This window comes from Agelaius phoeniceus, chromosome 4 (assembly GCF_051311805.1).
Source record: "Agelaius phoeniceus isolate bAgePho1 chromosome 4, bAgePho1.hap1, whole genome shotgun sequence".
Classification (NCBI taxonomy): Eukaryota; Metazoa; Chordata; class Aves; order Passeriformes; family Icteridae; genus Agelaius; species Agelaius phoeniceus.
Window position 1 is genome coordinate 3,500,722 of NC_135268.1, and position 470,292 is coordinate 3,971,013.

The window sequence follows — 470,292 nt, forward strand, 5'->3', positions numbered from 1 at the left end:
CTCTGCATTGCCCTGGGGACTGAATGTAGCTTATAACCTCCATAAACTTTACTTTCTTAAGATTCCCTTATCATTTATATATAAAGGCTGGAATTTTTCCCTAGATTGGTTTCCCTGTCCCTGTGTCAGCCAATACTCCTTGAAAATGTCAACATGAACCTTAGCCTACAGCTGAGTGCTGGGAACCACATGATAAGTAGATTTATTGTCACAAGCCAACATCTTTAACAAATGATTATTCTTTTTGACAGTGATGCAAGTATGGGTGGGTGAGTGCAATGTGCCCTCCTGTCACTTTGCTGGTTGGTAACAGAAGTTATTGCAGGGATATTTCCAGTGTTTCAACTAATGAGGTTGAGGGTTGCAATGGATGCATGGAGTGCAGAGTAGCTCTTATTTTAGCAAGTTATCAATGATTTCCATCCTGTGCAAGTAATTAAGTCTGAGTATTTTTGGACGCAGTTTGATCTTTCTCTGATTGGGGGATTTGAGTCACTGTGGGGATCAGAACAGGGGAAGCAGGACATAATAAAAATAATAGCAAGAGGCAAAAAGGTCAAGTGATGAATTCAAACAGTTTGCAGTGATTTTTAAACCCAGAAACAAGTGGCTTTTTCACACTGCTTAGTGTTGTAATGTATTTTAATCTGTAGGCACATTCTGACTTGTGACTCCTTAGCAGAAAGAACCTCAAGCAGCAGCTCACTGGTATGAAAGACAAATCTGAGTGAGAAGCGTGGTTCCCTGAGGAGGAGAAAGCCCTTGATCCACATTTGCACTGTTCTAAGCCCCCTTGTCCAGGGTGTGTGGCAGTTCTGACTGCAAGATTGCCTGGTTCTGTCATAGTTCAGAGCCTGCTTTCCTTAAATCTCATCATTGGATAAATACCATCTGGTCCTAACTGCTTGTCGTGCCTCAGAGCATTAAACTCCTCTGGCTGGAAGAGGCATCAATACCACAGTGCACAGTGTTGATTGGAAATGTAATCTCTCCTTCTGTGGGCTGCTGTGGAATAGGGGATAACATTCCAGCAGAGGTGCTTTCTGTTTGAGTGACAGCAGCTCAGGGGGTCATCCCCAAACCCTGCTTTCCATCCTGTGTCAGAGGGATGGACAGCTACAAGGGGGAGGAGATCAAAGGAAGACCCTGCTAAGCACTGTAGCAGTGCTGTGAGTGGGAGCTCATCCTCCTGTGCAGCTCCAGAGTCATTTGGGGCCAAGAGAAAAAAAGCCTCATTATCTGGTACAGCAAAAAAATCATGTTTCCAGATCTACCAAATAATCCTTACCTTTGAAATGCTGTTCAGTGCTGAGTGAAGGGCTGAGCACTCTGAGTGTCATCATTCCCAGGGGAGCAGGAGATGATATTGGCAACTGGGGGGTTAGTCCTAAGTCTCCAGGTAATAAACTTCTTATAAAGAGGCCCCAGCTCACCTCTGAACTAAGAAGCAGACACATTGATTAGGAATTAATCAGAATTGATATCAGAGGAATGGTGAAGCCTGAAGGCTGATTAAAGCAGCCACAGGTGCCAACGCCCTGCTTTTCCATAGCATAGTACATGTTTAACTCATGGCAAGCTGAGGTGTTCTATAAGGTTGGGGATCCCATATACTGTGTTATGAAATGAAAAGAAAATCCTATATATATTTCTGTCACAGTTGTCCTGCCTTGTAGGTAAGAAAAGCCACTGTTCATAAAAAGGAGTGAGGAAATGCCAGCATTTCTAGCAACTGAGAGGTGCTCAATAACAAAAAGAAGAAAACCCCAAGCAAACAGGATATTTGGAAAAAGACTATTCCTGTTACACTGCTGGTAACAATCTTTGAAGCAACTGACAGAGCAGATGAGAAAGTGTGGGAAAAGGGAGATATGACTTTATTATTCATTATTCCCTGCAGGCCATTTAGAGTATATTGAAGGTACAAGATCTTTTGCCATGGAAAGTAGAATAACTCTTCTGTTGTCAATAACAGGTAATGCCCCACTGAATTAATGTGTTTTGGGAAGGAAGAAGTTTGTAGAGGTAAAAATAAGGAAAAGGAACCTCAGCACTTGTGTCTTTCACTGGTCCCTGTGGTACCCCAGCATGTGTGACCAGGTGCTGACACAGAGGTATGGACATCACATTTCTCACTTCAGTTTCCAAATTAAGGAAAGCAAAAAAACAATTAGCAATCTTGTCTGGGTTTTTTTGCTTGTCTTTTTTATTTTTGCTTTGGTTAGTTTGTTTTGGATGGGTTTTTTTCATTTTTTTGTGGGTTTTTTGGTTTTTCTGGTTTTTTTTTTTTTTTGTGAGTTCGGGTCGATTCCATCAATCCCATTGCAACATTCAGTGAAGTGTGAGATTCATATTTGGCTTTCAGTAGGAACAGTAACCCATGAAAAGCTGGGAGAAATTTTCCTGGGGTTTCAGAGCAGAGCCAAGTCCAACTGGACTGGTACCTCAGACAAATTAAGGAGAAAAGGTAAAACTGAGGAGACCCTCACATCTTGCATTAATTTTTCAAACATCCCTGTCCTGGTTTTTAGGAGTAAACTGCAACTACAGCTCGCATTAAAACTCAGAGGATGAGAGCTGAGCTGCTTATTCAGCAGAAGAGCTTCAGTAGAAGGCCAAGTATTTTGTGATAACATGACAGACAGACACAAGGAAGTGTCTTTGATGCAGAAAGCATTTATATGCCTATAATAGAGGTATTTCCATCTCCCTCAGTATTTTTCGTTACATTACCGGAGCTGCTGTGTGGAAACTGCCTGCAACAATGAGGGCTTTGTCTAGGAATCCCACCCCTTAAGCTTCCAGGTTCAGCTAACAGGGATTTTTTACCAATAGAGAGCTCAAAGGAAATTCATCTGAATAACCAGAGGTAGAGTAAGCCCTGAAAAATTGAAATTCTAAGCATCAACATTAGTCCATAAGGGAAAAGTGATGCAAACTGTTTCCTTATCAGATGGAAAAGCTGTTGACAGAAATATGTGCCTGGCAAGTCAGAAATTTTGGAAAACTGTGAATCTGCAATTGTGGACTTTGTTGTGGGCATAGGATTCATTTGAAGAGATCCAAAGGTTATTCAAGGGCTTGTTAAAATCAGGTGAGTCAATATACATTAAGTGTTCATCCTGTATGTTGAAGGATTAACAGAAGCATTTTAAAAATTTGCACTGGGGCCAAAATTGGGTTCTCAAATTAATGAAATCCCTTTTACGCATGTAATCAACAAAAAATAACTAAACTGCAGTATTACATTAAGAAAAGAAAACTTCAAGAGCCTCACACACTTAAACTTTCTAGCATCTACATTTGCATTGTAAAAAGGGGAGTGTGAGAATTATTGTGAACATGAGCAAAGATCTGGATAAGGCCAAGAATGATACACTGACTTGTCCCCAAACCAGTGGGATACATAGGAAATTACTGAAATATTTTGAGGAGGAGGTAAGAGCTCGTTTCAGCTGTCTTCAGAGGTGACATCACCACAGAAAGGAGGTAGATGTTGAGAGGGAAGGAAGCATAAGTATATTTGTATTTTTGCCCTTTTCTCCATGTGACATTCCTGCAATTAACACAACACAGCTCATTAGATCCTGAAAAGACTGCTAGACACTGTCCTGAGCAGTGTCTCCCTGCAGCCCTATTAGATTAGATATGCTGAGCAAATTAAATAATCAGCATCCAGTTTTGTGGAAACCACAAATAAAATCCAGATACAAGGCACAAGGATGCCCTTGACTTGCAGGAACTGAAAGATCCCTGTCACATACTGAGATGTTAAACCGGACTGTACATCCCATGAAGAAAAATAAGTAGGAAATTCTGTGTTCCAAGGCACATGCTTGTTCCCATGTAAGTTCTCTACTTATATTCCTTTACTTTGCCCATCTTTCCTCTTTTCCCTCTGCTGCCATCCCCATGCAATGCAGCAATAATTATCAGTAGTTCTTACTGAGGCATCTGGACCCAGTTCAGCAGCAACAGAATATGATTGAAATGATGGTAATTCTATGGAGCATTCCTGCAAGGCTCTGATCAGTGCATCCTGTTTGTAGCTGTTTAATAGAAATATCCTCTAATGTCTATTTAAAATCAGAAATGATTTTTTAATATTGGCCGAAAATTGTGGAGATTTGTGAATACTATTGATTTATTCAGCTGCTGAATTGAAATAGAAATGGGAGAGGTAATGAGAATGAATGTGAGCAGCATTGTGCACAAAAACAATTGACAGTTCAAGAGAAACAGACCCAACCAGAGCATAAACACAGCCTTAAATGTTATTAAAATATTAAACCGGTACATTGGGTCATTCATGCCATTTGATTACTTTAACATTTGCAACCACATGGGACAAGGACTCGACATGAGGGATGGAGTGGCTTTTGCACAATGGACTATTCAAATTGAAAAATTGGCCAAGTGCACGACGGACAATTTGCCTTCCTTTGAAGCATCTTGCGTTTGCCAGGCAGAGGGGACAGTATTGGACTTGATGGATCATGGGCATAATGGAGCATGGCAGATCCTATGTTTCTATTAAAACTGACTGGCAGAGGACATTGTTCCAGACACAAATTTGGGATTGAAAGTAAATGTATAGATTCTTCTGAGCCTCGCCTATATAAAAAAATTACAAGCTGCAGGATTTTTGTTAGAACTCATTATTTTATGTAGCTTGATTTTTTTTTTTTGGTGCATTGCTCTGATTTACAGATTTATTTATGAGACACATTATTTAATATTATTATATTACATTATATTACTATATTGTAATAATGTAAGCTGTTAAAATTTGTGTGGCTGAGAAGTATGGTGGTCTTGTGACAGAAGTACTTCTAGGTAAAATGAAGGGAATAGTCTTGGGAAACCAGAGATATAATGCTCAGTGATGGCTGTCTTTATAACCTTTCAGCCAGTGTAATGCAACAAACCTACCTAGCCCACAGCCATAAAACCTCTTATCAGAATTAAGCCAGAATTAAAAAATAAAAAAATCCCATTTAAACCTTTTTACAGGCAGAGGCAGGGCTGGAATGGATAAGTATATCAGGATGACATAATCTTCCACTCTGTCCTATTTGTGGCAGGTCCACACCCTTAGAAAAAGGGCAAGGTAGGGCATCTGCTGCCTGGGCACCCGTTAGTGCTACAAAATGCTCTCCCTAAATCTAAAGGGACTTTTCTTGAAAGTAATTGGGTGTTTTACCTGCTTCTGTCTTGTCCTTTGTTAGAAAGCTACTCTAGAATCTTTCATCTTTGTCCAAGTAAATAATTTTCCATGGCTGAACACCATTGTTGTTGTCTAGGGACTGCATGCAGCAACACAGTGGATTTGTGCATGTCATTTTTTCAAGCTAGATAACTATTGCAGTATTAAAGGCAAAGAGCCTTTAAAATCCATCTCCCTCCAATTTACATCCTAATTATTCAATTGCCTCAGAGCTCAGGTGAACATCCTGCAGTGAGCCATAGCAGGAGTAGAGAAGACTATCACACTGTATAACTTCTAAATTAAGGAATGGATTAAGAGCCTTCCTACCTCCCTTATGTATCAGTGGAGAAAAGGAGCAGCTCTTCCAAACAATCACTCTAAATGCCTGCATTAGGGAATGTAACAAGGGAATCTAACTGGCTTTCCAGTTTAGCCACCTAATTTGGTCCCTGAGGTCAGAAAGGGAAAGCTCTGAAAGGGATTGCTTTACCAGCTTTCTCTAAGTTTTTCTCTATTATCACAGGCATATTAGAGGCATGGTAAGAACTTTGAGACAACAGCTCTACCAGAATCCACTGCTGGAAGTGGGGGTTTAAATGCCAAAAGGGTAACTAACTGCAAGATTTTGATTCCTATCAGACTTGCACACTTCCTCAGGGAAAACACAGGTAGAGGACATCAGGGAGAAGGTGAAAAGGTCCCAAGTACGAAAGCCACCTTGGATTTCTATTCAAAGCTTGCAGTGTTCAGCTTTCTCCTTCCAGATAATCCCAACTCATCCAGGGAGTTTCACTTGTCAGAGTGATGTGACCACGACAAGTGGGCTCTGCTGAGCAGGGCCCGTGGGCAAAGTGCAGACAGGAGACCTGAGTCCACCTGAGTTCCGTGCTTCTAAAAAGTGTTTTCATTTTAGACCTTTGATGTTGTGCAAGCACTCACCTGGGAACGCTCCTGTTGCCATATGAACAGATGTTTAATGCTTACAGAGTGCTTCTTTTTTTTTTTTCCAAAGAGCTTAAAGAACATAAATAATTGCTGTGGTGTAGCCACTACTCAAAATGTTAAGTTCATCACAAGTTTAGGGCCAGATGATCTGCCTGTACCTTAGAAAAGGTTTGAAAGTGCTTTCAAAAGCAGTCATAGCTGGCAGCTGTAAAGAGATGATGATAATTTCTTCCCTTTACAGAAGCCAGAGAAGACACTGAAAAGGCACAAGCTGTCACAAATAACCACTTCCCTGTCACAGGACAGGCAGGATTTTGTGAGTGCTGGAAAATGATGAGCCAAGTAGTCGTTTTTCATACTGATGACAGCTTGGGCACAAACTGAAGTCATCTCTGAGAACCCTGAAAGTGGAGGTAGCAAAGAAAATAGTGGTTAATAAACAAAGACAGTTACATGACGAGGTTTCTTCTCAAGTTTCCATGGTTGATGATTCCTGCTGCTTTCTGAACATGTTTCTTTGGAGCATGGAGGTAAACATGTACGTCCCTCGATGCTGCAGATGCCTGCAAATGCCTCCTGGCTTCCAAAACACAGTAAAACCTAAGTTTTACTACATCTTTCAGCTTGAAGGGATTTATGAGAAGCTTGCCCTCATCTGTGCATCTCTGTGCAGCCAGGGAATATGAGGTCTCAAGGGCTTTCCTTTTTATTAGAACAAACCCATTAGTTTTATGAGCTTTTAAGTAAAGCATTGGCAAAAAGCGAAAAATAGTAGCTGATATAAAAGATGCATACCTCTTTATCAGTGCATGAGAAATTAAATAATTTTCATTAATTTTCAGGGATAAAAAGGACTTTGACATACATCTAAAATCAGGCCAGGCTGGGGATAAGGCAAATAAAACATTCTGTGCGAGAGCTGCTCTTAACCAACCAAAATGTTCATTTCTCATTCACTAAGTCACAGCTCAGGCAAATGTATTTGGGTCATTGCCCAGCTCCTTTGCTCTGAATTTGGATTGGCCATCTTGCTGCTGTATTAGCAGTCACTGTGCTCTACTCCAGAGAATACTTCTGGGAATACATTTTTGTGTTGTGATTGCAGTAACAGTAAATACAACTGGTCTTTCAGATTATGAAATACTGAACATGTACAGGTCACTCCATTTAGCCTGGCTGCTTTTTGAGTGCATTTCCTCTCCTGCCTTTTGAGACAGCAAGGTCAATAGGTTGGCCAAATGTGGTGGGAGTCTCTTACTCAGGTTGTGGAAAATGTGTTTTCATTTACATTGGTTACTAGTGTACAGAACAACTTATAAATTATGCATCAAGCTTTCTTACCTACAAAACCATTAAGGTAAATAATATAATATGGCTGGGGTTGATTAGGGGATACCACATTTAAATAAAAATCTGCTTTGCTCCAATAGAGGTCTATGAAATCACAGATATGTAGGACCGTGTAAAATCCTAGCCATAAATTCTGTTCTCTGGGATCAAGTGTAGTAACTCACAGATGTTTGTATAGCCTGTTCTTACACATGCCCAGAAATGCATATTCCACAAATTCTGTAAATTACCTCCATATTGCTAAAAGGTAGCAGTGTTGGAAAGTTAGAATTTTTAAAATTATTTTTCCATTGCCATGAAAAAGTAGATTTAATTTACAAAACGGCAACTCTGTAATTTGTTCCCTTGGTGCACTCAGGGCCCTGAAAATGCTAAGTAAGCTCTTGCTAACTTATTTCCCTACTCTTCCTCTTATTATTTTAATTTTTAATTTCATTGTGGAATGTGTAGATCAAAAATGGATTTTTTGACTGAAACCATTCTAACCTAATTTGACCTATTCTGAGTGCAACCATGGCACTTGTGATTATTATCACAATCTTTTGAAATCATTAGCTTTAAGGACAGTTTCCCTACAGAGACCTCACACTGGGAGTACTTTATCCACTCATTTCCATAGACTGGTATACAAATAATTATTTTCACGCTGGATGGACTATTATGTATCTATTTTCCAGGTAGAGTGGTACAGTTTTGACATGTAGAAAAAAGATATTTTGCAGAGAATCGTGGAATAGTTTGGTTCGGAAGGGACCTTAAAATCACTTGGTTCCAATCCCCTGCCATAGGCAGGAACAGCTTCCAGCAGACCAGGTTGCTCCAGGCCCTGTCCACCCTGGCCTTGAACCCTTCCAGGCATAGGACATCCATTTATAAGCCTCTTTTTTTTCTCCTCAGTTAGCCCTTGGCTGCTGCTCATAAATAAGGGAAGTATCAGGCTGCTTTGGTATCTTTAGACAGATAAAACAGAGAGGTTGTGTTCTTAAGAATAATAAAATAATTTCTGTTGCCATTAATAACAAGTAAATAAAGTTGAATTGATAAAAATAGAAGAACTAGCCTACTCAAGCATTATTTTTAAGGGATCATAGTTCTAGCAGCATGGTATTGGACTGCTTTGCTTTTGTATATGGATTTATCAACATTTCTGGAGGTAATATCACTGTTTTAGCAAGAAAAATATTGTATGTTTTCACTGGCAGGCATGCAACATTTTTTCACTAAAGCAAGGGCCACATCACCAGGCATGGGGTTGAATGTACAAACTAAATTAATAGGATAACTTCACCATCTGATAAAGCCTGCAAGTCCTCATCTCCTGACCACCCAGCTGAGGGAGATGCAAAATACTTGGCCAGACAGAACGTGTGCACAGCCTTTATAGGAAGACATGAAAGAAATTTTTATGAAAACAGCATTTCTGGTGTGGAAGAGGAGCCTGCCTGCTTGTCCTGCTCCACCTGCCCATGAAGGGGTGGACTGGGCCTGCTTCCATAACTATCAGTGAGCATTTTCAGAATTAGGGTGTCCTCTTCTCCCCTCTTCTGAGAAAGGTGCTTGCTAGGACATTTCAGTTTTGCCTCATTCTTTCTCCCTGTTCTGCCACAAGTCTTGGTGACAGGCTGGAATAATGTCAGTTGTCCTGATAATAAGAAACACTGATTTCCTCACCACTGTGAAGTAAAACAATAAGTTGCTTTATGATAATATTTGCCTCAAACCACACTTAGACAAAGCTCTGAATTCCCTCTGAGAGGCTAAACTGAGCTCCATGGGTTATTTATAGATCCTCTGCTGGCTGGTGATAATGATCCTCCTCAGGCTTAAGTCATAGGCAGAATAATCCCCTGAATTGGAGACCTTTTATTAATTGTTCCTGTAATTTTGCTTTGTGGGAGGAGAGCTACGTCCTACCTGCGTGCTTGGATGCTATTAACAAAACACCTCAGAGCATATTGTACTGTTCCAAAGGAGCCTTACCTCAGAGAACAGGGACCTGCAGTACCTTGGCTCAGCTTCCCAAGAAACTGCACAGACTTTATCCTGAGGAGGGTAAAATTCTCAGGCTTTATCCTGTGAATTTGCTTAATCCAAACCAACATGGCTGAGGCATCTTTCACATGCCCACAGCAGCAAAAGCCAAGAGCAGTCATCCCACACCACACTGCCATGCAGCTATGTTGTCCAAGGTATTCGACCCTTTACATGCTAAAATTTTCCTTCTTTTTTTTTCCCTTGAATTTTTAATTAATTTGGAATGTAGCAAGCCCTAATCAGATAACACAAATGATCGCTCATTATTCAGAAAGAAACAGACAGAGAACAAATGCTCCCTCTACTTTAATGTGCCTTTGGGAATGAAGAAGCAGGAAAAGTGGAAAATTGAAATTGGAGCAGAGAGCCTTAGAGCTCCTGTAAGGGAGGAATACTGTAGCTTTTGCTACACAGTTCTTCTGACCTCCTTCACTCAAGCCTCTTCCATGATGTCCTCACTAATGGTGCAGGTCCTGCAGAGGTACTTGGGGGCAGCAGGTGTTGATAAAACAATTCTCTGCTTTGATTCATTCCCCTAAGGCATGTGTAAGTCTGGGGGTAAAATAATATTCTTTATACTGGTGTATGGAAAGAGAATGCACTCTTTGGAGTTGGTCATCATGTTTAGCAAGGTGTTGTTTTCATGTGATTCTCACTCTGGCAAACAGGTATTTTCCGAAGTGACAAAATTCTTTTAATCACAATTTTGTTTCCTTCACGAGTTTTTACCCAGTTTTCTGCATACGTATGTGTTGAAAAAGAGACCACACTCCATGGAAATCTTGAAAAAGATGGGAGCACTTGAAAAATTGGCATTACAGATTTCCTACCAGCAATTCCACTGAAGAGTGCAATGAGAAAGCAAATGGCAGATTATTTCCCCTTACTTTCCATGCTTCCAAAAGAGTTACAGGTGAGAAGTAATATCATAATGAAGTCAGTAAAGACAAGCTTTACACTGCCCCACAAATTAAGAAGGGTCAAAACTTTGTTAGAGGGTCAGGTCCTACACTAAAGGAAAAATAATTGTATAATCAGACAGTTCATTGGTGACACAATGGAGCATTACTTGCACCACCAATAGCTGCTAGAATGCAGCTCCATTCTGGAAAATGTTTTAAATTAATTTCTAATAGACCATGCCTGCTATACAAGAGCAGGCAACAAGTTCTCATGAGATTCCTTCAGAGAAACATTTTACTGAGGGACCTGAGGAGAAATCTCTTTGGGAAAACACTTTCAAGTTGCTTTTAAAATTAGAATGTCGTACTACCAGATAAAAAGACAAAGATAAAAGTGCTGCAGATTTGCTGATAGGAAGAATACCTACAGAAATTTCTTTGTAGTCTCCATAAAAGTTGACAATATACATATATCTAATGTTGAGGAACTGGTCTCTGTTAATCTGCTTCAGTATTTCAAGCTATGGGAACCCAGAAAGAATAAATTGCCCAAGTCAGGGTTATGTTTAATATGTGGATTAACTCTCTGAAAAAGAAATGTAGACACTGCAGTGTTAGGAGCTGCCCAGTGAATGAGAGGAATATTCAGAGTAATTGAACAAAGAATACTGATAATGTCTGAGTAGGTGATCCTTCACAGGTGTTTTGTATAAACCACACAGTTTTACAGTACTGCACAGACATGTGCAGCAGCTTAACCAGATGCTTATGCTTAGAAATTAATATTATGAAAGAGAATTTAAAAAATCATCTTTGTAACCAAATTTGCTGTATCTGTGTTAGCTTCCTGAGGCTCCACTGGTAATTATAGAAAGGAGCCCCATAACAGCCACCCCATTTGATTTCAAAGAACTAAGCTAGTAGCAATAAAGGAACACAAAAAATATTATTTAGTCACAGTTTTGCAAAGTATCTGCAAAATAAGTAAATAAACAAAACCCCAGGGATTTTTTCAAAAAATCTTCAAATGAGCCTACAAAACAGCACTTACCACAGAACTTCATTAAAGAGACCTAATGACATAATCTCTCTGTGTGTTTACTTCTTCAGAACAATTACTTGAGACAGGAAATCTTTAGATAAAAACCTTTAATGATGCTAAGTCTCCTATCTAACCTCCTTCCCGAAAACATTACAGTTAATGATGACAAATTCTTTCCTTTTGTATCATAATAAAATTCAGTCTTTGTATGTGGTTCAATAAGAACAAAAGACAATTTGCCTTTCTTCTTTCTGATTATAGATTGACAGTGGTAATTAACTTATGAGAAGTTTAAAAAGGTGGAAAAAACTGGTTTTCTTCTTTTGTCAGTGTAGTTTTTATTTCTTCTGCACTTGCAAGCAGATCAATTTAATGAAAGACCAGCAAATTGAGGAGTTCTGGGGTACAGTGAATGAGGGAGTCTGCATTTGCTTTACTCTTTCATAGGCTACAAAGAGAATGAGATGAACCTACAAGATGCAGTCAGACCATGAGAAAGACAAAAGTATAGCTACAGATGGGAGAACAACCTACCTGGTGGTGTGTATCATCCTGTGAGAGTCAGGAGCTGTGAGAAGAATTTACAAACCAGGAAACTGGAAGGGAAAGCAAATACTGCCAGCCTGGAGTGTGGTATGTAGGTCCTGTGGTGGGAAAGCTCATTTCCAGATAGTCCTATCTAAGGGCCACATGCTGCTTGGGAGCACAAAAGTGCCAGCAGACCTGCTTACCTACTGATACTGCCAAATATATTGGGGGCTTATCACAAGTTTTCAGTTACTATGCAGAAAATGAACTTGGGCCAGTTCTGTTTGCATCTGATGAGAAAAGAGTCCATTTTGCAGAAGAAATTACTGAGCTAGGGATTACACACAGAGGACTGCAGGGCTGTTCTTCAGTTTAATTATGATTTTTTGCATCTTAGTCTAAGGTAAGTCCTGTCAGTGGTGCTAGTGGCAATGAGTCCTCTCCTACTCAGAGGATTTGCAGGAACCTTTTGTCCTTTAAAGGACCCACTGTCAGGGACATGCATGTAGAAAAGGCTCTGGAGCACTTTGGTGAGAGATGGGATTATCACCTCAGAAGGTGATCCCTGGGTTTAAATCCCAACAGCAATTTTAGCACTTCCTATACTAAAGCTGTGTTCTGACAAGCATTGCTGGGAAGGTGGTGGCAGCTTGAGACACACAGAGCTGCCTGTTAGTGCTGTGCCAGAGCTCAGCCCAGCAGTTCAGCCAGGGGAATGAATCTCTGGAGTGCTCCTCACCAACTCCACTGCTGCAGTCTGCCCATTCTGATCTGTGCTGCTGCTGCTGTGGCTGCCTGAAGTAACTGGGCTGATTTAACACTGCAGTGGCTGAGGAGAGCCCATGTAATCTGCTCCCTGGCTGAGCTGTGGGGATGGAACTGCCCTCAAGCAGCTGCTGTTGACAAATAGGAGACACTTTGTGCATAGATCATCTGAAGGACACCTAATGCTGCTGCCAGTGCTACCTTTGTCAGGCTGGAATCAATACCAGTTGCTTTAGAGGCTCCTTATCAGTCTGGGTAAAGCCAGAGACTCTACAGAAGCAGCATCTTAAAAGCTTGAAAAGCATAAAAGCATAAAGCTGATGTTTGAGGCGATGTAGGTCCACCAATACCAGAATTTTTTTATGAAAGCTCTTACTGAAACAGTAAATGAAATTGTCTGAGTAATTGTCCCTTAACGTTGCACATGCCAGAGAAACATGTTTAATTCAATATGGCATGTCTTTGTGTTTTACAGGACCTGGGTAACAGTAAGGCATTGATAAAGTTCAACTGGGAACTTTAGGAAGTTCTTAGCTGAACAGAAGGTTCTGGTAGGCACTTTGTCACTGGAGCTGGGCCAGGGCAGCTGAGGAAGGACTCCCACAGCTCACAGAGTTGCTGATACTTTCTTGTAGGTCCAGCACAGAATGTAAAACAATACATGATAATCTTTTGAAGTGTGTGCTGGAGTTTCCACTTTTTGAATTTAAAATACACAGCACTACAGTTCAGGCAAGAAAAACAAAACAGCACACACAAGAGTGGACTCCCTTGCCTGAGTCTAAAATGTAAACAGAGCACACACCCTCAAACAAATACCCACCATAACCCTCAACCCCAAAGAGCAGCCCTTCTGAGTATATTGAATTCTGCTGGTACCTACAGGTGTTATCAGCTTTTATTATTCTGTCACTAAAATTAAAATCATTATTAATTTCAACTCGTAGGTCACAGTCTTTTCCTGGCTGAAAGAAAGCCCCTTTCCCAGAGAGAAACACCCAAAGAGCTCAATATTGCTGTAAAACACAAGAGCTCTGTTTTAAAGTGATTTTTCATCTTTGTTGCTGCTGTGGCTGGGCTGAGGCAGAGGTGACCCTCAGAGGTGACTGAGGAAGTAGGAAAGAAGCTCAATGCTCATTTTCTCAAGGTCATTAGGTCTCAGCTATGAGATCAAGGGCAGTGCTGTGTGTGCTCACATCTCATTTCAGTTGTGCACCAGACACAGCTTTGCTGAGAGAGAAACTGGGCTATTTTCAGCCCAGCACTCCTGCTGATACCTTCATCTGGGACTGATAGATCAGAGCTGCAAGTTTTCGGCACGTGCCCCTGCTAGGCATCACCTCTAAGTCCCTGTCAGACCCACACTGAGGCCTGTGTGCCCTGGGAGCAGGAAAATTGCTAATACCACCAAAAGGCTGCGCCAAGGTCCCAATCTGGGGTTGTTTGTTCAGAAGGCAGATCATCAACACAGCTGGAAAGCATCCAGGTACAGTTTCCAAGCCCTTTCTGAGCTCCCTGCCCTCATCATAACTCTTCTCCTCTACTCTCTTGCTTCTGCAGAACTTGTATCCACCTTGGAGAGGGGAGCAGGAGCTGCCAAGTCACTCTGTCAGAAGCTCACTGCTCTGCTGGTGTGCAATTTATTCTTATTCCTGCTCTCCCTGCCTCTTTCCAATCTGTCAGCACCAACCTCCTCCATCCCTCTGCATAAGATACACCCAGGGAGCTGGGGAAGGGCAGGTGGGAGATGCAGCAGCAAGCGTCAAAGAGACACAGTACACGTAGAAAATTGAGAGCAAATAGTAAAAAAGCAAATGAGTATTCAGGAGGATTCAGGTGTTTGCAGATAGTTACACTACATCCATCACTTCTGTCATCATCATCAGAGCCCTGTGGCACAGCCTGTCCTCACTGGTTTTAGTGGGCTTCGGATTAGATCTGTAATCAATACAAAGTATTAAAAGAGCTGATTAAGAAACAACTCCAGGAGCTTGGCTGGTCAAAAAGCCATTTTGGTGCTTGAATGATGCCCCCTGCTCAGCAGTCAGCTGCATCACTCTTGGGCCCTTTGCTTTCAGAGGATGTGTCTGTGGTGACAGTGACAAAGAGAAATACACCTAGGGGACACCATTTGATCCAGGGCTGCTCCCTGCCAGAAAGGGCTGACTCTGGACTGATGAAGATGCTTGTTCTTAGATTGAAATACTAAGCTGGCATCTACATTGCACTAGGCCAAAAGAGAGTAGGCTTGCTTTTTTGTGGGAGTGCTGGTGCTAAAGCCAGCAGTTTTCCTTTTTGCTAAGTCTGCAAAAGCAATGACTAATATGGTCAAAGTCAAAGGAATACTGCCAGTTTAGCAGAAGCCCTGTTTCTAAAGATTTTGAAGTCTCTCTTGTAAAATCTGGTAGGAGCAGAGTTTCTTATATTGCATAGTTAATACTGAAAACACTTTCCATAGTAAGTATGATTTTTGCTTTCCTTCCCTGCCTCTTTCAAGTGTAAAATGAATAAAAATAAAAGTGTAAACTCCATAAACACATTTAAAAGTCTATCAACAAACCCTTTCCTGTGCACATGTTGAGCCAGGGAAGTGGGATGACTGCAGGCTGAAAGGGAAACTGTGCAGCTCCTTCTGCCAGAAGATAGTGCTTCCCTATCTCCCCATTCTGGCCACTGCCATAGGAAGCATCCAGGATTTCAGATAACAGCTTTTGAGGCAGTACAGAAGTGGTGAGCAGTGCTCTCTTTTCAACAACAACAGTTTCAGTAACTTTGACCTGTGGTCCAAGGGCACCTGCTGGTGTTGACTGTTTTCAAGGATGGCTCAGGTAGATGGAGAGGACACACTGTGCAAACAGCAAATGTCGAGCTGTCATTTGCCAGCTACCCATGAGATGGAAAAAATGAAGAGCTGAATTTATTTGAAGGCAAAAACCACCTCACTCTTGCAGGGTGGCAAACAGCAGAATAGTCAGAATATAATCAGGGAAGCTGCTTAGTTTAATGAATGCAAATGTGATAAATTGCTTGTTTATAAATTACTTACTCCTTGTAAATATAATTAGTGAAGTATTTATTAGTTAAAATCGCCAAAATTGTATGTCTCTAAGCTTGTGAGCTGTGTATTAGCAATGCTAAGTGTTACCATCAGCCAGTTTCCATCATCATATTTTATTACCAGTAACATTATATTTATTTGCACTGCTTTGTGCACGAGCCAGGTGGGATCTGCAGTGATTACACTGTGAAAGTGTCAGCAACACTTCCTCTGGGTCTCTGGGGAAAATTAATGGCATGTACCCTGCCTCCATGGATGCCATGGTCACAACTTGCAGTGATTTCACTGAGAGCAGGAGCAGGCCTCACATGTGCTGCTCTGCTCTCTCCTGGCATGATCCCACTCTCCAAGCTGAGGGCTTGGGAGCTCCCCACGGGCCAGAGCTCCACGGTCAGCTGACACCTCATTAATTTATTCCCTGGGTGCAGTAGGTCTTGAAGCCTTTCCTCTTCCATTTCTACTGCTGCTCGTTATTTTAGTGGCATTTTTAAAGTCACCTTGCTCACACTGAAGTGTTGGGAGGTGGAAGGTAAGATGCAGGAACTTTGCAATTTGACACTGCAACATTTGGAAGTGAAGGTATCCACAGTGAATTAAGACACAGTCCTTACAGGTTTTATTTTTCCCATTAACCCTGGAAAGCACAGGAGACCTGGAAAATACATGTAAAGAAGTCACTTAACCCATTCACAGGAGCAGGCACTGCTCTAGCTAAGTGTTGTGGTCACCTCTGTGCCACACTCAGCTAGAGTAATCCTGTAATCCTGCCAAGCACCTATCCAGAAAGATTGGGAAAAGATGACATTAGAGGTGTATAATGAGCCAGAGGATCTCCTAGGCAACTTCCAAAGCCCTTGGTCACTTAGGGTACAAGGATTTCAAGCACTGAACACAGCTAAGTTGCATTGCACAGTAATTTACAATAATCAACCATCACTGTTTCCTGTGTTTAATGGCTCTCCACAAGCACAATTTTGACAGCCTTGGGTCTGTTTTTTGTGCCACAATTATTACCTTCACGTCTCTTCTTTCACCCCTAAATCATTTTCCTAAAATCTGCACTTAAGCATCATTATTCCCTCAGTGGCACAATTATATCACCCCTTAAAATCCATGTTATATTTGCACATGAAGAATTCACTGCTGGATTCCTCCATCCTTTTCACTTTTAAGCCAAAAAATGAACAAGTAATGAAAGGAATAAACTCCCACAAAGTCTCAGTATGGTCCTGCCACACAGCAGTCATTGAGACACCAAGTGAAAAGTAGCTTCTCCAACAAAAACCCTGGAGGAGGTTTAAAAGAAATGTAGGTGGATATTTGCCATTAAAAAAGGCTTATTGTACAGAGCTGGTATTAAACATGGGGTGATACCCCTGTGTCTGTCTTTGTACACCCAAACTTCAAGTCTGTGGGAATTTCCAAAGTGCAAAGAACATGGAGTATAAGCCAGAATTATTTGTAAACATGGGATAGCTGAGATTTATATAACAGGCTACTGCAGATTTATGAATCCAGGAAAGGAAATAATTACAAAGGAAATTAAAGTTAAAAATAGTCACGAACCACCAAAAAGAATGTGCTTGCACCTCTTTCTCTGGCAACAGAGTGTAACACCCACTTGCTGTGTGGCAGTTCATTCTTCTAGATAATTAGTAGTGCCAGGAATGGGGTCTCCAGTTTAAAAAAGAAACTTTACTTGGTAAATACTTCTCATTATATGTTCAAAATGGGTTTTAGATTGCCTAGACAAAAGGCTTATACTATATGCCTATACATCTAGTACAAAAAGTCTAATAATAGTGTGTTTCAGTATAATGCACTTCTTTTGAGAGCCGGAATAACTAAAAATAAGAGAAATTTTAAAGCCTAAAGCTAACCTACCATCTGACGCCATTTATTAGCAGCAGAAGAGCACAAAACGCAGTGTGTGAAATGTAAGATATGAACACTGGAGGAATGGACACAGCTGCTTCTAGTTACCCTGCAGATAACTATTTATAGGGCTGGAGACACACAATAAAATCCAGCATAAATCAAGAATGCAACTGGCCAGAAACAAGATGGGGAGAAAGAGCTCTGCACCGCTGGATATTGCTGTTACCTGTGGTGCACATGGTGGCACTGGGGCCATGTCAGGGAGCTGGGAGGATGTCCAGGGTCCTTAGGGCCATCCAAACACTGCCCTGAAGCCAGGCACAGGTTATTAGTGGGTGAACTGATTCAGTGAACTGATCATAGCAAAACACATTTTCTTAAGAGTAAGGAAGTTATAATCCACGCCAAAAAAATCCATACTGAAAAAAGGAAGCAGTAGCACAATTAAGCTTCACGTGTGCATATCCAGCAAGTGATGTGGGGTAGAAAGGTGGGATTTTCAAATAATAAATGAAGGATTTTGTGAAAAAACATGTGCAACGTTGCAGGTCCAACACAAGGGCACTGAAGTGTGTTTTACAGATTGCCAAGATACAGCAATGGGATCTCATGGAATCCCTTCCTCTTTGCTTGTTTTCACCTGCCATTTTCTGAAATTAAAAGTACCAGTTTTTCAAAGAAATAGGATGTTTTGTCCTGTCTGAAAACACTTTTGATAGATGAATTTCAGCAAGTTTTTGGTTTCTACAAGCTCTACCTTGGGCTTGCTGAAATCACTGTTAATTTTGTGTGTTTGATGCCTGTTTCCTCACAGGATAATCTGAGTCCAATAGATCTGAATGAGAGGCACAAGAACAGTCCTGAGAATCTGGCTAAATAACACTCATATCTAAAGTGCAGATTTTATTGTCACTGCTGGTTTACAGTCACACTCATTAATTACACCAGGAGGAAGAGTTTAAGAGAGTGATAGTTTGAAGAAACTAATTAAAATAAACATGTTTTGTTGGTATTCTCATAGTCTACTCTGAGTGCTGATCAAAGTGAAAATTATATTGCTTAGTTTAGAGGAATATGACAGCATATCCTTTAGGTAAGGTAAGTTATATTTTCCTTTGCATTTTGTTTAGGGATTCAATTTAGAATTTTGATCTTTCTACATTTTTCTTATATTCACATAAGATCTGGGTGCACAGATCCAGAGAACAGTAAATTATTAATGGAGCAAGGATGATTTCCTCAATTAAGGAAGCTGTTTGAGAATCAGGTTTTGGGTGCACTGCAGAATGGGGAACTCCTTTGGAAGACAGGCAATGTTCAGTGAAACTCCTTGAATAAATATGCTTTGGAAGTTAAAAAGACACTGAGTACTGAAAGGTCAAGTATGGAATAAATTAATTCTGTAATTGATAACAAGCAACTTCCAGCTCTGGCAAATTATGTACTTAAAACAAATTATTAATATTTGTTTGTTTTCTGAACTAAGTGTCTGTGATTTTATCCTCAGATGAAAAGAACCAAGGAATTTAAGATTTTTGCCCTGAAGTTAAAGGATGTGGGTGTTTTGACCCAGCAGCTTCTGGTTTGTTGAAGTGAGTTTTCACAGTGTTCTGAGTATTTTGCATAAGGAATATTTATATTTCTTTATCTCTAAGCTCAGTGTTTGTTTGTTGTTAATGTAATCTAGAATGAACTCTTATAGTAAATGCTGATGTTATTTAGAGGAAGCATAAATCAACCATTGATATCCTCACAGCTCCAGCAACTTCAAACCCCTCACTAGTGCAGAGCTGAAGACAGAATAAAGTTTCACAATACACAGAGTGGTAGTAATGTGCTTTTCTCTTTCCTATTTATTTGCAATTGTTGTCTCAGCTGGGAGCAAAAGGGCAATATTTGGAACTCTGAGTTGATTAGCATGCTGCTCTTGGTCCACTAAAGGTGTGAGATGCCCATGTCTGCACACTGCAGCCTCCTTGGATACCAAACACAGCACCAGGAAAACACTTCCCTGGTATTCTTAGAGAACTCCCTGCAAGAGGATTGCCTGACAAGGGCTTTTCAATCTGATAAGGCTATGGAAGGGCTCTTTAGAGCCTCCTGATTAAATGAATTGTCTCCTCAAGTAACTGATGCCACTGAATCAGCTTCCAGCCCCGATGGTGAATGCCTGATTCTGCCTACTGGGTGTTGCAGGGTTTTTAGAGGGGTCATACCTGTGAGTGTCATTTAATGTCAGTTGGGCAGTGACTGCTCCATTCCCCTGGAAAATGCCAGGGCTGCCCTAACAAGGTAAATGGCTTAAGTCCCAGAAAAAACTATGAATATTCATAGTCATATTTTTGCTTTTGTTAAATAGTATCAAGTACCCAGCAGCTTTCTGTTTCTGTCTAAATAAATTCTGGCAGCTTCAACATCAGCTTCTCTTTGACCCTTGGATGGCATCACCCAAAGATAAAGCAATGGGCTAAATGACTTGGGACCTTTTAGAACAGTGTTCAGAGAAACATCTTCGACTGAAAAGCAGAAGAGGCATAAATAATTTAAAGACAGTGCTTTTACTCAACTATTCCTCTTTGCTTACAAAGAAAGTCTTGGAATTTCAGGCATGAAAATAAAAATACTGAGGTGAATGGTCATGACACTCAATGTAAAACAAGTTAAAGCATAGAGGATGTAACTTTCCTTAACTTGAAAGTTGTATAATGAGACAACATTTACAAAATCTCTTTTCACTTGCCATGCTGATAACTAGAGATGCAACATCAAATGCTGGGAAGAATTAAGGATGAAATATTCTCTGTTTTCTAGACCATGAGAAAAATTTTGAGCAAGATTGAAAAGTTACACCCTAGAGACAACATTCAAGCCTGGGCCATTCTTGCTGTGTGCATATACATAACAGCATCAGAAGCTGCCAGCTTTGCCCCAAAAAGGAAATGAACCTCTGGTATGTTACAGAGCAGACAGGGGTGAAACAACCCTTTGATTTAGCCCCAGCCTGCAAAATGTGAATCTAGATATTCCAGTCATTTTGTTACTCTGCTTTAAAGCTATTGAATTGTGTTGCAGTGCATTTTATTTCATCTGTTAATCTCAAACTGCCCCGAGAATGGCTCAATGTGTCAGGAGAGGCTTTCCTGGTGCTTCAGATCTGAGTCATCAGCTGGGTTACAGAAGACAAAGGTAATTAATCAATTCATTTCTCCTATGACATGAGCTTTTAGGTTTGTGTGGCTAAGGTATCTTGAAGCTTTCTCTATTTGTTTACCCTTTTAAAAGTAATTTCTACAAATAAATTTCAAATGTCAAATATATTTTATTGTCTGGAATCAGAGTACAGAAGGAAAGGCTGAGAAAAGCGATTCGGCATCATTCCTCATTGGAAAGAAAATGAAGGAAAAAACTCCTTTAAGAAGAGAGAGAATGAAAAGAAAGCAGGGGAAAAATATCAGGAGCTAATTTATAGACACTCCTCCAAAAGGTCATGGGAGGCAATGGAAGGAATGAAACTGGTGATGGAAATCAGCATCAGAGGCAAACATCCCAAAAATGCAATCTTCAAAAAAGCAGCAGGCAATCAGGCAGGGGTGCTGTGAGAATCCACAAAGCTCACGTCAGCACTAACCTACAGCAGCCACCAGCAGTCCCTGTCACACCCAGGCAACAGCCCTGCTTCCAGGGAGCTGCACTCAGGGGTCAGAAACTTGCACATAACACCAAGAGGCCACCTAAAACCAGAAAATCTATAGCCCCGGGATGGGATGCAGTGACTCACTGCATTGTCCATGTGCAAGGCATGCTGAGAGCCTGAGAACTCATTTCCTTGAACCAAGTAAAATGATGCTGAAAAAATAATGCTCAGGCATAAAAATAGAGGGATCAGAAAACAGAACAAATCTAAATCTTAAATTTGTATGAATTTTTGGCACTAATTGCTAAAATTACTCTTTGTTACCAGTTTTGGAAATAGTTCTTATTCTTGCTGCATTACCAAAGGAAGGAACAAAGAGAAAACTACAGTGCTGCTGGCTGAACTAAGGCAAAGTGAAGCTGTTAAATCACAAGTTACAAATACACACAGGGGCTCATATTTTAGTTCAACATTTTGGACTTAAGCTGACCTTTGCTTAAAAATACTGTGTGGAATAACTTCTGCACTTGATTTTATCTGTTGCACAAGTAGACTCAAAGCCTCTCCATTTCCAGCCCACCAATGGAATTGGAACAAGACCCAGAGTTTTGGCTATCATGGCTTTTCTATTTCAAACCTGGTAACTTGAAGTTGAGGTATTACACTAAGAATAGAAACAATTTCTCCCTCTGCCTTATTTTGGTTGTTCTGGGATACATTCTGCCCTGTATTGATAAGAGTTTAAAAATAAGTCTAGTCAAACATAAAAATATTTTTGTGAGAAGAAAGTGCACATTTCTTTTACAAAGAATGTGAATAATAGTGTCCTTTAGAAAACAAATAAGTTCAGAGGTGTAGAGGGGTAAATATTTTTCCTCGTGTTAATTCCCTATTTCAGTTTTCCAGCCAGGCCTGTATCCACATTAAAACTTGAACCTCCACCTTCTACAGCAGAATATAAGAATATAAAGGTAGTGTAGAGAGTAATCTTACCCCCTAAAGAGTTGCAGCTGGGTTAATTATTAAGGATTAGGAGCAGGCCTGACTTTACCAGGCCACAGCTGTAGCCAATAATAAGAAGAGTGTTATAAAAGAGTGGGTTGGTTGGCTGAGGGTATTTGGAGTCCATTGGCTGCTGTGAGAAGAAGGAAGAGTCAGTGCTTAGAGGAGCTGCCTATGAGAAACATCAAGAAAGTACAAAACTCTAGCAATATGGAACCTTTGCATTTTAATGATGATAGAATTCTTGCAATATATGATAATATCTAATGATAGCTTTGGGCTAAAATTTCTTTGTGTACTTATCTGCATGGACCTCATTAAAGCCTTCAGGCACCATGGGGATAAAATGATTTGGAAGAGCTTCCCAAGACTCTGTCCCTTTAGCACAGCAGACCAGGCAAGAGTGCTGGAGTGCACCAGCAGGGAAGGAGGTGGAAGGGGAGCCTTGAATATGAAAACCAGGAATACTTAAACAATATTTTCCTTGCTATGCTTAGTATGATGGGAATGTAGCAGACAACAGTGAGGATAAACCTTGTTAGGTAATGCTGGCCTTGATTCTGGCTCATGTGCTGGGTGGAGGATGCCTGGAGCTGCTCTGAGCATGGCTCTGTCCAGCAGGGTGCTGGAGGCAGCTGGGGCCAGGGTTCACCTGTGCTTCGTGGCACTGCTCAAGGGATAATCCTGCCAGTGCCTTTCTGTGCCAGGTAAAGAGCTCCTGCCATGCCCCCAGGGGCATCCATGCCCTTGTGTTTGCTGATCCAGCTGAAAGTTGGCTCTGCAGGTAAAACCATGGGGAATGCTGGAGTAGGCATGAGCCAGGAACACGTGGCTCACAGAGAGGAGCCACAAGCCCTCTGCTCAGCTGGGCTCAGTTTCACTTTGGCCCAAGCAAATCCAGGCAGCCCATGGACAGGTCTCACTGTCAGGCCAGTGAGAGCAGCACCATGGCTTAGGGATTCTCCGTTTCTCACCCACAGGATTTATTTTACAGGTACCAGGGGGTACAACAGCCTTTTGATCCAGGTGCCCAGGGCTGGGTATCCCTCAGGAGACCCGGTGTAGTGCAGCTTCTGGAAACCTTGGGGGCATTGAGGGACCGTGGAGCTCAGCACCAGTGTTGACAGTGTGCAAGGAACTCATGGAAGAAGGTACATGAACACACACACAGAGTCACTGTTTTGGTTTCCCCTAGTGTGCTACTGACGGCTGGAGGATGCACGCCTGGGTGATTTTAAAGAAATCTGTATGTTTTATCATGTCTGGGCGATTCTCAAGAAATGTGTGTACTTATCCTACTTGGCTACACCTGGCAGTCAAGTCACGGCCACATCTGCTCAAAAACCTCTGAAAATTCACTTTTTATCTGGTGTCGGGGGGCCAGCTTTCTTCACCTGCTTGGGAGGGCACAACCGACGGGCGGGAAAAGGAGCAGCCCGTTACCGGGCGGCTCGGCCAACAAACCCCTCCGGTGCCTCGCAGTTAAGCGCTGCGCGGACAAGGGCGAGCGGCGGCTGCCGCGGGCGCGCAGGCGCTCGCTCCGCCAGCCGCTGCCGGGCGGGCACTACCCCTTCTCCCGACATAACGGGCAGCCAACCGCGTCGGGGGCAGGATCCATCGGCGACACTCCAATTTGGGGGCCGTATGCCCGCCAGCCCCACAAGGTACCGGCCCCGGCCACGCCCGCGGCCCCCGCGCACATCTGGCGGCTCCAGCTGTGCCCGCGCCTGCGCGCGCCGCGGAGGGGCGGGCGCGGCTCCCCGCACACACACACGGGGCGGGAACCGCCCCTCGCCATTGGCGGAGCGGCGCCTCGGTCCCGCCCCCGCGGGGGGCGGACAGCCTCGCCATTGGCCGCGCGGACCGGCGGCGCCTCTCGGTTGGCTGCGGCGGCGCCGTGGGCGGGGCCGCGCTTTCACCGTGAGGTGCGGGAGGGCCCCGGCTGCCGCCGCCGCCGCCGGTTCCGGGTCCGCCGGGGAGAAGCCGCGGAGGGCGATGGCGTAAGTGCGGGGGGGAGCCGGGACCGGGCTGCGCTCCGCTCCCCACCGGGATAGGCCCGGCGCGCAGGGCTCGGCCCCGCCGCTCGCCCTGGGCCTGCCGGGAACACGCAGCCGCCCCCGCGCCGGGAGGAGCCGCGGTTCGGCGCGGGGCTCCGCCGGGCCGGGACGGGGAGGAGGCCCGGTGCCCGTACTTCCGCCCCGCAGGGCCTGGTGGTGCCCCCCGGGGGCCGGTCCCGCCGTGCTTGCCGTGGTCCCGGCCGCTCCGCGGGTGAGCGGTGCCCGGAGAAGCCCCTCCGGTGTCGGGAATTCCGTGTTTTCCCTTTGGCGTGCGGTAACGCCGTGCAGAACGGCTGCGAGGCCGGGGGCGGGAGCTCACAGCCTCCCGTTGTGTCTGGCCTGCGAGGGAAGTTTCCCTGGGCTGTGAAAGGCGATGTCTGCCAGTGCCGCTGGTCCTGAGAGGGTTTAGCACACACACGGGGGGTTAACACGACGTGCACCTGCTTTTTGGTGTGGCTGAAGCTGTAGTGGTAATGATACGTAATGATGTTACGATAAGGTGCTTGCACTTTGCGTTATCAATAAAAAACCCGATGTAGTTACCAATGTAACGTGTACATAACAGATATAATACACAATATAACACTGATACGGTGGAGGTGTGTTTTGGAGGTAGCCACGTAGCAAATATCCCAATTACAATCTCTGTCTGGACTGGTTTCCCATCTCCACAGCAGCCTTGGCTCAACTCTGTGAAAACTTCCCAAGTTGTCAGTTTCCTGCAATGTGTAACTTTTTCAGGTTTACTATAGAAAAGGCCACAGTTGTTGCCATGTGAGTTCTTCTGTTGTGTCACTTAATCCAGTAATTCTGCTTTTCTGGCTTGTTCTTTTTATTGCGGCCGTGCAGGGTTTCCCTCCCTTGCTTTTAATGTGCAGCGAGCAGCTAAACAGTGAGGTCAGAAATTTTGGCAACTGAGAAGAAAAACTGGAGGGGAGCAGGGAATATTCCTGTTGTTTGTTAAAGTATGTTAATAGGTTACTCCAACAGCCATTGATAAAAACAGTATTGATTGTCCACTTAGGCAGTTGGCTCTGAATGGACGATCAGGGATGTTTGTTTAGGGTCATGGCCTGAATTTGCACATTCTGATAGTGATCATGAGTAGGTTTTGCTCGTGGTGGATCGTTTGGGCTCATTGTGTGAAGGTATGGCTACATTTAAGTAGATTTTATCCTTGGTTGTGGAGTGCTGAAGTCACTCACCCTTTTGGGAATGCTGTTAGAGAACTTTGGCATGTGAAATGTGCATCAGCTGCTGTTTGGCGTTTGCTCTTTTGCACCATTTTATCCTGTGGGAAATAGGCAAGAGGTTAGTTAATGCTTTTGGTTAGCAGCATGCAGAGTTCTCACACGTTGCTGTGACATGTAATAGCTTCTCCTATCACTGCTTATCTCCTCACATAACTTACTCTAGCACTTGTTGCTGCACCGAAATCTTTGTGGTGACTCCAGGCTGGGGTGAACCAACAGGTAGTTCCCTTAAGGATGATGGTGTGTGTAGCTACAGGATTGACTCTTCGTGAGATTTATGGCCAAAGACTTCCTCTTTCTCCAAATTATGGTGATGTGTCAAAAGAGAAATTTAGAGGAGATATACTTCTGGAAAAATTCATAGGTGTGGAGTAGCTGGCTTAGTTTCATAGAGTATTTCAAAGGTACAGTGCTGTACTCAAATTAAAAAAAGGGAGGGAAAAAAAAAAGTTATTGCCTTGTTTAAACCAACAACAAAGGCCCCAAAGGCAATATTTTTATATTTCTCTCTAAGTTGAGGAGTGTGCACGAGGGAAATTCTTAGTTATCTCTACTGTTGTAAGCCTTTAGGTTCCACTGTTGGTGCGTTTTGGGGTTTCTTTTTTTTGGTTTTGTCCTTTTTTTCCTCTGCAGCATCAAAGCTTGGAAATGTAAGCAGGAAAAGAACCAGCTCCCCTGAAGGAGTCTGGGAATCAAGGTTAAGAAGTATATTTTTACTGTTAAGCAGTTAAATGAAAAATCATCCCAATTCAACCAGGTAGTCCTAGGCTAGCAGTGGAAGTGCTGTGTGATGGTTGCCATAGCAGGGGTTTGTCTTTGATCTCTTTCCTAGGAAAACTCATGTCATTTACTATTAAAAATAGATAAATAAAAGCTACCACTTGTGCTGTGAAACTCTACTTCATTGGGCAGGCTATTGTGACAATGATTTTTATCTTGTATCTTACCGTTCCTTTGAGTATGCTTTATTTTGATTTAATTCATTTTGAAGTAGACCTGTTATTTGCTGAGCTACTGTAGTGCAAATTTTGTTTGGCTAAGGCTGTCCACGCACCGGCTCAACCAGGTGTGGCTCTGCTTTCAGCGCAGCTGCTTCTGCTGAGGGTTGCAGCAGGATTTCATTAGCATAATCAAAGCTCTGGTTTATTTTGTTTACAGTTTACCGCTAGCGGGACTTCAAGCACGGGCAGAGAGGGAGGGAAATAGACCTGATTGTTTGCTGCTTTTTTAAAAAAGCTCAGAGCTCATTTCAGTTGGGTACCAGGTATGAAGGCAATGCAATTGGCCCTGTGGCAGAATTGCTCTGTGGGTGCTGTCACTTCCCTTGGTTTTTTTGTCTGTTTTGGTTTTTTTTTTTGAAAACAACTTTCCTTCCCTTCCTTCCTTCCTTCCTCTTTCCTTTGCTTGCTGACTGAAGAGTAGCTGAGTTTGCTAAGCTGTGCTGGGATGGGTTTGAAGTGTTTGACCTAGCTGCAGAGTTTTGGGATAGGTGCCAAGGTTGGCAGCTTGTTGTTTTGTGAGAAGTGTTTAATGTGCCTCTGGGTGCTGACAGTGTGAGAATATCCTGAGAGGAAAACTCTGTCTGTGTTTGTGAGCCTCCTTTATTATATCATTTACTTATCTAAACCTCTGATTTCATAGCAGAAGCGCTGGAGACCCTTTGAAAGGCAGTGATGGAGTGGGTAATGCAAAAAATACCTTTTCTGTGCTTTAAAGAGCTGCCTTAGGTATGGCTTCTTTTTTTGAGATGAGGCATCCAGACGTGTCATCTACATGCATTTATTGACACCAGGGGGATTTAATGTGTCACTGTGGGTGTAATTGTAACTCCACTGATTAGTAATTGCTGAGGAAGTTGGGAGTATCCTTGGAATGGCAGTTAACCTATAATAGCACCAATTAACATATATTCAATAAGCACTTGATTTTGTGTAGGTCTGAGGGATATGTCTGGCAAATTGGAACTCCTGGTTTATTCCCCCTGAGAATTCCAGTAGTAATAAGAGAATTGGCCATGTCCATTATTTCCCTGCCCACTTCATGACCATAGAAAAGTATTTCTTCTCAATCTAAAATGCCAGTTTTTTCTGCACCTTTGGACACCCCTTTTATTCCGCCGTTTCTACAAGGACGTGCCAAGAAAACGACTTTACAAAGGATGTGGTAAACAGACATTTATTTTTGTTTCTCCTCTCCTTGCCCAGCTCAAGACCCACATCACCCTAATGCTGCCAGGCACTGAGTGAAACATTTGTTGCCTTTGTGCTCAGCTGTAGGTGCAGGACAGACCTTTTCCAGGTGGGTGCAGCTGTCCCTGCCAAGTGGCTGCGCTCTGGTCACCGAGTTTCAGGTTTCTTTCCTGCCACTCTTGCATATATGCATGCCTCCTGTAAATATTTAATGACTTAGCTCCAGCACAGGTTTGTTCTTGGTGTTGAGTTAATTTGCCAGGCTGAGGTTAAAACAGAGTTTACCTATCTGATGTGATTGGAATGAGTTTATAAAGATTAGGAGCAGCTGCTTTTGAGTATTTGGCATTTTAGGGATGGAATATTTGCGGTGAAAATTGGTTTGGGCTTGTAACACTGGAAGCAGGCTGAAAATGGAGTGCATCCCCTCAGGATTATAACTTCCCTTGCCTCTTGTTAGTACTGTGAAGAATGGATTATGTGTGACAGAAGTAATTAAAATTCACTTTTAAAAGTCTGTTAAGTACATATTTTTGCTATAAAGAGAGCCTGGCTGACCATGAGGTGCACCTTCACATTAAAATCAAGCCCTCATATCTTTAAGGCAGTCCAGTGCCTGCCTTGAGCATGCTAAGTGCTCCAAACGTGCATAACCTGAAAAGCAGGCCCCTGGTATTTCAGTTTGGGCATCATAAATGAGGGATTTGGCCTTTATCTCTCCTTGCTTCAGATATTCATTTGGAGAAAGACAACTACATGATGCCCTAAAGGACTGCTGTGAAGATAAATTATGAGTATCAGTGTTCTGTCACCTCAGTGCCACAGAGTATTTCTTTTCTCCTGTCTTCTTCCCAGGAGAAAGCTAATATATTTTGTATTTATTAATGTGGTGTGTGGTAAATGAGAGCCACAAGTGACATAATGAGTAGTAAAAATGTGTTTAAAAAATAAGGCAAGGGGGGAAGGCAAATAAATCCAAACACTTTCATGGTCTTAGACTATATTCATCACAGAACAGCACAGACCTTGAGAAAAGATGCTAAATCAATGCAGAGATACAAATGTGAACTTGTGGGTTTCTGTTCCTCTTTGTTACATTTTCTTTTGTGTGTTTGCATGGTTGGCAAGAGTCAGCTTCACACCCTCGGGTCTTGTCATTCCAAGAGTAGTTCCCTGTAGGGTTTACTTAAGAGAATTCAGTAGGCAGCATGAGGGAACATTCCAGCCTCAGCAGCCTATGGATCACTGTTCCTGCAGAGTGCAGCAGTTGGCTCTGATGGCAGAGCTGAGTTTGCACACAGGAGTAAATGTAAATGCAGCAGGGTGTGGGCAGTGAGAGGCTGCAGGACTCACAGCTGTGGTTACAGTGTATAGGGCATGGAGGAGGAAGGGCAGGATTTAAACCAGTGGTTACAGTGTATGGGGCTGGAAGGTGCAAAGGAATGCTGGTTACTCCAAGCAGCAGATACCTGTTCTGAAAAGATTGGATTTCTTCCTCTGAGTTATCCTGAGAGGAAAATTGTGTCTGTTAGAAGTTACCATAAGTGATCCTGATGGTGCAGATCCTGCCCCGTCATCCTCTGGGCCTTACAGATGTGTGGGGACATTATGAACACTCTGTACTCCTGAAGTCTCTGCTTGCATCCCCTTTTTATTACAGTAATTGATAATCTAAGTGGATTAAGCACCTGATTGCACTGAGAGCTGTGTTGAGAGCTCACATCCAGTGTAGGTGTTGCTACTGCCTGGTCTTGGCAGGTTACACTTTTATTGCCAGCATCCTCCCTCAAGGAACTTGATCAAGGGCAAAGACTACCCTAAATAAAAGAAAAAAAAAAAAAATCAGTGGGCCAGGGTGTTAAAGGATCATCTTTGAAGCTCACATGTGTTGTACTGACACGTGCTGAGTGATGGGAGATTCTTGAATTTATTTGCATGCAGGTAGGAAATGTATCTCAGAAAAAAATTGAAAGTATGACCAGTTTATGGTTATGGGTAGTGATGACAAAAAAAAAAAAAAAAAACCACCCAAAAAACCACTGTCTTTATTTAAGTAGCTAAGTATCAAGATTCAATACTTTCAGTCTCCAGGTTGTCTTGCCACTCTCCTATTTAATGATTTTTTTTGACGTGTTTCAGTATAATGTAATTTTGGGTGATAATTTCTTAGGAAAAAGCCATGGTTTGCTTCCTTGATGAGGTTAAATATTGGTGGTTGAGGCAATAGATAGACAGTCCTCACCTACTGACAACATTTCCATGGTGATCTTGGTCACAACAGAGTGACCCTGTTGTCCTTAGGTGAGAAAGAGAGAGGTCAAGTCCTTCCATACTTTTATGCTGGAAGTGTTGGTTTGGCTTTTTCTCTTTGCCCTGTGATTCAGGGGTTAAAGGCTCTGGAGGCTGCCTGCAGAGACATCATCTGCTCCATCATACACACTGACTGTGTGGCTTTTTTATCAAGGTACTGTGCATGTCTTAAAGCAAATCACAGTGCCATTATGTGATTTAATTTGCTGTTCTGAAGGCCCTTCTGAAACAATGGCTCCTTTCTTAGTCTGTGTGCATTTGTGTGATGTTTATTCCTCTTATTCCTCCCCCTTGTAGGGGAGTAAGTTGGTAGCTTTTTTATCATCCCTGCTGGAAACTGGTGTTGGTTCCTTGTGTCTCTTTGGTTCTTTTTTTTTTTTTCCTGTTCGCTGCTTTCATGTTATTTCCTCCCCGTTCTGTGTCTTGCAGAAGGGGTAATGAACAAATTATTAACCCTTTTTCTTGGGGCTGTACTCCTATTCTTGTTCTAAACACAGGCTGTTGCTTCAGGTACAACAGGAGAAACAAGTGCATTAAAGGCACTTTTCCCCCAACTTCTTCCAGTTAAAATATTAAGAGTAGTTTGAATATTAAAGGGTAAAAACAGATGAGTTGCTACATTTACAGTTAACATTTGCAAATACTTAAAGCTGTTATGCTGAAAAATTAAGGACTCATCAATATTAGTTTTATGTTCCAGAGTCCTTGATGGAGAAACCAGCAGAGACTTGATGACAAAGGGGAACAAAGTCTACTCATATTTTTTGAGGGGTGAATACTGTCAGGAAGTCAGGCTGCAAGGAGCTGGGAGGTGTTAGAATAAAAAAAAAAAAAAAAGAAGCAGAATTAATGCTTCTTTTTTTTATAAGAAGATTTGACATATAACATCCAAAGGAGAAGACTTCAAATGAAACCAATGCTGCAAAAATACTGCTGTGTAATTACAGATGTTGCTCAGTTGAGCAATTCCCTGCTAATCACATTTAATTAATATAAACCCAGTTGCAAGGTGATTTATGGGTGATTTGAAGAAGTGTGTAGGATCAGAAGGACTGGTTTTTCAGAAGGACTGGTTTTCTGTTCCCTATGACAGATCAACCAGGTAGTCAGTTTTAACAGAATGATACAAACCCATCCTTAAGCAGAATTATGGACACAGCTAATCAGGAGGTTTTGGGAATTTTCTGTAACTCCTAGAAGTCTCCTTTGGCCTTTCCTTCTGCAAGGGCAGGGGTTTAGCCTCATGTTACATTTTTGCATGTTGGTGAGCTTAATACAGCCTCATTTTTACTTGCATGTTCAGTTGCCTTTTGACTTAGTGCTGTGGCACAACAGTTTTGGACATTTATTTGCTTTTGAATGCTGTACAGGGCATCCAGGGTACTAAATTTGGAGGGCGTATTTTGGTATTCTGTTGATATGTAACTTTGTTTGGGGCAGTCTTGTGCCAGGAAACTGTTCCAGCAGAGATGATTGGAAGGGTTTCTGGAACTGTGGAGTAGAAGAGGAGGTAGCTGAGAATCATGAGGTTGTTATTGAAGGAATAAAACGAGTACTTGTGTATTTGTGTGAAACAGACTGCTGGAGATGATTTAAGATGGTACATAGTCCGTTTTTTCCAAACTGTACTGTGCTTGTTATTCATTTTGGTTTTGGAATGGTTTTCTTTTTCTTTCAGTTCTATAGGTGCTGGTGCAAAAACAGTGTAGCAATGGATCAAAGAAAAAATGACAGTTTTGTCCCAAGTATCACACAGCTGGAAGATTTCCTGACAGAACATGACTCCAACGTGGTTTGGCTGTTAGTAGGTAAGGTTAACTCTTGTGTCTTGGTTAAATTTATTCTATGCTAATCCATAACAAAGGATTAGCATGACAGTCAGCTACAATCATTTCCAATATGTGCCTCCCTGCCATTTAATCTGATGTAGTTTGGAAAATGATCTAAGGACTATTGTGTTTAATGACACAGCTTCCTGACTAAATTGTGTGCCACAAAGAGCCTTTAAGCCAAGCTGTCATTCAGGCAGTTATGAGCTGGATTTGTAAACATGCCTGATTTAGGTATGCTGGTTGTTTTTGGGGTTTTTTTTTTAGCACTAGTGCTATTACTTATATTGATGTAGGCATTTTTATTCATCTATAAACAAGTGGCTCAAGGATAGCAAAATAAATATGAAGTTGTACTCAGGTCCATGTAAGAATACTGAAAGTGTGCAATGAATTCAGACTTTTCCAAAGGTAGGTAATTAGATAAGGCCTGCTTTCCAGCCTTGACTCTTGGACTTGGAGAGATGGGCAACACAGGATCAACTACTTTATTTTTTCACTTTCACTTCTGACAAGTTAAAGTCCATTGGCTATTGACATACTGGAATTATTTTTCAGTATGCCAAATTAAATAGAAAGGACATGGGTAAATTATTTGCGAGTGCTTACCGTTTATGTTTCACTTTTAGCATGTTGAAATGGAAAGTTTGTGTTCAACATAGAGTTCTCAGTGTAGTCAAGATGAAAATAGGGGAAGTCACTGGTAGTAGCTCATGGTAAAATGTGGAACAGATGCAAATTGATCTGAAAATTTTGTCTTCAAAAGCTTTGGCTTGCTTCCTGTTATGAGGTCTGGATAGAAACACATTCGAATGATGTTTATTAAGTGACCCAATTTCAACCAGCCTTTCCTCCTTTGCTTTTATCTGCTGACCTATGGCATCCTGCTATAAGGGAGCATAAAGAGATATCAGTGTTTTCCTCTCCTGAATGCTGAAACAGCTAACTACTGCTCTCAGTAAAAGGTGATGAATTTTAGAAATGAGCGTGCTCCTCAGAGAACCATTGCTCGCTTCTGGAATCATTTCTAAAATCACATGCAGTAAAACTTCTGAAATGCAATTTCCAAAACTTGGTCTCAGTGAAGAGGCTTTAAAAATCAAGAATATAATAATGAAATTAATGAAGTTTATGGGATTTGGTGAAGGAAAAGGCTGCAGTTTGTGGCAGAGGTGAGTAGTGCTGAAGGCAATGGATCAGCCTGGGAAGTGCACTGGTTTCCCAGTTTTTCTCAGTATTGTTTCACCTTGAGAGGGCACCTTCTTGACTGCAGCCATCTAGCAGTGCTGAGTTGAACTTTAATCTCAAATTAAACCCTGTGGACCCTCACAGTGTGACTCATCCCACCTTTCTCCCTCCCCAGAGAGGACCAGCAGGGAGGAGCTTACTCACCTGCTAGTGGGGGAGGTGAGCACTGTCCTTGGAGTGTGCCTACCCTCAATGCCAGCTGCAATTTCTCTCCTGGGGTGTAGATTCCACCCTCCCTGCTCTTTGCTGTGTGATCACCCACACAGACTTGGTTTGCTTGAGGTTTTGGTCACACTACATCCATTTGGAAAAAAATAAAGGAACAGTGGAAGAACAGATAGACAGATAGGTTTTGTAAATATTTTTTCCCAGTAATTATCTGAGCTCCTCAAAGTTAAGGTTCCTATGTGTTTCTGCACTTTAGATTTTTCACAAAAAAATTCCATTTTTAGCATAAATAAAAAAATTCTGTTACAAAGTTCATGTTTTTTTCCCTACTCTGCTTTGGGTGAAACAGAATGGTAATTATCAGTAAGGTGAATTAGAACTAGTCCATTCCTTGGCAGTGCCATTCCTTTTGGGTTTGTCCTTCTGGAAGCTTAGAGAACCTTTGTAATTAGAAATAGGTTACTAGCTCTTAATCAACTCAAGTGAAAATGACTTTGGGGACTAGCAGACCTAATTTTTTTTAAAAAAACTTGTTTCTCATTGGATTGCTATTTCCTTTTTTCCCTATCAAATTCCATGCTTGAACTGTTGAGGTATTTCTGCTAACCCAAGGGCTGGTGCATTTCTCTCAGGAGGCCATGTTGTAGGAAATGGTTTTGTATATGATAATGTTTCCTGTGATAATATATCAAAGACTAGAAATTTAAGTTACAGCTCACAATTTGGAGAAGAGTAGGGAAGGTGTGTAGCATGACTTTGGTGTTGAGGTTTTTTGGGGTGCTCTGAAATAAATGTCTGTGTGGGACAATGCATGTTACAATTCAATCTATAAAATCTAACTTCTTAGATGATAAGTGATGTATGAAATAATTGATGCCATCTGCACATCCTCTGGGAGGACAGTTTTTTATATATGGGGGAATGGAAGAGCAGTGAAGAATCTACATTTTTCTGGACTTCCCATTTCCCCCCCATCTCTTCACACCCTTCTCACACCATCTCTCTGAAAACACCCACTCAATTGTCCCCTCAGTTTCAATTTTTTTAGAGGGCAGGAAGAACACTGCTAAGCCTCATAGTCCTAATAGGTAAGGTTTTTATCTGGGTCAGTGTACTTTAAAAAATGCTTTAATTCATTGTAATCTTTCAACAGCAACAATATTGTCCTGTGGATGGATTATCTACCTAACTTACTATAATTCCCGGAACATTGGCCTCATTTTAACGTTGGTTCTTAACAGATTATACAAACATGGCTACATCCATATTGGTAAGTTATGATTCATGTCATGCCACTCTTTGCTGCTTTTATCATACCTCAGTTTGCTAACAACTTGAAGTCAGCTCAGTGTTCCTTCATTGGATTGATTTGAAAACATTCAGTGGATTCAAAGCAGAGATTCAAGCATTAAGTCCCTGCTCCAGCACTGCCCTTGCTTTCCAAATAAGCTGTCAGAACAACTAATCACAGGTTGATTCATACTGGGACTATGATATGTAGAATTGATACTGGCTAGAACATTTTGCATCAAAATCTATTAACTTTTTATTAAAATATTTTAAACTTTTTTCAAGAAAACAGGTCAGTACAAATCACTTGGGCACTTACCCACTTACAAAAATATCTGGTGCTGAGTCACAGAGGGCTGTAGCCCACAACCTCACTGATCACACTTCTAATTTTCTTTCACTTGCTCCTCTGCCTTCCTCTGTCTGCTTCACAGAATAGCAATGACTTCAGTTCTGGACTTGTTCTGCAACTATACCTCATAAATGTGGTGAAAACTTAAAACAAAAAAATCCAACTCACACTTGGCCCGCCACAGACACCCTTGCAATTCAATTGCTTGTATCCTCAAGAACCTAAGAACTGTATTCCAAACCACGTTCAAATCCAGCTTTTTGGAAGAGCAAAATAGATGAAATACTTGCTGGCTGCTACACTTGTTCTGTAGGCTTTTATTAAAATTTCTCTGTGAAATTGCCATTAAGTAAGGACAGCTGATATGGCTGGCCAAATATGTGGTGTTCTTTATGAACCTCATCAGTAAGTAGAACATAACATTAATGAAATCCAGTGATTTACAGCTTGGTTTCAGCAGTTGTTTAATGTTAATTTTGGTGGTGGTTTTGGGGTTTTTTGGTTTTTTTTGTTTGGGTTTTTTTTTAATTATGGTGTACTTTCTGTGAGTGAGGTGAAAAGCCTTATGAAAAATCTGGGCTGTTGCATTACCTGCTGGTCTTTTCATACTTATTAATCCTTCTTGCTGCAAACATAATTTGTTGTAATAATTGGACCAAAATCCTTACAGCCATTTAAAATTTTTAAAAACAGTCCATCAGGAATCTTTGTTCCTCTGATTATGGTCTTGCACACAATGTCCTGAAACTCCAAATGTTCAAAACAGCTTTTCTAATTCTTTTGAGATTTGCATGGCACCTGGATGTTTCTGAGTGACTCATGTACCTCAGGGGCTTGGTTGTGTTGTTGGGTGGTGCCAAACCCAGCATCCCTTAGTTGTGCACTTGGTCTCCTGTGTTCTGAATCTGACTTGCCTTCAGCAAAGGAACTCAAGATACCCAGTTAACCTATTTCAGATACTTGAATGCTGTATTCTCTCTGTTCACAAAATCAACAGCTTTAGGGTAATAAGCTTTTTTTTTTTTTTATATAATTAGGTTCCTTTTCATTTTCTGTCCTGTCTGGAAAAGTCATGGTGCGTGAAATCTATTTCATCACAGAGGACATGTCCATCAGGTACAGATTTCCAAGGGAGCCCTCCTTCTAAATAAGTATTTTAAATACAGGTCCAAATAGCACAAGTGACAGTGTAGCTTTCCAAATGAGCAGTGTATTTGTAAGTGTTGGACTGTCTCTTTTGGTGCTAGTATTTAACACTTCTACCTACTTGGGAGCTCATTTGCTGTTTTAGCCTTATCATTTGGAAGTGAGTGCTGGATAAGATGGTTGTCATTCTTCCATCTTATATTTGTCAAATAAACCACTTTGGAGTGTGAAGGAGAACTGTGTTTTTATTTATGTCTTTGATTCCTTTGTGCTCTTGCTCTTAAATCTGCAGGATTCACGTTGGCCAAATAGCTGGCATTTACTTACTGGGATTCAGAAGAATTTGTTTTGTGAACAGCATACCAGCAAATAGTTTGTAATTTTGATTGTTGCTGTTAAAATTGGAAAGGCATGAGGAGGCAACGGATATGGGGTTTTTTATGAGCTTCAGCTAAAGCAGGAGTTGTGTAATACACTGTGTGCTGTAATGCTTTGTGCTTTCATGTCGCTTGTAGGCTGCCTCAGCTGCAGACCTCTGCACAAATTGCTAGTAGGATGTTGGATTGTTGCTCTCTCAACTTCTGTTTTATTCCAATTTGTTTGGTTTAGAATTCAAGATGGATTTATCATTTTTCGCTGGTGGAAGATGTACAACCCTAAGCAGAAGCAGCATGGTAGGTTTCCCAAAAAGCTTTCTAAGCCTAAATTTACAGGTAGCCTACAGAAACACACTTCCTTTGCACAATCACAGGCGTGCAATTGCTTTGTTAATGTGTACCTGAAGTACTGTGATGCTCAGAAGGTATGGATTTGTTCACTGGTTGCAGAGTAGACGCAGTAAATACAGGATTCATTATCGGGGACATGAACCCTTCCTGACACCAACCATTAATCTTAATAGTAGCCTTCATTAGCTGCAGTCCAAGCATAATTGTCTCTGTATTGAAGTTGATAAGTATGATGAATAGAGATGTCTCATGTTCTGCAAGTGATTTTAGTTTGAGTTTCAGTGAGTGTTGTGCTTCCAGTATTTTAGCTAAAGTGTTACAGTAGGGGATGTCCTTTAGTATTTGACAAGCCCATGTCTTGATGACATCTGTGGCTACAGAAGTGAGGGAGTACAAAAAAAATTCATTTTTCTTCCTTATCTCTGGCTGAAGATGGATGATTAACACAGATGCAAGAGATTAACTCTATCTGCAGAAAACACAGAGAGAAAGCATAAGTAGCCTGGGGCTGTGTGCTTAATCATTTATAGGATTAGAATCTAGCTGGATGAGACTCAGGTCCTGCTTGTCTTTACTTTTGGCGCCATCACAGCTCCATTGCTTATTCAGGGAGGTCTGGAAATGTCAGCTATCTACAGCTGAGTACACTAATTGAGAGGGTCATTGAACTTTGGAGGGGTTTTTTTCCCACCTTGCCTTTGGAAGTGGCTTCTGCTGGTGTGAAGCCTCTCAGAGTTGTCAGCAAGCTCATGGAGCTGTTGCTGTGTCAGTACAACTCAGCAGTGCTGCATGCAGGATCAGTCAGGTGAATGTGAGACTGCACTCGGGGCAGTGATAGGAGTTTGGAAGAGCTGCCCATTTCTATTTATTGAGGCACTGCTCACCCTCTGAGGTGGTAGGGCACAATTCAAGTTCACTCTACAGTAAAGAAGTAATTCAAGAGGTGGAACCTAGTCTTAGAGTTAATTAGATTTTGCCAAACCTGTTACTGTCCAAGGGGTTTTCATAGGATTGTCTTCATCTGCTAGTTAAAACATATTTCTCTGATGGCTCAGAGAATCAAAAATGAATTGAATTTAATGCAGTGAAGATGGTTGCCTGTCCTCTATGGTGACGTTTTTGCTTGGCTTTAACATTTCCTGCTGGCATTTAAGGCCAGGCGATTAGTGGACAAATAATCCAAGTAACCACAGAAGTTAGAGGTGTCCAGGTCTGACAAAAAAAGTAATGTGACTAAAATGCTCTTGAAGGGTTAAGTCATGCTGGGACTTGAGGCTTTGTGTATACTTGGGAAATGGAAGTGGTTTAGGAACAAAAGCTGGAGTATCATGTTGTGGGTAGGGCACACCCCAATGACTTGGCTTAGGTGCCACAGCCCATTATCAGTTTTCACATTGTGAAACAATCTGGTAGCTACTTGTACATAACCTACATAAATGCTGCTTTGAATAATTTAGGATCATAACATTCAGATTTGCTTGTCTCTTTTTCCTTACCCCTTTTTGTTTCTTTTCCAAAAGTCTTTTAGCAAACCAAATTGATCTGTGGAGGTCAGACCTTATTTTGTTGTTAGGAAAAAGAGATGCATGTCTCTTTAAATCCCATTTAAATAAATGAGTTTGTACATATGATTTCATTTAGTAAATCAAGTCTAATGCTTGCATCCAGGAATTGAAAAATTACATTTATTTGTCTTCTTGATGCTGCTGAGATCTCCTGGGTAAACAGTTGTGTGTCCCAATCTTTGTCCATGTCATTCTTTGCCTGACTCTTATTGATGCAAGTTAAGGTTGGCAACAAATGGATTTGCTGGTGCTTTTATGAAAACAGGAAGGAACTGAAGCTGGCTCATTAATTTTTCTCTGTCTCCTCTTCAAGAAACCTGTGATGCCAATGGGTTCTGGAAACTTATTTCTATGTATATATATTTTTATAATTATATGGAAATTTCTGGTATTTTAAGTGTGATGGGGGGAAAGTTGGGACAGTGTTGCAGAGATGTGTGATTTTGAGGGACAAATGAGTTTTTTATCAAATTGGGTGCATTTAATCAACTAGATGTCTCTCAGCCTTGGATCTTGGGCATCCGCATTCCTTTTTTTGACCCTGACCACAAATGTTTGCTCTGAGCTTTAATTTCTCATGTCTTTGGGAAATGCTGCCTTCAGTTTGTACCCCCTGAGTTACAGCTTGGGGACTGCTGTAATAACCATTGATTCTTCAGCTGCCTGAAGTATGTTTGACTTAGCAAGACCAGATGAGGTTTTTAGAGCAGCTCAGGTCTCTTGAGTCCATGTGTAATGGGCACTCTTTCAACTGGGTAATTAGGGGGAAGTGGTGTGAGCTTTTCCCTCACATTAACTGCATAATTGGGTCACACTTTCTGAGGCAAAAGTATGTCAAAGTATGTCACAATCAGCTCTCCATATGATCAGCAGATGTTAAAACAGGTTTTAAGGATCAGAGAGCCAACTGATAGAACAGTTGAAATCTGAAATTTGTGAGAATGTTGACTGATTGTGCAAAATGAGTATGATCTGGTTAGTTCTGCATATTAATTATTTCTCTGTAAAAGAAAGCTTTTTCCCACTTCAGGCATGCTGTACCAGGGAGCTTGGCTAGAAAACCATTTGTGTTTTGAGATTGAGTTGCTCTCAGTGATATCTGTGCTAAAAAGCAGTAATTTTTGCCAAGGCTTCTGTTCTATGCATCAAGAGAGATGTTTGTTTGTTTTTATACATGAGACTGAAAAACTTCATTTACCATTTTGTGCAGTTTTTTGTCTGGATTTATTTTTGGACTGTGACCTAGGGGTGAAATGCCTTTCAGATTTAATATTTTGTATGCAGCTGTCTTATTTGCCAAGTTTTACTGATTTGCTTAGAAAGCTGTAATTATTTTGTGGAATTTTTTACTGCTTTTTAATATGTACTTGAGCAGCTGTTCAGTACTGTGTGGATTGGTTTTGCAAAATGTGCATTTTTGAGCAACTGTGAATATTCCAAGAGAATGTTGAGATAGAATTAGAACCTCTCTTCCTACTCTTTGGTTAGACCCAAAGGCAGAAACTCGACTGTATATTATGGTGAATGACTTTGAATTTCACGTGTACAACCGCTCTGAGCTTTATGGACAGCTTCAAGAACTGTTTGGTTTGGATCCCACAATAATTCCAGCAAAGAAAGATGATGAGAGAGCACAAGTGAATGGGAGGCAGAGAACACACACCAATCTTGAAAGGTAAATAATTATTAATTTTGCTGTTTTGTTGATGCTTTGTTCTGCAAAGTGCTGAACTAATTGGGGAATGTTTTGTTAACGTGTGCTCTGGAGGCCAAATGAGGGAAGCACAACTGAGAGAAATTGCACTGACAAGCCTGACAGTCTGAATCTTTTCCCTTTCCTCAGATTTCCTACCTGTAATAATTAAAAAACACAGCCAAACAAGCCAAGCCCTCTTGTTTAATGATCAGAGACAGGCTGAAAAATCTATTTGAAATACAGTGTGGAGAGGAAGCATGTGTTGAAGAGGATTATGCTGGCAGAATAATAATGGTTTTGCTCACTAGAACTAACAGCTGCCCAAGACATTGAATAGGCAAAATGTGAGGATCTCTATGGTCTTGTGTACAGCTACACAACCTGTCTTCTGTTAATTCCTCTTTTTGGGGTACTCCAGAAAACATGGAATGAAAATCTAAGGAGTTTTATCTGGCTCATGTGCGGTGCAGTCGGATGTTCAATAATCAGCCTCTCTTTGGGCAGACCTCACCAGGCTCATTTACTGTCAGGAGCAGAGAGGATCTAATGAGACTTGAGTGCTGCCACTGCTGCTGGCCAGTTGCTAAATTTCAGAGTGGGCAGCTGCAGGAGGCTGTGGCAGTCCTGAGTTTCACTAAGGGCTATGTCTCCCAGCCAGTCTCGTTGTGTCTTTATCTCAAGCCCTTATTGACAGGCACAAGAAGGATTTCTGCCTTTGAGGAGCATGTGTCTTGGGAAAAGAAAAATCCCATGCCTCAACAGTAGTATTTAGAACAGGCCTTGGCCTGAGGAATCCTCTGAGGAAGATTTATGGAACTATTGCTCTGAGTTAAACAAGGCATGCTTGTTTCCTACCTGTGTCAGCACCAAGGTGTAGCTGCATGTGCTTCCTGCTGTTCTCTCAGGCTTGGGAAGCCTGGCAAGTTGTCTTGCACCCTCCTGGGGAAGGAGTGTTCCCCAAGATCTGTGTCTTGAAGACCTCTAGAAGAAAAATTTGCTTGGTCCTTCTGCAGAAAAAACAAAATAATAACCCCCCCCTTTTTTTTTTTTTAATTTAGTGTTAAAGTAAAAACAGAATCTCAAGACCCCTCTTCTTCATGGAGATCACTTATTCCAGTCATTAAAGTCAATGTGAGCACGGTGAGTGAAAGGACCCTTGCAGGGAAGCTATTTATCAGTATTTGCTTAAAAAATGACACTTGCCATTCTTTTTTCTTACAGATTCTATTTCAAGTTTTTCTTTACCTTCATGCTTTAAACAAGTTAGTTATATCATCAGCACTCCCCTGACAGTCACAAATCCTGCTGGTGCTGGTGGAAACACAGCTATGTTCTAACTTTTGGGAAATACTCATGCCTTAGACTTAGTAATGATTTCCAGAATACCACCAAGTAATTAAATTGTGGGTGTTGTACAGTGTGGGGTGTGTTGGTTTTTTGGCAGGTGTTTGGGGTTGTTTTCTTTTTTTTTCCCCCCTGCACGTTTTAATAGAGGTGTTTCGACACATTGTTTAGAAGTCCATGTTACATCCCAATACCACACCCCCCCCTCAAAAAACCCAAATGAACAACAGCAAAAAAGAATCAGGAAAACTATTAGTGAGTTAATAGAAGAAAAAATGCAGAGTTTAACATACCAAGGTAATATTTGTAGATTTGCACAGGACTTTATGGCCAGGACTTTTCTCCATGTTCTTCATTTGCATGTGGCTGGTTCAACTGCATAAATCAATACTGAAATGTAAGAGGTTAGTGTAAACAGATATGTAAATATAAGAGAAGAGTGATTACCAATGATTTACTGGGTTTGCTTTTTCATTTAGGGTCGCTTGGCATTTGGCAATCATTATCAACCACAAACACTTTGCATTAACTTTGATGATGCCTTTTTGACATACACCACAAAACCACCTTCCAGCCACCTTGATCAGTTCATGCACATTGTGAAGGGAAAATTGGAAAATGTTCGAGTCATGCTGGTTCCAAGTCCAAGATATGTTGGTCTTCAAAATGATGAGTAAGTTTAGGGTACTTTTGTATCCATATTATTTTCTTATTTATTTTAAGAACACAGAGAAAAGAATGTTCGCTGTATTTCAATGTGTTTATTTTATTCAGTGTGTTTAGACAGTTGCTATTTGTTACCACTCTGAAGGTTTTTGTTTTTGGATCTTTGAACAAATTTCATTTACGGAGAAAAGCGCTGATTTTCTGGGTTATTCTAGGTTTGTATTTTTTGTGTGTGATCTGCTCTATTAAACATAGAATCATAGAATAGTTTGGGTTTCTTTGAAAGCCACCTAGTTCAAACCCTCCACAGCAGGGACATCTTCAACCAGCTCAGATTGCTCAGAGCCCCATCCAGCCTGGCCTTGCATGTTTCCAGGGATGTGGCATCCTGTGTCCAAGGTCTCTTTTCCTTCTCTCAGGTACAAGAGCTGTACCCAGGCTTTGCCCCCACTGAATTTCTAGCTGGAATGCACGGTTTAAGATGTTGACTTCTGTAAAGCAGATTGATGGTTTAGGAAATGCTAATAAAAAACCCAAACTGGGCAAAAGCTGTGTAATACTTGGTGGAGGGGAAACCGTGTTATCTTTTGAAGACAGATTGCTGATCCTTTTACCTCTGTGTTTTGCATAAGCAGGGTTAGGCAGCTTGAACAAACTGAAGCAAGTCAAACACAAACCTGAGTGTGCTTGCATGAAGTAATAAACTGTACATCATTTGTACCTTAATTGGCTTTTTATCAGCCAAATACTGCTGTTTGTGACATGGCTTTATGTTTTTCCAAGAACGTTCTGTGGCTGTGCACAGAATCTTATTCTTCCAACATGGTGACAAAGGAAATTTCTGCGGCTAATATTGAAAACAAATAAGATTAAACCAAAATAGGATTAAGATACTCAAAACAATTAGCTTTTCCTCCTGCTTCCTCTAAGTATTTGCTGTTTATGCTTTTGTCATCCCTGTAGCTCCTGATGGCTGAAGGATGGCATCTGTGCGCAAAATGTGCTCTAATTTACCGGGCAAATTAAAAAAATTGCCCAGTTCACTGGAAATGGAGAATATTTGACTCTTTAGAGCCTGCCCTCTTACACTGCTTTGGCTAAAATTTAAGCTGGGTGTTTGAACTTAAAAAAAATCCTGTAGCCAGTGTATGTATAAAAACAGCCAAGTGGCTTGATAAATGTGTAGCAGACTGAGGAATCAATACAAACATCAACATTTCACTTTGGAAACTGACTTTTTGTGTTACGAATCTCCATCTCAACACTTCTATCACGCTTTGCAAATAAGTTCTCTGAAATTGAAGAAAAGAAAAAAAAATGGTGCTGGGGAAAGGAGGTCAAAGTAGAAGAAGTTTGGAGGCAGCAGGCTTAAGGTTCAGGATAGGTAATAGGGAATACTTTATAATGATAATCTTATTTTAATTTATTGCCAATATCGAGTTGGTGGTAAAATATTTGATCATTTGCTGCTGTTACTCTCAAAGTAAACTTAGTTTCAAGGTTCCTGCTCTGTTGCTTTTGAGGAGTTTCTGGCACTACATGATTTCTCTCTCTGCTGTCTTCCATGTTTTCCAAGGTTTCCTGCCTTAGAAAATGAGCTGTGGTAAAATGGGGTATGTGCCCTAACAGGTCACACTCTTACACAGTCATAGGAATTGTCTTTTTTTGGCAAGAAATGACAGTTTGTGCAAGTGGCTGAGAAGCTTCAATAGTGTCTTTTGCAGTAAAACCAAAATTATTAATATGTAAATTAATGTGGGAAAGGGATTGTAATATACCAATATAATAGTGTTAGAGATGTGTTTCATCTCTTAGTTTTATCACTTAGATCCTTTAATATTGAGGCAAGTGTTATTGAGGCAAAACAGATTTTTTTCTTCTTTTTTTTATTAACTAATGGTCTAATTACTGAAAGTCTTGTCCCTTTGGTGTAGAAGGCTATTTTAGTAAGAAAACAATTAGCAGGTGAAAGAACAATATAGGACAAGGAGAAAGGAACTCTTGACTGAAAGAAACACTGAAAGTACAACTTCAGTAGTTACTTGTGGTTGAGAATATCTGAGAAATACCTTCGTGGAGAAGAACCTGGTACTTTCATGCTTGAGTTAAGTAGACACTTATTTAATGTAATAGTTACTATAATAATAATAATAATAGCAACATTATGATCAAGGGTTTGGTTTTTTCTCAAATCATTATGCAAATCCATTATGGTTAATATGTTACATTTAAATTTACTTGAATTCATAAAGATCAATCTTGGCATGTGGATTTCTGCTCTTCATCTTTTCACTCTTTCCTTGCAGACCCCCAAGGCTGATGGGTGAAGGTTTTGTTGTAATGCAGTCCAATGATGTTGATATCTATTACTATATGGATGAACCAGGTACAAGCTGTTAAATACAAAGATAGTTTGTTTTTTTTTTTTTTTTAAGGTGGAAAATCTATATGCTAAGAGAGCTAATGCCATGTTTTGGAGCAATAGAAGTACCATAAATATGCTTTTGTTCTGACTGCCCTTGAAGTATTGCCTGAGTCTTGAACAAAGGCAACACATTGGGTAATGGAGTGTACAGGTGTAGGATAGGTGGCAATTTTGGATCTTTTTTGATCATATTTCTTGGCCTTCCACTGGAAGTCTGCCTTGAATTGTGTCTTGATATTTACATACTGTAGTGCTCTCAAATAAAACTGACATGAGGACACTTGAATTGTCTTGTGCTTAAGCAAACATTTCTCTTGCTAATTTGAAGCAGCTTCCTTTAATAAAGTGTTTAATATTTTATGTAATTCAGGCCTTGTACCAGAGGAGACAGAGGAGAGTAATGATGGAGAAGCCAGCAATGAAGACAGCAAATTACAGGACCTGCCACCATGCTGGGGTTTGGACATTGTGTGTGGAAAAGGGACAGACTTCAACTATGGGCCTTGGGCTGATAGACAGAGGTATGACCATGATTTACAACTTTCATCTGAATATCCAGTGTTACTGAGAAAGCTTTCTCAAGTTTCCATTGTGTGATTGCTCAGAATTTGTGTGTTTTAGGGTAGACCAAGTCTGAAAGAAGAGTCCTGCCACAATGGTTTAAGATCAGTGAATTCATTGGTGTTTATCTTGTTGGCCTTCCAAAGTTAGGATTACTCTCATTATTAAATTAATAGATTATATTCCCTTTTTGTAAGCCAAGTACTTTTACTGTTTATTGAGTAAAAGGTTTAACTTGTTAATTGGTCATCTTTAGATTTATCAAGCTCCTGTTAGCTAATATGGGAATAAACTGCATATTGATGAGGAAATTTTAGGGAAGCAGAAATCTGGCTATGAAAATAATGAGGGAGGAATAATTTATCCTTGCTTAGCATAATCAGCTGCTTGATGTTATCTCCAAAGTATTTATTATCTAGCTATTTTAATACAAAATATTAGCCTAGAGTTCTATTGTTCTTCACTTGGCCCTGGATGCTTTGCACATGAGCATTTCTGGTGAGGACAATAGGATTGTTTAGAGAGTGAAGGACTATTAAGCAAAAGTGACATAATCAGTGCTTTCCCTCTTTTCCCCTGTTAATTACAGGCTGGTACTTGGCCTTCACTAATTCTCCTGTGAAACTGTTATGATTTCCTGTCTCTCAGGAGTGTGAGGATGGCAGCCCAAAGAGTAGTCATTAGATATGATAGTGCATTTAAGAGAAAATGTCGCTTTCTAGAGCCTTTTGCTAGAAATATGAGGTCAGTGAATCATTAATGATACTTTTAATACTCCAAAGAAAGCTTGCCCTATAATGGAATGCTTTTTATAATCTTAACTGGCTCAGTAGAAAGCAGTTTAGTGCAGAGTGCATAGAGTTCCTAGATACATACTAGGAACACTTCTGCATCTTGCTGTGGATGGGTCCTGGAAGTTTGGGAGCTTTTAAGCTGCTACAACAGCCAGGTGCTGGGTGCAGGAAGAAATTCCACCCCCTTGAGACCTATGTAAGCTCTGCTGTCTGTGCTTCATCACTCTGCCTTTGCTGTCAAGTATTTCATGGCACATTCAGCTAAAAATCTGTAGAAATGTGGCTTCCATTCTGAGGTCTTAAGTTTTGTGTTTTCTTCATTTCTGGGCTTACATCAATTATTTATGCACAAACTGAAGAGTAAATAGATGACTTGCTACTATGCTTTTGCAACAGATTTTATAAACCAATTATTAGAAATAAAAAGAAAAACATGGTTTATTTGCCTTCTGAATAATTAACTTGCAGACAAAATCTATGAATTTAAACTTCTTGCCATTGACACTTTTGGAGATTTCAGTAATGAGTTGGAAGGCTCCTATGATGAAGATATTCAACAAACATTCTTCCTTATCACATCCACTGGTTGTTAAAGGACTCAGCGAAGAGGAAGATAGTTAAATGAACCAAGTAGATGCACAAATACACATGTGTATTTCCTCTGGGAACAAAAAACAACTTTTTTTTTTTCTTTTTCTCCACTAGGGATTGCTTGTGGAAGTTTTTCTTCCCACCAGACTACCAAGTTATGAAAGTCTCAGAAATTGCTCAGCCTGGGAAACCAAGGCAGATCCTTGCTTTTGAGCTGAGAATGAATATCATTGCAGATGCCACCATTGATTTGCTTTTCACCAAGAACAGGGTAAATAGTGAAACCTTATCAAGAAATTAACTTTTTCTGCTGTGGTTGCACTGTGCTTTTTGGTTGTGCACAGTTTTACTTGTCTCAGGTGTATATTACAGAGCTGTGGGTGATTTTTATCTTAGTTTTTTATAATTATGAGCAAACTTTTCAAAGAGAAATGTATTATTAGAGGTGTTATTTTAAGTCTCTTTTAAGCTTTAAAGGTACATCTTAAGCCATGCCAGCTCCTGCAGTCTTGGGGCTTCATGATCTGGGCATGTCCTGGGCAATCTTAAATTCTAATGAAGCTCACCATGATAGATAGAAAAACCAATTTTTTCTGATACTTCTGTATGACCAGATGACAATGAGGGAACAAAACTTGTATGTTTAGGAGATGGGAATTTTCTTCTCCTTGTTGCTGCTCTTCTACGTGGGGTACAGCATCACTTTGTTGTACCCCTGTTTTGTTCTTTTGTGGGGGGACTGAATGGGTTAGAGTTGTAGTGTCAGACATGTGCATTAGTCTGTTCTCCCAGACCTTGGGTCAGAGGATTTTATGCTGTTTCTGTGACTGGGCTTCAGTTAGCATTTATTGAACCTAAAAAAGGTATTTTATTATCATTAAACCTAAAAAAGATAGGTTATTTTGTACCAATATGTATTGATAATTCATTAGTGGTTTTTCTGAAGGCAACCAAGACTTTAATCACCAGGTGTGGATAATGGCAGCCAGAGGCATAGATAAACCTAGAAATCACATTTGGACTGTTTTGCTTCCTTGCACTGCAGGAAACCAACGCTGTACATGTAAATGTTGGTGCAGGATCCTATTTGGAAATAAATATTCCCATGACAGTGGGTGAAAATGGTGAGTTAAGGCTAAGCCAGATCTGTTTCCCTACTGTTTTTCCTGAACAGTTATCTTAATTCCTGTGTCTGTCAATGTCTTTTAGTGTTTTTCCTTTTTCATCTTGAGATGTGTATTCTTAAGGAAAGGAACAAAAAAACTTCCTTGTACAGTTCACTGCAAGATATTAAGGCAAATATCCCTCAGGGTACTTCTTGGTAGTGGACTGCTGAAATCACTGCTAAAACTTGTTTAAATATTGATCTAACTCTTGTGTCTGAAGGATAATTTGATGACTTTTGTTTGCCAGGCTATTCACCTACAATTAAAGGGCAGCTCCTCCACGTGGATGCCACCAGCAGCATGCAGTACAGGACTCTCTTGGAAGCAGAAATGCTGGCTGTAAGTGTACATTAATAAGTGCAAAGCTTCAGTCTCTAGGGGATTTTTAATAAAGAACATACTGACTTTTCTGTGGAGCAGTCTTTAGTTTCTTAATGCAGGCAAGTGCCTTTTTACTGTATTTTGCAGGACCTAAATATGTAAGGAATTTATATGTACTGGCACAGTTGTGCCTGTGTGTAATCTTTAGTGACTTAAAAAGCACTACCTTGGTGTATAAATTACCTATTTACAAATGTTGCCTCATTTATTATGTAGCCATGTGTCCATGCAGGCTTTGCCTTAATTAATGATTATGCTCACTAGTTCTGCTAAAGGATGTGTATGCACAAGTACTTAAAAGCACTCAAGTGTGCTTGAACTTCTTGAGACATGTTTAATACTCCATTACTCTTTTGTTTGCCTAATATTTGATTTCTGCAGTGTTGTAGTTGTGTAGATTACCCTCCTTATTGGTTTTTAAATTATGTTATTCAAGTGATATTTTTATGAATATGAACAATATATCAGTGGTTGAAAAAGTCTCTTCTGGGGCATTTTCTTTTGGTGTATTGTGAAAAGTGATGATTTTGATGAAAACCTTGCATTTCAAATTGCTTTGTACATCTACAGCAGCAGATGTATGTGAAACTCATCTATACCTTCCCAAATAAATGAATACACTAACACTTGACCTTCAAACACAGAAGGAGGGACAGAGATTAAATTATTAAGGAACTGGAAGTACCTTCTGTTCATCCCAGCAGGAAAACAGTTTTAATTATTCAGCAGGGTACATATGTGAAAACTGCTGAGAGACAGGGTCAGGCTTTGTCATCTTTGCAGGTAATCCTGATGCTTTCATTTCTTGCCCACAGTTCCATATCAATGCCAGCTATCCCCGGATATGGAACATGCCTCAGACATGGCAGTGTGAGCTGGAGGTCTATAAAGCAACCTATCATTTCATCTTTGCTCAGAAGAGCTTCTTTACAGGTAACCTCTTTGCTAAATAGGTTACATGTCAAATATTCTCTCTTTGGGATTTGTTTTCAAATTTTGCTGAGTTGTGCAAGGTCAGGTTCTCTAATTTCATGTTTTTAAGGTAACAAATTGTTTCTGAGGACACAGTTCCTGATGCCTATAGAATGTCCAACTGCATGGTATTCTTACATTTGAGTAGAAGCACAAATAATTGAATTTTCTAATGTCTAAATAAATTTGATTTGCAGTTAAGTGATGGGAAATTTAGTTCTTACTAGAACTCTTATCACAGCTACTGATTTGCTTAATTTGTCACCCATGATGTTGATTTCTCCTGATATCTCTCTTTGCTTGGCTCATTTTCAACTACTTGGGCTTTGGATTGTGTCCCTATGGCTGACAGATGATGAGGAGAAGTAATTTGCTCCTCAGGCTTCTGGCTGTGAGGAGGCAGGCAATGCAAGGTGGAACAGCACCACCCAACTGTTGCTGGGAGCTCCAGCTGCAGCAATGGCAAGAATACAGCCCCATCACTGTGGTGTGAATTAGCCCTGCTGGGAGGAAGGTTTAATTAGTGCAGGCTTGGTGCCATGCTAATAAAGTTATCCCCTGAGTGAGGCCAGAGCCATTGTCTGGGTAGTACCACAGTGCCCAGGGCAACCTGCTGCTGTGATCAGGGCAAAAATCAGCTTTTCCAACACAAAAATGCTAAGGAATCACTCACCTGATGGCCACTAACTCACCTTTTATTGCTTGGTGTGGGTCTAGATCTGATCCAAGACTGGTCCAGTGACAGCGCACCTGACATTTTTTCATTTGTTCCATATATGTGGAACTTCAAAGTCATGTTCCATCAGTTTGAAATGATCTGGGCAGCAAATCAGCACAACTGGATTGACTGCTCCACCAAACAACAGGAGAATGGTGAGATCACTTTTTTTGGATTTGGAAGAAGTAGCATATATAACAAAAAATCATCAACAAAATACAGTGTATACAAATGTATAAAGAGATAAAGTACTAGAATTACACCCAAAACCTGGTGGGTAAAAAAAGCACCAAGCTATTATAGTTATTTTTATTGTTTTCCTGCAATTTCCTTGTGCTAAGTACAATGTCTTTCTAGGAGGAACAAGATGTAGGTAATAAATACTTTCAAAATAATTCATTACAATAATTTATGACTCCAAGTACAGTGTAGTTAAATGGTAATATTCTGAGTTCTTTAATATATTTTAATTATTACTACCTTATGTTTGATATTTTGTCTAAGAACCAAATATGGATTAATTCTGACAAATTGCTTGGTTTTCCTTTTCCCTCCCAGTTTATCTAGCAGCTTGTGGAGAAACCCTGAACATTGTTTTTTCTCTGCCTTTCACTGACTTTGTTCCAACCACATGCAATACTAGATTCTCCTTGAGGGTAAGGACATCTCGTAAATGTGAGACTCTTTCCTGAAAGAAAAATAGTCTTTTTCACTTTCAGTTCATAGAATTTTTCTTGAAGCAACCCAGAGGTAAATGGTTTCAGTTTGCTAGTGTGAAAGATTTAATCATAGGCTGTTTTAATTTATATAGACGTATATGCACAAAAAGGAAATTATTTCTGAAAAATACAAATGTGTGTGCTTCATACATAGATAAATATACATAGTTAGTATGTATATTTATTATATCTAGTTAGAGTGTGTGTCTGTGTATGTGTTTTATCACCTGGAATTCTGTTCCCCTTTATTTATGAAATATGAAAATCTAATGTGTGTTCAAATGTACTGGCTACCCCCAAACCATTTTGAAAAGCCATCTTCCAGATTTTTAAGAGGTTCTGTAGCATAAATAATGATCACAAAGTGTTTTTCACAGATGCAGATAATTCTTTGAATTACTGTATTTTTTGTCTTCCTTAAAATAGAAGCTGTCTACTGCTGCTAAAAATAAAGAACTAGTTGATGGTGATGTTGCTAATTTGGTATAATTTTATAGCAAAGAAATCAATGTTTTATGGATTTCATTCTGTTTCAAGTGTGATTTAGTTGAGATGTGGAGTAAGCTTGTTTTAGTAATTTAATTTCTGCAGTATTCAATTTCTGCAGTAGAAGAACAGGGATCACTAAAAGTTGTCCAGTGTTTTATAGATTGCTCTAGTGATGTGAAAGTTATTGGAATTGTAAGCATTCAGAACTGTGGAGCTCTTGAGATTGCACTAAATCTTGCTGGAAAACAGATTTCCTGTCTAATGATGCCTTTATGTAAAATCAAGATGATGGCACACAGGAACATGAAGATGGCTTGAGCATTGTGCATAAGGTCAATGTCAATTAACTCTCCTGTTGCTGATGTTTGACTTTTAGGGAGAAGATGTTGATCTTCATTTGTATCTGCCTGATTGCCATCCTAGTAAATATTCCCTTTTTATGCTGGTAAAGGATTGTCAGCCCAATAAAATAAGCCCTGAGTCTTGTATGTCAGCGGAATGTCAAAGTGGTCAGAAAACGGGCAAACCCAAATGGAGGAACATTACTCAAGAAGAGTGAGTTTATTGAGATATTTATGTATATTGGTATCTTTATGTTGATTCTTCTTACTTATTTTTTTTTTTTTTTGTGATTCATCAACTTTTGAGGTTGCTTTAAAGATACTGAAAAGAAGTATTGTGCTTGAAATAAAAGGATGCTGTTTCCTTTTGAAAGGGCTGGATGGGTCGAATGCTGGACAGTCCCAAGTGTTGTGTTTACAATTGACTACTCCTGGCACCCAATTTATCCTCAGAAGGCAGATGAGCAGTTAAAGCAATCCTGTAAGTGTCACTACCTTTTCCTTGTTAGCATTGCTTCATTTGGGAAGCTGCTGGGACTTTGGATCACACTGCTTCCATCTGCAGAGATGAACTTGGAACTGAATTGCTGTTTTATGTCTCAGGGGAATTTTTTGATCATTAGAATGCACTGGGATTGATTTAAAACCTGACAGGATTCCATGCTGCTACATTTCAGGATGTGTCCCAGTTCCTTGTGTAAAAAAAGAGGATACTGTCTGCAGTTCACTTCTCCTTGTCCTTAACAAAGTGGATCTCTTAAATGGGTTGTTGCACAAGATAAAATATCACTTGGTATATTAAACATCAGCATATTAAATAGGAAGTACAATATTTTTGGCCATGTCCCTTAGGATTTCTAAGTGTTTTTGACTTTTGGATGTTGCAATCTCATTTTATTATTCCAACTGTTTAAATTCATTGTATATGAGATGTAATAATAGTGTCTTCCCTTTATGGATATCAAACTGTGATTTCATTGTTCACTGTTCAAGTGAACCATCAGAAACGAGTATTAGACTGGTCAGTCAGATTCTAATGTCTAAGAATTTATTTTAACTGTCTAAATATTTCTAGATAACAAATACCCTATGAGAATGTGCTTGCAAAAAATGTTATAAACACAGAGATTCAAGTAGGTTCATTTAAATGCAGAGGGAGGTATGCAGGAAGTGATGGGGTTACAAAAACTCAGGCTGAGATTGTAGAAGCAGAACTGATGGAGGAGTGATGGTCAAAGAATAATGAGGGCTAATTTGAAAGGGCCACGTTTGAAAGCTGTTAGAAGGCATGCTGGATGGCATTTTTAGGGTTTGAGTTCCAACAGTTGACATCTAAAAGAACTCTAATTTGTGAGGATGAAGCAGAAAAGGTGAGATGGATTTTGCAGATGCTCATTAAGTGCTCAGCTTGGGTCAAATGTGCATTCCTCACATTCTGAGAACATTTCCTCGTGTTTGTAGCAATTGAAACCTGCATTTGCAAGTTTGTACATAGGCAGGTAATTCATCTGCAGAGTCCTCCAGTGGTTAGTTCAGCAGTCCACCTCACTCCTACTCTGCAGATTCTCTGGAAGCAGATTCTCTGGAATCTGCTTGCAGTAGCAACATCTCTATTCTATTTTGAGTCAGTCCATCAAACTCTGAGAAATATGTTGCATTACAAAAGACGTAGTTTCCATAAAAAGTGGTCATCTCACTGCAGCATTTGGCTGATGCATAACTCATAAGATGGTGCAAGCACTGAGCAGGCACTGTAGACAATAATGGGGAGTTCAGGCCTTGGAGGTTTCTGCCTGCAGAAACATACATAGTTCTGTATGTGCCAGTTCTTCCCGTTAAACTGGCACCTGAAATCTTCCTCCAGCTGGAGCATCAATTTTTGATGGTTTTCCCATGGAGTTCTCTACTCCTCAGCAATCAATTCACATCCCCAAAATACTTGCAGTTACTCATGACATTCTCATTGCCTTTCCTCTCTTAAGACAGTTTTTGGGCTCTTGTTCCTAATTCCAACTAGAAAGAAGGGGTAGGAAATAGGATTTGAATTTCCAAACTGTTTTGTGAGTAGAGTAAGTGAGTTGTTGGAGCCAAAATTTTGGCCTGCAGAGCTACTAGTTGAGAACAGATTTTTAGTACAACTTTGCACTTTGCATGTTTATTCTCTCTTGTTTATCCTGCAGTAGCTGTGTGGTTGTGGGAAATCTGCTCTGCTGAAATGAAAGCATGTCTCTGTTTAACTTCAAAAGCAAGCTAAATACACTGAATACTTTTTTTTCAAAACTTCAGGGATTGTTTTTCTCTTGCATAATTAACATTGACTAAAATATTCTCTATTTTCTTGTCTTCCCATAGTTACTAGAGATGAAAAACTAGATCTGTAGCATAGACATGCTAATGTAATTATACAATTCAGGTGCTAAGAGTTGTGTATTTAATCCAATTCCTGTTGGCTGAACTTTGTCCAACAGAAGCCTAAGTTGTAATCAAAATCTGTTTTCTATTCTTCTTGTGCTTCCAAGTGTCAGAAATGGAAGAAACCATGTTGTCTGTGCTGAGGCCATCCCAGAAAACCAGCGACAGCGTGATTTCATCTCCCACAGCTTCCAGCCGCCTTCCCCTCGACCCCTCGGAGCTGCCCCCGGATAAGCTCCACGTGGAGCTGGAACTCTCCCCAGATTCCCAGATAACCCTGTATGGACCCTTGCTCAAAGCCTTTCTCTCCATAAAGGTAGGCAGAGGAGCACAACTTGCAAAATGTATGGGGGGCCACTTGTAGGAAGGGGAAATAATGACTTTTAAAATGGCAAATTCAAATTGGGAAGCATATGTGAATTTGGATGCAAACTTTTGGTAGGCTCTAGTTTAGAATTGCTCTGGTGATCTGGTATAGCTGGGATGAATTTTACTGTCACAGGCTTGTGAGAAGACTTCTTACAAACATATATATGTACACACACACAGACACCCATATCAGCATAATTTTGTCCTTCAAGAAATACTGCATGTTCTGAACATGTGCAAAAAATTTCTTCTTTCAATTTTCCACTAGTAAAATAAAACACTATTCCATGATTATGACTAGAGTTTATCTAAACTCCAATTTTTATGCAGAGTTATACCAGAAGCCATGTTTTTGGTGCATTTTAAGTTCTGCAGTGTGTTGTTTTTCTTAGCTAGACTCCATGACATTTCTGGAGTTAGGATCGTGGAAGGGACTGGGGAATAAGCTTAATTTAAAAAGCTTCTTCAGTAAATATTTGAGAAGGATTATGCATCCTTTTCTTGACATTAATCTATTATGCTTTAGAATGTGTGTTTGTTTTTTTTTGCTGTCTTCTCTTCCATGACTGATTTTTTTAGGGTGTCTAAGTTTAATTCCTTCCCATCTCCCTCACCCTCCCTTGTGGTGACAAAAGCCAAGGCAGTTGAATGTGTCAATTCTGTTTAACTAACAGCAAAATGGTTGATTTTTGTGGTTGGTTTTTTTGTGTGTGTGTGGTTTTGGGGTTTCTTTTTTTGGTGGGTTTTTGCTGCTTTGTTTTTCTCTGAACATGGGTTTCAACCTGTCCAGATGTAGGCTAAGGTAATGCTTCTGGAGGCTGGAGCAGAGGTTGAGGAATTTTGAGACAGGTCATCAATATAAGGACTCACTGGAACAGTAATTGTCATTAATTTCAATAAAATACAGCATATAAGCAAGGAATAGCAGAAAATACTCTTTTGTAGAGTATAGGACTTGCAAATATGCTCATTATTTTTTCATGTTGTCGATAAAATAAATAGGATTAAAATTAGGCCAGTACTGCATCTTGAAGACTTGATTTCTCCTGGTACAGAGCAAAGGAAGCCATGTTTGAATTGTTTATTGAACCCTCTTTTTGAAGCCTATAAATTCATGGGGGATTCTGGCTTTTCAAGCAAAGCAGCACCATTTCAGTGCTTTTTGCCTCTGGAGATAAATGCAAACAGGGCTACATTAGATCCCTGATTCTGTAATGATTTCATTTTTAGGTGCAGATTTCTCACGTGAAATTTAGCTTTTCTAGTCTAATTCTCAAGAGAAATTTTTGATTAATAGCTTGTTTATGAAACTGTGCATTTATTGCTGTTTTTAGCATTTTTGTGACTCTGTTTAGAACTTTTAGTCCAGCTGTGCTGGGACCATATTTTGAAAGATTTCTAGGAGGGTTTTTTTTAATGTTTGTTTTCCTGACTTGTGGTTGTTTTTGGTTTGTTTTCATTGATCTTTTTTTTATACATGGCGTAGAGATTCCTGCACACACATTGTCCATGCAGCTTTGTTAAGCCTTCTAATTTTGGGAGCTAGTTTTTTGGTGTAGCACACCCTGCTAAGGCTTTTCTGTCTGGAAATGAATGATTCACAGCAGGAGTTGTCAGGAGTGAGTTACTGGAGCACCTACCACCCTCTGCTGGATCTGCCTTATTAAAAATCACTGCAAGAAAATTCTTGAGAGTTTAGCTTTTCTTTTAAGGGAGAAGATGTGATAGATTGCCAGAAACCTGATGGATTCTCTGTTTCCCAGTAGAATTTGGCAGTGTTCCTTTGGCCTTAGATAATTGAAGAGGATTTGCTTAGACACAAGGTGGCTTTTAGACCCAAGCAAGAAATGTTTATAACCTAATATTTTAGAAGCATGGTTAAGACTTTTAAGCCTGCTGAAAAAAAGGTTCAGAAAGTTGGAGGAGAGTGACTTCCTGCAGGATGTGTCTTGTGTTCTTACTCTGTTATCTATCTTTAAAAGCACAAAATCTATTTAAAAGTGTCACTTATAATATTTCAGTTCCTTGTGTTGCATGTTATCTCAAATACCACTACTGTGAGAACCACGGAGCTGCCATCATTTTCTGCAGAGCACAATGCCTAAATTTGCACATTTAAGCTATCCAGTTTTCATAAAATAAAATTATGTGTTCCTTTGGCTGTAGGTTATACCTATGCCACTTATTTTAGGGAGGATTAAAACCATAAGATTTGTTTTGTATTTCAATTCATTGCCTGCATATTTTTCATTTGTTTTCCATGTGATCATAACAATTCTTTTTCCTAGGAAAATTATTTTGGGGAAGATGACATGTACACTGACTTTGAAGAGGTCATTTCAAGCCCTGTTTTGTCCCTGTCAACATCCTCAAGCTCTGGCTGGACAGCTGTAGGAGTGGAAAATGACAGAAAAGAAAATGAAATTTCAGTCAAGCCCGTTCACCCTCTTACTTTACGCCCATGGGATATCACTGTGCTTGTTAATTTGTACAAAGTGCATGGGAGATTGCCAGTGGTAAGTACTTTATAATGATAAAAGAATTTGCTTCATGTGATTTATTTTTTTTAGTTTCATAGTCTGGAACCACATTTAACTGCCTGGAACATGTAGTTGCTGTGGTGCTTACCAAAATGTATGCATACATACCAAAATGTGTAGATACTCTCTGCTGCAACTGTGGCTATCTAAACAACTTTGAGACAGGATTTATTTTGCTTATCTGGGAGGCAGAACTGGATAATTTTCTAATATGTTTGTTATTCCCAGAACTTGATTTGTGTGCTATTTTTGATTGACCATTACAACTTCTCTACTGATTAGCAAATTTGTCTTATAATGGTGCAGTCTGCTCTATGCTCCCGACTTCTGAGGGAGCCCCAGAATAAAAAATCCAGATATAACATTGGGTTCACCCAAATCTTTTTGAATTACTGTTTATGCAATTTTCAAAAGGTTTTTGAAGTTGCACAGGCTTCTTCTTGAGTAACCACTGAGAAGAAAATCAGCATGCTCATACTTGCTACTCCCAGGTTTGCAGCTGATAGTCAAGTTTCAACCATGTTATGTACTTTCAGGTTCTGAAACAGATGTGTTTATCTTTTATTTCAGCATTGCAGTCCAGATGGTCCAGACTGCCCTACAGCTTTCTTGGAGAGGCTGTGTTTCGAGATGAAGAAAGGGTTTAGAGAAACAATGCTTCAGCTTGTATTGTCTCCAGTGAATCTGTTTCTGAATGACAATTATCAGGTAGTCAGTCAGTGTTTGTGTGGCTGTATTGTGGAAGTTGTGTTGATGTTAAATTTGAATTATTTTTTGGTAGGAATTTTCTTGTTGTGCAAAGGTTTTATTAAGGCTTGTGAGCCGTAAGAAAAGTCTGATGCGTATTTTGTAAAAACCTTTATTTTTGTCCAGATTTTTTGGTCAGTAAAACAAACAGGATTAAATTAAAGTAGTGTTGCATCTTTTCCAAGAATTGTCTCTCACCTCCTTGTCCTTGGCAGCGCCCTGCAGTGGACGAGGTGCTCCGGGAGGGTCACATCAGCCTGTCGGGCCTGCAGCTCCGTGCCCATGCCATGTTTTCTGCAGAAGGGCTGCCCCTGGGAAGTGACACTTTGGAATATGCCTGGCTGATAGATGTGCAGGCTGGAAGCCTCACAGCCAAAGTGACAGCACCACAGGTACCATCCAGAAACCAATCTGAAGTACTGAAGTATTACCCCTCTTCCTTCTAGAACAGGCACAGTGTGGATTTCTGGAAAGCGTGTGATCTGTGCCTTACTTTATAACTTTAAAATCTAATCATTTCTGTAAAGGGACAGCAGATGCCGAATGAGCCATTGTCAGAGGGATGTTTTAAAGCAGGAGGCAAATGATTTGTGGGAGTGTAGTATGGACATGCCTCAGGAGTAGCTGCTCACTGCATTAATTGTGCTCCTTGGTCCCACTGGAACATAATTTGCTTTCCTGGTATTGCACTTTGTTAGGTCAGTCTTAGCACTAACCCCTTTTAATTTGGCCATTTATGTTACATTTGTCTTTCCACCTAGGTGAATGACTCCAAGTTTACAACAAGCAGATCATTCTGATTTATTTCTGCTGTGGTCTGCCAGATCTTTAAAGGAGAGTTGCTTTGCCAGTGTATTCTGAGGCACAAGAAAAGTCCATAGGTTCTATTTAGTAGTTACTATTTGCCTTAATGATTTTTAATTTTTTAAGACACTTCTACATCTTCTTAATCCCCTAAGAATTGGTATTTTCTAGGATTAAGCACATATTTAATTGGGAGACTTCTGCAGCAAATAAAATAAGGCATACAAGCAAGTTTAGTAACTCTAAAGAATGGATGTTTTCTTGCTACATAGACAGACATTTGTGGTGGTACTTTGCAGAATGCTGCCACTGATTTTGATGATCTGTAGGATTTGCTCCACTGCTCTATGGTTCAAAATTAAACTTTGTTGATTCGAAGTACTCCAAGGTTAAAGAACATTTCTTAAGGCCTAATGCAAATGAAGGATTTTCTTGCTTCATAAAGCCATTCTCAATTGTATGCAATTTGTTTCTTTTTTTTAGTTGTCAGCTCTTGAATTTGCTGTTTCAGGTTCATTGGCTTTTTTCCTTCCATAGTGTGATGTATTGCAGGAATTTGTGAAGGGACTACAGTGAATGGAGGAGGAGAGATTTTGTGCAGGAGAGTCATAGCTAGATGAAATTCCATTCAAATTACTGCTGATTTTAAGTGCCCTTTCCTTTGGCAAGCCAAAGAAAACCCATTTCCCTCTCATAACAGAGACAGACAGTCATGAATCACTTCCTTTATGAGAGAGCTAACTATATAAAAGACTTAAATCAACAATAGGCTAATTACTAGGTCTAGCAAGAATCAGCAGTGTTTTGTTGAGCCAGTTTCCTCCTGTGCTATCTAAATGTAACTTTGCTGCTTTTATAGAAGCAAATCTGACATTTCAATTATGAATGGTAATGAAGTACCTTGAGCTATTCTTCATGATAAAGTTGGGGGAGCTCTGTCTTTACAATTAAGTTCTCAGCTGACTGCAAGAGCAAAAGCTGCAGCCTTCTATTAAGAAATAATTTTGGAAATTGTTTAGTGTCACTGTGCTTTTCCATGAGAAAGCTCAGACTTGCATGTTGTGGTGCACACAAGAATAAAAATCAACCTTGAGTAGCAGGAAGGTGCTGAAGCCAGGAGGGTGTGCTGAAGCCTCCTGCTCACACCCCAGCCCTTGGGGTTGTTCTCTGTTCCCCATAGAACAGCACAAATCCATTTTGTGTGGGTGCTGATGGATGCTGTTGTTTCCTTCCAGCTTGCCTGCCTTCTGGAATGGGGGCAGACCTTTGTGTTCCACGTGGTGTGCCGGGAGTTTGAGCTGGAGAGGCCCAAATCCGTCATCCTGTGTCAGCACGGCATCGACCGCCGCTTCTGTGACCCAAAGGTACCTTGTCATCCACCCCTGCTGCTCACTGGACATGCACAGCTTCTCTGGAACACTACACAAATCCACCCAGAGCATAAATAAAAGGCTCAGCCCAAAAATAAGCTCCTGATAGATGTTTATATGGTTTTTTCCCCTTCATTCTTTCTTTTCCCTTTTCCTTCAGACCAACTCTGTGCCTGGGCCGTGCCCAACATCAGATGACTTAAAGTACACCATGACACGCTTAGCCATGGATGGAGCAGATCTCTATGTGGTAGAACATGGCTGTGCCACCAATATCAAGGTAAAAGTAGTGTTCTTGACAGCAATTAAATACTTTGTTAATAGAGAGATATTCTATCAAAAGGCACAAATATGCCTGCATTGGTGGCTTGCTTGCATGCAATGGATTAAGCAGAATTTCTAAAACTTTACGTGATAAAAAGTCATCATGGGCTTGGCCAGGAGTAGATCAATTTGACTTCTATTTAATAATTCCATTAATTATGTTGGCAAATGTAAGGAGGAGTATATTTCTCCTTACATATTACAAAAATAAAATGGAAGTTGTGGGTTTGGTCTAAATCAATTTCAAACACTCTGGGCAATATAAATCTCAGTGTTTGTACCTGAGAGTTGATAAGAACTTCTGCTGTGAATTAATAAACCAGCAAATGGAAATGATTGATATGGATCATGTACAAGTCAGTGCTGGGTAACTCATGGTCCTCTTGTGTGAATTGAGATGTATCTTTGGTAGAGAAGGGAGAAGTGTTTGTGCCACTGCCTGACTGAATCCTTTGTTCAAGAAGGGCTGTGCAGAGAAGAGCTGATATTTTCTCCGTTATCCTACTGCACAGGGAAAAAAGGGAATCATTTACCCGGTGTAGCAAAATATGTGTTTAGATACAGTTGAGTTATGGTAACAACAGCAAAGAAGAAAGCTGCCATGCTGACATAACTGAGTAGTTAATTGTGCTGTTAGTTAATAAGTGCAGTTTTAAATGGTAGACTTAAAAGTCAAATTTTGGGCACGGCTTCACATTATGAGCAAGAATCTAACTAAAGGGCACTGGTAATTATTTTAAACATTTTTTAATGACGTGGTATCTCATCACTTGAATGGCTTGCTGCCCTGTGGCAGTAAAAAAAATGCTTTAGCCTCCAAATTCTTTTGAATCCAATATTAAAAAGCGCCATCATAAATATTAACAGTGTCTGTAGGCATAAATATGAATGGCAGTATTTTCAAAGGCAGCTTAATAACCTGAACCACTCTAGAAAATTATATCCTGAATGTGTTTCATTCAAATAAAAAAAAACAACTAAAGAAGATTTCCTTTTTAGTCTGTGACAGAGATGAGAAACAATAATTTAATATTAACCCTGTGGGTAGCTCTTCTATGGCTGGGTTATTGTTCAGCTTTTCTTGGTTTAGATTTGGCAACTCCAAACTTCAGATGGCAAACTCCATCTGAAATTTCAGGTGCTTTGTGGTGACACGTTGGAGAGGACTCAAGCTATGCAGGAAATCTGATCCAATGTCTTCAGATTATATCAAGTTGAGGACTAAAAAAGTTTGAAAGATTCAAGTTTTTTGGATTTTAGATGACAGTAAAAAAGTTGATTATTTAAGTTTTTTGAAGTTTCATGACAAGTGATTTCTGTTTTGTTTACAAAAGGATGCTTCTAAGTAATTCCTTTTTCTTGTTAGGTAAAAAGTGTCTGAGATGAATTTCTAAGCTTGCCTTCTTTTGTGTGTGTGCTGACTTGCAAATAGTACTGCTTCCCCAGAGAGGATTTTACTGAGATCTTTTTGGGCTGTAGTTTGGGATGTGTTGACTGGTTGAAGGCCACTCTTCCTTTGTTTCCCTGACAAATAGTCAGACTGCTGTTTAAATCCTTTTTCAGATGGGTGCCATACGCGTTGCAAACTGCAACCTGCACAACCAGTCTGTGGGGGAAGGCGTCAGCGCCGCCATCCAGGACCTGCAGCTCAGGCAGTACGTGGAGCAGGTGAACAGCTGCAGGACTGGCCTCCAGCCAATACTGAGGAGGGCATACTGGCTGGAAGCTGGCTCTGTCAACCTGGGCCTCATCACTGCTGACATTGCTTTAGCTGCAGATCACCCTTCTAAACACGAGGTGCAGAGGCATTTCTTGGAAACGCACGATAACCGAACCAAGAGGTGAGCCGTGTCCTCCAGGGAGGTGCATTTGAGAGGGGTACTTGTTCATCTTGCTTTCACTGAGCTTCAGCATATGGTCATGGTTTTGTTTTGCTTTCTGCTCTTCTTCCTTTTGTAGGTTGTGGTTTTTGTGGCCTGATGATAATTTGAGAAATAAGAGAAGCAAGAACAAGTGTGGCTGTCTCGGTGGTTGTCGGTTCTTTGGTGGAACCTTAACGGGACTGGATTTCTTCAAACTTGAGGAACTGACACCTTCAAGCAGCTCTGCTTTCTCAAGCACAAGTGCAGAATCTGATATGTTTTATGGGCAGTCTTTACTGCAGCCAGGAGAATGGATCATCACTAAGGAGATTCCTAAAATTTTAGATGGTAAGAATGCACTGTACTGTGTTTTTACTCTATTTTGCCAAAAGTATGATTTCTTAACGTTTTGCTATTTGTACTGTTTATGAATCTGATTAATGAAGTACAAATGCTTGTGCTCTTGTGGCCTGACCCCTTCTAAGAGCAGGCAGAGCTTGAGCAAGCTTTCATATGCTGGATTTTTATATTACCATGCACCTCCATGCTGTGTAAAAAGGAGATCTTTGACTTGTTCTACTTATGTAGAAAGCAGCCAACTGTGACAATCTGATGTTTTGCTGACATGATTTTATTAATTTTTGTCAGGAGAGCATGCTAGTATGTTCATGCATTTCAAAACTAAGGCTTTTATTTAATGGTTTTTATGTTAGTAGGCAGGGAAGAGTCCTCTGCAGTTATGTTATGAGATATAAACTTTTTCTTTTCCTTCCTTGATCCTAGGTAAAGCAAATGGTGTCAAAAGAAAAGATTGGGACTGCAGATCTGTGGGGATAGAAGTGGAAAGGAAAGCACAACACCTGAGCCTCCAAGTGCCACTGCGCTCCCACAGCTCTTCCTCCTCTTCAGAGGAAACCAGCAGCTCCAGTGCTGCCCTGCCCTTGCTTGCAGGGGAGAAGGACAGCCCCTCATCCACTGCTGAGGATCACCTGGGACAGAAGGAGTTCCTGCCCAGTGCAAAAAGGGAAGATGCACATGGAAGGTTAGTAGTCTTCTCTGGGTAGGCATGTAATTTGACTCTTGAATGCTCTAAGAAATTTAAGATGTAAGATGTGGGAACCCAGGACATCCCTCCGGCTGTCCAGAGCGGCCAAGATCCCTGCCAGGGGGCTCAGAAGCCCTGGCACAGAGCCCAAAACACCTGTGGGTTTGATTATGACCCGTGGAGCAAATGACCAACCTTAGATGAAGACCATCAAGCCACAACAGTTTAGGTAGAATGATAGTGAAGTTATCACAGGGTGGAAAAGTAGATTTTGGGGTTCCTGGTATGGGGGTTCAGGAGGCAAGATGGAGGCATCTGGGCATGTCCAGCCTTTCTCCTTCTTGGCCTCCATCTTCTGCTGTGATGTTGGCACTTCCAGATTGGTTTAGAGTAGCAGCTCATTGTCTAACATAGGTGATGGGTATTGGAAAGTAATTGTGAACATTGTTCACAATTGTTAGTATAGAGTTGTTAGTATAAAGACATAACAGGGCCCTGGGGGCAGGCAGAGCGCCTGGAACTGTCCTGCTGGACGGACCTCGGCAGGGCAGGAGAAAAATTTTATAGGTAAGGAACAATAAACAACCTTGAGACCGAGAAATGAAGAGGCCTGCCTCCTTCTTCAAGTGCCGGGCTGGGAAAAGAGACTTCCAAAATTTTCTTGGGGTCACTCTGATAAGCTAGAGATCAACACATACAGAGAAGGTAAAACCAAACATTTAACAAGTGCTGGTAACATGCCGGATTTTCTACCTTGCTTAGGTAACCATCCCCTGTTAGGGGCCCCAAATCATCATTCAAACTAGGAAACATTTCAGCAGCACCATGAACACTTGAAAAATAGCTAAATCAAATTTCTTACTCTCGGGGTCTTTTGGTGGTTGCTGTGACCCCAAGAGATGTTGAAAGTCTCTCTTCCCAGCCCAGAGCTCGAAGAAGGAGTCAGAGCTCTTCAGCTCTCGGTCTCAAGGTTGTTTGTTGTTCCTTACCTATAAAATTTTTCTCCTGCCCTGCTGAGGTCCATCCAGCAGGACAGTTCCAGGCACTCTGCCTGCCCCCGGGGCGGTGTTATGTCTTTATACTAAAAACTACGTGTACAATGTTTACAATTGCTTCCCAATACCCATCACCTATGTTAGACAGTGAGCTGCTACTCTAAACCAATCTGGCAGTGCCAACATCACAGCAGAAGATGGAGGCCAAGAAGGAGAAAGGCTGGACATGCCCAGATCCCTCCATCTTGCCTCCTGAACCCCCATACCAGAAACCCCAAAATCTACTTTTCCACCCCATGATAACTTCACTATTATTCTACCTAAACTGTTGTGGCTTGCTGATCTTCATCTAAGGTTGGTAATTTGCTCCACGGGTGATAATGAAACCCACAGGTGTTTTGGGCTCTGTGCCAGGGCTTCTGAGCCCCCTGGCAGGGGTCTTGGCTGCTCTGGACAGCCAGAGGGGATGTTCTGGGTCCTGACATGTACGTGGACAAGTGACAGAGTTCAGCATGTAACCAGCATTATGAAAATAATGGCTGTGCTAATAGAGAGCCACAGAATCACCAATTCATTTGACAGGTGCTACAGTGCAGGAAGAGAAGCGTTAGTACAGAAATAACCAGGTGTTGTGTTTCTTTGTGCTCCCAGTGTCACGGTGGAGGCTGCAGAGGGCCGGCCTGCATCCCCTGGCCCCCAGGAGAGGCCTGTGGGCCAGTCCCCCATGAGGTCCCCCCTGAAGCGCCAGGCGTCCGTGTGCTCGGCGCGGCTGGGCAGCACCAAGAGCCTGACGGCCGCCTTCTACGGGGACAAGCAGCCCGTGCCCGTGGGAGTGCAGTTCAGCAGCGACGTGTCCCGCAGCGATGAGAACGTCCTGGACTCCCCAAAGCAGAGGAGGAGCTTTGGCTCCTTCCCCTACACGCCCTCAGCCGATTCCAACTCCTTCCACCAGTACCGCTCCATGGATTCCAGCATGTCCATGGCGGACAGCGAGGCTTATTTTTCAGCTGCTGAAGAGTTTGAGCCAATAAGCAGTGATGAAGGTCCAGGGACCTATCCAGGGAGGAAGAAGAGAAAAAAGCAAGCTCAGAAAGCTGAATACAGTAGGGGGTCTATTTATCACAGCGTGGAAGGACCCTTAACAAGCACAATCCACAGAGAAATCAGTCAAGATATGAAAACGTTGCCAATTAAGACTCATCCTTCCCAGGCTTCATTTGTTTCAGCTCTGGGAGGAGATGATGAACACGCTGACAACATGTACGTCCTGGACTCTGAGAAGACTGTGGAACGGGAGCAAATCACTTCCCAGCAGCCTGTAATGGCATGTTACCAAAATTACCTGACACAGTTCCAGGTGATCAACTGGTCAGTAAAGCATCCAACCAACAAAAGAACTTCCAAGTCCTCATTGCATCGCCCTTTGGACCTTGACACGCCAACAAGTGAAGAAAGTTCCTCATCCTTTGAGCAGCTCTCTGTCCCAACTTTTAAGGTATGGAGGAGTAGAGAAAGGAATAAGAATTCAAAATAACTTAAAATGGCTTAGTACCAGTTGTGTGACTAAGATAGAAAAAACTTGAAATTCCTTTGCTTTTAGTTAAAGAATACCTTGAATTTCTAGCTTCACATCATGGGGCTGTGTGGCTGGAAGGTTGTGGGCAAAAAAAAGGAGTTAGAATTCTGTGGATGTATATTCTGAATTATCATTGTTGCACTTAAAAATGCTGTCTGTTGAATGATATGCAGCTGGAGGACATTTATGTTTTATTTGAAATACATTATACAGAACTGTGATAGCAGTACCTTTAATACTGGTCAAGTATACTTCAGGCTCTCAGTCCTTTATTTCAAAATTAAATTGCAACTCAAATTTAGGAAATGATTTTTTTTTTTAAGTGACCTGAGCATACATGCTTAAGGAAGGAGATGAACTGAAATGTATGAAAAATAATGGAAATGACTTGATAGAAAACAGGTGATTGAGTTCTGGAACTGAATTTGTTATCATTTTGCAGAAAAGGTTTGTGTTGATGCAAACCTTATGTAGATTAGTACTTGAAGGGGTTTTTTAGGAGCAATAAATCAATGTTTATGTAAAAGCAGTGTAATCTGATTTTTCAAGGAATTTAAAAAGCAAACCTAGGAGTTCCTGTATCCTATATTGGAGAATCTGTTTCTAAGTGTTCGTTTAACGAAAACAGTTTTAAGGGGAATTTTTCAAGATCCCTTGGTTGGGTTTTTTATCATATATGGAAGGAATGTAATAATCTTGTTTGCACTTGTATCTTAGATTGTTAAACAGGGTCTCACAGCAAATTCACTACTGGACAGAGGCATGCAGCTCACAGGATCAACATCTAAGTAAGTTGAACACATCATGTATGCTACGTTGTTAGAATATCTTTCAAGAGTAAGATTTTCATGATACTCTTGTGAAATATTTTGCCTCCTGCTAGCCCTTTCAAAATTTGATTTACAGCAGTAGTTTTCAGTACCAGATCTATTTCAGAACAGGTCGTTTCTGTTGGTCAAACAGAAAGTAACCAGTGCTAGCATTAAATTATGTCACATGTACGTTTTCAAGATTATGAATGGTGATTTCATTTAGATGAATTTGGAGGTGCTAATGCGAGTGTCCATTTCATTGCCAGAAGCTTAACTTGAATTTAGGGGTGATTGTATTTTTGTATTTTCTAAGATATACAGTAGAAGAGACTTGCTGTTATGTGGGTTTCATTAAGAGTTAAAATGATACAACAACACTTTTGTGTTTGTTTTTGCAAAGCCTGGTCACTGATGTGTGTTTGACTTGTCTAGCACACCTTATACTCCCTTGGATAAGAAGTCTGCAGAGAACACAGATGATGAAACAATAACAGAGGAATGGACCTTGGATCACCCGGTCTTTCAGACACGCACAACTGCCATCGTGGAAGTAAAAGGAACTGTAGATGTAGTTCTGACTCCTCTTGTAGCAGAGGCACTGGATAGGTAATTTTATTTTGATGGCACTAAAAATTGTCTAAAATCACAGCTGTTCTGTTCAGCAAGGGCTTAGGTGAAAGGATTGAACAGAGTGGCTGATGGAACAGCAGGGCCTGGTGCCCACCAGATGTAATTCTGCATTTCCTATGAGGTGGCTGGAACGATGGGAAGTGCCCTTTGTGTCTGTCAGTGCTTGTTTTTCCTCTGTAGTGTTAATTGCACGTGGCTGATGGTGAAACTGGGAGTTTGAGTGGTCTCTTGTGTGTCTGTTCCCCTCCCAGGTACATCGAGGCTATGGTGCACTGCGCCAGCTCCCGGCACCCGGCAGCAATCGTGGATGACCTGCACTGCAAAGTCCTGAGGGATGCTGTGCAGAACAGCAAGACCAGCTTCTCAGAAAATGTGAGGGAAAAACCAAGGGAATCCACATAGATTTGAGAGAATGCTCATTTCTGTATCTTACATACAAAATATTTTAACTGAATTTAGTGTTTTCAGATATAAAGCTAAAATGATAGCTACATTAATTTCGAATGCATACTTACATGCATTTTCATAATCAACTCTTACATACTGTCTTTCATTGTCCTGAAATCTTTTACAGGATTGAAGTTTTTCTGGTTTGGATGGTCTAGAGTAATTGACATCAGATGAAATCACACATTCTGTTCTTTGAAATTACTGTAGCTGGTATTCTTAAGTATTACATTCATCTCAGTGAGATGTTGCTTATTATTTTATAGTAGTTAGGGAGAGCTTTGAAAGTGCCTGTGGGGTTTTTTTGCAGTTCATCTGAGACCTTAAAAAATGAATTTAACTTAAATAGAATTGTGTGGTAGCTCTACAGAATTAGGTGTTCTTTCTGTCCATGGTAATGACCATATTTATATTTTATGGTTTCTTAGACTTCACAGTGTAGTGGACACTAATAACTTGTTTGATATTAAGTTGTCAGATATACCTTACGTGTGTAGAATTCAAACTTGAGCTGAAGTCTGGTTGTTAAAGTTTACTGCAGAACGGCACTGCTGCCCTTATGGTGTTAGACCTACTGTACCTCTAAGTGCTGCAGCCTTTATTCTGGAAGTCATGGTAAATTGCCTAAAATCAAGTCGGAATCTATTTCTGCTTCAATGCTAATAAAATATCCTGTTACTCCTCTGCTCAGCAGCTCTTGAGTTTGTGCTAATAAATTATTTTTCTCCCCTCTTCAAGTTGTCTTCGAAGCAAGACATCAGAGGAACAAAAATAGACACCACCACAACAGGAACAACAAACCAGGGACCAGCACAGACCAATCTCTCACTTAAGCAAGATAATGTGACAATTAAAGGTCTTCAGGCCAATGTTACAGTTCCAAAGGTAATAACTTTTTTTTAAGCTTATCAGTGGAAAAGTGCCTCACAAAGTTATTTTCATTTTGGATCCCTGTTTGTTCCCCAAAAGCTGAAGTGAAGCTGTGCATTTGTGCTAGAGAACTAAAGTTTTCAATTTTGGAACTGCTTAATTTTATGATGGTAGACATCCAGTAGTTAAATGTCAACCATCATAGGGGTAACTGGCTGCCATGTCTTTAAATTATCTTCTGGGTGTCAGGGTTTTGGTTTTTTTTTACTGAAAGTATAAGACAAGGTTCTGTCAGAAATGAGTGATGAATGTAACATGCTTTTCTAAATGTCTTTACTCTTTGATGGAATTCTGTGTGCAGGTGAACCTGTGTTTGCTGCAAGCATCTGTGGATGAATCCCCAGGAGTTTCTTCCAGCAAAACCGTGACTCACGTTTCTCTGGTAGCTTTGTGTTTTGATAGAATTGCCACTCAAGTTCGTATGAACAGGTAAGAACAGTACATGTCACTATTTGTCAGAAACTTCAGACATGTTTATGTCATTGTTTTTGTTTATCTTGAGGTTTGCTTAATTGCTTTTTCCTCCCTGATATTGTAAAGGGGTATAGTTGAGGAGACTTCGAACAATGCAGAAGCTGGGAGGAATTCTGTCACGTTTGATCGCTACATCCAAACCAGCAAAATGCAGCCCCAGTCTTCTGGCTCACTGAGATCCAATTCTGGAGCAGAAAAAGGAAAAGAAATTGCTGCTAAATTGAACATCCATCGTGTTCATGGACAGCTTAGAGGTCTTGATACAACAGGTATTGAGCAATATTCAAATGTGGAAATGTCAGTTTTAATAGAAGCAAGTAGTTACAGTTGGTCTTGGTCTTGTAGTTTGGTTGTGGGTTTTTTATCAACATGGATGAAAAGCTACTTGCACCCAGAGCTTTTGCACATACTTGAAAAAGAAGTTTGGGATGAATTATTATTCCACTAAGTGCTAGATTTAAATTTAGGCAAACTAAAAGCTGTCAAGACAAACTTGTAAGTAGTTTGTGTGGCTGATGTGTTGCCCTGTAAATGTTGACCTGCACTGATGGAATTTGAGGCCTGAGCTCCCTTCCTCCCAGCTAATCTCTTTTCAGCTACCATTTCTTGTCACCTTTTGTAGGAAATGAATTACACTTTTCTGCTTTCTTACTGCATTCTAACACTTTCAATAATTGCCTGTTGTGCCAGAAATTTCAGCATGACAACCTGTAGTTTTATAACTGTAACTCTAAAGCTGAAAATGAGATCTACCAATTGACTTCCTTGTAGTTTGTGTTAAGGAAATGCCTTCAGGAAGCTATGAGTTAAATTTTGCTATAACTCCTGATCCTGGAAAAACTAACCAGGAAAAAATGACCAAAAGTAGAGGCTGGTTTTGTTAAACTGCTTCAATTTTGATGGAATCTGCACCAGTTTTGACTCTGTTCCATAAGGAGCAGGAGTCTTCAGACATGAGGAAGTACTCTGTAAAGCCAAGAGGATTGAAAAATGCACACTAAATGAATAAACAACAGCAAATGCCACTGCTGTGCAAAGATGAGTGAGCAAATGAAATTGGAGGAAAACAAAAACAAAGAACACTGCAATGGTTACTTCCCTTTTTTCTTAGTTATAGATAGAATCTTAGCAGTAGTATCCTGTGTCAGGTATGCCACAGACATTCAAGAGGGCCAATTTTGGAGTTCTAACCAAGAAGAGTCATCATGCTCTGTTTAAAAGGTTTGAGAAGAGCCTTTCTAAGGATCTTAGTGTCTCATGTTTACTTCAAAATGGGTGCAGTTACAAATGGCAAATTGGAGGCAGGGAGTAAGGATTAGAAGGGATATAATGTGACTCAGTGTAGTTCTTTTCCTGAGGTATTGGATATTTAGGTATAAAGTGATTTAAAATACTGCTCAGTCCTTGGTTTTTTTTTGAAGTTTAAAAATTATCCTGCCCACGTTAACAGACCAGGAGCAAGGCTTTTTTGCCCTCTTTTTGTGCTTCTTTTTCTTGCTTGTGTTTCAGGTTTAAGCTTTTTCTTTCTTTTTTTCCCTCCCCTCCTGTTTGAGGAATACTAAAGGGATAACTCCCACAAAACACTCTAAACTTCAGAAAGCTTTTGGAAGTTGTAAAGTTGTTCCATTTTGGAGCAAAATAGTAAATATTTATCTATCTATTTATTTTCGCAGATATTGGAACTTGTGCAATAACAGCCATTCCTTTTGGGAAATCAAAAGTTCTTTTTACTTTGGAAGAGTTGGATGAGTTCACTTTTGTGGATGAGACAGATCAACAAGCTGTTCCAGATGTAGCTCGAATTGGTCCTAGTCAAGAGAAGTGGGGTTGGATAATGTTTGAGTGTGGAATTGAAAATTTAACTATAAAAGGTAAAGCTTTTCAAGGCTGTGTATGGTTTTTCTTTTTATGAGATTAGTGACAGTTCTGTAGATAGGTCTTCTGCCTTAGCAATTAGAAATTGTTAAATCTGGGTGATGCTGAATAGTACATCTCTGTGGTAAACAAATTTCCTAGGTTATACAATAAAGACATTTTTAGTTGTAAGTACCACTAATAATAGTATATGAAATAATTTCATGTAGACTGGTTTCATGAGTTTCTGAACTTAGGGTTGAAGTTGATGCTTTCACTCAGCACTCAAATCCTCACCTTACCCACAGGAAGTGCATTATAGAGCCAGAGTTTTGCTCTGGGAGGGGAAGGCTAGTTAGAAAAAGTAAAAAAAAAAAACCACCTAGTATATGTGTGTTTTCTATCATCGGAGTTACTTTTTTTTCAGAGAATAATATTTTCAAAGTCTTTATGTGAGTACTCTTCATCTACTTGTGGTAGAAGCTCAAAAGGATCAGAAGCTCGAAATTGTAGTGCTGAGTTGTTGAATAAAATGGTAATGCATCTTGTTGAGCTAAAATCCTGTGCATTTCTCTGCTTAAGCACAGATCTTCTCTGTGGGCCATAACTTAGAGCTGTTTGTGTGCTGCCAACCTTTACAGTCTGGGTATTTTTACAGGGGGAAGACAGTCTGGGGCAGTGTTGTATAACACATTTGGAGTCATGGGCAAATCAAGAGACACAGAGAGAGGTGGATTGCTTGCATCAAACAACTCTTCAGACTCCCCCACTGGCAGTGGCTACAACACTGATGTGTCTGAAGATAACCTCCCTTGTGACAGAATAAGTCCCTCTTCAGACATTAATGGAAATTCCGTTTCAGATGAGCAGGTATGTTCAAGCTGGGTAGAAATCATTAGTCACTCATCCTGTTTGCTTAGACACTAAACTTCCAGCTTTCTGCAGAGTCCCTTGGGAGGATTAGCATTAATTTATTTTGCTTTGCCTAAATGCCTGTGAAAAAAAAAAATTGAGCATGTATGGTATGTTAGCGGCTTTCAGTGTAATAATTTTGGAAGTCAATTTCCCTTCTAACTTCATGATTTCCTTGTTTTTGAAGGATGAAGGTGTTGAATCAGATGATCTGAAAAAAGATATCCCCTTGATGCCTCCTCCCCCTGACTCCTGCAGCATGAAGTTGACAATCAAAGAAATTTGGTTTAGTTTTGCAGCTCCCACCAATGTACGCTCCCCAGCCCATATATATTCAAGGTATGATTTTACCTGATGTAAAAGAGGGAAAGTGGCAGTTCTGCTTTGTTAAATTGCAGTTGTATTTCGTAGATTCTGAATGGAATTTGAAGCTTTGGAGATGGTAATTTTTTTATGTATATCACAGTAAGACTTGCTTCAGTTTTTTATTGTAGTAATTTCTGTGGAAGTGCTGCTAGAAAATTCTTACAACAAAATCAAAAGAACAAAAAATGAGGAGTAAAAAAGCCAAATGAAACAAAAAGCCCTCACTAGCAGCTTCTGGCGAGGTGGAAATATATGAGGGATAAAGGCAGGGGAAGGTGTTAGTTTTGAGTAGATGAAATGCCAGTGAAGAGAGCAGCTCTTCTTTGTGCTTTCAGTGCCCAACTGGATATCATGCATGATCTGACTGCCATTGCAGTATAAAGTTCAAGATGGGTATTTCCAAGACAGTTTTTCACATCATGTGTGTAGAATAAGCCAAATATTTCAGTCTGTCAGTATAAAGCCATGAGTTAGAAAATACTCTGCTGGTACTTTTGCCTCAGCCCTTTAGCAAAAGTCCTTCATGACATGTTAACACTTCAGTGGGATTCAGTCAGTGATGAACATTTCAAACTGTATGATTTCAGTAGGGAATACAAATGGGAAAAGGAAAGGAATAGCAGTAGCAAAAGTGGGAAGAATCATGAGTGTGTGAGTGAGTAAAACAGAAATTGCCTCAGGTACTTTTTGCCAGTTCTTGCTTTCTGGGCAGTGAGTCTGTGTTTATTACTTTGCATCAATGTCCTACCTATATGACTGTCATTCATAAGAGTGCCAGAAAATGCTGCTCATTGCTGCTGCTGCCTGTGAACACCCCTTTCTCTTTATTTGTCTCCACAGGCAGCTGAACCTCCTGAGCACTGCAACACCTGCAGTTGGTGCTTGGCTTGTTCCCATTGATCAAGTGAAGTCGTCATTAAATAAGCTGGAAACTGAAGGAACCCTGCGCATCTGTGCTGTTATGGGGTGCATTATGACAGAAGCTCTAGAGGTAAATGAGCTTTATAAAATCAATGAGCATATCAGAACAGGACAGTGTGATAGGTAAAATGTAGTTTTGGGAATTCTGGATGTTTTCACTGGCAGACTTAGAGCATCTCTTGTGAGCCTTTGGAATCGGTCACAAGAGTTCACAAAACCTGTGGTTTTTGTACCCAGTCTGAATTTCAGAGCCAAGTCTCATGCTTCTTACAGGAGTGCATCTCTGGGCAAAATAAGAGTAAGAAGTATGGCTGTGGTGCCTGGTATATTTTATGAAGGATTTTTGTTTGCTGTTGGGTTGGATTGGCGCCATCTAGTGGGAAGATTTGGACGTGATGGCCACACTGAGATCCTGTCTTGCGTAGTGACATGGATGACCTAAGAGTGTTGCTGATTTTCTGCTCTTCTCAAAAATTATCCTTTGCAGCAGTCTCTTATTCCTACAGCCCTTCCTGTTTCTTCTTCCTACCCTCTTTCTAGCATTAAACCAAATTTTAACAAGTGCCTGTTTTGTCTTTAGCTAGGAATAAACTGTTTCTTCAAAAATTGCATACATGTCTATTAGTCTGGGTGCAATTTTATAAGGCCTGCAATTTGAATCCAGGCTTTTCTTTTATTGCTTCATATATAAAAATATGCATCCAGAATTATTTTTCACATGCAGTATTTAAATTAAGGTGGGTACCCATGAGGCAGATCCTTGTTGCTGAAGCTCAAAATGAGGTTAGATGTTTTTGTCTCATATATGAAATCTTGTCATTGTTGCTCTGTTTGCAAGTATGTTCATATGCTGAGAATGTTTTTATTTTAATCCAGAATAAAAGTGTGCACTTCCCTCTGAGAAGCAAGTACAACAGGCTTACCAAAGTGGCTCGTTTCTTGCAAGAAAATCCCTCTTGTTTACTCTGTAATATATTGCACCATTACCTTCATCAAGCAAATTACTCCATTATTGAGGATGCCACTATGGTGAGTTACCCAGGAAAACTGGAAATATCTCAGTCCTTTAGTTTCAAATGTGCCAAATTCCAATATCTTAAATTTGGCAACAGTTTGAGGAAAGTTAACAAACAAGAAAATGTAAGCAAGACTTTAAAAGTGATAAGGAGATATTGTTTCATTTTATTTTCTTTGATATCTGCTCTTTTTCTTATGACCTGTATATGTGCTTAATGTTTATCAATTTATTTTATTGCTAAGTATGTGAGATGATAAACCAAAAAGGCATGCCTTTAAAACTGTATAGGCCTTTTGTATCAGATTTTATTCCCTCTCTATCATATTTCAATGGCCTTTTGATAAGATTTCATTTTTCATGGTTCTAAAATTGAATGAGTCTCAATTATTGAGGCAAGTGCATGAACTGGTTAGTTTATTCCAAATTCTCTCCTAGGAACTAGTTGTCATGTTTTCTAGAAACACTGGGGTAATGCAGACAGTTTAAGAAAGGAACTAGAATTGTACCAACTTTAGGCTTTAAGAATCTAATATTTTTCTTGATGGCTTTAGAGTGTTAATATCTAGATTGTAGTGGGAAATAGTTATTTGAACAAACATCAGGCAGAAGGGAGGAGTGTTTATTCCTGATTTTGTGTCATTTTCATAATCCAATTCCACAGCTGTCAGATTTAAACACTTTGGTTTTCAGCATATTCCGCTGAGAGCCAGTGATCAGGAGTAGCACAGTTTGTGGCACAAAATAGCACAGTTTGACTTGTGGTCAAAATGCCAAGCTTTTGTTTTCTTCAGGACAATTCAGTGATGTAATCAAAACAATCCCTTTATTTGGCCTCAAATTTATGTTCCTAATTCACTGCTTATGAACAATTGAAAAAACAATCTTTTTAATTTCACTTCTGTTTGTACAGAGTTGCTATGAATCTTAGCCCATAGTTCAGAGCCTGATAATTACTCAAGTGCTTTTAGCTTCATATTTAACAAACCTGCTTCCTGTTGTTTATTTTTGGCCCCTTGGGCTAGATCCTCAGGTCATGTAGATAAATGTATTTACTGTGCTCAATGAAGCTGTAATTTATCTCTCAGCTCCTTGGCTTCTTGCTTGATGTGTTACGGTGCCAGCATGTTTGTCATAAGCCTCTTAAGTATAGAGATTTAAGAGAGCTTTGACTTTTTCTCCCCTCCAGTTTACTTCAAAATGCTGTGATATGAATTTTTAATATATAATTTTTTTTTATTTGAAGAGTGATGGTCTTCCTGCCTTAGTGACCTTAAAGAAAGGTCTGGTTGCCTTAGCCAGGCAGTGGATGAAGTTCATTGTGGTCACCCCAGCCTTTAAAGGAGTCAGCTTGCACAGACCAACCCAGCCAATGAAGCTGCAGCCAAATGCCAGCCACGAGCATGAGGATGGCCTTGGATTGGACAATGGAGGGGGCCTGCAGAGTGACACAAGTGCTGATGGAGCAGAGTTTGAATTTGATGCAGGTATTTTCATGTTTTTGTCCCCATAAGAATTCACAGGGACGAGCAGCTCCTCTCAGACATTTCTATCATCTTTACTTTTAATGCTTGTTACATTATAGTCTCCTTAGAATTATCAAGCTTCTCTTTTTATATCACCTTCCTTCTGAAGCTGCTGCTAACAATGATAATTATAGTATTACAATAATTAGTGATCAGGGAAAAACAAAACAGGAGACTTCTCTTTCTTCACGTCTTTTGTCTTTTTTCCCCGCCCAAAATAAATCAACTTAATTATTTACTACCTTTCACTCAAAAGCCAGGCAGCAGTTAGCAGCTTTAAGGGAGCAAAGATATTTGTGTGAGAAACTTGTGTGTAATCATGCAGTATAAAGGAAATTTTTGCCCCCTTCTGTCAAGTACTTGCTTTGATGAAGCAGAAACACTTGGATTATTGAACAAAACCCAGCACACCCCTGTCTGAGGTGTTCTTATTTGTCTGTGAATCAGACAGCACTGTGTAGGTGTGTGCCAGCACTTGGGAGTTCATGACTGCTTGTAGATAAATGTGCCTGATGCTAGATAGATTTGGAGAGCCAAGATGATCTAAATGAGGACAAGTGTTTGCTTGGTGCAGCTACTGTGAGCGAGCACACGATGCTGCTGGAAGGAACGGCCAACCGCCCTCCCCCTGCCAGCGCCTCCTCCGGGCCTGTCACCGGTGCTGAGATCATGAGGAAGCTGTCCAAGACTCACACCCACAGTGACTCTGTGCTGAAAATCAAGGTGGGTGCACAGGGCTGCTCACCAGGGCAAAGGGGGGTCTAGCTGGCCTGTTCAGGAGCAGTTCTGTAGCTGCAGATGGGTAAATGCATGCAAAAAGTTACTATAGCACATGCAAGGGGTGCTCCTGACCTTACAAAAGGGATGCTCCAGCAGTTGGTCTGTATTCTTCATCTGTTCTTTGTTTTCTTGCCAACTAACTTCCTGTGCATCATTTAAGGATGTGCCCTAACCTTTGCAGCTTTTGATCTTTTATTTATGGCAGCACAAACAAGGATTTAACTGTCATGGTACAAAATCAAAGACTGGCAAAGCTCTCCAGTAACTTGTACTGAAATTGTGCTCCAACCTTATATTCAGACCAAATATTACTTTGTTTTTGCTGTTTCCACAGTACTTCATTCATTTCTTTGTTTTCTGCTCACAGGGCATCCATCCATATCATTCCCTGAGTTACACCAGTGGAGATACAGCTACAGATTCACCAGTGCACGTTGGCCGCTCCGGAATGGGAGTCAGGGAAAGCCCAAGGAAGGAAAGTCTGCTCAGCTATCTCACTGGGAGCTTTCCTAGCCTGCACAATCTGTTGGAAGGGACTCCTCAAAGAAGTTCAACTGCAGTTAAAAGCAGTTCTTTAACAAGAACAGGTAGGATGTAGCATAAAAAAGTATGATGTAGCATAAACAGGTATGATGTAGCATAATTTCTTAGTCTTTTTGAATGAGTAAGGAAACAACCATTTTGCATTTGTTTTTTCTTAACCTTTTGAGTAGCTCAAAAAGAGCTGAAACTAATATTTCAGTACGGTAGTTTGCATATGATAAATTCAAGACTTAGTCATGGTTTATGAAAATGTTGATTTTCCATTAATATTTTTGAAGCTTGAAGCATTGAAGTGTTTATGCTCTGTGTTATTTTTCAGAGTGTATTGTTACCAGTTTTTCTTTATATGTAAATGGCATACTGTATTTGATACTGTATTTTCTCTAAACCTCTCTCCTTTGCTGTCAGGGACTGAAATATTGTTCAGAAAAAAAGGTATTTTGGTTTCTTCATGACTCCTTTCCTCTAATTAATGGTAGAAATGAGCCAGTGCAAAGCCATGTGTAGTGCAACATCCATTATTGCCACTTGTAACTTCTGTGGTAGTGCTGTTTGACACATGATTTAGTGGAATAAACCTGGAGAATTAGGTTTATTTTTATAGTCTATAGATGTTGGCAGTGAGATCATGCCATGTTCCTTGTTTTTGCTGACTTGGATGCAAGAAGTGCTGAAGTTTCTGCTTTACCTGCACAGGAAACACCGTGGCCACAGACATGTTGTCTGAGCACCCTTTGCTGTCTGAGCCCTCCTCTGTGAGTTTCTATAACTGGATGTCCAACGCCGTGGGCAACAGGGGAAGCGTCGTGCAGGAAAGCCCAGCCACCAAGTCTGGGCACAACAGCCTTCCAACAGGTATTGCTAGTTTGCAGCTGAGTTCCACGTGGTTCTGGGCTGGCTGTGCCTGTGTTTGCCACTTTCTGACTGAAAGTAATTGAGGGAGTGATTTATGATCAACAGGGCTTAATTGGTTCAAAGTATTACTTGTGGGACTTCGCAGCAACCTGGAAAATGAAAAGATGGGATTTAAGCAAAACTGATGTTTTCTATTGCCTCACCCTGCCTCCAAAAATTTAGCTTTTTCTTGCATTTGGAGCTGTCAGTGTAGCTGCCAAAGCAATGTGTAGCTGCCAAAACTTAAACCATAAAATCATCTTCTGTTGCCAAGTTCCTTAATTTTGTTGGCTATTTTTGATCTAATTTGCATATGCTTATTTTTGTGATTTGTGCATTGGAATCCTTGCTCTTTCTCAGTTCAGTTTTGAGACTAAACATGTTTTGGAAGTAACTTAGGGATGGGTTAACTTGTGTAAGGGAGTAAAGAAAAAATATATTTCTCAAAGTCATAGGTGTATTAAAGAAGCAGGTGTAAGAATTTATTGCAGCTCATTTCTTTTTCTCCTTGGCCTGTCATCATTTCATCATGCACATTTTTCAATGTGTGTCTTAATTTTTGTTTTCGCTAACACTACACTGGAATCTTTTATCTGTTAACACTCCTTCAACTGTTCTATATTAATCTTAGGCAGTAACAAGTTGTTTCAGTTTGTTTTTAATATTGAGCCAACAGTCTGATCCTACAAACATCATCATGCTGTACATGTTGCTGTACGTGTTGAACTATTGTGGTTCCTTTGTAGACTGCAATGTGTTTCTCTGCAGAAAGACTCTCTCCAAATTTCAATTAGACAATCTCTACCTGTTCCAGCAATATCAGGCTGTTTCTTTATCCTGGATCCCACCTTTGTGAGGTTGCAGACCTCGCTGTGGCGTGTTTATCTGTGTAAATAATCTTGCTGAATTTATCAAGTCAGTGGTGTAAGATTTGCTGTGGTGTTAGTGTTCCATGGGTATTTATTTTCCAGGTGTGGCACCCAATCTTCCTACCATCCCCTCTGCTTCAGACTTCAACACAGTCCTGTCCAGCGACCAGAACACCCTGGATGGCACCCACTCACAGCACAGTACCAGCCAGGATGACATTGCAGGAGTAGAAGAGGGCAACCAGGGCTTTCCTGCTGTCCAGCTGGCAGATGCACAGGTAACTGGGGTTGCACGTGACCAGGTGGTGAGCAGGAGTGTGGAAATGATCAAGGCTTTGATAACTAATTGAGTGGGTTTTGTTTTGTAGGTTGTTTTCAAACCTCTGCTGAGTTACACGGGGATTCAGTCGCAGGATGCGATGCCCCTGTGCTACAGGATGTACTTTGGAGAGTACCTCTCTTTCTCAGGAACTCTGGACTGCCTCAGAGCAGATATTGTTGATTCAGACACAGCAAAGGAGAGGAAAAGCAAGCGAGCCCGAAGGTATGATGAGAGATTTAAAAACATGTGGATTGGCTAAAGAACAGAAATTAGGCTTTTCACGTGGTGACAGATTTCCAAAGCACTTTCATAGGATAAGGAGCAGCCCTTTATTCTTCTAATCTTTCATTCTGTCTTAAAATATTTTTTTGAAATCCTCCTACAGAATGATTAGGGAATTGTAACTATTTGAATCTTAGCTGCTTTTGAAAATTGGAGATTGGGGAAGGGGGAGAGCTGGTGGAAATAATACTGGGGGGGAATTTGAGTGGCTCTGAAATGGTGTTTGATAATTAATCTTGTAAATAATAATGATGCGAATTCTTGTGAAAATGCTCAATCTTCCCCCAGACCAATTTTGATCAAAGCTTTAGGATGTAATGGAATGACTGCATGCCAAACTAGGTTTCATAGAACTAGATGATTTCTATGTTAGTAGCACACAGTATGAAACTGTAAAAGTTCATTTTATCGTATTTAGAGCTGTGGTAAAAAGGTGATATCCTAAGGGAAATAAAAGGCTGGGTTCAGTAAATTAGATGTAAGCTGTGTAAAAAGCATATTTGACTCTCACTCTCATAAAAAGCAGCACAGTAGTAACTTGTCCCTTTCCTTTCCTTAGGCAAGGAGCTGTCAATCTCCCTCCTCTGGAATTCAAGCCAGCTTTGATGTTGGAGACTTTCAGCATTAGCGCCGTGGTGATGGAGAAATCCATGTGCACCCCTCAGAACTCCACCAACGCCCTTTCCTTCCACGACCTGAACAAGCGCTACTACAACACCTTCCACTGCAACTTCACCATCTCCTGCCAGTCCATCAGCCAGCACGTGGACATGGCCCTGGTGCGGCTCATCCACCAGTTCAGCACCATGATCGACGACATCAAGGCCACGCAGACGGACATCAAGCTCAGCAGGTACACGGCTGGCTCGGCCTCCCCAACGCCCACCTTCAAAACCCGCAAGCACCGCGACTTCCGCTCCTCGGATTTCAGCCGCAGCTCCCGGGGCAGCCTCAACGGGGGCACCCGGGTCAACAACACCAAGAACAAGAGGACGAACAACGACAACAACAAGAAGGAGGCTCGCAACAAGAATTCCCTGGGGAGGTCGGAGCGAAGGACGTCCAAAGTGTCCAGGAAAGGCTCCAAAGATGTGGTTGACCACGTGACCATCCACATGGATGACTCCGACTCCATTACCGTGTCGGAGCAGAGCGAGCCCTCCGCGGAGTGCTGGCAAAATATGTATAAGCTGCTGAACTTCTATTCACTCATTTCTGATCCCACTGGCATCTTAGAAAAGTCTTCTGAAACCTTTGGGCCAACAGGTAAAGTGGTTCATGAACCCAGATAACCAAGTGTGTGTGTTTTTGCTTTAATGGTGCTTTCTCCTCACCTTGCTCGTGAGAAGTTTTTTGTCAGTCGGCCACCCCATCTAACTTGGATTAGAGGGGCAAGTGGTGAGGACAGAGGTGAGCTTTTGATGAGTTCACCAAGATGATGTACAAAAGGAAAGCTTATTTTTCTCACTAATTGCATAGTGCAGATTGAGTTTGTTCTTCCTGAAGTGCTGTTTTGTGTTCAAGGGGGTATGGAAATGCTGTATATTACCATTCTATGAAAATATGCAAGCATGTACATAAGCTATCCTGAGGGAGTTAATTTCTGCCTTGAGAAGGACTGACAGTAAAAAAAAACATCTGTGAACCTTGCTGTGAGAGAAGGAAAGGTGAAATAGTGATTTTGGTCAAGTCCCACAAAGATTACAAGTGTTTGGGCCTTATTTTCACCTAAAACTTTGAGATCTGATGTGATTATTACTATTTCCAATGTATTTCAACACAGCAGAGTAAGTCTGAGAGATGACTTAGCATCATTCTCTTTGTTGCTGAACTCAGGTTGCTGTAAATATGCAGGGAATGGTATAGTTGCTCTATTGCCATATTTTCCTTGGACTTCTTTTAACTAAAGAACAAAAACCTTCTGAGAAAGTGTCAGATGGAAACTCGTATTAAACAGATACCAGTGTTTCATGCACAGAATACCACATCCAGAATTACAACATCTGCACAAAGTGTAAGCTTTCTTACATTGTTTTTAGCCTCCTGAATGTTGAAAAGGAAAACTTGTTCATCCAAAAAGATGAATTGTAAGAATCTTTGCCTGTGCAATGATCAAAAATAAACAGGGAAATTGAAAACTGTCAGGGCATTTTTCTGGTGTAACAGTAAAACCAGATCATTACAAATATTTATATAAGGTTCCTAAGAGCATATCTGTGAATAATAATGAAACCACATTGCTCATTATTGTCTCCATGGTGTCTTGGGTTCACTTCAGTTGCAGTGATATTGGGGTGGAGTGACCGAGGCACAGATAATTTTCCTGAAGAGTTTTCTTGACACGCAAGATCTGTGATGCTCAGTTTGAAATGTAAATATGAGTGGAAATGTAAATATGCCAAGGATTTATTGCAAACGGAGCCTTAAGGAGCTGCTGGTGTCTGTGCAGGTGTGCGCAGCCCCACGGAGCCGGCCTGCAGGGTGGTGTTTGAGAACGAGCAGGACAACGGGCGCAAGCGCAGCCTGGTGACCTCGGAGCCGCAGCACGTCACCCTCATCGTCTTCGGGATAGGGATGGTGAACAGAACCCACCTGGAGGCCGACATTGGCGGCCTCACCATGGAATCGGAGCTGAAGAGGATCCACGGCAGCTTCACCTTGAAAGAGAAAATGAAAGGTGGGATCAGCTAAAAGCGTTCTCTAAATAATGCCCTGGCAGCTTTACACATGCGTGTGCAGTGTGTGTGTGTGTAATATAATAATATTCAACAAGTGCTTTTAAAAAATTATTATTAGGCTGCAGAAGGATTATAAAAGGATGCTGCAAACTGTTCAGAAAGTGCCATGGAGGAAATTATCTTAGAAGACAGTCACTCATTTTCAAAAGCTTTCCTCTTGTCACATTTTATATTTCACATCACTTACTGTGACTGCTAAAGCTGTAATTTTTCAGTTATTTTCCTGCTGCAGTATTTTTAAAAGCAGTAAGAACACCTGAAGTATTGTACTGACTGAAAGGCTGTTAAATACATTTTTTTCCTGAAGATGTGCTACACCAAAAGATGACTGAGACATGTGCCACTGCTCACATAGGAGGTGTCAATATCGTCCTGCTGGAGGGAATTACCCCAAATATCCAGTAAGTACAAAGTCTAGATTTTAAAATTGTTTCAATTCGTAGAAGTGTTATGAGTTGTATTATTTCTCTTGTGCTTCTAATTGCTTTTTGAAACTTGTAGGTTCAAACCATATGAGATTTGTAGGGAGTAGTTAATCTTCTGATGGTAATTATTCCTGTTTAAGAGCTATAGTCTATCTTTAATAGACATGTTTTTCAGCTCTCATGTTGCATCATTCTTTGTTCTCTCATGTTAGTTTAATTGTTCTAATATCCCTTCTCCAGCCTTTATATAATTGACACAACGTGGCAGGGGAGGGGAGGCGAACCACTTCCTGTGCATGAACATCATGAATCACTTGCTCAGCATCCACATTGTTCTGGCTTTTTTATTTCTGCCAGGTTCACAGACTCAGAAAGGCCATGCATTATTTTAATTTGTTCCCAGCTGCATCTCTTTCTGTTTGAGTTGCAGAATGAGCTGAAGCACAATTCTTTGTAGCACAGATCACCCTCACACAATCTGGGTGTTAGCTGGGTAACCCTCAGTATGTGTACTGGTCTTAGAACTCTTGGAGAAAGGGGCTAAACAATGTCACTTGAGTTTCTCTCTCTCCTTTTAATTCCTGGGTAGTTTGCAGGATGCTACATAGAAATTAAAACTTACAGAGTTTTATAATTTCCTCAGCTAAATTGCTTCCCAGAAGTTTGTTTCAGAGGGCTAAATAAAAGTTCCAATCTGACAGTCATGAATATATTGGGAGGGTACAAAAGGAAAGGGGGGAAATAACAATAAACCTTAAAAACAACGAGATCAAAGAACAAACATGAACAAAAGCAAAACCTTCACCTTGGTAATTTTGAAAATAAGTGTCATATTGTGGGTTACAAATAATTAACTGACTACTTTTGCATGACTGTTTATTCTTTATTTGCTTTTTGTTTTTCTTGCTTTCTCTTCAATCTTCATCTGTAGACTGGAGGATTTTCCTACATCTCCTACAAGCACAGCCAAACAAGAGTTTCTGTATGTCATATTATTATGTTTAATAGTCTTGCAATTAACTCTGTGTTGTGTAGATAATGGCTGCTTTCCTACTCTGTGTGATTGTGGAGGCAGATGATCCTTGAATGCATCTGGGTTCATAATTTAGTATTACCTAGATGAGCTTTTTTAATGAAGCCTGCCAAAAATCTGCCTAAAACAAGTCCTTGTCAATGTTAGCAATACAGTTTGATGGACTGCACACACTACTGTAATGCTGGAATGGTTTTAGTGGCCCTTAAGTTCTTTAGATCTGCTCCTGTACTTATTTAAATGAGCTGAAGTAGTGTTGATAAATGTTAGGGAACACAGAGGTGAGATTTGCTTTGGAACTGCTGTGCTTGGAGTGGTAGTTGTGGTGTCATCATGAACAGGGCTGTTCCTTTTTGTCTTCATTTCCCTGTGTGCTGGTTTAACTCCCAGGCACGATGAAGATCTGTGTTTATTCAGTGTTGTGGATTAACTTTAAGATGTCCTTATAGCTCTGGAAGGAGAGGTGATGGACTGAAAACTACAAGTGATGTAGGGAAAACACTGGGATTTGTGTTCATTTTTGTCTGGTAGCAGCATTAAACCAGTTCATCACTGAGTTGTTGAACTGGCTGCTATATGATGTGGTTAACAAAGGTATAAATGATGAAAAGGATTGGATAATCCATGTTGGATAGGTCTGGTGGTGAGTCATGAACATGATACAGCCTCTTAGAAAGGAAATTCCTTATGGCTGGAATTAAGGGAAGGATCCCTTCCCTTAGGCACAGCTGACTGAGTGCAGTAGTTCCTGTGTGTTAGGGGCCTCCTGCTGACTTTTGTCCCCCCACATTCTTGTTACAACATTGCAAAAATCTGTTGAGTACTGCTTTGTAGTCAGTTCTGCAGTGGGACAAAGGCTTTTTGTCACTAATTCGTCTGGAGAGTGATCATTTATAGTATTGATATGAGAATATAGAATTCTTTCTGGAAGCATTACTGGTATATAAGTTAAATCATGATTAATGATTTTAATGAGATAGAACCAGGGGTGTTACAGGCATGTCACTGTAGGTAAGCAAACTGCAGATCTTCAATAATAATAAATGGATAGCCAGACAGTTGTTCCACGTTCTTGTCATGGAAGTAGGTTTTTTGTAGGCAAGCAGCAATGAAAGTTATTTGTTGCATGAAATATGGAGAAAAAGCACAGTTAATTTTGCTGAAGTTTTTTTCCCTGCAACAGCCATACTGGTGTAATATATTTTTAATTAAGGAAATGTTTAAAATGGTTTGAATGCAGTAGTGTTTTGTGTTTATAGATGGAGATGGAAGTGTGTTCTTGATTGGCTTCACAACAGTTGAGTCAGAGTGGTAGCAGGAAGAGAGGGAAAGGAGCAAATATCAAGAAAAATAATGTTTTTCTTCTAAAGTGGTGGATTAAAGCAATTCTGGCTTTTTCTTAAGTAATGTTTATTTGTATAATGTTTTTCTGAAAATTGTTGTGAATTGTTCCTTCCTTCATCACATATTTTGAAATCGTTTTTACTTGACAGTCTGCTCTAAAATATTAATTCTGAACTGCTTTAGGCTCTCTTGCATTTCTTGCATAGCTGTGAAAATCTGAGTGTTCCTTGAACTTGAGGCAATTAATTTGCTGTTGATAGGCCAGTGGTTGCCTTACAGTGCTGTGTATTTCTTGATTATAAGCAGAAGGGTGATGTCTTTTTTTGTTTTGGTTTGTATTTCCACATCTGGGTTGCTTTGGGCTTGCTGATATTTTAGCATAAGAATAAGAAGGAACATTACTTAGAGAGTGGAGTTCATAGAATAATGAATCTTCCACCAGGAGACCAAACTGTCTTTAAACAATTTAAATATGATACAAAAAGTGTTTTAGCTATACCCCTGGAGATAGAGTATTTGAGAAACTTGCATTGAATGTTTTTATGTATTTTATATTGTCTGTTTTGCATAGTGTATAGTTTATTTTATTCAATTTTATAGTCTATTTTTCAGCCATTTTAGCTGATGTATTGCATCTTGACAACTATATGTCCTTCTCTTTGAGGCTGTAATTCTGTGTTGGCTGCATAATATACTTCCATTGGGTAACCCTCCAGGAATTGACCATAGAAACATTCATGTGTTACCCCAATATATTTTTAATAGGACTTTAGTGAATTCTGCTCTGCCAAAATTCTGTTGTGACATCAAAAACTGTCAGCTTAGTGCAGTTATCTTTTTATCTTGGGTAACCATTGTGAACTATATCCTCCTCAATATTAAAATCAAGTTTAGATAACATTTTTTTGGAATAATATATTTGAATTAAACATCAATATAATGCACAAATTTATGAATCACATGCTGTGTATTTACTGTTAAGTATTTCCTCCAATGACCTATTTGGATGCAAAACTCAAATCTGAGTTTTTACTAAAAGGATTATTCAAGATTATTCCTGAACAGGAGTTGAAATGGAAGGCTCTTTTTTTTTTTATTTCTGTGTGTGCAGATTTGTTTGTCTATGTGCAGCCTGGTGTGTATGCACTGAAATGACCTTAGTTTAAGCAAGGATAGGAGTTTTGAATAGATATTTTTTGGCATGCGTGACATGTAGTTCCCTTAAGTGCAGTGTAGTTGTTTGTGGCATGTAGTGCATCTGTGTGTCAAGTGAAAGCAAAAGGGATGTGGGTGTAGTTGACAAAAAGTGTTAGCTGAATTTTGCAGTAATACTGAAAAACTCGCTTTAACCCACAACTGGAAGGGCGTGCAAATGACTGCTGTTCCCTTCTGCTGCCAGAACTGTGGTGAAGTGCAGCATTGCCAAGTCCCAGGCCCTGTACAGCGCCCAGAGGGGGCTGAAAACCAACAACGCGGCCGTGGTGAAGGTGGGCGCCATCAGCATCAACATCCCGCAGCACCCGGCCACGCTGCACAGCATGATGGTGCGCAGCTCCCACCAGCTCTCCAAGCAGATCTCTGACCTCATCCGCCAGCCCTCCACCGCGTGAGTGCTCCCAGACCCCTCCCCTTGCCAGGCTTTGTCACCTCAGGTGCCCGGGCAGGCTAACAGCGAGGCTTTCCTGCTCTTTGTCTGGGTCCGCAGGCCCCAGCCAGCCAAAGAGGATGTGGCTACTCCTCTGCCCTCTGAGAAGACTCCAACGAGCATCAACCAAACGCCAGTTGAAACAAATGAGTTCCCACAGCTGCCAGAAGGCTTGGAGAAGAAGCCCATAGTGCTCAAGTTCAGTGCCATGATAGATGGGATTGCTATCGGAGCAGCGCTCCTGCCCTCCCTCAAGGCGGAATACAAGATGGGAAGAATGAGGAGTCATGGAATGACAGGTGACAGTTTGGCCTTCCTATAAGCATCCACGAGCACTTGCTGTTTGTTGAGTTGTAGCTAGAGCTTTGAATCTGTTGTCATCAGCTTTTTTTTTTTTAACATGGGCTTCAGCCAGGTGGGCCCATATAGAGAATTTTGACTGTGGTTGTTACACAGTTCCCAGAGGCAGAATGCAAGAGCACATGTAAACATGTACACATTCATCTATAGTATAGGAATAGGAAGCTTCCCTCCCAGGAAGCTTCCCTCTAACTGCCAAAATCAGGTTATGATCCTTGCTTACTTTAATTTTAATTTGTAATGCTAGTTTAGAATAGTCTTGTAAGGCTTCAGTATTCACAAGGTGGTTTGTATGACTTCCCCCTTAGTCTTATTACTGTGGAATCTTTGTTTCCTTTAAAAATGAGGACAACCCAGAATCACGTGGATAGGTACTTATAGTTCTTTGGCTGTGTGAACTCCAGTAACGTTTTAACCATTTAAATTTTTTTCTATTGTTGCAAAACTGTTCTTAAATTTAAGGATAAGTAAGAGATTCTTTTGCCAGTTCATACCTTTTCTTTCCCCCTCCTTCATTTTACAGGCGCCCAAACCAGATTTAATTTTGAGCTTCCAAACCACAGACTGCGCTTCACTTCAAAAGTTTCTGCCACTGACATGTCCACCATTCCTCCTTCGGCCAGTCTCAACCTGCCTCCTGTCACCATGTCAGGGAAATATGTCATGGAAGAGCATGACACTTACTCTGACCAGATCTGGAGCATCGATGAGCTCCCTGCCAAGCAGGGCTACTACCTGCAGGGCAACTACCTGCGCTGTGTGGCTGAGGTAGGGCTTGAAGGCATCTTTGATAACTTATTTCCCTTCTGTTACTGTTCTCTCTGTGCATCTTCACATGTTGTAAACCATCTGGCTCCTCCAGAACTCTCAGGTGTACAGATTGAATCCAAATAGTGAAAAACTAGAAGAATTTTTGTTGTTTTATAGCTCTTTTTTTTTTTTTTTGTGATTAGACAGCTCCATAAGTGGAATAATGACATGACATAGAACCTTAATGATATAAAATGTTCTGCTCGACACAGTATGTTCTATTCATAAGTTCTACTTGAGCGCCAATTTCTGTAGTTAATTTTTTCAGAGAAAAAAGGGATGCTGCTTAAAAGAAACACCTGCTGGGGAAAAGCAGGGCATTCCCACTAACTAATTTTTTTAGTCAGAAAAATAGCCTGGCATGTTTGTAATTCAGAATTCTGATGTTGGCAGCTAAAAAAAAAAAACTAAAAATCCACTCTTTTTAAAACTAATGTTTGTTCTCAAATGTTCTAATTCTACAGGTTGGCTCCTTTGAACATAATCTCACGACTGACCTTTTAAACCATTTAGTATTTGTGCAAAAAGTGTTCATGAAGGAAGTAAATGAGGTCATACAGAAGGTTTCAGGTAAGTGGAACCTTAAAAGCCGCTTTAAATAAGATCCTCAAACTTTGCTTGATGTAGCTCTCAGTCAGGATCAGCTCATTAATTTCACAGACACCCTCATTTCACCTCTAGCACTGCAAGCAGCAGCAGGAAGCAGAACTGGACTTGGGAATGATAACAGAGGCTCTGAAAATTATTCTAGGTCTATCATAAGCAGGACTTTTATTGGGAAGCAGGTTTGTTTGGCATTCTGGACATCAGCCTCTGTGTGTCTCCATGGTGTGACCTTGGCTGGGTTACTTTCTGTAGTCACTTTGTTTGATTTGAACTTTTTTTTGAGTTATCCTAAAAGGCTAATTTTTAGTTTAGTAAGATTCATCAATTGATGGAAACATCATGAGGAAAGAATAAAAAGTGGTAACTAAGTGAAAAGAGTGTCTGTGTGTACATCTGCCTCCTTTCGTGTCCCTCTGTGTGTGTGTGTGTATATATTCAGGTATACACATGCAATAAAAGAATGGTGCAGGTCCACATGACATGCCCTTGAGGCAGTTAGAAAATGCAGTGGAGAAAATGGAAAATGCCAAATTCCCTGAAGGCTAACAAGAAACACCCTGATACTTGTTCCAGCCAAAATATATTAGTATTGGGTAGTAAGAAAATGCTTGGGGAAAGAATCAATCTTCTGACAGCTGTCATTATTCTATCAGAACTTTTTTTTTGTGGAGGAGCATACAGTGCTGAACCAGGAAACCTGTATTAGCTTTTACAGCATTTCATAGAGCCAGCCTTTCAATCTGCCCTGTATTTTTATGTGAGGAATTTAATACCAGTGCTGGTTCTCTGCTTTTCCAGACTGTAGATTTGTATTGCAAGTAGCAGCCTGATGGTTTTTGAAATGTGACTGTTGCCTTCCATACTGGGGTAATTCAGCAGGGACGTGGTCAGGTCAGCAATCTGTGGCTCTGGATGCTCAGTCAAGAACAATGGGGACAGAAATTGGCTTGGTCCCTCTGGCTTGGAGCCAAGTAATTTTTTAAATGGCTTGAAAATACCAATTAGTGTCATGTGCTGCAGTATTTTTTCTAATCACTGTTTGTGTTGTACTAAAGTATTGTTTGCTTATTATCCTTATATAAAAACTGTGTATGTACCAATTACTGAAGGTGAAGTTGCACAGATTGAGAGCTAGTTAATGAACAGAGCAGTCCATAATAATTGCATCTGGAAATTGAAGGCAGTGTTGATCAAAAGAAAATTATCCAGATACAAAATGGAGTGATAAAAATTTATTGTTGTTTGGGGGCTTTTTTGAATCCATGATTCAACTGCTTGTCCTTACCACCAAATAACTGTAATTAGATCAATTGGCATATTTGGAGGGAATTAATGGCTTAGCCTTTTCAGCAGCAAGCCCTTCCTATTAACTAAGTTGGAATGTAGATAAATATCAAGGAGAATTAAAACCAGGATTGCTTCTTCAAGGGTACATAACTTGGAATGAACTGTGCCAGGATGAGGAAGTAAACCCAAAAAGAAAATAATTGCAGAATACTCTTTCCTCCTCTCGTGGGAAAATACAGATATAATTTCAAGTCCTCATTTTCATGGGATTTGCATAGCATTTGGTCAAGTGTTCAACTTGTATTGTCAGATAACTAGGAGATACACTGGTGCAGGAGACAAAAAGCATCTTTTTTGAATAGCAGGTGTTACTCCTTTCAGACTTTAAAACTTCTTATGGAAAATTTCCCAGGAGGGAGGGACTTGCCTCTGTTCCGTCATTCTTAGTGGAGAGATATTAATTCTATGTCAGAAGATGAATCTGCACTGATGTCTCCAGTCCTCACTTGTTTTTACAAATCTTGAACTGGTGATTATTTAAAATGAGACTTGATTCATGGTCACCTTTTTATATGTATTGGTTTTAAAATGTTTTCTTTGATAAAACTGTGACTGCATTTTTAATGTGTACAGGAGGGGAGCAGCCAATACCTCTTTGGAATGAACACGATGGCACAACAGATGGAGATAAACCAAAAATTCTTCTTTACTCTTTGAGCCTGCAGTTTAAGGTAGTCTTATGATGACAAACCAGTGGTTGGGTTCTGTTTTCCTTTCTCATCATGTCTCTGAACCAGATGCTCCTAACTTTGTACTTTCCTTATCCATTAGGGAATTCAGGTGACAGCAACAACTCCCTCGATGCGTGCTGTGAGGTTTGAAACGGGCTTGATAGAACTCGAGCTCTCCAACAGACTGCAAACCAAAGCAATGCCTGGAAGCAGCAGCTACCTCAAACTGTTTGGAAAATGCCAGGTGGATTTGAATCTGGCACTGGGACAGATTGTTAAACATCAGGTTAGTGCTCAGAATCTTTGCATGTAATGTTCTTAATAATGTGTGATTAAAAAATTACATCATCAGGCCAAGAAGTTGTTGCACAGTGCTGGTTTTTATCTGTTTTTTTTCCCCATATTATTAATATCTTAGAACTTCTTAGCCCTTTAGAACAGTAATAGCCTTTCTGCTGAGTTAAACTCAAAACTTTTGTTGGTATAAATATAATTTTTACAACATTTGAACGAAATAATAAGATCAGAGAATATCCAAACTTTGCTAGACCTACATTTTGACCTAATTTGTCTGTTTTGGTTTGACAGTGGTACCTCTTGTACTCTTAAACCTGCTGTTACCTGGAATCACTTGTTCTACGATATGAAAGTGTTTTGTGATGCCTAGAAACAGACAAAGAGAAATCTTAGGACCTATAAATCAACTGTCACAATAGAGAATCTGGATCTATAAATAGCTACATTAGTTAACAATTTATGATAAATAAAGAAAATAATGCTGTGATCAGACCTTAATTCAAGAATACTGAAGATCCTCAAAGAGGCTTTGGCTAGAGGAGAAGAGCAGGAAAGGACAAGAGTTGTTTTAATTTTATATTCTGTCAAATGCAGTAATTTGGGGTTTTCTTCTTCCCCCTCCCCATCCCTGAACTCCTCCCTGCTGCAAACCCCTCCCTCTTCCCATTTTTTTGAAATGTTTTAAGGTTTATGAAGAAGCTGGCTCAGACTTCCATCAAGTTGCTTATTTCAAGACAAGAATTGGGTTAAGAAATGCTCTCAGAGAAGAAATCAGTGGCTCATCAGACAGGGAAGCTGTGCTCATTACTCTGAACAGACCCATTGTTTTTGCCCAGCCCGTGGCCTTTGACAGAGGTACTGTAGAGACAATTGCTACAAGTTTGTGTTCATACTGAGGAAGAGGTTTTTTTCTCAAAAGGTTGATTATTCAAGATTCAGTATGTTTCACACTAAGTAGCTGGGAAATTTGGGAGGTACCCTCCATGCCAACAGATTGATAAATCTGTCATCAAACATCAAAAATTCCACATGTTGAGGTGATTAGTTTTCAGATGGTTTGGAGGAAGTTGCTGTTGTAAATCCTCCCAGATGAAGAATGCTGAGAAGAGCAGGACTTTGTGTATTTTAATGTATTAACTTTGATGGTAAATGATCAAGTTTGTCCGTCTTGTCCTTTGAAGCATGAGCCTGATTGCTGCACCCTGAACCTGTGTGTGTCCATTGTTCTACATCCTCTGACTTCAAGTAATGGAGGAGCTGTAAAAAGGCATTACAAAAAGAATTTATTTAGTGAATGTACCTGATTTTTTTAAGGTGTTGATTTCAATTAAGCATTTTTGGTTTCCTTATTAAGCTGTGCTCTTCTGGCTGAACTACAAGGCAGCGTACGACAACTGGAATGAACAGAGAATGGCTTTGCATAAAGATATTCACATGGCCACAAAAGAAGTGGTGGATATGCTGCCTGGAATCCAGCAAACCTCTGCACAGGCTTTTGGCACCCTGTTCCTTCAGCTGACTGTCAATGATTTAGGAATTTGCCTGCCCATCACAAACACACCCCAGGTAAGCAAAAGCGTGACTATTGGAAGGCTGTTAAAACAGCAATTTGTGTGTGGTGTACATCTACAAGAGCCAGGTGATAAAAGCTTCAAAAAAGGTCTAGTTTATAAAAGGAAATATAAATTAAAATGAAACATAATTATAGATGTGCATATTCAGAGCTAGAAATTGATCAGTCTGTGCACTTCGGATTGTACATAATGGTACACATCAAAATAAACACAAAAAAAAAATCACATAAAAGTTAAAGGTAATTTTTGTCATTGTTCAGTCAAGTCAGGTGTCATCTTTCTTGGAGAAAAGAATTGATCCTTGGCTTGTCTTCTCTGGTCATGGGGCCATATGGATTATAGCCCTTGATCAAACATAGATGTCTGTTCCTTTTCCAGATGAGCTTGACTCCCACTGCTCAAATAAATTTATAATGTAGGTGTTGCATTTAGGAGACAGCAATGCAAGGCATTGTATGGGCAGAGGTGATGCTTTTGCAGCTCTCTGCAGAGAAGGAAAAATACAAGGAGATGTGAGCAGGGGTCAGTTAATAGGGAAGGATAAATGGCATTTAGTAAATGTAATCACTTTGGCATTGCACTGACCAGTAAGTTGTCCCTGTGATTTTATTTTCCAGTCTAACCACTCTGCAGATCTCGACACTGGCTCTGCTTTAGTCCTGACTATTGAAAGCACACTCATCACTGCCTGCTCCTCAGAGTCTTTAGTTAGCAAAGGTCATTTTAAAAACTTCTGCATCCGCTTTGCTGATGGCTTTGAGACAAGTTGGGATGACTGGAAACCAGAAATAAGAGGAGATCTAGTCATGAATGCATGTAAGTGATTTCATACTGCACAAGAGTATTTTTCCATTTCCACTTTTGCCCTTCCCATTGACTTGAAAAACAGCTGAGCCTTCCCAATAAACCTAAAGAAAATACTTTGGCCTTTTGAAAGCAAAATAATATGGGTCCAAAAGGTTATATTCCTTTGTTGTTGTTTTCCTTTATTAATATAAACTTTGCTGCTTTATATATCATGGTAATAATTTAATCTTTGCCTAAGAGATATTGTAAGAGTTGGATGCATTGCTTTTATACAATTACATAAGATCCCAGTTAAATTTTAATAGTCTAATATAGAATATTTTTATAGAATGTGAAAATTCGAAAATTTTTATAGGTTTTTAAGTTGATTCAATACTATGCATATTATACATTATATGTATTTAGAATTTTGTAGATTACCAAGTTCCCTTTACTAAATAAGAAAAGTCTTTCAATGGGAAATAAAACTAGAACCTTTGTCATTCTTTAATTATGGCAGACAAGAGACTGAGGGTGGGATTGGAAAGGCTGCTCTGAAGCAGCTTTTACTGGCTGCCTAATCAGTGACTTGCTTTGTCTGCTTCATCTAGGTGTTGTGCCAGATGGTACCTATGAAGTGTGTTCCAGGACAACAGGCCAAGCTGCAGCAGGTAATGTGCTTGTTTTAATAAATAAAGTCCTTCATAAGAAAATCATTCATAGAATGAGAGTTAAGTCCTTTAACTGTGTTTTAATTTAATTGGTTGGAGAAGAGTCAGCAATAGTTGCTGTAACAGTCAGCATTGCTTCCTGCTGGGAAGGGATTGCTCAGTCTTTGTCACCCTGAGCTGCCATCCCTGTCTTTGCTCTCCCAGAAAAGGCTTCTCTTTTTCCCAAATTCCCCCTCAGCCCAGTCTAAGTAGTCTGGACCTTCTCCAGAGCATTCAGAAATAGCTGTCAGTCTCTGTATTAGTCATACTTCCATCTAGAAAGAAAACCAGTGTCTCGTGTTGTCGTGCTTAGAGCAAGGTCTGTATTTTGATGCTGAAAAGTGGCGCTCAGAAAAATCCTGGGCAGACAGGATATTCACTAGGCACAGAACACATATAACATCTTCCAGCATCATTGTTCCAGACTTGAATAAAAATAGGTCAGCATTTGTACATGCAGAAAGACATGCTTTGTGTTTCTTGCTGTTAGAAATTCTGTTTTGGAATAGTGTACTTGCCTGCATTTGTATGAGCCGAAGCTCGAGATGCTCTTTACTTTCTCTGAAGGGAATCTATTTTCATCAGGTCTGCCTGTGTCATATCACTTGTTTAAGAAACACTGAAGTATTTTCATTAAGCATTTCAGTTGTGGGAATGTGTTTTCCTCAGAATGGACAGAAGAGATAGTTCTTTGTAACTGAAAAACACTGTCTTGGCTAATGGGTAGGTGACTTGCTATGGGGGATTTTTTAAAAGAGGAAAAACTGTTCAAACTGATTTATTTCTTTTAACACAGAAAGTAGTAGTGCTGGAACCTGGACGCTGAATGTGTTGTGGAAGATGTGTGGTATTGATGTCCACATGGATCCAAACATTGGGAAAAGACTGAATGCTTTGGGCAACACCCTCACAACATTGACAGGAGAGGAAGATATTGATGACATTGCTGACCTCAACTCTGTGAACATAGCTGACCTTTCAGATGAGGATGAAGTTGACACCATGTCTCCCACTATCCATGCAGTAAGTGAATCCACCAAAATAACTTCTACTAATTGGAAAAAGTCTTCTGTCAAATGGAAAGGTCTTAACCTTGAGTCCAGCATGCGAGTCTTGATGGCTCATGCAAGTCTTGTTGCAAATTGGAAACGTCTGTGTGTGGGTTTTCTAACTCCATCTTTCAAAGACAACAAGTTGCAGATCATATTTCTACTGGTGTTATGTGGAAATAACGATCTGGATTTGAAAACATGGAGGGGACACAGTGCCTAACCTGAGATACCTGAACTGTAAAAGCTGTGGCTTTCTTCTAGGTTTTCTTCACAGGAGAGTAAGTTACTAACACGAAAAAAAATTTATAAAAACCTACTTCTAGTCTGCTGTTGACCTTGCTTTTTGGTTTTCTACAAACCCATTTTAACAGCTGTTCCTTAATGTCTCTAGCCTGCTGACTGAAGAAACATTATCCCAGCACACTAATGCTCCTGTTTGTTGTTCAGAAATCAGGTGGAGGTTCCTTGGGTGGAGAGGCGCGCAAGCTCACATTTGGGCAGCGGATTGTAAATCACCTGCTGGGTTTGAGCCCCCCAAGGCACCGATACTCTGTTCCTGTAGAATATCTCTGGGGCTCCGCCAAGCAGGATCTGCTCCAGCCTAGCAGAGCACATTTGAAAGCAGGCAGATCCTGCTCATGGGGACATGTATGTAGTAGTTACAGTGTGTCTAACTGAATGATGGGCTTTGGATCACTGGAAAAAATCCAATCAGCTGCCTGTTCACGTGAATTGATTATTTTGCATGCACTAATCCAAATTTGAAGGTGTGAAATTCACTTTGCCTGTTGTTCACCATGTTCTGATGGCCGGTTTTTCATGAGGACATTAATGAAATGTTTGTTTGGAACAGGAGATCGTTGATCACCGGCGGCAGGGAGCTTCCAGTATCCAAACTGGAGAACAGAGAGGAAGGAAATTTACCAAGCGTTTGGTTGATATTAGAGAGCTCAATGAGCAAGCAAAAGTCATTGATGACCTAAAGTAAGTGTGGTTTGCTTCATGTTTGTAGCATACATCTCATGTTAGGGCTAAGTGCATATTGTTGCCTTTATTTGAAAATAAAAGGATTCCAAAAGCAAAGGCCTATATATGCAAGTGCTCTCTCAAATCTCTTGGGTTGTTCCATAAGTGTCAGATTAGTTTGTATTTTTCTGACTCTGCATTTTAATGACTGATTTATAATCCTTTCCCTATTGATTCAAAATCGGACTTCCATCTTGATTTATTATCATCCTGATTACTTTAGCAAAATATATTACTTTGAAACTGTAATAAGCTTAGGAAGCAGAAGAAAATTATTTAAATTGACTTTTTTTGGCGTCTTGTACATAATGTTTTCAAAATTAAACTTGAAAACTTCCTTATACTGTGCTTGTGTGCTTGAGAAAACCCTTAAGAAAAAATTATTTCAGATTTCACGAATTTCATCTGACCTTCTGTGTGTTTTATGAATAGTATTTTCAAACTTTGTTGGGCTTGTTTGGGCTTTTTTCCCCCCTTTTCCCCAAGACAGACTTACTATATATGGATCTGTCTGTGATGGGAGTACAGAAGTTAGTAGTTACGTGTTCAATAATGAAAAGGAACACGTGTTTTACTGTTTGTACTTAAAATGGGATTGCTGTCACCATTCAGTGGGAAATTTTTTTCTGAAATTAGGAATTTAGGTTAAATGTTTGTTTTTGTACTTCTGTGGCTGCATTTGACACTGGTCATAAGTATTGAGACAAAAGAGAAAATGGGATAATTCCCAGGGAAAGCCTTCTTACAACACAGATTTTTGAAGCTGTGGAAATAATATCTGTAAGGTAACTCCACCATGCTTTACCTCCAGGAAATTAGGTGCAAGTGAAGGGACCATAAACCAGGAAATTCAGCGCTATCAGCAGCTGGAGTCGGTGGCTGTGAACGACATTCGCAGGGACGTCCGCAAAAAGCTCCGGAGATCCAGCATGAGGGTGAGCAGGATGAGGCTCCCTTGGGAATATTGTAGCACTTGTGTCCCAAAAACCCTTTGGCTGTGTTGGCACTCCCATGTGCAGGAGCATTTTAGCTTGCCAGAGTTTTCCTCTGTGTTCTCAGTTGTTGCATTTCCATACTGTTTCTGGTTTAGGCTGCCTCCTTGAAAGACAAGTGGGGTCTGAGCTACAAACCCAGCTACAGCCGATCAAAGAGCATTTCAGCATCAGGGAGGCCTCCTCTGAAGAGAATGGACAGAACAAGGTGAGCTTCTGGGAATTTGGGATTTGTGATAGCCACAGCAGCACACGGGACAGGGCAGAAGTTGGACTTTGGCCTCAAGAGTCATTTTACCACAGGCAGCAGCTGTTTGTGGTGGAACTGGCTAGAAAGAGGTCATTTTGCAAGGCAGCAATATTTTGCATGTTCTAAAAAGCATTTTTTCTCGTTTTTCTGAAACCTCTGAGAAGAGATTTCACTTCTACAAAAACTTGGGTTTTTCTACAGAATCCTGTTTTCAAAACGTGTATATAAGGAAAAATGGCATACTGTAATAATCTGGTTTTCTACACCTGATTTGCCATCATCTGCCTTTTAAAAGGGCTGTTGTAATGAGAAGAAGAAAGGGAAATGTTTTTTTCTGTGTGAATAATTGTCCTATGTGGCAGATTACAAATAGCTTATTTTTCTGTAATTTCTGCATGTTGGCTTCAGGATTGAAAACTTGCACAGAGACATTAGCAGAGACAGAGTGCTAGCCAAGTCATGCGCAGCTTCCTTCTCTTTAATTCTCCCCCTCCTTCCTTTTCACGTACCTAAGTGCTTCAATTACAATTTTATATATTCTTCCCTAAAAGAAAGCTAAGTGTGACCTTGTATTTGTGTAATGAAATGTTTGCATGACCCTGAAATCATGTAGTACAACTCAAGGAGCTGTTTTGGTTTTGTTTTGCTTGCAGCTCTCGACTGGGGGACAGTGAAGACCTCCCAGATATCCGTGTGGATGCTGCATCTCCTGGGCCAAGAGTAACCTTCAACATACAAGATTCTGTAAGAATTACTTTATATGCCATATAATTGTATTTCCTCTGCCATTTGATCACCAGTTCATGAGATAATTATATCCAGGCAAACCTGAATTGTCTGCTTTGCCTCAAATTACAGATGTATTTTTGAAAGATAGACTTAGTTTGGTAGAAGACACATGTGTTTTCATTTCTTGGCACAGAAATTGACTCATGAGAGAAAAATATTTTAAAATGGCTTGATTTGTTTGTTAGGCTCGCACAGTAGTAATTTTGTTGGAATTTTTGTCAGAGGTGTGCAAAAAATCACCTAGGATTTTTGGTGTTTGAATATATTTAGAGTTTTGGAAATGGGTATTAGTTTGCTGTAGCTGTACAGGTATATCCTTCTCAGTGTTTGAAATGGATTGTTGGATTGGTTTGGGGTTGTTTTATTTTTTTTAGTATGTTTTCTCACATTTAAAGTGTTTATTTTGCATGGTTGAGATGATTGTAATTATTTTAATTTGTATATTTTTTTCATTTCTATTAAGTTGAATCAAACAGCTTTGGGGATTGCACAACAATCCAGCTGTCCAGGGGAAGGGTATTTTCAGGTATTTCTGAGCAGAAACGAGTATTCTTTGCCCGAGAACTAATTTATCTCATAGGGAGCTGCTTTTCAATATTTCATCTCTTTTGCACTCAGCTAAACAGAATGTATATTGAGCTTGAAAATATTTAAATACATAAAATAAGTAGAGGAACATGATTTATTGTTGATGCACCCTTATGTGGACTTAAAACTTCTTCTGAAATGAATTGCTGACTTTTTGCTTCAAGACTGAACAAGGCTGATGTAAAGTGACCCAAGTCTAGCCTTGAAATGTGCTTTAGAGGCTGATTTTAGTGTGTGCCTTCACATGTCACATTGTGTTCCAATGCGATGGCAATCAACACTAGTACAAAATAATTACCAGGTGGGAGGACTACTTCTCACACTCTTATTTCTGTTTGAATTCTTATATTTAGTGTGGAATAAGACATTTTCAAATAATAGCGAGTAGGAAATGTTCCAAAACTTAATATCCTGAGAACATGTGGAGTTTTTTAACTGCTTCCAAAACCATGTTTAGGGAAAATAGTCTTTTTCTTTAAAAAAGAATTAATCAAGCAAACCCAAAACTTATAACAAATCAGGAAAGGCAAAACTAAACAAGCAAGCAAAAAAACCAAACTGAAGAGACAGTAATGTACTTTTTTTCCCTTCTAATGCTCCTTAATGCTCCCAGGAAATAAATGCCTATTTCTGAGAGAATGGTGGAAATGACACCTGGGAATGTGCTTTGCACATTTCAATATGTTCACATTTAAAATCTACCCTGCCTATTGTTGTTATGTAAAAGCCCAGTTAGCTTAGGTTTTGCTGGCATACCAAAAAACTATTAATCACTTAGAGGTACCAAATGTTGAATATTTTTTTTTTAAATGTGTTTTGCTGACATCCTGCCAGTTGTTCATCAGTAATTTGAATATGCAGACAACAACTGTGTAGCTCTACAGTGGTACTGCATAGGAAGTGCTGGTGTTTAACACTTGTAGATGCTTTTCACAGGCATTTTAAGAATTTAATGCTGGAAAATGGCTTGTGGCATGATTTCTGTGAGAAGCAGGAGGCTCCTTTAGGCCATTCAGTTCCATGCTCAGGCTGGGATGCCCAGGGTGGTGCTGTACATTCTGTCTAGTGCCCTGCGTGCCCTCACTAATGCTTGCTGCAAGTCATGGGCACTTGGGCTGCCTTCTGTCCTTTGCTTTCAAAATAGTTCTTAAATTTCAATGCAATGTTTCCTTTCCTTCTAAATTGGTAAGAGCATGATGAATCTTTGTCTACCAGGCTGAGCTCAATCACTAGGCAATGGCAAAGGTCTTCCCACCAAGCTTTCATTCCCTTCTTTTTCATAATCCTCCTGCAATTCCTTTACCTGCTCTCTCTGTGTTATGAGGAACTCAGAAGTGAGTGTTTCTCATAGCAGGCCTGCTTCTTTATTTCCAGATCTATCTACTGCATTCTCTGTGGAAATCCAGTCTGTGGAAATTTACTATCTTTTTGTCTTTTCACAATCAGTTTCCAGAGGAGACAGAAATGGACCTTTTGTCCGTAACTATTGATGGTCCCTCCCATTACTCATCTGCTAGTGAAGGCTCATGCTCGGTATTTGCTTCACCCAAAACTCCAGCTGTCTTCTCACCCGGCATTCCCTTCCAGCCTGAAGAAGGACGCCGGGATGACAGCTTGTCCTCCAGCAGCGAGGACTCGGAGAAGGACGATGACCATGAAAGGGAGAGGACCTATTTCTATAGGAAACCACCGTAAGTAACGGTCCTGAGGAACAGCACAGAAATGAAGAGGATAACTGAATGTGCTTTCAGTGCTCTCAAACTGGAAATATTGAGTTTAAAGCTACGAATTCTGTTGCTGATGAAGTAGTGAATACACTCAAGTGTGTGTGTGGAAGGCAGGTGAGGTTGTGCTCAGTAGAGGTGACTGTGTGGGAAGGAGTGATCCTGACTGGAAAAAGGAGGTAACTGTCACAAATTTCAACTCTTGGAACAGAATAAAAAACTTGGCAAGTGAGGCTTTTGACCACAGAACAGGGTGTAGTTCCACAAACTGAATGTGAAAATGTGGCTGCTTGCAAACATGAAATGGGTTGTGTATGTATATTTTTGTTCCTTTTTTGATTGAGCGTTTAAGAAAAGCTTAGTTTTTTGTGCTACTATTGCTGCATATCAGATAAGGCCTTTCCCCAAAATGTTTTCATAAGATCCTACAGTGTGGACATAGTTTGGGAATGCCTTGTAGCCCGTGCTGAGGTGAATGTCCTGCTGATACCTGCCCCCCACCTGTGCCTGTGCAGGAGCGCCTCTCGCAAGAAAGCCACGGGCTTTGCTGCTGTGCACCAGCTGTTCACCGAGCGCTGGCCGACAACACCCACCAACAGGAGTGTCACTGGCACCACCACGGAGAGAAACATTGACTTTGAGCTCGATATCAGGGTTGAAATTGATTGTGGCAAGTGTGTGCTGCATCCCACGATGCTCCAGCAAGAGCACGATGACATCAGTTTGCGAAGGTAAGAAATGTGTGCATGAGTTTATTACCAGCAATCAATTATCACTGCTTAATAACAGCACCATAAGTTGTTCTGGCCCAGTGTGGCATGGGAAATGACTTTAATAATGTGAGGATATTTATTTCAGGAGCTATGATCGGAGTTCCAGGAGTTTGGATCAAGAGTCTCCTTCAAAAAAGAAGAAATTTCAGACTAATTATGCATCTACTACTCACTTACTTGCTGGCAAGAAAGTGCCATCATCTCTACAGACAAAATCCAGTGATGTGGAAACAACAGTGTTTTATATTCCTGGGGTGGATGTAAAGGTAAAATGAAGGGATAACTCAGCAGGGAGGAAGGGACAATGTTTTCTTTCCAACACAGTCAAACTGTACATTTCCTTGGTTTTTTAACCATTGTTTCTATATCCTAGCATGAATAGGTCTCAACAAAAATGTCCTTGTGTTTTGTGATTTGAAATCCTAATGGAGTAAGAACAGGGAAAAATCTGTCACTGCTGAACAAAAACTTGATGTAATTCTGTTGAGGCAATGCCATGAATGAAATGCTCCTCACTTGATAAAGGTTGGCTTTTCTAGTCTTGCAATGTGGAAGGACCATGTCCAGTATTCCATGCTGTACTCAGGGATAACAGTTGTACCTCAGGTCCTGCCTGTTGCCTCTAGGCAAATTCAGGAGTGACTAAACATTCTCTACAACTTTATGTTCTGTGTTCTCAGTAGTAGTCTACTGTGCACATGGAGGAGGTGTGAACTCCTGGGTTCAGAGGTATTTGGTTTTTTTTTTTAATGCCAGTTTCTGTATGCCTGTGTTCAGTAGTGGAACAGTTCCAGCACACATTAAGACATAGGTGTGCATAGGTGGCACAGGATGCATGTGATGTAACTGAGAGAGAAACAAGCTTTAGTGGTCCTAAATAATGAATTTCCTCTGTTTCCGTGTTTTGTTGAATTTTTTAATAGTTGATTAATTTATCTATTTTTTTACTAAGTTTTCAGTTCTTTTTGTGCATAGGATGTGAATTGGAATGTAATGTATGTTACAATGATATTTCTGTAAAGAATGAGAAGAAATAAGTTTTGGAGGGAAGGAGTGGCACCAAATGGCTGTACAGCAATTGAATTATTCATGTGAAGTAACTTGATCTTGCTTTGCTTTCCAGCTGCACTACAACTCCAAGACTCTAAAGACTGAATCTCCAAACACTTCTCGAGGATCCTCTTTGCCACGCACCCTTTCCAAAGAGTCCAAGCTGTATGGTATGAAAGATACTGCCACATCTCCTCCTCTCTCTAGCACTATCCACAGCAAGACTAACACCTTACTTCCTCCCCAACCCCCACCCATCCCATCAGGTACTTATAGACAAACTTTCTGAACCTTTCATGGATATATTTTCCCTTGGTGTAATCTACTGCCTTTAGATCTGGCTGCACCTTACCTGGAGCACTGTGTTTATCCAGGCTTGACTTGAGCTGCAGAAACGGGACCCCAAAAGCAAAAATGCAGTTCATAAAGCTGCATTTTCAGACATTGTTTGCCAAAGCAATCTCAGTAATATTTTTGTCATAGTCACCATATCCCAGTGTTGGGCTGTCACTGCCTTCTCCAGTTTTCATTTAACGAAAGAATGTTGGAAAGCAGTGTAAATATCTGTAAATGTCTCACCCATTGAAGGCCTCTAAATAGCCATGATTTGGAGTAAGATGTGTTCCAATATAGGCTTTGTTGTGTCTCCAATGATTCCTGTTTTCAAGCAGGAGGCTGTTGTTACCTCATGTTGGATCCAGAGGCATGTAGATTGCATCTCCAATTTCTGAGACATTCACTCTTCTCTCCTTTGGCATTTAAATACTGCTTTAAACACAAAGCCAAAATTTTGTCAGAACTTGATCAAAATGAGTAACTGAGAGTTGTGCTTGTGGATTTTACCTTATAAAATCACCAGAGATGCTGGGAGAGAACAGTGCAATTTGAACCATTAGCTCTTACTCCTTTAGGTGGCCATCCTCTTTATCATTACCAGATGTTGTATAGTGGTTTATGCTACTTCTCTTCACTTTTGTTCTCTAGTCTATCTTCTTTTTAATCTTTGCCTTTGAATTCTTACCACATGATGTCCAGGTCCTGAGTCTTCCTGGTTACATGTCTGTAACTCTGCATTTGGTGTGGAAATTGCACTTGTATGATCATGTATATGCCCCCCTCAGACTAGAGATTGGCTTGTAATTGCTTTATTTCTTTTTGCATTTTATTTCTATAAGTATTTATTAGTCCTGAATGGTTTTGAAACACATCTATTGTTGTTTATACTACTTTTTTATAATAGTACTCTTCCTCTGGAATGGAGACCAACTTGTAGTATTGTCTTTGGTTTCCAGTAAAAGTAAGATAGGACCATGTAGTCAGACATGAGACAGAATAATTTGCACAGTATGGGAAGTCAGTGTTTTCTCTTTTTTTAACAAATGAGAGGATTTTAATCTCTGGTTTAGTAGTTTATTTTTATATTTGTCTTGGAGAATTTTATATCTATGTCTCCATTGATGTGTATTCATTCTAATAGCTGGATTGCATAGAGACAGTGAGCTGGTACTTATATCTTCTCTGCCTATTAATATTTTGATGAGCATGGATTCAAGATTCCTCTTCCACAAATTTACGAGAGAGTAACATTTTATTTGTTTATACTCTGGCTAGTTCCAAGCTTTGAAAAATTATGGTTTAGAATCTTTAGTCATTCTTTGCATAAATATAGTAGGACTTGCCATTTGCAGTTTTAATTTTTTGATGTATTTTTCTCTATTTAAACTGACTTTCTTTCCAGAGTTGTTGATTTAATTTTCCTAATACCACTTTCATTTCCAGTCAGCTGTGGTTACTTTGCACTGGGTATTTGGAGAAGAACTGTCTGTGTTTGCTTTCAGTGCTATTTTCTAAAAAGTGAGGTGGTGACAATGAGAACAGAGTGCTTGGTTGAGAACATGAGCAATGGAATTACTACAATTAAGCCTTACAGACTAATGGTTATTTCTGCAAAGCAAAAACTTAATGATTTCATTTCTTCTAGCAGACCTGGTCGAGATCTCTTCAGTTGATAGAGAAATTAAGAGGGCACAGCTTGATAAGTTAGGAAGTGCCTTCCAATGTTTATCAGTTACTGCTCAGTGGTATTACCTTAGGCAAATGTATCTTCTCAATGTTGCAGCCAAAGGGAAAGGAAGTGGTGGAGTGAAAACTGCTAAACTCTACGCATGGGTTGCACTCCAGTCACTGCCAGAGGAGATGGTGATCAGCCCCTGCCTCCTGGACTTCCTGGAGAAAGCCCTTGAAACCATTCCCATCACACCCATTGAAAGGAATTACACAGGTCAGTTGCGTAGCTGTGTTCTGGCACTCTGTGCTTTTTTGGTATTGAGCTGCTTTCCCCTTCAAATTCCACTTTCTAATGAGTTCTTGTACTTGTTAAAAGCTGTTAGTTCCCAGGATGAAGACATGGGACAGTTTGATATACAAGATCCCTTGGAAGAGTCCACAACATCCTTGGTGTCATCCTCAACATCAGCATATTCCTCCTTCCCTGTAGATGTGGTGGTTTATGTACGAGTCCAGGTGAGGGTTTAACTCAACAATCAGGGTGGTTGCTTTAGTCACTGTCTTGTAAACAAGCCGTCGTTCTAAATTTCTTTTTTAAGGAATAAAAACTCTTAAAAAAAACTTGATAAAGAATCGAGTAAAGTGTCCCTTCTGAATGCTTTATTTTCTTTCTGCCTGCCAGCCCTCTCAAATCAAGTTCAGCTGCTTGCCAGTATCCAGAGTTGAATGTATGCTGAAGTTGCCTTCCCTGGATCTTGTTTTCTCTTCCAACCGAGGAGAACTGGAAACTTTAGGCACAACATACCCATCAGAAAGTGTGTCCATTGGTGGCAGTACTCCACAGAGTGGCTCCAAGAGTTCAGCTGGTAAATCTGGAGGACCAGGTAATATGTGTGTGAATGTTGACTCTGATTCAGAATATTTAAGCTATGTTGCTGATAAAGGGCATAATTTGAAGTGTATTTGGTCTGTTTAATACTGCTGTTAGCATTAAGCACTATTTCATGTTTGAAAATGCTTTAAAAATCTGATTTTTTGCCCCCAGGTTCATCGCCTGGCCTTGGCAGCCCTCTGGGCAGGACAAGGCACAGCAGCAGTCAGTCAGATCTTACGACTTCCAGCAGCAGCTCTTCAGGCCTGAGCTTTACTGCCTGCATGTCTGACTTCTCCCTTTATGTGTTCCACCCCTATGGAGCTGGAAAACAAAAATCAGCTGTTACTGTGCTGACCCCTGGATCGGGAGCCTTGGGTACGGAACAAGGTTTTGTTTGCTTTGGTGAACATGATTCGAGTGTGGCACGGGTTTCTGAACTGCAGATTTAAAAGGATCACAGAAGATAAAAATGTTTCCTTCCTGCTTCTAGGGAATGTGGATGAGGAGCCCACTTCGGTCACTGGCCGGAAGGACTCCCTAAGCATCAACCTGGAGTTTGTCAAAGTCAGCCTGTCACGGATCAGGCGTTCAGGAGGCTCCTCCTTTTTTGAGAGTCAGTCTGTGAGCAAAGCTACCAGCAAGATAGACACCACATTGATCAACATATCTGGTAAATGCTTCTTTCATTTTAATCCCAGCTAATTACAGAACTGCTGTTCCAGTGATGGACTTCACTCTTGGCGGTGGTTTTTTTCTAAGATCTCTGTACAGATTTTCTGCCCCTGCACATGGGATCCTGACTTACTGGGAAAACAGCAGGATGGTTGTGATTAATTTGCCATTAAAATCCTCCCACGAGTAGTCTGAGGCACATCCAACACAAGCAGGACTCAACATAATCTGTATTCTTGGGTTCTACTGTGTCTTTATGAAATGCATTTATATCTAATGGTTGGACTTGAAGAAATGGCAACATCTCAGGAAAACTGTTTTTCGTGGCAGCAGAGGCAACACTATTGGGTGAAGGAGAATATGACTTGGTTACCAAAACCTGTTATTACTGAGAATTTACAGCTGTGTGCATGTGCTTTTTCAGCTGTCTGTGACATAGGATCTGCTTCTTTCAAGTACGACATGCGCCGCCTCAGTGAGATCCTGGCCTTTCCCAGGGCTTGGTACAGGAGAAGCATTGCTAGAAGGCTCTTCCTGGGTGATCAGACAATAAATCTGCCAGGTAGGAGCCTGCTGCTTATCACCAAAAAAAACAACTTGTTACACAAAGAGAGTAGGAATTTTATAAGCATTTATTACCTGTGTCATATTAAATCATTGAATAGATGTAAATGTATTATGATTTACTCCATATGCAGTCACTCAGGTATCTTGTAGGAAATCCTAGACAGAACAAGTGATAAAATAATAATTTAAAGAGCATATTCCAAGGCCAGGTAGGATGGGGCCCTGAGCAACCCAATCTAATAAACACTATCCCTGCTCATGGCAGGGTTGGAACCAGATATTTAAGGCCCCTTCTCAAACCATTCTGTAGTTCTATGATATATTAAAAAAAACAGTAGAAAGCTTTGAGTTATGTTAAATGAAATACATTTATTTCTTAGTACTTCTTAGTACACGTGAGGATATGGTTATACACAAATGAAATGATTTTTCTGTATTTCCTGTGCTGCGTTTTCTCCAGTAGCATCAGGCCCTGGCACACCAGATTCAATTGAAGGAGTGAGCCAGCACCTTTCTCCTGAATCCTCAAGGAAAGCATACTGTAGGACATGGGAGCAGCCCTGCCAGTCTGCTTCCTTCACTCACATGGCACAGTCCCCCAATGTTTTCAGTGAGCACAGTGCCAGCAGCAGTATGTCACCTGGGACAGCATCTCACAGCCTCAAGTCTCCAGCTGTCACAAGATCCAGGAGCGTGTCTGACTCCTCAGTGCCTCAGAGAGGTGAGTAGATATTGATGTGTGTATTTTTTTTTTCAAGTATTTCCAGCAGTTGTATGAAAGAAGTATGTCATTACTGCTTTGAAAATATTCTTTTCCACAGTGTCTGGCACTGGAGAGTCAATAGCTTAGAGAAGGGAAAATGTCTAAAATGGATGAGTAGAAGTTGTTAGCATATTTTCCATAAAATTTCCTGATCTATGAGTCAATTTCTGTGACAGCTAAAGCAATGCATATTGCAAATCCTCTACTTCTCACTTATCTTTTCTCATGGTTTTGTGCTCTTTCTAAGTATTGTGCTTCTCAATCCATTTGTAATATTCAAAATGGATATGTTCTGCAAGTTTTTCCTAGCATGGGGAATAATTTACATTTTTGTCTATTTTTTTTTCTGTTTAGATACTCTCTCAAAAACATCAACTCCATTTAATAAGTCAAATAAAGCTGGCAGCCAGCAAGGAACACCATGGGAAACACTGGTTGTGTTTGCTATGAACCTAAAACAATTAAATGTTCAAATGAATATGAGCAATGTAATGGGCAATACTACGTAAGTATAAAATATCAACAGGCATGTTTTAACACTTGGTGGTGTTTTGAGGGCAAAAAACCAATCTTTTCCCCACAGACTGTTAACAGTCTGTTGCCTTTTAGCTTTAAAATCCTACCCTTTGCAGTTTTGAACTGAGAATCCCCTCTTGAATACTGCAGTTGCTTAATCCTGAAGTCACATATGCCTAAACCACCTTATTTACTGCCTTCCAGTAGATGACCTTTAGTTTCTCTTTTGGCAACCTGGAAAGTTTTTGTCTATTTTGACCTCTGTTCTAGGTGGACCACTAGTGGTTTGAAAAGTCAGGGCCGTCTGTCTGTGGGCAGTAGCAGAGACCGGGAAATCAGCATGTCTGTGGGCTTGGGAAGGTCCCAGCTGGACTCCAGAGGGGGAGTTGTTGGAGGTACCATAGATGTTAACACCTTGGAGATGGTGGGTAAGTTGCAAAGTCTCCTGCTGTAAGCATGTGCTCCAGTCAATAAAGGTGATATCACTGGAAAAACTCGTTTTCATCTCTCTAATTCTGTATTTCTCTATTGCTTTGGTTCTATTTCAGCTCATATTTCTGAGCACCCAAACCAACAGCCCAATCATAAAATTGAAATTACTATGGGTTCTACTGAAGCACGTGTTGACTACATGGGATCCAGTATCCTAATGGGAATCTTCAGTAATGCTGATCTTAAACTGCAGGATGAATGGAAGATTAATCTGTATAATAATTTGGATTCGAGCATGACTGATAAAAGGTAATAATATTTCCTGTGCTTAAAATGTATGATGTTTGATAATGTCCAATGTCTTTTGTCCAATACTGCTAACCAGAAATGTGTCTGCTAGAATGCAAAGGGTTCATTAGTTTGGTTTTGGTTGTGTGTTTTTTTTTTGTTGTCAGTAGGGAACTGACAATAACAAAAACTGTTAATTTTCTTGCTATTTTTAATATCTAGTGAGATATTTGTCCATGGGGACTTGAAATGGGATATCTTCCAAGTGATGATTTCAAGGTCAACTACACCAGACCTGATAAAAATAGGAATGAAACTCCAGGAGTTCTTCACGCAGCAGTTTGATACAAGCAAGCGAGCTCTGTCCACGTGGGGCCCTGTTCCTTATCTCCCCCCCAAGACAGTGGCAAACAACTTGGAGAGAACCTCACACGAGCAATGTAAGTGCTGCCAAAAAATTACAGGATTCCTAATTAAAATGTTTTAATTGCAAAAATTACCTAGGAGACTGTGTCAGTGAAACAATTACCTAGGAGACACTTCCTTTCTATTTCACTGAGACCATCACTCATAATATCAATTTTTACTAAGAATAGAAATATTCCAGCAGTTTTTTCTGCATCTTGCCTGAGGTTTGTTGTTCATGTTTGCTCTGCAGTGTTGGATGCAGCCCATCATCGCCACTGGCCAGGGGTTCTGAAGGTGGTGTCTGGGTGCCACATATCCCTGTTCCAGATGCCACTGCCAGAAGATGGGATGCAGTTTGGAGGATCCATGAGCCTGCACGGCAACCACATGACCCTGGCTTGTTTTCATGGACCTAATTTCCGCTCAAAATCATGGGCCTTGTTTCACCTGGAAGAACCCAATATTGCTTTTTGGACAGAAGCCCAGAAAGTTTTGGAAGATGGTAACTTAAACTGTTTACTCATTCCTCTAAATTTCTTTAAATGAGTTTTTAATAATGTATTATTACATAAGAATAAATCAAAAATCTATTTTCTTTGTCTGAATCAAGAATATTTCCCAAAATTATACCCTTTATCTAAAAATGATCTGTTGCCTCTACACCTTAACCACAATTTGCTTTATCTGTGGAATAAAGTACATTTTCAAATGTACTGGATATGTCCCTGATAATGAGCCTGCTGAGTGGATTGGCTGGCTTTTTAATTGTGTTTGTGTAGTCCTTCCTAGCTGTATGATGAATTTTGCTGATCTTATTGCTTATATCAGTCTTAATATTGTGAAGTTTTATTGTTTGTAGCTATTGAGGATTTGATTTCTCTGTTGTTTTCAAGCTTTATACCAAATTTTATTCCACTGGCACACTTAATTATTCATATTAAATACCTGTAGGAGAATGAGAGAAAATTCCACTATCCCCACTAAGCTGCTTTTACTTTTTTTTTTTCCTCTCCCACACCACACTGCCCACACCTCCAATGCAGGTACCAGTGAGCACTCCACGTACATCGTTCAGACCCTGGACTTCCACCTGGGCCATAACACCATGGTCACCAAGCCCTGTGGGGCCCTGGAAAGCCCCATGGCCACCATCACCAAGATCACGCGGCGCCGCCATGAAAATCCCCCCCACGGAGTTGCCAGCGTGAAGGAGTGGTTCAATTATGTGACAGCCACGAGGAATGAAGGTTAGAGCCAGCTTCACTCAGTCTGGGGATGGACCTGCTTGCACATGGAGCTGTTGAGAAGCTGCTACATCTCAAGTGTATAAACAACAAAATCGATTGATTTTTTCCTAGTCATGCTTTTGGGAGCAGAATAAAAGAAAATCTTCTCAATAATCCTACAGCAGCAGTTTTACCAGTCACTTTTCTTAACTTTTTTGCCTTGTGATGATTTAACATCTCCCATTGTTCCCGTAGAGTTGAACCTGCTACGGAATGTTGATGCCAACAATCCAGAGAGCAGCACCACAGTGAAAAGCTCAAGCTTGTTAAGTGGCTTCAGGGGTGGCTCCAGTTACAACCATGAAACTGAAACCATCTTTGCATTGCCAAGGATGCAGCTGGATTTTAAATCTATTCATGTTCAAGAGCCCCAAGAGCCTTCATTACAAGGTGCAGTAAAACATCATTTGCTTTTTCATGGTGAAAAACTCTTTCTTGCAAATTAGGAGTTAAAGACAAAGGTAGTGTGCTGATAAGAGGATTTAATAGGAGAATTGCTGCAGATCTGCAAGAAAAGACAACATTTTGTTGTAAAATGTAGAGGGAATTATTTTGAGAGAGTGAAGATCTAGTGTAGAGACTGGTTGCTGTAGAAAATAACTAAGGAATTAATATGAACATTTCAGCTACGCTGGCTGTTTTATAGGCTTGGTTTCCTTATATTTATTACAATGTTAACTGTGGCCCTTCCTCTCAACAGTTGCTGGTTCAATGAAAAATATTATTTTCAAATGTTTTGTGTTCAAATTCTATGTACTTTTAGATTTACTGTATGCACTTGTAAATGTATTGATGCTATTTTTATCTGGCTGTAGATACAAGTGTTAAACCAAAGGTGGAATGCAGTGTGGTAACTGAATTTACAGACCACATCTGTGTGACCATGGATGCTGAACTGATCATGTTTCTGCATGACTTGGTGTCTGCTTATCTAAAAGAAAAAGAAAAAGGTGAGTTGTTCATGAAGTGACACTTGTCTGACCATCTGCAGTTGTCAGATTATTTGACAGCAAATACTCTAAGTCATAATCATGCTCCTATTTTTATTTTTAGTTAAAGACCTGGTGTTGAACTTTCTCTTCATAAGATATGGTATAGGCAGATGAAAACTTTCAGGAAGCTTTATTCTTGTTATTGCAATCCTTTCATCTGTGGAGTCCTTTCAAGACATGCATTTTTCTGATTTCAGGATGGTTTAATTTTCTACCTTTTTAACATTCAGTTGCAGCATTCAAATTTGGCATGTTCATTGTTAAGCAACATGTGGCCTTCTGCAGAAAATCTGGAAACATGACGTGCTTCTCTTCTTGTTGAGACTTGTGCTTTTGTTTTTTTGAAACTGTGTACTAAGAATCCAAGTGAGCTACTTGTGGCTGACTGGTGTTTTCCTTCTCTCCCCTTTGCAGCAATTTTTCCTCCTCGCATTTTGGCTGCTCGTCCAGGGCAGAAGAATTCTGTTGGTGTCCTTGAGGACAGCTCCACTGATAAAGAGGCAGAGGAAAGCATTACCTACACTACAGTTGACTGGAGGGAGTTTATGTGCAATACTTGGCATTTGGAACCCACGCTCAGGTAACAAGCAGCTTTAGTAGCTGCAGGCTCTTTGGCTGTGCATTAACTTCTGGGTTAAGTTTTATGCAGATTAAAGGCATTGTTGGAGGCTCTTCTGAATTAGGATACAGTAAACTTTAAACTCATCAATTTTAATCAGGTTTTTCACCTCTTCCTTTGAGAGGATGTTCCATTGATCATTTTGAGCTTATGTGTCTAAATCAAGTTGGAAACAATGCCTGTTAGATTTAAGTTGGTCATGAGTAACACTGGGGAAAATTGGGGAGTTTTTTGTATATACAAATGCCTGTTTGCTATATTTATATATTTGAGACTGAGTCTATTTATTGCTTTTTTAGATTAATATCCTGGACTGGGAGAAAAATTGATCCTGTTGGTGTTGACTACATCCTCCAAAAGCTGGGCTTTCACCATGCAAGGACTACTATCCCTAAGTGGCTGCAGCGTGGTGTTATGGATCCTTTGGACAAAGTTTTGTCAGTCCTTATAAAGAAACTTGGTACTGCACTACAAGATGAAAAGGAGAAGAAAGGAAAAGACAAAGAAGAATATTAAAAGTACAATGTGACAACCCTAACTCCATTTGATTTTATCAAAGTGTTTTATTATATTTTAAGAACTTAAATATGGTTTAAAGAGAAACCTAACAGCTTTTTGCTACTCTATTTAAAACTTACATTGTGAGTAACTGTTTACTGTGGTACTTGATACCATTCTGTATTTGAAGTTATTGCATGATAATGATGATGACCAATGTATATTCTGTGAAGGAATAGCTGGAACACTGTAAATCTGCTCCTCAGCGTCCATTTTATGATGTGCAATATGATCCTGCATCTTTACAATACTTGCAGATTAACTGTGAATTTTCTTAAAATTTTACTTGCCATAACACAAACCCCTCGTTGATGTGACCAGTAATTGATTTGTCAATGTAGACTGGTGTAAATTATATATATATATATAACTTATGAAACTGTGATTGCCTTAGTGCTAAAAATCATGAAGTTTATTACACTTGTAATAAAATTTAACTACTGTACAGGACCTTTATTTTTGCATCGCTCAAGGAAGCTGAGCAACGAGAAGTGTGTTTTAAGTGTAACTTTGCGGACTGTGATTGAAGTGAGGTCAAGCCCAGAAGCCGGGAGCTCGGGAAGCAGCCGGAAGGCGGAAAGCGCCGCCCCGACCGAGCAGCGCGGACGCGGCGCTTTCGCTGGGATCGGGGAAGCGGCTGCTCCCGCTCTCTGACGGCTGTAGCGGCTTCGGGTGCCGCCCTTGCCCGGCGGGAGCGGCCCGGGAAGGTGAAGGAGGCGGCTGGGAAGCGCATTTGAAGCCGAATCGGCAGCACAGGGGCGCAAAGCTTAGCAGCGCCCTCCCTCCCTCAGCCGCTCCCTCCCTCCCTCAGCCGCTCCCTCCCTCAGCCGCTCCCTCAGCTCCTCCCTCAGCCGCAGCTGCGGCCTCGCGCCTCGGCCGCGCCCTCACAAAGAGCGGGAAGGGCCGTGAGGGGCCGCCCCCGGCTCTGAGGGCCCGGCGGGCTGAGGTGGGAGAGCTGGCCCGCTTTCCGAGGCCATCGCCTCAGGGCGGCCGGCACCTCCCCGGCTCCTCCAGCTTCGTGTGCCCTGAGGGGCGCTCCGCCTGCTCGCGGGGGGTGAGCGCTGAGGAACCCTCCACAGCAGGACCAGGGCAGCAGGTGCAGGTACCAAACCCTTCAACTACAGCGCTAGCTTGGTCTGGAAGCTTGAGAGGGCTCAGCTCTGCTGCTTTAGTTCGCCTCACTCCGTCAGGAGAGTTGTTTTGAGGTGTGCTGTTCGAGGGGCAGGGCCGCGTTAGGCGTGAGGGAAGGTGGTGTAACAAAAGGAGAAGCGGCCGCCGTGTGGGGAAGGACTCCGGGTCTGGGCTCTACCCCAGCCCTGGGCGAGTTGTTGTTGGTGTGCCTGTGAAATAGCTTGACCAGGAGAACTGCTGGGGTTTTTGCAGGGTGTTTTTGCTACTGGCAGCATTAGTGAGTAAAGTTTCCTTAGGTCGGTCGGAAATGGCGAGCAGCAATGGCTGCTTTGAGGGTGCGGCAATGTTCGCCTTCGGCCTTGCACCTGAGAAGATTTTGCCCCCCGAGGTTCTCAGACAGCCAATTTCGAAGGATCTCTCCGAGTCTGTGACTGCAAGGCTGAATCCTCCACCTTGTATGATGTGCAGTGAACCAAGGGTGATGAAAAATCCAGGTATAGTTTGCAGTTTATACACCGGGATTGGCGGTTAATGCTATTGAAAGTAACTTTGCTTTTTCTTTATTGCTGTATTTTCATACATAACTTCTTTGGCATCTCCTTAAACTTGTCCCTCCTTTTCTAAAGCCTTTTTGTGCTGGAAGTTTTTTAGCCATTTGTTGTGGGGTGGCATGTCTAGTCTTCAGCATTACCTACTTAAAAAGTTCAAGTTACGAAGTTCTGTGGAGTGACAAAATGTAGAATATGTTCTGCTGCATGAATTTTTGTAAATAATATTGTGAAAGGGTTTAACTGCAGTTTGAGATGTCCCAGGATGTATTTTGTATTATTTTGAGTAGTTGTGTTGGGGTAAAGGCACTGTTGAGACTCTTAGAAGTGAGGAAGTGAGGATTTCTTGTTGGGTGGGAAGTGGTTGTGCTTGGGTTTATCACACACCTGAAGCTGATGATTGCATCCATCCCGTGGTTGCTGAAACTTGTATGGCATCTTAGAACAAGGAGTCCTGCTGCTGCCCAGCTTTGTGTGGAAAAAATACAGGCTCCACTGTTTGGTATCTGCCATCAGCAATTTTGATTTGATTGTTGATTTGCAAGAGAGGGGAGGGGAATATATGTTGTGTTTTGTTGTAGTACATATCTGCCTGTATTCGGAGATTATGGGATTTACTGCAGTAAAAGGTTTGATGCTTGTAAAAGAGAATGCACACACTGCTTTGGAATTGCTCTTGTTAATGTAGGGCTCAGTACAAAGCAGTAATGCTCTACAGTAAATTTTGGTTTGCTTTTATAAGAAGCATCTGAAAAGCATTTATTGTAAGCAGGTTTTCAGACAGTGTGTTCAGTTCTCTCCTTAATTTTGTTTAAGGACATTTTCTTTCTGAAGGAGTCGGCACCACCACATTTTCAGCCTTTCCCTCACAGAGAGACCTGGATTTGATTGAAAGATACAAACAGGGAGTAATAAACTCGGTGTCTGCCTTGCATCTGTTTGCCAAAACACACCACCTGCAGCTTGAATTGAAAGAAACGAGCGTGGCAGGTAAACACTTCTGCTGCCAAATGAAGCGGTGTTTGCTTATCCTTGAGAGTATCTGAGTTGATTGGGTGGTGCTGATACAGCTGAACCTTGTTACTGTTGACTGCACTCCCCCACACGTGTTGGGTTTTGGCTGCCCTGTCCTTGTCTCCACAGCTGTGTCTCATTATGAGGTGCTACAGAAATCGATCAGGTTAATTGGCTTTAATTATGAGCGTGAACTGAACTTTGTGAAGAGTGCATGAAGCGAAAGCTGCCTAAATTTTAGGGGAGGTTAGGGATGAGGGTTTTATTTTCCAAAATTGTCTTTTTGTCTTGTATTTGTTCTAGGAATTAATATAACGATGTAAAGCTGTGGATGAAGTGCCTTAAAATAATTTCACTGGTTGCCTTTACTTTTTTCTTCTCCTTTTAAGGTGATGTCATAAGGCCTTACTTTGCCTTCTGTGCTGTAATAAATGGTGTTTGCTACAAGACTGGGCTGGGAAAGAACAAGAAGGAATCTAAATTAAATGCAGCTAAACTGGCTCTTGCTGAGCTCCTTAACTTGGAGAATACAGGGGCAAAGTTTTTTGAAGATGCAGGTAAATATTGTAGCAAGGCCTAATTAGACTTTGAAATGCTTGGCTTAACAGTGTCCTATGCAAAACATGTGTGGTTTTATTAAATGCTGCAGTATTGGCCTCTGTCAGGTGTTCTGAATCCTTGGGGCAAATCTGTAGTTTGGTTCTGAAACTGGTTTTCATTTTTGTCATTTGTGTATTAAGAGTTGCATCAGCTGATGCCAGGAATGCTGAAGGAATTAATTCATTGCGGTTGCACTTGATTTGGTACTCACTAGGTGCAGCAACAAGAAGTACATTCTCAAGTGGGTTTGAATTTTTATGATTAGAAGGCTTCCCCACTGAGATACTGCTTTCAACAGAGTTCACTTGCCATGCTATTTTATTTTCTTTTGAGTTTTGCTGTCTGAATCATTCTAAGCTTACAGGGACTTCAAAATCAGAAGAGAAAGTTCATAGAGACTTAGCAAGTTTGACTTGCTGCAGATAATGTGAGATGCATGTTTAGAAATCAGGCATGGCCATCCCACTTCAAAATGTTCTTGCATTCTTAGCTTTTCCCTGTGTTCCTGCTGAGCCCCGACCTCCAGGAAACTCGGCTTGTGTTTCAAGGACTGGTAAGGAATGCTCTTGCTTTTCCTCTGTTGCTCAGCAAATAGTTTCTTTTTGAAGTTTTTTCATCTTTTAATACATTTAGTGCCCTCTATGTTGTTAGTATTGTATTAAACATTTCTGAAGGCTGTAAGAAGTAGTATTACTAGGTCAGTTCTACAAAAGGACGCACCTTCATTAAGTTGCTTGAATTTATATCACCAGTCCAGGTGATAGAAATAGAAACAATATTCTCTGTCCTTACTTGAGCTAGTGTGCAGTAGGTGATCAAACTTGGGCTGTAACTGTTGTTACTGTAATGGATGATAGAAGCATCAAGTATTTGGGTGTTCTTGAGCTTTTTTTAACCCTCAGGATCTTCAGAATCCCGAAAGTACACGTGGTTGTGCTTGTACTGTGTGTTTGGGGTTATAATTTGGCAAGTTGCTCATGTATGCTTGTTCTGGTACCTGTAAGTTTGTCTTGATGGATTCTGTTGTTCCATTTAGGAGGAGAACATATCTATCAAAAGCTGTCACAAATGCTTGAGGAAGTGTTTAACCGCCTGACTACCCAACACCCCGAGTACCAAAGCTGTGGCAGTTCCCTGGCTGCCTTCATCATTGAGAAGGGCAAGTCTGGGTTTGATTGTGAGCTTTGGGGAGTGGGCAGCCTGCTCCCACCGAGCTCTGAGAGCTTGGTGGGCAGCCAGCCCAGGTGAGCCCCCCACCATCTCTGGTTTTAGGTGGGCAGCATGAGGTGGTGGCCCTGGGGACAGGAGAATGCAACTACAGCCGGCGCTCGGAGTCCTGTGGGAGGCTCTTGCACGACAGCCATGCCATTATCACTGCCAGGCGTTCCCTGCTCAGGTGGGAATGTCTCTGCAAATCCTTCCCTTGCTGCCACTTTGGGTCAGGTTCACTGCTCCACTTGAATGCTGTACTTACGTAAACAAATAATAAATAATAATGTAAACGTGTATCTAGATCATATAAAAATATATAATAAAATAATTTATTAAAGATACAATTTATTAAATGTCAAGTATTTAATATGCTCAGAGATACTTAGGTGGGAATGTCTCTGCAAATCCTTCCCTTGCTGCCACTTTGGGTCAGGTTCACCGCTGCACTTGAATGCTATACTTACATAAATAATAAATAATAATGTAAACGTGTATCTAGATGATATAAAATATGTAATAATTTATTAAAGATACAATTTATTAAATATCAAGTATTTAATGTAAAATACATAATTTACTTTTCTTTTAGATACTTGTACAGACATCTTTTGCTGTTCTATAACAAAAATCCAGCCAAGGCAGAGAGATCCATATTTTGCACAGCACCAGGCTCGAAGCTGCTTACCTTAAAGCAAAACATAACTCTGTCTCTCTACATGAACCAGCTTCCAAAAGGAACTGCTCAGTTAAAATCAGAGGTGTAAGTACCGTGGCATTTCCTGATATATATAGTGGAAGATGAATTGTTATTTTGTTTGGGGAACGTTAGTGCACAGGGTAGTTGTGATATATATGCAGTACAGCTCAATATGATGATACAGAAAATTCCTTTGTGGGTTATGTAAGTTTCTTGGTTTTGTTTATTACAGACAATGAGCTGTTAACCCCTTTCCCAAGATAGTATTAAATTACTACTAAATCATTAATTTAACCATTGAGCAAGTGGATGTAATGACCTAATGCCATTGTATGCACTACAAGATTGGAGTAGAAAAAGCCTTGAATTGACCAAAGGCTCTGCTTTGATGTCTTACCTCTTTGTAACTAAAGGAAAAAACTGTTTTGCTTCAGAACAGCCACTGCTTTGTCTCCCTTAGGTGTTGTATCTACTTAGTTAAATCTTTTGAATCACAGTGTGAGTTACATTTTAAAGGAGATTGTAAGAACCTTACAGCTGTTTTTTCGCAAGTAACTTCTGTTGCAGTGTGGGTAGATGAAAAGTGACAGCTTGTTTGCAGCTGTTTTGTTTTTTTAATTTGTGCATTCAAATTAGACTGGTGGCTAAGATTAGACTGAGTGGCTATTTCCTATTTAAATACTGATTTCAGTATTCTAGGCACTTGAGCAGCTCAGTCTGGTGTTTCTAAGAATTACAGACATTGAAGATAACACAAGGCCTAGATCTACTGATTATTTTTTTCTCAGAAACAGCCTTAGATACCACTTAGTGCAATCTCTGATCAGAGTGCTTTCTCACTGAGATCCATTCTCCTGTCCTGCCCTAGGCATCTCGGGCCCCAGTCAATCTCTGCTTACGAAGCCAGCGAAGAGCTGAGCCTGCATGTTGCCCTGGAAGGCAGGATTTACCTGGCTGTTTGCTGTCCCCCCAAGACTGTCAGAGTGAGCAGCATGTCAGCTGGGGACAAACTGACCAAGTGGGAGGTGGTTGGTCTTCAGGGAGCCTTGCTGAGCCACTTCATCGAACCCGTGTACATCAGCAACATTCTCGTGGGTATGTTCAGTGCCAATTCCAGCTGGGGGCTTTGTGTGTTTCTGTATTCCAATTTGATTGTGCTTTATAAAGCGTGAACTAAACCAAAAATATTTGGAAGAATTACAGAAGTGTTCCTTGAGATGCAGTGAACCAAAGTGTATTTATTCAGTAGGCAGTCAGAAATGCTGTTGGATGTGAGGTAATGTGGGCAAACTCTTCAACATATTTTGTAGTGTGAAAGGTTGAAATTCAGTTTTAGCAGGGAATGTAAAGAGTTGGTGAAAAACAGTGGTTCAAAAAAGAAAACATCCAGGGAAAATAATGGTGCCTCTGGACAAGAAAGTGGGAAATCATTTTTGTTCTGTGAATTGAATATTGGAACTGATCTTTACAAACATAAATTTTATGTGGAAAAAATGACTATAATGGGTTAAGAATGTAGAAATTCCTGCATTTTTAACTATTTAATGAACTTGCATGTGGCTGATCTTACCCTGTTTACTAGGAAATGGAAGTTGTAAGGATACAAAAGGACTGGACATAACCATAAAGCAGCGTCTTGATGATGAACTTATTTCAAAGCTTCCCGTGCATTACCTGGTCAACAGATCTCATATTTACCTGGTGAAAGCTGCACTGCCAATCCAAACAGATTTGAACCACTGGTCGCTTAGTTTGAATTGGACACTGGCAGATGCATCCCTGGAGGTTGTGGATGGATTAAGTGGGAAAACCACTGAAAGGTCAGCATTTATCTTCATTTTGTTGGGTATAATGGGTTTCTGCTGGCTTATTGGAGTATTCTGTTTTTAAGCTATGAGAGAAATTCTCTCCCATGTTAGCTGAAAGCATCCTGTGATTAGGTGAAGTTTTAGAGATCTTGTAAGCTCACAGTGAGATTCCAAGACACCAAACAAAACAGTTCTCTCAGTGGAGATTGCCCGTAGTAGTGAAAATGTTTTATCTGTCACAATGCATTAAACTAATTGGGATTCCAGTCGAGCTGGATTCCAGCATGATGGCGTTCACCAAGTGTTAGGAGGGAAGGGAAGAGCCCTGTAAGGCTCAGAGCGTCTCGGTGCAGTGAGTTTGTTCCCGAGTTCCATGCCCGTTTCCCCGCTCTGCCCGCAGCTCCCCGTTCCGCAGCGGCACCTGCCTGGCCAGCCGCCTGTGCAAGGCCGCCATGTTCAGCCGCTTCAGGATGCTCGCCAGGGAAGCAGGACGGGCTGACCTGCTCCAGTTCCCAACGTACCATGAGGCAAAGGTGAGCTGACACGGGGAGAGAGGGATCATTCTTGCAGTGTTTGTGCTTGTGCTTATTATTACATGTTGGTGGTAGAGGAGTAATTCTAAAATCCCTCTGAGTAATTCTTGACATTTTTCTACAGATCTCTCTGTAACTGTAATTCTTGCGATTTTACAAGGTGTTTCTTTTTTCTTTTTTTAGATTAAGTCTCAGCTGTACCAAGAAGCTAAAAGCTTGCTGCAGAGCTATCTAGAGCAGCACAGTTACGGATCGTGGATTGTGAAGTCTCCGCATATTGAACAGTTCAGTGATTGATGGAGGTGGATTAAATGTCAAGTCGGTTTGAATGATCTGTTTCAGTAAATAGAGTTCTGAGTAGTAAAATGTTCAACTTTTAAGTTGGTAGTTACAGGAAGAAAACAATTCCAGAACTGCTTCTTGTCAGTTTAAATGCAGTTATTCAACTACCTGTAGTAGTTCAGTCTTTTCCAAAATTGATGTTTTCTCATAGGTGGGAGTATCCAACAGCTTTGTAAATCTTTGTTCTGCTTTGCCCCCCAGTGCCACCTCATTTCCTCTCACTGACCCTCACTCCTACAAATCCCCACCCTGTGGAATTAACATGGCTTTTTCCTGATAGTTTCAGGATTTCTGTATATTCAGTTCTTCTTTTTCCTCCCTTTCTCATAACTTTAGAAAAGAAACAAAAAAAACAGTAAAAGCTGGATTTCTTTAGAAACAAGGTATACTAACATGAGAGTCTTCCAGGAAAAAAAAAGAAATGGACAATCTGTGCTTATCTATAGGCATTCATCCTTTGCTGTGAGTTTTGTTTAGTGTCAGTCTGCCAACTGGCTTACAGTTTATGTTGTTTGTGCTAGAAGAGTTAAATAATAATTTTTGTACTTCCTAATGTGAAACCTGGAATGACTGGCTGTTACTCAACTGTTCTGCAACAATTACTGATCCTGGTAGTGGGCTTAAAGCATTATGCAGGTGTCAAAGCTGTAATGCAATGTAGTACAGAAGTCTCCAGAAACAAGGTTTTTTCAGCATTTGTGGTTTGCCTCAGACCCCATCAGTGTTAATGCTTATGGATGAATTGGACTCCTGCACTGAAGATGACTTCATCACTGCACTGACAAGTCCTAGTGAAATCATCTTGCATACAACCTGGAAAATAGTGCCTGTCAAAAGGGAATTTACTTCCTTTCAAGTCCTGGTGAGAACATGGTAGCATTGGGAAGGTGTTGTTAAGTGCCATGTTTGGAGTTGGCGTGGTGTTGTGAACGGTGCTGTGTTCAAGCTAGGCAGTACACCTGGATTATGTTTGTGATTGCTGTAAATCATGTGAGGGGAGGGTTACACAGTGTTCTCATACATCAGGAATAACGAACCTAGGGCTGTAGTCACATTTCACCTTCTTAGTGTTAGAGGATTCTCAAAGAAGTTCCTCCTCCTGGTGTTGGTTTTTTCCTTAGTCTGTTCTTCCAGCTAATATGTGGAGTCTTCTGTTGGGATGATCTTTTGCTCATTCACAAATTGTTGAAACTTGCTGACCTGTTACTACTTGGTCCTTGACCTTTTTTTGGCTAATGTGCTCTCTTGTTTTCTGTTACTGTGCCTTAACTTTGGGGGTTGTGTGGTGGTTTTTGGTTCATTGTGGCACATGTTCCACAGACTGCTTGTTCCATGTAGTATTTTCTAAGAATGCTTGGGAATGGCTGTCATATTCCAAGCTAGAGCGCAGTGTTGCCTTTTTGTAGGGGTGTTGAAAGTTCAATAAATGTCCTTGACAATGCATTAGCTATACCTTCATACATACAGATGCTGGGAAGTGATATACATGTCAAATCTGACACACACACAGCATACCACACGTGTGTTTGCATTCTATACACTCCTGGATTGCTTTTTGTATGGCCTTGGTCTTCAAGGTATTGGCCCCAAGGTGTTTCATGTAGTTGATTCAGAAGCCTTAAATATGTACAAGTATTGAGCTTTTTTTTCTGTGCTTCAGCCATTTTATTAATTGAGCAGCAAACTGAAATTTCCATGGAACTTAGGTGCTGCCTTAGGAAGAGAGATGTTTGTTAGTGAAAAGGATGTGTTTGGCTGGACATGATCACTGTGTCCTTGAGCAATAACTTGATGGCAGCAGTGTAGGTCCAGTTCTTTTACCTGGATTGTTCTTCAAGTAGCAGCATGTGCAGCATGCACTAAGCTAGTACATGGAAGCATGGAGACGTTGTGTCCACATTTTTCCTTGGCTACTTCAGTAATTCCAACATGTATGGTTCTGCAAGCCTGAGAGAGGCAAGGGTGCTGCAGTTCCAGTGCTGAGGCTGAAGCTGAATTCCCAACACGTCCATGCACACAGAGCAGGTGTGCATCGCACAGATGGGGCACAGAGCAGACAGAGGCAGGTGAGTACCATCAGTAGCAGCAGCCTGTGGCAGAGCTCAGCCTCTCCCCTCCCTGCTTGAGAAGAACTGAGCTCCAGGGGAAAGAATGGATGTACACATGGATATGGAGCGGGTCGTGTGTGGGGGTGTGCTTTCCAATTCATGGAGCTCTGCCTGCATAGCTGGAGTGACACACAGTGACCTTTAGGAATGGTACTTCCTGATTCTCTGCCCCCACTGAGACTCCAAACCACATCCTGCTCTCTCTACTTCCATGCTTCTCCCTTCACCTCCCTGCTGCAGTAGGGTGGAGTAGAGAATTGGGGGCAGAAAGGCAAAGGCCATGGAGTTGACATAGAACAATTTACTGGAAACAGCAGTGGTTCACATGGGGCAGAAAAAACCCAGTAACCATCAATCGTGGACAGCTCCCTCCACCATTTTCTGAACCAGAAGGAAAGCTGCTCTGGAAGAAGGATCCCTCTCCTCCATCCCTGGTAATGATGTGAGGTGGTACACAGTGACCTCTGTGTTTTGGCTGTGCCCGCTCCTGGATGCTGCAGAGACTTAATCCTATTCTGGATAGAACCGGAACATTATTCATCCTTACATAGGAACACAGGTCTCATTTCCATAGCCAATGGCTCTCCCTCTTCTCAGGTGTCGGCTGAGTTAGGCTGGTCCATCACTGTGGGGTCTGTCTATCCTAGATGTACACACAATGCATACAGTATTACACAGTTCAACATTACAGACTGTTCTCACCTAGAAATCAAATCCCCTTCAGGTACAAATTGTGTTTCCCCTTCTCTCTGCATTACGTGCCACGTGCCCCTGGGTTTTGGGGCAAATCCAATCCCACAGCTGGTTCTGCCTCTGCTTGAGGCAGGGATAATCCACTGTACAATGTCATGCATCATACCATGTCACACCATGTCTCAGACTTCATACATTCGCATGCATGCCACACCCCTATCGTGTCACATACATTTCGTGGCACTTGTCAAACATCTTAATTTGCTACTACAGCTGTGCAATCAAGCAGAAGGCAGCTCAGGAAATCAATTTTGAAAACTTTAGGTTTTCTTACAGCACAATGGGAAGGTATGTCTAGTAAAGTTCACCATGCGTTTTCAGATGCTTTTAACGACATCTTTGCTCTCTAAAGACATCTTTTAAAGCTTGGGCAAATACAGAAGCTGGTCCTGCAGATGCTGTTTAAGAGTGTGGACCTTTCTATAATTAGATGTAGATTTGACAACATAACCATGTGTAGTGCAAGCACCTTCCTCGCACCTCAGCTAGTTCTTTGTGTCAGCAGTCTTGATATGAATATTTCTTTGGAAAACCATCTTGCACTTCTTGCTGTAAGTGCTGTGTGGGGAGCAAGGCAGCCTGAACATGGTTTGAAAATCCACAGCAAAGCATGGCTACTGTGCAAGTGTGATGTCATCCCCAAAACTGGAGCCAGGACAGCCTGCTCTTTCCATGTGTGTAAACCTGCAGCTATCTTAGGATAGCCCAACTCCAAAGCAGTTTGTGCACACCAAATGCCACAAAAAGTGCACATAGTTTCACACTGCTTGTGTTTGTGAAATTGTGAGCTCCAGCTTCTGCCTTTCCTTACGAATGCACGGGTGAGTATCTCTTTACCATCCTTTCCTGCTTTCTGAACTATTTGACTGTTCTTGCCTTACCTAATGCTTACTGTTCAGGGATTTAGGAAATAGCTTGGTTATTCCATGTGGGATGTCCAGCTGCACAGACTGACTCCAGGGTAGATTTTACCCAGCTGCCAAGGCTGAGGGCTCTTGGGCTTAAGGAAATAATAAAGTCTTATTTATTAAGTGAATTGTTTTTAATGAAAACTGCTTCTTCACCCTCTCTGGTTGCTGAGAGCTAGAGCAGCAGTACCACAACACTGCCCACAGAGAAATGTCTGAGCTGATACTGGAAGAGGTTTGTTTGCAAAGCCATGTATTGTGAGTGATGCTGTTTCTTTTTACATGCTGCATTTAAGAGTTTTTGGAGTAAGAAGGAATCTGTGTAAAGAGAAGGATTTTTCTACAAAGATTACCAAGGTAGAAGGAATTCTTATGCAGAAGTTTCTTGCCTGTTTTCTCATCTGTGTCCTGTATTCAAGTATTTTTGTTGTTACTGTCACCTGATTTGAGGAGAAGGGTGGGGCTTATCTGTTTGTGGCTGAGGTGACTGACAGTATTTACTTTCCTGAGTCCTTGTGGGTGGGGACAGAGCACTCCTTCACCGTGGGAAGAGAAGATGAGTAGAGAAACAGACGGCAGTGCTGTGAGTATTTTCCCAGTTTGGGCAGAAAGCTGTCATTAACGCCTATTTTCTCTTTGCAGCATGCAAGGAAACTGCTGTTTTTTCCATTGTTAGTCTGGTTTTAAGTCTAAGATGAAGTACTCCATACCACACCCACCAGGAAAGCACATCAAAGTCTAAACGCTGATAGATGATAGCTGCTGTAGTAGGCTCACTTTCATCAATTAGAGCCTGCCTTGTTAGTATTGACTTGGGGCTTTTGTGTAGTAAAAAATGCTCTTACATTGTTTCATTGTCACAGAACTGCGTCCATCTGTGTTGGAAGTAAGGACATTCCTGAGGTTCCACAGAAAGATTTCTGACAATGCAGTGTGTTCACATGGATTTATTCATTACTCTTCAATTTTATGTCAGTTTTGTTGTTCTGGGACCTCAGTTACCTGCACAGTTGTTACTTCAAGTGTGTTACTGTTTCCATAATGCTTCCCTGTCTCTGAAGAATTTTGAGAAGTACCTATTTGCTTACACCAATGAGAAAAATGTGTCCTGCAGGAAGCTTGTGTAGCTAAGTAGTACAGCTCAGGAAAAAATGAAGATTTCTTTTTTGAGGGGAAGCAATTTAATATTCTGTATCCTGTGACAAATACCCTGGTACCTGCACACTTGCATGCTGCTGAATGCTTCATTGGGGTTTTTTGCGTGTTTTTTTAAAAAATAAGAGTATTAAGCCACCCTTTAAAAAGACAGTATCATAACAAAGAAGACTCTAGATATGATTTTTATATGTCCATGATATTTATTAAATATAATCCACAATAACTTTTAATAGCTTTTTCAATAAATAGTGGTCTCAAGTTGTTGACGAACTGACAATGAGTTTTCCAAAGAACATTGAGCCCCTAGGGCTTACGTAAAGGATCAAGTGTGATCTTAGAACAGACTGTCTTACCACCCACATTAAGAACATTTAGTGGTCCCAAAAGGGACAAAAAGCTAGTAGTATGCCACATGGCAAAATATATAAATTATTCAGAATTAAATATTTCAATAAATAATGTAGCAGTAAAAATAAAAATGGTTATGCGATTTCTTTCTGCATAGATTGCAGGAATCTGGTCATTTCTTGGTGAAATTCAGGAAACTTTTTCTTCTCGTTGGCTTCACACTTCTTGCATGTCGGGTTTGAGAAATTAGGGTCCTGCAATACAGAGAATTTTATTGATTGGTGATAACCTCCTTGCTAGCTGGTTTTAACAATGATACATCAACTTTTATAAGGTTTTTCCTTTAACAAAAAACAACCCTTAATATTTCTAGCCTGAGGAGTACTTATAAAATGCTACAAGGATGTCTAGGCCATGGATTTTAGTCTAGTAGTATGTCAGGGTGTACTACATTCATCCCTGGGCCCTCCAGTCATAAACTTTTTTGAAAACTGGCACAGTTTTCAAAGCCATTGCTATGTAAATATTTGCTATGCTCCTAAAAACAAGCTTTTGTCAGCATAAGGTGCTTGCCATGATTGAGCAAAGAAAATGCCATCTTTAGTTAAATGTTGTCTTGTGTGACACGTAGGGCTCAAATGTATTTTACTGTATTATATTACCATGCAAATAGATCTTTTCACATAGTTAATCTTAGCATATTTTTGTAAAAAAAACCCTGTATTTCATGGGTTGATAACACAGATCTTGATGCATGAACATGCTGATTCTGGCCTACCATAAAATCCTCAAGATTCTTCTTGATGTTTATTACAGGGCGCTGTTTGTCCTCTTCCAAATCTTGTTTCAAGACCTCCAGTTCTTTCAGGAAGCATGCTAGAGTTGTGTAGTTGCACTCCTAGAACAGTCAGTGAAATTGTTATATTTATGACTTGTTTTCCTTGTTCCAGTTTTCAGAATCTCAGTTCCCTGCGTTCTTTACCCTCATCTCAGGAACTGAGCTCTTTGTTTTCTGCACTGTATTACACTTCATTTGTTGCCCTTAAAGTTATATTGGGAGATGGTAAATGGGGCCTTAATTCTGTAGCTTTCGACAAGTGAGTAACTTTTACAAGACACTTCAAGTGTTGCAATATCTCTTGGGGACACAAAGCTGCAATATTTCCTCCTGAAGTGAGCCTTACTCCTGGTTGCTATCTGAAAATCACGGGTTAGCAAACAGGTGGCCTCTCCTAGAGACATCTTGAGTTGCTGCATTTTGGTTGCTCTATCTAATGTCTGCATCACAGCTGGCTTTTGAACAGCGTAAATAACTTTATGCACCACTTTTGCAAGCTATTTCAGGCACTTACTGACAATACCTTACTGATCAGCCCCAAACATTTGCATTTAAGACTTGGAGCTCTGAGATAGCCAGGTCTTAATGCTGCCAGCAGATGAGAAAAGGGACACAGATAAGGAAGTGGTTGCAGAATCTGACTTTAAATCTATACTGAAACAAAAGTGTTTTCAAGTGAGAAGTCTTCTGAATTAGAAACTTACCAGAGGTTCAAAGCAGCTAACAGGTAACTTGTATAAAGCTTTTAACTACTTGCCAGTACTAAATAATTAATGCTCTTGTTTATGGAGCTGCTTGCATGCTGAATGAAAGGTAGTACAAATCAGCAGCCTGTCTGCAGTACAGCTGTGTTTGGAATACTCTCTGCACGCTGATGAGCTGAGTTTCAGAGAGAGGTGACCCCAATGATGGCATTCTTGAGTGAATAAGCCTCAGGTATTAACTCAGTGCTCTACAACATGATGTACAGCTTATGTATCCAGAAGGGCTTGCTTAAGTTGTATTCATGAAGAGAATTAAGTAGAGCATACCTGAGTTTCATCATTGATGGGATGCCGAAAACTTACAACATCTTTAAACAGAACCAACCAGTGGCTCTGCCTCTAGTTTAGATAAAATGTGGGTGATCTCATGTGGATATTGCTTTAATCTATTTCTAAGTCTGGTTGCATTGTCAGAATTGTTCCTGTGTTAGAGCTAACAGTATTGCCTCCTGCAAATCTTAAACCATCTTTCAATTTTTATGAACCTTTTTTTTTGCTATGAATTCAAGCATGTTTTGAGCAGGATGAATGAAGTATTGTTTTCCTTATTGCACAGAGGCAGTGAGATAACATTGCATGTCAGCCTTTTAATGCTTGAGAATAAAAAGCAAAATCAGAAGTTCCTTTAAGAAATTGCACTCCCTAAATTGAAATAAAACCAAACAGAAAATTCAAACTCACCTGTCGGTCATTGGGTGTGTAAAAGTCAAGAAAATTCTGTAGAGAAGGAGGGGGGAAAGTTAATTTTTCTGAAAAAATTACATAGAAAAAACAAATACAAATGAACCTTCATATAACAGAAAGTCACCACTTACATTGTCGATGTCTTTCAGGAGTCCTAAATCACTTATTGCAGCTTCAAGACGTGCTGCTTTTTGAATCTTATTAAGAGGTGCTCCATAAGCTGCACTCATGAGAATGACTGCTGCCACACAGCCAAAGATGAGGACTTTGCACATGGTGTCAGTGTTATCTGGCTGCCAATATTAGAGTTGGGATGGATGGTGAGAGCTGATAGTTGTCATTAAGCTGTTCAGTGTATTTATACTCTTCTTTCTGGGGGGGAAAAAGATGGGGGCGTCGTGAAGAAGAGGTTTTATTACACATTTTTTCATATGTTCTACCTGTATGGCAAGAATCATTACTTTTGTTTTTCCTCCCTTGATGACACTTTGGAATTTTTATCAAGCAGAAGGGATTTTACCTACATTCACTGCTGTAAGAGAAGCCCACACTCGCTTTTGGCAGCCTCTCTTTGTGCTTCCTGCATGAAACACTTTTTCCCTGCACTGTCCTACTCCCCCATAGAATAGGCCACAGAGTATACTCCTGCCATACAAAATGTTGTCCTAAAGGTGTATATTTTAATCATTACTTTAGTGAAGAAGAAAGAAGCCTTCTAATTTTAGTAATTGTTGATTAAACAACAGGAAGAAAGTTGGCTTCCTGTCTGAAGGTGTTTTTTTTACCTGTCATCTTTTGCAGTGTAAGCTTAGGTGCCTAACTCACCTCTCTATAGCATCAAATTTGAAACATTTATGAAAAAAATCCATCAGAATCCCTTGTTTGGGGATGAGAAGCTATCCTTTGTATTGCTGTTTATCTTAACGCTACTCTTTTTTCATTGTGTGCAACTTTCACTTTTCTGCAGATTAGAATGAAAATGCACCACTGTAAAATGTTTACAGATTTTATTGCTGATACCTAACCCGCTGCATCTTGTGGTGTGTGTCACAGCACTGAAGTTCATAGTAGGCAGGCCTTTGACACTGAATTCTGGCAAAGATAGTATTCCTAAATTATTTTCCTCTTCTGCTTCATGTGCCTGTTGGCTGATTTCTTTGGGATGTGAAGTGTTTAAAATTCAGTTTCCTTCATTTTGAGTGTAGTTCTAGGCCAAATACTCCCCCTGCTGCCCAGCAGGTTCTGAGATTATGTGAAACACAGTTCTGCTCAGTGAATTCAGCTGCTGAAGCTGTGTGGAATAAATTCTGGTTTGCACACTGGTGTCGTTTGAAGTTTTGTAGCATTTAGCATGTGCAGGACTGAGTGGGTAACGATTTCACCTGCCATTGCATTATGGAAACCCACATTGCATGTTCTGATCCTGCAATCAGAGGAGATGTGGATCTGCTGCAAGTTGGTTAGAATACACTTTGACTTGGCTCAAACACAGCCATTAGTATCATTCTTTTTATTAGTGTGTGTCCCTTAGTCCTTAACTCGGTGCTCATTAGCAGTGCAATCCCAGCTCTAGAGAAAATCTTAATTTCCTGGTTTTGAAATAAACACAAACATTTCATGTCTGTGGTCATAAACAAGTCCTAGTAGCTATTGGAGCTTGCAATATTGTAATATTTGTGCAGTTTCAAACTTTTTCTGGCACCTTATGTTTGAATCTTGTATTTATTCTTGATAGTAAGCAATTTGTACTGAGGTGAGCTGCTGAGCACTGGGTTGTCAGCTTTTCTTCAGCTTCCTGCTGTTTTCTTTTTCAGGTCTTGGAGATCTTAGAAAAAAAGAAAGCTTGAGCGTTCTATCAGAACTTTTCAGCAAGTTTGCAGCCAGGTCAGTACAAAATAGACTACTCCAGTTGTAGTCTAGATGTAATTGGAAATGGCTCTTTATCTTTTCATTCTTTTTCAAGACAAAGAGACTTGCACATCCAGGCAGAAGGATGGAATCTTTATATGCAGCATTTAATAAATTGTGCATGGGAGTTTGAGTGATTCATTTCTGCATAGTATTGTGCTGCAGGATTTGTGCTCCAACAGGAGAAAGCAACAGATCTTGTTTTGACCATTTTTATTGGATGTACCAGGTGAGGAAGAGATGGCTTGGAATGTGTTGATGAGCTGTGAAACAGCAAACCCTCAGTTAGTGTTAACACACAACTCTGCTATGCTGGTCAGATTTCAGTAATCATGCTCAGTCTGCGCTCATATTTATTACTGGACAAGGAATTATTTGGGGTTTTATTCATTGATTTAATCCTCCCAGCTTCACTTCACTAGAGTTGCTAGCATTTTAACAGGAAATCAAGTTATTCTTTTAAATTGTCCTGGAATCACAGAGGATAAAGTAGTGCTACAAATGCAGACCTGGACAAGTCCTGCCTTTAAAAAGTTTTGGGGCCAGGTATCAGTAACCACATCATACAGTGGTTTTTTGTTTTTTCTTTGTTTTAATGCACTGTTGTGAAAGGTAAGTTGATTGATATCTCATTTTATCTCCAAATTTAATTACACTAAAACAATGATATAAGAAAATGCACCCTGCTTGAAAAGCTTTAAGAAACACTGTAAAAGCCTTGCCTAAATTTTTATGCAAGATTAATTAGCAGTAAGCCACGTATTTTAAAGGGGAATGGTATTTGTGAGTCAGGGATTGGGAAAGGGAGAAAATTCTTGTTTTAGTGCATTATTTATACTTGTAGTATTTGTGCCTAATTTAAAGAAAAAGGGCTGATTTTCTATTTTAGAAAGTGACTAAAAGTAAGTGGCACACACTCACTAAACCCCTAATCTGTACAACTTCAAAGTCTGGAAAAGTTTTTAGATAGGATCTGACTCCTCTCAGTTTAGACTTACTTGTCTTTCTAATCTGAAAAATTCCTTTTTTTCTTTTTTTTGTTTTGTTTTTTCATTTTTCATTTTCTGCCCTTGCAAACCTGCTGACTGGTGAATTTTGGGGACAGGTTGTGGTTTCAGTGAGGCATTTGGCATCTTGTTGATCAAGGTGCTTGCCTCCTTTCTCCATCCCCAGAACAAAGCAGTATTCAGCTGAAGTTAATGTCTTGGTTGGTACTTCAGTTCATGTACAGGTTTTCTTCAAACTCCTTTTATAGTACAGGAGTACTGGCAGTAGAGTCACAGGAATCACAGCAGAGTTCATACATCTGATGAAAGCAATAACCAATTTTTGATCATGGTCTGTTGATTTAACACTTTCTAGCTGTGTTTCAGAGAATTTTGGGGGAACAGAGGTTGACTTCTGCTTGGAGATCTCATAATTTTAAGCAATAACCTGTAGAAAATAAACCTTTAGTATTCCTATTCTGCTTAGTAGGGAGGCTCATGGAAGCATGTTGAAGATTTGAATAAAGGGTTGAGTGACATTTCTTTTTCATTTGATTTTAATTTTACACCATCAAAAGGAGACATTTACCACTTTTCTTCTTCAGCCTTTTCTCTTTCTCATCTTTGTGCTAGATGCTACAAGTAGAATAGTTTCCAGATAAATGCAGTGGATTCCCTAATGTATTAGTATTTAAATGTAGGAGTGAAAAACAGATTTAGCTAGTTGAATATTGTACTTGATCAGGGAAACTCTTTCAGGAGAAAGTGCCAAAAAAACCCAACCCCAAAGTGAGTAATTGTTAGAGTGAATTTTTCCTGCAAGGATGACAGTGGGGATTTTTTTTAAGACAGACTTCTGGTTTTGGAGGCGTGACTAAAATGGCCTGGAAATAGTTGACAATTGGGAATCTCTTCACAAAACCAATGGTTGATGTAATCTTCCATTGAAAGGACCCACATTAAGAAGGAACACTTCAAAAATAAAAAATGTTCTAGTTATAAAAGAGTGTCCTTGGGGAAAGTAAAGTTAATCTCTCCTAAGGAGCTGTGTGACACACAAGTTTCATCTTTCTAAAAATCTTGTCTGTGATTGTTGAATAGGTGTGGACAGTGTTTCCTGTCACTGTAGTCTACTTTTCAGGAAGTAATTTTACAAAGGTTATGAACTTTGAGTCGGTGGTTTTTGTTTTCTGGTGAAATTTGGTGTGATTGCAAGTCTGAATGAGATGAAGAATTGCTGTGAGAGTTATGGCTGAATGCCAAGTTGGGAAGATTTGCTGTGTATAATAAAGCCTCTATTCTGGCCTTATTATCAAGCAGTGCAAGATAGCCCGAGAGCCCAGTCCTCAGGGAGACAGGGTGCCCAATAGCTAGGCTAGCTCGAGGCCCCTTAGCAAGCTTGGTGATTATCAGCTCTTTAGTGATTGCAAGCTTGCTTAGGATCTCAGCTCTTGCTTGCTCAGGTAGGGTGCCCTTGGCTTGAGGCTGCAGCAGACACGAGAGAGGAGAAGGAGAGGTCCTGGCGTTCCACAGCCATGTTTATTGGGGCAGTCTGTGAAGGGTCCTAGCAACAGCTCCTCTTCTGGTGAATGGGCTAAAGTAGGCCCTTTTATAGAGTTAAGGGGAATCCAAACTTGACCAATAGTAAGGGTTAATTAACACAGCCTGTAGGGTTACAGAGATAAGCTATGGGGCAGGGGTCAGGGAGACAGGAACTTATGTTGCTGTTCCTATTGTTCGATCCTCCATGGGGCCTTATCGAGGTCCATGGGCTTTACTACAAAGGTTGATCAATAAAGGGTAAGGATTAAGGTTGGATGTAATACACATTAAGATGGTGTGCTGTGTTTACAGAGGAAATAGTTCAATTTTTGCAAGATTTCTGGGTGAACTTCAACGACTTCTTTTTGTCAAGGAATAATCTGTCTTCAGGAGGTCCAGCATATATTTACAAGGATGATTAGTCCTGTTTACTCATGTTTTCCTTTTACATCCAAATGGACTTTTTAAAGCTGTCTCCATAGTGAAGTGTTGCCAAAACTTCAGTTACCAACTTCCTCTTAGTACAATGTGCACCAAACCTGCTAAAAGTGTTTTTGGTATACCCACAAAATAATATAAGTGTTAACCTCTGCTAGTTTTGGTTCACACTTCTCTTTAGGTGCAGAGCTGTAGAGACCAATACAAACGCACTGCTGATGAGGCACAAATCTGTTAGGGAAAGCCAAATGGAGGTGTCCTGCAAAGAGGAAATCAAATCAGAGCATCCTGGTCACCTTAATAGGAAAAACTGCTTTGTTGTGGCTGGAAAGAAACGGAGGTCTGTCAATTACTCTGGGTAGCTCAAATTAGAACGATGTTTGTTTTTATTTTGGAATGAGAAGTGAAATGAAGTGAAAGCCCAAAGGCAAAAGATTTCTGATTTTCAGTATTATTATTTTGCAGTGGAAAAGAGGCTGGTACATACACTGGCAACAAGCCAGGTTGTTGCCAAACTGTTCTCAGGGTCTGGATTTAAGAAATGTATGATAAAATGCAAGTTGAGATTGCCCTACTGGGTCAAAAGGCCAGTGTCAGGTTATAACCATACAGGATGCTAACAGCCCACAAAGAAAGAACCCGTGTGTTGCCTTTGTGAGAGCTGTGATAGTGCACATGCTAAGCAGATGGCCTAGATTTGTCACTAGATAGGGACAAAAGGTGTTAAGGTACCTTCCTCGGTGCTGGCTGGCTCCCAGCTGTGTGCAGGCATTGCTATGACGTTGTTCCTGTTCTCTCAAAGTTCTATTTCTTGATTCCATTTTGCCTTTGCTCACTTTTCCTGCTTGCTTCAGACTGGTTGTGTGGAATTTACTGAGGAACAACGGGGGCTTGCCCACACTGGTTTGTTTTTCCCACTGTCCTGTCCAAGGCCAGTATGGTATTCCTGTACTTCCTTGAACCATTCTTAGGACCCACAGCACAAATGTTTGGCAGGTTCCACACATCAGCCTACTGTGACTGCATATTTTGATCCTGGGTCCTGCTAGGTTTATTTGATGGTTTTATCTTTTGATCCTGGTGCTGGAAGAGGTGGTGAGTCTTCCTGTCTACCTGTGCTATGACACTCAAAATTAGGTGGATCGTTGTCCACAAGAATTACCTCTTTTCTAACCTTTCTTTACTTCTGTCCTACTGAATTGCTGAACAAAAGAACAGAAATTTGTGTTTGTTGCCCTTGTTTGAGCCCTGTGAAGCTCTGCTGTCCTTTGGAAATGAGGGGACACCATCCCTTTCCCTTCTTTACAAAAAACAATTCCAAGTTGCCATTTGCTTTATTTTTGAGTGAGAGTTTTAAGGGATACCCCTCTGAAATAATGAATACAAATGCAAATTTATCTGTGATTACAAGGGTAAGTTTCCATACTAGTGACCTGGCAAGATGCTAATTTGAACGTAAAGCTGGAGAGAAAATATATTTTGCTAGTAAAATCCTCTGTGTCAGTGGGATTCAGAGCTAAGGAGTGTTCCTGGTTCTTTAACTTTTACTCATGATGAAAATAGTTTTATTAACATAGATGGGGGAGAGCCATCGTTGGTCCTAATGCAAATGCTGTAGTAGACAAGCTGAATTTCTTACGTGTCTGTAATGCCTTGTTACTACTAAAAAGGAGAGTTGTAGGGAGTTTACATCTGTTCCTATTAGGCACAGCAGTTCAGTATCTCCAGTTCATTCAAAAACACTCAACACAAGCGTTTCATGTATAGAAAAATTATGTTCAGTTGCTTTGGTGCAAGAACATCAGTACATGGATCAGAGCTAAATTTTACACCCTACCCAAGGTCTCAGTGTAATATGTGTGAGACATAATGAAATTTATGCAGTATGGTGTGAGCATATTTCATAATTCAAATCCTCTGGTGATTTTAGAAGTCCCTGCCCCTAGAGCTGCTCGTCTGCCCCAGCCACATCATGACCCCGTAGCTGAGCGAGCCCCAGGCGTGCGTCACCCTCCCTCCTGCAGCTTGGTTTTCTCAGAAAGGAAATGCATTGCGTGGGCTGCAGAGGAGATTGGGTGCTCCGCCTCGCCTCTGATCTGGACGATTGGGGTAGCTCCCAGCCTCAGTGGAGAAATGAGACAGGACAGCGTGTGTAGTTCTCCCCTCTGGCGCTTACAGAGCGTCACGAAAGGCTGCGGAAAATCCATGGATCTTGGTAGAAGCAAGTTTTTCCAAAGTTGTGTTGGAATGGGGAGGGAAAGTTTCTGCAGTACTCAGCAGAGTATTAAATTCCAAACTGGTGGAGACTTCTTGGGTGGCAGAATTGCAAGAGGTGTGAAATACTTCAGACCTAGAACATGTTTTCTGTCAAAATGCATGCGCTGTTATTTTTATTCACATTATAATAATGCCCAGCTATGATGAGTGAAATCCAAATCCCATCTGTTTACTGTATGAATACAGAAGGACAGAAGCTGCTGTCACGTTACATTGAACACACTGCTGAGCAGTTGTGGGTAATAATAATTCCTAGAAGACTTGAGTTCAGCAGGATTAAGGTGTAAAGTCTTGCACATCAAGGTTTCCTGGAGTTTGGGAAAGGTGCTTCTACACTTTTGCAGCTCTGGAGGCTGTTTACAGCAAGGCAAGACTGAACAGCACAGCAGCAGAAAGAATATGACTGATGTTCACACTTGCTCTTCTGAAGCAATGGAATGTACTCTGAGAAAAGTGGCCTGAAGTTTCCAAATACCATAAAACCATTTGGTGTGTGACCTCATCATGCCTATTACTATTTACTTATGCTCACTAGTATTAAAAAGTGCAGGAAATAGAAACTTTAATCATGTAGTTAGAGGTTTCATAAGGGACCACAGTGATCTGATTATACTCTTCCTTGGTTTCTGCAATCTTAATAGAATAGGAGATGTCTATTAAACCACAGAGTACAAGATTTAAATTACACAATTGCGATGTGTATTAGATGATTTTCTGCTTCAATAGCCAGATACAAAGGTCAGTAGAACCTATTGTGGAAAGCGAGGTTGAAATTATGGTGCTGGGTTCTCACTTGGTCTCTGGACTTTCTTCATGACAAATTTGGCAATGGAAGCAAAACCGATGGAGAAATTTGCTGGGGTATTGGTCTTCCCACCATTATTCAAATTTCTGTACTTTTCATTTTCCATATCTCGCTGAAGGAAAGATTGACAGTGATTTATTGGTGGCAAGTGCATCAGAGCAGCCTCAGTCATATATTCCATAATGAAATGCATGAGAGAGTAAGCGCTTGGTCCCCTCGTGCTGTCCAGATCCCATTTTAAAACTTTTAGTAATACAAAGGGTTTGATATCAGTGAGCGGGAGCCAAGAAGTCCCTGAATGTGTCATTTTGTGCCTGTTGGATTTCAGAGTTTTTAAGAAAAGCATCTTTTGGATTTGGCATATCGGAAGTACAGCATGTGAGAAAGGCTGGCTTCCAGGAGGTAGGGTGGGGACCAGCAAATGTGTGATAGGTGAGAAATTCCATTCTAACCACAGAAAACACCAGTTGTGGAACCAAGTATGAAAATTACTGTGGTTTATTCTACTGTAATCACCTAGGTATGCTGCTGGCCATGGAATGACATTCACATCCAAATGCCATGGTCTTGCTTTCTGAAAGGGGAGAGACAAAGGTGGGAGAGGAGGATTTGATGGACCAAAAAAACACATATGAAAACAGATAACTAAATGCACCTTCCACCTGTGGACAAAGGAAAAGTGAAGGATTTCAATCTGCTGGAGGATGTAGCCCGTGAATATCACAGAATCATGGAATTCCCTCAGTTACAAGGGACCCATCGGGATCAATTCTAACTCCTGGCCCTGCATAGGACATTCCCAGGAGTCACACTGTGTACCTGAGAGCATTGTCCAAACACTGCTTGAGCTCTGTGAGGCTTGGTGCTGTGACCACGTCCCTAGGGAGCCTCGCCCAGTGACCAACAACCCTCTGGGGGAAGGAACTTTTCCTGATGCCCAACCTAACCCTCCCTGGTTCACTTTGTGCCATTTCTTCAAGTTCTGTCCCTGGTCATGAGAGGGAAGGAATCCAGCACTTTCCCCTTGTGAGGACGCTCAAGACCCCCATGAGGTGTTCCCTCAGTCACCTCAAATACAAAAAATATCTTGGACACTTGAGGATTTCCTGTAGGGAAATAGAGAATTTCCTTCACTTCAGCTGCTCAATGCATGAAACTGCTACTGTGCATTATCACAATAATGATAAAAGGACTTTTCAGTGTATTTTTTTTTTTCAGATTTAGGCTACAGAAAGAGAAGTGAACATGCAATTTTGTTATTATTTTGATTCTAGAAAACTGCTTTTATATTTGTGCTAAATTTATATAATTACTTCTTATTGGAAAACACTCTTATTTTTTTGGCCTTTAATGACCAATCTGACACAAGCCATTTGTTTCTAAATTGAGGTGTAAAGATTTGAGCCAGATATTGAAATAAAGTACCAGGCTTTTGTCACTGGTCCTAATCCTTGCTTTCCAGAAGCCTTTTCTGGTAATTAGCTTTCCATGCAAAATAGGAGGCTTTGATCAGTGCCCCAGACAAAGCTCTTGATATTTCCAGAAGGAAATGAAACATTATTACTGAGAAGCATCTCCTATTCAAAGGATTTTCAGATTGTTTTGATGTAATACGATTTTTATCTCACATTTTGATATGAAGTTACCATTAAATTTTGAATCTTGCTGTTTTAAAGACATTTAATGCTGATGGTTCTTCCTGATCCTGTCAGGATGGAGTAACTGGTTATGAAGTATAAGAATTAGCCATTGTTAGCATGAGCATCTGAAAACTGAAGCTTATTAATAGAATTATATGTGGTTTTGGTCATCTTTTTTCCTTTTCTGGTGATATGTTTTTTGTTTTGGATTTTTAAGCTGGTAAGACACTTCATGGCTGAAAATTACTTCCCCTGATGGCAGATGCAAATTATAATACCTTCTGTAAAGGGGAGATGTTATCAACTGCTAATATTAGACATCAAAATCTCTTAAAAATACTAAGGATTTAAGAAAATAAGAACATGTACTGCTGAATTAACTGACCAACTGTTTCCTAAAACAAAGAAGTAAGGCAAGAAGAATATCTAATGGATAGAAGGAAGAATTTTTTGGGAAGATGTCACTTCTTAGGATGCCAATGCCTAAGCATGGCAAGAAGATTTTCTGATTTTTTAAGTCCAAGAATCCATTTCCCATTTATTTAGGAGGTGTGAAAATGAACCACTGAGTTTCATTAAGTCCTACTACACCTCTTCTCTTCCATTTTTGAAGGTGTAATAGCAAAATTGTTACTTCTGCCAAAAACCTCAGAAGTGTCTAGAAGTGATCAAAAGTCACATTGCAACAATTGTGATCTGGATTTACATGGAAAAGGACTCAGCTGCTGTGGAAAACAGAGTAGTAAAAGATGTACAGATTTTCCTGAGATATGTAGGGACATCAGTACAAAAGGTTGTGGTAGATTGTTTGTTGGTTTATTCCCAAACGAAAAATGTCACTCCTTAGAAAACACTTAGAAAACCTTCTTGATCAAGGCTTAAAAATTTAGGAGGAGTTCCCTGCCTTTCCCCTCTTTAAGCTTACCCTTGGGCTATGTTGCTAGATTCATGGAAGAGCCCAGTTATGTTGAGAAATTCTAGCTGATAAAGCACAGGGTAGAGGAAATGTAGAAATTTGGATCAGATTTCAGCTGGAGTTTTCCCAGCTTGAATCTTTCAGCACTTAAGACTGAGTGCATTTGTCTGTGAAATAGGAGATCATGACTTATCTCATGCTATTCAATGGCTACTGTTTCAGGAGGCTTTTTAGAGACTGGATATGCATATGGGTGGTGTGTAATGAAGGTAGCTCTAGTACAAGGGAAGTTTTTTGGGGGTTTTGGTTTGGTTTTTTCCACATTCATTATCCTTTGAGCAACCTGGTCAGATGGAAGGTGTCCCTACCCATGGCAAGGAGGTTGAAACTAGATGATCTTTAAGTGCCTTCCAACCCAAAACATTCTGTGACTCTGTTCCTTGACTTAAAAATCTATCTAAAATTCTGCTTCATTTCATATACTTATTATTGCAAATGTTTTCTTCCAAAACTGATCTCCCAGTGTCTCACAATCTTAATGTGCAAAGGCTGTGTGATTGAGACACATTTCTCTTACAGCATGAGAAACAATAGAAATTCTGACCCTATTACCTAACTTTTTAAACAAACAAACAAACAAAAAGTTAGGATACAGAATACCTCTTGTGGTTTGGGTTATAATTTCATGATTAATGAATGTGATTCATAGGTAGAACATAGGGGTTTCCCCCTGTGCTATGTAGTAGATCCTTGCTTGTGGTAATTTAGGGTTTTCCCTCTCCTGGTTTTTTAGCTGGGTGATAGGATCTTAATTCTTCTTGTTCTCCTAGATGACTGTATATTAGTTTCTTCTTTTCTGCCCAGTCTTGATTGGTTTTTGTAGGATTACCTACAAGGTAAGTGGTAAAGTGTGACCTTCAGCAGGGCTGTGGTTCAGAGGCTCCCATGTTGTCATTCTCTGACACTGCCTCCCCCGTGCCTGGGGAAGGTGCTGACTCTGCTTTAATCTTCATGAGTAAATGAGAGTGAAATTTCACTGCTGCATTTTGCAGGAACTTGGTGCCTCCTTCTGAATAATCCACTGTTAATCCTGATCTCACAGAAACCAAGAACTGATTTGCATTGATGAATTTCTTCATTTTGATGTACAGCTTTGGAACACTTACCTTATACGTCTGTCTCCTGATTTTGGCTCATTTTTTTCCCTCTCAATGGAATTGGTGATAAAATAATGCACTTTGGCTTAATAATAGTAGGAATGATGACATGTAGTTCTGAAAAAACACACTCATCTCCAGAGTATCTCTCCATTCCAAAAGTAATTTTATTACTTTATTCCAATTTACTCCTGCATTGCCATGTGGCCTAAATGATTTTTCCCTAATGCTGGTTTCTATATCCATGTAAAATTTTACAAGTTTTGTAAAAGTATCCATGTAAAATTTACAAGCTCTTTGTCTGCTATCTATGAAAATCTATACATTCAGGTTCTACATTCAGAAAAATTGGGGGAATATTTTCTGAGACATTTTGTATTTTATGATCTATCCCAGAGAGCAGTATTATTACTGCCTCCAGAATTCATTGCTATGTGTGGCTAAACAAAAATGTCAAAAGGTTCCACTTAAGTGCCCCAGGAAAAAACAGAGTGTGTGGGAGAGAAATTTCTGATGTTAAACAGGAAGCACAAATATTCAGCAGAAATATTAGCAGAAGCACCGTTAATAACTCTACAGATGTAGACATGTTCATTTTCTCACTCATTTTATCCCCAAGGATTATTAGTATATTTATGGGAAATCAAATTAAAATAATTAAATAATAATAATAAGGGAAATAATTAAATAATAATTAAAATTATTTTAGCCGCCTAATTTAATAAGTAAGCTGGAAATTACATAAGTGAAAAGAAATGGTAACTTTTTTTTCTGTTGGCCAAACAGCTGATAGGAGGAATATCAACCAGTCCTATAGCCATGTAGCTTAGCCAGTGTTAAAAAAGGAGTTGTGTTCACTCTTGGCCAACTCCAATACTAATATTTTCTGACGTTTGTGCTGTAAATGGAATTTATTCTTCTTTATATTCTGTAATAATTGCCATCTCCTGCATATCAGTGTTAATTGGACAATTAGTAGTAGTTTTCCACGTGTAAAATTTGGACACAAAGATCCAAGTATTCATTTTAAATCTGTGTGTCTGGACATTCTCTGCAAATCAGTAGAAGCAGAGACAGGAAAAAACCAGACCAATGTACAGCAAGTTCAAGATCATTGTATTTGGGAAAACTCCAGACCTACTATGCAGTGCCCTGAAAGTGAAAAGTATTTCCTTTGCTACTATAGATAAAAGGATTGTGTGGGGCCTCTTGCACTGCAGCACTTGTGAGAATCCTGAATTCTAAGTAGAAGTGAAAGGACTTTTACTTGTGTTCAGAAACTAAGTTGATGTTTTTTTCCATACAGAAAATGGTTGAAAGGTTGTAAGGACAAAACAACAAAAGAAAAAAAACCAAAAGACTAAGAGTATGAGTTGGCCTTGACTCAATGTTTTATTATATTTAAAAAGTACAGGTGCATTAGTCATATTCTCTGAAGGATTTCTTGTAAACGTGCTTTGCTGTTTGTAAGTTTTCCCTGTGATTAATTTTTTTTTTTTAAATAAAAGTATTTTTTAAATTAGGTGAATTGGTACTTTGGAAATTGATAATGATGGAAACTGAAATGATCTGCTCCAGACTTTGAGGGACACTGAGTGCTGTGAGCAGCGTGCAGAGAGCTGTGCAGAGGAAGAAGCCATTTCTGCTGGGGCTGGGCCGGTGCGTGGTTCTCGGGAAACCCCAGGAGGTGACACAGGACCTGTCGTGAGGCCCCATCTGCTGGTGCCTCCTCCTCCAGCCGCGGCCTCTGGCCGTGCCTCAGGTACAAGCTGTAGTCTGTGTTCTCCTGAGGTCACATGCCTCTGCTTTCACTGAAGAGAACCTGTTCTCACCATTTCAGTCTTGCAGGATAAGCTGGGAATTGAAACCTCTGCTGTGCAAAATAATGGAGAGGTATAGAGTAACGGGAAAGCTGGTTCCGTGTTTGTGATGTTGCAAAGCAGCTAAACCAAATGAAATCTGTGCAAATAGTAATAAAAAGGTGGGCCACTTCTAGTATGATTTTGGGTATCAAAAGTCTGAGATGTAATCACCGTGAGGCTCCTGTTAAGGTTATGTGCTAGAACCCATCAACATGGCCAGTTTTTAGTTGGTCTGACAGCTGCATGCTGTCAGAATAGTTTTTTATATGTAAGCAACATTCAAACAGAGCAACAAAAAGAACTGAAATTTTAATCATATTTATGATGACAATTAGAAAATAGTATTTTACAAATGTATGGGACTATGTATCTGTCTTACATTTAGAGAATTGAAAATATGTTTGTCATAACTTTTAAGACATGAATCATTGTTCCCTACCTGAAAAACTGAGCATGGATTATCCAAAGCCATGTGACTGCTGATATCTGACTGTTGGTACAGAGCAGTTTCACTGGACTGAACTTGTAGTGTTGCTGCCTTGTCTTGATGGAAAATAAGGAGATCTGTGGGGCCTGGGAAAGCACCCTGGGTGCTCTTGATTGCAAAATGGGTTATTGATGGATCAGTACTCATACAGAAACTTTCACTGAGGGAGAAGTTTTAAATGAGATTACTATCCATCTTTGTTCTCCCAGTGACTTTTCAACCTACAGTTTCTTTCATTCCACAGAGGGATTTACTGTTTTCTGTGTACCTCTGCTGCTCTTCATCTGACCTTTATTGCTCTGCTGCCCACTGAGATGTTCTTAAAGCCTAAAAAAGGCATATGTGTCACACTGGGAAATTTGCCGGGGAATTGTCTCAAACACTGAGACAAATCATATGAGAACCACATAGAACTAGCTAGAAAATATTTCCCCATCTCACAGAAGTGTCACTTTCCCAATTTTGACCTTTATTCCCCTCTGTCACTCTGAAATGATGTTGAGAACTCTCAGCTGTTTTAATAAAAAAGCACTCAAGAAAGTGTGAGACTGCTCCACAGCTATCAGTAGCCTGTGGAGTAGGCACCTCCTCTGATACCTTGGTGGAGTGTATCCCCATGGACAAGCCAAAAAAAGCAGAGCAAGGTTTGGAGCCTAACTCCAGCAATCACTTCCTATCCCAAAAACCTGCACTCTGCTCTGCTCTTGTTTATGTGCTTGTGTTTATAACAGAAATTCCATCCTGGACCTGAGAAAAGGTTTTTGCTCAAAGTTTTGTCAGACTGTTGTAGTAAAAGTTGTAAAGTTTCAGTTTCAAAAAATTGTCATCCTCCAGTGGAAGAACTTGCACTGAAAAATTCCCAACCCAGTCTACTTCTGAGTTTGCCTTGTAGAACATCTTTTGAAGTGAAGTCTTCTGATGCAGAACAGTTACACTTCATGAGGGCATGTTTTAAAAGGCAGAGTGTCTGGGTCAGACAACTGACCCAGAGCAAATACAATTTGTCACCTCACCCTCTCCCCCCAAAAATGCAACTGTTGGGGACTGGTAGGGGGAAGAAGTGGGAATGGTTTAAGCCAACCCTGCCCAGTGCAACAGGTGGAAAAGGAGCTTGAGGCAGTAGGTTCCCAATATTCTGTTCTTCAGTGCCATAAAAAATTCTTAGTGCCAGCTTAGGTGTGTGGGAATTTGTACTACACCTTTCCCACCACTTGCAGCTGCACCTGCTGCATTCCACATGTTACCTGGTGTTTGTTCAGCTCTTTGCAAGGTGTAAAACAGGAAATGAATTAATAGAAGTAAAACAGGGGGCAGCAGAGTGTAGCAGCTGTCTTACAGGATGTGGGACACCTGAAGGGAGAGGCAGTAAGTCCATAAGGAATGCTTGGAACTGTTCATCTGCAGGTACTGGGTTAGCAATTTAGAAATGGGCCAAATGCTCCATGCTGAAGGGAAGTGTAAATATCCCAGGAATAGTACAGATCCTGTAAATTATTTTTTTTCCTAATCTTTGTTTTTAGGTGATGCTTCTTCTAGTGGTACCTCTGAGGTAAAGTGGCAAGATTTTCAAGTGTTTTGTCCTGTCTGGTGTTAATGCAAGAGTTGTAAATGTCAGGCATAACTAATAAAGGAGAGATGGAGGGTAGAAGGGAGAAGTGAAATGAATGAGTCAAGTGTTCAGGAAAGAACAGAATATAGGAAGAAGCAGGAATTACTAAGTAGGTGGCATTTGAAATGTGCCTGTAAAAAAGAACAAAGAAATGGGAGTATTTTTCGTTAAGTCCCCTTTTTGGACTGTATTTGCCCACATTTGAGGGTTTGTGGATTAATTTGTTACGAGCTGGGCGGGGTCAGGAGGAGAAGGAGGAGTGAAGATCTCCTTTCCTTTCTCAGCTCCCTGCTGCCCTCTTGTGCAAGATCTGTTCTCTACACCGGTGCATTTCCTAGCTGTTCATAAAAAGGCAGTGATAAACTTGGAGTTGCTTCTCGGTTTGATGAAATGCTGGATTTGGGGTGCCGACCTCAAACACTTTTCTGTGTTTCACCCCCTGCAGATCCTGTCCTCATGTCAGCTGGCACTGGCCTTGACCCCTTTGTCATTCATTGTCTCCACATTTTTAAAGGATTTAAGGGAGAATGGAGAGAGCTGCTCTATCACAGTGTTTGTGTGATCTGTTGTGATAAGCTTGATATGAAACCTACTGTATCTCCTGCTATAGTTGGTTTATGAGTGCTTCCCTCATTTCTTTGGCTTAAAGGGAAAATCTTTCTGACTTCTTTGTTGTCAGGATTTTCTCCTGTGGATGCTAAGGAATTAAACTTTAGGTGGACCACTAGCATTATGTACAGCTCTTTTTCCTTTTTAATAGAATTGTGCAGCTGATGATCTTGCACCATCTGAGTGTCTGAAAATTCCCTGATAATAGAAAGGAAGCTGGAGGAAGTGTAACAGGAGGAAGAAAGTGAACTGGGGTTGGTAGAACAAGTGTTGGGAATTAGGATGGGAGGAAGATGGAAAACCAGGGGTGGGCAGTGAAGTTTAATAATAAGGTCATCTTAAAAAAAATGGAAACAGGTAAGAAGATTGTTTAGAAAGAGTCTAAAAAGAGCAGGAGATCTCCTGGTTAGTTGTTGGACACTTAATGAAGGGACATATGGACACAGCATCCATTTGTACATTCTCTTGCAAAGGGAAAGGAGCAGCTGAAGAACCTGACTGGTGTGGTAAGGGAAGTTTTTAGACATGGTCTTCATGATGTTAGAACAGTAACACCATTGGACCTTCAGCTGTGTGAAGAGGAAAAGGGAAAACTAAATGGGAAGTGGAGAACTTAGTTGTTATGTCTGTGGTGTATCTCAAAGCTCACTGTCATGACAGTGATACTCAGCTTGCCTGTTTTGTGTCTGGAACTGCTCTGAATTTCCAAACTGCCATCAAAAGGTGGCAGTACAGCAATGGAGATCAGCAGCTTGGGCAAAGATGTTTGAGTAGGAAATGTTCTCTTTCACCTTTGCTCCTGTTTCAACACGGGTCATCAGCTCAAGTGCAAAGCAGAGAACACTGTAGGGAAGTTTTGTAGTTAGCTGTTTGTAGTGAGAACTATTCCCTGTGGGTTTTCCCCACTAGATGGAGGGATCCCTCCTGACTTTGCACACAAGAAAACAGCAGCAATCTCATATGCTGGGATTCATCCAGAATTAACTGTTAGTCAAGTCTGACTCATCTCCTTCGGTGAGATGCCGAAGTACTCAGGAACAATTTACCCCACTCCAAACCATGTCTGTGAAACAGGTGGCTGGAAAACCCACAGGGAATAGTTCTCACACAGATAACTACAAAAATACATTTTTGAATAAAAGAACGAGAGAAAATGGTAGTAGCTAAAATTGTTTAATATCATAGGCATATAAATTAATCAGACCACATAGTCCTTAGTATGAACATTCCCTTTGCAGAAATGAAATAAATAATTAAATTAGATTAATCAATTGGTATAAAAATAAAGAATCCTCTCAGGAAAAGTAAATATTATACAAAATTGTATATCCCATGCTAAAACACATCTCGAAGTGCCTACAAAGGGCACTTATGATCAAAATCATAAATATATTATAAAGCCTCCCTGGGAGGTAATGAGCTTTTATGGCTTACACTATGTACTCTGTTAATGAAACGTACATTGTTTCTGCAGAGTGCACTTAGTACAAAGAGAGTTCATCTCATGAAAAGAAATAAGTCCAGAGGGTGTACACATTTATATTTGTGGTGTCTGGTCCTTCCTAAGGTCAAAAGTTCCTCCTGGGGCATCTTCATTTTTCCTTCTGAGAATGCTGTTGCAGACCAAGATGATGTCTTCTCAGACACTGGTTTGTCCTGCACAGATTTCCTGTTCTTCATTCATCCTGTTCTTCAAATAGCACACCCTGAATAATACACTCAGTCTTTGATCACTCTTGACTAATCCAAGTCTCACATCTTGTAAATCAATGCGTATTTGAAGTGCCCAGAGTTGCTCACAGTGATTGTGCTGACACTGCCCAGGGGCGTGGTGTTGGCCAAAATCACCTGTGCTAATTTTGTGATTAATATTCTCCATATGTAGCTGGAGTTACTGGACTGGCTTGTCCAATAATTTCATTTTTAAGCAAGATCTCTGAGCAATTAACCCTCTAAAGTTACATTTGTTGCAGTTTCTCACTAGTTTTTTGAATACTACAAGTGAGCATCTTAAATTAAGTTGTTCTGCAGGTACAAGAAATAACCTCAATTAATAAACAAGTATATTGTGTTTAAAACAGGAAAAAATAAGCTTTAGCACTATGTTTGGTGTAATAAAATCCAGAGTTAAAAACAGTGAAGCAAGTCACTAAACAGAAGTAGGTGCATTACATACTGCCTTTTGGACAAAACCCAGGCATTGCTGCAGTGTAGGCAGGAATACTTAGTTAGCTTATGACATTCCTGTAGGGAATTGCTTTCATTCATAAAATGTCCATCTTAAGTACAAAAGTTGCTTCTCAGTGCTTTGTAATGACTGCTAATAAATATGTAATACACAACGTTGTGCTTGTCAGGGCATGCTAATCCCATTCTGTCTGCTAAACAAGGATTTTAACAGGCTCTTTTAGAACAATGATTTCAATGCACTTAGCAAGTTACTGGAAAAGACATTTACAGATAAAGAAATGCATACTGTATTCTTTGAACAAAAACAAAGCTCTTTCTCCAAAACCCTGCACGTGCAAATATTCCATGGAGCTGCATCAGAAGTGCTGGTTTATTGGTTGTCCTTCTAGGACTCACATAAAAATGCACTTAATGATAAAGGCATTCAATTAAAAACCCTTCATAAAAACACAAATGTAGAAATATCAGCAGGTATGCAACTGCAGGACATGCTTCAGTGTTTCCCCAGTTGCTTTTATCCAAATCTGGAATGCAATTTTACCCAGACTTTAAATCTGTTGCAGTTGCAGCAGCAGCTTTGCATTGCATAGTGCTCACTGATTGGTGATGAAGGGACTTGGTGGGTAGGTGAGTCAGAGAAACGGGGATAGAAGGCACAGAAAGAACATCATTTAAACTCAGTACTTTGATTACTTACTTATGAGTGGTAGTTCTTTTTTAGAATGTTAATTCTGATGCAGTGATGTGGAAACATTAAGGTATGAGATAGAACATTACACACAGAAAAAGCAGGTTTTGAAAAGGAAAGGAGAAAAAGGAAAGGAGAAGAAAACTATGTTCTAAATGAAAATGACCCATCACCAGAAACAAGGAGAGTTCACTTGGTTTGCTGTGCCCTGAGGATCTTCCTTCCTCTTTCTGATGTACATTTTTGAGGAGGTTCACATTTCAGGACAGTAAAAATGTGGAGGCAGCAAACTTTTTGTATTAATTTTCCTTGAGGCCGATGGCATTGGTAGGAATGGAAATATTTTTAATACTACCTCATTATTTTTGGAGGTAACTAAGCTTGTCATTTTCCATTCTAACACTATATGCAGTTTTCCAGTTTCCTCTCTCTACCACATTTCTACTAAGTAGAGAGAAAATTACATGAAAGGTTAACTTTTACTGGAAGGTTTTATGCTCTTTTCCAAGATCAGTTTCCTCATGTGGGGTTAATATCTGTTTGGGGCAAATGAACAGTTACTGCTCAGATGGAAGAACCCAGAGGTTCAGAATCCTTGCAAGCAGAATATGGTGGTATATAATTAAGCTGCCAAAACTAGTTTTAAGTGCTGTGATACTCACCTTCATTTAAAAAATTTTGAATGGTATCTCTAGCCATAGTTCCACAGAAATGTTCAGGATTCAAGAGCTGGACAGGAAAGTTTCCACAGAACAAACAACTTGACAGATTTTTAAAGAAATGGCAAATAAGGGTAAAACTTAATCAGGAGGAGAGAGAATGAATAGTGTTAATGGTACATTAGTATGAGGGTAAATGTCCTCTGAGAAGGAGCAGTATGCATTAGAGCTGTTTCACTCTGACTGATCATCAATGATTGTATTTATTGGACATTTTGTAGTGGCTGGTTGTACCAGCCTGTCATGCCTCTGCTGTATCTGTCATGTTAAGCTGGGGCAGTGTAGCCAAAATTCCATTTTCTGGAACAGCATTTCCCCTCAGAATCCTGTATCTCCACTTAGAGCATGTGGGTTACATCTCTTCCTATTGAATCCCATGGCAAATGTGCCATTAGCTTCAAGATGTTGACCACAGCCATACAGTATGATTTGTAAATGTTTTTTCCAGTATTGAGAAGGCAGTTAAATGCAGGACATTTTTCCATAGTTAGCTAAAATGCAGTCTAAGAACTTATAAATAAAACTCTGTGTGTGGTATTATTGTAAATAAGGAAATCAGCCCAAGCAGATTCCCTTGAGGCTTCAAAGTTTTTCTGTTAATTTTCTTTTAAAATTTGCAGAAATCTCTGCATGGGATACAGTTAAGATCAAAGCAAAAATACAAAAGTAACCATGTCATTTATTTCTAGTTTAGCAGAAGGGGGACAGTTAAGTCCCTTACAAGAGCCAGTTTTTGTGAAATTAGAATTTCTTTTTCCCTCTAGAATCACTTGCAAAATAGCATCCATCTTACAAATACCCATCCAAATAAGACTCCTTAAAATGTTGGGAGAAGCTTTCACTTACCACACACAGAGAATACATCATAATAGCACTGGGAAGTATTTACATTTTTCACATCTTAAATATAACATAGTGTCTGCTTTAAAAAATAGATTTTCAGTAGCCTTCAGCTGTGGTGTGTCCTAGATTAGTTCTTGTATAGCTGTAAAAACAAGACATTGTTAGTAAGGATGTAAACTAAGGATATCTGTAATTGTTTGCAAAATGTCAAAAAGCATCCAGGAGGAATGAACTCTGCTTACCATTTGCATAAGATTTTCAAAGCTCTTCAAAAATTCTTCGGGGGTTTTCTTCCCATAAGATTCACATGTTTTCATCTCATAAGACTCACAGTGCTGGAAGATAAAGAGAATCATGGCACTTCTAAACAGCACATCACAATCCTTAATCAATCCTCAAGCTTTCTCACTGAAAAACCCAGAGGGTTGTAATCAATGCCTTTTCTAGCTGGAAAAGCTTTGACTCAAGCTCTTTCAAAAGGGAAGGAGTTCAGTAATGACACCTTTCATTCACTTTTTTTCCAGTGATCCTTGTCCTTCTGCCAGCATATTGTGTGGTTGCCAAGTACGTGTATGTGAATTTTTATGGTCACAGGGAACGCTTCTCCCAAAAATTCAAGAATTGGACTTTTTAATTTCCAAAGTAATGAAAGGCAGATTACTGTTTCTAACAGACTTGCTTTCTACAATTCCCCCATTGCAGGGGGCACCTGCTATAGAAAATAAGGAGCAATGATGACAATTATGAGCACTGTGAGGAAATCCTACCTCTCCAGAGTCTCTGTAGGTGAGTTTGTTCACGATTCTAATGGCTTTTTGGAATGCCCAGTTATCTTGGCTGCTCGCTGGTTGTAATTTCTGGACGCCCTTCTTGAAGCAGGTCACAGCTGAGGACAGGCATCCCTCCTAGGGCAGGAGAAGAAGGAACTGGTTTAAGGCCAGTGTTGCTGCAGCACTTTTTCCTGCTCATGTTAGATTGTGGTCCATGTGCAGAAGAAGGTATCCAGGATATTAATTGAGAATATTCAGCTGTACCTTTTTTTAATTTATTTTTTAATTAGTTTTTGATACGCAGGTGATATTGAGGCTTTACTTTGGCTGTTCTTGCATAATTACTTCAGTATTTCTTAATGAAATAAATGTCCACTTGGCTATTAATCATGACAGCATTTGAAAGAAAACAGTCCTGAAGAGTAGATCAGTTACATGCAGTAGGTTTTCACCTGCTAAAGCACGAGCGTTTTATTTTTAAAAAATTACAATGTGGGAATATACTTTTTTTTTCCTTCCTCATTTTGGTCCCCTTTCTAATAATGCCTAGTTAATAATTAGAATTGACAAAGAACTGCATGTTTTCAAATACTATTAAAATGTTATATGATAGCATCAGAAACGATACAGAAACTATGCCCAAAACTAACCTAACAGTCAACAGAGAAAGGAAAGCAATGTTTACTGCAGCCAAAATTTAAGTTGCTTTCTGTTTTCCAAAGAAGGAAGCTGCTGATTGCACGTATTAGAAAGGCTCCAAAGCCATCCTTTTTTGCATACCTACTGCTGCCCAAGCTGAGTCTCGTCTGCCTTATGAGATGTCACTGCAGTTTGCTGCTTGGGCAAGGACAAGGCAGCTTTCATGGATGTTGCTTATAGCAAATTTTGCTAGCAACATTTTGTGTTGGTCAGATAAAACATTTTCTTTTCCTTAAAAGCCACACTTTTATGTTTGTTTCAAGCATCATTACCGTAACTGGCCTTGCTTACTGGAAAAAAACACTACTCGTCTTTTAAAGAGATCGATTTTCCAGCTGAAACTGAAAACGTTTTGGTCTCATCCGTGCTGAGCTGAGAAACCAGCATTTCTCATCTGTGCTGCCTTTTCTGTTTTGCTGAGCTGTCACTTAGAGCTCAGGCAGGCAACAATCAGGCAGGGCACTGCAAGGATTGTGGGGCCCGGTGTGCTGAGCACTTCGGGGATGAGGCATGAAGGAGCACACACCACTGGAAATGTCTGAAGGGGGCTAGAAATGTGTAAAATATTTGTATCAGTGGCACCTGGCAGCAGCACTCTGCATCTGACTCAAACTAGCTTTACAGATGAGCCCGTAGAGCCCTTGCTTCCGGAATAGCGATCAGCGGGGTGAGATACAGATCCAGGGCACTTCAGCATCTTGTGTCACTTCAGCTGCAGTGCCAGTCACCAGCAGGAGAGCTCATTTGCCCCCCAGGCTGGAATTACCTCAGCCTTAACACTGCTTTTTCACTTTTTAACACTGCCGGCTTCCCTTGAATTGACATCCTCTAATCTCTCTTTATTCAAAGGAAAGAATATTTCATTGTTGAGGGTACAAGGAAATTATGTGGGAATGAACTGGGGCTAACAGTTCACACAAAGGAACCTCAAGGCAGCCAAAACAGATTGGGATAACCCACCTAATTTTAAATGTTATAATAGGTGATTTTCTCATTGAATATTCAAGATGAAATGCAAATCTGCCATGAGCAGGCTATAATAAAAAAAAATCAAATATTTTGATATTTGAAATACAGTTCTGTGAGCAACTTTTTATTAAATTGAGTTTGACTAGGCTGTGATGGCAGCTAATCACTGAATGCCACTTTAGCACGCTGTGTTACATATTTCAATCACCCTGTAGGATGAAGAGTTTGTTGATTTGGTTGCTGGTGATAATTACTATTAGCACACTAATGTTTTTTTACATGTTTTACATCAGAAGCTGAACCCATATCAATGCCTTCTAAATATGAGAATTCTCTGTCTTCTCTAGTATTCAGAGGAGGCACTTAAGACCTCCCAGAATCAGACAGTAAAGCCCTAAGCTGCAAGTGAGCTGTTGTTTTCCTTCCTGAGGTGAGAATGACTTTTCTTAAGAAAAAAACCCCAACAACCTCATTAAGCAATTAGTCACTAGTTGTTGTATTTGCTTAGTTTCAGAGGCAGCTGGCAAACGCTGGATTAAAATGACGACTAATAATCTCCTCCTTTTCACTTTGACACCACAAGTTAGAAAGAGTTTTAGTAGAAAAAGCCCAAAGTTAGAAAGAGTTTTAGTGGAAAAAGCCCAGCAATGAGTTTGTGCACTGAAGTTTTTTCTAGCAATTCCAAGGAATGCATCTGGTTTGGTCGTGCTTTTGTATATTTTTTGGCAAATTAAACATGCAGCGAGCTGTAAAGCCTAGGAAGAGACTAACCAAAACCTGTGTGAAATGAGGTGAGTTTTTTTTCCTTTCTTCTTGTAACTGCTTGCAAGGGACTTTAGAATCCTGAGTAGATAAATTTTTAAGAATGCCTACAGCTTTTACAGCATAGTAGTGCATAGTGATGGCTTTTACATGTCAATCAAAATTGTTTGTGCTACAAAATAGGGCTCAAAAATTTAAGACAGCTGATAACACAAGTATAATATTAGGTAGTCACAGGTTGCTCTACACCTCAGTTGCATGTTGAGGGATTATCAAAGCAGCATGCATTTACCCTCTAAATTTTTAAGATGTGATTTTACTATTATTAGCATTTAAATTTACAGTACATCCTGCATCCTACCACTTTTGAGAGTGCAAAATATCAGCACTAAATAATGTGTAAATATGTATCTGTATTAAAAAGGGGTTCACAGAGAGCTGCTCTTGTATTTTTAACTGGTTATAATCTGAAAAGATTATATATATAAGAATATTGGCAGGTGCAGTTTTGTCTTCCTGTTGGTAGCACAGTCCCTGCACGAACAGACTCAGAGCAGTGTGAGTGCACATGAGAGGAGGCACTCATTGACATGGCCTTGCAGTGCCACTCTTGTCATTTGGCTGTAGTGGGAGGCAAGGGGGGCAGCTCAGGCATGCTGGAGCTCATGGCAGCTGGAGGCACTTCCACTCCAAATACCTGCATCCCCAAAAGCACTGCTGCTCATCTGGGTCTTGTATGAATCCTCACTCTTAGCACTATTTGTTAATTAAATGGAATTTGTGCAACTCTGGATCTGTTGGTGGGTTATGATACACATAAAAAGCAAAATAGTAATTCCAATGTCAAAATAGAAACACTTCTGCTATTAATTATCCAGAAAAGGAACTTTCTTAGAAAGTATTTTCTTACTCAGTCTAGCTTGCATTAAGAGTACTAGGTCAGAGATGTGAAGAACAAGACATTCTCCATTTGTCAATGGAATAAACCAGCACAAAATCAAAATTATATAATTATGAAAAAAATTTTAAAGCAGCCTCACCACAAGGTTTTCTGGTGTATGCAGCAATTCAGCATCCTAAAATAAAACAAATAAATCTAAGTTAGAAAATTTTTACCATTTGAAAGTGATGTCCCTCATAAGATACATACTAAGCAATGTCCAATGCTTGAAAGTAATTTCAATATTATGACAAATACCATCACTTACCTTATCTTTCACCATTTTTTGTAAGTCTTCAATTTTCTTTTGAATCTGTTTGTATTTTAATGTTCTGGGTGAAGCTGCAGTCAGCATCATTGTGGAGCAGAAGAAAAGCATGCAGTAAATAATCATCCTCTTCATCCTGATGAGTTCTGTTTTAAAGTGTGCCAGGAGCAAAGTTGTGCTGTTCAAGTGTAACACTCCAGTTTGAGCTGTGCTCAGGTAAACTCTGCACCTACCTATATATTGCTCCCTGCTGGAGATGGAGAACCCACCCATTTCAGTTTGGAAAGCTTTGTAGAATGGATTAATGAGTAACCCTTTTTTCTTTTCCACTGGCTAAGTGCATGTATGCAGGCTTGTGCGTGGGGGGGCAGGGATTGATGGAGTGAAAGAAAATGTGCCCCATCTGCACATTGGGCAGGAAAAAAGAGAAAAGGGTGAATTCCCATTTTCACTTTGAGTCAAGAAATGAACGTACTAAAAAGTTAGTACTTAGAAACCACAGGCCTAGGTAAACAAAGATTCTGCATTTTTTTTCCTGTGTCATACAGCAATGAATCTCTTAAGTCCATCTACAGCTCTTCTGTACTGTTCTGGAGAAATATGACAGGACTTCTTTCAAAATTTAAATTTATTTATCTCACTTTATGGCTTCAAGGAATGTTTGTCAGCTATTTTCTCCTGACATATATGAACTGTGGCTTTTTTATTCTCAGCTTGGATTGTGTTAGAGATGTGAGTAAAAGCTCATCTTAGCATTTAAACCAGCTGAAATTTGCTTTATATTTGCTTGGAACCAGTAGCAGATATATGACCAGCATTGTGGAGGGCATGTCCACTGGGAGTGAAGGCTGCAGGGAGATACCTTGTCCTGGGAGAGACAAATCCCTGGAGCACAGCCATTTCCAAGAGGGGAGCAGTACTGGAAGGGCAGGGATTAAATCCCGGTGTGTCACTCCCAAGGGACACTATTGCTTGTGGCAGTGATTCCATGCTTGTGGCACCTAAACACATTCAGTTACATCCTTCAGCAGCTGAGAATTTCCTTGGGAATGCAGAAGAATGTATGAAGTCCAAACAAAAGTCTGTGCAGGCACTAGGGACTTACTGGACTTCCAGCTCTAGGAATCAGTTGATTTTAAAGTCCCTGATCTTGATATTTCATCACAAAGAGAAGAAAGCCAGCTTTAAATTACTTTTATGCATTATCATTATTTAGTTACTAACAATGGCATTGAAGGGTTCCTATGTGGAATTAGTAGAGAGCAGTTAAAGTCACTTGGGCACCTTCACTTGTGATGAATAAAAATGGTCATGTATCTGTCAAATTAAATCTTTTCCTCTGAAAATCTGAAGATTCCAGACGGCTTTGGGGATGCTTTACAAAATCTACACAGAGTTTGGACTGCAGTTGGATGTCTAGTAAGCTGTATAATATTCTGACATGGTATAAAATTCCCTGTATAAATCTGGTGGGTGAATTTGGGATGTCAGGCTGGGTCGCTTGTTCATTGTTCATTTAAAAATGAGTGTTTAAGCTGGTGACAGCTCTATCTAACATGCTCTGGCATGTTTCTTTTCTATGTGCAAATGATTATTTACTCTATGCTGTTTATGTGCTTAAGTCGTTTTTCACCATTTAGAAGACGAATAGCCTAAAGGAATAAATTTTAAAGGTGTATGTGTAAATACACATAACTGCACTCAGTCTCATGCATGCACTCACAGACTCTCTCCTGGTGAAAGAGATAGCTACTAACACCCAATAAAAGAGAAATTCTGAAAAATGAGAACTGAAACAAGTAAGAAAAAATACTTTCTTCTACCACATAGTCTGAGATTTTATTTCAGGAAGGAAAGGTAGTGTGATGATTTTTCTTCCCCCCCTACGGATGCATCTTAAAATAATTTTGGATAAGCAGCACAGCTGCACTGTGAAGTACAGAGGATCTAATTAGGTTTTATTTGAAATGTCTGTAAATTTATGGCTAGGGTTCATTAAAGGAAGTCAACAGCATCTTTGGTTTGAGAAACCACATGGTGACCAATACTTTTTATCTTCTCTCCCTCCATCCCATTCCTGTCAAGCATTGCGGAATTTTTTTTTTTTTGTCTGTTGTTTAACACCTCCCTGAGGCTGCGAAGAACATAGAGAGGTTATTTCCAACAGTGGTATTCTTTACACAAAGAGAGGTCTTGCCTCTGCTCCTCTTTATCATAACTTTTACATAAGTTGTTGCCTGGTAATGTGGATGAACATTCATTTATCCTCTAATCCACTTTTTGATTGACTATTGGAAGTGTTCATGGTAAAGCAACAGGCTGGTACTAACGTTTACTTTTACTTTTTATTGCCAGTATTTCAACTGTGGATTCTTCTGGGAAGTTTCTTTGAGCTCAGCTACAGGAGGTGGTCATGGTAGCACTGTCAGCCATTTATACATCTTTATTTGGTTGATAGGTTGGGAACTTCCCACTTGGATGTGTAACAGGACTCTGTTAGCTGTGACATCTTGTGATGCTTGGCAGTGTTTCATGCAAAGAGATCAGTGAAGGTTTTTGCTGGTGCAGACAACTTCAGAAACACTTAAAAACTGAAGTTAATGCACAGGGTAACTCTCCATGTGTTTCCAGAAGCTCAGGCCTTAAAGGGGCAGAGGCAGATCTCCACCAAAATCATGGGAGGTGAGATGGCTCTGTCTGAGCTACTCCAAATTAAATCAGTTACATCTGAGATCAGTTTTAAAGGTGGTGGAGTAAATGGGAAATTAAACAATGGGCATTTGACAATGTGGTAACTTTTTTTTTGCATATCAGGTCTCTAAAGCTACTGTATAGACTTCTGTTTTGTATTAGAGGCTGTAAGGCCACAAGAACTGCATCAAGGAAGCCATGCTGACAGAGAAAGTGAAATGCAAGGACAAAGGAGGACTTCCTCTATTGTCTAGGCAGTGGAGAAAACTCCTTGATATCCCCCTTATCAGATAAGAGCCAGCAGCAAGTTTTTTATATACGTCACTGCTCTCTTGTGGCTTAGGAACACGCTGAGTCAAACAATGACAGCCTCTCTCACATTGTCGCCGGCCCGGCCCCGCAGGGATGGCTGGAAAGAGGAAATGTGAGAAACCTCCCGGGCCAGCCCCGCCGGGCCGAGCCCTCCTCTTTCCTCTTCGCGATGGTGCCACCCGAGAGCTGCGTGACTTCGACCCCGAAAGCCCGGTTCCCCCACCCACATTTGCCTTCACAGGAGAGCTGAATGGAGGCCTTTCCCATGGCTTAGTCATTGCTATGGCTCAGCCAAAAGAGTCTGTAATATACAGGGCTGCTTTCAAAGAATTTTTATAACTTAGGTTTGTCAAATTTCATGTATGTACTGTCCGTGACGTGGGGGATTGTAGGAGACAAGGGGAGAGAGTTATGCTGGAAGATGGGAGACTAGGAAGATTGCTGCAAAAAAAAGATTTAGAAAAACTGGTCTTCAAAATATTTCTGATAGCTTTGCAAGACAGTTCTACCCTCTTGTAATCTTATTTTCCTATTATAAGCTTCGGTATAATTCTTTGGTCTTTTAACTCTTTTGTATTTGTAAAGAGAAAACCTAACTTGGGAAAAAAATGTACTCTTAACTTGTATTTCTATTAAAAAATGAGAGTAAATATAACTCTGAATGTGCAGACACAGACACTAAAATATTAATAGGCAGCAATATAAAACCATTTACATTCTCCATAACATTCCATTCTCCAAACCATTACATTCTCCATTCTCCGTGTTCCTCCAGGGCTAACTTGTAGCCTATTTCTTTCCAGTAAGGCTTCTTTGGCACATAGTTTGATATATTTGTGTCCTTACCAACTACTAATCACAAACTGTACTGTGGAAACATCCTGTCAACACCTTGAGCCTCAGACAAGCTTAGACCCACCCTGCCCAGAGCCAGATATTCAGAACTGTCCTCTTGTGGGCACATGCTTCTAAGTCTCCTTTAGTGCTGGGAGCAGCCTCCCACCTCCTGGGTCACGACTTTCTCTGCATGTAGGATGGAAGAAGCCTCACTGTATGACCAAGTGAGCTCTTCTGCCGCTGCACTGAGCCATATCATGCAGTTCCTTTCCCATCTCAGCTAAAAACTCCTGCATAAGGCCTGAACAGTTTGATCTCTGTAACTAAGAGCTTAGAGCTGTGCCTGAGCTGTGTTCCAGCTTTCATAGAGAGCTTCATTCTTCTTTACAGTCATGCTCATAATCTTTCCTCACTACCAGAGGACAGCCACGTTCAGAAGACAAGGCAGCAGCTGACAGGATGTTTGGCTACCACAGTTCTCTTAAAATGTTGAGGGCAGAAAGGAGTTGTTCATCTGAAAGCCACAGATGAGAAGAGGTTGGGGCAAGTCATTGCTCCTGCTCTGTGTGGTAGCCAGGACTTCTGCTGCTCAGGGGTTTGATGCGTGGCAGGTCTGCAGCTCTCCTTGTGAAGGATGGCTCACAGAGCACCACCTTTCTACCACAGGAGTGTTGTCTGTTTCCCAACATTCCCAGCACATTTCTCAATGATTCTAGTAAGAGACAAGCCTATGGTGTGAAAAGCAGGGATGTGCTAATGCTGAAACCCAACAGTGTGTGTCATGTTCATCCCAAATGTTGGACAAGAAAAATGGGAAAAGATACATGCAGGTGTTGGACAGTGAATGGAGGATGCAGAATGGAACAATGCTTCCTTTGCTCATTTACTATTCTTAATGAATAGAAGGAGCAGAAGTCAGGAGAGACTGACACACTTCTGTGTTCCAATACCAGTAGCATAAAACAACCTCCGAACTGTTACAGGCGTAAGATGTGTGTGGTGCACGGTCTGGTACACAGCTAACTATTCCACTGGCAGCTGGGGCTCCCTGGATCCTGTTATGCCTTGCATGGTGGTCAGCATGACACTACAGTCTTGATAACTGGATTCAATGTTTGATGTTAGAGATTCCTTTGGCAGTCACCCCCAGGGTTTGGTGAGGCTTCTGAGCTGGTGTGGGATCTCCACAGCAGTGCAGTTGTTCCTCTGTACCCAGCCTAAAGCTAAAGGGCACAGCCACTGAGGGGTTATGGCCCCTTTTCCCTCTCCAGCAGATCTGCTCTGATTTGGCTTTTGTAATACTTTTTACATAAAGTTATCTTCAACATAAAATGCAATTTTCTCCTTTTTATTGTGGTTATTATTGGTAGAAGCAGATGACTGGATACCACTTATTTCTGACTAGTTCTGCTTTCTGGTTTTCAGGTACTGCCAAAATACTGCAGATTGTCCCTTCCTTCTTCTATGTATATGTGTTTACTGTTTCTACTCAGTTTCTAATATAATTATTTTTAACGATGACGTTGATTCCAAATCCTATGAACTCAGTCACATTTTTCTCCTGCCCTTTCTTTTGTGTCTTCCCAGGGACAGTGTCACATCTCATGGTGCTGGGGCACCTCTGGCACAGCAAGAAGCAGTGAGGACAGAGGAGCAGTGTGACATTGCACGGGAGGATGCGGTCTGCCTCCCTCTAGAGTGCCTCCAAGTCCTTGCTTGCACACCAACTCCTCAGCCTGCCCTGAGCACCACCACTGTTTGTGCTGCAGACCACTGGATCAGCCTCCAGACGTGCTGTACTTCAGTCCCTGCAGCAGAGGGGAGGCTTTGGTGTCACACTGCATAGCTGAAGTGAAGGCTGAGGCAGAAGCTCCGTCTGCAGTTCTCAGGGAGTACAAATCCAGCTGCTTTCTTCAGCAGCAAAGCCATTTAAAGAAATTTCTACTTCAGGTCACTGCTACTCTCTGTCACAGTTTTTCACAATCTGAGGAGCCTCTGTTACCAGGGCCTTGGGTCAATACAGTAAAATCCCTCTTGCAAAGGCCTTGAGACTTTGTTTGTTTAGCTTTGTTTTAGTTGCAATCACTTCACTATAAACCCTATTTTCCCCTTAGCACACTTGACAAATTTGCAAATAGAAATGAGTTGCCAGAAGCCTGAAACTCCCCTCCTACTGGCTTTACTATTGAACACAACTGTGATCTGCTATGCAACAAGTGCCTCCTTAGCACATGAGGCTGAGGGGGCCAGTGGCTCCCACTCAGCAGCATCATTCCAGGAACACCAATTTGGTGCCAGGGCAGACAGTATTTAATTATTCTGGCAGAATTATTTTATGGAAGAGTGTTTAGGAGAATCTTAACTCTGCGCATTTAGGACTCTTGAAGGTATGTTGGATTTGTTGTTGCTTTTCAGGTAGTTATATCAATAAAAGCCCTAATGCAGAAGTAGCTACACTAGAATTCTATTGAATGGCAATACTCTTCTGTTTCTCATATATTAATTGCTCTGGTGATGAAATGCACTTAGTTATAACTTTTAACTTCATAAATAGATCTGCTGTTTAATTGTTTACAGGAGGTTGAAGGATGCTGAGGTGACTAGCTCATGCTATCCTTAACAGATAAGTTAGTAACATTGTAAAAACAGTCTTTCGTGCTTTTTCTTTTTTTCCAGATGTCTCTTTGTCTGTACATGGCTGTATCTAATGCAGGGATGTGTGTTGCTGTGCCTGCAGATGGATCTGTTATGTGCACACACATACAGCTTTGAGAAGCTATATAGCAGAGTTGTTTGCATAATGAGTTTCATTTCTCTTCACAGGTCAGCACCTTTAGCGAACCTTGGAAAAACTATTGTGTGAGCAGTCAGCACACCAGGGCAGCAGCACCCGGTGGGTAGAGCTTGTCTTGGATAAAAAGCTGAATGCTGTGGTTTCACTGACTTGTCGTTGAAACCTTGTGGTTTCTGTGTAGGAGGCTGTATAGGCTGGACACATTCGACATCCTTGTTTCTGAGCTGTGAAATCTGTACATCTAATTTATGAAAATTATCTCTGGTTCAATTTTATTCTTTTTGTTTTAATGAAGTCAACATATTTTCCTTGCATTCAGTAGAAACGGTAATGGAAATGTTGTAAGATGCATTGTGAGCAATTTTGACCTCAAAAAGCGAGACAAGTCAAGATATTATTGGTTATGATTAAGGTCTAGGAAGGAAATTTTAAATAAAATATAGAGAGCCAGATGTGAGAGGAAAGCATTTTCTCAAATGTGGAGACAAATAGAGTAAGTAACTGTAGGAAATGACAGAGGAATTAAAAAATAAAAATCTTCTATCTGAGAATTTGATTTTAAAAACCCCAAACACCTTAGTAAGATAATTTAGAATAAACTATTGTGCTGGTACCATTTAAGGTAACCAGCAGTATCTCTAGTCTGAAAAGGTGGTCCAAACAAATAAATTTTTAAAATCCAAGACTAAAGAATCTAAAAGTAAGACAGAGAGAGGGAGCTGCAGCAGAAGCAGTAGCAATTCCAACAAAACCTAATGGGACAGTTGATCACTTGGGTGTTTTTCCTTCTGTAGTTGAGTTCCACACTGCATTCAGTGAACTGATTCTCAGGATGACAGAATCATCACTTAACTGGAGCCAGGAGAGCCATGGATTCACCTGTATGAGCCTTTACTCCTTCCCTCACTCTCCTCCCTTCTGCTCTGGTGAGTGCCTCCCCTCCTGTAACTCCCCAGAAAGCTGAGCTGCATCAATACAGGACTCCTGAACCTCTAATATTGGCAAATCCCATTCCCTTCACCATTGGCAGCAGTGACTGCCCAAACTTTGAGTTTTTACCAACAACAGTTTCGCGTCTTCAGGCAAATTCCCAGAAGCATGTACACCATTCCCTCTGAGGGAACCTGTGGGAATGAATTAAAAATGAGCAAAGACCTCTGGATTGAAAACAAAGGAGAAGAGAAATAACATTCAAGTTAATAAAACAAAGTTTCTTGCTGAAATGTAAGTGAAATTACTATTTGTGTGAAAAAAAACTACTCAGTGTGTTTGTGGGAGTACCAAAATCTGTCTGAAAACATTAGTCAAAGCATTCTTTGTGAATAAAGATTGAAAGTGTGATCACCCACTTAGCTATTTCAGAGGGATGACTGCAAGATTCATCTTAATAATTTTCAGTAATTTCCATATCAAAACATCAATAGAAGACCATAGATTTTAATTCCTCATTACTATCTTATTGGTCCATCCTGGAGACTTGTTCCTTTTCAAGGAAAAAAAAAATTAATAGTGTTACTCTAACACTCTTAATTAAAAAATTGTATTTTTGACTGGAAAATTAAGGTGTCTTGTCCTGCTTGTGTTTTCTTTTCATAAATCTGAGACAGTAAATATGATATCTGCATCTGTCAATGAATATACAAGAAAATAGTAAAACTGATCTCTAAAAGTACTCTTCTGGTCAAGGACATTTTTCTTGCCTGTTACCTATGAGCTTCTTGCAGACTTTACAATTGATACCCGTTCCTTGAGCAGGACAGAGCTGTTTCTCTGAGCTATCTCGTGGGAAACCAAAAGGCAAACAAGGAGGCACTGAAGATCCTAGCCCAGAGCAATGGTAGCTTTTCAAAATCACATTTGTCCCATTATCACTGCAATATATGCAGATAGGCAGATAACCAAGGATTAGCTTTCTTCTGAAGCACCCAGACTTTACCCAGAAGCAATAGGATTCATCATTCATTCCCGTATAGCTCAGTTTCCACTCCTGGATCCTCCTCTTCTGACTATAAGGAAGATTACAGAACTACTTTGTTATTCAACCCATGGAAAAACCCTGTCAATGCCTCTTCTACTTGGTAGCTAAGCCTCCCAGGATAGTTGCATCTCTTAAATCTCCCCTGCTGCAGGCTTGAACCCCTGTGTTGAGGGCACAGCTGACAAATGAGAAGAGATGCTGATGGCACTCCAAAGGCTGCAAAAAGCTTGTACTTCATACTGCTGCACAAAGGGCAAAAATGTGAAGGGAAGTGGAAACATTTAACCCGAGGACAGGAAAACTCATGAGAATCTCAGAAACGGCCTGAAGAAAAAAGGAGACAAAGATGTAATTTCCAAAACAATACCCGGAGATCAAAGGAGGCTGATGCGCTTTCAAACACTGTTTGTGCTGGATCTGCAAGGAAAGGTTCAAGAACTTGCTGTGAAAAATGCAGAGTATGGCAGAGAAGCAACAGACCCTGAAGATTTTTTCTTGTCTCTTTTCCCTGTCATTGCCCTCTCCACGACTGATTTGGCCACACTGAGAGAAATGTCACCATTCACTTTAAATTGCCTTTGAATTGAGCAGAGATGAAACAGTTCTACCCTCTGATATAATCATGTGCCATGGACGTTCTCCTTACTTATTATCTAAACTGCATTGTTTTCTCCTTTATTGCTAGACCTAGCTGAGTGCACACTTTCCCTCTCAGCTCTGTTCATCATATCCTGATTGATTTTATTAAGTTTGGCCAATTTATGTCAAAGCTAATAAATAAGTAGAAATATAAAAATGTTCTGTGCTGACGCTTTCATATGGTCATTTCAATTTTCCATTAATTATATTTAATTATGGAGTTTTATTTGAAATAGTTTTAAAAGCTAGGAAATCAACCCTTCTCGTTGTTTAAAGAAGAATATCCAACCTGCAGTGAGCTTTTTTTTTCTTACTCATCTCAATAGTTGCAGTGTGTTTTATGCCACTTCATATGGTTTCTGTCAAATTAAAAAGATGCTCTCCCTTGTTTAGGTGATCAGTCTAACATTTGTAGTCATTCTCTGTGCTTTCTTACAACTTTATGATTCAGTATACATGCTCTGAAAAAATTTTGTTTTTTCACAGGTGACAAACAGTGCCAGGGTTATATACAGTGAGTAACCAGGATTCCAGAAAATGGTGGGCAAAGGAAAAGGACACAAGTAAAACCAGACCAGTATAAAAAGCCTGAACTTGGTTCTTGCCCTTCCTGCTTGATGCAGGAGGGTGAAGTGATCTGATATAAAAAAAGGTTAGTAAGCCAGTGTGCCAAAGTAGAAATACCCAGGCACTTCAAGGCAGTTCATAAGGGGCAGGGATAATGCAGGTTAAAGGTAAAAGAACTTCTGCCTTAATAATTTTTGTCTGCTTCTAACAGGGCCAGGACAATTTTCATTAACTTACCGGGCTAGGGAATCTGGATTGCCAGCTGTTTGGACAGGTAGTTTCCTTTTTCTCTTACAAAAAGATTAGTAGTGAAACTTTTGGAATTCAAAGTATCATTATATTTATGCTGCTCCTTGATGTTTAAAGAAAGAAAACTTCAGTGTTTTTATTAAGGCTGATGGTCAGGAGAACCAGTATTTTCTACATTAGATTGTCTTCTCTGTATAAAGTTCTATTTCATACAATACATTGTCTTCTCATTAGTGGAAATCAATCTTCAGTGTTACTTAAAATCTTCCATAAGTTAGTGGAAAATGGCCTAATATGGGTTGCTGTGGACTGCTGTGCCTTATTAGTTCTTTAGACCTACACAACACTTTATTGCACCTAGTGAAAATGGGGTAAAAGAGTCTTATTTAGCTATTTTTTCTGTTCCCATTTTATCTGTTGCCTGGAATGACAGTCCCTTTGGCTGCCTCTTGCCCTGGACTTCTTCCAAGAAATCTGCACACTCCTTACTGAAGGGATTCAAGGGAACTTGCACCTCCAGGGTGTTGATTTACCTTGCTTCTCCAAGATTTCATCAAGAATGACACTGCGCAATGGACAAGAGCAGCTCAGTGCCAGGGTGGGGATTCACATATCCCTGCATAAATCAGAGCAGTTGAATGCACACCTCTGTTGCCTCTCACTCTAGTACTGAGAAAGCTTCCCAGGGCTGATTAGTCATTTGAGTGAAGTGCAATAAATGTCAGAGAAACAAATTAAAACACAACCTTGCTGAGTGTGAGGCATAGCTGCTCTCTAGTGGACTTGTGAATAGTGTCAGCAGCTCTGAGTACACTTATCCCCAGAAAATAATAATACAGATATTCTGCTGAGAGATAGAAGGTGAAAACTCCCTACACCTGTGAGTTCAGCTGCCTCTTCTCTCTTTGTGGCTGACTTAGACCAGAGCTACAGTGAAAAAACAATTCAGAAGCACCTTTAAAAGCTATCTCCTGTCCAGTGCTGTGGAGGGACAATATTTCATTGTCTCTGTGTTGTGGGTTTGTTTGCAGAGGACACTGTTTCCACTCAGCATCCTGAGAGTGACAAGTATCTTAGAGCTAAGGGAAACTGTTTTATCAGAAAAGAGGGAAGTGTTCAAAGTACAAGTGCTTATTTCCTGAGGCAGCATGGAAAGCAGAGGGAAAAATATCTGCTGCACAAAGGACCTTCACTTTTGGGAACATTAGATCTTTTTGGGCTTTCTCAGGGGGAAAGTGAATGATTTCTGTGGGGTTGAGTTTAAGTAAGTGCATGCACACAGAGGGCCTTGGGAAGGCAGGTTCTGCCCAGCACGGTCTGGGGCTGGATGTTGTATGGAGCAGTGCTCCCTGACCTTCCCAGCAGCTGCTATTCCTGACCTTCCCAGCAGCTGCACTGACTCACTGTTCAGCCTGCTCTCCACTACATTTCAAGGAATTCTCCTACAAAATGCTCCAAGAAATGGTCTTCTGCCTGTGTTGATTCATTGAAAGATAATATTTAAAAGAATTTGAGAACAAGCGTATCAGTCACAATCTTTTTTTGCAATAATTTCAGCAAAAATCAGTGACATATTTCATAAACAGCCCCTGAAATACCTTAGGGACCAAATAACATGAGTCAAACCCACTAAAGGTTTATTGGAGGGACTGAAAAATTAGTCTTTAATACTATAACCAAAATTAAGTGTGCAGCAAATTGCCTTCTGGAGAGAGCCTTGGTGCTGTGCAAGAATTGTTCCGCCACAGACAAAGCACTGGTATGTTTGTGAGTGTATTTTAGCCACAAATCCAAACAACAGCCCCAATGGCACTGCTGTGAGGAAAGGCAACTCCACCTTTGCTGGAACTGGGACACTCAGAGTGATAAAACTGGTTTGATTGTGGATTCTCTGGTTACACTAAATCATATTCATTCTTTTCTGGCAGGGACAAAGTCCATGATTTCTCATTGTTAATTTGTTGCTCATGAATAATTGTTTGCATCTTCCATTGGGAAGTTCCTGTCTATGTACCTTGAAAGAGGGTATGTGCTTCTGTGCCTGAAGTGAGGAGCTAAACTAAGAGTCTGGAAGGGCTTCCACCTCTGCAGAGCAGAGTATTAAACACCTTCCTTTTACTGGAATTGAGGAAAGACTTTCTTACCTTATTAAGTAAAAAAATCTGGATTTTGTGGTCTGTGTCCCCAAGTAAATGGGTATATTGTCTGTTGTCCCTTCCATTGTGTACATTTGAACATGTGAGGTGCTGATCTTTGGCATTACACAAGCACCTAACCCTTAATATTGCAGTACAGATGATAGCTGTGAATGGGGCATAAATCTGAGTTTTGCTACCCTTATGGACCATCACTTCCATCCTTTAGTGGGAGTGAGGTAATGGTGATTTAAATGAAAAAGGCTCAAACTTTAAAAATAGGAAGCGCCTTTTTGTGTCCATAGGGAACTTAACAGGCACATCTGAAGGACCACCTTGATCTGTGAAAATATGTCAGTCTGATCTCTGCAGAGCTGAAAATATGTACATGAAAACTAATATTGTCTATTTCCTTTTTGTTCAGCTTCCTGTATGCAGAGCCCAGGTTGTTTATTCTTGTGAATGATGCAATGGGTTAACGGATAGTATGTGGGTTATCAGTAAGGAAATCTGAAGGTATAAGGACCATAACAGTACCTAATGTTTCACTTTGATTAAACTGGTGGAATTCTGTCTAAATGGAAAATTGTGAAGGCGTACAGCCTTCATTTCATCAAGAGGATACGGTAGGAAGTAACTCAAAAGACAAATTGTCATATTATTTCTAAATTATTGTCATATTATTTCTAAATTATTAAATGCCTTGAGGGCTTCCAATTCAAAACCCATAGAGTCTTATTGCAAAAGATTTTACAAAATACTTGCAGAGTTCCTCCTTGCTAAGGCTGAGATTTAGGGAGATGTGAGGCTCAGGGGAAAGGTTTGGTGGATTTACTTAGGAGCTAAGAGGAATCACCAGGAGGTCGCATTCTCTAACTTAGCTTGGCACAAGAGAATGAGCGTGTTTCCTTTTGCATCCCGCTTCCATAACAAGCAGCCTTGCAAATGTCAAAGCACTTTATTTGCTTTAGAAATCTAAGTAAATTTAAAATATTTCATATCAATTAAAAAAAAAGAGACCTCATCCTTTTTGTTTCTTGGCTGCTTTATAGAGTGCACAGCAATGCAGGATAAAGCTCAGTTGCCTGTTAGAAATGAAAAAAGCTGGCACACAGGGAAGCTGCCCATAATCCCTGACCCCTGAGAGCTTCAAGGCATAAAGCTGCAGCAATCAAGATTTTCTTTGAGGTGGGTCTTGTTTCTGTGCCCAACTGCTCTTGCTTGAATAAAATTCAAGAATAATGTTTTGTTAAGAAAACAGCAAGGAGGTAATGCCCTTGGGTTGCCCCACCTTAGTGCTGCATGTTGGTGTTTTGAAACTAGGGTGGGGTGATTTATATTTTGATAGACCATTACCTAGGAGGGAAGTAAATAACCTGAAAGCTTGACCTCATTAATGCCTTGTTCCTCACCAGTGTTCTTCTTGTTGTTTATATGCTGCAAAACTGCCTGTGAGGGCAGCCAGGAGCTAAAGACAGTTCTTTGCACTAAAAAGGCTGGCAAACAGTTTTCCTGGGATGACTTGACCAAATACATTATTTTACCCAAGGCTCTGAGAATGAAATGTACAGGCAGTATTTTCCTCCTAAATTTGTAGGTAAGAGGTAGGTGAGTGAGTGCCTTCAGTGCCAGCCGTGTACACCCTGCTGTAAGAAGCGGGACCTGCCGGCTGTTGGCACTGGTAAGAATCTCCGTGGCGTTAGTCACAGCTAGCGGCTACCCACAGTCACTCAGGCTGTCTGGGCAAGAAAACTTGTGCGTTTCTTTCAGCTTCCTTGCTACAAGTCCCAAAGCCAGATATCCGCATTTGGGGCAAGAGATGCTCTCCCAAACCTGACTTACCATGCTCATTTCTTGCTATGGCCTGTCCACATCAGAAGCCCTGTGCTCCCCTGCTGGTGAAGGAACAGCTCCCAGGGCCTCACTGTTTGTGAAGCCCATATCTCCCAATTTCCTCTTTTTCATCTAATACTGACCATTTCTCTCTCTGTCTTCAGAAACCTTGGGTTTTTTAAAAACAGATTAATTTTGGTTGCCTTGAGAGAGATTTTTTTTTTTTGCAAAACTGCCTCATTGCTGCTCCACTCCTTCTTAAATCTCAGATGGAAAATGCCTCCTTTTGTCCCCACACTTGTTTTTCTCTTCTACTGGGACTGACTTAACTCTTATTCTGCTCTCCCAGTATTGCTTAAAAGATGTTGCAGAAAACAAAGTTGTAGTGTATTGAAACATAAAACAATTTCAGAATGGGATGAATCACCCTATCTTCAACTTCTAGCTAAAAATAATTAAAAAAAAGGATGATTCACAGTAGAAAGTCTACATGAGGTTTCTCATATTCAGTTCTATGAGGCAATTCTGTGCTTGTCATTCTGGCAATGTGGTATCATTTTACTTGAAAATGGCTTTTACTGATTAATTCTGGGAGATGACTTTGTTGGTAAATTAGAAGGTTATTTTTGCTTCTTTCATTAAGTATTTGAAGCATATGTCAGACCATAGAAAATTTAAGTAAAAGTAAATATATAATAAAGCATAACAATAAGTACAGTCAAAATGCAACACACTTAAAGCCAGTGTGAGGCACTGCTTTTTTATGTGACCCAAGCTGTGGAACCTCAATATCATCAGGGCAAGACCTTTGTGAGGCTGAGTACAATTAGGCACACTGGTAACATCATCTTTAGTTAAATTACAGCAGAGGGATGAAAAGAAAACATCAAACCTGGAGGACAGCCATGCCTGTCATGCATTCCTTTGGATGCAGGAGTAGTGCCTGGTGCCACAGGCTGCTGGTTTTCTGTCCCCTCAAGCTGGATCTGTCCTTGTAGTTCCCTTCAACTGGGCAAAGGCTGTGACTGTTTCTGCAGCCTCTGTAAGGCTTGGCAAGCAGGGTTGATGCCTGGATCTGGTGGGACATTGGCTTCCTTGGGGCTTTAAAGGACAGTGATTCCCCTACCTAGACCAAAATTCCTGTCCCTTTTGATCAAATCAGACCAGAAGTATGTTTCCAGTTCTATATGGTGAGCAGTTTTCTGTTATCAAGTGATCCCCAAAGAGGGAGTCCACAGATCAGCTTTGGTGGAAGTTGACTCTGCACTGGCGGGAGTGGGTGCATTTGGGGGATTGGTCCAGGAGGGTAAGGGAAGTTCCTGAGCTAACAAATTGCACTGGATTTAAATAAAAAACTTAAGTGCAATAGTGAATAAAGGGTACTGAAATACTCTGTAAAAATTTCCATTTCCCTAACAGGCTTTTTTCAAAAATATTGCAGGGAAGATTGTGAAGTAACCAAGCTTTGCTACCCAGGTGAGAGCAATGGAGCAGAGAAGTGGCAGGAGCCTCTTCCTGAGCCCCTCCTGCTTGGCTGCCAGCCCCAGCTCCTGCAGGTCAGTGCAGTGCCTGGTAACTCCAGAAGGAAGGATGACTAAGAGGGTGACAAAAGTCGGTGGAGGGTGCCATGAAGCCATGTCACAGAAGGTGTGACATTTGTGGCAGTGCTGACATACTTGCTGTGAATTGCAGGAAGGGCACACGAGGTCGGATGGCCGAGCTCCTTGGCTCTCTCACTGAGGGCTCTCTGGACTAGAAATCAGCTGCTGCCTGGTGAAAGCTTTTTATGAATCACTTTTAATTAATACTCGTGAAGGTGGTGGGAGGGGGCAGTATGAAGAGGGATCAGTGCTGAGTGTGGCCAGAAGCAGTGCTGCTGGCAGGGCAACACTTCCCATGCTGGCACAGGCACAGCGGCAGCGGTGCTGCTGTGAGATCTGCAGCTGCACATAAACTCCACGTGCTGACAGTTTCCCCACATAGGCTCTGCTAGCACTGCCAACCAAACTGCCTCTGGAACTAGTCCAGAGGAGAGCCACTGAGTTGATCACAGGGCTGGAACACCTCTCCTGTGAGGACAGGCTGAGTTGGTTGTTCAGCTTGGAGAAGGAAGGCTCCAGGGAAACCTTATAGCACCTTCTAGTATGTAAAGGTACAAGGGAGCTGAAGAGGTTCTTTTCACAAGTGCGTAGGACAAGGGAGAATGGTTTTAAGCTGAAGGAGGGTAGGTTTAGATGAGATTTAGGAAGAATTTCTTTACTGTAAGAATGGTGAGGCATGAAACAGGTTGCCCAGAAAAGTTGTGCACTCCTCATCCTTGGAGGTATTCCAAGACCAGGTTGGATGTAGCTCTGAGCAACCTGGTCTAGTGGAAGGTTTCCTGCCCATGGCAGGGGTGTTGGAGCTAGACGAGCTTTAAGGTCCCTTCCAACCATTGTATTATTCTAAGATTAAACGAATTTTCACAATCTACACACTTTATTAGAGCTACATTTCATATACTTACCAACCACATCTACTGCAAGGATAGTAGACATGATTTGTTTATGACTTATTTAGAAATCATTTTACATTATTAAACTAGTGTCCTTTGTTTGGGGGAATTTACTGTTCTTCTAGTGTGTAATAGATATTCTTCTTAGCATTCTAAGGGTAGTCATATTCATGTGGGGAAAAAATGAAATCCCCTGTCCATAACTTCCTGTGGGGAAATTTTTCATGTAGGGAAAAAATGAAATCCCCTGTCCATGAATTTCAAGCTGAATATATCACAGAGAGAAAAGAATGTATTTATTGTTCATGCCTTTGGTGTGTTTTAAGTCTCTGAGCTGTCACACTGGTAAGCAACCATCTCTTAAGGGCAGAAATGAAAGCTTCTTTTCACAAACCTGGATTCGCTCACACCCATAGGTCACAAAAGCTACAGCAACATGAGCACTACAGTTCCTACCAGGGTAGGTACTAACATTTCCTTTCACATGCACATTGGTGCCCCCATTTCCTCAGTGACCCAAAACCTGAGACCAGCCAGGAGCTCTCTGTTTACACGTGTCAAAACCTGCACCTCCAGAAACCCCTGAGGGCTCTGTGGTCACTGAGCTCACACCTGGGCACACGTGGGTGTCAGTCTGTTTCCTGCCAGCACGTGTCAGTGTGTGAAACCTTGTGCTGCTTTGTGGCTAAAGGGACCCTGGGGACATTCACTAATGTTTTCAATGGTTGCCCAGGCCATGTCTTTAGCTTGGAAATGTACCCTGGGAATGTCCATCTCTCCCCAGATGATGAGGAAGATATGACCAAAGCTGTAACTATCCACAAGAACATAAAGCCTGTGAATGACAGTAAGGCAGTGCTTTAAGAAGAACAAGGCAGCACAATAAGGGATTTAAAGGTACCTTTGTTTTAATGAAGTGAAATATAAACATGTAGGCTGATCTTGTGTCACTTCTGCTATTTTGCCTTACATTTTGCAATTCCATACATGAACAGCAAATAGTAAATTTTTATTCTAACACTAATTTGTTAGATTTGTATTTCTGAGGGTAGTATAGACAGGAGTTTTGTAGATTTGGTCTTAATTACAGACAATTAAAGACAAACTCATCTGCCAAAGCAGTCTTCAGCCACGTGAGAGTTTTCTAGCAGCAGGTAATCCACAGGTACTAAAAAGATTGCCAGATGTCAAAGGTTCTCTTTCAAGGCTGCATTTAAAATTATATGGTCTGTCTACTGGAAATGTTTATTCCTGAAGACTTTGTCAGAGGGTGTTTCCTTAGGTATTATTTCTGCAGCTGGGAATGGCATAAGAGAGGTTTTTACTTGGTTGCCGCTGTAGAAAGTCGAGGTTCACTAAGCAGACTAGGACTCAGATATTCCATGAAGTTCTGAATTGAATAAAGTGACTTAACATCAGTGAATGGGAAGGTAACTTAAATTTACATTTATATGAATCAGAGGCCTAGGCAACCTAAAATAAGAATTTTATGCTTATGAAGTAAAAAAAAAAAAAAATAGAAGCACTCACTGTAAAGTTTGGAAAGCTGTCCTTTAGTATAGCCAAATGAATTTCTTTCCTTTACACCCATGTTGAGGGTTAGTGTAGAAACTTTGATTTCAGACTAATTATTTCAGAAATCGTCCGTTTCATACACACAGTAATAAACAGAAGAGGGATAGCAGAAGGTTTCTGCCAGAGCAATGCCACCTATGTTCTATCCCCTAAGGAATGACCCAAACCATGGACAGGTCCATGAATACAGCAAAAAGGTGTTGAAGAAAAATGTCTTTATCCACATACTCATGGAGTACATTATAACTTGGCCAATCTTACCAAGTTTCACAATGAATCGTAGGTGGGAACTGAAAAAAGCAAACTGTTGCCCAAACATCGTTACCGTAAGTGTAAAGGAAAAGAAACATTGTAGGTGGGGATCGCAGTTCTGAGCCATTCCTTTGCCGTCTTATATGTAACTGTCCCAGAAAAACCCCAATAGGACTTCACCGTCACGAATGTCCCGTTCTGCAGACAGCCTGCCTGTTCTTGCCTGCTTGGCCACAACCCCTGAGCACTTCAGACAACAAGAAAAAAAAAAAAAAAAAAGAATGCCATTTGACGTATTTCACATTTCCATTCCTGTTCAGTGATCTTTTTCCTTCTGTCTGCGGTTGTGCAACCTTGATCCAGTCATTCAGGTGAGACAGAGAAAAGTGGAAACAAGGCTATGTATTTTTCCTCCCGTGTGTCGAGACACAGCACAGTCAGAGATGGACTCAGTGGTCTTCGAGCTGAAGTGTTCTTTGAAAACAAAACAATATTTTGATTATGGCTCAGTGGCATATAATTTCTGCAACCAATAGTAATTATTTTACCATCTGGAATAGTGACTGTTGAATTTTCCTCTGGGGATGGCTGAACCACAGAGGAGATTGTGGGGAAGCACCATCCAGGTGCCAAGCTCCAGAATCCACAGCACAGCCAATTCTACATTTTGCAAAATCATCCTTTGCCTGTGCGTGCTTAGGCTTTGTTATTTGCAAGTTGTTCAACAGCTTGCAACAAAAATTTCCGTGGAGTAGAGAGCAGGGAAGTGTGTTTTGGGATAAAATCCAGGCTGCTGTTTCCAGCCTGTGAGCTGCCTACATTGCACTGGCAGCTATGAATTAGGTGACTCAGTCCTGTGTGGTCACAGTCAGTCAGAAAATAGCAATGTTTGTGGCACGCAGCGTGCTGTGGCTGGTCCCAACCTATTGAGCAAATCAGTGTTTACAACGACCACTGCACTTTTCCTTTCCCTGGTGCAACACCGAGAGCAGCCTGCTTGATTTTTCAATAGCCAAATATAACAGTGATAGCAGGGCCAGTGCTTTCAGAAGTGAGTCTTGGAAATAGTGGGTGAAAATTGCTTCCTCCATTTAGACACCTAAATAAAATGCCTGCCTTCAGAAAGACTTTTGAAAGCCCCGGACCTTATCATTAGTGACATATTGTTGAGATCTGTTATCTATGTGGTTCCACAAGTGACCTAGAATAAGAAGAGAAGAATTCTTGTTTTTAGAAATGGAAGAATTTGCCCTTTACGGAGTCTCCATGACGCAGAAATATTCAGGCTGTCTGCTGGCCTTTGCTTTGTCTGTGATTGCATGGGATGTTCTTTCTAAGCAGTGTGGAATTGCCCAGTGGCAATCAACGATCAGAAGCAGCTGGAGATGATGCAGGATGGTTTTGTTGGCCGTGCTGCTTTGCCAGGGTGAGCAGGGTTGGGGCAGAAAATCCACCGCAGCGCGAGTGAGCAGAGGAAAGCAGAGCAGGGGGAATCCATGGCACACCACAGCAGCTGTAGTGACTGCTGCTGGCCACAGCCGCAGTGTGGATTGAGGTTGCCCTCGGATTTTTCACTGATTTCTTTCAGCATATCTGCAGCCAAAAAAATCAGGTCTGGCTTTCTTTCAGCTTCACTTTAGCAGAGCCAAAGCAGACTTCTGCTGTCAGCTGCAGCAGGGTGCAAAGGCTTGGAACAGGGTCTGTTCTCAATGTCAGCAAGTAGCACACAGGTCCTGGGTGCCAAGCACAGAAGGGAACTTGTGTGGGCAGCTAAGGGCATCAGAGGGGTTTGGGTTGTGTATTTCTACTGTTAGAAATTGCACAGGATCTGGCTGCAGATTGATATCAACTGGGAGTCAGGGAACGTGAATATACCATACCACATTTGATTTTGTCATTGTTATTATGAAGACAACACCCCAAAGACCCTAATTCTAGCTTATAGGAATAACTAAAGCCTGCCTAATCTCCACTAGGATTTCACTTCAAGTTAGCTCCAATTAAGAATGCTTATTTTTCCAGAGATAAGCTCTTGCCAGAAAGAGTAGTTTCCTTTAAATCACTGGATTTAGATGGACATTGTAGAACTCAGTACATATGCTGAAGTGTTGGTCTAAGTGGACTAAGGAAGGGATCCTTAATTTTGATTTCTGTCTCTAGCTACAACCTTGCAGTTTCTCAAACATCATCTTTTTGACTGAATAATGAAGGAGAAAATGGTTTCCTGAAAGGGCTTGTGAGAGGCGGAGCACTGTCTAATCTTTAATCTAGACAAAGTTAAATTAGGGGGGAAAAAAAGACTTGCAGGAGATTATGAACCACTTTTTCTGTCAGAAAGATGCAAAAAGAATTGCTGTGCTAGGCAATTCTGTCTACACATCCTAGAAATTTAGTATTTAGTAGAAGTATTCACCACTGCAAGATCTTTTTCTCTCTTTTGGTAACCTCCACAAGAAAGAATAAAAATGGATAAACTATATGGGGACCCATCAGACTTAATCCAGAATATACCTGTCTGCACATGAAGTTCTTCAGAAAGAGCTGCTCTTTCGCAGATCCAGATTCCACCCTTAGAAATGCAGAGCAGGAACATCCCCTTAAACAAGAGCTAAAGTCTTCCCAAAACTAGAGACACTAGTCTGTAGTCTTACCTTTTTTCTAGTGTGCTTCTCCTTCCAAATTACTGATCTATAAAATGGCAAATGCTAATACTTTCCAAAGGAAAAAAAAAAAAACAATTTGCTTCCATCAACGGCTTCAAGACAAAAGCCTATATCTGCAGTTCTGCATTTCTTTGGTATGAGAAGAAACAGGTCTGCAAAGAGGCTTCTTAAAATAAGAGAAATTCAGCCTAACTGGTTCTGCCTGTGTATTAAATACATCTGTTGGCTTGTGGGGGCTTCTATTACTCAGAATTGAAGTGAGATTCACAGGAACATTTGTTTACTGTGTATCCGATCAACCACGTTGAACCTTTACCACAGCAACTAAATTAGACAGAAAAGAGCAATGCATTAGGATAGTACTGGCATTTGCAATGTAGTTTTTAAGGTCTGTTCATGATGAAAAACATACAGAGGTCATAAGCACCTGTTACTGGAATGAACTTTTGCAGGAAGCAGGAGACACCCACTTTTTCAGGGCAAAGATTTCTAAAAGGTGGGATGAGACACTTTAAATGATTAGATATATAAAATAGAGAATATCAGTACAACAAGATATAATTCAGAAGTCTCCAGCTACAGGTGAGAGACTTTACTGCTTAGATAGACCATGCTTGATTCCTCTGGATTCAAATTTGGATGTTGAACTTCGAAATTCCCCAAATGTGCATTAAATGGAAGATGTGTAGCTGAGGGCATATATCATGTCAAACAAAAAGGAGTTAATAGTCAAAGACCCTGCTGAGAAAACCTGGCATCATCCTCAGAGAATATTTCTTCCTAAAATCCTTAAGCCTATTTTGGAGTGATTGATTCTAAACAAAAAATTGAAGGGGTTTGCTTTTGGGGGATAGAAGAGGTTTTTTCAGGGTGTGGATTGCAGCCAGCACAAGTTGAGATGCAAGCACTTTGCAGATCACACTGGCCAAAGCTTTTATATCAGGCAGCAGAGTGATTATCACTACTGTTAATCTTCACTTCCAATAATTTTCCTGTACTTTATGAGTAACGTGGGGAAACAGCACAATATTGCCTAACAGCTGTCTGAAACCAAATGTGTTTGTATCTGTAAGGAATGAGGGCATTTGGATGAGTACAGCACATAAAGGACTGTGGATTTTTTTACAAGACCTCATGCTGGATTTATCTGTTGTACAGGATAATGCAAACAGTCAGAAAGATGAATAAATTTAATACTTTCTCTGTCAATAGCAAGAATCCAATGGGAAAATCTCCAAAGTAATGCAATTACAGGCTAATACTGGAACTCAGCAACAGGTGAATGAACAAGTGAATAGAGCTGCTGCTCTTTTAATTATGAGAGTTGGGCTTTTCAAGTGTGCTGCCTTTCCATAGCAATTTTCTGTTCCTCCAGAGACCTATGGACACTGTTTGAGGACAGTGAATTGAGATTAATTAATGTCTCTCCTGGATTCACAGAGAGGTTTGTTTGAGATTCCAGTTCTAGTCCAAATTCTCTTACATAAACCTTGTGGTATTAAATCAGGGCATAATGAGATCTAACAAAGTGGCAAGTATAATTTTGAAATACTGTGGGTTTTCACTCTTGCTCTTCTCAAGTTCAGTTCCAAAATCTCAAAAACTTCTCCCAGCTCTCCATAATTTTCAGCTATATTGTTCAAATTTTGCCATTCCTGTGAGAACCTTCATTTTGGTTCTTTGAACTACCCAAAGCAAAACTTGAGAGATTATGCTTGAGACATTGAGACATATCAAAGTCCTCTTAGGTCTGTGAAATGAGATCTTTCCTCTTTGAAGGTAGAAAAAACCTGTGTGTTCTTCCATCCATTGCAAAAACAAGACTTCCAAAACTTCCAGATCCATTGCCCAGTATTGCTGTAAAAATGCCTCTGTAATGAACCAGATTTGGCTGATGTTGAACCAGTTCTATCTCTGGCTTTTCTTTCCCAGCTGTCTAACCTCATTCACAGCAGAGCCACAGGCAGAGGTGTGGTCCTTGCCTGCACAGTCTGCTCTTATAAACTTATTTTCTGCATTAGTCTCTCACTATTGACTCGTGTTTCCGTCCACCTGCCCATGCTTTTCTACCAGAGCAAATCTCAAGCGTTGCAAGGTAGGGACTAAGAGGAGGTGCTTGGAACTGTTTCACAGGGTTGCTAAAAGCATTTCTGAAACACTTTAAATCCTTTGGTTAAAGTAGATAAGTATCTGCCAAAAAGAAGCCCTCAGGTGCATTTCCACAGCCACATGAAACAAGCAGCCACCTGTGACTGAGTTGTGCAGTACCAACAGGATCCTGGTTTTCCTCATCTTTTGCATCCTCAGTTAAGGCATGGAAGTTGTATTTGATAGCAAGTGCTGTGAGGTAATGTAAATAAATCAAACCTTGTCTGGTTTGGTGAAGAATAAATTATTAAGGGTTTCTATCTTTTGATCAATAACGCTGAGAGACTTGAATTAGAAAGGAAGCAAAGAGCATTGATGGAAAATGACCTTGAAAGCCACATGAGCTGCTGAGTTATTAACATCAGACTCTGCACAGACTTTGGACCCAGCTGAGTTCTGGTGTTTAAAAACTCAAATGGAAAGTTTGACAACTGGTAAATTTATCACACAAGCGTGCATTTTTGTGCTTAGTCTTTAACACTGTGTTAAAGCCTGCTCCCTGTCCCTTTCCTTTAAAAACTGAAGGCAAACTCTTTACTGCACGTGGAAGAAGCTGTCAGCTTGTTATAAATGAATAAAGAAGGAAGGGAACGTGTCATTGGAGATGTTCAAGGGGTGAGCTGAACTGTACCACCCCTTTGCTTACTGTCAGATCAAAAGCCAGTCCCTGAAGTTGCATGGCTGCTGTTAGCTTCAGAACAGCACCATGTTTCCCTGGGCTCTGGATTGTGCATACCTGAATGAATCACAGCTCCCTGGGCACAGGTGGGCAGGGAATGTATTGGCAATTACATTGGGGAGGCCCTGCTGGAGGGGATCATCTTTACACAAAGCAGGAGGAGGAAAGATGATACTCAAGCTGGTTACAGTACATTGTATCTGCCAAAAATCTCTCTCCTAGCTATTCCCTCCCATAGCCATGTAAAACAAGCAGCCACCTGTGATCACACTGTGCAACACATCCTTGTGTTTAAAGATGTTCATACTTTTGTGCCCATCCGCCCATTAGGAGGGACTGGGATACAGAACTTGCACTTTCATTGTAAGCCTTGGAGAACTTCCTCCATTTCTCTCTCATCTGTGTCTTGAAATGGTCCTCTTGTGTTATTCTTCAGTAAAAGGTGAAAATGCATCCAAATCTCCTTTAGAATTCAGTTTTTAATCTTTAAAAAGGAAATCTGGAAAAATGGCACTGATGTTTACTATTAGGAGTTAGACTGAGGACAGAGCATCATCAGTCTAGGACTGTTCTGTATCCAGGTGATGCTTAAATCTGGATGTGTGTACTCAGTAACGTGAAGATTTTATTCACAAGGTTAAATGTTCCTCTTGTATCTCTGTAACTGCAGGATTCCCATTGGCTTTCATGTAATCCTTGCCTGCTACTGCAAAGCTAATTTTCCAAGCCTACCTCTCTGCTTAAATCATTTCTGTGATGTCTGTGCCAGATTAGGTGCAAGTAAAATGCCTGTTCCTCCAAGGCGAGCTCTGATGTACTCTCAGCCTCATGATCGTCTCTCACTTGCTGTTGGCACATTCCCTTCCACCTCCCACTGTCCTGTACTCCAAGGCTCTGCCACCCTCCTGCTACATATTTAAGAGTGCACATTTTTGGGTGTTTCCAAAGCATCCCAATTTTAGTCATCTTCAGGCTGCTTTTCTAAGAAATGATTATTGGAAAGACGTTAACATTCCCTGGATTTCTGGCCAATACTGTCTTAGGTGTTATCGGTTTTCTGCTGAAGCTGAAAGCTTTCTAGGGCATGGGGCTATTACAGTTTTGCCTGGATAGTCCCTAAAACAACTCATATGCAAATAAAAAAGAGTGGTAATTGCTAGGAACCCAGTGAGCATTATCAAGTAACATCTACTGAGGTTGATGTAATGTTTTTAAAGAGATGGGGCCTTGAAGAAGCCAGTCTCTCAATGGAAACTGCTGAAATAAGTGTGAAATTATTTCTTTTTGTCTAACGCTTATGCCACCTTTTGAACTGTGAAAGTTTCAGGATGGCAACAATGCCACAAATAATTACTGTTCTAGACTCCATTTTCCATTAAATACCTAGATTCAGTTTGAATCACTGCTTCACTCTTAAAAACAAATCATTTTGTGTCTTAAAAGTAATTAATCTGCCACCTTGACATTTGCAGGTGCTATTCAAAATCCACCTTAAACTTTTGAACTCCAGGACAATGAGCCAGCAGCTCACATGCAATTCTTTGATGTAAATTCATTCTGACTCCAACATGTAGAAGAAAATTCAGTCCAAGAATGCAGCTGGAGATATTTAGGAATGTCCCAGATGGCCATGATAGATCTGTGAGTTATCACTATGAAGTATTTGGGTGAAAAGGGAAATGCTGAACCCAGTAAAGGGAGCACCTGTGGTGTAACCAGGCCCATGGTGGAGCCAGCCTGTGACACCTCCTCAGAAGGAAATGTTGGTGTTGAACACCAGTGTTAAAACATCCAAGTGGTGATCCAGTCATGGTAAAGGAATTGTGGGGTCTTGTTCTTCCCTTGTTGGCATAGATTACAGAGGTAGGCTCTGGCCTGCCCATCAGGCTGGGCCAAAAGCACTTGGTAAATGGATGCATGCCTAGACAGAGTTAGGAAAGGCTGGTTTGTTTTTCCCTTGACACGTAGCTATTTTCTCCTGTCTGTCCTTTTCTGTGTTTTTGTCAGTATGGGTATGGAACAAATTTGACAGGGAATGGATGTCAGAAGAAGTTTCCTCTCCTTTATTTTCTGCATGGCCTTGCTGCTTCGCCTTCCTAGGAGAAGTTTCAGGTGGCTAAACAGAAAGCACAGGGGCAGCAGCTTTGCTAAGGAGGCACAAGGAGGAGGACAAGAAGCCTCCAAGGAAGCATGGCACTGGCCTAAAAGGATTGTGCTAGGGTTGTGGGATTGGCTGGGGCTCTGATGCCAGTTCTGAGCCAAGTGGCCTACAAGCCATTGGAGATTTGGGGTGGGAGGGATTGTACTGCCCAGGGCTGACTGAGGCTGTTTGATTGCTTTCCTAAGGCAACCTTTCCCAATGCCAGCAGAGCTCTCCAGTTGCCACCTCAGCGTGGAAGCGCACACTTAGGGATGTCAGGTCTCTTCTTGTCCCCTTTAGAGGAGCAGCTTCTCAAAAGAGCTTTTGTCTGGAGCAACTGCCCAGACAGCTGGGCAAACCCATGCTGGTCTGCTCCTGTGTTTCCTTTCCCAAGAGCAATACCCAGCCCTAGGTTGGAGAGCCAGGCATTGGCTGCCTGACCCAGGATGTTTGTGGTCTTCTCAGAATAACACCACCCTCAGCATGAGCTTGGCAAGTGCCACAGGGAACACAGGGCAGGAAACAAGATGGATCTGTGAGCAATGTCTTGGGTTGCTCTCCCAGCAGGATGCTTGCAGAGCCATCATCTGAAGCAGCATTGGCAGTATCCAGACAGTACTGGAAAATTCAGAGTTTGAAGCTGCCCTGGCTGAACCCACCCAGCTCTGCAATCATGGAATAAGGCTGGGATGGAGATAGGTGGGAGGTGAGAGCAGCACCTCTGGTGACTCTCACTGGAGCCACGAGGGCTGTGCTGGCCACAACAGCACGGCAAGAGCCAAGACTTCATAAGCCCCTGTGCTTGAAGGCAAACAGCCTTGGCTGGGCAAGACCAGGAAGGGCAGGGTGTGACGTGCTCCTTGCCAAAAAGCAGGGAGACAGGATGAGGTGGGACAGCAGAGGCCGTTTGCTGGTGGCCCTGGCACGTTGCCATGGGTTACACACCTTGCAGTGTTGGGCTTGGCAAAGCAGCGGGGCTGCGGGCAGGCAGTGCTGGCCGGGCTGTGCCTGCAGCTCCCCGGGATGCTGCCGGCGAGGTCCTGGCACGCCGGCCCTGAGCCCGCAGCCACCGCCCGCGCCACAGTCTCCCCTTTGTTTCTGGTGCCGATGCATCCAGAGGCTGTAGCTGCGTTTCCTACACCCACTGGGAGGATGTGGGATTTTCCTGGCTGCAAAACGCAGCAGCAAGAAGCTCTGCAGGCTGGGCCAGTGACTCAGCTGCCAGCGATGGGCAGGGGACAGTTCAGACGGGCTCTCCCCTCTCCATGTGTGCAGCAGCCCAAGCCACGGTGCCCTTGCAAACCTTAATCCTTTTGTTTTCCACCCCACTCCTAATTTTGCCACACAAGAGAAGAAATTGATCTCGCCAGAAGGAGATACCCCAACTGGTCTGGAGAAACAAACAGATGATTTTTATTTTCAAAATATTTCATTCCTTTCATCATACTCATTTCTGCAGAAACACAGTCAGAAGTTGCTGTGTAGGAGTATGGATTTCTGGTAACGAGGCCACCTACACAAATCCACTGCAGGAAATAGGAAGCCCATACCTAAAGCCTCCATTGTCTAAGGCCCAGTTTTGCAGAAGTGCCTAAGCACCGCTTAGTCCTGCTGCAGGCAATGGGAATAGATGGTGCTGAGGCCTTGGCAGGAGGGGGTCAGGATTGCACCATCCTAGACCTTGACTCAGTGAGTCACGGCATTGCAGGCGTTTGAGAGTCGGCAGAATTCTGAATCTCGGTGCAAAAATCCCCACACAATAAATAATATCATGTTAATTCATCTATTGCATCTTGGGTTGATAGTAGGAAGAATAAAAGTACCTGTTTCTTCCCTCCCACCTTCAAAAAGCTCTTTCATTTCCTGGAAAAACTTTTTTAATTGTGATACATAAGCATTTTCAACATTTTCTCTTGGATTTGTAATATTGCTATTTTTAATGCCATTGGCAATAATAAGAGTTGTTTTCTGCAGAATGAGCCGAAGCATTTAGCCCAGTCAGACAGTGACCCAGTTTATCAGGGTTCAACAAAACATATTTATATATATTTCACAGCACAAGCAGAAATAATATTCAACCCCCTTGGCCATTTTGATGAGTACTTTATTGGTTCCTAATGTTAAGGAGGAGGATGAGAAAGAGCCATATAAAGGGAGATGTTTACTGAACACTAGTCTCAACTGTGGCAATAGTCTGCTTAGAGAAAATAATTAGTAGTAGTTTTAGCACCTGTTTTGCCTGATATCTGCTCTAGATGGACTGTACCTTCACTAACATGGATTTTTTTCATCTAGGCAAAAATCTCTTTACTTCTGCAAAAGGTACCTGTAATTCCACAACTAACATCAATAACTTCATTAATAATTTAGTTAATCTGATAGGGGAAAAAACCAAATCAAACCCCAAAAACTTTGTTAAAATTATGTCCTTCCCAAAAGGAGCTATTCTGCAGCAATTCTGTTCAATCTCATGAGTATATTATGGACTGATTTAAACAAAACATTCAAAAGATTTGTGGAAACCACGCTTCTGTTGATTTCTTGGCCAATCATGCCCTAAGCTCTTTAAAGAGGAAACATGGGGAGCACAGACTTAAAACTTACACTGAGATGATCTAATACCATGTTTTTAGAAGCTGCTTAAATGTTGCTTTTTTAAACTGCAATACCTTTAATCTACAATGTTTGTAGTCACTTTTTCCTTGATGTTTATAGCTTTCATAGTACTTCTTATTTGAATGTCTGAAAAAATGTAGAGGAAAGTATGTTTATCTGTTTTCTCTATATTGAGGTGGAGAAGGAACCATACTAGGAAGCAATTTCAGACAATAGCATGGATGTGTGAATTATGTTGGTTTTGTCTCATTGCACCAAGCTACGTTTTTGGGTCCAAAATAATGTTGGAGACGGGCTAGGTTAGCTGTTCCATTTCCTATGGAAACCTGTTTTTATGGCTTTATTTAATGTGGGGGGGAGGTTCATTTCATAGTGAAACTTATCTCACTGCTAGAACCAGTCAGAAGCTTTCAGAGGAAATAAAGTGGCCTTGAGAGCAAGGGAATTTTACACCTTTGCAGCCCAGGCTTTACAGTTTGCTTTGTTAATATTCCTTGTGTTTAATCTAATTCAGACAAGCAAAAAAAAAAAAAAAAAAAAAAAGCCTTGAGCAATTTCAAGTTCAGCAATTAGTGGCAGCCAGGACTGCAAAGAGTTCAAGAGCTGTAGGTTTAGGTTCCCACAAGGCCATTGGAGTTATGCCACATCCCTAAAGGTCAACACACTCACCTTGGGGACAAGGGTCTAGTTGTCAAATCCTCGTTCCTGTTGAAGCAAGGCCACGATTCCAGCTTTCCCACATCCCAAGGGAGGGCCACAAGCATCCTGCAGCAAGCCTGGCTCTGGCTCTCAGCTGGAAGTGCTTCCATTTGATAGCAGTATTCCCAAAGGGACAAAAGAACTCGACAGAGTGGTCAGAGCACACTCGGGGGGACTGTGCAAAAGGCAAGTTGAGTTCTCTGCTTTCCTGAGAGAGTGCCTGCAATTATTGATACAGAGTGGGAGTTTCAGAAAGTGTGGTTTGGGGATTTAGCTTTGAACAACTGACTAATAATTACAGCATTTTGCACATGGGTTGTGAGAGAAGCCTTGCGTTCTTCCTTTCACAGAAAATAATTCTGTATCCAACCACGTATTTCAAGGCCAGTCTGGGTGATATTTGTGTGCCTACTTTCCCTCCTCATTGAAAGCCACAGCGGAGGCAAGGCAGCATCAAAGCCTCACGCACCTCACACGTCAGTAACTGGATGCCCTCTAGCGAGGCTGCCACGCTCTCAGATCCATCGGCCCTCGCTGTATTGAGAGGTGTGACACAAAGGAAGCTGGCTTTGCAGCGTTATCCCCTGAGGCTGCCTTTCCTCGAGTGGCCAAGGCTCATCTTAGCCTCTAGACGGAGCAGTTTGCTGCCCTGTGCCCTGCTCAAAATCCACTTATGCCATCCAGGGGCATTTAAAAGCAGCTGGAGTGTGGCAATGTTTGGTCTATTGAACTCAGCGAGGAGGTTTCCAAGGAGTTAATATTGAACATTTCAAATGCTTGGTGTGACTTCAGGATGTGAGAGTCTTCAAAACTGTAAATGACCAATTTAAATATTTTAATATTAAATGCCTCATCAGTTTATGGAACTATTTGGGCTCTGTTAGTAAGACTCCTGGCATAGGAATGTACACAAATGTTTCCTGTGTTGCTTCCCCCCATCCTCTTTTAAATGCCAAGATTAAGTGTACCTGAAAAGGAACCTTTTTTCTTCTGCAGTGTTAGCAGCTCATCCTGTGCTCATTGCTCTGAAAGCAAACTCACACCTAATGAAGTGAGAGCACAGCACTCCTTGGCAGTTCCTTGGGTCTTTTTTCCCTAACGCCAGCTGAAGATTTGCCTTAGTGTGGGACTCCACTGTGGGCCTGAGAGATGATGCAGAAGTTAGAAGCTGCATGTGGGAGATTAAAATTTTGCCATGCAATTGTCATATTTTGGAATATAACTTGGAAGCAATTTTTTTCCTCTTGAACTATTTTGTATTTTATTAAAAGCCTGGTAATTTTGCAGTTCAAAACATATCTCATTAGAAGACATTTGCAATATTATCTCCCAAACAGCTGTTTGTTGCCCTTACCAGTGCTTTGAAATTTAGATGTTTGCCAGACACAAACTGCAGTTCCACTTTCCTTTCTGTGCAGTGTCTGCCTAGAATGAACACTCAGAGTGAAAACCAAGCTTTGCTGATGGTGCAGAGGGAGGATCTCAGCTGGGTGCACACAATGAATGTCTGAATTGCAGCCACCTGAGGGGAATCTGCATGTGCCAGGTGAGGACCCACTCTGGTGTCAGCATAAGGAGAAAAGGGATGCAAAGAATGGGTTTACAGCCAGCTGCCAGGCTGAAGAGGGCATGATTTCCCTTACTATCCTGCAACATAGAGCACCATGAGATGCTTGTTAACACTTGCAAGTTTTGTGCTCATTCAGACACTGCTTGACATTCCAGACTTCAGAGATTAATGGGCAAGCCAGAAATAACATTTCACCATTGTAGTACACATGGCAGGGATGATTGTGTGGCTTTTTCCTACCTTCAGGGCAGATAATGGGATTAGAACAGGAAGAGAGAAGTGACATGCATCATAGGTAAACCACAGTCATCAATCTCTTCCTGTGGCAGCATAAAAAAAAGTACAGTCACTCTTAATAGGCTCTGGGATTCCCCATAATCAACTAGAACTTCAAATTTCCCTTTCTGAACAATGTGGTTAGTGCTAGAAACTTTTAATCAGCAGAGTGGAAGAGGAATTACGTGACAGACTACTGCACCTAAGAATTCCTCTCTTAGAAACAAGAGATAAATGAAAGTGAAAATGGGCTTGTTGAACCATTTAAGACTTTAAAATAATTAAGGAAAAAAGAGAATAAGCACAAATCTTCTTAACTTGCAAAACAGTTTTATTTCACACTTATACAAAGGTAAGACATTTTAAAACACTTGCAGTACTACAGATTACATCTACAGCCACCGTGTTAACAGGGGACTTCTCAGGCCTCTGGAGCTTTAGAAGATTTGAAAGTTTTGAAGCTGATTGTCTATACAGGATAAACCCTCCTGCAGAGCAACATAATCACATAGCAGGCTGTGTGTCACTGCTCTATAATTCAGAAGGAAATGTGACTCTCCAATTAGTCCTGGGTTGACAGTATATGAAAGAAATACTGAAGAAAATGAAGGTACTACTAAAAAAACCACCCCAAAACCTGTGATGTGCAAAATGGATTTGGACTGCATGGATTTAAATATATTCAGTGCTCCACAGATGTCTATGGTGAGCTACTTTTTCACTTCAGATGCAAATCCTCTCTGCAGTGTAACTCAGCAAGACAAAATTTACTCTCCTGCACCCTGGAACTGAGCTTTTTAGGTGCCTGAAATCCTGGAATAACAGCAGCTCTGGGGATGTCTGGGGAGTAAGAACAATGGCACGAGGAGTTGCCTGGTTATAAACAATAAACTTTGGTCACCCAAGCAGGTTACATTCAAGTTTCATTCTGGTTTCAGGTGATCAGCTAAACACAAGAACATCTATGGATAGCACAAAGCTCCAAAGGAAGAGCCAAATCTACATTTGCTTTCCATTAAATCCAAAAACAACTTGCCATAGGAAAACAGTGTTTCATACAGAAATACAGACAAATATACAATTAATTTTAGAGTCTTTCATGGAAATAAACAACAGGAGACAAATACCAAAAGATAACCTAAAAACCCTTCAAAGGAATAAAAAATACTGCGCTTGTCCCTTCAATCAGTAACCTTAGAAAAGGCAAAGTAGCCTTTCCCAGCAGCAGTGGGCATCTTCACATCTGAAGTGAAGTATCTTTTAGTTAAATAATAAAACACAGCAGTTTTTATCCAAAACGGCAATCAGGGAAGTTGTTATGGTAGAGGGGAAGGGACCCTGCCTTGCAGTATCTTCCTTGACTTCTGCAGTATCTCATTTTGGCAGTCTTGGCTACTGCAGCCCTCCTTCCCCAATTATCTTTGTTGAAAAAGAGAAATAAACCAAAAAATCTGCCCTTTCAGACTTTGTTCACATGGCAGAAAACATGCAGAAGGCACAAGCCCAGTTTTTAAACCTTTTCTGGGTTATCTTTTGGACCAGCTGTATAGCAAGGCAACAAATATTAGTATAAGCTAGTTTTCTTCATGATTCTCAAAAATTCTTGCTCGCTTACTTCCCCATCTCCATCTCGATCAGCTTCATCAATCATTTCCTACAAAACACAGTGTACATTTCATCAGGCACTGGACTCTAAACACAACACAATCCACTCATTAAAACGACAATAAATGTTTTCACATCATGTGAAAACAACAATGTATTTGCTTTTCGTATTTCTGATCTCTCAGCCCTTCTGATATAGGAGTAAATTCCCACCCAATCCCTGGGAGCTACAGGAATGGTCTGTGCCTGTTTAGAAAAGCTCTGGCAAATCAGAATTTACCTGAAGTTCTTCATCTGTTAAATTTTCTCCCAGCTCCTTGGCAACCCTTTTCAAGTTTTTGAATGAAATTTTTCCTGTGCCATCATCATCAAATAATCTGAAAGCTTTCAGGATTTCTTCTTTTGAATCCTTTTCGCTCTAAACCAAGAGTAAAGCATATGTTAATCAGAAAACCCCTGACACTGAGATGTTCCTTTCTCTTATGCTGCCACAAGAACTTCTGCTAAGAGTTCCTACCATTTTTTGTGTCATCATAGCCAAAAAGTCTTCAAAGTTGATGGTGCCACTTCCTTCCTTGTCAATGTCTGCTATCATCTTCTTAATCTCTTCCTTCTTTGGCTCAAAGCCTAAGGCACGCATTGCAACCTGTGCCAAAGCAGCAAAACCAATTCTGTTAGGAGGCCACCAGAATTTTGGTGTAAGAGCTGAGCTAAAGCCTGTTTCATTTCCTTGTCCAGACCTCTAGTCACAGCTCACTGCCTTGGAAACACCTTGGTGTCCTCTACCATCTTCTTTCATCTTGCTGAACAATAAGAGTATTGGTTTGATTTTTTATGGTGCTGTTTTTCCTATATAGTAGTGGAAATCCATAGGTTATATCAGGCAGAGGTAATTTGCAGGTTACAGAAATTGAGATTTCAGAAATTGAGGTTTACAGAAATTGAGGTTTCACATGCAGAAGTTAAACAGAGTGTATGTAAGAAATCAAGGTAAAGGAGGTAAGTAAATTTAAAGTGTTCATGCTTACAAAAAAATCAAACACATAAAATCACAGGGAGACAACTGATATTCATCTTCCCCCTTGTACTACTGTATGTGTGCAAGTGCACACACACTGCCTGACTTGTAACTGAAACACAACTCAGATCTCTTTTTTGTTCTTTTTTAAATTAAAAACCAGGTATTTTTTGGATTATATGTATGCAAATGTGGTTGTAACTTTCCTGAATGCGTGCAAAATCTGTGTTTAGTTCTCAGGTGAAGTAAATATTTGATACTCTGATACTCATCCCAGAACAACAAAAGTCTACTTCCCAGGAACAAGCACCTTAGTCATGAAACCTGAAACTGTTTAGTTTCTCTAAAGCTCAGCTATTCAAAGCTGTCAGATTTAAATAGCCACATAGAGAAGCCTGTCTGCTTCATGCATTACATGCAGAGTGCACCCCAAATTCAGTCATGACAGCAAGCCATTACTCTTCCTTGTGCTCCAAAAACTGCTTTAAAATAGGGTTGGACAAACAGAAAAAGCAGCTGCAATTTTGAGATCAAAGATATTTTCACCTCAGAGGAAAAAGAAAAAAGAGTTTGAAAACCTTCAGTTCTTTTATGTCGATGCTTCCAGATCCATCAGTGTCAAACAAATCAAAAGCTTCTCTGATCTCCTGCTTTTGCTCTTCTGTAAGTTCAGGTTTCAAGCCACTTTTCTTCCTCTGGGCTGTACCTAAGCCAGGTTTTCTATAGTTGGATGCCTTCAGAAAGTGAAGGGAGAGAACAGATAAGAAACAGCACCTTCCTGGGAGAATTTCAAATACACTTAATTATAAATGAGAACAGTAATACAGTAGAGGTGAGAGACATTCCTTGCTGCCAATGATAGACACTGAGTCTCTAGGTCAATTTCCTTGGGTTACTGTAGAAAGAAAAAAAGAGATTTTGTTTCTGGGGAATGCGGATTTGGCCTTCCTGTTTTCTGTTTTAAACTGAACTATTATCAATTCAAGGAATAATGCCAAAAAAACAGGTGGACAGCCTGAAAATGGAGACTCACTGAGGTGACCATGACCCTCTGCACCTCCTGCCAGTTGCCTTTCCTGCAGGTTTCCGCGAAAAATATGAGTACAGCATCCTCACAGATAAAAAGGGTGGTTGCTTAGGGTCTTGGCTGTAAATAAGACTCAAAATCAGCCACTCCTGTGGGAAACAAGTTTAAAGGGAGCTGTGTGGCTGCAGGCTGCCTGTCCATCGAGTGGATGTGGAGGCAGGCAGCAACATCCAGTGGGAGCAGTGAGATAACACATGATCTCTCCCATAAGGAGAACTAATCTGCTTGTGCTGATGTGGTGCATCATTATCCAGGACACTTCTGAGACTTTTTCTGTCTCTGGTGCAAGCCAGGGCAGGACAGTGTCCCTCCCCGTCTATAAAGCAGGGAAAAACCCCTTCCTCAAGTATAGTTTTGGTTTTACATCAGCAGCAGACAGATTTTCGTCCTGCAGTCTTGAATGTGCACAGGACTGTGGAAGGAAAGGCAGTCGCTTCCACCCCCAGCTCCAAGTGGCTAGGCTTTATAGAAGTAAATAAAACAAGCACAAAGCAAAGGATTTGTTACCTAGTTACTGCTGACCAGTGTCTTGCCTCTGCTGAATTGTTAACGTGTTTAGGGCTGGGATCTCTTTTTTAACTAAGAAGAGTCCATTTTCTTCTATTTGTTAATGAAATTTCGTTTTCCAACGTGATTTGTCCCTCCCAGGTTGGACTGCAAAGCCATTTGTCTGGCTCACCCCTGACTTCCCTCTGCTGCTATTAACACACGTATCACACTTTTACTCCTTATATGCTGCACTGGGAAGAAGCAACACGAGACCTTTTCCTGTTCCATTTATTTCACATCTGAGTTGAGCTGTGCAAATCCCTTTCAGGTTCCACCTCCGGGCCTGGCCGGTGCCATTCCGACAACGCTGCCGGGGCCCGAACGCTGAGCTGCGGTCTGTGAGCTGTGCCAAGAAGAACCAGGCACGCCGAGAGCCGGTGACGTATTTTGCGAATCCCGGTGTTTTTCCGGGCTCGTTTTTCCCGTTGGAGTAGGAGGCCTTTCCGGGGTGCGCTGTGCGAGGTAACCGGGCAGCAGCGACGGCCTGGGCAGGGGTGGAACCTGAAGGGGGTTTGCACAACGCACGGTGCCGGCGGGAGGGGGCGGAGGGGCTCGGGGGAGGCGGCGGTGGGAAGGGAGCCCGCGGCGGGGAGGGCGCGCTCACCATCCGGCCGGGAACGCCGCTCCGGGCTGGCACCGGGCGCGACGCAACGGGACGGGACGGGACGGGAGCTCCGCACCGCCGCGCGCAGCCGGCACGCGCCGCCCAGCCGGCCAATGAGCGGGCGGAACGAGCGCGGGAAGCCGCCCCCCCTCACGGCGCCGGCCAATGAGAGCGCGGCGTGCCCGTGAGGGACAGCTGAGGGAGCGAGAGGGCGGGCCCGCCCGCGGGGAGCCTGAGGGAGCGGTGGCCGTGTCCAGGCAACTCCGTGTCCAGGGAAGCGGCGGGAGCGCGGCCCCTCCGGTGAGACACCCGCACCGGCCCGCCGGGCATCCTCCGGGCCGCAGGAAGCGGCCAGGCCGCCGCCAATGCAGTTCCGGTGTGTCCGCTCCGGGCGGCTTCCCCTGGCCGTGTGGAGCGGGCGGGCCGGGACGCGCTTCCTCTCCCTAGCGATAGTACGACATAATATGCAAGTGGACTTTCACTGTGTGGGATGGGAGGAAAAAAAAAAAAAAGAAAAGAAAAGAAAGAGCTTTATGGATTGGGAATAGCTACGCAAAGGGGCCTTTAGGGAGCTGGAATAAATTATGTCAATAAATTCCAGTACCTGAAGGGAACTTACAGGAAAGATGGGGCAGGACTATTTACAAGGGCATATAGTGATGGGACAAGGGAGGATGGGTTCAAACTGACAGACAGTCGATTTAGATTGGATATTAGGAAGAAAATCGTTATTGTGAGGGGGGTGACGGATGGGAACAGGTTGCCCAGAGAAGTTGTGAATGCCCCATCCCTGGAAGTGGCAAATGCCAGGTCAGATGTGGCTCTGAGCAACCTGGTCTGGTGGAAGATGATCCTGCCCATGGCAGGGGGTTAAAACTGGGTGATCTTTAAGGTCGCTTCCCACCCAGACCATTCTGTGATTCTGTGATTTGAATCTGAGCATAAGAGGTACAGGACCCAGGGTTCTCAATTCTTGGTGTGTATACTTTTTTATTCAAAAAGGGAGCTTTATTTTAATCCACATCTGCCATGGGACCATGCTGTGGAAGAGATTTTGAATGAAAGATTTCTTTTTGATGTGCTAAGAATGAATAGTTGGTCAAAACTTTAAAGTCTCAGCAGTTTGTAAGTTACGAAGAAGTGGCATTGCTTTTATTTCGCTTAGTGAAGTATTCATGCATGTTAGTTGGACTAAACAGAATTTGGAATAAAATATGTTTCTGCAGACTTGAAGGTTAAAGTCAGTGGCATGACTGTTGTTACCAAGAAGGATCCACACAGAGCTCTTGAGTTTGGCATGTAATTTGTCCATTCTGCTCTAATGAACTATTGCTCTAAGTAAGGCAAATAACTGAAATTCCGGACATTAGGGCCAGAGGAGGTGGTAGTTCCACACAGCCTGCACTGCCAGGAGTGTAAGAAATCGTGGGATTTAACAACTCTTTACTTTCAGCCAGCCAGAAACAATTCCATGGTATTTTAACAGTGCCCCATTTCAGCAACTCTGCCGGTTGGTTTCTCAAAATAAGCCCACAGGAAGAAAGCTTTATATGGAAGAAAGCCGTGCTCAGGGGTAGACTGTTAAATTACTTTTTTGGTGATTTGTGCTCTGGTGTGCTGTGAGGATGGGGCAGTAATCTGTAATCTGTTCACAGATGCTGCCCACTGCCCATGGCTTTCAGGGATGTGAATGCCAGGAGACACATTGGACTCCAGCAACTCTCAGCCTTAGCATCCACTGGGAGAACATTCCTGGGGCCAATGAAATCACATAAATTCATTGTGGATGAAATCACCAACCAGAGCACATTGATTTGTTCTGCTGTTAGGCTGCTGGAAAGTTTGGATTTGACAAGTGCTGTTGGACAGCTTCTTAACGAGACCATTCAGGCCCAGAACAAGGAGTTTAAGACAGGGATGAGTACCCTGTTGTTCCTGGTTGGAGCATGGAGCAGTGCTGTGGTGGAGTGCCTCCAGCAGAACGTTCCTGTTCCAGCAATAGTGTCTGTGATGTCTGAGGGGTTGAACTCCTGCTCTGAGAGGGTCCAGTGTCTTCAGATACCAATACACCATGTAAAGAAAGAGCTGTGTTCTGGCAGAGCTAGGCCAAAGGCTTTTAAAAGCAAAACTGGCCAAGCTGGACGTGATGCTCTTACAAATCCTTGGGATTTGCTGTGTTTTCAGAAAGATATTTCTGCAACAGAAGAAGTAATTCAAATAAATTCTTATTGCCATCAAGGAGATGATTGTAATTTTAACAAGCTCCTGGTTTCACCCTTGGCTGGCTTTGGTTCAGTGGCTTCTGTTGTCAGGGCAGCAGGTGACAAAAGTTCATCTGTGCTGGCTGGAGGTGTCGGTGCTGCTTCCAGCTGTATCACACGGAAGTTAACCCACAGCAGACACTTCAGCACTCTAGGGAAAGGCCGTTCTGCAAGTCAGCAGGGAAATTCTCAGGGACACCTTTCAGGACCATCAGCAGATGTGTGTGGATGTTGTGGTTTAGGACACCTGGCAGTGGCTCTGAGCCATGGAAACCAGACCAGCGTGAAGCTGCTACAAAGCATTGCTGCTTATCAGCAAGAGAGAGCAGAGTGCAGTGGCAATTCCCAGATTAATATCGCAGAGATTGTGACGTGCTGTGTGCTGGGCCTGCCCGAGAGCTGTTCCTGTGTCTCCCCAGGCTTTGTCACATTAGTGTCACCAGAGCAAGCCTCAGTCATCAAACACTTTGCAGACAAACCCCTCCGGGTTCTGCTGATGGATGGTGACCTCACGGAGGGGTACCGACACTTAGGTTTTAACAGACCACCTAATGTAAGGACCATCTTGGAGCATCCCAGTCCACAGGGATGGGCAGGAGATGTGTGGCTCAGCAGAATGTCGGATATTCTGATGAGCTTTGAAGTAAACCTGGTTTTGGTCAAAGGAAACGTGTGCAAAAACTTCATGGAGAGATGCATGGCCAGCAGGATATTGGTAATTGGCTGCGTGGCTCGGGAAGTGCTGTGTGCCTTCGGGGCAGCCACTGGTGCCCGGGCAGTGACGTACCTGAGCCAGCTGAACGCTTCCTCCGTCGGGAACGGGGCCAGGGCGGAGCTGTGGAAGAGCAGCGATGGGCGTGCAGTGGATCTGGGCGAGCTGCTGCCGGCGCGGATCAGCGCGGGAGGCATCGCCCTGCTCACGGCCGTGCTCACCACTGCCCTGCCTTCCAAGGCGCGGCTCCTCGAGGACCAGTTCTGGACTTTGCTGTACCGCCTCCATCACGCTCTAAAGGACGGCAAGGTTTTCCCTGGGGGCGGTGCGGTGGAGCTCTTGTGCCTCAGTCACATCCAGGCGCTCGCAGAGCAGCCCGGGCGGCCGGGAAACGACAGAGTTGTGAGAGAGCTCCCCAGTCCCTGGCTGGCAGAGTATAAATCCATTGTGCTGCAGGCACTGGCGAGTGGCTGGAGGCGGTACCTCTCCGTGCTCCTGTGGAACACTGCGAGGGCCAGCTCCGAGCTGGAAGCAGCTGCCTCCGTGGATCATCACCTCCAGAAAGCAGCGGCCTGTGGCTCTCCCTCAGCTTACATTTTGGAAGAGTTTAGGAGAGGTGGAGTGCTCAGGAGTGGCTCTGAACCCTTCCCTGAGCAGGTCACAGATTTAAGGGTTTGTGATAACGTTGCAGCCAAGACAGAGGCGTGGAGGAGAGCTCTGGACCTGGTGCTGCTGGTGCTTCAAACTGATGCCGAAATTATCACAGGCCCCAGAAGGAATCAGATCCTGAACTCAACTGTGTCAAGTGAATTTATGTTTTTATAGGATTTTGAGGATTTGTAAGTCTATGAGTCAAATTTGTAAGTCCACGGGAGAAGGCTGGGTGCAACCTACATGTCCTTATCAAGCAAACAGTGAGATGTGATTGTGACTTTAGAATGTAACAGCACAAGTCAGAGTGAGAGACAGTCACAAGGTGATTTCTTTTTTCTAGAAATGAGAACTAAATAACAAACAAAAAACCACTTGTGGGTTTATCTCTAACCCAGGCCATGCATTTCTAGCTAATGGTATTGCCTGTATGGATGTCCTCTAATGTCTTCTGAAGAAAGGTGGAGATCTTTTACATTATATTGATGTAATTGTGTTAAATGAAAGAATATTTGTAATTGTTGTAATTAATACCTTGTTCTTAATTTCTGTACATTGCAAACATAAGAGTTAAACTTGAAATAATGTGTTACATTTTATACTGAGAGATTGTATTAATAGATTCTATTTTTGCATATTTATATGGTCCATACATCTCTGATTTCCCAATGTAGACCCTCTGGAATTTCTCTGGTTTTCGACCAATTCAGGCTGAATCCTTCCTTTTGGTATTGCAGACTGGATGCATCTCTACACAAAGTTTTCCTTTACATTCCCAACTGGATTTTTAGATCATTTCCATGGGGTCTTTCAGCTATCCTTGCAGAGAGGAAAATGTTGCTGTGAGTTTAGGTGCTGCCTAAGAACTAAATCTCTCCTGGTGACTGAGGCACAGCATTTTTGCTGTGTTACAGCACTGACAGTTTGAAAGCTGGGCATGGAGAGCTGGCACTTCATTGCAACAGAGAGGTGTGTAACTATGGAGATTTTTTTTTTTCTGAACTTGGCATTCTGAGTCACACTGAAAGTGAAATGTCTCACCAGTCTGGTGAAAATAGAATGGAAAACGAATGGAAATGGTGATGCTAAAGAGGATCCTTGCATTCAAGAACTTGCTCATGAAAATGCTCATGGCTGGCAGCACAGATAATAAAATTCATCCACAAATAAGGTTTAGATACTTATTGGGGATATCTGTATTAAAGTCATGTTACGTCTCTGACCTGAAACTAAATACCTGGTTTTCTGTCAGATCCCAGAATTTGGCGGATTTTGGCAAAATACTGTAGGGGCTTACAATTTTAATTTGGAACAGTAGTTCCTAGCAGCATAAGGATCTCATTAGAGTACAGTTTTGATCATCCTGCAGTTATTATTTTCATTATTAGAAGGTTGGCCATTTAATGTGTAGCTGCTGGGCCACACTCTTGATGTACCGAGCTGTGAGAAAGAGTCTGGTAGATCAAAAGAGACAAAAGGAGCTGGGGGCTGTTGAGTGAGAATGAAACAGAAACACAACATATAAATAAATATAAACAGACTCTGCTGCTCTGCAAGTGTTTGCAGCTCATGTTGGGCTTCGCACTGTTTTTCTGGAGCCTCCTGTGCTGGGCATTGCATAAGCCCTGTTCCTGGGGAAAGATCCACTTGGACTTTATTTGAATAATAGAGTGAAGTGTGTTATGGAAAATCTGCAGACAGGAATTGTATTGAGGTGGTCCAACATCTATTTATGGGACTCTTAGACACTGGGAGCTGACGCACCAAATGTTGAGAAAGCCCAAACTGATGTAATTTTTCCAATCAGTCTTTTGAAAAGCACATCATGATATATTTAAATGTTGTGATGCCAAACCAGGACAAGAGGTTTTCAAAAAAGCTGTCAGATGTTACATTTGGATTAATTAACGCCTGTTTTTGTACAGGCCAACGAGACGGAACCATTTATAAACTAGGTACATCCTGTATCCTGGGTTACTTAAAGTTCTGTCTGATCTGCACAGAAGATTGCCATGCAAGCTCTCCTCAAGGCATCCTCTGCTGTAATTTGGAATACAACATTCTGCTGTGGCTCCCTCGGCCTCAGGTCTCCTAAAGCTCTCTGCACCGTGGAGTGGAGATCCCGGGCCTGTGTGCCATGGCGCTCGGCACAGAAATGATTTCAACATCTGCCACAGGCAATTTCAGCCCCTGCCAGGCAGAGGCTCCTCCTCTGGACACAAAGGCTGTTTGTGTAGAGCATGGTGTGATGGCAGAGCTAAGCTTTCACATGTGATGTGCTTGGGAAATTGGGAAATGGCTGAGATTTCAGGAGTTGGCACATCTTGCTCCCCTGCTGGGACCAAGTCCCAGTCAGGTGCCTTGTTTCTCCCTTGCATCCCAGTATCATCATTCCCATCTCACTCCACCTTCTGTTTGGGGCTGATGGCATTGTATTTCATATTTCTCTTCATAAAACAGAATTTTAGGCCTCTGTACCTTGAGGATTTCCTGAAATGTAGTAGAGGTCTCCTAATTCATAGCAACCAGACCCTTGTCCCAAGCTGAGGCAGCCTGGAGGGCACAGCCCCCTGCCAATTCTGTCCATGTAAGGGACATGGACCAGTGATCAGTGGCTGTCAGGAGGCACCTGAGAGTTTGCCTGCTGCCAGGTGTGCTGAAAATGTGAGCTGGGAAGTGTAGGAGACTGTGTGTGCCTACAGCGCTCCCCAGGTAGGAAAGGAGTGACTCTGGGAGGGTGAAGAGAAAACTGTTAAGACTGCTTGTTTGCACTGAACTCCCTTAGATACCCTAGGCCAGGGCTGATGGAGAGGCTGGGAGAACATTTTCCTTTTTCTTTAGAGGAAGGAGTTGGAGAGGGCAATTGAATCTAGGAGAAAAGTTATAGAGTGACAAGAGATTTTCAGCTCTGCTCACAAGGATGAGGTGACTGCAGGCCTGAGTCATCCCATCAGTCACACTGCCAGCAAGAAATCATTCTGAAGAATGGGAAGAACTGACCTTCTTCCATGCAAAGCAGCTTGGCTTCCTATAACCAACATCTACAGGAGATGAACCAACATCCCCAGATATCAAGTGAATGAAATGTCTTGTAACTGTTTGGGGTTTTTTGTATCTTTTTGTTTCTGTGTAATCTCTATAAAACTCCAGTGTAAACTCCCTGTTACATGAAAGTGCCAAACTCAAATGGGGCTGAGCTGCTGCTTCAAGAATGGACTTGCTGTTCTGGAACCAGCTGGATTGCCAGGACTGCTGTGAACAACAGGCACTTCTGGGAGTAACAGAGACCCATTACAAGCCTGACAATTTGTTTTACCCAGTTTTATCTCTCTCTCTCTCTCTGTAGATCAGCAATCCTTCCGAGGTAATTCCACACCAGCACAGAGCATAGTTTGTATGACATAATTTGGAAAAATCTAAAAATTACAAATTTAATTCCTCCACCTGCCACCAGCGTCATTGTATTAATTAACTATTTATTGCAAAGCTGCAGGACCAAGACTGTTTTTTTTCTAACCAAGCATGAATGGATCTGCAGTCTTAAAGGGCTTTTTCTTTACAGATAACGTTGCTCCAAGAACTAATGTCCACAGGGATGATTCCAGCCCAGGTGAGAGAAGAGGGAGAGCAGCTCAGGTGCATGTACAAACCAGAGACTGGGGTTGATACTGAATAGTGGGAGGGAAAAAAGAACACACCCCTCTGTTCTGGCTTCCTACCTGTTTATTCTGCTCATAATACCCATTTCTGTAGATTTTTGAAGAGCAGCCACAGTCTTGCTTCTGCTGATTTCGATGCTGGTTTGCTGTGAGTACTGGGAGTCAGCTTCTTGCATTGTGTCCCTGAAAACTCTGTAGGGACAAGGGCACTTTGGGGCAGAGATGCAGAATGGAAGGAGAGAGTAGCTCCCCAATTTCTCCTTCCACATCAGGCCCTGGATGACCCCTGGGGAGTGGCTTCATGTCACATTTAATCAAACCCCGAGTTCCCAGCAGCCATGTGTTCCCATGGTGAGAAGTGTTTGGGAGGAGTCTTTCTCAGAGAGTGGAAAGAAAGGCTGGGCCATGATCATGCACAGATGGTGAAAGAGCTCATGAGAAAGGAGAGAAACCAAGGGCTGTATTTGGTTTCCCTGCCTAGCAGAGATTCAAAACAAAAAACTGTTTAGTTCAAAAGGAATTCTTTCCTTGGGGACCAAGTGCTATTCCAAACAATAGGATTTTTTTTCAAGTAGCAAAGATAGGATGCTTTGATTTAGAAGTAATGGGAAGATTCGCCTCAACTGTCTTTTATTCCAGCTGAAATCAGTAGAACGGGGTTTAGTGCTATTTACAACTGTTGTCCACTGTGTTGTGAGACCAAATATTTAACCAGCATTGCAGATTTGGAGAGATGACTGAAAATAACACAGTTGGTGAACTTACTTATTTCCAAGGTCTAATTTGAGTCACTGCTTTCACTGACTACACTTAAAAACAAAACAAAAACAAACAACAAAAACTTTTTATTTGTTAGGACTGGAGAGCCAGAATCACCCCACAGGAATTGTATAAAATAAATTTTGTTCATATATATTGTATTTGTACATATATTCACACATTCTGGAGCAGAACAGTTTCTGAATCAGCAACATTAATTTACAGTGTAGTCATACAACTCTAAACTGATCCACCCCCTGTTTATTTCAAAGAAAACCATCCAAATACCTCCTTTTATAGAATAGCTACCTATTATCAGTTGGCTTTTGGGGTTTTTTTTCGAAAGAGCCTTGTAGGAAAAGGACCCCTCTAGTAAACTGAAAGGAATTGTTTGGGGTATTAATTCCTGTATCCCATCTGCTGCTCCCTGCATTTACACTTCTACTTGTGAGTCACAGCTCCTAAATAAGCCTGTACCAGTTTTAAGGGAAGTGAGCACAATTCCACATGTGTAATTCCATATCAGTATAATGTCTTTGATTCCCTACACTGATGAAAATTAACTGGTTCACTTGCAGCAATACAGATATGCTGATTAGATTAATTAACTGGCAAAGCCCTGCTAATGTAACATTATCCCAGCTCCCTGAGTATTCCTTGCTCAAGGTAAAGGGCAGTCATTGCTCAGTACCTCTCACTGTCTTCATCCCTTGGTTTATGTGAGCACTGTTTAAATAACCACCTCAACCATCCCACCCAAATTCTGGTGCTTTCTGGAGCTCTTCAGCTGGGACAGTGTTGTTGATGGCTGCCAGATGCCAGGAAACTTGGATGTCATTGGCGGTAAGACAGCTTTAGTGGAGCTGAAGCCCAAATCTCTCTTTGTTTATCTGAAGTACCAGGCAGTTAACTTGAAAAATGGCCATTTATTGTGACCCTTGCTGTGCAACTATTGAGGCTTGTAATTGACATCTCAAACACAAGAGCAGTGCTGTAAAAAAGCACTGAGAATTGCCAAATGTCAGAGCAGTAATTGCTGTACACGGAGTCACTGTGGCTAATTTGGGAACTGCTCTCACATCTCAGCTCCAGTGCTGGATACTTGGGACAGTTTCCCAGCAGAGCTTGAGGAGGGCCTCCAGCTTCCCAGATTCCTCTCCCAGCCATTCATAAGGCCAGTGAAACTGTGGAAGAAGAGAGAAGTTTCAAGGCCAGGAGAAGCTGGAGGAAATCCAGTGTCTCTTGTTTGTTCACATCTCATTATAAAACAGACTTCTTCTTATTATTATTGAAGTGCTAAAGAAAGGCCTTCCAAAAATACAGGAGCTAATTTAAAAGAATTTTGTCTGTGCCAAGAGGTCCTGCTTGAATTAACTGTGTTTGAATTAACTGTGTTTGCTCACCTTGAATGGGAATTCCCAGATGCTTTTGCTGATGTGTGTGTGTGACAAGATGTAATTTCCCAGATATGTTATTCTCAGGAGACTGGAGGGGAAGGGGAAATCACACTTGGGTCCTGAATTAATACAGGGACTGATCCCTTTCTCATTAAAAACATCAGTGAACTTTCCATGGTTTTGGGGATTGGTCCCTGAGAAACTGAATTTTGCAAAACGATGATTGTCCTTCTTCTAAATACTGGCAAAAGGTGGCCTTTGGATATTTCTTAGTGGCAAGAAATGCAAAACCGAAGACTGCAAATGATGAGGAGTGCAACCTTCATTCAAAGCCACTCTGTCTCAGATGAAGCTCTGGTAGCAATAACCATTGCTTAGGGATGACATGGAGAACATTTCCTTCAGAGATGCAATAGGTTGAGCCATGTTATCTATCCACTGTAGAATTTGATGAGGTTTAGAAGCCCAGCCCGTCTCTGGCTTAAGGGATGCCTCCTGCAGAGAATGTCACATGGGAAGGGCAGTCAGCCTTGGAAACAGGCACATCCAGGTCTGTCCATCTGTTTCTTATCTTGAAACGGCAAACTCTGTAGAGAAGAAACTCTTTACTCTGTTCATGTAGTATGTAACAAAAGGAGGCCTTGGATCAGGAGTCAGAACTGTTGCAGGAATGAATGAATGTTTGATGTTATCAAAGATACTGTTTCTTCACCTCAAAGGAAATTTCCTTGATTTGCAAAGCTGATGAAGCTGATGGAATTTCTCTAAAAGCCTTCTCACATGGCCACACACCATTCCCACAAGTCTGAACTCCACAGGGATAATATCAGAGTAGCTCTTGGAGAGTAATAGTAAACTTTGACAATGAACACAGCAGCTCTTTTTTGGAATGTAGGGTGAAGAATGGAATGTAGGTTAAACCACAGCAGTTATAATGTGCCAAGCAGAGCTCTGAGCAGTCCTACAACACAAAGTGCAAACTCAGAGGAGCAGAACAGATCCTCCACATCCAAGCTGGCAGGATGGAAGGAATGTTGTCTTTTCAAATGCCTGGGAAATGAAGTGAGACCACAGTATATGTGTGAGGGGTTGGAGTTTCACTAATTCTTTTTAACATCTCTTTGAAATAATCCCCCATAATCTGCCATCGTTTCCTTTGCAAGCCATCTCTTTATTTATGGCTTTAATACTAATCTCCAGGGCTGAGTCTCTGTCTGTTTGTCTTGGTCTGACAAAACTGTTGGAAGTTGCCCCTTGTCACATTTCCTGTATTGCTGATGCAGTGCTGGGTCAGGCAGATGTGTAGCAATGCTTTTAATATTGCAAGCAAAAAATGAACAGATTTTATTGCTGCAGGTTAGAGGAAAATCCTTCCTTCTCCTCTTTGGTTTAGTTGGGGTTGTTTTGGTTGTGGTTTATTTTTTTAAGTGGAAACTTAAAATGCTTTTTAGAATTGTGCTTTCATCTGTCTGCCTCTTCCCCTGCTCTGTTTGCTCTTGAGTCCCCAAAATTAGGAAGAGTAATGTTCTAGTTTGCAGTGCAGTAGGAAAGAATAACTTGACTTTCTAAAATGTAATAAACAGTGCAAGACCTGGAACAAGTACAAAACCTTCAGACAAGGTGAAAGCCCCCAGAAGAATACCTCCATTCAAAAAGTCTGGGGATGTCTGCAAATACTGCCAGCAGCTTAAGTCTTGTCCTTTTCCTTTCCAAACATGTCTATTAGGTTTTCCTTTAAAAATACATACTGTATCCCTGAACTCTTCCATGCTCCCAGTCAAAGAAGGTAGTATTTCCTTTAGACCAGTTGATTCATACACAAAATAAGAGATGTGAGACATTATTTTGGTCTTGGTTGTTTCCTTCTTGTGATATTGATGGAAAACATTCTCTTTGAAATATTCAACCTTTAAAACCACCAATCATCTGTAGCTCTTGAGGGTTACCTGGCTCCACATCTCAGGAATTCCACGGGGCTCACATTCACTTCTACCTGACCTGATCCAGCTCTGTTTAAAATGTCCCTTATCCTCTGGGGCCTGTCTGTGCTCTACAGGAAATTTACAATGGAGAAATAAAGTGCAGTGTACAGATTTGTGTTTTGGTTTGGAATGGAACTAACTGTGATCTTCCCTCCTCTTGCTATTTTTACAACAAAATATCTGCTTTGCAGACAGGGCAAAAAGGTTTTGTTTTGTGTAGGAAGCTCAGCTACAGACTTACCTTTCTGTAATGCCTCTAGGCTAAATCAGTGAAGATAAAGCCCTTACATCACACCATCTGTTCTGTACCTGGGCCTCTAAATGCACATGGGATGACTTAGAATAATATGCCTTACAGATCAGGGTAATTTGTTCCTTAAATATGAGCTTTGTCATTTTGGGGTCAAATATGATGGAGTGAGAGACTGTCTGTTGTTTAATGTGTCATCTGTTCCACCTGGGTGACACCCATCTGTTTGAGTGTTCCAAGCAGAGGCTAATTTTGTAGCTGTGCTGTTGCCAGCACCCTGAGAAGGATTCCCTGTGGCATTTATTTACTTCTTTTTATTTGCCTTAAAATCACTGCTGATTACGGTCTGACTTTCTCTTTGTGGTCAGATGAGAACAGCAGTGAAAATTCCACTGAAATTTAACTTGCTGGGAAGGAGCCACAAGTGGTCTAGGATTTATTCTTGGATTGTTTTGCTGTGTCACCATCTTTTATTAGCTGGTAATTTCCTGTTCATCAGTGACAAAGCAGTCAAACAGCACATCCTCTGCAGTGGAGGTTGTCCCTGCATGAGTAGCTTTTTTGTATTTTAAGTCTGGGCAAGAGAGAATTCTTCATAGGGGTAAAAAATGTGCATGGAAGGAAGGGATTAATATTAGGATGATGGCCTCATCATCTGATTTGGCCTCTTAAATCTTTCTGGAAGTGCCAGGTCTAGAAATTCCCGCAATTAATTTTCTTACAATCCCTTCTGTATTCTGCTTCTAACAAAGTCCTGTGAGAATGACTGCAACAGATGAGAAAATTAACTGAGATTTGAATCACATTTGAAATTGGCAGGAAAGTGAGGGGCTTAAAGCCAAGCTCCACAACATTCTCAAATACAGAATATTTGGGATCAAGAGCCCAGTGTTTGCTTCTGAGGAGAACTAGGGCTGCTTGTGATTTGCTGCAATCAATCAGGACTTTGCAGTCCCATCAAAGAAATGTCCCTGGGAAGGAAGTGCATGAAGGGAGAGCCACCCTGGGGGCTTGCCTGGGGAGCAGCACCAGCTGGGGCTGGGACCCCCTTCCCGCTGTTATCTGCAGTGTGGAAAAGCCAGGCGGGAGAATGTAATGAATCCATTTTTGTTCTGTTGTTTTGTTTGATTTTTTTTAGTGAGTTGATTAGCAGAGGTTGGCTGCAGTTGATAACAGGGATACCTGTGAGAACTGTGTGACCTGCTCAGACGTAATTTTGAGGGCATTAATTACATATTGCTGAAATTTCAAACCAAAATTGGAGATCAATGTTATGTTGCAGCGTTTGCAGTAATCTGAAGCAGCTCTGTTCCACAAGAAATTTTGGAGACAAGTAACCACTTGAAGCCTAAAACTGTTCCATTGTCATTATTGCTCTTTGTTTTCATTTTTAAATCTTGCAATTAGTGTTCTTAAAAAAATAATAAATAAAGCAAAAGGCAAATGCAGACCATCTGTGAAATAGAAAGAAATTGTTAAAAGCTGCATCCACGAGGATCTCTGGGAAGAGTGCCACAACACAATAAAGCATTCAGCCAGCATGATATAATTTCAAATTAAACATCTCTAAAACAAATTCCACATTCAAAATAAAAATGAGTTCTGCTTCTTTCTTTGTGGTAGAGGATCATATTAATCTCAGTTCTAGAAATTACCACCTATCCTCCTGCAGACTGCAAGGTCTGGGGGGTCTGCATGCCCTCCACAGGTGGGGTTTTTCGAGGGGGCACCTCATGGGGCATTGCTCAAATCTGTGTTTCACTCAAGAGACTGAGTTCAGGAGGATTTAGAGCAAGTGTGGAGCTTGCTGTGTTTTTTAGAGCTCTGGCAAAATGGCAGGTAATGACATTCTGTATTCATGGCATTTAGAAACGTGCCTCTTGTTCCAGGAGATGGCTTATTCAGCTCCTATCTACTGGGTTCATTGAAATAAAGGGCTATTGTCAATTATGTTAAGACATAATCATTTTACACTTAACTCAAATGCAATCTTCAATATGTTCTCATTTCTTGCTTTTTCTAAAAGAACATTTTTCTGGTTTAAGCCAGACTGGATCTGATGGCTCTTGGGGCATGCTTGAGGTAAAAGTTCTTTCAGCTAAATAATCTTAAGTATTTGTAATGACAGCTTATGTTACCATTTGCTGCTGTGTTTGCAAGAGGAACAAATGGAAACTTTAGTCCTTGAAAAAGAAAAAGAAAAGCCAGGAGACAAATTCTGTAAATAAATGAAATTGATGATGACACAATATTTAAAATTATTGCTGAACAATTTTGTCATTTAAACAAGACTTAGACTCTTTTTTCTAGGCATGGCTTGCCTTTCACAGAAAAGCGTTACCCTCAGTTTTAGAAGTTAGTTCTGTCTGTTAAATAGATCTGTCCTCTCCATCGAAACCAGAAGTATTCCTAAGAACTGAAGATGACTGTAATGAAACAAAAATCTCCAGAATAAAATTTCCCCATGAAGATCAGATTAATCCCGAGACTGAATAAACAAATGTGTTTCTCAGGAAAGTTGAAAGTAGCTGCAAGAAAATGGTTTGACCTGCAAAGGCACAAAATAGTACACCAAACACAACACAGTTTTTGGAACCTTCCTAATTTAAACCAAAAGAAAAATCCTCTACCTCATATATATAATTCTAAATAAATAATCAGTTATTAACATGTTTGGAATAGGAAAAACTGAATTTTCTGCTTTGAAGAGGAGCATAAAGCAATGGCTTTTAAGGGAAGGCCCATCAGAGTTTCCTTTGGACATCTGAAACCAATGAAGATGTCCTTGGTCAACAAGAGTACTGCAATAAATGTAAAAATTCATGCTTCTTTGCTGGCTGATCCAATGTTTTGTTTTGCCTTTGTGACACTGTTGTAGAAATAGAAGCCATGTATTTAATTGTGAATTTCTTTACTTAGTTCTGGAACTTCAATCTTAGAATTTTTTTTTAGATTTTTCAATACCTCTGAAGTGAGATGATTTAATTTCAGAATTCTGTTTGATGTGCATTGTAAGCTTTACTTTGGTCACAAAAGCTCCTGTTTCTGATTGCAATTACGACCAGTGTATTTCTTTAACAGAAGTTATCTGGGGAAATAATTGCCATTCTTTTTATCCAGTCTGTTCATCTCCATACTTCCACTTCTCAGCTCTCCTCCCATGTCCTAGGTGTGTTAAATCAGGAAGTCTCAGCCCTGCTGTCACCTGAGCTGTTCTTCCTGGCTTTCCACCCTCTGAGAAACCATTCCCTGGACAGAGTGCCTCCTGCAATTAGCCTTTTGTGCCTTGTGGGATAAAGATGAGCAGCAGCAGCCCAGAGCTCTTGTTGTGCTCAGTCAACTCAAAATGACAGCTGCTGTTAATAACAATTAGAACTCATCAAAACTAAGTCCACTGGTGGTCTGTATGAAGTGAATACCGGCTTGCTCACTGGCTATTTAACTGATGTACAGACTGTCAAGCAGACAACAACAGCACTGACTGGAGAGATGCTATAAATCCAGCTGACTTCCCCCATTTTCAAATCTCCAGGGACTGCTGACAAAATTATTGAGATTCTTTTCCCCTCCAGTGAATAAGAAATGCTGAGTAAAAGGATATTACATAAATTGGCTGACATTTGGAGTGGACTAGCTAATTCTCATTGCCTCGTGTGTGGTGGCTGTGTGTATGTGCACATGTGCCTGGTATTGTCAATGAGCTCCCTGCCCACTCCCCTCTGCTCCCAGCAGGCTGCTGGGAGGCTGAATTTTGGGGGTTACATAAGAGACAGTCTAGGAAAACATCCCAACCATTTGGAATTTACCCTCAGCACTAACCTCTTTCCTCCATTGTGTCATGCACTTAAAAAAAATATTTTTTATTTAGTGGCGTGACAGAGATGTGTCTCATCTGAAAAGATGAGGTCTGTCTGTCGTGGGGAGGGAGTTGGGTGTACCAAAATTGACTTTTGCTCACTTCTGCTTTCCATGGGCTGTGGCTGCAGTCCCTGGAGTCAAGAATCTCTCCTTTCTCTAACAGCTGGGAGTTGAAGATCAACTAGGGCAATCATGCAGCAAAGGGAGATAAAAATGAGCTGTTAGGGATGTACCTTCACCCTACTGGCAGCTGCTTCCTGGGAAAGGGCTAGCAGCAGGTGCTGTGTCTACTGACATTTCTGACAAATAATTTCCCTTGAAAAGTAACAAAAAGTAATGTTACACTTTATGGTCAGAGAAGTTGGGGTCATGCGTAGTTTGAATAAATTGATATGAAAATCATAAAACACATTCCAGTGAAAGTGTATTTCACCAGGAACATCACTTGCTTACCATGTGTAACCCTCCTCTGAGCTGTGCTCATTCTGAATGCAGCTTCATATTCCTGCAAATTTGTGAGGAGTTTTACCCACCAAGTTTTGGTTGGCCTGTCTTTTAACACCAGAAGCACACTCCAGTACATTTTTCTTATACCCCTTTGGAACAGTGCAGTGTTACTTTATTACATGGGATTTTTCTCTTGTGGCCTAGAACCTTAATCCTGATTCCACTCAAGTTTCATAGCAAAGATAAATTTGTGTAAGCAAAGTATTATTTGTGTTTTCTTTTAAAAGTGGTTGGGATCAGACCTCTAGGCCCTGTCTCCTCTTCGTAATGTTCTGCTTTGAATTTCTTAAACATTGTGTTCTTGATCTTTTGCAGGTTGAAATGAATGAGAGTTCAGCTCTATACAACAGAGCAGGAATTACAGCTGAATTCCTCCCAGTACCACTGCTTTTCATATGCTAAAAACAATAGATTGGATTCAGACAGGAGGTAAGCAAATGCAACTCCTTTGTTCACACTCACCTGTACCACATCTGGATTCTGGCCAGTGCCATCCAGTCTCCTGTGATAATTGCATACAGTTTGTTCCTGTCCCTTCATCCCATTGCTTACAATGCTTACAATTTGCCTTTCTTGCATGTAACCATCCTGGAAAAAAGACTTGTGTCTGAGAGGTAATGTAATTGTGTTTTCAATTATCCTCTGTGGGGGTAATCCAAACATCATCATATAAACTAAATTCTTTTTTTGACGATGGTGCACAGAGCTCCTGTAAAGAAACTGAAATAAGAATAAAGGCTATTGGCTGCTGGTCTATTTTGTATGTGAGTAGAAGAACAAAGGTACCCCTCTTCACTCCTCCTAGCAACCAAACCTACTCACCTCTGTTGGCTCCTAACACAGGATATAGCAACACACAAGCTGCAGCTTTTTCCCTAGGAATTTGGTGTTGTGTCTTGGGCATGTGGCAGCCAAAAAGCATTTGTTTACCCCCTCATAATTTTCAGGGGCCTCTTTTCCTTCCTCTTTTCAGAAAAATCACTTCCATCTGCTAAGTACAGTAGTTAAAAAAAAAAAAAGTTGGATAAAGTTAAAAATTATGCTTTTTACTTTTTTTTACACAAATCACTTAATCATTATTTCTGTCACATCTTTACTCTGCTGTCCTCACTGCACGTCCTAGACCCAGGCAGTTTCACACATGTGGTGCATGGAGCCAGGATTTCTAGTGAGAGCTGGCTGGAAACTCAAATCTCTTAGAAACAATGGCTGCCATCATCACTTCAAAGAGTCCAATGGACTTTTAAGGGATTTGGATCGAGGCCTGAACTGACTCCAGAGTGCTGAGATGCTTTATTGGTGCTTAATTTGGAGAGCATGGGAGATTTCTGGGAATCGACTGTTGGAAATGGCAGGCAACATAGGGATAGCCTAAAGCATTCATTTCTCTAGAAGCTTATGCTCGGGGTATTGAAGGTGAGAGAGTAATGAAGAATGACAGAAAAGGTTTGTCATCAAGTTAACAACTCCAGTGACTGGAATTTAATTGTAGTCATCCCCTAAGCTTGAAAAAAGTTTCAAACAGAGCTGTCAAATAGGTCCAGTTGACTCCAGAGACACTAATTGTGTGTGTCTGGCAGTCAAGTGGCACTGGCCAGGCTGCACTAAATGTGGAATCAGGTTGGTTCAGAATAGTTGATTCTGAACTAATTACTTAATAAAATCACAGGTTTATTAGATGATTAACCTAACTTTTTATTTGTTATAGGCTCTGGAGAAAACATGCATTGGCAGTAACTCATTCCTTATATTGTACTTGCCACTTTTTCCTGCTCTCCTGCCCTGAGTTCCTGAGTTTTGCTATGATATTTATAACTGTCTCATCTATTTGCCTTTATAGAGCATGGAATCTTCTAGAAACCAGTGAAGAGCACACAATATAGATGGACAAAAGCAGGAAAGGGATTGGCTCTAGTGTGTACAGAAAAAAAACCCAAACAAACATAAGGAATGGCTTTTTTTTGACTTCCCTAAGTACATTCTTTGGGTTGTAGTCAGGTTGTACTCAGCCTCTTCCCCTTCTGAATTTCTGAAACTTTGGTTTTCTAAAGATCACAGTTCTCTGATGCTCCATTCTGTTCTCCATTCCACAGCCACATCTGGGAAAGGTATTTATTCTCATCCATGTCTCTGTGATCAAACTGCCCACTAGGAAAAAAACCCAGTGTTCCATAAAAATAACTTTGCTCAATAATAAATTTGTGCATGAGGTCATAATCTGAAAATAAATAGCTAAATAGTTAAAAAAAAGGTCCAAAAAAAAAAAAAGGCAGCAAGCAGTTTATAAGGAAGAGAACTTCAGCAACTAATGAACTAATGATGCCTTATGGGCTGCTTGGTACCATTGTAAGAAGGAAGTTGGAACAAATAATTGTCCTTGAAAAGTCACCTCTACGAATACCCTTGATAAAAATGAAATAGTAGGCATGGCACTGGTGTCACATTACATTGTCACTTACCATTGTGGTGGTGGGGTTGTGACAAGAGGCCTGTTAGTGAAAACTACAGGAATTGTTCAGCACGAGTTGAAGTCATTTGATGCAGGGCCATAAAGACTCTTGTACACTTTTCTTGAGAACACACAAGTGCTGTAGATACCTTTCAATACCTTCATATGATATCTGTGTGCACAAAAATACCATCTGGAGGTGGCTGCCAAAGAAGTCAGTGAGAGCTGCTATTTGAAGGGTGTGAGTAAAAAGTAATGTTACTGTAACTTCCAACCAAGTAGGTGAGGTAGCCTGGGGATATATCCTGTGCACATCCTGTTCTTCCTTCCATACTCTGCATGGGGATTGATATCCCTGCTAACTGTGCATCCAGCCTTTCCCTTGGCATGGTGTCCCCACCTCTCCTGCTCTGAGGGACAGCTGCTTCAGGTACAGCAGCTACAGCATCATGGTAACTTAAGGGAGGCCAGGGAAGACATTGGGAAGTAAAAACCTTAAAGGAATGTTAACCTTAAAATCACTCTCTTCTTGCCTGTCTTCAAATCATCCCAGAGCAATTTTTTTTCCATCAGTAAAAACAAGGAAGGATGTTGGCTCTGAACTGTACAAGCACTACTTAATACAAGCACAGCTTGGCCAGCAGCGCCTGCTCCATGGCCTGCGTTGGCAGCACCCTCCTGGCTGTGTGTGGACACCCAGGGAGCTGCTGCAGGAGCTCTGGCAGCCCTGGCAGGCTGCAGCTGCCCCGGGATCCCAGCCCCCGGCACAGCCCCACACGCTGTGCGCTCCCAGATGTGACAGCAGGCACGGTGCTCCCTGCACAGCTGGGCTGAGTGACTAACCCTGGCTGTGCACCCACACACTGATGTCAGGAGAGCAGCCAATAGCTCAGAGTGACTCTCCTTGTCTCTGTGTGCACGTCAGCCACAACAGTGGCAAACCCAACAATGGGCAAGGAAGCACTCAAAGGAAAAGCCAACTTCAGACTAGGAGCAACTGATGTAAAATGGGATGTGTAACTCCTATTTCCAGTGAAAGGAATCATCGATATTAGCTCGCTCATTTTAAAACAAATGAATCATTAGATGACAAAGCCCATAAATTGATTCATAAACAGCTGTCATCTGAATATGAAAACTCTGAGATTAATCTGTCTGAAAAATTGCAGTTCAATTGTAAATGGAAATAACATCTAAAATCCAGCATTCATCTTGGCCAGGATGAATTTTACAAAATAAACTTCAGAGTACACTTCAGAGTTCTGTCCATCCTTGCGTGTATAATATGTGTATGCTGTCTGGCCACCTGGATTTCAGTTAATTCATTAATATCATTAATTGCAAGGACTTTGGCTTTCTGGTGTTTGAGGGGAAGGCTTCTATCACTGTTTGCTTGCTGAGTTTTTTGTTGTTTTTCCAAGGTAGTTGTTGGCTGTGGTGCAGTGACTCAAGGCGTGGGATTACTCAGAATGAGCCCTCAATACTTATGGCAATAAAGTTTGGCACGTATATTTTTGTTATTTTTCCCTGCAGTGAAGCACTCTTAGGCAAGGTATGGGTTTGGGATTGGTTGCACTTGCTGAGGTAATGGATGCCATGGTACCTTCTTTGAAGAAGACTGAAGAGGTTTGTAACTTGAGTTTTGTGGAAGGCAGGTGTTGGGCAGTCTGATGGGACTCAGTCTGATGCCACCCTGCTAGGGAGTGAAATGGGGAGCTGGGAACTACTGTGAGATGAGGAAGTCCTAGGGGAAAGGAAAATGAAGGAGCCTATGGAAAAAATAAGCTATAGTGTTATGAGGATTGGCTGAGGAAGGAGAACATGGGCTTTGAATTTCAAGAAAGGAGATAGGGATTAAGAAGCATTGGGGAAAGGAAACACAGCCCTGGAGCACATGGCTAGGAGCCATAGTGAGATACAAAGGAAAAGTAGTTCAGAGGACAGAGCTTGGCATGAGGAGCTGGGGAAAGATTTAGAAACAGGCCAGGAACCTGTGCCTGACAGCAGGGGAAGGGAAAAGAACAGGGTGGGGACAAAGGAGAGGAGACGAGACAGGCTGGGGGTGGAGGGTGGGGCAGCCAAGAGAAAGGAAGATGAGTCTGTGCCTATTTCAGTGTCCTCCTGGTTCTCACTGTTGGGTCTGGCATTACACAGCCTTTCCCTTCATCTGCTGTCAGGAGACGCTGTCATCCCCTGATAACGTGCACACAAGGACTCCTACACAGCAGACAACCTGCCACAGGGGACAGCCCTTCACTGTTTGGGACACCGAGTCACTGTGGCCTGTGGCAAAGCCAGTGGGCCCAGCTTTATCTCCGGTGTCAGCTGACAGCCCCCACAGGGGATGGGTAGGAATTTGTGAGTGTTTGATCAACAACATGAACAGCCCACAAAGGTTTCAGAGCAAACATTCAGACTTGTAATGACACCTGTGACTCTTGCCTTTCATTTTCAAGTCCCCGTTGCTTGGAGTTTTCACCTTCAGCATTCTTTTTAAGGTACAGCTGGTTTTTCCCTAGAAAAGTCTTCCCAAATGCCATGTGAAGTATGTGATGGCTGGAATTCATGGCAGTATGAGTTCAGCAGTTAAACAAGGCAGAGGTCAGTAGCTGGCCACATTCATGTCAGAGTGAACTTCCTCTTTAGCATTAGCTGGGGGCACTTGGAGCAGGTAATGCAGCTTTTACAGAGAAAATCAATCAAGGCTGCACTTGGTAAAAGTAACGAGTCTGAGGCTATAACAACGTGGCTTACCGCAGGCATTCATTCTCTGATTTTTCCTGAGGAGGAAAAGGGTATAAATTAAATAGTGATTCTTATGTAATGAGTATTGCTTTTGCATAAAAGGAGACAAAACACTGAGCAATTTAACCTCCCAGATGCTTGGAAGTTAATGATTGCAGGTCAGCTTTGAGATAATAGCCTGGGCAGTGTTGGGAAAGTAATTTTCTGGCAGATAACAGATTCCATTTTGGCATGTGGACAGTGGATTACAGTCCTTTAACCACCACGAAGAGCTGTGCTAAGCTCTGGTCTCTCCAAGAAACAAACAAGATTTCACAAGAGCCAGCTGGCTTCAGTTGCACTTACAGTACTTGTAACTTCAGATATCGTGGGAGATGCAGTCATGGTGAACTTAAAGACATAGAGGGATGGTTTCCTAGCTGAGAAAGGGGGGATTGCAGAACGTGTTTGTCCCAAGCTGGTCACTGCATGGATGGATGCATTGGGGTGTGGTGGAGCAATAACTGCATCCACCCCAGCACTGAACACTGCCTCAGGCTCATTTGGGAGAGTTCTCCCTCCCTAGAAATAAAAGCTAACACAGCACAAGGGACCACATCATTTCTTTGCACTTCCAAAGGCATTCCAGGGCTTGTCTCTCCTTTCTCAGATGCTGCTGTGCCGATACCCTGTACAGGGAGCTGTCTTTGCAAGGGCTTAATGTGTTCACTGTGCCACTGGAACTCTCTTTGTGTTCTGCATGTGATGCTTGGTCTGTGACCTGCTGCTGCAGGGTGTTATGCTCTGGGGAACCCTTCACTGGGGCCTAGGTTTGGGGATCCATGGAAACAGTCCTGAAACAAAGAGAAAACAAATGGGAGAGTTGTGACATTCCTTCTGGAATATTATCAGCACAGTTTGTTACCAAGAGAGTGAGGTTTGGGGTTGTTTCTTTATTCTTGCTGTTTTCTACCTGCCAGCTAATACATCCTACAGAAATGACGCACAGCAAGACTTTGGTTGTGCAAGTGGTAGAAATTAAATTCATGATGTAGTAAAATAATTTTTTTTTCTTTGTAATGTCCCGCTGATCTCATCTCTCCTTGCCCTTCAGTGTGACATGATGAAAGCTGCATGATGTGGTAACTGCTGTTCCTGGGGAATAGTCTGTCTTTGCTGTATTCCTCCGTGAGGTTACTTTGGCTTTGTGCTATAACATACCAGGGAATGGAAAGAGTATTTTCCTCACTTCCACCTATATTTCTATTTCCAGCTGCAGTCCTGTGAATAATGTAACATTCTCCAGAATTAGCCCATGTGGAAGTTATTCTATGTAGAAGTAATTCTACAATCCTGTATAAGAATCTAATTTAAAAGAGGATAAAGACAAATCTATAACAAAACTTCCACTATTTCATGATCACTTGCTAGGAGAGACAGTGAAAGAGACATTTTTGACTTGCAAGGGGTTTGAAGTTGATGTGGAAATATTTAGAGCTAAAATTATTGCAGGCAGACTTGTTGCAAGCAGCCGTGCTTGAGCTTTCCAACCTTAACTAGTCTGTGTTTATGTGAAGATCTGCTTCCTAACAATTTGTTTGTGCTCTGATCAAATGGGATAATGGGTTTCTGAAATTACAACAACCACACAGGCTGTATCTGCCCCACAAACACTGATTTCTCCCCAAACACAGGGGAAAAGATCTCCCTCTAATCCAAAAGATCTCTGAGCATGTGTTCAAGCACTTCCAGTACAAAAGCAGTTGCTTTACCCTGTAGCAATACAACAAAATGTGTCTTGAGTCCTGAGCAAGGGCCAAGTTTGGGACAATTTCTGCCACCCTTCCAGTGACATGGGATCAGGAGAGATAAATAATTAAACCATGATCTTATGGTTACAATGCAATGCTATGAGAAAGAGATGTGATTTTATGCTTCTTTCCATTAAGGAATCTCTCAACAAGTCTGGATTTCTTTGAAATCAAATATTAACTGAAATTGTTTGAGTTCATGATGTTTGATTGCAGAGTATTTTTGAATTTTTTTTATTTTTAATGTATATCATCAATCTTTATACTGACATGGTTTCTTTTCTTAGCCTGGAGTAATTTTGCTAATATAGATGAATTGCTCTATGTGATGTGGATACAGAGAGGGAGGGTGTGTATATGTGTTTGTGTGTACCTTAGAGAGAAGGAGAGGGGTGATTTTGTTAATTCTGAACTCTAACCCCCATAAATACTTGTACTTAAGACATTATTTCTCATTTCTCATAAGCTGAGGTCACTACTCCATCTCTTAGACCTGCAACAGCTGCCAGTGCTTCTAGACAGTTCAGATCTTTTTCCAAGTGCAATTATTCTGGACTACAGAAAATTTGATTTACTTCCAATTTAGACCTCACTGGATTGTTTGTTCTCTTATCTTCAGCCATGCTGGGCTGCTGTGTTTCCAACATTCATAAAACAACCCAAAACAAAGTTTTGGCCATCTGTGGCATGATCAGATTAAGTATATATTGAGAAAATTTTATTTAGAAAGACATAAACAAGTGTCCACTGGTGCTTTAGAGGAATAAAGTACTCCTTTGAACTGGAATGGAGACTGTAAGAGGTTTGTAATAGGGAGGAGATTTTTTTTCTATTGTTGATGTAATGTCTTTCTACTATTTGCACCAGAAAAACCAAAAAAAAATTGAGGGAAGAAATAAGTTTTTGTTTACAAGAAATATTGGTGAAAGGTCTTAAAGTCTTCAGAAAGGTAAATGAAAAGCTGAACTTCTGTTACAGGTGTTTCTAAAAGAGTGACCATGCAAGTAGATTTTCCAAGGCACTTAATATCCATATATACTTCAAGCAGAGAAACTTTGCCTCAAAAATGCAGCTACAAAAGCAGGTGGCCAAAAACTGAAGCTACTTTCTATAGGAACTAATTTGTAGAAGGAAAATTCAGTTATAGCCAGATCTGTGGCCGTTTGCTTCAATCATACAAGGCAGGAATCTTCCTCCCAAATTTAAACTCAAGCAGTTAATGTACTTTAAGTTTTTACATTTCCTGTGGCGAGTGTGAGAATTTGTGGGAGACCTTTGGTGTCAATATTCAGTGCTGGAGAAAGGAGATGGATGATTTTTCCACTGTTAGCTGAGTGCTAGACAACACAGGAACAGCTTCAGAAGGGACACAGCCCATCCATCTCTTTTTGGCTAATTGCTTCTTGGATATGCACCAAAGAGAGGGATTGAGAAGCCAAGAGCCCCAGGGAGTGGAGAAGCTCTGTGGTGGAGCAGAGGCCTGGGCTGATGTTCCATTTCCAGCAGCTGGAAGCACTCCCTGCTGCCACAGAGACACAAACCACCCGCTGAGGTGTCCTCGTGGTGGAAGATGGATGAGCCTGAGTATTCCTGGGTGTCTTTGCTTTCCTGTAGTTCTACTTGCTTTTCAAAAGTGAGGGGCTGTTTGTTTGTTTGTTTGATTGATTTTAATTCTATCGTAAGTTTCAAATCTTCAAATACTACTTTAATTATTCCAGTGTGAGCAAACTGGAGATGTTATCCTGATATACAAGGACATATGGCTTGAAACCCTTTGAAAAGCAGTTTTTGTGAGAGGGGATTGACATTTCCTGGGCTCGTCATATGGCAGGATTTGTAGTAGTAACTGCTGGAAAGCCAGGAAAGTTGTTGCCCCTTGGACTAAAAACCAAAATCTCATGGATGGACCTGATGGAGTTTCTTACTCTTAATTTAAAATTATCTCAAAAATTACTCTTGGATTTTTCAGGGTTTTCCTGTAACCACACTAACAATATAATTTAGGTTTGAATTGTGTTTACTCTGGAGTTTTTTTCCCAGATGTTCTTGCTGAGAGTCTCTAGAAATTGAAGAATTATATATTGAATAAAGGAGATGATTGGATGAGCAGATGAGTGCCTTGTGTTTAGCATGACCTCTTAGTGAGAGAGCAGCACTGAATAAAACAGCTTTTTCTCTGTTAAGAGGTAAGGCATTCCTGTGAGGTACAGGAAATTGGACTCAGATGATTCTTAAGGATCTCTTCCAGCTTGAGATGTTCTCTGATTCCATTAAAAATTGTAGCTGGTTACAAAGCAGTGCAGGACAAACAGAGAACGGCAGCAGTTCAGATAAATGGAACAGGTTAGAGAAAAGGTCTCTAGGAGGTACTTTTGAAGTAGCAGGAAGGTGGGCTCTAAGGCACTGTAACATGGAGTGTCTTACATAGACCAAGAGAAGACTTGAAGGGGTTGGATAATTGATGGTCTGGGTGGAGGGGAAGCAGCCATATGGGTGTGATTGTGTGGAAGAACTGAGTTGAGGAAGGGTGGTGGAAGAGGCCACAAGAAAGGAAAATGCTACTGCCAGAATCGCTTTAGTCAATGTTCAAGAGCAATATTAATGACCATATTAAGAGGCTGGACTGCAGAAGAAAGTAGAGTGGAGAAAAGAAAACAGGCGTGTTTTCCATTTGAAGAAGAGAAAGGAAAATATATTAAAAAATATAGAAGGTTGGCAGATCTTGAGGTGAGTGTAGTTTGCTTAGGGAATAGGACTTTCATTTTAGCTCTGTTATCTTTTAGTTGTAGGCCCCACGTACACAATTCCCAGTGACAAGCTTCTAAAGAGTTCTCAAGCCTCACAATTTTATTGGTGCACTGGATTTTAACTGATTTTCAAAAGGATCATTTGATAAAGAATTTAAGCTGGTTGCCATACCTACCCTGCCACCACTGGGTTTGGCCCCCTCATGGAGATCAGGGCTCCAAAGAGTGAGAAATACCAGGACTGTGTCCTGTAAAGCGTGGTGTCTACTCTGCAGCTGTGACAGGGCATCCAGCTGAGAGCTGTGAGGGCTGCTGTGTGTGCAGGAAGTTCCAGGAGTAACTGAGTGGGACCATGGATGCTTAGTCTTAGGAAAGTCTTTTTGGTTTTAAGCATTTTGAGATTGTTTTTCAAAGAACTTATTAGAGTTTTTTAAATGACATTTTCACCCCTTCCCTTCATCTACTTGAATTCAGCTTCATCTTCTCTTCATCTGCCTTCCAAGAAAGACACAAGGACCTCAGAAGGCTCCATAGTGCAAGGACACAAAATGCCCTGAATGGAGCTTCTGTTGCAAGGGAGGAGCAAGAGGAAACAAGAAGGGTCTTCACTCTTGGCTGTGACCATCCAGAGCTCTCAGGTATGGTGATAATGTGGGATTTCCATGAGAAGGAGCAGAGAGTGTTTGAAGTGGATGGGTGGCTGGGGGACCTAGGGAAGGGGGGGATGCTCACGGAGCAGCAGGGCTGCAATGCCCATTTGGCAGCAGATGCCTGCCCTGGGCTGTGCCTGTGGCACTGAGGGGGAGCAGCTGACACGGGGTGAAGCTATGCCTGGGCTGGGCCGTGCTCTGCCTGCTCCCCTCATCAGGAGGGTGTGGGAAGCAGCGTAATTGTCTCTGATTCTGGTAAAGAACTAAAATGTATGGCTTGCCAGAGGTCAGAGCTGGAGAGGGAAGTTAAGCGGCAACAAAATATCCTTGACGTACTTGCTAGCAAAGTGAATGCTGCAAACTGCGTGAGCTGGACGCTGTGTCTGCCTTGGCGTTGGTTTGTTCCTGTGGGTTGCTGCATATTGGCTCTGTGAAAAGCCCCGTGTTTGCAATCCCACCTGGGGCTGTCCAGGGCTGCTTGTGCTGCCTTTGAAGCCAGAGAGCTTCCCAAGCTCCAGGCATGAGCAGCCAGACTGCTGTTACACAGGAGATAAGGGGCACAAAGCATGTTTTGGGAAACAAACCTTTTCATCCTGCTTTGTTATCAGCCTCAGGCACGAAGTGCATTTGATGGGTCACTATACTTTATAAACTCTGCACATTTGTTTTATTAGAGGGGGAAGGCCTGTACCAGAATTTTCACCTGTTGCCTTTTGCTATCACTTTGCTCCTGTTGGATGGGAGAACTGGTCTCTGGTGAATGCAATGGAACAAAACAGTTTCCACGGATTTATTTTAAACGCATGTGTCATCATATTGTGATTTAAACAATTTAGTGTGGTGCAGAGGCCACACAACTTCTTCTGATCTAAAATAACTCTTAGTTACTTTTTTTATAAGGCCAGAGGAAAAGATGTCCGACCGATGTTCGCTGCATCCCGTTTCCAGCGCTGCCGGCAGCGATGCTCAGCCGGACAGAGCCCCGCGCTCCAGGCCGGGGTCCCTCGGCGCAGGGACCCGCTGCCGCCCCTGCCCGGTCCCCCGGGATGTCCGGCCCGGCTGTGCCGGCGCAGGGAGCGGCCCCCGGCGCGGCGCGGGGGCGGTCGGGGGCGGGGCGCGGCGGGGGCAGCCCGGTGCCGGCGGGGAGCCCGTCCCGGCGTGCTGGGCTCTGCCGCCTGTCCTGCTTCTCGCTCTCCCGAGCCGGCGGCACCGTTGCGCAGCTCCCGCGGACCGGTCGGGACGGGACGTGTCAGGCGCTCCGCGGGGTCGGGGCTTGCGAGGCGAGGCGAGGCTGGACGGCCGGGGCAGGGGCCGAGGCCGCCCGGCGCTGGCGGCGGGGGGCGGCGGGGGCCCGGCGCGGCGCGGAGCCGCCGGGGCCCGGCGCATGGCGGCGGCGGCGGCGGGGGGCATCGCCACGCTGCCCGACGACGGCGGAAGCGGCGCCTTTCCCCCGGGGCACTTCAAGGACCCCAAGCGCCTGTACTGCAAGAACGGCGGCTTCTTCCTGCGCATCAACCCCGACGGGAAGGTGGACGGCGTCCGCGAGAAGAGCGACCCGCACAGTGAGTTATCCCGGGAGCACCGGGGCGGGCGGGCGACTCCTCGCCCGGGTAGCGGGGCTGCGAGAGGGGCCGCGCCTCTGCCGTCCCGCCCTGCCGAAGCTTCGGCAGCGAGCCGTGCTTGGAAAGCGCCCGTCAATGTGCCGAATGTTCCTGCGCGAGTACCGCGAGTACGCAGACGGAGTTAATTCATACCGAGTTAATTCGTACCCACAGCCCGTAGCCGGTGGTCCCGCACCGGCACCCGCGGGATGTCCCGGGGCAAAGCCCCGCTGGCGGCTCCGCGCTCAACCTGCTGGGCGCAGAGCTTGTCAGGTGCACAGAGTTTTTGTTAGGGGCCTGAAGGGGTCTCTGGTTTGTTTGCGTGGCCCTTATACGGGTCTGATGGCACTTGGCGGCTCTGCACGGCGGCGGTGAACGCGTTGGATGCAGCAAGGTAGGGAGGAGGCTGTTCTTTTTCCCGGTGCGGGTAGGTGCTCATGAGTAGGAGCACTTTTGGCTCACAGGTACTCTTAGGAACTGAGGGGTAAATCTGGCCAAGGAAGCAGGGTTTATAACAAACTGCTGTCAGAACACCTTTTTGGTTTAAACTGTTACATGTTGCATTGTTTTGTTGTTGTTTTTAACTTAATTAATGATAGTACAGATAAAATGTATGGATACCAGCAGCAGCAGGAGGTTGTCCCTCCAGTACCCCATCTTTTGAAGGGAGGGAACACAGTCTATGGACTGAATGATCACAGGCTTTCAGGGAGTGTGTGGCAGGTTGCTGTTACCAACACTGCTTTTTGTCCCACAAACAAATTGCCTTTTGCAGAGCTCAGAATATTTTGGAAGTATTCAGCATGGAGGCTTTGTGGATGTAGCGGTGAGATTTTGATGCGCCTGTGAGGCGTTTCCTTCAGCGCAGGTACAGGCGCTTGCTGGGTCAGATTGTCCCGGCGTGATTCCTGGTGGGAGGGAGTTTGTTACTGTGCTTGGTGTGCAGGGCCTGCCTGCAGGCACTTGGCATGAGGAGCAGGTGAAATGCCTTACTGGCATTCTTCATCTGCTTTGCACCTGTTCTCTGACTGATGGATGCAGGCACCGGGCTAAACTCAGGGACTGGAGGAAAAGGAAGTGAGGAGACAGACCAAAGATTCTTAATATTACTTTCCACTTCAGACATTCATCTTTTGCAAAACAATTAGTTTTACCCAATAATTCCGAAGAAATTTTGTAACAGGAATCCTTAGAGGAACTAAATCTCATTAGATCATCAGACATGTCATCTCACCTTAGAAGCAGCAATGGAAATGTGCTGCAAAGGGAGGTGATGTTGAGTGGAGGATGTTCAAGGCTGAAGCTGAATCCAAGACATTGCCATGGCTGTTGGGATCTTGCCTCATTCCCTATCTTTGCTTTTGAATAGTGCAGGTAATGGAGTGTGTTGTTGTGTGCTCACCTGGCTGGGCCAGGCTGCCCTGAGTGGAGGTGGTATTTATCACTGCTGCCTTTTTCATCATAGAGCTCCCCCATAATAATTTCCTCCCTCCTGCCTTTTTTTATTATTCTCTCAGGAAAACTAGTGCTAGTTTTACATTCTTGAGTCCACTGAATGTGTGTTTTCTCTTCCTATTGAACCTTATCAATACCAAAATTTTCAACTGACATCTCGTGCTTTCCTAGTAGTGAATTCTCTCCTTTTTTCATTATCAGACAGCTCTTGGCTTGTTGCTTTTTCTTTCTTTCTATTTTTTTTTCTTTTCCTGGAAGAACCCTGGTTCTGAGAATCAGAGAATAATCAGTGCTTGAAGCATCAGCGAGGCTCATTGCTGGGGCATTGCGTGGTTCACATCCTTAGCATCCTTGCTGTAAATACGTCATTCCACACCACTCTGCTCAACTCTGACCTGCTGAGTGCTGCTCTGTGGAAGTCCCTGTGAAATCTCATGGTATTCCAGGCATGGCAGAGGGCAATAAATATTGGACAACGTGAGAGGACTTTAAAAAAGAAATTAGCAATGAAAATATACACCTCGAGTAGTTCAGGGTGATTTTCTTAGTTAAGCAAAAGGTTTTGTTAGGTGGTTTTGAGAAAAGAAATACAGTGTCTGCACAATTTGGTTTAGAAATAATTAAAGGCCCCTTAGCAGAGATGCTTGTGGTTGCTGCTATTCTTAGGAATTAATTATACAAAATAACATTTCAGTAGCACATCATCCTTCTTACTTTTAAAGGAAGTTCTTATTTTAGAAGGCAAGTTACTGTTCCTAAGTTTTAATACTATAAACAATTTCCATGATCCATATCCTTTTTAGCTCCCCTCTCCTGCCTCTATTTGAAATATACAATACGCATCTGCTTTAGGTCATGGCATGGTTTTACACTTGCCCCACTCACCTTCATTTATTCATAATTGTGTCATTAATGAAATTAAGAATGTTGGAGGACTGGGGATCATATGATTCACCCAGCTGAAACCCAGGACGGGGCGCCTTCCATGGCCATTATTGCCACATCTGACGCGTGTGCTGCCGTGACTCCAGTGAAGTGCCCCTTTGGACACACTCTGGGGACTCTATCCAGAGTGTTTTCCCTTGAAGAGGTACTTTCAGACAAACAAGAAACAGAAGGCGCTTTCTGAGAGTTTTGTTGTCTAAAGCAAAACAAAAAACATGGCTGGTTTGTTGTTGTTGATCAACAACTGTTGATTTATGCCCTGGAAATTGTACAAAGGACGCAGTGTTTCTGGAAAGGCTCTTAGAAACTCTCCAGAGGTGTTTCCCTCAAAGAGGCTACAGTGCTGGTGAGGGGGAAAAACCTGGAGAATGGAAAGGGAACACTTATCCATACATTTAGAACATGTCTAGTAGCACAGCTGGTTCCTTTCAGTTTCCCTAAATAAGGAATGGTTGGCATTTATGTATTTCCATAATTTCTTAAGCAGCTTTGTTTCATGATGAGCATAACCCAAGACAGTATCCAAGGCATCCTGAGCCATTCTTGTCCATTCCTTAATGAGGTGACAAGGCTCCAGCCTCTCACTTGGAAAGGATTCAGCTGTGTGAGCTCAGTCAACCCTGCAGATGTATGAACCACCTCCTTCCTGCTCAGTACCTCTCTCCTCTTCAATAAATATCTGAAGAAAATGTAAAATAGGGTAATACTGGTCCAGGAAAATTTCCTAAGAAGGTTCCTTTCATAAATAGTTGTTAATATTCAGATTTTGACTTGTCTCTCTCACAACATTTAAATGGGTATGTGGTAGATGTTTTGGAAAGGCTGTGCTGAAGCATAGACAGACTTTTAGAGCAGCTCAGTGCAGATGATGGAAATCTGATCACTGACCACGCAATGGGAGAAAACTCATGGTGACCCTCAAGCTGAGCAAATGTCAGCAAGTGCTTCCTTATGAAGGTTCAGGACCTGCTGTTTAGCTTTCATAGGTAAGTTGTGTGGGACTTGGATTATCTTCTTTCCCATTTTGGTGTCCCACAGACATGGCCAGAGCTGTTGACAGGGCAAGATCTTTTCCAAATCTTAGCACTAAGTGAGAGGTGACTTGTTTAAAAAAACCCTGCTCCTAAATGCTCAGATACGTTGCTTCTACCTCAGTCCTTCTGGAAACAGACTCTTTTTGCATTACTTTTGATCTGTTGCACAGATCTGAACTGCTTTGCCAAGTAATTTGTGGCATAGCATGGAAATTCCTCCTGGCTCCTGGATGTAGCTGCCTTTAGGGGATGAAGTAGCAGAGATCCCGTGTGAAAAAGTTGGGAATATGCTTCTTTGCTTCTTTTATCATAGAAATACCATCATTGTTCCTGTATGTTCCTGCTTAGGGGAGGATGCCTTCTCATCTCTCACTGTGTCTGCTACTCCTCTATCCCAGTTCCTGGTGAGTCTTGCCCACCCCAGAGCTGTGTGATCCAGTGGCAGGTACACTCCCAAGGTGAACCAAGGCAACACGAGATGTTTCCACTGGGCAGTGAACTGTCCTATCCCTCCCAGCTGTTTTCTGCCCAGTTTGGAAGTGGGGAAGGTTCTAAGGGCACCACCACCCACAGGTACACTAGAGGGCAGGATTTAGCCCTTAGATTGTCTCACACATGAAATCAGGAGCACTTTTAGGTACTTACAGAGTCTGGTTTGCAGGAAAATGATAATCCAACTCCTGTTAGCCACTGCACTCTCAGAGCTGGAAAAGAAATACAGATAACATGTGAGATCAGGTGGCTGCTGTTGGTTTTCATTTGTTTCATAAATGCTTGAAATTTGTGCAGCTGATTCTAAGAAAAAGTTTATCTGTATGGGGCCATATTTAAAAGCGTTTTACAGAAAGTAAATTATTTTACTAACTCAACCTGAATTTTAAATCATAGTCTTTTCAGCTACACTTTGTAAGCTTTCCCCCGCTCCCCTGGATTACAGATAAGGCAGGCAATTCTGATAAATAATTATTTGATCATTATGGTTTTTAGCACTCTTGGGAGCGTTGCCCTGGGATCAGTGGCCATCTGTTCCAGCATACTTGAGAGGTGATGGATTGTGCTGAACTGGTTCACAGCCCTGGAATTAATGGTGCTTTTGACTGTTGGTGACAGCTTGTTTAGTGCAATTATCTAATATAACCAGACCCAGTGCAGCCCAGAGAATGCTCAAGTTACTGTTGCTGAAGAACATACATACGTGTACGGCATCTGTAAATTGAATATATATACACCAGGTGGTACCTGAAATCTTTACAGCATGATTTTTGAAGCCTTAACGTTGGTGATGAGATACTGTTTCAATCCTGAAGGAGAATTAATAGCCTTTGCTTTTGTTGTAAGCACCTGTTTAAGACTTATGTGTTTCAAAATAAAGCAACTCTCTCACCCTTTATCATTTTCAGTAATGTTTGGTAACAATATGCAGGTCAACTGTTTTTCCTGTGCCTCTTCTGCTGCCTCCAGACTTGTCAATAAAAATATTCAAAGGGTGACTCTCTGGAGTGCTGGTGGCATTTTAGGGTTATTATCTTACGTCGTTTTTTGTTTGTTCAGGGTAGGGCCAGATTTTGACTGGAGCTCGATAGGATCAGCCGAGAATACAAATGAGATGATGTCTGCCCGGCTGGGTGGAGGTTGTCCTGCAGGAGCTGTCATGGGGCACTGCTGCTGGAGTGACCCTGCCTGAGCTTGGTGCTCGAGTCTGACTTGCAGAGCTTGAAACCACATTGACCGAGTGATTCAAAGGAGAAGGAGACTGAGGGTACTGGCAAAGGGCAAAGTAGAGCCCAGATTCCATGGCCATGTGCAATGCCAGTGTGGTGAAATTCTGCTCATGTGCTGCAGAGCTCGGGCGTTTGTCTGTTACCTTCTGACAGGGTTGTAGCAAAACCCATAAAGCCAGAATCATTAGGATTCCAGGAATATGCAAGTCACAGAGTCCTTGTAGCCATGGCTGTGGAATCCTGCATGGTGGTGTTTTGTAAGAGCAAGGAGAGATGTCAGCTGTGATACAGCTTGAAAATATTGTAGTCTGTTTCTTGATTCTTTCCTTTCTGCTCTCAGGCTGGCCCATGATGCCCGATGCAGACTTAGCCCATATCCCCAGACACTCTGTGCCATTCTCTGGGGGTGTAGCTTTGGGGTTATTTTCCTGTTAAAGGATGTACTCAAGTGTGCAGTTATTACAGCATCTGGATCTGTGCTTGGGGGAAGATCTGCAGCACCTCTGGCAACTAGCATCAATTTTTTGCTATCTTTTCTCGGTGTTTCTGGGTATTGGGGAAAAAATCTTGCAGTCTTTATTTTTCACCCCACATATCCATCACTGAGATGCCAAAAAAGTGCCAGAGCTGGTGTCAGGTAGGTGCAATGGAGTGTCCCTCTCCAGAGGCAGCTGATTGTTACTGTCTGTCCTGTGATGCAATGCCCTCCCTCATCTGTTAAAATGCAGGACAGGAGACAAGTTCTTCCCAGATGGATGTCTTGAAAAGCATTACCAGAGTCTATGCAGTTGTCACCCCTGTTATTTCAGGTTAGAATAGTAATTTTGGGACTGTATTACAAAGAAAGTTCATACAGTCCCACAACTCTGGGAAGACCAATGGAGAGACTGACATTCCTGGTGTCCAGTTACTCTGTGGGACCTGCTGGTACATGTGGGAACAGAGGTGGATACAAAACCAGGAGCACGTGTTAGTGTGGAGAGGCAGCTACCAATGGCCATGTAGGGGCTGTCACCTCTGTGGAAAAGTCCCTTAGGGAATCCTGCTGCACAGACCTGTTGGGCAGGTGAGACACTTTGATGGCCAGTGCTTGTAGCTGCTGTACTGCAGGAGCTGTCTGGAGCAGTGTGGGCACTGAAACCACCCCATAGATCTAAACCAGGGTATGGGCACTAGCAGTGGTCAGGCTGAAGCAGCAGGGAGTCAGGTAGGTTCTTTCAAGGTGCAGGAGGTCCAAGGGTCTCTCTTTTGTTGTCAGGAATCCCTTCTTAGCATAGTTCAAATGTACTCAGAATAAAATTGAGGAGTGTTACCCTAATATGCACTGTGTGATTTATTTTCAGTTAAGGAATTTGGTTTCTTACAAAGAAAATTCTTTGCTCAAGCAGGGCTGCATTCAAAAGCAAATTAGAGCCCTTTTGTGAAGACTGGGATTCATTACTGTGCTGGGTCAGCAGTGATTGACAGCCCTTGTTCTTCACTGCAGCTCCTGCCGTTCCCCTGTGCATGCTTTATTTAAAGGTCAGCACAGGGTGGTTACACAGCTTGATGGAAGGGGATGAAATAGGACTATGAAGTAAGATTTTTTGCTTATTGTGGCATTTGCACTGTCCTTGCAGTAAAGGAACTGTGTTGGCACCAGTGCTATGCTGTGTGTGCACATGTATGGCTTTAAATTTTTAAAAATTTGTTTACTTTTTGCAAAAATATTTATTGAAGTCTCAATGATCAGTTCAGTTTCATTGGTACTGGAGATGGGGGAAGTAAAAACCTAGCATAATCACAATCTCAACCTTTTGGCCAGGTTAAGAGCAATCCGCTGTAAAAGGCAGCTCAATTCACAGGAGCTCCTCTGTATAAGGGTTGTTCCTTCTTCCTCCCCTTCAGCTGTGCCATCTCTCTGGATCCTGGGTGCCTGACAGAGTTCCTTTTTCACCACTGTGCTCCAAACTCTGAAATCCCATTTACTTATTCTTCTTGGCATTTCTAAAATCCAGCTTTTCCTTTCCAGCTGTGACACTGAGGCTTATTGAGCCTATGGGGCAGCAATGTCTCACCACTGCTCTGGCAGCCTTTGCCTTTCATCTCATGTGTTGCTGCTCTGATATCAGTTACAGCTCTGAAGTACTGAGTAGTTGTGTGAGTTGTACCTGGAGGAGGAACACTACAAAATACCTTCTAAAAATTACACATTTTACCTTCTCTGTCTTCTGAAATGCTGTTCCCGTGCTTGCCTTGGGTCGTCCCTGGTTTTATGTGTTTGTTTTGCTGCAAGTGAAAAACAGGTCATAGTTACGAGGAGATGAGTGAACGCAGAGTAAACATAAAGCAGAACTTCTGCAAGTTCTGTACGTGTCTTCTGACATGGCTGTGTTGGCTGAACAGTTGCACCAGCTTTGTTCTGAAGTTCAGCACCCAAAAGGGCTTAGTTATTCTGTGATTTACTTCAGTCAATGCTGAACAAAGTGAAAGCAGATGAAAACAACCTGGGGCATACCTTACCCTTGCTAAGAAAAGCCCTTTGGGAACAATCCTAAAAAAACTACATGTGAACAGGCATGCATTATTCTTTTGATAAGGCAACCCTGAAACATTTTTCGAAATCAAGAATATGGGGTGAAAATAATGGTAATTTGGAGACTAAGCTTTATTACCTGTACCCAGTAAGGAATGAAGTTCTTCTCTGGTAAAGTTAGGAATTTTCTCAGTTTGCTTTTGCCCTCTTGACTTCCAAAGATGCATCAGTTCATCTGCAATCCAAGGAGTCAGCAAACAGTGTGGCAGAAAGCATTTAGAAGGGTTTTACATGACAGTGACTTGGAGTTTCTGGCGTAGGAAATCCTTTCGTAATGCAAAGCAATCCCTGTTTACTTTACTCGGCAGCAGAAAATGCCCAAATTGTGCTTTGTAAGCAGAATTCCCAAACTTTGGATTTGCTTTTGCATGACATTTTTACTTTTAAAGGGCTCGACTAGGTTTGATCAACCAGATTATGCAAGCTGTGAGAAGTGGAAAAGTGTGGCTGTGCGTGTTTTACATGTGGGCACACAGGCAAGGAGCAGTGTCACACCGGTGCCTGAAGTGTTGGATCTCACACTATCCTGAAATTATTGATTGTTCTGCATGATGACTTTACTGTCTTTTATATGAAATTTATAGGGAGCACCAGAGAATGCTGTGTGTTTGGTAATCAATGTTTCATGGGGAGGATTCCCAGTGTCATAGGTGCATGTTAGGGAGAACTGGGTACTTGCAGCAATTGAGGTCAAGGTAAAAATCAGAATTAGGTGGAGAACCTGAATAGGGAAATAATTTCCATTGTATTCAGTATCTGTACTACTTAAAAAGGTGACAACTTTTAAAAATTGAGAATGTCCATGTTAATGTGGTTGATTACCATAGTGGGTGGATGCTTAAACAATTACACAAGTTACTGTTCTGCTTTAAGCCTTGGTTTACTCTTAAGTGTAATCGGAACTTCCTGAAGTGTTTGCATTTCACGAGTGTGTATTTTTGTTGTAGATGTTTACATTTTGGACACCTTGGGTCTGTCTGCGAGTGGTTTTATGCCTCTGGCTGGCAAAAAGGAAAAAGATACACTGAGAATGTTGTCATGCAAAAGCAAAGAAATGTGCCTTTGTATGGGAGCGTGACTCACTGTTTCTCGTCCTGACACTCCATTGGCTTGATTGTTTTTGTTGCAATTCTGATGGTTTGGTTTATTAGCAGCCCACCTCTCCTGCTAAGGTTTGCTGGTTGTTTCTCCTCTCTATTTCTCCTTTTGGTGCCCCATATGTGTTCCAGGTTTTAGGCAGTGTCTGCATCAGTGACTCTGGCAATGGCTCACTTTTACCACGAGCATATGAAAGTGAGCAAGGAGTTGTTCTCTTGTTCACAGTCTGAAGACCGGGGGATGCCTTGTATGTCAGTGCTTATCAAATAGCAGAAGATGTTAAATTGCTGATTATGCCTTTGAGAAAGAAATATCAGAAACTGTCAGAGACTGATGTGAGCAGAGGGACACAAAGGTATTTGTAATTCTTAGAGAAAGTTACAGTAGGCATCACCAGGCTGGGGTTTGGATCTGATCCAGCAGACAGGAAAAGCCAGAAGGGGGTGTTAATATATGTGTGTTTGTAAAGGCATGTGTAGCTTTGAACCAGCCCCTGGGTTTGGGAGGGTTTGTCCTGTTAGGTGTGGAGCAAGCACGTCTGATTCCTTGTGTTTTGCTTGGACACCTGGCTGGGAATAATGTTGCCCCTGAGCGTGAAGGAATGGCCAACTTCAGCCACAGAGGATGCAGGAGTGGGAATTCGGCTGTAGGGTGTTGCATTTAGCAACATGTCGTTGAGTTTTACTTTCCCCCCTTTTTTTGTGAACTTGCTTGCATTTCTGATGCTTATTCCCCCTGGAGCTGACCCACCTCTGCAGTGAGGCTGCAGAACAGCTGCTTTGTGCTTTCCTGTGGGCACGGAGGTGCGGGAGGATGGGCAGTGGGAGCTGGCGCAGCAGCTTCACCGCGCTGTCACTCGGGGGCCTCGTGGAAGGATTTTCCTTACAGGGCCTCTGCAAATATGTTGGAGATGGGCCCTGAGCCTTTGGCTGGGGCTGAGCTTTTCCACAGCAGACTGTAGTAACACTAGTCATTGATCCAGAGACGTGCAGCCTGGGATTTTTGGGGGTACAGAAACTCTCCCTTCTCGTAAACTGAGAGGTGTTTTGCTTTTTGTTCTAATAAAGCAGCTGTATGTTAGTGAAAACGGAGGTTGAAATAGTATCCAATTTTTCCTCTCTTCCCAGGCTGTGAGCTGCTTCCTTTGCTGCAGTGTGGCAGGCAGGGTTCTCACTGTGAAGTGATGGAGTCTCTTCAGCAGGAGGCTGGACTAGAGGGAGTCCTTCTGACCTGAGTTTTGTGTGATGCTGACACTGGGGATGATACTTGTAGCTCTAGACTACACTGAAGGCTGTCTGTAGGGTGTTAGCTAGAAGGGTTACAGTGAAAATACAGCTGAAGCTGTAATCGAACCTTTATTTGGTGTGTAAATGCATCCAAAGCCAGAAGCTCATAGTTGGTTTTTACTTCATGGTTTCTCTGATATAGTGGTTAGAATTCCCATTTCCTTGTGGAGTAGGAAAATGGGGGTTTTATTAATCCCTTTGGCTAATACATCCTCAAATTCCACCTCCTTCAGATGTGTGTTTGCTTCATGCTCCAGTACAGCACCCTCCTGGACTGCCCTTACCCTGCCCTGTCTTCACTGCTCTTTGCTCTTTTTGTTTGCCTTTTATTTTATTCCAGGCGTGTTTCTGTCCCTTTCTCTCCTCCCCGTGACCTTTATTTTCCCTTTTCCTTACTAATCCTGTGGCATTCTCCTGCCCCAGAACATCTTAGCCAGTGCAGCTGCTGTGAGTGAAATACCAGCACGTGGCTTTGGTCACAGGGATTGCCCCGGGCAAAGGGCTTGCCAGCAGATTCCCACTGGGAGTCAAAAGGTAGTCCCAGCTCAGCAGTGAGCAACTTCCAGAATGTGCAGCTCTGTTTTCCTCAAGTATTAAGTTGGTAGGTTTTGCCCAGGTCTTTGAAATGAACCCATTTTGAAGGAGATTTTGGCCAAACCGTTTATGATGCATAACAGGGAAACCTTTTGGGACCATTTAAGTTGTGCAGTTCCTGGGTCTGGGCCACTCTAAGGCTTTGGTTTATTAGACCTGTAAAAGGACCTGAGAGTTTGCATTGTACGTGTGATTTTCCAGTTCTAGTGCTCAGGACAATAAAATTACTTTTGGAAAATGTTCATGTTTTCTTTATTTTTTGTATTTGCTAACAGCTTTCCTGTCTAGCTACTTGTTCTCAAAATTATTTTCTCCATTGGACTGTGCAAAAGTGCCTTGGAAATAATTTTTTTTGAGGTATCTAAGAAAACGAGGAAGATCCATTTTTAAGAGAAATCTGAAACTTTGCCAGCCACAATGCTATTAAATACCACTTTTCAACTTCCATATTCTTAGAAAAGTCTCTCCAAGTTGTGAAATAAATGCCCATTTGTAACTCTCTGAAATACACTGTTTAGTTTAACCTGCAGCTTGTACATCTGTCCTGGCCACATACCCTCTGAAAGAACATCTCGGTGCCTGTTGCAGTGTGCTCCAGCTTCCTTTAGAGCCACAGATTGTACTGGTTTCTGTGGGTTGGACTGTATAGTTTGTGGTGTTTTTCAGCCAGAACATCAGTGAATATGAATCTCTAACAGACCTCTGTGTACTGTTGGGAAAAACATTTCCCTCTCTATCCATTTTTGTATGACTGGAAGGCACTGTAGGTTCACTCGAGCTACATCACTCAGAGTTTCTTCGCTGGTGTGAAAGTGCAAATGCACGTCCTGCAATTCATTCCTTCTTACTCAGCAGAATGATTCTATTAATCTTATTATGATAGAAAAGCAAGTTTTTAATAGGAGCTGTAAATTTCCTGGGTCCTTTGAGATGGTTTTATTGTTTAATTTAATAACTTGATGATGACTTAGCCCCAGTCCTGAGGATGTTTGCTCAGCGGGTGAGCTCTGTGTTCTCACAACACCAGCAGGCACTGAGCAGAGCCTTGTGTTTGGTGTTCCTTGTGGATTGCAGGGCAGGAATGGGAACAGGGAAACAACTCACTGCTGTGCTAGAGGGGCCAGAATATCTGGGAAAACAGGCCTTTTTAGCCCTTGGTTAATGAGCTTTCACAACAATCTGCTACATTTTTTTCGGCTACAAATGTCTTAATTATTTGACTTCCATGGATGGGGTCATGAGGTTCACTTGTGCTGAAAACAAGTAGATGTGAAATGATGAATGGAGTCTGCACTGTTGCTGTGGGTGACCAAAGACTGTAAAAAACGCAGCTCATCGGTGTCAAGTGATACATTTCTCTTACAACCAATTTAGTGGCAGTGAGCTAAACCTAAAATTGTCACTTCTGCTGATGATCATATAGTCAAAATGTGTTTGATCAGTAAGGCTGTGTTGTATCTTGGTATCTCCAGTTCAGTGTAACCCTGTGGCAAATACTCACTGCATTAATAAAGCTGTAAAATAACACTGAAACCTGAAAAACTCACAGTACTGTTCTGGCTCTGTTTGTTCACGTGTTTTTGGGTTAGAGAGGAAAACCCAGTGAAGCTGATTTTCCTTTTGGAGCTTTCAGTATTGCAGCTCTTTTCAAGCTCTGCAGGAATACCTTGGGTGTTTGTTTTTTTTCTTTTCACAAGCTATACAAATTTTTACAGGACTTAGAAACCTTTACCAGAAGTTTATTTTCACAGAATTTGAACTTCTGGCCTGGTGGGATGCTGTAGGATGTGCATTTTTGTCCAGAGAAAGTCATGAAGCATAATAAGTCAGTACTGTAGTAATTAATATTAATTTTCAGCTGTTCCACAGCTGTTTCTTATTAAGCGTGTGGTGAAAGCTGTGTGCTTGGCACATCTCAGAAGTCCATTTCCCACAGTCCCTGCCCAGAGCACTTTTCCACGTTCTTGCTTCCCCAGAGGCTAAGGAGTTACACCAAAGTGTTTGGAGCTGTTCACAAGTCTGATTTTGGCCTCATAACTTATGAGCACTATATTTTGGATACTTGGTTCTGAGATGAAATTGTGCCCGACTTTTAACTTTTACCCTGAAAAAGGGTTTGCAGCAATTATCCCAACAGTTTTATGTTCCCTGTATTCCTGGTGTTGGAGTTTCAGTTGGTTTCTTCAGTGCTGTCTTTTTTTCCCTTCAACAAAAAGCCAAATAAGCAAGAACCTCTCTCTGAATCTCAAGAGATGCTCCTTCTCCAAAATTTACAGTCACTTCAGGCATTTATTCTGATGGCTGAAAAGCTCAAGCTATTTAAAACTGCATCTCCAAATGGAATAAAGGACCTGCTGAACCAAAGCAGGTGGGTGAAGGAAGCTCTCATCTGAGACGTTGTATACAACAGGCAAAGGCAGGCAAAAGGGGAAGCTTTCATCCATACTGCTGGGTTTGATTTATGGCTACAGCAATCAATTGTGTTGTGTTAATAATTCACAGGTAGTAGCTCAAAGCTGTGTGATAGGACCTTATAGGTTTTCATTTCTATAAAATCTTTAATTTCTTTTAATTGATGCAAGACATATTCCTGCTTTGTATAGCACTGTTTCTTGTGCCTTTGCTGCCTTCACCTACTGCTGCAGTTCTGTTTGTTTGTTCCACCCACTTGTTGGATGGATGAGGTAAACTAATGGATGTTTTCTGTGGGAACTGCCAGAACCCTTAGGGAGTGATATGGACCTGGACAGTCTCAGTCAGGCTCGCTGACAGTCTGCCTGTACAGAGCTGTGTGCGTTCAGTGTCCGATGCTGTTCTGCAAACATTGAGAGATACCTCTGGAAAAATTGCCATGAAAAATTTCCATTTTCTGGGAGCAGTTGCCTGTGCCCTAAGTGGCCTTTCAAGGAATTTCATGGGTTTTAAGCTGCCTTTATGCGAAATGAAGATGGAATAACTCAGTCTCGCCGTTGCAAATTCGAAAGTAGCTATGTGCTTTCTAAAAATGGGATCAGAAAGCCAAATGTTGAAAATTTACCATTTTCATTGCAAGCTGAAGCTTTCTATGGTGGAGGCTTTGAAGCACTGCCTGATCCCACGACGGCTGAAAAAGGTGAACAAAAGTGAAGCCTTTTGTTTTTTGTTTTTTTGTTTCGTTCGCAGTCAAGCTGCAGCTTCAGGCGGAGGAGCGAGGAGTGGTGTCCATCAAAGGTGTCAGTGCCAATCGCTTCCTGGCCATGAAGGAGGATGGCAGATTGCTGGCCTTGGTAAGTAGCACTTGCCTGCTGTCTCTCTGTTGCTGTGTCCTGCCCTTGCTCTGTGTGGGGTGGCCTCTCTTCCTGCAGGACTTACTCAGCTGCTCGGGGTGGGATTTATCAGGAGACATGAGCTCTGCACAGCTCCTGTCAGTTACTTGAAATAGCAATTAGGAGGAGTTGGGTATTTCTGCCCTACCTAGGAGCTGCAAAATTTAACAGGAATGGCTCGTCTGAGAAGGAAAAAATCACAGTGATCAGGAAATTATAAAAACAAATGAAGAGTAAAGTGTCTGCCTTTTTACCCTCAGGAGTAATTTTTTCCTCTTTCACTTACTTGCACATAAAGCGATTTTAAAAGACCTCTTTGAAGGGGAAAGTAAAACCAATTTCTTTTAAAAAATTACTTTCATGGTACTAATCTGTATAAATTATTTTCTCATTTTCCCTTTGTAGAGAATCAAGGTTTTTTTGGACACTTGTACTTCCCAACTAGAAAACTGGCAAGAAAAATGTTTTTGAAAATGTGATGATAAAATTTTAAAAGTTATATAAGTGCGGATAAATTAAGCTGCTCTCCAGTGAGACTAGTTTAGTTTAAACTCTTGTGTGTTTTATTGGTATCAGTTGAATTTTTAACTGTGTTTTAAAGCCAGTGTGTGCAGCAGACTCGGACAGTTAATGTCTCTCTGAGCCAAATGATAAATTTTGCTTTAAGAGCTGAAGTTACATTAATTTTGCTTATGAGACCTAGACACTGTAAATCCCTCATCCACATTTATATCCTTCAGTGCCTGGTGAAGCACCAGGGCATCCAGCCTGACAGAATTTTGGTTTGCAATAGCCCTTGGTGCTTTGTGTATTCGCACGGCACCATTCAGCCTCTGTGTAAGTCCGCTCCGTGGCTGGGGCTAACAACGTGCATTCCTAACCCTGGCTGAACTGCAGCTAATGAAAGACCCGTGCTGGGAATGCAGAAATTATTTCTGATTCCCCTCTGCCTCCAAGAAATGAGACTGAAAGTAGTTTTACAGGAGCAGGGCTCCCCAGGGCACTCCTCAGTTCTGGCTCCAGGGAGTTTTGTGTGGGCTCGGGAATGCAGTTAAAGAACCTGCTTCAAGTTACTCTGATGTTGTGTGACAGCTCAGTTGAAGAAAATGTGAGGAGTTGTCCACTGTGCTATTCTTGAGTTAAGGATAATTGGGAATTTCCTGTGGTGCTGGTGCGGTGGCATTCGGCTTCCCATTCTAATAGCACTCTGTACCCTGAGTGACGGGGAATGGTCAAAATAGGCTTTAGCACCATTTGTAAAATTATAAACACAAACACAGAGGTGTGTTTATTTTTGGGATCTCTGACCTGCTGCTGCATGGTGGGTTTGGTTGTAGAATACGCTTCCCTTGCAGCAGTTTTTGTTTGCTTAGTTCCTGCATGGCGAAACGCTTGTAAAGTATCGCCCAGTCACTCGGACTTACTTTCTCAGAGTATGTAAAGTTGGGTCACTTTGTGCTTCTCACTTGAGCTTGTAAAACTTTCTTTGGTGTTGTTTCTGGAAATGGGTATTACTTGAATCATGTTTGCTGCACGCAACATTGTTGTTATTCAAAGGTGGAAACTTTACTCGTTTAAGACTTTTCTTCTCCAACCAGCCTAACAAATGCTGCTGCAATTTCATGGCTGTTTTCTGTAGCACTGGCAGTGTTTTTCCATGAGGATTTCTGCGCTGTAACTTCCAACAGTCTGTGGCTGGCTGTGCCTTTACCATTTTCTGCCTCTAAACACATTCATGAAACTGTTTCTAATTGCCAGCGTCTCTTGTTCGTTAGAGCAGGGCTGTGTTTCACGAGAGCTCGCAGAGTGTACACTGGAAATGTCTGTGGTGAATTGCACATGGTGAAACACTGCTGAAATTTCTTTCAAAACATTATGGAACCTTGATTTCTAAACACATCATTTAGTCCTTTAATCAGTCACTCAAGTACTATTCTGTCCTTTTTCATGTCTGGGGTTTTTTAATTACTTTTCAATGTCCAGGATCAATTTGTGTAGTGTCCTTGTTTTACAAATAAATTAACGTTTTTGAAAATATGTTAGCACATTCGAATTCAGGCCTGTTTCTCATCTTGTTGGATGTTTTTGTAATTACTTGTTGAGACATGCTGCAGGGTTTGTTCTGGGCTGGCCTTTGCAGGATGATTTATTGCACAGCCCGTGGACCACTGCTCACCCTGGTGACCTGCGTGGGGGTGCAATGGGTCGTGTTCTTGTGTGGAAATGTGGATGATGCAGCTTCTAACTGAGCATTTTCATGTTCCTTACTAACAGAGTCAGTCATGGGGGAGAGGTGATCTCTACTGCTGGAGGAAATGGCTGGATGTGAATGCAGATAGTCAAAACCTCCCCTTGGAAAATGCTCTTTTAACTGAAAATATTTGTGCAGAAATCCATCTGTTCCAGCAGAGTTTTGATGAAAAAATGGAAACATTTCCCATCTGATATGGCTTATTTTGACTTTCCAGTTTAATTCTAAGAATGAAATACTTTATGGAGTGAATGTGATTATTTAATTTCACTTTATGGAGTGAAATATGATTATTTAATTTAATGAAGAAATTTCCCAAAGTTCCCATCAAAGGAAGAATTTTGACTGACTTGTATTTTATGGTAAATAATTTGTTATTTGAGAATATGACCTGTTCATTCTGTCATGCTTATGTGGCTTTGCTGTGATCAGCCAGGTTTTGCCAGACTTGAAGGACTTGACTCGAAGGGAAATTCTTGTCTTTTGATGTTAGGGATTCAAGTTGTGCTCAAAGAATGTGAAAATAACCTGCATTTAGTTTGAGGAGAGTTCAGGTGTTTCATGAGGTGCTGAGAAAGCTTCTACTGTCAGATCTGCACTCTGGATGCAGCCTGGACTGAAGTGTATTTGAAAGGAAAAGCCACAGATATATCCAGAGTTTTTCCAGGTGCTGAGACTGACAGTGCAGTGGCTGGCATCACACTCTTGCTAGACAGCAGTGCAGCTCCTGAAATGTCACCTCTGGGGGATGTTAAGGAATACACAGTTCATGAAGCCTGAGCTGTCATTTGTCACCCTAATGATGGGGTTAATGTCAAAATGCTTACATTGACAGCAGACTGTAGGAAAGCAATGGTGTCACATATACTTTGGGGAGAAATAAGGACTTTTCTTTTTTCACCCTTTTTTGATGTGCCTCTGCCTGAATTTCCAGCTTGGGCAATTGTACTGAATTGTCTATATTCTGCTTAATGTTTTTGTTCTTAAAGGCATCTTTTATACATTTTCAGTAATTAAAAGGAAATTAAATCTGCTTAATCTGTGTTAGAGACAATAAATGAACCATAGGTAAGAACCTCTTATTTTAAGTTTTTAACAACATTTTCACAGTAAGTATCTTTGTTCAGTTGTGAAACAGTTAATCTCTATTTCTTAAAACCAAAGTTACGGCTCACATTCTTGCTAAGTTAGTCCCCAGAATGTGAAGAATTGATTTGTGGTGCTACACCAGTAATGCTTTCTCTTTTCCCTTTTAGAAATACGCAACAGAAGAATGTTTCTTTTTTGAACGTTTGGAATCCAATAACTATAACACTTACCGCTCACGGAAATACTCGGATTGGTACGTGGCACTGAAAAGAACTGGACAGTACAAACCTGGACCAAAAACTGGACCTGGACAGAAAGCTATCCTTTTCCTTCCCATGTCTGCTAAAAGCTGACTTCCATGGCAGATTCTGAGCACCAGTGCCACACAGCACTAAAGATGTCACCTTTCCTACTCCTCTCTGAAGTAGCCAAATATAAGCAATTATTTGCTGATATTATAACTACTTTTGCAGATAGCAGATTAAACCATGAATGTTTCATCCTGTCTTTATATTGCTCTTTAAACCTATTGTGTCTGTGTGCAGGTGGAGGTAACATGACTTGTAGAATATATTTTCAGGATCAGTAACACTTTTGTTTTCTTCTAGGTACTTATGTATTTTATTTACCTTATGCTTGCTTTACGGAGTAGAGGAGAACAAACCTGATGCACACTCATAGCAATAATTACCTTTAAAAATAATTTATATCTTAGCTTATTAGAGAATAATTATGTTCTAATAATTACCTAAAAATAAGTCCACAGATAACTATATATTCAACACTGCAATAATTCTAAATTATTACTCTAAGGAAATGTGAAATGTATTGCTATCATGTCATGTTTCTGTAGGGCTCGGGCAGCTCCCTGTGGTAGAGCTTGTAGAACAGGCCTGTGTAGACAGCTGGGAACTCCCTCATGGTTATGTCAATCCTATCAAACCCTTCCCGGTACCCGAACAGTAAGAGCTTGGCCACGTTGCTGGTGATGGGCGTGGTGTTTTCTGTCCTGGCCAGCTCCTCCAGGTCCATCCACTCGCAGCGGAGGCACTCGTGCTGGCAGAAGCTGATGTGGAAGGAGGAGGGCTCCATGCGGCAGATGATGTACATGTCCGACTTCCCGAAGGCTCCGGGGTGCTTGTGCTGCTGCCTGATGCTTAAGATGGACTTGAACTCTGACTTGATGCCAGTCTCTTCAAAAACCTCTCGAACTGCTGTGTCTCCTGGGTGGAAAGAGCAATCCTTGCAGTACATCTGAGAGTAACTTAGCACTCCTTAAACCTTTTGGAAAGGTGGAAAGCCTCTTAGGCAGCGTGTTCTCTACTCTGCTTCATAAGGTTTTCAGAATGTAGGTATGTTTTTGCAACACAAGGATAAGCTAATATTTTGATTCCCAAACAACAGTAATTGCTGTGTGCCTTTCCTGTGTATATCCTACAGAATTACTTTGGTAATGCTGTGCAGGGTGTGGTTTGTAATGGACACTGATGGCTGATGGCTCCACTGATCTGTTAATCCAAGACAGCACTGCACTGTCTTTGTAGTCCTTTGGATCCCCATCCCTCTCCTTGCCCCTGCCCAGTCTCGGGTTCAGATCCCGTGCAGCTGCACCTGTACTGATGTCAGACCTCTTGATCAGATCTGTTTCACTGCACTTGACCCCAAGGGGTAACTAAATGGGTAGAATTCTTTTCAGAAAGTGAAAGTTGGTGCCAGATCCTTTTCAAGATGTACCGTAGGAGTCAGGTGTCATTTCAAATATGCCACAGCACCAGTGCAGCCCAGAGCCTGTTCTTGCAGGAAATGTGCTGTAAACATGCTGCATCTGTGCTGCATGTGTGCATTCTGTGTGCCCCAGCCAGAGTGAGGTCAGTGCTAACATTCCTCACCACAAACGCAGCAGGAACTTTAAGGGTCTACAGGATCTGTGTGCTGCAATTACAGCCAGAGAACCACCCACCCATCCAGGACTCCTCCAGAGATATTTTTCTCTTCAATAACAAATTGAAGAGCCCCTAAGAAGTTTTTTAATATTCCACTGATTTCTCCAAAGTCTGCAGTTTCATTGTAGTCAAATCCTACTCTTACCTGGGGTTAGTACTGGTAGGTTAAATACTGGCTTTTCCCAAAATAATGTAACCTCCTGGTCGTCTCTGGTTTGAGAGGTCAATGTCCAGAACTGTTGTGCAATGTTACCTGCTCCTGTTAGTTCATTTTCAGTAAGGAATGTGTGCTGGCTTGCTTCCAAAAGCAAATGCATTTTAAAAGACTCATAGAGATTCACCATCCTGTGGAGGCTTGCATCTTGCCAAGTCCGAGGGGAACAAAGCAGATGTTCCAGGGGTAGTTTCAGATATTGGAAATAGAAACTCCCTGTGGCAGGTGGTTTTGTTAGTGGGCAGGGGGCTACAGAAGTGAACTGAGATCGTGAGGAATGCTGAGGCAGGCTGTGGTTAAGAAACTTGCAGTAATGATGGATTTCATTTAAGCTTTGAGCTTTGCTTTTAGATGAAGTGCCATTTTCTGTTTCCCTTTTATTTAAATGTGAGTGTGTATATATAAAAATATCTAATGACAATTAAACTAGAAGGAATACTAGGGCTGGAGTTTCGGAGATAGTCAGATACAAAAATGTGTGCACTTTGCTTAATCTGCATTATGAAATTGGTGTCACTTGCATGAGTCAGTTTGCACTCATTTAAGTAGGCAGCCAAGCATGTTGTCACTTCATGTAACCAAAGGATTTTAAGCAATGTAATTGCAATTTTTAATTGTAATTTAAAATTTAGTCCCATGAGTGACTTGTGTTTTTAAGGTTTGATGTAAGAATGAAAAAAGGAAAATGAGGCTCTATTATATTTTATGCTTGACTAATTTATATCTTTTTGTAATATAAGATGTGATGCAGAGAATCGTAACTTTTATTATTCTGTAGTTTAGAAGTGGCAGGAGGGAAGCTGTAAGGCACTTTTCCCCTGGGTGGTTTTCAGTCCAGGCTCCAGCCATAATCTCACCTGTGAAGTGAGGGATGGCTGCTGTTGTACTCTGCAGCAGTATCACTCTGGGGAGTCCCACTGAAATGCCAGTGCTGGTCATTTGTTGTTCCCTTGGGTACAAAAATCCTGCTGCTGCTGGCACTAGAAGTGAGAGGGAGCCTGGCTAGACAACAGCCATGGCATTTGGGATTCTTTTGAAAACGTGGATCCATTTCACCCTGTTACATTACATTGTCCAGCAAATATTTTGGATTTCCACCACCAGGTTTGACAGAAAGACTTAAAACATGACTCATGAGTTACAAAAACCAAACTCAGCCATATCCTGACAACCAGCAACTTTCTCCATGTATTGAAATAATAACTGGAATACAACCCCACCACACATTGTTGTAGGGAGGCTGCTAAACCAGGAGCTGTTTCTAAGGTACGAACAGTCAGGAAGCCTGGGCTCAACACCCAGCTTAAGTAACCAGCCTATGGATCACGATTTTAAGGGCTGAGATACAAGGAGAAAAAACCCAAATTTTCTCTCTTCATAAACACCCCAGTTCATTCACCTGTGAGCATAAACTGCAGCAGTGCTCATCAGCTGTGCTGTGTTGGAGAGAAATGAGAAGTCTCCTCAATCCAGCACTGTTTCCTATCACAGGAGTGCTTCACGTCCCTGTTGGGAGTAGGTGCCCACAAGACTGAGGCCCTGCACTTCACCCGGGCCCTGTGCCGAGGAGCTCTTGGTCCAAACTAATCAAGTGAAGGGGATGGAAGGAAGCAAGTGCATTTATTGGAATGGAAATTTTTGCTCAGTCCATCCCTGAGGTCACTGCCCTGGATTCCAGTGTGAGCTGAGCGCTCCCTGTTTCAGTTTTATTTGGGCTATATATGGATTACCTTAATCCTCTGCACCTCTGGCTCCTATTGCGGCATATCTGACCAGCCTACAAAAACAGCTGGCCTCACGCACTCACTTAAAGAAAGTGTGGAAAAAAGTAAATGTTACAAACACAAATTTGTCCTGAACATGCTACCCTGTTAGCATTAGGGTCCCAGGATTGTGTCACTCTATCTATTCCCCATTAATTCACGGAAACAATCCATCACAGGAGCAATGTGGGTCATGCTGTATTTCAGTGGTGTTCATGTCTTTATAGTTCTGTTGATGGCTGACTTGTTCTCATAGGACTTACCAATGTCTTCTCCTGGATTAGCCAGACCTCCTGGAAATTTCCATGCATTTATAGTCTGTATTGGAGGAAAAATCCATTAATGAAGTAGTCAGCCTATGTTGCACTCTTTAATAAGAAGGAGACAATTAACACAAACTTTTTTTTTTGTTGAAGTTGCAGTATTGTTATTTTATAAATATCAGTAAGTAGAACTTGTTTGTTCCTGCTGACAGGATGATTAGAGACAGCTACAGTCTGTAAGAACTATGGGAACAAAACACCTACTGATTGAAAATACAAACTGTCTAACAGTCATTAGACAATGTTGCTGCTAGATAGAGTAGTTGAATATTTTTTTAAAGCTGCTATAGACTATATAATCTTATATTTAATCACTAATGTATTCTACTTCCATTGTTTTGGCTTTTAAAAAATGTATATATATTTAATCTTGTAAACAGGTATTATGATTGTACTGTTCTATACTGCACTGGCTTTAAGATGTGTCTGTAATGATCATTTAGTGTAACTTGTCATTTTCATGGAATACAAGAAATGAGGGCTTGTGTGTGATTTATGTATAGAAACATTTATTGACAATAAAGTTCAATATTAAAACGTGAAGTGCAGGCTTGGTGTTGTTACTCACACTGCTAAAGGAGTCCCAGTCCCTGCACCTCTGGCAAGAGCACAAAGATTTGTAGGCTTTACCTTTACTTCTATGTACTTTCTATTTCTTTCCTTGTTAAAAGTTGATGTAGGAAGAAGTTACCCTTCTCCTAGAAATAAATGCAGTAAAAAGGCACACTGCCCCAAAAAAAGCTTTTTTTGTCTATGCAGCATAGCAGGGAAACTGTGTGCTTTCCAGTGATTTGAAACCCTAATGACTACATTGGAAAACTATTTTTTTTTCCTGGGCATTCTTAAAGGGCTTGGATAGGAATTTCAAGTAATAGATTAAAAATAGTGCAGATGGAAAACACATATATTTGCCTATTGGCTTTCAGATTAACTTTTAGTTCCTGGAAATCTTTGTGTGCTGTGGAATTGTCCTGTCACAATTAAACCAAAACAACTCTTAAAATTCCAACAGCTGTTACTATTTGTTTTTTTACTCTCATATCTGTTCAAGATATTTACTAAGAGGTAAGTATGCACATTTATATTTCTGTGTATAAAAGGGTAAATACATGTCATGTTTCTAATGTTTACAGTGTGCTATTCTGTCCCTGAAGACTCTCTGGAGCTGGAACCACTTTTGGAGTCTACAGCATGAGAGGCAGGTTTATGCTTTAATTGGTAATTGTTGAATTGCCTGAAAGTCCTCCTAAGACCAAGTCGTCAGCATTTTAATTTATTGCAAGTAAAAATACAAAATACAAAAATGAGAAATAGACATCTTTAGTTACAGGAAACAAGTTCAGAGGAAGAGAAATACCCTTGTCTTTTGTGTTAGAAACTCAACATGTGGTATGATTGAACCTGCCTATGAAAGCACTCTTTCACTGAAGTTCATTAACTGTGTTGTAGGTCCTAATGAACTGATCTCTTGGGTCCTGAGGAGAAAAGTCTTGGTAGCTATTTCAGGAAAGACAGGAGAATGCAGCCAGTGAGATTCCAGCAGAGTTTTAACGGTATAAAATGAAAAATATGCATCCAAGTGTATTTCAGTGCACCTAGATAAGCTTTGATTGTTTCATATTAAAATGGCAATAATCTCACTCTCTCAGAGAGTTAATTAATGCAGTTTTATCATGAAACACTTTAACTTGCAAATGGAAGCATAATGGAGGCTACATGTCCCTTGAAGCCTGAGAGCTTTCTGCAGCAGCTGAGTTAGAACCTGGGTCAGTCTGACAGGGGCTGGCAGATAAGTCAGAGATGGCTGCTCGGTGACCTCAAACCACATCACACGAGCCACCCTCACCACAGCACTGCTCTGCTCTGGCATCCTCCGCAGTGAGGGCGGGCGCTCCCGTGTGTGAGGAGTTCAAGACCTGTACACCTGCTGGGCCAAGGTGGTCTCCAGGTCATGGCCAGCCATGCTACTGCTCGCTTAAAGCCACAGATATGCCTGGAATTTTGGAAACCAAACCAAATCAGAATCCTTCTCTCAAAATCTGTTTCAAGCCATGGGGATTTTCCAGAGGTCTGCATGGATCCAAACAAAGATCAGGAACTCCTCGGTCAGTTACAGGGGAAAACAGAAAACTCAAAACAGGAAGGATATTTAGTTCTGCTGAATCAATCTGCAGTTATAACAAAGCTGTTGATTTTTAGAGTTGGTTTTTTCCCCCTTAATATGGAATTCAGCCATCTGCTAGATTGCTAGATGTGTTTAAGACACTTGTAAAAGGAAGTAACTTTTTACTATCACAATTTTGGACTGGAATAAAAATATATTTTGTTTTATATTACAGAATAGGCTTATCTAAATTAACTTCTCTATATTATAATCCTGTAACAAACTTACCTTATTTTTGTCTTGTACAACCAACACCTTTCCAGTGCTTTCATCTAGAACAGCACCTGGTATAGAAAAAATATTGAAAAAGAGGAAGTGTTGGACAAAGTCATTCAATCCTAACAACCAAAATGTAACATGTTTTGATAAATATAACATGTTCTAACATGTTTTGCTAATGTACAGATAGCAAGGTTTATATGGATGAATCACAAAGTGGTTTGTCAGTGGAAAAGGGATGCACAATAAAGTATCACAAAGAGCTTAAGTTTCCCATATAAAAATTCAAAGTTGGCAGTACCAAGATAAATAATTGCAGCTTTTAAGTTCCAGATTAGACAAGAAATGAAAAGAAAAACTTGCTTGTGTTAATATCAGAACTAAAGAATGCAAGATCAAAAGGTTACCCAAACAATCTGGCAAAGCTGCTCATTTCAGCAGAGACAGGCCTGTAATCTTCCTCAAATAACAGAGAATTTTCCAGTGACTGTGGCTGAGAAGCCACCCTTAAGGGGGGGATGAATGTTTCTTCAGTGAAATGCATGACAAAGCCCCCACCTGCTGTAGTGGAGATTTAAGTGTTTTTGGGTTAATAACACACTCTGGGCTGACTGTGCAGATAATGTTCAGCTGTGTGACTGTCTCTGAAATGACACTACCCAGCTAACAACTCATGGCAGAAACTGCACCATAATCTGAGTCAACTTTTTCATCAAAAAGTCTTGCTTCCAAGCAGAAAAGTGACACTTCCACTTGATGAAAAAACCTGTCTGACTGAGGAGTGCAGCTTTTCCCTATGTCCTCATGCTCAGCCCATGACTTTCTCCCGCAGATTACAAGTTTTTCTACTTTCTGGAACCCAAGTGCTTTCATGTTTAATTATGTCATACTCACTGGTCATACTTTAAAAATGTCCTTTCCTTACAACAGGTATTTTTCTCAGATTTTAAAGAGCGCTGTGGTGAGCAGGATGAGTGCTGTGGTGCAGCTTACCAGGATCTTTTCCACATCAGTCATGCAGGGCTTTCAAATTAGAGGTTAACGGTAACAAAATGCTCACGTCATTTTACAGCAGCAGGAGGAGGAGGATACAGGCACATCTGTGATGATGTGCATTTAAAATGCTATGGGGAACTATACCCACAGGAAGGAGTTATTAAGGAGTGAGTGTCCAGCTAAAAACATCCTGTTTTTTAATAATACATGGCAGAGTTATGTGTAGGAGGATATTTCAAAGATGAAGTACCAGTCTTCTTTCAAGATATGTCAAAGGACATGCTTTAGGAGGGTAGTCACATATCTGCCTCCCCGTGGCTTGTGACTTCATGATTTCATTCCTCCTGTAAATACTTAGCAGTGTCCAAGTTCAACTACTGTAATGATTAAAAAAGGCAACAAAAGGAAAGCAGGAGGAAGTTTGTGATTAGAAGATTTGTTTTCTGGAAAAGCCATTCCTCAGCCAAAGGGTTTGCTGAGACCAGGGAGGACTGGTGAAGGCAGGAAACTGCTGTTTGAATAAAATATAAAGTGTGTTTGTTCTCCTCTGTTCCCTTGAAATTGAAGCCTGTGAATGTCATTTTTGGCAGTGAAATTCCCAGTGAGGTGATCAGAATCTCTGCTAGGGGATACCTAAATCCAGAGCAAGAAGGAGGAAAACACAGTAACAGGATTTGCTGCCTGGTCTCATGTTCTCTTGCCGGGCCACACGTGGTTGGCATCAGTGAGATTAAGAGTGACTGCCCTGGATTGTGGTTCTTAAAACTCTCCCTCCTGCTGCAAATGTGGTATCTGGAGCTTTAGTTCATCCAGTGCCAGGATGACTTTCTGGAAAGGTTTATACTTGAAACCCAACCAAGTAATCACTATTACAATACCACTTGGTTTTGAAGGTTCTCTTTTGGGGAACAGGCAAGAAAAGCATTTAAAAAACAAAAAGAACCCCTTAGATAGCTCCAAATAATGAGTAATGGAGGAGAAAAATATCCTTATCCTACCTGTTTTATTTATGACTGATGTAAAAATGCATGCAGAGATGCTCAGTGTTGAGATGCACCTGCCAACCACAGAATGAGTGCAGACACCACTGCTTGCACTGTAAGCATCAGCAGGCAGGAGCAGGTATTTGTAAAACAACTTGGGAACTACTTTTAAGTCACTTTTCAGAAGTGGCTTATCAAACCTATCCACCTCCATCTTCCTGTGCAGTTTCACAGTAATGCAGCTGCTCAGTTTAGATTTCCTTAAGTACCAGGACTGGCCAAGGGTGATCATCCTAGGTGTGTGTAGGCTCTCCTTCCTGGAGTCCTTCAACTCCAAGTACTTTGTTTTAACAAGTGCATTAAGGTGGTAGCAATGCAAATAACAGCTGTGTTGTAAGGTTTGTAGACTTTGTGAGGGGGAAGAAAATGCCTTTCACACTTCTTCCTCTCCTTTTACTTTCCTTCCTCAGCTTGTCTCTCATGCCATTGTTGCACACTTGCAAACATGTCATATTTACAAACGTGTCACTTTCTGGATATATTGGATATTTACAATCATGTCACTTTCTGGATATGTTGCATATTTGCAAACATGTCACTGTGTGGATATGTTGCATATTTACGAACATGTCACTTTGTGGATGGCAGGCCACATCCTCCTCGGAGGTGGAGCATTTTGGAAATGCTTTTTAAAAAGACATTAATCACTTCATACACCAGAGACTCCTCTGTATCTTTACACATGTGGAAAATCCTGCCGCCTACAAACGGATGTAGTAACTTAGCTGGAAGACACATCACACATTCCACTATTTCTGAACAATAATGGCCAAGCCCAATGAGTAACATTTGCTCCTCTCTGCTTGGCCACTCTGATCCAGTCTGGTAAAACATGACCTGACCCCGCTTATTCACACCTTTGTCATCACTTGGCTGCATGGTCCAGAGGCACAAGCCCTGGCTGTGCTGCCTTTGCTGCGTGGGAAACTCCAGACAGGAGGAAAAGCAGCTGCTGGTCTACTTGGCAGTGAGACTCACTACCTGCTCCCTGTTCCTGTGCTGGCTCCCTGCTGGCCAGCCAACCACTCTCCACATCTCTGCTTTCCATTGCAGGATGCTCACAGGACTGACTCCTGCGCTTCACTGACTGCCCACAGCTTTGGGATGGAGACTCTCACCTGAAAATTGCTTTTATTTACTGCAGACATGTTCTAAAATACTTTTTGGTTAGGGAATAAAGAAAGCCTTGTGTTTGACCCCCTCCCCAATATCCATATTTAAATACTTTAATATTTCAAGAAAATTAATTAAAAATAGAATGGACCCTTTCCACTACTCAGGGTCTCCCTCCTAAAGTAGACAGATAATGGAATAAACCTACCAGGTGGTATCCATGCTGCTTAGTGTATTTTTGGGATGTGTTGCAGGTCCACAGACAGTAAGCAGAACAAGGACAAAAACCCCCACATGGCAGTCATTATTTCACACTTGTTTACCTGCCTAGAATGCTTTCCTGAAGTATTTTTGTCCTTTAAAGAAAACCCCAATAATGACTAAAAGCATACATGTTTGAAAAATGGTAGCAAAGAACACATACATTGTATGTTGTGCAGTTTTAAAATCCATACAAGAAATTCCAAAATCTGTATACCTGCACTTACCAAAGTTTTCTTTAATGTTTTCTTTCTACTTGCAAAGTGCAGTGTTTTGAAGCACAGCTGCAAATTATGCTCTGAAAATGTATTTTTCAATATTTGTGAGTCTTTCAAAGTTATGATTTTTCTTACAGCTCTTTCTGATGCCCTCCAGGGTCACAACTCATCTTTTATGTGATTTCCTTTCAAGCAGCACTTCCAGCTGTGCAAGTTCTATGCAGAAAACCTCTCTTTCACTTAGGTTTCCTCACAAGGAGCAACCCGGTGCTTTCGTGAGGAGAATGCACTGTCCTGCTCCAGTTTAATGCCACATATTTTAATGGTGAGGTCTCCATACCTCAGGAAAACATGCTCCAACATGTCCATTGACAAACTCCAAGGCCGCCTTCAGCATCCACCCTGCCCTCTGCTGGCCTGGGAACCGAAGACTCGCACTGCTGATGGCAGCAGCACTGCTTTGTAATTCAAGGGTTTTTCAGCCCAAGCTTCCTTTCACCTGACCTGCTGCCACACAGAACAAACCATCTTTTGTCAGTTCTTCCTAACTAGATTTTTCAAATTGCTGTTTATGGGCCTTAACACCACTTGGTAGAGAAATAACACCCCACAGAGTCCCTGCCAGCCAAGGACAAACAAGTGAGGGCTGCAACTGGAGAGATGTGCTCTCCCCAGCCTTGTAATTTCTGTGTGTTAATGCAACCCTCATCCAGTACATCAGGGCTCCAAACCAATCTCCAGTTACAGGTAACTGAGTGATGGGATAGGTAATGGCTTATCTGTGGAACTCTGCTGAGTGAGAGAACAAAACCACTGGAATTTGGTGAAGCTAACTTCAAGATGATTGTATTTTTGGCTCATCATCAGTCCCTTATGCTGTGCTGAATGAAAAAATAAAAAAGAAAAGAGGGGAAACTGTCTTGTCGAGCTCCTTGGAAATTTTCTGTTATGGAACAACTTTCTAGCTGTGGTTGTGGGAGGTCTATATGGATAAGAGTAAGGTGTTTGTGTTTTTCTTTTGTGAAATATATGTTTGGATTAAAGATTCCTAGGCACAGCTTAGATCAGCTTTCAGACCATTGCTATTCAGACTAATAGCTGCTTTAGCTTCTGAATAATCCATGTTGGGTCAAGTCTTCCCCATTTACAAACATTAACTTCAACACAGTTTAAACAAATATACATATTAAGCACACAGAGCAGAGAAGTGCTTTTTTCTTTATATTGGTGATTGCTTTTTCATTCCAAAATGCAGCAGCCAGCTGGTTTCCATGTGCTGGTTGCACAGAGGAAGAATTCCTACTGAACAGGCTCCTAAGGGCTCCTTCAAGACTTTCTGTGGGTGCAACCACTCCTGTAACTCACCTGCAACCCCCAGCTGGTGTGTGGCGAACCCTGGCAGCCTGCTGGGCCCCTCTCCCAGCCACAGCGTCAGGGTGGACGAGCCCTGCTCAGCGTGGTGGAAAGCAAAGCCTTGGGAAGCAGCCACTGCCACAAGGCTGCTCTGGAGGATGGGGACACGGAGCCAGACAGCAATCCGGCCTTCATCCCGCCACTGAGACACGGACTCTGCAAGAGAGGGAAGTGAGGAGGGTCAGGGACCCCTTTGCCCTTGGTCTGTGTTGCTTTAAACTTTACCACACACTATAGCCGTTGGTAATGTGCAAAAACCTCTATTTTCATGTAATTTACCACAGGGTAAAATTATTGCTGGTGTGAGAAACTCACCAGCAGTCCGAGAGGCTGCCAGGTTGACATTTTATGTGGTACAACTGGGTGTTCACGTGCAAAATGACAGCTTTTACATTTAGGGTCTGTCATGAGAAACAGGGGAACTACTCTTCTGGGGTGCTCTGCCCAGTTCTGGGCTCCTCAGTACAAGGAAGATAAGGAACTACTGGAGTGGGTCCAGTGGAGGCCACAAAAAGGATGAGGGGTCTGGATCATCTCTCTGTGAGGGGAAACTGTGGGAGCTGGACCTGTTCAGTCTGGAGAAGATGAGTCTCAGTTGGGATTTCATCAATCCATCCAAATACCTCAAAGGGGGGTGCCGAGAGAAGGATGCCAGACTCTTTTCAGCGGTACCCAGTGATGACGGGACAAGGAGCAATGACCACAAACTGAAACACCTGAAGTTTCACCTCCACACGAGGAAGAACAACTTCACACTGAGAGTGACAGAGCACTGGCTCGGGCTGCCCAGCGGGGGCGCGCAGTCTCCTTCTCTGGAGACATTCCAAACCCACCTGCTGCGGTTTGTCACTCCTGTGTCACCTGCTCCGGGCGATCGGACTGGATGATTTCCAGGGGTCCCTTCCAACCCTAACTATTTTACGGTTCTGTGAACGATCTGTTTTCCTCCTGCCAGCACCCTTCACCCCCCGGCCGCGGCTCAGGCTCCGTGAGGGGAAGGCGGCGGCTGAGGGCGCCCCCTGGCGGGCCGCCCGCCGCCCCTCACACACCGCCCCCCGCCCACCCCGGCACTCGGGACCCCCGCCCGGCACTTGCCCCGCAGCCACCGCCCGAAGGCGGCCCGCTCCAGCCGCGGGGAGCCGCGCAGCTCGCCCAGGTCCACGCTCACACCCCCGAACTTGTCCGTCCTCGCCCGCAGCCCCGCCAGGGCCGCCCAGCCCCGCGCCCTCCGCAGCCCCCGCCACGGGCCCGCCATGGCGCTGAGCGTGGCGGGGAGCGGCCGCCCTGGGGGCGGTGCCGGCCTCTGCTCCGGAACCGCTCCGCGCCGGCCGCCGGCAGCATGTCCGCCTCCTCTTCCAGAAGGAAGAGCAAGGGGCGCCCAGCCGCGGGCGGCGGCTCCCCACGGGATGCCCACCTCGGAGCTGCCGCGGGCGGGCCGCTGGTGCTGCGTGTCGCCGACGCGGTGGAGACAGGTACGGTGTGAGGGAGGCAGGTACGTCGTGAGGGAGGCGGGCACGGGCAGCCCCGGCCCTGCTGCCTCAGCCCGGCGCGCTGAGGGCGCCTGGTTTGAATCCGAGTCCCTGCCCAGCCACTCTCCCGGCGGCTCAGGAACGCGGAACCAGGGGATCTCCCGCTCCAGGCCCCCATGAAACCTGCCCTTATCCCCGTGGAAGGGTGCCGGCGGTAGCGAAAGTCCGGTGGAAAGGGCGGCAGCCTGGGGATGCCCGTGTTCCCTCACGGGGGGCCGCGCTCTCCCCTCAGCGCGGGCGCCCTGAGGGCTGGCGAGGCTGTGCTGCCCGGGGAGCGCGGGAAACGCCGGAGTTACTGAGGGGAAGGGCAGAAAGAACTGGGTTTTTTTCCTCCCGAAAACTTTAGGAGATGACAGAGTCCCGAAGATGCTGCGCAGAGCGCTGGCGCAGCTGTCGCTGAGCAGCATGAAGTCTGCGGATCTTTGCATAGGGAGGCCGGCCCTACTCACTTCCGCGGATGGGCGGCAGGAGGTGAGACCCTTTCTTGACCCTATAAGTGCTTTTCCCATGCTGTTAGCCTGTTCCTGTTGTATTCCTTGGAACAAGCATGGATCATGTATTGTGAAAGATGGTGAATTTGCTCTTCCATGTTTTCTGCACTGTAGTTGCATCTTTATTCTCCGTGTTGGAAAAAATCCATGCAGCTGATTTTTTTTCCTATAAATTTATAAGTCATGTGTGAGTAAATGAGTTGTATATTATATCTTGCATAAGCACACACATCTATTTTACTTGCAAATAAAGTGTATAGTTATTTGCTCATCTTCTTTTCACTAATGCATAACTTTTTCTAATCAGCATAGTGTGTGCTTTTGAGTTATCTCCAGAATGTGTAGAGAGTCTTTATGGAATTCTTTATCACATTTGTAGGCAAAATATAACCCCATTAATTTTGAAATTGTCTTAGATCAAATCTTAAGAGCTCAGTGTCTTGCTCAGTGGAACCAGGTTTTAACCTAATCCTTCATATTAAAGCATTGCTTACCTTGACTGGAAATGAGAGGGGCAAGACCTCAGCTAACAGGTGTTTGCTTTGAAAACTCTTCCCAGGTCTGTACTGCTTGGCCCACCCCAGGCTTCCCTGGGGGGAAAATTGGGCTGGCTGAAACCACTCAGAAGAACCTGAAAGTAAATCCAGGTGATGCCCTCACTGTGCAGCCTGTGACTGGTGCAGTCATCCAGGCAGAGGAAGTCGATGTCAAGTTGAGGTATGGAACCTGTTATAACCTTACTGAGGTTTTTATTCAACCAGATCCCTTGAAAATGTTGTCATTCTCTTATCATTTCACAGAGTGGGCATTTGGATTGTTGTAGAGTCTGATTATAGTTATTTCTTAAATAAAATTATTTTACTTTACTTTTGAAAGTGTAACTGTGATGTGAATAAACATCCCCATTCCCAGGCAATCATTTGCAGTTTTTTTTCCATGAAGAAATTCCTCGTGATGTCCAGAGAGCCATAGTTTCATGTAAGAAGCAAGAACATAAATTACTAAAAGAATACATTGAAGTCCCATTGCTCAAGTAATTCCTAGGTTTCTAGATGCTTTACAGGTGTAGTTCATTCTCTGCAAATTAAACACCTCTGGGTAGTGCTCACATGCATAATTTAGCTTTTCCTCCACTTCAAAGAATCAGACCCCAACAACGTATAGTTAACTACGTGTTTACTCATCAGGAAAGGCTCTGCTCAATTAAGAGGTGTCCTCTAAATTAACTTAATACACCCGTTTTCCATCAAGCTGCTTTTTTGACGGCTAAAATCGAGCAGCGGCTTTCACTGGCGGGCTTGGGGCTCCCCCCGTTGTTCACGCTTGGAGTTGCAGCAGCAGCGTCTGCTGTCAATGCCCTCGGTGCTGCAGCTTTTCAGCCTGCAGGTGTGCGAGTGCTCGCAGAAGTTTGGGAGTTCCGTCTGCAAAATGGGCATGAAGTGAGTCTTAGCTCTGAGTCAGCTAATTAACCGGAGTGTTTTGGTGGGGGGTGTGCAAGCGCTCGAGGCATTGCTTTAGTCAGTAAAAGTTGTGTATGTGTGTTTGCAAGGCTGAAAGAGACCTGCCTGATCTAAATTCTTCTCAATTCAGTACCTGTAGCAGTGATTAAGATGCTTCCATTGCCTATTGGTGATCCTAAGAAATGATAAATATAACATAGGATTTTGTTAGTTACAACATTTTGTTTGGCAAAACTAGCTTAAATAGGTACACTTCTTTTGTTACTGTGTGTCTAATACCTTCAGGGTTAAGTCCATATGATATGAAGACTGTGAGGTGCTGTGGACTGTGGTTTTGGTTTTAAGTGCTTGGAAAATCAGTTTTTTCCCTTCCTACCACAGGGACAAAGATGCCACTGTTAATGCTGAGGAAATGTCTGTTTGTCTGCTGAGAAACCTTGGTATGAGTTTTACTGCTTCTCTTTTGACTGTTCAATTTTTGTAGTTCTGGATACAAGAGCAGGAATTTTCCTTTTATGTTCTTAATCAAGGGCTTGTGGCAAAATAGGGGAAAGTTACTTTGTTCAGGGATCTGTCTTGGGCTAGCTGATTATGTCATGCTGCAGATATCTAATTTGCATTAGTTGTGGTTCCATTTCCCCTGTCCATTACTGGTATTGCTGGCTCAAGTTAGGAGTGTTCAGCACCCATTGACAGCCTCCAGGCTGATACTGCTGTGGTGCACTCCAGAGTTTACTTGCACTGTGAGGGAAAGAGTGCACTGCTGCACATTAATAACAACATTAACTTGAAATTCCAATCTCTGAATCCCTTTTTTTTTTGTGTTGGTAGTAAATAAGTAAAATTGCTCTTCATTGGGTGGTAGGTGTACATAAGGAAGGCAGAAAAGCAAGGTAAGTTATTGAAGGTAGTGAGTACAAAGTTTTTACTTATTACAATACTAATTCCAAAATCCTCTCTTTGTATGAAATTTAAAAAGGTGAAATTCATCATGAGTTTAAGTGTGGGGAGATTACTGGATAAACATTTGTCAGTATCATATGTAGAGTCTGCTTGTGCACCAAGGGATCATTCAAAGAACCTGAAATTACCTCGTAATTGCCTTTTGTTTTGTTAATTTATAGCACTTTCTAAGCTTCCTGATAAAGAATTCTTCTGATGCAAGAGTATCTTGAGTGTTAGTTGCTGCCAAAGTAGATTGAAATAGCATCGTCTTTGTCTTTTTCTCTTCTTTAATCTTCTCACAGATGGGAAAATAGTCCTGCCAGGAAACCTCTTGGCTTTCACTTACTATGGCAAACTTTGCAACATCGTGGTGATGAAAGTGAAGGGGACTGACGGCGCAGAGCTGATTGCCCAGGGCAGCGCCATTCCCAGCGATTGCCATGAGCCAGACCTTGAGAGGTCTGATTTGGAGAGCAGTGCCTTAGACTTGTCCTTGCAGCTGGGCAGGATGGACATTGGTGACAGTCCAGGGGTTGCCTCCATGAGCACCCCGAGCAAAGCCGTGGATCCAGGCTCTCCAGTCACACCCAGCGCTCCAGACCCCGGGCACGGAGACGGAACCAGCAGGGGAGATGGTGCAGGCCTCACCCAGGATCTGGAGCTGCCTGGGGAAGGCAGCACTGAGGGACTCCCACTCACTGGCAGAATTGGAGCAGTGAGCAATACAGATTGTTTTTACTTCATTTCTTCAAGAACTAAAATCAATTTTATTGAGCCAAGGACCAGTGCAGCAGAGGATGGCGAGTGTCAGTCCCGGGTCACCTATGACATGATAGGAGGCTTAGGCAGCCAGCTCAGAACTATTAGAGAAACTGTTGAACTGCCCTTGAAGCAACCTGAACTGTTCAAGAGCTATGGTATGATGCCTGAGAGTTGGCTTTCTTCATTAACTTCCTTCTTTAACATGACTTTTATTTATTTTTAAACACTAATTACTCCAGGATTATGCACCGAATTTTATGTAACTGATCTGGTAAACTCGTGTGTCCAAATGATGTCAAACTGCTTTATAATTACATTGTGTGGATACTGTGGAGATGTTCTGGTTAGCCTGTGTGAAAAACAATTGAGCAGGGAAGAAATGCGTGTCTGCACCAAAATTCAGGCGTGCATGAGCAGAATTTATAGCAAATAGGAAAGATTTCTGTACTTGGACACTTGAAAGGGGCAGTTGTTTGTGTTGTCGTAAGATTTTGTGTTGGTAGACTCAATTGATCATATCTTTTAAATGGAGGAGAACTCAGATTAATTCTTCTGCTTTTTTTATCCCTGTGTGTTCCTGCAAATTTCAGGGAGGTCTTTTGAGGCTGTTTACTCAAACTGCTCATGTGTTCAGCATGGAATTGCAGGGTGGAATACCAGATACATTTACTGTTGCCATATATGAAGTTGTAGGTAATAGGTAATATATATAAAAACTTGGAGGATTTTTGTGACTGTGCTGTCTATTTATCACAAATGGCTGTGTACCTTGTTGAGGTGTGCATTGCTGTGAGACAGGGCTCTTTTACCCATAAATACTTATTTAATCTCTTGTCTTGGAGGTCCTTTATTTCTCTCTATGACCTCTTTCCCCACACACAAGGGAGGTGATTTCAGTGGGGACAGTTTCCATAGCACACAGGTGGCTGTTTCCTGGCCATGATCCACAGTGGGGTGCTGTGAGGCATCTCCATCATGAGTGGTCCAGCTCAACTTGGTCCAACCCCAGCATCACCACAGGGTTTGCTTCAGCATGAGTGTTCTTCATACCTAATCCCTGAAGCTTGAGCAGATTCTTTACTAATCCCATGATGGATGAGGATGTTTTCTCAGCAGTTACAATCCTTTAGCCCCCATCCAAACGTTGGGAGTCCCTGTCTGCTCCTGGGCAGTGAGGCTGGAGCTGAGGTGAGCCTGTGGTTCCACAGCCCCGTGTGTTGCCAGTGCCAGAAACACCACAGGAGGGAGCAGCACGTGCTTTAATCGGCTGGTGTGAAGGAGCCTGTCTGTAGGGATGCTTTTATTTTTTATCCTTTGTCAGAAGGCAGATAATTTTTTCCCCTTTCCAGTGTATCAGTTTCTAAGATTTGGGCATGTGGCCTGCCCTTGAGGCATCCTTCCCTGTCTGATTCCCAGTCCCACCTGATGTTTCTTTGGTTGTATTTCACCAGTGACTTTTGTGCTGGGCTCAGCCTTTGTCAAATGCTTGTCTTTTTGCTTTCTAATTCTTCAACTTTTGTTTTTGGCTTTTGTGGCCATTTAATTTGGCTTTGCTGGTCTTAAGCTTTCTTTGGTGTGCTCTTTACGTGGGATCACAGTTGTGTTTCATGCAGTTTACCTGTGTTTTCTATCCAGCTTCAATTGTACACAGCAGTACCTTGTTCTTCCAAAGTCCCTTATGTTTCTGTCTCTTTGGCTCTTGGCATGTGCCATTAAATAGGCAGATTCATCCTTTTAATGTGTGTTTTTCATCATCTTGCAAACATTCCTAAATCAAGCCTTACAGTATCTCTAGAACTTTGTTGGAGTGTTAAAGAGAAGTGGTTTTCTGATGAGGGAAATTTGATATAGTGACACTGTAAGAATCGTGGATAAATTAAAGGGGGTTCATGGATGTTAGGTGCTCAGCTGAGTAATTTTCTTGAGAAAACACAGGGAAGGTTATAATGAACTGCTGAAAAATATAATGATTTAAATAGGTGCTTTTTAAACAGAATCTTTTGGACTTTAAAAATACAAAATGTGTATGTATGTCCCATTTAAGAGCAATCTTTTCTCTGAAAGCCTAATTCATCATGATGACATGTCTGTTAAACGAACTAATGCTGGGGTCAGGTTATTATTGGTAGCAACAGGGACAGTGAAGTGTGCAAGTGCAGGCTGGGCCTGGCATTTATCACCAGTAACTTCTTTACTCTGTTTGCCTGCATGTGCTTGTCCCAAGGGATCCCTCCTCCTCGGGGAGTGCTGCTCTATGGCCCTCCAGGAACTGGGAAGACCATGATTGCCAAGGCCATCGCTAACGAGGTTGGCGCTCACGTTACTGTCATTAACGGCCCTGAAATCATAAGCAAGTAAGTGCACCCACTTTATTTGCATTAATTCTGTAAATACAGTAGCCCAAAATGTACCCTGGCATCACTCCATCCATTCTGGAGAGATGTAGTATTTGCTGTGGGTTACCTGCCCAAAAGAGTCAGAAACAAGTGGGAAAGGGTTCTTTCAAGTAGGGCTTACATTTCTTGTATTAAAAGATGTTTATTGGACTTGGCCAGGAAATTTGTGTAAGGCGTGGACTGAATTAAAAGATGGGATTAAAACTGCATCTGCAGTTGCCTGTAGGTCACTTCTGCAATTAGAAGATGAACTTGTTAAAATGTATTTTCAATCAAGGTGACACTCCACAGACTTATGTCTCCAGATAAGTAATTTTTTGTAGGTAAATTTTTTGTAGTCATTTTTTGTAGGTTATAGGTAGAAAAATATAGGTAAAATTGTTTCCAACACAGAAAAGAAGCAGTTCCCTTTATCTGTAATAATTCTAACTTTGCCTTTGCCCTATTTCACCTTAATTTCTGGTCCTTGAGGAAATAAAGATAATTGTAGATTTGCCCGGACTTCAGGACTTTGAAAGTGTGAGCTACAGCTTTTTGTAACTCACAAGCAGTAATTTTCCAGGTTGCCTGGAAAAGACAAAAACTGCAAGATTTTTATTAAAATATTTTAATTCTCACAGGTTTTATGGGGAGTCTGAGTCGAGGTTACGTCAGATATTCGCTGAGGCTTCTCTCTGGTATGTTCCTTTGGAGAAATTTGTTCGTGGTATCGGTTCCAGCCTTAGTGTTCTTAAAAGAAAAATGTTTCCAAGAAGCTTTCAGTTGTGACTTTTTTCATCCAGTGCTTTTTAAAAGAAAAGAAATTTGTTTATGTTGAGCTTAGCTAGGAGGAAAGCAGTCACATTTTAGGATGCCTCTTAAATCTTTTTGGACACTGCCCTTTTTAGGGGATGTTAGGGATGGTGGCAAATTGCTCAGCCTGTGTCGTTAGTGCATCATGTGCTTATTTCAACAGATGGAAGCATGAGCCAGAGTTTCACCAGGATCCAGATTTTCCTCTAGTTTTTTATCTTTGGAGGCCAGCTCTAAATGAGTTGGTGTTGGTACTGGATATTGCTTTCCTCTGGAGTAAGGTGGCATCTTGCCCAAATTCGTAAGACCTGGCTAAGGCAGACTTTAGACTTCATGTGACTGGTGCTCATTGTACATTAGCAAAAAATTATTGCATACTGAAGGTATTAATTGTTTAATATAGTATTAATTTTAGTTTTCTCTCTGAGTGGGATGCTTGTTAGTTTTTGTAGAACTTGGTAGAACATGTTTTCCATCAACAGCTTTCCTCTGCTGTAGTGTTTTAAATCTTCCTGAGCACCTTAACCTTTTTTCCCTTTATTTTTTCCCCCTCAGTCGCCCCTCAATTATATTTATAGATGAGCTGGATGCACTCTGTCCGAAGAGAGAAGGGGCTCAGAATGAAGTGGAAAAGAGAGTTGTGGCTTCACTGCTGACATTAATGGATGGCATTGACTCAGTAAGTTGACTCTAATGGGACAATTTATGTACATGGGGACTCACTCAACAAAATAATATTGCTTCTACAGTGGAGCCAATTTGAGATGTATCACTTGTGGGGAAATGAAACAGACTTAGGTGAGACTTCGTAGAATAATCTAATGGTTTTTTGGGTGCTAAGCAGAGGATGTAGGAGAGGAATGTCTCCTGAAGACTGTTCCTTTAAAAGAAAGTAGGTTTCTTCCATTCACTGCCTTTCCTTTGCCTTCTACCCCCCTTGTAGTTTTGGAGATCAAACTGAAATTTCAGTGATAGCCCATCATTGAACTAAACTACGTATTTTTAATTGCTCTGAAATAAAAGTCATCAGCATACTTCTGGTGATGTGTAGGCTACATGATTAAAGGCAACAGCAGCTATTTCAAGAGTGCCAGAGCAGTATGTAGGACATAAACAAAAGCCTAATAAAGAAACAGTAAATTTAATTGACTTGAGTAAATTATGGATTAAGCCCATAAAGTCTGGCAATCTCTCATCTATTGTTTTATGATTATTAGCAGGAAAGATGAAAGAACTCTGTCCAGAGTATGAAAATGAATTTCTTCTGTTTATGTAATCTGCAAGTTTCTCATTATTTTCCTGCATGGCAGTTTGAGTTGCCCAGTCTGGAATTGTTCACAGGCAGAACATATTTTCTGGTGGCAAAGGCTGATGGATATTCTTCCTGGAAAGAGTGCTTCATTCACAAGAAGAGAATGACATTACAGGAGACCTCCTAACTGATGGAGCCTCACTGTAAAAGTGAAGAAGCAGAGCTTGAGGAAATTGGTTAGGGTTTTTGACCTTGCTTTTCCTGCTGGACTTACAGGAAGCTTTATAACCTCCTGTCTCTCTTGGGTTTGATACCTGAACTGATTTGTTTCCCAACAGTGTTTATTCAAGGTCTGCTGATCCTGTTTTGTTCTTATGCTGCATTTTAGCTCAAGCACTTCTTTTTCTCTCCTTGGTTGTTCATTTCCTGATTTAGGAAAGCAGCTTCTTGGGGATTAAAGTGGGAGTGCCTCTTGTATTATCTGTTTGACATTCAGTTGTGTTTTAGGAGTAATATTTTGTGTTGTTTGATGCCTTCAGGAAGGCAGTGAAGGGCAGCTGTTGGTCCTTGGGGCCACCAATCGCCCCCACGCCCTGGACGCAGCGCTGCGCCGGCCGGGGCGTTTCGATAAGGAGATAGAAATTGGAATTCCCAATGCCCAGGACCGTCTGGACATACTCCAGAAGCTTCTCAAGAAGGTTCCTCATTCGCTCACAGCAGAGCAGCTGGCACATCTGGCTGACAGTGCACATGGTTATGTGGGTGCAGACCTGGCAGCCTTGTGCAAGGAAGCAGGTAAGGCTTTGTTTATCTTATTTAGGGTATTATTTTACTGTTAGTCTCCTTATTAAAGCAAAAACAATCCACAGTCTGTGCTAATAGCTTTTGAAACACTGAAGATTTGTTTAGCTTTTGCCAAAGCTCTTCCCAGGCAGATGGGAAAAATTCTTTGAATATGAATAACTTTTAACATGTGGTGTTAAGATCAATAACCCTGGGGAATCCCCTGTGCCATGTCTAGGATCTTAGCTTGCTCTCAGTAAACTGATGGTTTTGGGAGCTAACTAAGAGTTTTTATACTCTCTAGACAACCCCTTGCACACAAAAATCCTAAGTCACTCTTGCTGCACAGCTTGTCCTGCAGGTCCTTGTTCCCAGGATGTGGAGGCAGTGGGCCTCAGGGGTGTTTCCTGTGTCTCCCTTCCATATTTTGTGCCTGTATTCCATTTCCCTGCAGATGAGGAGCTCCTGGCAGGGGCGAGGGCGCTGGGTGCACCTGGCTCAGGCTGTGCAGCAGAGCTGAGAGAGCTGCAGAGCACACTGTGAGCTGGGGGCTGGAATGTGGCCCTTGGAGAATTATCCATGCCAAGGTTCAGTATGTTCCAGGGAATGCTTCACTTCTGTTTTCATTGGATGAAATATCGCAAGTATGCTCTATCAGTTCCTGGGCTTTGCCAGAGTGCGTCTGCACAGTTTGAGCCTTGGAACTGCAATCTGCCCATGAGCAGCCCTTGAAAACAGCTGAGTCAAAATCCAACTGTCCGGCCCTGCTTACACACATTTGCTCCCTTGTAGCTCACAAATAAGTTTGCTGCATGTGCTGGTTACTTTTATTTCCTTTGGCACCGGGACAGCTTCCTCTGGCAGTGGCACAGAGCACGGATAATTCGTGCATCGGAACTGACTGGGAAGATGACAGATGTTTTATTAGGGGTGATGGCACCTGGAACAGCCAAGTCTTTGCTTGCCAGCCTGCAGGATTTTTAAGGGATAGTTCTCAAAGAGAAATTTGTGGAGTTTTTATGGATCAAGAAGAAAAAAATAGATGAGATTATTTGTTTTCTAGTTCTTTCCTCTTGGCTTCAGTTGTGTTTTAAGCGCTGTTTTTAGTTAGAAAACATAATTTTTTCCCTGCTTGTATATACTTGTTAATAAAAAAGATAAAGTCCCTTTTTGTTTTCCTTCCCCTGTGTTTTTGGAAGCCTGTCAGTCTGCCTGTGTCTCAGTCCTCAACTAGTAAACACTTAACTAATGTAATCTCAAGTTCTCAGTGAGAAGTGTTGTGGTTTCAATTCCAAACATGACCCAGCTGAGGCTTTTACTTATGCATGTGCAGAGGGATTCATAATCCAGCTGCAAATAGATGATATTTACCCGCTTCTTGAGGACCTCTTAGAAAATAAATCTGGAATGTTGTGCAGGTTGAGCATTGCATAGACAAAAACCTTCAGGCATCTTACCTGTGACTGCTTGCAGGACATGGTGTTATCCAGGAGCTTTGCATCCAAAGGCAGTGGTGGGAATGAGGGGACGAGGATGTCTCCTTCCTGCTGCACTTCTTTCTTCGAGTTTGAATCCGTGCTGTCGGACTTCCCTGGCGTTTGTTACGGTGGGGTGACCTCTGCTGGGCAAAATACAGTCCAGCGCCGTTAACTCCTTGCAGCCCACGTGAAGCTTGCCTCCTCAAGAAGTTGCACAAGCATGAGTCAGTCGAGCTGTTGCATAAACTGAATTTAGGTTGCTCATCATTAAGGAACGTTCTTAGTTGGAGAATTTTTTTCTTTTTTTTTTCTTTTTTTTTCCAGGTAAGCTCTTTATCTGTTTTTTATGTTACATTTTCAACACCTTGTAAAACATTACTGCTTTCACTGGAGCTAAACGTAGCAAATAGTTTTATAATATACTGTTTCTCCTCAGCAGAGCATGATTCCTTCATATGGCAAATTTTCCAGTGTTTTGTCTTGTTTTTTGTGTTGTTCCAAGATGCATGGGCTCCTATTGCTTCACTTCAGAAACTCTGCTGTGGGCCAAGCTAGCTTGCTGTCCAGGAATGCTCTCTGATATTCAGCCTAAGCTTCCCTTGTTTAGTTTTATCCCATTATTTCTATTTACATCCTTGTATAACACGTTTGCTCTCCCTCCTTAGTGTTTACACCCTTCAGATATCTCTAGGCTGTTCTCATGTCCCCTACCTCCTCATTCATTACTGAGCCAAACTATAAATATTTAGCTCTTTTAATCTTTCCTCATAAATAAGTCCTTCCTGCCTTCCGAGAAATTGTGTTGATTTTTCTCTGAACTGCCTCCAGTTTGTCAATAACATTTTTGGTGATGTAGACCTTAGAATTGAACATAACATTTCATATATATGTATATTACATCATAAAACATGGTATAAACATGTAGGTAGGACATCTAATGCACATTTCTAAATGTCCAAAATGCTTGGTACTAAGACAACATCTGAGTTAAGAATTCTTTCACAAATGTTAAGGTTATTTGTGCTACATTCAGACTTGATGTATGACTAAGTACAGGGGAAATGTGGAAACCAGCTTAGAAAAAGGATTTCAGAACTCAGGAATACATGTTCAGTTTTTGGCACAGGATTACTCTTGCTTGCTGATTGTACTTCTCTTGTGGTCTGTGGGAGACTCTCGAGTCCTGCATACCCCGTTTATATCCTTTGGTTTGGGGCTGGAAATACTGCAAGTTTGCAAGCTAAATATGTTTATATTCTTAATACAAAGTTTAGATCATTTTCCAGAGGACTCATCTTTCCTTATCTTTCTACTTCAACTCTGTTTTTTTAACACATGTATTGTGTATATACTGCTTATATAAACCAAGAGAGTAGTAATTAGTGACATGGTAAATGTAGTATTTGTAGGGCTTTTGCATCTCTAGTCAGGTTTCCTAAGATACTTCATTACAAAAGCTTTGATGTTTGCCTTCTATATAATTCTGAAGACCATTTGTTAATGGAAAGTAAATAACCATTGTAGAATTAAACATATTCCAACTGTTTTTTTGGCAGAAGTTGTTTGTTCTCCAGTGCAAGATTTGCTTAGTGGTACTGCTGGGGTCAGACAGTCAAGTTTCATGTTCTGTTCAGCAACTCTGCATTTCATGAGAATTTTGAAGAACTTTTGGGGGCCTGTAATGTCCATTTTGTGTTGGATGTTTCTAGGCCCCTCTGACTATGGTGTGTGCAGAATTGTGACGGAATGTATGCTGGGATGAGCAGGAAGAGGAAGAAGGGACAAGAAATTTGGAGAATCTGTGCAGTGTGATCTGGACTTTCCCAAACAGGGTATTGTGACCAAAACTCATGACACCTTTATATGGAGATGCTTATAATAATCAGCTAAGAGTGGTTTTATTTTTATAAAGAAGATACACTGAAGATACAGTTCTAGCCTCTCACCAAAATGAAACCCCAAAACTGATTTTTATAGGATATCTGCATGTTCAAGGTTACAATATTTGTAGTGGCTACACTGGAGAAATTAGGATTTGCTGTGATTCTCTGCTGCCTAGCAAGATACTTGAGATTTCCACAGAAGGTAACAGCCAAATGTGATAAACCTGCAGATTCCATGCTGGGCACTGGGCCACATCCTGGGGACATCAGCTTGCACTGGGCTCCTCTTGCTAGACTCCTGAGGCCTTGAGTACCATCCAAGGGATTCATACACAGAATTCCTGACAAGGAAAGGGCTGATTTATGTGTGTAGCTGAGAAAGTCATATTCTTTAGGTTGGGAGAGGTCTACTGTATCCTCAATTATTTAGCAGACTGGTTTTTAGTGTGAACAGTGTGAACTTCTGAATTGTTTTATCTCAAGCAGAGGAGTATATAGAAGATAGACTGCCATATCCTGGCATATAATATCAGTGTTGGTATGACCTTGAGATCTTGATGCTTCTCCTTTATTTAATTTGCCACGTGGTCTTTTATTAATTACCTAAAAAACTATAATGGTTTTAATTTATTGGTGAAGATAAGCACTGTAATTCTTTTTTAAAAGAACCAAAACATATGAAATGTTAATTATGTAGCAGGGACATGAATGGTATAAACTGTACTGAATGTTAGAAGATGCTTAGCAACAAAGGCTTCCAAATATAGCAATTTATTATAAACTTATCCTTCTATGGCTGCCTGTAGCATTTCAAGAGGGTGAATATAAATATAGCTTGATTTCTTCAACGAGTGGGTTCGGTCATATTGTTTACAGAGAAAGGAAGTATTTGCTTTGTGACTCTCAGAATTTATCTTGAACATCCTTGTTCATTACACATCATTTCAGTGTGCTGATATAAAACACTTGGGCTGTGATAAGATAGCATCATGAGGAGAGGAAGAACAAATGGCTTTGTTTAAATAGTGGTCACTCTGGCAAGAACATTGATTTGCTTCCAGTAAGGATGCTGCAACCACTGAGACTTTGAGACTTCTGTGAAAGAGGCACTGGTGACTTTGTTTTGCATCATAAGTTCTTTAATTGCCTAAAAAAGGTATCACCCTGCTTAGCCTTTAGGATTAGAATGGTTTACTGGCTTGAGCTCTCTGTTACAAAAGAATCTTTGAGAAATAAGAGGTTGAGATGGATTTTTGACCAGTATGAATCAGCATTATTCTGCTGAATCTGTGAAGCCACTTTCCTAGGCATGTGATAATGGTCAACAGAGTCGATTGTTGGTCAACAGTTGTGAGTCTCGTGCTCATAACTTTGAGTCCTGTTGTTTGGAGTTCTTGTCTGTGCTGTTCATTTGCCCATTTAATTATCCCTGCATTCTGGTGAATAATCCAGGGTGGTGAGGCTTTATGCTGTTTATTCCATAATGATTTTATGTGGATATTAGATCTGTAAAGGTGTGATTTATTATTTATTTAGGAGCGTACTGTACTTAGCTTTTTGTTGGAGCTGAGAAATTTCCTGCTGTTTCTTCTACCCCCCAAAAAAAGATTTTTTGCAGTCCACTTGCATTAAAAGTAAGAATTAATAATCAATCATCAACTGAAGGTCTGTCTGCTAGGATTTTTCTGGTTTTCCCTGTCATTGGTGGGGAAGAGAATTCCCCTGAAGCCCAGGAATGTCTCTTTGTTAGACCTGTGTGGCTTTCCCCCCCCAGCTCCTGCAGTTGTGGTAGCCTGGCCACCTGCAGGAAACATGAGCCGTGTGGGCTAATGTGATTAACAGTGCGGCTCTGTGCACCCCGAGGAGCAGCCCCTGACTGCTCTTTCAGCCACACAAACGCTGCCTTCAGTCCCTGCCTTCCCAGCCTCCTATCTCCCATCGAGCTCTTCCTTTCAGCTCAGCCACTGCCCTGATCAAACAGCCCAGTGTTAGGGCATCAAGAAGATCCTGCCTTTCTTGCAGCCATAAAGATTCTGAACCTTTCCCAGCACTGTCTGGACCCGGGTTCTGCTGGGGGTGTGCAGCAAATGTAGATATTTTTCTTGGATTGTACTGCTCAATGTAGGAATGTGGGCTTGAGGTGCTGTTGAAAATGCAGATTTTGACACAGGCAGTTGATGACCAAGGCAATGGGATTGTTTGTTTTGCAGGGTGGTGGTTTTTGGTTTGCTTTCTAATTAACTGACTGCAGTTGCAGTGCTTCCCCTTTCCAATCTGTTTGACATGCTGTAATGATTTTATTCCCTTATGGAAAGCGACTGAAAATACCATGTCTGTGTTGTTATTTATTTATTAGTAGCAGGGACAAATATTGAAGCTATGCTGTTGCAAACAATCTGCTATTGCATTATCTAACTGAGTACTGGTTCCCATGTGACATTAAAAATGAGGTGGGAAAGGCTGCTTGCCTTTTTGTGAAAAGGTCATGTAGAAAATGTGGGAGTTTGGGGAATATTAATAACATATCTAGTCAGATGGTCAATATGAAAAAAAAGTGTTATGAAATTTTTGCAGAAAGGGCAGAATATTGGATTTTGAAATGCACCGAAAAGCACAGACATGATATAAAAGTCAAGATACAAATGAATTTTTGTACTGGGACAGCTTGAGTTTTCTGGCACTGTGCTCCATCACTCTAATTTATGGTGTAAGGAGAGCAAGAAAATCTAATGCCCATGTTCAGTGTTAAGAGTGTGAAGTTGGTGCTGTGTTCTGTGGGGTTTAAGTCAGGTCCCTGAAGTACAGGGTGTTTCTAAACCAATGCACTTGCCTGAGCAGGTTAGGAGCAAATGGGCCCTTGCTTGCACACACACATGGCAGAGCAGTGTGGCTTTTTTGGCCTCTGTAACATGGATTTTAGGATTGTTTCTTCCAGCAGAAGCTTGAAATGATGGCTTTTCTGCAGAACTGGCTACATCTACAGCAATGCTGGTGCACGCTGTGTTGGTTTTCGGAGTTATTTTTTTCTTAAAGAAAATCTTTGCTCATTTTTTTTGTTTGTTTTCTAACAGTACTTGATTTTTGGTTTTGCACGAGGAACATTGCACTCACTGCAGTCAGGGCATGTGAACTTTTGGTTTTCATCATAACTAATTTTAAGTGTGTGTTTATCTGAAATCTGCAGCTGATTGGATGATGGGATTGCTGACTTCATGCACACAGTTGTGGGTTGAGTGCTTAATAATCTGTTTAAAGCACATCCCATTCTGCCTTCTGATATTTATATCAATAGGAAATAGGGATTATTTTTTCAGAAGGGTTGATCAATAGCTGTAACTAATATTTTAAATGAACCTTCTTGGCAGATGTCACCATGTTCTTGCTTCTGCAGCTTGAGTGGTATGAAAGAAATTATGTTATTCATGTGTGGCAATGCAGTTAGTAGGCATTTGTATGTGGAACGATTGGTTACTATTGGGGGATACAGCTTAAACATTTTCAGGCAAAGTTTTCATAAGTCTCCTGCCTTTAATTTTTAGCTGTATCCCTTGCCAACATTCCTAATTACAATTAGACTGGGCAGTTAGCCATTAGCTGTTGCTTATTGTCTCTCTGCCCTTGCTGTTCTGGTAGCCTGGCAGTGCTTATTTTTCTCCTCACACACGTGTGCCCACCCTTAGGTACATTTATGTCTGGGAGCAGGCTAGGAACAGGCAGTCTGGTATTCCTTGTTTCCCTCTGTTGTCACAGAGCCGGGATAAATGACGTGTGTGTGTGCCTGATCTGTGAATAAACCGTTTCCTCTACGAAAGAAGTTCTGAAAATGCAGTTCCTCCTTCCTTCCTTCCTTGCCCTCCCCTGTCACACCTCTCAGCAGCTCCACAGACATGTTCCAGCAAATGTCAGGGCTCTTCAGGAAGGACTATAAATCGTGGATATAATCCCTGCAGTAGGTTAGTGCTCAGGTTAGCCCAGTGAACTTGCAATGTTATGGTTACAAGGGATTTAAGGGCATTATCTTTCCTGTGCAAACAGTGCATGGAAGTTCTTCAGGGATTTTCCCCATATAGCTCTGGCAGCTAAAGACAGATTGCAGAATATGGTTTTGAGAGCAAAAAGTCAAGGTTTCTGCTTCCTGACTTTTTTTCCCTAATGCAGTTTTATGTATGGGTTAAATTAAAAAAAAGTTTAAAATACATATTTAAACTGACTTTAAGTTATATGAAGTGCTTTTTCTATGCATAAACCTGTTAAATTTTGAAGTGTAGTATGTAAAGATCTGGAAGTAGAGGAAGATGCCCCCTCCAGTGCCATAAGAAAGCTGGGGTCTTACCCATCCGTGCCCCTCTCTTGAGCATTCCACTGCCAGCCACGGGGTAGAGGATCACGTTGGATCTGACAGGGAGAAATGGTGTGTGTCTTCTGGGTTTGGCCAGAAGAATTTGGGAGGGAAATGCCAGATCAGCAGAGAAAGAAGAAACATCTACTCTTGTAAACAATCTTACAAGAAGATAACAATTTCTTTGAAGCTACTTAAAAATTCTGGTGTTGGGATTCTGGTGGAGTAAGTCCAGAAAGGATGGATTTGCAAAAGGAATAGCTGATGGGCAGCAAAAGATGCATGATTAACCATTTTGTTGGGCTCAGTTTATTTCCTCAAGTGCTGTGTATATATTCTGTTTTGGAAACCTAAAGTATATATGTTGGTCATTCTGAGTGGCTGCTTCCTATTATTTACAGTGCTGTGTAATTATACACAGACTCTGACAAATAATAGCAGTGTCGTGGGATCTATTTTTAGGCTCAGCTATTTGTTATTATGACCTAATGTGCCAAAACTTAGCCAAGCTATGAGCAAGAAAATCTTACAGGCAGACAATGCTGTTGACCTTGTGCATAGCCTGGTACCAAAGAAGGATCATCTGTACCAGGACAGGGCGTTCTGCTGGGTTTTTCCCCTTTGTCCACTTGGTTTCCTCTGTTCTAGACAGACAGGATGAGTTGGTGAGGTAGAGCACACAGTTGCTGGGCTGGAACAAACTGTTTATTTTCCATTGTTTGTAATCATGCATGCCTTATTATGCTGCTCTTTTTTTTTTCCCTTTTCCTTTTTATTTTATTTAATTTTTTTTGTTTAAACCGGGGTTTTCCATTGCCACTTCACTGAGGATCGGTGTTGTTCACTGTCCCTTTGCTCAAAATAGATATCTTGTGCCTGTGTAAAGTGCCACTGACCCTTCAGCACTTGAGTCCTTCCTCCCCTCATGAAGGTCTGGAATAAAACAGGGAAAACCCACTCTCCCACTTCTGAGCCCGCCCAGGCACTGCCAAAGGGGTTATTGGAACTCATTAACCCTGAAGAATGGAGTAACATCTGAAAAAAACAGCAAGCAGAGCTGAAACAAGTGCTGTGCTCAGAGCCAGTTCACAGCAATGACATTGTGGTCAACCCAGAGCATTCCCATGTGGAAGACACCCAGGTGCCTGATGTTTTTCGAGGTGTTCCTATCTGTACCTGCATTATAACTTGTGTAGTGGTGAGCGTGGCTTTGCTCTAAGATTCCATCTCTTTTGCCTCTGCAGTGCTTCTGGCAGCAGGGTTTGCATCCTACCCTGCATTTCCTTACATTAAGTCCATCTTTCAGCATCTCGAGACAAGGATGTGTTTTCCTGCCTCTGGCAAGCCCCTGGCTGTATCCTTCTCCTGTTACTGAGGCTCCCTCCCCCACCCCTCTTGTTAGAGGTCAATCTGAAGTGCAGGAAAGAATGATTATGATAACAGGAGGAAACAGGAAGAATCATGCTTTCTTTTTCAATCTGTTTTTTATTATTGTTTTAATGTAAAACATTGTTTCAATTAAATGCTGACCTGTGCAGTGGCGTGTGCGTGCGCATGCTGAAATGAATTCCGGCTTTGTTTGGAAAGCTGTGACCTCTTTATTCCTGTTCTGGATCAAGGCTGTTGCCTTTCAAACCCGCTGCTGAGGACTGAAATTTCACTCGTACTCCTCGTAAGCACTGGCTGTAACAAATCTTAAGAGCAGTGGTCTCCTTGGGCATTTTTATTTGGTGTTCTCTCTCAATTTTTAAAATAAACGTGCTTGGTTTTAAGACTTACTCATGTCAGGGAAAAAAAAATAACCATGACATTTAAAATGCCTCAAATGAGTACTTGGTGGAGTAGTTATAGAAATAAGTGGATGTCTTCATCATTTACTTGCTTTCTCTATGCCTTAATTTTGTGTGATGTTATTTACTTGCATTTTTTTAAACTGAGATTCCCATGTGAATTGACTGTCCTGGAAGAAATTAGAAGACTGGACCCCAATGCCCACTCCCATCCCACTAAGTCTTAGCTGCAATGACACTGGAATAGTACATTGAGTTTGTTATTTGTTTGGATATAAATTTTAAATCTGGGGGGGTGAATCTATGCTGTGTCATTTCAGTTGTTTGTTTTGGTTTTTCTTTGCTTAAAATGAACTTCTTTGGAGGAAGGAAGAAGTGGGTGAGAAATTTGCCTGAGTTGTTAAAATGAGTCAGTTACATTTTATACTTGTCCTCTGGTGACCAGATTTTCATTTTTCTCCTTGGCCTCATGGAATGTTTTTTATTTATATATCTTATTAGTTTTGGATGTTCTGTGCAAGGGGAAACCTGAAATACAAACTTTTTTCCTTTCTGTTATTGTATTAAGAGCGTGCGTATTGGATGCAGGTGCTCCGACTCTGCCATAATTGGCACTTTATGGAGAGACACCAGCTGTACTGCTTCACAGGGGACGTATTATATCTCTTCACACATTGTATATATTGTAGGAAATGCAGAATTCCTGTCATTGTCAGAAACTTTGCATGTCTGCATCTACCAGTGCCTCTGCAGAAAAAAAAAGACAACAATCTGCTGAAAGTTAAAACCACGTCTATTTTCAGAAACGGCTTATCCCTTTTATTGTCCTTTCATGTAGCACTAATTGATGTTTTGTTTGGTTAAATATAGAAGAGACTTAACAAATGTTTGTCTTTTTATGGTCATGCAAGGTGAGCTGGTGTGGTATGAAGTGCTGCATTTGTTTTGGAACACATGGCAACAGATACTGCATATCTGGATGTGTGTGTACCTGCACATAAAATTATACTCATCACGTAATAATATACCAAAAAAAAAAGTTTAACATTTTCAGTCACTGGACAGATTTGGAAGCAGAAGCAATAAAACTCTAAATTATATTAGGCCTTAAAAGGGATAATTATAGAGAGGAAACAATCCTGCTTTTGGGCATCTTACACAACCGGAGCTTCAGTTGCTGTCTTGGGAATGCCTGGGAGCTGCCAGTGGTAGCTCTCGGCCCTGCCTGAGGAATATTGATGTATTGATGTGTGAGTAGGTGGGACTTGTGTGGCTTCTGAGGGATTGATTTATAGGAGGGAACTAGGAATTAGTATCAAGATTTATAGATGCTGTATGTGAGTGATTTGTCCAAACAAAAGAGTGGTAAAAGCTCTGCCTGCTTTTGAAAAGTGTAATTGCTGAAGGGAACAAAGAGCTATTGAGTGTCACAGGGAATGTTTGTTCCATATCAAGAAAAATGCAGGTGTCTGACATCTTATTATATGGGAAAATATGGTTCCAGTGGAAGTTAAAGCAATCTCATCAGGTTTTTTTAAAAAGTTTTGAAGATACTGTCCTGATAATAGAGAGGTGGGTGAGGTTGTGGATTTCTTGTGAGCTGATTTAGCATGTTCTTCAATGTTCATTGTCCTGCTTCCTCTGTGGTTTAGAAATGTGTTCACATCAATGTATGGACATTTGGAGAGTTTCACCTCTGGGAAAAGGGGAACAAGGCTGTTTCATTCTGTCTTTTGGAACAGATACAATTTATATTCTGTCTGTGGTTGTTAAATCCCCTTTTTTGTGCTCTCTTTTCAGAAATGTCTTGCGTGTTTTTTGACGTAGTTCAGGCCCAGCACTGAGACACTTTGGAGCATCACTTCCTTCCCAGTGCTGCAGTGTGTTTGTGTGTGGGACACTGTGCTCCTGAGAAGCAGGAGGAAGCCTACCTCTTTCCATGTTTCCTTGTTCCGCTAGGTTTGCGCGCGCTGCGGAGAGCGCTGGGGAAGAGGCCCGGCCTGTGGGACGCCGCCGTGGCTGGGTCAGTGATGATTGCCTTCAATGACTTCCTGCAGGGGATGAAGGATGTCAGGCCCAGCGCCATGAGGGAGGTGGCAATTGATGTGCCAAAAGTAAGTTGTTTTGTGCACTGCTGTGGCAGCATTGTCATGGAATAAAGAGAGGAATTTCATGGAGTGGAGGCCTCAGGTTACTGGTGAATGTTATGCATCATCTTTCTGTTTGGGTGTTTGTTTATTTATTTATAATTGTGAAGAACCATTTGCAGAATGGTTCCTAATGCTCCAGGAAGAGTTTGGGAGTGCAGGATCGTATCTCCTGATCTCTAGTTTTTTATGCTGAGTGGATTAATGGGGTACAAATCTTCAGATGCATGCTCAAGGAAGGTCTGGAACAGCCATGGAAGCTGGAGCCTTTTGGGAAGCAGACACAAACTAAAGCAGAAACCAGCTGTTAGCATCTGTAACCGAAGTGTGTTGAAACAAAGCTGTGAACAGTTTGGTTGCTCTGATTTTTATGTAAATGTGACCTGAATGTCTTGGGTGGTATTATATGGTTTTAAATGAAGGCAGAATTCAATGCTGTAGGCTGACTATGACTGCCAAACAGTCACCTGTCAGGTGACTGTCATTATATGAACAGTTCATTTGGTGGTGCCAGGTTCATCTTTACCATGGTCACTGCCCTCTTAATTACATATTACAGTAGTTCAGGAGCAGACCCAGCATAAATTGGGCTGGGGAACTGACCTTGTTTAAGGCAGCTCTGATCTGTGTTAAGAAGATTGAGCAAAAGAATTTTCTCTTTAATCTGACTAAATCCCAATTCTGTGAGCAGTTGTGTTGATGTTCCTCAGCAGCTCCCCAAGCCCTGGAAGAAAACATTTATGTTTCATTGCATGAAAATGAGTCATTTGGGAATTAGATTGCACAACTGTAGACCCTTATTCCCAAACTTATAGGAATGGGAAATAAAATCCATGAACCGGATGCTGCACGCAGCCAGCTCGGATGTCACACTTGGCTTGCTAAGAGCCCATGCTGTGCAGGGTGGAATTGCCTGGGCTGGCCCCAAATAGCTTTTCCTGGAAATGGTGTCATGGCACCAATATCCTCAAGGCTAAGTGGCTCTGCTGAGAGCCAGAGTTACTGATTCTTGCCTTGCTTGTTGTGCTGCTGGCTCGTGGGCTCAGGTTGGTTGTTATTCCTTTGCTGTGCCTCTCAGGCACTCCAGTCCCTTTGGAGCCAGGTGGAATGCTGCCCAACAGCACAGCACAGGCAGGTAGAAGCAAGGAGTTGAGGTACTGCAGGAAATCTGCTCTCAGTCCTGGTCAACCTACTCCTCAGGCTCCTCTTGTCCACTAAACCATCCTCCTAGTGATTGTTTTCCTTGATTGTCACTTGGTTTTATTTGTTAAACATCCACTGAGTTATTGGAGTACTACTGGGATTCATTCCTTTATTAACAGCATAGTGGAGATTATTTTTGTGCTGACAGGACCTGCATTTCCACAAATCAATGCATATTCTCTGAAGATGTAGGGTAAATTTCAAGCCATCTGCTTGCTGCCTGGGCTGAGTTTAAAGTAGATTCTAAAGTAATTTGGGTTCAACAGATTTTGTGTCCTCTCATATCACTTACCAAAGGGAGGGAGTTTGGAACTAGTTGATCTTTAGAGTCCATTCCATCTCAAAATATTCTGTGAATGGTGTAATTTAAAAAATCCTTGCTAAAAATAACTTCAAACACTAAATAAATTATAAGATGTGAGATTTTTTTTTCCCAAAGAGAAGACAGGAATTTGAACTACATTAATAATAATCAGTTTTTTAGGTATTTATTGCAGATAGAGTACTCACTTGGCATCCCCCTTGGTGTGGATGGGCCTTTGGCCCATGTAGTTCCTTACAAGTAAAACCATTGACATACATGAGATTTTTTTGATTTTCAGCTTCGTTTTTTAGATGGTGGGGCTCTTTCATATTTCATTGCTTTGCAGTAGCCATGTGCCAATCAAATTACAAGAGTTCAAAGTAACTTCTGAATAAAGCCACAATTCCTTTCTCTTGTGTCTGAATTGTGTTGGCTGTGACCAAGGCAAATGTAAAATCCTTGCTGCCTAGTTCTGTGTAGCATCTTGCCTTCCATTTTAAAGAGCCATTCTTGAACTTTGCTGTGTGTTACAACCTTTTTAGAAGGCTGCCTTTTGTAGAGCAAGAATTTAGGAGAAAGAGGATGCACATTATAAATCAGGAAGTTAATACTGCAGTTCTTTGGAGAGTTGCACTGCAGTTGCTGTTCTTCCCTCTCCTGTGGATCTTTATGAAATTTTTTTCAGAGAGTGCTGTGGGTTTTGCTTGCCTTTTTTTTATTCCCTTTAGTGTAATTCAACACTCAGATTTGTGTCTTTGCAGGCAAAAGATTCTGGATAAGACATCCTTTGCCTGTCTGCTTTATTTCTTTATTACTGGTGCTTAATAACCTCTGGGGAGCTGCTGCTCTGCATCGCACTCTGAGCTCTGTTGACCTGGGGAGAGCTAAAGATTGCAGCAGTAATGAAATGTTGGTATAGCAGAGCTGGTTTTGTATGTGTGAGCCCAGCCCCAAGGCTAATCTCTAAAGCCATTTCCACAGTGACAGAACATCACACCTCATTGCTGGTGTTGCAAGACCTTTCCTTTGAGTTCCTGTGCAGGTGAGAGCAGTGTAACTATTGCTGCTGGACTGTTCCCCAACCTCTCTCCCCTCCCTTTTCCCCCCCCTACACTTATCTCTCTCCTTTTGAAATGAAGACAAGTTTGTTCTGTTTAGAATTCACCAGATTGTGAAGGTAGTGGTTTATTAGCTATTTTTGCTTTTAATACTATTGCTGCACCAGTTCCTCACCTTGTACTGTCAGAATTTAAATTGTAGGCAAAGTCAGAATAAGTCTCCAGATTGCTGAAAACAACCTTCATGTAAGGTGACCTCACTTCACTTTTCTGTACAATTCTGTCACTTGTAGTGGGTCTGAAAAATCACTTGAATGATGCATGACTGATATTCAGAAGACTGAATATTTGCAGAGGGTAAATGACTGAATATTTAAGAGAGTACAAGTAACATTTAAGTGTTTTCTCCCTGACTTTTTATGTGCATGTAAAGTACTGCTAATAGATCTTGCCTTCTGTCGCTGAAACTTACAGGGAATTCATGATGGCCAAGATACTCTTATTCATGTTTGTCAAAATCTTTGTCTAGATAGAAAGACATGATGACTAGTCCATACTTTGCCAGGTATGAGTAAGGATTGATACTGAAAAAAGGAGAACAAGCTTATGTTGTCTTCTGCCCTCAGAAAAAGTTGTCCAAGAGTGTCAGATTTAGTTCTGTGCAGTTACAAAGCTTCTACATAGAATCAAGAGCTGTAGGGGTAGGTAATACATCTTTTTAAATGACATTAAAGTCACTATGTGACTATGAATAGCCACACTATTTCATATCTGACTCATTAACACAAACTTTTGTTATGTTTGCTGTTTACTCTCTGCTCTCTTTGTAATTTTCTTTTACGTTGAAATCTGACAATCTAAGAGAAATTTAATTTGATTTGAAGTTTGCTTGGTCTTAAATAAAAGTGTTTGCACCACATCCAAATGCTTTTTTTATCCGCTTCAATAGCAGACTGAATTAACTTTCTCAAGGACTGTCTACTTCCGGTTTCCACTCCTTGTCCTGGCATCAGGGGAAAATAAGGACAAACCAAGGGTGACTCCAGGTTTCAGCTTGGGGGAAAGGCAATACCTCACCTCTCAGCAACACTCTGCTTGCTTTTCACAAGTAACTCACTTTCCAGAGCTGAAGGATGATTTACGTTGAACAAATTTCTGGAAGAGTGTTTTAAGGCAGAAGATCATTTGATTTAGGTGTGCCTTGACATGTTTAATATTTGAAGTGAATGGGAGTGGATGGTGACCAGAGGAAGAGCAGGCTGGGAGGATGTGGATAAAAGTCTCAGGCTTGTTGACTGCCATGTAGGAAGAGGTGTGGCAGGTTTTAGGTCTGTCTGCTTTTTTGGTAGGACATAACACATGCCTTTATGTATTCCTGACAAGCCTGTCTTGTGCTTCTTGTTTAATAAAGGCTTTTTGAAGAAGTGACTCATTGAAAACAACTTCATTAAAGAACCAGTACACATTCTACAGAGCATTTTTGTTTTGTTTACTTTTTTAATAGTTCTGCTCCATGGTCTGAATTCAGCACAAATGCTCTGTTCTGCAGGTATCTTGGTCAGACATAGGAGGACTAGAAGATGTCAAGCTGAAGTTGAAGCAAGCAGTGGAATGGCCTCTCAAACATCCAGAGTCCTTCATCCGAATGGGGATCCAGCCTCCCAAGGGTGTCCTGCTTTACGGACCTCCTGGGTGCTCAAAAACCATGATAGCAAAAGCTTTGGCTCATGAGAGTGGCCTCAACTTCTTGGCAGTGAAGGTAGGCCATTCACACTCACATTTTCTTAACTCCTCCATAACAACTGATGGTTTACCACTTTCCAGTGTTAAAATCCAGTGGCTCATAATGTTTCTGTTCCCTGTATATGCTCCTGCTAACGCCTTGTGAATATCAAGTAAGTTTGTGTTTTCTTGTATGCTGTTAAAAGAATTGTTATTTATTTTGTCATAGCACAGATAAGGGATGGATGGGTAAGCTGTGGAGTGAGGTCTTAAATATTGGCATCGTCTAAAGTCTTTCCAGAAGTGGCAACAATATTTATACTGCAATTAAAGCAATGCAAATGAAAGGTGACTCTGGATAGTGGATAGCTGCTGTTACTGTAATAATTACTTGCATGCATGGAAATGTCATCTAATCTCTTACATTCCTTTTCATTCCTCAGGAAGGTCGCTTTCTTTATCTCACTGTTCGTGTTTCATTACAGATTTTTTCTTGTCCTCTTTGCCTTTTTTCCTGGGGAAATAGTTCTACTTCCATCAGTTTTCAGAAAGCTTGAAAAATCAGTTATATCTTGAATACTCTTGTATAAATAGGATATTCTCTCAGCGTTAAGGAACACTTAGTATAGAAAAATTTTGGATTTCATTGCCTATGAATCAGTGTAATTGATCACTGTGGGTTGTATGGAAAACACATGAATGGAAGTTATTTAATAATAATACTGAGCTTCACTGCATAGGAAAGAAAAAAAAAAGATAGCAGAGTGATTCCACATGGGGTAGTCTTGCAGCTGTGTCAGAATGTTAATGAAGTGCAAGAAAAAACATTTGTTTAAGTATTTTGAAAGTATCTCCTCCTCAGCAGTAAGATCACGTCCCCTTCTCTGTTGACCATCTCTTGACTCACAAAGCCTCCTGTGTTAGTTTGCACACAGCTTCCTCCTCCTCCCATCCTTTCAGGCACGCTGTGGATCCTCTCTGGGAGCAGAGGCAGTTGTGTTGACCCTGAAGCCAGCAGCCCTTCACTGCCCGGGCTCCCTGGGATTACAGGCAGCCCTCTGGGTCACAGTCACATCAACAAGGGCAGCCTTGGAAACCTCAGCCCTTAAGAAACACTACCTTAACTGCCTCTTCCATAAACACAAAGTAGTTCTTTGTGCTCCAGAGTTACTGGTAAACAAGGTAACCTTTTCCTCCGCCTCTGCTTAAAAGAAAACATTCCTCTTTGTCTCACCCTAAGCACTGGTGCCTGGGAGGGTGGGGAAAGAAGGTAGCAGTCTGGAAAAAAGAAAATCAGTTGAAAATGGGTGTTGTTGCTCTCTTGTATCCCTCAGTCATGGCACCATCAGATAGTTTGACTGATGCAGTTAATGGTCTGAGAGTGAAGGGTGGCTCATGCTGACCAGGAGGTATCCAAAGCTGCAGTGTACAGTAATGCAGCGTTTTTCCATGGTGCAGTTCTGCACGTGCAACATTCCCCATCACTGACAAGCTGCAGAAGTGTCTGGCTCTAGGAAATGGCCTGTGATTCCCAGTTGGTTTAAATCCCCTGGCCTGGAACTGGTCAAATATTCAATGTACAGATGTTTCAAGAAGCACATCTCTGGAGCAGGTCCAACCTTGGACATGTTGACTCCAGGAAGGGAACATAGACCACTTTCTCTAACTTCACATTTGTTTCCTGGACAGAAAAAGGCAACATCCATCATGTACTAAATGTGTTAAACATCGTCTGTAGCACTTTTTCAAGCGCAACAGGCATGAATTAATTTCCACTGCAAGTGTTCCTGCAATAAATCTGAAGATGAGTATGTGGGGTTTTGGTTTGTTTTGTTGGGGTGTTTTTGAGAGGGGATTTTTCTTTTCTTGCTTATAGCCCTATTAATTTTCCCCTTCCTCTACATTATGTCTTGGATATCCATCCCTGGAACCGACATCAGGCATTTTGAAACAAAAGTGCAATTCTTGATGATTTACTTTTCAGACTTGCATTTTCCTTCCATTCTCTCTGGAGTAAGTAATTCTGATGAAAAGTGTCTGCTGTACAGCTTGTAGGATACTCTTTTGGGATAGTGCAGAGGGCAGAGGTTCTTGGGCCCTTCTGGAGCAGGGGCTGCAGGCAGGAGGCACAGCCCTGGATGCTGCCTCTCCCTTTGGCTGTGGAGCCTGAGAGGAGATGGGTTCTGTTGCATGCAGTGCTTGCTTGGTTCGGTGATTTTTGGAAGGCTGGACCTATTGTGTCTGCACAGTGCATTTTAAGAGCCACGAGCACAGTAAGTCCCAGCTCCCTCCCATCAGTGCTGGATGTGCTGTCCTTGTCTGAGCTGGCTGTCTGTCCTGCTTCAGTGCAGCAGGTATTGCCCCAGCCTGCCTCCAGGCAGGCTTTGTTTGCCAGATGTGCCTGTGCAGTTTGGACAGCTGACTGTTCAGTGAGACGTTTCAGCTGGGTTGTGAGCAAACTGTTCGAATGTGACCTTTCCATCTGTCTTGGGCATGGGGAGCTGTCACAAGGCAGCCTCTGGCCCATGTCTGACTGGCCTCTCGTGGGGTTTGGGAGATGGGCTGAGTCTCCATGTCATTTCTGGGCAGAGGAGCTGAAGAAAATAACGTGATAACAGATGTTTGACCTTGCATCCTGTTCTCTCCTGAAATCTATTGTGAGGTTTGAATGGTTAGGGTTACAATGAATGTTGCCTTTTTGTAAACATGCTCTTTGATACTTTGCCAAAAACTTTTTATAGCTGTATTTGCACCAAGATTGGTGACCTTTTGCTTTTCCAGAGCAAAGCAGCTTGTTGGTTGGTTTGTTTTACAAAGCAATCTTGCATATAATTCCTAGGGGGAATAGTTTATTTTTGTTCCTTCTCTAGACTTTCTTTGTCTCTAATACAATGTATCTGCTAAATTTACTGGTGGGGGAGGTTGTCAGCTACTTTCCAGGGGATGGCTCTTCCTGCTCCTTCCTGCCAACCCCTTTTTCTAAATCTCTTGTAGCATTGGGACTTTTTAGGGTTTTAGTGGTCATCTGGATTATTCCCCCCTCCAAATTTCTGTTACAGAAAAGGCAACTGAATTGTTCTCAGCCGCTTGGAGATTTTTCAATGTTTTGCACTCATGGATACAAGTGAGTGTAAGACTGCGCGAAGGAATGGATTAGGATAATTTTTTCATTCTCCAGGATTGAACATCAGTCTTGACTTATCAACAGCTTTTGATCTGACTGACTGCTTGTTTCAGTCAGCCTTCTCTGCACTTTGTCTTTCACAATCTTCTTGTGCTTGTACCAAAGTTTTTAATTTTCTTCTGAAATGTGTTTTAAGCATTTTTTGTGCTAGTAAGAAAAACCCCTTATATTCAGGTATTGGACCTATCCTATACGAATATGATGGGGATATAATTTTCAGCTTCTGCCAGGCTGATGATACCTTGCTGTTATATACAACCTGTCTCTCTGACATTTTTGCTTTATATGTCATCTAGTTTTCTGAAACTGAGCATGAAGGAAATTAAATCCTTTGTCACTGTATTCCCTATTTGACTGTTTGACTATTTATGTCGTAGGTATTTCTGTGGACTGTTTTGACAGTTCCTACACTTAGGATCAGTTTTGACTAGCTGGTTTTTTTGAGCTATATTTTTGTGAGACCACTAGGATTTTTGTGGTGATAGTATATTTTTGGAAGAAACTTGCCTGGCTTGCTATATGGCATAGATAATTTTTATGCATTTGTCTTGCATCTTAGTTTATTTAGACATGTTACGACTGCCCTCTTGGATTTTAAAATTTTTTAAATTTTATTTTTAGGAAATCCTGTGTCATTGTGTTGTGCTAAGAATCAAATGAGTATTACTTTTCCTTATGTATTTTCTGTGGTTTTTCTGGGAAGCAATTTGCAGAGAGTCTGTGTGGAATCCTTTTCCCCCTCCTATTATTGTGCTATTTAGGTCATTAACTTTACTACCAAATAAAAAAACCATTGAGCTTTTTTTGGTTTTAACTTATTTCAGAATGAACACTGGAGTCTGCTCTTAAGATGTCAGGCTGGGAGGTACCATCAGGATACCCATCCAGATAAATTCTATCACCCAGCTGTGATGGTCTGATCCATGGGGAATTGGAGTTCTGTTTTCTGTCCAACAAGCAGATTACCTGAGTTTATAAGATATATAGCAAGAAAAATTATGTAACTTCTCTATGCTTGTGCAGGTTTCAGAAACATCGTTTTTCCTCTTGATGCTTAGTGCTTTTTAACGTTTGTCTGTTTAAAATCAAAAGTAAGGCCAAGCCTCACTTAGGGGTAGTGACAAAAACCAGTTTAAATTTTAAAAAATTAAATGCCTTGCAGTTCAGCTAAGTGAAGCACAGTAATTTTTGTAAACAGGATGAAGCAATACTTAAAAAATCCCCACCACACAACACAAAGAAAACCAAATCCACCTGTGACAGTAAGGAGTGTTTAAGGATGTCAGCACTGAGCAAAACACTGGTACAGATGATGTGAGCTATACTGTTCTTAAACTTGAATTTGAAACATTCGTTAGGAGATCCAACTACAGTGTGATTTTTTTTAAAAAAAGAGAAAATATTCCTGACCTTTTATTTGCTGTTACTTAAGAGCTTGGGCTGAAGCAATCTTTTCTTTTTGAAATGAGCAGTAATTACAAAAATATACAGAGTTCCCAGGGCTGTGACTTCACCTTGGCTTGGTTTGGCTTCCTGTATCACCCAGGCGATGCTTTTGTACCACTCCCCGTGCTTGACATGTGCTTGAGCTTAGTTTGTCATCTGGGTCAATTATGTCAAAATATTTTCCAATTCAAGTTTCCTCTGCTTTTCCCTTCAGCTCTTGGCTGTGGCAGCTCCCACAGATTAATGAGGCTTGGAAAGGTCGACTGCTTTGCTTTGTGAAGGGCTGTCACTGAGTTTTGGGGAGATAGCTTAGTCTTTTGATGGGGATTTCAGTGAGCAGAAGCCTGTAAGTAGTTTAAAAGCAAGGCATTTAAGATGAAAAATGCAGAGGCCTTGTGGCTTTATGAGAAATTTTGGCAAACATTTGATAAAATTTCTAAAAGGATCCACAGTAACACATTTATGACAACTTGTTAGTTAATTAGCAGATTAGTAAAATTAATAGTAAAAATAACTCTGTTTGTAAAATTGGACGTTTTTTACTAGGGATAACAAGTTGAGATACTTTGATGAGCTCTTTTAATCCTGAAGCTTTCTGCATATTGTACTCTACTAAAAAGCATTCATCCATTCTTACCATAAGCTTACCAAAAGTGAAGATGCAGGCAGAAAATGGTTAAATATAATCCCTATCTCTTTGTCCCTTCTCAATTACCTTGCAAATTTATTTTTTATTAGGACTTTGTTTCTTTCTCTCTCTTCAAGTTACCAGTGGAGGAATGGAGTATTGCTGGAGGTGTGAAGTCTCAGCAAATAGGTTTTGCAGCAGGGGTGGCTCATTTTGTGTGGTTTTGCTGTGTGATTTTTGATCCTGCATGCATCCAGCCCTGATGATGCCAGAGGCACTCCAAAGGCACTGGTGCATGCAGTGAGTGTAATTCAATGTTTCCAGTCAGCTCATTCTGCAGTGCAAATCCTGGCTTCTGTTTTATGTAAAGAAGCCTCAGAAGATTGTCACTGGAGTTTGCTGGTCAAGACAAATGGCAAACAAGTGGACTCTGAGGCATGGCAATAAAGAAAACTGGATATTATAGTTGCCTTTGCAGTCTTACCATGGTGCTTATAGCAACTTCACTGCAGGGATTGGGGATAACAAGGTTTTGCCAGTTTGCTCCCTTACATACTTTGGAGCCCACAAACACCTGCTGAAATTGAAGTTTTTCAAACTCCAGACAGGTGTCAACAAGTTTTTAATGTCCTCTGGAATGCAGGGCAGAGGGAAAGGAAGTGATTAAAATGGTGCATGGTGCTCAGCCTGGGGTTTCCATGTGCTGAGAAGCTGGGAGTGATGCAGGTGAAATCTTGAAGGAGCCCTGGAAGAGAAGAAGCAGGCTTTATTCTTAACAAGCAAATAGAATGCCTTTTCTGAGCAAATATTTTTCTGTGTAACCAATTACCAAATCACACATGTACAGCCTCTGCCTTAGAAAGAACCTTACTGTTAAAATAAGGGAAGTTTCAGAGTTGATCTTGTTAACTCGCTTCCCTGCAGCCACCCTGAGTCATTGCTGCTTTGGTTGGACTGTGGGAGGGATGGAATAGCCTTTTGCCATGAAGATTACAGTGCCAAAGGACTCAATAACTGATTTCTGAGTCTCTTCAGTGTTGTTAGGGTAGAGCATAAGGCTGAGAGAATTGAGATTGTTCAATCTGGAGAAGAGAAGGCTTAGGAGTGACCTAATTGTGGCCTTCCAGAACCTAAACAGAGCCTACAAGAAAGATGGAGAGAGACTTTTTCCAAGACCATGATTCCAAGAGCAGGATAAGGGAGAATGGTTTTAGAGTAGATTTAGATTAGATGGATTAGGAAAAATTCTTTACTGTGAGGGTGGTGAGGCAGTGGCACACAAAGAAATTGTGGATTACCCATCCCTGGGTAATGGATGTGGATTACCCATCCCTGGATGAGGCTCTGAGCAACGTGGCCTGGCCCATGGCAGGGAGCTAAATGATCTTTAAGGAGTCTTCCAACCTGGGCCATTCTGTGCTTCCATGACTCTATCTCACCTTCAGTGTCCAAACTGGAAAGAATTAAAAAAATATGCTGGTTTTAATTCTATGAGGGGTATATTGCTGGGGTGGGATCAAACTTTGCTCCTCTGAGCTGGATGTCTAAGCTTCCCTGCAGTCTTAAAAGAAATTAGCACGTGGCACCTGAGAGGTGAACATCTGTCTGCCCAAATCAGTTCATGTGAATGTCTAATTCAGATGGCAGTGTGTGACTGTGGGCACTGAACATTGCCCTAGGAACACAGTGTGAATGTTTGAAAAAGAATTTTGGCACCTCTGTCCTTTTTTTTTGTTCTTTTCTGAGATTCACAATACAGAGCTCAGTTTCTAGAGACATCATTTGAAATTAGATATTAAATATGACTGATACTTTAATGTCTGATCATTTCTGCTTTGAATATGCCAAAGAAGGAATTGTGCATTATCTTGTAGTAATAATCTAGAGCAGTAATCTATTGGATGTGATATAAACTTTCTAGTTGGCTCTTTAGGACATAGGAATTGTTCGCTGTGGCTAGCACAGTTTAATGTGTCTGTGTAAGAGCCCAGAACCTGTATGTGAGGTTATCTGGGTATTTCTGAAGAGTCTAGACTGAGCTGTGTGCTGGAGACATCTGGAGCTGTGCCCTTGTGACTCAGAAAGCTTAAGTGCATTACTTGCCTGATTGTCAAAAGAGGGAAAAAGAAAACATGTAAGAGAAATCACTGACTCAATTTCCTACCCAAGTGGTGGAGAAAATCTGCAAGTCGTCTTAAGCCCTGCTCAGAAAAATGGCTGATACTCTTTAACTTGAGGGGTAGAAGATGTCCCTCTTGCAGTTTAAAAATGCTTTGAGAACTTCTGTCAAAACCATGTGTGCACAAGCTTATCTCATGTTGCTGCATGTATACAAGGGTTTTATCTTCTGTGCAGTTAACCTTTGAGAGTTAATTCTGATAATATTTTAAATGCAAGAAATTTTGGTTTTTTATTAAAATAAAATATAAATTAAAATTCATCCAATCCAGACCATAAGCAAGTAGAAGGTTTCATGATGCACGGGGATATATCTTGTAAGTGGGGATGGAATAGTCTTTAGGCAGAGCATGCCTGGAAACTCTCTCTGCTTTGAGGCTGAATAAAGAAACCTCAGCAGTATCCAGTGGGCCTGAATTGGCAGATTTTTTACTGTCAGTCTGGACTCCAGCTCACAAATGCTTATATGCATGGCTAAGCTACAACTACTTCTGCCAATTTTCTGCTCCAAATCTTTTGCTGGTTTTGGAGTCCCTGTGCAAATGTCCACAAGAAACAGGCTTTATTTCTTCATGTCTGCTTGTATGGAAGATGACTTGTTGCAGATCAGAGCAGAGCTGTGCAGCATTAAACTGGCCCATTTTTTACTAGCACCTCTTGGTCAGTCTATCAACAGCTCTAAAAAGCTTTTAAAAAGAATCCATATGCTCACCCCTTGGCCAGAAATTATCTTTTAACAAATGTCAGCTAAGTTAAGCTCTTGTCATTTGATTTTTAAAGCATTTAGAAAAGCACTGAAAAATAAAATAAAAAAACCCTCCTGGTATTTTTTTAGTGGCCTCCAAAGTCTGCTAAAGGTGAGCTTTGTGAAAATGAGAAGCTGTATCACCTGCCAGCAGGTGACTTTGTGGTGGCCTGCAGACTGCCTGTCCTGCAGATTTGTTTTTCAAATAAGAGCTGCCATCAGTCTGAGCTAAAGGACAGCACAGGTGCAGACAGGGTAAGGCAAAGGCTCAGCTCAGGTGGGACCAGAGCTCACCCAGCTCATTTGCTACCTCCAGCTGCTTTGAACATTTCTAGTTTTTGTGTTGTGCTTTTCAGTGTTTGCATGATTGAATTGTACAGCAATTCCTCCTCTTCTGTGTGTGCTTTGTCTTACTTTGGAGCCTTTTCTTTTCTTGCCATGGACAATAAGGATTCTGAGCTGCTCGCAGGAAAAAACGTGACACTCAAATGGAGTTCTGCTATCCCTCATGAAGGGTGAACTAGGAGACTTTCAAACAAATTTTCATGAAAATTCTCCACAAAGAGGCACAGCTCATTAACATGTAGTGGGCTTTCACCTGGAGTTGCTGTTTAATGAAGAGAAAAATGGAGAAAAACTTCATGTCGAAGCTTACAGCAAAAAGTTACATTCAAAATAATTCTCTTTGAAACATTGTAAATGGTATTTATTGCTTTGATGTTGCCTTCATCATATTTTAATGCTTAATTAAAAATAAAACTACAAGCATCTGAAATTACAATGTACCTTAAAGCTCAAATAGGGTAGTTTTGGGGTTGTTTTTTTTGCTGAGACAAAAGAAAATGTCAGGCTGTTTGATGTTGGGTCACAGGAGAGGAGCACACCATTGGCACGGATTTGTGTGATGTTGGTTTCCATGGGAATACTGATGTGAATGAAGATTACTTATGGGAATAAGGGCATGAAAGGGAAGCTCCACAGGCTCCAAGGAAAAGTTAGTGAGAGAAATCTATAATTGTGGGTAGAGTCTGCAGTGGTTTCTCATTGTGACAGAGAGCTGGATGGAAAGAGAGGACTCTGCTCTCATTCCTTAAGGGTTTGTCAGGGCTGTGCTATCGGATTCCTCATCTGCCCTGGACGTGATGAAGGACGAGGGCCCAGAGCAGCTGGGCTGTCTCTGAGCTGCAGTCTGGCCCTCACTGACTGCTCCACGCTCCTCATGGGTGATGTCAGTAGCAGCAAAAGGCTTTGTGCTTCTCTCTCTCACCTTGTTTTCTGTGCTTCTCTTCTCACCTTGTTTTTCCCTTCTGTCTTTCCTGCGTTCCTCGGTTTTGTGTGTGAATAATTCTGTTTCCACACAGGTACCCACCAGACTCCAATTTTGCAGTCATTGGAGGACTCCAGGTGCCACTTTAGCTGCCACAGCAGTTGCTTTAAGAAAGAAAACAATGCTAATTGTATAATTTACCTTTCCTACAGGCAAGGCACACACTGCTGGCCCTATCAACTCCTACAGTGTGGCTTTGGCCTGGGTGCTGCTCTAGGTCTGGCTGCTGCACTCACCTGGTCCTTTGGATAAAGGACAACTCTTTGAAAAGAAAGAAATAAAAATGGTGTCTGTGCCTGGATGCGTTGCTGATATCAGATAACCTGTGCTTTGCTTTTCAGAGGATATTATTTTTTACCCCTACATGAGCACAGGTGTTTTCCACTGTCAAGGTAAAGTCAGTGCATTAACTGTTACTGCAGGAATGAAAATGAGCATGGAGAGGGGAGCCTGCAAAAACCAGTGTGCTGCATTTTTAGAGTGATGAATCTCTATTCCACCAACCTGGGAACAAAGTCCAGATGGTCCCATTCAAAGAGGGCTTGTAACAGAGGCTCTGTCATTGCCAGTGCATATATGTGTGTCTGCCACACATTCTTAATTGTGACATACCTGCTGTTAAAGCTGCCCTGTGCTCTGGGCTGAGTGTTACCTGAAGGCACCCACAGCTGGGAGGAGGTGGTTCAGCTTTCTGACTGTGAGGGATGTTGTTCCTTCTGGGGGAATTACAAGGACACCTGTTGTTGCCTGGAAAATAGATTGGAGCCACTGGCTCTTTTCGTTCAGGGCAGCAGATAATGATCCTTGTTTGTGGCTGCAGGTCAATGCTGATGCAAACCAGACTGAAGTCAATGAGTCATTACCAATCCCAGGAGAAGCTGAGGCCCGTTAGGAAGCATTATTTAAGCAGCCTATCCTACAGGATACAGCAGAACAGAAAATACTCTGAGAATCTGCCATTGTTTTACTTTTTAGAATTGTAAGTACTTGTTCAAGACTGGAATGCTGACCCTGTGGTCTCCAGTCTGTTCCTGCTGGACAGGGCTGTGAGGATAAACAGGCATCAGAGCAGCTGGCACTCATAATCCTGCTTGGCAGCCTCAGCAGAGCAGCAGGAATGTGCATGAGCTCAGACACTGAACAGCTCCCTTGCTAGGGATGGGTTTCAGGTGTGCTGCTGTGGAGCTTCTTGCTTCACCTGCAGAGTGTCAGGCTCAAACAAGTGCTGTTAAACGTTGGTTTAAGTCACTGCTGTGATGCTTGGTTGGGCAGGATGCAGGTTGAGAGTGCAAGTAAATGCTTTGCTGTGATTTGTCCTTCTGGCTCCTTTGCAACCCCTTGGTGTGCTGTTGTTGAGCACTTTTAAGACTGTCACAGCATTTGTATTTGTGGTTAATTCCATTTCTCATTAAGGTACTGGCAAAGTATCAGGATGAGAGGACTAACCAACATGCACAGGTACTAAAATAAATGGAGAAACCCTCTAACTCTACCAAGCTATGTCAAAATGCACCCATAGGACTTAAAAATGACAAAATCTCAGAATTTTTTATTACAGAGCGTGACCAGTGTAGCACTGGCAGACTGTAGTCATTTTGTATACAAATGTATCATGCTTTTGAATTTTGTATTTTTCAGGGGCCTGAGTTGATGAACAAATACGTTGGTGAGTCTGAACGAGCAGTGAGAGAGGTGAGAAAGGGCAGGCTGTGGATAACATTAGATACAAAGCTTCCTTGGCTTTCAGATTCTTCTCTGCTTATGAGGTTACCATTAAACTTTCTGAAAAACTCCTTCTGGTGTAAGCTTAAAAAAAAAAGAAGAAAATGAAGCAGCAGGGATATTTAGCTTTTTCCTGCATTGATACATGTTGAATTTGGGATCCTGTTGCAGCTTTTACTACTCTTTAAAAAAAAAGCTGTTTTAAAATAGAAACAACCCAGGACAAGACAGGCTGATGTCTGTTATGTAAACTCTTGAGGTGTGCAGGGGGTGATAGTGTACTGTAAATGCTTCCTTCCCTTAAAACTCAGTATTTCATTGTTGTTTTTTTGTAGATCTTCAGGAAAGCCAGAGCAGTGTCTCCTTCAATTCTCTTCTTTGATGAAATAGATGCCTTGGCAGTTGAAAGGGGAAAGTAAGTAGTCCTGTTACAAAAACAACAGACATTATTTCCTGATAAATGATTCTTACACTGTACAGTCACAGATTTATTTACCTTTCTAGGATTATATTATTAATATCTTCATTCTTTGTACAGAAGTGTAATGTGTGACTTTTACTCAAGCCTATTTAACTTGGCATAAACAGGTAAGCTGATGGAGTTCCTCCTTTCTCATCTCATTAGCAGGAATGAATCTACTGGTTCTCATGCTCTTTGGCTCTTTTCTGTGGTTTTGCCTTTTATTTCCAGGAACTTAACTTTTTTTTTTTCCCAGGGTTGTTGCCCTGGCCTAATTTCGTGTCTCCATCAAGCAAACAGTAGGATCGTAAGCTACATAACACAAATTTCCAAGGAGAATACTCATAAAACTAAATTTACACCTATGTTTAAATGTTTTGCCAGACTGGGAAAAACTTCATTAAAAGATTTGGGAACACTTGTGTCCTTTCATGTGTGACATTAAGAAGGGATTATTGTGCAAACAGCTAATAAGTGTTTTTGTTAATATCCTGCTTTGTGATCGTTCCAAGAGATGTTTACCTCATGTCTGAAGTAGAATTATTGTAGTTTTTACTTGCCACTACAACATTTAAGATTTGACAGGCTCTTTAAGTGGACTTTCTTGGGGGATATCTCATTATAAATGTAACTGCTACTTGCTGTTGCAATAAATACTTTTATCCTGTTTTATTATGCATGAAAAGCTGCCAAATAGGTGCATTAGAAAGTATTTGTCCTGTTTGAAGGCACAACAAAACTGCAATGTTTTTCTGAGAGAAAAGCTCCCTTAACATCCCTACAGGTTCTTTTGTATTGCAAGAAGGAAAACAGGAAAGGATAACAGGTGGCATTTTGATGTTTTGGTGACACAAATAAATTATTTGTGTCACAGGAGGTGGCATCACATGTAGCATAGAGCTGCCCTGTGAAGCTGCTAAGAAATAAACATTCTTACTGTTGAAAATGCAAAATCTGATTGAAGATGTTTTCCTCCGAGTCCTTCTCATGTGCAAGGTGTGCAGCTGTGAAATTTGTGATCTTCCTAGAAGTGCTATGCACTGAAGCAACAGAGAAATTGCAAAATTGTTTGCTTGAATCAAGCCAGTGGAGGGGAAAAAAATAACATCCCCTGCTGCAATTGTTAATGTGTTTAGCTTCCAGAACCAACACTTCATCAAGATCAAACCTCCAAACCTCTTGGAAGGTTAAGCCATAATACATTTTAAACAGTTTTTTCACACAGTGCCCTGGAGGTGGCGAGTTTGTTTGTTTGTTTGCTTTTTTAGGGATAAACAACCTGATTTTACCTTACCTGGGACTGTCTGTGGGGGGTAGTAGGCCTGGCACAGCTTGCTGAAGAATGTGGTGTGACCTGCTGCAGTGGTGTTGTTCTGGAGACATCTGGTTTTGGAGCTTTAAAAAGAACAGGGCGGGACACACAAATATTTCATTGTCAAATCTGAACCAGATGGGAGGTAAAATATGTAGCAGAGTTCTCATAAAATTCATCTGAAATTAAATGGTGTAGGAAACCAGACAAGGCACTTATTAGAAATGGCCCTTTTTTACAGGCTGACTTTGCACAGTAGGAATTTGCAAATGCACTGGAGATGCTAACGATTTGTGGCCTCTGGAGATCCATTTCCTGTACTATTACTGACTGTGCTGAAGTTTTCAAGGAAACACCTGTTTATATTGTCTCCCCATTCCCTCTGTTGGCTGAATTAGTTTTCTTTGCCTTGGCAGTGAAGAACACTCTGCGATACAGCTTTGTGAGAGTTTAAATCCTTGATAGGATGCTATGGGCTTTGTGCAGAATGTGCTACATTCCATATCTCCTGGGTAGGCAGCCTCTCCTGATCCCACCAGGATATGTCCAGAAGTCCAGAGAATCTGAAACTGTTAAGCTGTGGGAGTAATTTTATGTATAATTCTGATCAGAAATGTAGATGTGAAATAACATTAGGTAAATAACTTAATGCTTCTGATCTTCAAAACACCCTGCCAAGTATTCATTAACCCATTATTTAGATTTGACTACAACTTGTGGTTGTTTTGCTCCCAGCCTTCTGCAGAGATCACTAAACAATCCCTTCTCAGCAGCAGGGGCATTTGAACGAATAGATTTTGTAATTAAATGAGTGTAGAGGCAGACAAAGAAAGCTAAGAAATTTTCTTGTTTGGGCAAAGGAGTTATTCATGATAACTCCTTTGCATCAGGTAGTGGGTTCTGTCACTGCACAAGCCATTATGCAAACACTGTGGCTGCACTCAGTTATGGCACAGTGTTTTATTTATGACACATTCCCAAGCCATAATTCATTCCATAATTGTAATACATTTAATGTGCTACCTATGCAACTGTCTCGTGTAGCAGTGTTGTTATACAAAATCTATTTGTGTGTGTTTATTAGTTAGAGCTAACAATACTTTGAAGTCAGCAAAAATTATAGTAATTCCCATTGTTCATTGTCAAAATGTTTTGTTTGGGAGAGATTATTTCTTATCCAGCCTGCTTAGAAGTTCCATATGGTTTATTGATGTGAACAAAGCTCCTGGATTTTTTCATTGTCTGCCCACACCCTCCCTGGTTTGCTTGTAGTGGACGCACTAATACATATTGATCAAGGAATTAAGAATGTGGGCAACTGGATACATACCAGTTTTAAGGACAGTGTATGAAAATATAGTCCTGTAGCCCTGAAGAAAAATTGTTCAATATAAGGAGCAACTGCTTGAGGTAAAAATCTGATTATCCTTGATGCAAGAAGAGAGAGTGATTCTGAATGGTCTTGAGTTTCCAGTGTGGTAGTGAAGATGTAAAGATACTTTGAGCTGTGTTCACTTCTGCATTTTGTTCTGTTACTCTGAGCTTCTAATGCTCGTGGAGGATTTTTCCATCTCTTTCTGATTTATGTTGAGATGTTAGAGTAAGTTTAGAGAGAACTGAAAATGAAAAATTTGTGGCTCAGTGGCCTGACTGTAGAGAAAAAGGGAGGCATTCACCATGACTGTTTCTAAAGAAAAAGTTATAAACCTGCAGCAGAAAAGATGGTAGAAAGTTAGAGGTTTGAGGTTTGAAGAGGAGAAATGATAGAGAAAGAAAAAACTTCTTCAGTCGTACACCAGGAGATGTGAACCATGAGATGCATGGTGATGAGCCTTTTCCTCTGCTTTGTGGTTCTAATTAGCAGCTGCTTGCACAAGCAGGTGATGACTTTTTCTTTTCTTTCCCCATACTTTTGAAAGATGCTGTTATGACTTTTTCTAGGACAGATTGCACTGAAGCAGGACTGGTCCAGATACACAGAGTTTGCCTTGAAGTAATCCCGTGCCTGCACAAAGCTTGGGACACTTTACAAATTATACAGCTGCTGAGAGTTATGGGTATTTGTTACCCTCAGTATCCTGACCATGTAAAACCTAATTTTTCTGGCCATTAGGGGTTGCCAAGAGGGAAATGGCTTGGTAATTAGACTTGAAAGTGATGAATGAACTTGGGTCTGTGTAAATGCAGTGCAGACAGTCTGTTTGCTGAACTTCAGAAATCTCCGTGCTTTGGAAATGGGACATTGTTTATATAAGTAGGATTTTTAGGATTTTTCAGCAAGAGACATCCTTTTCTTGTTTTTCAGAAGCAAAGCATTTCCCCTTTAACTGCAAGTCTCTACAATGTAGGATGGGAAATGCTGCAGACTGCTGTGAAAGGCACTGATAAATGCTATTTTCCAAGGGGAAGGAAAAAAAAGGCAGACAAGGGACAAAATCAGTACTTTGCATTTGATGTGTGGAGGCCAAAAGTTGGTAGATGAATATTGCTAACCTTTTTAGAGGATAGAAGTGACAAAGTGAAGGGACTTTGGTACCAATCCCCTGAAACCACAGTATGATGATGCTTTTTTTGGGAAAATATGTTATCCTGTATGGTGAGGGAAGGATAGATAGATAGATTCCTAAGCCACAATTTAAAATAGTCAGAACCACTGAAAGACACACTGTTTTCACTTCAGGTATTAAAATCTTTGCAGTCTCAAGTTCTGAGGCTCTTGGGCTTTTAGAAGAACCTGTGAGGAACAGCAGCTTCTCTTTTGTAATGTACCACCTCTGCCTTTAAACAGGGATAGTGATAAATCTTCTCTTTTTAAACCAAGATATCTTTCTGGGATATTTTAGCTCATATTTATTTATCCTCTGCCCTTGAACTTGTCATTGTATTTTAGTGCCTGTGCAGATTCCCTGATGCAATGGGCAGTGTATGTCACTGAAGGAGCTCAGTGTGTTGCATCCAGTAATGAAACCACAGGCTGAATTCTGTGGGGATGCAGCAAAAGGGAGAAGTTTTTGGCAGAAATCCACCTTGTACAGGCTAAATAGCAGTACTGAAGCTGGAGGAAGTATTGTCCTCCTGATATTTCTCATGCAAAGCCAGAAGAACATGAGCAAAGCATACCTGGAAGATAGGGAGTTTGCCCCCGCCATGGTTGTTATGAGGGACCCAGTTCTTGTTCAGCTCAGACAAAGAACTTTGTGTTTCTGGCCTCTGTTGGCACTGGTGTCCCAGAACTGGGGGACATCAGCTGATTCCCTGCAACATCTGAGCCATGTTTGCACATGATGGAGAATTGAAGCATTCAAAACTTTCGTGACTGCTGTATGAATTCTTTAAAGTTTTGCAATTTGGTCTCCAAACAAATATTGTCTGGGGAAAAAAGCTGCATGCCTAGTGCCAGCTTTTTTCTTTAGGCCTAGCAAGCACTGGTGAAAGAAGAAAGTTTTGAAACAATTTTATTTTACAGTAAAGCTTGTAATTGGTTTTGGAAGAGCAGTTCTAACAAATTACTCATAGCTCATGTGTGCATACAGCAAATGTCTGCAGTCTCTTTAATTTTAAAGTAATCTTGTTAGTGCTTTTGGCTATCAAGAATCGTTTATCATAATGAGATTTTGAATCTGTGTTTCTTCCTTTTTGTTTACAGACCCCAATAATTTGTAACTTCCCAACCTACATTATAACTTGGGTATTTGAAGTCAATAGAGACTTTCATTAACATCAGTGAAAGCAGGACTGGATCCATATCCCCTTTTCTTGAAGTCATCATTTTAATGATAGGCAGGAGGAACATAATTGTAACTAAAATTTATGAACAGTGAACCTATTATACATAAATATTGTTGTAATGAAATTAAATCCAGTCTAGTTAGTTACTTCTAGGTCTCAAATACTTACAGCCTAAACTGTGCTTGCTTGCCTGGCAGACGTGATTGATTACAGATTTAAACTTGATTAACTTCCAGGAATGCACAGAGGAGAAATGCTGAGAAAAACAGAATGAAAGGAAGTGGGAAATATACTGTGCATCAGGTGTGTGCTGGGTTTGGGGTTGTTTTTTTATTTTGTTTCATTGCTTTTTTTTTAAGGCAATATCAGTGTTAGCAGAATAGGAGAACTCATGATGTTAGCATCCTTCCTGTCAGGCAGGCAGTGCCTGGGCAAGCTGCAGGTGTGGTCTAATGCCAGTCTTCCATGGATGTGCATCTGGAATTACCTCCAAGCAGATGGAAATGGTGATGGATCCCCACCTAGGCACTCAAGCATTTGGAGATGTGCTTGGGGAAAGCCCTCTGGAAGAAAGCCTGTTGATTCCAGACCTGTCTCAAGCTGGCTGCTTTCCTCCTTTTCTCTCTTTTCGCTGTGTTTCATTTTTCTGGGCCTACTTCATTAACTTTTGGAAGCTGCAATAATGAGACTTTTAGGTGAGTGGAAGAGGCTGCTTACACAACCGTGAAGGACAATTAGGCTGTGTCTGCAGCTGCCTGCAGGCCATTTGTTTCATAGTCACCTGCTGACAGCTGAGCATTGTTTCCTGTTTTCACAAAGCTCATCATCTTTTTAGGAAAGCTTACTTGCAAGCTGGAGACCACTCAAGGAGTACTTGGAATTCTTTTATTTTTCTGTGCTCTTCTAATGCCTTGCAAACCAAATTACATGAACTGCATTTAATTGGTGAATCGACAGTTGGCAAAACATCATTTTGGTACGGAGGTGACAATGAAGATAAATATTCTACCTAGACTGAATTTCCCAGACTTGGCTTAGGTTTCCTCTGGGTATTTTCCTTCTGTGGTACTTGAATTTTGTGCTTGAGAAGACAGGGAAGATATGAAACAATATGGTGGGTAGTAGTTGATACAGTTGGTGCGTACAGGATCCAAGAGCATCTAATTGTAAGGTGCTGATGGAGGGAGGGGTTTAGGATCATCTTCTTGCAGGGTTTTCCTGATCACACAGGCAGGATAGTTCCCTCCCATAGGGAATTTTTCTTGTCTGAGGACTGAAGGGGCTTGTGTACTCGTGTGTTTTGGGGTTTTTTGGTTTTTTTTCCAATGAATACTGAAGCCTTAAGTGACAATATTTAAGATTTCCAGGCTGCGTATTGTTCTTAGGCTTTTTAAAAACATCCAAGCCTGTAGCATCTGTAGTGGTCTTAATAATGATTGTTGAAGTTGTACCATTCACAGAAATAAGTTTGGCCCAGTGTTTTAATATTGAACAAGCCTGCTTTTCCTGACTGGCATGCCAGTGTCCATTCTGCTGGACAAAGTGCCCCAGTGATGGAATTTTTGCACAAAATCTAATATCAGGGACCATCCTGCAGTTATTGTCTTTCTGGTAATGCTATTGGAGTAGAGAATTTTTTTATTTTTCAAGTGCTGAGGAAAACCTTAACCTGCCAGAGGCGTGTTTCAGCCAGGTTGGTGAGGGAGAGCAGTAGAAGCGTGTGACAGTTAATTAGGATGGCGGCAGCCGGATGGAAAAGCCGGGCTTGGCAGGTGCTCCTTGCTGACAGGTTCCCCCTGAGCAGCCCCCACACAAATGTCAGACTCAATAAAAATCCTTCGGGCTGTGCGAGTGGGAGTCTTCTGGCAGGGTGCTTCTGTATTTCAGGAACCTTTTCCGTATTTCAGGAACCTTTTACCTCGGTAGTTCACAGAGAGGTGGAGAGTCCTGCCAGCAGGGTCTATTTCAACCTGTTCACATTTTTTTGATCCCGAGCGTTTTGTCATGTCAATGAGTTTTACATTTGTTTTGATAGGAAATTATTTCCAGAGGTTTCAGTGAAAGGGTTATTTGAGATGATACCACGTCCACAAGTATTTTTAAAACCTATAAATTTTGATTGTGATTGCAATTCTTTTGTTTGAGGGGGAAAAATAATAAAGCCAGGTTTTATCCATGTGTAAATCTTGCCTGATGGGATGCTTTGGAGGGGAAGGTGGGCTGGACTCCCTTGTCACAAAACCTGCATTGTAGATTTCAGCTTTGTGGGGATTAATCCATCTGCAGTAATTTATCCTGGATACTTCTCCTGAGGTCAGTCTCTGACCTCGCAGCTCTGCCTGAGGTAGGGTCAGCTGTGCAGGAGAGGGGTCCTCCCAGACTTCCTCCTGCTTTTGCACCTTCACAGTTGCTGTGATATTAACAGCTCTCAAAATGTTACTGTGTCAAGATTTCCTGCATTTCCACGCCTACAGTTTAGCAGAGTAATTAAATTAAGGTCCTGATTCTAAAGCCAAGGTGTTTTGACAGGCTTCAGTGCCGTTGAAGTCAATGGTGGGATGGAGAGTCACTTGTTCTCCTTTATGAGATTTAAGTGGTGGTGGAGACTTAAATACATTTTTCAGTGAAAATGACATCTGGTGTTGGGAAGGCAGTGAAATGAGTATTTTTTCAGAAGTGCTCTAGATGGTCAGATGATGCAAATGTATGTTTGCTTTAGTTCACAGTGGTGATGCTTACCAAATTTCATCTTGGGGTGAAACCGCAGTGACTGCATTCTCAGACTGCTTTTAGTTTTCAAATATTAAAAAATCTGTTAGAAAAAGGGTGGGGAGGGGGAAAGGAAATTAAATAAGTAAAATGTACAAAACAAGAAGTTGCTGTCAAAAAAATGCCTAGAGCAGGAAGGGTAACATTTAAATGTGATTTCATACATCTGGTTATGTCTGGAAACAAAATCTTCTTGGCTTGAAGATCTGTATAAGCTAGTGAACTGTATGTACTCCTTGGTGCAGTGATAGGATCGGGCTGTGGTTGCTTTTATATCCCCTGGAAGAAGTATGAAAGTAGTTTAAGGTGTCCAGGGGGAAATTTCAGTGCCCACTGATACATGAATCCAGCTGGCTTGAATGGTCATTGGATATAGCCAGAGGAGATAGAAATAAAAGCTGTGGAGGGCCCTCTCCTGCTATATTGATTTTGGAGCTGGTGCTCCTGATCCATCAGGACAAAGGCAGAATTAATTCAGATTAATTGTGAGTCTTTGGTAAACTGTAGAATACATGGTTTATTCTGCCAAAATATGTATTTGGAATGCCTTTAGCCAAAGTAAAATACCAAGAACAGGTTTGTCTTTCATATTCAGTGTGGATAGTCTTACCTGACAGGCTTCAGGAATCTTCTCTGGTGGTCAAGCTGAGTGCCTGTGCAGGAGTGCACACGTGCTGTGTCTGAGACTGGTGGGACACTTGCAGGATTAGCTGGAAGACCACATAGAGGAGGATTTCTGTCTCTAACTGCTGTAATGACCTTCTCTACCTTTAAAAACTTCATCGAGGACTGGAAATAAAGTGTGGTTGGCAAAAAATTAAAACAACACATAGCCTAATGTATTTCATTACAGCAGCACCAGCAGCTCTCAGGCAGGCTCCTCTTTGCTCACACATTTTTTATTTCAGAGGTATTTCTGGTTGGGGCACAGCTCCTGGTGCACACAGCCGTGCACACACATGGCCCTGCATGGATTATGTGAGGGGCTTAGCTCTGGCTGCCTAGATTTGCAGGCAGCGTGTTGACAGGAAATGAGTTTGTACCAGGACGTGCCTTTGGAGGACCATTTCCAGGCAGTTGTGAGGATGACATCAACGTGTGGAGGTCAGCTGGAGGCAGGGGAGGGGGGCCATGGCAGCCCCTTGGCTGCAGGTTGGTTTTGGTAGTGCCTCCGTGGGACTGGAGGGTTAATCATGGTTTGTTGGCAGCCTTAATGAACGTTGCCCGTGTTCATTTGGAAGCCTGCTGGGAAAGCATGGCAGAATGGAAAATCACATCCTTGCCTGTCACCCCTGGACAGCCCCGGAGCTCACCGTGGCTCTGAGGCAGCTGCCAGCAGCTGGGGAAGAGATCTCTCCCTGTGCCTGCCTGGGATTTTGATAGGGTGTCCTGTTCAGCCAAATGCTAATTTATGGTAGGCCGTGCTGAAATGGTGGGATAGCTTAATCAACTATGTAAATAAAAGCACTGACATCAGAAATCCGTGGTGTCATAGGAACCGGGCACTTCTTCACTTCATTATTGGTATTTTTCGCATGCATGGACTTTAAAATTGTTTAATTCACTTTTAAGTGGTAATAATAAACCCCTAATAATGTCCTAGAAGCCCTGCTATTGTTTGAGCTGTGTTATACCATGAGTGATTGCCTAACTGCAGTTTTTCTGATGATGCCCTAATTGCATGGAAGTCTTTGCAAAGTGCATTTCCCTGTTGGGATTTTCCTTAGAATAAACACTTCTTTAATGTGTTGTGGGTTTTGGTTTTTTTTTTTTTTTAAGTCAGAAGCTTGTAAGGGAAATGTTTATATTGGGGGAAGATGTAATATCCGTTCTAGCCACCTCTCTCTAAAACTAAATTTTTCTTTCTTTTTTTTTTAAGGAAAAAAAGTTTAGCATCTCCTCCAAAGTCTTCTAGCTTCAGATCATCTCAAATAACATTAACATTTTTGTCCCAGTTTTACAATTATTTTTACTTTTGCTCAGCATTTTCTTTTGCTCAGTCTGTTGGGTATAAAGTGGAGTAAAATTGAAACTCATGCAAGATGGGAGGCCTGGATCCCTACTGAGACTAGCTAATGTTACAAAGTTGATTTTAATTTCCTTTAAGCTGTGTGTCTTTCCAAAAGCATTTGCTATCCATGTCCAACACCTGAAGTGTTTTATCACACTCAGCCCCTCTATAAGTCAGTGGGACTCTGACCCATAGGTACATTAGAAATACTCAAATATGGCTGGGGAATTTCCAGTGTGGCTGCAGAAACTCCAGAATCTGACAACCAGGTAACCCAAGTCCCTTCTCTAATATCTCTTAGCAACCTAAATATTTTACTCTCTTAGCCAACATTTATTATAGCTCCTTTAAGGTGTTTTCCAGACTGGGTGTGATAAGTTCACTGTTGTGCTCTGGAAAATTGCAGAACTGGTTGTAGGATAGGAAAGTTAGGGGATTTATTTGGAGCTGTACAACAGTGATGGAGCCATGACTGTTGCTTTGGCTCTGGAACATCACTGTGGTGGCAGTGCTGCAGCAATATATGTGTATAATAACTGTAAAACTGTATTTGTGCACTCTCTGTCTGGAAATAATTGGAGCACTTATATTTTAGTACATTTAATATTTTTATTTTTTGGAAAATTAAAACAGGATGATCGTATGGCACTCCTGTGTGTGTAGATGCCTGTTTATCTGTCTAAGCCTTAAATAGAACTTTTGGAAAAGGACTTTCAAAAAATTTGAGATGAAAAAATTATCTTGATCCTGGTCTTGTTTTAAGTATCAGACTTCTTTTTGCTTCTTAGTTTATAGGGATCCAGAAGAACTGGAGAGATTAATTTTTTTAAAATTGAATTGAAAAGAGCCTATTTAAGGGTAGAGAAGTAAAACCTTCCCTGTGCAGCAGAAGAGGGAATAGCCCTGGAAGAGCAGTCCCATTGGTGAAAGATGATGGAGGTGTGTGCCTGCCATCCACAGGGGAAGGCTGTGTGGAAAACAGTGAGGTTTTGGTGTGTGCCAAGAGAAGGATTCCCAGTTTCTGGCAAAGGAGGATAAAATTCACATTTTTGGTACAATCTCCTGCTGCTGTCCCTAGCCTGCTTCAGTTTCCCTGCCCCTTCTCAGCAGATGGAATACTTTATGCTTGTCTGCTTAGGTTTTTCATATATTGGTGATTTTAAAATTGGAGTTTTCAGGTTTTTTTAGTGTTGGGTTTTTTCCCTGGTATCTGGAAAACAAACTGAGTTAAAGGACTGACAATGCAATTATGAGGCAGCTGGTCAACACTCAATTTATTCTCACATGATGGAGAGAATAGAAAAATGTAGAGCAACTCTGCAAAACACATAACTGCCTCATTTTTTATGTTGCATAGGGTGGTGTAAGCTCTCACTTGGATGGTGCTAAAAAATAGGTTTGTCTGACTAGTAAAGAAGCGGCTTGAATTCAGTTTTCTTAAAAATGTTTATTCCAGATACCCACATTGTGCTAAATTCTTTACAACCTCCATAGCAGGGCAATAAGTAAAAAAAAAAAAAAAACCACCCCAAATCTCACCCCAATTCAGCAAATTGCTTTGCTGAATACCAAGATAACCTATGGAACTCAAATTCTCTGATTTGGTTTTACTCACTTCTTATCACTGTTTCCATTTCAGAGGGTGAAGGTGAAAATAAATATTGTATCTTTTCCTTTCTCCTATTTCTAGGAAGGCAAGGATAATGCTTTGACATTTTATTTTTTCTGTAAATCAGCTCTTCAGGTGCTGGGAATGTAGCAGACCGTGTCTTGGCTCAGTTGCTGACGGAAATGGATGGGATAGAACAGCTGAAGGACGTGACAATCCTGGCAGCTACAAACAGACCAGACATGATAGACAAGGTACAAATAGATGCACTGTTTATATCCTGTTCCTCTTGAAAATACCAGATTTTGGTATAGTTCCATCCTCTTCCTCTCCAAACTGCTGTCTGATCTACTTAATGATGAAGAGTAGAAGTTTGGAAATGAAGACAAGGCAGAGCCATGGTTCATGTTCCTCACTTTTTTCCCCCCTCTCTACAGAATTTTTAACAGAAAAAAAGTTTTATGGTAGCCTTAAATATCTATTTCCTAGAAGAAGCTTTCCTTAAGCCAAGCTCATTGAACTAGTGCAGCAACATTTCTGTCAAAGTGCTGCTGTGGTTTTTGCTTCTGTTGTGTTTGTTTATGCAGGAGTTTGCTGGAGTTTGTTGGTTTCATTAGTTACTTCCTTTCAAGGATTAAGTGTCTCAGCAATTCAGTTACCAACTGTAAACAGGGAAATTTCTCCTCAAATCCCACAGCAGCTCTGCTGGTGTGACAAGAACATTTCAAGTTTGTAAAATCTGGAGGGTTGTAACACTTACTGCAGAAAGCATCCAAGCACAAACCCAACCCAGCAGCCCTCTAGAAAATTCACTTTAAAACAGTTTACCACTGTGGTGTCTTCTCACAGCTAAGTGCAGTAGATGGATCAGTCTGAAGTGATTTCCTTTAAGATATGATTTGTAGTATTGGTAAGATTCTTTATTCCACAGCTTTTTGCCTTCACAACATTATTGAATTTGATGACACGTTAATGAATTAAGTTTATCTTTTTTAGGGTTTCTTCTAAGTTTCTTCAATCTCACATTCTAAGCTGTTTTTGGAATAGTCTTTTCTGTTTTCCTTGGAGCGTTCAGACATAAAATACATGTGAAATGTATGTGTTTAAGATGTGGTTTGTATGCACATGAAGTCTTGAGAAACAACATTGCATTTTGGCTGCAGAACACAGCCTCTTCCCTTCTGAACTGAAGGAAGACACACAGCTGATGAAGACCTGACAAATGCTTCCTCAGAGCTGACTTGTACATTTAGCTGTGAACCTGCCATGGCAAAGCAGAGCTAGCAAAGAGTTTTCAGTAAATGGTAATAAAACTCATCAGTGAAAAGTGTGCTTGTGCAAGATTGAAACTTTTAAGATTTCACTTTTGTCAAATTGATTTGTGCAGGCACACAGTTTATGGTAATTGGGGGTGGGGCTGCAGCTGAGCTTCATCCCTAATTGGCTACAGGTGTGAGCAGCAGGTGAGCAGCATTGAAGGTAAGGAGTGCCCAGGGGCACTGACCAAGCACCAAAGGGAGCAGAGGGCACACAGGTGCAGGGCATCAACAGGAGGGGATAAAAGGTTGGGCTAAAGACCAAGAAGGGCAGATGCTTGCAGCCTTCTGGAGCAGTGTGGTGTTACTCTGTGTGGGCTGAAGCCTTCTGATACTCTATGGTGACACTCTGTGTATTGTGGCCATCTCAGCTGTGATGTGTGCTGTGACAGGTTTGGAGGTTTTTTTGGTAAGTGTTTTTTGGGGTAAGACTAAGCTGAATTTGAAAACATTCTGGTTGTTGAACAGCAGGGAAATTTCTTTTGGTGTCAGTTAAACATTCTACTGTGTTGTCTCCATCACCACGTGGAAGTTGAGTTCTGTGTCCTCCTCCCTTTCACTGGATTTCTCCTGGGCACATGGTGAACACTGGTTTTACATATATTAGGTTTTATTTGAAATACTGGCAATATTGGAACAGAACTACCATGAGTTAAGGGTGCCACCCTGCAACACAGAGGACCTTTGGATAGAACCTAAGTTACTGTGTATTGTACCTACATCAGTCCAGATGTAAATCCAGACCTCTTAGCCTGGGAATGAAACTTTTCATTTTCATATGATGCATAAAAATGTAATGTATTCTGTACATATGAATTTTATGGGAGTAGTGAACTTTTAAGAATGAACAACACAGTTCTGTTATGCAGACCAGACAGGCTATACCATCCCACTGTCTTCTCCTGGGTCCATGCAATATTTGCAGTGCATGAGTTGTACTTTTTCCCTTCCCTGGGAGAAAGAAGATGATACCAGAAAGCATTTGTGCTTCACTAATGGGAAATCTTTCAGTAGGGATTTTAGTTTACTCTGTAATTGGTGATCCCTTTGAGAAGGTAAGAATTTGTTAAATTAATATTTTATATGGAAATAGTTATGTGTGTCAAAAAGTGAATGTCCTGTTTGTATAGGTAGGTATAGTGATTATATAGTAATTTTTGAGGGGTATGACTTTTACATATGGTATTAAAGTGCAATGCAGTTTCTGTTCTCTATTTCCAAGGGCTGGGAAAATGTCTGCAATGCTTTTTTGTGACTTTTCTTCAGTTTTCAAATCAAGAAATGCTTGAGGAATGTGTGTTTCTAAGGTTTCTATGCCTGCAAAATTGGTAACAATCCATCCAGCATTTTAATTTATGTGCCTCCTGCTTAACTGACAATGATGTGATGATTAATCTTTTGTAATTTGCAAACAGCACGTGGGGATATCAAATGTAAGGGTATTCCCCAGAGCCTAGTGCAGACTTCATTATCCCTGCAAACACTACAGTGCATTGCTTTTGGAGAGTGAATAGATTTCAATCAGACTTTATACAAAGTTCTGTGTAATGGGAAACTTGTTTGGGCTTGTCATGGATGCCTATTAATAACTTATTTCTCCAAGGTGTCATGATTGTATTGAAATAATACTGCATCCTAAAGTTGTGTCTCGTGTTTGTGTCTCAGCTACTTTACGTCTCATTCATGTGATGCTGGGGAGAATTTGGAATAGTTTCTATTTTCTGTAAGAATACAAACCCAGCACGTACTGTTTTCAGCCATGTATGGTACAGAAAGTGATTTCTCTTGAAAGGCAAATATTCTGGAACAAGATGTTCTGAACATTCTTTGAAAGTGATACAGAAACAAAACACTCTGAGTCAGTAATAATAGTAAAATCTTTCCTTTTCTTCTTCATTCTATAAGCGGAATTGATGAGCAATAACTGGAAAAACTGCCTTTTGGTTTTGGTGACTTACCCACTCAGGAGTGATTTTTCATGCCTAAAATATGTAGCAATAACTTTATGGAGCTGCTTATGATTCAAAGCCTGTTTGTGTTTTCCTATGCATCAGTTGTCCTAATGAGAGATCACTCATCCCCACATAAAATTTTTTGAACCCTGTGTGTAAATTGCTCAGCTTGAAGTGAAATGTTCTGTCCAGATGTACATGTGGACAAGTTTTCAGGTGTGGTGTGACAGATTTCCATGGCAGAAAACCTGTACCAACTCATCAGGGATTTGTGTGCCCTGTTTTGCCTTTTCTCAGTGGAACCTGTGGAACTTTTTTTTTAGTGCTGGGCTTACTTCTGGTCTAAAAAGGGTGAATTGGTATCATTACCTACCCATGCAGATATCTTTTTTCCCCCCTCTTAAACAACATTTCAAACTCCATTAGCAAGGCTACATAGGGAAAAAAGGGAGACTGTCAGATCCCCAGGGACCTCTGTGGATGTTTTAGCACAGGAAGCAATATGCACGTTGGTTTTCCCTCCTGCTGGGTCACATTTGAATGTCAAACACTTTAGCTGTGATGTAAAACACGAGGTGAGGCACTGAGTGAAGGGATGGCCCGTGGTACAGGGTGACATCCTGGTGCTCCTGACAGCTTCACTTCTCCTTATCTTGGGGTGCAGAAAAGAGTATCCTCAAATATGCTATTTGCATAAGAATGACAGGATGTGATGGGACAAATGAAGATTAATGGGAGGCTGTGCTGTCAGCATTGCCCATTGTCTCCAGATTGATGATGGTCTGGATTTTGTCTGCATTCATGGGCTTCAGTGTAGTTGAAACTGGAAGCTGTCCTGGTACCAGAATACTGAAGAGCTGAAGCTTTGCAAACGCATTGTTAGCACAGGAGGGCAGTGCTTGGCTCCCCATTTCCAGCCATCCTGCTTCTTGCTATAAAAACATTTATTTTTAATATTGTGCCGGTGCAGGGGATTTTTCCTGCCTCCTTTTGCATATTTATTTTGCTTTTTAAAAACTTCCTGCTCCCTAGCCTTCCTCTTTACTTTTTTCCTCTTCCTTCACCTGCAAGTTTTGCTGCTCCTTATGTAAGCTTTGTTGACTTGATTCTATTAACCAGTGTCTTTGAAATTAGTTTATTTTGTTTAAGAGTCATGTGAATAACACTGAGTTTTCTGTTCTGGTTGCATTAACAAAATAAAACAGAACTGCAGCTGATATTCTTCCTAGCAACTGCCAAGCATGAGGAAAGGGAATAAAACTCCCTTCCCTCATGCTTCTGTTGGATTTGAAGGAGTCTTCTGGGCAGAGAAATCAAGCAGAGATTTATCAAATTGATCTGCCCCTCAAAATGTTGATTACTATGTAGTTATGGGACAATCTTAATTTTAAATGGTTTGTTTTGATGATAATAAAAAATGCATGATAAAACCATTTGGCAGAATCAGTAAAGAAATGATAATTTCTTGCCTGCAGCAAAAGTGAATAATCTTTCCTCTTTAAAAACATCAAAGTTCACTCATTCTGAAGGCTCATGGAAGGAATTCAAATATGTAAGTTTGCAGTTTTACAGGTTAAAAGGAATAGGAAAGTATCTTGCACATTTATTCCTTATTGTCTGGGAATGTGCATGTGCCGTTACAAAGCAGGTGATGCAGTGGCACAATCTTACTTCAGTACCACGTCACACATTCTCCTGTTTACATGTTTGCCTGTTTGTCATTTCTGTTTTGCCCAGATACATCTCACTAAAGGTTATCCCTGTGTTACAGCTCTGACTTGGTAGGATTTCAGTTTTCCCAAGTGTTCTATAGGACTGTAGAGTTAGAAGGCACATAATCCATCATGTGTCTTGCAGGGGTAGGGAATGAGCAGAGTAAGGAAAGGGGGATAAGTCTCTTGCTGCCATTTCTCAGCAGTGCAGATTTCATCCAGGTTTGGAGGACAGGGGACCCAAGATTGGGTGATTTTTAGAAGGAAATGGTGCAGGAACATTTAACTTTGCCGCCTCTTGTGTTCTTGCGATGCAGTATTTTGGAATAGGAATTGAAGTATGGGAATGCAATCACCTCATCTCTCCGCACTGCTGAACCTTTAATTATTATTTTTTATGCTGAAATGCCTCTCTGCTTGTCAAAGGACACTCCTTGTATTCTTGTAAAACCCTGGGATTAAAAACAGTGAGTGAGATTTTGTGGGTCTCCTTTTCAGTCAGCCAGCACCTAGAGCGTTTACATCATCTTGTCCAGGTGCAAGTGTGACTCTTTGAAATAACAGAAGATGTGGGATTTCTTTTGAAGACAAGATTGTTCTGGAGCATATAATAAATTTTCAGAAAATGAAGCTTTAGGGAAAAATGATATCAAACTACATGACATTGAAAAGAGGATCAGATAGTCTAAAATACTTTCACAATTTTGGCACCATCACATTTTCCATCAATTAGTTTTCTCTGGTATGTGTTGGAGTTTTTCCTCTTAATTTTCATAAACTTGCAACTCTGACTGGGATGAAGAGGTGCTCTGGAAGGTTTTTTAGAGGTTCAACTTTCCCTTTATTAATATCAGATCGTTACACTGTAAGGTGATTAGAAGTTTATTACCTTTACTTAAAAAAAAAAAAGGAGCAGAAGAGTGAAGTGAAATTATTGAGAAGTTTTCACATGTTTTCTTTCACCTGCTAAACTGAAATGGCTGAATGGATACAGTTGATGAGCAGTGTTGTTTACTGGCTGAGACTTTCAAGGGGTTGAGACCTCCAGATTTTGAGGCTGGTTTACATAGAGAATCCATGGTTTTTAAAGATCCTGACCACTCTTAGTGTGCAGGGGTAGTTTTGGAGTTCATATATATATATTTGTATTTCTTTAAGTCAAGAGCTAGGTTTTAAGATTCACCTGAATATCCCTGTGTCCCTTCCCCCCTGCCTCCTTCCTCACAGATGAAAACTTTGTTTTCTCATGAGCACAGGAAATAAAATATTTCCAGGTGTGCAAAAGTGATTTTTGTTTCCAACTATTCGATTGTCAGAGTGTGGAGGGCTGAGTAGTAAATCAGCCTTAAGGCTGCTATGGTTTTAAAAACAAAATCTTAGTGGTGACAGCTGAAGAGCACAGTGACTTTTTCCCTCAAGATTTATTACTTGCCTGAAAAGAAAGGTTGGAGGGAAAACTTGTTGGTCTGCATATTTTCTCCTTTAGCTGATACACTCTAGGGCCAGGACAAGTTGGCTTTATTTTGTCTGTGAAAACAGACATTTAGACACTATATGTAAAAATATAATAGTTTTACTTCAAATAGAACAGAAGAGTCAATTCACCCTTCTGTTGTTGTTTATAGTGGAGAGCATTCCTTGCATCAGCTCAGTTGTGTGTTTTAGCATCACTTATACTTTTATCAACTTTCCTGCAGCATATGCCAGAACATTTATTTCAAGGTATCAGTGTGTATTTATTCCATTCCAGAGATGGAAAGGTAAAGGCCATGAGCCAAAGTTTGTTCTTACTCAGACCTCCTGCCTGGAGGTCACAGAGTCCAGCTAAGGTACACAGGGTGCTAGCCAGCCTCTGGACACAGCGGGAACTTGGAAAGGCTCTTGGATTCATGTCTGTTGTGTAAAGGCTGTCCTGGTTCAATGAGTCTGTAACTGTGATAGCAGGTGTGGTTTTGGAGGTTTGTGGGTTTTTGTTTGGTTACTTTTGTTTATGTTTGTTTGGGGTTTTTTTTAACAGTGACATGGAAAAATTATGCTGTATTTCTAAGATAACATGGGAACATCTGGGGTTAAAATGAATAACACCTCTAAAAATGAAGGGCATGGAAGCAGTACACATAGAGTGGGTGTAAATTCCTCAGTGTTGGGTTAGGTCAAGTCTATTCTTCATGTAGGTTTGTTGACAAAGCAAAAAACTTTATCTGGAGAAGTAACACTGATTTTATGACTAAGTGTAGTGTACCTGTACAGCAAAGTACAGAGAAGGCAGAGAAACCAAGTGCAGCAAGGCACTATGGCACTATATTCCATAGTCAGTGTGCTGGATGGAATGAGTCTTGGTTATATTGAATTAGCTCCATTAGGGTGGTGATAGCAGTTCAAGGAGAGACGTTCCAAACAGCCTTGGGTTTTAAATATTTACAGGAGTGACGTTGGGAGGGATGTAAGTGTAATACTGAGAGCTGCAGAAGCTCGAGGAAGGGCTGCAGTTAGGGTGTTTGGGCTGTAGCCACAGACACATTTGGAGTTTGCTTTGCACTTGGTCTTCTGCCCAGCTTTCCTCTTTGTGGATGCAAAATGCACAGTGTTTGTCCAGCTTTTTGTGTATGCTATATTAAAATAGCATTATAGAGGATGTTGTGTTTGTCAAGCACTCGTGAGTTAAGATTGTTAACTACAGTCTTCATTCTTTCAGTGTGTGCATCATAATGCAGGTTCTGTTTACATTAATTAAAGATGTGTGCATTGTGCATGATTAATTAAATTGCATTCATTTAGAAAATTATTTTTGCAAGTCATTACGATTGCCTCTACTTTAATTACCTTAATACTCACATTTCCTTGGTTTTGAGGGTTCTGATTAACACTGTTTAAAATCAGATGAACCATCACTAGTTTCTGGGGGAGAATTATCAGGTTTCATTGTTTTGTGTCATACTGAGATCTTTGTGGTTATCAGCAGTACAGGACCCTCTGGGTCTGCCACAAAAAACTTGTTTATTTGAAATATGTGATAAATTGAAAAGCTCCTTTGCTTAATGCTTTGCTGATTTTTTTTTTTTGGTGGGGTCTGCTGTACAAGAATGGGACCCTTGCCTGTTATCCAGGGTATTTTCTGACAACAAAAGAATGCTTTCACCCCACTCTCCAGACTCTTGGTTTTCAATGTGTTTTCTCTTAATGTCAGGCTTTTTGTTCTGGTGTCTTCTTTCTCCTTTTGCTTGACTGTATTCAAACGACTCCCTGCAGTCATTTTGGGAGCCTAAATCCAGTATGGGCTGCAGACTCCTTGAGCCTTGGTAGGATCAGTGTTTGAGTGGGCAAAAGTTGGAAGAGGTATCTACAAAATGTCAAGAAGCCTCACAAAGCCTTTTCAAATTGAGATGTTTCAAGTCCTCTGTAATGTGGTCAGGTCTCAAGACCTCTCTCTAAAGGTTAGGGTGAAAGAGTTTTATTTTTATTAAATTTTTAAGAACTGTAAATAAAACTACATTTTTCCTGGTCTCCTTCTCATGCAACAGCTGAAATGTTTTGACTGGAGCATTACAAAACAAATCAGTCTAAGGCAGCCAGCCAGCTTGGAAAGGACAAGAAGGTCAAAGCTTGGAATAGCATAAGCTACTAAATAGATTATTTTATAATATAAAATGTTGAGTGACTTCTATATTAACTGTTGATCGTTATCTTTCCCCTAATAGGTTAGGGAGCTGTTCCAGTAAAAAGGGTGAAATAAGAGGCCTGGCTTTGTACAGGTCACTGGTTTGGTGTCAGTCAGAACCAAGGGCAGCTTGGGAGGATGACGTGGCCAGCACACAGTGCCACTATTCGGTTGCACACTTAAAGATTGTGAACTTTTCACTTCTCATTTTAGGTTTAGGAAACCTCTGAACCTCAGAGCTTTATAATGAGCAAGCTGAAATACAGTCAATCTCTTTACATCAGTAAAAGACTCTAAAGAACAGCTGAATTTAGGGATTAGGTGCTATGCACTTGTTTCTCAGTAAGGATTTTAGTAATCTTTTATTTAATGTTCTTCATAGATATTAGATGCCATCATTAATCCTTTCAGTTGGTTAGAACCATTTCTTTGTGAAATTTCTGTGGGGAGAAGGAAAAACAGGAGGTCACAATCAGAATTTCCAAGAGCTGATTTTTAGAAAATTTTTATTGTGTTAGAGGAGAAGATCCAGCTTTAAATTCTATTTGCTCCATCCGTGATGAAAGCTGGATGTCTTGCACATGTGCTGCACATAGTTTCAGGGATGAATGGAATTACCATTCCTGTGCAATATATAACACTGAAAGACAATAAGTTTGTTCAGGAAAGACAGGCACTTTCTCTAAGAACTTGGTTAAATTCTTAACATAAAGCTGAATGTAGTAGTGTAATAATGTAGCACAGGAGGAAAGGGAGCAATCTGGAGGTGACTGATTAATAATGTATCATTTCATAAGGTGTGTGGAAGGATGCATGTGCACTGAAGGGCAGAGCTAGGGCTCTCCCTGTCCATGTGAGATGTTAACATCTGCTATAAACAGTGCTAACTTGCTGAATGACTGCTAGAACACTGGGTACCTCAGGGTTAGACTGGATATGCATAATAACAAGATCTTGCTTGTGTTTTAGGCTGTGTGTGGTTCGATGTATGGGCAACTGCAAGAGTTAGCTCAGACTCAGGACAATTTGTGATTTTTTTTTTTTTGGGATAACCGAGAAAAACATGTAAATGACAAGGTGATTGAGAGCAAAGGGTCTGAAAGTTTAATGGGTATTTTGATTGAGCAGTGCCAGGTGGGACTCAGCAGTTCTGGAAATCTAAAGTGACTGCTTCTTTTGGGGGTTATATATGACATATTCTTACCTAGCTGAGAAATTGAATTAAAAAAGGTATAGTCACTTCTTCTTTTCTTTTAAATGTATGTGTATTCCCTCCATGGCAAGTCAAGTTTGTGCTACAGAGAAGCATAAACCAAGTATATGTGCTTTGAACACACTTTAAAGCAATACTATGATTGCTGTCTACAGCATCTTTTAGAAGTACTCTTCCCAGTCAGGCACTGGAAAAGATAATTTTGGGAACTGCCCTTTTTAGGAGGGGTTTTGGTCATGTGATGTTGTTCCATGCAGAATGAGAGGAGAGTCAGCTATTCCTAAACAGAAACTGGTTTATGCCTTTGATCATCCTTGCTGCCCTGCTCTGAACCTCCTCCAGATCTATTACGTCCTTTTGGAGAGAAGGGGACCGAGGTGCAGCATGGGTTTTTGTGGTGCACAACGATGTTTTCTGGTCTGATCTTTACCCTTTTATTAGCAGTCCTGAATTTTTAATGCCAGAATTGCTTTTTTGACTGCTGCCAAGAGCCAAACGAGAGTTTTCATCACTCTCTATTAAGATGAGAAGTGGTAATGATTCATCTCATGGCACATGTGTTTATTTATGAAGAGAATATTGAATTTCCCATGTTTGGTGTTTTGCCTTTACTTACATTGAACTTTATCCAATTGCTGTCTCCTGAGAATCTTGGACAGTTCTTTACCATCAGTCTTCATCCCTGTTTATTTGAATGACTCTGTCATTAGAAATTATGGCTCCTATATGATGTAATTTCTCTGGTATTAAACCTCATAAAGGAGGTGTAAATTTTATACAGGAAAAATAGATGGAGATGAAGGGGTCTGTACTGTGTCGCAATAGAGAGGTAACAGGAAAGGCCTCTCCCCTGCCAGTGCATGCTGTTATCTACAGACAGATCCTGACAAGCACAGTTGGACTCTTACTGAAAACAGAGAAGCAGAGGAATGAGAGATAAAGCATCACACAATATAACAAACTGGGGGGAATTTGTATTTCTTTGCACTGTTGTTTATTGGTTCTGAAAAGGAAAGGGAGAAGAACGAGATGCCTGGCACAGGTTTTGGTGCATGTTTGGTTACAAAATGAGCAAGCAGAAGCAAAGCAAAAATTTAAAAAAAAAAAAAAAACACTTAAAGAGAATGGTCATTCTAAAAGAAGTTTGTCTCTGTGTAACAGTGTACATGGAGAGAGCCTAAACATGTACATGTGTGGAGAGCCTAAGCCTGCCTATCTGTTTATAAAGAGGAAAGCAGTGAAACAGGCAGTCCTTAAGGTTTACTTGGTGGTAGGAGAAAAAGCAATCTGTAAGGAGGGCTGGGTCTTTACAGTAGGCAGCAATGCAGAAGGAAAGTGCTGAGTGCCAGCCCCCCCATTCTGGGGGAATGCGCTCCTGAGAGTGCCACAGAAAATGGAGGGAGCGCAGCATTGGTTCTTGCAGACAAGAGTGAGTCCTCTTCAGACTGCAGAGATCTTAGCTGTGCTTCAGAAGTTGTTTTTCTTAGTGGTGAATGCTTTCTGCAGAAGTCACTGAGCGAGGAGAGGCAGTGTTAGCCAGTTTGCAGGGCAAGTCTTATTTCATTACTTAACAGGGAGGCACGTGAGCTATGTAAGCAAGAACACACGCCAGGGTGTGTGTGTTCATCAGTCAGCATGTGGGGTGTGTGTAATTGGCAAACACACACCTTGGAACATGTTCCTGCACCTATAAAATGGCCATTTATTTTAGTTTTATTAAGGAATGTAAATACCCTCTGCTAGCTTACAGAATTCTCTTTTTTACATATATAAAATCGAAACACTGTTCTTTCATGCATTTAATGCTGAAGTGTGTTAAAGTCTTTAAATACCTGTTTTAGTGCTTAAGTACTACTTTGATCTGATATCTGAGCTTCTCTGTTGTCTCCATGCACTAAACAATTCCATTTGAGTGGGTGTGAGGAAACGTAACTTGACTTCATCCTAGATTTCCCTGTTGATTCCTATTCCTTGTGCTCCTCTGAGCTTCCCCACCTGTACTTAGAAACAATACATTTCCCAGGGGAGCTGCAGTACAAACCTTATTCTTCACCCAGAAGGATTGGCTTCAGAGGATATCACTCTTGGTGATGGTTTGATTCTGTGTATCAGCAGGGAAGGATTTTGTCATGTTGCTTCAACTGTCTGCCTGCTCTCCAGATAAAAGTGTTGTCAAGGGGTGGAAGAGTACGAAAAATCAGTGACATTGAAGTAGGCTGTGCTTGAATCAGTGCCATGGAAATAGGCTGCAGCTCCTTGCTGGACTTCTGGCAGTGTGCTGCCTATAGAAGACTGACACCTTCTTATTGAAGGCCGCTGTCTCCTCTGTACATCGTGAGCAAGAGTGATGGAAACAAAGTGGAAGAGCTGTAATTGCTGTAGGCACTGTAATTGAGGCATTAGGTGCAGTTCTGTCACTGTTTCTCCAGAAATTGCTGATTTAACATTCACAGAGCTCAAAAGTCTTCCCTCTGTGTGACCCCACTGTGTGTGAAAGGATTTCAGAGTTATGGCTGAAGGGGAAGTCTTGTGTTTTCTCCTTTTTGGGTTACTTTTTTTTTTTTTTTTAGTTATTTTCCAGCAAAGAGAGCAGGGAAAGGAGAGGAGCCACCACTGAAGGCTCTAGGTCATGTGCAAGATTTGTACAAGACCATTTACTGGCTTTGTAGATAATAGGACTCTGTCCTGCCTTTGTTTTTCATGTGAAAACAGAGTGTGTTTTACAGGAGATGCCACATCACAAATAAAGAAACTGTTTAAGCAGACCCATTTCCACAACAAAGGCATATTTTGACGTCATCTGCCAGCAATGCTGTGACAGAACATAAATAATGTGGGCTCTTAGAAAAGGAAAAACATTAATTGGAACCATTAACCTTCTGAGACAGTGAAGACATTTGGAAAGAAATGATTTTAATTAGTACTGTTCTAAGAGAAGAAAAGTTGTGGTTTGATTCAGAATCTCCAGGATTTGTGTACCTGGCTTGCCACCTGAAGTTTTGGGCTCACAGAGAAATGCAAACTCATTATTCTAATGGCAGCCTGTTTTGTTTTGGTTTTTTGCTGTTCTTCTGTGGTAGGATTTCCATGGGTTTACGTTTTATTTATGTGGATCTTATTCTCATAAACACACTGATGCAAAAGATCTTAACCTGGAACTCCTTCATGCTCAAACAATTTTCTTTTCCTGTAAGCTGAGGATTGCATTTCTTTCTGACACTGGAATCATTTATGTATATGCTTTACTGTAAAGCTCAGTGTGGATTTGAGTGTCTGCAGAATTGGAATTCTAGAAACTAGGAAAGGGTGACTAAAGTCAATATCTGATTAGGCAGAAATACACCATGCGTACAAACAGGGCTGAAACAAGGCTTGTTTTGGCAATTCTGAACCCCTTGAGCTTTAACATTGTCTGTTTATATAACATATTTATATATTATACCCAAATTATTAATAGAATCACTTGTTTTTCTACTTTTCCTCATATAATAATGGAGTGAAAGAACAAAGTTTTGCTGAAGGAAAAGTACTAAGAAAAAGCTTGCAGTGGGATATAGTTCTCCCACCTCACCAGAGATGAGGGAGAAAGTGAAAATGAACCCAGTGCTTTCTCAGCCACATGGTCCTGATGCCCTGGGCTGATAACTTCCTGCACATGGGCAGGCTGCACAGCCATCTTTTGTAGGTGCACCACATAAAGCTGGGTTTGCCAGGAGAAATGTTTTTGTATGGAACATGAGAGTAAATCTTGCTGCTTCAATTTCAGCTTTGAGCAGGAATGATGTGTCTAAATGTTGGCTTGTGCTGATAAAAAACATTCTGGGTTAAAAAAAACCACACTTCAAGTCCTGTCCTCATCCACAATGTGTTCTCTTCCAAAGAGGTGGTTGGTGTGTCCACATCATTCAGCCCTTCACCAAGTATATGTTACCTTGGAGGAAATAAAACAACAAATGTCAGGGTCCTGAAGGTGAATTTGCTTTCTTTTGTGCATGTGTTTTATTGGGGTACGATGGAACAAAGACTTTTTCTAATTTCGAGTGTTTTTGTGGTAAAATGGGTTGTTGTGGTGTTCTTCCTTGTGGAAGAATATAAAGGTAGTCTCTTATCATTCTGTATTTTCCTTGGCTTTTTTAATAGTTGCTTCAACTGTGATTCCCTATTCTGTAAGGAGCAGCTGTTGCACCTGATTCTGTTTCTTACTATCACAATGGTCCTGAGCAAACATGCTTTTGTTTCAACAGTCATTTTATTCATGCACATGAAATTATTGAATTTTGTGTCTGCTAATCTGAAAGTTAACTAAAGGATGCTAAATATCTGGACACTTGGTCTAATTGAATTTCTTTGAACAATGACACCTGTTATCTCTAGTTATCTAATTTATTTGTGACCAAGAACTGGAAGAAGAAACATTGAGCATTTTGAAAGTTTTGTGCACATGTTTTTAAATTACTCTTCAGGTTCCCAAAACTTGGGATCAGCAGATGGCAGTCAAACCCAAGTTCCATCTCTTAGCTTGCACAGACTTTTCCAAATCCCGTGCCTGTAGGAGAAAGTGGGAAGAGAGACTCTGTGGCAGAGTTGTGTCAGAAGAGATGTTCTTACACATCTGTAAACAGATAGAGGTTTGTCAGACCTTACAAAAGAGAAGCTTTGGTTTCTCTCTGAGATTTGCAGAGGCTGTTTGTTTCAGGTCATTGGACTTGGGAAGCTCTTGAATTTTTTTTTTTTTAAAGCCTCTGTGGATGTTTTGAAAAAGAGCAAACTGCTGATTAGGTTGTCTCACTAGTCTTCTAGAGATGGGTCTATTTGAAAATATTTTCTTATTCTACATGTGTAAGGAAAGAGCTTAGTTTTTACACCTGGAGTGTCTGTCTCACTTTGGAGTATGTGTTTCTTATTAATTAGTTTATTTTTTTTTTAATAAAAACCTTAAGTTTCTTTAATTCATCGTGGTTAATGCTTAAAAGGAATTTTTTTTTACACTTTCTACTTGTAGTTTAATTGTTTTTTGCTGGAAGATCAGCTAAGTGGCTCAAGGTTGTTCAGTATTTTATGGTCTTTTGATTTAGATCCTATTCTAAGTAGTTTGACACTTGCAAACCAGTACAGCTGTATTTAAGTTGTCAATGGAGTAGTTTCCTAGAGCTGCACCTTCCATGTAACACAGTTATTCCGAAGCTTAGTTACTGAAAACATGAGAACTGAAAGGAGTTGTAGGGTTTGAGGTCACTATGCATTTATTGTACTATAATTTTATTATATTTTCATGTTTTTCACTTTACAATGTCATTGAACTTCAACCTGTGCCTTTTTTTTTGTTGTTTCATTTATATTGCAAATTCTATTTTCTCCTGTCTGCTATTAGGAGGGGAGAGGGAGAAGATCCCCCTAATGGAAAACAAGCCAACAAAACAAAACACTTTGTGGGAGAAATACTCACAGGTTTTATCATGAGTCAGTATTTTCAGTTCACACTTCACATCTCCCTTTTCCCTGGAGGGATTAACACTGCCTATTAATTGAAGAGCACAGTTTATACTGAGCATTATTTAACATATACTGGTGGAATTACTGTACTTCCTGTTTTGTATTCACAATAATAGGTTTCTGAAGAGTTGCCTTTGTAGAAATACCTCACTGACATTTCAGGCAAGTGCATTCATGTCTTGGAGTAAGCACGAAAGAGTAATGTGTTGGAACACTGCTAAAGAAGGAAATCTCTTTGTGTTTCATAAATGATACCCCTAAAGCCTTTGAAAAATCTGTGTTTTTAAATGACAGCTCTGCAATGGTTTTGTTTCTTTGCTTTATGTTATTCTGGCTGGAATTGGCTGTAGTAAAGCATAAAGGGAAAATTGTGGCTTCAGCAAGGAATCTTCTCTGCACCTGGAGTGCTCTGCCAGGAAGGCTGAAATATTGTCACATGGAGTAGCAAATCTGCAGAATGTGTTAATGTTTAAAAGGAAGTGAAAACTTCATAATAAACGAGCTATTAATGCAAGTACAAATTTCCTTATATGTCTCTTAGTCCCATTTAAAGTCACTTGCAAAAAATCAGGGGGCCATGGGGAGCCCAGGGAGTGAAGGTTTCCACCAGACTTCATGTCCAAGTTTTGTCTGTAGTGGTTGTGGGACTGCAAAGTTCTTATGATGGCCAAAGCTGATAATGCATGATGGAGATCAGGTCAGAACTAATTAGGTTTTATTAGCAAAAGTCATTTGCTAATGCTTACTGACCATCTGGTTAGGTCTGAAATTTATACTGAGTCTCTAGAGAAAGACAAAAAGATTAGAGATAACAGTAATAGTGACTTTTTTTACATGAATGTTGAAATTAATAGAAGATATTTAGCCTCTGTTCAAGGGTTGTTAGCTCTCTGATAATGTTTATATTTAATGTTTATTTTTTTAAAGGTGCACAAAATTGACACTGAGCTGAGTCACTGGTTCTGTTTTCTTTACCTCTTAATTAGTTTTTACCATGTGATGTAGGCTCTTAGGATATGTAAAGTCGTTTCTTACATTCCAAAATGGGTAGAAAAAGTAAGAAATGGGAGGATATTTTTTTCTCCTTCAAATGAAAGCTGCTAGGTGTAGCTTTACATATTTTCCACATTTACACATTTGATGAAAATACTGTAGAACAAAACCCAGTCTTGTGTTTTTCTGCTCGCAGTTTCACTTCAGTTTTCACCTGGTCTGTAAGTGACACTGCACAGATAATATGTGTTTAATCCTGAAATCATCTTTGTCCTGTTTTATAGTCTGAGAGGGAGAAAAAAATGTGGGGAATTTCCTTTCAAGATACCCTCGTTTCCTGCCTTCTCTTTAATCTCCACACAAGATATGCTTCCCAGAGAAGTGTCAGCTGGCAATTGCTAGCAGTAGCAATGCTGCATGTGCAGGCCCTCAGCTGAGAAGAAATTCAATCAAATGACACATAAACCTGAATTCCCAGAAATTTAAGTAACTTGGCAGTACATCTCCCCTGTGCATGAGTTTTGATTTGCCTTTCTGAAGCTCTGCTCGTGTCTGCTCTGCTGACAAGGTTTGCACATTTGTGACAGTGCTGCTGTAGCTGAATGTCCAAGAGCTGCATTTCTCTGGCTGAGTTGGCAGAAGGCTCTGGTGGAGACTTTCTGCTGATGTAGCTGCACCTTTTCCCTGAATGATGTGAGCCAAGCAAGGCCAAAAAAAAAAAAAGCCTCAATTCTTTCCAATTTCTTGACTGCTGTGGTACTGAACCTATATACCCCTAAAGAAATAATGTCCAACATTAACCACTCTGACTGAAACATTCTGGGCTTGCTCTTAGTGCTGGGCTGACTTGTCTCTTTAAGGTTTCATGACAGTGTTGCAGATGATTCTGAGAATTAAAAAAAAAAGAAAAATAAGGGCATAATTTGTCTAGATTAAATCAAGTCTCTGAAAAACTCCAGGCTCTTTATCTTTGGAGCATTGGTGATGATCCAAACAGGAGGATTGCTTTCCCTGGAAGGATTCACCTAGATTTGGCCATGGAAAATATATTTGCTCAGCAAATTTAATAAGCTTATCACAAAGTTCTGCAGGCATGTTCTCTGTGTTTTGGGTAGTCTGGACAACATACTGCTTCTGAGTAGCTGCAGCCCCATCCTCCATGATGTCTTGTCTGCAAAGCACGAAGCTGGACTTTGTGCTCGGGAAGAGGAAAGAGCTGGGAATGCTGAGGTCCCCCTACTGTGCTTTGTGGCAAAGAAAAGGGCAAAAGAATCCAGAAAAATCCTAGTTGCTTGAGTGGATGTTAGCTGTCTGGATTTTATGGTTGTCATGGCACAGTACTGCAGACAGAAGGCAAGCAGGGAGCGCTCACCCTGTTTGCAAAATGACATGATTGAGATGTTGCTTGTGGTCATATTAGATGCTTGTGGAGAAGCAGAGGTCTAATTGCAGCTGCACCAGAGCTCTTAAATAGCATCCATTTAGTCACCCAGACTTTGAGAGAAGTCTGTGTTTGGTTGTGATGCTGGTAACCACTGCACCACATTCCTCCTTAGGGGCAGAAAAAGAAGCCAAGTCTTATAAAGAAATAATTTCTCTGCTGCCTTGCAAATAGTAGTGCAATCCACAGGCTACGGATCTGTGGTGGGGGGTTTGGGTGGCTGGGCTCTGCACAGAATAACATCCTCCTGCTACCACAAATTGTTCTCATCATCCAGATGGCAAGTGTCTGGGCTGGGGATTGCCTATTTATGTTGGTAAATTCAGGAAGGCCATGGTGATGCACCAACACCACGTTGGGCACTGTACAGGAAAAAACCTGTCCCTGCCAGCCCCAAGAAATGAGGGTCTCAAGTTGCCCTTCTGTCAGCAGTGTGCCATAAGATAGACTTTCCGCTTCTCCTTCCAGATAGCTTCCTTTAAGCTTCTGAAATAAAACCTGCACAGAATCTCATAGAAGACACTTGAAGGTTGTAAAGGCAGATGCTGGGAGTTAACCAGACCTACATGGGCAGCTGCAGCTTGATTTTGTTCTCGTGTGTGTGTGTGTTACAGGGTCCTGCCAGAGATTCCCCAAGCACCAAGTATTTGTTTGAGGGATTACTTATGGATGGCCCAGCGCCAGTGAAAATATCTGCTCTGAGTACAGCAGCAATCAAAACCCAAACAAAGCATTTTAAGATATATGCTGAGCAGTATGGGCACGATATAAAAATAGTTTGGTGTTTTGCTCTGGGCTGGAACAATGTGGCCAGTGCCCATGCAGAGCTGTGGAGGAGGCTCAGAGATCAGCATCAGTCCTTCAGGGAGTTCAGCCACTCTCAGATAAGGGAACATGGCTTCTATCATTACAATTTTCAACTTGGCTAATTGGAAAGAAGGCAAAAGTGAATGGGGAACAAAGATGGAATAAAAATACCTATTTGTATTCTTTGGAAGTTGAAGGAGATAATGATGCTGAGTGGATAAGCAGCTACCTGGTGACTAATGGGGGCAAGTGGCTAATGAAAGAACTGACTTCAAAAAGCTATCAAAGAGAAAAATGGCTCACAGCAATCACTGCCATGCAGTGTCACTGAGGTAAGCATCTTAGCCAGATTACACAAGGGATTTTCTGTTTGTTCAGCTACTGAAATGAACCAGATTTGAAGAAGAAATATTATATAAATGTGTTTTGTCGTGTCTGTGTTTTAAAACGAATCCAAGTCCTTAAAGTTGATTATGTTACTCACACTGTGCTTCCTGGAGTTTGGAGGGTCCTCACCAAGAGGAGGCTGAAGGTTTTGACACACAAACAGCAGCAAAGTTGTGGTAACTCTTCCTTTGCACAGCACATTCTTCATTTGCTGCAGCAAATGTGTGGTAATTTGCCCATCTGGATTTGAGTCATATGCTGCCTCTCAAGGAAAATGTGTGTTCCAGCCACCATGGCAGGGAACCTGAAAGATCAAATGTGGTTGCCATATATAAAAGTGTAAATAATGCAGCCTCTTGTTATCAGATAAGTCATGGTGGTTCTAAGTCTGCAAGTACATGCTCAGCTTGTAGGATGGAGAGTACACAAGTAATATTTCTTCTCTGACAAAGGTGTGTGTGAAATGACATGTTAAAATAGGTAATCTTTGTATAATAATGGTTGCTCATTTTCTGATTTGGAGCAGTTTTCTGCTTTATACAGTTCTTTATGAGGAAGTATGTTGTTGCAAGCTCTTTTATTATTATTTTATTTTTATTATTGGTTTTATTGTGTTGGCTGTGGAAATATTGCCAAATCCTTCATGGTGAGCTGTAGCAAAAACACATGGGATTAATCAAAATGCAAAATAATATATATTATTTCACTTTTATAGGGTAGGAATCCCATGTGTGCGTGCCAGTTAATTTTGTTCAAGGAAAACTTCCTCTTGCACTGCTACTTATCACAGAAGTAGAAAGAGTACTATAGTTGCATTTTTAAAAATCCAACCCTTTACTCTGAAGATAAATAGGAAATTTTTTTGGTTGATTCTTCACCACGCTGTCAATTAACTGGAACAAAACTAAAATCTTTCTGTACAGTGTGAATAGGCAAACAGAAAAGCAATGCATAAGTGTTGCTCTCTTTGCCCTGTATACAGCAGGTGAATATTAACATGTACTTGTAGGTGCAAATACCTCTGCAGAGTACAGGCATGTACAAGTTACGTTTTTACATGCCCAGATCTATTTGACAGCTTTTGAAGATCTAAAAATGGTGTGGTAAGGAACAGTACTACAGACAGGTGAGTCCCAGCCATGATTTCAAACATCCCTGTGCAACTTGGATAGTTTCACACACAGTAGCAGACCAGTGCCTTTTATAAATAAACAAATGTCATAGATGATGAACAGTTAACTAATTGAAACTGTCCACCCCCAGCCAGCTTTATAAATGGACTGCCATTTAGCAAGTCAGAGAGGGCTGCTCTTCTTTTTTTTTTTTTCTGATTATTAGATGAAAACTATTTTCTTGTAAGAAATATTTTCAATAAAGTGGATTGGATGTCAGGCTCAGTAATGCATGTAGAAAAACTTGGTAATTTACTGAGGTATGTGATGGTTTCACTTGTGTAATTTTGATGTAGTTGCATTACTCAAACTGTGGGTGTAAGGAGCTTTCTTTAAGTCTGTGTCAATACAGTATTTAAACCACACCACACAAAAAACCCCCATGTAGTGCCATTTTTATATGTTTGTGCATATAATTTTTTGAAAAAGCTTTGTTGAATATGTGTTGACTGTTCTTATGATACTTTTTGGTTAATCTTGAGATTGACTGTTCCTTGTGCTTGTAAGAAATCACAGTGCTTAATTAAGATATGGTAAGAAGTGAATCTAAAATACATAGTTAATAATATCTAAAGTAATCATAGAATTGTGACCTGGTTGGGTTGGAAGGGACCTTTAAGATCATCTAGTTCCAAGGTGGGGATGCCATCCAATGGACTGGGTTGCTCAGAGTCCCATCCAGCCTGCTCTTCAAGGACAAGGCCTGATGCATTGCAACCTTACCAGCCAAGGAAAAAAAAAACCCAGCAATCCAGATTTCATGGTGAACTGCTTTTTTTGGCTTAGTGGTGGCTGTCTGGACTGGCAGGTTCTTTGAGAGGGTAGCTATCAGATGGTGTGCAGGGCAGGTAGATGATAGTGCAAAAGTGACCCACCCCTTATGTGGTTCTGGAATTCGGGCTTCCAAGTGCCAGTAGTAGCCAAATGTAGACAGTGATTAAATTCTAATTATTCGAACTTGAATAATGCAATTCTTCATATTTTAGTAGCTAGCTCTTGATTCTTACTTGAGCTCCATCTCCTGCCCCCCCCTTATCTCAGCTGTTTCATTTTAGCGTGTCAAGGGAGAGGAAGAAAAGAGGCTGCAAATGTGTGGGGACAGCCTTGTGCCTGTGGAGCAGATTACCTCCGGGACATGCAGCTGAAGTGTTTGAAACACCCTGGAGTTTGGCAGCTTTCCGTTTGCTTTCCCTTTCCCTTCCTTTTTTTAGTCCTCCAGTAATAGCTCCCTTGTTCCAAAGAACAAAACCAGCGCTTAGTGGTCATTCAGAAAGATTCATTAAAAACAGGAATGGAGTAATTGTAAACAGGCACCCCCTCCTATCATACCTCCCCCTTCCATTCTAGCCCAGGGCACAGCAGCCTTGTGTTGTCTGGCTCCAGACAATTTTTGGGAGAAAAAAGGGAACAATAGCCTTTGGAGGTTAAAATAACCTTTGCTTTTTCAGCTGTTACAGTACTTTCTTAGAAAACGATTGAGAAAATAACTACAATTAGAATTTTTTAAAACCACATGCTTTAACTGATAAATGTTCTCATTTATTCTCATTTATTATTGTTCTCAAATCATAGTATGACTTTTATAATAAAATAGAGGTAGTGATTGTGCTAAGATTTCATTACAGAAGGTAAGGAAGTTGTGAAACAGCAATGAGAATGTTAATTAATGCAGTTTTCTTTTAGACTAGAGTAATCAGTGGCTGATAAAGTTTTGATTCACTCCTGGTTTGTCTTTTTTACAAGAGCTATCCAATAATATTGCAGATTTGTTAACCTTTGTACTTCCCAGGAATTATTGGCAGCTGCATGGGCTGCAAGGAGTAGCAGTGATTTGCTGGATGGGAGGTGTTTGTGGAAATTGTTTCATCACTCAGAGACTTTTTAAATTATGGAATTTGGAAGGGAGTTGAAGATGTGCTCTGGGTACCTCTCCTCCCTCCCCTTTGCCTCTGCAGCCGCAGAGCCCTTGTAGAATATCTGCTGCCTTCCCACCCCCTTAGCTCTGCCCAAGACTGACCTGAAGCTGGAGCTGCTAAAATGCCATGGATTTAGATGAAAAAACAGATGCAGAGTTACTTTAATGCTTGCAACTGCTCCAAAAATGAGCTTACTATTGATCCAGCCAGTGCACTGGACAAGGGATGGGTACTTAGTAAGAATTGTGGCATTTTTGATTGACTGATGGTTTGGCAATGCTTCTTGTAGAAACTATTTCTTTATCTGCAGTAGTGTGAGAAGCTGGAGTTCAATTGGAGAGCCAGCTGACTTCAAAGCAGGGCAATCCATGAGTGAGGCACACCAGGCAGTGACACTGTATGGCAGTGACTGCTATGAGCAATTTTTATTTTTCTCTTTGATAAACAGTACAGTGGCAAAGCCAGCAGAGCTGCTCCCCATGGGGGGTGGAGAAATGTGTTTAGTCTGAGGGCTGCATTAATCAAACTGGTACACAAATTAATTGGGTTTGAATCATCCTGGATTCCACTGTTTTGCTAGGGGGAATCTATGTGGAATTGCTATGGTACTGCAAGGTTCAGGTGCAAGGATGTTAAGGCCAAATTACAGCCCTGTTGCTATCCTGACTGGGTAGTGTAGCTGTTTAAAAACAAATACCATTAGGAACAGCCTAATCCATCTAACTATTCACTGCTGTTATGCAAGTGATTGGGAAGAAATCATATGATTAGCATCCTTAGATGCTAGGATCTATCCTGTTTATTTAAAAGCTGCTCAGAGTGACCCATTTTATCCCTTTTTTCCTCTCTGCCTTAAGCAGAAGAGGCCAGAACAGGAAAGCATGGGAAGGACAGCACATGTAGGGTCTCTTCTTGTAGCAAATGTCAAGAGACAGGTTTTGTGTGCTGGATTGATGGGATGTAGCACAGCTGCCCTCACCTCCAGGCTGACCCTCGAGGCAGAGGACAGAGGAAGCGCTCCCAGAGGTGATGGGTCTCTCATGGGAAGTCGTGCGTGGCTGTTGAGCTGAAGCTCCGCACCTGTTCTGTGTCACAGCAACGTCCCCTGCACACAAGGGGAGTTCTGTGAGTTATTTGTTTGGGTGTTCATTTCCTTACATCCTGTTCTATCAGCAAAGCTTTCACCTCAGTCTTTTTGGCTTGTCCTCCTAAACTTGCATGTGATCATGTACATGTCTGCAAATGCCTCTGAAATCATACTGTGATGAAGGATAATAATTACTTTTTTCACAACTTTGTTTTGTCACTTCACTGAGTAAACGTGAAAAAAGTTGTGAGAATTTTCTAATGTATTATGGAAGAATATACCAACCCCACAATTGATTTGGCATGCTGTTACCTCATTTAGCCTTCCTTTAGCTCTGTCCTTGACCAAATTTGCCTGTTACAGATTAGTGTTTTCAGTCAGGGACTGTAACAGCATCACACCTTGGCAGCATCCTCACACCCACACAACCACATTTTTCTGTGGTTTTTGACTTGCTAACCTCAATCTTTCATTGGTTCATACCTATTTAAGTAGGTGGTTGTGCTGTGTCTTCAGAAAGCATCACCAGAGCTGGGTGCTTCAAATTATGCTTAGGGAAGGTGGAATTTCTCCCTGAGCCTGTTTAAGTTGCAGGGGAAGTGCATTATCATGATCTTAGAATTAGGTTGGGTTAGTGTCACCCACCATAAAGCGATTATGCTTTGATAATGAGTTGTAAATACAAGAATGTGACTCTGAGAGTGGTACTTGAGGACTTTCTTTTATAATAATGCATGTAGTCACTGTCTTTTGGTATAGGAATCTTAAAGCTTAGTTTAACATTATACTAAATATCTGCATACCTTATAGTCATCCACCTCTTCCTTTTCTCGGATCTGTTTTGTACTTATTTTATATTTTGCTGTGGGTAAAGATCCCTGATGAGAGTGATCAGGCTTGGGATTCAGTGATTAGTGCTGTTTTAGATATGCAGATACCATTCATACAGCTGGACCCAGCTATTTCTGCCTGATTTTGATTCCAAGCTGCTAATTGCTGTTGGCAGGGTTTTTTTTTTTTACTGCTGTGCTGCCCTTGATTGTCCTTGTAGTTGTGAACTGTCAAAATATTGAGGTTTTGGGGTCCTCATTCTTCACCACATCACAGTTGTTGTATTGAACCTTGCACAGGTGGGTTGTTGCAGGGATCACTTGGTTTGTGGATGTGAGGAATTACTGAAGGTAAGGCACACAGGGAATATGAAGTACTAGCATCTTTAGAAAACAGGATCACTAGCCACAGAAAATCCAAAGCAAAAGCTTTTGCAGCCTGGCCTCTCATCAATGTTGAGGTATAAAAGAAATCTGAGAAATTTGTGTTTAGAGTCCTATCAGGATTTCTGAATGTGCTCTTGAGAGACTAAAATTTATGTTTAAATAGTCATTGCATGTTATTGCTAAGACTTACTGACAGGAAAGGAACTTGAGGCAAGTGATTTTCTTGTCATAGAAAATGTCTGTGCTTTTCAGTATGAAGACAGACATGGAATATCTCAGCTTTCTGTGTGAGTTTTTAGTTTTGACTTCCACTGTTGACATTCTGCACAATAGCTTTTGTGAGGTGTAGATATAGAGAGTGTCCAGCAATGGGTGGAGGCAGGTCATGGTATTGACAGAGGAGATAATACTGGATGGAAAAGAAGAGAAGAAGCAGGGAGACAGTGTAAATTATACTGATTCAGTTACTTTTGAAGTGGTAAGTGCTGTAGTATTACCACAGTTGCTCTTCTTGCCTTTGTTCTGTCATTACCTAAGAAAAGATTGTTGTTTGATAAACAATGTGCAGCATTGGATGCCAGATGAAAGCATAGCCAAGAGATTAGATTACATTATCAAGGGAGAGAGGAAGGAAGATGCATTGAGAATGGGTCTGTTACAAGTCACCAGGTAATTATCAAGCTCCCTAATTATAAAGGGACAGCATCTCCTTTCTAATGTCTGTTTTAAATGTTACTTGTGATTAAAAGCAGATCATTTTGGAAGGGAGGAGTGAGCTTTGTTATTTCTCCATCCAGATTGATGTTGAAACAAAGAAAAGCTGCAAAAGTGGGAAAAGTCCTCATGGTGCGTGTACATGTGCATGTTGGGAGGTCAGTGATGTGATTGTGAGAGCTCTGAACTTTTGATTTCCCAGCAAAGTGGATGTAAAAATGAATCTGAAAATAGTGTGGCATGAAGCAAATGAGGTTTTTTTGTCTGCTAATGAAGTCACAGGCCTGGTTTAGCTAATGTGAAGAGTTGATGGTGATGTGATATGTTGGGGTGTCCCTACAGGTTTCAAAACTGGGGGAATGACGAAGTTGCAAATGGCAAATAGGTTATTCTGTATCCCACCTAATGCTGGTATCTCCACTGGTAGATATTATTTGGCCATGTGACATTTTTCCTTCTGTGTCACAGGTCATTAGAAACATAAGTTAAATTTTGCCAGCTCCAATTACTATAATCTTAAATAGAAAGACAGGTTTTCCCCTCTTTAGAATCACTACATATGTCGTTGAATAAGGGCTGTTTTTCATGCCCGTTGCCTGAAATGGCCAAACAGCCAAAATGGGTTTCCACCCACATAAAATTGTCTAAATCCCACAATTAATGCTATGGAAATACCTGCATGACCACCACTCCTCTGTGTTAGATTCTCACTGGTGATCTGTGAGAATATTGAGAAAGAATACAATATCAAAATTATGCACAACAGTTTAGAAAATGCCTTTTCATGTCTTCAGTGTTTCTACCTCTGACATGCTAGGAAGATTGCCAGGATGATGGGACTGCCATGGCCATTCTACTGGTAGAATTCTTTATTTTCTGTTGTTGCTACTATTGTCTTTTCTGCCTGCCCATCCCCATGGTTGAATATGTAGATGCTGTGGTTGCAAACATTTCTCCAGAAAGGTGAGGCTCACCAGGTGCAGAACACCTGCCATTGCTAAAGGGCTTGGGAACACTTTTCAGACAATGTGTCCTGGAGAGCCAAAGAAAGGACAGACTATGGCTGGAAACATACTTTATTTGGGAGAGCATTAAAGTTCCATAGAAGAGGAAGAAGAGAGAAAAAAAAACAAAACAAAAAAACCCCAAAACAAACAAATTACCTAAACAGCTTTCAGAAATATGAGACAGGGCTTCTAATTTGGGCTCAGACCTGGAATATGTCTTAAATCTCAGACTGCTTTGTCAGTTAAGTTCAATTGCAAAGGGAGAGCAGGCACATGCCTTTGGGAGCCAAAGAGAAATATTGATAAATAAACTGCAATGGATAGTTCTTCCATTCCTTACAAACAATGCTGTTAGAGAGGACAATGAGGGTGTTGTTTTAATGAGATTCTAATCCGTGACTGGAATAGCTTTGCATAAAACATGGAAATTTTGCTTTGTCAGAGGCCTGTGAATGGTACTGAAACTGTAATTGTGGTCAGTGGTATTGTGAGATGCAAACACTGGAAGATGTGGTCTCTGCTATGAGTTTTCACATGTTCCTATTATGTGCCTGGTGGCTCCTGTATAAAAGCCTTGCCATAGTTGGAAGAGCAGGGAGCAAATGGACTTGCTAATGCCAGGGAGTCAGCCCTCAGCTGGCATATCGAGGGCTGTGGACTCAGCAGCATTTACCGCTGTCTGCTGTGTTTAGCCTGTTAGTCCAGAGGAAAATCTGAAATTCTTAGAGTCTCATGTTAGACTTGATTCTCTTTGAACTGATTAACATGATTCTTTCTGACATTCACTACCATATGTGGTCCACATAATGTGCATTTGTCTGTGGGAAGCAGCCTGCCCTGACTAAATAAAACTTAGCCTTCCTGAAAAGCTTCTTCCCCTCCCACACCTTTTTTCTTTTTTTTTTTTTAAGTAGATTTTGTGGAAGTGAAGTATTACTGTGGTATTTCAGAACACAATCCTCAGATCTTCAAAAAAAAAAAAAAGAAAACTAAAGGCAGGGGACTAGAGGGATGGAGGAAGAGAAAAGCTCTGCATGGCAAACCATTGTCTCCGGAAATGGAACACGCCCACTAGGTATTTTTCCATCAGGAACCATTGAATTAGTCCTCTGCATCCTGATCAGAGAGATTGTAAAAGTGGGACGCTTGCAGTGAATAGACTGCTTTTTGTCAATAGCTTTGAAACTGCCTGCCAGAGCTCGCATGCTTTTGTGCAGTAATTTGTTTATTATTACTTCCTTCCTATGAAAACAGAATAAAAGGAGTGACAAGCAAAATACACATTTGGGTGAGATTTTGCAGTTTGAAGTGTTTCGTAAGAATGATTCAATGGTGTGCATTTGTTCCCTCTTGCAGTGGGAACCCAGAGGGGAATATCTGCTGGGGTGTGCTCTTCAGGAAATGGGAAAGCAGCAGGATGCTCCATCTCTGCAGGGGACACAGTCACTACTAAGATGTGAGAGATTGCATTGAACTCCCTTCCTTGAAATACTTCATGATACCATTAAAAAAATAGTTTGGCAGCACAAATTAGCTGCATCTTGTGGCCACAGCAGTGTGGTGAAAGTGTGGGTCAGCAATCACAAGCTGCAGTGTTCCCAGGTTGTGTGACTTTGCTACCTCTGAGACAGGGGTAGGAACTCATTTTATTCATTGTTTCAACATGCAGACTTTACCTAGGGTCAGAACTAAGGCCTGAAATGTGAATCTAGGTGAGGGATTTTAACCTTCAGGTAGCCAGTGCTTTGGTTGGTTCCTCTCCTTTGACTGTTGTGTCTCAGTGAGGAATGTCACAGTGGGTTGGTGGCAGGGGTGGTGTGAATGAGCAGCCACTCATGTTAGCTCAGCACCATCATGTTTAACCAAACAGCTGTGAGGGGAGGTTGCAACTTTAGATTTCTCTTAACCACAGGTAACAATAAGTTGCTGACCCTCACCATTATGCACTCCCTACCCCACTTATTCAGCTGCCTGGTTCCTGGAGGAATAGGTATACTAATGTATTTTTTTTTTTTTGTTCAGAAGAGAAGACATGATTTCACATCACCTCTTCTTTAACAAAATAAGTTATACACAAGTGCAGAGCAGACTTGGTTAAAAAAGTTGGAAGTCCCTATTGTTTTTTATAAGTATTTGTTAGCTATTCATTTCTATTCAGACAGCATGCAATGCCTGGTGTTTTTTTTCATGGAGGCTTGGCATAGTCAACGATGAGACCATCTTAACCTTGCAGCTCTCAGCAGCAGTGAGGTGAAGGGAGCCTGGAAAGTGGGACGTGTATTCCATAGCAAGTGTGGGTGATTAGCAGCTGGCAATGAGCTGATATGAAATGATAATGCAAGAGTGGCTGTGGTAATTGTTGTGTTGTCTGTGTCTCAGGAAGAGGTGTGTCTGCCTCTTGCCTGCAGTAAAATTGATGACATGGTCTGATAGACAAGTGCTACATAAAGACTGAGAGGAATTTATAGGCACCTGAAGGCAATACAAGCCGATGATGAAAGGCCTTCTCAGTGTTAGACACTAATTCATAGTGAAGTGAAATCCTCACAGGGGCTTTGTGTCTGCAGTGCAGCTCACTGGGATGAAAGCCCACCTCAATGGCAGCAGGTTGTAATTCAAACACACTTTGGTGCCATGTTGAATTCACAAGCGAAAAGAAAGGTAGAATTATTAATTAGATCTTAGCTGCAAACTTCTTGCTGCAGCTCTTTCTTAAGAATCTCCTCAACTACTCCACCTTTTACTCATCTGTTATTTTGCTATCTGCTGTTTTTCTTTTTGGCTATCTTAAATATGTGTATTCAATGCACATCAATATTTATTGCTTTTGCTTCAGAAGCAGAGTAAAAGATACATTTGAACCAATTGGGTTAGAATTTTACAATTGCCTCTTTTACAGCTAACTAAGCATTTTGTTCTGGGAAATAACACGTTTTCTCAGTCTTCCTGTCTGTCTCCAGAGCCTGTTTAGGTAGTTCATCAGGTTTCTGTGAAATAGGGGTAAGGTGACACACTCACAAGACTTAGTAGTGCTTAAGAGCAGTTTCACTTCCTAAAATATTGCTCATGGTTTAGGGACTGCTATGAACTAGTCTTATTATTTTGTTTTCTTCCAGAAGATAGCAGTTTCCAGTGATAATCCACAGAATTTTTCTAGTACCAAATGCAGAATAGAAGACTGGGGCAATTTATGGGAGCAGATTAATTACTGTTGTGTCCTGTGCTGTAATCATGTTGTTATGGTCATTGTGGTCTGGCTCTGTAAGAGAGGCCAGGCTTGTAGAGAAATACATTAAAGAAATGGAAGAAGTTTCAGGCATGGGGTTACCGTGATCTGGAGAGTGGTGTGTTTGCCAGGAACCTGCCTTTTTTTTTTTCCTTTGTCAGCTGATTCATAAAAGATAGTGCTTTTCCTGTGTCCTGTTGGAGAGAGAGTTACAAACTGCATTTTGGATGACTGTAGCAGTGTGAGGTAGTGAAGAATTGGTGTTGGTATTGCGTTTTCCTTTCAGAACCATCAGACGCTCAGTGCACTGGTGGAAGGGCATGTTCTTTCATTTCTCAGAATGCTGAAATTCAGAGACTACATTTTTTTGTATGTATAAATGTTGTTACATTGTATACCTTTTCCCCACCTACTCAAAGTCTGTTTGTTTTTCTGTTTATGGTCTGTATCATTATGTTTGCTTGCAAAGCTAAAAGTAGTGACGTGGCAGAATTCTTTTAGAAACCTGAGAGGTGCCAACAATAATGGTGATGATACAAAGGTCATAAGTATTTTTATTTATTTCAAAACGAATTTCACAGTCTCTCTCCACACTTTGTCTTTTTGTAAGTTTGAAAAAAAAAAAAAGAAATTGGACTATGTCATTACGTCCCATTAAATGAGGTCAAGTTGTACTCTAATGCCTAAAGTTATCTGAGACTCTTCTCAAATATGCCAAACAAATTCTCCATTTCCAAGGTCAAAACCAGCTAGATTCCAGTGACTCTGGAAAGTGTCTTTTTTTTCCTTTTGGAGCCATCTTGCTATTCCCTGGATGGCGTCTGCTGTTCACTCATTCAGTTCATTCACTTGAGTCAGTCTTTACCAAACTCTGTGTGGGTTTGCCCCCCTCCGCCTCCAAATCTTTCTCAATTGTTTTTCTCTGAACCACAACTTGCCCTTTTCCACCACTAATGATGCTTTTTTTTCTGACTTGCTCCTTTTGTGAACACTGGCCTATTCAAGGCTGAATTTCTCATTGCTCCCAGCTTGACCTTTCCTCATTTTGTTGACTTCATGCTTTCAAATTTTGCCTGCTTTTCCTCCCTCTCTTTTTGTTCTTCTTCTCTTGTCTTTTCCCTGGCACTGTATTTCTCCATCTTAGTGTGTCCCACCCTTCCTGTTCATGTCAGCTACCTCTCATTTTGTCACTTGTGGCAAAATCAATCACCTTGGTAAGGAAATCCCCAATTATATTGTATTTTCCTTTTCAATTCTTTGCTTGGGAAATGGTTTTCCTGATTCTGTCCCATTTCCAGTAGTCATTTACTACCTCAGGTTTTACAAATTGATTAGTGAAAAGAGATGTACTGAGTCAGAAGAGAATCAGCTTTTTCACATTTACATCCCTTCCTCCCAGAGCTAAAACAGGAGCTTCCACAAAGCTGCAAAACTAATGAAACTTCTGATAAATTTGTACTTCTGCTTGGTGACTGCCTTCTGCTGAATTTTAGGAGGGCTGCAGCTGAATTTCTGGTGTATTAAATACCAAAGAACCTACTGCAGGAAAGACATCGTATGCCCAGCAAGCAAGAGCTAAAACCTTAACTGGAGTTACTGCCAGTGTGGACACTGGATAATCCACATGGGGATGGTATTGGCTCTGTTAGCCTTGGACACAGTGTGCTGGCACAGACCTGATTTTCTGGTGAAAACAGACCAAAATGTGTCTGGTCTCAGATCTGGCAAAACAAAATTCAGAAATTTGAGGACTGATATATGTTGGGTTTGCATTTGTTTGTTGTTGTATTTGTTTGGTTTGGTTTTGTTTTTTAATATCTTGTTCCAAGTGTAAAAGCTTTTAGGTATTTTTCTAAGCTTTATTTTCCTCTGATTCCTTTTACACACTTCCAGCATTTTCTTCAGTTGCATTTCTTTCTTTACTGACTCTTGTCCATTCCTCACCTCTGCACTTCTTTCCCAGACTTCCCTTTCCTGGTATTTCTTGCTTTGAACTGATGGTTGCTATGTTACATATAGCAAACCTTTCTGTTTTTTTCTGAAACTCTTCTGGTGAGTTTATTTCCTTATATTATAATTTCTACTCTTCTTGTTTCTCCCTAGTGCTAACTAAAACAAAGCCATCGTGGTTTGAATTCACATTATCACTGTCTTTTGACCATTCAGATCCTTTTCTGAAATGGACAAGTGGTTTCTTCAGTAACAAAAGCAGCGATGCCACCCCAACTCTCCTTCCCCCTCCCTGCAATAGCCAGTGAATTAAAGTTGCAACAAAGGGAGACAAGCAAAAGGACTTGTGATGGCACAAGTGGGCAGCAGTGTTGCTTTGGTTGCCATAGCAATGAAGTTGCCCGTTTTGGCATGAGAGCATCAAGAGATTTAAGTAATGACATCCATTAAAATATGGGGTGGGTTTCCTGCAAGTTGGCAGCAGGGCTGCAGGGTTATTCTCAGCTATCTGGGGCTTTTTTGTCCGCTCTCTTAACCTTCCTGATTGACCTGTTTGCAAAAACATTCTGTATCCAGTGGCTGCCTTCCAATCGGAGACAGCCCCGAGGGTAAAGTTCACTGTTTAATTCCACAAGTGCTTAGGGACAATGCCTATTATAAAGGTACACAGAAGACTGTTGTGCTTGCTCTGCCAGTGTTAATGGAACTAATGTATTTGTCAGGAGAGGAAAATACAGCTACCCCTCTCCAGAGGGTAAGCTCAAACTCTCACTGCAAGGAGAAAAAAGATAGAAGAAAAAGTAAATATCAGGAAAACTATATTAGTAGTTATATGGATTCTCTCCTGGTTTGTAGGATATGTATACTTAGAGAAGAATAAAATGACAGCTAATTCCTTGCTTCAAAAATAAACTACTGCATAAAAATCACTTCATAAAGCATCCCATTTCTTGCCTACTGCATTACTTCTTATTTCCTGCTACAGTAACTTTTGCAGAATTTCTCATACTTGAGATATTCAGCTATTTAAAAACCTGGTAGGAATATTATGGATGTATTCCATGGCAGAGATGATGGCTATTAATTTGTTAGGGTGACTTCTGAAATATGTTTTTTTTGTTGATGTGGACATTTGATGCTGTTTGCAGATGTACTTGAAGGTGCATCCTCTCAGAATGCAATTTTTCTTTTCTTCATGGCAATTATTTCTTCTACAGATATTGAGCTGTATTGCTTTTATTTACACTCCTTATTTTTGCTAGCAGAGGAAGCATTTCTGGATATTGTCATAGCATAATAACATTAAAGGAAGCATTGATTTTTCTAATCTAATCTACTCAGAAAGTAATGTGAATGGAAGGGGCATTTTCAGTTTGTGAATACTTCTTTGTTTTTACTTCGGTGCTTGCAAGTCAGAGTGTTAAATATTTATTTAAGTATTAAATATTTAAATATTACTTTATTTAAAGCCCTGATATTTTTCTGCTTGGTTGTGCAGCATTTGCTGTACTTAATTAAAAAAAAAAACAACAAAGCAAGTTGGATCCCAGCTGACTGCTACTGCTGCTCATAGAAATAAAAAAGTTAAAACTTGAGCTGAATGCTTGAAGAAAATGTGAGTTTAAACAAAGCTTATTAATTGTTACTTAGCCTGCACCACTGAGTATCAGGGAACACCAACATAAGTGTTTTCATGTAAACCTGCAACCACAACTACATAAACAAGTCTCTGAGCTCCTTTGAAATCACAGGCAGCTTGAAACCATGAGCACGTTTCCTATGGAAATAATTTATGGTTAAACCCTTTTAAATTCCATTGGCAGTTGAGAAAATAACCTGTTATTTAGGTCATGGAACATTTTTGTCCTTTACTTTGCTTGTACCCATTGCATCAAGTGAGGCTTCCCCTTCTATTAAATGTGGCTTTTTACAATTGGTTTTAGGCTTCATGTTTATTGTAGCTGATGGTGGGGGGCAGTGGGGACTAAACACGTTTTGAGTCTAATTGCAAGTGATTAGTTTTTCATTTTTCCTTACATGTCTTTGTTTAAAATCTGCTCTTTTGACATGTTTTGTCCTAAAGCACTGCCTGTTTACAATTCAGTACTTCTATTAGCTTAAGGCCCAGCTAAGCAAATCGTGTTCTGTGTTAGTAAATGTCTTAGTTCCTGACAGATGCTGCAGCAGGAATCTGATGGGTATGACATTTACAGCATTAAAGCTGCAATGGTGAGAAATAATCTCTATCTTGTCAGTTTATGGTTGAATCAAACATCTCTTTTAGTGGAATAAAACAGTAGCTGTTTTCCACTGCAAAATAGAGATGCATTTTTGGTTGGTTTTATTGGATGGGGGGGTTTTCGTGATTTTTTTTTTTTAATTTAATGGGAAAAAAATCAACTATTTCCCACAACAATCTGCATTTGTAAAATGAGTTGTGGTTGTTACAAAATTTTATATAAAGTGTTTGGGTCCATAAGCATGAGGAGATAAACATATTTCTCAGACTCAGAAGGTTCATTCCAAGCCTTTGTTTTATGCACCCAGATGTTTTGGATTTACTGGGTCTACACTGAAAACTGGGTGAATTTGGCCCAAAAACTACATGACTTGATCATAAAAAGTTGTATTATCTTATGAGAAAGAAAATTTTCATGATAGATGGAATAGTCCCTGAGCTGTCCAGTGGTTCCCAAAGTAGCAGACAGGAGAACTGCTGGTCTTGGCTTTCCTTTTCATTTCAAGTTAACAGGAAAAGAACAAATGTGTGGAGATAAAAGCTTTATCCTCCAAGGAAGTTCTTTGATCCTGTGGTGGCTATCCCAGTGTAACTCTTTACGAGGACACTTGTATTCCAGGATGAAAATTCCCCTTTTTTCTGTGTACAAAATACAAGCAGAAGAGGGTAGGGAGCATTAATCCTGAAAGACAAGTGTCCCAGCAGGATTAGCTTAGCCATTAATGTCCCTGTAGACAAGCCTGAGAGGATATAGAGAGTTAAAACAGTCTGTATTCTCTTAATTTTCTTTTTAAAGTTGAAAACACTGCCTGCCATGCCTGAGGCTAAGTTCAGAGTTGAGGGATGCTTCATTGTGAGTGTTTTTCTGTACCTGCCATTGCCCCTTGGGTATCACCAAGAGGTTTCACACCCCAAATCTGCAGCAGGCTGTTCACCTGTCCCAGTCACAGACCCTGCTTAGAAGGGAGTGTTTGCTTCAGGTGGGGTAAGACGAGATGTGTGCTGCCTCACTTCCAGAGCTTGGGGTTATTTAGCATGTACAGTCATCCCCAACTTGCGTTTTTTGTTTTGCTCATCAGTGCAGACGTGTTCTTAAGGACAAAAATCACAGGGGCCTGAATCAGAAGGAAGCTGCTGACAGCTTTTCTGCTGGTTTTTAATTGCTGTTATTCTCTGCAAGCAGTGTGGCTTTTCCAGAAGTAGTTCTGTGGAATTCAGTGGAGTTCTGAAAATCATACCCTGAGTGTTAACAAGGTGCTGTATTTTGTTGGGTAATCTTCCTTACTTATTTTTTTTCCCCTCCTAAAATTATGCTAATGGAGAATTTACTGTTCGCTTTTTGAGCATTTATTATTCTGGAGTAGTCCCCACTCAGCTTCATAGTTGACATTCTAATTTGTGCACAAGTACTAGTTTTTTGGGAATACTGGATTTTTAACAGGAACAGCTTGAATTTAAATCATTTTTCCAAACTCACAGGCAAGACAATATCCCTGCTTTATAAAGAATTGGCAGAGTAGACCTCAATTGCCAGTCATGGGAGCATTCTGAAAACCTGTGTGACAAATTCAGTAATATTGAGGGCGTGAATTTTTTTCCCAGGTTTTCCTGTTTTAAGGAGTCTTCTGAAGCTGATTCTGTTTGTAATCCATACTCCATGTGTGGAGCACTGTCCTTTATTCTTTATTACACTCTGCAGGTTGTTGATTGCATGTACCTTTTGAGCCTATCCTTTGGCACCCAGGAGCATAAACAAAGCTGCAGACACTGTGTTTTCCTCTCCCAGCAGCATGATGTGTTTGTGAATTAACCAAGTAGCCTTGGGTTCTACTTGGGTTTCCCCATTGTTGGAAAGGCAATTTATTCCTTTAATGAGACCGGAGATTAAGGATTGAATTAAAGGGAAAGTGTGGGTTGATACAAAAACCAGTTAATAAATAAGTTAAATTACTGGTCTTTTCAGTTTTAATAGCTGATGAGGTGTTGGCTTTCTTTTGACAGTGCTGAGTTGTTGGGAGTGATTGGGTTTTGTTTTTTTTTTTATGGTTATAACCTCTAAAGAATACTGTGCCCTTACTTTTTCATAACTGAGAAACCACTGAAGTAAAAAAGTAGGCAGCTCCAGGAGTGGGAATGTGTGATTTAGGAAAGATCATGTGAAGATCCTGTGGTTTAGAAAAGATCAAGCTGTAGGAGGAGAAACCACCCAATTTCTAGAGTGGCAAAAAAAGATTCACCACAGGAGGGATATTTTGCAGCCATGTCTGTGAGCCTCCTTAGCCAAGAGGTCTTTGTTCAGTAAAAAGCAGTGATGCCACCCCACTTCTCCTTCCAAGTTAGGCATACAGCCACATGAAAATTAAAATAGGGAAACCAAACATGGCTCCCAGATGCATCTTAGAAACAATCAGGTGTTGGCTCATGGACCTTATTTCTGTCTCACTCCTGTCTACTGTGCTTTATGCTTTGCCACCCTGTGCTTTTTCATATCAAAATATTTTCACAGCCTGAAGGGAGTTTTATCTCATTGCATGGTGGTGTTACATGGATGCTTCTCTCTCATGGCTCCTTGGGGAGATGTGCCTTTTCCTTTTCCTCTTCCCTGTATCTCCCTCTTTCTGGAGAGGCACAGTTCAGAGCCAGCTGCTCTTACCAGAAATTCACGCAGTTACCTGGCAGTAGAAGGGGAAACCCTTTGAAGTTGTGAGTTGGAAGGAGCAAGGACCATCTTGGGAGTCTGGTGTGTGTTTCCTGGGCATGGCCTCAGGCTCTGAAGTCCCAGGTGGCAGAAGGGAGCTCCTTTTAGCCCCAGGTGTGTGGGCAAGAGGCCACCCCGCAGGTGGAGGAAGCTGCAGCGCTCCTGAGCCATCTGGCACAGGTTAGGCATGCTCATGGGTTTTGCTCCTTGCAGCCCCTTCTGGAGGTCCAGCAGGGAGTCAGCCATGGCCCAGGTCCCTTTGTAGTTGCAGGGGAAGTTGCTGGCTGGAGATAAGGCTTCCAAAGATCCGGCCCAAATCAGACTGGATGTCTGGCACTGGGCTGCAGCCGCGCGCGGAAGTCCTCCGGCATCGGAGTCAAATGAAACGCGGGTCAGAGACTATGGGGTCACAAGACAAAAATTGCTAAGTTAGCTTGGAATTCCAGGTCAAAAGTTTTTCCTCCTTTTATTAAACACAGCAAAAGGCATTTCTGATTACCAGGGATACTGATAATGCAGTATTCTAAAGATCCAGATCCTTTTGTACTTGGCCTTGCACTGCTGCCTGTGCTCTGAAGATCTTTCTTGTGGTTGAGACTGGTGCATGAAAACAATATTCCCTGGGGTTTTGTGCAAGAAAACTGGCATATTTTAAAGCAAAAAAGTATTGAAAACCATGTTATCTCCATGGTTTTACTCTTTTAAAATTACTGTATTATACCTAATAAAAATATCCTTGATCATAGGCAGGATGAACAAAATCCTGGATGTTCTAGGGCCCCCTGTCTCATAACCAAAGCCATTCTGGAAAGGAAAGGGGGATGTTCCCTTTTGAGACCATTCTCCTTCTCCCTCTTGACTGTGCTTTTCTAGACTTGTCTCCCTCTCAGTGGCCTCTCTTCTTCACCTCCTGTCCTCTCCATGCCCAGGAGCTACCTCAGGGACATGAGCATTTGTCCTTATTGGAGTTTCAATCCTTTTTTTAGGCTCTTTTCCCCATTCCCCTGCAAAATGGACTTGCTGTTGGTGTGTAAAACCCCACCAGATTTTGGCTGTCTCTTGAATGATTCAGTTTACTGGCTTCAAAGGTCTGAGTGACACGGCTTTCTGAATCATGTGGCTGACATATCCTCTTCAGGTTTTTGCTAGCAGGCCAAATTATAAGTAATACTAGTAAGATGTGTTTGCAATCAAAAGTCCAGCATGTTATTTTCTTGGAGCCACTCTCACTGCTGACATTCTGTCTCGTTGTGTACAACATTGTATTTTCCTCCACATTTGAATGTTTTGCTTCCATCTGAATTAAAAAGCCATAGAACAGCTCTCCCTCTCAGACAGTGGAGTCCTTTTTTTATGATGTTTAGCCACAGGTGTTGGTTCATCCCTTTGAATTTACCTTTCCAATTTACCATTACCTGTCCTTGTTTGTGAAGTAACTTTTTGATGAGACTGCAGCCCAGTGGCGGCTCGCCAATATCCGCTTCGTTTTTCTTGGAACATTCAGTTTAGGAAGTGGACTAATTAGCACGTAAACATTGTTTAGCAGAAGAACTCCAATTAGCAGTGTTTGGCCTGGCTTCAGCGATAAACAAAGTTTGGATGCACGTCAGTGTTTGTCCTAACAGTTTATAAAGTCCATTTTGTGGTCCTAGGGGACAGTACACATTAAATAGTCACTGCAGTTGGGGCCATGAGAAAAAGCTTGCTGTGTCAAGCTTAATAGGCTGTGCATGATACATTAGTGAGCTACGTTGGAAGTTTTCCATTAATCTTAATTATTCTGAAATACTAACGAAATCTTTACAAATATGTCTTTTTCTTGTTATTGTCTGTCTGGTACCATAAGAAAAAAAAAAATGAAACACTCTTCAGCCCTCGTAAACTAATGGAATTGAAGTTTTCAATATGTATTTTTGTGTTGTCACTGTATTTTTTCTCTGTTTTGTTAAAGCCTAGAACTAAGCTAGATTCTTATCAGCACAAGCTTAGGCAAGCTTCTCGCCCCAAGAAAACAGCTATCCCTGTTTTGGCATGACAAAATTAATACTGATAAATGGGTGGGATAAGCTTGGACTACCCTTATGGTAATATTGCAGGTAGCCAAGTGTAGAAGCATACACTTGGTGGTTCTAAGGGAGGGAAGCTTTGCTGGGGTTCTAAGGGAGGGAAGCCCACAGCCATGGTGGGCTTATCTGTGAGAAACTGAAGACTAGAAGGTTGTTCAAGTGTATGATAACTATTCCTCCTTCTCTACTCCACATGCCTAAGTCACAGTTTTGTTGACTTTTTTCCTGGTTGTCCTGTGAATTCCTGTATATGAGCAGGGGAGTTGGAGAGAGTGGATAACTTGATGTGCCCATCCCTTCTGTTGGGACTTTTATGATATAGGCAAACTGGCTCAGGGGTTGAATCTTTAGTGCTATCTTTAGATCATAGACAGTATTGGATGACTAAAATAAATATGAAATATTCTGTGGGTACTAAAAATTCTTGAACTAATTGATGTAATCCTAGCTCTGCGTGAGAAGAGGATGCAGGGAAGCTGCTGTTAATGTTTTGCTGGAATTAGCTCTATTTGTATTTCAGAAATTACTATATCTAGAGGATCACACAGGACAGGTCTGTTCTTAGCTGTATAGAGGCTTGAAAATTTCTTTTTTTTGGTCCTGACAGCATTGCACAGACCACAGAGGCAGCCCAAAAGAGATCAGTTTTCTGCTGGAAATCTTTCCAACCAATTAGAAGACATTGTTCAAGTGTCTAATTTAGATTTCATCGATCAGTTAACTGAAAAATAACAGATGCAAATAAAGGAAAACTATTTCCTTTCTCCTTTAGACAATGAGACAGATCCAGAACTTCTAGACAGCCACACAAGGGTGTCTGTTCTTCTCTGCAGGATCTTGGGTTGCATGTATATTACTTGTCATTAAACAACAGTGCAGGATGTGAAGCTGCCCTTTCCCTCAGCCCTGGGTGGTTAACTGAGAGTGTGAAATAGTCCACTCACCAGGGGAGGGAGGAGTCTAACCCTAATGTTTAACTATTTATGGCACTTCAGTGTCACCCATGCTCTGCCATTGCAGGTTCCTTGTGGATGGCATTCTTGATACTCCAGCTGCAAAAGGATCATGTGTTCAGTTGGGGAAAGCCTTTCCTTCAAAAGTGAACATCAGAATCACTGTTGTTCCTGAAAAGGATGGGATGTGATTGGTGGCATGGTTTAAGTTCATGTTAGCTTTAACTAAACACATCCACATTTTCTTTTTTTTTTTCTCCTTTTATAAATATTTTACTCTAATATGTTTTCTAAGTTACCAGTATGTCTCCTCCTCATTCCCTAATGTTCTTCCATTGTCTCCCTCTTCCTCTCATTACTCCCCTGACCAACAGGCCAGATTTTGATTTAACAGTTTTGTGGTTGATACTTTACTCAAATACTTGAAAATTATCAAGTGAATGGTGCCATGGGCCTATTGAAAGATTTGCTCCTTGGAAGTTTCAGTAAATTAGCTTATAATTACATTTATTAGAAAATAATAGACTCTTCCTACCTGCCATCGTGTGAAGGTACTTCAGAGGAATAGCCAGGTATCATTTAAAATTCTTTATTTGGTTTGCAGTAGTGGAGTTCTCCATGACTTGAGCGTATCTAAAAAGAAGTCTTTAAATAGATGCCATGTGAAAAGGTGCACAGAAATTAATTTCATTTTAGATGGACAAATTTCCTAATTATTCACATTTGCAAATTTAGTTCTCATTTGCAATGAACTGATAAATGTGTCTCATTAATTTCCAATTTGGTCAAAGTTTGTTTATGGTGCTTTTTTTTTTTAATCCTTTTTCTTTTCTTTCAATTACAAGGGACCACTCTTGGGAAATATTCCAAAGACCAGGTTAAAAATGAGCTGTGATAAAACAGGTCCCATAAAAGATGGGAACTGATTGGTGGCAAGGTGAGTTGATAAAAATTGGTCTCACATCAGAAAGTCAGTTATTAACTGCTTGATTTTTCTTGAGGTCTTCTGTTCCCTTGAGCCTTGGAAACATTATTGGGGTTCTAAAACAAAATACACCCCTGATTTAATTCCAGTACATGCCAAGCAGGTGTTGTGCACTTCTCCTGCAGGTTTTAAAAAGACTGCAGGTGGTTTTTGTTATACTTGCAGTCTTAACTGTGGGGCTGTGTTCTGGAACACACCTTTGTGAAAGAATAAATTTTATTTGAAAAGATACAAACTATTAGTGGAAAGCCTGTGAATTAGCTAAAAGTAGAGATGGTTGTCTTCATTAAAATAGCTCAGGAGCCCACATTCATACAGTTATGGCTGGTGTTTGTACATCTAAGGAGCAGGTGAAACAGTGAGCAGCTCTGGCAGCGCAGGTTACACTGTATAGGAAACTCAGAGTGAGCTAAGAATTGCATCCAAGTTTCTTCAAGTCCAGTAACCAATTTTGCTTAACTACTCTTTTATGGTTTTTTCCCCCTCCCTGTTGATTTTTTTTTAAAGTCAGCTATAGAACAGGGCTCTAGTGAATTGAGCAACAACTCATTTCCTTTGCGATCACCAGGAAATACACGGAGCAATTAAGGGTGGCTGGATGGGAAAAGGGCTTTCATTTCACTGAGATACAAAAGTTCCCAGGCTTTCCTGGCTTTTCAGCAGCCTTCCAGGTGGTCTGACTTGGAGCTAAGTCCCCCATGTTCCAATGTCCGTGGCAGCAGCAAATTTGAGGAAACAGGACTGACAGCTTGAAGGATTTAATTTTTTTTTTCTCTTTGTGTTTCATGGTTTAACAGCTCCTGTACAAATCTCAGCTTCTATTTCCTACCTGTTTCTTTATTATCTACTTAAAGAGCAAAGAACTTCTACCAACAGCCTACAGATTGACAGTTGTTCTTTAGTAAGAAGGAGTATCTCCCAGTATTCCTTGAATTCTCCATCTGTGTAAAGATGAACAAGTATGGGGCTATGTTTTAAGGGAGGGTGACCATCTGCTGGTCCTGCTTTGCACAGAGATGCTCAGCAGCTGTTTTTCTTTCAAATGCTGACCTAAAAATGTAACATTTCCCCACAATGTGAGCTCCATGTGACAGCAAGTTGTAGCTTGTTGAAATGCACTATGCCCACTAGTGTAAAATGAGAGTATCAGGATTTCATGTGGAAACATGACTTTGGCTTGAAACTGATACAAGAGATTTACAAGATAAAAACCCTGAAAACTCTAGCAAGTCCTAACAAAATACTCTCTTTAGGTAATGCACACTAAGTAAATATTATTGTTTATTGGAAACCCTTTCCCTATTAGAGCCTATTTTGCTGTTTACTTCTCTAGGGTCTGAATAACAATGCCAGTACTATTTTCTAGGAGATTAAAAAAAAAAAAAAATCTGAGTTTTATCTCTTTTTTAAAAATTCAGCATTTCTTTTTTCATTGCTGATTTATCCATACTGAAAGAAACTGAATTGCAGACACATCCATATCTAATAAGGTGGTGTCAGCTTCTGCTCCCTTGCCTCCATGGTTGAGAACTCACTATCTGCTTTTAAAAGAGATCTCACAGTCATAACAGATGCCAAATGTACTGAACTTTTTTGTTCACTTGCTGATAATACCGGATTATTTATCCAGTGTTTATCTGGATTTATTTATTGTAGAGAGGTTTATGTGTATGGTTGTGTGCACCTGTGGATTATCTCAATTTTGTGTCGTTCCCCCCTCCCTTATATTAATGTTCATGCCATGGCAGTGTTTTCAGTGCCATTTGGAATTCTGTTTAAAGCTCCTAGCCAAATAACTGTTCTGAATGTTAATTATCTTCTGAGCAGTGGTAGAGAGCCTGTGTCCTTCCTCTCTGAGGCTCTTAAGTGCACTGTGATCTGTAAGACCCATCCCAGGATTAAGGAACAAGAAGTGCTAATCTGGGTTTTGCTCCTTCCTGGCTCTCTAGTTCAGGCTGCCTGTGAAAGGAGAGAGCTGACCTGACTTTCTCACAGGGCTGGGGTGAGGATTAATTAACTGCAGACACAAATTGTTGCATGGGTGCTGGGGAATGTTTCACCAAGGTTTTCAGCTGGTACAGTTCAGCTGAGCTAAACAGAAACTTGAAGAAATATGTAATTGTCTGAGGGAAATAGATCTGAAACGTTTTTAGCCCTGTAAAATGCAGAGGAACAATTTCTCTTGTATCTCATTGTTCAAAATACACACCAGACTTTAAAATCTGCCTGCACCTGTTTTGGCATCCAATCCAAGTAGGATTTTGTTTCTGAAAGGTAGGAGTGAATTTTTTTACCTGGAATTGTAACAATAGAGATTGATGCCTTATCCTGTATCAGCAAAATGTGTCATGAGCCTTCAGCAGGGAGTTTTGAATGCAGTTCCCAAGGGGCCTCCACCACCTGAGACATCCAAAGGCTCAGATGCTGTCAGCTGGAAATCCTGGCTTAGAAAAATATTTTTATATTTGGGTTTTCCACCTCAATTTTCAATAGATACTCCAGTTTCCAATAATATTATTTGTTAGCTGGAGCCAAGACCAGGAAAATATGACTGCTCTGTAAAACCTCTGTAGCTTTTGTGGAGGTTTGGTAGCATTGCATACAGAGAAAACTGTACTCCCAAAGTAGTGTTAATATCATTGGAACACCTGATTTTTGTATAATCTCCTATTTTGGAGAGCAAATGAAGAGAGAGGGTGCTCTATACATGTGCACATAATAAATGTCAGTCTGGTTTATTCCTTCAGAATTGATGTTTGTGGGACTGGAACTTCTGTAAAAGGCATTAGCACGGTGAATTTTCTTGCCAGTGCCACATTTGTGTGATTGATGAATGATGCCTTGGTCATGAAGCCCTTGAGGAACAGAGTGCAAATAGCAGATTTTTTTTTTTTTTTTTTTTTAATACTTACTCTTTCAGAGGTTTTACAGGTAAATCTTTGAATAGAGTAGAATTTTTAAAATGTTGTCTTTTGACCACAGCGTACAGGGTGCTACATTTCCTTCTCATGAGTTCCTGTTTGGGACAGACAAAGCAGATGTTTGGCTTGGAAGCAGGCTTTATTTGGCGTGGTGGCAGGAAGTACTGAGAGATTTGCTATTGACATTTAATCCCTGATGTTTCTGTAGACTGAAAGAGCTTTTTTTTTTAATTTCTCTCTTTTTTTTTCTTTTTTTGTTGCTTGCTTGAATCTATGTAAAATGAACTGAACTCATAATACATATTTGGCAAGGGAGCTGGAAACACAGTATTCTGTTTCTTACAATCTTGACAGTCTTAGTCATAAATCCCAGTCCCCTGATTCCTCTGATCACAGTGAGATTTTTTTTCTTGCAGGTGTTTAAAATGTGAAATTAGATGTTTCCCCCAAAGCTGTATGTCTGATCTCCATCACTGCAGCAATGTGACTCAAGGGCCTGTCCCCAAATCATTCTGGTTTAGGAAAGTTTCTTCCTGCATCTGGCCCATGCTTTGTGTTAATCTGCATTAATATTAATTAATATGTATTAATATTAATCTGTTTTAAAATTAGGGGTTAAAAAAGAAGGGGGGAGAGCAGCTGAGAAGATAACTGGGCTGTGAAGGCAACCAAGCTGATTTGCATGAAAATACTGGAATGAATTACTGTTGTAATAAATTCTGATGGGTTTTCTGTAAAACCTCTGGGATGGGAGTTTTCATGCATAAAATTATTCAGCAGAGATTTTTGCTGCAAAAATCAAAAGTGTCAGAAAAAAAACTTCACCTATTTTTCCATATTTGCATTTTCACACAACAGACTTTTTCTTTTTTGGTTGATAATCTTGGTTTGTGGAGGCCATGAAGCTGCCCCTCTTTTTCCCCTCACCTGTGGTTCAGGCTATGATGATCTGTGCTGGGCTGGAAGCTCTGTGCATTTTATATGCAGCAGATTTGAATCCTGCAAAAGTTAAGTTTCTAGTGGGAAAAGCAAACCCGTGGAAGGATCCAGCTAGTGAACTTCATTTTGGGTCAATACCTGGAATGCTTCCTTTTTAGTGAACTGGATTGAGGTGGTTTGGGCTTTAGAGCTGCACCAGCTTGAACTGTATCTCAGATGGGAGTATGTGAGGGCAGCTTCTATTGTAATAGGAATGCTTTGGAGCCAGAATATAACTTCTTCTATTAGGCAGTCAACAAAAATTTTAAATGCCTTTTGTTCTTAGGGGTATTTTTATAAAATCTTAACAACCCGTGGTTTCCCGTTTAATTTGAATATAGCTCAATTCACCAGCTTGCCTTTCAAGATGGTCCTGGATTTACCACCTGAGCCACAACTTCCTTAATGTCATGCCAAAGTAGTTTTAAGGGAAGGATATACTCAAATAATGTGGAAAATGTGTCCAAGAGAATGAGTGTGTGATAGCTCTCGGGTTACAGAGTGCAGCAGAGTCTGCAGGAGAGGAACATGTATTACCCATTAACACTTTACAGAAATGAGTCCTGCAGAAATAGTTACTGACTGGAAAGAGTAAAAAAAAAAAAAAAAAAAGACCAATTATTTTTCTTCACCAGTTCTATTTTTCAGCCTTTCCTGCTGATTCTTGAATGTGGGTACTCTGTTTTAAAGAAGAGGTTATCTGTATAATTATGCAATTCAATTATTATGTAGTGACTATGTGCTTACCACCAGTCACTAATGTAGTTATTCCATACCAGATGTAGCTGTCCTTGGGTGGCACTGAAAAACAGAGTGGTTTTAAAAGCTGTTTCAAGAACTAAAAATATGGTCAAGCCACCGAGCATACAGGGAAGAAGCACTGGGAGTGTGGCAAGTTCTTTAGAGCAGGAGGCTTCATACATTAAGAAATATAAGGAGTTGAAGCATTATAAAGGCCTAAAACAAGATGTTCCTCCTGCCTTCCCACAACTGGAATATTTTTTATTTTGTGCTTTAGTCCCAGGCCCTGTTTTTGTGTAGGTATTCTTTATGTCAGGTTGCAGGGTATGTTCCTGTGCATAGTTTTTCCTAGTACTGACAGCCAGAAACAGTTTCCAATCCACGGTTTTTAAAAGTTTTCTAGGCTATTTATGAATTAAATGAAACTGCCTCAGGTCCAATAAATTTACTCATTAATGGTATCAGCATTAGGTTTTGGAGCTTTCTGGGTTTCTGTAATTCCCACTGCAGTCTCCAGACTGTGGTCTCTCATCAGGCATTTCTGTGCACACGGAGCTGCCAAAAAATCAGAATAGGAAAGAATTACATGCCTCAAGTTGTCGTCGCATTGTTCACGGGAGCCTGCCTGTGGGAGAAAAAAAATAAATATTCAAGGCAGAAAACTCTCCTCCATCCCTCAACCAAAACATGGCTGTGCCAGCACAGAGAGCTTCTCTGTCCCCAAGGAATGAGGTTGTACATTTTTTTTCCCCACTGCTGATCAGCTGTGCTAGAACTGCCCACCCATCCTGGGTACTTGCCTGTGGCTGGTTTAATGGGAAGAGATCTCAGCAGCACCAGCAACCTAATTCCCTCTGCAGGGAGTACATGTTCCTTGGCACAGGCATGGCTGTTGATCCCCAGAGCAATTGGGATTGGCCTAGGAGTCTTTGGGAGTGGGGAACATGTGCAGGAGGTGGTGATGTCTAATGGGTGAGGCCTGGTGAGAAAGGGTGGATTTTTAATTTTTTTTTTTTCTACTGCTTCACTTGTTTTTGATAGGAAAGTTTGGTGATAAAATAACCCCAGACCTTGTGTCTGGAAGCTAAAGGATGGCAAGGATAAATTTAAAGTAAATTTAAATTATTTAAATCTGATTTTTATTTTAATTTCCTTTTTTCCCATGGTTTAATAAGTTAGTACACTCTGATATTTTTATCTACAGCTTTAGCACGAACAGTAATCGTTGCCAATCCCTGTAATTATTATTTTGTGATCCTTTGGGAGCCTGCTGTACCAAGGCATTCTCTTCCCGTTGCTTCGGCACCTGGGAATTCAGGCTCCAATGATATTTTCCAGCAGATGTGACTCTCGGGGCTTGTTTATTTTTAGCTGGGGATTGTGCACCTTGATCTCGGTGGGAAGCTTCCTGTCCTCATTGTCTTTTACAGCCGGTTGTAAAGGCAAGTGGCTTATAATGACCTACCCTTACTTCCCCTTGCTGCTTCCAAAAGACACAGGAATGTCATCATCACATGTTATAATTTACTCAGGGACTTTCCGATGAGGACCTCACAGGTTTAACCTTTCCAAAAGCTGTGTTTGTTCAAGAGGGTAATAGTGTTGGTAGCTTAAATGTTGAGGCTAAGAAGTTAGCAGATTGTGTTTGGTAGGTTCATTGATCTTTGTTCGCTGCACGGTTTTTATTTCAGGGCAAGTGGATCTGTGTTTTTCAGTGACAGGCATATTTTGATCACCTGATTGCATTATAATGCAATTTCTGAGGAAAACTATTTTTACTTTTAATGTTACATATCAAAGTGCTAACTGTTCTTAAATTAGTTTTAAATAATGGAGAAAATGAGGGAACATACAGGAATGATTTCTATTTCTCCATCATAAATGGCAGCAACTACTTTTCTTAAAAACGTATTTTAGAACGTCCTAAAACTTTAAGCCTTCTGTGTGTGTCTGGGCTCCTGCACATAGGTGCCTGTGTATACATTGTCTCTGTGTCTTTAGACCAGTTTAAAAGCCTTGTGTAGCAGGTTGTGATGAAAAGTTTTTCTCTTTAATTTATAGATACTTCCAATGTTTGTTAAAGGGAAAAAGATGGAGCAAGAAAGGGCTCTGATCCCAGGCTCAGGTATTTCTGCAGCCTCTGCAAGTGCTGCTGTTGCAGTGCTGTTTTGTCGGTTTCCTGTTGTATGAAAAACAGTTTAAGGAGCAGATTTCCATCTATTATACTCTTCAGAAAGCAGGCAGGATGATCCAACTGATGGTTGGGTTTCATATAGAGGGGGTTTGGAATAAAGCCCAAGCTTGCGGATCATTTCATCTTTTGCTCACCTAACTTGTTTTGCCATTACAGGGAAAAGAATGTTTGTTTCCTAAATATTCCATGTGGTAGATAGTGGGAACTCCATCCCCACTACCTTTCTCCCCCAGGAAGCTTTTTCCCCACTAACAATATGCAGATTTTATTTTTGGCAATTGTTTTGAATTTTGTAACAGGGACATGATAAAAGGATCCTCTTTCAGTACTCTTTGGTTAAAATTGGAAAAGAAAACAGAGCCATCTTTTTCTTTGCAAGGTGAGCAATTAACAGGAGAGTGCTGCTGCTGTTGGTGCTTTCCATGTGGTATTTATTATTGGGTAACATGGCATGCTAATAATCCTATGTGTGTTTTTGGGAAAAGACTCAAAGACCTTCAGTTCTCCTTGGAATTCTTTAAAAAAGCCAGAATTGTTTTGAACAATTTGTTTCAGCCACCTGTCCCAGAACCATCTTTAGTGAGCTGTTGTGATTTCCAGTGTACTCTGAGAATAGCCTGAAAAGTTTTGATGCTTTCCTAATTGCTGTTTCACAATCATCACTAAAACAGACCTCCCCAAAACATCTGGGTTTTCTTTTGTTAGAGCAGAAGGTTGTACAGAAGTTTCTCTTGTCCCAGAGTTATTCTCAGTCAGGCCACTGTTTTTATCCCTAATAGAATAAGTCACTCCTAAAATGCACTTTTGTAAGTGAGAGTGCTGCAGAATTTTGGCTTATGTAAAAAACAGTAAGTATGGGAAAAGATTGGTAGGAGGACAGGTAGAAGGGACATATTGGATGTGTTGTGCAATTTTTTTCCACCTACTTTTTAGGGTTAAAATCAGTCCACACTTGTAAAAGTGATAAGATGGTCTGAGGGGACCTGGTAAACTGGTGAAGAGATCTCCCTGTTTTGTCCTGAAATCATTTGTGTGCACTCCAGGTAGTGATCCTGAAAAAACCCCTCCCAACACGTACCTACAAAGCTCTGTTGAATGGCACATCCTGACACGTGAAAGGAGAAGTAGTGGGGCTGAGCTACCTGAAAGAATGGCTTGGCATTCCTGCAGCTGAGGAGAGCTGCTTTTGAGGAAAGAATGGAGCTGGGGAGGAGCCTGGCCAGTGGTGAGAGTGTCTGTGTGTGTGTGTTGGGGGGGGGTCAGGAAGGCAGGCTGGAGCTAAAAGGACCACATCCGTGTTTTTCCAGGTGTCTCTTTTGTAATGTTTCACTTTTTTTTTTTTTTTAAGAAGAGGCAGCACATCCAGTCATTCAGAGAACTAAGTGACAAGAAGAGAGAGAAGCCAGGCTTGTGCTGTGCTTTCATTAAGTGTTTTACTGCAAGTGGTACCTCATTTTATAATGCTTTCTCAATTACAGGGTCTCCAACACACTCATTGCCCCTCATTTTCTTCCTCATTACTTTATTGCTTTGTTTAATCCTTTATAATGTGTCTAACCCACTGCTCTAGGGTTGCTTGCAAAGGTCAGGCTGCTCTTGAGATGTTTTTGCTTGAAATAAGTGAAATGGTTCCAAATTGTCTGTGTTTAGTGTGACCAAAAAAACCCAAACCAACCCAATCTTTTAAAGCTTCAGAAATGAGTGACTTCTTCCCTGATCAAACAGGACTTCCAGAATTGGTGCTTGCCTTCTACTTAAAAGATTCAGGAGGCCCCCTCCATGCTTGAAACATATATAAATGATGAAAACAATTAAATGTGTACATATTTTACAAGATTTAACTTGACAAGCCTGAATAAACTAGCTTCTGCCCTGCACCTTTGTTCTTGCCCTAGGACTTTCTGTGTACTTGTGATAGACTTTCAACTCAGAAAAAATTCTTCATAACCCAAAGACTTGGCATCAGAATTAAAACACAACTGTTTCGGGAATTGCTCATACCTTTCCCATTGCTTTGGCAGTATGACAATTACAGGTAGAAAAATTAAGCCACAACGTTCTCCTGAGCCTCCTTTTGCTGCAATTGTTTGGTGTCGTTTTTACAGAAGGATGTCCTGCAAAAGCAGCTTGCCTAAAAGAAGAGGTGGGGAGTGTGTGCTTCAGTAAAAATCTGTTTTTCAGGTTAGGTTTGCATCTTTCCCTTGCATTGTTTCAGGGTGAGTTTCAGTTATAAATAATAAATCTGTCTGGAACTCTGCACAGGTATATCTTGTGGGCTGGGTGTAATTGTTGGTGAGAGCTTCCATCTTATTATCTCACCAAATTTATTTTCATTTTGATTTTATATGGTTCCAAATTAACTGAAACATTTTTGTATATTTGGATGTTTAAGTTCAAAATATTACAGTCAGTGATGTCAGAAAGGCAAACACTATGCTGAGAATATTTATTCAAACTTTCTCAGTGAGAGCAAATGAGAAAATTTTTTTTATGGTTAGAGGCCTTGAAAAGGTGTCTTCTTTTCCTGTTTTTCTTGAGTGGTGAGATTTAGTTCCATGTTGCTGGCTTTTTGACTTTGGGTTTTTCAGCATGTAGTTCCAATAGCTTATTTCATTATATTGCTCATGAACCTGTTCAAAGTTCTCTGATCATTCATGCAAATGAATGCATTGATGCAATATTCTGATCGAAAAGAAAAGCCTTGTGGCTCTGTGATAGGAAATTGTTTACATTTGAATTTACAGGTTTTTCCTTAGCCTCCCTGCTAATTTTTCCTGTTAAGCAGACTGATCTTGGTGGCCATAAAGCCTGATTCCCATGTATGTACAGCTCTCCCAAGTAGCAGAACTCTGTATCATAAGCACACACAAAAAAAAAATCAAACAATATAATGGTGTAAGGGGGGAAGCCTGATGGTGTCTGCTTGTATTTGTAAGTGGAACTGTGATCCCCCCCAGAAGTTATGGCTGCCTTTCTGGTTGTGATAATTTAACAGCTTGTTGAAGGGTAAAGGGGCTCCACTACCAGAAGAAGAAAAACAAAAGGCACATCTAATGTGAAGGCATTATCTTTGAGTGTGGAATGGTAAATAGCAGTAGCTCCTTTGTAATTTGGTAGTGCATGCTGAAGGTTAGGAATGGTAGCTGGGGATATGCAGTAAAGCCAAGAAATACATGAGACTTTACAATCACCTACTGCATTATTTTGATTGTTTTCATGGAATATTGAATGGTGCAGGAATTAAGAGGCTTGGGGAAGTGTTGAAAGAAAAACCTTCACTAGAATTGCTGGTTGGGCAAGAATTGTTCGCTGTTCCCCAGCCTCCATGTTTTCTAAATTCAGGTGACTTTGTAGCAAGACAGTTTTTCAAACATTTATTTTAAAGATATTGTAATTAGAAAATTGTCGCCTGCCTCATAACATTTAGTGAGCAATCTGAGCTGGGAAACTGACTGAACATCTTGGTAAAAACCCATTAAAGGATCCATTTCTGACTTCTCATACAACTGTTGTGGTTTTTATTATTTGATGACAGACTAGGAGATACCCAGTGATGTAAAGGACATATCAATTTGGAGGAATACTTGGCCTTTAAAGAAAAAAGTTGCTGTTATGATTGTGGAGAAACCTGAGCCATGAAGTTATATAAGTTGCAAACAGCACTGAGCTCAGTTTACAGGAGAGCTGTGTGTGATGCTTCTGCCTCTCACATGACTGTAAATTAGTGTTACCTGTCAACAGGTTGTTATTCTGTCTGTTTGGCCTGTAACTGTTATGGAAGGAACAGGGAAAGGGAGGAAATCAGCTTTGGTCATGACCCAGAATCTGATGAAGGTATTGGAAGGATTTTTGTTGCCTTTATTATGCTTGAGGTCAGATCCTTGGAGTTTGGAAAAAAAAAATCCAGGAAAGGAGAAAAAAACCAGAGGCTTGAAAAAGAATTTGTCATTTGATTGCTGTGTGAAACTATAAGTTAGATCAGGGCAAGCATTTTAGTCCTGACTAAAGAGAAATAATTTAGACATTTTTCATAAAAGGAAGCCTTGCTTGATAGCCATGATGTGAAAAACTTTGTGTCAAGCACAGATGCTCTACCAATTTATCAGGTTGTTTTAAAGTAATCTCAGGAGTGGCAGAGTAGCCAGACTAAGGATTCATCTAGTCCAATTTCCAGTCTCTAGCAGTTGCCAAAAAATAGATGCCTAAGAAAGAGCACAGAATGACCTAAATTCCCAATTTGCTGCTCCTTGCAGGCACAGAGCACCAGAACATTTATCAGGAATACTGCTACTTTTTCTCTCCTGTCTATTAGAGTAATTGACAAAATACACACAACCAATGGTTTCTTGACTGAGAGAACTGCAAAACAAACAAAATAAGACCCAAAGGAAGCTTTCCACTAAGGCTGAAAAATATCATTGGACAGCAGTGATACAGTTTTAGCTTTGCCCATAAAAATGCTAAGTCACAACCCTGAGTTATTGTTTTACAACTCTGACTGATTTTTCATTATAAACATTGTCTATTTTGTTTGCAAATATTGTTGGATCAGCTCTATTAATAAAGGTGCCCTCAGGGTATTTGCAGCTAGTGAGGTGACGTTCTGGGTACTGATTCAGCACTGAATAAGAAACTATTTGTTACCTTTTTGTTTGCAGCAGCAACAAGTTTTAACATTAAAGCATTATGGTATCTGATTGCCTACAGGAAAGGGATATAATATTCACTTAGCAGCCAATGAATGAATGATTAAAATCTTAAAAGCATTTAATAAGATGGAAACACAGAGCAGGGCTGTTCTCTGGTGTAAAGTTACAGAAGAGGTTCACTGGGTCAGAGAAAGAGTATGGGAGATTGGATTTTTTTGTTGTTGTTGAAAAAAGTTGCAGTGTTACTTTTGCTGTCAAGTCAAGACAGCTCTGAGGGGAAAACCATAGATGAGTGATGGTATGTTAAAAACAGCACAAAACCAGACAAAAGAATTGGTTCTAGCCCTGTAATGTGACCAGAAAAAAAGAGTCATTATTATGAAAAGATGTGCACATAGTTTCTATCCTGACCATTAGTTAAAGCTGTTACAATTAGGGTGATGTAAACAGAATCTGAATGTAAGGGAAGTACTCAGCTGAAACTGCAGTTCAAGGAGTTAATTAAGCACAGGGACAGCCTTGTTGCCTGTGACAAGCTCTGCAGAGTCTGACAGCTGCCTCTTTCTTACTTGTTTATTAATTAGCAGGCTGTCTTTAATGACATCTGAACACCTCAATAGTTCCATATATTGAATGTGTTTCATGATGCTTTGTGCATTTTGAGTTTGGCAACCTCTCTCTGGAAGATGAGAGGTTATAATTGGTTCTTAAGGACCTTAAGTTGGCCAAAAATTCCTGCTAAATGATTTTTTATGAGCAGGGAGAGAGCCCAAGGCATGATGTGCCCAGCGTCCCAAGCACAGTTTGTGCTCAGGTCCCCAGGGTAAGGAGCAGTCAGAGACATCACAGATGAATCAGGGAGGAAGAAGGGCACTTTGGAAAGGTGAAATTATCTCCATTTAATCCTCTATAGCTTGATGCAACTTTGCATTTCTTGAGTAAGTTGTACTGGAAGTCTAGGACTCCAGCTGGAGTGACTAGGGGGATGTATCTCTGCATATGAGAAGTGCTAGTATTTTCCAGGGATTATTCTTCTCCAACTTCATGCTAAGGCTCGGAGGCAGAGAAGTGGGGGCAGTACAGCTTCAAGGTTCCCAGGAACACTGAAAAACCTTTGGATACCATGGTCTTCATCTGAAAGTACTATTAAAATAAATTATGTGATAAATTGGAGGGGGTTTCCTGACAACCCTGAACTGTTTCATTTTCTTCCATTTCCGTCTGTCTGCCCTATAAAACCTACATTTTTTGGGTATAGCAATTGGATTTGGCTAGAATAGGATCTTATATTCATTCATTAGTTTTTCTGAATTACTTGATCCAAGCTGATAATTGCCTGCAGAGGAGATTCCCCACCTCAGCAGAGCATCTCTGGACTGGTATCCTGGGCATGCAAACAACTATGAGCTTTGCAGTCCATTTCTTGATTTTTCAGCTTTAAGAAAATAACTTACTGAGATAACAATCTTAATCCTGTCAATAAAATAACAACCAAAAAAAAAAGGAAAAGGAAAGGGGAGGCTGGGCTGACAGGTTTCTCTAATCCAGAAGACTGTGAGGTGTTGGAAAGATTTTTCCCTTGTTCCTGTCTGTCTCCACAGAGCCCTCACTCACCCTAAGGACAGCAGCACAGCCTCTCGCCATCAGTGCTGGTGGCGGCAGCCAGTCTGACCTGGAAAGGAGCCGAGGCTCCGGAGATCTCCCCTCAGACCCGGAAATGTCAGGAATTCCCTCCTTCATCCCGCTGTGTTTATTCAGGGCTTCACCTGATGGCACTGTCTGGAGGCAGCTGGAGGCTCTTCCACAGCAATGCCTGCGGCTGGGGCTGGCTGGCTTTGTGCACGCCAGGCTCTGTGTGCCTTGGAAGGGACAGACTTCCATCCAGGCTTTTCTTTAAGGCACAGCACAGATCAGGGGAGGGCACTGGAAGGTGCCCAGTGCGTCCCTGGCAGAAGTTGATCTCCTCTCCTGAGATGGTTTGAGAGACAGGTCTGTGCCTAAAGGTGTGTGAAGTCCAGTGATGTGAACCCCAGACTCACCTGGACTGGTGAGTCACTGGAGGTGACTCCTGTCACTGGAAAGCATTAATTTATATTGTCTGTGCAAAAGATGGTGTCAACATAGGTTCCACCCTGGAGGTGACTGGGATTTAGTGCTGCATGCACTGATGCAGTACCTTGTGCTTTACGAGTCCTTGGTATGAAATGAGACCTCATTATACTTTTTTTGGGTCCTGTACAGTTATTTCCTCAAGGTCCATTTTTTTCTGGGAGATGGAAAAGCACAAGCCTGCTTGTGATGTTGAATTCTTAGTGATAAGCCTGCCTTTAAAACCAAAAGTTTTTTATTTCTCTCTACCTTTGTTGAGAATATTCTCAGTACTAAGGATTTTATTCTCAATAACTCAGTTTTAGAATAAAATTTGTTTTACCAGTATTAGTTGGTAAAGAATCTCCATCTATGTTTTGGGAAGACAAAGATGCATACTGATATGGATGTTGGATAACATCATTGGAAAATGGGGGAAAATTTCTTTGAGTATTGGTGAGGAACATAATTTCAGATGATTTGTGTTAAAGAGACTGGTGGAAAATGTCAATGAGGACAGGGAGATCAAGGTGTCACGCAGATATGGGAAGAGGGTTGGGATTGGGCTGGAGGGAGTGAAGAGTGAAATTTTTAGGGTGGTAGAAACCAGGGATGTGTTTCATGGAATAAGAAGTCAGAGAATAGAATAAAAGGAAAGATGGATGAGGATTTGAAGGACATGAGTTGATGAGTTGGATGAGTTCAGAAGGATGAGAAGAAGACTGAAAGTAGAAGGAAGAGGCTGGATGAGCAAAGGGAAACTGCAGCTGGGACAGAAATACAAGAGGAAAGACTTGGAGATATAAATGTTGATGGAAAATGGAAAGCTGAAAGTATTATATTTTTGTATTTTCTATGGGAAGAAAATTTCCAGGTTATAGGTGCAAAGGAAGTAGAGGCAAGGAGAAGCAGCGGATGAAAAGCTGGAAAAACAGACTTAGGATTTTGTAAGTTCCTTTTACTGAAGTGGGAGAAACAGAGCTGACTGAGCTAGGCTTGTGGCAAAACTAACAGTGCAATGGAGGCCATCAGCCAGACCTTGAGCCTTCCAGCCCAGATGATCCACGGCACAAGAACAGGAGCAGAGGAAACGGGTGTTGGTTTATTGGGAACATGGAGGTCTCATGCCAGGTGTTTGGTTATCAGTGTATCAGGGAATATAGATAGTGTTTCTTAAGTCACTGTTTAGAAAATTGTTTCTCTGAAAAAGCCTCAACCATGTTGTCCTCTTACAAAAGTTATTCCTGTCCTAACATGCTGTGAGTTGGCAGGAGAAGGTGTGACTGTTCCTGCACTGTCTGGAATTTGGACAGTTTTTGGCTGTAACCTCTCAAGTAAAGGTAACAATAACAAGAAGTCATTGCCTTATTGTTTCTTTTTTCAACTATAAATTACAGACTCTGGGTTGTACTGTCAGGAATTTAGAGCTGGAAGCAAGTTTCTGCCACCTTGTTCCATTTATGTTTTAAATCTTACTTGATGAGTAATAGAAAGAACAGGCATTCGAAGTGAAGCAGGATTGAGGGAGAGAGATTTTTCGAATTTTCAGCAGGACTGTACTGGGGCAAGAAGAAATGCAGGTTAATAGAGTTCAAGGAGTTGTACTCAGAACCTTGCCATTGCATAAACCAACAAAATTGGGAGAGTTGTTGGGATGTCTTTGACCCAGTGTACTGGTGAAGTCCAGTCTTCCTGCCTTTATCATAGATTGCTCTGTGGCAGTGACTTACGAGATTCTAAGAACTCGGGAATTGCTTGAGACCTATGAGGGTTAAAAAGCTGCACAAATGTAAGACTAGAAGTAAAAAACAATATGCTAGTTCTCATTTGAACACAAAATTGCTACGAAGCTTCTTACAAACCACTCCAAGTCTGTTCTCCCAAATTTCCACAAATGGAAAACTCTGATGTTTGTTTCACAGAAATGTAACAAATATAAGCTGTTGCTGTTACTATTACAGTATTTTGAAGATGGGGAGTGATAAATTATTAGCCTTAATGTGTGATACTGCTTGCCTGACAGAAAATCAGAGAAGCTGTGGATGCCCCATCCCTGGAAGTGTCCAAGGCCAGGCTGGAGCTTGGAGCAACCTGGTCTAGTGAATGTCATCCCTTCCAATGGCAGGGTTGGAACCAGGTGATCTTTTACCTGAGGCTTTCTCTGATTCTGTGAATATCAGCTGCAAATCTGCAGGTTGAGAAAGGCTGTAGCTTTGAGTCCTTGTCAGTGCTAAGTTGAGTGCATGGATCTGTGTGGGTGCTGGGTTTGGGGACAGCATGAGAAAGCAGAGCACTGAGAGGTCCTCAGGTGGTTTCTAGAAGCGCAGATGGTTGGGGGTTTTACCTTTTTGCCTTCCTGTTCCTCCCCCAGAGGAAACATTTTCTGCTGATTTTCCTTCCCAGTAATGATGTATTTCTGTGTGTTTTGTGTGAAGTTGCAAATGAAGGTGAAGTTGTTTTGGTTTTTTTTTTGTCAGGGGTCTGGCTTTCACACTCCCTCTCTCTCCAAGTCCAGGCCTGCAGTCTGTCCGCTGCGTATCTGATTCATTTTAGTTCCTCCAGGGATGTGTTTGTGTAACCTTTTAATACCAGGGACCTGGGTGACCTTGGCATAACACCATGAATCATAGATGGGAAATGTAAAGTTAGCAAAAAGAAATGAAGTAAGCGTAGTTACGGTCAGAAAAGCAATTGTACAAATCTCATCTTAGGCAGCAGATAGACTTCCTGTGTATGTTTTGAGTTGTCTCTGCTGACTTTCCTGACAAAAAATGAACCCACAGGGATCTTAATTGGCTCTCAAAACCCAAGCTGATTTTGCAGGCTGATAATTAGTGTGTTTCTGTGAGCATATTTATATACATGTTGAAAACAGCCTGTATCTAATTTAGATCCTATTGAGAGACACAAGACAGGGACATCCATGGTGTGATTTCCGTTATATTTATTTATACAGATTTCTAAAACTCATTAAGAGTGCATTCTGCACTTCGGACTCATGACACATAAATCTACATGTGTATCACTAATTTATTATTTTTTTATAAAGGCCCGCTCAGCACATCTTAAATCAGAGTTGCACACCACCCAACAGTAAAATCAGCAAGTCTGTAGCCACATAAATCTCTCCAGCCTGTGTCCATCTCCTCTTTGGTGTTCAATTGCAGTTTGAGCATAAGATCATGTGTGGCACATCCTGGATTGCAGGCACTCAAGAGGGAGTTATTCCCAAAACAATTTTTTGAAAATTGCTTTTCCTGAAAGGACTCTTCTTTTTGTTTCTTCCCCCTTGCCCTCCAGCTGAAGAAATGTTATTAGCAACTGTGGTGAAGGTGTCTCAGAAAATTGCCTGAGCTGTAGTAATTTCTCTAGGTAATAAAGATATTTTATATAATACTATATCATTAATTCAGTATGATGTGACCTCACTCTAGGTGAAACTCTCAAAAGTACTTTGCTGAGTCTTTTTTCAGAGTGGAGGGCCTGACTTGTCACTGGAAATGCGAAAGAATCACATATTTGGGACTCACACTTCTAAAGCACCTTGAAAAATCTTGCAATGCAATATGAAATTCAAATACACATTCCCTAGCTGACTTAAGTATTCGTGTTTTATGATTTATTCTAGTTAAGCAAACTATGGTCATTATTCCAAAGATCCCTGCTGGCTTTTTGGTGGAATGTTTTAGAGAAAACAGATATAAAATAGCAGAAAATACTATTGGTTGTCATATTTTCCCCCCTGCCTTTGCCTCCTTTCAGGTGAGAAGTTCATTTTCTTTGACAAGGCTATGTAGAACATTTCCTGCATGTCACATCCAATATTCCTTTTAATTTAAATGATTTACAAGTTGTTATTTTAATATGTCAACAGAATTTTTTAAAATCAGAAAGCAAATGAAGGCACCAACATCTACAGGGTCCTTAAAAAGCTACTGATACTTTTTCTCCTTTCTCTGTGCAAGGGCACAGAAAGATCTAGAATCAATTGCACTTGGTTTGGATTGGAGAACATTTTTTTCAAGCGATTGATTAATGCTCTGAAGTTATCAATAATTAACCGGTACTTTGATTAGCGGCAAAACATCCCCATTGAAACAAATGGCTCCACCTCTGGTTCAGATGCAGTGGAGAGCCTTTTTCTTCTGACATTGCCTGCTGCAGTCTTACCTTCTCTGAAATGTCTTTTTCTTCATCTTTTGTTTTATTTTGTTTTATTTTGTTTTGTTTTGTGAGGAGGTGTCGTTGCGGTGCAGTTCCGGGCGCAGCCAGCAGGGGCGCTGGTGGCTCCCGGCCGGGCAGGGCAGCTCTCAGGACTCCCCTGCGCCTCCAGGGGGCGCCGTGGCGCAGCCACGTCTCCCTCACGCGGTCATGGCGGCCGTGGAGCGGCTGCAGCGGGAACTGCAGAGCCACGGCTGGCATGGGAAAGGCAGGCACCTCCCTGTGGTGACAAACAAAATGTAACAGAAAGGTCTGCAGCCTTAACAGGAGCTGTGGAGGCCAGGTAGACACACAGCCCAAGGCAGTGGCAGCCAGCTCCTCTGTAGCAGCTGCTGCCCCCAGCCGGGAGCCATGCTCCTCGGGAAAGGGGTCGGCATCCTGGGTTTTCCCCTGAGGCACCCCAATGGATGGTGAGGGGCCTTTCCAGTCAGATTGGGTGTTAATAAGGTTCAGCAGCTGCTCTAATGAGCAAAGCTCCCCTCAAGGTAGGAGAGGACAGCAGGAGACAGAACCCCACGGTGGTGGCGCATTTTCCCCTCAGCGATCGCGGCCTATCTCCCATCGGATAACGAGAGAGGGAGAGGAGCCGAGCCCTCACCACCTGGCCAAAACCTCGTGGTGTCTTTGCTCTTCCAGAGAGAAAACCCCTCCAGGTAAGAGTAGCCAGCTGCACCCTTCCCCACCTTGGCCATTTCTTTTCTCTTTTAAGGCCATTTCTCTTCTCTCAGTTGTTATTGTCTCTCAGCAACAAGTGGGACAATTCTGTCTTGCATTGGTAGTTTTCCCTTATATGAATGATGGGAGGCAATTTTTAATTTTCCTTCCTCTGAATGAAGCTCAGATCTTCAACTATCCCTTAATTTTATGTAATACCTTAATTTTATGCTATATGATTGCCTTCTTGGCAATAAAATCCTTCGTACTGTATTGTATGGTAATTATTCTCCTTTGGAAGTCAGCGTGTTTTCATCTCATAATTGTCCCTCATTATCCAGGCCCTGCTGCAGGAGGAACTTCTGAGATTTCTGAGAAATATTTGGAGCCAGTTGGCACCTAAGGCACCCCAACATAGTTAGCAGAGAGAGCTGTGGCCTCACTTAGGCACGAGTGTGAGAGCCTACGTGTAACTGGAAACATTTGTTTTCCTGCTGTTTGTGAAATTATTGCCAAGAGAGGAGCATCAAACAATGCTGTAATGTCTTTTGATGTTTCTCCCTTGGTCTTAAATCAGGCTCTGATGTTAATTAGTTTGCTGGGGTGGCTTTGGGTTTTTTTTAGTCATTTAATGATGAGTATTAGAGTATAAATAAAATCGTTTTCTTTGCCTGCACCAAAATATTGCAGACTGGTGAGATGCTACTTGAGGATTAGAAGGCTGTGTAAAAGCCAGGGTTTTATAGAAAAACTCAGTCACTAACAGACAGAGCAAGTATGAATAGAACAAATTCTTTAGCAGCTTTAGGGTCTGCACTTGCAACCAAATGTCGATAGGAGCTGAAAAGTTCTTTCAGTATCTCCTAGAGAGCCAGGAGCCACCCAAGGCAAAAGGTTAACAGGTGGCACAGGTAGGGTTTGTAAAGCCCTACCAGCAAATATCTGTGTTGAGTAACTTGGGTTTATTCTGAATCTTTCAGTATTTCTTGATGCAAATTTCCCCCCATCCTTGGAGCATGCTTTGTTTTCATAGAGTTTTAGACTTTCTGTAGCCTTGTATGGAGTATTTGTGTTCAGTAGAATTTCTCTAAATAAGCCACTATAGAGAATGACCTTTAAGCAGAGAAGAATGGTCATTCCAGAGGATTGAACAGTCATAACTTGAGTAAAATTAGAAAAAACCCCTATGACAGCTTAATTATATACATTTATCTTATGACTACACAAAATTATATTAATTGTACTTCTGGAGTATGGTAATCTGTATTTTCATATAGAACATACAAAATAATTTAAAACATTGCACCTGTTTAATATCTGTTGTTACATTAGCATTTTACCACTAGTCAGATTTTTTAAATAGTGTTTGTTCTTAGTTATGCTGTTGATTATATATTATAATTCAATATCCAGAGGCCACAATAATTTTGTAGGCTAAGTGTTAAGGGATACACAAATAAGATGATAATTTTATTGCTGTAAAAGCACATCATGCTAAATGCTTCTGGGTTTTCTTACATATTTACCTTGGGTTTGTAATGGTGTTGATGAGGGTAGAAATAAATTCCAACAGTAAAGAACATAAAAAAGGATTCATCTAAGCTAACCTAACTGTGAGGTTTTTTATTTACTGTGAGGTTGGAACAGGCTGGCCAGAGAACTGGTGGATGTTCCATCCCTGGAAGTGCTCAGGGCCAGGCTGGATGGGACTTGGAGCAACCTGGTCCGAGGGAAATGTCTCTGCCCGTGGCAGGGGGGTTGGAACTACAAGGTCTTTTAGGTCCCTTCCAACTCAAACTGCAATTCTGTGATTTCCTTTATAGTCTTCTGTGATTTTATAGTCAATTGGAACTTTAAAGGCAAAAGTAATTTTATTTAGCTATCTCTTTTAATGAAAAAAAGAATTGGAGCTTCAACTGCCCTGACTATCAGTGGTGTGTGCAGTGATTGACTTCAAGACATGCATCTGTGTGGAACCCCAGTCCACTGAGGTTCATTGTCAGACACTTAAAGTATTCATGGTCATGACACGAGCCTGACTTACTCTCCTCTTAAACAAGAAAGAAAAGCAAACACTGGAATATTCTAAAGAGAAGTTTCCTTAGGCCCTGGTCTCACATGATTATGCCATTGCTTCTCACCAACAGAGAGACAGAGACCCTAAATGTTTTGTAGAAATCTTTCATCCAAGTGAGTACATTCCTGAGAAGTATTTTTTGGGTGTGGCAAAATTATTGATTTTATTTCTGAGTCAATCTATGAAGTTAAATCATTACCATCATTAATCAGTTTAATATTTCAAGATCAAGTCTGTGTAGCTGTTTGGCATGGACAACACTTTGCCTTCACTGGGAGATTATGAATTTTGAGTGTTGCCCTTTTTGAAGCCTTCAGAAGCTTTTGCCTGGGTAATGTTGTTCTGAGACTGGAAGAGAAGTGCCCCAAGTATAGCTAATTATTTACCTCCCTCATCAAAGGTGAGCAACACTTCTCCTTGGGATGAGGATGTGACTCACCACACTTATCTGTATCTGTACCTTTCCCCTCTTAAATATTTTAAGTAGAGATAGTAGAATGTGAGCATGCTTCTGGAGCTATAAGCTGGAATGTCAATTTTCTGGGAAAAGAAATAAAATATACCTTAAATTAAGCCACAGCTGATTTTGAAATTGTCAAAGAATTGTCTTTGCTGGCAAGGTAGAATGGCACACCATGCAGCCTGCCTCAGTGAAGCTCAAGTCCTAGATGCTTTTTAGAATTACTCTAGGTGATCTAAATAGTGCTGTCTGTACTTAAAGTTGTCCAACTCTTCATCAAATGGATTGGTCATAGGAATCTTTATAATGATGATTCTTGGATCATTGGGACCATTGTCTGCTTCAACCTTTCTGCAAGTCAACAAAAACCACTTTTGTTTTTCTCAAGAAAAACTGACAGGAGATTCTCTTACCGCAGTTGTTGGTTTTGCCCATACCAATATTGTTGGGTTTTTTTACTGTGGTTTGGTTTAGCAAGTCTCTCATCCCTTGTACAGTAGAGGAGAGACTTGAAACTTCTTATGTGTGTACCTTTTCTTACCTTTTTGGAAAGTTCTATCCAGATTTGGGTGGATTTTATTTCCAGTAAACTTTCTTGTCTACACATGACAGAGTCTGGCAGCTAAATTAAACAGTTGTCATTGGGTGTGATCCATTCTGGCGTGGCTGACACTTTGGTTTTGTCACCCCCATCACTTAGAGGGCTGAAAGTTGAGAGTGGGGTGCAGGGGAAGCGTGGAGAGTGACAGCATCCCTGTAGCTGGGTATCAGGTGGCTGAACAAATTGGAGACAACTGATGTAGAAGTCAAAACTGGGAAAATCAAGCAGATGGATCTTGTAAGGGGCACTTTAAATGTCACAGAGAATCTAGATTACTCTGCACTCTTATGAAATCAAAACAGAGCTGTGAAACCCAAAGACAGGGTATAATCTACATTTTCTTCTGCTGAGCGGCCCACCTAACAGACTGCTACTGCTTTATTAGTTCCAGTGGTAGATGTCTGTACTGATATTTCACATAAAAAACTGTAATATTCCATATGGTGAAAGGGGTTTTCTACTATGCTTCCTTTTCTAAAATGTCACATGGGAAAAATTGCCATAAATAATGTTGTTTTCCCCCAAACAATGTTCATACTACAAATGGTTTTCCTTTTTCATAGTATAAAATAAGTTGGGTAATTCTGGAAAATATTGACCTAGTTCTTTCATGTGAAAAAAAAAAAGCAAAGGGAAAACCACAGAAATGAACAATATAGTTAATTCCACATGGATCTCCTTTTGTATTTTTATATGTGAAATAGCATTATGGGCAATAGTAAATAGGCTTTTAATGTGCCAGGAATTTAGCCTCAGGTATTTGGCTGCCCTCCCACGTCCTGCTTCTACTGTTCTGTCAAACCATACAAGGATAAGCCATCCCTGGATGCTGGGTGTGCATGATAGCAGAGACTCCAGGGTGACACGTTCAGGCAGTAGGGAAGGCTGGGCATATTCCTTGGAGGAGCTCTAGGATGTGCTTATCAGTGGAATTTAAAGAATAGGCACTCTTAGTGAGTGTTCAATCCTTCAGATTAATTTTCAGCAAAATATTAGCAAGTAGTTTTCATGCTCCAAAAAATTATGCAAGGATCATTTCTAAAATTGTTTGACCATGGCTAGCCTGGATAGAAAAAGATACCTTTTTGAAGGTGCTGCTGTAGTTTAAAAAAATCAGCTTTTTCTATGAATAATCAATGTTTCAGATTGGTTTCTTTTAACAGAAATTAGTGTTTTCTTTGGTAGCCAGTTGGGGTTTTTACAAGAGACATCTAGTCATGGGAGGATATACTTTGGTTTGGAAATGCTCTTCTTGTGCTTGCAGAACGTTTCCACCAAAGTTTATGGCATCCAGGCAGAGCCCCAGGGAGAGACCATATGACCTTTTCTGAGTCTTTAACTTGCTTTTCTGGCCCAAAAGATTTTAGCCTAAATTTTTTCCCAGAAAATGAAGGGCTGCAAAACCTGTGCAGCTCTAGCTGCTGGTGTCATTCCAATTCACTGTCAGGCTGCAGTGCTGACTGGGGCAGATCCTTCCAAGAGCTGCTTCTGTGTGTGAATCCTGTTGACATCTTGGACTCTCTTGACTTACCTTAATGGAAAATACTCTCTCTTTCTTCTTTCTGACTTCTTCTATTATCTTCTTCCTCCTATGTTTCTCCCACTTTGCTCTCATCCCTTCCTCTGTGGTCTGGCTCCAGCTCCAGGTGCCTTTCCTCTGTGCTAGAAGCAATTAATGCTGGTTTAGTTTATAGCTACAATTCCTTGGTAAGGAAACTCTTTAACCTGGGCTTTAATTCCCTGGAGCAGGGTGGAGCCGTCTGTAATCCTTGGGTGTTGATCACAGTGAGTTAGAGATAATTTCCAAAGCCTGGAATTCCCTGTTGGCCAGGAGGATTCAGTGATGGGATAATGAGTAAGATTTGACCACCCAAGTTTTAGGATTTTGAGGTTATATAAATTTGCTGATTCATATGATGAGAAAGCCACTGGCCACTGTTTAATTTCTGGGATCAGCCTCTGCTGCTGTAAATATTAACAGAGTGCCAGGAGAGAGGAGCTGCAGTAGTTTACAGCAGCAGGCTGGGGCTCTAATGTCTTAATAAATAACTGTGCATTGTTACTGTGATTGTAAATGTAATAATTGTAAGTGTGCATTGTTACAGTGATTCTCCCTTTGCTGGACTCATCAGTGAAGAATTTGGAAAGGTGATGGAAGGGTACTGTGAATAATAATCCAAGGTCTCAAAAAACATATTTCTAGTGTATCATAGAGCTGAGTGTGAGCACTCCAGCTGAGCTTGATGCATAAAAACACATTTATTAAATCTCATTAAAATGACTGCTGCTGTAGAAGAGATTTTGTCTTCCAAAAAAGAAAAAAAAAACCACACATGATGCAGTTTCCTGTTAGAAGAATGAAAATTCTAGCGATTAACAGCTACTTTTCTACTACATACAGTTTAAAATACCACCTGAATTATATTCTCTCATCAGTTATAAGTCATATTAGAATAGCTTTTTTCTCAATGAATTGTCAGATTTTTACAGCACACTGTTAATTCAGACTCGTTTGCAGAGATTTTTCAAAAGCAGAGTGGGTATTTTAAGAGCGTTAGAAAACAGGGTTTGGAAATCTGATCCGGTCTTCAATTCCATGGTTTTCTCTAAATCTTTTACAGCTGCTTGTAGCCTCTTCTAACTGATTTTCATTAGTTTTATTGCTCCAGTCCATTCCTGCCGAGTGTGCTGCAGACTCTGGTGCTGGTGATTTGCAGGCAGAGATTCTGTGCAAGGGCCTTGTCACTCTGGTTCCTGATAGGACCAGCTCCTCATTAAACTCCCCTAGGAACACTGCAGAAGGAACTGCATGTACATTGCCCTGCAAATAATACATTGTAATTAATGTAAAATGACTCACAGAGAATAATTTTCTTTGATAATCATGCCATTATTTAACAATAATTCTTGTGGGTTTACTTTTAAGTAACTTCTCGTAAGGAGTGTATATGCCCACAGGTACTGTTTAAAAGCTAGTTGGGTAATTAAACATTTTTGCAGTAATTGTTACCTCTTACAGCTGCTTCACTGAAATTAATAAGAAAGAAAACCTGGAGAAAAAAAAACCAGCAGGAAATACACAATTGAAAAAAGTCTGACCTAATTTAAAAGAAAATACAAGTAGGAAGTTAAAGGAACTGTCTCTGATACAACTTGGATGTGTCCATGTTCGTTTCAGCAATATGAATAGTAACATCAGCTGCATTATGATAATTTAGCATCCATTAGCATACAGTAATGAATTGAAATTTAGAAGGCATTTTTATTTTATTCCAGGTTTGCCAAGTTGTAATTAAAAAATGAGGGAGAAATCATCCTTCCTTTTGATAAATTCAGTACAGTTTTGCAGTAAAGGTGATGGGAATTTTTTTCTTTTATCTTTTCTCTCCTCCAGTTGCAGACAGGGAAGGCAGGGACGTGGCTTGTTTCTGTCAGCCTGGCTGAGCTGGTTTGTGGATACAGAACTGAGAGGAGGGAAATGGACACTATGTGATGAAATCCCAGCAATTTGTGGAGAGAACTCTCAGAGCTCCCTGGGTTTCTGCAGATAGACTGTTTCCTTGTCAATGGCTGGCATCTTTGGCAGGCAGAGGACCAGGGATGCTTGCCTGGCAGAGCCCTGCAGTTCTGCACAGCTGTGGCCAAGCAGGCTTTTGTCCATCCCAGGACTGCATTGGTGTAAGGAAGTAAAATATCAAGGACTGTGCAACTCTGCATTATAGGCAAGGACTGGGAGGATTTTTCCTATGAGCAGAGTGGGATGAAAAAGCAATGTTAACTGTGGGAGGTTCATTTTCACCCTCTCAGCCCCCCTGAAGTTTTTGTCTGTGGATGTTTGCATTCTCAGAGGGGCTAAAAACTGTCACATTAGCCAATAAATCTTCCAGGAGTTTTGAAACCCTGTGAGTTATGGAACACTCATGTTGGGCAGTATGCAGGTATACCAGAAGTGAGGGGAAAACCTGCAGAGATTCTGAGTGCTGCTATTGGAGACTGTCAGTGCTGCTGAGGGGGTCTCCAGCACAGATCCCATCACCCATCTGTGTAGATTATTGTGGTCTGCCTTTTTTTTTTTTTTTTTAATTCACTTACCTTGGAATGCTGGCAGTTCTGAAGTTACAGTTTAAGAACGGAAGGTTTCTGAGCTTTTAAACTGTGTTCTCTGTTATACAAGTGCTGCTTTGAAATAGCTGCCTGTGAAAAAGAGATGTTAAGTGTGTTTGCAAAGGGGGGATTTGAATTGTGCATTAACTGAATTTTAACTTGCCTTAAGCAGAGGAAAAGCTGTAGTTTTGTCAAAATCTGACAGTCATAATCCCCAGCTCTGTCCAGGGAGCAAGTTATTTCCCCTTACATTTTAATTGTCTTCATTTTTGTGTTTAAAATGGGATTTGATTCATTGTCAGCACCGTTTGTGACCATTTTGATAGTGCTCTTCGTGAGAGAAGCTGAGTTTCCTGGCACAGATTTCCCATAGAATAATTTTTCATGCATGTGCTATTGGTACAAAAAGATTATATCTTTGCATCCCCAGAAAGAACCTAAAACTCTTGATTTTTCTATCAGAGCATCTTGAGCAAAATGAGATTCTCTGTTTCCTCCTGCATATTCTGGCCTTCAGCCAAAGCATGGCTTTATGAATTCAGAAACTTCTGAATGAAGAATGGATACAATTTTGAAAGCTAAATAATATGTGGGAGGAAATGTCGGTAGTTGTGAAGCTCTTGTGTTAGAAATGTAGCTATGTGAAGTAGGATTTTTTTTCCTTAAATTCCTTTGATAAATCCTAACCCTAGAGCCCAAGAGTTGTCTCTATTCAAAGGGCAATTTGTATTTCCTCTTGGTTAGAGGGAGGCTTTGAATACTGATGGCCCTGTGAAGTAAGTTCGGGTAATTTAAATTTTAAATGTCTCAGTGCGGTTCCCGCAATTTGCAAATGCTTTGGGAAGTTCCAGATCAATAGGAAATCGAGGTAGGTGTCTCCTTTACTAGCCACATCGCCCTTGGGCAACATCGGGCTCTGGGCACACCATTCCCGAGCTGCATCCTGAACCGGGCTATTGTCTGTTTTAAATGGTACGTCGGGAGGAGTAATCAGATAGTTATGTTAAATTGACTACGTTTGAATCTTCCTCTGAACAGTGATTAGAGCCCAAGATAAAGCTGGTGGTTCAAAGTGACTCCCTGGCAAGTCACTTAAGCTTTCAGGATCAAACACTGCTAAATTCCGGGAAGACCTTAGCAGGAACACTGAAGATATTTCCTGTTTCCACTGGAATTCGGTAGGAAAAACACAACGTTTCTTTCAAATAATGGGGCAATCGAGTCTTTTATCTAATACATTGCAGTTCCCAGGTGCTGAGGAGGGGGATTCTGTGGCACTGGCAACAGAATGGGAATGTAACAAGCTGTTTACTCTATTAGCTGACAAAATGTACAGCTCGGGTTATGGCAAGCACTTCTTTGTGCTTTGAAATGGCTTATGGTTTCCAAACAAAATCTGCGTTCTGTAAGGAGAAGAGTCTTGTTCACTTAAGAAGCTCACACCTAGTTGGACACCTGTGAACTGAAGGGGACTAAACCTCCCTCAACACTTCACAAGAAAGCTTAGCTGAAGGAAAAAATTCACCTCAGGAGCCCAGCGTGGCTTCTTTTGGGCCTTTCTGCCTGACGATTTCATAGCTGGCACATGAATGCAGCTTTCCAGACAGCCAAGAACTAATAAATCATAGTCAGCTTATATATATGTAAAAGTTGTTGAAATTATGCAAATTAACTGTTCAAACAGACCCTTTCAGGGGGAAAACCCAATTTCTGTGAGTTATACTACAAGTAAATGCAGTTTGAAATGAGATACGTTGCTGACTGTACCAAAGGAGCATGAACAAGTGTTTAAAAGGTGATAGGAAAGCACTTTACCAGCATAGCTTACACCTCAGGAGACTTCCTCAGGAAATAAACTAAATATTTTCGACAAGAAGAGAAGGAAATAAGCAATGATAATATTAAACAGCTGAGTAGAGCAATGATCTCTAAATCTTGGCAAAGAAATAGGCTGTTAGTTGACCATCATAAAGCTCACAGCAGAGTGGGAAAAGCAACACAAAGGGAGAGCTGTAAATGAATATGGACCCAGAAAATGACAAAAAAAAGAAGGTCAAGGTAACTGAATTTTTAGTTGTTAGAAAAGTGTAATTAAGGAGAGAAAAAAAAGAAAAAAAAAACAACAAAAAAGAAGAGCAGAAATTGAAGATGGCCTGAACTGCTGTAGTAATTAATATGATTCTGTCCATTTTTTTGTTGTTGTTGCTGGAAAAGTCTTCTGTGGTGTTTCAGGCAGGATAAAGGAATGAGTTGAAGTTCAGTAGAACAGAAAGTCATATGCTGACCAAATTGAAGCATGAGCATAACCCAACTAAACCTTTATTTGAAACACCTCCCCTGGTGTTTTAAAATCTAGATTGTACTCATCTCAGCTTTAGAGGTATTTGAATCTGTCCATCAGGACTGGTACTGTAGCATCTTGAAATGACAGGGTTTGTTAAGAGAAGTTCATTGAGGCTTTAGGTCAAGGTGCAGCTTTGTTGATTGAGGTACAGTTTGACTGGATGAATACTTATTCATGCAGACAAGTAGAGGTGCAATCTTTCACCCCTGCTGTTTGGAGCCACTGTTGATTTAAGTGGGAAAAGTGGGAGATAAAAAAGGTAACTCAGGTAGTACATTATGTTACTTAACAAAAACCACAGCTGGGTTGTTTTCCAGCAGACACAGGCAAGAGAAAAGGAGAGAAAGAAAACAAAAAAGAGAAAGTGAGTTAAAAATCAAATAGACTTAATGAGAATCACAGTAATTTTCAGCCCTGATAATGGGATGCAAAAATAAGCAAGATACAAACCAGGCATCTTCACTTTGCATGGCAGTAAGATGGGGATGGACAGGATGCCCAGAAGGAAATAGTGCAGTACATCAATGAGGCAGCAGCTGTATCTGACCAGCATGAAGGAGATGTAGGTGTTGGTAATCCACAATTTAAAACCAATGTAGGAGTCTTCCACTGAAATTCTGTTTCCACCTTAACAGTTGGATGTGAAAGCTGGAAATCCACCAAAGGTACAGACAGACGTCTAAAAGCTTTTGAAATTAAATGCCTTGGGGAAATAGTAGGTATTAAATGGAATGAATTTATAACAAATACTGAGATACGTCGGGGAGTTGAACAAGACTTAATCTCCTAAATTATCCAGAAATGAAGATGGAAATATCTAGGATATGTGGTAAGAATGAAGCCAGATCTGATGCCAGACTGTCTGCCATGGCAGGAATGCCTTCAGGCTGACTGTAGAACGTGTAAAAGGGACTGACCAAAATAATTCCTGTATTGCAAAGTGCTTAGAGCCAGAAACATCACAGGTGGCTTCACAAAGTGGGGGACAAGTCAAGGAGAAAGCCAGATGGACAACAATCAGCAGGGTCCTGCATTTTTTTGATGGAACTCTTGGCAGCGTAGGGGAAAAAATGTGAGTTCAGTGGCACCAAATGCTTTCCTCTAATATTTCTTGTCTGCTAGGGGCTATAAACACTTGGCAGACCTGCAGAATGATTTCAGGATTTTTATCAGCACCACTGCAGTCCTGATGAGCTGAAAGGATGTATTTTAACCCCAGAGTTGCAGCTCTCTCTGTTACTTGCAACTGGCAGCTGCATTGAGCTCTGTAATTTATGTAAACCCTGCACCACCCACCAGACTCCAAGATCAACACACAAAGTGGTTTCTGCCGGTATGAGGGAGAAAACCACCAGGTTGTCTTCCTGCATCCGGGTGGAGGAAGTCAGTGATTGTCTGCTTGCACTAATAAGAGGAGGCATGTCTGTGGGGCCTTTTCTCCAGGCAGTGTCTTGGCTTCTGACCCAGCCAGTGCACTGCTGTTCTTAATTAGCCGTGTCTTGACTGCATTAATATCCTGGCATGCAGCTATCTGGGATTCTGGAATCAGCCGTGCAGTTCTTCAGTGTTACCCACTCTTTCTGTGTCACTGGAACCATGTCACCTGCTCTGTGCCACCAACAGCAACCTCAGTGACCTCATCTGGCTGTTCCCAAAGTCTTTTTGCTCATCTGGACCTGGGAAGGTTCTTTAACTGCTTGAAGACTCACACTGCATGTCTGCTGCTAGATGTTCTGTGTCAAATAGTGCTTCACTGTGTGAGCATCACTTTGCAGGTGCTGGTTAGAGGCTTCTTAACCACCTGTTTCTCTTTTTCTCCTCAATTTATGACTTAAACATGGGTTAAGAATGCACCTTTCGAAAGAAGGAAAGGGCTTCATTGGTGTTCAGGCATGTATCCATAGCAGAGGAGTTGAAACAGATGATCTTTAAGGTCCTTTCTGACCCAACCATTCTGCAGTTCTTCCACTACCAGGTACTGAGTTAAAACCCATAGTGTGTCTTCTGATTGTTCCTTTATCAAAAGCATTGTTGACATCCTATGGATAGAGGCATCCTGTGCTGTTTGTTCTGCTCAGCGGGCTCCTGCCTGGCCACCACCAGCTATGCCCTTGGCAGGGACAAAGAACTCTTGGATCTCTCCCCAGGGCTGCCAGGTGTTCCCAAGTTTGCCCTAGTCTCAAATGGGTTTGGCACCTGCATTGTACCCAGGATGTGTTACCTGTGAAAGGGCAGGAGGTCTGTGTCTCCCAAAGAGAGGGGTTTAAACCAGGATGTGTTTTTTTCACTCCCTGTTTGTTTGGAATATGGGCCTCAAGATGGGTTTGTACAAGGCATAATCACCTTGTTGTTCAAGTACAGATGAGTGATATTTTTTGTATAGTGGCTTTATTCTCTCTCTCTGAGTTGAATGACTTTTCCTTTAGCTTACAGTTATTGTGACTGGTATCTACTTTATTGCTTTAAATGGTCTTCCAGAACCACAGTAGTAAAATAAGATCTTTCAAATAATGAAAACCAGAAATTTATTTTTTTTCAGCCACAGCGCTGGCAGTAATGACGGAAAGTCATTGATTTCCTTTTGAAACTGTTTCTGAATTGTTTCCTTGATGTTGCCTACCTCTCTGCTGATTTCTTTCTTTAGAAGCAGCTGCTTTCACATATCTGGTTTGTTCTGGGAATATTTCTTTTGCACTTTGTTTATCTGTAGTGTGTCTATCTGTAGTTTGTCAGACAGGTCTGTAAAGTTTGGTCACAAGCCAGGAAAAGTCATGAAGAATTTTGTGGTAGGGTAGTCACTGAAGGAACCAGGTGTAAGGAATACAGAAACTGTATGACAAAAGGTTATATAAAATGGATCGTGCAGCTTTTAGAAATACATCTTCTTGTCTGCAGCACAGTTTAACTTCTCCTTGTCATACACTGAAGTATGTTGCTTCAAGAAGTGTTCAGAGCATGTCCTGTGGATGAATCCTAGGAAAAGAAAAAGTAAGAGATGAAAAGCTGTTACAAGGCTGGTCCTGATGGAGCTGACCTGCTGTCGATTTTTGTCATTTGAGGCTAAGTTGTCTCTCAGAAAAACATCTCATCCCATGCTGGTAATTTAATCAGAGGACTGGCAATATAAAGGTAAAGCTTATGTATGGAAATTAATGTATTATGTGGTAGATCATTGTTGCAGTGTTTGAAAGCTTCTGAGGAGAATTGTGCTATTTTGGCAGGAGTTCAAAATTCTCTTTCCTACAAGGAGCAGGTTTGGTGGTTTGTTTTTTCTCTAACATGTCATTTTGAGGTTACATGGTAACATCTGTCAGAGCTATGCTAACCTCTGTCATCCAGCTGTTATAATTGTGGTATTTTCCTTCCTTTTCCTTCTCTTTCCTCTCCTTTCTGCTTTCCCTTTTTCCCCCCATCAGAAAAAAAAATTTAAAAAAAGGTAAAAAAACCCAGCAATGAAAACCACCTCCTTTTATACTGAAACTTCAGGTGGAATGAAGTGGTTATAAAAGCATCTGTCAACACAGGAATGGTTTGCCAAGCCAAGTATTTGGGTTGGAAGTCATGCCTTCCCAACTGCTTGAAAACAGGAAGTATCTCTGTTAAGTGATGGATAGCTCTACTTTGCTGAGAGGAAGAAAAGGCTTTTTTTCTTTCTTTTTTTTTTTTTTCTTTCTTTTTTTGCCTCTGGGCCAACAAATGAGTTCTGCAGTTGTTCCATGTATGTAAAGAAAGATTCCTATGGAAATGTAGATATAGGTGCACACATGTGTGTGTATGTGTCTGGATAGATATATGTATATATTTGTGTGTGTGTATGAATATACAAATGAAAAAAAAGCACAAAACTCAAAACCAACAATACACTTTGTACATGATTGGTCCCTGTCAGAAGCCAGCCCAGGCACATCTTAGCCCAGTGATTCCTGTAAAGCTCTCAAAATCTGTCAGAAACAGCCTGCAGGATTGCAACGGCTCCTGGGTGATTAATTGCCAAAAGAGTCTGGTTCCAGGTTCCATTACATGTAATTGTTATCTTTTTCTAAAGGGGTTCTTTCATTAAACCCCCACTCACCCCCCCCACCAAAAAAAAAAAAAAAAGGGAAAGGAAGAAGAGAGCTGACATTCCTGAGGTTTTGCACCTCTTAGACAGGAGCATGGAGGACTCTCTTATGTAAACATACACTGAAGAGGGTGTGTTATGTTGTTTATTAGCTGATGATAGATTTTTTTTTCCCCTTCACTTAATTTTAACTTTACTAAAAATCATTTGTTAGAAATGGGGGAGAAAAGGCTGCATGGAATGGGCATCTTCCAGTGTCTTGTCCACCTCACTGTGAGACCCAGAAAATGGCAAAGGACTTGATCCCTCCTGCTCCTTGCTAAAATTGCAGGAAAACAGCTGGAAACTGGGACATCCTCTGTGCCATTGTGGTAAAACTGCTCAGACTGGACATGGGGAGAGGACAAAACCTTGTGTCTGACACCTGCTTTGCAAAGGAAGTTTGTGGCTTTAAAACGTGTGGTTGAGTGTGCTGAAGGTACGGGCAGATGATGAAGAATAAATTGCTTTTCTGAGGCCATATTGACAAAGTAGTGGGGATTGAGAGCCTGATTGCCTGGCAGTGCCTCAGTGGGTTTGAACACACGTCATTTGGAGCTGAATTTCTGTGGTGCCAAACTGGATTTGTATCAGCATGGTTGCTTGGGTTTGCACTGCTTTTATTGCATTGAAAACGGGCCGTGTTTCTGACGGGTTTAGACTTTTAAGGATGGAGGCCTGGGCAAAGCTTGGCTCCCAATGAGCATTGCAGTGATTTGTGCCAACTGGCCAATTTAACTGTCTGCAATATCAGATGGAGAAAAAAAGCTCAGAGATACTAGTTCTACATATCTGCCTGCAGATGTTTCTGCCAACAGAAATGGTTGAAACTCTGTTTCTTGAGATATTTTAATCCTATCTGAAGAAAACTACATAAAAACGTGCCCTGGTATTGTCTGCATGGGCCAAGGAGCACTTTGTTCCTCACAGTTGTGTTTGCACAGTCGCATTGCAGCAGAACAAGTCTCCTCAAGTCTCCTTTCTCCACGACTCCCTGTAAATTGGCTGTATCAATCAAATTCTGCCAGTGGCAGGATGGTGATGTGCAGTGGTCAGGGCACTGCTGTTAGTCTGATTAAAAAGGTGAGAGTGTTTTGTGGCATCCAGCTTTGTGCAGATTTGGAAAGCCAAACCTGGCCTTCCTTAGAGGTTTTTGAGGCTTGATATACTTCCATATCAACTCTGGAAATTTTTGCCTACTTCTAGCACTGCCTATTTGTAGTTATTGAAGTCACACTCTTATCTGTTTTAAATCACCACCCTTAGTGGAAATGACTGGGTGCTGTGAAACATGCATGTTGTTCCAGCAGGTGATGACAGCAGTTTCAATTGATTCAAGGCAGTTCTTTCCCCAGGTTTCATTTTGTAAGGAAGGATGATTTTGCTGTTTTCCTGCACACTGTAATGTAAACTTTTGCTGGGATAGCTAAGAGACTGATCTATAGTGCTCGCTGAAGGTGTTAGTTCATGTGGGTAGCCAGCAAAGAGAGCAGTTCTAGAGAGCACATGGAATTACATGGAGAAGTTTCCCTCTGTTGATGTGACAGACTGGAAACAGGTATGAATTAGTGGTCGAAGGGAAAAGATGAACTGGAGATGTGTACCTGGAGGATAAGCAGGGGGAGTAGCTGCTGCACAGGCAGGGGCATCTGAGGGACAGACCATGTTCTTATTTTGGAGATGGTTCACTCTCTGTATCTCTTCATCTTGCTTTGGACTGGGATCACCTCAGCTGTCTCCCAGCTGGAGTTGGTTTGCTGTTTGCCAGGGGTATCAGAGCACACATTTGCTCCCTGCCTTTAACTCGTGCTCCTGCTGAATGCCTGAGCAGAGGGTTGCTGCCGCTCGGTAGCGTGTTCCTGCTGAACACCTGCTGTCAAACTATCATGTCCTTTCTTGTCAACTTGCACAACGCTCCAGGTCTTGAGCAAGACTGACACCACAGAAAGGCTGCGCAGCCTGGCTTTTATAAATCTGTGTGGAAAGCAAAGCCTTCACATGGGGAACTGCAGCATTTTCTGGGAGCTGGTTTTTTATAATGTTTGATAAAATTCTGTTAGCAAATGCACGTTATGGAGTAGTGGATGCACCGTAGGTTAGGGAACCAAAGTGCTCCACCCTGAGAGGAGTAGTAGATATTGTGTAATGACAGCAGAGAGTAATCTGCACAGATCTTGGGAGATGTACAAGGGTGGTGACCAGCAAAAAAAGTCATCAAAGAGGGGAACTGGTTAGAGATGTTGGCATGTGCTGAGGGCGGTGACAGACATTGGCACAGAAGGAAGAAGGTGGGGAAGTGGAAGAGTGTGAGGAAAGGGGCTCTTGGCAGGAACAAAGCAGTATCGCTTGACTCGGGAGCCTGTAATTACAAGACTCCAGCCTTGTGACACAGTGAATAAGTGTGTCACCTGGAACAGAGGAATTTGGGGTTGCCTCCTGAAGCAGCTCCTGCCAGATGGAGCGGGAGTAAAAGCCTTATGGGAGAATAAAATTTAGTCTCCACTGGACTATGGTTTTTAAGTCTTTAATGGTAATACTCCCATGTGTCTTTTCCCCTCAGCACCTCCTGTTAATTTTGGCAATTAAGCCATGGTTGCAAAAAAGCCTCCAGTAATCTCTCAGACAGGATGGATGAGCTTCCTGTACTTGAAACTTTCAAAGATCCTAAAATGCCTGGCGCTTCCGGATCTGTTGGGCTGGGAGCATGACCTGCTCTGGCACAGAGTGGGAACGAAAACATCAGGCACTGAGGTGAGCCTCAAAAGCGTAGGGGAAGCACCTTGATGGCAGCTGCCTTCGCTCCTGCCAGAGGTAAATGATGGCACAAGAAGGCCTTAACACTTCCCACACTTGCAATGCATCTGTCCTGACATGTGGGCAAAACCATGGAAAACATCTCACAAACAGCTACTGCTTGCACAGGCTGCAGAAGGCTGGGATAGGGTGGTGAGGCCCTGGCACAGGCTTCCTAGAGAAGCTCTGGATTCCCCATGCCTGGATGTGTTCCAAGCCAGGCTGGATGGGACTTGGAGCTACCTGGTCTAGTGGAAGGTGTCGCTGCCTATGGCAGAACTGGATGATCTTTAAGGTTCCTTCCAACCAGGCCGTTCTCTGATTCTATGATTCTGTTTCTTTAAAATGACTTAGAAATGTTCAAATACTCTAATGGTGCAAGTTAAAAAAAAAAATTGCATTTCCCAATGAGGTTACAAGATATAGAGCATCTCTTGTATTGAGGAGTCCATGTAAGTAGGAGCCCTGACCACAGTTCATAAATAGCAATTGTTAATCTAAATTGGAAGGATTGAGTTACAAAGGAACTATTCCCAGTCCTCTCATTTTCATCAGTGATCTAATCCCAACAGACTCCAGAGGCAAAATTAAACTTTTAGTTGCATTTTTTAGGTTTCACATTAAAAGCAATGTATTTGTTTGAAAGGAAACAAATTTAGTATAAAAATTTGTTCCTGCATGTGGAGATTAATTGCAGCAGAGAATATGCAGTAACACTGATTCTCCAGATGAGCTTCTCTACCTCCTGAACTGATTTGCTTTCTCTTCCTCACCTCAATATCCACTTACTTCTCAGTTTTTAAGTTGTATCTGTTTTTGCTAAAGTTAGGTTACCTTCGCACACAGTTCATGTGTGAGCTTTTGTTATGTGATTAAGAATGCTTTTGATGAATGAAGCGTGGCTGCTGGATTCCTATCAGTAGGAAAATAATTTTTTTTCCTGTCCCATAGAGAGCTCAGCTAGTTATGCTTCTGCCATTGTTGTAGTTCTGCATTCTGTAACAATGTGATTTTTAAAATGGCCAAGTAACCTTTGACAAAGCTAACTAAAGGTAGATGCTCAAAAAAAAAAAAAGGGGAAAGAGGAGGAGGAAAATTAGCAAAGCCCTAAGGTTAAATCTGGTCTGTTCTTAACAGGAACCACAAATATTTTTCAGGCTTTACCTATTAATGTTTTCTTTCCTGAAATAATTATCTTCATAATTGCACACAAAATACATGTTTTTGACTTAGCTATCTTTTCCAATGATATATTTTGAGGAAATACTCTATTTTAATTACAAGAAAACGAAATGTTTCTTTTTGAAAGGGCAGCAGTTTCTTCTTAGAAGACTGTGGTTTTGCTGTCGATGATACTCTATATTACATGAGAATTAGCTCACTTTCCTTGTCTTCCCCATAGGAGCATTGTATCTGTGTCCCACTCATAACCTTTCAATGCATGGCCACTTGCATAAATGTTGTGCAAAAATCACATAAACCTGCAGAAGAATTGCTCAGTGGTACAAAATATTCTGGGTTCGAGCTATTCTGGTTTCTAACAAAGCCCCAATTAGTTAATTTTGTGCCCTTCCTGGTTGAAGTAAATTATGCAGCCCTCACATCTCGACATCAGTGAGTTATGTAGCTTTGTGCACACATCAATTAATTTTGGCCCCATCAGCTTCCCACCTCCTGCGTGCTGCTCGCCCCGAATCGGGTTTGCATCTCCCAGTCGCCAGCAGTTCATCTCGCGCTCCCGGCAGCTGCACCTGCCCGGGCCTGCAGCCCTGCTTCAACTCTTCACCCTCCCCGTCCTGCCTCTGCTCCTGCTCAGCTGAGCCACTGCCTGCTCCTGCTGAATCCCTCCTCCTCCTCCTGCTCCGTCCTCGTGCCTGCCAGGTGGTCACCACCTAATCCCATTGCACCCAGCCCAGGACAGTGAGGCTGGCCCAGAGGTGACCCGGCTGTCCTTATCGCTCTCTTCGCCATTTTCCAAGTGCACGTTGCAAGATTGAAGCTCCATCTTCTGGAATGGCCTGTGAAAGTCATGGCGTGCTTGGAGCAGCCATCACCAAATCCCTACCTGTGGTGAAGGCTGGATCACACGACATCCCACTGAGAAAAGCAGAAGCTTCTAGGTCTGTGCAAAAAATGGTGTTGAGGAGAAAGGTGGTGCCAGCACCCATCCAAATCAGCCCTGCTGGTTAGCATGGCCTGGGCCTTGGGCTCAAAGTGCTGCAGGTGCCCACATCATGTGCCACAGCAGGCTTCCCTAAGCAACCCAGAAGAGTTCACTTCTCTCCAGCGAGCAGAGACATCATGAGGGCTGTCTTGTTCCCTTACTGCCAGCCTCTGCGTGCAGCTTGGTTCTGAATTCTGAGTTATTTTGGCCAGAAAGGAAAAGCATCTCTGTGAGAAGTGTGTAGAGTTGAAAAGCCTGGGAGGGCAGCGTGATGTCCTGCAAATGAGAGAGGCCTTGGCTTGCTGTTGTGTTCTGAGCATCCAGCAGCAGAGCAGCTCTGCAGCCCACCCCAAGCCCCCCAGCAGGCCTTTTTCCTCCAGGAACACCAGATAGGTCAAAGCAGGCCCCTTCCTCACCTTCTCCTGCTGATTTTAGCTCCTCAGGAACATGGTGAGGGGGAGCCTGGTGGCTTGCCAAGGTGGTGCCAGCAGAGCTGGGAGCAGTCAGGCTGTGCCCAGGGTCTCCCAGGGTCACCACATCAGGAGGGCTGGTGGAGACCAGCTCTCAGTTCAATCTGCTTTTGTCTGCAGGGGCTGGAGGGAGCCTGACTCTCGTCTCACGCTGAGGTTATAGAATATTTTCTCTCCTTGTTGTCTGTGTTGATATAGCCAGCGTGCACTGCTGCAACTGACTTGTGCTTTTTTTGTGCAGTTCCCAGCACATCTGGTCACCTTGGATAAGGTCCCTGGGCCTGATTTTAGCAAAAAAGTGATGATAGCATGCTTAAAACTTGGGCCTTCAACTACCAACATATGTAAAACACAAAGCACTGGGGACAAACTGGAGGAAACACAGGTTTTAGTCACTGACCAGAAAAAAGTGTGTTCACTGTGTTAGATCAGCAGTTGTGCTTTTTGTGTCTTGGAACTGAGAGCCAGGCAATGGAGCACTTGCTCCCAGCTGATTGGCACTGAGTGTTTTCCCTGTCCCACCTGCACCACAGCCCTGGTCATTCATCAGTGGGAGGTTAAGCTGGCTTTAGAAGATTTCTAATTATCTGGGTGTCCTGATGAAACCTGCCTTGGTTTGAAAGAGGCACCACTGTGTTCTTGTGAACATTTCTTGTTTCTTCTAAATAATAGAATTAGCTATGGGCATTTCCTTAAGAGCATGCAGAACACAATTGCAGTTTAATACCACTCCTTCCAAGCCTAGTCTTGAAACATGCAAATTTCTCTTTCAAGTGTGTTGGCAAAAAATGGCAACATCCTGACGAACACACACGATTTAGACACTGAATTGTACACTGGTCAGGACATTGTCAGTGAGCTGAGCTCTTGGGTGGGTTCATCAGGAGTGGAAAACAGCACGGTCTGCTGAGCAGGTGTCAGTGGACAGCTTGTTTCTTGCTCTCTTCTATAGGGATCCAGCATTGGCCACTGCAGACACGAGGTGCTGGGCTGGGTATTGACTTGTGGGCTTCCCAGCCTTGCTCTGTCCTTGCACAGCTCCATGCAGCACCACAGGACCGTGCACTTTCTGCTGAGCATTTTCATGTGTTGTTTTAAAAATAACAAGATGTCTCTTAACATTCAGGATACATTTTTCCACTCTGAAGCACCACAACAGTCTTTTTAAAGAAACTCTAGGAAGGGTGTTAACTTGATCAATGCTGTGCAGGAAGGAAAGCTCTTTCCTACTATTTTTTCAGCATGACTTTCACTGACATGATCAGGCTGGGAAAAGACTTATTGGCTGACAGCCCAGGACAGCCATGCAATATCTCTAGTCATCTGGAACTCAAACTAGTCTACCCAAGGGAGAACCATAACATAAAAACAATTTAGGTTACACACTGAATCTTATAAACATTGTTCAGTTTCTAAAAAATAGTTTAAATACTATTTATGTGTATTTGCTGTGCATGGGATTATTGTATTTTGCTTTTCTTTTTTCCAAATGTTAAGTAAGGCTGGAGGGTTTTTACTTTTTTTACTGTACATGGTTTTGAAAAACCTTGGAGGTTTTTTTATAAACATAGGGAAATGAGCTTCCTCCCTTCCTATAAATTTAAGTTTGGCTTCTCCTCTATATTGGATATAATTGCTTTATATATAGATAAAGTTTACTTTTTGACCCTGTCCAGAAAGATGTTTGAAGGGAGCTTCCAGAGGCCCTGTGGTTCCCCCTCCTGCTCAGGACTTTCACCAGACCAGATCAGAGAGAGCTTGACTTCCTCTGCTGAGCCATAAAACCCCCAAAGGCAGAATTTCCACAGCCTCCCCAGTAACCTGCCCTGAGGCTGTGCTTCTCTTCTAGAAATATTTTCCTCCCATCCAGTCTGAACCCTCCATGCTGCCCATTGTGGGCATTGTCCCATCTTACATTTTCTGCCTCTGTTTGCTCTGCCACCCTCCCACCCCCAGTATAAACTGAACACCCAAAGTGCAAGGCCAAACACACGTGCATGAAGCTGTGCATCACTGGCCTCTCTCAATTATTACCTTATTTTGCATAAAAAACCTCACCAGAATGATCTGCTTGTCTGTAAGCATGTACAGCTCTAACGTGGGATAAAGCAACGTGGATCCACAATGTAAGATTTCACTCCAACAAAAACCCTTCTTTTCTCTCATTGTTGTCTCCTTGGAAGATCTGAACTTGGGATGTGTCCATTGCCACCTGTCCTTCTGCCAAGTCCTAACATTCCAGCACACCTTGCAACAAGTCTAGAAGTATTGTTTTAGGAAAATTACTGTGGTTCCTCTATGATTCCTTTTTTCCATAAACTGGTATTTCACAAGCTGAGTAGCCTTACTGTCTTTTCTTGTGCAGGTTCATGCTTTTGTTTAAACTGTTGATTATTTGGTGGTGGTGTTGTTTTTGAGCTGTGGGGTTTCTTTTTGCTTCCTTGATGTGCTGTAACTTTTGCTGTGACACTTTGATTGCAGGCCCTGCTGAGGCCGGGGCGGATAGACAGAATTATCCACGTGCCACTGCCAGATGCAGCCACTCGCAGGGAAATCTTCAGGCTCCGTCTCCAGTCCATGCCGGTCAGCAATGACGTCTGCTTGGCCGAGCTCGTGGAGCGCACGCAGAAATACTCGGGAGCCGAGGTAAAACTTCACGGAGTGGGTGCACAAAGGGTGTTTAAAGTTCAACTCAAATGTCCCTTGAGCTTTCTTGGTGGGAATTATGAAAGGAATTATTTATTTCAGATATTGCTGTGTTTTTGCAATCTGGGCCTTTTTTACTTCAAGGTCCCTATCAGAAGAGTGGTGCCAGGGGAAGGGTCTGTTTCAGGGTGAGCCTTCATACAGTTGCAGGCAGCCTCATTAAGGATGTACTGCCAGGGAGGTGGAGGAAAGCTCTCCCAGACTTCCCCAACAGTTCCCTCACATCTCCAGGAATCTTTTGAGTGCAGGATTGTGACTGAGAGCCTCAGGAGGAGAGAGGAGAGATGGAGGTAAGAAACAATGCAAGGGAATTGCAAAGGAGTTGCTTTGAAACTTGTATTTTCCTATTCAATATAATAAAAACTTCACAGCAGCACTTATTGTTATAGCTCATTGCTATTATTTAGCTTCTGACAGTGAATGTCAGACAATTATTTCCTGTCCTGGGCAGAAGGAGAAACTTTTTCAGATGCTGCTGCCTGGCAGTTATAGTAAGTATCAGTATATTAGTGGTCATCATTCTGCTCCCTGAATGTTATTCATGTCAGTGTCTCATGAAAGGATATTTCGTTCTTTCCTCATTTTAATTAATTGAGAGTAATTATATTAATTCAAAAATTCAAAGAATGCTAATAAGGTTGCCAAGTTGAGCTCTTGAAAGGTATGAAATACCAGAATTTCCACCTTGCTGTAGCCAGCCCTAGTGTCTGCATTATCACACCATCTAATTACATAGCCACCTTCTGCTTTTTCCATAGCAGAGTGGAAAATGTGCTGTGCTTGCCTTGGCTCCCCATGTCTCTGTGTGCTGTTTACAAGGGCAGGGAAATTAGGTAAACTTTTGTCTTGGGTGATTGTGGAGGATTTGTGTGATTGCTTGAAGGCCCTTCTCAGAGGACTGGTGGTGCTCCCAGGCCAGGCTTCCCCTCATTTAACTGTCACTTACATACTGGTGGGCTGGAAATCGCTGTGCTGCCTACTCATAACTTCTGGCTGGTGTGGGCACTGCTGTGTGTGCTGTGGGGTCATTTTGGGAAGCTGTGTCACAGCAGACACCAAAGCCAAACCCATGAGAGATTTCCTCCTCCACAGCACAGGGCAGACTGTGCTCTGGGGATGAATGAATGATGGGAAGCTGTGTAGTGAGCAGAGCTGGTTTGTGTAGCACTTCTCTCTGCCCAGAATGTGGGCTCTCACAATGAAAAAAAAAAGGCAACAATGAAAAGGATTTCATGCTTAAATGTTGGTCTGGAAGACTGTCACAGCTCTACTGCTTCCACATTTTGGAAGTAACAGTGTTATGTTTATATTTGGGGGACAGTGACACAACTTGGGGAAATTTATCTGCCTCTGGCTGAGGTACAACCTCCAAAAACATAAATATAAACATCTCCTCTGTTGCGTATGGCAACTGTCGCCTTACCAGTCAACAACTGCAGTGCTTGTAGTTTAGGAATTCCAAGCATATGGGGATTTCCTTTGGATCTGGATCCGCTGGAAAGCTAGTGGTGAATTCCAGTGCCTGGTTGATAATGAGTCACAAATGTCTTGGTGCTGGCTTTGTGCAGAATCAGAAATAAGTTAATGGGTCATTGAGTGCAGCTACAGACTGGTTTCAGGGAAAAAAAAAAAAAAGCTGCCTGTTTCTAATATGGCATTTCTCACGAATTTTGTTCTTTTGCATCATGCAAAGTATTATAATAACTGGGATGTAAAGAGTAAATACAGAAAAAGCCTCAGTCAGGGTTCCTTGGAAGAATATATAAAGTCTTGATAGTTGGCACACACAGTGGCCAGTTTCATTAAAGCCTTTTCTTCCCAGTGTCTCCAGCTTCCCAGCTTTACAAATAGTTTCCGCTGCTGAATGGCAAGTTCCCATTGCACTGTTCTAGCCTTTGTTCAGAGAAAGAAATGGAAAATGCCTGGTTTTGTGACTGGAAGATGCTGTATGAATAGGGAGCTGCGTGTAAAGATGCGTTGAATCATCCTGACATGAGCTGAATAAACAGCCAGGAAAGTGGATAGTTCAGTGTGCATCTGGCTTCCAACTTGGCCCCTTTTCAGATCAGATACTTGTGTGTTTTTGCCTGTCATCGCTTATGACCACTTATCTCTGTTCACCTGCTGGATGTACGTTCCTCTTAATGACTACCTTTAAAGATACATCAAGATAGCAAAATGGGGTGATTACTTCCCACTGTTTCATGTGAGGGAAGGTGGAAGATAATTTATGAGGGTGAATTACAGTTTCCTTCTCTTGTGTGTCAGTGAAGTTTTTTCTTGTTAAAGACATTAGATGAGCAATGTCTGTACAGTTAACTTTTAGGTCGAAGAAATCCTCAGCTTTCTGGAAATATTTGAATTTGAGTGCAATTTTCATTTCCAGACCTTTGTGAAGTAGTGCTTAGCAGCAGTACTTGGGCTGCTCTTCAGGGATACTGCATATAATTTTGGGCCAAATTGCAGGAGGTCCAACTTTGACAAAACTGATAATTTTTTAATGGTTTTACATAATTAGAATGTCTGTGCTCTGAGCTTGTTCACAGTTTGATCACAGCTTTTCCTAGAGCATTTTCACTGTTGTACTTCATGCTGAGAAGTTTTATCTGTTTCATTTCCCACTGAAGTAGGGATAATTAGAGATCTGACCGCAGAAGTATTTAAAAGCAATGTTTTAAAGTACAAGCAGTGTGAGTTTTTTGGGTTTCATATGCTTGTTTTTATGGTGCTGCCACAGCCAGCTATCCTTAGGAAAGATGGGCTTTCCACCAGCTTAGGTGCTCTATTTTTCAGTTCGGGGTTAGACAAGCAAGGGATAAAGAGAGTGTTTCCCCACTGGAGAAATACTTTGTTCCAGAAAGTAGGTGATAAAAAGGAAAATAAACCCAGCAGAGTGAGAGATGTTCTTTTATTGTCTAAGCTGCAGTCAGATTAAGTTTTTGTTGCAATTTAAAAGGCAGAGAGGGAGGTTTTAGGCAGAAACTGAAATTGAGTGTTGAGTTGTTTGAGTTTAAAGTTGGTTGGAAGTAATAAAAAATTAAATAATCTGGGTATGATGACAATATTCCTCAGATGAGTGTGCTTATAAAAGTAAGATAATGGGGACTGACTGCTTTTAAATTGGTGGAAAGCAGGTCATGGTGAAAGCCAAGGCTGGCATGGTTTCTATAGTATTATCAGTTTCCATGCTTACAGGACACAAGAGTAGAGCAGGAATCTTGGAACCTGTAAATCTTTCACTGGTTCTGAATCGAAGTGGAGCAGTTAATGTAAAAAATATCTTTCTCACTTTGCAATAACTCTCAATGGGAGCCCAGAAAATGAAAGGGAAGAAAAGCAAGCTGATGAAGGTTTGCTCTGGTTCAAATAAGAGCAGATGTGATGCCAAAAAGATTTGTGCAGCAGCAAACTAGCTGAAATCAACTCAAGTCTTTGACTCTTAAAATATGTATTCCAAAACATGCTTGTTCTTGTTTACCAGCTATTGACATATTTAAACTAGTAACTTTAATTAAAAACACCCCCAAACAACCAGACCTCTCCAAAATCCTCTGTTTCATGCAGAGGAAGATAGTAAGTACAAAAGGAATGAGGATGTGTTCCACCATAGGTTCACAGGAGGGTAAAGACCCTTGTAAGAGACTGGGGAAGATTTGTCTGTTTAGTCAAGAACAGCTACAGTAAAGGAGAGAGAGGGTTTAGATATAGGGAAAAACTGGACATTCAAAAGATAAGGATGTGTTACCTTCTTTACATCTAGCTGTACATGAAGGAAAAGATCTTCCAGACTTAAGGCAAGGCTTTCTGCTTAGCACTATGAAAGGGCAATGGATTCAATCCTATATATTAGCCTGAAGTATTACAGTGAAATGTGATTTTTCAAGGTGAGGAATGCCATCAAATTGAAATGTAGCAACATTAAGGCCTCAGATGAACCTCTGATGTTTCTCTTGGACTGGTGCAGAGGATCTGTTAATTTATGTCACTCATTGAAAAGTGAACATTTTTGTGTGGGTGGATGAGGAAAAGTCTCAGCCTTTATCCACTATGGGTAGCATGGGATCACCTCTTTCCTACACACATTTATCAGTGCTAAGGATGTGTTTGGCACAGGTGTCTGGAAGGTGAGGAAATACCTGGCATTGGGAATGTTTTCCAAATGTTAGTGTTTGGGATAAACGAGATGAATCACCGGAAAGGAAATCACTAAGTACCCAGGACTTCCCATGGGATTTTGCCTGCTGCTGGTCTCGCAGGAGGCTCCTACGTGCGGAATGTGCTCGGGCACACTGGGAGTGAGGGCACTGTGAGCACCTGGGGATGCCTGGGAATGGCATTGGTGTGGCAGTGCTGAAAGCAGGACTTGGGGGCATTACTCTGCCTCTCCCTGCTCTTTTCAGTCGCCTCAGAAAGATCTGCTTCCTGTTGCCCCTTTGTCAGAGGTGTTGCCCAGAGTGGGTGGATTTTCATCATGTTGTGTCTCAGCTGAGGCCTGATAAAGTGCTGTGTGCTCTGACTTAGTGAGGGTGTAGAGCATGGCTGGCAATCAGCACATTTATGCCAAACATAAGGTTTGGTGTAGAGGGGAGTATTGGCACAGAAATTTATGCATGGCGAGCTCATCTGGGAAAGAACATTTTCTCCTTCAGTGAGATAATGATTTGCTAATAGTTTAATCAAGCAGGGGAGATTTAATGCATCTGGCTGAAGGGACATGAGTGTTTCCGAAAAGGTCAGACACATTAACAGCTCAGGAGGACGCAGTCAAAACTGCTTCCTAAGGAACTCAAAGAACAGTGATCCTCAGAGGAACTTGGGGAAAAAAGCCAGGGGGAATTTGAATGAGCACCAGCCAATGCTGAGGTATGAAATTTTGCTTGCTCCTCACACCTGACTTCTTTTTTTCCTCCAAAAAGCTGATATTTGATTCTTTAAATGCCAAAACAGTTCAGATGCAGGAACTTTACAGCTGATTTCAACATGTTTTTCTTCATTAACTACTTTAATGGTATTGTCCACCCAGGTTCTGTAAGTGAGCACTCTTGTGTTTGCTTTTACAGGGTTGTTTTGTGTTGTGTCCAGTGTCTGGACAAAGAACATGAGTAGGAGCATCACCTGTGTCAGGAGCAAGCTCCCTTCCCTTGAGCTTGCACAAACCAGCTGTACTTTCACCAAACCAGGGGAGATGCCTGGCTTTGCCAGCAGCACCAGCTGTGCTGTTTGCCTCCTTTCCCTGTCTTCTCCTTCCCATTTTCCCACAACCTCACCCATGGCAGAGTAACCAGGAGCTCCCAGTTGCTGAGGGTAGCAGAGGGCTGCGTGCTGCCAGCACAGCAGGGCACTGCTGAGCTGCCACTGTCACACAGGCTTATGAAAGAGGGACCTAGGCCCAGCTTCTGTCAGCCAGCTTTACTTGCCCTCTGCTCTTGCCTCTGGCTTTGCTGCTTTATTGTCCTGGGCTTGGCTGCAATTCCCAGCAATGGAAAAACATGTTGCTCTTTAAAAGCAGATGGGAATTCATTACTGAAGGAAAAAATATGTCTCTTTAGCCTACTGCTATTGTTTTCTTTGAGTTTTATTTTTTGCCTGTGAGTTATTTCTAGCAACTTCTAATTTAATTTTTTTTTAATCAGACAGTGGGGATTATTCTTCAATGTCTTAAAGCACACGCTCTTAGTATAGCAGTGATCACAAGTGGGGGTATGGAAAGTTCAGAGTGAAAATTGCATTTGCAGTGATCAGGAAGGAATTGAAAGTGTTGGCTTATTCCTGCCTTTTGAAGTACTTTCATTGGTGTAATACAAATGCTTATATCAGCTCAGAGTTGAAGAATTGGCTTTTATGTTAAAAAAAAAAAAGGAAAATAAAATATAAAAAGTGTGTTTTTCCTCACACTGACCTGTTTTTCTGATTTAAACCTGTAGTGCTGGCACTTGATCTCATAAGTTATGATGTGTCACGGGGTATGTGGTTAGAAGTGAACTTGCTGCTTGGAGTTTGTCTCAACTCTAGTCCTAAAGCATAAGACAAGGTGTACAAATTGGAGAGTCACCAAAAAGTTATTGCAGTTCAGAGAAAACTTATTCCTGGGTCCTCTACTCTTATATGACAACTTCAGGGCCACATTCTCTCAACATACACAAGTTGTTGTAAATACTGAGTATTTAGTATAGTAGCAAAAGGTATGTCTGAAGTTTCCTTGTTTCATTGATTCGTATCCACTTTTTTCTTAAACTAGGGTGGGTGGGGAAAGTAAATATTCATTGCTATTTCTCATGCCCAAGATTAGCGAGTGTCTGACTTGCTTAAGTGTCTGTTATGATTAATTTTAGTAGTATTCAATGTCTGACTGTCCATCCTCATTGTTCAATTTCTCTTCCTTTACATGTATATTCATTTTTCCCCTGGATATGCTGCATTAAGAGGAGGGCCAAGTTGATCAGAGGGATGAAGCACCTCTCCTGTGAGGAAAAGCTGAGGGAATTGGGATTGTTCAGCCTGGAGAAGAGAAAGCTTTGGGGTTACTTAATTGTGGCCTTCCAGTACTTGAAGGGACCATGCAAGAAGGGAGGAGGAGTGTTTGCAGGGCTTGTAGTGACAGGACAAGGGGGAATGGCTTCAAACTGAAAGAAAATGGGTTAGATTATTATGAAGAAATTGTTCCCTCTGAGGGTGGTGAGGCCCTGGCACAGCTTTGCCCAGGGAAGCTGTGGCTGCCCCATCCCTGGTGGAGCTCTGAGCAGCCTGGGGTAGTGGAAGGTGTCCCTGTCCATGGCAGGGGGGTTGGAAAGAGGTGATGTTTAGGATCTCTTCCAGCCCAGGCTGTTAGGTGATTCTGTGATTTCAAGGAGGTAGCACATTTCAAGGCATGATGTCCAGCATCTGCTTGGCCAGGAGAGCTGCAGAAAGTTCCCCACTTGTGCAGTGAAATTACTTTCCATCCTTAATAGAATCAGCCCTCCAAAACCACTGTACTTGGTCAGTGAGATCTGAAATGGTTCTGATTGTGATCTTAATTAGCACTAGGATATTTAGATGTAGTACCTGAAGGCTAATTCAGGATGTTTATACCAGATGAAAGCATCCAGAGGAACACCTTGTGCTGACCTACTTGTGTTTCTGGGACTGTGCCAGTTCAATTGCTGTCATGGTAGAAGAAATGTTAATGAATGGCAGAGAAATAATAGGGCCCAGGTGTAAAAGGCTGTTAATCTACCTGGCTATTGTTGCTGTGAATGAAGAACATGTTATTTTAATGGCAACACTGACTGTTTACACTTCACTGAACTGCAAAGATTGGCGAGCTGGGGCTGTGTGTGTGAATGAAAATGTTTGAACATATATTGGTATCTTTGTGTGCAGGGAAAATAGGATGTTTGCTTTTGGCAGTCATCTGCAAAAAGTCATTGTTTCTGTTGCAAAAATTTGGAACCTAATAATGAATAATAATAACTAATAAAATCAAATCACAATAGGCTGTGAATTTCTTGAACAATAAATGTACCTAATTTCAAGCTTAAATGCTCTCACTAGTCAAACTACCATTGTGTAGTACATGCACCAACTATTCAGCTTCCACTGCTTTCTCCCATGATAGAAATGATATTTCACTTGTGTGAAGTGAATTTTGAGTTTGTTTTCTGAGGGGTGATCATTATTGATAAAACATTTGGAGTGGGAGAGTTTTTTGGTTTCGTCCTTAAGTTTTTGACTTAAGTGATTCGCTTTGATACTTCCTGTCCCTAACAATGTGTGTAAGGCATAGGCTTATGCAGTTGTCATCCCATGAAGTTATTTGAGTTCAAAAATGCACTCTGGTATATTCCTTTCAAAGAGGTTTTGATTATGTGTAATTTTTTTTTATAGAAGTGAGATTTTTGGGGGGTAGAATAGTTGAAATGTCTGCTTTTGTTCCACTTGCTTTTTTTATCCACAAACTTTAGCAATGGCATTGTTGGAGCTGGTGGCTTTTTGGTGAGATTAAGCTTCTCAGTGGTAACTCTGAAACCATTTGAGAAGTTGTTGGTAATTAAGATAGTCACTGATGCTGAATGTGGGAACAGGGAATCTTGCAGCCAAACCTCCATTGTCAAACGGGGCAGTTTTCATTCTTGCCATCTAACTTCTGTTTTCCAGAGCCCTGCTGGAAGCTGATGGGCACAAGCACTGCTGTAGCTCAGATTTTTGCATAGCAGAAGTTGAAAGTTGTTATTTCCAAGTTATCTTTTATGGTTACCCTTACATACATATGGAAAAGCTTTGGATTGCCTTTGGCAAAAGGTTTAAAAGGTTATTGGCAGATGGGAGCAGCACAGTAACAACTCTGCAGCAAATTATTAGCTATGTTAGAAGCAATTCCATGGTCTGTTTTACTTTTTAATTAAACTTTTTTCAGACTATCACCTAGTTCTCAGCTTAGGCTTTTTGTTTCCTGTCTTTGAGTAATGAAAATGTCAAGGATAGCTGGGTAGGAAAAAAGCCTTTCAGGTCCAGTCTTCTGTAATTTGTCCATGGCATTGCATGTATAGAAGGGAGCCATCGGATCTGGCCTGACCACTTGCAGTGGGAGAAAACAGAGCAAACCCCAAGATGACTGCAAGTGCTAATTGGTCTTGACATCCCCATTGTCAGGAAAGGAGAACCAAGAGCGTTTTGTCCAGTTTCAAAGAGCTGCTTTGGGTTTTGTTTGATGGTTTATTTTCTTATTTTGGGAAGTTGGGGATGGGAGTTATTTTCTCAAAGTAATTGGCATCTTATAGACATAGTGTTTGTTACTTCATTTCCTAGCAAACAAAGTGAATTTGTGATAAAACTAGAAAATTACTATTACATTAACATTGCATAGTGGCACACACTGTTGGAGGGAAAGGAGGGGGAGAGCAGCAATTTGTCCTCTGTTTTGTCCTCTTGCCTGCTTTTCACTGGGATAAACCAACTTTGTCTTTTTCCAGAACTGCTCCCAGTGGGCTCTCATTCAATGATAAACCAATGAAGAGGGGGTAAAAAAAATTTTACCCAGCTCATAGCTCAGACTCTGTGTGTTTGTATTTGTGAGTCTGTATAAGGAGAACTTTTTCTGCTCAGTCTCTTCAGCAGCTGGGTTTTGTTGTTCAGCTGGGGATGAGGGACCAAAGAGCAGGAGCCAGCAGGATGGGTTGTTGGGCATTTTTCCCATGACAGGCAAGGACAGGGGCTTGAGTGTTCATCACTGCCACGGGCAAGCAGAAAACACCCACCCCAAACCCAAAAGCCACGTGCCACTTGTATTTCTGGTTACCTGTGCCGAGTGCTGGTCGTGGCTGTGTACCTGGGCAGAGGGGCTTGGGGGGTCCTCTTGCCAGGGAGGGCAAAGTATGGCTGGAGGGCTCATCACAGGCTCCTCATTTCATGGGATCTTGCCATTTCTGTGGACATTTCTGGGTATTTCTGTATTGTATAAACCACGGAACCAAACTGCGCTCCTTTGTTAGCGTAACAGAACTTGCAAGGCAAGAAAATGAGCGCAGTAGTGTTCTGTAAAAAAGAGAGAACAACACTTTTCTTGATTTTGCCTTTTCTAGTTTAAGGCCTGAGGACTTCCAAAGAAGTGTTGCTGGCAGTCTTGTTTTAATATTCAAATAGCAAGAGCTCATCATAATGAGATGTCAGCTCTCAGAACTGGAATATGGAATATAGTCAAAATGTTAAAAACTGAAAACTTGCTCTTCATTTCTAACATTTGTCACTACTAAATTTACAAAAGTATTTGTGAAGTAAGCTGACAAACCTGGGGTTTTGGGGGATTTTAGGAGATTTTTATGCATATAGTTATCTGTATAAAGACCTTTCTCTTCTTGTTTATGATTTTCTTGACAAGAAAATGTTCATAAATATCTTGAATTTACCCATACAAAATGGATTCTGTTTTTTCCTCTTTTTTGTTATGTACTATCCTTGCACTCCTGAGCTAAAAAAAAAAAATGGTTTATTAAAATAATCTATAGTTTGTCATCATTAAACCATGTTTATTAGTAACAATATTTATAGAGAAGCAGGAAAAAAGAAGTTTGAAATTAATTTGTCTTCTGTCAGTGCTTGGAAGTTGGAATAAGAAAGGGAACTGGAGCACTGAGACAGTATCTTACCCTAGGCTAGTTGTTTACCATTAAAGAGAGAGCTTGCATGCGGGAGGGAGTGTTATGTTTTGGACTTACTTCCTTGTAACTCATAAATCTTGGCTGTATAAACGTTCAGTCATTAATTAAGGCTTTCAAATTAATCTGTTTCCTGACTGGACTTGGCTGGTTTTGCATAGAGCAGTGCTGTTGCCCAATCTCCCAGTTTCGGAGTGCTCTCAAACGTGTGGTATGGGAGGATGGTGTTTATTGTGGAGAGTTAATGAACAGCACCAAAGGAGGGAGGGGGAGGCCCTGGGTTACCAGCATGTGCAGGAAATAGGGTGCTGGTATCAAAATGGGTTTGTGCACTTTAATTGCTTCCCTTACTTCAAACAATGGCAGAAGGGGCTATTTTATATTGATAAATGTCGTGCCCGGGCAGAAGTATTTTTCATTCCTTTCATTATTCTTACATAGTGTTCTGGTTTTGCAGTTCAGCCAGTTTACTCAGGATGATGTATAAATACGGCCAAAACATCTCTCTCATGTGATGGAAAAAGATTTCAACTTTTGTTAGAGACTTCTTAGAAATTATTTGGTAGTATTATCACTCAGGTGCTGCTCATCTGAGATTTGCATCCTACTTGTTTTAGCCTTTCTTTACAAATGTGTAAATGTGTGTGTAATATATATATAGATAATGTGTGTGTGTCTCCTTTCTTACTTATGCAGGCAGGGAGGAGCTATCATCATACATCATCATACATTTACTATTTCTCAAATATTAAGTATTTTCAGAAATTGATCCTGGAGATGTACCACTTTTTGTAGGCGTTTCAAACAAAAGTATTTTCATTACCTGGGTACTAGATATTAATTAAAGCAGTCAGCTTCCTTCAGTTCTGCATGTGCAAAGGATTTCATAAATAACTTGTAAGGTTTAGAATAGGCATATAGAAGAAGAGGGTGGTGAGGCCCTGGCACAGCTTGCCCAGCGAAGATGTGGATGCCCCATCCCTGGAAGTGTTCAAGGCAAGAATGGACTGGGCTCTGAGCAACCTGGTCTGGTAAAAAGTGTCCCTGCCCATGACAGGGGCATTAGGACAAGACAATCTTTAAGATCTCTTCCAACTCAAACCATTCCAGAATTTTTTTTTTTTTAAAGTATAAATGATTTTTCATGACCATGAAAACCCCTTGCCTTTTAATGGTGTCAAAGTGAAGGTGTGTTTTCAGTGTCACTTAGTCCCAAACTAAGCCATTCCAAATATTTCCAGGTCTTTTTAGTGTTGCTTTTTACAGATTGCTGATGAGAGGCATGTGTGAGGAGCACTGGCCAGAGGAATCCCTCTGCTTTTAATCAGCACTTGGAAAAACTCAGTGTATCTTCCATGCCAATGTCAGCATGTGAAAGAACAGCCTCACCTTTAAGAACAACTCTGCCAATTTTATGTGTCTTTGGAGCAGGAAAAGAGATTATTGTCAAGATTTTTTCAATAGCAGCTTCATCTCTAGAAGTTTGCCACAGACACACAGCATCAAATCTGTGCAGGCAATGAGTGACCCACTGAATTGGGCAGGTGTGGAAATCCAGGTGGGCTTGTGGGGCAGGGTGAAAGTACCATGTGGAGCATGACAGCAACACTTGCTAAATATAAAACATGTCATTGAGAAACCGTGGTAATAAATCTCTCTTCCTCCAGTATACATTTGATTGGAGACAGTCCTGGACTTGCTGGGAGATAGGATGGATTGTTGGATTGTCTCCTTGGTTTCTTCTTTCTTATGGATTTGATAAATCACTTGACACATCATATTTAGTAATAAGTAAACTGTATTTCAAAGCCTGAAATGATGCCTGGGTGACATTGATGATTTGAAATCTGTTGTTACATAAGACTTGACATTCAGTGTTGTGTTCAGTGGTGTCTGTGTGCAACCTGAGGGGCAGAACAAATGACAATTCACCTTATTGCTTGCCATATACAGAGTAGGACTGCTTTTGCCCTGCGCAGATTCAAAATGAGGAGCTCCACTCAAAATACCTGTAGGGCTTTATTACAGATGGTGTGTTTCCCATTTGTTCTGGGACCTGTTTCCTGAGGGCTGTTCCCAGGAGCTTGCATCAGGCCCCTTGGAATGGCTGGTGCTGGTTTCAGTGCCATTCCAAACCTGTACTGTACAGCAGAAGTCATGCAGCCTATTAAAAAAGGGCTTAAAGCTAAGTAAATAAAGTAAATAAAATTGATGTGGTGGTGGGAGCCATGACCAGTGACCACTCCCTGCACCCCAGGAGCTGCTCTGCTCATCTGACATCCCTGGAGCTCTCCAGGCTTTCCCAGCAGAGCCAGTGCCGAGACCCGTGCAGGATTCCCTTGTGATCATTGCTCCTGCTGTGGTTTCCCAAGGTGAACAAAACAATGATCCTGGTGTTAAAATGATAAACCAAGTCCAGTCCTAGCCCAGTCAGGATCTGCACAGAACAGGTTGTTCCCTGTGAGTTGGAACAACGCTGATAACATTTAGCAGGAATAGCAAATACGCATTAATATTTGCATTGTGATAACAGGAAGAGTCTATTTTGAGGTTTATAGTTGGTACTAATAATTCATCCTTGGCTTTGAGATCATTCTTGAAAGAAAGTGTCTGTTTCCTACAGGAACAGTCTTTTCTTGTATGTCTCTCATTTTTCAAACAGAGAGCTTTTAGTCACTTTATTTTTACCAATTGAAATGCAGCAGTTTTATTGTACTAATATTTAGCCTGCCAGGACTTTTTAGCACCAGATTTTTTTCCTTTGAAAATAGTGAGGGGCTTTTTGCTGTTTGTTTCTTCTTAATTCATATGCAACATTTAAGGAAAGCTTAATTAATCCCAGCATGCAGGGAGAGGGAAAGGAAACAGTGCTCAGCAATTGAGAATATATTTAGCTACGTTTATACAGAAGCGATTGTATTACCTAAAAATCCCTTTTTCTTTATTTTTGGATGAGTTTTGGGGCTAGGAAGGGAAGGCAGGCACAGGCTTGGTAAAAGAGGTGGAGGGGGAAGAAATGCTTCCAGGGTTCCAGAAAAGAGAAATATAATGAGCTATCTCTGTCTCTGTGTAGAGCTGAACAGGTCTTGCTCTTGAAAGTCCTTGAGTCAGAGGTTAGACTTCAATTTTAGGAGGTTTGCAATGGCTGGAAAAGCTCTGGAAGTAGAATTCTATTCTCAAGGTGTGAACATAGGAGCAGGCTGATCCTGGATAGGAAGGCCAGTTCTTGTTACTGTTTTTTATTAAAATATTTTGTTACTTCTGCTGCAAATTAACATTGGTTTGAACATTTTCTCTCTTAAGTATTGTTAAGTCTTCCTCATTAAAAAAACATTTCCTCAGTAATAATAGGTTCCATATGTAGATGTACTGTGTATGTAAAGTGATACATATTAATATAGCAATTGCCCATGAAAATGTGTTTTTTTGCTTTTCCACCATGTAATGACCCTTCCTGCTCCTGCCCCCAAACAAGCAGAACAACAAGAGGGCCCTTTGAACGGAAATGTGCAGTTTTAAACCATTTTCCAGATCCGATGTTTTCCGAACTGGAGCGGAGCTGGCGGAGGAGGCCGGCAGAGATGGATCACTGGCTGTTCCAGGAGCAGCCTGACTGCAGAGCAGGGTCAGGCCCGGGGCTGGCGTGCGCCTGACAGGGAGTGCTCGGCTTTCCCGGGAAAGCTGCTCCCCAGGTGCTTCAGCAGGGCCCTCCTCCTGCAGGACCCTGCTCTGGCAGCAGAGGCTCACTCAGGTGCTTCCAGCTGAGCCCTTGCTCAGTGCCCTGCTGAATGCCAACACTTTACAGTGCTCTGCACTTCATCTCAAAAACCTGTAAAGCATTCCTTAAAAAGCAGGGAAACACACCCCCTTTTCATTTTTAGAGGCTTGGAACAGTATCCCAATATCTGCCTGTAGAAACAACACCCAACCTCCATTTTGTAAAATCATAGAGCTTTAAAAAGCCAAGTTACCTTGTGAAATCTCTATTTTTTTAATCTTTATGCATTTAACAAAAGGAATATTTCCATGTGTTCTAGTTAAGTGTTGGAACATGACGCAGTAAGTCAGTTTGGCTGAGGAGATGCTCTCCAAGTATCCTGCAGCAGATGAGCTTGCCAGCTTCCGCAGGCAGAGGAGGTGGGGGAGAGCTACAAGCATTCTTCACTCCTGCCAGTTGCAAGTTAAAAGACTATCAGAACCATTTCCCAAAGCAACAGGGACACAGCAAATTTTTCTTCAACCCACAGGTTGATTATAAATGAAAAAAAAAAATTCAAATCCTGAATAAGATTAAGTGGATTAAGTGGTAATCCTGAATAAGATTAAATGGTCTCATTACTTACATGGGAAAAATGTAGATATTAATTTTACTTTTATAAGTTTTGCTTCAGACTTCCTTCTGATAAAAAATTATTCAGAAACGTGAAATTCAATTATTTTTTTAGTTCTCTATCATTGACTTAACTTTTTACATTAGAAACAGAATTCAGAATGTTTCACCTTGGAAAGATTTTAAAAATTTCAATTCAAAATGACTTTTTCAAGATTTCCTTTCAATTTTGTTGCTAAATGGAATGGGTGAGGTTGAATTTGACCCTTTGTTTATTTGGCTTTGGATTAAATAATGTATTCTGCTTGGGAAATACTCTACACTCTATTCAGCAGAATAGAATGCTTCTGCAATGCTGCTTTTGGATGAACTTAAAATTAGAGGGAGTTGGTTTTATGAAACAGAGAATAAAACAAGAGTGGTTTTGACATTTTGATAGGTATACTTCAGCATCAACATCTATTTTCAGCTCTTTTGCTGAAAACAAATTTATAATTCTTTTGCTAAGAAAACTGAACAGCCTGGACTAATAATTTGCTGGCTGCACTTTTACATGGACCCAGGTGTTCATGTTCTTCTGTTTATATTGACTCCACAGTTGAAAGATAAGATTTTCTGTCTCAGGTGGAAATGGTAAAGTTGTAGGAAATAGGTTTCAGAAAGAGGAATATTTAGTTGATCTGTATCTCAGAACATATTCTGTTTGGAAAATGTATTTAAATGATTGTGTGATTATACATAGTTGTGGGCGACTAATCTAGTCTGTTGCTGCAGGTCATGGGAATAGTCATAAAAAGTATTTACTGTGAATGTGAACCCGGATGCGTGCTTTCCCGACATGTTTCCCATATGGTCTGTAAGTAAACAGTAAATCAGATAGAGAAGAGCTGAGGAAAGAGAGGAAGTGGGTACGTGGGGATTCTGCAGCATTAAAACCCTGCATGGTTTGAAGCCCTAGCTTGTTTTGTCTCTGAACAAAAAAAAAAAAAAAAAACAACGCAAGTCTAAACAGAACAAAGATGCTCTGCAGATCTAGGAACCCATGGAGATTCAGGCACTGACAAAAAAACATAATTTTTTTTATCAGAAAAGCCTTGGTGGAAGTGCAGACTCGACTGGCCACCTCTAGAAATGAGTTACTATTTGCCCACCTACACTTACTGCTGTGGCAGAGCCTGGCATGCATCTGCAGACTGCAGCCTGCGAATTCTTTTCCTGAAACCAAACACTAGTTTTAGGGGATTGCTGGTTCCATTTTGACAACTCACCATTCATGTCAGACTGTCCCTGTCAGACATGTGATTCCCCCTTGGTCCTCTCTGCTTGCTTTGGGAAATCCGAACAGGGGAGGCAGGGATGTGTCAGATGGTCTCAGTGAGTGTGGATGAGGGTCTGAGCTGTAAGCACTGCAAAAATGCCTTTTTTTTATTGCAGCTGAAGAGCACACAAGAAGTCCTGAGTTGCAAACTCTGTACCCTGGATGTGTGAGTGGGAGGGTAAGAGTTTTGCCTGGCAGGAGAAAAACTGTTTTCACACTGCCATTTCAATATACATGAAAAGTTTCAACCTCTACTCATATATTTGCTCTGTTTTTATCTGATTTACCTTTAAAGCCATCCCAAGTCTCTGAATTGTTATTCCTCCGTTCTTGTAGCCTAAGCAGACTTTCTCTTAGCCATCATGGCAATTCCTCTGTCACTTAAAGAGGCCATTTCATAGCTCTGGTATCTCAGGCTGGGAAATTTTCTCTTGGGTACAGCTCACACAGGCTTTCCATGCCCTGCAATCCCTGTGATTTTCCTGATTTTTGTCTTCTTTCACAGACTAAAGAAAGTACAAGTTTTCAGTGGGAAATGATTGGGAGATTAGAGAGAAGAAGTTGGCTCCAATCCAAAGGGTGGTGAGATATATTAGCACAGTTTGTAAGATAAAGCCAAATCTCTATTCTCTGTTACCTTGTGAGACTCCAGCCTAGGGCTAAATGCAGCCACAGACGAATGCTCTTGTACTTCTGAGGGCATGTCAGTGTGAGGAAGTTCTCCTGGAATGAGATAGGCTGTGAATGTAAATGCAGTAGCTGTTCCAGCCTCACATCCTGTGGAGACAAGGCCTTGGTGAAGTGACTAAAAGCAGTGGAAGGACTCCAGTGGCAGCTGAGGATGCTGAGCCCCCACTGCATTCCCCCTTCAGCAGCCAGCCCTGCAGGCAGAGGATGGGCTGGACACCATCTCCCAGGCCTTTTTTTTTCCAGTAGGAATACAAGATCTAACCATCTTTGCAATGGCTGCTTTTCCTGTCATTGTGGAAATCAGATTTATTGCTCATGTTATCAACTGCCAGAATGAGGTGGATGAGGTGATGGCCAGCAGTGTTACTATAGGTGCCTTGTGAGCACAAAACATAGTTTAACACTTGCTGTCAAGGGGAATATTTTATCTCTGCCTTCTCTTACTGGTTTTTGTCATTCCTACAGATGATCACTCTGGCTTTGATTGTCTCTGTGGGTATCTAGGGTCTCTTAGTGTGTGTTTGTAGTGCTGGAGAGATTGGTGTGTGCACACGCTCTTCCTGTGGTACTCTGGGAGTTAAAACTCATCTTTTTTAATGCTTCAGAGGTTGCTACACACCAGTTTTTAGGCCTGTGTGGTGTGTTTCAGTTGTTACCTATCCTTTATGGTCTGCTGGAAATGAGTGTTTATTTTTGAAGTGCCTTTTCCCAGACTAAATAGAGCATTAATTAGTGCGTGAGAGGAACAGGGTGCATTATTCCACCGCAGCTTTCCATCGCGTTGAGAGCTCGTTACCAGATGTAGAGATCATAAACAAACACACATGGCTGCTGCATGTAAATCTTCTGCAGGAGAAATTACTGCTGATCTCTCCTGATTACATCACTTTGTCTTCCAGCTCATTAATACACTTTTGACCATGGAGACCATTTAGGTGCTAATAACTCACAAAGCAATATACAGGAAAGTATTACCTTTCCATATTTGTTAAACATATTTCCATCTGGAATTCCTGTCCATGGTCTAGACTACTCTTTTTTTTTTTTTTTTTTTAATTTTGGAAGAGTAGTTGTGGAGTCAAAAATTTAAAAATTTTCCTTCATAATTAATGTTTGCTTCTACAAGGTCTATAGCAGGATATACAAATAGTCTTCCCAAAGCCACATGAAGATGATGATATAGAAATTAATCTGAAATTACTAGGCCAAAGTCTTTGCTGGCACAATCCCCAGGGGAGTTGTGCCAGCAGGTAAATTGGCCTAAGGATGAATAAACTTAATGAAATCTGGGAATCACTAATTTAGGACTTGATCCTGCCTGTTACTGAGGAATTAGATCCCATTGCAGTAACTCCCATGGCAGTCCCTGGAATCAGTCCCTGCTATGCCAGGCTTCAGTGGCTGCTGTAACTCCTCCACTGCTGATGGTCCATGAGGTTTGGGACATAAATGAGCACTGACCTGAGGAAGGCAGCTTATCCCAGGTTATCAGCAGAGCTTGCTAGGTGGTGACAAAGGAAATTCAAGACAGAGCCAAGACTGTAATCCTACATTCAGTCCCTCTCAGGGATTGTCAGATGGCTGACTCCTGTTAGGAGTGACTTTTGCCTAACTCTACCTTGGCAGGTCATGTTTCATATAGTCTGGTGGAAAAGACTTCTCCCACATTTCTCATCCCTTCCCAAACTCTCCAAGAGCACCAGCCACACACTGCCTGAGCAGCTGACCACAGCAAAATTACGTGGCAGGGATGAGTAGCCTTGTACCAGAGTTTCTTCCTATTTTCCTTTTACTGGAGACACCAATATATAGAAAAAATAGGTAGAAATATAAAGCACCAAAGGAATGTGACACGCTGTCATTAATCTCAACTTCTTTCTCTGACCAGAGCATCAATTTTAGCATTTGTAATTTGATTGAATCCTGCATTAAAATCTGTCTCCACTTCTGATAGCGGATGTTACTGAGTCCAAAGTTTTGCAGAGCCACTAAGTACCATCACCTTAAAGGCAAAAAAGGTCTTGTTTGTTCATGGTACTTGTCCTGCTCAATGACTTATAGCTTCCATTTAGCTTCCAATTATTAAAAGCAGATAAGGGGTTTGGAACATATTTAAGCATGTGCTTTACTTCAGTGGCGTTTGCTGACGTCAGAGGAACCCAAACCAGATGCCTGTGTGCTTTCAGGGATGCTTTCTTGAAACAAGGGGAGAGGAAAAGAGAGAAGCATCTCCTTCCCTTCTTGGCTCTCCTCTTTTCATGTGTGAGTAACACACTGTGCGCCTGGTTTTGTTTAAATCCAAGGATGGCAAACAACCACACTCTGTGAAAACTTCCTACTTCTTCCCATCCTTCTTTATGGTTTGTTTTTTTTCTTCTTGCTATTGATATTTGGGAACCTGTGGAGACAAAGTGATGTGAAACTTGGAGGTCTGACAGAGGAATTTATTCTGGCAGTGTTAGTGTGAAGCCCCGTGGTGCCATGAAATCCCCCTCAGTTCCACTGCTTGCTTTGCTTTTTCAAACACAGCCAGAGCTGGGCTTCATTTGCAGGGGGTCTGTCAGAAGACAGGGAGATGTATGGGAGAATCTCCCAGCTCACAGGTTGGTTGAATTGCCTCTTTTAAGGTAATAACATTCCTGAAGCTTGTTCTAATATTTTATAGCTTTTGTGAAAGGCATGGATACTTGTCACTAAATTACAGGGCTGTGAACCCAGTAAACCTGTTGGTTCTTCTGAATCAAGGGTGCTTGATGTTCAGATGAATTTGTATCCCAGTAAATGGCAGTTGCACTCATCATGTACTTCAACTCTACAATAAAAGAGTGTGTGTATGGACTCATCTTTTTAAAAGGGAAATAAATGTATAGGGATTTTGTTTGTGGGTTTATGTTTTGGGGTTTTTTTAAACAGTGAGGCATTCCCTGACAGGTTTGCAGCAGCTAAGCAAGATGTGTGTTGAATTCACATTCACATGTAAGTGTTACGTGGCTGTCCCTGCTTTGCCAGCTGCTCACTTCATGTGGTGACAGACCAAACAACTGCTAAGTGACAGTGCTGAAAACAATTTTGCAGGTTTCTCAAGAAAGTGTAAAGATGAGACTTCTCCACCATCTGAGCTTAAGGGCCATGTGCATCACATCTGAAATATTCTAGACTTTGTAAAGACGAGGACAGGAATATTTTGGAACTATGAGTGTACACAGTTGGGGCACTGACAGCTGCATGTCACATCTTTTTCTCCCCACCAAAGTTTGATATATGTGAATAGGGTTAAGCTGACCCTAACCATGAACTCTAGTGCTGATCAGAGATTTCAAACACACCCTGCTGTGTGCAAAAATGTCAGTGTGAACTCATGTTGAAGCAGTATAGACTTGATTAGGATCTCCTTTTAATCGAGAAATCATATTACAAAGTACATCTTCCCCAATAGTTCTAAGAAATGCCTTGTGGCAATTAAAGCAATTGCTTGCTCAGTAAATAATACCAGCAAGAAATCTAGCACATTTTACTGCTTTTTTCCCTTCCTAGATACATACACTGTGTTAAAGAGAAGGATCAGCAGTCCATCAATAGTACATAAATTCAGAAGTCCCTTGGTGGTTGATTTAATAATCTAAGTAGTGTGTACTAGCTAAAGGAGAACTGGAAAGTAGTGTGCACACTCACTGAAAGATTGTCAGGCAGTACTTAGTTATAAATCTTGCAAAACTGAAAAAAACTCACCCTGATAAGATTACCAAAACATGACAAATGGCAGCCATAAATAGATTTTTGACTTCCTGCTCATCTCTTCTTTCTCCTGCCCTTCGCACTCTGCTCCGGTGTAACAAAGCTGTTGGGGCTGTGCAGCTCCTCCAGGTGAAGGTCAGCTCTTGATATATTTTTGATCGTTGTGTGAAGTTCCCCTGTTAGTATGTGGTCCCCTTTTTAACCTCTTTGCAGATTCCCCCGATTATCCCAAATCACTTTCACATGGAGCTGAGGTTAAGCTTTATTTCTCTTGGCTTGTCCCTTCCATAGCAGACACTTCGTCTTCACTTTGAAAGGACAAAGCGATGTTCAGCTGCCTGGGCCTGCGCCCAGCATTTGATTTATACATTATTTAATTTCCTTTAGAAAATTGGAAGCAGAACTTTAGGAGTGGAAGTCAGTCCTTTTCATTTGTTTAAGGATCTTTTAGGGCTAATATAATCATCGATAGTAGATGTCAGCATGATTAGGGTGACTTAAGGTAAAGCAAAGAAAATTGAATACCAGGAGAAACTCCTTCGCAGAGAAGAGGGTGCCAAGATTTATAGCCATGCACAACATCTGTGGGTTATGAATTGGGGTATTAAAAAATAAAAACAGAAAATCACCAGGTTTTTGAGTGACACATTGAAAACACCTGCCTCCCCTGGCTGCAGGCTGGGGCAAGAAAGGCTCTCACCCTTTGCGATACATTTGCAGTCGATCCTTGGAGTGTGGGTCTCTCTGGAACTTAATTCAACCAAGGAACTAATTCTGCAGAAATTCCTCACTGAGTCCAGAGGTTTGCATTTGGGCTGACACTGCATTCACTCCTGCAATTAGGTCTGCACATGCCTCTAAGTGACCGCCAAGACAATTTGAAAATTTCTCATGCAGTGGAGTCAGGAAATTAAAAATTAACTCTGGAAAGGACATCATATAATATTTGGCAGTGTGGTTTGAGGGCTGTGTCCACTGAGGGGTAGAAAGTCCTGCTCTCACCCAAAAAAAAAAAACAAAAACAACTGAAAAGTTGAAATATGTCTTCCATGGGATTTTGCATGATCCACAGCTGAGGAAAATATGGAAGGGGAAAGGCCTGTGGCATGCATGTGCTTATGGATACAATATGACTTACTTGTGGCCTTTAATTTAGCAAAATAGCATTTAATGAAGCAGAGTGAGAGTCCCACATTGTTTCAGGCTCCCTGGTGCTAAGGCTGCTGTTCCAAACATGGTTATGTGGGGGGAGAAAGGGCTTCAGTGCTGCTGTGGTGCTGTGCCCTTCCAAGTGTCACAGTCATCCATTTGATCTGGAAGTCACTTGATAAATGGGAGGGGCACATTGAAGCACAAGAGAGGCTTTCTCAATCACAGCCCTTTGAGCTAAAACAAGCACCTTCACCACTCTGGGCTGCTGAGAAGTACTAGTTGTGTGGTGTCATGCAAAATAAATGGAAGGAATAAAGTCCAGTTTCCCCGTGACATTTCATGCATTTAAAACTTGCTCACCCCATAAAAAACAAATGATTGATATCAAAGAATCTTCCAGATAGCATGAAAAGTATTAAATATGATACAAGTGGGAAATGTTAACATCTGCTCTTTGCAGTACTGAATAATTACAAAGCTGAGAGAAAATAGCATCTGGTTTTTGATTCAGTATGGAAAACTGTGCTTCTGTGGCAGCATCCTGGATGTGGTGTCCTCATTCTTTTGGTCACCTTTTATTGTTTTTGCAGAGGCATTAAGACTTTCTGTCTGTCCTACTATCTGTACATCTAATGTGAAATGAGTAAATACAATACACAGGGAAGTGGAAAGTTTACACTTTCTCATGCACACAGGCAATTCCTGAGCAAATCAGAACTCAACTCTTGACAAGGATCTGGAAACAATACCAGTTGTAGATACCCACACAAGGCAGAAAGAGCAGCATCTGCTAAGGACAAAGTCAATGATGCAATTAAGGTGTCCTTTTTTTTCCACCTCACAGACTCATGTCTACTTGGCACAAGCTGTTGGATGCTGTCATCCATAGAGTCCTCTGTGCCATGCAAAGTGGGCTGCTGGGTGATTCCTGAGCCTGTTAGATAGGCTGGAATGGCTTCAGGGAGAGCAGTTGTGCTTTATTGTGTCATTGTATAACTTGGCCACACAATTCAGCACTGTAAAATATTTATGGAAGTCCAGGAGAAGGCATATGTGTGCTGCAGGCTCTAGCTAGCAAGGGGAGTGCACCCACAACACTGCAGGTAAGAGGAGCAGATGCTCTTTTCCTGTGTATTCACTCGGGCTCTGGTAAGCAAAGCAGCCCTACAGCAGGAGGCAGAAAACCTGATGGTGACTTCAATTTGTGAGTGTCCCTCAAAGTGTGCCTCAGGAACATTTCAGGACTGTCCTGCCACTGGGTTGCATGTTTCTTAGAGGCTTTTTATGATCTTTCAGTTGTGGTCCTTAGTTGTGTTACAGTTTCTGAGCTCAGTCTTGCGGCATCCTCCTTTGGACTTCATCCTCTCCTTCCTTGAACACTACTAAGCATAAATTTCCTACTTTTCTGGCCTTAAATTGTTTGAGTATCATGCTAGACTGCAACTTCTAAGAAGTAAAAATGCTGTTAATATTGAAAAGCAAAGCTGCATACAACATGGAGGAAGGGGAAGGGACACTCCTCTGGTTCCCCCGTGCATATTTGCAGAGATGCTGAGGGTAAATTTTGAATGTGAAGCATCTTTGTGAAGAGAAACTCAAGTGACCTGTTTTCTAAATCTTCATAGTGTTGGAAATTTGCATTACGTTGTCTTACCTAGATAAGGAAGGAGGGGGAAAAAAACCCAAGAAACCAAAGGAGGTTTTTGCAATAACATGGCACAAGTGTAGAAGGAGTTTACAATTATGAAAGAGAAGAATTTGTTAAATTAGATCTGTTATCCATGGAGTAAGAAGATCTGGATGACTTTCAGACATTACATGGATTCAGTTTCCTCAACTGGAGGAGGGAACCCAGATTTCAAGCTGTAATGTTAACAATGCAAAAGCAGACACCTTAATTGACTTTCTGTTCCATTAAGATATAACCCTTCATCAATCCTTAACTCAAGGTAATTGTTGGTACCCTACTTTTCTTGTTCCATATATTTGCATCATTCATGGTTTCTTTTCTTGCTGCAATTACTTCATTTCTTTTCTTGCACAAGCAAACCCTGCATTAAAACTTGAATAAGTTCTTTTCCAGCGTTTTTTGCTTCCTCCTTTAGGAGTAATAACCATACACAAAGGCATTTTGCTGGGGCTTAATGGCATTGCTTTCTAGGTCTGCCTGTCCTCCCAGCCACACTCTGCCTCCCTGGAATACAGGCATGCAGTAGTCCTCCTCCTTGATTTTCCTGGGAAACATGAGCAGCTGGTGCCATGGGAAGCTCCAAGAGGTAAACTTAGAAACAGCTTGAAATTCCTTTAGCTTTCTGCTGGGGAAATAGATACTCCACAGGAGACATCTCACACCTTCCAGGAACTGAGAACCCAATAAATAAAGGCTAGAGAGCTTCCATTAGGGGAATTATGTGTGTTCTCCCCAAATGTCTTTTCTCACCTCAACCTAGGATGTGAATGTACGTGTCACCAAGAAAGTGTAACTCTTACTATTATAGCATTTGTGTGCTTTCTGTCCAAATTGACAGAAAAACTAAGTTTCTAGGAGATTTGTCATTATTGTTAACTGAGTGAGTTTGCTTTTACTGTATTGTATTAGGATAGCTCATATGTAGGTAGCTACGGTTGCTATTTTTAACCTGCTGTGTAAGGTCCAAATCAGGACAATATTTGCCATGGCTCCAAAGACAGGATGAAAGGCAGAGTTTAAATGAACCCATAAAAAAAAGGGGTTTTTTTTTTTTTGCTTTCCTTCTTTGCTAGTTGGATTCAAAAGTTTGGGGTCGTAGCTACCTTTAAATGGTGATATAATGTCATAGAAATGTGGCTGGAGCTGAAAAGGGATGAAAGACAGTTCTAGACTGGCTGTGTTCTATTGACCAAAAAATAATATTTTTAGGGAAGGGAGAGCACTTCTCCCAGTTCTTTTTGCAGAGTTGCTTTTATTTGCTTTGTTTTGATAGGAGTCTGAGGCTTCTGCTCAGTCTAAACTTGAGAAAGGAAAGGCAAGAATTATCTTCTAGTGTAAGAAATAGGAAATATGCTGAATATATTACCGAGCCTTGTAAGTGCCTCGAAATCTGAAAAGCAAGCAAGCAAATGCAGCAACTGCTTAACACCTCCACCCTGATAGGTTTCATAAGGTGGGAGCTGCCAAATCTGTTTTATACAGTTTTTTTTTTTTTCCTAGGGAGAAACTCATGACAGCCACAGCTAATGATGAAGTCTTCTAGTTTAAAATTTTTAGTTGCATAATCCAATCTCTCTTGCTGGCGGCGTTCGGCAGAATACCCTTGGCTCTGTGTCCAGGCCCTCTGCAGCACCAGCAGACTGTGAGTGAGAACACAGGATTCTCTTAATTACTTTTAATTAAAATGAGTGCGTGCACACACACACACATAGAAAGACTCTGTTTTTCTAGTGGCTTGGCTTCCTTTTCCTCATTGAAGGGAAGAAGTTAAACTTTCCCATTAAGTGTTTATATAAAAATGAAATAATTCTGAGGTTAACCAGAAATGCAGCTTAATCTTGTATAGAAACACGCATGTGATTTTTTTTTGGGGGGGGGTGGTTTTTTGTTTTTTTTTTTTTAGTTGCACAAATATAGCTGAAACTTGAAGTTGGCAGAGAGTGCTGTTTAAAAATATTTAGTCCCAGCATGTAAAAACTCGTTTTGTTACGGAATTCCTTTGTGAGAGGTGTAGCTATGCCATGTCTCTGCCAAAGTGATGGGAGCCATATCGGCGGAGCGGCTCTTGGAAAATAGCTGCCTTTTGGGCTTGTAGTTACAAAATTGAAATCGGAATTTACATGTTTTATACATTGCTTGGAAGGATACCACATCTAGTAATATTTTTTAAGAGAGTGGAAGGAAGAAAAAAAGAAAGCTTGCAGATGGAGCCGAGGCTTCGCTCTGTTAGAACATGTCGGGATGAGCAGAGGTATGTGTGATGACACTTAGCATGTACCACTGAGAGCTCTGCTTTATTCCCCTTAGCTGTCATCATGTGCTGGAGTTATGATACATACAGCTAATTTTGGCTACATACCTCATCTTTCCCTTCCCTGGGCGTGTGTGAGCTTTATAGAATAGCAGGAGCTACTGATACATGTGATGCTGTCTGCTGCCCGGGAACAGCCCCTGCCCAGTTTCTGGTACTGGAAGAGCAATTAAAGGCAGCATTTTGGGGTCACTCTGCCTCATTAATTGTTGCTATGATTGTCCCACATGTGCAGCTGGCCAGTTGTCTGGCTCAGCTCTTGGTTCACCTTCAGCTGATTCTGAAGCTTGGCTGAGATGATGAGAGAGCAGGAGGACTTGGTCTTTGCTGTGGCCACCATGGAAAGGGTGAACCTTTCATGGGGAACCCCCATCCTGGTCAAATCAGATGTACTCAGGCAGCAGGACAGCTTTGTGTCCCTGTGCAGCAACCTCAGGTAAGCTGTGGACACCCACACACGTGGTCACCTGTACATTAAGCCACAAAATTACACAAATAAGCAAATGGTACATTAAGTTGTGCAGACTGCTCTGAACTAAGCTCACTTACAGACATCATTAAAGCAGCTGGTTTTATTCAATTACATGTGCTTAACAATTTCTCATTAAAGGAATCGGTAATAGCAGAGATCATTTGCTCTCAGAGACACAGGATACACATAATCCTGGGTTTATGGTTTGGGATGGAATGGACTTTAAAGATAATCTCATTCCACCCCCTTGCCATGGCCAGGGACACTTTCCACTAGACCAGGTTGCTCAAAAAGTAATAGCTGTCCTTTACATTTAAAAATTGCAAAGATGCTGCCTCATCAGTACAGACCTGCTTTAAAGTAGGCAGTCCAATGTCTGCTCATAATGAATGTCTCTTTAATAAACAAGGGAGAAAGAAGTCTATATTTTTATGAAAAGTAATATCTAATTGTAGACTGTCATTGCCGAGGGTAGGAACTCACCCACTCCAAGGCAATGTTCCTAAATACAGACCTGTAGAGATGTAAGTGCTTTAACTTGAGGAAAACTAATGACAGTTTACAACATTGATGCTTAGAGATCAAGGACGCCTCTGTCTCACTGAGGCCCTTGTGCAGCCTGTGAGGGCCTTGCTGGGACACTTGAGCTGGGAAAATTTTAGGGAGCAACAGTAATATCCTAAGCACATCCACTGCATAGGTCCCATAGTTCAGTACATGAGTCTGAGGAGTGAATGGATACTGTCTGAAAAGCATGATGCTAATACACATCATCATTTTCTGGTTAAAACAGATTATTCACCCTTTGCAAAATGCCCAAATGTATAATTGTATCATTTTGTGGATACCCCATCCATGGAAGTGCTCAAAGCCAAGTTCTGAGCAGCCTGATTTAGTGGAAGGTTCCCTGCCCATGGCAGAGGGGTTAGAACTAGGTAATCTTTAAAGGTCCCTTCCAACCCAAACCTTGGATTCTGTGATCCATCCCATTTAAATCCACACAGATCATAGAACTGAGTAGAATGAGGAGATGCACATACAGGGTGATTCTTTGTCTTTCAAACACTGGTCAAAATTTACCACAAGGTGTTCAATAGTTCCATAGTACTGGAAACTTTTTCCTCTATACAGAACAAGATTTTTAGCAATCTGTAACAATTTGTCTGAGCAGACAAGAGAAAAAAGCTCATTTCTTGTCTTTCCTTGGTTTATACATAAAACAAGGGAAGGTGAAACACAAGAGAAGTACTACATTTAAGCCTTTCTGAAACACATCAAAAGCAGCTAAGACCCTCTCAGTTTATCCCATTTTAAAGAAAAAATTGTATTTGTGACATCTTAAAATAGCATTTTCATCTAGGGCAGGTCTCCCCAGCAGCTCCTGGAGCATAACTCGTCCCACTTGCTGTGCTCCCCACTCCTCCCATGCCGACTTGTCGAATCCCCCCTGAGCCCATCTCAATACCCCAGCAGCAAGCTAAGGCTCTTTTTATTTTATTTCTGGATTAGTTTTCTGATGGTCTGCTGCATTGAATCGGTGAATGAAAGGGCCAGCTTAGCACCGGAGCCAGCACAAGAGCCGGGCGGGAGCCCGCAGCCGGCAGCGGGTGGTGCCTGCACAAAGGAGAGGGGGGAAAGCGGGGCCGTGGCGTCCCACACTGAGCAGGAGTGACCTGCTGGGGGTGGCACAAACCTCGAGGTATTTTTACATCTCTGCCCAGCACTGCTTTGAGCCCCCTACAAATCCCTTGTGGGAAGTTGTGCGCTGCTGGAGCCACGTTGAATTATTTATGTGGATTTTAAGAGTACAGTCAGCAACTTCTCCCATCTCCTCTCTGTCTACGGAGCAGCTTCTCGCTTTGGAAAGGCATCCATGCCCACCTTTTCCCTTAGTCTCAGGTGGGTCCTGAGAGCTTTCCAGCTATCCCTGTTTAGTGGGGATAAGTCTTTTGCTCTCACAGGGCAGCTCCTGGCACAGGGGTAGGGCAGGAATTCGCCCGAGTGAGACACAGATGTCGAGACCCGGGGGTTATTCATGTCCTTTTCAAATGCTGTGTGTGAAGCTTTTATCCCTCCCTGGCTGAGCGGGAAAGGCGAGTCCCCAGACCTGGTCCCGGCTCCCTTTGAGGTGCCCGGCGGGCGCTCAGCCTCGCAGGTACTGCTCCGCCAGGAAGAGCCCCAATTTGTGCTATTCACAACCCGCAGGGCACTATTCTTGTTTCCAGGCTCCTAATCCCTCTCTCACACACAATCCCTTACAACTTTAACTGGCGGGGTGGAGGAGCGAGTTAAAAAGGAAGGAAAAAGGAAAATGAAACACAATGTAGGGCCCGGCAGTGGCTGCCAGTTACGGCGCACACAATCGACACCAGCTGCAGCCCAATTAAACCCGACATTCACAGGTGTTCCCAGCACACTCGGCCCTAACAAAACCACTTTCTTGAAAATACCTAAGGCTTTAACACAGAAGAGCTTTTTTTTTTTTTTTTTTTTTTAAGGTTCTTTAAAGCTATTTAGAGCACTTTAAATACAAAGAAGCTGAAAAGGACTTCGAGTCGGCTGGACAGAGTTGGTGCTTAATGCCAGAATGGGGGAGAATTGGCCCAGCTGAAGCAGCCAGTGGTGTAACTATTGGTTTCTGGGGAAAGATGGGTCGGGCTCAGTGCTGGTCATGCTGGAACAGTAACTGGCACCGGGCATTTTATTGTTGCTAGGGCAGGAGAGAACGACTAGGTGTAAATCCTTTCCTGCTGGGGGGCTCTTCGTTGTTTGTAGCATGGCTCTGGGCTGGTGTGTGGCTTTGTTTCTTACTGACCTCTGTGTGTGTGGCTCAGTCAGCAGATTTTAATTCTCCTTTCCTCCCCGGAAAGCTTGATTCTGGTGCCTTTTGCACTTTGAAGCAGAATTCTAAATTAATTGTTTATTTTCTGATCTTAAAGATCATTCCTGAGATAATAAATCCATCCTTCAAAAAAGCACTGCACTGGGTTTTTATGCATGAATTCAAAAGTATTCCCATGGTAAGAGATGACTGTAGACAGCAGATGAATGCATTGGTCAGTAAATTGCTCTGACTCCATTTGAAATGAGAATTCTGTTTGGTAAACTTTCTTTGATAATGATACTAATAATAGCCATCTAGGGGATATTGTGGTACTCTTAGATTCAACAGCTTTTTATCTCACCTGGCTGCCTCTTTACTGCTGCAGTAGCAGTAGTAACCCATGTAGTTACAGTAGGTACAGCTTGATTGCCTGGTGTGTTGCTGTTTAATCACTGCTGTCTCTGACAATCACTTCATGCCTTCATTACTGCCCTAGAGTGGGTGCTGAAAGCCACTCTGGATTCAGATGCAGTCACAAAATATCTATTTTGTCCCTCCACACAGTGAGATGTATTTTTGCCTTTGGAACAGGACTAGGATGTTATTCCTGTTCCTCATAACACACAGAGATCCAAAAGACTGCACTTTTATTTGTCCTTTTTTTGTGTACTGAAAAGGTTAAAATTATGATCCCTTAAGTATTTTTATTTGAAACTCATTAAGAATTGCCTTGCAGGTAGGTAATGCTGGTTCTTAGCATTCATTTATTGAGGTAGGCAGATGCTGTTCATCCTACTAAATGCAATGGAGAAAAAATAATATCACCCAAGCTTCAAATTCACAAATAATTTGGCCTAAATTAGGTACTGTTACTTGGGAAGAGATGCTGGAGGCAGCGTGAGTAATGTTCTGACAAAAATCCTCTCAGCACAAATACAGTGATAAGAAAGGAACTGCAAGCAGCCCAGGGACAGAGCTGTGGGCCTGGTACAGCCCCCTCTGTGCCCTGCACAGCTTCAGGCACTCAGCAGTGAGAGCTCAGGGCAGAACTGGCCAAGGCAGCAATGGCAGGTGGGAGGAAGAATGGGCAGGTTGGGCAGGAGCAAGGTCTGAGTCATTGAGGACTCTTCAGCTGGCAAAGAATTGACGGGGAGGGAAGGAGATAAAGCTCTGTAAAATCATCTATGGTACAGGGAAAGTGAGCAGGGAAGAGCAGATGAATCACCATTCTCATAACATAGGGAATAGGAGGACTTGCTGAAATTGCCAGGTTTAATACAAACAAAAGTGCTTTATTATATAAGGATGATTGGACTGTGGCACTTGATACAGGGCGATCTTGATCTTGTAGAGGCCAAAAGAAGAAGTGATTTAAGAAAGTCACAGGAGAAGTTCATTGGGAATAGACCTGTTGCAGGGTTTCAAAGCTGGTGGTGTGGATGCAGCTTCTGGGTTTGGAGTGCTGCTAAGCCTGGAAAAAATCCATGTCTTGCTGCAAAGGGTCTCCTTCCTCTGCTGTCAGTTACAGCCTCTTTTGTGGCCTTCCCTTTTTTCCTCAATCCACAGAAATGCCCTTCTGTTGCTCCATCTGGTAAGAAATGTCCTAATGTGGCTGTGACAAGGAGTCTCCATGACAGACCAGTGACCTTAGGCCAATAAGGTCTGAATTCAGCAGATGAATTCACCCTCCTCTCACTGTGGCTACACCACTACTTGTGTTTGCTTTCCATGAGTGATTTAGCTTTATCAGCTAGTGAGAATGCTTGTGAGGGCTTTTTTTTTTTAAGTTTGCATACTGAACAAAGCAAAATAATCAAACTTGCCTTGTTGAATCTCTTACCTCAGAAACCTGATCCCCTGGGTTAGCCAAGGAATGGAAACAAGTCCCTGTGACTCTGTGACCAGACACAAGGGCCTGCATTTTCAACACTGTGCTGTAACGCCTGCTGTTTATTACTCAGTAATATAGAAAAGATTTAGTCCACAAAAATTCTGAGTGCAGCCAGGAAAAGGGAGAACAATAATTTATGCCTTAAATGTATGCCTTCCTTGTCCCTTAAAAGCAGCTGAAATGCTTTTAAGAAGCCAAAAATTATGAGTTTTCTGGTGCTTCCTTATGTCTAGTGATTTTCAGCTATCACAGAACTTATGGTTCAGTATTTAAGAATAAAATTAAAACAAAAAAAATCCTTTGGAGGTGAGTTGTCATCACTCACCTCCAAAGGAGGATAGTGTTGGCAGAGCATAGAGAACAGGTGAAAGCCTCATCAGAGCTATCAGCCTATGGGTGAATTCCTCCTGAGTGTATCCATGTACAAATGAAACAGGAAGAAATAGGATTGGCAGTGGTGTTCCTTCAGTTTGGGATGTGCCAGCTTGACAGTGTCTCCTTCAGCTTCTCCTTCACTTAACCAGCTGCTGACAAGTGAACACCTTGTCAGTGACAGCCTGCTTCAGCATTTCATGCTGTGAATAGATGATGGTCTCTGTGAGAAGAATAGGGCGGTCAAATCCTGCTGGGCTGCATTTGGGGATTTTTTAATAATGCCTGTAAAAACTTCCAGAGAGTCTCTTCATTTTGTGGCCTTACTGGAGTATTTATCAAGGGGAAATGGACCCCTCTTTCAAAGGCCAACACAGGCTCTGAGTCCAGAATGCTTGGGATCTGTTTTTCCATCACCAGTCTTTCCCTTGTGGAAGAATTCTGGGGTCAGTGCAAGGGGTGTTTGATCTGGTGCAAGTTTTTTTCTTTAAGTAGCTTAATATTCCTGTTCGAGATGGGGACGCAGTCACAATGTCTGCTTAGAGAAAAACTTGCACAGAAAAAGACCAGGGCCTCTCTGTTAACTTTCTGGGTGATGAATTACTGATCTCCACAAGAAGCTGGTGCACTAAATCTCAGCTGCACTTCCACGTTCAGCTGTCTCTGAAGTCCTGAAAAGCATTAAAATGCGGAACAGCAGTGTTTAGCTTTGGTGCTCATTAGAGCAGCACAGAACTAATAGTAATATTGTTGTAACTTGACAAAGCCATCTAAATCCATGCATGTTTTCTTGTGAAAGCTTCCTAAACATGCTGCTAAATCCCCTAAAAAGCTACTAAACGGCTTTGGCAACCATTAGCAGAGCATAAGCGAGGGAACTCCTTTCAGTAAGTGAACAAACAGAGAAAATATGCTGAATAGCCGGACAAATGTGTTTCAGTTGGCTCTTTCATTTACAGATATAAGGGAGCAGTCAATATCAATCACTGTTTTCCCTGTTGCACTGGAAATCACAATATCTCTTTTCATTCCACAAGCTCCTTTCACCACAGTAATGTGTCTTTAGAGTGACACTGGCATCAGTCTGTTTCCGCTGTCTGAAGTCCAGAGAGCTTAAAAACACATTGCAGGGTATGAGACCTTAACCTTCCTCCCCTTCCACACACCCCTCTCCTCCGAGCCTCCTTTTGGAATTAATTGTTTTTATTTCTTTCCCAGTGCAAGGCTGGGAAAGAAAAGTGCCCGCAGAGCCTGGGAATATCTGCTCTTGCACTTTAGGGATGGAAATTGTATCGCCGGTGGTTGGGATTTGAATTTATCAGGTGTTGTGGGGAGTTTAACACAAGGTAATATGATTAGCAAGTTAATTTGCAGCATGCTGTAATGTGAAATTTAATGTACTGTGGTTTAAAGTTCAAGCTACATCCTGTTTTTTGAATGTCCTAATTGCCCACAACCTCATTTATTTTAAAAAAATTAAAAAGTTGGGAAAACTCTACTTGTGATTATTTGGCATTTGGAGTGATTTGATGTTCTTGGGTTCTCTTTCTTCAAGTAGGGTTAATAACAATAATAATAACAACAACAACAATAATAATAATGCTGTGTGGTTGTTTTTTTGTTGTTTCTTTGCAGATAACAGCAGTGTGCAGGGAAGCAGCCCTCCTAGCTCTTCAGGAAGACATCCATGCCAAATCTATCGCGGGCCGGCACTTCCGGAGCGCGCTGACAGTCGTGAGCCCGAGGATTCCCGACTCGTTAATCCAGTTTTATGCAGATTACCAGCAGCAAAGTGGACTGCACGCGCTCTGAAAGGCAAATTAATACGTTCCCCATTCACTGTGTGAATGGCACATTTCCTTTGTGAAGCTGTCAGAAGCCAAAGAGTTTTGTACTGTGAGCGAGTGGAGTGTCTGGAGTTAACTGAATGTGGAATTGCTGTAATAAAAGTTCCTGTGGAAGTTTTGCGTGTCATAGGGATTGTCCTAAACTTTAGATTTTACCATTTTAGTGATATAACCTGCCTTTTAGGGGTAGTCAGATTTCTGGTTTAAGTCAGTTTATCCATGTATCAAAAAGCCCCAAAATTCTGAAATTTGGTGGATTTGTGGCCCTAAAGAGAGAAGCAACAAATGCTATTATTGCCTTGATTTGTTCCTGCCTCAACCACAGATTGATCCCAGTGAGCAGCCTCATTACAAATTATTGTGAATTTTTTGACTTATGATCTCCAGCAAAGCTGCCAAAGAGGCTTTCTGAGATAAAGGCATCCCGATTGATTACAGCCAAACATTTATCTTTAGTCTTCACTAGCTCCTTTTTAGACATGCTGGCAGGTAGGCACCTTGAAAAACTGTCCAGCCCTTCACTGACCTGAACTCACTGCCAGGTGTCAGCAAAAGATTCTTGTTGTTCATGTTTGTTTCCATCAAAATAAATAGGAATGTTGATAAAGTAGATTATTTAAAGCTGGCTGCTTAAAATCCAGAATGAACCCTAATTAATGGATGAGAAAACCTCCTTGCAAAAACTGTTATAAATGACCACAAAATACTTCAGGGACAGATAAAATCTCCTCAGGTTGTTTCTTTGTTATATCGTCTGTTGAAACGATGACAGGTCCTTGTGGGCTCTCTGCTCTTGCACTCAGGATGAAATGCAGTTAAGCAAACTAATATTCAGTTTTTTTCCCCACAACAGAAAGGCTGAGCTTTTCTAGTCCAGACATAAGCAGTTGAGGGAAAGATAAACCAAAACCAACACAAACTTCAACAGAAAGGTAATTTCTTCACCTTGATTATGGTTTTTCTCTCTTTACTTAGTTCCAAACTGTACACATTTTGTAGCTTTTAAACAGAAATCTACTATTTTAAAACGACAGCTTTTTTTATTACTCTCATTCTAACCTATTGTTGCTGTAATTTGCATTTAATTTTATTATTGCTGTAAAGGTTTAGAGGATGAGGAGAAGGGGGTCCTTTACTTAGTTCAGCTGATGTGTATGAGGTTTTTTTCTTTTTTTCATCGTTTGACTCTTTAGTATTCCAGCGGACAAAGGGAATTAAGAAAATTATAAACTGGAAGAGTTGCCTTGGGGATCAAGACTGCATCTGAAACTACTTTATCCTTCTTTTCCAAATTCAACGTACTCCAGCTCAGAGCTCAGGATGTGAACCATTCATCATAACCATTAAATTTTTGAGGTTTCCAGAAATTAAATGCCATACCTTTATCCCCTGGCACTTCACTCCAGTGTGTGCTCTTGAAGGGAGGAAAGAGAGACTGCAGTTTTCACTTCCAGTAATGAATTCTGTTTGTGATTTTGTAGCCTAAAAATAACACTACGTGCTTCTCCAGATGAGTGTTAAAACTAGATGGCCATTCCTTGAAAAGTGCTCAGTTTATTGGGAACATGCACCAAGGAGTGAATGTGAACTGAGAAACTACAAGAGAGGCAGGTGGGAGCTGGCTGCCCTGTCCCTTTGTGGAACCCTGCTGCCATCAGAGGGAAATTTTGCACATCGAATTTCAGGACACTAGGAGAGAATGCTGGCCTATGTCTGCTGTTTGTGCCTTGGGAAGCATCCCATCCCTGCAAACATTTATCCTTGTACCTGTATGGTGCCACATTTATCCACAGGGCACCAAATCTCTGGGTACACACCCGTATGCCAGAAGTGATTTTAAGTGTAGGAAGCTCTCCCCTTTTTATCCTTGGGTTTGTGGCATTTGATTTTTTAAAAAAGTAAGATATTCTTAAAAAAAATAAACAATGACAAATTTGTGAAGTCACCATGAGGTGTCTGTTGCTTCCAGAAAATTCTGTTTGGAAAACTTTGCCAGTATGATGATCCCCTGTCTCTTTCCTAAAGAAAGATCACTGCTACTGTGGATGAGCAAATTGAAACATGGGTATCAGAATTCTGGAAAATTTGGTTTTGATGGAAACACAGGGGCAGTGTAGCCCTTTCATAATGCAGCTTGCTGAGAGCTCTTGCACCCTGAGCCTCTCGTTGGAACTTACTGATGAGGGCACTGTAGGACAGAGCACTCCAGGAGCATCTCCTGTCATTTACAGGAGCAAGTTTTGATTCAGAGCTGACTCCTCACAACGTGTTTTGCTGAACACCTCGTGCCTTGGCACCCTCTCAGTTCTCTTGCAGTGTGAGCCCATAAAAGCCTGAACACCTCTGTGCTGCAGAGCAGCTCAAAGATAGAGGCACTCTCTCTTCTGCTGGGTTTTGTTGTTGTGTTTCCATGAGATTTAATTTTAATTAAAGGATTGAGGCTCAGTGAATTTCAACAGAGAAGGCATCTGAGAAGAATATGTCTATCCCATCCTCTCATTAACTGCTTAGATTCCTAGGCTTACTTACTTCTTTGAATTTTTGAGAAACACAGTCTTTTTCCTGCCTGCTATTATCTTTTGGAGCTGGATTTTGGCCCAAATACTGCTTGAGTCGCAGAATTGTTAACATTAAATCAACTTCTCAACGTTTCAGGCACGCTTTGTTTAAATACAAAATCTAAATTACCTTTTTTCCTCCAATAACAATCTCTTGCAAAATGGTATAAAATGTCTTTTGACAGTTTTGCCAGAAATGACCAGGAGAATATTTATGATCAAAATGCAAAATTGTCTTCACTTAACTTGAAAAAAACTTCAGTCCTGTGTTCTACCTAATGCATAAAACAGATTTTCACTGCAAGCATGATATACAATTCTTAATCCTAGAAGAAGGAATTAGGTTTATTGTGGATAATTTTCCTGCAGCCTCTAGATGAGAGTAGAATATAACTTTTAGCAAGCTCAGGTGCAAGGGCCAACATCAGAGACAAAATAAAGATCATTTATTTCAAAGGTGGTTATTCCAAAAGATCATTGAATTTAGACTTTAGATTTGAAATCAGCCCTTTCAAATATTATGTCCTTAAAGCAGATTTTTGTGGATTCTGTATCCTGGCTCTTTCCTTTCAGCTTTACTCATTTTGAATGTCAAAGTGTGGTGACTCCCCTCTGGAAGCTGGACACATGCCAAACAACGCTCCAGGAACTGAGTATCCATGGAAGGCTTGGAGTGATGTTTCCTAGTGAATCAGTAGTCTGATTCTGCTGATAAGAGTGTGGAGAGGGGAAGAGTGGAAGTCAGATGTGGTGTTTTGTCCTGTAGTGCCCAGGAAGATGAAGTTCAGTGATGGACACAGGTTGGTGGGCAGGAGAACTGTCTCTGCTTATTGCAGTCAGGGCTGTGAGGAGCCTGACCCTGAAGGGCTTTGGTTCTTTCTGGCTCTGCCAGAGAAAGCAGCTGATGTATGGGTGAAACAGAATTGCCAGCACTAGAAATGCTGGTGTCCAGGGATTGTGGTATCCTAGTATGTAGTGCTAGAATTTGGGAGGAATTGGACCTCAAAGATGAAGAGTCACCCACTAGAAGGTATAACCTTGGTAAAAGGCCCTGAAAGAATTAGTAAAAAGCAGGCACAAAGAACTTGCCTTGCTTCCTGTGATCCCAGAGTTGGGATGAAACCAGCTGTGCTTCCATTCACACTCCTGAGCCTTGGGATTACTCCTGTGCTGATGCAGTCTGGGGCATGGCAAGTGGTTTGCACTGGGGGCAGAGTTACATTTGGAAAATCAGTTTTACATTGTATTTGTATTTAATATTGTTGCTACAGTTGCAGTGAATTGCAATAATTTTTATCTCCTAGGAACCCCAAAATCTTTTGCTGATGTTTTTTTTTCCCTTGACGTGGGAGACAATACCAGAGGTGACATTAATGTGTGCAGTTCAATAGGGAGCTTTTCCAATGTAGTAGGTGCAAGAGGCAGAATTGCTGCTCTGGCTGGGCATGTTTTGCCCATTTGGCAGGCCAGCATCAGGAAGACAAATATTTCAGCTGAAACCTCCTCCTGATCTTGGGGTTTGTGTCTGCTCCTTCTGCAAGTGCTACCTGTTCATTTATTAACCTCCTCTGCTGGAAACTTCATGGAGCGTTTTCACCAGGGCTTTACGCGTTCTGTGTTAAACATTTTAAATGGGGTCATTCTTCCATACAGACTTAAATCCAACAGCTCCAGAGCTCTGACAGAGAAGGAGATGTGTGTTTTCTCTGTTAACTGGCCTGCCAAGGACAGGAGGGATGAGGGGGGAGAGCCCCTCTCTGTGTTTGCATGGCAGGACTCCAGCGAGAGCACAGGTGTTGGGAGAGAAGGCAATGGCAACCAGATGACATTCCTTCCCCTTGGACTAGCCATTGCTCAAACTGATTGTGGGTCCAGCAGTTGGACTGGATGATCTTAATGGTTCATTTCCAACCTAAATGATTCTGTGATACCCTTCCAACAAAAGTGTTGTCTGCATGTGCCTGTGTAAAATCCATGACATTAAAGCTTGGGTTCCTCTGACTAAAAGATTAGGGGCGTGGAATCACACTTGGCAACCACTGGGAAGATACAAGAAGGTAATCCAGACAGTGATTTATCCCAGCTGAGAAGTGAACTACCTTTCTGGAGGTGCTGATGAGGCAGCTGATGTCAGAAGAGGCCCTCAACACTTACCTAGAGAACATTTACCTTGAGGTAGATGGAAGAAATTGAGAGCAGCAATTCCTTCATATATTGAGAAAAATATTTTATCAACTTGTGCAAATATATCCTGTTTGCCTAAATGGTTATGGAAATGCTGCTGGTCTCTTCCTCTCACACCTGTGTGTGTGTGTGGCATTAACCATGCACCCCAGGGATTTTTTTAATCTCTTTTGCTAACACTGAGGAGTTTTCACAGCCCTGTTTGGTAAAATGGCTCTGCCATCAGCCAAGTGTGGAAAGGGCTTTGATAACATTCAAGGTGAAACACTTGTCAGCTCTCACTTTATCCAGGAATGGATTATCTGGGCTGTGGAATAATGAGGTCATGTCTTTCCTCCACACCGCTGGCAAGAGCTTCGGATTTCACACAGGGGCAGCTGCTTACACCAAGCCTGCTCTACTTAATGCCTTTAAAGCTACCCTGCCTCCCTGTCAGCGAGTTCTCCCCAAGCTGAGGGTGTGCAACTTGCTCCCACAGCCTCCTTTGCAGGGCCTGTGAGGGGGCTCCTGGTGCTTGGATTGCTGTCCTGTCCCAGAGTTGGGTGGCTGGGATGCAGGAGCACAGGACGTGAGAAGCAGAGTGACCTGTGCATGGCTACTGCACCTAAAATACAGGAATGTGGAGCAGGATTTGGGGGTGGGTGGACCAAAGCCATGCAGCTGTTTCCAGGTGTCCCATGAGCAGCTTGCAGTCTGAATCTGCAGCTTTAATGCAGAGCTGTGGCAGTGAGAGTGGCCATGGACATGAGAGATCCCTAAAGCACACAAGTTGTGGGTGTTAAAGCCTGTGGGTGCTTAAGTAGATTAGCAAACAAACAAATCCTTTAATATTCTGGAATGCTTCCTCACCACCTAAGTAGGGATTATTCCACCAAGCCTTCTGCCTAGTGAAAAGTCTGCCTTTCAGATAGCTGTGCTCTTTAATGATTTGTACTCTTCAGTTAAAAAAAAAAAAAGGAAAATCTGAAAGCATATCAGAAGTGTCTGTGTGGATTTCAGGAAAAGCACAAAAATGATAAAAAGAGCTGTTAAAAATATTCAAGACCCTGTGAAAACTGAGGTTGCTGCAGTGCAGGCAGTAGCATATGTAGGATGCTGCACCACAGAGGTTGCTACAATTTTATCCTTAAAATTTGTTTTACACAAGCCACTACGACTCTATGTACAAATACGTGACACAACTCGCCCACCGCTTTCTTCTTAGCACTGTGAAAATCTTGGTTAAACTGTCAGCTTTCTATCTGAAACATTCAGAAACAACCAGTTACCTTGGTCTGATTCCACTTCCAGGCTTTCATCATCTGTGATTTTGGTAAAAAGCTGCTTTTGTTAATGTGTAATGCCTCATAGTAACCGGTTACACTTTTACTACAAAGGGGTGTTTTATTTTCCCGAGGGATGAATAGTAATCAAGGATCAGCTGGTAGTGCCAAGTGCCCTGATAACACAATTGGCTGCATACAGCTTTGTTAGGCCCCTTCCTGCACTGGCTGGCTGGGAGACTTTAAGAGAAGATGTTGGGAGAGCTGTTCTTTACCTACTGGGCTGTTGGGGAGCTGAATTTTGGGATCATTTTGTCTGCTGGGTGACGAGGTAAGAGCTGGCTTTGGAGCAGATGAAGCCCTTACTGATTAAGGACAGCAAGGGGAGGGTGGGAGAGGAGATAGATGGGGAAAACGCTTGAAAATAAACATGTGAATTAGAAAAGTTACCCTGGAATTCATCACTGACTGATTTTTGTGGAAATGTGTGGGGGTTGATGGAGTTGGAAGGAGACAGAAAGTGGTAATACTGATTCTAATCAGAGAAGGGGCTGATTTGTGTTATTTTGATGCTGATTTAGGTGAGCTGAAGGAGGGCTGCAGTCACCCTAGCCTGTGGTAGGAAGTGTCTCACTGCTAAGCACAAAGTGGAGTCTGGCTTTGATCTCATTAACCCCATCAGCACTGGAGTAGCAGGTGTGTTTCTGGAGCTTGACTCTTTCAGACACTTGAGGTACATAGAAAGGGGCAGAGGTTGCTTCAGAACCAAAAAAGGTAAGACACAGATCTTCCTCTTGTGATTTTTTCAGAAATTTAGGGTCCAGTAATGATATCAAGAGAAAGGAGGGGAATTCTGCCCCTTTTTTCAATGAGAAGAGGAAAAGTTGGGGGAATAAAAATTTGAGGAGAAGTGGGGATTTCTAAACTCCACAAGAAAAACAAAGAGATGGAGAAGAAGGAAAACCCACAGCAGCAATAACAGGAAGAGCATCTTGGAGACAGCTTTGCACAAAGGTGGGCTTTATATCTTGCAGTCAGTTCTATTAGGATGTGGCTTATCCTGATTCTCTATTTTTTGAGAATACTCAATATCCTTAATAAGTGCCCTATGATTTTAAGCTGGATTTATCCTGCTGGATTGTCTTGGGAGGAAGGGTCACAGCCACAGAAGTTGAGGCCAAGCTGTGCAGACTACCTTGAGTCTTCTGATTTAAAAGTAGGATATAGAAGTAAAGTTGTGTGTTAGCTCTAAAATTCCACTGTTCCATCAATTAACCCCCCCCCCTCCATGACTTTGATAGTAGAGTGTGGGTGTGGAAGGAAAATAATGGTGGTTGTGACTTGCTGAGCCCCTCCAGTTGTAACACACTTGTCCTGTCTTAAGTGAGGGCTGGAAACAAAACTCACATCATAACCTCGGGGTTTTAATCTCTGCAGATCATCATGAACTGTTTTGAAAGGGTGGTTGGAGGGTTAAGCTAGGAAGGACAAACTGGTAGTGTAATAACATCTATATTAAAAATAAAAAAACCCCAACCAACCAACACAGATGTAATGTATTATATAATCTCTGTTAAACTTGCTCTGGGAAACCCTCCAAGAGCCAGTGTCAGTCTCCATTTTGTACAAGTCTGTACATAACCTTTGTAAGAATTTGTGTGAAGTTGGGTGGGGAAACAGAGAAACACAAAGTAAGAACAGAATGTAGCCTGGCCAAAGCCTTTCTGCAATGGTGCAGTCAGAGCAGGGACACAGGGGGGTTTGCTCCTTCCTGGGCCTTTCCCACCAAGCCACCCCCTCAGCACAGGTGCTGTCAGCCTCTCTTAGATGCTTACAGATACAGCAATTAATGTAATCACTGCTAATAAGTAATGGATAGAATAACATAGGGGCTATGCCACAGGGCTGTTTGTTTTCCAGGAGCTCGGGCACTGCCTGTCTCAGCATAGATGGTGTTCACTTAGCTCCCAGCAGAGAGTAACTTGGAACAAAGTGCATTCAGGCAGGGTGTTTGGACACAGGGGGAAAGCTGCTGAAAACAGAGGAATTACAGTGATAAATCCCCTTGTGAAATGTGAAAGAAGCTTTTTACACTCTTCTGACAAAACATCAGTCTGACTGTATCGATCTACTGAGCTCTCGTCAGCTTCTGTCCTTTCCACCTTCCTCCTTCCCTGGAACTGCTGTCCTAGTCAGCTCTTCTTGGGACACTTTTGGAAGTCATCTCTCTTAACAGAGGTGTTGTTGTGCTGTTTCATTCCCATTCCCTGCCAGGAAGGATTGTTTTCCTCTACACAATTCAGCAGAGCAGCCGCTGGCACTGAAAATATTGATGATGTGGAGGTGATTTGGAACATGGCAAGCTTCCTCAAACAAACAAGTAATGCAGTTACATTCATGGGCTTTGGCTGAGCTATCCTGTCATGAAATACACTGAGAAAATATTTTTTTCAGGCTTTTCAAATTTTAGTCTGAAACCTAAGTTGAAAAGAGAGCTGATGGACCAACTGTCTCTGTCTCCCGTCTAAGCTACCTTTAACAGGAACAGTAGGGCTGGTTTAGCTGTTCCTCAAGAAGCAGACAGGGAATAATTCCACATTTACTACTTCTCTCACATTAACTTTGAGTCTTTATAAACACAAACTAGGATATATATGGGTATCCTAATACCTAACAGCATGTGGAAAGAGGGATGTGATACAGAAAATGCATGCCGTGGAAGCTCTCAGCATCTCAGCTTGGTTTTCCTGACATGATGCCTCCTTTCAACCTCTTTTCTTTGCCCAGAGAGGTCTGACAGTAGGAATTGTCCCTTCCTGCTTTACAAAGAACTCTTGAGCAAATTATTCTTTCTGTGTCTTCCTAAGAAGTGCTGAGCGCTTTTGCTTTATAGCAATTGGCACCCTGGAAAATTTAAGTCTGCAGGAGCTAATGAACCTACAGGAGTGTTTGTAATTGACTCAAAGTTGTTGTTTTTTCATGTGGCAAGTTTTAAAAAAACCAGCAGATGGTTTTGAAAGGTAATTCTTGACATCAGTCCAGCTCCAAAAATGTTGTTTTCCATTTGCTTCCCATGTTTCACACTGTTGGTGTGTGATGAAATACGAGTAGTGCTACTGCTGAGCTGCTGTGCTCTTGTAGGCTTGTGGTGAGAGATCTTTTCCATGTCTTTTCAACCATAAAAGAGTAAAAGAAAGGTGTGGTGTTGGTTTGTTTGTTTTCTCCCCTGTACAAGACCTGCAGCAAAGACTCAAAGAATAGGGTAAAATATATTGAATACTCATCTTAGGTGCATAAAGGTTTAAATTTTCTGGAAGTGAGACATTTGGAGGAGAATTAGAAAAGTCATGTTTGTTTGCTATGAGAACAGAGTGGTGTGTAAGTTCTAACAGATTGATGTTTAGGTTTTGATAACTGCCCTCTGCAGAGCTGCAATCCAGCCAGGTGGTGACAGCTATTTTACTGCTCTGAGAGGTATGGACATAAATAATAGCTGAGCAGTTGACCTCAATATCTGCTGGTGCTGAAGATGACCTTTCTTGAATACTCTGAGGTCTCTGTCTGGCCTTCCATGTAGAAAGGACTAGAACCCACTAGGGAATTGTCAGGGATTGTTTTTTCTTTTGTTTTAATAATCAGGGAATTGCTTCAAACACTGAGTTCAGCCAGGCAATGATGTCCACAGTTCTAAGCTAATATAAAATGTGTGTTTTCTGTTTTTCAACTGGACACATTTGTCATTCTTATCTTTATTCAGATGCTTCTTTTAGGTTAGATTATACTGCTGAAAATCTATGGCAAGATTGCTGTAGGCAACAGTGCAATCCCTCCCTTGGGAATGCTATGGTATTACAGTGCTGCTCCAAGAAATGTCACCTTGCAGCAGCATCACTGCAGTGTTTTGGAAGGCTATTGGGTAGGCTAATTTAGGAGGAAATTCTATTTTCTGCATAAATTTCAAAACTACTGAACTTGGGAGACAATAGAGACAAATCCTGGCTAGGCTTTGAGATTGTTTAAACAGGGTATGTGTCAGTAATAGATGTGGTCTTTGTCCATGGAAATTCTCTGGCTTCTCAAAGACAGCGTGTTTAATTGATCAGGGAAAGAAACAAGAATCACAGGAGTGGCTTCAAAGTAGAGAGTTATGGAGGGAATCTAAAAGAGGGACCACCCCCCCAGCACATACAAACACACAGTTTCTGGTGTCACAACCTCCCTGTGTTGTGTGCCTGTACATGTCCTCCTGGGTGGGAGCCAGCAGGAGAGACAGTGCAAGCTTTCTCCATGGCTTGTGTGAAACTAGAGCAGCCTGTCTCCCACCCTGATGGAAATGAGGGGGGTTTTCATGAGCAACGTGGCAGTATGTGCAGGGGCATGTGTGTTTTCTGTTCTTCACTGTCAAGGGTTTTCCCAGTCCGTTTTGGTGGGAGAAATCTGACCTTTTCAACCCATAGGCTCTTGATGGATATTATTTTTTACACTGTCTTCAAAATACCAGAGTCTCCTGACTTCCTCAATCTCAAAGGGAACCAAGGTTAATTTTGATTTCCCCAGGAACAGAATCCAGCCCTTGACACTGAATATTCCTTGGCAGGTCGTTGTTAGTATGGAGCAAAATTCCAAGATGTGCCTGGCAAGCTCTTCTAGAGTGCAACAAACCCCATCAAACGTGCAGGGGATGTCTTGGCACTTTATGCTTGAATTGCCAAGTGCAGAATGTGTCAGAGAAGTAAGACCCAGAAAACAGGAAAAGGATAAAAAAACAGAGTTGAATAGCAAATTATATTTTATCACTCTCTTGTTGGAATGTGGGAAAGTGACATTACTGTAGTCTTGTAGATTTGTGGCAAGAGATTTCAGCAATAGAAGAGTAAAAGAAAGGTGGGGGGCTGTTTATTTGGTTTTTTCCCCGAGAAGTTAAAATCTGTAAATATTGAAGTGAATGATGCTGTGGCCAGAATCCTGTGTGGCTCCTGTGACATGTTCCTTTTCTCGTAGCTGGTTTCTGGTGGGAAAGCAGTGACAGTTTCTGAGCTATCTGAGAACTGGCTCTCTAGAAACACACTTTAGCACCATTTGGTACCACACAAGTGTATGAAGGCTCAGAGGAAGAAGTTGACGTTAAAAAAAAAAAAAAATTGCCTGTTGCAAACTTCCCTTCAAGAGATCTATGGAAGAACTTCTTCCCTGCTTGCATTTGCCTGTTAAAATCTCTCTGAAATGCTTTTCAGTGGTAAAGCAGAACCAAGAACACGACACAGACGTGAGGCTACTGCTTCCCCACAGAAGCTGCTGCAGCCACGGAGGGAACCTAAACTTTGGTTGTTGACACGCTGTTCTCGAGAGCGACAAGAGAGATTGTGTTCATTAGGCCAACCCCATCATTCTTGCTAAAAGCAGGCTCAGGTTTCCATGTATATTTTCAAATCAAATTAGAAACGCTGCTCCCGAGACCTCCTTCAGCTGACAGTGACAGATTGCACAACCTGATAAACAGGAGGCATTCCTGGAGCTGTGCTAACACCCCAGTCGCCACAAGTGCTTAGATAATAAAAACATGCACAGAGCCATGTATTTAAATCAGCAGAGAGCTTCTCCTCTTCCCCCAGTGAAGCAGCCCACTCCTGGGAAGACACCACTTCTCCAGCAGAAATGGGAAAGGTCTGTGTCTGTGTGCAATGGAAAAGGCAGTTTGCTCAGCACTAGGACAGGAGGCAAGGATTTGCAGGTAATTTATGGTAGATGAGAGTAAGTTATTATTGGTATTCAGTAATAATGGCAATTTTACTTTTTCACAAAGCTGTTTGTACAGATGAAGTCATAGTAGCTAAAATAGTTAACAATTAATACAAAGTGAGGAAGATATGGTCAGTAGCTTAGAATATCTTGTGCACATGCTACCCATGTAGCAGCTACACATGAAGGCTAGAGAGGCAGTTCTCCAAGGAAGATTAAACTTGATCAGACAGCAGTAACCATGGGTACCTGAAGAAGAGGTGTAGAGGTACCAAGTTGCCTTTATGTCAAAGGAGTGGTGGAAAATGAAGAGACTTGCTGTGGCCTACCCTTAGGAGAGTGAAGTTTTGCCTGTGGTTACCCAAGGAAAATTACTGGTTTCTTTGATACAGTGCAGGAGATGGGGAAGGGCAAGTGTGTTCTCAGACTCTCAGCCTATTTTACAGACTTTGGCATTTTCCTCCTGTTTAATTTGGGCACACACTAAACCCCTCTCTCTGCAGCATTTCCCCGGTGCTTTGATTCCACATTCAAATGTTCGTGAGGCAGGTTCACGTCGAGGTTCGTCCCTTTGTTCTTGGAGGTTTGCCTGGCTGCTGCCTTTCACTGTCTCCTCTGCCTCTAAGAAAAACTGATGTTATCTCCTGAAGTGAAAACTACAGGTTCTATTTGTAACTGAGGATTTCCTGTGTGCCTTTCCCCAGCCCGAGCGGTGACGGCAAGAGGCAGCGGCGCACGGGCTGCGCGTCTTCAGAGAGCTTTGAGAACAGCCCCTACACAGGAGCTGAAGAAATCCCCAGCCACCCGTGCCTTTGATCTCAGATAAAGGTCAACCTGTCTGGTAGAAAGTGTGATGGGAAACGCTGCCACATCAGCCTTCGCTTTCTCTTCCTTATGCTGAAGTGATTCACTGTACGTGTCAGGGTATGCCTTCACCACAGCACTCATGCTGTTTGGCTCTCGGGAGCAGCTCTGTTTATCTCATGCACCAGCTTAAGCCAGGGCCAGCAAGATTTCATGAGAGCTGCTGAGAAACTGCCCACAGCACTTGTTATACAGCAGTGTTCCATAGCCTGTTGTTGGTTTGTTGGAGAGTTTTTAAATCATGGAATCATTTAGGTTGGAAAAAAATCTTTAAGGTTATTGAGTCCAGCCATCAACTCGGTGTCACCAGTAGACCAGTCCCTAAGTGCCACATCTACACAACTTTTAAATCCCTCCAGGGCTGGTGACTCAGCCAGCTCCCTGAGCAGCCTGTTCCAGTGCCTTCAGTGAAGAATTTTTTCCTGCTCCCCAATCTAAATCTCCACTGGTGCAACTTGAGGCCATTTCCTCTTGCCTTGTAGTATATATAGGCCTAGTGGTGTGTTAAAAAATTAGTTATGCTAGTCTTGTCCCAACAAGCATTCAGAGTTTCTGAGACTGTTCAAGCACTGACAACTACAAAGTTCCACCTGACACAAACTCAAAGTTGCTGACACACAAAGCTTTGGGGAGCTGCAGGTTCCAGTCGGTTCTCCTGATGCCACCTCTGCAAGATCATCACTGGTGAGGGAAGGACCTGAGCTACACATGCTACAGGTAAGACTGGCACAACAATTTGGTTCATAATTTTGTTATAAATGCTAATGGAGGGGGGTGTTTAGTTGCCTTTGAATTTCTCTGTAACCTTAGAAATGTTGTTTCAGCTGTGAAGACCGGTTATGAAGTGACAAGTAACATGCATAAAGGGAAGCACTTCCCCTGCCGAGTCTCCTCAAAGCCGTGTTGGCTTTGTGACTGGGGCTGAGTGTGTGTCTTCCTTCTGGACTGGGATTTGTGCCTTAGCAAGGCTAAGAGATGCTGCTTAGGGAGAAATAGAATAATATTTCCAGGTGGGATCCATGGAAATAGCTGTTACTGATGGTGGGAGGATCACAGTTTATCCAGTGCATCTTTACAAAGGTCACTTAAATCGCCTAAAGATAAAAGTTGCTTCTAGGTGTGGATTAGGAAGAAAACCAAACATAAAGCTAAGCATGGATTGTGGTTTTGTTCTGTCCATTGCATCTTCTGGCACTTGGGCTGCCATGAGGGAGAAGTAGCATCTGACTGCAGAGGGTGGGGATTATCTCCAGTACCTGATGCTCAAAGTGAAAGTGGAAACAGGGGTTGGATCACTGCTCTTGGCCATCATTCAGTCTCTTGAACCCCATTCTGGCAGGTTTTCCTGAAGGATTTCCTTTGGGCATAGAGGGCTGGTCTCTATTGACTTGGTGTCAGCTGAGCCACCTCTAGATGATGGTTTGGGGATAGAAAATAACTTGGTTGCATCAGATTCCTGCCTGAGCATCAATCCTCAAATTAAGGCCGTGCTAGGATACAGCCAGAGGTGCCAGTTCATTCTCCAGAATGTAGCTCTCCTTTTTCTAATCAGAACTTCTCACTGCTATAATTTCCAGGAATAATCTAGTGAGATGGACTTCTGTGAGGCGCAGGAATGTTTGCTTGAGCCTGTGGAGAGCCTTTGGATATCGCTGGAGGGTTTTTCCTTCTTTCAGTGAAGTATTAATTCAGGTGCCAGGTGATAGTGAACACCTGCCAGTACTCTTAGTTATTTGACTGACCCATTTAAGCCTGGTATTATGTTTCTAAAATCAAGCTCTTACACTTGGCATAGATTTTTTTTTAAGGTGGTCCTGGCTTTAGAGATGTGAAAGGAGAGGTGTTGAGGTGTTTTTAGGGTTGTATCCTAGGAAAAATGTATATGAACTTTTGTGAGAACAGAGCCCTGCTACTTCCAAAGGCTCCAAGATGAACTCACACCACTAAGACTACTCTGCAGTAGTGTTTTTTTTTTTAATTTTCTTAGTCACTTTGGTTCTTCAGTTGGATTTTTTTTTTCTCTTCATAGGTTTTTGTAACTCTTTATAGGTTCCAAAGTTTTCAGGTGGATTTCACTGAAAATGATTTTGTACTTTGTGCTCAAGGTGTACCTGAGAATGCTTTTGGTGAACAACCACGCTTTCTAAATCCCACAGCAATATTAATACTGATTTGGTGTACTTTCATTCCACACCAAGGATTTTTATGCCATTGTTTGTCCTTTGAGCCTCTGTCATTGGAGAATGGTATTTATGGTTTGTCTGTATCAGCAATCCGTTAATTACAAACTCAGAAGTATTAGGAGTCATACTACCACTAGTATTATATTCTAGTATTCAGTATAGAACCTCTAATGCATGTAAATTTTATTTCATAGAGAGATAGGTGATTCAGGTAAAGGTTGTGCATAATAATGGAAATTTCAAAAATGCAGTTCAGGTGATTTCTTTCCAAACTTAAGGAAGTTTAATGGAAAACAACTGTGCTATATCCATGAGTGTGAGCTGGGTGCACAGACTGTCACCGAGTTCCCCCTTTGTGGTACAATCCTATTTGTAGGGATTGTTTGCTTTTGGATGTATGTTCCTGCTAAGCAGCTCCACATATCCTTAGCACATACTTCTTTTATTTGGGGCAAAAGATGGGAGAATGGTTTTTTTTTTTTTTTTCTGAAAGAGATTGCTAGTAGTTTCAGATAAACTTAAGGCTGAGTGGTGTTTAGCCAAGTACTGGAAGTCTCAACCATTCCAATACTTTACATGTTGTTATGAAATAATTCTCAGAATTTGGATGTGCTTTACATCACTTTGCCATGTTCTTTTGGTGGCCTGTTTAAAAACTTCACTCAATGAGAAAAACCAAACCAAACCCCCAAAAATCATACGTAAAAGGTAATATCTGGCCATAAAACTACTGGCTTTAAAAGCATCCCTGTATCTCTTCGGCACCATGGCAGAGATGCAGTGGGGAGCTTTGCATGGGACCTTGCCGAGGCAGGGCTGGAAAGGCGGGAGAGAGACAGCCGGGTCGATAACCCGTATCGTCTCTGGTGCTGCAGTGTCAGCTGTAAAACGATGGGAAGAGCCGCTTCCTATCTTATGGCAGGATGACAAGAGGGAATGCTCTTCTCGGGTCCTCAGCTACCTCTGCAATAGTCTGAAAGAAGCAGAAAATATCTTGTGAATGTGAACGAAGGGCTGTTCCACCTGGCTTGAAGGGCGCTGACGGTAAAACACAGTCAGGAATCTCTCTGTAACGCTGTCAGAGGAGCAGAACTTCAGCCCTTCAGCAGAGCCCAGTGCCCGGCGGTGCCGCGGCAGCTCCATGAGCGCAGGCGGGGGCAGCGTGTGCGTACCGGGCAGCTCCGAGCTGCGCCGGGCCGAGCCTCCGGGGCGCTCCCTCTGCCGGCGGGGCCTCGGGGCCGGGAGGAGCCGCGGCTGCAGGACAGCGCGGGGCCGGGGCCGGGGCCGGAGAGGGGCAGGTCCTCCCTCCTTCCCTCCTTCATTCCCTCCCTCCTTCCTTCCTTCCTTCCCCGGCGGCCCGCGGGAGCGGCGGTGCCCGCGCGGGAGCGGCTCCCGGCGGGAGGGCGGGGAATCCACGCCGGGATTTCGGAGGCACACTGACATCAGGGGGGCGCGGCCGGCGGCGGGCGGGGGCTGCGCGCTGAAAGGCGGCGAGGCGCGGCCCGAGTCACTCCGGAACGGCGGCGGGGCAGCGCGGAGCGGCTGCCGGCACTGCCCGGGCTGGATCCGCGCCGCCAATGTGCCGCGGGAGGCGGGCGCTCACCCCGGCCCTAGGTAAGCCCGGGCGGCGCTCGCCGTGCCGCGCACCCACCTCCCGCCGGGTCAGGTGCGGGCGGGCGGCCGGGGCTCCCCGCGCCGCGCTGGGGGCGGCCGCGCTGCGAGGCGTGCGGGAGGTGCGGGCGAGCCGCGCTCGCTGCTCCGCGGGGCACCGGGCGGGAGAGCCGGGGCTCGGCTCCCCGGGCCGGCAGCGCTGAGCCGGGCGCGATTCGCTGCTCGCAGAGAAGCTCCGGCTCGGTGCTCCCCCGTCCCGCCCGGTGCGGGGTCTCCGGCGCGTCGGAGCTTTGCGCGACCCTCTCGAGCCTGCGGAGACCTCGGTGCCAGACTGCGGCGTGCGGGGTCGCCTCTCCCCGCCGCGTCCTGCCCCTGCCCCGAGCCTGTCATTCGGCCCCCGGCAGCGACAGCCAGCACATGGCTCTGTGCGGGGAGCTCGCAGGGCCATTGCATTGCGCTGCCTCTGGCTTCGTTCGCAGTTCGCTGAGCTCTGCCTGGAGAGCCAGAGCCGCTTCTTGATCGCTTTAAAAAGCAAATTAAAAATCAAAACAAAAAAGAAAAAACCCAACCCAGTCTTTCGCACCAGAGGTTGTGGTTGCACTTTGCCAGACGGGACTTGCGGCAAGGACCATGCGGTGAAGCCGAGCGCCGGAGCGGGACCGCAGCGCTGCACTCTGCGATCGCAAAGGGAAATAACAAACAGCCGGAGCAGGAGCCGCGCACCCGCCGCCTCTTCCCGGAGACCTGCATCGCAACAAGCCCCGCTGCCTGCCGCAGCCTGCAGCCGCCTGAGGCTCGATCCAAACACTCCGCTTTGCAGGAAGGGCTGGATTTGCTCCCCGTCGCCTCCGGACCGAGAGAGCTGCGGCCGAAGGAGAGCGCCGCTTCCACGGGCGGCCGGGGCCGCTGCATGCTGACCCCCGGGAGAGGGGAGCTGCGGTGGGCAGGAGAGCGGGGCTTTTCTCCGCTGGCCCAGTAGGACCTGGAGATCGGCGAGCGAGGGCTGTGCGGGGACGAGGAGCGCAGCCCGCCGGCGTTCCCCGCCCCGGGGGCCGGGAGAGCGAGGAGCCGAGGCCCCGCCGCCCCCCGCCCGCTGGATTTGCCGTTCCCGGTGGCTCCCTGCACATCAGTAAGTTGGGACCCGCCGTGCGCTCACAGCGGGGCCGGCGCTGCCGCAGCCAGCAGGTGCCGCGGGGCGCTGCGGCGCCCGCCCGGTGAGGGGCGGCCCCGACCACCTTCGCAGCGTCCCCCTCCCGGAATGGAGGCACCGGGCTGCTGCGGGAAGGCTCGCTAGGGACTGTGTCCGGCTGCGAACGAGCAGAACGTCAAAAACACCCCCAAGCCCTCCTCGCAGGTGGGGGCCGGAGGGGCTGAGGCGGGGGTGCCGAGCCGCAGCGCGGGGAAACCCCGGGGCTGAGCGGCCGCTCGGCTGCCGCTTTAAGCGCCAGGTAATCTGCCCTCCCGAGGCAGGGACGGGCTAAGATCTGCCTTCCCCTGAGGAAGAGAGAGAGAAGGAGGGAAAGGAAAGGGAAAAAAAAAAAAAGCCTGTGTTTTCATTCATAACTTTTTTTTTCTTCCCCTTTTCCCCTCCTCTTCCTTCCTCTCCGTCAGCGCCGTGATCCGCTCCGCTCGGGGCGCAGAGGGCGCCGCGCCGCCGCCGCCCGCCCGGGGCTGCGGGGAGCGGGGCGGAGCAGGGCGGGACGGGGGGGGCTGGCGGCGTGTCCGAGCGGGTGTGGAGAAGGGGAGGGAAGCGGGATCCCACCCCCGAGGTGCGGGGAGGGAGCGCAGCCCCGGGTGCAGAACCGTGAGGGCTCTCGCCGCCTGCGCCGTACGTTATTTTATTTTTTTGTTTTACTCGTTTTTATTTCATTGTCCGGGGGGGAAGCAGTTTACGAGCGATCTGCGCGGGGGTGGAGGTGGCTGGTTCAACTCTCGCCCCGGTCTGCAGCTGGGCTTGTCAGTCTGCGCCGCGTTGATGTTGCACTTTCCCCCCAAAGATGGCACTGGATGTCTTTCGCATTTTCTTGGGATATTGTTTTTCATCCCCTAGGGAGCCCAGCTCCTGGCTGGTACAGCTGTAAATCTTTCCCTTTTCGCATTCATTCACCCTTGGTCTGTTGTGGATTTGTATTCAGTGCTCGTGAGGAAGGCTGCTTCTTGTGTGGGGTAGGAGGAAATTCTTTGCTGGAGGGTGGTGAGGCACTGGCCCAGGAAAAAACTGTGAATGCCCCGTCCCTGGAAGTGCCCAAGGCCAGGTCGGATGGAGCTCTGAGCCACCTGGTCTAGTGGAAAGTGTCCCTGCCCGCGGCCAGGGGCTTTGGGACTCTGTAGAGTCTTTTAGGTCCCTTCCAACCAAGCCATCCTGTGATTCTGTTCTGTGAATTAGAAGCGAGAGTGTTTGGTTTTCTGTTTAATCTGGTGACCACAAAGCCCACACAGGTGATGTTAGATGTAAAATGAAATCTTTGACTACTGCATGAGGACAAAGATGTTGTGTCACGGCAGACGCTGTCACTTTCTGCCCATGGTGACTGCCTGCTAGAAGAAACATTTCCTCTTCTTGTTCTTCCTGTGCTTCCACACCACGGTGCCTTTTGCTCTCTGGAGTGGGGAACAGCTCCATGCTGGCTGTGGTCTGGGTACGCAAGACACTCTCATAGCATTATTGGATGAGGTTTTGAAATGCGTGATAGCACTCACCTTTCTCTGCTTTCAGGTAAACACATCCCGGGGGGAGTGTGAAAAGGGACTTCTCCTCTGGCTGACAGTAAAGAAAAGCAGTTTGTAGTCTTGGCTCCCTGCATAAATGTGGCACTTAAATACTCAGCTACATTTTTGTGTAGGTGCAGAACTGTCACTGCAGTTTCCTCAGTGTTGCAACCCTCATGTCTCTCGCTAGGCAGGATGGAAAGGGATGGAAACGTGTAACATCTCTACTATTCTCCTGCTATTTAAAAGATAGACGAGCAGATGTTCTGTTTATTTGAGAAGCTTTCAATCTCTCTTTTGAAAATGGATTTGTTCTTTGTGTTTTGAGGTTCTTGTTGAGGGGTTTTTATCTGCTCTTAACGTTCCCATGAATGCTCAGGTACTTTTTGTTTGACACCTAGTTCATCTAAGCCTTTTCTACCCCATTTTTCTTTCACACTCCGGCCTGTGGTCAGGAAATATTTGAAAACAGGTTGTTTGCACCCTTGCTTTAATTTTATAAAGGAGCATATTAGATGTGTAGGCTGAGTTACTTTCTCACAGAAAATGTCTTGGCCACTTGACAGCACTTAGTTCAGGACTCTGTAATGCACATACGTCACTTTAAGAGGGAGACTTTCCAAATGCACTAGGAAGCAAATCTGTGGAGCTTTCTGATGCTGCACATTCAGGGAGAAGAGTGAGAACTGGGCTCGTTCCTCACTCTGCCATAGGGAACATGACCGTAGTGGTGTTCTTGGCTGTTTCCAGCTCAGTGTCAGGGGCATTCGGAATGGCTGTTGCTAGAGACAGATGTTGAGTTCAGTAGCAAGGGAGAGGCACTTCCCATGGCTTGCCAAGAAAGCATACAAGTTAATACTGAATTTTTATTTTTTAAATTTTTTTCAAATGGTATGGGGTCTCCTTTGCATTCCTGATCCATGATGCCATACCCAGACTCTCCCCATTACTGGACTTTGGCCAGATCCTCAGCACTGCTGTAATTCCCTGCTGAAAGTGATCAGTACCAGGTGGCTGGGGCAGTTTGGGCTTTGCCAGATCATTTCTGTTTTCAGAAAGTATCCGGTGCTTTATCCCTCCGCTGCCCTTGATCTCACGTGTGTATATGTACACACGCAGTGTTTATTTACACCTTCTGTCTCCTTCCTTATTTCAGGATCTCAGATGCATGCCAGGTTCCCGCTGAATGCCAGCAGCAGAGATCACTACAGATGGAGCCCCAAAGTCAGCACGGCAGCGGCGGCTCCCTGGTGGTGATTCAGCAGCCCTCCCTGGACAGCCGGCAGCGCTTGGACTATGACAGGGACGGCCAGCCCGCCACCATCTTGTCACTGGACCAGATCAAGGCCATCAGGGGCAGTAACGAATACACCGAGGGGCCGTCGGTGGTGAAGAAGCCGGCTCCACGGACGGCGCCGAGGCAGGAGAAGCATGAGAGGACTCACGAGATTATACCGATTAATGTGAATAACAACTACGAGCACAGGCCTGGCCAGGCGGGGCACGCGGCCCATCAGCAGAGCGCCAGGGCTCCCGTGCTGAGCCGCTCCACCAGCACGGGCAGCGCGGCCAGCTCCGGCAGCAACAGCAGCGCCTCCTCGGAGCAAGGGCTGCTGGGGCGCTCGCCGCCCTCCCGGCCGGGCTCCGGCCACAGATCCGAGCGGACGATCCGGGCGCAGCCCAAGCAGTCGGCGCTGATCGTGGACGATCTGAAGGGGCCTCTGAAAGAGGACTTGACGCAGCACAAGTTCATCTGCGAGCGGTGCGGGAAGTGCAAGTGCGGGGAGTGCACGGCGCCGCGGGCCCTGCCCTCCTGCCTGGCCTGCAACCGGCAGTGCCTGTGCTCGGCCGAGAGCATGGTGGAGTACGGCACCTGCATGTGCCTGGTCAAAGGCATCTTCTACCACTGTTCCAACGACGATGAAGGGGACTCGTACGCGGATAATCCCTGCTCCTGCTCCCAGGCACACTGCTGTTCTAGGTACCTGTGCATGGGAGCCATGTCCTTGTTCCTGCCTTGCTTGCTCTGCTACCCTCCGGCCAAAGGATGCCTAAAACTCTGCCGGGGGTGCTATGACCGCGTCAATCGTCCGGGCTGCCGGTGCAAGAACTCCAACACAGTCTATTGTAAACTGGAGAGCTGCCCCTCCCGGGGTCAGGGCAAGCCCTCATGATTTTGGGAGGGAGGTTTACTTCCTCCAACTTCAGTTTTTCAGGTTGTAGCTGATTTTTTTTTTTTCCCTCTCCCCATCTTTTCTTCTTCCCCCCTCCTCTCCCATTTTGGGAGGACTGTTGCTTTCCTTTCCTTTCTGTCTGCCCAACTCCAGACACATGAGCTCTTCCCCTTGCATCTTTGCTCTCCTCCTCCTGCTGACTTGGCTGAGTGTGGAGCATTTCACGCAGTCACTGCTGCTCTTTGGTAAGTGTGGACCTGGGATCTGCACCTGCCACTCCTTCGGGCAGGGTCTTTGAGTTTGTAACTGAACCACTCCTGAAAGAGACAGTGAGGGCTCACTGGGCTCTTGAAGCTTCTTGCTCTGTGAATATCTTCCCAAAGATGGTTTTTTTTTTTTTTTGTTCTCAGCAAGTTATGGTTTTTTTCTCCTTAACCTCCTGGGTGCCAAGGAAGAATAACTTTCCTGAGTGAGCTGGATTGTGAAATAACTTTTTGTGTGTGTTCTTTCTGGAGAGGGATGTAAAATAAAGGCTTCACCAAATCAAAGGCCTGACTCTTCTATAAGCAGCCTGCTTCTTTTTGCATTTTTTTTTTCCCCTCTCTCTTTTTCTCTTAACTTTTGGAACATTCTCAGACCTGAGAATTGCCCAGCCTTTTTTTTTTCTTTTTTTTTTTTTTTTTTACATTTTCAGTGTAACTTCAGTTTTTGCTACACTATGTAGATCTTCACATTGGAGACATTGTGGCTGCAACATACTCATTTGTTTCTTCTGCTGTCCAGTCTTTGAAGGATATTGCCTACTCCACCCTCCTAATCCAGTTTTTATAGTCTGTCAGTATCAGTTCATATTAAAGTTGGTGGTGTTCATATATCCAAACAGCCTTCAGGTGTCATTGAGTCACCTAAATGTTCTTGAATCCTTCAAGTCTCTTGTGATTCTTTGGCTTAGTGAGTTTAGCTCTGCTCTGTACTTTATAATTTTATTCTGTCCCTGTTTTATTGCCTTAGCCACAAATTGTGGTCCTTTTTTGTATATTTTATGTATAAAACACAAAGTTGAATCCCAACTATTTTTAAGACAAAAGTCTGTTAAAACTTTTTTTATTGTAAAGAATATTTATTATGTGAATCTCTATTATTTTATGATATTTATTGCAAAAGACTTCGAAAATGTACTCATGTCTGAATATAACAAAATATCAATACTTAACGAAATAAGGATGACACAAAGAAAGTACATATGTTAACTATAATGCAGAAAATATATTAATTAATGAAAATGCCTCTGGAGTTCTTTTGTTACAATGACAGGTTGTGAGCTACCTGTGTGTATTGCTGGGCTCTTCCTCCTCCTGCAGGTCTGTCAGGTGGCAAATAACCTCCTATTGATACTTCAAAGCCACTAGTCTTTGCTCTAGTTTAGTTTACCTAATTTTAAGTTTAAGCCAACTATATATCAAATAAGGGATGTTTAATACAATTGAATCTGTGTTGTGCTTAACAGTGCCAAGAAATGGAGGCTCTATTTATTTACCAAAGCATTTGGAAATACATTTGTGGAGGAGGAAACCACAACTTCCAAGTTGGTTTCTTTTTTGGTGTTTGGTTTGTTTTGTTGTTTTTTTTTAAGGAATACCACATCAACATGCAAAGCCATTTAAAATTTTCCTATATAGAACTTCCTGGCTGGTTAAATTGTGCAGCAGCTGAAGAAATTAATCTTCCCCATCTCGATTCTAAATAAAAAGCTTGGAGCCAGGATGAAAAATAGTGATTGTGTTGCTGTAGTTTGGTAGCTTTGAAATCTGGGAATGTGTGTGTGTTTGGGCCTATGTCTATTACTTATTTGGTTCTTTTCCCATACGTTTTCCAATGTCAACTGAGTCTTCTGTCTTTAAATTAAAGGCTCTTAAGGGTGACCTAAGTGTCACAGCTACTTGTGGCCATTTAACACACATTCAACAGAAAAAGCTTTTCATTAAGTGTGAATGGGGAGACCTCATTCTTTTCCTCATGTGGGTCAAGGTTACATCACAATTCTCCTGAACTTTAAAAGTTTTAAATGGATGCAATTTCACATGGCGTTCAGAGTAAGTGGTTCTAGAGAAACTCCACTTCAGAACAGAGCAGTGACTTGACAAATGTGTCATATCTTGCTCTTTTTTGAAGTCCTGCTGCTTTGAATTACCATATTCAAGCTGCTCTGACTCCCAGCACGGTGATGATTTGAATAAGCTTGGCTTTTTGTAGTTAATTCCATCCCAGCTGATGGAACAGAGGTGACTGAGAAGCTGATTTTTTATTAAGCAGCACAGCTGACCCCTGAGAGGTACAAAGAGAAATCATCACCTGAGTACATCTAGGAATGCTTTGCAAGGTGCCCATGGTGCTGCTCCTCTGTGTGACAGAAGTGACAGCCTGGGGGGCAGCACTGGCTGCACACGGATTCTGCTTTCCAAGATTTCCCGGGAGGAAGCAAAGGCAGGCATGTTCCTGAGGAGCAGGGACTCGCGCTCCTTCGCTGTCCCCGCGCCTCTCCAAGAGCGACAGCTGCAGACGGCCCCAGGGACACAATGGGGGCCTTGTGCGGCGCTGGCCGGAGATGGCCACGGGTAACCGTGTGCTGACACCCGGGAACACGGAGCCAGCTGCCTCCTCTGCCGCACCACAGCCAGCTCCCCGCCCGGGGCCGGTGCTCCAAGGGTGCTGCTCTTGCCTCCTCAAGGAAAACGCTGCCCTCTGTACCTCTGTCTCTTTTTTTTCAGCCAGGTGGCTGATTTCTCTGGGGGTTTTGGGTTGGTTCCTAGCAGAAGAGAAGAAATCCCAAAGAATGCACGTGTTCTCCCTACTTTAATAATTTGTCTTCCATCAGGAGCTAGGTCGTGACACTGTTTCAGATCTCTTTTTTAAGACAACAGCTATGCTCTAGTTAGTCATGCTAATGCTGCCTTTACTAACCACATTTTGGGAATAACTTGAGGTTGCAGTCCCTCTGGAGAAAAAATTGACTGGGACCCTACACAGCAAAGAGAAGAAAACAGTTCCTTGCAGATCTTGGACGGTTTACTCATTGCCAGGTAGAGCAGACAGTGTTAGAAAAATGAGAATAATGTGTTTTTCTCTTGGGTTAGATGCTGTATGCTTTGCATTTAACATATAAATATGTGGGCACAGAAGTTTGTGGTAATTGGGAGTGGGGCTGCAGCTGAGGCCTCACCCCTAACTGGCTACAGCTGTGCAGGACAGGTGAATGGTATTGAAGGTAAGGAGTGCCCAGGGCACTGACCAATCACCAACGGGAACAGAGGGCACACAGGTGCAGGGCATCAACAGGAGGGGATAAAAGACTGGGCTGAAGGGCAAAATGAGCAGATACTTGCAGCCTTCTGAAGAGACAGGGTCTTACTGTGTGTGGGCAGACACCAGAAGCCTTCTGATGAGGTAAGGTGTTACTGTGGATGGATGAATGCTTAAAGCCTTCTGGAATTGTATGGTGGTACGTACCCTGTGTGTGTGGCTGTCTCAGCTGTGACACAAATCTGAGCTCGCTCCTGGCTCCTCTGGAATGTAAGGTCATGGCCACTGTGCCATGGAAGTGACTGGGGATTCGTTTAGGCAGTTGGGTTTTGTGGTGTAGAACCATGCAGGGTTGGGTGAGAGCACGTGAATGTCTTTCCAGCTGAAAGAGAAGGGAGCAAGCTGATGGCTGGAGGAAGTGAAGCTGTGAAGCCTCCACAGCCTGAAGCAGCACAGGTTACTTTAGATATGCCCCAAGTGGTCAGCCACTGTGTCTGTTCCACTTTCCACAGTGGAATGGCTATCCAAGGATGCTGTGTTCTGTTGGAAGGGGGGGGTTGCTGAGGGGGGTTCCAGCAATTAGGGCACTGAAGTGCACATTTCAGTCCTTCAACTCCAAATTTATCAGCAGGCTGTTTGAGGTTACTCCTCCATGTTTGCAGAGTGTCAGAGCCTATTGCAGTGTAGCTCATAACAATTACTTTTTTTCCCTGATATTTCGGAGATCCTGTTTTGAGAAGCCAAGAGAACTCTGTGTAAAATGATGGTGTAATTAGGCAGTAAGTTCAGCTGACCTACTGACCCAGTTGCATGGGTGATGCATTTGGCTGAGGCTGCCATCTGCTTCCAACAGCGAAGGCCTCGGACCTGTAAGGTTTGGGTTGAAGGAAAAAGAGAAGTCCAGCAAGCTGGAGTTCTTGCTTTGCTTAGTGTCTCAAAACTCACGATAAGAGAGATGAGTTTAGGAAACAGCAATTTAGCAAAAAAACAATGGATAGGTAAAGATTCCATGTTCCATGCTGGAGGAATCTCTGGCTGGGGTGGGAATTTGCCCTCAGAGTTGGGGTGTTCCTATAAATTCTGCTCCAGTACACCAATGCTGGGGTGTGGGTGAGGGCGTTATCCAAGGGGGGATAATGCCTAACAAATGAGAAGTACTTGCTCTTATTTATGGTTCCATATCATAAAGACAGGTGGGAGAGGATTAGCTCCTCTGTCTGTGATAAAGCAAATCTGTTAAGAGGGATTAAAGGGGCTAGATGAAGTGTTTTAATGGACTTATATGAAGTAATAGATTTTTGTCCTGGAGGAATGTTCAAGACTCGCTGATACTTCTGCATTTCTTGTTCTGCTAAAATTACCTCCAAATTCTAAGGAATCCTGATTAATTGTTGGCCTTCTTCCAGCTTCAGCATTTGTGTCAGTCATGGTGGTGCTTCAAAAAAAAAAAAAACCCTGGAATAAAATTCTGTTCTGCTGTCACACAGCTGGGTTTAGCAGCCTTACACAGTACATGGGGCTGCACAGGTCTTTTTCTGATGACCCTTCATGTGCAGGGCAGTTTGCTTTTGGGGCAGCTCTTATCATTTGTAGTTCTTCCCTGTGGTTGTCTTTCACCTTGCTCTGGTTGGTGGGAGGAGCCAAGGCATGGCTTCTTCCCTTGGCATTACTTCCCCAGCCATGAGGAGCCTGTGCTAAGGAGCTGCTCAAAAAGATCACTGGAAGGATCTGCTCAAAAACCTTGTGACCTCCAGAGTGATATTTACAGCGTGATATCTGCAGAGTGATAGTTACATATTTGTGATAAATGGATGCAGTGCAGTTGGTTTTCCCAGGAGCTGCCAGTCCTGCTTCTCCTGGTGAAGCTGTCTTGAGGTACTGCCTCATTTACTTACCAATAAATACAAATTTGGGACAGTTTTCCTGCAAGCCACACATGGCTTGGCTTTTTAGTTCAAGTGTGTGTGTGTGAGACACTACTCTTAATGAATAACCAAACAAGAACCAGAAATTCACCTGGATTTTTCAGTATTCCTGGTATATGCATGGGGCAGTATTATAAGAGAAACAGTGTGATTCCAGGAGAAGTACATATTCCAAAATTAGTTTGTAAGTGTGGTAGCTCTTTATTTTGGAGCAGAGAAGCATCCATTTGGTCAGTCCTTGGAGAAAGGTGTGCCTCGTAGCCATGGCTCTGGCCTTGTAAGCACGCCCTGTTTTGTGAACCTTTGTCTACACGTTGGTTGGGTGCCCCGACCTGAAAACAAACATCCTGCAGAACACGATGTCAGGAGGCACAAACAGCCTGACAGAGGCTCTGCCCCCAGGGGCTGAACCCCATTGTGTTTGTGCAAGAAGGAGCACAATGGGACATCCTGCCTGACCCCGCAGGGTCGCTGCCAGAGTATGAGCGGGTTTATTCCATGGAATATTTCTTCTCAATGGAGCTGATGGATTTACACCAGTGAATGAGCTGGCCGGGCGACAGTGCCTGCACTGCCTTAGGAATGCCCAGTGCTCATAAATGTTAGGATGTTCTCCGTTTGTGGGATGAAGTGACTGTGAGAAGTAGCCGGAGCTCCCTAAATAGGCTGAAATTACATAACTGGTTAACTACTTAATGGCTATTTTAAATGAAACCTCCTGTTTTCTGGCACATGCTTCAATTTCCAAACCACCTGAGGGTTCTTGCAGGAGGATGCCTCTTCCACACTCCCATCAGGAGGAAGGGATGAATTTACCTGGCCTGATGAAGGTTCTTTCCAAAGCTTAATTTCTTCTGTGATGTCTGATCAGATGTTTTTGGACTTGTGCACTTTATAAGTAGCACACTTCCAGATGAAAATGAATAAACTAGTTGCCTGAAAGGAAGGGGGAAGTGCTGGAGCTTTCCTCTAACCCAGATATTGGGAGATTGCACAGAACCTTCTTTTTATACCCAAGTCTTATCTAAATCCAGTCTCGTTTGCCTGACCCCTTCTTTTTAGGGAATAATTGCCCACTTGTTCATTTTTCTACATGGCATGCAAAGTTATTCGGCGTGGAATGTGCTATAACTACAGGAGCACCTGTGCTGTCACTGAGGCACTTTTTGATTTCATACATTTTTACACGTCCTGTATCTCATCCAATTCAAAGTGAGGATAAACCTGGTTAGTCAGGGTGGGAAATACAGGATAGTTGGATGTCATGAATTTTTGTTCTGAAATTCAGCTCCAGGTATGAACTTTGCCGAACTTTGGCTGTACCTGGGCTCGAATATACTGATCTGCCAAGAGTATGTGAGGAAATATTGTTAGAATTGAAAATGCACCAGAGTTCTGCTGTGTTAAATAGCCAAAGGTCTCTCTGGAGCAAGTGGTAGAGATAGAAGGTGCCATTCTGGAGTCTCCACAGAGATTTTTGTATGGGCTTTCAAACCTGGAGTTCTAGGGCCTGTGCTCTTGCATCCCCACTTTGCATCCCTTGCCCTGTACTGGAGCAGGAGCACTTGCCATGGTAGTTCCTGAGTCATCCATCACTGCTGCCAGGTGCAGATAACATCCCTAGAAAATTTAACCTCATCTGCTCTCCCTCCTGACACTTCTAACACACACACTGGGGTTGGGACAGCTCTATCTGTTCAGGTGGCAAAAATTGCAAAGTGTCTCAGAGCATTTTGCACTTGGACTTAAATTCTTTCAAATTAACTGTGCCTGATAAAACAGCTCTGAAGGAAACTGTTCTTTGGCTGCTGGGAAAACTGGGGCTTGAGGGCTGTGTGGAGCCACGCTGTGAGGCGCTGGCACAGCCAGGAGCCTTTGACCAGCAGTGTTTAATTACTGAGTCATTCTGTGCAGATGGATGGATGGGAGAGAGGGGAAAAAACCCATCCTGCTGGAAACTGTAGCACTTTCTGGAGAACATTTAAAACATGCCATGGATGGGGGGGTGTGGTGGCTTAGAAGGATTGTTAATACTCTGGGGGGAAAAAATGCAATCCCAAACTAGGGACCAATTTGAAATGTGCTTGGGACGGCACACTGTATGGTATGATCCACCTGTAATGAACAGTTTCCACCTTTATTAGTTTTTGGGGTGTTTTTTTCGTGGCAGCGGTGCTGGTGTCTGGTTGTCAGCGTTTGGTTATGTGGGAAACGAGGTAAGGGCCTAAATAATACATGTTACTTGAGGGGCTGGAAACTAGAGCCATATCCTATGGCCTTCTAATTAAAACTCTTTATTTCCACAGATTTATTCTGTGGGCCTTACTAAATAGATCAGCCTTGGGTTTCTAATGGTGACTACTTGAGGAGGAATGTCGCCTTTGTTCCCCTGAATGGTGGGGAGCAGATTACCGGGCTGCCAATTTCCTGCTGCCTTTCAGAGCTGCAATTTGAGCCCTATTTGCTCCTGGCTCTTGCACAATTGGAAACAATGGGTGGCTTCTTTCAGGTTTCACTTCAGAGCTCTTAGAAACTGGGGAAGTGGCAAAAGCCCTACTTTACAGGTAATTAACAATAGATAATGTTTGCTCTGCGTCCCCCCGTCCCCCCCCTTTTTTTTTTTCCTTTTTTTTTCAGAGCTGATAAAGGTAGAAGTCCGCACAGAGCTCCCAATATAGAACCCGCAGGGGCAGTTTTGTGGATGTAGTCCCGGCCACAAACCCATCAAGGTGATGGTGTGGGTCAAACTTCCAAGCAAATGCAGGGAAGCCACACCAGAAGAGCTGCTGGGCTGCCAGCAGTGCTGAGGGCCCTGTGCCAGTCGGCCCGGTGTGTGTGAGTGTTGGCTGGTGTGAACCCGCCCTTTGATTTAGGGCCCCTTTTTATTGTAGCCTCTATCTCCTTTATTAGGTGCGCTCTACTCATACCTTGTTGACGTTTATGTAGGATAGTTAAATGTTTTCTTGGGGATATTCCACTCTAGGAAACCACCTGTCCTGTAAAGTTTATCTTAAATACAGAAGCTTGTTTTACCACATAAAGATAGAAGTGGCTGTTGTTTAATCTTATCTTGCTAATGGAGGGCTGTGGATGCCTACCAAGAAGATACAAAGAGATGCTCTTGCAATGTTATTAAAAGTTATCAAAAAATGGTTTAGGGCAGATGGACACTGTCTGAATTGGGATGCTTGTGCCTCTCTGTGTTCGAGGTGCTCTCCTTCCTTACCTTCCTGCCTGAAGACACATCACTGTAGGTGGCTACTGGAACTGCAGATGTGGGTGCAGGGCTATGGACCAAAAATGGGATGTATTCAGCAGCACTGAGGAGTTCAGTCCCTGCACTCCATCCATGTATTGCATTTGAACATGTAACCAAAGTACTAAAAAACAAATGAACACGAGAAGCAGTTCTGCATTTCATACCTGTTTCTGAGTTTCCCATGGGGATTCCAGAATTTCATTAGCTTTAACTGTGAGCATGGCTTTTGCTTCTTGTTTTTACCATCTGCAAGGCCTGGACTCAGTAAAATACTTCTGTTCCTCCTCCTTCCTGTTGTAGCTGCCCCTCTTACTGCCATGACTTCAGTGATATCTTTTAGGCTGTAAATCTTACCATTGAAACCATCCCAGAAGGAGAGAAAGATTGCAGAGTTGCAACATTCTGGATGTATCTCTGCTCCAGAGTAGGAGCAGATGGAAGGATGCCCATGCCCTCTGTTGCTCATCTTTACTGAGCTTTGAAAAAGAGGAGGAAGAGATTCTGAGCAGAGGCTTGGAGCCAAGCTGTAAAACTGCCTCACTGTTAGGTTTGTTAGGAGCTTGTGATTATTTCCCCCTTTCTCCAGTTCCTTGCAGATAATTTAGGAAGATGGAGGAGATCTGAATGAACAAGGTATGTGCCCATTATCCTTCCCACCTGGGAGTCTGCAGCAGTGCTTCCATGAGATGCCAACACAAAGAGTTTTTCTGGCTCTCCTGTGCTTATGGACAATGCAGTTATACAAGCTAGTAAAACAATAATGGAAATGTCTCCCAGGACAGGAGCTGTATGATGGATAATCCTTTCCTCCTCCTGCATTCTGTGGGCAGAGGGACACGTGGGGGTATTTGCACATGCACTCAGTGTACACCAAAGGTTTCCCCCTCCTGCCTCAAAGGCCTCCCCAGCACCCTTGGGCAGAATGTTCTTTGTGTCAGCCCTGCTCCTACGTGATGTTCTGCTGGGGAAAACGATGCCTCCCTCATGATTTTCAGAGGATGTAAATTTGCCAAAACAAATGTCGGGGAGAGGAACGCCTGACAATTCTGTTTTGATTTTATGTAACCTTTACAATGCCCTCCCTGCAATGCCTCCCAGATAAGGAGGTGGTGTGCCAAAGAAAGAGAATGGTTACAGCTCCTGATGACCTCATCTCATCTCCCTGTTTCAAACAAGGCTCTTTTTGATGGCTTACGAGACGTGACATCAGAGTTCTGGGTTTTGTGCCTGCAGCACTGGTGGGAAGCATCCCACGGAGCGAGCCCACTGGCTGGGCAGAAAGGGCAGCAGTGAGACAGGAAAAGTCTGAGTGACAACAGCCACAAAGCAATGGAGGAGTTGGACAAGGTTGTACAGTAATGCACCAGAGTCAGAATGGAAAATGCTTTTTAAAATTCCCTACATCCTTCTTTTGCCATCAGCTTGCATTCAAAGTAGTCAAGTTGTTCAAGCACAACAGGATGGGTCATGGCAAGGGCTGGAGGCTAAAGGCTGTCAGGCTCAGCAAAACCTGGAGTTAAGCATTTTTCCAAGTGAAGGAACCAGATCTCAGCAGGATGTGGTGGAGGTGGCTCTGTCTCTGTTGCCCTCCTGTGCTGGAAATGCAGGGATGGCCTGTAAAGCCAGACCTCAGAAGAAATTTCTTGTCTAAGGAGTCTCAGCTTCAAGTTTCTGCTGAAGCCTCAGCTCAGTCCAGCCATCCAGAGGAGATGCTACCTGGCAAAGGAGAGCAGGAGAAAGTACTGAGTCATCTGCAATTATTTTCCTAACAAAAGGATTCAGGTGGTCCATAGCCTGGGGGTTATATTCTTATCTAGATTTAGGCAGGAAACCCTTTGATTTACAACTGGATGTAAGGAATAGTGATTGCTTGCCTCATCTGCACAGTAGATTGCTGGCATCTATTTCCCTTAGGTTACAAGCCTAAAGGATTCCGTCAGCAAGACACTGGAAGTGTGTCTTGTTGGCTAAGCCAGTTAGGATGCTGAGAACGTGGCAGACCAATGCTCCAGGGTTTGTAAATTCAGGGTTAAATGGAAAAAAACTGCCTGGAAAGGTCTGAGCTACTCAGCTGGTGGCAAACTCCTTTCTGCTCCTTGAGAGCACGTGGGATGCTCCACAGAATTGGAAAGCCCAAACTCCCCACAGCTGAAGGGACACCCAGGCCAAGAGCCTTTGGTTATATAGAGGGGTATTAAGCAAGCCTGCTTTTCTTGAGGCAGGTCACAGTCTGGTCTTGATCTCCTTCAGGCTTGCCCCAAGACCTGCAGCCTCAAACCCAAGGGTTTGTGACAGGAGAGCTGTGCTGTTCTCCTGCATCCCTTCTGGAGCTCCAGTGGATTTGGTGAGTTTGTGCTAAGGATTTCAGCTAAAATTGGCCTGTGATCAAGCTACAAGGGCTTGATATGAGAATTACAGAACCTGCTCCCTGCAAAATGCTGGGTTTGAGTCAGCCAGGGAGACCAAATGGAGGTTCTTACCAACTTAGTCTTTGTTGGGTGCCTAACTAGAGCTAAGCCTCCTGCAAGGACAGCGGCTTTGGCTGCCTTTTGTGATACAAATGGGGTATGTTTAAAGCCCTGTTTGTGGCTGGGAGTGGGAAGCTGTTTGTTTGAGGGTATTAACTGTCTGGTAGCACTCCTGGCCCTCATTGAGGTGGCCCCAGGAGCAGGGTAGCTTGGAAATGCCACTTGCAATTAAAACCTGTATTTTAAAGTGCAGTTCTGCTGCTTGTTCACGCTGAGAAGGGTTTCCTATCTTTCAGAGTCTTTTGGTCGCTGGGCTACATTTAATAGGATGAGATTTATTTTTTTTTCCCCCTTTCCCCCTTGAACCACAAAGCTGCCAAGCTATCCAAGAAAGAGACTTGTAATTAATGCTAAGTGGAGTGGAAAGCAGGGTGGCTGCTCAGCATAGGGCATGCTCTGGCCTCAAAGAATGCCAGTGGAGCTCTGAAACAACTGTGAGTCTCCAGGTTTTTAATCATGCTACGTGGGAGTAGGAGCTGCCCCCACTGCAGTGAATCTCTTTGGCTCCATTGTGGCTGGAATGTGAATATTGTACTGCTGGGCCATGCAAGTGTCCCTTTGGATGGGTTTCTCTTTGGGGGCACTCCAGGAAAGGCTGGATTTGCTTCTCTTTAAAAGGTTTGTCTAAGTTCCTGCAGGTTGTGACCTCGCAGTTTGGGGCTGTGATCTTCCTGGTGATAACCTCATCATCTCGCCTTGGCCTGTCCCTAAAGGGTCTGTTCCAGGGACACATTTTCTCAGCCATCCCCTCCTCCTTGCACACAGCTTTGTCGTTCCACTAAGTGGTTTCACTTTCTGAAGTGTTGAAAGTGGCTGTTAAAGCAGCAGCTGCCTTAACCTGGGGCTCACCTGCTTTACATTTGGGATTTTTTCCCCTGCACCTTCAAGCTGTTTTCCCACTGGGTTTGATGAGCAAGTGGAATGCAGTTTCCATGTCTGCTGTATGGGTTCTAGACCTCACCCTGGGCAGTAATAGGGCAAGGCTTTTTGCTCAGCTCTCAGAGAGACAGGGAATGTGGTGGGCAAGTCCTTTGCTTGTGCTTTTTCAACCACTTCTGGGTGTCTAAAAATCCTTAGAGAAAAATGCCTGTGACTGCCAAGAAACCCTTAGCTACGAAAACAGAGAATAGATCAGTACTGAGTGGCAAAAAAAAAAAAAAAAGTGAGGAGCAGGAGGAGTGACATTGGGGTTTTTTAACACACTTTATATTAGGTCCATTTCAACTCTGTGGTTTTACTTTTTGGCTTTGCATTCCCAAACTGCATCCTGCATTTCTGCGTCTGTTTGGTGAGACTATAGCGAAACACTGGTATCTTTGCACTGCCTCAGCTTGCAGAGCTGTAGAGAATAAATACCAGAGCTGTTGCCTTGGCCATTTGGTCACCTTGCTGTTGGTAGTGGGGTTTTTTTTTTCATTCTCTAACAAATAGGCTGTGGCAGAGGACCTGCTGTGTAAGTTCTCAATTTTAACTTTTGCTTTGTGGTTTTTTTTTTTTTGCTGTTGCTTTTTACCCCCCCAATTAAAACAAAGCCCCTCAATTGTCAAGCTGTGTCTGACTTACTCAGAATTCCCGAATTTTGCTTCCTTTTCGAAGGTGGCAGTACAGAAAGCCGAGGTATGGAATATTTTTCTCCTCCAGTGTGTGCGTGGATCTGCCCCCAGGCCGTATGTCGGTGTTTCCCAGCTGCCCGGGTTTCTCATGCAGATGAGCCCTGCAAAACGGTTTCCTCCTGCACCCTGTCAGGACAAAGGCTCAGTTGTTGTTTTCTGTTGATAAACTGGACATTTAACTGCTTCGTTTCCCCTCTACTACAGCAGAATTAGTCGGGGGCTATTTGCTCAGGCCCCAATCCCTGGGATTGCTGGGACAATCGCTCAAGAGGTTCCGATTTAGAAACCAATGAATGTCAAGCTGAGCCTCTGAACTAAACTTTCTTTGAGATGAGCCAGAGTGACCTGCAGCGAGCTCTAAAGAAGAGTGCAATGACCCCCCCCTCCCCTTCCCTTCCCGAAAGGAAAAATATTTCCCAGACCACTGGGAACCCTCCTGACTTCCTCTCCTGTGAATTCTGGATTAGTGTGATTTGCATGCTTAAAGTTAATTCACTGGTGAACGGCGGAGGTGTCTGGGCGCTTGAATAGATTCAGCTCCTCGCCGCCGAGTGCCAAAGGCCTCCGGTGCGAACCGCGGAGCGAGGGAAAGTGAGGACATGGAGGACAACTGCAGGGCTGAGGGGAGGGAGGAGGGATTGTACCATTTGTACTGAAGTGTTTGCAATTCTGCCCTCCCACAGGCCATGGCAACTGGACTGAATGTAATCTGGCCCTTTTATTTTCTTGCTTTCATTCAAGTGAGGCCATATAACAAGTGGGGAGAGAGAGGAAAGGGGGAAATGCATGAAGTATACATAATAAAGGTGATGCTGCTGGAAATGCCATTTGCTGCTTAAAAATGCAACCAAAACCCAGCGTACTGGATGGGTTGGGAATTTGAGTCCACTAGGTCCCTGGCAGGCTTCTTCTTTAAGCCATCCTTAAAAACAAAACAAACAAAAAAAGCTCTGTCTGGTCATCCACAGACCTTGCTCCCTGATAAGAGCCATCTCTCATGGCCAAATTAAAACATGGGCTCCATCTTGCAGCTCGCCCTTGATAAGATGCATCCATCCGCCCGTTAGGAAAGTTTCCGTTTCCAATTTTTTGGTGCCTGGGAAAGCTGCTTTAAAATTGATGGGGGAGAGAAAGAGGGGGGGGAAAAAAAAAGAAGAAAAGTTTGAATCATTGCATGGAGTCACTGGCCCCGCTGAGGGGGCTTTCTCTGTCCTCTGAAGAACAGACCACGCACAAAGCCAGATGGTTCCCGTCTGCTGGCTTTATTCAATGCACTTCCTCCCACAGACGGGAGCCCTTTTGCCCTCCTTCCACCCCCCTCTTTCAAGCATCCACCACTGGGCCTTTCTGTTCTGCGGCTGGAAATAATCTTTTATTGCCCAGTTGTTCGGAAGTGACCTTTTGCCCTTGATTAGATAGCACCAGGCTCTATCGCCGGATTGCTTTTGAGCTGGCAGTTGCTTTTTTGTGTCCGCTGATCCGGTGTCAGGGAGAACAATGCAAGGCTTTGCAAAATTTTAGTCCGGCTAAGGCTCCATGTGGGATGGCGGGGGTAGGGAGGGACGGCGTTGGATAAAGCGGCCTCGCGGACCATGATTAATTATATGAAAACATTTCCTTTAATAAACTGAAAAACAAATCGTGTTTTGCTTTGGGTTTTATATTCAGCTCGCGCACTGATGCGAACCGCCGTGCGCTCCTTTCCAAGCCCTTGGATCCCCAGCGGAGGCAAAGGGGCGAAACTGCTCCTTGTCCCTCTCCTGCGGGGTTTTTGTGCCTGGCTGCTCAGGCAGGTGAGCTGAAACCTGCCCCCAAAGCTTCCAGCTGGCGTCGAACTCAGTGTTTTACTCATGGGGTGGATGGAGAAGTTATTTCAGGGAGAGGCTCTCAGGCCCTGAAGGACAATAACTGATCCTTCTCCAAAAAGCAGCTCTACAGGTAACTAAGTTTCAGGCTTTGGCTACAGGTAACTAAGATTCCTCTTTAGAAAGGAAGATCCCCCTTTCTTTAGACAAAGAGTTACCTGTAGACAAAAAAGTTGGTATTTATGGAAAGTAAAGGAAATTCTGTAAAGTGTAGTAAAACAGGAAAAGAAAATTCTCTCTTGAGAAATTTTAACACCAAAACCTAGAACTGAGTGTGCATTATACTTGGCATAGGGATAATATGCTCTTATATTATTTTCTATTATTATTTTCTATTGAACATAAAATACACTGCATTGGGGGTGGCAATCTCTTTCCTAAATAAACGGACCTTGAGCTTTAGCCTAAAACCAAATCAAACAAAGCCCAAACCTGCCTTTCCCCTCCCCATCCAGCTTGATCTGGACTGACTTAGAAATAGCAGGAGAGAAGCTGGTGGCCTGTGGGTTATTCAATAATCTGTAAGCTAAAATCAAGAAAGCTGTTTTTTGGCTTTTTTTTGGAGTCAGGTTTTCAGTGTTCAAGACTGCTTAGTCTTAGGCAGTCTGGCAAAATAAAAAAAAATTAATAAATTTTTAAAAAGTAAGTACATCTGGTTTCCAGTCCAGGAAAGGAGAAAGATCCTTGTTCTGCATGGATTTTATTCTTTGTGTTTGGGTCTGGTGGGTTTTTTTTGTCTGCGTTTTTTTTTTTTTACCCTGATTGGATTCTGTCACTACCCAATTTTGGAGGAATTTTCTCCAGGGAATAATTTGCTGGTTGCCATAATCCTTTTGTTACTGCTGTGCACTACACTGCTTCTTTGAATAGTAACCTTTAAAAAAAAATATGTATCAGCTCTCTTGGCCTCACGGATTCATCAGCAGCTTTTAATTCTGTCAAGGCCACCCCTTCATCTGGCGAATGGCATGAATGTCTGTGGTGTGGATGGAACACGTTCTGTGTCATGAAGGCAGCTGGGGAGCTCTGTTCCCTGCCTGCCTGGGCTCCAGCTGCTGGAATCCTGGGCCCAGTGAGGAATGGTGTCCAGCCAAGTGGCCACCACCACAGCAGGTACCTTCACCTGGGTTCTCCTGGCTCTCAGAGTAATCTGTTCCACAAGCCTGTTGGTTTCACCACTGTGAGATGTCACAGGACTTCTCTGTGAGGAAGAGTTTGCTTATGATTCCTAATTAATTCCATGCATTTTTTCCCTCATGCCCCTATTTTAGCCACTGAAGAAGTTCTTACTTTGGGCAGTAAGAAACACTGAAATATTTGTACAGATTCAGTTGCACTGCTTGGAACGTTTGTCAGGTGGTAACTTGAGGGCACCTGAGAGGCACAGGTTGTATCAGCTGTAGCTCTCCAGGCTACAAGAACTCTTCAATTAACACAGGTTGTGTTAATTGAACCCTTATCTGTCCCCATATCTGTTGGTTGTAATCACAGCAATGACTGCTGCTCTGTCTTCTTCCCTGTGCCAAAGTTATTGCTGTGATAAGGAATTTACATCTTAGAATACTTTAGATTGGAAGGAACCTCAAAGCAGTAGTTCCAGCCTAATTTGTTTTTATATAGGTTTTAATTTGTGCAAGTGAAGAATACTTTTTTTTTCTTTTGAATGAGAATTGGTGAAGAACAGCTATAGGAAAGTTCATGCTTGCAAATTTATTTTAATTCTTTCCACTTGCCCAATCTCTCATGTGGGTTCAGTGATGGTGGTATGATAGCTACTCAGTCAGGTTTGAAAGAAGTCTGTGATAGAAGAAACTTCAGAGTAACTCATGAGTAACTTGATTCTTTATCAAGTGGAAAAAACATGAGCCAGTCTGAGGCCAAGCAGCAGGTCTGGTTTTTGGCGTAGGAACCCACGTGTGTCTGTGTGTGTGTTTGTAACAGGGGACTATTTCCACCTGCTGATGTCAGTGCTGCTGTTAATGAGCCGCCCACGGCCCTCAGAAATGTTGATTTCAGATTCCCACACCTCTTTGCCCGCAGACTGCCCCTGGTGGGATGCTGTGCTGGGCTGCAGCACAGGGCTCTCAGGCTGTGCCCGAGCGTCAGGGTCTCCAATGCACCTCAGCACTGCTGTAGGGCAGAGACAGGAAAAAACAAATGCTTGATCTTTTCCATTCTTTTTTGTCTGTGGGGGCTTCAGGTCAGGGCTGTGAGCTGCTCGTCCTGCTTGGTCAGAGAGGGAACCCAGGAGATTTCTTACCCTCTAAGATGCTACCAGGTCTGAGACCACTCCCAGCACATGATAGGACGAGAGGGAATGGTTCCAAGCTGAAAGAGGGTGGGTTTAGATGGGACACAAGGAAGAAATTCTCCCCTGTGAGGGTGGTGAGGCCCTGGAACAGGGTGCCCAGAGAAGCTGTGGATGCCCCAGCCCTGGAAGTGTTCAAGGCAGGGTTGGATGGGGCTCTGAGCAACCTGAGATAGTGGAAGGCGTCCCTGCCCATGGCAGAGGGTTGGAATTACACGATTCTTTCCAAACCAAGCCATTCTGTGATTCTATGATCAGTCCTGCCATGCCTAGCCTAGGGTGACTTTAACTTGAAGCAATACACCTGCTATTATCCAGCTGGGATGAAAGGGGGATGGAGCTAACTGGGAAGCTCAGGGCAAGAGTGCATTTAATTATTTAATTTCTACAGTGCCTGAATACATTTAATACATTTTTCCTTCCTAGACTGTTGTTTGAATTCCCCCCTCTTTTTTTTTTTTTTTTTTTTTTTTTTTACATACTTAGAGAGGAGGTTGAATATCAGAGCTGGTCTTTGCTTGCTCATAATGTTTTCTCTTGAATTATTTTTTAAAAGTTTTTTTGTGTTAGATTTGCCTAAAGAAATTGCCTTGGAAAACTAACAAAGCATTAAGACACTGAAAAACCGGGCTGCACACAGAAGAGACTTTTAGATACTTGAAGTAAATTCAGGAGTTTCAGGATATGCATGCATGTGGTGGGCGATGGGAAATGAGTTAATTTTCTATATTCCTAACTTGTTCCTTTCTTCTCCAGCACTGTTTGCCTGGGAAAACAATGATTGCCTTTCAGCCTTTTCTTCCCTTTCAAAGAACGGGGATTTAGTCAATGGGACTATTTACATGCAAAACGTGAAGCATATGCATAAGTGCTCGCAGGACTGCGGCCTTTCATTGTCGCTAAAGCAGCGCTGCTTTCCGGTGGCAGATGAACTTGTCATTTTAAAACCCGTAATAAACAAAATTAAGTCATTGCGGGCAGGTAATTAGGCTTAAGAAAAATAAACAAGCTTTAAGGAGTTTAATAAATGTTTTCCTCAATCCCCCAACTGAAGAAAATGAGGCACTGTCCTTTGGAATAATACAGAAGTGCAGAAATAGACACACTGAAATAAAATGGGCGACGATGGGAAGTGGGGTAAAACCGCTCCTGGTTGTGTTGAAAGCAAAACTTTGAATAAGATGCTGAGAGAATTGGGTTTTCTCTACGTAGTTTATACTTAGCTTTGACTTATTTTCCTGCCCGTACTGGGAGACCCGCAGGTACCTCAGAGCTCTGCTGAGCGTGTAGTCTGCTGTGTAAAGCAACAACAAAAGCTCGACAACCAAAATTTCCAGCCACTCTGCTGTCGTTCAGCCTGACAGCTTTAATTTTCTTCTTTGAGTAGATTAACCAAAGCACTCTATTTTTGTCTAATTTGCTGACCTCAGAACACAACAGATAAGGAAATTTGCTTATCAAGATGTACGGTGGAAATAGCTGTAAGTGTGAGAATATGTTGCAATGCTCTTGTTAAGGCTCCTTGAGGTGAGAAAAGCTTCGCTGTAGAACTATTTTCCATGTAATCTTTATGTTGTAAGTATCCTACTTGAATTGCATTGCAATCTAATTCCAAAAAATCATGTTTTCCTTGGGTGTTTAGCCAGGATTTCTCAGTGTGTAAATATTCAAGCCTGAGGTAGGCTGTAAAAATCCCTGGCTTCCTAGAGAGCCTCTCTGCCTTGCTCAGCTCCCATCCTCACGGCAATAACCAAAACCATTCCAAATAAAGCCAAGGGATCACTGTGCTCCTTACTATGAGCAAGGGCTCTATGTCCTGTACTCCTTGCACAGGCACTGAACGCTTTTTGAAGGCTAAACAAATAATAACCCTATCAAAATAAACCCATTTAAAATGGTAGCAAATAAAAGGGGAATACAATCATGTGCTCCTTCGCCTGACTAATGTTTCTATGTGCTCGGCCCTCGGTCTTATTGCCTTTATGAGATTTACATAAATTAGTCATCACATTTTATCATTTTCCTTTTACATATGTATGGCTGTTAGACCGTGTGTGAAAAAATGTCATGAGTATCAGAGGTCTATTTGCATTAGAATTTCCAGTGGAAATGTCAAGTATGACCTTTCCCTTGTCCGGGTGGCTAATCCCATTTGAAATTCCTGCCATGCTCCTAGGGAGGGTCACTGCGCTTGTGAATTCAAGCACAGCACCTGCCGCAGCCTCGGCTCCTCCTCTTCCTCCCCGAGCTCAGATGACGGGGCTGGCAGCCCGCAGAGCCCGGCTGATGCTCGGCCTGGCTGCGCTTCACGGCGATCTCTGCTTCCCACTTATGGGGATAAAATCCCTTGCTACGAATTTCTTTATTTTTTTCTTTTCTGTTTTGTTTTTTTTTTTCCCTTTGTCGGCATGTTGTTTTTGAAGGGTTTAAAGAACGTAAAGGAAAGATGCAGCAGACAGATTAATGGTGACTTTTGAAATACAGGAACGGTGATTTGGATAATTTTAGGGCAGAAAAATAAGACTTTTTTCACATTAGGAGAAAAAAAGGCAAGACTAAAGATGTATGGAGGTTCATAATAGATAAGAGATGCACCTTTCATGCTGAGGGAGTTGAAGCCTTCCCTTGTGGTTGTAAATCAATCTAGAGGCTGTAAGCAGGTGCAAATATATTGGCAGGATATCCACATGTAATAAACTAACCCTTGCTTTGCCACTACGTGGGTCTGTTGACAATTTCCCATTACAGGAAGTGCTTTTTGATATTCAGAGGAAATCTGCTCTTGGGTTATAATGTCTATTTCTATCGCAGTGAATTTTTAATCCCACTGTATGCTGAGGGAATTGGAAGTAAAATTTCCTGCAGCCTACAGGAAAATAACTTTTATAACCTTGCTTATCTCCAATTACATTTTATTATTTCTTAGATGTTAGTTTATTTAAATATTTGCTTTGGGAAACAACCATCAGAGATTAAGTTCTTGGTTCCTGTAGTCATGTGGGTATTATCTGTTTATGGCTCCTTTCTGAACCAGCCCTCAGTCAAATAATTTTCTATCAGACTGCAGCTGCACTGGCAAAACAAGAAGCACTGGTGCCTTTGTAATCAGTTCCTGACATTAGAGATAGTATGGCGAGTTCCTGGGCTTCCTGCATCTTATATAAAGTTTGATTAAGGCACAAAGCCAAGATAGTGAGAATGCCAAACTTGCTCCCAATTCTGCTGCCAGACTGCCCCATGAGCTGTAGCAAACAAACCATTTATAATCCCTAAACTTTATGCCCCTCTATAAATTGACAATAATTCCCTGTAATGTATGGAAGAGGCTCGGTGAACAGAGATTCTGAGGGGGAAAAAAAATTAACTTTGCAAATAAAATTCACCAGTAGCTTGTGTAATGCTGTTGGGAACTCGTGCAGCCCGCTCATGCTCCTGGTTTGGACCTTTCTCCTAATGTTTGGACCTCCTGGCCTGGGTGTGGACCTGGGTGGGATGCTGAGAGCTGCTGAGGTCCACAGGGAGCCTACCTGTTCCCATGACTCACAGACAGCTTTCCATGCACAGCTTACACTGCACTGTAAAACCACCATGGTCACTCTGGGTGACCAAACTGGCCACCATGCCAACTCAGCTATTCCTTTTCCAGCCTGAGAGGATCCCCTTCCTACAGCACCTGATTGAAATCGGTCCCAGCACCCTTATTGTTCCCCAAGTCTGAGCATTTGTCTTACAGCAAGTGTTTTGGTGGGTGATCTGCATTCTGATACAGCATAACCTTCAGTGCTTTTCCTGAGGAAGTGACTGTACTGACACATGAAGCATGTTTATCTGCTGAATAGAAAAAAATACAAAGTAAGAAATGTATTTAACCGGGAGGTGACTCAGTATGTGACAGGTGGGATGCTGGTTACATATTTTCCTTAAGGAGTGGTAAAAGATGACAGGAACAAATCTGTCATGTCCTCCCAGGGTGTGTACGTGGGCAATGTGAATCAATATATTACAAACAGGGACATCATGGTGGGTGGTTTTAAACTCAGTGCTCTGAAATCACTGGGGGCTAAAGCCAAGGTCTTTAAGCGACCTCCAGCCCTAATGCACTTGGCTAAACACTCCCCATAGGTTCCAGTAATGGCTGGATGTCTAAGCAAGCACAGTCAGGACTGAGTCCAGTGAGAGCAGGGCAGCTTCCTTTGCGAAAAAAGTCTTGTTTCATCATGTTCTGTGTGTGTGTTTATCTGAAAACAGAGCATATTCTTGAAATGACTAGTTATTGTCTGCTAACAGTTTCTGAGTCAAGAGCGCTGCTTGCCTCTCCAGGGAGCAGCAGGGCCTGCTGCCAGCACAGCACCTGGAGGGAAGTCTGAGAAGGCTGTGGACACAGCAATTCCCCTTCTGTCTCTCTGAAAGTCTGGGTGTGCTATATCTGCAGTTTGTGCCATCAGCTAGACAGGCCAGCACACACCATAGCTGAGCGCACTGGGCAAACACCAGCTCATTAAAACTATAGGAAATACATTTTTTTAAAAGCAGGAATCTTTGTATATCACTGTTAGTTTTTTTAGGCCTTTCTGTGGAAGAGGAGAAAGGAATTCTTAAAGGCTGGAAAGCTGAGCTTACCCTTCACAGCCAGCAGTGGGAATGGATGCAGTCCCCTTCTCTTCCCTTCGGACTCCCACATAATCCACCTCTGGTACCCCACACTGCTCCTTCAGGAGGGATCTGACATGGATGAAAGGACAGGGATGATTGCTGTAGTGCCCTGAGCCCCTTGGCAACCTTCTGTTTACTGCCTGGTCATTCCTATGTGCTCTTATGAGTATTCCCCACGTTGGACAGATGGCCCCAGCCAACTGGTCTCATGGGAAGTGTTCTCATGTCCTCAAATCTTCCCGTAAGCCTCGCTTTTTCCTTTAACACAGAGCCTGCTTCCTTAAATAGGAAGTTGCACTTAGAAGTGCAACCTCCTGTGAAGATTTAGGAGCCTCTTCAGGCTGCTGTGTCTCTTCCAGGCACTGTGCTGATACAAACAGGCTGGGATTCTGGTGCTGTGGAGACCTTACAAGGTAGTGGCCAGAGCCTCTGTAATAAAACCCTTCTGCTTATTATTGGTTTCCTGCAGCTTTCACACGCTACGATCCAGCAGAAAACGGCCCTTCTCCAACAACCCCATTTCCAGTGGCTTCACCCACTGCCACGAAAAATTCAAGTCAGATCAGAAATATTCTTTAATGCCTCATTAGTAACAAACACTTCATGATATATCAGTTAAACGGCATGGGTGTGACATGACGTGATTGTACTTCAGGAAAGCAGAAGACAAATAGGGTCATAAACAATTTTTATAGTGCTGGGAGTGGGAAGAGAGAATTTTACATTCTAAGGCGTAATATTACATTTGAGCTACGGATATGTCCCCCTCCCCTTTACTCCGGTCTCCTGAGATTGCTGTACCACAGATCAGCATTTCTCTTGGTACACAAGTGGCATAATTTACCTCCTTTATTTATTTATTTATTTATTTTTAAATATGGTCTTTCTGAGGAAATAAGGGGACTAGAAATAAGGAGTTTGTTGTTGTGCCCTGGCTGAGGAACAGCTATCACCAGTGGAATCTCTGAGATCTGACCAGCACCAACACAGTGTGAGTGGAATTCAGGTGTAGTCCATTGCCTTCCTGGCTCACTTGGAAAAACAGGAGCTCATTAATTGTCATGCTGGCTTGTGAGGTCACTCTCAATCTAGGGAAAAACTCCCCAGTTTTGACCTCATAAAGGTTTAAATCCTAATCTGTTAATTCCGTCCGCTAGATACTTCTCCATGTGTTCAGAATTTAGATCCAAAGTTGCCCCCAACACACAAATATTTCACAAATGCTGCTAAGTACTAGATAAAATAAATAATAGATTGCATGACAAGTAGGATGGTTTTTTTTAGATTTCCCTATTTTATATGACTGTGATTTCAAACATATGTGGTTAAGCTTATCGGATTTCTAAAAATGAATGTTCTATAAAAATCACACTGGGCCCCTCAGCTGTGTTTTCCTCTATTATTTATAGACAAATTGAAAACAAATGGTCTTCTCTCTTTCAAAAACAAAAAAGCACAATGAAATGGAAGCAGCTGTCAGAATGGGCTTTACCTCCCCAAGTCATCTGCAACACAAACTAAATCGGAGATGATTTCCTTTAATCTCAAGTGCGTTGCCATTACATGGTGGTTTTGGTGGCAATTCCGGTGGAAGCTGAAGGGAAAAGTGTCAAGACTGTCACAATGGGAGAGAGCTCAAAGGTCCTTTTTGGGCCATGCCACACATGTGCAGTGCTGTACTGTTGGAAGGGATGTGGAGGAGACTCCTTGGTTGTTAGAAAGCAAGACACAAATTGAAGGGGTGGATAGTCTGGAGCCAGATTCATGCCCCTAAAGGGGACCCCATAAAACATCTGGGAATGGATTTGGAGCTCAGAGGGGACACAAGTACACTTATTGCACTGGAGTACAGCATTCCCTCTAGCTGCCTGTGCTTTTAAGAGGATGCTGAAAGATGGGAGATTGCAGAAAGCTTGTGAGCTGGTTTAAAGGCTTGTGTTTTGCATGGTGAGAAAGAGATCAAAAATTCCATGTATTTAGCTTATCACAAAGAAAGGCTGAGGAGTAAGTTGATTACAGCACTTTTAAACACCTTTGTGGAGAGGAAATATGTACTAAAGGGCTCTGCAATTTAGCTGGCTAAGTCACAAGACTGAACTTGAAACCAGAAAACTCAGAGCACAGGCATGTATCTTTAGCAGGGATGTTTAATAACCACTATAATAAACCACTGAGAAAAGTGATAAATTCCCCAGCTCCTGATTTATTCAGGTCAGGGCTGCAGCCCTGCTTGGAAGCGGTGCTTAAACCAAACATGAGCTGCTGGGATGAGCAGAGACAACCATGATTAAATGACCTCTTGTACAGGATTGTGAGTGCAGTCCATTCCAATAGTAGATGGCAGCCTGAACCTGCTGTGAAAATCACCTCACAGGACAGGGCCAAGAGCAAAAATCATCCTTAGAAACAACTCCACATGGCACTGGCAAGTGTTACATAACTCCTGGCTGGATCACGAGGCTCCTGTAGTTCTTCAAGTTTTAGGTCCTGTTAGAAAAGGTCCAGCTCAAGCTTTTACATCTACCTTGACTTCAAACTCAGACACTCAAACTTCTATTTGCAAACAAAACCATCTTTTTTTTTTATTAGAAAACTGCTGATTTTTACTATAGTTACCTCTTATGAAATAAGCACACAAACATTCATAAAACAAGCATCCTTATAAAAACCTCTGGTACCAGGTGAACTAATCTGCTCGAGTTACCCCAGTGTGTCTGTGTGCCTCCAGACAATCTTCCCTGTGAGCCTGCTAAGAGCAGTGACTGCATGGGAGCGAGCAAAAGGTGGTAGAATAAAGTTTACAATGGGAGGGGCAAGAAATCAAGATGATGAATGAATGCTTTGATAGCGTGGAACGTCGTTAAATTTCTGAAGGCTGAAGCAAGGGCAACAGGAAAAAAAAAAAAGAGATCCACCCTATAACCTTTGATTTTAAAATAACCCTGGGTGTGTTCCTTGCAAGGTGTCTCTATTTCTGAATTTTAGAGGCTTCAAGGACTGAAAGCTTCTGCTGATCTGATTGCATTTTGTTTGCTCCATAGTGTCCACACTTAAGCAATAAAAGTCCAAGTAGCTCTATTAAGGCCTGGACTAGGAAGAGTTTTGACATCTCCTTACATTGTCATTAATTAAAAAAAAAAAATTACTTACTTTTGGTGGCCATTGAGTGCTTTTTCAGCAGCAGAGAATCTGTTGCTCTCCACTGATCCAATATCCAACCCTGAGTGGGATGTCCCTCAGTCCCTGGCATCAGGTCAGCTGCATTTTCACACTGCCTTTGTGAACATGTGGTGGTGTCTCCTGGTTGCTTCTCCTTTCCATACAGTGCTGAACAGAACTTTTAAGGATTATGGCCTTAAAAGTAAAATCTTCAGCTTCTCAACAGCATGCAATGTGTGATAATAGTTGCTCATATAACAGTCATATGTGATAATATATGACTTGTTATTTTAGAGACAGGAGCTTGAGTGAGGGTGATGAAGCGAGCTAATTAATGCTTTGGAGTTGGTTAATGTAATCATGTTACTTGGAGAACATTCAGCATGCTCTGAAGCATTGTCTAGGGTTACTGTCAGGGACAAGCTTGTGGCCAAAAGGAGCTGTTGTGCTGATAATGTATGGCAAATCCTTACAAGAAAAAGGAATCAAAGTTAGAACTAGCTAGAAACTAAAATATCTTATCTAGATAAGATATTCACACCTTCTATTTTATTTTTGGATCTTTCTGGCAAAAACCACACAGTTAATGGCCGTGACTGAAGAAAAATATCCATTAGCACAGTGCTACTGTGTGGTATGTGCTCCGTAGCCATTACTTTCAGAAAGCACTTAGTTTAGGGCACTTCCTTGAGACTTTTCTCTCAAACACACCCTATTAACAATGCACTTTGTCTCCGACTGTATTGCAGCTGATGATAAACAGATGGATCTCGGTCACTGGATGAATATGAGAAAGCTGCTGGAGCATGGTATGGTTCGTATTCCCATCCAGCTGCCTCAGGCTTCTGTCCTCTTGAAACCCTGCTGAATAGTGAAGGCTTCTAATTAGGGTGAGGTTGAGGGTCTCTTTCTGGCCATATATCACTTTCTTTGGCAGGGCTTCCATGGACTCACAAGAGGGAAAATGCACGATGCTGTCAAAACAGCGTCTTCTTCAGAATGACCTGAAGAAAAATGGGGTTTGTGTGAAAGCTGGCTCTTTGGGGCAGGGTGGGGAAGGGAAAAGAGGAAAGAACGATGGTGAAAATCGTTGGCATCTCCCCTAAAGCAGCTCCTGGCATGCGGATGGGTTTGAAATGATGCTGCGAGTCACTGAGGACACAACCCAGCATCACAGGCTGCGGCACATGTGCGACCATTAAGCGGTGATCTCTGGATGCTTGAATTGCGCTTTCAGCTCTTTTAAGATTTTAATGGTTTTTTTTTTTTTAAGGATAACTTGAAGGGTCTTGTTTTCATGTTAAAGTTCCCTTTCGTGGCAGTAAGGTCTAATGCGGCACATAGTGCCACTGTGGCGAGGAGATTTTATCTGTGTGAAGTTAAGTGGTCTGAGGCGATTTTAAGTGCACTGAAGTCTGTGAAGTACAGAGGCTGGAATGGAGCCCTGGCACTGCCTAGATGTGCCAAAAGCACCCGCCAACCTCTTGGAGAGATGTTTTTGTCCCGGTTTTAGAAAGCGATGCCCATAGCGAACAAAGTGGGTATTGAAATAATGGGAATCGAAGTCAGCGGCCGCGCTCGGCGGATTCTTTGCCCGCTTTCTCTCTGAAGGGCTGAGCCCACCTCACCGCAGAGGTGACGAGGGGACACAGAGGTGACACAGCGCTTTTCTCCCTCACGCCTCCCCTCTCAGGGCACGGGAGCGGAGGTGTTCCGTGCAGGCGCTGAGGGGCGCGGAGGGCGATGGTGCCGGGCCTTGGCGCCGTCTCCATCACGGTGGGCCCTGCCTCAGGGGCGCTGCCTCAGGGGCGCTGCCTCAGGGGCGCTGCCTCAGGGGCGCTGCCTCAGGGGCGCCCTCACGGCGCCCGCCCGCCCCGGGGCTCTGAGGGGCGGCAGGAGGAGGCAGCGGCGGTCCCGACACTCGGCTCCCTCACGGCCCCGAGCAGCCTGAGGCGACCCGCGGAGGGCCTGGCGGTGCTGAAATGGCTGGAATTGGGTGTTTTCCAGCAGCCTTCTTCTCCTGGACCACACTGTGAGGCGTGAAAAGCCCGGTTGCTGCTTTGTCTGCCGTGCCATTTCGGGGTCAAGGTGCCCAGCTGTGCTCAGGGCTGAGGTGATGTACGGAGCGCCCCCCGGTTGTCCCTGTGGGGAGGATGGCGCCCCAGACTTCATTAATTTATTTCCAGGTGGGCCAGAAGGCTTGGTCACTGTTTTGCCGCAGGTTTTATAATAAGGTTTTATACCTGCGCCGAGACAGCCGCCCTTGGAAAGGGGAGAGGCCGCCCCAGGGCGGCTGGAGCTTTGCTTATCCTCAGAAAAGTTGCCGCGCTGGGTTGTTTCCGCTCCCCGCCGAGCTGATAACCCGCACCTCCCCGACAGCAAACAAACCCTGCCGTTCCCCAAAGGTTGGGACACATCCTGCAATCCCGCCTGGAACGGGGTCACTCACAGCTGCCAGCCAGTGACCCACTTTTCCAGCTGCTGCCAAGCGCGCTCAGCCTTCAGGCAGCCCCGGGGGGCTTCGAGCTGTGGCCCTGCCCCCAAAAAAGTGGTGATGTGTGAAGAGAAAATAAGAGTTTTAGCAGGGGAATCTCGTGTCCTGGTCAGTAATATTTGAAAACCAAAGGGAGGCTAAGATGGGTGTTAAAAAGTTACAGTAAAATCAAAATCTGGTTCCGGAATCAACATGTACTTCCCCGGTATTTTTTCCTCACTGTAGGGACCATCACAGTTTAGGTAAATCTAATTTTAGAGGGACATTTTAAAAATATCCAAGACTGATCCTACTGGAGGGAGGGGGTGAACAGCTGTTTAAAATGAGCCTCTTGCAGTGTCTGTGAAAATCAGAGGTTTGCCCTGTTTTAACATTACCTTTTCTTGGTTTTAGATTTGCTGGAGGTTTGCTGTATACAGGAAGGTGGACCTCTTGTTTCCACGTATTTTGTTCTCTTTCTCTTTTACATCTTATTGCTCATTCAGACAAACCCCATATGTTCACTTTTGCGCTGATTTTACCACTGTCTTCTAAGATGTTTTTGGAAAGTGACAGGAAAACCCTAAAATAGATTTCTCACCTCAAGGGTGCTATGTATCTTATATATGTATTGGGACTGAATATTTTCAAGCATGGGCTCAACAGAGCATTTATTTCTACTGAACCGTGAGAAATTATCTTAAAGGCTTTCTTGGAGTGTATTTTGTACATGAGTTCAAATGATTTTCAAATAGTTTCAATGGTTTTTTAAAAGAATGATGTTCATAATTTTTTAGGTGTGAGAAATATCTATTATGTGATGTTTCCCCTTAGTAATTGAAAGTATTCATAGCTATATGTGAAATTGATGTTGATATCAATGTATATAAATTTCACACACATCTCCCAATTTGCTCCTCTTGCATTACACCATTTTTATGTTATGCTCTTGTGCGTTACATTAATCTCTCCCTTTCACATTGGGAGAGAAAAAAAATCACCTGCACATCTGTCCCCACTCTCAGAATAATAAAACCTTTATGCACCAATGAATTTTCCTCTCCAAACCACCAACACCAAACTCCTCAGATGGGGCTGCACAGGGAATTTAAAAGTAGGATGCCCTGTGGCAGTTAATCGTAGCTAATGCAGAGCCCAGGAGGAAGAGGAAATGATTTTATGACTGTAAGTGGAAAAAAGGCCAAGTCAACAGGGCTGGGAAGAGGAGCTGCCGTGTGCAGGGAGCCTCAGGCTTTTGGCGTGGTGGCAGGAAATGGGCTGAATGCATCATGAGGGGCGCCCACAGATGCACTCGGGGCTGTCACAGATGTATTTAGGTCACTGACACTCTGAAAGCTTTATGCTTTTTGAGCCCAGGGGCTGTGACAAAGGCCTGTATGCCCAGAGTGAAGGCTAGCATCCATCCGTGGCTGGCCTTATTGTATCCGCAGGAATTTCAGATCAATGAAGGATGTTAGCAATTATGTGCTGAAATAACTAAGTACAATGGGATGAGGTAAGGAAAGCGATTCAGCCTTGAATTTGAATTTCTTTTGGTTTCAGTCAGTTTGTGCCAGCACCCCTTGCAACGCACACTGAGTCTCTGGGGCTGTCCTATATTGTTAGGACAGGAAATTTGAGAGACACAAGTTCAGCAGCAAGCTCCAAAGTTACGTGTGTGGATGCAATGCTTTTCCTGGTCTACAGGCTGGTTTCGCTGCTTGGACACCTGAGGTGCTTTGTGAATGTGATGCTGGTTCCTCTCTTTTGGCACAAAATATTTTATAGCAGGTGTTGTTCTGGTTTTTAAGCCTGAGAAATGTCACTTGGCTTCCTGCAAAGCTCCAACCCCTGGTGGGCTGTGAAGAAACTCCCATGTGCCGCCTCATGCTCTGCCTGTTCCCTGTGGCTCTTTCCGCTTGTGATTTCCAAAGGGCCAAACAGGGCTGTGTGCCTGACCCCCATATCCAGGCCACTGGGCAGACCGAAGGAAGGAGGAGGAATTCCTTTGAAGTTGTGGAGCTGCTCCCCAGTAGCTGACTGGAGCCCAGTGGTGGGTGCAGTGTCCCATGCTCCTGTCGCTGCCTCCCTGGAAAGGATCTGATTCCCGCTGCTCCCTGCCTTGCAACCACACCAGTTCCACTACAGTGCAGCCTTCTCCGACTTGCAGAGCAGTGGGCAGAGCCTGGCTCTGAGCAACCTCAGGATGACAGACACTCACAGAAAACCCCATTACAGACTTCCTTTCTTAAAAGCCAAAACACACGCTAGGAGAGCCTGGAGTCTGTGACTTCCAGTTAGAGCAGTTAATCAAAACGTTTGCCATGTATTGTGTGAGCTCCTTCACAGTTTGTGCATTTATCTTTTTAACATCTGCAGAACAGCATGGCTTGGATAGGTTTCTGTTACTACTCGGAGCCTTCATTGGCTCTTGAGAATGAGTGAAGAGGAGCCAGACAACATAAAGGGCAGGCAATCAAAGCTTTTGCCTCTTAGATCCCCGCAGATGGGCCTTCTGATGAAATGACTAACAACTGCTGCCAGATCAGCAAGTAGCAACCACAAGGCACCTGTATTTATTTAACTTTCATTTTGCCAGATAACTTGTCTTTATGCTCTTGGAGTTTTAACTATGGATTATAAGTCACGAGGCTTCCTTCTGATCTCCCTAGCACAAGTGCAGAATGAGTCACTTGAGATGGGTCGGCGATAAGAGTTCTTCTACTGTACAAGTGGTGGATGCAAAGGCAGGAGGATCAGGCCGAGGTGCAGATGATGAGTCCAGTGTCGAGTTTGTTTCAAACATCTTTATTGCCAGCCTCCGGGGTGAAGCCTTCTTAGGGCACGTACCAGAGAGAAGAAAAGGTTTTTAGCAGCAGCCTTTGGTTGTTGTGAAAATAAATAAATAAAAATCAGTGACCTCATTTATCTTTTCCAAATGGCTGTGCATCTCATGAGGTCGGCTGTGCAAAGAGACGCTGTCTGCAGCCAGGGCCCCCAGCTGCTCCAGCCTGCCCGGGTGAAGCCCCGGGTGAGGGGCAGCCGCTTTCCCTGACTTTGCAGCCACCTGCCAGAGCCCAGACGTTTCCGATGCCTCGGGCTACAAACCTCGCACCTCAGAGCACTCCTCCCGGGTGCTGCCAGCAGCTCCACAGCAGCTTCGTGGCCCGGGCCATTATGGAAAGGAACAAAACCGCGGATGTGGCTGTGTCCCAGGATGACCTGGTGGCGCTGCCTTGCGCAGCCACGGGCTCCGATTGCCCTGTGGCCCCAGTGCCAACCCAGCCCCGCTGCCAGACGCCTCAGTGTAGCCCTGGCACGTGGAGCACACTTGTTTCTCATGGGCCATGTGGGGCTTCCTAATTCTTGGCTATCCTCTCGCCTTCCTTGAAGGTGCTCATCCAGAATGTGCCATGCTGTATATTGGCTTCTGTCAGGACAGGTTAGAGTGTGCCTTGTGGCTCTGATTGCTGCTGCTTTTGGGTGCTGTGAAGGGGCCCCCAGTGAGTGCTCGGCTGTTCCTGGAAAGCAGTCAGCTCCCCTGTTCCTGGAGTCAGATATCTGAGCAATGGCAAGTGCCAAATCTCTAATTATTTCTGTATCAACCCCTGGATTTATAGCCAGTGCTTTACCTGTGTGCTGTTGGTCACTGGTGGCTTTTGTTCACCAAATAACATCCTGCCCATATGTGTTGACACAGGATAAAGTTGGGCTTGTTGACATAGGATAAAGTCACAAAGTGAACCTGCTCAAGTGTTAGAAGCAACATTGCAGCACTACCATCAGACTTGGCCCATGGTTTTTAGCAATCCTTGCAGCTGTGTCTGTCCTTCAGGATTTAGGGATATGCTTTGCTGTCTAAATGAGCACATGTATTCTCTGTCTGACAGTGGAAACTAGTTAGAACACAGAGTTCTGCCAAATTTGATTTTTTTTTTTTTGTATGACTATAGTAAGATCTGATAGTTTTAAAAGGCTTCCATGTGACTCTTGCTGGAATGGTTTCCTTCAGTCACTTCTGTCTATGCTCTCTTCTGAGTCCAACTATGATGAGGAGGCCACATAGCTGATTTAAGTACTTCAAGCTAGTGAAATTAGACCAAATTGATTAAGGGCATGTGTGGCAAGCACAGCGCCTGAAAGCCAACCAGCTGTTTTCTCCTGAGAAATGTTCTTATTGAGGCACTTGGCATTCCCATGAACCCCCAGGTTTTCAGTATCAAGATTGTTTAAATATTGAGCTCTGCCTTATTGCTGTCTTTAGGCTATAGGGTATGATCTGCCTTTTTCGAGGAATTCTGCAAGGAGAGAAATGAAATTGAGGGGAGCCAGGGGATGCTTTGTTTTATGGTGTATCACCAAAGCAAGAGTGGTCCCATCTTTCTGCAGTTCCTCAGCTGGTGTGTTTGCTTTACTGAGGCTTCTTTTTCTGGAATTATCTCCTGCAGGGATTAATTTGGATCTGAATTTATGCAAATAGGGGAAGTGTCTTGCATTGTCCAGAATCATAGTCGTGGAATGAAAATGCTGGTTTTGCTCATGGCTCAGAACAGAGCTTAAATGTGACTTTCCTGGGCTTTGTACATTACTTTTGCATTAACATCACATCTAAAACCCAAAACTCATTTTTTGTCTTTAAGATAAGGGGAAAAAGTCAGGAACAGGACATAGACTAGCCACAGTCATTATTTGTAGATGAACAGCTTCAGCCAGGAAGTAGAAGTTGTGTGTGTGATGAGGTAGGATGGAATGAGGCATCACTCATGTCCTTTGTGGTGCTTCAGTTGGTGATATTGATGAGGAGTCATGATGGAGTGCACAAATCCAAGCCTTTGCATGGCTCTGGATGCACTTTGGAGCATGGTAGGGGCCGGGCTGGCTTTGGGAGGGTATGGCTGCTATAGGAAATGCTTTTCAGTCATGGATTACATGGGATTGACCAATGTTCTGTGAAGAGCTGGTTTGTCCAGCTTTACAGACAAAACACACCATTTGTTTGTGGCAAAAAAAAAAGAAATGCACAAAGGAGGTTGACAAAACCTTTATTTTTTTTTTTTTCTGAGTGGTTCCTGTACCTGTCAAAAGGATTTTAAGAGATGGAGAGCGAGGTAGGTACGTGGTTTCCTGCACTGTGCCTGAAAGGAGATGGATTTATTAAGATGATTGACAGTGCATTTGTTGCTGTAAGGGAACATTTAGGAAATCCTGTTTGGTGTGTTTGAGTGAGGCAATCACCCTGATGCTCTTCCTCGTGGCAAACTGCAAGTAACCCTGCCTGGGAGCAGAGCAGGCATTGCCCCATTCATAACAAAGGTGTCGAAACCCTCCGTGCAGCGGCACCTCCAGCGCGGTACCGGGGGTGGATCTGCTGAGTCAGCAGCGGGGCTGCTCCACACACCGTGCTGGAATTACGGCAGCGCTCCCCTTATCTGCCGGTGGGCAGCGGAAGGCCCCAGGAGCGGCAGAGCTGCGAATGAACGCTGCCAGTGTAAGGAGCAGGATTCCCATCTATCTTCAGGGTAACCTGAACTTTGCTGCCCTGCCCTTGCTGCTGGTTACGTGACAGCGTTCCCTTTGCGGTGCCATTAGCTAATTGTCCCTCAGACTGCCTGTTAACGAGGTAATTTGCCGCATCTGCTTCCACTTTCCATGTCATGGACAGTTGCCGGCTTTGCAAAATGTTTTGTGTTTGTCAAGCTGCTCTGCCTGCCTGGAAATGTTTTGCCTGCTCAAATTTTTTCGGCTCATACCTCAAGGACTTGTTACTAGGTAACAGAGTTCCATTTGCCAATTGCCCACTATTTCCTTCTCACCGTATTACAGGCCTGATTATTAACATTTAGTTCAGAGAAATTGCTGTCATTATGTGAAGTAACTTCCTCTAGAGGTTACTCATTAACCTTAGGTATTTTACTGTGCGATTATAATTGCCAAACGCCATAGGCATGGAAAACCTTTGAACTCCTCAAGGTATGAGTGTATGGGAGAAATGGTATCAGCTGTGATTTTTATACATTCTCCATCCCCACCCTGCCTCCTCAGTTGTTTTTCCTTTTGACTGTATTCTCCTTCCATTCCTGTTGGCATGTTGCATAGCATACAGGGCCTGCTCAGCTGCTGTAGAAGAGAATGTTTTCTTCTGGAAGGGAATCAGCCTCTCCTGTTCCCCTTCAGATCTGAGATTAGCCCTAGCCAGCTCAGGGGCCCATTATCTGCTTTGCAGCGTGCCACTAAGAACAGAATTTGATCCCTTGCCCTTGCATGAAAAGTAAAATAATTGGAAAGTTGTGTGGCACGGTCCATGCTGCTAACATGTAGTTTTCCAGCATGGCTCTTCCATGTTTGCTTTGGGGAAATTTTCAACTCTGCTGCTCTAGATTGTGTTCAAGGAATGGAAATTTTCAGACAAAAATAATTCTCCCTTTGTTTTTTTCTTTTATTTTCTATACAGACACAATCAGCTACATACTAAGGCGCTTGCTTCAGGGCAACATGTGTTCTCTGGAAAAATCTTACTAAATATATTTGTCTTTCTCCCCTAACCCATTTCTCCTTAGAAGTCCATTGACATTCCTGGTAACTTGATGCCTTTGACAGGATAGAGGAAAGCTGTAATGTAGGCCTGTGTCATCATGTGACTTCAGTGAGGAAATATATATCATACCCAGGAAATTAGAGAACAAGTGAGATATATACCTAGTGCTTAAACAGAAAGAAAAAAAAGAAAGAAAAATTACCCATTCCAACAGGAATGTTTTTGCATGGAGTCAGACCCAATTTTGATGGTAGGAACCAAAATGTTGTGGTGGACAGGGAACATTAATCTGGTAAATCTTCTAAAATATAACATTAGAAAAAAACAATGCTATAAATTTAAAAAAGGGAAAGCCAAGGTGGGATTAACCAATGAGTTCTCTTAAGTCTGAGCCTGGCAACAGGGAGAATAAAACATGATCATGACAGAGGAACTTCTGTCAAGCACTTGACTTAAGATTGCTCACCCCACTCTGCTCTGTGCATTTGATCTCAGCATGAGCTTTTGGGTTTTCTTGAAGGGAGAAAAGTGAGGAAAAACCCACAAAACCAGAATGTCCTTTCATGATGCATGCAGTACAATCTCCACGATGAAAGTGCTAAATCAGTACCATGGAATTATTAATAATGAAAAATGTTTAGTAACACAATTTCAGATAGTGCCCCAACCTTGTGGTTTTTTTGTGTGGTAGTCTGTTTCTTCTTTCATTCTCTAGAACAGTTCTTGCTCCTGCTTTCAGTGGGTATTCTCATGTGACAACGCATCAGCTGTGACTTCTCAACTACTGTGTGTTGCAAAGAGCTCAGCAGTGGAATTTGTGGTGACATCTGATGTTGCTCTCCAGGATAAATTTAGTGATTCACAAAGTCCAAGCAGTGCAGGAGGTGGGTAACACTTCCAAAGTTCTTTTAGTAAAACTGTGCTTCACTAAATTCCTGTCTGCTCCTTCTACTTTACCTGCTCACCTGCAGCACCAGGTCTGATTCATGGATACATCATTCAGTGCTGTCAGAATAGCTCAGAGTTCAGCTTTTGCTTTCTGTTTATTGTCAATAAATCCACATCATTTAGCACAGACCACTAGTATGCTTTAAAACCAAGCACACCTCAAACTGGCATTAACTACTTGGAGCCCTTCTGCAGAATACAGCATGAAATACAATTTGCTGGTGTGTAATGTGAAAATTACTGGCAAGGCTTTACGCATGAGAAAGCATTTGGGGAAATGAAAAGCCTATTGCTTGCCATAATGGCATTCTGTACAAAGATTCTGGATTACAGAGTTACAAAATCCTGCTCCACTGAAGCAAGTGGATGCAGAAAATTGGGAAAACATGGTTAACACCTAAGACAAGGCATGTTCCTGCCAGCTGTGGCATGTCTCTTGCATTCATGAACACCAGCAAATGCCTCAATGTATTTGTTTATTTATCCTTCTGTCTGTTTATTTATGAAATGTCTAAATGTGTCTGTTCTCTATTGTACAGGCATTACAAAATATTTACCTTTATTTTGATATGTGACATTGTTTCTTGGAGCAGGTATCATGGAATAATAACATTAAGTGTCAGAGACAGGGTACCTAAAATTTTTTTTCCTACAGAAACACCTGTGGTAGTTGAAATGTTACATTTTTTCCATGTGTTGAGTTTGCAAGTGCAGAAGAAAGAGATGTATTTTTAGACCAAAATTAGACTACGTGGTAATACCCAGTACTTTCTCCTGCGGAAGTTGTGGCAAATTTAAGTTAAACAATGATTATTAAGTTTCCATAGAAGAAAGTGCAGTGGGATAAATCTCTCTTAGCAACCTGCATTGTAACTCCACTTGGTGGGGGGGGAGAACCAAGAAGGAAACAAGAAAGTGGCCTGGAGTACAGCATGAACAGAACTGTATGTCCTTAGGATGTACAATAACAGGCTGAAGCTGTCATAAACACTCTTTATTTCCCTAAGGTATGGATATGTGTCTTTGCAAGTCTCATTGGAATCAGGATTTATTGATCTGGAATCTCTTAGAAACACCTGTGAGGTTCAGTGTATTATTTTCTTATAAAAGTTTGTTTCTTTTTGAAAATGAAATTCCTATCATGCTTATAAAACAGACAAAATGTTATTGATTTTCTGCCAGGAAGGTTATGTTTATACTTACCTAGAAAAAAAAAAAAATCAAGATGCCTGGTAAGGCATTCTGCTTTTTTTAAAAAAAAAAAAAAAAAAAAGTCATTCCTCTTGACTAGTCCTGATGCAGTCAGGCTTGATTCCTTTCATCAGGAAGGAAAAAATGGAATCTGTGCTTGATTCCATTTTTATTGGTAACTAGGCAATCTCCAAAAGAAGAACTGGCTTGGTGGGGATTTTTTTTTTTTTTTTTTTGGGGTGGGGGTTTGTTTGTTTTTTCTTCCCTGGAGGGGAAAGAATAAGAAAAAATGTTGGTCTCTTAACAACAAAAAGAAAAGGCAAGAAACTGATTAGTCCTTATGATTTCAATAATGTTTGACTCGCTGCATTGTGACAACAGTGTTTGATTTTTCTATTTGCTTTTCCCCCCCTCTGAATGCAAGGCTGGGATCTGTTGTTTCTGATTAAATGTGTGCTGAGCCGTGTGGCCTTAGAAAATTGCACTCCCTGCACCTCCATTCCTCGTGCTCTCTGTTGCCCAATGTGGAAGTTGTGGCTCTATGGGGATTTACTGTTTCCTCTTAGGATCACCTGTGCTGTGGCTTAAATAAAAGTTTGTTTCTTCAGCTGTCTGACTTCAGAGTTTATCTGACTCAGGCTGACCCCTCAGTTTTATAATGAGCTAGTTTATTTGCTTGTGCAAATTGGGTTTTCTTAGACAGAAATATAACAGACTGTAAAAGAGGCCAGTCTTTTGATCATTTCACCTCTGGAAGGGAGAAGGCTACAATGCCTTTCTGCACTCACTGGGCACTCCCTGGGTTGTTAATAACATTAAGTTACTGTTCCTGAACACTCTGTGGTTGGATTTTTATTTTTTTTTTTCAAACCGTGTTATAAAAGTCTGGTGTGCAGAAAAATGTTGTTTCTTCTGTCTATGCTAGGAATATTGATAGGGTTTAGAATCTAATTACTTCTCTATTTGTAGGAAATACAGAGCCTTTGCTTAGCAACCAGTCTGCCTGTTTCCAATTCTCCTTTAAGTATATCTTTGTGCTCACCTATAGCCGTGCCCACGGGGAGGCACGAGGCAGAATGCTGGAAGAAAAGGAGGCATGAACACTTAGTGAAAATGGTGCCAGTTTTTCCTCGATGGGCCTCGAGCCTCCAGTGCAGCCCAACAAAGCTGAGAGTGATGCGTCAAAATGTCTTTTAATAAACAACCGAGGCAGTAGGAAATAATACTGGTCAGGGCTTGTTTTTCTGGCTCAGGGCCTCATTCCAACCTGTTGCAACCAGCTATTGAACGTCTATGGGGACACCCCCACACAGGAGGCCCCATGGAGGAAAGGAACTTTTACATTTCTGTTTGACTGGGATCCTTGCCAGTGGCTAAGTTCAAAGTGCAGTTTCCAGTAATTTGCTGTTACTACTCCGTGCATTTGATAGGCCAGGACAGAAGCATGCAACCCGAAGTAATATTTCCTGATTTCTGACATTTCTCAAGATATGAATGGAGGTTGCTGAGGCACTAAAACTCAGAAGGGCTTTCCTGACTCCGACACCTTCGATGCTTTCCTTTTCTCCTCTTGCGCAGCCCCTTTCCCTCCCCCCATCTCCTCCTTTTGCTCACATTCCCTGCTGTTGTCAGTTCCGTATTTGGATGACATTCATATTGATTGTTTCCCTATGCAAACACTGTGTGGCTGGTCTGATGCAACCAGAAGAATCCTATTGATTTACTGAGTGTGAGGGTTATTTAGATTGATATCCTTCTGGAGTAGTGATAACGCTTTCATCTCGCCACAGAATTATGGTTAACCTTTCCATTTTGGGGGAAGGGCATGGAAATGAATTTCCTTTGCCCTATTAAGTGTGGTAAGCACAGGGAGAAGCCAGTGGAATAACTACTGTTCTCTCCAGCATGTGCAGTTGTAGGCCATGTGTATGCCATTGTGGTTGTTGAAGAAGCATCCTCTGTAATTAAGATTATATAAGCATTTTCCCATTGTAATCCTTTGTTTTCAGCTCTCCAAAATTTGCCTCTTTTGGGCTGATGTTTTCCTGGCTTGTTCTTTGCCATGTCACAACTTAATTATTTATTTTTCAAGCAGGGATGCAAATGTTGGAGAGAGCTGAGGAAATGGACTTTTCTTGCCCATTTGAAAACAACTCTTGACTTTTTTGAAAATTAGATCCAGAGTCCAAATGAGCTTTATGTAGGAAGGATGTGACCATTGATGAGCTTTTGGGGAATGCTATTTTTATTACTGAATAATCCACATTTGTGCAAAAAGTAATGCAGATGGGCTGTGTAAGGGAAGAGACGAGGTTGGGAGGGCAGGCTTCAATGCTTAAAATCCCAATTATCTTTTTTTTTTACAGCTTAAGTGTGCAGAATTCCTAAGTCTGCAAGGGTGTGGGGGTCCTAGTACAGCTACCCACAAAAGCAGAGGGGTAATTAATTTAAAGGTGCAGAGTTCAGTTCTAAGTGCCCCCCTGCAGCAAAGTCAGTGCTCACAGGAACAAAAGCTGGGTGTTGAAACTTTGTGTGCTAGCTTTGCACTGAAGCTTCGCTTTTCAGCTGAAACTGCCATCTCAATTCTGTTTTAAAAACCAAATAAAATTCCTTTGTCTAGCGTATAGCTTCAGTTTTCAAATAAATAAGCAAGCAAATACCTTTTCTTCCAGAGAGCACTGACAGGTGTTCACACAATCCAGGCACTCATGAGGTTTTAATCATTAAACTAAACAGTTCCTTGAAAGCAGAGGAATTTGGAGTTAATTCTGATCTTTATACTTGTGCTGATCCCATCCACTCCAGGTGTGTCCATGCAGTGACATCCACGGGCCTGCCTATGCAGCAAGTAGAAGGAAACAGCGAGTACATATTTTTGAGATGAACGTTTCAAGCACTGTAACTGGAACTGCATTATTCGTGATTAGTGCCTTTTTTCCCCGTGTTTAGTCCAAAATCCTCTGGGGGGGCAGTGGGAGAAAGCACGGAGTGGCAAAAAGTCACAAGATGCTCTGTGCTGGGAGCTGATTTGCCCACGAGCGAGCGCCGTGCGTCGCTGGTACCGGGGCGTGTGTCATGTGGCCGGCAGCTGTGCTCCCTTGCCGGATGCTCAGCCCTCTTCCATAACCAGCTGCAGGGCCCTGGCCTCCCTCTCTGTGGATTTTTAGCCAGAAAGATGCGGAAGGGAGAAGGCTGCAACCTGGTCCGTGTGTTGGGGGTTTTGTTTAATTAATTATTTTTTTTATTAATTTTGTACAAGAATAACTCACCGATGTCTGGCTGCATAAATTTGTTAAGCCCGCAGTTTCCTGTGGGTGACAAAGCCTCTGGCTGTGTTACAAGCGCTCTGAACTGATTAGAGAATGTTGGGTTGCATCATGAGACCAAACAGCAGGTAAACAAAGGGAGCATGCTGTGTTCAAATGAAACAACTCCTCGTAAACCTGGAGGATTGCTGTGAACTTTGTGGCTTAGTGGTTTCTTGGGCAGGAGAAGCACCAGAGATGTTGCAGTGACTAACTGTAAAGGGTTACTACACTGAAACTGCAGTCTAGCTCTGTTGAGGAAGATGCAGGGCTCACTAGATCCCACAGGAAGTTTTGTATGTAGTCCCTTGTGTCTTCATTGTTGATATGTGAAACCAGAATAATATTCTAGAGGCTGTGCTTAGTTTCCATAAAATTTGCTTGAATGTGAATTGTACCAAGGGAGTTGGGCTTGTCCTTTGAGATCATCTGTGCAAAACAAGAAGTCGTGAAGGAAGGAACGTGTCCTGTTGTTCACTGTAACAATAAACATGGAAAATGATTCAATGATCTGTGAAGCTCAGTGAAATTTTTGAGAACACAGCAGCTGTCACACTAGATTAGATCAAAGATCATTGTGAGTAAGTATCCTGCCTCCAGCAGAGGCCGGTGAGAGTGGGATGGGGAAAGGGCCTCAGAAAATAGATGTATATTTGGAATTATCTTTCCCTGCTCTATCTTTTCAGCTTCTAACAAAGAGTTGTGTAGCAGCTCCTGAGGCTGACATGTGCTTGGTAGCTTCTCCTGGATGTATTCGTTGTTCATTCCTCTGATCTCCATTTGAACCTGTGTGCTGCTTTGCCTCGACCAGCCCCTGTGGGCACTGAGTTCCACACTGTAATTGTTTTATGAAAAAGCATTTCCTTTTGTTTCTAAATTGCTGCCAGTTTAAAACAGGCTTCCCGACTTCCTTTATTACATACAGTAAATAATTCCCTTTTTTACCACATCATTCCATTTCATTATTTTTCAGATGTTGATTCTGTCCCCTCTTAGCCAGCTGGCATGTTCTAATTTCTTTAGTTTCTTCTTGTCCGGAATTTGTCCTTTACTTGTTACTTTCCACAGTGCCTTTTCCCTTAATCTTTCCTGGTTTTTCTGTGTGCTCTGTGAGATGGTGTGGAGGTGAATGCAGCACTGTAATCAAAGGGCCCTAGTGACTAACCTGGTGGGGGTGCTTGGATGAGCAAAATGCCTGTGGACTTGAGCCAAAGGTTGCAATGATTAGCCTGGGAAGACCAGTGCTGTCAGGCTTTGTCTGCGTGGTGTCAGAACAAGATAAAGGTGTGCAAGTGCTCCTTGCTACCTGCCTTGAGTTCATCATCTCCCTTCTGAAGTCACAGCTGTGATGCCAAGGCTTTGGGTGAGCCATACTTCAGGCTCCAGGACCTGAAACAGTGAGTGCCAAAAGAAGAAGATTATACTGACCGTGGTGGGGTGATGAAGGTTTGTGTCATGCTGGGGAATGAGGGGAGAAATTCCTAAAGCATTCAACAAAAACTTATTGCTCCCCTCCAAAACCCCACAATCCATAAATGGGTAGTTTTTTGGGGTTTTTCACGATCCCTTTGGGTTATTTGCATACATGGATTTTTGCCCTTAAAAAGTGATTTTGTAGTGGAAAGTGGGCATGCGTTTGAGACTGCTCTCAGATCTTGGCCTCATGGGGCACTGCAAGCCCTGACAATTCAGTAACAGCCCTTTGCACAAGCCTTGCAGTGCAGCAAAAATTCAAATGGTTCCTTTTGTGGTGAGGTTACAAGTCAATAACTTGAGCTCGGATTGTGTCCATATCCGGTGAAGAGTGAGGATTACATCCCCCCCCCCCCCCCCCCCCCCCCCCCTTCTCCTCGCAGTCCTGCCTAACAAATCCAGACCCATTCCCCGCAGGGAGCCCAGGCGAAAGGAAGGGAGTGTCGTCCCCCTGGGAGCTGTTACTGCATCCGCTCCCCCCCGGAAAGAGGAGGGAGGAATTCCGACAATTCCTTGCCAAGCTATTCCAAGGGTAGAGCACTTACACCCCACCAGCTAATCAGGGCTGTTCCTTAAGGCTTTATTTTAGCATCTGGACTTCAGTAACTTTTTTTAAGCCTAGTTTTGTACTGAGGATTACTGTGAATTTAGATCTAAACCACTGCTTGA

At 41.9% G+C, this 470,292-nt stretch overlaps 9 protein-coding genes and 3 long non-coding RNA genes across 28 annotated transcripts; 8 read left to right on the forward strand and 4 right to left on the reverse strand.

Moving 5' to 3' along the window:
• Positions 1-19,221: 19,221 nt before the first annotated feature.
• On the forward strand, positions 19,222-20,838 carry LOC129120140 (uncharacterized). The gene is made up of 3 exons (XR_008534195.2): positions 19,222-19,303; positions 20,523-20,661; positions 20,784-20,838. It is a non-coding gene; the product is annotated as an uncharacterized LOC129120140 (long non-coding RNA).
• Positions 20,839-24,227: 3,389 nt separating this feature from the next.
• BLTP1 (bridge-like lipid transfer protein family member 1) lies at positions 24,228-111,983 on the forward strand. 10 transcript variants are annotated; one of them, XM_077176740.1, is made up of 87 exons: positions 24,228-24,347; positions 31,835-31,964; positions 34,555-34,671; positions 36,081-36,159; positions 36,799-36,863; positions 39,971-40,157; positions 41,237-41,318; positions 42,002-42,195; positions 44,495-44,574; positions 44,984-45,134; positions 46,674-46,830; positions 47,605-47,683; positions 47,973-48,064; positions 48,922-49,039; positions 49,796-49,951; positions 50,355-50,452; positions 51,381-51,559; positions 51,720-51,826; positions 53,865-54,073; positions 56,415-56,642; positions 57,237-57,374; positions 57,629-57,805; positions 59,453-59,581; positions 59,748-59,867; positions 61,475-61,752; positions 61,871-62,121; positions 62,557-62,815; positions 64,465-65,308; positions 66,107-66,177; positions 66,634-66,807; positions 67,083-67,203; positions 68,017-68,163; positions 68,510-68,637; positions 68,749-68,951; positions 70,356-70,553; positions 71,195-71,406; positions 71,636-71,787; positions 72,655-72,805; positions 73,612-73,764; positions 74,997-75,237; positions 75,851-75,999; positions 76,424-76,643; positions 77,296-77,454; positions 78,465-78,640; positions 78,731-78,906; positions 79,526-80,232; positions 81,416-81,643; positions 82,012-82,105; positions 83,061-83,111; positions 85,906-86,112; positions 86,212-86,450; positions 87,035-87,279; positions 87,786-87,891; positions 89,848-89,945; positions 90,046-90,231; positions 90,929-91,097; positions 91,597-91,808; positions 92,434-92,632; positions 93,214-93,273; positions 94,109-94,335; positions 94,812-95,012; positions 95,218-95,348; positions 96,202-96,325; positions 96,481-96,590; positions 97,286-97,376; positions 97,885-97,947; positions 99,456-99,700; positions 100,249-100,464; positions 100,592-100,772; positions 101,630-101,822; positions 103,676-103,837; positions 103,940-104,079; positions 104,246-104,447; positions 104,609-104,812; positions 104,928-105,107; positions 105,534-105,671; positions 106,140-106,397; positions 106,794-106,944; positions 107,226-107,383; positions 107,504-107,696; positions 107,898-108,115; positions 108,334-108,585; positions 109,127-109,330; positions 109,565-109,759; positions 110,185-110,319; positions 110,776-110,941; positions 111,280-111,983. In XM_077176740.1, the coding sequence occupies exons 2-87, from the start codon at positions 31,868-31,870 to the stop codon at positions 111,494-111,496; spliced, it is 15,258 nt and encodes a 5,085-aa protein (XP_077032855.1). In that variant the 5' UTR covers positions 24,228-24,347; positions 31,835-31,867; the 3' UTR covers positions 111,497-111,983. The 10 variants fall into 10 exon arrangements, with proteins under 10 accessions (XP_077032855.1, XP_054489624.2, XP_054489626.2 ...); XM_054633649.2 differs by lacking the exon at positions 94,812-95,012 and having other exon boundaries at positions 106,137-106,397; XM_054633651.2 differs by lacking the exon at positions 94,812-95,012.
• A 406-nt stretch (positions 111,984-112,389) lies between these two features.
• Positions 112,390-120,866, forward strand: ADAD1 (adenosine deaminase domain containing 1). The gene is made up of 12 exons (XM_054633142.2): positions 112,390-112,640; positions 112,966-113,163; positions 114,034-114,207; positions 114,621-114,788; positions 115,322-115,384; positions 115,868-115,990; positions 116,104-116,227; positions 116,633-116,803; positions 117,609-117,835; positions 118,323-118,560; positions 118,949-119,081; positions 119,265-120,866. Exons 2-12 carry the CDS (start codon positions 112,977-112,979, stop codon positions 119,376-119,378), a joined length of 1,722 nt encoding a protein of 573 aa, XP_054489117.2. The 5' UTR covers positions 112,390-112,640; positions 112,966-112,976; the 3' UTR covers positions 119,379-120,866.
• A 19,422-nt stretch (positions 120,867-140,288) lies between these two features.
• LOC129120954 (uncharacterized) lies at positions 140,289-161,479 on the forward strand. The gene is made up of 3 exons (XR_013181908.1): positions 140,289-140,415; positions 157,496-158,801; positions 159,497-161,479. It is a non-coding gene; the product is annotated as an uncharacterized LOC129120954 (long non-coding RNA).
• On the reverse strand, positions 147,788-152,203 carry IL21 (interleukin 21). Its single transcript, XM_054632935.2, has 5 exons — positions 152,069-152,203; positions 151,901-151,936; positions 148,428-148,565; positions 147,903-147,995; positions 147,788-147,802 (listed from the first exon to the last, which is right to left on the reverse strand). Exons 1-5 carry the CDS (start codon positions 152,201-152,203, stop codon positions 147,788-147,790), a joined length of 417 nt encoding a protein of 138 aa, XP_054488910.1.
• Positions 161,480-183,525: 22,046 nt separating the features above from the next.
• LOC129120413 (uncharacterized) lies at positions 183,526-188,224 on the reverse strand. The gene is made up of 5 exons (XM_054633005.2): positions 188,079-188,224; positions 186,417-186,572; positions 185,338-185,466; positions 185,101-185,238; positions 183,526-184,869 (listed from the first exon to the last, which is right to left on the reverse strand). Exons 1-5 carry the CDS (start codon positions 188,079-188,081, stop codon positions 184,780-184,782), a joined length of 516 nt encoding a protein of 171 aa, XP_054488980.1. The 5' UTR covers positions 188,082-188,224; the 3' UTR covers positions 183,526-184,779.
• On the forward strand, positions 187,559-238,235 carry FGF2 (fibroblast growth factor 2). Of its 3 annotated transcripts, none has more exons than XM_077176747.1 (5): positions 187,559-187,936; positions 204,430-204,543; positions 214,320-214,483; positions 229,967-230,070; positions 233,617-238,235. In XM_077176747.1, exons 2-5 carry the CDS (start codon positions 204,440-204,442, stop codon positions 233,800-233,802), a joined length of 558 nt encoding a protein of 185 aa, XP_077032862.1. In that variant the 5' UTR covers positions 187,559-187,936; positions 204,430-204,439; the 3' UTR covers positions 233,803-238,235. The 3 variants fall into 3 exon arrangements, with proteins under 3 accessions (XP_077032862.1, XP_077032863.1, XP_054489565.1); XM_077176748.1 differs by having other exon boundaries at positions 187,560-187,936; positions 214,349-214,483; XM_054633590.2 differs by lacking the exons at positions 187,559-187,936; positions 204,430-204,543; positions 214,320-214,483 and adding an exon at positions 215,602-216,057.
• Positions 188,266-195,139, forward strand: BBS12 (Bardet-Biedl syndrome 12). Its single transcript, XM_054633708.2, has 2 exons — positions 188,266-188,378; positions 189,734-195,139. The coding sequence occupies exon 2, from the start codon at positions 189,750-189,752 to the stop codon at positions 191,874-191,876; it is 2,127 nt and encodes a 708-aa protein (XP_054489683.2). The 5' UTR covers positions 188,266-188,378; positions 189,734-189,749; the 3' UTR covers positions 191,877-195,139.
• On the reverse strand, positions 234,137-246,374 carry NUDT6 (nudix hydrolase 6). Its single transcript, XM_054632919.2, has 5 exons — positions 246,215-246,374; positions 245,072-245,275; positions 240,085-240,140; positions 237,633-237,687; positions 234,137-234,672 (listed from the first exon to the last, which is right to left on the reverse strand). The coding sequence occupies exons 1-5, from the start codon at positions 246,372-246,374 to the stop codon at positions 234,284-234,286; spliced, it is 864 nt and encodes a 287-aa protein (XP_054488894.2). The 3' UTR covers positions 234,137-234,283.
• Positions 246,373-407,918, forward strand: AFG2A (AAA ATPase AFG2A). The gene is given in 17 exon segments (XM_077176741.1): positions 246,373-246,448; positions 246,451-246,591; positions 246,995-247,119; positions 247,699-247,856; positions 248,981-249,039; positions 249,847-250,461; positions 252,531-252,660; positions 253,323-253,379; positions 254,050-254,173; positions 255,286-255,541; positions 266,979-267,133; positions 271,281-271,490; positions 282,600-282,653; positions 283,019-283,098; positions 294,701-294,827; positions 374,815-374,979; positions 407,593-407,918. Coding segments are annotated over 17 exon segments (2,709 nt in total). The 3' UTR covers positions 407,770-407,918.
• LOC143693908 (uncharacterized) lies at positions 248,301-257,121 on the reverse strand. Its single transcript, XR_013181909.1, has 2 exons — positions 256,987-257,121; positions 248,301-248,560 (listed from the first exon to the last, which is right to left on the reverse strand). It is a non-coding gene; the product is annotated as an uncharacterized LOC143693908 (long non-coding RNA).
• Positions 407,919-420,216: 12,298 nt separating the features above from the next.
• Positions 420,217-430,374, forward strand: SPRY1 (sprouty RTK signaling antagonist 1). 6 transcript variants are annotated; one of them, XM_077176744.1, is made up of 2 exons: positions 420,217-421,128; positions 428,071-430,374. In XM_077176744.1, exon 2 carries the CDS (start codon positions 428,126-428,128, stop codon positions 429,086-429,088), a length of 963 nt encoding a protein of 320 aa, XP_077032859.1. In that variant the 5' UTR covers positions 420,217-421,128; positions 428,071-428,125; the 3' UTR covers positions 429,089-430,374. The 6 variants fall into 6 exon arrangements, with proteins under 6 accessions (XP_077032859.1, XP_054489547.1, XP_077032858.1 ...); XM_054633572.2 differs by lacking the exon at positions 420,217-421,128 and adding an exon at positions 424,052-424,208; XM_077176743.1 differs by lacking the exon at positions 420,217-421,128 and adding an exon at positions 425,207-425,334.
• The last annotated feature ends 39,918 nt before the right edge of the window (positions 430,375-470,292 follow it).

What these genes read in the sequence shown, in the direction of transcription:
- BBS12 (XM_054633708.2), top strand. Translation starts at nt 189,750, where the DNA reads ATGGCTTTCAGGGATGTGAATGCCAGGAGACACATTGGACTCCAGCAA.
- IL21 (XM_054632935.2), bottom strand. Translation starts at nt 152,203, where the DNA reads ATGAAGAGGATGATTATTTACTGCATGCTTTTCTTCTGCTCCACAATG. An exon ending in AAAAAATGGTGAAAGATAAG is followed by an intron (nt 151,937 to 152,068) that starts GTAAGTGATGGT and finishes GTTTTATTTTAG; the next exon opens with GATGCTGAATTGCTGCATAC. An exon ending in CCTACAGAGACTCTGGAGAG is followed by an intron (nt 147,996 to 148,427) that starts GTAGGATTTCCT and finishes TTTATCTTCCAG; the next exon opens with CACTGTGAGTCTTATGAGAT.
- NUDT6 (XM_054632919.2), bottom strand. Translation starts at nt 246,374, where the DNA reads ATGGCGGGCCCGTGGCGGGGGCTGCGGAGGGCGCGGGGCTGGGCGGCC. An exon ending in ACACCAGCTGGGGGTTGCAG is followed by an intron (nt 240,141 to 245,071) that starts GTGAGTTACAGG and finishes TTTCTATACCAG; the next exon opens with GTGCTGTTCTAGATGAAAGC. An exon ending in TAATCCAGGAGAAGACATTG is followed by an intron (nt 234,673 to 237,632) that starts GTAAGTCCTATG and finishes CTTTCCACCCAG; the next exon opens with GAGACACAGCAGTTCGAGAG.
- LOC129120413 (XM_054633005.2), bottom strand. An exon ending in CTATGATGACACAAAAAATG is followed by an intron (nt 185,239 to 185,337) that starts GTAGGAACTCTT and finishes CTCTTGGTTTAG; the next exon opens with AGCGAAAAGGATTCAAAAGA. An exon ending in TAACAGATGAAGAACTTCAG is followed by an intron (nt 184,870 to 185,100) that starts GTAAATTCTGAT and finishes TGTGTTTTGTAG; the next exon opens with GAAATGATTGATGAAGCTGA.
- BLTP1 (XM_077176740.1), top strand. Translation starts at nt 31,868, where the DNA reads ATGGATCAAAGAAAAAATGACAGTTTTGTCCCAAGTATCACACAGCTG. An exon ending in CATGACAGTGGGTGAAAATG is followed by an intron (nt 47,684 to 47,972) that starts GTGAGTTAAGGC and finishes TTTGTTTGCCAG; the next exon opens with GCTATTCACCTACAATTAAA. An exon ending in ACCCCCACCCATCCCATCAG is followed by an intron (nt 101,823 to 103,675) that starts GTACTTATAGAC and finishes TCAATGTTGCAG; the next exon opens with CCAAAGGGAAAGGAAGTGGT.
- SPRY1 (XM_077176742.1), top strand. Translation starts at nt 427,707, where the DNA reads ATGTTGAGTTCAGTAGCAAGGGAGAGGCACTTCCCATGGCTTGCCAAG. An exon ending in CTTGCCAAGAAAGCATACAA is followed by an intron (nt 427,766 to 428,070) that starts GTTAATACTGAA and finishes TCCTTATTTCAG; the next exon opens with GATCTCAGATGCATGCCAGG.
- ADAD1 (XM_054633142.2), top strand. Translation starts at nt 112,977, where the DNA reads ATGGCGAGCAGCAATGGCTGCTTTGAGGGTGCGGCAATGTTCGCCTTC. An exon ending in AAGGGTGATGAAAAATCCAG is followed by an intron (nt 113,164 to 114,033) that starts GTATAGTTTGCA and finishes ATTTTGTTTAAG; the next exon opens with GACATTTTCTTTCTGAAGGA. An exon ending in GCCAGGCGTTCCCTGCTCAG is followed by an intron (nt 116,228 to 116,632) that starts GTGGGAATGTCT and finishes CTTTTCTTTTAG; the next exon opens with ATACTTGTACAGACATCTTT.
- FGF2 (XM_077176747.1), top strand. Translation starts at nt 204,440, where the DNA reads ATGAGAGTTCAGCTCTATACAACAGAGCAGGAATTACAGCTGAATTCC. An exon ending in AGATTGGATTCAGACAGGAG is followed by an intron (nt 204,544 to 214,319) that starts GTAAGCAAATGC and finishes ACTTGAATTCAG; the next exon opens with CTTCATCTTCTCTTCATCTG. An exon ending in ATGGCAGATTGCTGGCCTTG is followed by an intron (nt 230,071 to 233,616) that starts GTAAGTAGCACT and finishes TTTCCCTTTTAG; the next exon opens with AAATACGCAACAGAAGAATG.